The sequence below is a fragment of the Sorex araneus genome, chromosome 5, assembly GCF_027595985.1.
Source record: "Sorex araneus isolate mSorAra2 chromosome 5, mSorAra2.pri, whole genome shotgun sequence".
Taxonomy (NCBI): Eukaryota; Metazoa; Chordata; class Mammalia; order Eulipotyphla; family Soricidae; genus Sorex; species Sorex araneus.
In genome coordinates, this window is record NC_073306.1 from 2,819,468 (window position 1) to 3,396,183 (window position 576,716).

Genomic DNA, 576,716 nt, shown 5'->3' on the forward strand with positions numbered 1-576,716 from the left:
GCTGCTCTGGGGCTATCCTGGCTCTGCACTCAGGAATCACTCCTGGCCGTGCTCAGGGGACCCTCTCAAGAGCTGGGATCGAACCTGGGTGGGCCGTGCACAGGACAAGCACCCCCTCACTATACTATTGCCTCAGCCCCTGGGATGACATTTTTTATTAGGCGCATATATATTTAGAGTCTGGGGGCTGGCCCAGGGGCCTGTGCTCAGAGTCACACTTAGGGTCCTCAGGGACCACAAGCAGGGCCAGGATGGAGCCAGGCCAGCTTCGTACAAGGCCCTGCCCTGCGCTCCCTCCCTCCCTCTCCCCCCCCCTCTCTCTCCCTCCCTCTCCCCTTCCCTCTCTCTCTCCCCCTCTTTCCCTCCCTCCCTTTCCCCCTCCCTCTCTCTCTCCCCCTCTTTCCCTCCCTCCCTCTCCCCCTCCCTTTCTCTCTCTCCCTCTCCCTCCCTCCCTCTCTCTCTCCCCCTTTCCCTTCCGCCCTCTCCCCCTCCCTTTCTCTCTCTCCCTCTCCCTCCCTCCCTCTCTCTCTCCTCTCTCCCCTCCCTCCCCCTCTTTCCCTCCCTCCCTCTCCCCCTCCCTTTCTCTCTCTCCCTCTCCCTCCCTCCCTCTCTCTCTCCCCCTTTCCCTTCCGCCCTCTCCCCCTCCCTTTCTCTCTCTCCCTCTCCCTCCCTCCCTCTCTCTCTCCTTCTCTCTCCCCTCCCTCCCACTCTTTCCCCCTCTCTCCCTCCTCCCCCTCCCTCCCTCTCTTTCCCTCTCTCTTCCTCCTCTCTCCCCTCCTCTCCCTCCCTCCCTCTCTCTTTCTCCTCTCTCCCCCTCCCTCCCTCTCTTTTCTCCGCCCTCTCTCTCCCCTCCTCTCCCTCCCTCCATCCCTCACTCTCTCTCTCCCTTTCTCTCTCTCTCTCTCTCTCCCTTTCTCTCTCTCTCTCTCTCTCTCTCTCTCTCTCTCTCTCTCTCTCTCCAACATTTAGATCTCTGTCTTCCCTGGTGCACCAGAATGCTCCCCTACGATGTCTCGGGCCCCCTTCTCTTTCCGAAGTGTTCCCATGGCGACACGTGTTCTCCTAGTGTATCCTTGTCCCATCCTTTTGCTCCCGTGAATCTGGGTCCTGGGGTTTTAGGGGTCTCTCAGACAAGCTGCGCCAGTCCGACAGGGCCTACCATCGAGCTCACCCGCGCCCGGGAGGACGGGGTGGGCTGCACATTCAGGGCAGATGAGGGCCACACTGCCGGCTCCTCTCCTCCCATCCACACCGGCTGTCTGCGCTTCATTGATGCCGACTCTGGCACCAAGAGGCAGGGAGGGAAGCAAATCTGGAGGAGTTGCATGAACCAAACCTGGGGGAAATGAATGACTTGCTGTGATTTCTCAGGAAATCCTGGGGGACAGCCTGCAGGGGGAGGGCGTGCGTGAGCTCGAGTGCTGGGTGGAGGTTTGCTCAGCCCTTGGGAGCTGTGTGGCTGCGGCCTCCTTCCTTCATCGCCCCATTTTCCTGGTCGTGCCCCAGAACAGTTGCCCTGGGGACCATGCCGCGGGCCAGGTGCTGGCTTTGCGCGCAGCCCGCACCAGGTTCAATCCCTGGCAGCCCACACGGTCCCCAGCTCTGCCAGGAGGGATCCCTGAGTGCAGGGCCCGGGGTCAGCCCTGAGCCAGGTCAGTGTGGAGCCCAAACCAACCCACACGTGAAAGCCAGGCGTGTCGCGCAGGAGGCTCGGGCCAGCCGAGCCTCACCCGGGGCCGAGAGCGCACGGTGCCCGCTCCCCCTGCCTGGCCGGCGGCTGCCCAGCGCGTCCGCGAGTCTCAGGAACGCGTTTGTCATCTGGCGGGACGGGAAGGCAAGCGTCCGCGCTGACGGCTTCTCTCCGGGGGCCGCTCCGGGGGTCCTGACGTCACGGCCGGGCATGGATTCCAGGTTCTCCCGGAGCGTTCGGAAGCTCTTTATTGGCCTGTTTGTCTGGGGGCCATCGGGGCGTGACCTCACGGCAGGTAACACATTCCCGGGAATTCGGAGATGAAATAAGACCCGAGCTCGTGCCAGAAGGAATGAGAAGTTCCGGGAAGGTGAGAGGAGAGAAGCCGGGGCAGGGGAGGGGCGGGGGGGGGGGGAGCAGGACTCAGGGTCAGTGCTCGGCCGAGGGAGCAGCTGAGAGGGGTCCTGGAGGCATCCAACAGACGTCGTGAAACGGGGCGTTTCCTGCCACAGGGTCCAGCTACAGCCCCTCCCCGTCTCCAGGGTGTCCGTGGTGGGCTTCTGCAGGGGGGGGAGGGCTGGGGCTCAGTCTCGCCCCCACTGCCCTGTGGGGAAGCTGCAGGGTCGGGGGAGGCAGAGACGGCCACGCATGTGCCAGGAGTGAGGGGGGAGGGGCTAGCACCATAGCACAGCGGGGAGGGCACTTGCTTTGCACGCGGCCGACCTGGGTTCGACCCCTGGCACCCCATAGGGTGTCCCGAGCACTGCCGGGAGTATCCTGAGCACAGAACCAGGAGTAACCGCTGAGAATCGCCCGGTGTGACCCAAAAAGCCAGAGCTGAGACGCCCTCCCTCCCCGCCGGGAGGGTTGGGCTGAGCAAAGGCAGGTTCCTACAGAGCCCAGGGGTCCCACTGTGCAGCCAGCTACGGAAGCCCCCATGGCCGTGTGGTTCTGAGCACCTCCTTCCTCCCTGCCTCAGTTTCCCCGGACATGAAAGAGGAAGAGGGTTCTTCATGAACGGAGTCAGTCTTGGAAGAACCCGCCAGCATCTGCCAGCCAACATGCAGGACAGAGTTTGCACCCCGACCCCCGGTGGGATGCGGACTCCTCACCCCAAATCACCGTGCCGTCTACACTGGGGCCGGGTTCTTTGGGCCCGAGGAAGAGATCCTGGGAGGGTCCTGGGAGCACTCCCCTAAGAGCTGCTCGCTCCAGGGACACCCAAGAGGTCTGAGCTTGTGTTTGATCTGCCGGAGGCCAAAGTACTTGACCCAGCGAAGACGCGCGTGAGTGGGGTGACGCGCGCCTCCTCCCCCCAGAACTGAAGATCGAGTTGAACCAGAAATGTGAAAAAAGAAAAAAAGATGCTGCTTCTGCATAAACGTCTGTCCCAGGAGCTGCGCCCTTGTCCTTGTCCGGCTCGGTGGGTCACACCGCAGGGGGCAGCTCTGTGGGCAGCCCAGCTGCTGGGGCGACGGGAGAACCAGTGACCTCCGAGGGACGGAGGTGCGTGGGCAGGCAGGAAGGTGGGGAGGCGCACAGGGTCTCCCGTGACCCCGCAGCCTGTGGGGGTCAGTTTCCAGACGAACAGTTCTTCAACATCCGCTCGTGAAAATGTGTAATGCCACGGAAATGCCACGGAAAGACTGTCCGTGGCTGTGAAATGGCCCAGATCCACTTTGAATTGTTATGTACGTGCGCACAAATCCTCTGAGGCCGGGAGATCGGGTACCAAGCTCTGGCCTTGCACTCGGCGACCAAGTTCAATCCTGACACCACTTAGGGTTCCCTTAGCACGGCCAGGAGTGATCCCTGAGCACAGAGCCAGGAGAAAGCCCAAAGCACCACTGAGTGTGGCTCCAACACACACACACACACACACACACACACACACTCAGTCACACACTCTCACACACACTCATACATACAAACACACACACTCACACACACTCACACGCAAACATGCACACACTCTCACACACATATTCACATTCACACACACACACTCACATATTCACACACTCACACACTCACATATTCACACTCACACACTCACATTCATACACACTCGCACACATATTCACACTCTCACACACTCACACATACTCATACATATTCACATTCACACTTACACATACACTGACACACACTCACACTTACATACTCTCACAGTCTCTCTCTCACAGACATATAGACTTTCACATACACACACACACACACACACACCCCAAGCTCTCCGACTCTGCCCACAGGCTTCCTGTTGCCTCCTCCGCTTCTTTCTGCCTTTGTGAGAGTCAAGTTCATCCCGAGCGGGAAATCCTGGGCCGAGTCTCACTGGAACCCAATAAACGAGAACAGCGACGGCCCTGAGCATCGGGTACGCGGCCTCTCTAGAGGCCCTGAGCCGGTCCTCAGCCTCGCAGAGCTCTCTCACCGCCCGGGGAACGGGGGCTTCATCACCCCATTTTCCGGAGGGGGAGACTGAGGCCCAGAGAGGCCCATGTTAGGTCACTCAGTCAGTCAATGGCTGAACCGGGGCTCAAGCTCAGGCCACCTGCCGCACGGTTCACGCTGTTTGTTTGTTTGTTTGTTTTGGGTCACACCTGGCGATGCACAGGGGTCACTCCTGGCTCTGCACTCAGGAATCACCCCTGGCCGTGCTCGGGGGACCATATGGGATGCTGGGATTTGAACCCGGGTCGGCCGCGTGCAAGGCAAACGCCCTCCCCGCTGTGCTGTCGCTCCAGCCCCGGTTCACGCTGTTTGTCTCCATGGGGTTTACCACAGTGTGGTGCGGCCCGACTGCTTCTCCAAGGTGCTTCTTGGGGTCCGACGTCACCTCTTCTGACAGCTTCCGCCTCACACGTGTGGCTGCCAGTCGGCCACTGTTAGCCCACCCGCTCGCGTCAGAGAATCGGAGCGTGTCGAGACTGTCCCCGTGGCATCTCCCTCGAGGTAGGTGGGCGCCTGGACCTGTGGAGAAAGTCTCTCCCTGTGCTCGTCACCGTGGCGTTGGGTGAGTTGGAGACAGCCGTGTCGGCCGGCTCGGGGCCGCCGCCGTCCTCTGGGGCTGAGAGAAGTGATTTCGTGTGTGAAAGCCCGTTCTGAGGGGGCTGGGGAGAGAGTCCGGCAGGCCGGGCACTGGCCTTGCCCGTGGCCACCCGGGCCCCACCCTGCGCAGCGCCCAGTGGTGCCCGAGTGCAGAGACAGCCCTGAGCACGCGGTGTGACCCCCAAACAAGAAGAGCCATAATTTTTTTTTTTTTGCCTTTTTGGGTCACACCCAGCGATGCTCAGGGGTTACTCCTGGCTTTGCACTCAGGAATTACTCCTGGCAGTGCTTGGGGGACCATATGGGATGCCGGGGATCGAACCCGGGTCGGCCGCATGCAAGGCAAATGCCCTACCAGCTGTGCTATGGCTCCGGCCCAGAAGAGCCATAATTAACACTCAGGCCCTGGGCGTGCGGGCGGGTGGGAGCGGGTCTGCCTCGATGCTCTGCTCAAGGCTCAACCCCCGGGTCGGAGGTAGGTGGAGCGCGGGTTGGGGGCGGCCGGAGGGGGTGTCACTGTGATGTCCACCTCCACAGTGACCCGGTGTGTGAACCCAGGCTGTCGCGAGCTCAGCAACACCAGCCCGGGGGGTGGGAAGGGAAAACTATTTAAATTTGAAAAAGAACTTTCAGGAAGGTAAGTGAAAAGGAGCCTTCACGGGGCTGGAGCGATAGCACAGCGGGGAGGGCGTTTGCCTTGCACGCGGCCGACCCGGGTTCGAATCCCAGCATCCCATATGGTCCCCTGAGCACTGCCAGGGGTGATTCCTGAGTGCATGAGCCAGGAGTGATCCCTGTGCATCGCCGGGTGTGACCCAAAAAGCAAAAAAAAAAAGGAGCCTTCAGGAAGGGTTTATGAAAGTGCCAGGAACTGTAGGGAAGCGGAGAGACCAGATTAGCTCAGGTCCTGACCTTCAGGTGGCGGTAGGAACTGCACCTAGGATCGCCCATAAAACATAGGGAGACTGATCTTTCATTGATAATTCCTTTATTTTTGGTTTTGTGGGGGTCACGCCTGATCGTGCGTGGGGGTCACTCCTGGTGAGGTTCTGGAGACTGTATGGGACACCAGCGTTCCAACCCAGGTGGGCGCATGCAAGACCAACACCCTCCCTGCTGCGCTATCGCTCCAGCCCCTCGTGATTAGTTATTAATCCACCACGATTGGAGCCTGAGACAGAAACCCCCTCGGGAAGGTTTCACATCTCATCTGTTGACGTCGAAGCTGAGCATCAAAGCTTCCAAAAAGGAAAAAGCCTTGGAAGTTGTTGTAACACATTCGTGGTACTCTAAATGCTACCCAGACATCGTGGAGGTTATAAAAAGTGTGAATCAATGAATGTCACATTAGCAAAAGGTGAGAAACGCTCAGCAAGTTAGCTCTTCCTTCCTCCTGACTTGCCGACGATGTCCGTAGATGTGGGTGCTGAGAGTGTTCTCCACGCTATGCTTTTAAACCATTAAAACCAAACTTTCTGAATTCTGGTGCTTGCATTTTTTCAAACAAAATTTAAGGGTTTTTTTATACACTAAAGTTTATTTCATCATCATCATCATCATCATCATCATCATCATCATCCCGTTGATCGTCGATTTTCTTGAGCGGTCTCAGTACCGTCTCCATTCGTCCTAGCCCTGAGATTTTAGCAGCCTCTCTTTACTCGTCCTTCCCAACGGTGCCACATGGAGGCTCTTTCAGGGTCAGGGAATGAGACCCATCATTGTTACTGGTTTTGGCATATGAATACGCCACAGGGAGCTTGCCAGGCTCTCCTAAGAGGGCAGAAAACTCTCGGTAGCGTGCCAGGTTCTCCAAAGGGGAGAATTAGGCTATTAGATGTCTGGTAGCTTGGTCTTATAGTCTCTGGATATTGGCCGTTGGTGGGATTACACGGCGCTGGGGGCAGGCCCTGGGTGTGGCTGCCTAGATACTTGCAAATAGGGGATCTGGGTGGAAGAGGCCCAGTCCCAATCCAAGCAGGCTTGGAGATCTCGGCCCTGGGTCCCGCACACTTGGGCTCCTCTGCTGGTTCCTTTATGCGTGAGGCTCGCCCGAACGTGTGGAGAGGGGCCTTGAGCATGGCTGTGCCTGGATTCCGGAGTTCCTCGGCCGAGGGGGCTCTGCTCATGGTCAGGAGGGAAACTCAGCCCACCCCCTCCAAGGGGCCCCAGTGAAGACACCCAGGTGCGGGACAAGAGACTGAATCGCTCTCTTCCAGGAGCTTGGCCAAGTTTATTTAATGAGAAATACTTATCTCAGGTCAAATATTGCTCTAATTGTTGACATTCAAATTTGGAGGTAGTTGGTTTTTTTTTGGAGGGGGGTAGGGACGGAGTTCCGACCTCCGACGATGATCAAGAATCAGGGACGCTGTCTTATTTGCCAAGGCATCGAAAATTAGATGGGCCAGACACGTAAGGCGATTTAGAGACGACCGCTGGACTAGAGCTGTTACCAACTGGATTCCACGGGACGTCAAAAGACCGCGTGGCCGCCCACCTACAAGATGGTCAGACTTCTTCATCAAAACCCTGAATGAACGGTTTGAGGCTCTTCATGTTCCTGGAGCGAGCAAATACCACTGGGCTACACTAGCATGGGACAGGGACGGATGGAGACATTACTGGCGCCCATTTGAGCAAATCGAAGATCAACGGGATGACAAGTGACAAGTGACAAGCGGGGGGCACAGCTGGGCGGTGCTCTGGGCTTGCTTCTGGTTCTGTACTCGGAGATCACTCCTGGCAGTCTTGAAGGACCACACGGGGCGCTGGGGATGGAGCCCTGGTCTTCTGAGTGTGACACGAGTGCCCTCCCCGCTCCAGTCCAGTTTGTCGTGTTTGGCTGACGGTGCATTCACTCAACCTCCAGCTGCTTACACTTTGTAAAGCAGTAATGGAATTTCAGGGTACCTTAAAAACAATGGCAGAAGCTAGTAGAGAATTACGTGGCAGGCGTTACAGAGGGAAAAAGTCAGCATTCCAGTGCGAGGTGTACGTGAATGTGGGAAGGGAAGCGCTTACGCAGGTCCAAAGCCGAGAGATCAAGCCCATGAGATCAGAGATGAGCATGAGCTGGGGAGTCGGGGGCTTAAGAACAAACACACAAGCCGGGAAGCAGCAGCGGGCAGCGTCGGAATGCTGCTCGCCCTCCGTGTTTGAGTCAGCCGGGCACCTAGGAAATGTCTTACCCAGGCTTATGGAAATGATCAGAAAACAGAGCTTTTTTTTTTTTTTTTTTTTTTTGCTTTTTGGGTCAACCCATTGATGCTCAGGGGTTACTCCTGGCTCTACGATCAGGAATCACCCCTGGCGGTGCTGGCCCCGTGTTTGACTTTTGAAAGGTATTTTATCCCTGACTCTGGCTTCCAGTGGAGTTCCCGGGGACATGTGTGAGCCTGGGCTGCCGCCCCCGCGGCCCAGCCCGGGGTGGGGAGAGAGCCGGAGGGGCGCCCCCTCAGGGAGTCTGTGCCCACTGTCCACCTTGGGAAGGCCTGGGCTTTGCCCGAGTTGGAGATGAGGACTTGGGGGCCACTGTCCCTCATGGGCCTGCATTGTCCATCCACTTGGCCCCACGCCGAACGGACGCTGGGCGCCCAGCTCCCTGCCCTCGGGGCTGGACTGTCCTTGGCGCCCTGAGGCCACGGGCCCCTCCAGGCTCTCTCGACCCTGGTTGGCACAGCTCGGGTCACCCCAGCCGGCCGGCCCCTCAGTGGCCCTCACCAGCGGGTCCCCGGGTTCAGGCCGGGGCTCCTGGGCCCTGAGCTGGGTGGGAGTGATGACCATGGGCCGCTGTGGATAACAGAGGGAGGAGCCGTGTCCCGGCACACGGGGGTCCTAGGGTGGTCTCAGAGCCTGTTCCCGGGGTGGGCACGGGGCAGGGCCCCGGCGGGGCGGGGCAGCCGGGAGAGACAGTGGTCCTGGACGGAGCCCCGGCTTCAGGCTCCCCCAAGTCTCGTGGGGTCGGTGGGGTGCTGGGGCTGCCTCGGGGGGCTCAGGGGGTGCCCCACGCGCTGCCAGGCCGGGTCCCCAAAGATCAGCAGAGAAACGAAACTCACAGAAATGGTGAAAATGGCGCCATCGGGAAGGGGGGAAATACAACGCCCGGTGGGTGGGCCTCAGTGACCCAGTGGGTGGCCTCAGTGACCCAGAGGGTGGCCTCAGTGACCCAGTGGGTGGGCTTCAGTGACCCAGTGGATGGGCCTCAGTGACCCAGTGGGTGGGCCTCAGTGACCACGTGGGTGGCCTCAGTGACCCAGTGGGTGGCCTCAGTGACCCAGAGGGTGGCCTCAGTGACCCAGTGGGTGGGCCTCAGTGACCCAGTGGATGGGCCTCAGTGACCCAGTGGGTGGCCTCAGTGACCCAGTGGGTGGCCTCAGTGACCCAGTGGGTGGGGCCTCAGTGACCGCAGGACCCTAGGGTTTGAGCCCGGTGCCCGAGGGGCCTAGGAAGGGGCCGGAGGGCCCAGACAGGGGTGAGGCTCAGCTTGCAGCTCAGGGCAGACAGGCGTGGCCTGGTGTTGCAGACCCCAGCAAGGAGCCCTGCCACCCTCCCCTGGGCGAGGCTCCCCCTGGGCCCCCCTCCCCCTGCCCCCCTGCACCTCTCTAAGCGGCCGTGGGGGCAGACCCCGAGGCTCAGGTTCGAGACCAGCTTCTCCCCCACCCACCATGATGGCCCACCCGTCAGGGGCGCGTCTCCGTCTCCCCTGAGCGTCTCTCCCCTGGCCAGAGCCCCCCCTTTGCTGCCCCGCCCCCGCCAGGGCCCCCTGCTCTGAGCTCGGGGCTCTGCGCCAGGCCGGACGCCTCGGGGCCTGCTGGCCGCACTGGCAGGTCCTGCGGGGCTCGGGCCGTGCAGGGCAGCGCATTCTCCCGCCCCACCGGCCACCCTTCACTCAGCCACGTGCCGCAGGCAACGCTGTCCCGGGCACGGAACCACAGAGCTGCCCTGGGGGAAGAGGCCGCTTGGGATTTCAGACTCTCGGGCTCTGAGGAAGGGCCAGAGGCTTGGGCAGGGAAAGGAACAAAGGCTGTGACGGGACACACACACACACACACACACACACACACACACACACACGCACTCATACACACCACACACGCAAGCACGCACGCACATGCATACACACACGCGCACACACACGCACGCATGCACACACACCACACACAGCACACACATGCACACACAGTGTGCACACACATGCACACACGCACACACACGCGCACATGCACATGCCCACACACATACACACATGCTCACACACATATGCTCACAAATACACATACACATGCACATGTGCATACACATGTACATGCACACACGCATACACATGCATGCACATACATGTGTACACATGTGCATGCACATACACTCATACATGCATCCGCATTCACATTAACAAAACACACATACACATGCAAACACACACAGATGCGCACATACACACACACACACACACACACACACACACACACACACTCACACGGTCCTCACAGCTTTCTGCTCCCGCTCAGCTGCAGCTGTGTGGAGAGGAGGGCCGGGCGCCTCGGAGCCTCCTCAGCCCCGGCTCGCAGGCTCGGCCCTCGCGCCCGGCTGCGTCGGGCAGGAAAGGGGGTAAGAGCCCGCTCTCGCTTAGCTGCCCAGACGGAAGCGACGAAAACAGTCCCACATGGGGGCTGGAGCGATAGCACAGCGGGGAGGGCTTTGCCTTGCAGGCGGCCCACCCGGGTTCGATTCCCAGCATCCCATGGGGTCCCCTGAGCACCGCCAGGGGTGATTCCTGAGTGCAGAGCCAGGAGTGACCCCTGTGCATCGCCAGGTGTGACCCAAAAAGAGAAAAACAACAAAACAGTCCCACATGGCTACGCGGGGGTGCGCGGGGGTGCAGGGCTCCCGCCGGCCAGCCCAGCCCGTGCTCACACTGAGTCACTCAGGAGCACTGCGGCCACGTGAGCTCCTGGGACTCAGGCTGACGGGGATACCGGGGTGCCAGCAGGCGGGGCGAGGGCCGGGGGAGGGGTCGGGCCCCGCTGTCTCGGGCCGGGATCCGGGGGTGCCCCGGCTTGGCCGGTGAGTAACAGAGTTTTGTTTGAGCTGATTTACCCTGAATCTTGGGTTCCGTCCAGCCCCCTGCACCCAGCATCCGTCTGTCTGGGCTCCGAGGGGCCGGCGGGTGCCACCACGCAGCTGAGGGCTGCTGTGAGGTTCAATGCTCAGACAAAACTCCAGGCCAGAGGCCCAGAGCGCGGCGGCCCCTGAGGGGCTCAGGCTCTCCCGCACGTGGCTGACTTGGCGTCTCTGGTGACGCCGCCACCCCGTCACTCCAGGGGTTGGGGGGGACAAGCCCCACCTGCAGGGCACCCCTGGCGGCCGTGTTCCCAGAGGGGGGTCTGGGTCTGACTCACCTGCCAATCACGGAGCCACGCCAGGCCCCATCCTGGGCCCTCGGGTGGGGCGGGGCCGGCCACGCGTGACGGCCTGACGACTCTGCGGCTGAGACGCCCGCGGGCGAGCGTGTCCGGGCGGACGCCGGCTGACTGGGCTGAGGCTGCGATTACGCTCGCTGACGTGCGGGCGTGTGTCTCTCCAAGGCGGCGCCCCCCGCAGGCTGCACGTGGCCCTTCCCGCCCAGGCGGGGTGCGGGGTAGCCCCGTGCACTGAAACCCAACCCCAGGGACGGGGGACGCAGGGCAGAGCCGCCCCCCGTGGAGGGGGCCCCGGGAGAGGCGACAGCTGGTCAGCCAGCTGCCCCAGGGACAAAAGCCCTGAGTCAGGGGACAGAGATGGTCAGAGATAGCGGCTCCGGGCTGGACAGGGGCCGCGCCCGCCTCCCGGCGCCTCTCAGGACAGACACGTTTCTGTCGGGTGAGAATCACGGGGTTCTTACGCCTGCACCCCTGGCTTTGGGTGCTTGTGGGGTTCTCAGGGGCGACCTCGGGGACGCTGAGATTTCCCTCTTGAGTGAGCAGGTTGGAAATAGAGTCTGTGTGTGGGGGGGGGTCCACCCGCTGGGCGTGGGGCAGCCGTTGCTAACAGCGGGGCTGGGGGCTGGGGGAGGCTGGACAGTGAGGGCCTCTCCGGGGGCCCGGGGCTGTCCTGCCCACGGCTGCGCCCAGGGGCGGGGGCCATGGCCGGGGCAGGGGTTTGTCCTCTAGGGTGTCGCAGGAGCGGGCGCCTCATTGGCACCGGTGGCTGCCAAGTTCTTGCCCTTGAAGTAATTTTCCAGGTCTTGATGTGCAAAAAAGGTGTCACCTGACGAGTGCAGGCGGGAGGAGAGATGCAGGCCCAGGAGGCACCACTGGCCGAGTCGGAGGGACGGGGGGACAGGCCACGGCAGCCCCGGGAGGCCCAGCCTGGGCCCCCCCTCCAGAGGAGCATCGCCCAGTGTCCCTGAGTCCCCCGGGCTGGTGCGTCCCCCCAGCCCACCCAGGCTGTGGGGACCCCGTACGCGCAGCCACACCCCCCCCCATCGCCTTCCGGCCCAGCCGTCCTGCCCACCAAGGCTCGGGCCCGGCTCCCCCACGCCCCTGGGGCCGCCTCGGGGGTCTGGGAAGGTGCCGGAGTCCTTGGCTCCCTCCAACGTGACATTCCTGGGCCGAGCAGGAGGCCACGCCCCACTTCCTCTCCGCGGCGTTACATCACCCGACAGGACCAAACACATTCACTTGAAACTTACGAGCCTTCCGGAGAAAGGGCGCGGTTTGGGGGTGCCCCACCCTGCGGCAGGCGCCCGGGACCCTGCCCCCCGGGGAGCAGAGGGGGTGCCGGCGCCTCCACCTCCGCCGAGCGTCTGGATAGGTCGGAAACTGTGACACGCTCCGAGCTCCCCCCTGCAGACCCAGCAGCGGGGCGGGCTGCGTGGGGGGCCGCGTGGGGGGTCCCCTGCCCACCCCCCCCTCGGCATCCCGGGCCAAGCTGGGAAAGGTCAAGGTCGCTCTGTGAAACGCCTGCATACCCCACTCGCAGAAGAACGTCATTTATTAACGGCGCAGTTGACAAACAGACCCTGAGTTCACCCGCAGAGCTGGCGCGGGGGCCAGGGTCACGGGGAGGTGACACCCCCCCCCGCGCCCCGCCAGAAGAGGGTTACTGAGGAGGAGCAAGCCCGGGGGTGCCGAGGGGGTGGGAGACAGCAGGGGCGTCAGCCCTGCAGGGGGCAGAGAAGGGGGACGATAGATGGGGGACCCTGGGGCTGGGGGGAGCCTGTGGACCCCGGGAGGTCACCCGCAGGCGAAGGCGGAGCTGTGAGGTTGGCCGCCTGGGGTGGCTCTGGGACACGCAGGAGCCAAAGCGTGTGACAGGGAGGAGAGAGGGGGGTTAGGCCCCGGCCTCAGCCATGCGACCCGCAGTCAAACCCCAGCTCCTCGGAGCCCCGTCGGGGCTGGCCTGTCCCTCGCACCTCTGGGCCTGAGCAGCAACGATGGGGGGGCTGATGGAGGCCCCACTCTGCCCCGACGCAGGGTGCTGGGCACGACGGTTTCTCTCCAGGGGCAGCTGCGCTGTGAGACACCGCGTGCGCCTCGGCGAGCCCAGGAGCCTGTTTCCACCGGGGCCCTTGGGTGCTCTGCCGACGGGAGAGCACTGAGCAGTGGGGCCCGGGACACCGACCTGCCTGGTGACCCCAGAGCTCTTCTGTTTCGCCGGGGCCACACCTGGCGGTGCTCAGGGCTTCCTCCTGGCTCTGCACCCAGGAACACTTCGGGGGGCTGAACGGGAGGCCGGGGATCGAACCCGGGTCGGCCGCGTGCAAGGCAAACGCCCCACCCGCTGTGCTGTCGCTCGGCCCCCGGTAACTGCACTTTCTAGGCCTCTTCCACAGCAAACAGCCTGGCTGGGGAGACGCGCTCGCCTGCGAATCGTGTCCTAAGTGGAAAGAGGCCGCTGCGGGGCCAAGAGCCCGGCCAGGTGGGCGCTCGGGGTGGGGAGGGGCGGCCAGGCCGAGGGGGGGCCCTCAGGACACGACACACAACACCCACGCCCTCCCCAGAGGCCTTGGGCGAGCTCCCGGGCCCTCAAACCACCCCCCACCCTACCCCCCACACACACACACCCGCCACTCGGGCCAGACGGGGCAGGCTGGGGAAGGGCCCAGGGTCTCACCAGGACAAAGCCACCAGCCGCGAGCAACGCTTGTGGTTCTCCGCCCAGGACAGTCAGTGCCGGGAGGGCTGGGCATGATGGAGACGAGCCCGAGGGGTGTGTGTGGGGGGGGAGATCGGGAGGCACAACCACTTCCCCACGCTGTGTCCACACTGGGACACCTGCCTGCCCTGTGACCCGCTGTCCCATCAGCCCCGTCCCTCTCCTGCGCCCTGCAGCCTCCCCCCCACAAACACTCCTGGAAGGGGCCTCCCCGCCCCTGCCCCAGCCCTTCCCGGTGTGGGCTCTGCCCCCCCCACCCCGCTAAGCTGCCGGGGCCTGGGGCGGGCGGGCAGGGCTCAGCCCACAGGATGCAGCCGGCAGTGCGGGGGGACCCCCGGGCCAGGATGGCCAGCCCACCCCTCACCCGCCAAGGGGAGACCCCGCAACTCTGCCGGCCAGGGGGGTGGGGACCCTCCAGGGGAAGAGCTTCCGGTAGCCCCACGAGGCCGCGCGGAACAGTCTTTGGGTATTTTATTCCCCGATAAGCCCGTTTTGTGGCGAGCCCCCCCTTGGCTGCCCCTCCCGGCACCCCAGCTCTGCCCGCCCGACTCAGGCTGCCAGCGAGAGCGTCTTCGACCCCCCCGGGCCTGGTTCTCGCACAGCTGGGAGGGAGGAGGGTTCTGTCAGGGGGCGCCATGCTCACTTGCCGAGGGTCTGTGCCCCGTGGGGGTGCGGGGGTCCCGGCACTGGTAGCGGGAGGACACCGGGCCGGAGGGGATGACTCGCTCGCGCACACGGAGGGGCCGAGCCCGGGGTCACGCAGCAGGGGACTGCGTGGGACCCTGGGGACAAGCAGGAAGAGTCGTGAGTGACGCACCCCAGTGTCATGGCATCACTTTCCTGACTGAATAAGTGCCTGATTCATCGCGACCACGTGGACGGGGCACGGGCGGGGGGGCAGGAGGGACCTCAGAGGTTCCAGCCCCAGGAGCCCGTGGGGACAGTGACTCTGTGGCCTCTCAGGCTCACTGTCCCGTAGAGCTGCGAGGGGGACGCGGACCCCCGCGCGCCCCAAACACCCGCCCCTGCTCCTCGCACTCGCCCCCGCCCCACCAGACACCGTGTGCCCAGGTCACCCTCGGAGCAAACGGGGCTGTTGCACCGAGCTCTGGCCGTCCCCGCCCGGGTGGGCAGGGTCCCCGCTCGACCCCCAGGGCCCCCTCGTCCCCCGGTCCAAGCACACCCCTGGGGTCTTGACGGGCACGGCAGACGGGCTGAGGCACCCAAGGGCCAGGGAGCGTGTCCAGCACGGACTGGCCGACCCGGAGGGGACCCAGCCCAGGGGAGGGGCCTGCGGTGTGCCCGAGCCCCAGATGCCTTCCGAGGTGCCCCAGTCCTGCTCGCAGCCCCCCAGATTCCCGGACTCCCCTCCCCCTCCGCAAGGCCCCGTCAGCTCCCGGGGCCTAAGCCACAGCGCCCGCCCGGGCCCCCCTGGAGACCAGCAGGTCTGGGAGCTGGTCTGGTCACGCGGGCGGGGGGGCCCCCAGGTGCTGAGCTGGGGCCCCACGGGAATCTGAGGCTCAAAATCTGAGGCATCAGCCCCTCCTAATGTGGGGGGTCGGGGAGGGCCACAGTCATTTAAAGGGGAAGCAGGGGCCGAGTGATAGGACCGCGGGGAGGGCGCCAGCCTCGCACGTGGCCACCCAGGTTCATCCTGCAGCATCCCATCTGGTCCCCGAGCACAGAGCCAGGAGTCAGCCCTGAGCATTGCTGGGAGTGGCCCCCAAGCCCAAAAATAAACGAATAAATCGTGAGGCCCGTGAGAATGTCCCCCCCCCGCCCCACTTTGCGCATCTTCTCAGAGGTCACGGGATTCGGTCCTGAGAGCCTGGGGGAAGCTGCATTGTGGTTTCGGCAGGAGGGGGCTTCGCAAAGACAGACCCCAGGGCCAGGATGGCGGGGAGGGTCCTGGCAGGTGGGGCTGGCCAGAAGGAGGGGCCATGAGGGAGTCAGAGGGAGGCGGCGTTCCCGTGGTCACCCAGCATCCCGTATGGTCCCCCGAGCACCGCCAGGAGTGATTCCTGAGTGCAGAGCCAGGAGTAACCCCTGAGCATCGCCGGGTGTGACCCAAAAAGCAAAAAAAGAAAGAAAGAAAAGTACTTGGCGGGAAGAAAGGGTGAAATCTCGGGATCGGCCCCCTGGACGGAGCCGGAGCATCTCGGCTGAGTGGCGTGGGCAGAGGCCACGGGAGGCACAGGACAGCCTCTCATATGTGGGACTCGTTTCGGGGGCCTTGGGGGGTCAAACCCAGCAGTGCTCTGGGGACGCTTCCGGCTCTGCACTCAGGGATCACTCCCGGTGGTGCTTAGAGGAACACAGGGGATGCAGGGATGCGGGGAACGACCCGGGTGGCCATGCTCGAGGCCAGCGCCCTGCCCGCTGTTCTGTCTCCCCAGCGGGCTGTGTGTGGGTGTTCAAGCAGACCCCGGGACGACAAGCGCCCAGAGGTGTCTGGTGGTACCGGCACAGACCTCGGAGGAAACCCTAGTGGCACTTTGTGAACTGCGGTGCCCAAGTGTTTAAAACACGCAGCTTGTACAAGGTGGGCTCGGGGTGGGGGTGCGGGCGCGGGCGGGGGCTGCCACACCGCACAGGGTCCCGAGCCCCGCGGAGTGACCCGGGTGCAGCGCCCGGTGTGACCCGGCGTGGCCCGGTGTGAGCGCAGAGCAGAGCCCGCGGGGGAGGGGAGGGGAGGGGAGGGGAGGGAGGAGCCGCGGGACTGAGGCAGCGCGGGGTGGGCGAGGGGGAGCCCCTCCCACTCCGCAGCCCTCCGCGGGTCCGTGGGGGGCTCCGGCCCCGCCACCCCGGAAGCGGCGTGAGTCAGCCCGCGAGGCCCGCGCAGGAAGTGGCCCCGCGCCTGGCCCTGCCCTGGGCGTCCCCGCGGGCCCCTCCCGCCGCGTCCCTGCGGCGTCCCCGCCGTCCCGCGTCCGCCCCCACCCGCCGCCGCTCCGCAGTGCCCTTCCCGGGACCCCAAGCCCGGGTCAGCGCGGGGCACAGGGCGCGGGCAGCCCCGGGGAGGGGGGAGTGCGCCAGACCCAGAGCGAAGGGTCCCGGCTCCCCCTCGGGTCCCCCAGCCCCAACAGGAGTGAGCCCTGAGTGCAAAGCCCCCTAGAAAAGGGGGCGAGACAGCGCAGTCGGTAAGGTGCTGGCCTTGCATGCCGCCCGCACCCCAGGAGAGATCCCTGCGCAGACCCCTGAGCTGCGGGCCCCAAACCAAGGGAATTCGCAACAGTACAGGTGGGGGAGGGGGGGGGGTCTGGTCTGCAAGAGCAGCCGTCAGGGCTGGACACACACTGCCCCCCTACTGGGTCCCCTGACCCTGCCAGGGTCATCTCTGAGCACGGAGCCAGGAGTCAGCCCTGAGCACTGCCGGGTGTGGCCCCCCAAAAAAGAAGGAAGAACAGGCTTCTGCGCTGCCCCCCTGTTCGCCCGTCCCTGAAAAAGGAAACTTGGGGGTGTCCACACAGGGTTGGACTTGGGGGGGCAGACGACAAAGCTCTGGACGGGAACTTGAATCCGGGGTCTAAGATTTGGAGCCTTGGCGGAGTTGCTTGGGCGGGACTTGGCTCTGCCCCCCTGGCCGGGAGCTGCGGACCCTCACTTCAGCAGGGTGTGTGTGTGGGGGGGGTCCAGGGCACGCCCCGCCCCGCCTCCATCCCCCCTCCCCGCTAAAGAGAGGGGCAGGGTAGGGCGAGTCCTTCCGCTTTCAGCCTTTCCAGGAAGCGGGTCTGGGGGTGCAGGGAGATCTGGGGCGCCCGGGGTGTTTGCAGGGAGATGGGTGGGGGCTTGTGGAGGTGCGGGAGGTGGACGTCCCCGTCAGGGCTGGACGTCCCCCCACCGGCCAAGAGGGCTGACTGGGACGGTTCCTTTTCATAAACTCTGCTCTGGATTTCTACACGGTTTGGAGAATCAAGGAGCTAATTTCCTTTTGAATATCAAGGGGGCCGGGGCCCCAGGACGGCACATGGCTTGCACCCACCCAGCCCGGGATTGACCCCCGACACCAAAGGGTCCCCGGCTCCTCAGGTTGTGGACCTGGAGCGGGCCTTGGCCCCTTGCGCTGGACGAGCTGTCGGATTGGCTGAGAACGGCCAGGAGTGGCCCCTGGGCCCTGAACGCTGCTGGGAGACCCCCACTGGGAGACTGGAGGCACCAGACCCCGCGGGAGATTTACTGGGAGCTGAAGGCGAGTGGCCAAAGCAGGCAGAGAGGCCCGCCTGGACACGGTCTCAGTCCAGCCCGTGGCAGGGCCCCTGAGCTGCCCGAACAGCCTTGGGCCGAGACGGCTCCGCGCTCTAGGGTGCGTCTGGCCCCAGAGACCCCAGAGACCCCCGAGACCCCAGAGACGGGCTCCAGCAAGGCCTGAGAAACCAGCCGCGCCCTCAGCGTCCCGCCAACCTGCCTGACCAGCGCCCCGGCCTCAAACACCCCCTTTCCGTTCTTGCACGATAAAGGCCGAGGCCCGAGCGATGGGACAGCGGGGACGGCGTGTGCCTGGCATGCAGCTGACCCGGGTTCGATCCCTGGAACCCCATCTGGCCCCTGAGCACCGCCAGCAGGGACTCTCGAGCACAGAGCCAGGAGTCGCCCCTGAATGTGGCTGAGTGAGGCCCAGAAGCCAAAAAACGAAAAGCAAGTGGGCAGCCCTGCTTCAGGATGCAGGCCCGTCCCTCCTCCTCCTCCTCTTCCTCCCCCTCCTCCTCCCCCTCCTCCTCCTCCTCCTCCTCCTCCTCCTCCTCCTCCTCCTCCTCCTCCTCCGTTTCTCTCCCGGCGGCCTGGCGCGAGAGTCCTCATAGCAGCAGCTGGGGACACCCCTGCTCCTGCCGCGGCTTCCTCCGAGGGCCTGTGGGGGGGAGGGAGGAGCCCACCGCCCCCCAGCCCTGCCGCTAGTTAGAGCTCTTGCCCCGGGGGCTTCCGGCTGTCTCAGATCTCACTCGAGAGCATCTTCCTGGGAAAGAGGTGTCCGATCTGTCATGGGGCCTGGAACCGCTCGGCAAATCCCTTCCCGCTCTGTGTCCCCCCAGGAGCCTCATTTCCTGAGTCTGGACACCGTCAGATAAGACCCTGACTCAGGGATTCCAGGCGTCCAGCGGACAGACGTGGAGGCTGCTCTTCCTGGGAGGTTCTGTCCAGTCCCGGCCCAGTGGGTCGGCATCCGCCGTCCTCTGTGGGGGAGGAGGAGGCGCAGTGCTCCCGGGAGAGGGTGCAGTGCTCCCCGACTCCCCTCCCCTCCCCCACCCCCACGTGTGCCCCCTCCTGGCGCCTCTCCCAGGGACCGCAGGGAACAGACCCGGGGACGGGGATGGGCCCCTGGGAGGGCTGCGGCCCAGAGTCCGGGAGGACAAACCAGTTCAGAACCAGTTGTGGGGTGTCAGGGTGCAGGGAGGGACAGTTCCCCAGAACCCGGGCTCGCTCACCACAGCAAGACTCGGGGCGCCGGTTCCGGCCAGGCCGCGGGTCACGGGCTGCAGGAGGCGGGCGGGGGGGGGGCATGACCCACGTCTGCAGCTGTAAGAGCAGGTGGGGGGAGTCTGGAGGGAGCAGGGTGAGCGCGTGTCTGCTGGGAGTGGGCAGTGATGCCCAAGACACACACACACACACACACACACACACACACACACACACGCTCATACACACACCTGCACATACACACACGCACACGCACATATACATACACACGCAATACCCCCCACATACACACATACGCACATACATGCACACAAGCACATCCACACTTGCACACACATACGCACATACACACAAATGCACATACACAAGCACTTACACACATACACATGCTCATACACATATGGACATACACACATACAAACACACATGCACACACAAGCACATATGCACTTGCACACATATATACACACAAACACACATGCACACACATACACACGCTCATACACACATGGACATATACACATGCGCACATATAAACACATGCACATATACACATACACACACGCATGCACCCCCCCTCACATGCACACATGCTCGCACGCACACGCACAGAGCAAACCCGAGCAGGGCAGGGCTGAGCAGAGGCCGCCCCTGGCTGCAGGGCGGAGGAGCAGCGGGAGGGGATGAGTCACCGCGTGAGGCGCCCCCGGCCCGGGAGTGGCCTGGCCAGCTGGGCCGGACACAGCTGGGAGACGTGCTCCGGGGTGACCTGGACGCCCCCCAGGACAGAGGCGCCGTCGTGCCTCCTGCAGGCCGGGCTCCCCAGATGGACCCGTGGGCGGCACCGGGCTGTGAGCGCGGGGGCAGGCCAGGGCCCAGGACGCCACTGGGGTGCTCAGGAGGACGGGGGTGTCCGGATGGAGCGGGGCCCGGGGCCAGGCTCAGCCCCGCAGGACACTGGCCTGGCCAGGGCAGCGGGCGTCTCTGGGAAGGCGGGTGCCCGGGGCCCGGGGCCCCCAGGGAGACTGCGGGCAGAGGTGGTCCTGGCAGCTCCTGATGTGTGTGACCCGACCCCCTCCCTTGGCCACCCCCGCCCCCCAGCCCAGGTGGTACCTGGGAATGAAGGTGGGGAGTGGGATGTGCCCCCCATACCCGCCCCATGAACCGTCTCCCGGTGAATCTCCAGCGGGTTTGCCGCCAGTCACCAAGCTCTCCCACTGCCCCCTCCCACCCGTGGGCGGAAGTGGGCTTCATGTCAGCCCTGGGGGCGGGGGAGCTGGGGGGCACTGGCAGAGGAAGAGTCAGGTCTGGGACGCATCTGGGGGCAGGGGGCTGCGAGAGACCCCCAAAGAGGCGGGTCAGAGGGGCCCGGGGGCGGGGGTGGTCGCGGGGCTGAGAGCAGAGTGAGGGGTGACAGACAGATGTGTTCGTTGCTCTTCCCAGGACTTCTGGGGGGTGGCAAACAGGACAGGTGAGGGACCTTTCTAGGTACACCTGGGGGTGGTTGGGAAGGGGAGGGAGGGGCGGGGAGGAGGGAGGGATGGAGAGAGGTGGGGGAGGAGGGGGGGCAGGGAGGAGGGAGGGGGAGGGAGGAGGGAGGGATGGAGAGAGGTGGGGAGGAGGGGGGCAGGGAGGAGGGATGGAGAGAGGTGGGGGAGGAGGGGGGCAGGGAGGAGGGATGGAGAGAGGTGGGGGAGGAGGGGGGCAGGGAGGAGGGATGGAGAGAGGTGGGGGAGGAGGGGGCAGGGAGGAGGGGGAGCGGATGGTGCCGGGGCTGAGTCACGAGCCCACGCCCCTCTGTCACCGCCACCCCAGGTGAGGCGTATTGTGTATCTTCAAGGAAACGGAAGCGCCCGAGACTCCACACTTGGGGCCTCGGCCTGCGAGGCTGGGAGGGCCTGGCTTGTGGGGCAGGTGGAAGCGAGGCCGAGGGGCCCTGCAGAGACTCCCTGCGGGGTCCCCCGGCACCGCCCCTCCCGGTGGGCAGGCCAGGAGCCCCGTCTCTGGATGCGGGGCGGAGGCTGCAGGGCCGCCGGAGCAGGGGAGAGGCGGGAGGGACAGCTGGTCCCACCCGAAGGGCCAGAGCCACTTGTCCCCCACCCGTCGGGGTGGACCCCCTGCAGCCCGCCCTGTTCCTGGGGGATCACAGCCCCCAGGCGCCCCCTTCCCGCCCAGATTCAGGGCCTGGGGGACTCAGACTCGAGGGAACCCCGGGCCCCGCACGCCCCAAGAAATGTGTGAATAGCTGTGCCCGCGGCTGGGCAAGGCTCAGCAGAAATGATGCCGGGGTCCGAGCCCACTGCCCACTCAGCCTTCCTGGCAGTCCTGGGAGGGCTGAAAGGTCAGGGGCCGCCTGAGACGGGGCTCGGGCGCCCACGGAGAGCAGGGGGCAGCGGGCACCCGCGCGCTGGGGCGAGAGGCCGGGCGGGCTGGACCCGGGGCTCAGTCAGGGGGAGGCTCCCTCCAGGTCAGCGGGTGGGTGGGGGCCGTGGGGTCGCCAAAGGAGGCTCCGGGCCAGCCTCGTCCCTCGGGGAGGGTCTTTGGCGGGGAGCTAAGGGCGTGGGCGGGGCTGAGGGGGGAGCGTGGGGACCCTGGCTTGTCACCCGGAGGGCGCTGGCGTCAGGGGCGGGAAGGGACCCCCCCCTCTGCAGTACCGCCTGGACCACAATTGGCGTGGGGGCGGGGACGCTGGGTCCTGCCACAAACCTCTCCCCCGCCCCCCACAGCCCCCAGGTTCTCTTATTCTAGCTCAGTTCGTGGAGGGGACACGGGGCGGGGGAGCCAGATGGGCTTTTGTTTACAGTGTCTTCTCGGCAGCTGGGCTGGAGAGGGGCCCGCCGAGGCAAGGACGGCTGGAGGGGCGCCCGGGATGGGAGATGCTGACGCGGACAAGGACCAGTCCGGATGGCCCCCTGGCATCTGCACTGCAGACCACAGCGCCCCGACCTAGAGGGTGAGACGGAAGGTGCCGGCCGCAGAGGCGGGGGGGGGGGGGTGGGGGGTGGCGGGTGGGACCCTGGGAACAGTGGTGGTGGGAAACGTGCACTGGAGGAGGGGTGGGTGCTCGGGCACCGTGTGACTGAAACACGGTCATGCAAGCTGGGAACTGTATCTCACGGTGATCCAATCAAACTTCTCAAAAAATAATTTAAAGAAATAATAGCCCTGTAGCACTGTCGTCCCGTTGCTCACCGATTAGCTCGAGCGGGCACCAGGAACGTCTCCACTGTGAAACTTGTTGTTACTGTTCTTGGCATATCGAATACGCCACGGGGAGCTTGCCAGGCTCTGCCGTGCGGGCGGGATACTCTCGGTAGCTTGCCGGGTTCTCAGAGAGGGGCAGAGGAATCGAACCCGGGTCAGTCGCGTCAAAGGCAAACGCCCTACCCGCTGTGCTGCCGCTCCAGTCTTATAATAATAATATAAAAATAAATTTAAAAAAATAAAGTGAGGGGCTGGAGTGATAGCACAGCGGGTAGGGCATTTGCCTTGCACGCGCCGACCCGGGTTCTAATCCCAGCATCCCATATGGTCCCCTGAGCACCGCCAGGGGTAATTCCTGAGTGAAGAGCCAGGAATAACCCCTGTGCATTGTCGGGTGTGACCCAAAAACCAAAAAAAAAAATAAAAAAAAAAATAAAGTGAGTCTTTTCATTTAAACCAAGTCCCTGGACAGGGGTTTGAGCAGAGTCCGTGGGTAGGTGCTGGCCTAGCACACGGCTGGCGCGGGTTCGAGCCGAGCAGAGCCAGGAGCGAGCCTTGAGCACAGCCTGGTGTGGCCCCAAGACAAAAACAGAAGAAAGACAGTGAGACAGTGGGTGCCGCCAGCCTCTAGAAAGTTCTCAGGAAAGCGGTCACTGTGTCACGGTCCCCTCTTCCACCCTGGGACGTGCTGGGTCGGGACCGACCCGGTGCCCACGGCGGGGCCGGCTGGGGGAGAGTCCCAGGCTGGGTCCTGTGCCCGGGTGCCCAGATGCTCCCTGAAGCCGCTTGTCCTGCTGCCGGGGCCAGGCCGGGGCTCAGTGATGGAGCCTGGCGAGCCGGGTGGGGGCGGGCACCCCAGAACCAGGCTGTCCCGCCCTCCCGGCCCTTCCCATCACCTCCCCCTCGGGAGGGGCCCCACGTGCCTGTCACCTTTGATGGCCCCGAGGGGACAGGATGAGGGAGGGACGGGCGAGGGTCCTTAAGGGCAACGCGGAGAAATTCATTCCGTAGGTCTGACAGGGGAGGACTCGGAAAGAGGAACTGCAGGCGGGTGGGGAGGGAGGGGTGCCCGAGCGGGAGGGGCAGGGCGGGGAGGGTCAGGGGCCCAAAGGCCGTGGCTAAAGGTCATTCGAGCCAGGGCACCCACCTTTGACATCTGCCCAACCCGTGGCTGTTGTAAATTCTAATGGCAGAGGGTCAAGAGTCAAATTCCAGCGAACAGGCCACACCCTGGGCGGAGGAGGGGTGCGAGCTGCTCCGCAGGGGAAGGTGATAAGGAGAGGGATGCCCACATGCCCACGCAGGGCGGGGGAGGGGGCGTGCGGGGGCGCTGCGGCAGGGGCTTGTTCCCAGTCTAAGCGGCCTGGGAAGTCCTGGGCGGGTTTACAGAGCATCTTGCAGGGAGGTGGGCGGGCCGCGGAGGGGCGCAGACCACCCGCGCTGTCCCGGGCAAGCCCCCGGCCCCCTCTCCGCTGCCTGTGCACAGTGAAGGGAGCACACTCAGGCGAGCAGCAGGCAGCCACAGGTGCGGCTGTATTTTGCTTTTGTTCCTCTGGGGGTGGGGCTCGCACCTGGGCAGCCTCCAGGGCTGCTCCCAGCTGGGGGGGTCGCTCCCTGGGGGGTCCGGGCTTGGACCAGGCCTGCTCTAGACGCGGCCAGTGCCGGAGCCCCCAGCAGGTCGCACAGCCAGGTTTGATGCGTCCCAGGAAAGATGCGGAAACCCGGAGCCTGCGGCACCCTGGGCCCCCCGGGGTCCCTGGAGGAGAGAGAACCAGCCCCCCCTACCCCCCTGTCCCTGGAGAGAGGACCAGCCCCCCCCCACCTCCGGGGTCCCTGGAGGAGAGAGGACCAATCCCGCCCCCGGGGTCCCTGGAGAGCGGAGTAGCCCCGCCTGCCCGGGGTCCCTGGAGGAGAGAGAACCAGGCCCCCCCCCCCCCCCCGTCCCTGGAGAGAGGACCAGCCCCCCCCTCCGGGGTCCCTGGAGGAGAGAGGACCAATCCTTCCCCCCCCCCCCCAGGTCCCTGAAGAGAGGACCAGCCCCGCCTGCCCGGGCGCCCTGGAGAGCAGGAGGCCCCCGCGTGGGCAGGAACCGGAGCTGCCAGGGTCCGGATGGGGGCCCGAGGGGTCCTGGGAGCGCTGGGCGGACGGGGCTGGGGGACCCCCAGGCTCTGCGCTCAGTCAGGGAAAGCGGCTGGCCTCCTGCGGCCTTGCACAGCCAGGAACTTTCTTCCTTAACAAATGTGTCTGCACAAACGCACAGAAACCCGGGTTCGAGAATGCGCAGGTCACTCCACAGCCAACCATGTCAAGAGCAGCCAGAGCGCGTGTTGACTGGGGGGACTCAAAGCCCCCCTCCACCCCCAAGCCAGAGGTCCAGGCCAGGGGCTCTGCAGGAGGGACGGCACGTGCAAAGGCCCCCTGTATGGGAGGCGATGGCGAAGTAGTGACCGATGGCGAAGTAGTGACGGTGGTTGATTTTCTGTTTTTGTTTTGGGGTCACACCCGGAGCTTTGTGGGGGCTTCCTCCCGGCCCTGCGTGGGGACCACCCAGGACACCAGGGGCGGAAGCTGGGCCAGATGTGTGCAAGGCAAACTCTACCCGCTGTGCAGTCGCCCGGCCCCACAGTGGCTGCACTGAACGTAGAGGCTGAGCCTGCAGGTCATTCCTACTGATCTTCTCTTGTTTCTGTTTGGGGCCATATCCCGCCATGCTCAGGACTCACCCTGGCCTGTGCTCAGGGGTCACTGCTGGCTGGGCTCTGGGGACCAGAGGGGGTGCTGGGGATTGAACCTGGGCCAGCCACACACAGGCAAGTGTCCAACCTGCTGTACTGTCCCTCCAGTTCCATTTCTACTTCCTATGCTTCCATGAGCGCATCTTATGTATGTCAAAAAGTATTCACATGGGCTATTTTGAAAGCGTGGATACTCACATGGATACTCACGATTCACTAGAAATAGGTGGGAAACGTTTGCCAAAAATCTATAGCAAAAAAAAAAAAAAATCGGGGCTGGAGTGATAGCACAGCGGGTAGGGCGTTTGCCTTGCACGCGGCCGACCCGGGTTCGATTCCCAGCATCCCATATGGTCCCCTGAGCACAGCCAGGGGTAATTCCTGAGTTCAGAGCTAGGAATAACCCCTGTGCATCACCAGGTGTGACCCAAAAAGAAAAAAAAATCACACTTAAAAATTAAAAGAAAGGGCTGGAGAGACAGCAGGGTGGGGAGGACGTTTACCTTGACCCTCTCATCCCACAGTCCCCCAGCACCGCCAGGAGTGATTCCTGGGTGCAGAGCCAGGAGGAGCCCCTGAGCATTGCCGGGTGTGGCCCCCAAACAAAACAAAACAAACAGACAAGAATATTAAATGAAAAATGTGCCTTCAACATCAGGCCCCCAAACATCCCGCCTCTGCTCAACCCCGCGATGGATTCAGGCCGTGATGCAGTAAGGCCGGAGAGAAGGTCGCAGACAACCCACCAGGCTGCCCGCAGCGTGGGGGGCCTGGGCCGCCCCTGGTGTGAACACACAAGAGAGGAGGGGGCCAGCGGGGCTCTGTCTCTCCCGCCCCTCCCCCACCCCGGGGGGTTGATGGCGATGACGAGGCAGGCGAAGGAAGGAACAGGGCCAGGCTGGTGGGTCTCAGCTGCAGTTTATTCCCATCTCCGTTCCCGTTCTGCTTCTCTCTCTCTCGCTCACTCTCACTTCTTTCACCTTGTGCTCTGCTTCGGTGTCTCCCCTGCTTCTGTCTGTCTCTCTGTCTCTGTCTCTGTGGTCTCTCCTCTGGTCTCTTCCGGCCGCTCTGTCTCTGCTTCTGCGTGTCTTCCCGTGTGTCTTCTGTGTCTTCTCTTGTGTCATCTTCTTCTGACTCCCTCAGTGCCCCAGTCTTAGTTTATATAGCAAATTACATAGGGTGGTGACACAAAGGTGGGTTGAACATTAACAAATCAACAAAGAAGGGTAAGACCTTTTCTCGAGGAGATTAACAAAATCTCGTCTAAGGAAATCTCATCCAAGGAGATCCGCTCAAGGGTGGGGTCCAAACAAGGGTGTGAGCTAATAATCTGCTTAAATAGTTATAGCAAATCTACTTCTAATATTTTTAGCAATGTCATTCTGTATGAGCACAGTAAGAGATATAAAGTTTGGTTTTTCCTGAGGACATCTCACTACATATTCCAGACCACAGTCCTCAGGCCAGGTTAGTCTTCCTAACCCCAGCAGAATCCTAATCTCGTCCTTACCTTTGGATCATGACAGCATTGTCCATGATCATGCTCACAACTTATAGTTGAGTATTGTGGCGCTTTGGCCTGGCCCATTTTGATGCCAGGGTAGCTCACAGCTTGCCCTGGGTCCATTCCGTCCCTCGTCAGGACCCTGCTTTTGGGGTGCTAGGAACTAAGGGCAACTGAGTTGAGAAAGCAGATGCCCGGGAGTAAATATTATTGGAGTCTATCAGCTCCCAAGTTACAAAGCATAATATTAACTGTCTTCCTGTGTCCATACAGAAAGGCCATTGCTTTAAGGTAAACTATGCAAAAGACACTAACTTACAATGCAAATTCAGAGTCCTTAGAAGAATCTGATCTTACAAGATAATAGAATATGATCAGAGAAAAGGTGATTAACTGGTTGGGAAGGAGGGTGCAGAGAAGAGTTTACAGATAAACAAAGGAATGGGAGTGTCTCCAGAGCACTTAAATCTAAACTCCTTGTGGCAGGGGAGGAGGGACAAACCAATGTTACCCTACAGCCCCTGGCACCATTTGGGCACCTTGAGCACTGCCAAGAGTAACACTCTAGAGTAGTCCCTGCTCTAGAGTGTTGCAAGGGGTGGACAGAAAAAGAAAGAAAAGGTAAGAAGAGAAAGAGAAGTAAAGTTAAGAGGGCTGAGAAATAATATAGGGGTTAAGGCACTTGCCTTGTAGGTAGTTATTCGTGGTCCAATCCCTGTCACCTCATCTGGTCTCCCAAGTCCTGCCAGGAGTGATTCCTGAGCAAGGAGTCAGGAGTAAGCTCTGAGCACCGCCAGGTATAACCCCTGAACCAAAAAGAAGAAGAAGAAGGTGGAGGAGGAGGAGGAGGACAAAGAGGAGGAGGAGGAGGAGGAGGAGGAGGAGGAGGAGGAGGAGGAGGAGGAGGAGGAGAAGAAGAAGAAGAAGAAGAAGAAGAAGAAGAAGAAGAAGAAGAAGAAGAAGAAGAAGAAGAAGAAGAAGAAGAAGAAGAAGAAGAAGAAGGAAGAGGAAGAAGAAGAGGTAGAGGAGAGGAAGAGGAAGAGGAGGAAGAGGAAGAAGAAGAAGAAGAGGAAGAGGAAGAAGAAGAAGAGGAAGAGGAAGCAGAAGAAGAGAAAGAGGAGGAAGAAGAGGAGGAAGAGGAGGAAGAGGAAGAAGAAGAAGAAGAGGAAGAAGAAGAAGAAGAGGAAGAGGAGGAAGAAGAGGAGGAAGAGGAAGAAGAAGAAGAGGAAGAAGAAGAAGAGGAAGAAGAAGAAGAGGAAGAGGAGGAAGAGGAAGAAGAAGAAGAGCAAGAGGAAGAGGAGGAAGAAGAGGAAGAAGGGGAAGAAGAGGAAGAGGAGGAAGAAGAGGAAGAGGAAGAGGAAGAAGAAGTAGAAGAAGAAGAAGAAGGAAAGTAGAAAAAGAAAGGAAAAGAAAAAGAAGTAAGTTGTAGAAGATGGAGAGAAAAAAAGCCTAACTGTGACACTTTATAGATTATCTGATTACACAGAGATCCAAGGAATCTTTTGGAATTTAAAAAAATAAAAAAAGATAACCAGGGTGGCCCAAAAAGCAAAGACAAGAGAAAGGGTTTTGGAACTAAATGGGTTTATCACAGTGGCTGGATTTCAGGCTGGGTGAGAGCCAAGTGCGGTCCTGACATCAGCGACCAAGGACGGACTCGTGAAAGCTGGAAAACCGCATCCATGTACTGACTGCCCAACCCCAAAGTGCCTCCAGACTGATCAGGTGTTAAAAAAGAAAAAGGAAAAAAAAACTGAGCTCTCCCTCTCTCCCCCTCTCCCTCCCCCCTCTCCTCTCTCTCCCTCCCTCTCTCTCCCTCTCTCTCCCTCTCCTCCCCCTCTCCTCTCTCCTCCTCTCTCCCTCCCTCTCTCTCCCTCTCCCTCCCCCTCTCCTCTCTCTCCTCTCTCTCTCCTCTCTCCCCCTCTCCCCTCCCCCCTCTCCTCTCTCTCCCCTCCTCTCTCCCCTCCCTCTCTCTCTCTCCCTCCCCTCCCTCTCCCTCCCTCCTCTCTCCCTCCTCTCTCTCCCTCTCCCTCTCTCTCCCTCTCTTCCTTTCTCTCTCCCTCTCTCTCCTCTCTCTCTCCCCTCTCCCTCTCTCCCCTTTCCCTCTCCATCTCCCTCCCCCCTCTCCCTCTCTCTCCCTCTTTCTCCCTCTCCCTCCCCTCTATCCCTCTCTCCTCCCTCTCCCTCCCTCTCTCTCCCTCTCTCTCCCTCTCCCTCCCCCCTCTCCTCTCTCTCCCCTCCTCTCTCTCTCTCTCCCTCTCCCTCCCCCCTCTCCTCTCTCTCCCTCCTCTCTCCCTCCCTCTCTCTCCCTCTCCCTCCCCCCTCCCTCTCCCTCTCTCTCTCTCCCTCTCCCTCTCTCTCCCTCTCTTCCTTTCTCTCTCCCTCTCTCTTCCTCTCTCTCTCCCTCTCCCTCTCTCTCCCTCTTTCTCCCTCTCCCTCCCCCTCTATCCCTCTCTCCTCCCTCTCCCTCCCGCCTCTCTCCCTCTCCCTCTCTCTCTCCTTCTCTCCCTCTCTTCCTCTCCCTCTCCCTCTCTCTCTCCCTCTCCTTCTCCCTCTCCCTCTCCCTCTCTCTCCTCTCTCTCCCCTCTCCTTCTCTCTCTCCCTCTCTCTCCCTCTCTCTCCCTCTCCTTCTCTCTCTCCCTCTCCCTCTCCCTCTCTCTCCCTCTCCCTCTCCCTCTCCCTCTCCCTCTCTCTCTTCCCTCTCCCCTCTCCCTCTTTCTCTCTCCCTCCTTCTCTCTCCCTCTCTCTCCCTCTTTTTCCTTCTCTCTCTCCCCTGCCTCTTTCTCTCCCTCTCTCTCTTTTTGTGTGCAACTCAGAGAAAATGTGCTAATGAATCTCATTCTTCCCCAGACAATACAGACAAATGAAAACTGTGCTATTCTTTTATCAAATTTAATTTTATTTTTATAAAGTTGTTCACAATAATTCATTACATTGAATATCCGAACACCAATCCCACCAGCCTTGTACCTTCCCATATTTCGAATGTTTCCACCCCAAATCTCCCAAACCGTGCCCCCAAAGCAGAACCGAAACAATTACTTTTGTATTGTTATGAATAGTCTGCTAAAAATGGTCCAATCAAGTTTCCCCGGAGGAAAGTGTGTGAAGATGGTGGTATTCCACCGGGGGGCCATTGAGCCCTTGTACGAGAGATCACTGACATGTTAGCTAACCCCGTCAAACGTCATGGTGCTGCTCATGAGCCATCAGTGACGTGGAACATGTGCCAGGTCTCTATCCTTAAAGAGAGATGCAGTTCGTAGCACATCGGGGAGGGCATTTGCCTTGCATACAGCCAACCCGGGTTCGATTCCCAGCATCCCATAGGGTCCCCCGAGCACTGCCAGGAGTGATTCCTGAGTTCAGAGCCAGGAGGAACCCCTGTACATCGCCAGGTGTGACCAAAAAACAAAGAGCAAAAAAAAAAAAAAGGACAGATGCTCTCAGGCTCCGTGGCTAACAGTGCCGGCCCTGGGTTCGAGCACAGCTCTGCTGTCTGGGGGCCCCACTACTGCTCTAGAGTGTCCGAGCTCTCGGGCACCCTGGCCGTCCCCTCCACCGCAGAGGGCAGGAAAGGCGGGAAGGCACCGTCAGCCACGGCCCCACGTCACGACTGTCTCAGTCTCACCCGTCTGAGGCGAGGACAGACACAGAAGGCTGTGTACGTCGTTCCCACAAAGGCTGTGTGCGTCTTTCCCACAAAGGCTGTGTGCGTCTTTCCCACAAAGCCAGAGACCCCGGCGCGTGCGTGCTCGCTCGGGAGCCGTGTCTGTCTGCGGTGAGCGGATGAGAAGGTGCTGGAAAGACCCAAGTCAGTGTGCCATCCCCACTCCCGGGGGCTCGGGGACGGGGTCCAGACGGGCCCTTCATGGGACCTGAGATATTTGTTCTCGAGGAGGCTTCGTCGAGGCGGAGCGAGGAAAGACGCTGCCGGGTGGTCGAGAGCGCCTGCAGCCTGCTCTATCTTTTATTATTAAGTTTTGGTTTTGCTTTTTGGCTCTCACCCGGCGATGCTCAGGGGTGACTCCTGCTCTGTGCTCAGGAATCACTCCTGGCGGTGCTCGGGGGACCCTATGGGATGCCGGGGATTGAACTTAGGTCGGCTGCGTGCAAGGCAAACGCCCTCCCCCCCCACTGTCGTATCGCTCCAGCCCCTCTATTTTATTACTTTCAGAATGCTGGAAATTATTTGGGCCCCCCAACAGTGCTCCATGAGCCCGGAGCTATTCCTGGCAAGTGCTCCACCAACCGGGTGTTCACTTCAACACTCAGGCCGTGTGATTTGGTGCTGCCCGGCCCATGTCAGGCCCGACTGAACTCGGCCCTTGCACAAGCAAGGCCTGCGCCCCTGACCTCCGAACTCTCTCCTCAGCCTCTGCAGATTTTCTTCTTGGGTATTTTGTGTTGGGGGGGCCACACCCAACAATGCTCAGGGCTACTCCCAACTCAGTGCTCCAGTTTCTCCCTTGCCAGCGTCCCGGGGGCCCTGCAGGACCAGGGCTCACACCCTTGGACGGGCACATACCAGCCCTTTGAGCCTCTCCCTGGCCTGGGCTGCGCTTTATGGCTTGATAGCTCTCAGGTCGTAAATCACGGAGTGCTCACGGGTGTAACGTCAGGGCCCCACGGACGGGCGCCCGCTCCTCCCCGCGCCTCTCTCTGCACGGCTGCAGGTGACCCTTCCCGTTCTCGCCCTCGGTGACTCACCCGTCGATGGCCGGATAAGCACGAATGTGTGAGATCCACACCACGGCGTCCGGGGCGAGCTATGAGGAAGGAAGGCCCGACGCGCTGCCAGGTGAACTTGAAGCCTTCAGCTGGCTGAGCCCTGGAAACGATGCTGGGTCCCGCGTGACAGGCTCCGGGGCGGCTGAGGGCCGCCTGGGGCAGGGGGCCGGTGGGACGGAGGGAACCGTGGCCACAGGGACTGCACTCACGTGTGGAATGTAAAGCAACAAAGGGAAGCGAACACCCGAGGATAGTAGAGATAAGGGCCAGGAGGGTCGCCCCACGGCTTGGAAGCCGGCCTCACGCGCCGGGGGGAGGCAGCTGGGACGGAGAAGGGAGCACTCCGGGAAGGATGCTCGGAGGGCCCGCTCGGGATGGGAGATGCGCGCTGAGAGTGGACATGATGGCCACTTACCACCTGTATTGCAAACCACAACACCCGAAAGGAGAGAGAGAGAGTAAAAGGGAATGTGCCCGCCACAGAGGCGGGGGTGGGGGTGGGGGTGGGGTGGCGGGAGGGAACTGGTAGTGGAGAATGGGCACTGCTGGAGGGATGGGTGCTCGATCACTGTATGACTGAAACCTAATCATGAAAGTTTGGAAGTCTGTAACTGTATCTCACGGTGATTCATTTAAAAATTCACTGTAGGGGCTGGAGCGATAGCACAGCGGGTAGGGCGTTTGCCTTGCACGCGGCGACCCGGGTTCAAATCCCAGCATCCCATATGGTCCCCTGAGCACCGCCAGGAGTATTTCCTGAGTGTAGAACCAGGAGTAACCCCTGTGCATCGCCGGGTGTGACCCAAAAAGCAAAAAAAATAAATAAATAAAAAAAAATAAAAATAAAAATTCACTGTATCCCTGTATCACTGTCATCTGTTGTTCATCAATTTGCTCAAGCGGGCACCAGTAAAGTCTCCATTTGTCCCAGCCCTGAGATTTCAGCAGCCTCTCCTTACTCGTCCTTCCAAATGGTGCCGTATTGGAGGCTCTTTCAGGGTCAGGGAATGAGACCCGTTATTGTTACTGTATTTGGCATATTGAATACGCCACGGGGAGCTTGCCAGGCTCTCCCCATTAAAAATTTAAAAAAAAGAAAGAAAAGAAAAGAAAGAAAGAAAGAAAGAAAGAAAGAAAGAAAGAAAGAAAGAAAGAAAGAAAGAACTGTAGCCAAGAGGTTCCAGTCACTCTTCAGGGAGATAGAAATGTTCTGAGGATGGATCGCAGTGGGATCACACAATTCTGGGGCGCCCCCAAAGCCCAGAGGCCCGGGCACGGGAGGGGGGGCTCTAGAGCTATCACAGGGGGGAGCCGCCGTGTTCCAAAAAGGAAAAGCAAACGGAGCATCAGCTGAAAGGGCGAGGCCGGACCAGTAACAGGGTCCTGTAAGGCCAGACCCTCGGATGGGCCCTCCGCAGCCACCCATGCTCGTGTGGTCACCTTCCCGGTCGCGTGACCTCTCGCTGGCACCGGCCGCCCCATGGTGGCAGGAGACAGAAGGAGCTTTTCAGAGACACCCAAAGGCGCCTCTGCGGCGTGAGGCTCAGCCCCCAGCTTTGCTGTCCTGACTGCCTTCTGCCGCCCAGAACCTTCTAACGGCACCTGTTTGCATCTGGGGGGGGAAAGGAGGTTCCTGCGGGCGGGGGGGGCTCTGAGCAGGGGGGAGGAAGGTTTATTGCTAGCTCAAGCACACAGAGATAACCCTCTGCTGCTGAAGGGTGAGAAGAGCAATTCCCTTCCCTGTGGCTCTCCTGGGGACGGGAAGACAGATAGACAGAGCCGGGTGCCAGGAGTGAGCCCTGAGCACAGAGCCAGGAGTCAGCCCTGAGCACTGCCGAGTGAGGACCCACACCTCCCTGCACAGGGAAAGAAAGAGTGGCTTGAGGGGTAAGGGGGAGGGTCCCGTGCTCAGAAAGGGCAGTGAGGGTCTAACCCCACCACCTCCCCAAGACCCCGGGGGGCTGCTCCCCTAGGGCAGACACCCCCCGCCCGCCTCAGGCGTCCCCCTCTCAGCACAAGGTCAGACATGGCCCCGCCCCCGCCCGGCCAGCTGCTGTTCCCACAGGCCAGGCTGGGACGTAGGCGGGCTCGGGTGCGAGGCATCCTCGGCGCTGTGGCCTGTCCAGCGGGTGACCTCTCCGGCCAGCCCGCCCTCCAGCCCGGGAAACGGGAACGGAACGGGGGTCCCCGGTGGCCCCATTCCGGCAGCTGCAGCCCAGGACATTCACTTGGTGCCTGGGCCCCGCCCCGCAGTGCTCAGGGGCCGCTCCCAGGTCACTCCGGGCCTCCCCCAGGCCAGAGCTGCGGCTCGCCGACCCCCAGAGCTCATGTCTCTGCACACCCGGGGTGGGGGCCGGAAGTAGCACGTGTCCACGGCGGGCCCAGGGAGTGAGACGGGCGCAGACGCTTTCTCATTCCAGTGAGCAAGAGAGAGAGATTCTCACTCAGCGCCTCGGGCAGTGGCAATGCCCGGCACCAGCTCCGAGAGGCTGAGGGCCGCCGGGGGCCGAGCCTGTGGCCGCCGCGACACCCACCAAGGGCTCTCGAGCCACCCAGCCCACGTGGCTCTCCCTGTTCGCAGCCCGGGCTCCGCACCCCTGCACGGCGGGCTCAGAAACCGGCCAGTGGACCGGCCCTGCCCAGCTCCACCTCGGACAAGGCCAGCAAGTCGCTATTCACCCTTGGCCGCTGTGACCGGGTGGCGGGGGAGGTGAAAAGGGCTCACGCTGAGACTGGCAAAGCTTCTCTGTCTCAGCAGGACTCGGGGAGCCATGTGGGGTGCCGGGGACCGAGCCCAGGTGGGCCACATGCAAGGCCAGTGCCCTGCTTGCTGGACTCTCACTCCAGCCCTGAAAACCACTTTTTATTTTATCTTATTAATTTTATTATTATTGTTATTTTTTGTGAAGCAAAAAGTTGTTTGTTTTTTTCTTTCTTTTTGGGTCACACCTGGCGATGCACAGGGGTTACTCCTGGCTCTGCACTCAGGAATTACCCCTGGTGGTGCTCAGGGGACCATATGGGATGCTGGGATTTGAACCCGGATCGGCCGCGTGCAAGGCAAACGCCCTCCCCGCTGTGCCATCGCTCCAGCCCCAAGAAACAATTTTTTTTAAAGCCTAACTTGGCCCCTTCGTAGCTTAACTTGTAACACTGATGCCGGTGGGCCCCGAGGTGGCTCCTGTGAGGCGGGGAGAGAGAGACGGCCACTTCCTCCCAATCCGCCTCTGCCACCCTGAGACCCAGGGAAGCCCAGGACTGATGAGGGCTGCGGTGACCCCCGCACGGCACGGCCAGAGCCCCCGTCCCCCGCCAGCCCCACCGGGGGGCCGCCAAGTCACATCTGACACCGCTTGGTCTCCGCACGGGGGTTGATCCCCGCCACCGATTTCTCGGGGAGCCGTGGACGCAGGTCGGGCCGAGGGTTTGCTCTCTGCAGGGAAGAGAGTCAGTCCCAGGGTTTCCGGGTTCTTGTCTTGCCTCGAAGAAAAGATTTCAGGAGCAGACCAGCAGAGATGTAAAACAGGTTTTATTTGGCGGGGACGGAGGGAAGGAGAGAGAGTAACGCGCTCAAGAGAGAACCCGGCTTCTCCAAGGGCGGGGAGAGCCCCCCCACACCCCAGCGTCAGACAGGAGAGCATGAGAGTCCACATCTCAAGAGGGGACATGCGGGCGACACGCGTGCTCGGCCACACGGGCACAAGCAGCACAGGGCTGGGGCAGCACCGTGCACCCTTGCTTTGCTCCAGGGGCCTCAAGCCGCCCCACGCGGGGCTTTCTAGCTTCCAGAGTCCGTTGCTAGGGTTGTTGCTAAGAGGCTGTGTTGGGAGGGGTCTTCCTTGAACCTGCGACTCTGGTTCCTGGTGGACCCTCTGGGGGTGGGCCCAGCCTCGCCTGGTCTGGGCGGGCTGAGGCTACCCAGAGTAAAGGAAGGAACTGGGGGCTCTCGGTCATTCCCTTCAGGCCGCTCCTGGGTGGGCTGCCGAGGCCTCCCCAGGTCCTGCTCTCGGACCCGGCGGGTGGGTCGGGCTCAGGGCGGCTGATTCCTCCCCAGAACTTCCACTGCCGCGGCGGGGGTGGGGCTGGGCGCTCAGTGCCCGCACGGCGGTCCTCATCCCTCCAGGGCATCGCACCGCGCCGCACGCGCCCCCGCTCTGCCCTCCTTCCGCCCCGGGGGCTCCAGGGTCTCCATTCCTTTCTAGAACACCCAGAGGTGCTCAAAAGTGCAATTGCCTGGCGCCGCACGGGAGAAGCCGCAGAGAAGAACACCCCCAGCGCCCCCTTCTGGACAGAGCGAGCAGGACGCGCACGCGCCCCGCCCCCCAGGGTCTCCGGGCCTGATCCATGGGGGGGTTCGGGGGGCGGGGGGATCTACACTTCACTGTTCCAGGGATATTTGCACATATGAAACCTTCTGAGACTGGACTGGAGCCTTAGGACAGGGGTGAAGCGCGGGTGACCGCGAGCACAGAGCCAGGAGTGAGCCCTGAGCACCGCGGGTGTGGCCCCCCACACCAAAATAATAGTGATGATAATAGCTGCTAAATAGGTCTAAGACTGGGCTCTGCCTGTGTCTTAAGCCTGGGAGCATCAGCCCAAGGGCACACTGGAAAGGTGGGGGGGGGATAGGGAGGAAGAAGGGAGAAGAGGGAGGGAAGAGGGAGAAAGGAGGGAGGGAGGAGGGAGGAGGGAGGGAGGGAAGAAGGAGGGAAGAGGGAGGGGAAGATGGGGCTGGAGTGATAGCACAGCGGGGAGGGCGTTTGCCTTGCACGCGGCCGACCCGGGTTCGATTCCCAGCATCCCATAGGGTCCCTTGATCATCGCCAGGGGTGATTCCTGAGTGCAGAGCCAGGAGTGACCCAAAAAGAAAAAAAAAAAGAGGGAGGGGAAGAGAGGGAGGGGGAGGGGAGAGGGGCTAAGTCCTCGGTCCATCCCCTGCTCTCTGCTGCGGGGCATCAGGTGTCTGCACTGTTCTGCATGCTCACCCGTTACCAGCCGACTCCTCGATATTTTCTCCCTCTCTGTGGACGCCCTTGATTTGGAGACAGGAGCAGAGGGCGGGGGGGAGGGGTGGTTACTGTTGTTTTGGGGCCACGCTGGCTCAGGGATCACTCCTGGCGGTGCTGGGGGACCATTGGGGAGCCAGGGATCGAACCCCAGTTGGCCTCGTGCAAGGCCAGCCCCCCTCCCCCCAGCGCGTCCTCCAGCTCGGGCTGCCGTGCCCCTTCCCCCTGGGGATACGGCCGGTGCAAGGGGCAAGTGGCGCCCCCTGCAGGCGCCCGGTAAACCCCCTGGGCCGCGGCCGAGAAGCGCCCCAAGTGGCGGGCAGGGGCAGAACGAGGGGGTCCCGGGTCCCAGGAAACCGGCCCCCTTCCAAACCGGTATGAGAAACCCAAAGCCCCCGCGCCCTCGGGGGAAGAAGGAGCAACCCAGAGAGACCCTGGCGGCTGCTCCCGGGCACGCGGCTGGGGTGTGAACGGCCTCCCCTGGAACTGGGCACACCTGCTCATCACCCAGGCTGCCCTGCCCGGCCCGGAAGCCCATGACGTCACTGCGCCCGGCGCGGCGGGCCTGCATCCAAAGGTCGACGTTCAGGCCAGAGGAATGGTTTAGTGCTTTCCAGCCCGGCTTAGCACATAAATATTTATCACGGGAGGGCAGGAACTCACTGTTCAAGGCTTGTTTACCTTAGGGCGCTCACCTGGGGCTGAAGTCCACGCCGGCCTCTTCCACTTCCGGTCTTCTCTGCTCCCGGCTAATTTATGTGACAGAGTGTCCCAGCCTTTCCCTTTCTTCTGGGAATAGGGTGCACGCAGGATGCCAACCAAGCACCTCCCGCAGCCCGGCCCACAGACACCTGCTTTTCGGAGAAGGGCAGGTGCAAGATTTTTGTTTGGGGGCCACACCCGGCGATGCTCAGGGGTTGCTCTTGGCTCTGTGCTCAGGGGGACCCGATGGGATGCCGGGGAGCGAACCCAGATTGGCCGCGTGCAAGGCAAACGCCCTCCCCGCTGTCTTATCACTCTTACCGCAGGTGCTAGATTTTGCTAGAAAGACGCCACCTTCCTGCGGCCAGGGAACATCTTGTCTCCAAAGCTGACCTTGTTTTGTTTCAGATTCTGAAAGTTCTCTATGTACTTGATGGAATGTTCTAGCTCCTAATCATGACCGGTGATGTAAGAGAGATACGGTGGATTACAAGAATGATTTGTGGCAGGAAAAAAAAAACACACAACAACCTTGCCTTCTCTTTCACTACTGTTTTCTGTGTTTATGCAACAGCAGCGTTGGAGAGACGTTGGCCAAACTCGCTTTAATCTGGCCACATATTTGTTTTGGCCACTCGGAGCTTTGATTTCGCAAGTTCTGCTAACTAGCTAGCCCGCGATTGTTACATAAGCCGAGCCCAGCCGGGCTGTGTGCCCAAAACTCAACTCAGCACTTTCTGCCTTCCGCCCCTCCCCCCACAAACGGATCTGAGCAAAGTGGGGACAGAAGGTCCCGGGTCTCCGGGGACCCTCACCCGCCTTTCCCGCCGCCCGCCTCAGCGCCCTGTTCGCACCCAGCCCTCGTTGGCGCCCCATCTGCATTTATGAGTGTCTGTTTCCGATTTCTTAGCCTCGTCACCTGCGACGCCCGTAACTCCTAAACCCTAGGAACTGCATCCTGTGTTTTCACCTGCGTTTAATCGTGTCAAAGAGCAATAGAGTCATTAAATTAGTCGCTAAATTAGATGCAAATTAAAATTCCTGCAACTTTGTAGAAATTAAGCGCCAGGCACCCGGTGAGGCCTTGCCCCTTTCTCTGCCATCAGAGTTACTCGCCCCACAACCCCCTTTTATTGATTCACCGTGAGGTGCAGTAACAGCTTTCACGTTTGAGCTTCGATCATACAGTCATCAGACACCCACCCCTTCACCAGGGAACGTTTCCCACCACCCAAGTCCCCAGTATCCCCCCAACCCCACCTTCCACACCTCCCCCTGCCTGTGCGGCAGACAATTTGCACAGTACTCTCTTTCTCTACTTTGGCTGCCTTCAATATTTGAGCCCCGTCCCACCACCCCTCAGACCTGCCGAAAGTGCAATGCTAGGCAATGTGTTTTGCATTGCTTGTTAAGGATACACTATAATGTCGCGTGGCCGCAAGAGTGGCCACACGCTTGAGGAATTCTAAAATTTTAATAATTAGGGTCTGGAGAGATCGCTCCAGCAAGTTGCTCGGGTCCGAGAGTCGTGAGTGTGTCTCTGGGTCATGGCCGTGTGGGAGCTTCAGTAGACGGTGGCTGGGTGTGGCGTCACCTCAGGGTCCCAGCGGGTTTGGGGGGAAGGAGAAGGACGACTCTTCCCCTTCCCGTGATGGCCATCAGAGTTTTATATATTTATATATTTTTATTAGTGAATCACCGTGAGGTGCAGTTACAGACTCACAAAGTTTCGTGCTTGTGTTTCAGTCGCTCATGCTCCAGTGCCCGTCCCGCACCGGTGCCCGTTCTCCACCCCAATGACCCCAGCATCCCTCCCACCCCGCCATCAGAGTTTGAATGTCATTCGGACCTGCAGATTGTCAGGAACGCGACATTTCCATCACGGTATGTCACCAGCTCGAGGCCGAGCGGCTCCGAGACTGGCGCACCCCCGGGGCAAGCACGGGATGAGGGAGTCGGCCCTGGGGCCGCCCCGGCCCCCAGCTCTCCCGGTCCCCTGCACTCACAAGGTGCGACCCCCGGTGACTCCCACAACTAAGAGATGGGGAGCACCATCGCCAGGAGGTGTGGCCCCTGGCCAACAAGTGTGAGGCCAACAGTGTCCCCTGGGCGCCCCACAGCTGAGCTCAAAGCACAGACACCCCCAAACACACCTGCGGGCGCCACGGCAAAAGGACCCCTGGGAGGGCGCTGATGGGCAACTCGCGCTGCAGCTGAAATACTAAGCACTGAGTCGCACTTGTGCATGTTTGTGTACATATGGGTGTATGTACACATGTGTGCACATGTTTGTACATGTCTGCTTGCAGGCATGTGCATAGAAGTGCACATGTGCATGAACGTGTGTGTTTGTGCATCCATGTGTGGGGGTCTGCATGCATGCCTTTGCATATGCATGCATGTGCATATTGCACACATGTGTGCACGCGTGTGTGTTTGAGAGAGAGACCTCTGCTCACTGCCAACACTGACAAATCGGGAGAACTGAACAATAGAAAGTCAGAACTCCTGTCAGCAGCCTCCCAATGCCGAGGGCCGCTGCCCGCGCTGCCCACGAAGCCTCCAGCCCTCCCAGGGCCCAGCACCCACCCGCCCGGAGGCGCCACAGCCCTTGCCTTGAAGAACTGACACGGGTGGGGCCAGTCTTTCTCCTCAGAGCCAGTTTTTATCTTTCTAGGCTCAAAAGCTAAACCCGAACGTTTTTATCTGCCTTGACATCCATTTCTCATTCCTTGGTGCTGTTTGTTTGTTTGTTTTTTAAGATATTTCCTTGACATCACTGCATCACTGTATCACTGTAACCCTTTGTTCATCGATTTGCTCGAGCGGGCACCAGTAACGTCTCCATTCGTCCCAGCCCTGAGATTTTAGCAGCCTCTCCTTAACTCGTCTTTCCCAATACTTGGAGGCTCTTTCAGGGTCAGGGGAATGAGACTGTTATTGTTACTGTATTTGGCATATCGAATACGCCACGGGGAGCTTGCCAGGCTCTTCTGTGTGGGTGGGGTGGGATACTCTAGGTAGCTTGCCGGGCTCTCGACAGGGACGGAGAATGTATATCAGAGAATACAAGCAAGTATGTTAAAACCAAACACACGTGTGCTGCTGTAGGCACATCAGTGGGCCAGACTATCAGGGGTCGCACGGCCACAAAGTGGCCACGTGCTTCCGGAGCTTTGTTTTATAGTCTCTGGATCTTGGCCATTGACGGGATTACATGGCGCCGGGGGCAGTTTCTGGGTGTGACTGCCAAGCCACTGGAAAATGGGGGGGTCTATAATTATTTTATTTGGGTCCACACATGGTGGTGCTCAGGGCTTACTCCCGGCTCGGTGCTCAGGGATCACTCCTGGCAGGGCTTGGGGGATGCCGAGATCACCTCTGGGTCGGGCACATGCAGGGCCAAGCCCTGCCTGCTGTACTGTTGCTCCAACCTCATGCAGTCACTGCAGTCACATGTGCATGCATGTGTGTACATGTGCTCATGTGCATACATGTAAGTGTGTACATGTGAGTATAGCATGTATGTGCACATACACGCACATGTGTGTGCATGTACATATACATTTGCATGTACATGCATGCACATGTGTATATGTGCATGTGTGCGCATGTGGATGTATATGTACATGTGAATATACACATTGTGCGCTTGTGCGCATTATGTGTGTACGTGTGTGCACGAATACATGAGTATATGTGTGCATGTGTGTGTACGTGTGTGTGCCTGTGTGCATGTGTGTGAGCAGACATGCTCCAGCTTTGCCTCCAGCGCTGTTCTGGGTCTGAGCATGGCGGCTGCTTTCCCACGACCCTCTGGGCGCTGCCGAGTCACCCGCCCTGGGGCGCCTGTCCAGGGCTGTCGGGGGCGTTCGGGGCTCCGTCCCCCAGGAGGGCCCGGGGGGCCCCAACCCAGGGGCAGCCCCCACACTCCAGCCACGTGCACCCTTCGCCCCGTGTCTCCTGGGGCCGGGCCTTGTGGCAGGGCAGGGCGGGCCTGGGGGAGTGTCGCCCTTTCACACCCAGCATCTGGGAGCACTTTGCGAAGGTCCTGCAGAGCCAACGGTGTTTGGAGCGACCTGCTTGGAACTGGACGAGAAAGAGGACCTGGCGTCTGCCCAGCGCTGGGAGCCCCGAGCCGGGCCCCTGCCCCCCGCCCCCAGCTGCTTTCCACTAGTGAAGGGAGGGGCTGCCCGCCTGCCCGCAGGGACGCTTCTCTCTGGGCAAGGGCTCGGGGGCACCGATGCCGGCACTACAGCTGGGCCAGCTGTCCGCCCTGGAGGCCAGCCTCCGCCCACACTGCTTCCGGGTCACCGTGGAGGAGTCCAGGGCCTGCCCTGGCCTTTGGGGTGGCCAAGTTCCTGCTCCCCTGAGTTCCACCCAGACTGGCCGGGTCCCTGCAAGTGTGTGTGTGTGGGGGGGGTGGGTGTCCGGGTCCCTGCGAGTGTGTGTGTGTGTGTGGGGGGGGTGTCTGGGTCCCTGCGAATGTGTGTATGGGGGGTGGGGGGGTGGGTGTCCGGGTCCCTGCGAGTGTGTGTATGTGTGGGGGTTGTCTGGGACCCTGCGAGTGTGTGTATGTGTGTGTGTGTGGGGTGTCTGGATCCCTGCGAGTGTGTGTGGGGGGGTGGGGTGGGGGGGTGCCCTGCCCCTCCCGGCTGCCTTTCTTCCTGTCCAATCCGACTGCCAGCAAGCAGGAGAATTCACGGGGTTTGTCCTGGGGATCCCGAGGGTCTCCCCACCCCGCCTGGCCACCCCCCGCCAGAAGACCCCGCCCAGGGACACCCACAGCCCTGCCGCCTGCCCCATTTCGGAGGTCCCTTGAGAACTGACTGTCCCGTCCCCACCACTCGGCCCCAGCCTCCCTGGACCCTGACGTCGCGCCACAGATGGGGACCAGAGCCCTTGAGGCCCCCAAGCAGCCCCAGGCCCACCATCCCCCTGGAGCCCACAGAGTCCGGGACCCTCCGGCAAAGACGGCTGCTTCCGCCTGGGTCCCCGGGAGGGGGCGGGAGGTCCAAGGTCCCACACAGACAGGGCAGCGTGGCCCAGGGGGCAGGGGGCAGCGGCCATCAGGGCCCCATGGTGGTGCTTGGGGGTGGCCTGAGGGGTTCCGGGGAGGGAACGAGCACCCCGCAGCGTGCTAAGTCCCCCCAGCCGCTAGGCAGGGCTTCTGGGCTCTGTGTTTTGGGGCGAGGGGACCCCTGCGGGTCGTGCCCAGGGGTCACTCCTGACAGGGGGTCTGGGAGGTGCTGGGGGGGGCAAACGGGCCTCCTGGGGCGCAGCCGGGCGCTGTGGCGACTTCGTGTCCCGCTCCTTGCTGAGAAACGGCCGACGGGTGAGTCCTGGGGGTCCGCTCCACAGTGGGGGGCTGAAGCTGGCACCTCCACGGGGGTCTCGGCCACTCTGCCCCTCCCCCACACTGCCATTGCCCCCCAGTGTGACCCCAGCAGGTGGTTTTGGGGTGCACCTCTGAGGGGTCTCGAGGGAGCTTCTGGGTGGTCTGGGGGGCGTCGTGGCCCTGACGGTCCCTCTTGCTTCTCCGTGAGCGAGTTTGCCTTTGCTCCAGCTGTGAGGGCCACAGACGCCTCCTCTCTGGGGACAGAGCCAGGGGCAAGTCCCAGCGTGTCACCTCGAGTCCCTGGGTCTCCCGCAGCATCTGCCCCAGCCAGGCTCACGGTGGGTGCTGCCCCCCCCCCCCGCCCTCATTGGACCCTCAGACACCTCGGCACCTGGATCCTGCAGGGCAAACTTTTTTTTTTTCTTTTTGGGCCACACCCAATGATGTTCGGGGGTTCCTCCTGGCTCTGCACTCAGGAATTACCCCTGGCGGTGCTTGTGGGGCCCTGCCGGATGCCGGATGCCGGATGCCGGAATCTAACCGGGTCAGCTGTGCGCAAGGCGACGCCCTCCCCATGCCCTCCCTGCCGTACTACCACTCTGGCCCCTAGGACAAATTTTTGTTCAAGTCTTATCACTTGTATCACTTGTCACCCCGTTGCTCATCGGCTTGCCGGAGCGGGTGCCTTTAACGGCGCCGTTCGTGCCCGTCGAACTAAGCAGGGAACCGAACGTGTTTTGGTCGATCCCCCTAACAGAATAGTGGCCGTGGAAAAAAACTGACTTTTCTTCAGCTGAGCCCTTGAAAACTCCCCGGAGACGGCGTGCACAAAACCAGGAACCCAGACCCCGGGGTGGGGAGCAGGGCCAGACCCCACGGAGCGGGCGGAGGGGCTGGAGGCGGACGTGGGGTCTGTCCCGGACGCAGCTTCCCAGGCTGCCGGCAGGATGGATCGCCTGGCGGGGACGGAAGCGCGGGAGGAGTCAGTGTCCCCGACCCGGGCACGCCGTGCACTGCCCGGCAGCTCCGCGCTCAGCCCAGAACTGGGGCAGGAATAAATCTGCGCCTTGCCGTGTGCGCGCCCTCCCGCAGGCCCGGCGCGCCATGGAGACGGGGCCATAAAAGTGTCTGCTCCCATTTGCAGGGCAAATGAATTGAGCCTCCCCAGGAAGCAGCCCCCAAAAGGAAACGGGGCCGGGCCGGGCAGCAGCTGCCTCGCCCGTGACCCTCCGGCGCCGGCACAAGCTTGTCTGGGAGGCCGAGCGCGAGGCCTGGGGCAGGGTCGCTCCGCACCCGGCTCGGCACCACGGGCCGCGCCACCAGCCTGCGGGGTGCGCGCGTGCTGGGTGGGGGGCCACGAGCATCACAGGGCAGAGGGTCTGGGAGAGGGAGAGGGTCTGGCCTACTGCGCACCCAGGCGCTGCAGCCCCCGCAACACACACACACAGACACACAGACACACACACACACAGACACACACACACACACACACACACAGCGCACATACGCACACTCACTCTCACTCGTGACTCTGGTCTCCAGTCTTCAACCCTGTCATAAAGACTGTGGATCTGGTTTTTAATTAATTAATATTTTTTTTCTTTTTGGGTCACACCCGGCGATGCACAGGGGTCACTCCTGGCTCTGCACTCAGGAATTACCCCTGGCGGTGCTCAGGGGCCCATATGCGATGCTGGGAATTGAACCCGAGTCAGCCGCATGCAAGGCAAACGCCTTCCCCGCTGTGCTATCACTCCAGCCCCTGGTTTTTAATTTAATTTAATTTATTAATTTTGGTTTGGGGTCCACACCCAGCAGTGCTCAGGGCTGACTCCTGGCTCTGCACTCACGAATCACTCCTGGTGGTGCTCCAGGGACCTTATGGGATGACAGGGATCGAACCCGGGTTGGCCGTGTACAAGGCAAACGCTGTACCATTGCTCTAGTCCCTGGTTTTATTTATTTGTACATCTTTTGGCTTTTTGGGTCACACCCAGCGATGCTCTGGGTTACTCCTGGCTCTGCACTCAGGAGTCACTCCTGGCAATTCTCAGGGGACCATATGGGATGCCGGGACTCGAACCTGGGTCGACCATATGCAAGACAAAAACGCCCTCCCCACTGAACTATTGCTCCAGCCGTGCAAAATAAAGCAAAAGTTTTATTTTGTTTTTGTTTTAGGGCCACACCCGGTGGTGCTCAGGGCTTGTTCCTGCTCTGTGCTCGGGGATCACTCCTGCTGGGGTTGGGGGCCATGTGGGGTGCCGGGATCAAGGCCGTACCCCACCGGCTGTCTGGTCTCCCCAGCGCCAAGGCTGTGCACCAGGAACCCAGAGGTGGGTTGGGCAGGGGGTGGACAAGAGCAGAAACACCCTGGGCTAGACGCCAGCCAGCAGTCACCCGCGGCAGCACACACGTGGGGTCCCGCATGTGGGCCACTAGGGGGGGCGGGCTGGGACTTCCTGGCAAGACAAAGGGGCTCTGCTGAGGGGGGCTGGGGTCCATGGGGGCTGGGGTCATGGGGGCTGGGGTCCATGGGGGGGGGGTCCATGGGGGCTGGGGTCATGGGGGCTGGGGTCCATGGGAGCTGGGGTCCATGGGGGCTGGGGTCCATGGGGGTTGGGGTCCACGGGGGCTGGGGTCCACGGGGGCTGGGGTCATGGGGGCTGGGGTCTATGGGGGCTGGGGTCCATGGGGGCTGGGGTCTATGGGGGCTGGGGTCTATGGGGGCTGGGGCCCATGGGGGCTGGGGTCATGGGGGCTGGGGTCATGGGGGCTGGGGGTCCATGGGGGCTGGGGTCATGGGGGCTGGGGTCATGGGGGCTGGGGGTCCATGGGGGCTGGGGTCATGGGGGCTGGGGTCCATGGGGGCTGGGGGTCCATGGGGGCTGGGAGTCCATGGGGGCTGGGGGTCCATGGGGGCTGGGGGTCCACGGGGGCTGGGGGTCCATAGGGGCTGGGGTCCATGGGGGCTGGGGGTCCATAGGGGCTGGGGTCCATGGGGGCTGGGGGTCCATGGGGGCTGGGGGTCCATGGGGGCTGGGGTCCATGGGGGCTGGGGGTCCATGGGGGCTGGGGGTCCATAGGGGCTGGGGTCCATGGGGGCTGGGGGTCCATGGGGGCTGGGGGTCCATGGGGGCTGGGGGTCCATGGGGGCTGGGGTCCATGGGGGCTGGGGGTCCATGGGGGCTGGGGTCCATGGGGGCTGGGGGTCCATGGGGGCTGGGGGTCCATGGGGGCTGGGGTCCATGGGGGCTGGGGGTCCATGGGGGCTGGGGGTCCATAGGGGCTGGGGTCCATGGGGGCTGGGGGTCCATGGGGGCTGGGGGTCCATAGGGGCTGGGGTCCATGGGGGCTGGGGGTCCATAGGTGCTGGGGTCATGGGGGCTGGGGTCCTGGGGGCTCCTTGACGGTCTGTTTCCCTGATGTACTGGGTAACTGTACAACGGTGACAGGCACATTGGGGGACGCCCCGAGGAAGCTGAGCCCACACTCGGGTCCTGCCAGTCTCTGGCGCTTCGCCTGCCCTGTCTCGGGACCCTCGGGCCCCTCTGGCGTGTTTCTGGAGAGCAGGCCAGTCAGCCTCTTGGCCTCTTCCTGGGTGGGCCAGGGACAAGCAGCCAAAGGTCTGCCCCGCCCCCGCCCCCAAGAATGAGACACCCCCCTGAGAGCAGCCCCCGCCCGCGACATGGGTCTGCTCCTGCCTCAGTCTCCAAGCGCCCGCCTTTCCCGAGAACCCCCGCTCAGCCCGCACCTGCTCGGGTAGAATTCCACAGTCAGTGGGTCGTACTCACACAGACACCACCTCCAGGAAGGCTGCCAGCCGCCCCTTCTCTGCCGGGGGCTCTGCTAGCGCCGGTCTCGGTTCCAGAGGACTCACACTGGCTCTGCCCCAACATCTTAGGCCCTGGAGGCACCAGCCCCTCCGGGCGGGGACGGGGGGGGGGGGACGGGGGACAGGGACACTGGGGACAGGGACAAGCTGGCCTGAGGCCAAAGGAGCAGAGGCCCCGTGAAATCTCAGGAGAGGGCCTGGCCCCATGGACCCCCAGCTGGGCAGCCGACCTGGGAGCCCAGAGAGGCGAATGCAGCCCCCTGAGCAGGGCAGAATGGGGGGTGGGCGGGACGGGAGCTCTTGCTGTCCCCACGCTCCTGAGCTTGAAGCTGAAGGCTTGTGTCCAAGCTCCTGGCGGCCGGCAGAGGCCCCGGTGCGCACTTGCGGTGGGTGATATTATTGGGCCATTCTAGAACATTCTAGAAAGTCCCGCATAGACAGCAGAGGCACGGGCTGGAGCGCTGTTCAGCTTGCCTGGCGTTCCTTCTCCTGCACCCCGGGGTGCGACGGAGTCCTTGTCCTCTGGGGCCAACCATGTGTGGGCGAGGGCGGGAGTGGGGCTGGGGGGCCTCGGCAGCAGCATGCAGGGGTGCTCCCAGCTCCGTGCTCAGAGCACTGTGTGGTGCCGGGGACTGAGCTGAGAGTTTCCCCGGGGTCAGGGCCGGTGGGTCTGAGATACCAGCAGACCCTCGCAGGAGCTGGTCTCCCGGCCTGGGTCTCACACGCTGGGGTCCAAGGCCTGGGCAGACACGCTCAGGGGCTGCCAGAGCCCTAAAGGGAGAAGGAAAGGCGGGTCAGGCGACCCCCAGCCCCGCCTGGCACAGACCCCGCGGCGCGGCCTCTCGAGGCTGGGGCTGGTGCTGCCACCGCGTGGTGGAAGCGGGGAAGAGCAGGCAGAGACGCGCGGTGCGGGCCGAGGGGCGGGCGCGGCCAGGTGACCCCGCCGGCCCCCCGGGAAGCGCGGACGCCGCAGGACATGACGTCCAAGCTGCTTTCCGTGAAGGGACGCGCCTCTCCTCCCCAGGGTCGGTCATTCACAGCACACTGACCCCTGGACTGTCCGGCCGGGCCCCTGGAGCGCTGTCTGCTGTGTCCGGGGGGGGGGGTTTGTCTCTTGCAGGTGACCACCTCCGGGAGGGCCCCTCCGCAGGCGTGGTCACTCAGCCCTGCCGCTTGCTGTCGCCACCAGGAGGGCCAGATCCACCTTCTGTCTTTGCTGGAGGGCAGGAGGCGTGAGCAAGAGTTTTTCACCTTTTTCCGGCCCCCTCTTAGTTTTTGGGCCCATCCAGCAGTGCTCAGGGCTGACTCCTGGCTCTGTACTCAGGGATCGTTCCTGGAGGGCCTGGGGGACTGTATATAGCGCAGGGGCTCGAACCCAGGTCAGCTGCATGCACCAGCAGTGTTTCCACTGAGCCATCTCTTCTTCTGAGTGATCCCTGCGGCCACGGCCTCTCGAGTGGAGACTGGGGGACGGGGGTCCCCTCCCTTTTTTTAAAAAAATAATATTTTAATGAATCACCGGAAGATACAGTTACAGGGCAAACTCGCATGAGTACATTTTGGTCCTACAGCGTTCAAGCACCCATCCCTCCGACCGCGCCCATTCTCCACCACAAGGTTCCCAGTATCCCTCCGCCACTGCCCCCTCCCCCCCGCCCCCGCCTCTGTGGCAGGCACATTCCCGCTTTCTCTCTCCTTCTGGGTGCTGTGGTTGGCAGTGCAGGTACTAAGCGGCCATCACGATTGGTCCGTGTCTACTTTCAGCGCGTATCTTCCATCCCGAGCGAGCCCTCCAACCATCATGTATTTAGTGGCCCTTTCTCTATCCCAGCTGCCTTTTCCCCCAGCACATGAGATTGGCTTCCAGGCCGTGGAGCGAGCCCCCTGGCCCTTGTCGCTACTGTCCTTGGGAGTCAGTCTCCTATTATGTTCCCCTCCCTTCATAGCTTGTGAGTTTCTTTTTTCTTCTTCTTCTTCTTCTCTTTGGGTCACACCTGGCAATGCTCAGGGGTCACTCCTGGCTCTGCACTCAGGAATCACCCCTGGCGGTGCTCAGGGGACCCTATGGGATGCTGGGAATCGAACCCGGGTCGGCCGCGTGCAAGGCAAACGCCCTCCCCGCTGTGCTATCGCTCCGGCCCCACATAGCTTGTGAATTTCTGCCCACCCCCAAGGCTGGGAGGAGCAGAAGCGAAGGGTAGTTTTGAAACCATCCCAGCTGAAACTGAGTCAGAGGGGCTCGCCCCTGGGGGAGCCTCAGGGGGGGTCTGGTCTGCACCCAGCTCTGTGCTCCGAGGGCCGTGGTGGGGGGCCTGGACGCCCAGGCAAACACGACAAGGCTCCCCGCGCTGCCTGCTGGGGAAACCAGGCGCTGAGCGCGGGAACCGTGTCAGGGATGGCGGCTTCACGGACGTGACTTACTCCGGGCGGGTCAGAGCGAGCTGAGTCAGAAACGGTCACTTTCTAGCCTTAGCCGCGTCCACGGCGCCTCAGGTGAGCTGGCGGTGTCAGAGGCGCTTCTGTGCCCAGGCTGCGGCTCTCTCCACGCTGTCCCGCCGCTGGACACGTGTCCAGGAGCCTCCTGGACATGGGGCGAGGGAGGAGAGAAGGGGAGGCCCTCTCCCCGCCCCCCCGTCAGCATGGGCGAGGCCCGTGACGTGGGAATCGGGTCTTGGCCGTGTACCCCGGGATCCATCCCCAAGAAGATGGGCCGCCGAGACAGAAGTCCCCAAAGCCCCCCAAAGCCCTCCAAAGCCCGTCCACTGCTCAGGGCAGCACTGCCGTGAAGCGCCCCTCTCCACGCTGCCCTGGGCCGGCCCCTGCCAGCCCCAGGACCCAGAGCTCTCAGGAGCTCCAACACTCCGAAGTCTTCAGTTAAAACGTGTGATCAGGGGCTGGAGTGACAGCACAGCGGGGAGGGCGTTTGCCTGGCACACGGCTGACTCGGGTTTGATTCCCAGCATCCCATAGGGTCCCCTGAGCACCGCCAGGAGTAATTCCTGAGTGCAGAGCCAGGAGTGACCCATGTGCATCGCCGGGTGTGGCCCAAAGAGCAAAAAAAAACAAAAAACAAGAACAAAAACGTGTGATCACATTTTGTGCCGGAGAGACAGCACAGCGAGGAGGGCGCTTGCCTCGTACAAAGCCGACCTGGGTTCGATCCCCGACACCCCATAGGGTCCCGTGATCCCTGAGCATCAGCCCTGAGCAAAGCTGGATGTGCCCAAAAAATGAAAGCAAAGAACATTCACCTGGAAAAAAAATTAAAATTCTACTAGGTGAAGTTCAGGAAGAAACACAGGTGAGATTGCAGAACAGCTTGAAAAAGACGGTGATGAAAAATCATCAAAATGTGTGGAAGGAGCAGCAAGCACTGCAGAAAAGCACGTCCAGTGTCTGCAGTCGTGGAGAGGGAGAGATGTGAGAGTGAGGGCGGGAGAATCAGCACACGCGGGAGGCGTTTGCCTTGCATGCGGCCAACCTGGGTTTGACCTCCTGCACCCCAGAGGGTCCCCCGAACACCACCAGGAGTAATTCCTGAGCATCGCCAGGTGTGACCCAAAAAGCAAACCCCCCCAAAAAAGAACAAGTGATACAACACAGACTAGGGAAGAGAGAAGCCGGGGGCCAGGGTCGATCTAAAGATTCAAAGATTCTGGCTGAGCCCAGTGGGCCCGTGCTGGCCTTGCAAGAGGCTGACTAGGTTCGATCCCCGGCACCCACGAACCACGTCAGGAGTGAGCCCTGAGCACAGAGTCAGGAGTAAGCCCTGAGGACTCTCAGGAGTGGCCCTGCCAAAAAATTACTTGAAAATTACTTGAAAAATAAAAACTCATCACTGAACGGGCGAAGTCCTAGGAAAACTATAACTCGTCAAAACTGACCGGAGAAGAAATGGCAGCCCAGGGTCCCAGCAGTTCTAACACCGTCCCCAGAGTCCCCCCAAAAATGGACGCAGTGACACAAGGTCCCTGGGAGGATAAGCAAGCGGGCAGTGACCAAGAAACCCACCCGGAAAGAAGCGCGGTGACATGGTCCTTCCTACAGCCAGGCTCACTCGGGGTCTGCGTCTTTGGATTTTGTGGTTGTCTTGTCGTTGTGGGTTTGCTTGGTTTTTTGGTCGGTTCTGGGGACATACCTTACAGTGCTCAGGGCGCACTCCTGGCTCTGTGCTCAGACGTCACTCCTGGGGGTCTTGGGGGAGCCTATGTGGTGCCGGGAGTTGAACCCGAGTCGGCTTCATGTGAGGCCAGCGCCCTCCCGCTGTGCTCTGGCTTTTGTTTCAGGCTGAACACTGTCACCACTGCCCTTTCAGACCCCTTTGCTTCCCTGGATGCCCGCCCTGGGGACGCCTGCCCTGGGGACACCCTCTCTGGGGACACCCTCTCTGGGGACACCCTCTCTGGGGACGCCCTCCCTGGGGACGCCCGCTCTGGGGGTTGCGGTTTCGGGAAGGGCAGGCCCGTAAGGCCGACCAGAGGCGCCTCTGGGGTCTGGACTCTGGTGGCCCCGAGCTGCCGTGCTGGGCCTCACATCTCCCGGCACCCCAGCCTTGCTGTGGAGCTTGCGAGCCCCATTGGGCACCCCAGCTCCCGGGAGGCGGGGCCCCTCAGGGCGCCTGAGGCCCTCTGCGAGGTGCTGGGGGAGCTGAGGCAGTGTTTGCGGGTCGAGGCCGAACCTCCAGAGAGGCCCCTGGATTCTCGAAATCCTCAGGGACAGGGACCTGGGAAGCACAAGGGGAGTTCTGGGTGAGATTTTTTTTTTCTTTTTGGGTCACACCCGGGCTGGAGCTACAGCACAGCGGTTGGGCGTTCGCCTTTCACACGGCCGACCCGAGTTCGATTCCTCCGCCCCTCTCGGAGAGCCCGGCAAGCTACCGAGATTATTGAGCCCAAGTGGCAGAGCCTGGCAAGCTACCCGTGCATATTGGATATGCCAAAAACAGTAACAACAAGTCTCTCAATGAGAGACGTTACTGGTGCCCACTCGAACAAATCGATGAGCAACGGGATGACAGTGACAGTGACAGTGACGGTGGGTCACACCCGGCGATGCTCAGGGGTGACTCCTGGCTCTGTGCTCAGGAATCACTCCAGGCAGTGCTCAGGGGACCCTATGGGACGCCGGGGACTGAACCCAGGTCTGCCACGCGCAAGGCAAACGCCCTCCCCGCCGGACTATCACTCCGGCCCCTGGGATGTTTCTTCTCTGGGTCTGGCTGCTGGGCTCCCTCCGGGCCGGTGGGAAGAGGCTGTGCAGGACCAGCCTGCGCCAGCCCCTCCTCGCCAGGGCTGGGGCCTCACGCCTCACTCCTGGGGGGCCTGAGCTTCCACATTCTCTTCCCATGAGGTCACAGGGTCGGCTCCACCCTGAGGATCTTCTTTTTCCCCTTAGGCACCTTCGCAACCCCCCCTCCCCCCCACAAACGCCGGCGGGCCTGGGGCGTGAGATGCAGAGCCTCGGCGTGGGACACACAGAAGTGAATGTGGGCTCAGCACGGGCGGGCTTCACGCAGGAGGCGGGCCGAGCACTGAGCTGGGAGTAGCCAAAATCAAAAAGGAAAAGAAAAGAAAGAAAAGTTCTCTGAAGTCCATAAGAGTCTCAATAAATTGAAGAACTAAGTGAAGCCCCGAAGCCAGAGGGACTTGTGGGTGCTGGGGGGGGCTGGGCGCTCCCCTCGGGGCTTCTCTCTGAAAACGGGCTGCTCGCCGCACAGAGCACTGTCCTCCGGGAGCACCTGTGCAGACGCTGCCCGCAGGGGTGGCGGGAGCACCCCAGAACACGGCTGCCCTGCACCGCGTGCACGTCCCAGCATCACAGTGACCCGAGTTCCAGGGCACGGGGACGGGGCGGGCGCCGCTGACCAAGCCCCTAGCACAGCCCTCAGCTCCCGCGGCACAGACAGGAAGGCCCCGAGCCCCGCGTGGCTGCCCTGGCGTGGGGCCAGCGCCCAGGCGGGGCTGCACCGGAGGGCAGGTCTGCCCGCCAGGGCGAGAGGGAGGGTCGCCACCCGCCCGCACACTGGGCACACTCAGCGGGGCCACCAGGGCCACCGTCTGGCCCCTCCCTCCCTCCTCCCCTCCTTCTTTCCTCCCCTCCCTCCCTCCCTCCTTCTCTCCCTCCTTCCTTCCCTCCCTCCTTCCCTCCTACCCTCCCTCCCTCCCTCCTGCCCTCCCTCTCTCCTTCCTTCCTTCCTTCCTTCCTTCCTTCCTTCCTTCCTTCCTTCCTTCCTTCCTTCCTTCCTTCCTTCCTTCCTTCCTTCCTTCCTTCCTTCCCTCCCTCCTACCCTCCCTCCCTCTCTCCCTCCTTCCCTCCTCCCCTCCTCCCCTCCCTCCTTCCCTCCCTCCTCCTTCCTTCCTTCCTTCACTCCCTCCCTCCTTCCCTCCCTCTCTCCTTCCATCCCTCCTTCCCTCCCTCCCTCTTCCCTCACTCCCTCTCTCCTCTCTCTCCTTCCCTCCCTCTTTCCCTCACTCTTTCCCTCCCTCCCTTCTTCCCTCCCTCTCTCCTCCCCCCCTCCTCCCTTCAGAACCTGCCCTGGTGTCTGCAGGTGCTGGGCCGCCCAGGGCTGTGGAAGGACAGGGCCAGGAGGGGCTGCCCTGTGGGGACGGCACAGCCTCATTCGAGAACCGCAGCACTGTCCTATGTTCTTCCCGGAAACACAACTCCCCGTGGACATGTATGCCTCCTGTGTGCACGTGTACATGTGGTATGCATGTGCCCTCACACATACGTGTGCATCTATCTGCATGTGTATAATGTCCTTTACATAAGTATACCCGTGTCTATGTGCAAATGTGTGTATGTGAGTATGTACATGCCCTTATATGTGTTTACATGTGGACATGCATGTGCATATGTGTACATATGGGCACATATGTACCCTTGTACTTTTGTATTCTTATGTGTATATGTGTACATACATGTACATTTGCCATTGCATATGCATATGTGCATTTTACATATGCAAAACATATGCACATATGTAGGTATGCCTTCTGTGTATGTGTCCTTTTACATGTGTTTTATTCTGTGTGGGTTACCTTGTACATACATGTGCATACATACATGTGCATATGCCTTTGTACACATATGTGTGCATGTTCTTATACATGCATGTATGCATGTCCTTGTATGTATGTTCTTGTACATGCATACGTGCATATGTTCTTGTACATGTGTGTAGTCCTTGTACATGTGTGTGTTCTTGTACATGTGTGCATGTGTGCAGGTACGCATTGCCCTGTGACAGTGTATGTGCATGCAGGTGGTCCATGTGCATCCTCTGTGCACTCGTGGGTGCGCATGCACCTGTGGGAGTGCATGGGTTCAGTGTACCTGTGTGCATGCATGTATGGCCCTGTGCTCTGTGTGTGTGTGTGTGTATGTGTGTGTGAGTGTGTGTGGACACCTCAGAGGCGCGGGGGACAGTGAGAAGCACCTTCCCCTCAGCTGTGGCGGTGCAAGCAGTTCTGCTCCACTCACGGCTCTGTGACCCAACCCCGATGGAGGCCTGAGCGGAGGGGGCGGCAGCACCCCCTTTCGGGTCCCCCACACCAGCCCCTGGAAGCCAGGAAGGCTCCGCCCACATCTGCGCCCTGAGGTCACGGGCGGCGCCCCAGTCAGGGTTGGGTCTCCCTTGGGGCGAGTGCCGGTGGGTAAGGGGAGAGGGGGTGGTGGGGGAGCCCAGTGGGGGGGGCGGAGACAGTGGAGGAGCAGCGTGGAGATAGGAGAAGGGGTGAGACCCCCAGTAGGAGGCAGCGCAGGGGTGGGGCATACGGTGTAGGGGGCGATGGCTGAGTGCGGAGCCGCGAGCGCGGGGCGCCCGGGTGGGGGCGCGAGGCGTCGCGGCGGGGCCGCTTTAAGGATGCTCGCGGGGATGCAGGCGTGACGTCACGGCCCCGCCCCGCGGGGTGATGCTGCAGCCGCAGCGCAGGGCCGGGGGCGGCCAGGCCGGGAGGGAGGCTGAGGCCGCGCGGGGGGCAGGCGGGACCCCGGCCTCGGAGAGGGATGCCTCGGCCCCGCACCCACAGGTACGGCTTCCCGGGCGCCCGCGCCTGGGCCCCAGGGCGACCCGAGGGCAGGAGCGGGGCTGGCGCCTGGACCTTTGTTCCCTGCATGAACTGGCCCGTCCCGAGCGCCCGGGACACCCCCGCCCCCCACGCGCGGGGGCTGCGGGGGACGCCTGTGCCGGGGAGCGGACACGGGCCTGGCCCAGGCCTGACACCTGAGCAGGTGTCATCAGCTTCCGGTTCACCCAGGGGCGCGGGCGCTCCCCGCCCAGACCCCGCAGCCCCTCCTGTCCCGCGCGGAGGGCGTTCCCCAGCCACGGCTGAGTTTACCGCTCACGTGACTCATGCCCCCCAGCTTGGAGGGGGCAGAGCCGGCGCAGAGACCCCCCAAGTGCAAGGAAGGTCTGGGCGAGGCTCTGGGGAGCCCACGGGCCGGGCCGGCTGGCAGGTGCTGTGGACTGTGGGCCCTGGGGCCCGGCAGGAGTGGGGAGGGCGAGTGCCCCAGCCCGGGGAAGCAGGCGGGTCTCCTGGGGAACCGCAGCCCAGACGAGGGACCTTGCGTCCCTGGACCGATGACCCAGAACAAATGACGGCTCCGATCTGTTACCGGAAAGTCCCTCTGCAGGGCGGAATTCACACGGGGGCTCTGGCTGCAAACTCTGGGGTTGGTGCTCCCCCCTCGGAAGGGTCTCCGGGCACCGGGGTCCTCTCTCCACCCGCTCCTTGTCTTCAGTTCCCCTCTCACAACATTCAGAGCGCACCTGAGCGCTGGGGCACAGCACAGCAGCGAGGGCGCTTGCCGCGCTCACGGCCGACCCGGGTTCGATCCCCGGCACCCCATGCGGTCCCCCAAGCACCGCCAGGAGCCATTCCTGAGTGCAGAGCTGGGAGTAACCCCTGAGCACCACCAAGGGTGGCACAAGGAGAAAACCCACAATTGTGTTATTTAAAAAGTGCACTTGATGGGGCTGGAGCGAGAGCACAGAGGGGAGGGCGTTTGCCTTGCACGAGGCCGACCCGGGTTCGAATCCCAGCATCCCATGTGGTCCCCTGAGCACCGCCAGGAGTAACTCCTGAGTGCAGAGTCATGAGTAACCCCTGAGCATCGCTGGGTGTGACCCAAAGAGAAGAAAAAAAAAGTGCACTTGAGCTTGCCCTCCCGCCCTGGTGGTGCCCCTGTGCTGCTCGTGGCCCGGTGATCGGGGGTCTCTGCCAGAGGTGGAGCCCGGGGCTCCTGCACGTGCTGAACTGGCTCCCCACCCCCAAAGGTGAACTTTAAACTTCTTAAAGTTCTTCCATGGACAACCCTTAGAAGCAAACTGTCTGTCTTTGGGCCACACCCCGTGATGCCCAGGGCTTCCTCCTGGCTTGGCACTCAGGGTTCACTCCTCACAGGCCTTGGAAAACCACATGGGGTGCCGGGAATCGAACTCGGGTCAGGTCCGGGCGAGCACCCTGTCTCTGTACTACCTCTCCAGCCGCAGAAGGTACATTTCTTTTTTTTTCTTTTTTTTTTTCTTTTTGGGTCACACCTGGCAATGCACAGGGGTCACTCCTGGCTCTGCACTCAGGAATCACCCCTGGCAGCGCTCAGGGGATCATATGGGGTGCTGGGAATCGAACCCGGGTTGGCTGCATGTAAGGCAAACGCCCTCCCCGCTGTGCTATGGCTCCAGCCCCGCAGAAGGTACATTTCTAAATGAAGACAATACCACACATCCCCTCGTGCGGCCCACCTTCGAGCTCAGGCTTCATTCTGCTCAAAGAAGCGGCTGAGGGGTTCCGTGGAGGTGGGGGGCGGCCTTGCTGGGCCTGGCCACAGGCTGGCCTCTGAAGCTGGGGTGGGGGTGCGGGGGTGAGAGCTGCTGAGCAGAGGGGTGCTGGCTGCCCACCAGCCCCCTTTTCAGTGGGGCTCAAAAGGTGCCCTTTCCAGAACTATCTACGACCACATGTGGCTTCCATTTGTCCCAAGTGGACCCAGGGCTCACGAGGCTTCTGGGAGAAGGGGGCAGTGTCCAGTGCCCAGGACAGAACTTCCCTTCCGTCGGGCGAGACGCACGGAGGGAGGCGCTTGCCGGCTCGCAGCTGGGCCGGGCCCCCTGCCCTGAGCACCTCCAGGGGTGGCCCTGGGCCGAGTGAGCCCCGGACACAGTGGGGTGTGGTCCAGAACAAGCACCACCAAATGAAGCCCAGTGCCCGCTGGAGAGAGGCCGGCTCGGAGACGCAGGGCGCCGTGTGCAGTTCCCGGTCAGGGCGGGAGGGGGCGGAGCCACCGGCCAGCGCTGGGCTGGGCCGACAGTTTCCTTCTCTGCCTTGTCGTGGAGCTGGCTCGGGGTTCTGGTGAGTGGTGCCCGGGGCTGGGGTGGCGGCGAGCACTTTCCCCGCAGTCTTGACTGTCTCCAAGGGCCCCGGCAGGCCACGGGGACCAGAAGCCTGCAAGTTAGCGCTCAGAATTTGTTATCTTGGTTTAACCTTTACAATCGCTTCTGCTTCAAGACCCCGCCTGGCGTTAGAGGGGAGCAGCCCCTTTTCTAAGGTCGGGCAGCAAAGCACGAGAAAAGTGAGAGTTGACGAGTTTCCGGCTGTCAAGGTGCAGAATCTCTGACTCCGCCGGGCACTCCCGAGGGCTCCGCTCGCCTGCCCTTGGCCCTGCCCGCAGCACCCGCACTCGCACAGCTGCTCGCCCGGCCAGCGTGAGGGCCAGTCGTGGGGCCTGCGCTGTCCCTGTGATCTACGAGGTCACTGTCCTGTGAACAGTACTCAGGGCTCAGCAGTCAGTCGAGTGGAAGATGGATGGGTGGGAGGTGCACGGTTGGGCAGCTAGAGGAGAGAAGGGTGGGTGGGTGGGTAGATGGGGTAGATGGGGGATGGATGGATGGATGGATGGGTGGATGAGGGACGGATGGATGGATGGATGGGTAGATTGGGGGGTGGATGAAAGGGTGCATGATGGATGGGAGGATGGTTGAGTATGGGAGGATGGATGGGAGGATGGATGGGAGGATGGATGGGAGGATGGTGGTAGATGGTTGAGTAGATACAGTAGATGGGAGGGTAGATGAACGGATGGTGGGTGAATGGGTGATGACTGGTGAGTGAGTAGGTAGTGGGATAGGTCACTGCATGGATAAATACATGGATCAGTGATTAATGGATGAATGGGCTGATGGGAGAAAGGGAAAGATGAATGGATGGACAGATGGATGAATGGATGGAGGGATGCATGGGTGGACAGATGGGTGGAGGGAAGGGCAGATGGATGGATGGATGAAGAGAAGGAAGTATGGGTGGGTGGATGGACTGATGGATGGATGGATGGAGGGAAGGATGGATGAACAGATGGTTGCAGGGAACAAATGATGGATAGATAATGGATGAATGGAGGGATGGATGGATGGACAGAAGGATGGACAAAAGGATAGATGGATGGACTGGAGGATGGATGGACAGAAGGATGGATGGGTGCGAGCTGGGCGGTCTGTGAGTCAGCACAGTGCTCTGAGTCCTGCTGCAGCATCTCTTGATGGAGTCACTGCCCCGCGGCCATCTCTGGAGAGGAGATTCTCTGTGAGGGGATGTGGTGGGGGTTGGGGTGCCAGTGTGGGAGGGGGAGGAGTCTGAGGGCTTCCTCGAGAAGCAGCCCGTAGGGTGAGGGAGGGTGGTCTGAGTTTCCTCAGGGCCTCATTCCTAAAGTTCAGGAGTCTGTACAGCTCAGAGGCTGAGGAGTGGGAGCGATGGTACAGCAGGGAGGGCGTTTGCCTTGCACGCGGCCAACCCGGGTTCGATTCCCAGCATCCCATACGGTTCCCTGAGCACTGCCAGGAGTAATTCCTGAGTGCAGAGTCAGGAGTGACCCCTGTGCATCGCCGGGTGAGATTCCCTCCAAAACAAACAAACAAATAAACTCAGGGGCTGAGAAGGCCCCTGTCAGGAAAGGCCTTGCTGGGCAGCTGTCTGGCCGGGGCCTGAGGACTATCAGGAAGGACTTGAGGGCATCGAGGCAGCAGTGACCGTGGACAGGACCTGGCCTCGCAGGCATTGCCGGGCGTGGCCCCAAAACAGACAAAATAGGCAGCAGTGAGAGCTTGGGAGAAGTCTAGACCCACTGTCTGCCCCTCCCTCCCTCCCTCCCTCCCTCCCTCGCTCCCTCCCTCCCTTCCCCATCACTCCTTCCTTCCCTCCCTCCCTCTCCCCATCCCTCCCTTCCTCCCTTCCTTCTTTTCCTCCTTCTTTCCCGTCCTCTGTCCCTCCCTCCTTCGCTCTCGCGGGCAGACGGGCTGTTCAGGGAGGAGGCGGTCAGGGACCCTCTGGGGTGCAGGGCTGTGCCGCTGAGGGGTTGCCAGGAGGAGCTGCCTGTTCCCACGTGAAGGGGGTCCTGGGAAGGCCCCCGAGTCACTGTGCTCCCCATGCCTCTCCCCAGGAGCGCCCAGCAGCCGCCCCGACGATGATCCCCCCAGCGAGCAGCACCCCTCCCCCGGGAGAGGCCGTGCCCCCTGCCTGGGGCCCCCAGGACTTCTGGAGGTCCCACGTCTCGGGCTCCGTGAGCCAGCACATCAGCCACCGGGCCAACAACTTCAAGCGACACCCCAAGAGGAGGAAGTGCATTCGGCCCTCCCCGCCCCCGCCCCCCAACACCCCGTGCCCCATCGAGCTGGTGGACTTGGGCGACCTGCACCCCCAGCGCTCCTTGCGGGAGCTGTTGTCCAACGGCTGCATCCTGTTCGGCATCGAGTTCAGCTACGCCATGGAGACGGCCTACGTCACGCCCGTGCTGCTGCAGATGGGCCTGCCCGACCAGCTCTACAGCCTGGTCTGGTTCATCAGCCCCATCCTCGGTGAGCGCGGGACGCCGCGAGGCCTGCCCGGGCCGCGAGCAGCACCTGGGCGCCCTAAGCTCTTCCCGGGCGGTGCGGGGGGCACAGGAGCTGAGCGGGGAGAGCGGGGAGGCCAGGAGGCCCCTGCGCCCCGCTGAGGGGGTCCTGCTGGCCCTGCAGGCCCAGGACGTTGGCGTGCAGGAGTTTCGGGATGGGTGGGTCGCCCCGGCGTGACCCTGCCTGCTGTGCTGTGTTCCAGGCTTCCTGCTGCAGCCTCTGCTGGGTGCCTGGAGTGACCGATGTACCTCAAGGTTTGGAAGGAGACGCCCTTTCATTCTTGTCCTGGCGATAGGTCTGTTGTTTGGCACTGACATCGCGTGGGAAGGAGCCCGCTGCCCGCCGCTGCTCTTGGGAAGCCAGAGTATCGAGCAAAACAGCCATTTAGATGATCAGACCTACCCACAGACACACACACAGACACACAGAGACACACACAGACACACACAACAGACACGCACATACACACACAGACACACACAACAGACACGCACAGACACACGGGGATACACACAACAGACACGCACAGACACACGGGGATACACACAACAGACACGCACAGACACACACAACAGACACGCACAGACACACAGGGACACACACAACAGACACGCACAGACACACATACAGACACACAGAGACACACAGACACACACAACAGACATGCACAGACACATGGGGACACACACAACAGACACACAGACACACATACAGACACACAGAGACATACACAACAGACACACAGGGACACACACAACAGACACGCACAGACACACATACAGACACACACAGACACACACAGACACACACAACAGACATGCACAGACACACGGGGACACACACAACAGACACACACAGACACACATACAGACACACAGGGACACACACAACAGACACGCACAGACACACACAATAGACACACACAGACATACAGGGACACACACAAGACCCACAGACACACAGACACAGAGATGCACAGAGACACACACAGACACACATACAGAGATGCACACACAGACTCACAGACATATGCAGACACATATAGACACACAGAGATACACATACAACAGACACACAGACACACACAACAGACACACACAGACACACAGGGACACACACAAGACCCACAGACACACAGACACAGAGATGCACAGAGACACACACAGACACACATACAGAGATGCACACACAGACTCACAGACATATGCAGACACATATAGACACACAGAGATATGCACACACACAGAGACACACAGACACACAGAAAACACACAGAAAGACAGACACACAGACAGACACACACAACAGACACACACAGACACACATGTACACAGACACACAGATGCACACACGGACTCACAGACATACACAGACACACGCACACCCCCCCCCCAGGGAGGTGGCTCAAGCTACAGAGCAGACAGGAAGCATGTGTGAGGACCTAAGTTCAATCCCAGCACCCCGTAGCTCCCCCAAGTGCCCCAGGCTCATCCTGTTGGCTGAGAAGTGGCCACAGCCTCAGCACCACCGAGGTGGCGCCTAGAAAAGCCCAAACCTCCCGTGCAGTAGCTCACGCTCTCAGTCGGGGTGCGCTGCTATCCCGAGCTGTGGCAGGGCCGCCCTGCCCTGCCCTTCCCCCGAGAGGGGAAAGCCCCCACTTTGCTTCCCTGCACGGAGTGGGGTGTGGGCGGTGGCTTTTCCCACGGGCCCTGCTGGAAGTGGGAAGAAACGAAGACCTGCGGGAAGCTGGAGAGCCCAGACGGAGGGGCTGGGGTGGCAGGGCCGGGGCGTGTCCCCGCATGATGCTGTCTCTGTCCCAGGGGTGCTGCTGGGCCTCTCGCTCCTGCTCAACGGCAGGGACATGGGCGCGGCGTTGGCTGACACAGCCACCTCCCACAAGTGGGGGATCCTCTTCACCGTGTGCGGGGTGGTGCTGATGGACTTCAGCGCCGACTCGGCGGACAACCCCAGCCACGCCTACATGATGGACGTGTGCAGCCCTGCGGACCAGGACCGTGGCCTGAACATCCACGCGCTCCTGGCAGGTGAGGCCCCGCCCAGCGGCGGGTCTGGCTCCGCCCAGTGTCGGATTGGCCCCGCCCACTGGCAGGTTTGACTCCGCCCAGAAGTGGCCCTGCCCAGTAGAGTGCTTGGCCCCGCCCAGTGGTGGGTTGGCCCCACCTATTGGCAGGTTTGGCTCCGCCCAGAATGGGCCTGGCTTCGTGCAGCAGCATGGTTGGCCCCGCCCAGCGGCGGGTTTGGCCCCGCCCAGTGTCGGGTTGGCCCCGCCTGTTGGCAGGTTTGGCCCCGTCCAGCCGCGTGTTTAGCTCTGCCCAGCGGCGGGTCTGGCTCTGCCCAGGAGCGGTGCTCTGGGGAGGCCCCACCCCATTCTGATTTGGAGACATCATTAAGATTCCTAGGCAGCACAGTGGATAGGGCTCTGCCCTTGCGCCTGGCCGACCCAGGTTTGATCCCCAACACCCCAATATGGTTTCCCAATCCGTCCAGAAATGATCTCTGAGCACAGAATCAGGAGTAGCTAGGTAGGGCCCCCAATTTTCCCCAAAACAAAGGAAAACTGTTGCTGCTTTACTGTAGTGGGTAGCAGAGACTATGGAAATGTACGCGCGCGTGTGGCTAGCTGCTTGCACACGGATGGCATGGTCCGCCCACGTCTGTGGGTCTGTGGCCTTCCACACGGTGTGCACCGCCCCACCTCGCCACCAGCCCCTGGGAAACCAAGCTCCAGCTCTGGTCAGGCGCGGCTCCCGACCTCGTTTCTGCTGAGCGCCGGGTGTGACGTGAGGGCCCCGGTCCCTCTCCAAACCCAGCTCAGGGCACTAAAGCGAGGCGGTGATCACGCACCCAGTCAGCCTCACACAGGGCGGGGAGAAGGTGGGCGGAGCTCAGCAGGGACCCGCCCCCTCTGCTGAGGGCTGGGTGATCATGCACCCAGTCAGCCTCACGCAGGGCGGGGAGACGGTGGGCGGAGCTCAGCAGGGACCCGCCCCCTCTGCTGAGGGCTGGGTGATCATGCACCCAGTCAGCCTCATGCAGGGCGGGGAGATGGTGGGCGGAGCTCAGCAGGGACCCGCCCCCTCTGCTGAGGGCTGGGTTCATACTGATGGGGGGGTTACCAACCAGTCTGGGGGAAGCAGGTCAAGTTGCAAATGCAGAATCTGGGAATAATGCAGATGAGCTGTGTGCGTGCCTGGCATGCCACAAGAGCACGGGGACAGGGCTCAGAGGCAGTGCTGGCCTGCAGGTGTGTGCTCCTAGGTGGGTCCCCAGCACTGCACAGGTACATCAGGAGCCCAGAGGGGGACCCGGACTCACACAGCCTCCCCATCTGACCAGCAAAAGGGGGCAGGGGTAAAGTTCATCTGTCCAAGGGCCACAGAACAGCAGCTGTGTTCTACAGAGGGCTGGGGGTGGGGAGGGGTGCCTGGTGGGCCAGAGTCACCCAGGGAGGTGCACACAAGGACAGGATGGGGCGAACGAGGGGTGACACAGAGCTAGACTGGGAGACCCGGGCCTTCTGGGGAGCTGTGGGCACCTGTCACACAGCTCCATGGGACTGTGTGAACCAGTTTGACATCTGCCCCCTTCCTGAGGTCATGGAATGCAGGGAGCAGAGACAGGAGAAAAGGCTGGATCTCTGCAGCCCTGTTGTTACTCGAGGGCCTGCTGACCCACACAGCGGGCCACCAGAGTAGGTCCAGCCTCTGTCACTATTAGGAGGGACTCGTGGGATGGGGGGATGTGGGGGTGCATCTGAGTTCTTTGTGTCCTCTGAGTCTGGGGTGGGGGGAGGCTGCAGGAGAGGGTCTTGCATAAAGCAGAGAGGAACGGTCCCCGTGCTCCTCAAAGGCGCAGCTGGGGCGTAACCAGCTGTGGGCAGGTGGTCTTTGTGCCACTGGCCTTAGAGGGGGGCTCAGCGAGGTCAGAGCGGGTGGGGGTCCCCTGGGAGTCCCACTCTCCTTCGTGGGTGTTTCTATACACGGGGTCTGCCTGGGCAGGGCTTCAGCCCGCGCCGTTCCCGCCCAACCCCCCGGCTGCAGGTCTCGGTGGTGGCTTTGGCTACGTGGTCGGGGGCATCCACTGGGACAAGACGAGCTTCGGGAGAGCGCTGGGCGGACAGCTGCGCGTCATCTACATCTTCACGGCCATCACCCTGAGCATCACCACCGTGCTGACGCTCGTCAGCATCCCCGAGAGGCCCCTGCGGCCCCCCGGGGAGAAGCGGCCGGCCATGAAGAGCCCCAGCGTGCCGCTGCCGCCGTCGCCCCCCGTGACGGCCGAGGAGAGCGTGGGCGAGGCCGTCCCTTGCCCCGCGGGCCCCGGCCTCTACGCCGGCCTCTCGGGGCCCGTGTCGCCGCTCAGCCCGCTCACCCCCAAGTACGGCAGCTTCCTGAGCAGGGACAGCTCCCTGACGGGCCTCAGCGAGTTCGCCTCGTCCTTCGGCGCGGCCGACCTGGACGGCGTGCTCATCGACTGCTTCACGGGCGGCTCCGACTCGTACCTGGCCGTGGCCGGCAGCGTGCCCCGCCAGCCCCTCAGCGTCAGCTTCCCCCGCGCCCCTGACGGCTTCTACCGGACGGACTGTGGCGCGGGGGCCCAGCTGGGGGACGCCCTGACCTCCGGCCCTGAGGGGGATGTTTTAAGGGTGGGGTCGCTGGACACCTCCAAGCCGCGCTCGTCGGGGATTCTCAAGCGGCCGCAGACCCTGGCCATCCCCGATGCGGCGGGGGGCGGGGCCCCCCAGACCGGCAGGAGGAGGACCGTGACCTTCAGTCAGCAGGTAAAGAGTGAGGGGGCTGCAGGACCGGGGGACAGAGCCCGGCCCAGGTGGGGGCCCTCAGGGGAGCGGGGGTCCCGGGGGTCCCGGGGTCCCGGGGGTCCCGGGGTCCCGGGGTCAGTGCCTGAGCCCCTGAAATGGCTCATCTCGGGCCCTGCTCCAGGAGAGCCCACTGAGGGGGTGTCTCGGGGACCCCCGCTCCCCACGCCAGCCGTGGCACGGTGACCACAGACGGGGCACATGATTGTCGGTGACGCTTGCTGTGCGCATGTGCTCCCGGCAGCACCATGAGGGTCCTGGTGCCCCCCCCCACTCTAGGACAAAGCGTTGGTCCCACTGGCAGCTCTGTCCCCCCATCTGACCTGCTCCCAGAAGAAGCTTTTGCATCTCAGGGCTGCGAAGGCAGAGAACTTTCCGGAAAGCTGTTTAGGGTGTGTTGGGCCCAGTTGCTGGAGGCAGCAGCAGACCCACCCAAGGGTGGGGGGGGGCCTCTTCAGTCAGGCGATAGTGCCGGCCTGCGGTGGCAGTTCCGGGGCAGGAGCACCAGACGCAGAGCACCCTGCCTGCTGGGCAGCCCTCGGGGGGCCCTTTCCTCCTAGTCTTGGGGCAGCTTTGCTCAGCTCGGGGGTCATGAAGCCGCCGCTCGGGCCGTGAGCTCAGTCCAGCTCAGCCTGAGGGGCAGGTGGCCACGGAGGGGGACCCCCTCTGTCCTCTCCGGCCACCGGGTCCTTCTCACGACCCCTGGTTTCCGCCGGCTGGTTCGAGCCGGGTCACTCACGAGCTTCTTTCTGGCGGGGGCTGGTGGGGGGAGGTGGTGAGGGCGCCCCACCGATGGTGCTCAGGGCGAAATCCTGGCTCTGCCTTCAGAGATCGCACCTGGTGGGTGGGGCTCGGGGGGCCATGTGGGGTGCTGGGGATCGAACCGGAACCGCCGTGTGCAAGGCAGGTGTCCTACCCGCCGCGCTGTGGGAAGTGAAACGGGGCGTGACAGGGCCCCGCAGGGCCCCGCGGGCTGGGCAGCTGCTCCACCACGGGTGTCGGGGGTCCAGGTCACCAGCTCCCCGCACCGTGGGCCCCCAGGGGTCAGGGGTCAGGTCTCAAGGACCCCTCGGCTCCCCCAGCTTCGCAGGGCCACGGGAGTCAGCCCCGAGCACCAGGGAAATCAGCCCGAGAACCCGAGCACTTAAGACTCCGCTCTGCGTGGGGGCCTCGTGTAGCCCACAGCAGGGAGCCCCCTGCAGAGAGAGGGGGACGCGCAGAGCCCCCCCATGCCTGGAGAGATCCCCTCCGGCAAAGATGGGGCTCCGCAGAGCACGCCCCGGAACCACCCTCCTGCACCTACCGTGGGGTCCCCGTTCTCCTTTGGGGGTCCCGAGAGGAGGTGGGAGGCCGGCCTGCTCTCCCCGTGCTGGGCTGGCAGGGGTGGGGGCACTGACTCGGGCTTCGGGGGCCCTTGGCAGGTGGCCAACATCCTGCTGAACGGAGTGAAGTACGAGAGCGAGCTGACGGGCTCTGGGGGGCCGGCCGAGCAGCCGCTGTCCCTCCGCCACCTCTGCGCCACCATCTGCAACATGCCGGCCGCGCTGCGCAGCCTCTGTGTCAACCACTTCCTGGGTGAGCCGCCCCCACCCGCTCCCCGCTGCGCCGCTGGCGGGGCCCATTGACACCCCCCAGGAAGGGCGGACGCTCCGAGAAGCACCCCTCTTCCTGTCTCCATGGAGACACCTGCTACCTCCCTCTTTTTTTTCCTTTTTGGGTCACACCCAGCGATGCTTAGGGGCTTCTCCTGGCGGTGTTTGGGGACCCTCTGGGATGCCGGGGACTGAACCTAGGTCGGCAGCGTGCAAGGCTAACGCCTACCCGCCACCTCCCTCTTCACCCAAAGTTTTCCGGGTGTCTCACCACCCCTTCCTGTGGGGGTCGCCCCAGTCTGGCCTCCCTGCGATCTTCTCGTGCCCCCAACCAAACTCGGAGTCTGTCGCCCCCACCAGCCAGCAGGGAATGGCTGTGCTGGCGTCCCCCCGCCCTTTGCGCTGAGAAGCTGGGAGGGACTCTTGTCCCAGCCCCGGGACGTCAGCCAGAAGGACCCCTGGCGGCAGCCTGACACCCCATCCCTGGCAGAGGTTGTGAGACTCTGAGCGCTGGACCCCGCGGCCCCAGGAGGACGCAGCAGGCCGGACACAGAGCAGAGCAGGGCCCGGTGGCCGGCGCTCGGCAGCAGGGATCCGAATGCCCAGCTGCGGGCACGCTCTGGTCGGGGCCTCCGCTGGAGAAACTCTGTCCCCATCAGAGGGCCTGGGACAGCTGGGGCACGGCCTAGGGCTGTGCATTGTTGGGGTCTCAGTGCCAGTGAGTCCAGGCGCCTGCCGTCAGGGACAGGGGGCGCTGTCGCTTCCTCAAGCCCCTCCTCATCCGAGCAACCCCCACTCTGGCCGGGGCCCCGCATTCTTCTCTTCCCCAGGAGAGGGCGTGGGAGTGGGGAGGCGTCGAGGAAGTGGGTGCCCCCTCTCCTCCTGGCACAGGACTTCCCGGCAGGAAATGCTGGAGCCCCCCGTAGTGCCCGGGGGTCTGGGCGAGGGCGCGGCCCGCTGAGACGCGGCCCCCTTCCTGCAGGCTGGCTGTCCTTCGAGGGGATGCTGCTCTTCTACACGGACTTCATGGGGGAGGTGGTGTTCCAGGGGGACCCCAAGGCCCCGCACACGTCGGAGGCGTACCAGAAGTACAACAGCGGCGTCACCGCGGGGTGCTGGGGCATGTGCATCTACGCCTTCAGCGCCGCCCTCTACTCAGGTACGGCCGCCCGGGGGCAGGGGACCACCCACGGCACACTGTGTGCCCTGCGCCATGTACCACAGCCCGGGCATGTTACAGCCCACATGTGCTCTGTACCATATTACACACACACACACACTGCATATCACATGCTACGTGATGTAATGCATACTCTATACCGCATACCAGTTACATTAGACGCCACATAACAGTATACATTTTATATCACATAAGTGTACATCATATACCTTATACATGTTAATACATATTACATACCACGTCATATGGTGTGCACCACATGTCATACGTATTCACCATATGCGAGAGACCACGTACTGTATGTGCCGTATCACAGCTCACGTACCGCATGGCTGGTTCCATGCACTGCTGCAGACACCACATGCTGATGGTCTCCCTGGCGCTATTCTCGCATCTTCCATCACCTGCCGCCCTCCACACACCTGAGGGTACGTGGCCGGCCGTGTCCCTGTGCCCTGGCCCCCCAGGGTACGGAGTCTGCTGCACCCGGGTTTGGGGTGGCACTGTCTGGTCGCTCACCCCTGAGAAGGTCCTGGCTGGGCGGCGGGCAGGGTCAGGTGTGTCCGGATCTGTCCGCTGGCGGAGGGGCGCCCCTGCAGGCCCGCAGGCGGGGTACTGCCGCTCTGTGCTCAGACATCCGGGGCAGAGAGGGAGGCGCAGGGGGAGGGGCAGGGGGGCTGGTGACCCAGCAGAGTCCATGGAGCATGCTGGACTCAGGACAGAGACCCTCAGGGACCTGAAGGGGGCGTCCCGATGACTGGCCGCAGCCACCATTTGCTCTCAGGTCTGGCAGAGCTGGCACTGCCCGAGGGGCCTGGAAGCCAGAGACCTGCACTGGGCCATGCCCCTCGCCCGGGCACGGGGCCACCCCGTCCCTGGAGCTGCCAGACGCCACCGCCCCTTAGCTGCATTCGGGCAGGGTGGGATTGCGCCCGCGCTGCTCGCTCTCTGGGTCTGGCTGGGGCGTCTGTGTGGGCGCGGCTGCTGCCGAGCCCTTAGCCCGGCCCCCTGGTCTCCGCAGCCGTCCTGGAGAAGCTGGAGGAGCACCTGAGCGTGCGCACCCTGTACTTCATCGCCTACCTGGCCTTCGGCCTGGGCACCGGCCTGGCCACGCTGTCTCGGAACCTGTACGTGGTCCTGTCGCTGTGCAGCACCTACGGGGTGCTCTTCTCCACGCTCTGCACGCTGCCCTACTCGCTGCTGTGCGACTACTACCAGAGCCGGAAGGTACGTGCTGCCCGGCCCGGCCCGCCGCGCCCCTGCATCTCTGAGCCCAAGGAGGCCACTGCCCCCTCCACCTGGCCACCCGTGGGAAGGGCTGGGGAGGGCGGAAGGGGAGGCCCCGTCTTGACCCCCCACATCAGGCTCTGGGGTCCCCGAGGAAGGGGGTGGGCACAGGAAGTGATCAAGATGCCACAGCCGCGGGCCCCCAGGCGCCCAGCAGTGGTGGGGTGTGCTGTGGGGTCTCCCTCAGCAGGCCCCTCTCCAGGAGCCAGTGTCTCAGCGCGGGGTGATGCCAGCGCTGTCAGTTCCCACCGCTAAGAAACTCAGGCCCGCTCCCGCAGGCCCGCTCCCAGCACCCTGGAGCCATCCGCACCCATGGGGTTGAGACGGACCTCCCTGGGGTGTGTGTGGCTGCATCCCTGTATCTTGGGGCTCTGCTGTGCCCCCAGCCCCGATGGGGCGGTTGGGCTTGGTCTCGCTCGCTTCCCATCTCTCTCCTCTGTGGCTGTGGTGTCTGGGAATCACACCCCGCTTGGTGGGGGTGGGGAGCAGACGCAGGGTCCCTCACCAGCTCGCCAGGGCTCCTCCTTCACCTGTGGTTTCACAGACCTCAGGCCCCGAGTGGGTTCTGCGGGGCATCGAGTGGGTTCTGCAGGGTACTGGGCATCAAGGAGGTTCTGCAGGCACCGGACAGAGTGGGTTCTGCAGGGTACCAGGCAGAGGGGGTTCTGCGGGGCACCGGGCAGTGAGGGGGTTGTCCGGGCACCGGGCACTGAGCAGGAAGCCCTGGCTGGCTGGAGGAAGCTGTCTCAGCCTGGGCCAGCTCCCAGCTCCCCATCTGACTGGTTCCAGGTTCAGGTCTTTCGTCCAGCAGGGGCTTCCTGAGCCCAAGGGGCCCAGAGCAACGTTTCTCAGGGGGAACCCCTCCCCTCGGGGACCCCTTCTCTCTGCCCCAAGTCAGACAGGCCAGGCTCAGGGGTTCCACTTTCTCTGGTGGGAACCGAGGCAGAGCCACGAAGGTAGCCGAGGGCACCTGGGCTCCAGGTGGACACACCCACGGGCTCAGGGCGGGGACCAATCCTGTCACCAGACTTCCCGTGACTGTTCCATGCGGCTCCTGAGCCCTGGAACCGGGGTGAAGGGGCACCCCAGGTTCTGGGCCACTCACCAGATTCTACCGTTGCTCACAAACCTAGGCACTCAGCTGCCTATGATCTAGATGACTCAGCCCCCAGGATGCAGGCTGAGGGCCCCAGAGGTGCCCACCCTTGCTGGCTCGGGGTGACAGTTCACAGGCTGCCCATGCTCAGTGAGCACAGCTACCAGAAGGACAAACGGTCCTGGGGACGGGGCGGGGACCCGCGGCTCTCCCCCGGTGTGGGGGGGGCGGGGAGGGACAGAGGTGTGCCCCAGCTGGGGGCGATGGGGCCGAGCACTGAGGCGGGGGAGGCTGGGGCGCGGGGCAGGGGAGAGCAGGTCCCTTCTGAGGCATGTGCCCCGCGCGGCCTAGGCCCCCCGCCATGTCCCCCGGAGCACATACACGTGGGCCCTGGGGCCTGCTGACGTGTGGCTTCTCGTCAGTTTGCAGGGTCCAGTGCGGACGGCACCCGGCGGGGCATGGGTGTGGACATCTCCCTGCTCAGCTGCCAGTACTTCCTGGCCCAGATCCTTGTCTCCCTGGTGCTGGGGCCCCTGACGTCGGCCGTGGGCAGCGCCAACGGCGTGATGTACTTCTCCAGCCTTGTGTCCTTCCTGGGCTGTCTCTACTCCTCGCTGTTTGTCGTGTATGAAATCCCGCCCAGCGAGGCCGCCGACGAGGAGCACCAGCCCCTCCTGCTGAATGCGTGACCCGGGTTCCAGCTGGGATGTAAATATGTGATGACACAATAAACGGCAGCCACAAACCTGGCACTTCCTGTGGGGCTCTCCCAGGGGGATCCTGGGCCGCACCCTCCCACTGGGGAGCAATGGCTTCATGACCTGCAGCTTTCTTGGTTGGGGGGGGTGTCCTCATCTGCAACCTGAAGGCTGCTGCCACCCGGGGCGCAGGCCAGTCCCCAATACCAGGTCCCGAAGGCCAGTAGTGCTTGGTGGCAAGACCCGGACTAACAGACCACACGTGCCACACAATGCGCCCACCCACCGCCTGGCCATCTACCACTATTCACACCAGACACTGACCATGCGTCCACTCAGGAACCCCCCACTCAGCAAGTCAGTTCCCTGCCAGCACCCATACACCCGGACACTCAACTGTACACCCATCACCCACCCGCTCACCTCCTCCCTGTCCACCCATCCAATCTTCCTTCTTTCCATCCATCCATCCATCCCCCTTGCACCCACCCACTCATCCTTGCACCGCCCCCCATCCATCAGCCCCCCCCCCCCCCATGCCTCCATGCCTGCCTGCCTTCCTCATGCCACAGCCACACGGAGCACAGCCCCCCTTCCAGCACCCACGGACGGGTCTGGATGCAGCTCCAGCTTCTCCACGGGCCAAGGCCTTCCCCGAGACCTCGGTGCCTTCCTCCTCACTGGGCAGCCCCTCTCCCCAGTATGGTGCGTACTGGCTGAGCACTGTGGGGGGAGGCATGGCTGCTCACTCTTATACTCGCCATCTGAAACTGGGCCAGCCCCCAGTTTGGGGGACATACGGGACATGCTGGTCTCAAGTCCCAAAACAGCAATGGGGGATGTGGGCCCACTCACTGCTCACCTCCAGGAGAGTCGGGTTTTGAGCACCTGACAAGTCCCTTCCCCTGCTCTGGGCACAAAACCATCCCCCCATTCTGTGGACTGACACCTCCTCACCTGTCATGCGTCGTCCCTGCCCTGGGCCAGGATCTCCGCTCACCCCCTGCTCCTAACATCTGGGGCTCCCTAGGGAACCGGGTTGAAGCTCTTTGTGCCCAGCCTGGTCCCGTCTGTCCCCTCAGCTCTCCTTGGGCCACTCTCTCCAGGAACCTCTAAACGGTTTTGTTTCCACGGAGCTGAGTGACAGTACAGCGCGCAGGGCACTTGTCTTCCATGTGGCCGGGTTCCCTCCCCAGCACCAATCTCCCACCCATCCACCCATCCATCCACACACCCACCCATCTACCCACCCATCCATCCATCCACCCACCCACCCACCCATCCATCATCTACCCTTGCATCCATCCATCCACTTGTCTTCCATGTGGAGGTTCCAGCATGTGGACCACCAAGCCTGCCAGGAGTAATCCTGGAGTACTGAGCCAGGACTAAGCCCTGAGCACTGCCAGGTCTGGCCCAAACCACCCCCTTGTCCCCCCTCAAAAAGACAAAAACAGAAACAAGTTTTGATCCCAAGCAGGAAGGTGCTGCTATGTCCCGGCAGATGGTGTGAGCAAGTCAGAGTCCCTGAGACCCGGTTTCTGGAGGCCCGAGTGGGGTGAGCTAATGCCCGAGTTGGGGGCACGTGCAGGGCACACAGCAGTGCTGGAGGCGGCCCGGGGGGCACTTCTGCGGTCACAGTGCTCGAAATCACCTGTTGGACCTGCTACCCCGCTGGGTGCCGTGCCTACTGTGAGAGCCTGTCTTTCCCCCACCCGGGCCCGCCCCTGCTGTGCTCTCAGGGACGCCAGGTCCCCTCCCCACCTGCAGGAACTCGCTCCTCCCAGCTGCTCGCCTGCTGCCAGTGCCAGGCGACATCGGCCCCTGGTGGCCAGGTCTGGAGTGGCAGCAGGACTCAGAGAATCCGCTCTCCAGGGGCTTTGGGTTTTTGTTGGGGGGCCACCTCTGGAGGTGCTTGGGGAGGGGCATGTGGCGCTGGCTGGCATGACTCAGTCTCCCCCAGTCATGCCCCGAGTCCGTAGCGCTGCTGCGGGACGCGGGCATGGCTCAGGTGAGGAGGCGCCAGGCTGGCGCTACCAGGCAGCTCAGATCCCCTGCGCAGAGGCGCTACTGTCCACCCACCGTGGACGCTGCCTCACAGGCCGAGTGGGGTGACTGGCAGGGTGGCGAGGGCCCGGGGACGCCGCCCTTCCCCCAGGACACAGTCCACCGGACGACACCCTGCTGTTGTAGTGTAGCTTAGTTTTATTTATGTCCACAAATATTTCAAAAAAATTACAAAATACTCAAATGGAGAGAACACAGAAGTCACGATTTTGGGGTGTCTACTCTGTTCACACTGTGTTATCTCATGGCAAACTACTCATATATATACATTTAGCTTCCAGATATATAGAAACGTAGCAAACCGGCGTGTCCGCGCTGCTCTGCGGCAGGCAGGGGAAGCTCGACCCGACGACACTGAACAAGGTACAAAACACGGGAAAGCAAACCCAAACTCCAGACGGGAGGAAGCCAAAGGCCCCGCGGGCTGGTTGGCCAAGCGGCGGGTGAAACGTGGGAGAATCTCATTGTTTCACCTTGGGAAGGGGAGGAAACCCAACGGAACGAGATAACGCCTCCAGACAGCTTTCAAGCAGACGTCCAAGCACTTCACTCTCTCTTCTTTGGAGAAATGGATGACAGAGGAGAAAAAGGTTTAAATGAACACGGGTGTGGTGTTGCCCGAAAGTCAGAGCTGGGAGATGCGGGGGCGCCTGGGCCAGGGCCACAGTCTGGGGTGCAGAGCTCCCCCCGCCCCCAATCACCCCGCCGGAAACGGGCCTCCCAACAACAAAGGGCTCATCTGAGCCTTGCCTCCCCTTTAAGGAGCTAAAGTTAAGGCAGAAATGGAATGAGAAAACGCAAGGAAAAAAACATCAAACATCTTCAACAGACACAATAATCCTCTATCTGTCCCAACTGAAACCAACGGTTTGAACAGAACCGAAAACGCCCCTGATACGGGCCTGGAGTCGGGAGCCAGACACCAAGCCAAGCTGCTGCCTGTGGCTTCTGGGTCCGGGCGCGGCCTCCCCTCTGCCTAGGTGCCCCGCTCTCTGGCCGCCACCATGGTCTGTTCATGGACGTGCCCACATGCACACGGGCAGAACGGCCTGCCAGAGTGTGGGGGGGAGTGGGGGCGTCCTGGGAGAGGCGGGGTGGAGAGGGGCCGGTGTCCCCAGAATGTCCTCACCTCATGCCGAAGTGCATGACATCAGCCTCTCAGGCCGCGGGGCCCCGGCCTGAAGCCGGCTTCCCCCTGCTGTTGCCTCCTGTTCCTCCTCCATGGGCTCTCCTGTATGACGTGGGACCCCAGGCACAGCGCCTGGCCCTGCGCAGAACTCCGCAGCCCCGCAGGCTGGTCTAGGGGACCCCTCGCTCCAACCACCTCGGCCGCAAGATGTCAGTGACTCGCTCACAAGGGAGCCTGGCTGTGCCGGCGAGCAGACACGGGGCCAACTCAGCGCAGGGCGCGTCGGCTTTCCGGGGTGTTTACGGAACGGCCGGAGTACGACCAAGGCAGCTCGCCCAGAACCACCGTGTGTGCAGAGCGAGGGGAGGGACTCTGGCGGCGGACACGCTGACGGGGGACACGAGGCCGAGCGCGAGCTGGGACAGGCGGAAGGAAACCAAAGCAGCAAATCAAAGTCTATGACACTGTCCCCTGCAGACCCTGGGATGCGCCTGTGACCTGACCCCATCCCAAGCTCTCGCCTGTTTGTGATTAGCAACGCCCACCTGCGCCCTTTAATTAAAGGGATAATTATATATAACTTTTATAAAAAATCAACTCTGTATTCTGTCAATAGCTGGTAGGAATTCACACTTAGTGACATGGCTGGGAAAAATAGATCAGAATAGTAGTTTGTGGAAGGAAAAAAAGGCTGTTCTAAAATTATTTATTTACAGACGTAAAAAGCCATGCTGCAGAACTTTCTCAAATTATGAAGATTTCCTACAATGTATTAAAATAAAAGATCTTTTAAAAATTATAGCTCTTGGATTCCAAACTCATATGTCATCTAGCTGCAAACCCCGCGGGTCTGGGAACACAGGGAGCCGAGCTGCCTGCACGCACAGTGGGGAGTGTGGGCTGGAGCCTAGCACCTACAAAGAACTCAAGAAGGAAAAGAAAATGAAAGCCGAACCCCAAGACTGCAGGAAGGTTTCCGAGTGTTCAGCCCCGCCCGGGACAAGCTGCCGGGGGACCGTCATGCAGGGAGACCGCGCTGTCTCCGACTCCTCTCTACAACGACACTAGTATGCTGAGACATTTTTAGTTGTGGGCTTTTAAATAGGTCAAGACATCTTTAGAAGATACTCTTCGCTTTGCAGCTCCTCTTGTATGTCAAAAGTCCTGTTTCTCCCCCAGAACTGGGGCTTCCACAGCCGGCCTTAACAAATAAATAACTTATAACTGCTTGTCCCCTTCTTTCTTCAGTCGGCTGCAGAGAGCAAAGGAGAGAGCTCAGCCTCAGGCGTGGGCAGCCCCCCCCCCCCCCCGCCAGATGCCTCTGGGGGCTCCCGAGCCAGGGGCCCACAGCCTCACCTGTAATAATCCTCCTGGCTGGGGAGGTGGCCGCCGTGCATGTGGGGGTGTCCATGCAGCCACTGCTGCTCCATGGCCAGTCTCTGCAGCTCGGCCGACTGGGCGTGCATGGCCTGTAGCTGGTGGGCCGCCGACATGGGTGGTGGGATGGCCCCGGGCAGGTCTCGGGGGTAGGGGGTGCCTGGAACCCAAACAGCCTCTGCTGTGGAAAGGCCCGCAACAGCCTGCCGGGGCGATCCCGCGCTCCCACGGGAGGCTCAGTCCCCGGGAGGGGCTGCAAGCACCAAGAAATCGCCTGACACCCCCCGGCAGACTTACCGAAAACTGGGTGACGCAGCATCTCGTGCTCATGGGGGGGCTGTCCCAGCAGAGGGTTGGGGAGGGTGCCAGGCGGGTAGGGAAAGCGAGCCAGATGGGGGCCAGCAGTCAGGGGGTCGACCAGTGGGTGAACTGGGCCCGCAGAACCTGGAGAGAGAAGGGTCCAGATGCTGGTGGCGCTGGCCTCTGGCCCCGAAAGACCTGCTGCCCCACGGGACTCCAGAAGCAGCCACCCCCGGGCCCCAGCTGGGGCTGCACCAGCCAGTGCTTTTCTGAGGGGGCCACACCCAACTGTGCTCAGGGCTTGGGAGACCATCTGGGGTGCCGGGGGTCGGCTGCGTACGAGGCAAACACCCTCTCTGCGGCACTGTCACTCCATTCCACCAGTGCTACCTGCACAACAACTGACGGGCCCCATCAGCGCCTGGAGGCTGCTGCAGTGCCCCTGGGCCCCCAGGACCTGGCACTGCATAGGAGGTGGCGCAGGGCAGCTTCTGCCTCTCTGCTCAGCCCTCCACAGCCACCCTCAGGCAGGGCCCACTGCCGACCCCCTAGATGGGAAAGCTGTGGCACCGGAGGGCAGCAACAGCTAGCGGGTACTGGCGCGAGCCCTCGCTGGTACAGGACAAGCAGGTGGCGAGACCACCATGCACGTCACCCCAGCTCCACGGCTTCCGGACATGCGCCCAGAGAATGTCAGAGCCAGGCCGAGCCCACGGGTAGGGGGTATGGGCAGCCTCCCCCCAACTCCCTGCCAGGGGGCTCCGCACAGGACTGCTGTGGGGAAGGCACCCTGTCCACTCCCCTGCGGGCAGTCAGTCCTGGGCCTTCCCTGGCTGAGCGAGTCTTGAAGCCCCCAAGAAGTCAGCAGAGGCTGAACCCGGCCCTCTGGGGACCGCTCCAGTTCTCAGCGACAGCGGAGGACCCTGGCTGCCCCCACTGGACTCCCTTGAAGCTATTGTCGGAGGACCAGGCCGCTTGCCCACAGGGCGGCCAAAGCACCAACGTGTGAGCTGGGCATCACAGACCAGACCCCGGGCACCAAAGGCTCCCTGGGCCCAGCGTGCCCGCCCCCACACGCAGCTGGGCGCCCACCTTGATGGAGGGGGTCCTGCTGGTGCAGGTGGAGGTGGGAGTGGATGTGGGAGTGCTGGTGGTGGTGGGGCGTCACGTTGAACATCTGCAGGCGGGCCAGGGGGTCGCTGGTGAGCGAGGCCATGCGCTCGGCGTGGATGCGCTCGGCCGCCAGCCGCTCGGGGTAGCTCATCTCGGGCCGCAGCTGGGGGCCGGCCAGGGTCAGTCTCTCCCTCTCCAGGGGGTTCAGGCCCGGGTGGAAAGAGGCGAAGGGGTGGGGGCCCGCGGTGGGGGGGATGGTGAGGGCGCTGTGCCGGGCGAAGTGCTCCATGGGGTTGGTGGCGGGGTGCAGGGGGTCCAGCTCGGGCGGCTTCACCTCGAAGCCCGGCTTCATGCGCTCTCGGATCTCGCGCTCTCGGATCTCTCGCTCGCGGATCTCGCGCTCCCGGAGCTCGCGCTCGCGGATGGCGGGGTCCACGTTGTAGAGGCCCGGCATGTGGTAGGCCAGCAGGGGGTCGGTGGGGTTGAGCGGCATGTAGAAGGGGTGGTTGCGGTTGGTGGGCGACATGACGTGGGGCCGAGCGTACTCGCTCAGAGTCCGGAGGGCAGGCGTGTCGGGCCCGATGTAGGGCGGCACAGCAGCGATGGTGGTCGGGGGGGGCTCGAAGGACGGCCGCATGTGGCCCGGGCCACTGAGCTGGGGGTCGCTGAGGCGGCCTTCGTGTGCCGAGCTGGACGCCTTCTGCGGAGGAGAGGCCGCGTCAGGGCACGCGGCTGTCTGCCCGCAGAGGGCCCCTGCCCGGGACCTGCCCGTTTCCCGCAGCTCCCGAGTCCGTGGGAGACCCAGGCCGAGGCCCCCCCACCCCCGTGAGGGTCAGCTCGGGAGGCCCCCCGCACTCACAGCCGCTCGCTCGGCCTCGCGCTCCCGCTCCCGCTCGCGTTCGCGCTCCTTCTCCTTCTCCTTCTCGCGCTCTCGCTCCTCCCGCGCCTTCTGCTCGGCCTCGCGCTTGGCCTTCTCGATGGCTTCTTCCCGCTTCTTGGCCAGCTTGGAGCCCGCCAGCGGCATGAAGTACAGGTCCGTCCTCGCGCAGGAGTTATACCCGCGGTCCAGGTGCTTGGAGAACCTGAGAGGGGAGTGCCCATGAGGCCCCGGCCCGGGCCCCTGCCCGGCCCGCCCTCGCCCGAGTCTGGGACAGTACCTGGCCGACTGGCTGGCGTGGCTCGGGGTGTCCACCACGGTGGGCTCGGGGGACGGGCTCCTTGGCGGGGGCGGAGGGCTCTCGGGCTCCTCCGCGTCATCCAGGGCCTCTTCTTTGATCTGGACGGTGGGGAGTGGGCAGGCTGCCCCCCCAGATGCGCCGCCCCCAGCAGACACCACAGCGGAGCAGGGGGGCTGGGTGGAGGGGCCAGGGCCCGCAGGTGGGGTGGAGGTCGAGGGGCAAGTTGGAGGGGTGATGGGAGGAGGACCCCCCGGAACAAATGGGTGCTGAGTGAACGGCGGCTGCGGCGGCACCTGGTGCAGGCTGGCGGCGGGGGGCAGGCTCTGGCTCTGGGTGAGCACAGGGGGCTGTGCGGGCGAGGACGGCAGCGGCTGGCTCTGTGGCATGAGCTGCAGCGGAGGTGGGTGCGCCGAGGGCGGGTGGTGCGTGGACAGCGAGCTCAGGGGCTTGAGTGCGGGCGGTGGCGGGAGATTGGCGTTCATGGAGAAGGGAGATGGCCCCGCCAGGTGAGGGGGGTGCTTGTGGGCCTGCGGGGCGGGCAGCTGGGGGATGGGTGTGGTGGGGGGCGGCTTGATGTGCGGCATGGCCAAGGGGGCCGGGGGCAGGGGCTGCTCCCGGGGCGGCTGCTCCCGGGGCGGCTGTAGTGCGGCCTGGGAGGTGGGGGGCGGCAGGGAGGCGTGTGGGTGGGCGGCCGCCTGCGAGGCCTGGGGGGGGAGGCCGAAGGGCTGGGGGGGCCCGGGGTGCTGCAGCAGGGCCCCCGCCTGCAGGCTGTGAGGGCCGGCCGGGCCCTGGCCATGCAGGGGTGGCTGCACATGAGCCGGGCCGGAGCTCGGGCCGGCCGGGGTGCTCAGGGGCTGCAGGGGTGGGTGTGGGGAGGGCAGCCGCTGCGGGTGCAGGGCCGGTGCCTGCTGGAGGTGGGCATGGGAGGCAGAAGGTGTGGGGGCCTGCAGCTGGCTGGGGGGCTGGGAGGCCGAGGGTGAGCCCTGTGGGGGGACGGCAGAGGTGGACGGCGTGGGCCCTGGGGTGGGGAGCTGCGGGGCACCCAAGGGGGCGGTGGGGGGAGCCGGGCCGGCCCCACTGGGTGCCTGCAGGGCCGGGGGCTGGGCCTGGAGCATCTGCTGCTGTTGCGCTGAGGAGTCCGAGTCGCTCTCGTTGTCCTGGGGGCTGGGGATGCTGGGGGACGTGCTGCGATTGTCCTGGTCGATGTCTTTGGGGTCGCTGCTGCCCTCATCGTTGACGCTGCGGCTGTCCGAGCTCTCGCCCTCGCCCTCGGACGGTGAGTTGGGCCGGCTGATCTCCTAGGGTCCGACAGGAGAGCTGAGGGCCTGGGGTGCCCTGCGCTGCCCGCCCGAAGGCCAGTCCCCACTCGCACCCCCGTGCCCACCCCCTGCCCGGGCTGGGGCAGCTCAGAGGGCAGGAGCTGCCAGCCATAAGTGCCGGGGAACTCACCTGGGTCTTTGTCTTCTTGGAGCTGGCCCTCTCCGCCTCCTCCGTGTCCGAGGCCACCTTCTCCCGCTGCCGCTTGGTGCTTTTCAGAGGGGACGAAGCCTCCTCCTTCACCTTCTGCAAAGGGAGGGCCACGTCTAGTCGGGATGGGCCGAGTACATGGAGACGGACATCACTTGGCTTTGGGGTGAAGGAGACACCCCTGGGGCCTGGCACCTTAAAACGGAGGTGCCCCAAAGGCTGTGGTGGGAGCCTTGAGGAGTTCCCTTTTCTCTGGGCTCCAGACCAGACTCTGATCTAAAGCCGGAGGCCAGGGCAATGCCAGGACCGGGCGCCTCACCTTGGCCGACTTCTTCACGGTCTCGGCTTTACTGTCGTTGCTGGAGGTGCTGGCGGCGCTGGGCGAGTTCCGGCCGCTGGAGCGGATGTCCTCATTCACGGGCGAGGCCCGACCGTCAGGGCTGGCTGGCTGCTTCTTCCGACCACTGCGCAGTGTCGACATCTGCCCACCCAAGTCAGGACACGGTGAGATCGAGCCCCAAACCTCACAGGGGCACCTGGGCCAGGCCCAGGGAGCCTCCAACCCGTCTTACGGCACGTGCTCATCCCTGGCAAACAACAGGCCCCGGAAACAAGTGGGGTGGAGTGAGCAGGGAGCCAAGGGGGCAGGTCTGGGCCCTCGGGGGACAGAACATTCTTCCGCAGCGCCGTCTGACCGCCAGAGCACCCACGGCCAGCCCTGCTTACCCGGGCTCAGCCCACACTCCCCCACCCAGGCAACGCTCATCTGAGAGGGTGGACTGTGCCCAAAGAGGAGTCGACCACAGCCAGTCCTGTAGCTCAGCTCCTAACTTGAGCATGGAATGAAGCCAGGATGCTTGGCAGAGATAAGCACATCCGAGCACCAGAGCAAGAGCACCCAGGGCCTTGCTAGGAGACAGGTCAGAGGAAGGTGCCAACCCACCAGCCAGGCCAATACTAGTGTCCTTGGTCACTGGTTCCCCAAGACTCCGATGCAACCCTGACCCGGAGGCCAAATCTCCCCAGGAGAGCCAGCAGCGGAAAAGTAAACCTCGTTTCCCAAAGCGGGAGACGGAGAGATTAAAGCTTTGCACACAGGTGACCAGGTTCGACCCCTGGTACCACATATGATCCCCCGAGCCCTGCCAGGAGTGGTCCCTGAGCACAGGCAGGTATGACCTGGAAACGAACAGGCAATTTCCCAAATGGACCAAATGCTGAAAGAGTCAGCCACTGGGCCACAGCGAAAACAAGTCCTGATGCGGTGACTGGGTGACTCAGCACGGGTCAGGGGAGGCCCGGAGGCCGAGTGCCTGCACAGGAGTGACACCGTGTGGCTGGTGCTGCAGAGACAGCGCAAAGGATCAGGGTGCAGGCTCTGTGTGCAGGAGGCCCAGGGGAGCACCTGAGGTACCAGGGACTGGACAGGTCAGTTGTATACAAGGCCAAGATTGGTCCTGGCATGACAGGGCCTCCTGAGCACCAAGCCAGGAGCAGCACTGCTGGTCGTGGTCCACCCCCAAAGCCCGGAAGGTACCCCCACCAATGCCCGATGAAGAGACACGGTCAAGCCAGCACACAGGCCTGTTGCTCTCCCATGGGACTCACCGAGCCGCGACTCCGCCGCGTCCTCATGCTATGCTTCCCACTGAGCCCGTCATCTTCCTCTTTGACGGGTTTGAACATAAATGGTGGGGGGTCCACGGGCTTCTCGATGGGGGGGAGCTCGCCGTACTTCTTGAAGTGGATGCGGCAGTCCGTGCAGAGCAGGATGTTCTCCCGGCCGCCGTGGTGCCAGTCTTTGGAAGCTGTGCAAAATGAGGGCAGCAGGGGGGCATCAGCCCGGTGCCCAGGTCTCTCTGCCCGCCTCACGCAGGGCTCCAGGACACATGGTCCCTGGCCCCACTCCCCGTGCCACTTACTGGTCGTGAAGCAGTGGCGGCAGGCGTACCCCTTCAGCTCCTGCTCGCTGTCCTCACTGTCGAAGTCATCCTCGCTGGCAGAGCTCAGGTCCACTGGGCGGAGAAGACAGCATCATGCGGGGCCGAGACCAGGGTCTCCGTAACCTCTGGCCTGCCCGGGTGAGGGGGGACAGTGGCCATGACTGACAGGGTATATATGGTGGTGGTTGTGGGGCGGAGAGGCCAAGTGTGAGGGGCGGTTACTATGGAAACGCAAGTACGCTAAGCACTTCCAGCCACTAGGGGGCGAAGAGTCCCTATACCTCAAAGCAATCTTCGGGAATCTGGTAATTGCCACACCCCTGGCAGTGCTCCGGAGTAAGAGGGGTGGGCTGCACGCAAGGCAAGCGTCTCAACCCTGCACCATCTCTCTAGCTCAAGACTTTATAAAAAGTTAAAATCGGGCTTGGCCTATGGCTTGATGGGAGCACGACTGGCAGGCAGGCTTTGGTGCCCAGCACAGGGTCCTTGCCACCACCATGAAATCAATGAATGGCTTATCCGCACTGCTCTCCCAACGGATCCCAAGCCAGTGACCTCTGGGCAGTGCTGCCCACTGCAGAGGCACCCCTTGAGCCCTGGCCGGCACCCAGCCGAGGAGGATCCCCACTCACAGAATTCGCTGGAGGGAGGCCTGGAGGGCGTGTTGACTGGTGTGGACGCAGTTCGAGTTTTAATCCTCCTGAACACGGCCTGCCGGCGGTGCCTGCGGTGGGCCCGGGAGCTGGCGGCCTCGGGGGTTTTCTTCCAGTAGTAATAGAAAGTGATGAGCTCGCCCTGCAGGAGAGGGGGCACGTGAAGTAGCGCACCAGGGTCACCTCCGATGCAGAGACATCAGCCACTCCTAAGAGCCAGACTGCACTGTCTCAAACAATCAACAGGAAGGGAAAGCCCGCCCTCAGCAGGGCATACACACGTGTGTGCATGGGACGTTTCCCTCCCAACAGCCCAGAGAAACCCCACAGGCTGACCAGAAATGCCTGCCCAGTGTGACTTCTCCAGAAAGTGGCACCATGGAGCGGGTAGGGAGCTGGGGCTGGGCAGAAGGCGGGCAAGGCGGCGCTGGTCTAACAGCCTGACCAAACCACAGCAGCTCACCAGTGACAGACTCAGAAAATAACCACAGGCTTGGAGCTGAAACGACTCATGTCACAAAGCGGGTTGCTCATTTTTAGGCCCCAAGCACAGGGAGGCAAGGTACCCGCAGCTAAGAAGACCCAAATGAGACAGACAAGCAGGGTGCTCTGTACCTCCACCTACCCCAGGACCCTGGTCGATAAAAGACAGAATCCTTCAAACAAATATCCCAAGGTAGAGCCTCATGAAAATTTTAACCACCAACTGGGGCAGTTAAGTGCCTAACTCACCTGGTCTCTGATCAAATCAACACGTACGAGCCAAGTTCGCTAACATGCAAACTACCGTATTCTGAGGAAGCACCTTAAGGAATCCACACCCCAAGGTGGGAGCACTTGTCCAGAGCACCCAACTCAGCCTCCCAATGGTTCACTGTCATGTGACTGGGTGCCAAGAATGAGAGAAGCAAAGATTCTAATGGACCAGGCCAGACGAGAAGCCCAAGGGATAAGGTGCTCGCCTCGCACGCGGCTGCGCCATCTCAACCTTGGTTCCAACCTGGTACCTGCATCTGGTCTCCAGGAGAGATCCCGGAGCACAGGGCCAGGACTAGCCCGGTGTGCCCCGCAAACCAAAAATCCAGTGAAGAGGAGCTCAGATGCTACCCAACCGATGAAAGGGAAAATGGTTTCCCAGTTTCTAATCCGACTCACAGGAAGATTCTGGTGCAGAAAGCTGGTGTTCCCCGCTCCACACCGAGCTGCCCGGGACCCACAGCCACCGCCTATGCCACCAATCCTTGTGACCTAAAGGAGCACATGCCGCGGGCCCAGGCTCCATTAAGCACCCCCAGCAGCGGCAGCCTTTGGACATGTATCAATGTAAGTTGGCACTGAAATGGGCAGTTCAGGCAGTTCTTTTTTTTTCCTTTTTGGGTCACACCTGTCTCTGCACAATCCTGGCTCTGCACTCAGGAATCACTCTTGGCGATGCTCAAGGGACCATATGGGATGCTGGGAATCGAACCCGGGTCGGCCGCGTGCAAGGCAAACGCCCTACCTGCTGTGCTATGGCTCCAGTCCCTGAAGTGGGCAGTTCTTAGCAATGGTCTGCCAGGCAGATACTGCCTGTGCGGAGTCTGTGGCCCTCAGAGTGGAACCAATGTCCCAGCTCAGGATGGCACTGGAGGCTAGACCTTCCACGGGCGCAGCAAGGAAGAATGACTGCCTGGCCCCTCTGCCCTCTGCCCTGAGAATGGCGGAACTACCCAGTGGCATCTGACCGGTCTGCCTGCCCCATGACGGGCTAGGAATACGGGCTGCCACTGTCCCTTCTGGAGACTGGGGCACCCCAAGCCCCAAAGGTGTGCTCTGGGATGCCCCGACCTGGAAAGGTATGCCAGCCCACTTGTGCACCAGCCACCACGGCGCTAACAGGGACACACAGACAATGGCACACACGGATCTCAAACGTCTCTCTGCAATAAGAAAGCCAGGCACAAAGGGGACACACTGCTTGATTCCATTCAAGAAAAGGAGGCTCTGTAATCACAAAAAAGATAATCAATGGTTGCCTGGAGCCCGAGAGGGGGGAAGAAGGGGAGGGCAGTGTCTGTAAAGAAGACACCTCTTGGGGTGGAAGAACATTCTAAAAACGGATTTGTGCTGTCATTTATACAGATGTACAGAACTTCAAAAGATGCGTTTTGGTGATGTCTATGGTAGGCATGCCAATTAAACATCAATAAAGTAAATAGGGAAAACAACAACAAATCCAGGCCAGGTTTTGTGAGCTGCCTCTCAGCCCCTACAGGGGGAAGCACATCGAGGAGGATTAGAGCAGTGTGTTGGGGACTGCATGGGTGGCTAGGTCTGGAGCACAGACAAAAGAACATGGCAGGGAAAGCTCTGGGTCTATAAACAGGGCGGGAGGCTGCTTCAGGCCGCGCCAGGAACGAGTCAATGAATGGCACTGGAATCAAACATGCAGAGAGTGTGTGGCAGAGACCCGTTGCACATAAATTCAGGGAACAAAAGCGGTTGCAGAAATCAATAGCTTACTGAAACATTAACACAGGCAATCATTGATCAAAAGGCAGCTCCACAAAGGCAGCCTTGCAAATGAGCTAGAGCTTTTGCTTGCAAGCAAACACAGAGGTATAAATGTTGTCGACACGAAGGCCCATAATGATCATTTTGTTCCCAGGGCTCTCACCTCATCTCACAACAAGACCTCACAGTCAACACACCTCCCTTCACGGCGCTGTAACTGCACACAGCACGGCGGCGTGACACACCAGAATGGGTTTATGTCTGGGTGAGAAGCAGGGGCAACGTCCTTTCCCCTTGCCAGCACAAAGGGCAGCAGAAACTTTCTTTATGGTCTGGGGTGACACCCGGAGGTGCACAGGGGACCATCTGGGATGCTGAGGACTGAACTCAGGTCGGCCGCAGGCAAGGCAAGTGCCCTCCCCGCGGTCCTATGGCTCAGACCCCAGGGCCGCTGCTCTTGCCAAGACACGCGCTCAGGCTCACTGGGCCCGTCAGCAGACTTGCTCACCCCCAGCCCGTGGCCTTCCCCAGCAGCCACCCGCACAGCCACTGGTGAACACTGCTGCTCCCCCGCTCTGCTCCCTCTCCAAGGAAGCCGCCTGCCCGGGAACCCCTCCCAGCCAGGGTTCAAGGTCTCAGAACCACTGGGCCTGGGCCTCTTGGGTTTCCCCTCAGCAGAGAGGCACTGGGTGGCAGAGCTGTGCCAAACAAGAGCGAGATAGACCGATTCTTGGTTGCTGGGGCAAAGCTCTATCTGGACAATGTGGGGCTGGAGAGAGGACAATGGGCAGGAAAAAGGGTTAGGGTGACAAAGGCAACAAGGCACGACTGAACTGCAGGTCACTCGGTTTCATCAGGAGGAACGGCTCCGCTTCTCAGCTACTACAACAGCTCCTGCCGTTTCGTCTGGGCTAAAGCAAGACTAAATGGGGTCTCTGGTCACTTGGTCCCACCAACTCCCTCCTTCCAAGCTGCTCAGGGATGCCACGGAAAGCCCTGCTGGCACAGCCAGCTGACGGCTGGATGGGAGGAGAGACCTAAATCTTGGGGGAGACCTGGTTTGGTTTTTGGTTTATGGCCGTATCTGACCATTGTGGTATTGGGGTTGAACTGGGGTTGGCACCTTCACCCCTGCTGTCTCTCTCTAGCTCCCAAGCCTGGGTTTTCAGGGTGCCCGTCCCCAGGGGGCAGTTCCAAGGAGATGGCTCAGAAACAAGGCTTCCTTCGTGGGAGGAGCAGGAGGGAGACCAGGACATCTACCTCTCGGGCTCTGTTTCCTAACAGTGGTCAAGGTTGCCAGGAGATGTGATCGGGGTAAGGGGGCACCTGGGAAACTTGTGGGGGCCACTGTCCACTAACAGTCTAAGCTGTAGAACTTTGCTTCAGCCACTGAGCTGGGGCCAGAATTAGACCAAGTTTTGAAACAAAACTATCCACAAAAATCTTCCTAGTTCTTTCCTTCCTTTCATTCCCTGGGGGTTCCCAAGTGGAGAACATCCGTAGGGAGAAGCTGTGCTCAGGGGAGAGCCCCCCAGCTGACCAGGAGCAGACGTGCCGACAGAGCTTTGCCCAGCAGTGCCCTCTCGGGCCCCTTCCGCCAACCAACAGAAGCCCTTAATCCCTCAAGGCGCCCTGACACTCGGTAAGCTCTGCTGCTAATCGCTGAACACCCCTTCTGTGGCCTCAGCACATCTGGAGAAACGCACATCTGCTGGACAGCACGCAGCCGACCTGTCGGACTGAACTGGCCACCAAGACGCCCTCTGGCCATGCGGATTCCAGACCACAGGCAGCCTGTGCGAGCCAACCTCCGGGACGCCACACTGAAGAGGGCTCCTGTTTAGATGAGGCGGAAGCTCTTCCCAATGACCTCCAGCTAGAAACATCTCTTCCAAGAAATGCCATCACAGGTGCTCAAAATTGTGTGAGTGACAGGAGAGCCAATGGCACGGCGGTCCTGAGCCTCCCCGCGCGAAAGCCACCTTCCTCATCTCACTAAAAACCTGTCAGCGGGCTTTCCGCCCCCTCTAGGAAAGTCCACGCTCTCTCTCTTTCCCTGTTCAGATTTCTCTAAACTTCTCTTAATAAAAACTTATTTTTAAAAATAAGTCTTTAAAAATTTTTAATGACACATCAAACAGAGGACTCTTCAACTAGCCAAAAAAGGACACCAATTTTGTTTGGAAAGGCGATTTGGAAACTCCTGTGCAGACAGCGACTGTGTGGCCAGCACTGGGCGGGAAGCCCGGGGAAGTCCAGGGTTCCCGCCCCTCAAGGGGGCTGCAGTTGTGCTTCTGCCCCTGTTGGTTTCAAGAGAACGACTGAAGCTAGAGAGGAAGCACAGGGCGAAGACACCTGCCTTAGTGCCAACCCCAGTTGACTGCTGGTACCACATGTGGTCCCCAGACTGACACTAGGAGTCATCCCTGAGCACAGAACCAGAAGTGACTCCTTGGCACCCCAGGCAAGACCACCCCCCACCAAATGCCTCAACATTTTAAATATAATAATGCCTGCATTAGGAATCTCATTTTATTGACACAGATGCCAAAACCCTGAGATTTCAACGGCTCAAACCAGAGCTCTTTTCCACATTGAATATTCTCTTATTTCCTTTTCTGGGTTCAGCAACGGGGCAGGCGGGGCTGACCTGCCCCTGGTTCTATCACGGCATCACCTTTCCGAGTGCTTCCCAGTTCCTGGAACAAAACCACAATTCGACAGGAAAACAGAAAGCCATAAAACTGTTAAAGCCACCATTCTCCATCTCGTAAACATTTCTCTATTTATTGGCCTTTCATTACGGGCGCAATCTCATTATCCCCGCACAGTATCAAAGTGACATCCTTCAGGGTCACCCTATAAAATATACATTGGCAATGTAACATTTAATGACAGGAAGGGAACAAAAGATGAAGGATGAGAGAGGGTGGCAGGCAGCGGGATGCTTTAAAGGGATCATCAGTTATATCTGCGCATTTCCCCAGGTGATAATTGAATGACAGGGGCTGGAGGGAAATCCATTTTGAACTCAGAGAGGATAGTTAGGAGAAAAATGTTTTTGTATTGGAAGCATGTAATGACTGCCAGGAAATGAGAACCGCGACTCGAGCAACATCGCTTCTTGTAGTTTATGGCTTTTATGGACGCACAGCAAATTGTCAAGTACAATCCATTTCTGCCAGTTCAATTTTTAAAATAAAGACCTCCTCATTACCAAGAGGAGAAAGGAGTATTTAATTCTGTCATCATATCCCACTTGTTTAATACCAGGAGGGGATACACAGATTTCCTCTTCACAGCACTAGCAAGACAATACCTCTCCCTCCTTCGGTGTGGAACGTGCCATCTTAGCTCCAATTCAGGATTCACCCTACCACAAAATCTGAGGGAAAACCCAGATAGGCTTGGGAACCAAATTTACATTTGTCTGTGCTCTTGTCATGACCAAATGGCCAGAAATTATTTAAATAACTGTTTAAATAAATAAAATGCAATTTAGCACAAAAGAATTCCAAGAAGGGTGAGGGACCATAGCTATGTTTATACACAGCAGAACACCTCCCAGAAGGCCTGGGCACAAGGCAGTGGTGCACTCGGGGCTGGGGTGGAGCGGGCAGGAAGTAGAAAGGAAGGGACCCTTGGATGGACAGACAAGAGCCAGCAAATCAGGGAAGGCTGCTCCAGTTCCTCCCACCAGAGGCTGTGGCTCTGTGGCCCGGGTTTCAAGGAGACTGCTAGGCTGTTCACGGGCAGCCAGCATGGCTTTATGTTGCCAGGTTCGAAAACAGCCTGTGGATTCCCTAACTGCAGTTAGTGCCAAGGGTGCGCTGGGGGTTAGCGCCAGGCTTCCTCACCCCGGAGGGCCGGGCAACCAGGACAGGGTACCAGGCTGGTGCTAGGGTCCCTGGGGGACCAGGGTGGGTGGGGAGCCTGGGACAACTCAGCACTCACTTGACGACTGGGGAAGCAACGCCCCAGGCAGTCTCCACCTCCGTGGGCATTTAGGGAGCTCATGCTGCACCCGGGCAGAGACGGGCACTTCTTCGGCCACTAGACACCCATCTTGGCAAGGAAGCAGGACAGATGCAGATCTGTGAGGCAGGAAGACCTTCCAAGGGTGAAGCGCTCCCCTTCACCCTGCTCAGACACCACACAGCTCATGATTTGGTCAACATCCTGGAACCAACGTCCTGACACCGTGCCACCATCCTAGGTGACCCTGCCCCTATGGAGGTGTGGCAGCTCATCAAATTGCTTCCAGGGCATCCAATCCCCACCCCCAGTTCTGGCTGAGATTGATCTGAGACGGTAATATGTTCCGGGGTTGAGGGGGGGACACGAATGAGCGAGCTCTGCATTTGGGGGTGAAGGCTGAGACCTCTCCCAGCAATGTTTTGGGGGAATCATGTGGTGCCAGAGATCATATCTGGGCTTCTGGGCATTATCTCCCTAGCCCAAGAGTTCTGCATGCTTATTACTCAGACCGGAGAGTCCACAAACACTAAGAAATCAACGAACTTTGCTAATTCAAGCGTTTTAAAAGAGTAAGGGTTTCCAGTTGCAGAAGGCCTCAGGAACTGGCCTTTACCCAAGACCTCACTTCTCCAGCTAACGGGGAAGTTGCTCTGGGAGGTGGCTGTAGGCTTGAGTCTGAGGGGCCCCATTCCGCACCCGGAGCCGTGAGGGACAGCATGGCCCCGGGAGTGTCTACATACCTGCCAGACCTCCCACAGCCTCCCGTCCCACTGCGGGCAGGCAACGGGCAGCTCACCCAGGAGCCATCATTTGGTGCCTCTTCCTGGGAACACCGGCTGACAGGTGACCCTTTCGTAGCCTGGACTCTCCTCTCACAACTGCGCTGGAAATGACCCGGCCCACAGGGGAGTCTGTGCCAGATCAGAAGAATCACGCTCTGAGGAAGGGGCAGGCGAAAGAGCCATTTGTGTTCAGAAAGTTCTAGAGTTCCTTCCATCTCAGAAAGAAAGAATGTGGAGAGCCCGAGAGACGGTAGTGAGGCAGGGCACTTGCCTTGCATGCGGCTGACCCGGGTTCAATCCCCAGCACCGCATATGATACCCCGAGCCCCACCAGAAGTGAGCCCTGAGGTCAAAGCCAGGAATAAACCCTGAACACTTCAGGGTATGATTCAACACTTTCGTCCCTCAAATCTGGAAACTTCTCAGAAGCTTTTTTGAACAGAGGAAAATGAGAGGAAGGAAAATTAGCAACAATGATCAAAACTCTTTAAGATTAAAGAGTTCAATCTTTAATCTTTAATGTTTCCATAGGTGTGCAACAGTGAAAAATAAACCAAGAAACAAACAAATCCTCCAACTTAGAGGAATCTTGGAATCACGAATACTTTCCCTGTTACCAGGTGCGGGGGCTCTGAACAGCACCCGAAACCCATTGGCCCCGCGCTTCCCCGCCTGGGGATCTCGTCAGGAACCGCACTTGGAGGAGCGGGAGAATTCCAAGGGCTGTAGCACCTGGGTTCAACGCTCTTTCCCAATCTCCAACACAGCATGGTCCCCCACGCACTGCAGGGGGCAACCCCCAACCACGAGGCCGGAAGTGGCCCCTGGGCACCACCAGAGTGACCCAGGCCACCAAACACAAAGTACGCTGTGCAGAAAGCCACGCCGGCTCACCAGCACGCCAACTACCACTGCTTCCCCCTTCTGAGCTGGGTGCTGCTCATCTCTTGCAGTAAGAAAGCTCTGGTCCTGCCTTCAGTGCATCTAAGAAGGAGGCATCTCTAGTCAAACCTTGTCTAGGGGTCTGTGGAGATACAGGCTGAAAGAACAAAGGCAGGGAAAATGTGTTCTGTGTTCCTTGGGTGCTTGCTGGAGCTCACACAGGCCTTCCGGGGCAGTGCCCGGGGGCTCTGTTCTGGGCCCCACGTCCTGCTAGATTCCGAAGGAGACCAAACCCAACCCAAAGATGGCAGCTGACAGCAACAGGGTGATCATGGTGACAGCGACCTCTGTGCCCACCCAGGCACTGGAGCAACAGCACAGCGGGGAGGGTGCTTGCCTTGCACGCAGTGAACCCAGGTTCAATCCCCGGCATCCCATACGGTTCTCCAAGCTCCCCAGGAGTAATTCCTGAGTGCAGAGCCAGAGGAAGCCCTGAGAAATGCTGGGTGCAGCCCCAAACCAAACCAAACCAAACAAAAAAAAGAACATGGTGGCACCCAAAGGTCCTTCCATGTGGATGAGAAAATCCACTCTGGGTGTAGTCTCGGGCAGGGCCACATGTGCGTGTGGGGGACAATGAAGCATCAGTCACTGACCGCCCAGCCTTCTGCACTGGCTCCTCTGACCCTGAGATTTCTGAAGGCCAGGCGGCAATTCTCCGCTCTCGGCCACAGAATGTGCCTGTGGGCACACAGTAGGCGCCCAGCCACTGGCCGTACAATCTCACAAGTCACTCACCCCGCAGTCCATCACCACCCGACTCATTAGTTGTGAAATTAAGAGATGACACTTAGAAAGCTACACAGTCCTGAGATCGGGGTACTGTAGATACCAACGAAGGTTTCTTTTAGCACCCATAACACTAAAACACCAAAAAGATCGCAGTGGTGGAGGCTGAATGCAGTCGGGCTGCTTTTGTCTGACTAGAAAATAACTGCGTCACCATCACAATGACACACAAAGAGAATGCAAACGAACCCAGTATTTTTAGAAATAGCCAAACATTAAGTATTTTTAAAATTCTGACTCAAAACAGAAATGAGTGAGAAAATAGGGGGGAAGAGTACAATTATATTTAAGGAGAAACAAATCTCTCTGACAGGTCCATATGTTCAGGCTGGCCCTGAACTGTCTGCAGGCTGGCCCCTGGAAGTTACAGACACATCAAACTATGGTGATGCCAGGATGTCACCGGAGTACCTAAGATCAACGGCCATCAAGGAGTTGAGGAGGGGGCTGGAGCAACAGCACAGCGGGGAGGGTGTTTGTGCCTTGCACTCGGGGCCAACCCGGGTTGGATTCCCAGCATCCCATATGGTCCCCCGAGCACCACCAGAGGTAATTCCTGAGTGCAGAGCCAGGAGTAACCCCTGTGCATAGCTGGGTGTGACCCAAAAAGGGGAAAAAAAAAAGGAGTTGGAGAGAAAGTACATGGGTAAGGAGCTGCCTGCAGCCAATCCAGGTTTGATCCCCAGCACCACACATGGTCTCCTAGGCCCATCAAGAATGATTCCTGAAGTAGAGCCAGGAGTAAGTCCTGAGCTCTGTGTGGCCCTAAACAAACAAAAAACCTGACCTGCTGCTATAAATGACCTCTCATCTGCATGCACTAACTTTTGGGGGAACCACACCTCATGGTGCTCAGGGCTTCCTCCTGACTCCACTGAGGGACCAGCCCTGGCATGGCTCAGAGAACCATATGGAGTGCTGGGGATCGAACCCATACTGGCCATGTGCAAGGGAAGTGCTTTACTTGCTGGCCTATCTCTCTGGCCCTGCACAAACCAAAATGCAGCGAGATGGAACCTCCCTCTGAAATCCAAAAGCAACATTACAAAAGACTTGACTTCCCTAGAGGAACAGAGTGATAGCACAGCCGGCTGGGGTTTGATCCCTGGTATCCCATACGGTCCCCTGATCCCCGCCAGGAGTAATTTCTGAACACAGAGATAGGAGTAAATCTGGAGCACAGCTGGGTGAGGCTCCAAAATAAAAACAAAAACAGACCTGTCCTGCCCCGGGCCAGAGACATCATATAGGGGTGAAGAGCTTGCTCTGCGTGTGCCAACTGTGGGTCACTGAGCCCCAGGAGTACCACCAGCCAGGACCCCTACCCTGCACGAGCTTCTCCCAGTTCCCACCCGGCGTCTGTCTGTGTGTCCTCGGACTGTCAATTACCCTGAGACTCCACACCCTCATCTGTTAACCAGGGATTGTCCATTACAGGGCTGGGTCGGATGTTCAAATAAGCCAGTTCTTACTGCTTACTGCTTCCATTTGGAAAAACGACCAAAAGCTTCAATGTAAAGGGCTACTTATTTCATTTTAAAATTTCATATTTAAAGGGCTATTTAAAATTGACATAGTTAAAAAGAAAACCTTTCTCAGAATGATCTCTCACTGCCTGCCTCTCTGGTCTCCCCAGACCAGCAAGAATTTGACTGCTGAGATTCAAAGAACGACACAGTCAGGCACAGGGAATGGCCGTGGTGCCCGGGACCACCCCCTGCACCAGCCGTCTCCCAAATCCCAACCAGAAGCACCGGAATGACAGAGGTAGCAACAGCCTCATGGATGCAATTTAAATGGGCTTGTCTCTGCCCAGTTGTGGCATTCATTCTTAGATAATCAGCTAGAACAGCACAGAGTAATCACACAGTTCAGCAGCAGGAAGAACAGAGCCAAAGGACGCGCCTGCTAATCTGCAGCTGCTCCTCGGGGTTACCAGCAGACCTACACGTCACTGCAGAGCTGGCTTTGATGGGTAGACTGGAAAGGTGCAGTTTAGAGAACTTGCAACACCCCATTATTTAATTTCATGACAGCGTAACCACACAAGACAGTCCACGAACATATACTTAGACTATGTTTGAGCTCCACAATGCGCCCCATGTACTACTGTCCTGCGCGACATCATCAGGAACAGGTGAACTGGGACGTGTACTGGATGCAGCCTCCGAGCTAGTCATCTGCTCTCTCTGCTGACCTATGAGAATTCTGGAATGCTTCCCCATTACACGGACTGCCCTGGGACACATGCTAAGGCACCCACTACAAACACAGCATCAGAGAAAAGTACAGCTTCTCTGGAGAGGGCACAGCATGGTGAGGTGCTCGCCTGCAGCCAGCCCGGCACACAGATGGTCCCCTGAGCCCACCAAGAACGGTCCCTGAAAGCAGAGCCAGGAATAAGCCTGAGCTATGTGAGCTGCTGTGCCCCAAACAAGCAAAAAACCCAAGCCCCCCTGCCCCCCCAAAACCCCAAAGAGTCCCACAAACAAAAACAGCCATCACAGGTGGCAGTCAGCAGAGGGAAGAGAGAGCAGTTAAACACAAAGACTCAATCCATACTCAGACGCATGGTTCTCTTTTGTTCAAGTAAGAACTTAACTTTGCATTTCTTTTGATTTTTTTGCTGTTTGGTTTTGGGGTCACACCTGACTCCGTGCTCAGGGTTCATTCCTTGTCGGTTCAGGGGGCCATATGGGGTGCTGGAGATTGAACCTGGGTTGACCGTGTGCCAAGCAAATGCCCTACCCACTCCAGTAACTGCTACAAACCAAGAGACTTGACTTTGTAAGCAACAAGACAGGCCAATAAAGAGGACAGGTCACATGCTTTTCAGTTTCAATGAACTTTAGATCTTACCCCTATGGGTACAAATTAGTATGGCAGAGTGGGTTTGATCCCTGAGCATAGAGCCTGGAGTAAACCTTGCACAGTGCTGGATGTGGCCCAAACCCCCACCCCTACAAATGAATATGAAATGTGATTAATGCTCCGGCCCCCCTACCCCAACCTTGGGCATGCTTCTCCATCAACCTCTGAAGCTGAGCCTAAAGTTTGTTTCCTACAAGGGGTGGTGTGTGTGTGTGTGTGTGTGTGTGTGTGTGTGTCTCTCTCTCTCTCAGAGGTTAAGTCCTGGTTCTGTGCTTAGGAGTAACCCTGACTCGGTGCTTGGGAAAACATACATGGTCTAAACTCCAGGGATCAATCTGGGGCCCTACATACAGGTGTCTACCCCCTACACTCTCTGGCCCTACCAAGCCCTTCTTGCCCACATGCTCCTGAGGCCCGTCTGCCCCACAGCACCTGAGTCTTCTACCTCTGGTCCCCTCTGCAAGCAAAACCAGGCCAGGTGTGACCTTCAGCCTGGAGGCTGCTCTTTGGAGGAAGCAAAGGGAGAAATATAGTTCTTGAGATGCTAATTATGTTAAGCACGGTCATTGTCCAAATCAAAATGGATTATGCCACCACAAATGAGTAACTTGTGTGGACACTAGTACCTGCCAGAGTGTGGCAGGATCCCAATTAACATCTTTAACGACAATTCCTGGGTCTCAGGCAGCCTGCTCAACCTTTCTCAGCTTAAGGATTCAAGTTTAGTTTAGGAATCCATAGGTAACTCGGAGTCTGCTAAGTCACGGATGATCTAAGGAAAGCCAGGGCCACCTCCTAAGGACTGAGCAGGGGGACAAGCTACATGGAGTTTAAACCCTGTTATGTTAAATCACAAAGGAAATACAGAGTGCCCAAAGGGCTCTTAACGACATCAGATCATGGACTAAGCTCACAAGGCAGAACAAAACAGAAAACACTCCCAAGCACGCTGAGGGCCGGAGTGCTACTGTGCGTGCAAGCCAGTCCGAGGAGGGCGTCTCTACAGAAAGGAGACCTACGTGCCCACCCACATCCCTGAAAAAATCCTGGTTCAGATGAGTCAAAACAACAGTAGCCGTGCTAAGCTGTTAAGCAGGTAAGGAAATGAACTGACGTATTTTAGGGTATCTGTCCCAACCAACTGATTAAAATACCAGCACATGGAAGAAAACTCGTGATAATTTAACCTCTACTAAAAACTTATTCTTTAGAGTCAGAAAGGGAAAAATAGTGTTGCATCCTGTGAAACTCCACTGACAAATAGCAGAACTTCCCAGAAGGTCTCAGAATCCAAGCCAAGAGCTACCTGCCACCCCGTTCACATCACTAGTAAAGGACCCTTCTTGTGCCCCTCAATGAACACTCAACTGTGACAGACACACCAAAGGCAACACGGGCATGGCCTGGCCTCCCCTCGGCAGGCCGAGGCAGCCAGGCCCCTTGCTGGCCACGGGCAGCAGCCGCAGGGCAGTCCCCGTTCTTCTGGTTGGACTCCACGCTTTTACAGTGACAGGAGAGACAAAGGGCCTGAAATCTAGGCTACATTCTCCAGGGCAGCTGCGACATGGGGGTGAGGAATGGGTGTGGAGAGGGGAGAGCCAACAACTCCAGTGGAACCGGGGGTCGGGTCAATGGGAGCCAGTCCAACTGATGTGTCTGTAGAAGACCACCAAAACTTAAAGCTAAGCACAGACAAGGACGGGGGTGTGGTGGGGCAGGGCGAGGAGGTGGCAGTGGGAGGAGATTTGCCTTGACAGCAGGTTCAACCCCCAGGTGCCGCGACCAGGAGGGAGCCCTGAGTAGGTGTGACCCGAAAAACCCAAACCCAAAACACTGGGAAGCAGCTGGGGATCGGAACAGGCTGGCACACACCCCGCGTGTGCTGCACAGACCCTGGCACACTGGTGCCAACCCAAGATATTCCTAAGAACAACATGGGGGACTTGCCACGGCAAGTCTTAACCTCAACGACTGAGATAAAGATGAATGTGAGCGAGCAACAGTGGGGGAGACAAGCGGACCGAGGGATACGGCACAGGCCACGCAAAGACGCACACATTTCTGGAAAAGCCACCGACAAAGCTGGGAAGACAAGCCACCGGCAGAGAAAAGGCAGGACTCTCAAAGGACGCAATGGGAAAAGAGAGAAACACTTTAAAGTTACAGAGAACCTAGAAGAAAATTACCTCACGCTAGGTACAGTAATTCTGGAGGAGTCAAGACTTAAATAGGAACAAGAAAAACTGTACAACCCATAAGTGACAGTAAATATGAAACTGCCTGTTCATGAGGAAAGAAAGGAAGTAAAGGGATATACAGGATAACCTTTCAGTACCTGTACTGCAAATCATAGTGCCCGAAAGGAAAGAGAGGGAGAGAGGGAAGGAGAAAGAGGAAGAGAGGAAAGTATCCGCGGGGGGAAGGTGGCAGGAGGGGAAATGGGGACACTGGGGATGGTCACGGTGCACTGGTGGAGGGATGGCTGTTGGAACACTGTGACTGAAACCCAACCACTCACAACTTTTTAACTGTATCTCAGTGATTCAATTAAAAAAAAAAAGCATGAGGAAAAATTCCCCTTTGGGGTAGAGTGGGGGAGGCTTTGGGAGAATCACTCAGCTGTGCTTGGGGCTTATGGGGAGACCGTATGTGGTGCTAGGAACGGGACCTAGGTCAGCGGCGTGGAAAGTGAGCACTTTATCTGCTGTACTATCACTCCCGTCCGCGAGGAAAATCTCTTTATAAATATATATGTACTTGTTGACAGAGGCACACTAGTGTTACCGTACACAGGACAGGAGGAGGTAAGTGACAAGCTGAAGTACACAGCCAGTATCCGTTGAATACGGGAGTCCGATAGAGGAAGGTAAGGTACTTGCCTTGCACGCAGCCAACCTGGGCTCAATACCTGGCACCCCATAGGTGTGGGGTGATGCCTGGAGGTACTCAGGAGACCTCAATGAGCGTAGTGCCAGGAGTAAAAGCATGGCCCATCATCCCCCCCCATAAATAAAAGTATCCAAAATTATTTTATTTTGGGGGAATTAGGGCTTACTCCTGACTCTGTGCTCAGAATACCATATATAATACACTGGATCGAACCAGGGTCCACACATGCAAACCAAGTGCTTTAATCCTGTACTATCTCTGGCACTGTGGGCTCCCAAGAGCCCTACACATTAAAAAGACAATTTGGGGCTGGAGCAATGGCACAGCGGGTAGGGCGTTTGCTTTGCACGCAGCTGACCCAGGTTTGATTCCCAGCATCCCATATGGTCTCCCGAGCACTGCCAGGAGTAATTCCTGAGTGCATGAGCCAGGAGTAACCCCTGTGCATCACCGGGTGTGACTCCAAAAGAAAAAAAAAAAAGGCAATCCAATGAAGATAAGCAAGAGACTGATGGCACTTCCAGAAAGGAGCAATGGCCAATAGGCACATTAGAAGACATGTAGTAGGAAACACTGACAAATACCTTTATGCCTGACTCTATCAAATGTGAGCAAAAATATAAAATTCTGGAACTCACATAGCTGGTAAAAAAAAAAAAAAGGGGGTGTTATTGTATTCACAATGGAATGCTACACAGCTGTAAGCAATGATGAAGTCACGCAATATGCAGCAACAAGGATGGAGCCAGAAGACACAGTAAATGAAGTAAGCCAGAAGGACAAACACAGGATGATACCACTTATTTGTGGTACTGAGAGAAAGTGGATGAGGGAGAGCAATGTTTTCAAGGGAGGATGCCCTGATCAATCTTGGCCCCAGAGCTCAGGCAGAAGGGACAGACAGAGAAGCAATGTGGGTCCGGCCAAGGGGAGTCAGGGACAAAGTGATGGTAAGAATGACAGAGCCAGGGGCTGGGAGGATAGCACAATGGGTAGGGCGTTTGCCTTGCACGCAGCCGACCTGGGTTCGATTCCCAGCATCCCATATGGTCCCCTGAGCATCGCCAGGAGTAATTTCTGAGCTCAGAGCCAGGAGTAATCCCTGTGCTGTGCATCATCAGGTGTGACCAAAAAAAAAAAAAAAAAAAAAAAGAACGACAGAGCCAAATATCCAAATCAACGTCAACCACACTGAAATCAAGGGACCCAAACTGTAACAACTGAACTTCGAAAGGTCCCCGTCGAAAGGGCAGGCACGGGGGTGGGAAATGTGGGAGGGAAACCAGGAGCACTGGTGAAGCTGACACTAGTGGTGAGACTTCAGTACTGTATGTGCAACTCAATTCTGAATAACTTTGTAAACTAGTGTTTTAATGAAACTGAAAAATCCACCAAAAAAAGAGGGCACAGCTGAGTACGAGGAGACTGTATTCCGAGTACGCCTAAAGGGCCCCCTCGCACTCACGATGCCCCGTGGCCAGCTGCCTGCCCGGGAAAGGTGCCGTCCGAGGCCCAGCCTCAGGACGCCTCCCGCCCGTGCGGAGTCTTCACAGCCGCATGTGCACCCAGCAGACGGTCTCTCTTCACGTGCACCCGTGCTCCTGAATGGTGCACTCACTGCGCGCTGGGAAGGCGCACGTGACCTTTCCCCAGCCCAGTCTTCAGAAGGTGATGGAAAGTGACGGAAATCACCATCCAAGTAGTGAACCGGGACTCTTCATGAGGATACGAATTACTACTCTGAAGGACTGCCAACAGTTTCCAAGGCTCGGATGATACAAAGGTGTCCGCGGATGGGCAGAGACATGGTACAGCAGCAGGGCCTGTGCCTTGCGCGTAGCTGACCGTACACACACAGACACGCTCTAAACCCCCACTCTCGCCCTCCCCCTCACTCAGCTTCACGCCTGTCCTCACAAGCCTCCTGGTTTCCTGAAAGCTACGGCCCAGTGAATGAGCCTAGTGGGAAGGTTTCTTTTTTTCTGTTTCTCTCTGATTAGCCACACCCATAAAAGTCAGTCAGGGCCGACTCCTACCCCTGTGCTCAGGAATCTCTCCTGGTGGGTTTACAGGAACTATGGGGTACTGGGACCGAACCTGGGTCAGCTGCTACATTTCATTTTTTTAAAAATATTTTTATTTTATAAGTTAGTTCACAACATTTGATTACACTGAATATTCAAACACCACCAAATTTGGATGTTTCTATCCCAAGCCCCAATCCCTATCCCAAAACACAACCGAAAGAATGTATTTTGCTTTTTTTTTTTTTTGGGGGTCACACCTGGCTCTGCACAGGGGTTACTCCTGGCTCTGCACTCAGGAATTATCCCTGGCGGTGCTCAGGGGACCATATGGGATGCTGGGAATCGAACCCGGGTCGGCCGCGTGCAAGGCAAACGCCCTACCCGCTGTGCTATCGCTCCAGCCCCAAGAATGTATTTTGTACTGTTATAAAGAACTGCTGAACATGCTTACAAAAAAGTGTTCATATAGGAAACTGTGAAGATTGTTCTATTTTGGCAGGAGCCATGAAGACATTCTATAGGATATCACTAATATGTTAAAGTTTGGGTGATGTGAGCTTTGGTATATATATATATCTGAAAATATGTAAATATTTTTACATATATGTAATTTTTATGTATAAACGTAATATATTTGAAAACATATAAATGCATATGTATGTATTTCCCACTATCATTTGCTGCCTACTGTCTGCGCTCCATCAAGTATGGTAATTATGGAGAAAGGGTGTCTTATGACGTGCTGCACAGCCGTGAAAGCAGCCGCGCAGGACAGGGATATGTTCACTCACATGTGAGGCTCGGCCCGAGCTTGTGGAGGCTGGATTCCGGGTCTAGGTCTCTTGGGCGGGGAGGGCTCTCACCTGCCGCCCCCGCCCCCCTCCCCCGGGTGCCCCGAGTGAAAACAGCCTGGCACGGAGTCCGGTAGCACGGCTATAGGGGCGTCATTTTATGCTCCCTTCTGGGAGAAGCAGTCATGGGATCCGGAGGGTGGCCGATGAACGGCTGCTACATTTCTTTTTTCTTTTGCTTTTTAGGTCACACCTGGCGTTGCACAGGGGTTACTCCTGGTTCATGCACTCAGGGGACCATATGGGATGCTGGGAATCGAACCCGGGTCGGCTGCGTGCAAGGCAGACGCCCTTCCCGCTGTGCTATTGCTCCAGCCCCGGCTGCTACATTTCAAGGAGAAAATATTCAAGGTGAAATTTGTTAGTGCAATTTAACCTTCTGATAAGGTATCTCAGTATTTTCCTTAAATAAGATACGATTTACAACCTCCCAAGTAAGTCCAAAATAAGTCAACTGGAAACTAAAAATAAACTTACTAATGCGAAAGAATGAGCAGTTTTCTTTTTGGCCTTGTTTGCATTATTGGTTTAGGAAAGAAAGGACCCTAGTTCCTGTTCAGCTATGCAGGCATCTGAGGACAGCTGAAGGGAGTTGGAGAGGGGCCACTTGGTTTCCAAGAGTATCACGTTTGCCACAAACTCTGAGCAAGGTACTTTGAAAAGGCTTGTTCCATTTTTTTGGCAAACAGGTTAATTTCCAAAAATTTTCTGTGAGATGGAAGACATCTGTGTTTCTAAACAGAGAAAAATGCGCAATCTTCAAAGGAATGTCGGTCATAAAAGTGCAACAAACAGGAAGGATGGAGGCTCCAGTGGACGGGCTGGCGAGCTGCTGGACAGAATCAGTGTCACCCCAAAGAAACACAGGCGGGACTGCAGCCAGAGGACAGTGCGGAGGGCACTTGCTCTGCATGCAGCCGACCGGGGTTCAATCCCTGAGAGCCGCTGGATATGGCCCCAGAACAAAATGAAACACAGGCAGACAGAAGGAAGCACAAAGCATCATTTTAGCAAGAGTACTCTGTCCCAAAGGGCACGGGGCCAATTCTGCCCTCTCTGCTTCTGACGGCCACTACACCAACCACTCACCGGGCACGGACCCCAGAGAAAGAGTTCTGCCGTCCAGGAAGGCTGGTGACACTCACCAAGCCAGTGCTCTGAGACTTAGTGACTCACATGATGCGCAAAACAACGAACGAGGCCTAGAATCCTCACAGTGACACAGATGATGTCTTTATCCCTTTGTGTGCAGGGACCACTCCTGGCCTCAGGGGACCAGACAGGGTGTGGGGGTTGAGCCTGAGTCAGCCACGTCAAGACAAGCACCTAACCTGCTGTATTTGATGTCTGGCCTGACTAAGTCCTACATGGAAGGCTTTCTGATAACTGTGGGTTTCAATGTGGCAGTTTGTCATCTGGAACATTTTATGAAAGTTTATGACAAGAACATGGCCTCCACTTCCCCCACCTTGGATGGTCCTTTTACGGCTATGGTATCAAGGGGAAATGGACTCTGCTGGGGGCTGTGAGAGGCGGTGGGGGCAGTGTCTCTCCTAGTCCTATTCTGTGAGAAGGAATAGGCAGAACTCACGTGAAATATCTGGTACAATCCCCCTGCAAGAGCACTGGGGCTGGTGAAGAGAGAGCCTAGCCATCGAGTCTGTTCCTGTACTGATTGGGACGGGGCTCCTGTGACTCTGGTTTCTGCTCAGAGCTCCTGGCAGTGCTCAGGGGACCACATGGTGCCAGGGATTGAGCAAGGGTTGGCTGAATGCAAAGCAAGTGCCTCAATCCCTGAACTCTATTCCTCTGGCGCTCTCTACTGATTATTAATAAGGCTTCTTTTTTTTTTTTTTCTTTTTGGGTGACATCCAGCGATGCACAGGGGTTACTCCTGGCTCTTCACTCAGGAATTACTACTGGCAGTGCTCAGGGGACCATATGGGATGCTGGGATTCGAACCCGGGTCGGCCGCGTGCAAGGCAAACGCCCTACCCGCTGTGCTATCACTCCAGCCCCAATAAGGCTTCTTTTTTAAGTTCATCCCGAGTCACTCTTCCTCACAGTGGCTGCATTTTATTGATATTTTGGTTTTTGGTTCACATGTGGTGCTGCTCCAAGACTGTCTCTGCTGTGCTTCGGGCACTGGCAATGCCAGGTGAGAACACAGGACTTCTGCACGCAGAGCATGTGCCCCAGTCCTTGAGCCACCTTCTGGGCACAGCCGTGCTGTTCCTGACACGCCTTACAAATGGGCTACTACACTTCTAGCGTTACAGCCAATGCTGTCTACATGCACCTTTCTCCTGACCAGTTTCTGCTTCATTTTACTATTTTTACAGCTCTCATCTCATAGTGCAGGCTGTTCATTAATGCCTGCGTCACCTTTAGTAGTTCTTATTTGTACTGCTTTCTTCAGTCGTTGTTCTTTTTCTAATTTAATGCAATGCTTAGTTTTAAAATTTTTGATTTTCTTATTTGTCAGGGTTTCTAGGTTTAAAAATTTTAAATAGACCTTGTCCTCACCAGTCTCAATCCTTATATCATCATCTTCTCATGAATTACATTGGGCTTTTAATTCCGATTTGAGGAAATGAGGAAAATGAAAGCCTGACCCGTTAAGCAGAAAGTCCCAGAGATTCCAAACATGTGTATTTAGCTCTTTTCTCCATAGTAACCGTTAACTACCCTACTACTTCACTAATCATGAAAATAAACCCTTAATAAATGTGGGAGAGAGAATGAAGAAAAGACCACCAGTAATCCAAAATAAACTTGAAAACAAACCAAGGTCCTAATCCTTGGGCTGGAGAGACACTAGGGCAGGTGGGGTGCTGGTCATGCATGCAGCCTGACCAGGGTTTGATCTCCAGCACCTGCCAGGATGACCTCTGAATTCAGCTGGGAACCCCGGAGCACTACCAGGCGTGGTCCTCCCAACCCCCCAAAACAAGGTTACAATCCACTGGCTGGTTCCAAGGGTGATGGGAGGTGTATATGGCACCAATTTGATTCCTGGGACCACATATGGACCTCCTGACCAAGGCTGTCTGGAGTGATTCCTGAACATCACTGGGTGCGCCCCCAAAACAAACCAACATTGCAGAGCATGACAGCTGGTGGGTAGGAGCAAGCCGCCTGTCACCCGCGTTCTTTCCCGAGGACAACCTGGCACAGACTATGCATCAAGGGCCTGGAAAATGCACATGGGCTTCACAGTAACCAGCTTTTACATGTCTTAAGGAAATAAACTCAGAAAAATTAAAAAAAAAAAAAACACAGAAAAAAACAAAAAAAAAAACCCAAAACAACAACAATCAAATTAAAAATAAAAGCTAACAGCAATAATAAAAGCACAAACATGAAAAGCGGAAATAACAAAGTTCAAAATTATGGGGACCAGTGACAGAGGGTAGGGTGCTTGCCTTGCACAACACATATGTCCCCCAAGCCCTGCTAGGAGTGATCCCTGAGCACAGCGTCAGGAGTAACCGGTGGGTGTGGCCCAAAAACAAAGTTCAAAACTGTAGGGATAATGAAAATTATTTTACAATGTGACCATCGAAAAGGACACTGACACATGCTTGCAGTCAAAGATAAAAACTAAAATTTATGGTTCCCCAAGCATCACCAGGAATAATTTCTGAGCGCAGTGTTGGGAGCTGCCCTTGAGCACCGCTGGATGTGGCCCCCAAGCAACACCCTAAAGAAAGGTACAGAGTACAGTCAAGCCATGTCCGGGGCCAGAGTCCAGGGTCCAGATGCCTTGAGCGCTACTGTCCCCGCGTGATCCCCAGCACCACAGCACTTTCAGGTGTGGCTCCAACCAAAGCAACGCATGTTTTATGAACTTCAACCATATATGCAAAATATTTATCTAGCTGTAGAAGAAAGAAAAACGACTAAAAATAACCAGGACACTGTCGGTTCTATTCCATTTAGAATTCTAGTCTGGTATTCTTAAAACCTAGCATTGCTCATATATATAATTTTAGATCAAATTTTCAGCTCAGGCAAGAAGCACTGCATCTGTGGGAGAACTAAAAGTGCCCCTACCACAAATGCTGACAGAAAGCACCCCAAAAAGAACCTTAAATATCTAAGCTAAATATAGTATTTTGAGGACCAGGGATTACTCTGCTTGCCGTGCCACGAGGCAGACCCCCGTTCCATCCCTGGCACCCCATAACCCTGTCAAGCCCTGCCAGAAACCCCTGAACACTGCTGGGTGTGGCCCCCAAAGCTCCACCAGAGACAATAGCTTTCGTTCATGTTACTAAGTCACTGGATAGCTCAGGAATGCGGAAGGTCAACGTTCAGAGGAGCATGAGAAGCAGGATCAGTCTCTGCTGACTCACACACTTGAGCATGGCCGAAAACAGGCTTTCTGTTTTTGTCGCTGCTGTCACTGCACTGGGGGGAGGAGAATGTGGCTCTGGGGGTTGTAGTCAGGGTCTCACACATGCTGGACAGGCTCTACCACTTGAGCCACATCCTGGGCACTGAACCTGGGAAAGATGAAACCCTGTCAGCAGTTGCGGGAGTCTCTCATGCGACCAACCTGCACCTCGCATCCAGGGGGTACAGGTTAACCCAGGATGAAGGAGGGCCCCATGTTTCCCAGGGGAAAGGGATGGCAAATTCTGGGACAATGAGACACAATTTTCTACCACAATGCCCTCTGCTAACTAGTGTCCCAACAGCTGTAGGAATGACTCCTGAGCACAGAGCCTAGAGTTCCCTGAGCACTGCCAGGTGCAGCTGAAAACAAACAAATGGGGGTGAGACAGTACCAGGGGTAGAGCATGTGGCATGTGCAGGGTCCTGAGTGATTCCTGACACTGAGTGTGACCCAAGTACAGCTGGGTCTCCCCCTCCCCGCGCCAAAAAAGAACCCACCGGAGAATAAAGAATTTCCATGATACTGAAATCTCAATTTCCTCCTTATAAAAACAAAACGGCTCCCAAGTCAAAGCACTCACAGATACTCTGCTCTTGGCAGACGCCCTTCGGAAGCAGAGGATGCCTCCGAGGACCCACATAAGCCACTTTGCCTCAGTTTCCTCTGAGGGCTTGTGCAGTGACACCAGCACACTCAGTCTCAGTGAATTATGGGGGGGATTGAAGAAATCATGTCTGTAAAGTTTTCTCATCTGCAAGGATGAAAAGAGCTATAAATACAAAGTCAAAGAGGCAGCCACTTCAGAAGGCGGCAAGCCCGCGCCTCCTTTGAAATGGAGCTGGAGGATCAAAGGAGGGGCCATTTGTTGACAGTTCAGAGGCCTCCCTCCCACCTGCAGGCGCCCCAGGAAGGACTGTGGGATCTTTCCCTGAGGAAAACTGAGACAAGTTATGTGGAAACAACGGTTTCCGGGGACACCTGGAGTAGAAGGCACGAAGGAAGGAGACCACGTAGGGTAGAGGCTTCAGCCTCCAATGGAGCGCAGACCCCAGTGTGACCCCGGGCACTGCATACAGCCCCCGCGGCACTGCCAGGACTGGCCCCACCCCCAACCCAAAGCACAGACGCGGCCTTGGGTGAAGAAATGCCAACCACCGGCAGGCAGCACTGGCCTCCTGTGCCCGGCCATCGCGCGTGCAGGCCGCGGTGGTAGCGCAGTGAAACGCTGAACCTTGGCTGTTAACCTCCTTGGCCGTAAGAAAAACAAGGGGAGCGGAATTAAGCTTACGGGAAATAAACCTAATCAAAGCTGAACTGTATCAAAGGGCACCGACAACATTTCTACTGTGTCACATCCCACGGGCTGGCCAAGAGCCCGGAATTTTCATTACAACTTTTCAAAGACGGAGAGAAGGAGAAAAATATTTCACAAAACCATTATCAAGGCCCCAACCCAGGAGGCCCTGCTGTCCAACCCAAATTTGCGGGAGGTCGGCCTTTCAGGGCGTCAAAAACTCAGCGTGAGGAAGCGGCAGGCCTTGGTGCCGAAGGAGGGGCTTCAATCCTCGAGCTCTGCACTGAAGTCTCGGAGCTTCACAGATCATTAAAGGGTCTGAGCCGCGGAGAAAGGAGGGCAGAGTCAAGGAAATAAATCAAAAGTTCCTCTGGGATGCACAAATGCCTACTTGGAATGGGCTTTCAGCACAAATATCCTCCACATTAAACAACAGGGAGGATTTTTCAAAATGAAAGCGGAAAAGAAATTCATGTTGTTATAAGCAATACTCTTTCTTTTTTGGTCTTAAGGTTATATGGACTATAAAAAATGACTCCCGCTGTGAGTGCTGGGGCGGGGTGTGTGTAGGGGGGGGTGAGGCAACAGGCTGAGCAGGGACAGTGAAAGAAAACATATAAAAGTGAACAGAAAGTCATACAGAAAATGCTGGGGGCACCCACACGTAAACAAGTCAAAATGTCCTGTAAGATTTTAGCAGTAGGCTATGAGGTAGCAGAGTGGCATTAGAAAGTAATTTCTAGCCGAGTTGGCTAGAAACAAATAACGTCTCACAATGGAGATGTTACTGCTACCTGCTCGAGCAAATCGATGAACAACGGGACGGCAGTGCTACCAATATTCCTAATAGAAGGCCTGGAGGTGTAGCACGGTGGCCAAAGTGCCCACTTTGCATGTGACTAACCTCGGTTTGATCCCTGAGCACCAGAAGGTATGACTCAAAAACCAAACACTATTCTTTTATTTTTTGAAAAGAAAGATTGGGCTACATCTGTCGGTGCTCAAGGCTTACGACTGGCTTTGTGCTCAGGGATCGCTCCGGGTAGTGCTCCGGAGACCAGATGTAGTAAGGGGGATCAAACTGGGGTTGACCTCATAAAAGTCTGACAGCCTTATCTCCAGCCCCCAAGTCAACATTCCTGTTAAAAAATATTTCCTCTTAGAAGGGTCGGGCAATATTTTACCAGGGATTTTCAAACATCTAAGTCCTTTCGAACAATATCTTTTTTTTTTTTTATGATAAACCTAAGAGAAATGATCAGAATCTTAGTCGAAGAGTTTTACCCAAGGAAGTGCAATTCAGTATTATTTATTATAGAGAAAATGGGAAGGGTCATGTATGTCAAAGAGGAAAGACTAATTCACTCAGCTGGGACATATGCAAAGAAATGTGGGGGCCCCGTTCCAAAATCTACTTTCCAAGGATCACTTAATGACATTGGCAATTTTATTATTCTAACATTAATGACGGCTGGAGCGATAGCACAGCGGGTAGGGCGTTTGTCTTGCCAAACTGGGGTCGATTCCTCCATCCTCCTCGGAGAGCCTGGCAAGCTACCCGTGGCGTACTCGATATGCCAAAAAACAGTAACAAGTCTCACAATGGAGACGTTACTGGTGCCCACTCCAGCAATTGATGAACAATGAGACAACAGTGGTACAGTGCTAGTCGGAGAGAACTGTTTTGCCATCATCAGGGCAGAGGCATGTGAGGAGGAACCATCGGTCAGAACCAGCAGGGGGAGCACAGTCTGCATGGGCACGGGCCAGAAGCGTGGCCGGAAGCGAGACTTCCACATCCCTGACCTTGTGCCCGGGCAGCGCCTGCGGGTTCCAGCCAGAGGGCTGAGGGAGAAAGCTGACCTGCTCACACCTGGGGATGCACCGACTCTGATGGTGGGGGCTCGAGGGGGACAGGGACAGGGAGGAGACAGGACAGGAGGCATTTGGGGCGTAAAGACTCAGGAGGAAGAAAATCCAGTTTGGAAAACTGACAGCAAGAGCGATGCTTTTTATGTAAGAGACAGGCTCCCAGCTCGACTGAGGAGAGCCGCAGCAAGGCAGGAAGGCCGCATGGGCTCAGCAGGCGCCTGGGGATCAGGAAGGAATCCCTGGCTCTGCACTCAGGAATTACTCCTGGCGATGCTGGGGGGACCATATGGGATACCGGAGATTGAACCTGGGTTGGCTGCGTGCAAAGCAAACGTCCTACCCGCTGTACTATTGATCTGGCCCCATGGAAGGAGGTTCTTGAGGGGGGTTTGTGGACTGTGGTGAGGCCAGGCCTTGGCCGAATTCAGGTGCACAGACGCTGACAGGCAGGGAGTCCGCAGCCCTTTCCTCAAACCCTAACCCGAGCACCTGAGGACTCTGGGAACGAGAGCCAGGCTAAAATGGCCCACTCAGAGCAGGACTGTTCAGTGGAAACAGCATGTTCCACTAGCGCGAGGTGTGGGGTCCGAGGGCCTACTCTGGGCATAACATACAAACCAAGCTCAAGCAACCTCATTCAAACAGAAGGACAGCATGTGTCCATCCTGGGTTCGATCCCTGGCTCCCCATAGGGGCCCCTGAGCCCTATAGGAGCGCAGAGCCAGGAGTCAGCCCTGAGCACCAAAGGATGTGCTCATTTCAACACAAAGCTCGCAAAGTGCCCGATCTGCTCGGAATTGTGGGTTAATGCAGTGTGGCCGTGGGATGAGACACCCCCGACGGGGTGGTGCAGACGCCCAAGTCTGCAGACACCTGACCCCAGAAGCAGGGGGAGGCATGGCAACAATTCACGACAGGGAGGAGACACGGTACAGGGTAAGGGCATTGGCTTGCACGTCGCTAACTAACTCGGGCTCAATCGCTGGCAATCCCCGATCCCCAGGAGTGAGCCCCGCATACCACCTGGTGTGGCTGGAGCGGCTTAGCCCAAAGTCACCCCCCGCCCCCTCAGAAAAGGGATGCTTCAGGGCCCTTCTGCAGTGAGGGCATTTCAAACCCGGTTCACACTTGAGCGATGTGTCGTGTGTTTTGGAATGTTCCAGCCCTCGGTGCTCACCTTCCAGAGGCACCCAATCCCCTAAGCCCTTGTCTCTGGCCCTTGACTTCTGCTGCCATTTAATGTTTGTGCCACACAGTTTAGCATTTGGTGTCATGCCAACAGTGCTGGAGAGAACCCCAAAACAGGGCCCCAGATCCGCTCAGCTCCCCTCTCAGTACCGAGTGCCTAGGCTCACCGGGATCAGGAATGATGGGTAAACGTGTGTATGTCCCTCTGGTCGGCTGGATACTGACTGCCAGTCACAAGCATCTACTCACACGCCTAATCAGTACACAGCACCTGGGAAACCAGAAAATAACAGACCACACGGAAAGTGACACGCTTTGGTTGGAGACAAATACACTGGACAAACTGGTCCCCAGCCATGACTGGGAGCTCGTACTTACTGCCATCACAGAAGCACCCAGCCTGTGACTGGGTCATTCTGCCTCATCAACTGATGGACACAGTATGGGTCAGAGAAGCCGGAGACTCCACCTTAGTCATCCGAGGCCTATGTGCCAAACCACATCAGAACTCCCAGTTCTGATAAGATCGGCCCACAGGACAGAGGACACTGCAAATTTTAAGTTTTGCTTCCTCCCCCTACACCTCCCCTTTGTTCTGGATTATCAAGAATGTGTCACAGGGTTAGAGCTCAATGGTACAGCACTGAACTTCACATGTGTGAAGCCTGGGGTTCAATCTCAGCACTCCACCAACAATGTCCCTAGCGTCTGCTCAGGCCACTTGTGGCCTCCTCCGCTGATGCCTGTCATGTAGGCAGACGCACACTAGACCTATTTCCTTTAGAATTCTGCTATTCTTCTCGGGTCCCATATTTTCGCTCCAAAATTTAAATCCCTCCCTTGACAAGTTAGACCACAAACTTCTGATCTTATTCAATGTACCTTATTAGTACATTTCCAAAACAACATTTGTGGGAAGGAAAACCAAGTTCTAATTTTAGGAGGGGTGTGTACCAGTCAAAAACCCACCAAGTCCCAAAGGCACTGAGCCTCTGCAACAGTCCTCAATCCAACACACAGGAAGTCCCATTTCTTCTGCCTCTATGTCAAAAACAGTACAATAAGTCTCACAATGAGAGATGTTACTGGTGCCCGCTCGAACAAATCGATGAGCAATGGGATGACAGTGACAGTTACCAGGGAACAAGACATCATGACCGGCTGAACGCCCCGCCCCCCGCCCCCCCCCCAGCACTGGAAAACCTGGTATCGCTCAACTCCTCAGCAGCGCTTCCCTTGCACAGCAAAGACAGGATAAAGATTCCAGAGACTGTTTTCAAGATAATAAAATGGCATATGATGGTGACTCTTAACAGACTAAAAGGGAAAATAATCCATTAATGGTCACAGGAACCTCACAAAACTGCAGAGATCTGGCAACACGAATTGCTCCATCTAAATCTCACACTCACATGTGCACATACATGCATTCGCACTACAGTTGTCTAATGACTTCCTCTACTGCTTAGGCACAATTTAAAAAAGAATTTTTTTATTTTTTAAATTTTTGGGTCACACCCGGCAATGCACAGGGGTTACTCCTGGCTCTGCACTCAGGAATTACACCTGGCGGTGCTCAGGGGACCATATGGGATGCTGGGATTCGAACCCGGGTTGGCCACGTGCAAGGCAAACACCCAACCCGATGTGCTGTTGCTCCAGCCCCCTTTTTTAAAATTTTTGATTCAATAATGAACCTGTTGCGAAAAATGGGTTCCAGTAAATAATGTAGAAAACAGAATCACTGTGCAAACATTTCAGCTAATTTATTACAATCAGCAGAATGGCAAGAGCACCCCAAAAACAGGCAGAGTGAACCCTAAGTCTTAATCTATGATGTGACAAGGACTTTCTGTCCATTACAATCTAAGATCTGATACATCCATCAGGTTCTGACTGGTGTTAGACAGGGACACAGAGGCCCTGCACGGGTTCCAGTCCTGGTACTGCAGAAGACAAAACCCTCCTTCAAAGGGCTACTGCACATGCTCTGCTACAGGTCTGGGTTCCAGCCCTCTGTGGTCCCAGAAGCACCCCTCTCCAACACCCCCAAATTCATGAGAGTAGCTCCTGAGCACTGCCACGTATGGCCAGATACCAAAGTAAACAAGATGGAGATAAAGTACAGTGCGGAGGGCGCTTGCCTTTCACACGCCAACTTAGTTTTGATTGTGGCATCACATGGAGTCCGCTGAGCACAGCAGGAGTGATTCCTGAGCATCCCCCGCAAAAGCATCAAATTAGGTCCCCAAACAGCTGCATTTGAGGATGCTAAATCAAGAATAGATTTTACTTCTTTTCTTTGTTGCAGCTGGGGGGGGGGGGGGCCGCGGGCGCACACCTCTCTGCACTAAGGAATTATTCCCGTAGGCGGGGGGACCATATGTGGTACCAGGGATGAAATCTAGGCTGGCTACTGACAAGATGAGTGCTCCACTATGAGATGTTTCAGGCCCTACATTTTAAATTTTGATGAAAACAAATCATAAACCTCTAACTTTGAAAATAAAAGATTCCTCCAAATAATTTTATCTAAATGAAATCTGTGACCCATTTTCAACTCATCTGTTAATAATATGAGGAATCATGGGGCTAGAGTGACAGCATAGTGGACAGGGCGCTTGCCTGGCACATGGCTGACCCGGGTTCCATCCCCGGTACGTCATATGGTCCCCTGAGCCCACCAGGAGTGATCCCTGAGCGCATAGTCATGAATAAATCCTGAGCAGCTCAAGGTGTGGCCCCAAAACCAAAACCAAAACCAAAACCAAAACCAAAAATAAGAACCTTACACAGCGTTCAAATCAAACACAGGCCAAGGCTGGCGTGCGGAGATGGCAGAGGGACAGCAGCACCTGGCCAGGCCCGTCGGACACACGTGCAGCAGAGGTGGCCGAGGTCAAAGGTGTTGGGCCCAATCTACTACAGGCCTATCTGGTTCCTGACGTGAATGATGAAGCAGAACATGAGGAAGGTGTAGACGGAGATGCGGAGGAGGAGCTGGTGAACACTGCTGGATTCCCGCTTCCCCTTTTCAGTTTTCTCCGGTCCGTGGGAGCTTCTTGCTCTTTTCTACCCTGGCCCCCCAACTTCCTGTGCCCGGTGACCCTGTCACCCTGGTTCCTGAGATCTCTTTTCTCTACACCACAGCTCTCAACTCGGAGGAAAAGCTTTAGCAGAATATGGTGGGAAAGACTCTCTACCCCTTTCTATTGCAAATTATTTATTCCTGTCTTACAAAAACTTTTTGGAGGGGCCTGAGGGCGAGTACAGGGCTACGGGCATACTTTAAGGGGCGTGCACATTCGACAGGGGATGCTTTGCATGGAGCCCAGTACACAGGGACCCCTGAGCATCCACCAGGTATACATAGCTCTGCCCCCCTCTGCCGGTCCCCGAGCACCACATCCTTAAGCCCTTGCCCGACCAACCAGCTGGTGCCCCGAGCCTCCCAACATTCCTGAAACCCTGGGGCAACAAAAATTTTGGAATCCACACTGTATTCTGGGGCAACAAAGATCCTGCTGCTGTCTTCGCCCTGCTGAAAGCTGGAGGTCGAGGCCTCCCTGCAGGAGGGCTGGGATTCGAGCTTCTCTTCCCCTTACTCCGAGTCCACACGAATACTGTCAATCAGCAGGTCTGGAAACAGTCCAGCAGGCAAGGCACTTGCGCTGCATGCGGCAAACCAGGGGTCAATACCCGGCACCCCATATGGTCCCCTGAGCACTAAAAGGAGTGATCCAAGAGTGCACAGCCAGAAGTAAGCCCTAAGCATCACGTGTGTGTGTGTGTGTGTGTTGGCATTTACCAACATATTTCTACTTTTTCTTGTTTAACATGTTGACACCAGCAACTCACACTTGAAAGTTATTTAACACAAACTGCAGTGCCATCATCAATGTGTTAAAAATAAAAAGGGACACCCCCCCCACCAAGAAATAAAAACCAAAAACCTAGTAACAAACAGGGTTGGTTGGAGTACGTGCAGGAGTTAAGGAGCTTGCCCTGCACTCGGCCAAGCCCACTGTATAATCCCCAGGACTGCACATGGTTCTCTGAGCACAGCCAGGAGTAACCCCTGAGCACAGAACCAGGTGTGGCCCAAACACTAAAGAGCAAAAACAACAACAACAAAAATGTGTATAAGTTGCTTTGTTACAATAAAATATGTGCACACACAATAATAAATGATTTGAGATTATGATTTCAAATACATTTTAAAATTTAGCTAATTTTAACAGAATAGATGCATGTTTTAAAACAGTAGCAAATAAGATTTTTAAAGTTAATATTGGTTCACAGATTTCATATCTCTAAAAAATTGCTATTTGTGATCCAGACTCCAAGTAGGTAAACATATTTAATATAACCTCAGTAATCCAAACTTGCATATTTGCTTTGTTTTCTACTGGTTGGGGGCCACACCTGGCAGTGCTGGGGGATCACATGGGGGTGCCAGGGATCAAACTAGGTCAGCTGCATGCTACCAAATGCCTCACCAGCTGTACTCTCTGGCCCCCAAGTTTTTTCATAGGCCATTTTCAAAATGCCATTTTCTTTACTAATAATATGGGTAAATCTATTTAGATTTCAGTCATAAATGAGTCCATCCAAAGGTTACAAGATAAGCAAAATTTAAACGGTGCTGGGGCTCGAAACAAAATCCAGGTCTTGTGCGCGTAAGACTGGGCTGTGATCCCCAGAACTCAAAAAAGGGGAAAGTTAAAAGAAGAGACGGAAAATAATAACAAACAACTTTTACCGATAAATGGCAGTATGATGAATGACATTCCCACCAGTTCTGCATGTGGGCTAAGACCAAGGAAAGCAGCAAGTATCCAAAGGCATCGTTAAAAAGGCCCTAATTCTGAGTGTGGAGCATGGTGGTTGGTGTCATGGCCCGGACATGCATTTAGAAAATTTCTTCCACTCTGACCCATTATGAGTTGAAAGGAGTGCACTGAAACTGTAACCCATGGAGGCATTATGCTTCCTGAGAAACTGCAAGAAAAAAGTAATGCATAGTTGCATGGGGCTTTAACGGGAAGGGCAGAGAAATTCCACGAGGTGATGTCAAAGTTGGAGACAGACTCCTTATTCTACCAGAATAAGGAGGCACAGAAATGGCTCTAGCTGGCAAGCATTATTTCTTATTTAGATATTGACATTCTTGGAAAGTGATACAGATTGAAATAAGTGCCATCCCATGAAGCTGCACCTTCCGCTGAAGCTCTGAAATCGTCCATTATGTAATTTCCATGTCTTCTATAATCAACAAGTGACATATCCAAACTAATGACATCCAATGTCTCTTTTAATTTTACTGTGCTGATATAAACACTTAAATAAAAACACATATAAATGGGGGAAAAGGTCCCTAATTTTTCAAGATCCTTTCCCTCAACATCAGGATCAGAAGTTTCTTGCATAAAGATTTTGCAACTGCTTCAATGTCAATTTCATAAGGGGATGAATCAATCTGAGATTACCCTTGTCAAAATTATCCAGTTTAGATCCAAGCTATTGAATGGAACCACCCCTCCCATCCCCTCCCTCAGGAATCACTGCAGGGCCTTGGTAGCCTGTAGCACTGTCGTCATCGATTTGCTCGAGCGGGTGCCAGTAACATCTCCATTGTGAGACATATTACTGTTTTTGGCATATCAAATATGCCATGGGTAGCTTGCCGGGCTCTCGGAGAGGGACAGAGGAATCAAACCTGGGTTGGCTGCGTGCAAGGCAAATGCCCTACCCGCTGTGCTATCGCTCCAGTCCACAGGGCCTTGGTACTGCTACCAAAATGCAGCCTGTCTGGAGTGGCAGTCACTTTCATCTGTAGTGGAAAGTTTCAACTCTACCAGCAGCTACTAACATAGTCAAGGTCAAGAGACTAAAAGGGAAGGCACAGAAACGCCTCTTGTACTTGTGTTGCTGGCATCTTGAGGTCTATTTCTCCTTTCTGCCAGAGGCACAGTGGAAGAAAGCAACACCTGAGAACACTTGAGTATGTGCGCTTCCTGTGGGTAATGGGAGATCAGCCTTCCCAAAAAGGTTTTCAGCAGAAATTTAGACACACAGCTAGCCTAGCCCTGCACATCCTATGACTGGGAGACACAAAATAAAGAGGACAAGTTTGTTTGTTTTGGGTCTATAACCAAAGGCTTAGTCCTGGCTGTGCTCAAGAATCACTACTGGTGGTATCTGGGGGATCAAACTGGGGTTAGCTGCATGCAAGGCATGCACCTTAGCCCTCTAACCTCTTTGATACAGACAACAGTGTATTTTTGTTTTGTTTTTGGGTGCTCAGGTCTTACTCCTGATTCTGCGCTCCGGGGTCATGCCTGGCAGGACCCAGTATCATACGGGGTGCTGGGGACTGAACCCGGGTTAAATGTAAGCCAAGTACAGTTTGTATCTAAAATACAAGATGGGGCCGGAGCGATAGCACAGCAGGTAGGGTGTTTGCCTTGCAAGCGGCCGACCTGGGTTCGATCCCCGGCATCCCATATGGTCCCCCAAGCACTGCCAGGAGTAATTCCTGAGTGCAAAGTCAGGAGTAACCCCTGAGCATCGCTGGGTGTGACCCAAAAAGAAAAAAACAAAACAAAAAAACCCAAGAGCTATAGTTATGTCCCCAAGGAAAAGTTGGAGAGGGGTGGGAGGAGGTATTATTAAGAATTCTTGCTTTTGTTTTTGAGACACACCCGGTGATGCATGGTACTCCTAGCTCTGTGCTCAGAACTCACTCCTAGTTGAGGGACTAAATGGGATGCTGGATTTCAAACCCTGGGTCAGCCGTGTGCAAGGCAAATGCCCTACCTGTTGTACTGTTGCTTTGGCAATTTTTTAGTATATATGTGATATGTTGATCGTTGAATTTCTTGAGCGGTCTCAGTAATGTCTCCATTTGTCCAAGCCCTGAGATTTGAGAAGCCTCGTTCTACTCAATATAGTTAAAAAGAAAGAAAAAAAAGTTTTAAAAAGAAAGAAGAAATTCAATAATGGGGCCAGAGCAATTGTACAGTGGATAAAGTGGATAAAGCCTTGCACGCTGCCAACCCCGGTTCAATTCCTAGCCAGGAAGTCTGGAAAGAGCCCCTTGAAAAAAGAAATTAAATTGCAAAGAAGGTTAGATATATGTTTGCATACTTGTAATAAGAGGAAAAAGAAACCAAGTCTAATAGTGAAAAAATTCACAACCTGAACAGAAAACTGTCCTTTAGTGTTTGGGCCACACCCAGCTGTGCTCAGGGCTGCCACCTGGCTTGATGAGGGATCACTCAGCGCAGGGGGTCCTGATTAAACCCAGCCACTATGAGATCGGCAAGCGCCTTATGGCTGTGCATTGCTCTGGCTCCCTTAAAAGAATAAAAGAGAATGCGTTTGAGGTACAGACTCCGCCTCCCCCCAGCCTCTGTATGCAGCAGCAGGCCTCACTCCACGTTACTTAGCCTGCATTCCACTGACCCAGGGAGCTTATTAAAATGCAGATTCTGGTCCAATAGGCCTGGGCAGGAGCCTGAGAGTCTGCAATTTTAACAAGCTGCAGGTGATGGTGATAATGTTGCCCCGAGGACCACACAGAGAGCAGCGCACACACTTGTAGGTGTCCCTGGGTTAAAACCAGCGGCTCTGTCAAGTTTTTTGGTAGGAGGCCTCAGCAGTCTCAAAACTATTCAGGAAGTCCATACTCAGTTATGCAACACGAGATTAAGCATTAATGAGGCTAGAAAAACTTTATCAAAGGTTATAATCTGAAGTTAAATAAAACTTCACGCTGCAAGCTCATACTGAATGCTTATCATTTTTAGCCTCCTAATATTAACAGAATCTCGATTACTCTGTCTCCAAGCCTGAAAGAGAGCTATTCTTTTGGTTTGTTTGTTTTTTGGGCCACACCAAGCTGTGCTCAGAGCTTACTCAATTAATTTGGCTTGGTGGTCAGGGATCATTCCTGGCAGAACTTGGGGGATGATATGAGGTGCCAAGGATCGAACCCGAGTCGGCCCCATGAGAGGTGAGCACCCCGCCGCCAGAGAGACTATCCGCCCAACAGGTCTTCTTTGCTGGAAGATGCTCTATGCAAAAGATGTGTTACACAAAGAATGAACAGTGTTCGAGTAGTTATACACATACTTAAGTCTCAGAAATGCTGTGGATGGAAGAAAGGGGGCACGGGCAAAGGGATTACTGCCCACTTGTACACCTGAAACCCAATCATGAATAACTTTGTAATTTAGTGATTCATTTTTTAAAAAAGAAAAGAAATGTGATGAAAAGGCTGATTGCTTTCCTTTTTCTTTTTTTGGAGAGTGGTGGGTGGGAGGGATCACTCCTTGGTGATACTCAGAAGTTACTCCTGACTCTGTGCTCAGGAATCACTCCTGGGACCATATGGGATGTGGTGATAGAACCCGGCCGGCTGTAAGGCCAACGCTCTACCACTGTATTATGGTTCTGGCTGCAAAAGTTGGTTGTTCTTCTTTTTCTCTTTTTGTCTTTTTGGGTCACACATGGCGATGCTCAGAGAATACTCCTGGCTCTGTACTCAAGAATTATTCCTGCTGATGTCTAGGAGATCATATGGGATCTGCCAGGGATCAAACCTGGGTTGGCTACGTGCAAGGCAAATGCCCGCCCCCCCCCCCCCCCCCGCTATACTATATTGCTCTGGCCTCAAGTTGTTTGATTTTCTATTATTTTTCAAACTAAAATGCTAAATACCTAATAATGTTTAATCCGATCACCGAAAGTTAAAACAACAAAAGCCAATCTCCAACATAAAATCCCAACAACCCATCCCACCTCCCCTCCCCCTCCCACGGGAAAAAAAATGCATTTTTAACAGTCAGAAATCAACATAAAATGTATGCTTCCATCTCAGAAATCACACTGAAATCCAATTTTTGGTCTCACTGTAAGTGCGAGCTATCAAGAACCTTCTCTCTGGACTCTGTCTCCTACCAGAGGACACTCCTTAGCTTCTTGGAGGCCTAATTCTCTTCAGGGCAAGGCTTCAGTGATTCCACAGAAACACTGTGGACAGACTGCGAGCCCCTCCAAGTTGGCTACACACTGTAACTCTGGCCAAGTCCGACAGTTGCCCCCTGAAGCCTCCCCACTGCCGTGCTCGATAGCTGTGGGCAGTTTCTGATTTCCACTCCGTGCCTTTGCTTAGGAGTATTTCCTGCAGCAGCAAAGTCACTTTTCCTCCACTCTTCCAACCACGAAGAGTCAAAACCATTTCCTTCCTCTCTGCTCATTTCAGACCACACCCTCCACAGCGCCCAAGGCTCCAGCCTTTCCCGCTCCAGGGGTCTGAACCATGGCCTGCGAGGGCTCCTTTCCTCAGGGCACCGCTGCCCGCTACTGAAAGGGGGAGGGGATGGGACCCTGCATCTCTCTGTAGACACCTCACCCAGTACAAGGACTCAAGGCTTAAGATTCACAAAACTGAAATAAAAAAACTGAATGCTACAGAGAATGCTCCTCCCAGACGGGAGTATAAAATGAGGCCCCCAGAGCCATGCCACCGGACTCCGCGCCAGGCTGTTTTCACTTGGGGTGCCCCAGAGCGGGGCAGGTGAGAACCCTCCCCACCCCAAGGGACCCAGCCCCCACAGCCGACCTCCACTACCCAACCGCCACCACGCTCCAGGCCGCTTTCCAAACCGCATTATAAGACACTTTATAAGACACTTCCTACCCATTTTCCATAATTACCACACCATATTTGATGGAGTTCAGACAGTAGGCAACAAATCAGAGTAACAGACACACACACATATATTTTGGAGAGTTCAGCAAACTATTTGTGGCATATCTTATATGCCAAAATAAATAAATAAATATACACACCTCTTGGAGAGCCCGCAAGCTACCGAGGGTATCCCACCTGCATGGGCAGAGCCTGGCAAGCTACCTGGCAAGGGTGTATTCGGTATGCCCAAAACAGTAACAATAGGTCTCATCCCCCTGACCCTGAAAGAGCCTCCAATCGTTGGGAAAGACGAGTAAGGAGAGGCTGCTAAAATCTCAGGGCTGGGAAGAATAGACACGTTACTGGTGCCTGCTCAAGTACATCAATGAACAACGGGATGACAGTGATACAGAGGTTTAGCCTTGAAATGGGAAGTAGGTAGAAACGAGTTTCTAATTTAATAAATATTACAGTACCTGCAATTGTGTTCACGAATGTTAAAAGCTTACTCACTATTGGTTTAGGTGATCAAAAATAAAACTGAAGAGGGGATGGAAGATAATACAGGAGGGCGGGCACCTGCCTTGCACGTGGCTGAATTGTGTTCAAGTTGAAGCACCCTGTGAACAGCGCCAGGAGTAAGCCCCGAGCATGGCTGGGTGTGGTCCCAAACAAATACGAGAAGCCTGGCGCCATCATAAAGACAGTAAGTGTGTGCACCTTTCTGCCCCCCCTCCGGAGCTGACAGTTGTCTCTCTCCACCTAGGTGGGACAGATCCCTGGTCTCTGAAAGGGAGCAGCTGAGATAAGTGTTTCCTGACTACAATCCAATATCAGCCGAATCTGCCGGAGTTAACAGCAGACAGAAGCCAGCCAGGTTTGAAGGGGGGAAATCAGTGTCAGACACAGAAAACCTGGTTCAACAACACAGAGAAAATTGTCAGTGTGATACCTAAGTGATCACCTGAAAATTCTGTGGGTTTGTTTTGTATTTTGGGGTCACATCCTGCAGTGCTCAGGGACCATTTCTGGTGGTGTACCGGAGACCATACATGATGCTGGGCATCAAACCCGGTTCCATCACCTATAAAACAAATGCCATAACCTCTATGCCTCTCCAGCTCTCATTTTGTGATTTTGTGTTTTTGGGCTCTACCTTGTGTTCAGGGCTTAAACCCTTAACACCCCTGGTGAGGCTCAGGGGACCATGGGAATCACCCCTGGTGAGGCTCAGGGGACCATGGGAATCACCCCTGGTGAGGCTCAGGGGACCATGGGAATCACCCCTGGTGAGGCTCAGGGGACCATGGGAATCACCCCTGGTGAGGCTCAGGGGACCATGGGAATCACCCCTGGTAAGGCTCAGGGGACCATTAGGTGGTCCCAGGGGCTGAATCTGGACTGGCCATTTGCAAGGCAAGTTCCTTCCCTCTGTAATGTCTCTCTAACCCAATCATATGATTCTGAAGAAAAACAGTGATGTGTGCAAGAATCAAATGAAAAATTATTTTTGGGACACCCATAACTTTATATTATTTTTGGTATGGGTTTCTTCCTTGTAATTAAAATTTGACTCTTACAAGTTTTCTAGGTTTTCAGGCATTACTTTAACTTACAAGGTCAGTTCATTTTATCAACCCAACACACAAAGCAGAATCGGGAAACCCGCTTCCCCACTCTCTTCACAGAACCTCAGTTATGGGACACCCACTAACTAGGATTTCTCATTTTGTCTTTGGAGGGGGAGGGAGAACGGGGGCCACACCAAGGATGTTTAGGGGTTATTCCTGGCTTAGCAATCAGGCATAACCTCTGGCGATGCTCAGGGAACCACCCAGGGTCCAGGGAGCAAACCACACTGCAGGGCACATGCCAAACCCAGTACTGTCTTCTCTGTGGTTCGCGCCCTGTGACCTGTACAAATATACCAACACTTGAGACTTAGATGTGGGTTAGGCCAAAGTGTCATCAGAGAGAAGAGGAAGATAGCAAGAGACCCTGACATGAGGTACTCGGCAAAGATTTAAAATTCTAAAAAGCAAAGTGAAGTGGCCAGAGCCTTAATACAGCGGGAGGGCACTGGGCAGCATGAGGCTGACCTGGGCTCAATCCCAGCACCCTATATGGAGCCCCCTCAGGAGTGCTCCCTGATGCACAGCCAGGAGTCAGCCCCAGCCTTAGCCAGCTGTGGCCCTGAAGAAGTAAACAAGCAAACTGAGGGAAGCAGATGGTAAAGGAAAAACAGAACAACAGAATCATTGGACATTCACACTACTACTAAAATATTTGATTTGTAGTTACCCTCATGGCCAACAGTGCCACTCCAGCTCCATCGACATCGGTTTCCAGCACACGGCCCTTAACAGTTCAGTGGCCCCGCTGTAACCGCTACAGCAGCCAGAGCCAGGAGAGCCGAAATGAGGGAACCCGGAAACCTGCCTGTAGGACTGTGCTGGACTAGTAAACAATGGAGTCTTCTTGGGCCAGAGAGGCAGTACGGGGGAAAAGGCACTTGCCTTGCATGCAACCGAACTCAGGTTTAATTCCTGGCACCGCACATGGTCCCCCAGCCCTGCCAGGTGACCTGAGCGCAGAGCCAGGAGTGAGTCCTGAGCACTGCCAGGCACGGCCCCAAAGCAAACCAAATAACTCCCAAACAAAAAATATTAGCTTAATAGCAAACAGGTAACTTCGTTCATGCAGATGAATAAATTTTTATACAGAAGTTACTATTTTTTTTAATGCAAAGTATTTTTCACAGCACTTAATGAAGGACTAGAGACTGATTGGGAAGAACAAACACTTTCAAGAGGCTTTATACACTTATTATGAATATTTCATTTAAATTTTCAAAACAATTCTAAGGGGTAGGAAGGATAGCCTTATTTTAAAGGAGAAAGGATGATTTTCCCTAGGGTTAGGAAAGCGTCAGAGGAGGCGAGAGAATACGGCGGTAAGGTGCACATACCTTACAAGCAGCCATACTAGGTTTGATTCTTTGCGCCCCATATGGGGCCCCAAGCTGCCAAGTCAGGGCTGATCCCTGAATGCAGAACCAGGAGGAAGGCCCAGTACTGCAGAATGTGAGCCAAAAGCAAACAAACAAAAGCCTGCTCCCCCGCAGAGAAACTCAGCTCAAGAGAAAACGGTCTCCTACTTGTTATAAGAACCGGACCTGATTTCCAAACAATCAGCTCCAAGCAAACTGCAGTTAGCAAAGATCCGAGTTACTGGTGAGGCCAAGAATAGATCACAGGCTGGCTGACCCTGGTGCCCAAGCCCAAACTGGCATGTTCTTCTGGATGCAGACACCCTTCTGAAGTTTCAAGTCAGTAAGCCGAGACCAGTAAATAAATGAGTTAATAATTCTGATAAACAGAAGAGAACCTGGGAAGGATCCAGATTAGGGGAATTTTCTTTCTTTTCTTTTAAAATGGCATAACCATCTGAGAATTTCTACCAAGCAAGTTTTGAACAAGAACACTGTACTTGCAATTTCTCTCATCTTCTGCAGCAAATTTAAAAAGAACCTTTGCTCTGACTTCACTATGACTCGTGAATGATTACCTCTGCTGTGCTGATAAGGAAAACGAGTGCCTCGCCTAGCTGATTAGAATCCTTAGACTTCTCCTACCCAATCCTCCAATTCTCTGTCACAGACACCTGGACACCAGCAGGATTTCGGCCGAAACACATCCTCCATGCCAATGATCATAAGTAGCAGCTGAAAAGAGGAAGTCTGTTGGGTGCCAGAGCAGCACCGTGGCTGGGAAAAAGGGATAGAAGAGTTGTGATGGAGGAAGAATGTCAACAAAGAGATACATTCAAATACTTGAAGCACTAAGAACTTCCCTACAATACAGGGAGTGAGACTGTTAGTAAGAACAAGGAAAAGCCAGAAAAGAGGCTGGAGCAATAGAGGGGAAGGCGTTTGCCTTGCATGCAGCTAACCCGCATTCAGCCCTGACACCACATACAGTCCCTTGAGCCCTGTCAGGAGTGATCCCTAAGCACTGTCAAGTGTGACCCCAAACAAACAATAAGTCAGAAACAAGGTTCTTCCTCAGCGTAAAAGCTCTTCTGGGCTGGAGAGAAGGCGCAAAGGGCTGATGATGCAGACTCTGCGTGGGGCTCAGTCCCTAGCACTGAGTGTCACCCTGTCCCATCCCCACCTTGCTCCCACACCAAAAACCATACTACTTGAGAGATACCCCACCCTTTGGCCCTCCAGGTGTGGCCTGGTAACTGCCACCTGGTACCCCCCCCATATATATAAAAGTTGTTCAGGTATATTTCCAAGAGGGAAACATATTGCTAGATAAAAATGTCAGCATTTCCAAATGCTCAAAAAACTTCAAATGAAGTTCTAATCTTGCTACTTTAAAGAAAAATAAAACAAAAGTGTTTGAGTAACTTCTTGTATCAAACTCTTCACAGTTGGTAACTTAGCCGAGCACAGGGACAGATCAAATCTGAGGGGAAAGGTTAGACTCACCTAAGCCACCAGCCAAATCTACTCCCAAGTAAACTGCGTGGCATCCCTGACACTGGTGTCTACGCAAAATAAGGCCACAGCCAAACATCTACACTTGGTTTAGGGATTTCTGGGTAGGTGGTGGCTTGGGGGGACGGGAGGGGGGGCCTGCGGTGACCCTGGGGTTGCAGCTCTGTACGGCTCCTCAAACCACGGCATTTCCGTTTCTGAAAGCATCTATGAAACTTCAAATAACTGAAATCTTCAGAAAGCTTCAAGGCTGTTTGGGTGGAGGATGTGGCTTAGTAACAGCGAGCACAGGCCCTTGAGGCCCAGGGTTCGATTCCTGGCACCACAAAGAGTTCTTTTCACTGATCTACACTAAATACTTCTTTTCCAACATGTTCTGGAAAGAGCAAAATGGACTATTACATAATATATTTTACTTCCATGTCTGCAAAGTTCTTATTTACTGGTTATGGGGCCACACCTGGTAGTGCTCAGGGCTTACTCCTAGTTCTGCACTCAGGGATCACTCCTGGTGGTGTTCAGGGGAGCATACGGGGAGCTGGGATCAAACCTGGGTTGGCCCCAAATTCTTAAAAAACATCTCTGTATATCTAAATATTCAAGTTTTAATCTAATCATGACTGCAAAAGAAATCTCAGTAACTTCTTCCCCTTTAAGAAATTTTGTTGTTCTGAACGTACCTTACCAAAAACCAAAACAACCCCTCAGAAACTGAATTTTTATAAGATCAAGATAACCTTTTACCTATATTGTAAACCACGATGCAAAGTGGGGAGGAGAAGAGGTGGGGGAGGAGGAGAGAGAGAGACACACACACACAGAGAGAGAGAGAGACAGACAGACAGGCTGGGAAGGTGATTGGGGACATTGGCAATGGGAAATGTACACTGGGAAGAGTTGGGTATTAGAACATTGTATAACTGTGACCCAAACAAGAGCAACTTGTAACTGATTTGTAACTGTCTATCTCATGGTGATTTAATTAAAAAAAAAAAAAGTGGGGGGTAAATCAATGAAATAAAAAGAAATCAATAAACAATTATAAAACCAAAACCTAAATAAAAACAATGACCAGAAAGATATTAGGGGGAGGGGGGGCTTGGGGTGAGTAGGGTACTTTCCTTGCACAAGGCCAACCTAGGTTTAATCCCTGGCACCCCATATGGTCCCCCTGAACTTCACCAGGAGTGATCCCTGAGCACAGAGCCAGGAGTAAGCCCTGAGCATTCTCAGTGTGTGTGCCCCACCCCCTCAGAAAAGAAAATGAGAAATCAAAACAACTCACCCTCTTCTATAGTTTCTTTCTCAAAGCCTCCTTTCCTCCCTATGGGAAAGGTCCTAACACTGACTAGGGAGATGAAATCTTCACACCCCTCCCCCAGCCCACAGCACTTCCTGTGCTGGGGCTCTGCAGCAGTGCCCCCCTCCAGTTTCAGAGTGCCTGACAAGGCAGAGGTCAGTTTCCCTACTCGACTCCAGTACCACGTGTAGAAAATTACAGGTAAACAGGCAAAGCCCTTGCCAGCATCTCTTCCGTATACTAGTTACTTCTTCATATATTTCGGCAACCCACTTTTATCAACAATATTCATCAGATCAGATCCTCAGCTTTGTGAACTACCAGTGAATTTTTTTTCTTTTTTTAAAGGCACTTGCACCTGTTCTAAGTGCCATAAGGCAAGTTCTTATTTATTTTGGCTTTTGGGTCACACCTGGTGATACTCAGGTAACTCATGGTTCTGCACTCAGGAATTACTACTGGGGGACAGGGGGCCACATGGGAAGCTGGGGATAGAACCTGGGTTGGCTACATGCAAGGCAAATACCCTACCCGCTGTACTATGGCTTTGGCCCCACTGTCAGTCATTCTAAAGACTCCTTTAAAGCACTGTTTAAGACTCCTTGTTTGTTCAATGAAAACCGCTCCTTTCTTCCCCCACCCCACCAATACCAAACTGCAGAGAGATAGTACAGCAGGTAAGGCCCTGGCCTGCCTGCAGCTCACCAGGTTCCAGACCAAGTACCACATATGACACCAGGCACGGCAGCCAGTGATCCCTCAGTGCTGAGCCAGGAAGCCCTGGGCACCTCTGGGTGAACCCCCAAAACAAAAACAAAATCAATGAAAAGTGCCAACCATCACACGTAGGAGACAGAGCAGCATTACATAAAACCAACATCAGGGGGAAAATCCTGACGGTCCAAGACTTACACCATCTCTTAATTTTATTACTTAGTTCAATGTCAATAAGCACAAACTACTGATAAATGAAATTTTCTATTTCAGGAACTGTACTGAAAACCAGGTATCCCCCTACCCCCTTCCAACCGAACCACTTTGATACCAAAGACCACTCTGTTCTGACAAGGAAGTCCACTTTTAAATGTAATCTGTTACTTTACTAAAATCGTGAGCTAAAAACTAAAAGTGAAGGAAATAAAATGAATGGAATCCTCCAGGGCCCCCCTAAATCCGAGAACTGCACCGGCGAAAGGAAACCATTTCATAAGAGCAAGTGCAGAGAAGCAGCAGGAGCGAAGAGGAAAAAAGCGAGTTACATAAAGTGCAATTGTACTCACCGTTTCCTTATTGGGAAGCAGCTCCTTCCGAATTCTGAAGAAGTTCTTGCCGTACTGCCTAAGCCCCTTCACGAAACGTTTCTGTGATAAAAAGAAACAACAACGGGATGTTAAAACCCAAAACAAAACAGGATGTCAGCAAAGCCGAGAGCTCTGCAATCAGCAGAACAAGCGGCAGCCGCGTGTGCGGCGGGGAATCCGGCCGGGGCTGGGAAAGGCTTTGGCGGCACAGCTGGGACCCGCGGGCCCGCCCGGGCCCCCCGCCGCCGTCCTCGCCGCCCGGGCCCGCAGCCCGCACGCGCGGCGCCGAGAAGGACGGACGGGCCGCGTCGGGGGCCGAGCCGCAGCTCTGCGCCCTCCGCGCCGCCGCTCGGACCGTCCCCGCCTGGGCCCACCGAGGCATAAACAACAGCCCGGCCCGGGTGTCAGCCACGCCGCGCGGCTGCGTTCCACCTGGGGAGGGCGGGAGGCGGCTTCCCCGAAGGTCAAGCGGGAGCGGGAGGACGGAGCCGGCCCCGGACACTTCCCTCCGGGACGGCGCCCGACAGGGTTAGGAGGCCCGTGTCGCCGATCGCAGGAATTCACCCGGAAGGCACCGAGCTCGCGCGGGCCTCGGGGGAGCCGACCCCCGGCGCTCGGGCCGCCGCGCCCCCAGGAAAAGCCCCTCCGCGGTCCCCGACCAGCGGCACCCCTTCCTTCCGTCCGAGGAGACCCCCCGCCCGCCGCCCGCCCCCGGCGAGGCTCGCCCCCGGCCCGGGCAGACTTTCACTTTGTTCCCTTCCTCCCGGGCAGCCCCGCCCCGACCCCCACCTCGGGGCTCCGAGCCCGGGCCGCGCGGCCGCCCCCCGCGGTACTTCCCGACCCGGCGCGGGCGGCGCCGCAGCCACAGGTACGCCGGGCCGGCGGCCGCCGCGCTCGGGGTCCCGGACGGCTCGGGGCCGGGCCTGTCACTCGGCTCCGGCTCCACAAAGCGCAGGGCGGAGGCGATCGGGGGCGGCTCGGCGTGTGACCGCGGCGGGGCCGCACGGCGCGGGGCGCGGGGGGCGCGGGGCTGGGGCCGCCGCCGCTGGGGGAGGAGGCTGGAGCGCGGCGCGCCGAGCCCGGCGCGGCCCGGGCGGCTGCAAAAGGCGGCCTGGATCGCCGCGCCGCCCGCCGGCCCCCACCCCGGGGCTCTGCGGAGAGGCCGCGGCCGCCTCCCGGGCCGCAGTTCCCTCCTTCCGAGCGGCGGGAGCGAATCCGGCCGGGCAAGCGCAGAAACTTCCTCCGTACCCGGGCGAGCGCGGGGCCGGGCCCTTCCCTGGCCGCCGCGCCGTCTGCAGTCCAGCCGGGGCCGGGCAGAGTCAGCTGAGCTCCGGCCGCACGCCCAGCGCCCCCGAGCCCCGGCGACGAAACGCGGGCTGGCCCCCGCACCCCCCGCGGTCCCTTCCGGCCTGGGATTGTGGGCGGCCGCTCCCGGCCCAGGCATTTGCAGGCACCTCACAGGGCGCCGTTTCACAACTAAATCACCGCGGAAGCTTCCCAGCCAATAAATCACCTGCCCACCGGGCAGCGAGGCCCTCCCACTCCCCGGGCGAGGGCCCAGCCGGGCAGCGCAGCCCCGAGCCGCCCACACTCCGCTCCTGGAGGCTCTGCATTTTCCGATTTCACCCCTCTCTGAGATGTGACTCATCACTGTCAGCTTTCTGGATAACTCGTCTAGTTCAAAGGAAAAAAATCTGTCCAGGCACCAGAAGGAGGCACGTCCTCCTGGGCTGCGGGAGAGCCATTCGGACTCCAGCGAAGTGCCCTTCCGGAGCCTGCTCCGGCGGGGCAGAGCCCGTCCGCGGCGCCCGCCTGCCCTCAAGGAGCGGGGGGCTACGGGTGGCGGGCGGGGAGCGGAGCGAGCTCGGGGCCCCAAAGAAGCTGCCGAGGAACAAAGGGCACTGGGTGGGGCGGGAGGAGGAAGCGACTTGCACGGCGGAGCGGAGGGCTCAGGAAGCAGCCCTGGAGGAGCACCGCCTGCCCGGGGGCTCGGCAGGCCTGCGAGGCCACCAGGACAAATTCTGGGAACTGCCGGGACAGGCTGTGCAGGAGCGCGCGCCAGCAGATAAGAGTGTAGGGGCAGAGGGATCGGGTTGCAGAGCCTCCGGGCCGGGGCAGAAGCATCACAGTGCTAAGCACAGGCCAGAGAAGGTTCAGGATGCTCCCGCGTGACCCGCAACCGCCCGGGTGCGAGCGGAGCATGCAGGCTGATGGGGCTGCCGAGATAGCACCATCCTGCTTATCAAAACACTCCAAGTGCCTGAGAGTTTACTGACACTCAACAACCAGGGATTTTCAAAACAAGAAGCAAGATCTTTCTAATGTATGCAGTCATTACATAACAGTGAGGCTGAATTCTGCCAAGCAGGAGGCGGCCAGGCGTGCTCCTCAGTGCAGCAAAGTAGCCGAGGGTTCAAGGGAATCAGGGCTCCCTCACTCGGCCACGGCAGCGGGAACATCGCAGGGCACATGGGGAAGGATGGACAGCACTTGCCGATGGGGCGGGTAGGAATTCTGTCCGGGTGGAGAGAGTAGCAGAGTAGCTCTGTGTTGTGTAGGGAGCCCACACACACTCCAAGTGTGCCATCTGGGGTGAGCCAATGGTCTCTACCAGCACCAGGCAAGCTGACGGGTTCGATGCCAAAAGATACAGAACAGTGAAGGCAGTGCTTGGCAAGGGCTGGACCGAGGGCATCAAAGGAATGTGGCGGAGGTGTGGAACAAGAGTTCAGATCCTGGTTCACCAACTTGTTTGGATGAAATCCTCTGAACACTAGCCACTCCACTTCAAGTTATTACCTACCAATGCAGGGAGCCTTTCGTGTATGAACTATAAGAACTATAACCCTTCACAACCTCAAATACAGTACCTTGTTGTCTCCATTTTACAGATAAGGAAACTGAGGCACAGATGGTAAAGGGACCAGACCAAGGTCATAAATTCCTCAGGCAAAGGCAGACGCTCAGCTGGGAGCCTGGGCCCAGCACTGGCGCCGAGTCCAGGAACAGGCCATCCGTGTGTGAAGGCCTGGGGTTTGATCGCCAGCTCTCCTCCCCAAAAGAGAGACCACTCTCGGTCACAGTACTTCAGCAGGATACCAGTAGTCCTTTTTCTGGAGCAAGGGAGGATATCAGGGGCCATACCTGGAGGTGCTTGTTGCGTGAGGTTGCTGCCCAGTGGCGCGCAGCAACGGTGTGGCCAGGGGTTGAAGTGGGACCCCCTGCACGTCAAACACGCATTCCAGCTCTCGGGGCCATCGCCCCGCACTCTGCTGGCGCTGGCATCACGCCCCCAAGTCCTCAACATTCTCCTGAAGAAGATTTTGCAATCTCCTCCGCGACCATCCCTGTTCCAGGCCCCGTCAAGTCCCCAAGTGAGCCTATCTCCCCCGCCACAGCCAGGGAACTTTTCAAAGCCACATTTCATCTGGTTCTGCAGGGCGCCACACTGTACTGCCCCAGAGAAAGGGGCATGCTTCAGCCTCTTCAGCGTGGTGTTTATACCTCGTCGGCCTGAATTCAAGGCCCTTCAGGACACTGTTCTGCCTACAGTGATGCCAGCTGCCCAGGCCGTGGCATCGGTTTGAACCAGACTCTGGGATGGCTTTCTTGCTCCTCAGCCTACCCCCAGGACACCTCTAGCTGACCCCACGCCCCTCTACTCTGAGATGAGAGCACCCCTCTTGGCTGCCTGGCTCTGGCGGAACCCAGCTCCTGTCAACTCTTAACAGGCAGGCATTGTAAGGGGTGTCCCTCAGAAACCATAACGGCCTGGGCTTGGGCTAGGGTGGGCCGTGGAAACAGACTGAGACCTGACAACAGAAGGGCCCCCACACTCTCCTGCCGGCTCTCCACAGGCTTTGCAGACTCCAGTCGACTCTCCACTGCTCCCCCGGCTCTAATGTACACAATTCTCTCCACTTCTTTTCAGGCCAACTCTAGGGTCCAAGCCCACTGGGAACATTTTCTTGGATGTCTCAAACTAACTTCTTTCAGAAACCTAAATCTGACATCTGGTGATGAACACAGCCCACTGCGGTCAGTGTTCATCAATGACAATACGATCAATTGTAAAGCGCCACTGATCTCAAAAAAATAGGAAGCAAAAGCTCCATGTGGCCTATACTGTTACTTCTCCATGGAAAGCCACAAGGCCTCAAAACTGGCAAGACATCTGCTCCTCAGAGATGAGCTTTTACCTTGTGGTTGACCAGAAATGTAGAGTAGCCTCTAAAACCCAAACACTCGGGGCAGTCCATGAGTAGAACAAGTCATTGTGTTCAAAGTTTTTAGCTTAGAATAGTCGAAGTTCCCTCCCCTAATTCATTTCTCTTCAAAGGAAGACCATGAAACTCTAAGACTTTAATTTAAGAATTAAAAACTATCAACTTATAAATAGATACTGTGAAATTTCAAGAGCATTTAATAAATTGAGTAATTGAACTGTAATACAGCATTTCCAGTGCTGAAATTCAAGGCCTCATGAATTATTTCTCTGTCCATTAGTGTTTCTCTGACACTGCAGAGGTACTGGGGTGCTAGGATGACAAAGGTGAAGGAGGGTTGTGGTTCCTTTATTTTGGTTTTGGGGCCAAACCCAGAGATACCCAAGGATTAATCTTTGCAGTACTAGGGGGATGGGACTGAACCAGGGTCAGCCACATGCAAGACAAACGTCCTGTACTATAGTTCTGGCCCTGGAAGGTGGTTCCATTAAAAGACAGTCACTCTTGCGGCTGGAGAGACAGTACAGCAGGCAGGCAGGCGCCGCTGACGTGGGTTGGATCCTTGGTATCCTATATATCCCCCGAGCCCTCCAGGAGTGATTCCTGAGTGCAGAACCAGGAGGAACCTCTGAGCACCACTAGGTTTGCCCCTGAAAACCAAACCAAATTGCAAAAGGCAGTCACTACGCTCTACAGTCTGGTTTGTTTATTCGCTTTGGTTTCTGGGCCACCCAACTGTGCTCAGGACTTAATCCTGGTGGGGCCTGGGGACCACATGGGGTGCCAGAGCTCAAAGCAGGGTCAGCCATGTGCAAGGCAAGCACCCTACCTCTCCAGTTCCCTATGTATATTTAAAAGTTTTGCTTTGCAGTGCAGGGGATGGAACCCAGGGTCCTCAGAAATGAGGGCAGGCACTCAACCACTGAGCCACACAGCCCACCTTGCCCCACAGGCTTACAGCAGAAATAAAGCCACTGGGATACAAGAGATGAGGGCCATGAGGAGCACAAAACAAGTTTCTATTTCTGAATCCCAAACAAGATGACATCAACTATAAGCAAAAATGTATTTGTGTCAAGATTTTTCTTTTGCAACTTACTTTGTGACTGTGGTCCAGCTTTTACGTATTGATATATATATATTTCAATATATATACATATTTATTTGGCTTTTTGGATCACACCTGGTGATGCACAGGGGCTACTCCTGGCTCATGCACTTAGGCATTAACTTAACTCCTGGCGGTGCTCAGGGGATCATGTGGGATGCTGGGAATCGAACCCGGGTCAGCCATGTGCAAGGCAAATGCCCTACTTAGCGCTGTGCTATCCCTCCAGCCCCTGAAATATATTTTGACATAAAAAATTATGTGTATGGGGGATGAGGGCTGGAGAGATAGTACAGTGGGTAGCCTGGAACAGAGCTGACCTGGGTTCAATTCCCCACACTACGTATAGTGCTCCAAGCAGCACCAGGAGTGATACCTGAGCACAAACCCTGACAATAGCTGGCTGTGGCCCCAAATAATAACAACAACAATAAAAAAAAGGGGTAGAAGAATGAGGAGATACAGATTGATTCTTGGCACCATCTATAGTCAGTCCCCAGCACTGCCAGGAGTGATCCCTTGAGCACAGAGCCAAGAGTAAGCCCTGGGAACTGGCAAGTGTGCCCCCCACCCTGCTGCAATTATGGCCGGGGCAGTCGGGAAGAGATGGGTAAAGAGAGTAAAATGTTGAACATTTCCTTGCATATAGTTCATTCCAGTTCAATCCCTGGCACCACATAAGGTTCCCTGAACACTTTCAGGGGTGACTCCTGAGCACTGAGCCAGGAATAGCTCCGGAGGACGACTGGGATATGACCCATAAAACAAGGGATAAGAGGAAAAAAAGACTAAAAAATATGTACAGCTGGAGAGAGAGTACAGCAGGAAGGGCATTTGTCTTGTACATAGCTGACCAGGGCTTGATGCCTGGCACCCCCCAGGGCCCCCCCATAAGTTATCCCTGAGCACAGAGCCAGGAGTATGCCCCGAGCACTGCAGGGTAGCCAACAGCAAGCCCTCTCCTCCTAAGAAAGAAGTGTAAGAAAAAAAAATATGTGTAGGGAGAAATAGTACAGGGATTAAGGCGCTAGCCGTGCACGTGGCCGACTGCAGCTCAGTACTCCAGAATGTCTCCTGAGCACCGCCAGGAGTAAGCCCTGAACACCACCATGTATGTTCCCAAGACCCCCAAACAAATCAATTAAAATTTATGTACATTTTTGGCAGAGAAGATGGATTAAAGCATTGGCTGGAGCACGTGCTTTGCCTGTGGGAATCACAGGTTCACTCCCCAGGCAGTGCCAGCAGTAAACCCTGAGCACACTGGGAATGGTCCAAAAGCCCCCTCACACAAAAAAGTTCTGATTTGACAGATGTATGTATTACATGATATTGTAGTGATAAGTGGCACCTCAATCACATTACATAATTACACCCCAGCTTTCAGAAAAATTGCTAGTTTTCCATGACTGAGCTGACATTTACATCACCATCAAGAGTTACCTACCAATATGTTGCCAACAGAAAAAAATCCCCAGCTTTAACCAAGTGAGCTACTCAACAACAGCACTTACTGTTATACGTGGGTTTTATTAGAATTTGGAATGTTTTATTTAAAATAATACTCAAGCTCTAAATTAATCAACTAATTAATTTAGCCTGCTCCTCTGATCCATGAAAACAAATTTTGACAAGGCTAGAAATAGAGTCACTTTCGAGATGGAAGAAACAAGAGTGGGTTCAAACACACTGACAGTCTCTCTTCTGACAAAGCAATGTGTCAGGGCGCTTGTCTGGCATGTTCGGTCCCTGGTATACCCTGTATGGGGCTGCACTCACGGAGGGCTGCTGAGTTACCATGTGACACTGGGGACTGAACCTCACCGGCCCACACGCAAGGCAAGCATCTACCTGCTGTACTCTCTCTAGCCTAATTTTTAAATTTTACTCTAAGTTTAGATTTGGTTTTAGATCATACCCTGAGCGCCACGCTCAGGAGGCCGTAAGTAGTGCCAACAAGCAAAATCATACACTGAAGTGGCCGCACACAAAGGAAGTGCCTTGCTTCCTATCTCACTGACCCTGGATCTTTCTTTTTTTAAGATAGCCAAAATAGTTGGTTTTTAGTTGCCAAAAACAAACAAACAAACAAACAAACAAAACAAAGAGCGAGGGGCTGGATCGATAGCACAGCGAGTAGGGCGTTTGTCTTGCACGCGGCCAACCCGGGTTTGATTCCCAGCATCCCATAGGGTCCCCTGAGCACCGCCAGGAGTGACTCAAAAAGAAAAAAAAAGAAAAAACAAAACAAAACAAAACAAAGAGTGAGGGGCTGGAGCAATAGCACAGCGGGTAGGGCGTTTGCCTTGCAAACGTTTGCCTTGGCTGACTCGGGTTCGATTCCCAGCATCCCATATGGTCCCCCGAGCACCGCCAGGGGTGATTCCTGACTGCAGAGCCAGGAGTAACCCCTGTGCATCGCCCGGTGTGACCCAAAAAAGCAAAAAACAAAAACAAACAAACAAAAAAAACCAACCAAAACAAAAACAAAGAGTGAGAAAGAAAGGAAGAAGGAAAAAGAAAGAAAGGAAAGGGAAATGGAGAGAAAGATGCTGCGGCTGGGACGGCAGCGACAGGCAGCGTACCGGGCTGGCCGTGCCTCCCTCAGAGACGCCTCGTCCCCTCTCCATTGCACGCGCCCTTCCCAGCACAGCCCGTCTCTCGGGCAGCAGAGCAGAGGCGCAGTGAGAGAGGCACTCTGCTGCAGAAAAACTGGCTGAAAGATAACTCGGCATTAACCCCTGACCGAGAGCTTCCAAAATTAACTCCCTCTGGTGAATTTTAACTAGTGTATCGCAGTCAGAAACTCACTAGGACTTCGAGAAAGTGACTTCTCTTCAGTCCTCTTCTGCAACTGTTTGGAAAACACTGTAGGTATTAAAATGATTCCCACTGTGAAAATGGCTCCTTCTATTCTACCCTGTTTTCTGCGCAAAATTTTATGTTAATAACTTGCTCGTCCTCCAGGGAATGAACAGCTGGCAGATTTGCAAGTAAGTAAACCACAGCTCCCCCCAGCAGTGATAACAAAGCGCGAGCCCAGAGCCAGGTATTGGAGATAGGTCTTAAATGTGGGCCCTAGGCTAGCGTGTGGCTGCGCGGAACGGGGTGGGAGGGGGTGAGGCGCAGAGAATGGATGCCAAGCCTAAGCAATAAAAGCTTTTTGGAACAGCTGTGGGACACGGTGTCGAACTGCTCCTCAGTGGCTCCTACTGATCAACTACAGATGAGTGTGTTTGAGATTCATTTCATCCCACATCAAAAGCATCTTTCTTTGGGGGCCAGAGAGAGAATACAGTGGGTAGGGCATTTGCTCTGCATGCTGCCAATCCCCAGATTCAATCCCCAGAACCGCATAAGGTATGGCCACCCCCTGTTCGCCCCAGGAACTGCACAGTTCCCAAGCACCACAGAGAGGGTCCCAAGCAAACAAAAGGTAGGAACCACTCCAGTCAGTGTTCAAGGAACTCCTGTCAGGTACTAAGGCAAACATTCAGAGTGAAAGGTTGCAGGAAAGCACTGGCAGCCTGGAACACAGAGAACAGACAGGAACCGTGAGACTTGACAAGGAATGTCTGGTGTGCAGGCTCAGTGGAATACGATGCAGCTGGTAAAGAGGGGGAAGCGGGGACTTCTGAGACAACCTCGGCCAAACTTACTCAGGAAATGAAAGACAACTATGTGGTGGCTTCTAGAAGAGAAAAGGGAAGAGGGGCAAGAATGGGCAGAGGGGCCACTCAGATACAGGAGGGCGCTGAACTTTGGGCGGGTGGGTTGAGACTTAGACACACAGAAAGGTGTGAAGCCCAGCCCTGAGCCTTTCCCAGTTCAGAGCGCTGAGGGAAGGCAGTTTTGGGCGGACACCACCTTCCACTGGATTATGCCTCAGGAAAGGCCTCAGACTTGCACTACTATCGTGAAATCTAACCTCACGGCAGCTGAGAAATTAAAAAAAAAATTGTTTTAAAGTTGGTGCTACTTTCATATGAGATGATTTATTTCATTTTTTAAATTTTTGACATGCAAGATGATAACTCAATGAATTAAACTACCATATAAATGAAGGATCAGAATCAGAAATAGTAGGCAGAAACAAACAAACAAACAAACAAACAAGAAAAAGAACTTACTATGCACCAGGATCTGAAAGGAGTCCTAGTTTGGAAGTTTCTGGAAGGCAGGGAGATGGCATCAGGAGGGAGCAAAGACGATCCTCACACACTCTAACTGTGTCACTCCTCACTGAGGCGTCCAGGGGCAGGCGTATTTGGGGAGGGTGTTAAGACTCAGAAGAGATGGGGAGACAGGGACTTTCTACTTCACAATTCCTGGCGTGAGGGAGACAGTCCGCTTAAATGACTAAGACTTGGGGACATACTTCGTTAGGTAGTAACAAAAAAGGACAAGCTTTATTATAAACACCTCTAATACTCTAACCTCGTGCTAGTACTCCTATGAAGTGATTTATAATCTCCCGAGTGAGACCTCCTCAATCTGCACGCCCTGTCGTTCCCTATAACCTTACTCGGCTTTGTTTTGGCCGACTCATTACTGGGTAGGATGCGACGTCGAACACACAGCAGGCCTCTCTCCCCAGCACCGGCAACAGACAATCTCCAGGCAAGAGGCTGAATGAATAAATGAAGTGAGCTGGAGGCCAGCTGACTGGGTCTTCCCTAATACTATTATCTTCTCATTCATCTCCCATCCTCCTTAATTCAATGACTCTTGAGACCTGATCACTGTTAAGTTTCTTTCTTTAATTACTGCCGACAAAATGAACTGATTCTACCGTTCCTGTGTGTTCACACATACACGTCCTCTGAGAAAACAAACCACCCCACTCGAGACGGGCCTCAGCACCTCACTGCAGCTGATGGTTTCTTTCCCCACACATGCACACACCCCTCCCAGGTGGTCAAACAGGACTTACTCCACTTCTGGGCTGGAGTGAAAGAACAGGCGGGGAAGATGCTTCCTTGCATGTGGCAGACCCGGGTTCGATCCCTGGCACCCCTTGAGCTCCAAGCCAGGAGTAATTCCTGAGCACCACTGGGTATAGGACCCTCATCCGCCAAAAAGAGTGACTCCATTTCACCCCCACCCCCCAAAAAAAGTGACTCTATTTTTAATTCAAAGACCACAAGTCCAACAGGAAAATGACTTTATGTTGCCTGGTTTACACAGCAACTGGTCCCACTAGTAAAGCCACCAAACCGTCTACATCTCTGTCAAAGCCCTTGAGTCTAAGTGAATACGCTGAATACACGGAAGTCTGTCATTACTGCAGGCCTAACTAAGCATTGCCACTAGGTGAATATCAGAGCACGCTTCGACGCATTTTTAAGTCAAATGAGAACTGGCTAGTTAAGCAGCAGCATTAACACGGAGAAATACTGCCAGCTAAAAACCTCCTGCCAATTGTGGCTGCCCAGCTACACCCAAAATAAAAATAGTCCTAGACTAATAACAGAACCCTAATGGGCATAATATATCCCATACGTATCAAGGATGAGGAGGTATCTCAAGACAAGAGCAAACAGAAATAAACTAAAGTTACAAGAAATAACGGAAGATAACAGGAGATAAAGCAGAAGAAGCTTTAGAGAGGAAAAGTGTCGCCGAGAAGATTCTGGAACTGAGGAGCCGGGCGAGCTCAAAGATGGAGCATCTCGGGTCCATCCCAGGCCATGTGCCCCCTGAGCACCTCTACTACTTGGTGTGTTTTGCTCCCCACAATCCATGCACTGCACCTGGTCTAGTCCCAAGACAAAGAAACTAAGCAAACAAAGCCAAGAAGTCTGACCCCCAAAACACAGAATGGCATCATCAGATGGGAGCCCACTGGTCTACTTGAACTTTCTAGTAACTATTTTGGAAAAAAATGGCGGGGTGGGGGGTGTGGTTGGAGAAATATCACTGAGGTAAGGAACCTTCGTACAGGAGGCCGACCTGGTTTGATCTCTGAGCACAGAGCCAGGAATAAGCACTCAGTACAGCAGGGGGCGGTCCCCAAACAAAATAAAACAAAATAGGTATCTTTTATTTATTCTTTTTTTTTTTTTTTGCTTTTTGGGTCACACCCAGCGATGCTCAGGGGTTACTCCTGGCTCATCATTCAGGAATTACTCCTGGAGGTGCTCGGGGGACCATATGGGATGCTGGGAATCGAACCCGGGTCAGCCGCGTGCAAGGCAAACATCCTACCCGTTGTACTGTCACTCCAGCCCCTCATTTTTGGTTTTTTTTTTTTTTGCACGGGTTGATCTTGTATAAAGTAAGCACTGTACTTGCTGTACTAATGCTCTGGACTTTTAAAATGGGCACCTTTTAATCATACATTCTAAAACAAACATTTTAAAAATTACTAAATTTGGAGGCTTGAGAGATACTACAGTGGGGCAAGGCATTTGCCTTGCACACTGTCAACCTGGGTTTAATCCCTGGCATCCCTCATGGTCCCTTGAGCACCATCAGGAATAACTCCTGAGTGCAGAGCTAGGAGTAACCCCTGAGTATTGTTAGGTATGACTCAAAACAAAACAAACAACCCCCTAATTCTATAAAAATACTGTAATTTCAACATGTTATTACCATAGCACTGTAGCACTGTCGCCCCATTGTTCATTGCTCAAGTGGACACCAGTAACGTCTCCATTGTGAGACTTGTTACTGTTTTTGGCATATTGAATATGCCATGGGCAGCTTGCCAGGCTCTACCGTGCGGGCAGAATACTCTTGGCAGCTTGCCGGGCTCTCCAAGAGGGACGGAGGAATTGAACCCAGGTCAGCCGTGTGCAAGGCAAATGCCCTATCTGCTGTGCTATCACTCTAGTCGATTACCATAAGACTAATGAAATAGTTTACATTTTTTCTTCCTAGCCAGTCTGGAAAATTTAATATATTTTTTACAAGCACATAAAACTGAACTTAGTCCACATTTCAAATGTAGTTACCACACTGGGCAGGTCTAGAATAATCTCATCTGTATGTATGTAGAGTCACACGCAGTGCTCAGTAGCTACTTCTATGCTCAGAGGTGACCCCCTGGGGACGGCCAGCTACATGGAAGGCAAGTGCCTTGCCCCTTAGTATTATTCTTTTGCTAGAACTTTTTTTGTCAAATATTGAAACAGGGGCTAGCGTGATAGCACGGGGGTTGGGTGCTTGCCTTACACGCATCGATCCCCAGCATCCCATATGGTCCCCCAAGCACTACCAGGAGTGATCCCTGAGCACAGAGCCAGGAGTAAGCCCTGAGCACCACAGGTGTGGCCCAAAAAACTAATCAAAGCAACATTAAGACAGCAAAGCACCCAGATCTTTCTATTAGGAAGGAAAACTACAGAAACCCCATAGTCATAAACAAAATTAAATCACAGAGGTTTGTTATTTCAAATTAAGCGAAGCCTGTCCTCCAAGGGAGCACCCCTCCAGCCAGCTGTCACTCAGGTAAAGCTCATGCCTTGCCTGTGAAAAGCCTGGGTTTGATTCCAGAAACGATCATGACCCACCACTTCCCAAAGAGGAGGACACTGAGGCCTGCCCGAACCAGCCCCTGTTAGAAGGCGCTCCTGGACTGCTTCCCAGTCACACGACATGGGCCAGGGCGCCTTATTTAACTTGATCCACTTCAAACGACCTCCAAACAGGGAAAAATCCTTTTGAGAATTTGGGGGCGTGGGGGTGGCTGAGGTGTGCATTTCAATCCCGAAAGGCAAAGCCCCAGTCTGTCCATCAGCAGCCACTATTTCTCAGGGAGCCCGGCAGGTTCCATGCTGCTCTCATGCCTGAGGGCATCACACAGCCCCTCCAGGCAGTAGCCCCCCCCCAAAGCTAGTCAACTCTGCTAGCTTCTGTTTGGAACAACTGCATCCCCGTGATACCTCCGCTCATACTGAAGGCTCTGATGTTAAGGGGACATGAGCACAGCTGTGTATAAATTACACACACAAACAGACTAGATCTGTATATTTATAAAGAATACAAACATATTAATAGCACATTTACATACACAGCTGGATACATCAGGCTGCACACAGAGTAGACTTGGAGTGCCACAGAATTTCCTTAATCTTAAAAAAGCTTAGATCCCTGGAAGTGCATGGTGTCCCAGGTACTTCTGGGGGCAGCCCCTGAGCGCTGCCAGGTGTGACAAACAAATGAGAAAAATGCTAAGTCCCGCCCCCCCCACAGGCTGTCCCAGAAATGGAGTCTCTTCATTCTCCTTTCTAGCACGGAGACACCATCTGCCGCTCCCTAACCAAGAGACCGCCGAGAGAGCTTTCAAAACCTACTTTACAGACCAAGTACATCAATGTGGGGTAGTTTTCATGACTATGAGACTGCAATACTAAACTGGATGGCGAAGCAGAAGTGCAGGATGAGCGTGTAAACTGAGAGCCCTCATTCACCGGAGCGCACCTCTGTCTCCCACACGCGCCACTGGTGTCGCCCTCTCCAGGAAGGCCCCAGGTGCTTCCACATCCCGGATCCTTCCCACCCAAGCTCAGTTTTGGAGGCAAACTTTCAGGTTCAGTTGTGCACGTGCGAGTTTGTGTGTTGCAAACTTTCAGGTTCTGTTGCCTGTGTGTGTGTGGGGGGGGGGGGGCGGGGCGGGGTCGTCTCTCTTTTCTCCTTCTGAACGACTCCACCAGCTGCACAAGACCCTCCAATCCCCCAGCAAACAAAGGCACCTAGAAGGGGGCAGGGGCATACCTGGTGTCCTCAGGGCCTACTCCTAGCTCTGTGGTCAGGGGTCATTCCTGGTAGTGCTGGGATGTACGCGATGCCAGGGATTAAACAAAGGTGAGTCACACACGAGGCAAGTGTCATAGCCCCCAACTAAAAATATTCACCTAGGGAACAGGAAGGCAGCTGGAAGGCAGGAACACAGGACCAGCCTACACTGGAGCCTGGGTTAGTCTCTGCTGCCACCTGCCCCCCGGGCAATGCTGGGGGCAGCCCTGCTGGCTCTGAGCTGTCCTGGGGAGGAAGCCCTTACAGGCCTGTAATAACCTATACCCATACGGACACAAATCCAATTCAATGTTTGTGTGTTTTGTTTCTGGGCCACACCCAGTGGATGACTCCTGGCAAGGCTCAGGGAACCATACTCAGTCGGGCACGTGCAAGGCTATTGTACCAGCACTCTGGGGTAATTTTGCTCTTGGAAAACGATAAAAATTTGGAGCAACCCCCGTAGCTGATATACCTTTTCTTATTATTTTTTTTTCCTGATGCGGTTTACATAAACCCTGGTTTATAAAAAGAAAAAGAAAGGATCCATTTCTCGGGTTTGGGCTTACCACGCCGACAGTTCCACCAATAAATCATCTCCCAATCTGGGCTTGGAAAAGAACTGGCCACGGTTTGATTGCTCCAGCCCCAGGTTGCCAGGCAACCAACACCAGAGGGAAGTCTTAGAATGGCTGACAGATAGCCAAGTGGCTGAAACAACAGACTTCTCTCTGTCAAAAATGTGTTTCAGAGAGCCACTTCCTCACCTCTGCTCTCTGCTAACACTACAGGATTGTAAAATCAAAATCAAAAGGCCACTGTAATAAAAACACACTTCCTGCTCAATTACTAATTGTTAAAAAGCTGTGGGGAGGCCCAGATCACACAGTGTATGGCAACAGAAATGTGAGCCTGTAAATGAGATCAAATCAGCAGCATGTGAGAAACCTGAGCTAAATGCGGGCCTGTAGCTTCAAATCAAAGGGCCTGGTGTGTGGGCACATCGGGGGCCGAAGCGAACAGGAAGACCGTCATGAACTTTGACATGTGAAAGAAATAAACCAAACAATAACTAAGAAGCCACAGGTCCAGATTACTTAGTAATAAAACCAAGAACATTCTCATTGTTGTAAAACACAATCCGGAGACAATGAAAGCTTCCTCTCTCACTGATGAGCTTCCTGTGTCCAAACGGGAGCAAAGACTGTCCCCGGTGGGTGGTTTCTGATGCCCCACGATTGCACCTGCGATGCCCGTCCCCGCTCTGCCAGAGCAGCACCTCTCTTCCCGGAGGTTCCCCCCGCCCCCCTGCCCCGGGTGAAACCGTTTAGTGGAGCGGTCAGCAGGCCGCCTCTGCAGACTCTCTGCGGGGTGCTCCGGGAGGCCATGCGGTGGCAGGCGCTGACCCTGGGCCTCCGGCTTACGCAGCACGCACTCCGGTGCACTGCACCAACTCTCTGGCCCCAGGGCAGTGCTTACTCCTGGCTCTGTGCTCAGGGGGTCCTCACGGCAGGGCTCAGGGGAACATCTATGGTGCCAGAGGGCGAACCTGGTCAGGAGGAAGTAAATCAAGAGCCTTCTGCATTGTACTGTCTCTCTAGCCCCAGTGCTCAGTTCATTTTTCTTTTGTCAGAACCTTTGGCGTCTTTTAAAGTCTAATCTCCTGCTCCTCGTTTGTTCTGTTTTGCTTTTGCAGTGCAGGGATCTAACCTAAGGCCTCACACATGGGACGTGTGTACCTTAAGGCTGAGCATTACCCTCAGGGTAACCAACCTCCTCAAAAACCAGGTTTTATTGAATGTCTAAAATAAAAATACAGGAAATTACAAAAAGATATAAATTATATAGAATTCCGGTCATCAAAATGTCAACATTGTAAACATATGTCTTATTATGCTATATATAATATTAATATATAATGTAATACATTACTTTATAGGTAAAGTAACAAGATCTAGCCCAGTTTCTTTTCCGGAGGAGGGTGTGTTGTTTTGTTTTATAACACGCGCTCATATTACAAACTCCTGCAGGGCAAGGACTGTCATTTTTTCATCACTTAGTCACCAAAGCAATGTGCATGAAGCCTGGCCCAGGCCCAGGGCGAACCCACTGAATCCCAGAAGGAGCTGAGGGCTCTAGGCTAGACCGGCCAAACCACCAGGCCTGACCCTGGGGAAGGGCTGAGGGAATGGGGTAGAGAGGAGGTAACTTTCCCGAGTTTTTTCCAGTGCCCAGAAATTGGTCTGGCAAGCAAGAGTCAGCGTAGGTTTATCACAATCTGCAGGCTGGGCAGTGCGACACGGAAGACGGTCTCCTGAAGGGATATGGGCTTGACTGGTTTTAAGGAAATTTGTTTCCAAGCCCTCTGTTTCTTTTTTTTTTTTCTAATTAATTTTTTTTTATTAGTGAATCACTGTGAGGTACAGTTACAGACTTACAACTTTTTGTGCTTGTGTTTCAGTCATACAATGCTCGAGTACCCATCCCTCCACCAGTGCCCATTCTCCACCACTGATGATCCCAGTATCCCTCCCACCCCCCACCTCCCACCTCGTTTCTTGTAGCTTTTCTGAAGCTCCCTGAAGCTCCCGTCCTTCCTGCAAGTAGAGGGCCACTCTCTTCCACATTCCCTCTCTCAAGCCCCCCTTCAGGCCCCAGCCTCCAAAGAGCCCTGCTCATCTGGAATGCTTGCAGCTACTCCAGGCCGGGAACAAAGGGGCAATTCAAATACTGATGCTGGTATTGACACAGTGACTAACTCTAAGGTCACGCTAAGCAAAATTTATGAATGTCAGGTACTTTCCAATTCTTTGCTTTCAACAAAAAGGAAGACGCATCTATTGGCTGGAGGTTTCCTATGGCAGACTGTTTGATAACCATGTCCTGTGATAAATTTTACCTTGGCACTATTACAAAAGGAATTAAAATCGTTGAGTGACATTGTAACAAAACTGTAATTCCCATGCACTTATTAATGTAAACAAGGTTCCTGAACATTTATTTACATCTACAAATAGAGAAAAAACGCAAATATGGCCTCATTCTAGAAAGAAGTAATAATCCCAGAATGAATTGTTTTTCTTTAAGAAAACAAATTCAGGGCTGGAGAGATGTAATAGGAAGTAAGACACTTGTCTTGCATGTGGTGTCAACGGCCTCAGCCCCCAGTTCAAATCGATAGCACCAAGTATGTCCCCTTAGCACTGCTAGGGTCACTTCTGAGCACAGTGCCAGGAATAGGGCACAGTAGCACTGAAGTGTGCTCCCCAAACCTAACCATGGTCCAAAATATAAACAATAAACTAGTAATATAATGATTGATAAATTATTTAAAAAAACAAAACAAATCCAGGAGCTGAAGAGAAAGAACAGGGTAAGTTGCTTTGCCTTGCATGTAGCTGCCCAGATTCGATTCCTGTGCCATATATGGTCCCCCCAAAACTACTAGAAGCGACCCCTGAGCAAGATTGTGCCACTGTTACTTAAAAAATATACGTGCTCTGCCCGTTCAGCGAGCCCTGGCTCAAATGCATAGTTTTCATCTGAAGACAGCTAGAGGCTTTTACTGCCAAAGTCAGGACATCAGTGTCATCCCGCTCATCGATTTGTTTGAGCGGGCATCAGTAACGTCTCTCATTGAGAGACTTATTGTTACTGTTTTTGGCATATCCAATATGCACGGGTAGCTTGCCAGGCTCTGCCGCGTGGGCTCAATACTCTCGGTAGCTTGCCGGGCTCTCCGAGAGGGGCGGAGGAATCGAACCCGGGTCGGCCGCGTGAAAGGCGAACGCCCAACCGATGTGCTATCGCTCCAGCCCCTACTGCCAAAGTAAACATCCCATCCCCTCTTACGTAGACAACGTCAGTCTGTTCTAAACTCTACAAAACTCCAAGCCCTAAAAATTTTAATTTAGTTTTTGGGCCACACCCAGAGATGCTCAGGGGTTATTCCTGGATCTGTGCTTACGAATGGTACTCCTGGCAGTGCTTAAGGGACCATATAGAATACTGAGGATGGAACCTTGGTTGGCCACATCTTGCAAGGCGAGCGTCCTACCTGCTGTACCATCTGACTCCAGTGTTTAAAGGCTTTATGTAGTCCTGACAAGGAACATTTTAAGTTGATTGAAACATGATATGTAGAGGTTAAGTGATTTACTTTTGTGTGTGTGTGTGCTACACTTGAAGGTACTCAGGGATCACTCCTGGTGGTGCTTGGAGGACCACAAGGGTCGCTAGGGACCAAACCTGAGTTGGCCTAAAGTAAGGCAAGTGCCCTACCTGCCGTACTACCCTTCAACTTTGCGGTTAAATAATTAGAATTACTAGAAACTTCATTAGTCTGGAATAACTGACTTAATGATTAGAGAGAGGACATACCAGATTTACTCCCCATTACTCTTCTTTTAGCTAAGAAGGAAGCCGCTGGGCCACAGAACTATCACAGGGGCTACAGCACTTGCCTTGTGTGCGACTGACCTGGGTCAATTTCCAGCACCACGTATAAGTTTTTTATAGCATTTTGGAGGGCCACACCTGGAAGTGCTTGGGTTAACATCTGGCTCTGCGCTCGGGATCACTCCTGGCAGGGCTCAGACCATATGGGGTGCCGGTGATAGAACCCTGGTTGCCTGCATGCAAGAAAAGCATCCTGATTGCTGTACTATCTCCCTGGCCCCTATATTTAGATTTTAGGTTTAGTTTTGAGCCCATACTCGGCATGATCAGGGCTTAATCCTGGTTCCACTTAATCCAGGGACCACTCCTGGTGGGATTGGGGGGACCATATGGAGTGCAGGAATAGAATCTGCATCTATTATGTGCAAGGGTGAGAGCCCTTATCCACTGTACTATGTCTTGTCTGGCATTCCTGAGCACCTCAAATGGGCCCCTGAGCACTGTCAGGAGTAACCCCTCAGCACAGAGTCAGAACTCTCGAGCACTGCTAGGTGAGGTCCTCCACTCTCCCCACTGCTACACTGAAAAAGGGTGTCCACAACTGCGCGAACCTTACTCTTGGCTCTTCTTAAAGAGGAACCAATTCTGCTTCCCAGCATCTTCGGGATATAGTGACATCCCTGCCTATCTGTCTCCTGTAGCCCAGGAGAACAAACCCCCTACAGCAATCGAACCGGCTGGAAGGACCAAGCAGCCGCTGTGTGACTGAGGCAGCATATGTGACATATACCCTGAACCCCGACTCCAATCTGCCACCTTAAATTCGAGGTATTCCTCTAGTCACAAAGTCCTTCTAAGACACAGTAGAGCACATGTTTCACAGGGCAAGATTTAATGAGCCCCTGGGGACGGCGCTGAAAGGAAACATGTCACCTGGCTGGACAGGGGCCCCATCCACAGCATAAATCGTTCTCCTGCCTGCCTTCCTCATACCCACACCTGCCACCCCTCTTCTTGCTAGGAACCCTGATCCCTGACGTCTCCACCCTGTTCCTCATCCCATATAATCGACAGACCTGTTGTACCCTTTCTCTGCTCTCCAAATGCCTCAGAATCTTCATGCCAAGATCCATGTGACTTCCGCTGAACCCCTTTCTTGTTCTGGGCCAGCAGCACTCAGGGTTTACTCCCCGCTCTGTGCCAATGGTCACTCCTGGTGGGATCGAACCTAAGTCCGCTGTGTGCAAGGCAAGCACCTGCCCTGCTGTAGGATCACTAGGGCCCCACCAGTAGTAGCAATTTTGTCTCATCAGCTCACCCACCATTCCACTTGCTTTCCTTGTTCCCAAAAACCCAACCAGCTTTCCCAGGATTTCACTGATCCTGAACCTAGCTGAAAGTACCTTTATTTTTTTGGTGGCAGTGGCGGTAGTGGTGGTCACCCTAGGTGGTATTCAAGGGACTCTATGCTCTTGGGGGATTTGAACCAGGCTTGCAGCCACAGCCACATGCACGCCTTTACTTTCTGTACAATCTCACCAGTCTCAAACTTGTTTTTTTTTTCTTGGGGGTTGTGGGGTGTTGAACCACACTCAGTGGCGCTCACTTCCAGTGGGGCTTGGAGGACCCTGTGGTACTTGGGGACAGAACATGGGGCTCCCCACAAGCAAAGCACAAATGTCACCCTTTTAATCCATCTATCGGGCCCCTCCATCTTGTCTCTCTCTTGGCAATATTCCCAGGATCAAGAAAAACCTTGCCCACAGCCCTCCTGATACGCTGTCTGCGTCTTCTGCTCTCAGCGCCCCTCCTTCCAAACAGCCGGCTACGGAAGCTATCGCCGACGGTCAGCAGCTGCGCTAGGAGACTACGAAGTCTCCTGCTTACTACTCCCACTGCCATGAATCTCACTGTCTCCTCTTCTTAATTGTGTCCCGATCCAAGCTCTACACCATCCCCCAGTCCTGGTTTCCCAACTCTGCAGTTATTTCTCTGACACTCCCGGACAGGCCTGGGCATCTTGACTCTGGGCCAAGCCGCCTCGAGTTCTGCTGAGGACAGCCCCAGTCCCTTCTGCCCACATTTTAAAATGTGCAATTGTTCTGCATGTCCTACTGAATATGAAGGTGAAGAAATTAAGCAGCACAGTATAAATGTCTCTCCTGACTCACAGGCTTCCTCTTCTCTGACGAACACTTGGTCCATATTTCTGCCCCTCAATTTAAGAATTCCCTCAGCCTCTGCTCCTCCCTGCACCATGATCCCTGCAACTTAGGGGCTCTGCGCCTCTGAGCCAGCAATAGAGCTCTTCCAGCCTAGGGTCCTCAGTGGTGAACTTCATCAGCCAGAGACCTGCACCTCCATCTTCAGACCTTTACTTCTAACGGCGTCAACTACCTGTGTCTCATACAATCACTCTGAATTCAACCTAAAGTCTCGCACTGCCTATTACAGCAAGCCATTCTTTGGGGGTCAGGTTTTTATTTTCTGGTCTGTTGTGCAGTGTGGGCACTAGGGCCATTTAAAGGTCTAGGGAGGGCTGGAGAGATAGTTTCAGGGTTACTGCACTTCCTCTGTATAGTCAATCCCAGATCACTGCCCTGTATCACACGGGCCCCAAGCAGGGCTGGAAGCAAGTCCCAAGAACAGAGCTAGGGAAAGTCTCTAAGCACCGTAAGGTGTGGCCCCCAAACGTAGAGGAAAACCTGACTTTTTGGAGATGTGAATGCGTAACCAGGTTACAGAACTAGCAGCTCCCCTCTCTATTCATTTCAGCTTTTTAGAAAATTTGTGGGCCACCCAGTGGTGATAGGGGCTATTCCTGGCACTGTGCTTAGGAGTGACCTTGGAAGTACGTAGGGGACCACACGTGGTACAGGGATTGGAACCAGGATCACGCCAGCCATTGTGGCCAAAGGCAGGGCAAGCACTTTAACTCCTGGAAGATGTCTCAGGCCCCCCTACTGCAGGTTTTGCCTGAGTCCTGTGTTCTCCCCCTTCAAAAAGATGTGGCTGTCTCTTATCTCCTATTAAATGAAAGTTCTTAGCTCACAGTGGGAGGGTCTGGTGGCCAGAGAGAGATAAGGTCCAGCAGATCAGGTATTTGTCTTGCACATGGCTGACCCGGGTTCAATCCCTGACACCGAATATGGTCTTCAGAGCCCCATCAGGAGTGATCCCTGAATGCTGAAAGAGGAAAGCCCTGAGCATCGCTGGGTAGCCCCCAAACCAGACAGACAGAAACACACACACACTGAGGGAGGCGCTAAGTAATTGGTCATCCCCCCCCCCCAGTTTCATTCAGATTGAACCATGAGCTAGTATGAGCCATGGCTATCCACATTCTTCTGTTACCCTCTCTCAGTTGGGCTGGGTGACATCTGCGCCACCCTCCACGGTGCCTCACAGGGACCAGCTCACGTCAGAAGCCACCATGGTGAGTCCTGCCCAGCAGAGCACACCGCTGGGCGCACAGGCACTGCAGAGGCATCAGCTGGGCAGCGGCCAGCCCTCCTAGCTGCTGTGGAGATGATGTCCGACTCAAGTGCTCATTTACACCCTCTGCCCAGATCAGTCAAGGGTGCCACACTGTCAGGCAATTATCAAGGTTAGTGGGGACGCCTGCAGAGATCTTAGCCATTAAAGAACAAATGGAGTTTATTAGTCTAAAGTCAGCAATAAATTCCCTTTCTCAAAAGGATAAGGGAATTAATGTTACTTTATAATCTTGTTTCTAAGAAACTAAGTGTCACACACACACACACACACACACACACACCACACACACTGAATAGAAGAATACACTAGCAACAGTGGGAACAAAAGATTTATCTAGAGGAGACTTCCGTCAATAACCAGGTTAGAATCCAGAGGCTGGCTGGCACAGAGTAGGAAGAGACATACAAGGAGACATACAAGGAGATTAGAGGCCTGAGCAATACTGTGGAGGGAAGGGTGCTTGCCCTGGCAATGCTCAGGGGTTCCTCCTGGCTCTGTACTCAGGAATCACTCCTGGTGGTGCACAGAGGACCATATGGGGTGCTGGGGAATCAAACCTGGGTGGGCAGCATGCAAGGCAAGTGCCCTGCCCACTGTACCATCTTTCCAGCTCTTATTAATTTTTTGATAGCTCCCGATTTGGACTGGAGAGACAGCACAGTGAGTAGAACACTTGCTTTGCAAGCTTCTGATCTGGATTAAGTCCCCCCTAAGTACCAACCACCGAGGGTGATTCCTGAGCACAGAGCCAGAAGTAAGCCCTGAGCACAGTTGGGAATAGTCCCCAAGCAAAACAAAACTGAAAGCTCCCACTTTCAAAACAAATAAGCAGAGCTGGAGGGACAGCCCAGCAGGCAGGGAGCCTGTCTTGCACAATACCGACACAGGACTGACCCCTGGCACCCAAGCCCTGCCCGGAGGGATTCCTGAGCAGAGCCAGGAGGAAGTGCTGAGCACTGCCAGGGGTGGCCCACAAACAAACAAAAAAATAATTAAAAACGAACAGTCAATTGTGCTAAGTCCTGTTCTCCTAATTCATTAAGTGAGCTGGGACAAGAAAATGACTAAGATTCAGCCTCCAGGTCCCTGTTTGGGAAGAGTTATTTAGCAACTTTGTGACACCTCACAGACTTTCCCAGCTGCTCAGAGAAGACTCAGAGCTAAAATGAGGAGGACACAGGGTTGAGGTAAGACATAGTGGACACAGCGGCGCCTGGCGCTAGATCATCCTTCTTCCCATGAAACATCCAGTGTCTGTTGTCTAGAAGGCTGACAACAAAGATGAGGCAGGAGAGTGGCAGGAACCAAGACTGACAAAAGCTGACTACAACAGGAAGAAAAGGGCCAGTGCCCTGAAGCAGGCAGAGCAGCCAGGAAAGCCGCGACACGAATCCAGGCTTCCTCACTGCGAACACCAACACTGCCACTGGACATGGGCGCAGCAAGAGATAAGAACCAGCGCGCCTTTCTGCAGAAGAAACTCCTGTGCCCGGCAGTGCCAGGCACAGGAGTCAGCCACATGCAGGGCCAGCACCTAAAGCCCCGTTTAAGGGAGGACGTTCCCTTCTCCGCAGAGGCAGCTGCCAGCCCTCTCCACATTCGCCACCTCTCCGAACAAGCACTCTTGGCCATCTCCTCTCATTTCTGTTGTTTCCCGGTGCCTGGGTGACGTGGGGTTGGGGACTACACCAGGGTCGGTCACGTGCAAGGCCAGCACTGAGCCACAGGACTAGCCCTCTGTCCTGTAATCTATTTTCTTCCTCGCCACAATGTCAGATCCATCGACTTATTTTTTTACCTCTTGCATGAAGGGTGTTCCCAGGCAGTGCTCAGGAAACCCAGGCATCATTCCTGGCCATTCCAGCTGCGCAGCCCGACTGTTCAATGCTCTGTTCTGGTGTTGTCGGGGGCTGCTAGGGCCACACCTGCTAGTACATGGAGAACCGCGCAGTGGCCAGGACTGAACTCTGGATGTCCACCTGCCAAGCACGTGCTCCAACCCTTTGAGCCATTTCCCAGGCCCCTCAGCACCATTCCCATTTTCTTCACTGCTAAATCACCAGGACAGAAAACGATGCCCACCAGACTGTGGGTGCTTTACTGGGAGAATGAATAACTGCATTTCCACCCGGTGCGAACCTGGCTCACTCAAACGGCAGCCCACAAAGCCTTGCGTATGTTGGGACCCTGGGTTTGACCTATGAACGGGCATACCCTCATCCCCAAGAGTGCTGCATATTCTTTTTTTTTTTTTTTGCTTTTTGGGTCACACCCAGCGATGCTCAGGGATTACTCCTGGCTTTGCACTCAGGAATTACTCCTGGCAATGCTTGGGGGACCATATGGGATGCCGGGGATTGAACCCGGGTCGGCCGCATGCAAGGCAAACGCCCTACCCGCTGTGCTATCGCTCCGGCCCGAGTGCTGCATATTCTTATATATGCACGTATAATACACTATATATTACATATGCAATAATAATATATTAACATATGGTTAACATAAACTTAGACAACAAAAATAGGCCTTGCTCTTCACGTCCATGCTCACACTTGAACACACACCTCACACGCTTGTTTCTATGTGTCTTTGCTTATTCCCAGTCTGGAGACACCTGTGTTCTCCCTGAACACATCTTCTCTCTTTCCCCACACCTTTCAAAGCAAGTTTTCACTGAATACAAACTACCCTGAAAATAAATAAAAATAAAATGCAAGTGCCAGATAGTACAGTAGGCAGGGCACCTGTCTAGTTAAGTGGCTGAACACGTTTTATCAACAACACCACGGAAGGTTCCCTGAGCCCTGCCAGAAGTGAGCCTTGAGCACAGAGCCAGGAGTTGATTCTGAGCACTGCTGGGTCTGGCCTCAAAATACAAAACCAAAAGTTAAAAAAATGAAAACAGGGATGGGGAGTTCGTCAGAACTCCCAGAACCACTTATGGTCCCCCGAGCACCGCCAAAAGTGACCCCACAGCACAGAGGCATGCTCAGAAGCAAGCCTGGGCACGGGAGTGTGCCTCATGCCTGAAAATGAATACATAAAATCAAATCACAACAACTGAGTAAGTAAACCCAGTAAACAATAACAAAGGGCCATCCTACACGAAACTGTGCCCAGCTGTCTCAGCTCGACAGGACAGTCTGCTTCTTAATACCTTGCTGCCCATACAAGGAAATGCGCTGGGATCAACCCACAGGAAGGTACTGGAGAAAAACGTCTTAAAGCAAGCGCTGAAGCATCGGTGTGGCACAGCATACATATGCACGGTGTTGAGAAAAGGGAAGTTCTGAAGAATATTTAAATAACAGGCTGGATTCGAAGAGGGCAGCAAGGAGCCCTTTGTCACTTCACTAGAGAGACGCTCAGATTTAGGACACAAGAGTACCCAAAAAGCTCAGTGCTTCCGTAAGTCACCTCCTCTCCTGCAGGGCACCCCTTCTCACCCTGTGAACCCTACAATCCAATGTTACTGTACAAAAATACACGGTATCTTTACAGCACACACAGCATAACTGACTCCCTGCAGAAGGAAGGGGTATTCCATCCTCTGCGTTTATAAAATAAAGAACAAATGCAATCTCTGAAGTCCCTTTGTGTCTTAATCTCATTTTTTAAATGAAGTGCAGCTTAAAGTGTATGCTATCTCTATTTTTTCACACGCCCTTGAAAATGAGATGGAAAACATGGTTCCAATAACCTGCCACACCAGGGTTTATTAATCTTCCAAGCTGAAGATTCTTTCTATGCTCCCCCCAGCCCCACTTCAAGAAAAAAATGAAAAAATGGCCAATAGAAATTACTAACTTCAAAAGATTCTCCTGAGCAGCGAGAAGTATGTTAGGAAGTGCCTGTTTTCACTGTGGGGCTCTGCGCTACGGGCCAGCGGTGCCCAGGTTCCGACACTGCACAGACAGGGCTCCCATGGACAGACAATTTATCAATGACTTTATATCAGGCTAAGAGGAAATACATCTTAAATGAGTATTTTTAAAGAAGCACTTGAAAAGAGGAAGAAGGCCCACCACCTTCTCTGACCACCGGTCTAGGGCGCGTGAGACAACGCATCGGATGGATCTGCTCAGCAAGGTCATGGCTGGACTGCAGAGCCGATCCTGAGGCAAAATCTACTGAGAGCGAATAATGAAACTTTACTTTTTGGTTCTGGTCCACAGACACTTCAGTGCTCAGGACGACTCCATGTTTTAGAGATCAAACCCGGGCTCCCCTTGCACGGCACACAGCCAGTCCTAGGGACACGGCTCCCTCGGGCCAAGGGGAAAGCAGGCAGGATGGGAACAGCAAGGATGACCAGAGAAGAACCCCTGAGAATGGGCCCAGGATGCGCAGCCGGGGACAGAGAAGAGACCCTTTCAGACAGCCTGCTCTTCCTCTGCCCTTCTGTCTTCCCAGCTTGCATGTCTGAGATCAGACTGCTCACCCACCCCCCCCAGTAAAAAGAATATAAAAAGAGAAGGACTGGGACAGAGGGTGGGCAGAAATCTTCCCCTTTCTCATAAAGCTTAATTCCACCAGAGATTCAAGCCATGGACACCACCTGTGGGGGCAGCAGGATAAAACAGGGGAAAGGCATTTGCCTTGCAGAAAGCCAGGTTCAATTCCCAGCACCACGTATGGGGGAGAGGAGGAGAGGTGGGGAGGGAGAGAAAGGGAGAGAAAGGGAGAGAAAGAGATGGCCACACACACTTCCAAGACACTTTGAGCCCCACCCTCCCCCCCAACACACACACAGTTCCAAGACACTCAGAGCCAACTCCCAAGCCTTGAAATACAATTCTGAAATCTCTCTCCCCTTGTAACGTTTGGCCATTTACTCAAGAGTTTTAGGACCAGAGAGACCGTATAGAAGGTAAGGCTTGCCTTCCATGCAGATGACCCCAGTTCAGATCTCTGCACCATACAGTCCCCTGATCACTGTCAGTAGTCACTTCTGAGCACAGAACCAAAAACTGCTCTGGAGTAAGTCCAAAAATAGACAAAAGGAATTAAAAATACATTTCTCTGTTGAAATCCGAGTGATCCTGCCCAGGGCTTAGGCTGCTTGCCGAGATGCGATGGAGTCCTGTTCGATCCTGGGCACTCCATATGGTCCCAGAGCAGTGCCAGAAGTGATCCCAGAGGCACAGAGGCAGGAGTAAGCCCTGAGCACTGCCAGGTGTACCTACCTCCGCCCCCTCCCCCCTGCCCAAATACAGAAATATCTTTTGACAGCTTGATGTACAGGAGACTCTGCAAGCTGACAAAATTGCCATACATTAACTTTTGCACAAAAAATTGATTTTTCTTTTACTTCTATTTATTTTTGGTTTGGGGCTGAATGGAGACAGCCTGCAAGACGTGCTTTAACCTATACTCTGAAGCCCCATAGCTGATTTTTAATCCACCATCTCATTGCTTTTACTTCTCTTTGGGGTGGGGGGAAGAGGGGCTGGGATCACATCCAGCAGGGGTTACTCCTGGCTCTGTGCTCAGGGATCACTCCTGGTGGGTTCTGGGGATCGAACTTACCGCCCCACATCACTATCTCATTTCTGAAAATCTCATTTCTTGAAAATCACAAAAGTAGAAGAGACTGGAAAAGCTTTAACATTTTTTTAGTGTCTCCATGATTCTACAAAGGGGGAAATGAACATAAAATTTACAAATAGAAAGGGATGGATGACAGGCTCTGCGGGATACAGAAGGGCTAGCAACTCTGAAAAGTCTCTATTCCTAAAATGAGTACACAGATAAACATTCCCCTTTCTCATAAAGCTTAACTCCACCAGAGACTCAAGCCATGGACACCACCTGTGGGGACAGCAGGCCTCCCGCTTGCGTCCCCTAGAGCTTCAGGGCCACCTCCCGGCGCAGGTGAGCCTGCCTGTGGCTGGCGCGATTCCACCGCTGCAGCTGCAGCACAGTCAATACAATTCACTGGTTTTGCCCCAGGACACAGCTCTGTCTTCTGGCACATCCAGAGGCCTGGATGGAAAAAAATGTTCTCTCTCTCAGGAGTATAGTACAGCAGGTAGCACTTTGCCTTTCCTGCGGCCGACCCAGGTTCGATCCCCGGTATCCCATAAGGTCCCCCCAGCACCGCCAGAAGTAATTCCTGAGTGCAGAGCCAGGAGTAAGCCCTGAGCATCTCTGGGTATGACCTCAAAAGCAAACAAAACAAAACAAAAACAAAAAGAATGTTCTTTGGAGCAAGTACTTCAGCCAGGGCAGGACAAAGGTGCCTGAAGTGTCGCTAGTGAAAGCCCCCAGGTGAAGGGCTACGTGTAGGATTCCTTGACCAGCCAAGCTGGGTCATCGGATTACCAACACTCAGAAAATGACTTCATCACACTATATCTATTTTAAAAGGATTTCACTTATGTGTATGCTAAATGGAGTTGTAAATTCATGTTTATTGCCATTTAAGGTTCATTGCCACCATGTATTAACTACTAGTTTCAGATAAAAATTGGGGTGGGTGGCACATGCACTGGGATTGGAAGACATGCTTTACATGCAGGAAACCTGGGTTCAGTCCCTTGGCACACAGGGTCCCCCTGAGAAGTGCCAAGTGTAGGCTGGGAACACCAAATTTCAGAGTTATTTATTCATCTCTTTATTTGCTTAGAGAATGCTTACCTCTAAACATTACATCGAAACTGGCATAAACTATTTAGACAGAAGCATATTGCAAGAAAAAATTTAGTGACCCAAGATGAAATGGAAACATGTGGGAGGCACAAATCTTCACCTTGCTGGAGCAATACAGACAGGAGCGCAGCAGGGTGCGCTTAGCGAGAGAGGGGAATGCCAGAGAGGGGCTGGGTGTGGAAGGGGAAGCCTCTTTCCCTCTCGCAGGTCTTACACCCAGTGCAGTGTGCCCACCCATCCCCCTACTTAAGAAAATGTGAAAGGTTTTTCACCCTCCTGGGCCATCCCACTTTAGGAAATCCCATGGCCCAGCATTGCTCTCCTTCCCTCCCTTCCTCAAATAACATTTCCACTGTGCTCGGCCCTCTAGCCTCTGGTCCTTTGCTTGCAATCCTGACAGGAACCTCAGCATGCTACAACAACCTTATGAAACACCTGCCTTTTTGCTGAAAGTTAATCCCACATGAAAACTAGTTTCAGGGATAGAGGAAAAATTATTTCCGGAATTAGAGGAAAATTATTTCCGGAGCTAGAAAAGGTAAAATGCTTGCCTTGCAGGAGGCCAATACCCTTCCGAATCCTTGGCACTGCATATGGTCACCAAAGCACAGCCAGGGGTCAATCCTGAGCAAAGCACCAGGAATAACCCCTAAGCACTACAGGGTGTGGACCCAACCTTCACCCTCCTCACCCCAAATTCAAGAATTTCCAAAAATCCCTAAACATGGCCAAGTGGAAGGGAAGGGAGTGAAATGGGTTTCAGTGGAGTTACTCAATCTTTGAACCCTGCAAGTCAAGCCAAACTCTACAAGGAACATACAGGCCCTGAATATTTTTTTATTTTTATTTTTTTTTGCTTTTTGGGTCACACCCAGCGATGCTCAGGGGTTACTCCTGGCTCTGCACTCAGGAATTACTCCTGGTGGTGCTTGGGGGACCATATGGGATGCTGGGAATCAAACCTGGATCGGCCACATGCAAGGCAAACGCCCTCCCTGCTTTGCTGTCGCTCCAGCCCCCTGCAGGCCCTGAATTTTAAGAATTCAATTAGCACCCTCAGAGCTGCATAATCAACAGCTGAATGCTTATAAGGAGCACAGCCTCTAGCAGCAATGGAATCCCAGATCAGTAAGTAACAACACAACAAATGCTAACTTTGGTCTGCATGAATAAACAAACAGAATTAATTACTATTAGAGCATGGAAGAGTGACTTAATCCTTTCTATCAGGTCCAGTCCAGTCCAGGGCTTTTGTGTTGGATAAGTGCGTTCATCATGTTTAATTAAAAAACTAGTAATGTAGCATCTGCTCCAGCCCTGAGTCATCTCTGCAGTCCATCAATGCAACTTGAAAATGCAACTGGCAGGGCCAAAGAGATAGTACAGTGGGCAGGGTGCTTGTCTGCACATGGCCAACCCGATCTCCGGCACCCCATATGGTGCTGGAACCTGCCAGGAGTGATCCCTAAGCACAAAGCCAGGAGTAAGTGAGCACCACTGGGTATGGCCCAATAACAAAACCACAGGAAGAAAGCAACTGGCAGCTGTGGTTCCATTCTGGCTCATATCCTTGGTATTAAATAAGACTCAGTATTTTTTTTTCTTTCAGTGCCAGGTTCTTACACATGCAAAACATTTGCTCTATCAGTATTACATTATTGCTCCATAAATATTTTTTAAATACACTCTGACCAAGTTTAGCTGGTGGTAAAGACTCTGCCACGGAACCAGCTCTGCTGTGTTTCTTACCACTAGCGCACCATGTCACTGAACTGAAACGGACACAGATCAGGCTTCAGTTCAGCAAGATTCCAAGTATCTTTGTTCCACAGCAAATGAAATAAAAAAGACACTACCGATACTCAAATTGTCAGGAATTACTAAGAAGTGTCAGATGAAAGTCCTCCACCATGTTGGGGCCAGGGTGATAGATAGTAAGCGGATAGGGCTCTTGCCTTGCATACGGCCAATCCTGGTTCGATCCTATGCACCCCCACCCCCCGCCCCAGCCTCACCTGGAGTAATCCCTGATCACAGAGCCAGGAAAAAGCCCTGAGCACTTCCATTTTGTGCTCCCAAAACAACACCAAAAAAAAAAAAAAAAAAAAAAGAACGAAAGACAAGATAGGCAGGCCTCCTAGTGTACAGCTTTGAGCCTAAGAACCAGTGACTCAGGCTAGTGAACATGCTTCGCAAGTCGGAGGCCCAGGCTGGAGCCCCAGCACGGCACGCTTCCCAGAGCAGCAGGGAGGATGAGCAGCACAACTGAGTTTAGCACTCAGCATCCCCTATGGTCTCCTGAGCACAGTTACAAAAGGTATGGCCCAAAAACCAAATAAAAAAAAGTTTAACAAATTATGAGGGCAATCAATCCAGCTGGTGATGGCCACACTGAGGTCTGAGCAAGGGGCAGAGGGTTTGGTTCTGCCAGTCGAGAACACAAACACAGCTGTGGGCAGGCAGAAGCCTGAGCAACAGCAGGGTTTGGATTGCCAAGAGCCCGGGGCCTGCCAGAGCAAAAGGTTCCGAGGGATCCACCCCAGGCACTTTCAGTCAACCCTCTCACTTGTTTTTTGATTCACCTCAGTGCAAAGTAAAACAACAATGTAGTCAAATCAGCTGATCTTAGGTCAGATGGACATCCTGGAGATAAGGGAGTTTAGAAAGAACTAATTGTCCAAGTACATAGAAAGCTGAGCCGAATAAATAGGGAACGCAGGCCCATATTCTCATCTATTCTTATATTTTGGACACATTTGTTATTTCTGTGATTCTTAGGTGAGAAAATAATGTGGAATTCAGCAGCAGGGGTTTGCATATGCTGAACCAACTTTTTTGTTCGTTTTTAGGCAACACTTAGCAACAATGAACGTTGCTCAGGGCTTACTCCAGGGTCTGTGTTCAGGGATCACACCTGGCAGGCCTTGGGGAAACATTTGGTGCGAGCTAGGGATGGAACTGGGCCGGCCAAGCGCAAAGCAAGTGCCTTAACCACATCTCTATCTCTCAGAGAGCATTTCTTATGGAGCTCAGGGGATTGATCATATGCAGTGCCAGGGATCAAACATTGGTTTGGCTACATGCAAGGCAAGCAAGCTACCCACTATACTATCTCTCAGACTCACGAAACTGGCATTTTTTCACAGTCAAGGCCAGCCTCCAAACAGGCACAGTCTTACGGGGTTAGGCATCTTGTCACATAAACTATATAAAGATCTGATGTGGATACATTTATCAGAATCTTCCTTTGGCCAATCAATTATTGTCTCTCCTTCACTCGAGGTTTGAGAAAGTGAAGTTTAACTTCCTATAAGGGGACCATTTGACCCTATGCTCCCCAGGGTTGGACGGCTGCCAAACACTTCTCAAACTGCAGACTGACACAAGAAGAAAAAAATAATAATCAAAAAATCAGCCCAGGAGCTGGAGTGATAGCACAGTGGATAGGGCATTTGCTTTGCACGCGGGTTCGATTGCCAGCATCCCATATGGTACCCCGAGCACTACCAGGAGTAATTCCTGAGTGCAGAGCCAGGAGTAACCCCTGAGCATCGCTGGGTGTGACCTAAAAAGCAAAAACACACACACACACACACACACACAAAAAAAAAAAAAACCAAAAAAAGCAAAACAACAACAAAAACAAATAAAAAAATCAGCCCAACACACAAGGCTTAAGGATCATCATTCTTCACCCAGAATATTCAGTACTTTATTAATTTATTTTGGATTTGGGGCAAGACGTTGCAGTGCTCAGGGCTTACTCCCAGCAGGGCTCAGGAGACCAAGTGGGATGCTGGGGATTGAACCCAGGTCAGCAGTGTACAAGCCAAGGGCCCTTCCTGCTGCACTATGGCTCCAGTCCTCATTCAGCACTCTAATCAGTCAAGTTTCATTTCTCAATATAAAACCAGCTTTTTTCTTAGGTGTCAGAATCCCCATTCCACCCCACCATCTCTTTAAGTCCCCACAAAAGCAGCATGGGAAGGGAAGCCAACATTTGTTAGGGGGTGGGGAGGAGGGATAGAGGGGGATGGGGTGAAGCACATTCCAGGCCCGCTGCTCAGGGCATGGACCGCCAGGGGCAAAGTTGTGTGCCTGCCCGAGACAGCTTCTTTTCTTTTTTTGGTTTTGGCCCACACCTGGTAATTCTCAGGGGTTACTCCTGGCTCTGTATTCAGGAATCTCAAGGCAGTGCTCAGGGGACCCTATGGGGTGCCAAGGATCCAACTGGGGCTGACTGTGAGTTTTCGCTAGAAAAAGGCACGGGCGCATGGCACACAAGCGGTCGGTGACAGAGCCGTTCCCACGGCCGGCTCACAGTGACGACAGATGAAGGACCAGGGGAGTGAGAGAAACAAGACCCGCGCTCCAGGCTGGTCGTAGTCCAATTCTCTCTCCTCCCCAGCGTAGTCCAATTCTCCCTTACAGTACAACTGCACTCGTAGCTTTGGTCCTAGGCCAGTCATCAAAGTTCCATCATCCTACTCTTGTAGACTCAAAGTCCTCTACACAGTGCTCCTAGTCCCCCTAGTTCCCACCTCTCCAGTCCCCTTTCCCCTTCCTGCACAGTTATGAAGCAATCCTGAAGGGTGGGATACACACAGATGGGGTTGAACATTGTCCTGACAATAAACAGAGGGAAAGCCCCTCCTTCAGGGGGAGTTCCAGGGAATTAACTCAAGGACAAAATCTCATCTGAGGGGTCAGCACTCCAGATTACTAGGAGACCCACTCAAGGGCGGGATTCGGTCCAGGGAGTATTGCTTCCTCCTTTCCGCAGCTAGAAATCCATTTAAACAATCACAGTAAATTTACCTCATATAATATTTCTAGTCATTTTGTATGAACACAGTAAGAGATGTATTAAGCTTAGAGGCTGGTTCTTCCTGAGGACATCTCGCTGTATATTCTAGACCACAGTCTTCAGGCCAGGTGAAGGTTAGTCTTTCCCAACCTCAGCAGGTCATGACAGAATGTGTCCCATGACCATACTCTTAATGTATTTTACTTATGGTGCTTAGCTTGTCCCTTTTTGATGCCAGGGTAGCTTACTGCTTGCCCTGGGCCCATCCAGTCCCTTTGTTGGGACCCTCCTTTTGGGGGCATTAGGAAGTAAGGGCAACTGAATCAAGTAAATATGATGGAAGTCCAGAAATAAATATTATTTGGAGTCAATTAACTCCCATGTTATAAAAGCATAGTACCAATCGTCTTCCTGTGTCTATACAAAATGGACATTGCTAAATGAACCATGCAAGTGACATAAAGGAAACAAAAAAGCAATATAGAATTATCAGTACTTGATGGAATTGGGTGTGCCTTAGGAGCATTGTTGTGGGAGTAACTCAATAAACCTAAGCTCCTTGGTGCCCAACCCACTGCACTGTACCATCTCTACAGCCTCAAAATGGGGAAAAAAAAACCCCAAAATTTCCTGTACCCAAGGAATAGAGCCAAGCTTAGAGTACCTGCCTTGTAACCAAATGGTCACAAGTTCAAATCTCTGTACCTTCTGAAGTGACTTCTGAACACTACTGGGTGTGAAGTATGTGCATGTGCGTGCACATACTGACACAGACACATACACGTGTGCACACATGCACACACATATACATACTCCAACACATAGGCAAGCTTGTTAAAAATAGCAAGAGCAGACTGGAGAGATAGTACAGGAGGGAGGGCGCTTACCCTGCACATGGTCGAATAAAATGAGATCCTAGGCATCACCAGAAGTGACTCCTGAGTGCAGAGCAAGGAGTAACCCCTGAGCACTGCTGGGTGTGACCCTCAAACAAATAAAAATAAAAACAGTAACAGCAACTTCATCCTAAGTATGAAAAATTTAGTCTTAAGGGACTAGGAAAGCTTTTGAGCCATTTCAGTGCAGGCCGACTGCCTGCTGTCCCCATGCCCCCCTCTCCTCTCAGTGCCCACCCGTGCCCACTGATAGTAGCTCCTGAAAACAGCCTCCACTTCATTTTTTTTTCTTTTTGGGTCACAGCTGGCGATGCACAGGGGTTACTCCTGGCTCTGCACTCAGGAATTACTCCTGGCGGTGCTCAGGGGACCATATGAGATGCTGGAAATCGAACCCGGGTTGGCTGTGTGCAAGGCAAACGCCCTACCCGCTGTGCTATCGCTCCAGCCCCATCCACTTCTATAATGCCGCAGGGCCCTGTAACCAATACCAACCAGCTAAACAACCAAAATTCTTTCCAACCCCCTTTTTGGAAGGGTGTGCTCAGAGCTGATGCCTGGCTCTGTAAGACATCACTTCTGGCAGTGCTTGGGAGACCACAGGGGGTGCCAGGAATAACTTCAGGTTAGTTACCTGCAAGGCAAAGTGCCTTATCAGCCGTACAATCTTTCTGGCACAAAATTTACTTTAAAAAACTTACAAAATTGGGGCTGGAGCGATAGCACAGCGGGTAGGGCATTTGCCTTGCACGCGGCCGACCCGGGTTCGATCCCCGGCATCCCATATGGTCCTCTAAGCACTAGAAAACCAGAGCCGGGGAGGCCAGAAGGACCCTCCCAGCCCTGAGATCTTTGCGTTTAGGCTCTGGCCTTCAGAGATGCACATTAATAAATTTGTGACTTTGAGCCACCGTTTTTAAGTATGAAAAATAAACTTACAAAATTTACTTAAAAAAAGAAAATAATATTTTTTCTCTTTCTTTGATATCTGCGGAAATTCTTCCAAACATCAGGCCACAGATGCAGTTTAAGAGTTGGGATATTACAGTGGGTAAGGTGCTAGCCTTGCATGCTCCATACCCGGGTTCAATCTCTGACATCCTATATGGTCCCCTGAGCAGCCAGGAGTAGTTCCTGAGTGCAGAGCTAGGAGTAAACTTGAGCATCACCACATATGGACTACCTCCCCACACCAAATGTAAAATCTAAAAAACAAACCCTAAAAAAAGGAAACAAAAACAAAACAGTCCTGGAGCTAAGGCACATGCCCTGCACGGAGCCAGTCTAGTCTGACTCCTGGCAGTGCAATCCCAAGCACCGCTGGGAACAATTCCCAAGCACAAAGCCAGAGAAGGAACCATGCAACACCGAACCGCAAAGTTCAAAGGGAAAAAGTCTATTTCCCGTTATCTGTGGAACCCAAGTGGATGACGCTCAAGCCTTTCTGTATGGTGACGAGATTGAAGGGTTCTTTCCTCGCCTGCTGTCGTCATGCACTGTCCACACAGGAGACAGTCTTTGGGGGGGCCCATCCCTCCCGTCCCCGAGTGGCAGAGAGACACCCCGATGAACGCCCGGCTGTGCTCACCACTTCGTCCTCCGTCCAGCACTTCTCAATCAGCTTGGGCACGGGCTTCTTGACCAGGCGCTGCAGGGCTTTGCCAGCATCGTAGCCGCTCTCATGGAGCTAGAACGACAGCAACAAGTGCAGTGAGCAAAGCGAACGGGACACAGAGCCAAATCCAAAGAGGGGAACCTCCACGGGCTCCAAGGCAAGCAGCAGGGGACCAAGCGTCATTTCAGTCTGCGGGATAATTGGTTCTCACCGTACGCCCACCATGCACCCACGCCATTCCCCCACTGCAGCTGTCCTGGGTGACAGGTAAGGGGGAGAATGTCCTGACCGTAGCGAGAACAGAAGTACGAATAACAATAACAAACATACTGAACATCTGGCCTGGCACCAAGTGAGGCCCTCTGCATGCACTCCCAGCTGTCCAGAACCCTAGGGCGGGATTTGCTCACTTCATCTTTTGGGTTGGGACCTCAGCGCCTCCAGGAATGAGGGCAGTCAAGGGCAGAAGGCGCTGCGTAAGTGCTCAGACACTAAGGCCAGGCTCCAGCCACGGCCGGGCAACCCCCGACATTGTCCCATTCTCCAAGGCGGCCTACAGACATGCAGCTCACATTCTTTCTCTTTTGTGTTCGTGACTTTCAACTATAGTAATTTTGCTATTTAAAATTTCATTAAAATTTATTCTTTGCTTTTTAAAAAAGAATATCTAAAATATAAGAACTTTAAGGGGGAAATAATTTAGTAATACTAATGTTCTTAGTATGAAAACATTTAAGACCGTAGCTGTTAGCTTAGTGGACATTCCTTTCAGGACTAGCTTCCTCTCTGACCCAAGCTAATGTACTTTCCCACTCCACATCCTTCCAACCTTGGCCGCGTCTTAGCTGTAGCCCCGACTTGTCCTGCAGACATATTCCTCTATTAGCTTCTGGAACTCCACCTCCCCCGAGATCCTGAGTCTCAACTTGGTGACAATGGAGAGGAGCAAATACAAAAATCTTCTGGCTCAATCTCCCTCCTACAGCAGTTGCCCCTCCAAAACTCTCGACCCCCTTCTCTGACTCAAGCCTCTCAATGGCTGAGGTGAGCACGGCCTGCATTGCCAATGTCTACTGCAGCAATGGAGTATACTCCAAAACCTCTTGGGAAATTGGTCAATGTCTTCACCTAGACTGAAACACGAAGGGTCACTCTTACAGCCTAGTTAAATCTCTCGCATGAGGGGGTTGGGGTCTACACCTAGGTGTGGTCACCATCAATAGGGTAAGGTTCCTTTCCCTCAGGGGATGCTTCTCCTAGGACTTAATTCTCTTTCAGCAGGAGGATCCACCCAAGGGCGGAGTCCCATGAATGTGTTTCTCTTCTCCTCAGCCAGCAAACATATAAGAAATCATAATATTAATTATTTTGTATGGACACAATAAGAGATACATTAAAGCTTATAGAATTGCTCTCCTGGGGCCATCTCAATCTCAGACTACAGTGCTCAGGCCAGATCAGTCTTTCCTATCCCTGGCAGGGTCCTAGTCTCATCATTACTTTTGGATCATGACAGCATTTGTCTATGATCAAGCTCTTAATTTATAGTTAAGAATTAGGCACTTTGGCCAGGCCCATCTCGATGCCAGGGTAGCACATAACTCACCGCTTGCCCTGGATCCTTCCCGTCCCTCGTTGGGACCCTGCTTTTGGGGTGCTAGGAACTGAGGGCAACTGAGGCTTAAGTGGAGAAAGCAGATGCCCGGGAGGGAATAATATTCGAGGCCAATTAATTCCCAAGTTATAAAAACATAATATTGTCTTCTTGTATCTATACAAAACAGACATAGCTTTAAAGTAAATTATTCAAAAGGCAAAAGAAGAGGAGAAAGGCAATATTAACTTATGTAATATAAATTCAGTATCCTAGGAAGTTCTGACCTTACAAATTAGCAGAGTCAGATTAAGGGAAAGCCTCAGATTAACTCTTTTGGGGAAGAGAGCATGGAGAAGTGATTATAGCTAAACAAAGGGATGGGAGAGATTCGGGAACACCTCGATGGGTGTGACTGGGGTAAGCCTAAACTCCGGGGAAAACTGGAACAAGCTACTTGTGGCAAGGAGGGAAAGGACAAAGTAATGTCATTCTACACTCAGGGCTTACTCTTGGCTCAGTGCTCAGGGATCACTCCTAGCAGGGCTCAAGGAACCATACAGGGTGCCTGGGATTGAGCCTAGGCTGGCCATGTGCAAGGCAAATGTCCTCCTCACCGTACTATCACTCCAGCCCAAGAACTTCAATGTCGTATTTGAAAAACTCATCAGCAACTGCACAACACTCAGTAAAATTAAGGAACAGATCCTAGCTTTTTCTGCAGGAAACTCACTAAGAAGTAGGGATCTGACACATACAAGATGAGAATCAAGGAACGTAGAAAAATCATGGTCGCTGAGACACTATGAGACAAGAGAGCGCCACATTGTCACTCTCCTGGAGAAGACTCAGAAGGAACTGTTCCCGTGCAGTGCTGGAGAGCAAACCCCACTCTCATGTGGGAAGGCGAGTGCCTCACCCATTGTGCCTCACCCATTGTGCTCTCTTTCCCACTCAATGGTGCTAAATCTGAACTATCCGAGTTACTTTAGGCTACACATTAACTATAGCAATAAGCCAATTACCTTAAAACAGAACAAAGCTTCGTTTGTTTGGATTTTGGCCATACCCGGTGGTGCTCAGGGTTTACTACCTGGCTCTAGGCTCAGAGATCACTTCTGGCAGGACTTGGGGGACCATATGTGTTGCCAGGGATTGAACCTGGTTTGGCAGTGTGTAAGGCAAACGCCCCTACCAGCTGTACTATTGTTCTGGCCCCAACAAAACATTTTAGTAATGATCTAAATGCTAGAGTCCACTTTGGTGGTAAAACTGTATTGTGAGGGTACGGAGGAAGGGTACATGATGAATATAAATGTTAAATATTAACTAATTTATGGTATTCATCAATAACTACTTATAAAAATATTATAGTTTGTGAAAGTTTGAAAATTAGATAATCCAACCTGCTTATAGAGGTGTAAGATTACAATCAAGTGATTTTTATACTTTGCCTAATATCTAGAACAAGCTGATATTTGCCAAATTCTATTGTATATGAACATTTGTGGGTTTTTTTTTCATTTTTAAAATTTTATTGAATCACCGTGAGATAGTTAAAAGCTTTCATGTTTGGATTACAATCTCACAATTGTACCCCAAATTCTCTCCACCTGTGCACACTCCCCCACCACCAATATCCCGGGTATACCCCCCCTTTCCTACCCTCCCCCTGCCTCTATGGCAGACAATATTCCCCATACTCTCTCTCTACTTTTGGGCATTACAGCTTGCAACACAGACACTGAGAGGTCATCATGTATATGAACATTTCTAATAAGATCTTAAACACATAAACTAAAACTGAAAAAAAGGAAATACTGCTTGTTTAATTCTTAAACATCTAAGCGATAATCTGAGATCAGTTCAACCTGACAAATGATACATTTCAAATTAAAAACTCAATAACATTTTGTTTAGTTATAAAGAGAAACAAAGAAAAACTATTGGTTCTGGAGTCCAATGATCCGGGTTTGGACTCTAGCTCTACTTACTATTCATGTGACATTGGGTAAAGAACTTACTCTCTTTGGGCCTCAATTTCATCATCCTGAAGGGTGGGTTAAAGCAGGAGCAGGAGAGAGAGTACAGCGAGTGGGGAGCTGGCCGTGGAGAGGGTAAAACTGGGTTTGACCCAGGTAACCCCTATGGCCCTCTAAGCCTGCCAGGAGTAAAGGCTAAATGCAGAGCTGAGTACTGCCAGGTGTAGCCCCAAACAGAAACAAACAGCAAATGGGGTAGGCGAGAGCGCTGAGGGGCGGAGGACAACTTGTGCATGCAGAAGGCCGCGCTGGTACCCGGAAGGGCACTGGCTCCCTGCACAATGCTGGCACAGGATCAGAGAGACACCAGGTACGGCCCCCCAAACAACAAGTAAAAATAAAATAAAACACACAGATTATATATCAAAATGATGCAGCTAATGTCCTACTCAGGAAGTGAAAACCTGAAATCCTTCCCTCTAAGGTCAAAACTGTCCATTCACAGTAGAGTTAGAAATCCTGGAGGCAAAACAAGCAAACAAAATAGTGCTATGAGGGTTTCAAATTGGGAAAAAAAAAAAAAAACCCACTAAATTATTATTATTCCAGGTAATTTTTTGTTTTTACACCTTTGAACCATGATTGGCTGTGCTCAGAGGTTATTCCTAGATTTGTGCTCAGGGGTCAATCCTGGTGGGGCTTGGGGACTAAAACCCGGTCAGACACATATAAGGCAAGTGTCCTCTATCGGCCACTGATAATGTAGTAAAAACAGAAAAAACTCAAGGATTTCATTAAATAACTCTTAGACACAACAGTATGATAAAGTGGAGGCTACAAATCAATATACAGAAATCATATTGATTTCCATATACAAACAATGAGGTAGAATAGAAAGATATGAAAGACATAATTGTATTCACAAGTGAGTTGCCGCAAAATTCAAGTACCTGTGAATCAATTTAACAAAGGAGGCAAATGACTTACCCAAGGCAAACTATTAATTACTGTTAAAAGAAATAGAAAACAGAAAGAAATGGAACATATTACTTGTTTATGGTGGAAAAATTAACATCATTAAAATAATTATCCTTGGGGCCAGAGTGATAGTACAGCTGGTAGGGCATTTACCTACCCAGGTTCGATTCCCAGCACACTGAGTCATCCTCTAAGCACCCCCGGAATGATTCCTGAGCTCAGAACCAGGAGTAAGCCCTGAGCACTGCTGGGCATGGTTCCCAAACCAAACAGGAATTATTATCCTAGGGGCTGAAGAGATAAGACAGGGCAGTTGCTTTGAATGTTACTATAGCAGGTTTTGAATGTTATTATAGCAGACCCCAGTATGATCCTAGTTACTGCCTATGGTCCCCCAAGACTTCCGGAAGCGACCCCTGAGCAGTCAGGTTTGGCAGCAAACCCACCTACCCTCACCAAATCATCATCTAACCCAAAGCACACAACTTTAGTTTGTTTTGTTTTTTTCTTTTTGAGTCACACCCGGAGATGCACAGGGGTTACTCCTGGCTCTGCGCTCAGCAATTACTCCTGGCGGTGCTCAGGGGACCATATGGGATGCTGGGACTCAAACCTGGGTTGGCCTCGTGCAAAGCAAACGCCCTCCCCACTGTGCTATTGCTCCAACCCCAAATGTACACAACTTTAAACACAAAGTCCTTATCAAAATTTTCATAGCATTATAAAACTTAAGAACAAGGAACAAAACCTGCTATAACAACTCCCCCAAATAGCCAAAGCAATATTGAGAAAAAGAATTTGGGAGATTTTTCTCTGTGGTTTTAAATTATATTACAAAGCTCTCATAATCAAAACTGTGTGGTAAGGCCTAAAGGCAGACTCTTGGGGGCTGGAGCGATAGCACAGCAGGTAGGGCGTTTGCCTTACATGCAGCCGACCCGGGTTTGATTCCCAGCATCCCATATGGTTCCCTGAGCACCGCCAGGGGTGATTCCTGAGTGCAGAGCCAGGAGTAACCCCTTGCATCGCTGTGTGACCCAAAAAGCAAAATAAAATAAAATAAAATAAAATAAAATAAAATAAAATAAAATAAAATAAAATAAAGGCAGACTCTTAGACCAATGGATTAGAGAGCCAGAGGTAAACCTCCAGATACATGGATGATTAATATATGACAAAGGATGTATGTGCATTAAGTGGAACAAGGAAAGCCTCTTCAACAAAGGTGCTGATATAACCGGTTAACCAGCTACTTGCAAAAAAAATAAATCTGATCTCTATCTCATACCATACACAAAAGTTAATTCAAAATGGACCTCAGACTGAGGGGCCTGAAAGAATGTACAGCGGGAAGGGCATTTGCCTTGCATGCTGCCAACCCAGGTTTAATTCCCAGATCCTACATGGTTCCCTGAGCATCATCAGAAGTAATCCCTGAGTATCATCACTACGGCCCCCAAATTAATCCCCCCTCAATTAAAAAAGCATTTTAGATTTAGACCCAAATCTACACAATTTGTCAAGGAAAGGAAGCAGACGCTCCACCATTTTCATCAATGTTCTAGGTTAGAGAATTTTTTTCAGAGACAGGGGGAAAATGGTATAATAAAAAACCACTTATGTTTTACTTAACTATTCATGCTAATAATTTATGAAGTTTGATTAAAACTCGAGTAAAGTATACAGGAAAAAAGGTTTTGAATCGTCTACAACTGATAATAGGCAATTAAATTTAAAAACATAAAGCCCATTTCTAAAGCAAAGAGCTGAGTAAATGGAGTTAAATCAAATATCATTAATCCTGAAGCCATTCCTGGCTTTTAGTGACCCCAGGAGGGCTGTAAATGATGGTGGGAAGGAAGAAGTGCTCGAAAGTCGTTGCTGTGGTTGGCCTTGCACTCTGGAGAGACCATGTGGGTGTTTATCACACACCCACTGAACACAGGATCCCAGGAGCACAGGACGCTGCAAGTCTCTACTTCAGATCTTGTGTTTCCCTGGAAAAACTGCTTCGATTTCAGTGGGAGCCCGTTGCTTGCTGCACTCTATTTTTGATTGAGAGGTGACCCCTCCTTCTTTTGACCCACTATTTGTCCTTTCTTGCTATAAACCCAGTAAATATTAAGTGCCTAACCTCGTCCACCCAGCTACAAGACACACTTGAAAAGTAAGAGGCGTGAGGTTACTTACAACAGTGATGAAATATTTATCGAACAAATTAAGTCAGAGCATCATGGTGCTGTTATCAATAATTCATAAAGACCACTGCAAACACAAAAAGAGCTGGAGCAGAGATCTTCTGACATGCCTCTTCTTCTTCTTCTTCTTTTTTTTTTTTTGGTTTTTGGGTCACACCTGGTGATGCACAGGGTTTATTCCTGGCTCTGCACTCAGGAATTACTCCTGGCGGTGCTTGGGGAACCATATGGTATGCTGGGAATCGAACCCTGGTCAGCTTCATGCAAGGCAAACATTCTACCCACTGTGCTACTGCTCCAGCTCCAGACATGCCCTTTTCTTTGGGACCAAGAGGAACCTTTCTAAAAAGTTACCTCCTCTATTTCTTTAAAAGCAAAAGCCATGCAATTTTATTATAAAAGGGGAAAGAGAGAGAGAACAGACAGGAAATCTGAGTGGGAGGGGTCCAAGCGTGGGTTGCTGAGGGGCCCAGCGACAGTACAGTGAGCAAGGGTGCTTGCCTTGCAGATGGCTGACCTGGGTTCAATCCCCAGGATCCCTTAGGTTCCCCCAAGTCACCAAGAGTGATCCCTGAGTGCAGAGCTGAGAGCAAGTTCTGAGAATGCTGGTGTGGCCAAAGAAAAGACTGGGTTGCCCAAGTCACTGTTCATGTTAAATTTTTTTGGCCACATCACGCTCTGTGCTCAGTTATACTGAGCCTGGCTGGGAGACCAAATACAGTGTCTGGATTTGAACAATCATGGTGGCAACTGTCACACGCTGGTATGTGCACTAGCCTCTGGACTGTTTTCCTTGCCCCCTTTTTATGTATTTATTTTATTTTACTTTTTTGGGAGAGAGGGCTTGGGCCACATCTGGCAGTTCCTCGGGCTTATTTCTGGCCAAGCTCGGGGCAATCAAAGTAGGGCCGCCGTGTGCATGTCAGGGCCCTTACCCGCTAGGCTATTTCTGCGGTGCCTCTGGCTCTTCTTGCAAAGTTCTATTTCCTTCACTTGTTATCCCTACTCCCCGCTCACAGACACTTTCCCGAAACGATTTGGGGGTCACACGCTGCAGTGGCTGGAGCTACTCCTCTATCTGGCTCTGCGCTCAGGAGTGACCCCTGGTAGTGTGCAGGAACCAATGTGGCACAAGGGATCTGAAAAAGGGTCGTCCTCATGCAAGTCAAGGGCCTTCCCTCCTGTATTATTATCTCTTTGGCCACCTAGGACTCTTGCTAGAGAAAATTCTGAGAGTTCAAATTGTTATTTACCTGTTGGAATTTAAAATTTTTTGGTTTGGGGCCATACATGGTGGTACTCAGGGCTTACTCCGCTGGGGATCGAGGGAGCAGACGGGGCACCCAGAGATCACATCTGGGTTGGTCATGTGCAAGGCAAGCACCATGCCTGCTGTACTATCACGTTCTCTCTGCCTCTGATAGACCCCGTGACGTTACTGAGCAACTCTCCAAGCCAGAAACTGTGCTACCCGTGGGAGGAAGCATGGCGTGAAAAAACCGGCTTAGATAAACTACCAGAGTATACTCGGGAGGGGTGCTGGCATTGAAAACAACAGTACTTTCTGAGGAACAACATCCTGGTTTCATTTGCCTGCAACAGAGCCCAGGACGCTGGGCCCCCGATAGCTGGGCCTGTTTAGCCAGCTACATAGACCGTTCCGGTCTGTCACTGCTGCAGTCCAGTTGAACAAGGTGCAAAATTTAAGGTAGGAGCTATTCCTGTTACCAGCTTTGCCCCAAAATGGATGGGCTGAGGTTTTCATTAGTTAAGTGGGCCTACCAACTGCTTAGCTGTGTCCGAGGACAATGGAAAGCTTTCTACATGACATGATGTGGGCCAGAGAGAGTGTGCAGTGGGTAAGGTGCCTGCCTCACACAGGACGGACTCGGGTTTGATCCCTGGTACCACATGGTCCTCTCAGTCCGCCAGGAGTGATCTCTGAATGCAGAGTAAGCCCTGAGCACTGGGTGTGGTTCCAAAACGGAACTAATGAGTGAGGTGAAGTGACATCATGAGACAAGATACTATGCAATGTCGAAGAGCTAACAAGGCAGTGGCATCACCACGGGAAGCACTGTTTTAAGAGCTTGACTCTTAGGCTGCCGGAGGTTCAGCGCACCCACAGTGCTGGGATTACCATCCTCCGGTGGCTTCCTATTGCCCTCTTAGGATTCGCAGGAAGCAAGGCTCAGGCCACAGAAGAAAAACACATTTCTGCATAATTGCCCAAGTTAAATCTGCTTCTCTCACTCTGCCTGACAAATCATTCCCTGCTTATTACTTTCTATAATTTAATATATATAAGTGCTTTACTGGCAAGCTTCTCAAAAGAATAAATAATACTTAATGACTGCCTACAGTTTAATTAACTCATGATTGAATTTCTCATGGATTGCTATAAACATTAAATTATATCCTTCCTCAAAGCTACCAGAGATAGAAATCTTGTTTTAAGTTTTAACTCCCTGTCTAAACAATTCGGAAATTTCAGCAAGTCCATATATAGGACAAAGAGGTGTGAGAATCAACTGTAATACATGATCGTAAAGTGTATTATTTTATGGAGCAAGGATGAAGTCTTAATTTAAATAAGACTGAAAATGTGCACAGATCCCAACAGCTCATTTATACTGCAGCAATCATTAACCATCTCTCGATCTCAGGCAATCTGATTAGCATAAGCTCTGCGTCTTACCACAAGGTTTCAAGTTTCCACCCTGGCTTCTCATCTGAGCTGCCATTTTCTGTCTGCGTGATATTGCAAATAAATTTTCCTTTTGGCATGGCTCAGCTGTCAGGGCCCTCTGTTCTATAATGAACCCATGAATTACATCTCCCTACTCTGACATCTCTGGTCTCACACATCAAAATATTGTTCTTCAATTGTAATTTATAACTTAATTTAAATGTCCCTCTGACTGTGACCTTTGTGGATCAAATGGCAATGCATCTGGCAGTTTCTATGACACCAAAATATCCTTTGACAATTATAACCATTTATAACTGCAGAAAAAGCGTATCTAAACCAGATTGTTATTTGTGCTAAATATTAAATATTTGTAGTCCGCTGAGAACAATATCAAAACTCTAAGTCTTTTGCTACATAAAATATGCTGTTTCTTGGCAAGAAATTGCCAAAATGAGAGGGAAAAAAATATGGGATGTGGAATAGGTCTTAAAATTCTTCATGTAGTATTTAAAATTTTAATTTCTCTCTCTCTTTTTTTTTTTGGTGGGGGGACAGACCCGTGGTACTCAGGGCTTACTCCTATTTCTGCACTTAAGGATCACCACTGGCAGGCTTGGGGAGCCATCTGGGGTGCCAGGGATTGAAATCGGGTCAGCCACATACACAGGCAAATGCCCTATATGCTCTATTATTGCTCCAGACCTGATTTCTTTTTTTAATTGTAGCAGCCACCAAATCTGGTAGTGGCTGGTGGGGCAACCCAGGCAGCGCGGGGGTGGGGTGGCAACAGGGAGCCCATACTCGGGGCATGGACTCGGGCACGGACTTGGGCACTGTTCTACCATCCCCCAGGTGGTTCTCTTGCTCCCTCCCCTTTCTGAACCACACCCAGCAGTGCTCACTGAATAAGCTTATTCCTGGCAGAGCTCAAGAGACCACATGGGGTGCTGGGGCCCGAAACCCAGGTTGAACCTGCGCATTATACTATTGCTCCAGCTCAGTTCTAATTATTCCAACCAGTAACAGAAATGAGAAAGAACTTACTGAAATATATGACAAGTTTAACCTGTAACTTGCAGATGTCAGTACATTTTCATTCACACCTTCTTCACAAACAACCTGGTATCACACTCAAAATACACAGCATGTAGACCTTACTAAGCTAGAATGGGAACTAAAGACTAAAAAAGCAAAATCACTGTTATTCCAAACATTGCTATTCAAGCACCTGACGTACTAAATTTGTCTACATTTTCTTATGGAACCTAGTTTAGAAATAACCACATAGACCCGGATTTAATTGCTGAGTAAGGCTTGAGGAAATGAGTCAGTTAATTTTCGTAAGGAAAGAGAGTTGCACGCCAACCCTCCCCATCCCACGAGGAACCCCCATGTCACTGGATGAGGATCCAGTGTTTGGGAAACATCTCTTGTGGCAGGAATGAGTTAGGTTTTTAGGTTTTCATGACTTCATCCCTCACACAATTCTGCGGGCAAGAATACTACAATGAGAGGTGCAGGATCTCGTTTAGGGCCTATTCTCTAGGGCTAATTCCAATCGAAACCCGGGTGCAAGGAAGTGGGCTGAAACAGTGCCCGCCTCCAATGTCCTTATTACAGCAACAGGGTCAGACGATAAGCTGGGGCCGGTGGGCTCAGGGCCCTGCAGCCCCCCTGACACTGCAAGCACGCTGTCCTTGCCTAACAAGCAGGAGGAGGGAGGGAGGGTGATGAAACTCTGAGTATCACCGCCTCTGGGCTGTCGTGGAAAGCCAGTGCGAGCGCGCCCAAAGCCTAGCGAGTGCTCTCCATGTCGAGGGCATGGGTGCAGCAGGTAAGGCGCTGACCCGGGCTCCGTCCCTGCATCCATATGGTCCCCTGACACCGCCAGGAGTGATCCTTGAGCCAGAATTAGAAGAAAGTTCTGAGCACTGCTGGATGTGGTCCCCAACAAAATCCAAAAAAGCCAAAACCAAAAAATAGAGCAAGGAAAAGACAACCTAGCCATGTAAGACATGAGAATCTGGCAAACTATGACTTGAAACCAGGAGCTGGATCGACAGCACAGCAGGGAGGGCGTTTGCCTTGCACGCGGCCCTCCTGGGTTCGATTCCCAGCATTCCATATGGTCCCCCGAGCACCACCAGGAGTAACCTGAGTGCAGAGCCAGGAGTAACCCCTGAGTATCACTGGGCGTGACCCAAAAAGCAAAAAGCAAAAAAATTAAAACAAACAAACAGGGGGCTGGAGTGATAGCACAGCGGGTAGGGCATTTGCCTTGCATTCGGCCGACCCGGGTTCAAATCCCAGCATCCCATATGGTCCCCTGAGCACCGCCAGGAGTAATTCCTGAGTGCAGAGCCAGGAGTAACCCCTGTGCATTGCTGGGTGTGACCCAAAAAGAAAAAAAAATAAAATAAAATAAACAAAAAAAACCCTATTACTCGAAACCAAAGGTATCAAAACTCTTAAGTCAGATGTGATCTTTGCTAACAGTTCCCAGTAATGACAACACAATATCCTAAGGCACAGCTGATCCTGGGGCCCGAGACAGTCCAACAGGGCAGGCGTCCCTTTTACATGGTTGATCTGGTTCATCTCTGGCGCCCCATACAGTGCCCTGAGCCCCACCAGTAATGATTCCTAAACGCAGGGCCAGGAGTAAGCCCTGGGCACTGCCTGGTGTAGCCTAAAAACGAACAAAAATCAAACCCACAAAAACCAAAACAACCGAAAGTGAAAACAAAACCAGGTTCCCCAAATGTTTGGCTAGGGCTGGAGAGCCAACCCAGTGGATGGGGACAGGGTCAGCCCCGGCACAGTAGCCCTGGCAACCACTCAGCGCACCAAGACAACAGGAGGAAACAAAGTGAAAGGACACTCGCTCCTCAGCTGTGCTGTCCCCGCTTCTCTGTTTCTTTCCTTGCTGATGTCCTTTCTGGAGACGCTGCTGTTCTCACATTTCCCCATACTTCCCCTCTTTCCAAGCAAATTTCGTTCAATAAAAACTACTTTATTTCACCAAAAAAAAAAAAAAAAAAAAAAAAAAGAAGAAGTTAATGGGGCTGGAGCCATAGCCCAGTGCCTAGCAGGTAGGGTGGTTGCCTAGCACGAGACTGACCCAGATTCATTCTCGGGCACCCCCATGTAGTCCTTCCAGGCCCACCAGAATGATCCCTGAGTGCAGGTCCAGTACTCCCTGAGTACTGCTGATGTGGACCAAACCCAAGACACACTATTTTATTAAAAATTAAAAAAAAAAATTTTTTTTACATAAATCACTGTGAGATAGTTACAGATTTAAAAACTTTTTTTTTTTGTTTTTGTTTTTTGGTTTTGGTTTTTGGGTCACACCCGGCGATGCACAGGGGTTACTCCTGGCTCTTCACTCAGGAATTACCCCTGGCGATGCTCAGGGGATCATATGGGATGCTGGGATTAGAACCCGGGTCGGCCGCATGCAAGGCAAACGCCCTACCCGCTGTGCTATCGCTCCAGCCCCACAGACTTAAAAACTTTTGTGCTTACGTTTCAGTCATATACTGACCGAGTACCCATCCCTCCACCAGTGCCCATTCTCCACCACCAATGATTCCAGCATCCCTCCCACCACTCCCACCCCTCCTCCCACCCATCCCACTTCTGTGGCAGGGCATTCCCTTTTGCTCTCTCTCTCTCCTCTTGGGTATTGTGATCTGCAATAGAGGTACTGAGTGGCCATCATGTTTGGCCTATAGTCTACTTTCAGTCGCATCTCCCATCCCGAGCGGGCCCTCCAAGCACCCTTTACTTGGTGGTCCCTTCTCTATCTGAGGTGCCTTTTCCCCAGCATATGAGGCTGGCTTCCAAGCCGTGGAGCAACCCTCCTGGTACACATCTCTGCTATTCTTTGGTGTAAGTCTCGCATTCTGTTACTTTATATTCCACAAATGAGTATAATCCTTTTGTGTCTGTCCTTCTTTCTCTTTCTCTCTCTCTCTTTTTTTTTGAAGTAAAACATTTTATTTGGAGGATCTCTGAAGGGAAGGAGGAAGAGAAAATGGGAGAGAGTGGCAAGGGAGAGACAGAGTAATGCGCTCAAGGTAGAATGCGGGCTTCTCCAAGGGCTCTTGGGCTGGCTTTTTTTTGTTTGTTTTATTAGAGGATCACTGTGATGTACAGTTACAAACTTATGAACTTTTGTGTTTGCATTTCACTCATACAGTGATCGTTTACCCATCCCTCCACCAGTGCCCATTCACGTCCACCAATGATCCCAGTATCCCTCTCACCACCCCACCCTGCATTTCCTTTTGTTTGTCCCTCTCTTTCTGACTCATTTCATGTTGTCATTTCATTTTCATTCTGACTCATTTCATGTTGTCATTTCATTTCGTGTTGGTCCACTTATATGCAAATTTTGTAACATCATCCTTTCTAACAGCTGCATAGCATTCTATTGTATAGATGTACCAAAGTTCCCAAGACACACTTTTAAAGATGGGACGGAGAGAAGGGGAAAGATGATTGATTTTGGTTTAGGATTGAACTATAGTCCCAGAGAGGGGTAGGGCGGAAAACAGAAATTAAAATAAAGCTAAACAGAATACAAATGTTTGAGGGCTGGAGTAATAGCACAGAGGGCATTAAAGAGAATACAAATGTTTGAGGGCTGGAGTAATAGCACAGAGGGCAGGGCGTTTGGCCTGCATGCAGCTGACCAGGATTCAATCCCCGGCACCCCATATGGTGCCCTGAGCCCACCGGGAGTGATCCCTGAGTACAGAGCCAGGAGTAACAATTGAGCACTGCCAGGTGTGGCCCCCAAATCAAAACAGGCAATAATTCACTTTTATAGCCCTTACAGAATATAGCTGCTGGCCAGACAGTGTCAAAGAGTATTAACTGGTCTCTGCAATCACTCTGTAGCAGAGCGAGTTCTGTCTTAGTGGTGTTAAGGTAGCCAAGCAGTCGTGGTGGAATGTCAGACAGCCAACCCATCGATACAGGCCTGCTAGGGTCACTTTCTTTTCTAACTGAAACATCTATATGGTTTTAAAGTCAAATTAATAAAATATCATTTCTTTGGGTAAAGTCTAGCTTCTTCCCTATTCCCTCCATGTACTTTTAAACCCAAAGTCAGACAAAGAGACAATGAAAATCATGAGGCTCTGGGGCCAGAGGGCGAGTGCAACAGGCAGGCATTCACCCTACACACGGCCACACTGATTCCATCTCCCCATATGGTCCCCTGAGCGCTGCCAGGAGGGAGCCCTGAGTACCACTGGTATGGCCCAAAAGCAAAGGAAGAAAGAAAGTCACAGGCCCTGGATCCCCAGCTCAGTCTGCGTCCTTAGGGGACTTAGATTCATTTCCTTATACCGACCCCTCCTCCGAGGATTAAACTCCATCATCCTCACATGCTGTGAGGACTAAACAAGATCACCGTGCACAGCCTTCAGCTACAGAGTCAGACTCGGGGAACCCCCCGCCCCGGAGTAGACGGTAGACCCTATGGGCCAGGCCCAAGTGGACTCGTCTCTTGAAAGTCACAGGGTGTGCGCCAGCTGCTGCAGGCTCCTTCTCCTCCCGTGACCATCAACTCAAGACAGAAACACAGGACAAGGGCTCTCCCCCCGCAGATTGACTCTGAGAGACTCACAGTGTTCAAAGCATTGAGTGTGGTGTCATCCCGTGACGCTGCGACACAGCCATCCTCCGTGGAGCCGCCGTCACACATTCCCGCAAATGCCGCCATACTCCTGGCGAGAAAGGAAGGGAAACCATCAGCACAGGGGACTGAACCCTAAGGATGCAGAGAACATTTCCAGCCCGGGCCATATTCTATTACACGCATTAAAAAGCCAGAGTTTTCCGTCATGTTTCAGCTTATTAAGATAATTTTTAGGGGCCAGAGCAATAGAATAACTTTCGTCTTGCATGCAGCTGAGCCTGGTTTGATCCCTGGCACTTGATATGGTCTCCCAAACCCCACCAGAAGTGACCCCTGAGCATGCAGCCAGGAGTAAGGCCTGAGCACCACCCAGTGTGGCTTCCAAATGGAAAAAAACTTAAAAAACAAAACCAAACAAACAAAAAATTTTATTAAGTTCCTCTATGGCTATTTACTCAGAAAAAAAAAATGTTTCTTTCATTTAGATCCGTCTTGCTTCTCTTCTCTTGTTCATCTTTTTCTTTCTTTTTTTTTTGTTTGTTTTTGGACAGCACCTGGTAGTACTCAGCAATTATTCCTGGCTGTGCACTCAGAAATTACTCCTGGCAGGCTTGGGGTACCACACGGAGAGCGGGGATAGAATCCGGGGTCAGCCATGTGCGAGGCAAATGCCCTCCCCGGCCCGCTGTGCCACTGCTCCAGCCAACTCTCTCACTTCTTCCCAAGCTTTATCAGCTTAGTATGAGGGCTGGACAATCTAAACATGTAGCAGCAGTCAACTGGGTTACAATATTTTGAAAGAAATCTCCAAAAACAAGTGAAATGAAGTCCTCTGAAAGCTTTTGTGCTCTCCACACTAACTGCCATTAAGCAGGCTGCAGAGAGCACCCAGGAGATGCTCGCCTCTCTGAAGCCCCCTCTGACCACACATGACCACACAACACTGTGCCCACGAAACTCAACTCTTTGTTTGGAAGCTGAACCTGGTGGTCTCAGGGCTTACTTCCGGGCCTGTGGTCACTTCAGGCAGAGCAAGGGATCGAAGCCAGGCTGGCTGCTTGCAAGGGAAACTCCTTCCTGCCCGACTCTCCCGGGCCCCTTGGACTGATGACGATGCAGTGAGTTTCCAGAATCAGTGCAGACAAAGCAAGTCTCTCTGCATACGGTGTCAGGAACAGATATGAAATTCTCTTTTTTATTTGTTTATTTTTGGGCCACGCCCAGCAGTGCTGAGGACTGAAGCCAAGCTTGATGCTCCAGGAGGGGATGGAGGCGCATGTAGCGGTCAGGCACAGGCCAGATGCACGCAAGGCCCTAGCTATTGTACCATCTCTCAGCCCACCACTGAGGCTTCTTGTAGCTTAGCAAACTCAATGAGCATGGGCCAGAGAGAGAGTTTCGTGGTACAGCTTGCCCCCTGTATACGCCAGAGCTGGTTTTAAAGCTCAGTACCCCCCTAGGGGCCCCTAAGCCCTAGCAAAAGTGATTCCTAAGCAGAGAGCCAGGAGTAAGCGCTGAGTACCACTGGGGGTGGCCACACATCAACCAAACAAGCAAAAACAGTGACCAGCTATCAAGTAACGACACTTTTAATGACATCCTAAATGATCCACTTACTTGTCTGGATTGATACATGTTGTAACTGCACACATGGCTTTAGAAGCTGTCTTTCCCAAGCTCTAAACTTTGATCTAGGGCAACTGTCAAGAAGGGAAACTTGACTTTACCCTGGTAAACTTTTCTCTGTATGAAGGATCAGGACTGTAATTACTTGGAGAGAAAGTACTCGTAAGAGTATATATAACAAAAAAAAAGTCCCAGAATGCTCAATATATAAGCAAAGCTCAGGAAAACAGGTCAGAAGCCTAGTACCTTGCTGCCCTCAAGTACATAAGCAGGTCACAGTCATTGACTCCAGGCATCCAAACCAGTTCCTCATGCTGGGTCACAGTATCACCATCTGGAGAAGGAAATGGCTGCAAGTCCGGAAGTTTGGCCTGTAAAACAGAGAAGAAACCAAAATCAAGGCACATTCAACAAGGAATGCTGGCAGGCAGACCTAGGCACAGTGGCTTACTGGGCTTCCCTTAGGCAGTACCAAACTAACTGAGTCACTGAAACGGGTCTGGAGCACAGGATCGATCAGTTCAGCGTACAAGATATGGCAAGGGACTGCTTAATCTCTGTCTGAGGACCAGCATGACCCAAAGATGGAATTGGAAATGGGGATGCAGGTATACGGGGAAAAAGTCTCAGAAATAAAAGGTCTCTGTTAAAGAAAAAAAAAAACCCACAAAATTTTTTTTCAAAACAAGAAGTTAACGAAAACAAAACAAACTTGCCATCACTATCACCACCAGCCATAAGAAATATAAATCAGAAAAACCACCAGAGATATTTGCTTAAAATGTAAATAGATTTATGATTTGGACCTGGGAGACAACTCGAAAGGTGGGAGCGCGTGATCTGCATGTGGAAGCTGAGGAGTCAGTCACCAGCACCTTGTGGTCCTCTGAGCACCACTGGATGTGGCCAAAATAAGATTCTATTTAGAAGCTGGGGAAATGTTTCAAAGAGCTGGAGCACGTGCCTAACATATGGGAACCCCAGATTCTATCTACGGCACTACATGGCCTTCCCAACAAGCACTGTGGCAGGAGTAGCTCCCAAGCACTGCTGGGTATGGCAAAATAGGGGGAAAATTAAACTATCATACTAAGTTAAGATACGTCATAGCAATAAAAGTCATGGCCAACACGGGGTGGAGGGGAGGTGGAGGGGGTAAGAGTGAGGGCGTGTTTGAATTAACACTGAAAAGCAGGTTGGCCATGAGGATGGAGGCAGAATTAGTCGAGCAGTTTCTGGGACAGGGGCTGCTTGTGAAGGTGACTTTCTGAGATGGCAGAAATGTCACCCTCCTAAGAACTGGTGCAGCTATCCAATGGCTGTTTGTTCTTCTTCTTCTTCTTTTTTTTTTTTTTTTTTGCTTTTGGGGGCTACAGGGCTTCTCTGTGCTCAAGGGTCACTCCTGGCTGGGCTGAGAGGATCCTATGGGATGCCAGGAACTGAACCCAGACTGGCCACGTTTAAGACAAGTGCCCTCCCCACTGTACTCTCTCTCCAGTGCCCCCAATGCCTACAAATGTTAATGACTTTAAAACAAAGTATCTTTGTGAGGGAAAACCAGCTCAAACCCCTAGGGAAAAATGGACTAGGAACATAATTACAGTTTATGGAGAAAAGGAAATGAAAAAAGTTCTTAATCATAAGATTATCAATTCTGCTGACAAGAGAAACACGGATTAATGCTATGAGACTGAAACGCATTACTCCAAATTATGACAATATCCAAGGCTGTGGAAACTAGGGAAAAAAACAAAACAAAACAAGACAACACGAAGATATTCCTAAGTGGACCCTGAATTTATAGCTAATCACCAGTGGACTTTCAATTAACAACTCTTTATTTTTTGGTTTCTTGGTCACCCTGGGTGGTTCTTAGAACTTACTCCTGACTCTGCATTCAGGGGTCCCCCCCTAGTGGGCTCAGGGGACCATATGGGGTCCCAGAGATAGAACCTAGGTCAGCTGTATACACGGCACCCTACCCACTGTACTCTTCCTGCCTGTAATTAACTTTATACCCACTGGTATCCACTAGAAGCTACTAGGAAGCAATTCAATATTTTGAAAACTAGGTAACAGAGCAGAAGCAGGATTTATTTTGTTTTCTTAAGTTAAGAAACCAAGTAAGAGGGAAGTTTCATATATCCTGCTAATGAAAAAGAAAATGACAGGAATAGAATACCACCATTTGGAACTCCCTAAAAACTCTAAGTAACAACCAACGGCTGTCTCTCCTCTTAAAAGAGCCACATGCCTGACTCCTGGCAGAAGTACACACACACACACACACACACACACACACACACACACACGGGAAGAATGAAGCCAGCAAAGAGGGTCAAATTGGAACATATTAAAACCTCTAGATTAAACCTCAAATTTTCAAGATATGCCAAGGACAAGAGAATAAACTCAAAGATTCAAAGATACAATCATCAATATCCAGACTGTGGGAGACTGTTGACTATATGGATGCATGCTTCGGGGCCAAACCTGGTGGTGCTCTGGGATCACTCCTGGCTCTGTGCTCAGGGATTACTCCTGGTGGTGACTCAGGGAATCACACGTGGTGCCAACGATAGAACTGGGGTCGGTGGCATACACGGCAAGTGCCTTACCCACTACACTATCTCTCCAGCTCCCAAATTATTTACTTTTTTTTGCTTTTTGGGTCACACGGGGCGATGCTCAGGGGCTACTCCTGGCTTTGCACTCAGGAATCACTCCTGGCGGTGCTCAGAGGACCATATGGGATGCTGGGAATCGAACCCGGGTCGGCCGCGTCAAGGCAAACGCCCTACCCGCTGTGCTATCTCTCCAGCCCCCCAAATTATTTTTAAATCCAAACTGTCCAAGTTAGTTCAGGCTATGTATTAACTCTAACAAAAAGTCAACTACCTTAAACTGAAGAAAACATTTTAATAATAATGCAAATGCGGGGCTCGAGCAATAGCACAGCGGGTAGGGCGTTTGCCTTGCACATGGCCGACCCAGGTTCAATTCCCAGCATCTCATATGGTACCCTGAGCACCGAGAGGGTTGATTCCTGAGTGCAGAGCCAGGAGTAACCCCTGTGCATCACCGGGTGTGACCCAAAAAGAAAAAAAATAAAATAAATGCTAGATTCCACTTTGGCCGTAAAACAGTATTGTAAGGGTGTGGGGGAAAGGGTGTGCAACGAATGTGAATGCTAAATATTAACTAATTTAGTCTATGCTTTTCATCATTCAACTAATAATCATTTGGGAAGGTTCAAAACTATTCAATCCAGCCTGCTTTCAGAAGCATAAGACTATAGGGGGCTAGACAGACAGTACAGTGGGTAGGGTTTGACCCCCAGCACCCCAGATGGTCTCTGAAGCACAAAGCCAGGAGTAAGCCCGGAGCACAGCCGGGTGCTCCCAAAACAACCCCGCCCCCAAAAATATAAGATTACAATAAAGTGAGATTTTTATGTTACCTAATACCTAGAACAAGTAGTTATTTCCAAAATTCTATTGTACATAAAGATATCTAGTAAGATGTTAAAACACATAAACTGAATAAGGGAAAAACTGCTTGACTATTTAAAAACTTTATAAACAATTTTTTTTTTTTTTGCTTTTGGGTTCACATCCGGTGATGCACGGATTACTCTTGGAGGTCTTTGGGGGACCACATGGGATTTTGGGAATTGAACCCGGGTCAGCCGTGTCCAAGGCAAAGTTAGATTATAACTCTAACTCTATTTGTTAGAGTTAATACATAGCCAAAACTTAATAAACACTTTCTTTCCTTTTTGGGTCACACCCAGCAATGCACAGGGGTTACTCCTGAATCTGCACTCAGGAATTGCTCCTAGTGGTGCTGGGGCGGCCATATGGGATGCCGGGGATTGAACCCTGGTCGAGTGCAAGGCAAACACCCTACCTGCTGTACTATCACTCTGGCCTCTTAATAAACAATTTTAAAGGAATAATCTGAAATCTGAGCGGGATGGAGGAATCGAACCTGGGTCAGCTGCATGCAAGGCAAATGCCCTACCTGCTGTTCCAACCCAACCCCCAATACATTTTAACGTACTATCTCTGGCCCTAATGGGATACCCGTTAGAACACAGCAGTCAATTTCTTCAACACAAACACTGAAAGAGCGAAGGAAAAAGATAAGTAAGTATGCAAATTAAAAGACTTGAGACATCATCATTACAATGAATGGCTAGTATTCAGATTGCAACGTGGACTGTAAAAAATTTAGAAACAAGGCAACAAAAATGTAGGGAGATCTGCATTGAGTGGACACTTGAATGTTAAGAAATGATTTTTTTTATGGGATATGCTGTGATTGTGTTCTTCTGAAAACGTTCTTTGAAATACCTAAAAAAATGTATTTATGATTAAAAAAAATGGCAAGACTGTTATGAGGGAGAACAAATAAGACAAGAGGGTTAGATTCTGTTCTTCTCCTACTTTTCATGTGATGATATACACGGGGTAAGTGTTCAGGGGGCCTGGAGCGACAGCACAGCGGGGAGGGCATTTGCCTTGTACGCGGCTGACCCGGGTTCGATTCCCAGCATCCCATATGGTCCCCTGAGCACTGCCAGGAGTAATTCCTGAGTGCATGAACCAGGAGTAACCCCTGATCATCACCTGGGTGACACAAAACAAAGCAAAAAAACCCTCGAAAAACTGTTCAGAAGGCTAAGAAGCTGTTGTTCTGCAAGCAGGAGCTCAGGGTTTGGTCAGCAGCATGGCACAGCCCTGAGAACCGCCAGGCCTCAAGCAGACAGGGGAGCAGTCCTGAGCACCGCCATATGCATCTGCCTCCGCCCCTCAAATAAAATTAAATATTAAGAAGGTAAAAATGTGGCAAATTCTTTTTGAAGAGTCCTGTTAAATTTGGTGCTACACAAAATTGGTGGGGGGGAGGAAATAAAATATATAGAATGCATTTTAAATTTGATATAATAAATTTGAAATAAAAGCATACAAAATCCAAGTAAATTTGCACCTAAGAATTATTATTTCTACTTAAGAACCTTTTCTGTTACAGAAAAATATTTTGTGTGAGAGAAAAAGAATCCTCTAGTGGTTAAGCTGTCAAGATAAAAGAAAACAGAAAGGGAAAAACCTGATTAAGAAACTTTAGTGTCGGGGCTGGAGCGATAGCACAGCGGGTAGGGCGTTTGCCTTGCACACGGCCGACCCGGGTTCAATTCCCAGCATCCCATATGGTCCTCTGAGCACTGCCAGGGGTAATTCCTGAGTGCAGAGCCAGGAGTAACCCCTGTGCATTGCCGGGTGTGACCCAAAAAGCAAAAAGAAAAAAAAAAAGAAACTTTAGTGTCAAGAGACAGTTGAGAGAAGAATATGTAATCAAGAGGTACTAAACGGGCTGGAGAGACAGTACCGTGAGCAGTCCGAGTCCAGGCTTAGTGCCTGGCCCCCAGATGGCCTCCCTACTGCCTCCAGAAGTGATCCCTGAGTGTGCAACGGCCTGAGAACTACTGGATGTGGCCCTAAACCAAGGAAGACAGATTTTTAAAATGATGAATGCCTTCACTGAAATTTACTGGATGGGGTTAGAGACGCAGTATAGCAGGTAGGGCACTGACTTTGCACACAGGAATCTCCATCTGATCCCCAGATTCTCATATGGTCTCCTGAGCACTGCCAGGAGTAATTCCTGAGTGGAGAGCCAAGAGTAACCCCTGAGCATCACTGGGTATACAAAAAAGCCAAAAAAAAAGAGAGAGAGAGAGAGAGTGATTTAAGAAAAAAAAAAGTGAGAGAGAGAGAGAGAGAGAGAGAGAGAGAGAGAGAGAGAGAGAGAGAGAGAGAGAGTGTGGTGTGTGTGTGTGTGTGTGTGTGTGTCTCATAGAGCAAAGCTTAGGGCTTACAAGTGTTTTAATCATCCTGCCTCCTTTATAGGGAAAGTGCTTATTTTATTATTTCTGGCTTGGGGCCACACCTGACAGTGCTCAGGGCTTACTCCTGGCTCTGTGCTCAGGGATCACTCCTAGTGGGCTTGGGGGACCAAATTGGGTGCTGGAGATCAAACTTGGGTTGGCCACATGCACGGCAAATGCTCTGCCTACTGTGCTCTCTCTCAGGCCCCGTAAGAGACAGGGTTTTATTTTTAACAGGGCCCTGGGGAAGGCCAGAGGGACCGGTAGGCAGGCTCGGCATGCAGGAGGCCTAATTCCCATCCCTGGCACCACATGGTTCTGTGAGTGCCAAGTCAGGACGAGCACCACCACCAAAATGACGAAACAGAAAAACCACTGTATCACTGTCATCCCATTGTTCGTGTATTTACTCGAGCGGGCACCAGTAACATCTCTATTCCTCCCAGCCCTGAGATTTTTAGCAGCCTCTCCTTACTTGTCATTCCCAACGATTGGAGGCTCTTTCAGGGGCAGGAGAATGAGACCTATTGTTACTATTTTTGGCATATCGAATATACCATGGGTAGCTTGCCAGGCTCTGCCTGGGCGGGTAGAGGGGGTGGTGGTGGTATGTGTATGTATCACTGTAATCCCATTGCTCATCGATTTGCTCGAGTGGGCACCAGTAATGTCTCTATGGTGAAACTTACTGTTTTGGCATATTGAATACGCCACAGGTAGTTTGCCAGGCTCTGCCCGGGCAGGCCGGGGGGTGGGGTGGGGTGGGGTGGGGTGGTGTGTGTGTGTGTGTGTAGAAAAAACAACAGAAAAATAGGAAACAGAAAAATAGGAAAACAAAGTAAGTTAAAAACAAAGTATGTAGGGCCCAGAAGCACTCTCAGATAGGCTCTAAGCACAAACCAAAACCAATGAGAGTGAGAATGATAAATATTAATAAGTGATAAAGATTACATTCTATTTTACTACCACCACAACAAAACTGAGGCAAAACTGCATTTATAGAATTCTTGTGATTATTAATTATCGCAGGGAAAAAATTCCCTCTAGTGGTAGCAACAATTCTAAATTGCTAAGGGGATCACAGAAAAATAAGAAATGAAAATATCTAAGATGTGACTGAAAATGACTTTACCTGATGGCTAGGACCGACGCGAATCTCCCCCTGTGTACTGTTCAGCCTCCTGTGGTAAGAGAACAGACAAAGTTAGATGCTGCAGTATGTGCATCAACATTCACATTCCCAAAGCCGTGACTCGCCTCAAACAAAGAAGGCACAACTCTGAAGGACAGGATTATCTCCATCTATCCAGAGAGGCGTCGACACCCTCCCACCTGCACAGCTGCCCCCCTCAGTATTTCCATGCGAACCCCCGCTCCCGTGAGAAGCACATGCTCAGCACCTACCCAGTGGTCCCGAGTTTGTCCCTTGTACTGACTGGCCCAGAGAAACCACACAGCTATGGCGCATGCGGCCCGGCAATCCACGGCACCACCTGCTCTCCTGAGCACCACTGGGCGCAGCCAAAATGACCGAAGTCATAATCAAATAAAAATGAAATGCCCACTACTGCCACCTGAGCATTTAGCCATCATCCTGACATGTCTCACTACATACATTCTTTGTTTCCTCCTTCCCCCTTCTGTTACTGCTGTATGGATATACATACATTGCATGTATGCCTCCTCTTGTTCCATTACTTTTGTATGTACATATGTTGCATGCATGTGTCCTCCTGTCCCCTTCCGTTATTGCCGTGTGTACGTACATATGCTGTATGTGTGTGTTTCCTCATGACCCGTATTGCTGTATGTATGGATGTCTCCTGTTACTGCTGTGAAGACCAGGGCTGCCACATACTTGACCGTGGTCCTCCCACACTCTTTAGTAGTGCTCACCGAGAATCTCAGACTTAGCTGTGTCACTAGGATCAAAGCTGACAGGGGAAGCAGATATTGGGGTGATCACACACAAGGCCCCGGGCCTGCAAGGCAAGAGCTCTTGGACTGAGCCTCGAAGACATATATTCTCAGAGTTCAGTATCCCTCTTTTCAAAACATTTTTAGTGAGATGCCCGATCACGATCTCTATTCAAATACAGAGATAATTTATATATTCATTGAGATAACTTATGGTACCTAGCATAAACATGGGGACTTTCATTCACTCAACAGTTAAGTCAGTAATTATCTGAGCATTACGTTCGGCCTTCTGTTTTGGTTTGGTGCTCATGACTTACTCCTGGCCCTGTGTGCAGGGAATCACTCCTGGCAGTATTTAGGGCACTGTTTGTGGTTCCAGGAACTGAATCTGGGTTAGCCACATGCAAGGAAAGCACCTTACCCCTGTCACCTATTTGACTCAGAATGTATACTCTTAATTCAGAAACAATAATAATACCATCATTATCAACAATACATCAGATGATAAGATGAAATATTTTGCATCTAAACAGGACAGTCAGAAAAGACCTTATTGATTAGGTAGAATTTGGCAGAGGTAAGTAAGGGAGAGATGGGCTGGAGAGATAACAGAGGGGTTAAGGTGCTTGCCTTGCAAGCAGGTGACCGCAGACGGATCCCTGAGCTCAGAGGCAGGATAAGCCCAGAGCACTGCTGGGTGTGGCCCATCCTGTGCCCCCAAATAAATAAGATGTAAGGAATGAGTCAGCCGCACTAGGAGGGAGGAGGCGCTTGTCCTTTAGTCTATCCTCTTGCTTCTTTTTCGTTTGTTTATAGATCACACCCCGTGGCTGCAAGCAGTAAGGTGCTGGCGGTGCACACCCCGTTTCTATCCCTGCACCTGGACATGAGTACAACAATTCTAAGGGGAATGACCAAAGCGAGGCAGACCCAAGAGCAGACAGTCCCTGAAGAAGAGACCTAGGACAACAATACAAAACACTGGGGAAACAGAGAACTTCCTAAATGGGAATAAAGCTGTGAGGATAGACTGAACGGAGAGGGAGTGAGATGAGGCAGCGCTATGTTGTTGGGGAAGCACAAGTCATACTCCTTTCTTTGGCAGGGGCTGAGCATATCGAAATAAGGAAGACGGAAGGTGTAGTATTCTATAGAATCGCAATGAGGAGGGATGAAGAGAAAACCAGTAAGCCAGAAGGCGGCTATACATTTTTAATTTTAGCTTTTGCTGTTTGGGCCACACTCAGCTGTGCTCAGGAATTGCCCCTGGTGGGGCTGGGGAACCACATGTGGCATGGGGGGGACAGACCCAGGTTCAGCTGTGCGAAAGGCAAGCACCTTCCTCAGTGAGTTCTCTCTCTGGCCGGAGGAAGCTATTTCAATCAGGAGAGAAGCAAACTGTCATTGTTACCATTTCCCTTCCAAACTGTCCCTTAGCTCTGAGCAAGACCACTTGTCAAACTGGGGACTGTGGTGGTGGAAAATGTGGACTGGTGGAAGGATGGGTGTTTGAGCACTGTATGACTGAAACGTAATCATGCAAGTTTGTAACTGTATCTCATGGTGATCCAATAAAACATATTTTTTTCTTTTAGAAAAAGACTATTTGTCAGAAGCGCTCTCTCTCTCTCTCTCTCTCTCTCTCTCTCTCTCTCTCTCTGAATTTTTTGAATATTTTCTCCAAGTGCGAGTCTAACTACAAGTAGGTCTAGCCAAAGTAGGTCACCTCAAACACAGTAACCTGTGCCCACAATTCAGCCTTCAGGTTTTTCCAGGAAAGCGGTTCGCCTGCATGCCATGTAAAGCTGCAAAACCCCATGGTCTCACCTGGCATAGGACAGCTAGGGAGGCATCTCATCAACTACCCTAGTATTTTAAGGCCCACAAGTGATGTTATAAATATTTTGGCCACTGGCAGAAAAGGGTTCCCAACCTGTTAAGAAGGTTTATATGAACTAAAGAGGACAAGCGGTTGGCTGTGAAAATATTTCTTCTTCACTGCTAAGTTTTTGACAATTCCAAGATATACATTTTGTGCTATTTTTCTTTTATTTTCCATTTTAAGGTATATTTGGGTTTTCTTTTAATATTTTTATTTATTTTTCACACCCAGTTGCCTCTTTTGATGCTGGTGCACTGACCAGCGGTCAAATACACACGTGCCTGTGGTACGTGTCTCTGAGCCCGCTGGGGTCTGGCACCTGTCAGAGATGATACACACACACCTAGCCACGTGCCCTGGGAAATCACTTGTGGTACTGGGGATTGAATTTGTGGCACACTGGCCATGATGCTATCCTCTGGTCTTTTATAATGTTTTAACAAGTCTAATAGTTGGCTAAAATATTGCTTCTTGGCCATTTGGCAAAGATCAACTAAAAAGGTGCGATAATAATAAAACAAAAACCTAAATACCATAATGAATAAGACTGTTTAAATTCCATCTACTTCTAAAAAATTTAGAGGTTAAACATTATTAGTATTAGTGTTAGAGTATCATAAGAGCCAAAACTGGAAATTGCTTCTCTCACGTCTATATTAATGAAGAAACTGGTAAGGTTATTAGGTTAAAAGGCACAAAATAAAGCAAAGATTCTTGTACAAAGTTGATTTAAGAGACAGAAAGATATTTAAAAGGGCTGGAGTTCAGTTTAATATGGAATTCTGGGTTCAATCCATATTTTGGAGTACTGTGCTGTTAATACTTTCTAAGCATTACTAGGTATGATCCCAAACAGAAAAATTTATTTAAAAGTCAGTGTTTATGGGGCATGAAAAAATAGTACAGTGGGTAGGATAGTTGCCTTGCATTATACACTGATGGGGGTTTAATCCTCAGTATCCCGTAGGGTCCCAGAGCACTGTCAGGATTGATCCCTGAGCGCAGTGCCAGGAGTTAGCCCTGTTTCCAAAAACAGAAACAAATAAGAATGATAAAAAAGTAGGCACTGTTGAAAACTAGCAGTTCCACTATCTGGAATCCACAGCACACACTCTCTTCTCTTCGGACAACACCAGGTTCAACCTTAGGTGCTATATACCCTGCTGCCTTCCCAGGCCCGTACCCCCAGCTGCTCCTTTTGTGGTCAAATAGCACAATATTGGGTGACTTGTTAGGACCTATTTGAGCTAGGGATGGAGAAAGCACAGGGGGCAGGGCAAACACCTTGCGCACAACCTCCCCAGGTTGGATTCTCATAATGTTGGCCCCCCGGAGGACCACCAGAATAATCTCTGGGAGCAGAGCCTTGAGTAAGCTCTGAGCATCCCCAGTTACTGGTCCCCCCAAAAGACAAAAATTCATGGTAGCATGAATATTTCCATATTACTAAAATGTAAAACTTGACAAAAAGTAATTGATGATAAATAAATTTGAAAAATACTCCTAAAAACCACATATTACCTACTACACATTTCCTTTTACTCAACGTAGCAATTGTCAAGCTCTTGAAATGAGAATCTCTTTACACTCTAAGTTACTGAGCACTGGGCGGCGGGAGGGAGAGGGAGGGGGAGGGGAGGGGGAGGGAGGGAGAGGGAGAGGGAGGGAGAGGGAGAGGGGGAGGGAGAGGGGGAGGGGGAGGGAGAGGGGGAGGGAGAGGGGGAGAGGAGAGAGAGACAGAGAGAGAGAAAGAGAGAGAACAGCGGGTGCGGAGCTTTGCCTTGCATGAAACCAACCCTGATTCTCCGTGGGGCATTGAACAAGGTCCCCCCAGAATCACCAGGAGTGATCCCTGAGCATGAGCTAGGATAAACCCTAAGAACAGTATATTTCGCCTCTCTCCCTCCCCCAGCAGTAAAATAAATTACTACCCCAAGAAAGTGGTGTCTACATAACAGTTCATAGGTTGTCAGTGTGTGCCATATGTGTGTATGTGTGCATCAAGGATCAAACCCAGAGTATCACACTTATAAAGACCTAGCTGAATTTTGAGGCTAAAGGGGCAGGCCGTCCTTCCTGTTGGTAATCCATTCTGGGAAGCCATGTGGTACCAGGGTGAAAGCTGGACCTCTACATGCACATCGTAGGCCCCTGCCCTTTTAACCTTCTCTACAGACCAAAGAAAAAAAAGTCAGTGAATTAAGGAAAAATTAACAGTGCAGTTGATAAACCATACTTTGAGAAGCACTGATTAGGACATATTCTGAACTTCAGAAAATACTAGAGGATAAAGTGCAAAAAGCTCCTAAACTTTTAAAGTTTTATCATTGAGTAACAAAAGCTACATATTACTATCTCACTTCTACATATTAATTCACTTAATGCTTTGCTATTAATGAAAGCACTATTCGTGATACCCATGGAAACTCAAACCTCACTCTGTCTATTGTTTTTTTTTGTTTGGGGCCACACCCAGCAATGTTCAGGGCTTATTCCTGAATCTGCACTCAGGAATTATTCCTGATGATCCTCAAGAAACCATATGGGATGCCGGGGATCGAACTTGGGTTTGCAGCTTGCAAGACAAACACCCTCCCCGCTGTGCTATGGCTCTGGCCCACCTCTCCTGTGTCTAAAAGAAGAGAACTATACGAGAGATTTCTGTATGACGTACAGTGATGCTTGTTTCATCACACAATAGGTCCAAGCAAAGCCTGGGAGGGCATCATTTGAGAAAGGAAAATTCAGAACAAACTGCTTAAGTCCCAGCACAGTGAGGCCAATGATACTATTTGTGAAGTAAAAAACCACATAAGGAAATCCAGCATAATGCACCCCTCAGTCCCTGCCTAAGGCTTGGAGCTACACTATTTTATTTTAGATTCTTCTTGTATGACAGGCATATGACAAGTACAAGCAAATTAAATATTACTTATTGCTTAATGAGTGCCTTCTATGGAGATATATATTATTTCACTATTCCCGTGAAATCCTGAATAGGCAGAATTTCCACTTTATAGATAGTAACAACTCCCACTTGTAATAACAATAAAGCAACTAGAATATACACTTATCATTTTTGATGTATTAAGATATTCCAAGTTAAGCAAATTCCACATATTTTGGGGGTGGGGGCTGTACCCAGCAACGCTTGTTACTCCTGGTTCTGCGCTCAGGAATAACTCCTGGTGGTGCTTGGAGGACCATATGGGATGGTGGGGATCAAACCGGGGTGAGCCACATGCAAGGCAAGCACCCTATCTGCTGTGCTATCATTCTGGATAATTATTTTCTATTCTTCTAGATAATTCTTTTCTTTTCTTCTTTTTTTTTGTGGGAAGGGGGCAGGGGTTTGTGCATACTGGGGGCTCAGGGATCACTCCTCTGGGCTCAGGGGACCATACAGGATACGGGCAATTGAACCAGTGTCAGCCGTGTCCAAGGCAAGCACCCTCTCCTTGGTACTATTTCTCTGCGCCTCCACATACTTTCTTTTTCGTTTTCGCTTTTTGGGTCACACCCAGTGATGCACAGGGCTTACTCCTGGCTCATGAACTCAGGAATTACTCCTGGCGGTGCTCAGGGGACTATATGGGATGCTGGGAATCAAACCTGGGTGGGCCGTGTGCAAGGCAAACGTCCTACCCCCTGTGCTACTGCTCCAGCCCCTCCACATATTTTCGTATCTAATATTAAAGACAACCAGGTGAATGAAGTAGGAGTCATCAATACTGTCCAAACAAGGAAACTGAAACCGACACATGGCTAACAAGTAGGAAAAACCAGAATTCAATGCCAAGTGTAGTTCACCCCAAAATGAGAGCTTCCAACCAACTTTCATATTGGAGAGTAATTAAAGAACCAAAATTATACAATTAATTACAAACAGAAATGTATCAGAAAAATCTGTTTCAGTCCTATGTTCATTTTAGGTACCAAAGCAAGACAAAATAATGCCGTGGAAGATCAAGGGGACTGAGAGAGCTAGTGGGAGAGCACTGGACCTGGAGGCACAAGGCTGGAAGTGCAACCCCCAGTGCTGTCTGTGTACCTGGTCCCTGGCGCTGCGACTGTGAGTGTGTGCTCACCAGTGAGTAACAAACCAGAGCGCAACACCATGGTGATGACGACGACTCAGGGAAGGGAAGAAGAGCAGAATATCCAAATAAAAAGAAGGGTCAAAAATCACTGTCACTGTCATCCCATTGCTCATAGATTTGTTCGAGCGGGCACCAGTAACATCTCTCATTGTGAGACTTACTGTTACTGTTTTTGGCATATCCAATACGCCACGGGTACCTTGCCAGGCTCTGCCGTGCGGGCGTGATACTCTTATTAGCTTGCCGGGTTCTCCAACAGGAGCGGAGGAATTGAACACAGGTCGGTCGCATGAAAGGCGAATGCCCTATCGCTGTGCTATCGCTCCAGCCCGGGTCAAAAATAAAATCTGAAAATCACATTACTTGTGGGGAGGAGGTGGCATGTTAAGACTGAAGTAAAATCTAAGTAATAGATCAGGACAGTGACGAGGTGTCGTGGCAGTGCTGAAGGTACAGGAACTTTGTACATCAATACAGTAAGAGTTAACACTACGGGGGCCAGATCGATAGGATGGCAGGTAAGGAACTTGCCTTGAACATGCCAACACAGGTTTGATCCCCAAGCACAGAGCCAGGAGTCAGCCCTGACCAGTGTGGCCCAATTAAAAAAAAAAAAAAAAAAAAAAAAAGAACGTGGCAGGTCAGAGCCATAGTACAGCAAGTAGGGCACTTGCCTTGCACACAGTCAACCCAGGTTCAATACCTGGCACCACATATGGACCCTGGGAGTGATCCCTGAGCACAGAACCCTGAGGACGACCAGGTGTGGGGCCCCCAAACCCAAAATAAAATAAGAAAGCAAATTATGTTAGAAGAAAAAAAAATCAGAGGCCTAACATTATCAAAATGACAAAATGACATAAATGAAGAACAGATTGGCATTATCAGAAGGAAGGAATGGCTGGGGAAAACGGGAACGGTGCGGGGAGGGAATTTTGTGATAATGGCATAGATCTTGATTATGTTGGAAATTACACAAAGATGCCTTTGTGATAAAATGGCACACACAATGTACTAATGCTGATGATCAGATTTTGTTATGTTGTACTAGAAATAAATACAACATACTTGATAGATAAAACAGGAAAAGTAAAGGGGGTATTTTAGAGTATTGTGCAATTTCCTGCAAAAGCAAAAATAAAAGTTTTCAGAAAGTCAAAAGGTTAGCTGAGTCCTTTATTAAAAACAATAGGTTTAAGGGGCTGGAGCAATAGCACAGCGGGTAGGGCGTTTGCCTTGCACACGGCCGACCCGGGTTCTAATCCCAGCATCCCATATGATCCCCTGAGCATCGCCAGGGGTAATTCCTGAGTGCAGAGCCAGGAGTAACCCCTGTGCATTGCCAGGTGTAACCCAAAAAGCCAAAAAAAAAAAAAAAACACCCCAAAAAACCAAACCAAAACAAAACAAAACAAAAAAAAACAAACAAAAACCCAGTAGGTTTAAGAAAGCCAGGGATGAGAGAGGCTGCGCAAACATACCACTTCTAGCATAAACTGGAGTCAGCTTTAACAAATGACAGAATACCACAGTTAGTAAGTCTGAAGATTCTAGGAATTACTTCAACTAACTGATTTCTTCCCTCCAACCCCCACTGTGATTACTAAGTAACTACTGTGGGGTCATCACCTTAGAGACATACCTAACAGAAGTGAATCATTCTATACTAAACAAAACAAAAAAAACACCTTTCTTGTCATGATTCTAAGGAAGACTTTCTTTGTGCTGCTAACATAAATAATGTTTTCCAAAACAGCTGAGGCTCAATCCTCATTATTCTACCAATCTTTCCTTTGGAATATGAAATAATAGTCCTTCAAACCAAATTAAAATAATAATGGTGCCATTGTGTTTATTCATTGAATATTAAAAAAACAGAAGAAAATTCATTGTACATTAAATCTGATACAAAAGAAACTGATGTAACAAAGCAGTATCCATGGAAACTACAACTTAATATTTCAGTCCTCTACAGCTCCAGTGGATTAAATAAAATGACAAGATGTTCCCTTTGAAAAGTAACCTGTTACCATGGAAACGTTTTTAGTCTAAGAAGTAAACAGGGAATGGACAGAAAGGAGCAGGAAGTCTGCAACTGAATATCAAAAAGGGAGAAGCTTCTGCAGAGGACGGAGAGACCAGACAGGGGGGCTCTGTGAGAAGAGGGCCAGCTGGGAACAGGAGTGGGCCCGGATTAAAACCAAGTTCAAGTTGTCCCGGTAGGTCTCTTATAATCCTGGGGAGCGCTAAGTCAGGGATCTGAGTCTACAGAGGAGAGGGAGAAGGACAGCAGGTTCAAGGCATGGGCTAGAAGCACAGAGGCCGTTCCTGGAGAGTTAGCCCGAACCGGCTGGCCCCCAACCTTCAGAGTCCTGCCACCTGGGGCCCATTCCAAGAAGGCTGGGACAATGGCTCCGGAGTCAGTGCCATACAAACACCGCAACCTTCCTTTTTCTGCCCTCCAGATCACAATGCTCAAAGGAGTTCATTCTTCCTTTGGGGTGGTGAGTTGGAAGACTTTCCATTAAAAGTGAGTCTAAAAAATAAAAAACTTTTTACAGTTTGGGCTATACCTGGTGGTGCTAAGAGTTTTACTCCTTGGTTCTGTGCTCAGGGATCACTCCTGATGCTGCTCAGAGGACCATATGGGATGCCAGGGATTGAATCTGGGGTGACAAGATCCAAAGCAAGCACCCTACCCACTGTACTATCTCTCTGGCCCCTAAAAATGACTACTTATTAGCTTGCTCCAAAAGAACCCAGAGAAAACAAAAAAAATCTGAGGAAAATAAAGAGTAATTTATGAGGGCTGGGATTAAGAGTAGAGGGGTTTAAGGTGCTGCCTTGTAGGGAATGGACCCTACCTGGTTTATTCCCTGCAGCAACTATATACCATTCCCTGTACATCGATGTGTATAGCCCCAAATTCATCCTGAGACCCACCTCAAAGCAATGGATCAGAACCAACTGATTCTAGAAGGGTAATGGGTAAGAGTAACGATGAAACTGACAGGATGGAAAAGTAGAACACCTACAGTTTCTCTGACTTCTCCTCCAAGAACATGTTTTTGGAGAGCCACAACTGGCAGATCAAACTTGGGCTGGCTGCACGCAAAGCAAGTTGCCCCACCCAGTGTACTCTCTCTCTCTCTAGCCCCAAGAACAAATTCTCTTTGCTTTTTATTTGGGGTCATAGACAGCTTTACTCAGGGCTTATTCCTGTTCTATGCTCAGGGATCATGCCTGGCAGGCTCAGGGGACCATGTGGGGTGCTGGGGATGGAACCTGGGTTGGCAACGTGCAAGGCAAGTACGCTACATGCTGTGCCATCACTCCGTCCCAACAGGTCTGTAAAGTCACCACTATGTCCCACAGGCTACTGGCACTCACTAAATATATTCTAAATAAATAAAGATCAATTATTTGAGCCATATATAGCAACTGAGAAGTTTACTTCAAAACTAAGGCCAATTACTGCTCATAGGCTCGTCCTCCAAGTGGAATTCACTCTGAAACAGGTCAGTATTAAGTGCCCCAAAGTTCTGCATTCACTCACAACAGAACATCAATCGACACTGAAAGAGTTAATGTTCTAAATTCATATGAATGCAAAGGTTACTCATCTCAAACGTACAATTAGATTATTCCTAAATGTCCCCTAATGGAAGGCTCCTTATGAACAATCTTCTAGCTTGAAAGAAGAAACCCAGGCCCAAGGAGATAAAGCCGCTCTTTCAAGGGATCACAGTGAGTTAATTACAGAGGGTTTCACACCACATATCTCCCTAAATATAATTAGGAATCCAAACCCAAAATTTAGGTTTTTGGCTAAGGAACAAGAAGCATTTCTGACTGACAATGAGATGCAGCAAACAAGGCCCTGATACAATAATATGGAACATAAGCAGTTTTAAATGGTACTAAATATTAGTAATAAAAAATGGTACCAAAATTAAACATCGATTCATATGGATGCTGCTTGAAAGCATGACAGTGCCTTCTCCACTGCTTAAATCTTATCTGGCCTCTCCCCGCAACTTCACTTATTCTGTGTGCACGATCTGCCCAGAGCAGATGTTGGCAAAGGAGGAAAGAGAACTGCACACACACAAAAACGACCCCAAAGTGGGCAATACCGCCATCTGATGGGGGGGTGTAGGGGGGGCGGGGCGGGGCGGGACAGTAGCTGCCTCAGATGCAACTGATGGTGCTTTTTGTTTGTTCCCTTAAAGAAGATAAATTTCTAGCAGGGTGCCAAGTGGTACCTTTTTACTGAAAGGGGGTATTAGGTGTTTAAGTTTGGGAACCTCCCCCGTTTTACCAACACCAGTCCACAGTGCTAACAGTCAAAAAGCACTAAAAAAGGATGCTCTTTCACTGCTGGTGGGAAAGAGGACTGGTCCAGCCTTTCTGGAAAACAATATGGACAGTCCTTCAAAAACTAGAAATTGAGTTTCCATATGACCCTGCAATACCACTTCTGAGAATATATCCCGAGGATGCAAAAAAGCACAGTAGAAAAGACATCTGTACCTATATGTTCATTGCAGCACTGTTCACAATAGCCAAAATCTGGAAGCAACCCATGTGCTCTAGCACAGATGACTGGTTGAAGAAACTTTGGTACATCTACACAATGGAATACTATGCAGCTGTTAGGAGAGATGAAGTCATGAAATTTGCTTATAAATGGATAGACATGGAGAGTATCATGCTAAGTGAAATTAGTCAGAAAGAGAGGGACATACATAGAAGGACTGCACTCATTTGTGGAGTATAGAATAACATAACATGAGACTGACACCCAAGGACGGTAGATACAAGGGCCAGGAGGACTGCCCCATAGCTGGAAGCCTGCTTCATAAGTGGAGGGGAGAAGGCAGATGAAATAGAGAAGGGATGACTAAGAAAATGATGGCTGGAGGAATCAGTCGGGATGGGAGATGTGTGCCGAAAGTAGATAACGGACCAAACATGATGACCTCTCAGTGTCTGTGTTGCAAGCCATAATGCCCAAAAGTAGAGAGAGAATGGGGAATATTGTCTGCCATGGAGGCAGGGGGAGGGTGGGAAAGGGGGGTATACCCGGGATATTGGTCGTGGGGAATGTGCACTGGTAGAGGAATGGGTGTTTGTTCATTGTGTGATTGTAACCCAAACATGAAAGCCTGTAACTATCTCATGGTGATTCAATAAAATTAAAAAAAAAAAAAAACCAACAAAAAACCAGCACCACTTTAAAAAACAAACTTGGGCTGGAGTGGGGAGGGTGTTTGCCTTGCATGAGACTGACCCAGGTTCTATCCCCAGCATCCCCATATGGTCCCTGAGCAACTCAGGAATCAGGGATAAGCCCTTGAGCATTGTCGGATGCAACCCAAAAAGCAAAAACAAAAACAAAACAAAAACCAGAAAGCAAAACCCAAAAAACAAAAGCAAAAACCAAAAAACAAAACCACACAAATTTAGAGGGCTGGAGCCATAGTACAGTGAGAAGGGTGCTCGCCTTGCACATGACCAACATCGGTTTGATTTCCGGCACCCTGTATTGCCCCCACCCCCAGCACCAATAGGAGATTCCTGAGCACTGAACCAGGAGTCACCTCAGCATTGCTGGGTGTGGTCCCCAAATTAAACTAAACTAACAAACCTTAATTTCAGAATCCCTCCATGTTGAAATAAATTACAAAGTCACAGTTTTTGAACACTAAGTCAATATCCGGACCAAAATGTTGCTAGCTTTCTGCACACTGAGACAAGACTACAGGGCAGTAGAGAAGGAGCAGGCCCTGGAAACGGGGGGTTCTGGACCATGTATGCATGTTCATGAGGTACATCTAACTCAAGGATCTCTGTTCCCTTGAGGCTGGGAAATGCTATAAAAATAGCATCACTGGCCAGGATGTGACACCTCCTCCCCTCTATGGTATAGATATGGGGAGGGGAGAAGTGGTGGCAAAGAGAAGACTAACCCCCGCACACATTATATTAGAAGTGTCCAAGGCTGGGGGGAAATGAGGGCTGGAATGATGGTATAGTGGGAACGGAGCTTATTTTGCACATAACCTGGGTTCAATCCCAGCATCTCGGATGGTTCCCCAAGCTCTGCCAGGAATGATCCATGAGCACAAAACCAGGAGTCAGCCCTAAGCACAAGCCAAGTGTGGGCCCCCCCACCCCCAAAAGGGGGAAAAATGAATGCTGAATATACTAATATTTTGTAATATGAAAATAAATCTTTAAAAAATTAATTCAGAGGTCAGGAATATTGCTCAAAGGTAACTTTGCATGTGGGAGACCAAGTTCAATTCCTGGCACTGAATGGTCCACTGAGCATGAGTGACCCTTAGCACTGAGCCAGAAGTAGCTGCTAGGTACAACTGAATGTGGCTCAGTGATAAAAAAATGCCTTGCATATATAAGGCCCTGGGTTTAATACCTGGCCCCACCATCACTCTCCAACAAAAAAAATTCAAGGAGTATGGAAAAGAAAACACCAAAAGAACAGAAAAAAAAAATTTAGCAAATGGCAGTAAAGTGATAGGCAATTAATTTAATTACCATAATTCCTCATAATGAAGAGCTTACTGGTGCCCGCTAGAGCAAACTGATGAGCAACGGGATGACAGTGATACAGTGATACCATAATTTCTAACATTGTCTTAGTTGCATAGCATGTCCAGATGCTGAAACAACCACAGCTGGAGGAGACTGGGGACTGGAGACTTGGCCTTTGAATTCATGGCAATAACACTGAGCAACTCTGTTTGGCAAGAACTTTCATATTATTTTCATTCAATATGTATAACAAGTGTGAGAAACACTGTTTCAGCTCCCTGTGACCTACAAGAAAAGTGAGGTTCAGAGGAGGAGGAACTTCTACAGTGCCATAAGTTTGTGCCATGTCACCTACAGAATTTGAATCATACCATCTGGGCTAGAGTGATAGCACAGAGGGTAGGGCATTTGCCTTGCATGTGGCCAACCCGGGTTCGATTCCCAGCATCCCATATGGTCCCTTGAGCATTGCCAGGAGAAATTCCTGAGTGCAAAGCCAGTTGTAAACCCTGTGCATCACTGGGTGTGACCCAGGAAAAAAAAAAAGAACACACATGAGGGCCAGAGAGAGAGTTAGTTCAACAGGCTGGAGCTCATGCTTTGCATGTAGGTGGCCCAGGTTCAATCCTTGGCATCATCAAAAATGATTCCCCCACCCCAGCACTGAGTTAGGAACAGTTTCTGAGTCACCCCCCCCCAAATAAAACCAAACACAATTCCTGTCCCAAAGCTTTTTCCCCTGCTTTTGGAATACACCCAGCAGTGGTCAGGGCTTACTCCTAGCAGTGTCCATTTGAAGTGCTATGCGGACAGAATCCATTTGGGGTGCTGGGGTTGGCCACATACAGAAAAACAACCTACCCACTGTAGTAGCTCTCCAGTCCCGTCTCAAAAGCTTAGAACCCAATAAAGAGGACAATAAACCAAACAATCACAAGTTAATGTTTAGTTCAGAGACACTTGATAAGACAGTGTCTGATGGGGCTGGAGAGACAATATAGTAGTAGGCACCTGCTTTGCATGCAACTGACCCAGGTTACATCCCTGGCACTCCATGAACTTCCAGGAATGATCTCTGACATCACTGATGTAGCCCAAACCTCCACTCCCCCAAAAACGTGTCTGATGATTCCACGTGAATTCATTTGGTTTCATTTACTTTGTGTTTGTTTTTGGGCCACATTTCACTGTGTAGATAACGTCTTGGGAAGCTTTGCTTTCTGTTTCTGGGCCACAATCGCTGGTGCTGAGGGGACCATATGGGATGCCAAGGACCAAACCTCTGCTGGCTGTGGGCAAGGCAAATAAGCTGCCTGCTGTACTGTGGTTCCGCCCCCAGCTCTTCTTTGTAAAGAAATGTTACACTAGGCCCAGGGAGCTGGCTCAAAGGGTTGGAGCACACGCTTGTATATGCGAGAGCTCCAGGCTCAATCCCAACACTTGATGATCCCTTGAGCACTGAGCTAGAGTAGCCCTTCCTCCTGGCCCCATGCACCACTGAGTCTGGCCCCAAAACTAAACCAAGAGAAACCCAGCTGTCTATACGCGTCAACATCTGCCGACTCCATGAACATAACAGAGGGGAACAGTGAGTCAAATGTAGGTCACACTCACAGATGGCACCAATGACTTTACAATGTCTGAAACAGATTTGTATTCTTTATCAAAGACTCCCAAAGATCATAACACCAACCTTGAGTCATCACCATCTAAATAGGTAGATGCACAAAACTCTACAAAAACATTTTAAAACATATTTTAAAGGTCTGTTTGTAGCCAGACATGCAGGGGGAGCCTTATTAGAGAGTTGACCCTGATATGTGGTATAGCTTCCTGTTCATACTTAATTTGCTAAGTGTAAAAATGTGAAGAATTAAAGCTCTTAGACAGAATAACAGTTCTACAACTGCTTATCTGTCCAGAATTCTCCAATGATGGGTTTTCTGTTTTGTTCTGGGCCACACCTGATGGTGCTCAGGGCTAACTCTTGGCATGCCGGGAATCAAAGCCAGGTGCTGCATACAAGGCCAGGCAACCTGTACTCTCCCTATGGCTCCAGTGTTGGGTTTCTGAAACAAGTCTTGCAAGGATCCCTCTAATGAAAACCAGGAAGTACTACCTTGTCTGACTGTTCTAAAAGATAAAGACTTACAAGAGAAAGCACCCACAAAAAAGACATATGAAAGAAAAATAAGAAAAATTCCAGAGATAGAATTACATGGTACAGATGGAAAATTACTATCTGCCCCAAACTCCCACATGCGATGTTCAACGAGGGTGTCTTCTGAGAGTAGGCCCCCACAGCTCACATTCAGGCTGCACAACAAAGAATTTACCCGAAGAGCTGCTGTCTGCATGTGAAGCTCCAGAGAACTTCCCTATCCCAGGAGCCCCTCAGCTGGACTTCTATAGCTTCCCTTCGTCCTCACAAAAGCAAAACTTAAGTGTTATTTCCAAAATAATTTTTCCAGGCCTTATCAGGAAGAAAGCAAACAAACCACAATTCATATAAATGAAAACCGTCACTTAATATCAACTTGGGTAAGAATTCGCTTGCCCCAAGTGTTTATTACAACTGGCTTCCTAATCACCTACGGGGAGGGTCGTGTGCCTGAGCCCCCAACTGCCAACAGGACAAGCTCAGCAGAGCTTCACCTCAGCAGAAAAGACCCCCCAGAAGCAGTGGGCGCAAAATCCGATCCAGTCCTGACTTCATTCTTCAGTTCCAATCAGCACCTTCCTTTCCTACAGAACTCATGGCACACAATACACGCTATCTTCTGATAAAAACGTGTTAACTAACAAAAGGCCCAAAACCTGACTTTCTAATAATACAAAATGTAATGTCACTGCAAGCATTTTTAATTAGCAAGAAATTTTATGTAATCTTCAAAAGAAAGGACTAAAGTGAAAGATACTACAAACAATGTGACATAACCTTTCATTTTCTTTTTTTTTCTAAAAACGGCATTTTAAGGTGCTATTGTTGCAACCATAATCTGCAAGTGCTTCTCTGCTATGTCAAAACATATGCACTACTTCATTCCCAGACTAGAGGAAAAGATCACAAGAATTATAATTTGCACTGGCAAACAGGCTCTCAATCAAAACAAGTTCCACCCACCTTCAGAGCAACCAATAGCTGCCCACCTACCACCCTTCTAACACACCCAAACAGAGCTGTTCCGGGCCCAGGCGTTCCCTCCGACCACAAGGCAGCTGAGCAGCTGCACATTCGCACCGCAGCTCTTGAAGATGAGTGAGTTCGGCATCTGGCACCGGCGAGACTCAGGTTAAAATTATACCCAGACGAGGAAGAGGTGAGGGAAAGGGGGAGAGGTCAGGGACAGAGGGACCCACCACGTCCTCCACCTGCTGAAGGCATCTCAGGGCCAATCCCATTCGTAGCTCTGGCTGCACACTTTTCAATCCCACCTACGTGGCTGAATTCAAGGCTCTCGGGAACATGCACTATGAATGATGAAATGATTCATAAACATGTTCAGAAGTGAGAAAGAGCAGCAGAAATGATCACTGATCTGGTGCCAGAGGCAGATAGCCTACCTGCAGGGGCTGAATGGATCATCCATGACTAAGAGGCTCTGCTGAGGGTAGCTGCAGCCCTGCACCTCTACTTACTGCTCAAACTCTGCCCTTTTCCACTCTCACAACTCAAAATGGAGGCACATGCAGGCTGAGAGACCTCATAGAGCTTTCACTGAGCTTGTGCTATGACCTCAGCCTTCACGCAGAACGCAGAAACTTCCCCTCACACTGGCGGGACTGAGCATGTGCTGTGACCCTCCCTCATCCATACACTGTCTCTCAACGCAATCAATCTCAACCCTGCTGTTTCCGTAAATAAAGCCCAGCCAACAGACTCCGCAGCTTCTCCCTGCATACCAAGCTAGTGTGCAGGGAAGTGGGGCCTTCAAAAGGGGATCCCAGACAGCCAACACCAGGGAACGCCAGCGCCAAGCCACCAAGAGGCTTCCGAGAAATGCCCTGCGCTACCGAGGCAACAGCAAGTTTTGTCTTTTTTTTTAAGCGGTTTTAAAATAGCAGGATCTTCAAGAAGGAGCAGACTCAAAAGATACAGATGTAAATGCCTGCACATTAAGATTAATGCTTACTACGAGAAATACCGCGACACATTTAAACATATAGTAGAAGCTCTAAAGGGAAATAACCTCTCCTATTTCATTTTTGAAAATTTTATCTGAAAAAGGCCACAGGACCAATCTTAAAAACTATGGGAAGCTGGTGCTGCCACTGCCACCAAGGCACTGGGAATGCAGAGTACCAAAGCAGGTCCAGAACACTAAATTACACTGATTTTCATGCAAAAACCTTAGTCTCCATCAGATATAAAATTCTCAAATATAAAAACAAACCAGCATTATCTCCTTATGCAGAAACCCAAGTGATTGGGCCATCTGGAAGGCTGTACTTCTAACGTGCAAACAGGAGCAACAAGTCCAAAATAGTGGCAAAGAACTGTTTAGACAAATCAAGGCTGCAAATGGCATAACCAATGCTAGCAAATACCAAAGAATCTAAAAATGGCATTTGAGGTCCTCGATTCAAAAGTTGGCAGTTCTGGGGCTGGAGCAATAGCACAGCAGGTAGGGCGTTTGCCTTGCACGCGGCCGACCCGGGTTCGATTCCCAGCATCCCATATGGTCCCCTGAGCACCACCAGGGGTAATTCCTGAGTGCAGAGCCAGGAGCAACCCCTGTGCATCGCCGGGTGTGACCCAAAAAAAAAGAAAAAAAAAAGTTGGCAGTTCTCTTAACACTGCTCAGGAATCAAATTAATTCAACATTTCATCAGAGATTTGTAAGGCCACACAAGCAAGGCCCAGTAGTCCAGTCCCACTGGGCATGGGGAAACAGTACCAGTGCCCACAGAGCCGGTCATAACAGTCTCTGTTAAAATCCTCAGAAACACATGTCCTGTCCTCTCTCAGACTGGCCTCCAAGAAAAGTCAAACAGGTTTTCTGCCTTTCCTACTCCTGTGGGAAAACAGCTTGAACCGGGAATTACAGTCCTTGCCAGATTCCATTTTCTAGAATTTTATTTTCGTGCAAGGCAAGAGCTGAACACAGCAAAGCATGAGATTGTGGTGTCAGGGACTGAACCTGGATTGGCCGCATGTGAGGCAGGCACGCTACCCACTGTACCATCTCTCTAGCCCCTCAATCCAGCTTCCCATTTCCTAATATTTAAAACATTTTTCTTCCATGTTCCTAAGACCGACCTATAAATACTATTTTCTAAATCTAAGCTTCATACTAAAGGTTTTACTAGGTCGGAGACAGCTTGAATGACTGAGCGCAAGCTTTGCTCGAGGGAGGTCCAGACCTGACCTCTGGCACCACGTGATCTGCAGTATTTTAGAAGGCAGAGGGTATGGTGTGCCCTCCCAAATTAAACCAAATTAACTGGAGAATCGGGGGGCTCACGCTTAGTGGTGCTTGGGGGCTAGTCCCAGCTCTCTTTGAGAAGGTGATCTCAGCAGAGTTCAAGAGACTATGCAGTGCCAGGGATGAAACTGGGTCTGGCCACCAGCAGAAGTGTCTACCCCCTACTATCTCTTCTGTTCCTAATGACATTAAAATGAGATCACTCATTTTTAATATAGTTTATTAGCCTCAAACAGTGCTCAGAAAGACATATTTCTCTGGGACACTGGGAAAATTAAACTAATACAGCATGGCATGAGTCTATTCCCCCAACCCCCCACATTTCCATTTTATTTTCCTGCTCACCAGGAATCTGGGTGTCAAAGGCTGTGGAGTCCCACACCAGCCCAGGGCTGCTTCCTTCCAAACTCTCCCATGGAAGAGAGAAGTGAACACTCTATTCTGCTTAAGCCTACAGTCTCTTCCTGAGAAACTCCTGTGGGACGCTTAGCTGTGTATCTGCTTGTTTTCTCTCACACTGGTGGATGTGGACAGTTTCTTCCAACAGGTGGTGGTTTTGGACAGTGAGCTCAGTGGTTAGGATCACTCATAGGACGAACAAGGAAGGGACTGAGGGCGTGTCCCACACCAACACATTCAATATGCTCCTAGCAGGTGTCCTGAGTGGTTCACTGGCAGATGATTCAAATGAATATGATCACATTTTCCAAAAGCTTATGTGAAGACCCCAATAATTATGGGGGCAAGGGCCAAAGAAATAAATTATAAGAGGAAACTTCTGTCTCTATTCTTCCTCTTTTTGGGGGGGGCGGCAAATAAGAGGGTTCCAGTACCAAACACAAGTTTCTTAGTCACCTTCCCAGCTCTTTCTCAGGAGAACTCTGCGTGAGCTGGCCGATCCTTTTGCCAAGACGATAGATTCCGGGATTCCAGATGGCCCAGACTTAAGATGGGCTCTCAGTCCCAGCGAATCCCAAGCCATACGGTCAAAACCATAACTGATGGTGGTAAAACAAAGGCCCACACTCTTTCTCATCTCTGGCCTCAGAGGAACCAGCCAACTGCTGTATGCTTAGTCTCCCAATTCCTGTGCACTCAGCTTTGTATTTAAGTTTCATCACATCTTACTCACTACTCACATACTGGCAAAGGGGTGTTTTTTTAAAGACCAAATCTGATTTTTTTATCCTATTTTATTCTCTGTGGGCTGTGTTTCCAAATATACATGTACTCTCAACAGTCTCCAAAAACTGCCAACTCAGGTAAATTTAATTCTAAGAGTTCAAAATGATAACACAGGAAAAAATGAACAAGAAAACACATCCAGCTGGAACTTCTCATCCTCGAAAAGTAACCCAAACCCAGGAGAGGTGGCAGGTAAAAAGATGAGTTTGCATGCAGGAGGCCAGGGGTTTCCATCTGGAGTTACCCCTAAGCAACAAGCAAGAAGCAATGAGCCTTGCATGCAGCGACTCGGGTTCAACCCCCCACACCACATATGCCCTCCCTAACACCATAGGCACGAGTCCTGAGCGAGACAGTAACGTTTTCCTGTTTACTTTTCCCCTAAGCATTGCCAGGTTCTAGCCTAGAGGAAGGGTGGGAGGGAGGGCAAGACCCCCGGCCCCTTTCCCAGCAGTACCTATGACAGTGATGCCATTGAAACTGAACACTTCTGAACAACCAGATTCTTGACAAGACCTAACACTTTTAAAAAGACTGAAAATGGCAGGCTAGGAAGTAAAAAGATAGCTAGCAGTGGGGTTTTAAAAGGAGCATTACAATAAGGACTGGAAAGAAAATGTTTTAGTGCTAGCTAATAGAAAAAACAGATTATAGTTAATTATATAAGGAAACTTTTCACTTTTGTGATTAGTGTCTGAGCTCCCATTTTACCCGTTCAGAGTAACAGTCCTGCATCATTTAGGGGGAGTTAGTCATCACGAGCCACACCCTACCTCCACGTTCTTACACATGCTGCCTCACTGCACTCCTGAAGAGGCCTGTTCCCTCTCCGAGAGGCTCAGGGCAGGGGCTGGAGTGGTAGCACAGTGGGTAGGGCATTTGCCTTGAACGTGGCCTGATCCAGGTTCGATTCCCAGCATCCCTTAGGGTCCCCCGAACATCGCCAGGAATAATTCCTGAGTGAAAAACCAGGAATAACCCCTGTGCATTGCCGGGTGTGATTCAAAAAGAAATAAAGAAAACAAAGAGGCTCAGGGCACTGATACCGGCGCACGGCACTATTCCAACCTGTTCCTGCTCATTCAGAGGGGAGGCCTGGGGCCAGGGCATGACTAGTGGTAGGGCACTTGCCTTGCATGGGTGAAGTACAGGGTTTGTCAGCACCACAAAAAAAAAAAAAATGCACAGGGGTCACTCCTGGCTCATGCACTCAGGAATCACCCTTGGCGGTGCTCAGGGGACCATATGGGATGCTGGGATTTGAACCCAGGTCGGCCGCGTGCAAGGCAAATGCCCTACCCGCTGTGCTATCACTCCAGCCCCCACAAACAAAAAATATATTTGAAGGAAGAGGTAGAACCACAGCAAATAACACATCACACGTGCTATCCCTTATGAATCTGAAGTAGTGGCAGTCAGAGGTGGGCTACAGGCTTGCTTTTTCAAGTCCATGTCCTTCTTTAAAGATGTCTTTCTCGGGGATGGAGTGATAGCACAGCGGGCAGGGCATTTGCCTTGCACGCGGCCGACCCGGGTTCGATTCCCAGCATCCCCATATGGTCCCCTGAGCACTGCCAGGGGTAATTCCTGAGTGCAGAGCCAGGAGTGACCCCTGTGCATCGCCGGATGTGACCCAAAAAGAAAAAAAGAAAAAAGAAGATGTCTTTCTCTTTCCACATCTATATTTCTTTCATTAAAAACTATTTTACATCACAGGGGCTGGAGTGATAGCACAGCGGGTAGGGCGTTTGCCTTGCACGTGGCCGACCCGGGTTCGAATCCCAGCATCCCATATGGTCCCCTGAGCACCGCCAGGGGTGATTCCTGAGTGCATGAGCCAGGAGTGACCCCTGTGCATCGCCGGGTGTGACCCAAAAAGCAAAAAAAAAAAACAAAAACAAAAACAAAAAAAAACTATTTTACATCACAAAACAGAGAAAACATCAAAAACAAGGGGTAGAAGGACCTGCACCCTGATCCAAGCATTACTCACGTGGAAGAAACACAAACAGCTTTCTAATAGCTCGTTAAGTCACACACTCCCTCTTTTCCACCATTGGAGCAGCTCTGGAAACTACACTTTGGATATATACAGAGATGCTGAGAGTAAAACCAGTGTATGAGGTCAGAGGTCAGCGGTCAGGAGGCCACACAGACTCCACTACTGCAATTTTTTGCTTTTTGGGTCACGCCCAGCAGTGCTCAAGCTTCCTCCTGGCTCTATGCTCAGGGCTCACTCCTGGAGGGCCTCCCAGGACCCAACTGACCTTGGGCTGGCCACCTGCAAGGCAAGCACCCTGCATGCTGTTCTCTCTCCAGTCCCTATTGCAATTTTTTTAAAAATAAAGGTAATTACAAAGTTACAAGCTTTGACATTGTTACTATGTCAAAAATGAGATCTGCCTAAACTTGGTAATAGACATTCAAAGACTTGTTCTATTCAACCATCACTCCTCAAACACTATAGCTACAAGTCAGCCACCTAGAATACCAGCACAGAAGAAAGAAATAGTAAAGAAAAGTGAGTTCAGGAAAAGGAATGATTCAGGATGCAGAGCCTATAACTAAACTCTCTCTGTGTCTCTCCTCCAGATCCAAAACAACATCCTCCCACTGCATTAGCCAAACCGTTTTATTGTTACTGACTTTGTTAGCTGCAGAGCCATACCCAAGGTGTTCAGGGGCTACTCCCAGTTTGGTGCTTGGAGGGGTCACTTCTACAGTGCTCCAGGGACTATGAGTAGGCTTCTCCTTATGAAGAACATGGGGCTCCTACATGCTAAGTCTGGGCTCTTGCCCTCTGAGCTAGTTCTCTGGCCTTAAGCCACATTTTAAAACCAAACTGATATTAAGTTATCACTCTGGATTATTGCCAGAAACACACAATGAAGAATGAGGTAAAAACCTGTGTGTGTATATATCACTTTTAATAAGTATTAAATAGAAACAGATGTAAAACCAAAACTATTAAAAATAAATTTGGATGATTGTTATGAATCTAAAAGAAGAACATTTAAAACAAAATTATTTGCTCAATTCAGAAACACCTAATTTTTGCAGTATAACTATGCATTAAATAAACATGGCATCACTGGGAAAAAAAAAAAAAAAGACTCCCAAATTTTGTATCTAGTGAAAAATCCAAGGTCAGGTGTTCCACTTTTCACCTGGGCAAAAGGATGATAGCAAAAGGAAGTCAATAAATTCACATGTAGGGCCTGGAGTGATAGCATAGTGGGTAGGGCGTTTGCCTTGCATGCAGCCAACCCGGGTTCGATTCTCAGCATCCCATATGGTTCCCTGAGCACCACTAGGTGTAATTCCTGAGTGCATGAGCCAGGAGTAACCCCTGTGCATCACTGGGTGTGATCCAAAAAGCAAAATAAATAAATAAATTTAAAAAATCCATATATGAAAGAAATAGTTCGGGGGTTAGAGTGATAGCACAGCGGGTAGGGCATTTGCCTTGCACTCGGCCAACCAGGTTCGATTCCCAGCATCCCATATGGTCCCCTGAGAACTGTCAGGATGAGCAAGAGTAACCCCTGTGCATCGCTGGGTGTGCCCTCCCCCCCCCCAGAAATATTTCAAATACAAGATTCTTGGGCTATAGTGATACAGCTAAGCAGGGTTTGATTCCTGGCATCACAAATGGTTCCTGGGGCCCACTAGGAGTAATTCCTGAGTGCAGAGCCAAGAGTATGCTCTGAGCATCACTGGGTGTACCCCCTATCCTTCCAAACAAAAACCATTCAAAATGTAAGATTCTTTTGAAATGACCAGCTTATGACTGAACCATGGCATATTTTTTAAAAAAGAACAAAACTCACATCACTGTTTCTCTAAATACAGTTTGACCAGAGAGACAGCTCAAAGGGACTGGGTTCAATCCCTAGCATAGTATGGACCCCTAGCTAAGAACAACTCCCAAACAACTCCTGAACACTTCAAACACCTCATTAAGTTTAATCACTACACCTCAATAACACCCTCTGGGGGGGAAAAAATATTTTGAGTTAAACAAAAAAGGAACCATTACACCATTCCCAAGAATGCAGACACATAGATATGTATGCCTTGATAAGGGAGTATGTGACACATTACAAACAGAGTAAGTAAGCTACATTTTATTACCTATAAATTGACAAAACATTATTCTAAGGGCCACAAAAATAAAACAAAGCTTGAAGTGTGTGCCTTGCACACTCTGACTCCAGTTTGATCACTGGTGCCACATATGGTTCCCCAAGCACCACCAGGAGTGACTCTGGAACACAGAGCTGGGACCATTGCCAAATGTGGCCCCAAATCATGCCTCTCTCAGAGGGGACACAAGAAAAACATTCTAGGAGGCCAGAGTGATAGTACAGAGGTTAAGACATTTGCCTTGCACACAGCTGATATGGTTCCATACCCAGTATCCCATATGGTCCCTGTGCATCACCAGGAGTAATCCCTGAGCACTGCTGAGTGTGGCCCCAAAGAAAAAGAAATTCTGAATCATACATACAATTTCTCAGTATCTTTTAGGAAAAACGTTTTCATTAAAATAATATTTATTTGCACTTATACTTGATGTAGTTCCTTCACAAACTGCTACGAACCAAGCATCTTTTGTTTCTAAATTATTTTACCTGCAGATAATTTTTCAGTGTCCAGAGAAGACTACTGCTAACATGTATTATTATTATTATTAGTGTTATTGCTATTATTATTACTATTATTATTATTATTTCTTTTTGGGTCACACCCAGCATTGCACAGGGGTTACTTCTGGTTCATGCACTCAGGAATTACTCCTAGTGGTGCTGGGGCGATGCGCAGAGGGCCATATGGGATGCTGGGAATCGAACTCAGGTCGGCCGCATGCAAGGCAAATGCCCTACCCACTGTGCTATTGCTCTAGCCCCTACTGCTAACATTTAAATCACTAATAAAGGATGTGCAGAATAACCAACACAGAGAACGAGATGGCTAAGAACTAGATAAACCCATCTCATCCCAGCAGTCTTCACAGAGATATTCCAGTGAATGCTCCTGGAGTTAATACATGAAAAAATGACTAAACAACAAACTTCCCATACTGTCCTGTATCACTGTCCTCCTGTTGTCCCAGAAGCTGCAGTGTGTAGTTTCTTTACATGGAGAAGGTCTGGGTTCAATCCCCAACCCAATCGATCCCCCTAGTATCACCAGGAATGACCTTTGAGCACAGAGCAAGAAGTAGCACCTGAACATTGCCAATTGTGACCCCAGAATAAAACAAACAACAACAACAAGGCAACTACAAGTATGCTTTCATTTTGCCCTCTCTAAACCAATTTTTTTTCACTTTTTCTTACTTTCATAAAGTGCAAACAATAAACTGCAATATATACCAAAGAGAACCTTCATTACAATTTCATTGAAAGAGGTTCACTATTATACTTAGCTGTGCGAGTGCACGCGCGCGCACACACAGACACACACAGGAAAAGTAAAAGTTCTTGCTGAGCGGGCCAAGGGACTCACCTGGTCTCAGGGTTGTAGCCTAATATGTAGAAAAAGGAATCCACTCGAGCTTTAAATTCTCTAGCAGCAAAAATGTCAGAAAAATGGGAGATGTTACACTTCCCTCTGAAAACAAACAAATAAAAAAACATTAGCAAGACCTTCAAATTAGTTTGCATTCAAAATACTATTGAAGGGTTTATAATTAAACCCATGTTAATATAAAAACATGAAGAAAGCATATGGTTTTAATCCCAAAATCATCTCTTACGTCTCTCAAAAGAAAATGTGTAACATTCTTTTTATTGTTTCATAATCACGTCACCCTGTAACTCCTGCAACTGCTTTTACCTTAGTATTTTAGTAGTAGTATTAGTATTCATTTCACAAAATAAAACTAATTAAACCAGAATACAAGCAGAGAATAGAACTTGATGAAAGGTCATGAAACAAACTAGAAATTATGGTGGAGAGCCAGCAGGGACCTACAACTTGGGACAGCAAAATGGGTCTTTCATCCACAGCATCAGCAAAGCTTTTTCCCGATACATCATGATAGAAAAAATATTTAACTTAAGTACTTACCATCTCTTCTTCTTCTTCTTTTTTTCTTTTTGGGTCACACCCAGCGATGCTCAGGGGTCACTCCTGGCTCTGCACTCAGGAAGTACTCCTGGCGGTGCTTGGGGGACCATATGGGATGCCGGGGATCGAACCCAGGTCAGTCACGTGCAAGGCATATGCCCTCCCCGCTGTACTATTGCTCCGGCCCCTATCATCTCTTCTTATGAGAAACAAACTGACTCAAAAACTAAAGAACTCTGGGGCTGGAAGACAGTAAAGCAGGTTCAGTGGTTGCTTTGCACATGCTTGGCCTGGGCTTGTGCCCAGTACCACATATTGTTCCCCGAATCCGCCAGGCGTGATCCCTGAGTACAGAACCAGGAGCAACCCTGAGCACCAATGGAGGTCCCCCAAAAACAAAACAAAAGCAACAACAAAAAGGAATTTTGGCATTTTTACTATAGAACGAGCTCTAATATATAAACACGCATTTCCCAAAGCTTTAGGCAAGATTACTGAACTGTAAGTTAAAAAACACTCTCCTGTGGGAAGATTCATTTTGCTAAGAGAGATAAGCCAGAAAGTAATCAATTAGATTTCTTTCATAAGTGGAATATAAACAGCCAAAGCAAATGAACAGAACAAAATAAATACTAATTCTTAGACTGAAAAAGCAATTACTGGCAAAAGGGAAAGAGGTGGTAGGCACAAATGGGGGGGGGGAAACTATGGAAATTCTTAGACTATATATATTTCCATGCACCAAATGCAATGGCAGAAATGTCCAATCAGGTGAGTTCCTACCTATGGATCCCAAACACGTACCTACTGAGAGAATGGATCTTTCGTTTGTTCATCCTCTCCCCTTTCCTCCCCCTCTGACAGTCCTGAGATTCCAAAGATCATTACAGGAATCAACTCAAAGGTGACCATGGAGGGAATTTTAACACACACGGACAGCACCCCCAACACGCCTTCCGAGATGAGGCCCTGTGTGTTAGTAGCATTCCAGCTGCATAATCACTCCAGGACTTTGCGTGACAACCTACACAGCTCATGGCCAAGGCGTTAGAGAAACGAGATGACAGCAACCTGAGAATGGAAACCATTCACTTATTCCCAAGAAATGTAAAAGTAATGTCCACTTTTCTGTTTTCTTTTTATCTAAAGTGGGGAAGAGCACGTCAGGCAGTGCTCAGCTCTGTGATGAGGTGTGGGCCTAGGCCTCCTCCTTGCAAATCACTGGCTCGAACCCACTGACCTACCTCTCTGCGCCTAATGCCCTCTTTCCTATAAATTTACTCAAGAAACTGTGACCACAGGTTAAGATGTGCTTAAAGTGAGATAGGACAGTGGGTAGGGCATTGGCCTTATATACAGCACTGCCAGGAGAGATCTCTGAGCACAGAGCTAAGAGTAATCCTGAATATTCCTGGGCGTGACCCAAGAAACAAAAACAAAGAGAAACAATTCACTATGTTCTCAAGACTTGTCCAGCACATGGACATTGAAGTGCTTCTGAGTCTGACTTAATGAATCGAGGATGGGGCTAGAGAGAGTACTGAGGGTAGGGCATGACCCAGTTTCAATCCCTGGCACTCCTATGGTCCCCAGAATGCAGAGCCAGGAGTAAACTGAACACCACCAAGTGTGACCCCCCCAAGGAGAAAAACAGAATGACCCTAAAGGCACCGAGTACTGTCCTGGTGCCACCACCACTGACACGAACGCCTCTCTCGTCCTCCTGCCAAACAAAAGAGAAGACAACACCTCTGAGGGAATGGGCAGGCCCGTACACTGTAAGAAGGAACACAGATCAGCGCGCACTTTCTGGACAGGAAAGTGGATGACAGAACATCTCATCAACATTCTCTCTTCCTGGGACTCCAGTCTGTACAAGCTGACGAAACTATGGCACATCCACATGCTGGATGTACCACACAGTTAAAAGAGAACAAGGAAGCTCTTTAAGAACATTTTTTTTTCTTTTTGGGTCACACCCAGTGATGCACAGGGGTTAGTCCTGGCTTTACGCTCAGGAATCACCCTTGGCGATGCTCAGGAGACCATATGGGATGCTGGGAATCGAACCCGGGTCGGCCGCATGCAAGGCAAACACCCTACCCGCTGTGCTATAGCTCGAGCCCCTCTTTAAGAACATATTGAAGAAAGAGAAAGAGAGAGAAGAAAAGCGCGAGCTATAAAGACAGGCTGGGATGGAGTGTGATGGGAGGGAACCTGGGGACACTGGTCCTGGAAAATGTACACTGGTAGAGGGATGGGTGTTGGAACACTCTATGAAACTTAATCATGAACAGCTTAGAAAGGGTCTATCTCACAGTGATTCAATAACAGAATCTTAAAAAAAATGTAAGTTATCTTAAAAAGTATTCAAAGAACAATTTCTAGGATATACCGTTAAAGAGAAATGACATCCAAAATATGATATCCTTCATATAAGAAAAAGGTTGGGGCCAAAGAACTCAAAGGGCTAGAGTACGTGTCTTGCATGTGGGGGTCCCAAATTTAGTTCCTGGTACCACATAATCTCTTCCAAGAACTGCAAGGTGGGGCTGGTGTGACAGTACAGCAGATAGGATACTTGCCTTACTGGTGGCTGAACTGGGTTCAAGCCCCTGGCACCCCACATGGTTGCCTGAGTACCACCAGGAATAATCCTGGAGCACACAGCCAGTAATGATTCCTCAGCACTGATGGGTGTGACCCCCCAAAAAACAAACAAGCAAAAAACAAAAAGAAAAGAAAGAAGCGAAAGCAAAAAAAAAAAAAAAAAAAACAATTGCAGTACATCTGTGTTTTAAAGGCCTTGGGTTACAAATTCTAAAACTCAGTTGGGTATAATATAGAACTGAATAAAAACCATAACTTGTATAGAATTATGTTGGATTTCACATTTTCCTTTCTTTGACACTGTTAAGAGTTCAATTCACATCCAGGGAGCTACGCATGCAATGAGTATGATATAGTATAAAGACTTTCACACAACTTTTCTTACTGGATATAGAACCAGATGATGTGTGTCCAAATTTTTTGGAACAAGTTTCCAAAAGATGGTTCAAAGATTAACAACTTGACTTTGGTCGGAAAATTTTGTCAAGGAAGACTGAAGCCTCCTAAATTTGCTCTTTTTATTTTAATTTTTTTTGTGTGTGTGAGCCAAGTTTTTTTTTTTTTAATTTAATTTTATTACATTGAATCACCGTGAAAAAGAATACAAAGCTTTCAGGCTTAAGTCTCAGTCATATAATGATCAAACCCCCATCCCTTCACCAGTGCACATGTTCCACCACCAAGAATCCCAAGATACCCCCTCCCACCCAGCCCCCCCCAAGTAGTTAATGATCTCCATTTTATTCTCTCTATACTTTGAATACATTCAATATTTCAATAGAGAACTCACTATTATTGCTTGGAATTTCCCCCCAACAATCAGGCCTGCTGAAAAGGCATCATTTAATAATTTCTTTTCATTGCTGAGAATGAAGATTCTATGAGCTCGTGCGGCCTTGGATTTCTGATAATTTAGTTCAGTTCACAGTCTAGATGCATTTCTGTAAGAAGCCGCTCTGGGTGCCAAAATGGGTTAGAAGACCTCTTGGATCATATAGTCTTTAGGAGCAGAAGGTCTGTTTCGAGAGCAGCAGCTCCAGATCTTATCTGGGCCAGGGCATGCCGGTAATGCCCCCTTCCCATGATCCCCTATGAGCCACAGTATTGCAAAGTTCCTACCTCTGGGTGGAAGTCTTAGGGTGTGGCTCTTGCCACGTGGATGATGCCGCCGCCGCCATTTTCCAAGCAGAAAAACAGGGTGGAGAGGGAAAATCCCTCCCCGGGCGGCACATAGCCATAGTACAGCTCACAGTCTAGATGCATTTCTGTAAGAAGCCACTCTGGGTGCTAAAATGGGTTAGAAGACCTCTTGGATCATAGTCTTTAGGAGCAGAGGGTCTCTTTTTATTTTAATTTCTGTTACTCTAGTATTAGCCAAGAATACTTGGGTATAAGGAGAACTAAAAACAGTCTACTCAAGATACTAACTTTTCTACACAGTTAGTGAAATCGTAATGAAGAAAGGAAAATGTTCTAGAAACTTAGTATGAAAGGTGGGGATGAGAAAAGGCCTATGGAAGATTTTTAAAAAGGCAGCAAAACGTTAATGTTTAAACTCATATTAGAGTCCTACAGCTGAGAGTAGCTAATCTCTGCTGGGAATCCACTTATTTTGGCTAGAAAAAGGCAGGAGTCCCTTGCATGGAAGACTGCAAAAGAAGACCGCTTTCCTCTTGATCCACAATGGCTAAAAGACAAGGCTCTCTTTTCTCCTCTAGAATCCTCTAACACCAACTTAAAAAAGAAAGCTCTATACCAGTTTCCTCCTGAGTGAATGGAATGACAAGGGCCCCCTCAGAATCGATGGGTCCGATGAATTCCATACACCTGAGCACCACACTCCGATCTGAAAAGAATGGTCCTAAGCACTATCTAATTCCCTCCCCACCCCCCCACTGTCCTCTGTGGTATTTGTTTTCCCATTATATTCATTTGCTCTTCTCTCATGTACCTATGGACTATTTGTCTCTTTCAAATTTGAATTTATTTTTGGCAGTACTGCTTTAGATCTACAGAGAAAGAAAAATTCTAAAGATAGGTGGTGAAAGGCAAAAAATTGAAAATAAAAGTAAAAGCTTCATCAGGCCTGCATGGAGGCAGGTTGGGAAAATTGGAGACAATGGTGGCGTGAAGGTGCAATGGTGGTGGGATTGGTGTTGGAATACTGAATGTCTGTAACAAATCATCATGAAAACTTTGTAAACAGTGTTTATACAAAGTATAAGGGGAAATAAAAAATTTTTTAAAAAACATTTCATCCCCCCCCCACCCGAGCGGCCGGAGCGATAGCACATCGGGGAGGGCGTTTGCCTTTCACGCGGCCGACCCGGGTTCGATCCCTGGCATCCCATAGGGTCCCCCAAGCACCGCCAGGAGTAATTCCTGAGTGTAAAACCAGGAGTAACCCCTGAGCATCGCTGGGTTGTGACCCAAAAAGCAAAAAAAAAAAGTTTCATCCCCTATCCCTCTGGATATTTTAGAATTATAGTAAATTTGGTGAGAAGAAACAGAATTCCCTAGGGCACTGCTAATCAATTCTGGCTTTATCTGAGATGATCTTACAGGGAGCGCACTGCTAAGGGATCTAGGTAAGATGGCGAAGTCGCAGGGGCAAGCGAGCGGCAGGCAGGGCATTTGGATTTAATCCCCAGTACTCCTATGATACCCAAGCCCACTAGGAGTGATCTCTGAGCAGAGCCAGGAATAAGCCGTGAGCACTGCTAGGAGTAGGAAAAAAAGAAAAAGAAGTCTATCCAGTGAGCATGTACTAGGCCTGATGGCTGAGTAGCCACTATCACCCGCTCGATTTGGGAAAAGCACTTTGCCAAGCCACGCAAGAAAACTTCTTTCTGAGACTAACAAAAATTAAATTTAAGATGACTCTTTAAAAAATCATTTTATGACTTCTTTAAAGACAATACTACAGAAGGAAAAAAATTAAGAATTCTAGTTACACACAGTGGAAAGAACACAAAGAATTACTATATTAGTGCTCAGCCTTTGGTAGACAAGTGAAAGGACAGTGCAACATCAACAATTATACAGCTCAGAAAGACCCAGTTGTAAACCTCTTTAAAGTAAATTCATCAGTGTTCTGCTAAAATGATCTGAGACAACCAGTTCTTTAAATGCTCAACAAGTATAAAATAACCCTGCAAACCTCAAAAGCCTCTAATAAATATTGAACATTCATTTTAAGCAACCATATCAAAACAAGCTGAATAACCAGAATTACAAAGCTCACATATTGTTTATCATTAACTCTATATTGCTTAAACTAATTTACCTCAACCTATGAAAAAAGACCAAAAAAACAAGGAGAAAACATGCAGAAGAGGTTAGGAAATAATCCCTGGATGCAGCCATCTGTTTCAGTGAACAAATTTAGTCCCTCCGCCAAGTGTCCATTAACTTGCTCCTGTCAGCGTAGACTCTGAATTCAGCGAGCCACCACCACAGAGACGGGAAAGCTTGTGGAGGACTGGAGAACAAGTACCGAGGGGCTGGGCACCTGCCATGTAAACAGCTGACGTAGATTCTGTTGTTTGGGTTTGGTTTGGTTTTTTGCTTTTTGGGTCACAGCGATGCTCAGGGCTTACTCCTGGCTCTGCACTCAGGAATTACTCCTGGCGGTGCTCAGGGGACCCTATGGGATGCTGGGAATCAAACCCGGGTCGGCCGTGTGCAAGGCAAACGTCCTATACACTGTGCTATCGCTCCAGCCCCTGACACAGATTCTTTTCTGAGCACCCCAATTAGCTCCCCCAACCACTACTGGGTGTGACCCCAAAACAAAGAAGTGGAGATCTGGAAGAAGTTTGTAAATCACCACAGGGTTCTCTAAATTTATCTCAAGCTCTTTAAGAAGCCAAATGGAATTTCGGAATGGGCCACCATCCACATTGCACGGCTTTCTCTCCCGGAAGAGAGCAACACGCCTGCCATAGCTATGCCATGGGACCCCTCACCAGGCTGTTTCACTCAGGGCGCTCCCGAGGCGGGGTGGGTGAGAGCTCTCCCTACCCCTAGGGACCCAGCCCTGGCAGCCGAAAACCTCCACAACCCAACCACCATCCTGCTCAAGGCTGCTCCCCACATGCTCGGGCCAAGCCTCACGCACAAGTGAACCTATTCCTGGACCTCGCAGTCAACACATCATAAGACACTCCATACCCATTCTCCAAGAATACCACACCAGGGGCTGGAGCGATAGCACAGCGGGTAGGGCATTTGCCTTGCACTCGGCCGACCCAGGTTCAATTCCCAGCATCCCATATGGTCCCCTGAGCACTGCCAGGGGTAATTCCTGAGTGCAGAACCAGGAGTGACCCCTGTGCATCGCCAGGTGTGACCCAAAAAAAAGCAAAAAAAAGCAAAAAAAAAAAAAAAAAGAATACCACACCACATTTGATGGGATTCAAATAGTAGGCAACCAATCATAGAGGGAAATATATATATATAATATATGCATATATATTTTTCCAGCTATATATATATATATATATATATATATATACATACATGAAAGTTCCTATCACTCAACCTTTAACAACATGTTTGTGATATCCTAAAGAAGGTCTTAATTGCCCTGCCAAAATAGAACAATCTTTGCTTGATTTTCTCTATGGATACTTTTTGGTAGCATTTTCAGCAGTTTTTCATAACAAACAATACAAAATATATTATTTCGGTTGTGTTTTGGGACAGGGACTGGGGCTTGGGATGGAAACATGCCAAATATGGTGGTGGGAAGGTATAATGGTGGTGGGATTGGTGTTTAAATATTAAATGTAATCAAATACTGGGAACTACCTTATAAAAATTTTTTTTTTAAAAAAAGAAGCCAAATGGAACCACACACACTCCTTTGTGTGTGCATGGGGGGTGGTGGGGATGTATAAAGGAGGGAGGGTGTTGACAGGCTGAGAGATGCTTTTGTTTCAGGGCTACATCTGTGCCCATGGTTTACTCCTGGTGATACTTTTATATTTGGGGGGGAGGGCGGGTGATAGGAGGGGATTTATATTCAATTTATTCAATTTATGTTTCACCCCTGGTGATACTTTTTTATTTGGGAGAGGTGAAGGGAAAGGGTTTATATTCAATGACAGAGATTTAACAGGAGTTGGCCCCATGCAAGGTGAGTGCCTATATCCTGGTACTATCTCTCTATCCTTGGCATGGTTTTGGGTTTATTTTGGTTTTTTTTTTTTTTGTTTGCTTGTTTGCTTTTAACTTTTTGGACACTGGCTTACTCAGGGGTTACTTCTGGCTCCATCCTCAGATATTACTCCAGGTGGGCTTGGTGGACCACACGGGGTGCCGGGGATCGAACCCAGGTCAGTTGCATCAAGGCCAATCCCCTATCTGCTTTACTATCGCTCTGGCCCCCAGTCTGTACATATTTAAGTGACTAAAACAGATATCGAAGGAGTATCTCCTGACCGACAGAAATGAAGTGAATTCCCATTTTAGTGCTCATTAAGAAAGTTTCACTGGTGTGTGCTTATCTCAATTATTTACACATTACCATAAGACTTTTGCACCACAGTAGCTACACTGATAGTGTACAACAGAGACCATGAAAGATTTCTTTGGTCCAAAGTCTTCCCAAACCTGCTTTATATTGAAAGACACAACACATTTCTGTTGAAATAATTGGCTTTAGCTAAGTAGCACTGTAGCACTGTCCTCCCCGTTGTTCATCGATTTGCTCGAGTGGGCACCAGTAATGTCTCCATTGTGAGACTTCTTGTTACTGTTTTTGGCATATCAAATATGCCATGGGTAGCTTGCCAGGCTCTGCTGTGTGGGCAGGATACTCTCGGTAGCTTGCCAGGCTCTCCGAGAAGGACGGAGGAATTAAACCTAGGTCACTGTGTGCAAGGCAAACGCTTTACCCGCTATGCTATTGCTCTAGTCCACTATTCAATCAAACAAATAAAATTTTTTTTTTAATTTTTTAGCTATGTAGCATGTATAAGACACTCCAGATCATATGTTTTACTGACTACTACCTGAGCAATATGATGAAGTGATTGTCTTTCATTGCAATTAACCTACAACCTGGCATATCTTTATGACCTTAAAAACTAGTGTGGGGATGGGGGCAGAGAAATGTATCGCAAGTAAGGTGCTTGGCTTGCACACAGCTGACCTGGGCTCTACCCCCAGCATCCCATGTGGCCCCCGCCCCCCTGCCCACCAGGAGGATTCCTGAGTGCAGAGCCTGCAGAAGAGTAAACCCCTGAGCACTACTGGGTGTGGTCCAAAAGCCAAAATAAAAAATAGAATTAAAAACAAAAAACACGAATTTTGGGGGCCCACATCTTGCAATGCTCAGGACTTACTCCTGGCTCTGTGCTCAGGATCACCTCTGGCAGTGATCAGGGGAATCACATGTGTTTTAGGGGCTGAATTAGGGATGGTCACATGAAATTCTTACTCCCTGCACTATCTCTCTGCTTGCCCCAAAACACACTGTTGAACACAGTTCTCTGACCACTTTATTATTTCCAGCAGGGGGCTGTAAGAATTTCAATTGTCTTGATTTCTCTACCACACTTACTCCAACTTACTTAGGGCCCTAAGTCTTCTCTTTATATACAAAATCAAGCAGAATTCACGGGTATCCATTTCCTGAGAGAGATGGAAAATCCCAAAGGCGCAAAGTACAGTCATGGTCACCCGTGGCATTCTTACCTGCACATTAAGACTAACTGCAATGTTAGTCTTCCATCAGAATAAAATCATCAATATATTTCCTCTCTCCTCAAAAACCTTTTTTACCAGAAAACTGCTAATACAGAACACTAAGAATATTAATAAAATTCATATAGACAAAATATACTCAATAGTTGTTTAGTCATATTTCTTTTCTAGTGGCAGTTGGCCAAATCTTTAGACAGGGCATTCTAATGCTTACCTATCAACAACAGGACAGTAGTGTGTATATAAAACTAGGGAGGGAGGGAGGGAGGGAGGGAGGGAGAGAGGAAGGAAGGAAGGGAGGGAGGGAGGGAGGGAGTTTTTAAGAGTCCCTTTCACTCCCCCACCCCCGCCCAGAATTGTGAAGATCCAGACTATCAGACTATCTCTGGAACCCCCAAATTCCAATAATCTGAAAACTTAGTGTCACAGAGTTAACTTCCTGACTGGACAATCATCATCTGACTAATATAATGATTCTCAAAGGTAACAAGAATAAAGCAGCCTCCAGCCCTGCTGGCTGTTTCTGGAACTTACCTGAGTGCGGCAGCATGGTAAGTGTCCACATAATCTGAAATGAAGAGCTCTCGGTTCTTGATAACTGGGTCTGTTATGACAAGTTCTCTTCCAGAGTCTGTTCCAAAAAATTAATAAAAGAATATTAAATTTGCACTTACAAGAACAATTAAGAAAATCTTACACCATTTTTCTCTCATGTTCACCACCCATAAAGAAGCATAATAAAACCAGGAGAGTTAAAGAGGAAAAACCTGATGAGTTAAAGAAAAAAGTGAGTCAAAAAAATAACAGGCACAAATTATCCAGTTGTGTGTGTTCTCTTTTGATTTTGCTGTTTGTGCCCTCTTGTTGATGGTGGTGGTGGTGGTGGGGGGCAGGGTGTGTGTGCGTAGTTAGGTTTTAGGGCCATGCCCAAGGGACCATAAGCAGTGGCGGGCACTGACCCAGAGCTGGCTGCCTGCAAGACAAACAACTTACCTGCTGAACTATCTCTCTGGCCCTGCCTGTCTTCAATAACCTTTTTAAAGTCCCCAGTTTTCTGAAATGCTTTAAGCACAAAATGAAAATAGAAGAGAAAAGAAAAGAAACTATGATCCCATTTTTGCATACTACTATATTCAGTGGTTCTGTTCTACTTTTTTGTCTGTTTGTTTTGGGGCCACTCTCAATGATGCACAGAGGTTTTTCCTGGCTCTGCACTCAGTCATCACTCCTGGCAGTGCTTAGGGAATCATACGGGATGCCAGAGATCAAATCTAGCTTGGCCACATTCAAGCTAAATGCCCTACACATTGTATTATTGCTCTGCCCCTGCCTGTATTTCTTTTTAAGGTAAAAACAAATGAAAAAAACAGGCTCTTTCTAACCCCCCAACAAAAAATTTTTTTAAATCTCTTTCCAGTGATGTCCCTGTTTAAAGAATTTTCTTAAGAGAAAAATTTTCATTTTGGCAATCTTCAGCAAATGAATGTTTTTAAAAGAATTTTTCCAAAGTTAAGAAAGTGCAGAAATCAAACCAAAAGGACGTAATTACCATTTTCATTATGTCGATCCTGAACCAAGTGCTGATACACTGAATCTGGGACTTCAGATTGGCGGTAGTACCATTTGACGTTCATGAGTAGATGGTCCCTCTTACTCTGAAAAGGAAAATCTAAAAGCATTAGGGCCAGAACCCTGGGTGTGCTCAGGTACATACCATACCCATGTTCAAAAGTCCCTGGAAACAAGAGGACAGGTAGAGAGGAAGACATACAATGTCCATGAGGTCTACACAGTACACCCCTGCCCTATGTCCAGTCATCACACCCCTCTTTATTCTACCCTTTCATGTTTTTTTAAATTTGGGTGGGGGGGAGAGGAACCGGACCTGTGAATCTATAAATCATCTCAGTTTGATTAATTTAATGTGTTTAATTCAGCATTAACTACACAGTACTACATGAATATATCCTTCTCTCTTAATCCTTAATCATTTTGCTAAATATTCATTAACTGTACCAACACACTGTCAAGGTCACTGGAAGCAGGAAGTTGGGAAGAACTGGCACACAGTCACCTCTTAGTTATAGTTTGCCATCACCCACATCACATTACAACCTCACTCGACTGTCAACTTCATTTGTAGCTATTGCTATCTGACAAATTTAAGGGTGATGATGGAGGTATCAATGACCCTGATGTATTTACTTGGTAATTTCCAGAAAAGAGTATCTTATACATAAATACTCCCGAACAATAAAAGTTCAATGATGATAATGGTCCCATAAATGTTTGCAGGATACTTCACCATGTTAATCCTAAAAATTAAGTCCTTCCTGGGTCATTTGGAGAAGGGGAGCTCAAATACTACCCTTCTGTTTGAAAGTTAGGGGCCCAGATAAGGCAGACGATTTCCACATGCTTGGATGTGGATCAAAACATGCAGTGCACCGAGCCTTTCCCCTCAAACATCCCATCATGTTTCCTTCCTTGCCCAATAAGGACCAAAAGATGCTGCTCCTACAGTGGATGCGCTATCAATCTTCCCAGCATCTTCCTCCAGTTAGAGGTCAAAGGGCCAGAAATAAATGAGAATTACAATTACAGCTCTGTGCTTGGAGAACTAAGGGGGCCAGGGTAGAACCTGAGGCTCTTCCATGCCAAGCATGTGTTTTATCCACTTAATATCTGTTAATCAAGAAAGTTTCTGTGTAAACGCAGAGCATGCATATATTCTTCACAAAAAGGTCAAGAAGACACGTAACACTCTTAATTAAAATATTTAAACAATTTAAAGAGCTAGCAAAGAAACCTTAACACTCCAAAAGTCTTAACTGAACTCAAAAGTAGAGAAGTGCTATTCCAGAGCAAATGCCATAACACACCAATCCTCTTCGTTGGCAATTCGCAGTGTCAAACAGGCCTGTATCAGTAAGTACTAAATAAAGGGTCATACACCAAGGCTGCGGCTGCATCTACACAATAGGTATGTCCTCGCTTTCACACATTTTGCAGTTTTATTTTCAATAGCAGTGATTCTCAACACTTTTGTAAATTACAGCAGTCACATCTGGCAATGCTTTCGGGCCATCAGCACCAGGGTGACTCCCAGTGGTGCTTTGGGGAAAGCCCATGACATGTGGGTTCAAACTCAGGGGGCTTTTGCACATGCGAAGCATTTGCTCTACTATTTGAACCTTTGATCTATCCTCTTGGCTCCTTTCAACTTTGGGTGTGTGGGGGGGTGAGTAATGGAAGGGTTGCAGCCATACCTGGTTTTGTTCAGAGCTTACTCCTTGCTCTCAACTTAGGGATCAGTCCTGACGGGACTTGGGGACCATATGTGGTCCCTGGGAATCAAACTTGGGTCAGTTTTGCAGATAGGCGCAATTACTTCCTGTAGGTGTAATAGGTGCAAAAACAAAGGATTCCAGGAAAAATAACATGATGCAGTAAAATGTGGGAAAGATTCCCATGGATTCTTTTTGTTTTGTTGTTTTTTTTTTTTTTTTTGCTTTTTGGGTCACACCCGGCTATGCACAGGGGTTACTCCTGGCTCTGCACTCAGGAATTACCCCTGGCCGTGCTCAGGGGACCATATGGGATGCTGGGATTTGAACCCGGGTCGGCCGCGTGCAAGGCAAACGCTCTACCCGCTGTGCTATCTCTCCAGCCCCCCCATGGATTCTTTTTAAGCAAAGATAGAGAAAGGAAAAATAAATGACAAGATATAACCAGACGCCCATGATCTATCCACAAGAACATGGGAAGATGCTCTGGTGGTACTAAAAGGAACTGAAAAATGGGTTGGAGTTTGAGCTTCATCAGGCCATTGACTCTCTTTGAGACCAACAGGACTTTCTCTTTCCACTGCTGACCAAATACACTGGCAGGGAGAGAGGCCAGAAGATTCCATTCCCCTTCCTATGCTGGGTTGTGCATAGCAGGACTAGGAGGAGACACTCTGAGAACAAAGAGAAGAGACTGAGACAGGGGACCCTTAAGAACTATACTCTAAAATCAACAGTCCTTGATGCCAGGACCATAGACAAATGACAGGTAAGGTTTTGGCCCGTCTGTCCTGTGCACTGCTGGCAAGTCAGCATTTCCTGGTTTCTAAACCACTGACAGTGGCACTCCTCAATTATAACAAATCAAAATATCTCCAAACATTGTCAAATGTTCCTTTGGTTACAAAATCAACCCCAGCTGAAATTAAATTGTCTGCCAGTTTCCTTTTAAAGAAAAAATAAAACCAAAAGGGCCTGGAGAGATACAGCTGGCAGGGTTCTGGTCTTGCATGTGGCTGACCCAGGTTCTAACCTGGCAGCCCATATGATCCCCAAGTGTTGCCAGAAGTGACCCCTGATCATAGCCAGAAGTAAGCCCTGAGCACTACCAGGTGTGCCCCCACCCCCACCCTCGGTGTGTGTGTGTGTGTGTGTTGGGGCGGGGGGGGGGGGGTGTGGGGGAGGACCCAAACCAAATAACAACAACAACAACAATAATAAAAGCAAAATGTTGGAGGCTGGAGTGATAGCACAATGGGTACGGTGTTTGCCTTGCACACTGGCCGACCCAGGTTCGATTCCCAGCATCCCATATGGTTTCCCAAAACACCACCAGAAGTAATTCCTGAGTGCAAAACCAGGAGTAACCCCTGTGTACCGCTGGGTGTGACCCAAAAAAGAAAAAAGAAAGCAAAAAGTTTAAGCATTGCTGAGTGAACTACTGGAACGTGAGTATGAGCTACTCAGAAACAAGAGAAGCCGCTTTTGGTTCAAATTCCAATTCCACTTACATAGCTCTAAGCACACTAGCAAGATCACTGTTTCTATAAAGTGGGAATATGAAACCTATCTCCAAAGGCACTACCAAAAATATTAATAAGACAAGAAAGCATTTGAAGTTTAGTAGGTGCTCAAAAATAAATAAATTTATAAATAAAAGCTAGTAACCAGTGGTTCCAATGGAGTCATTTGTCACCAGGACATGTTCTTTTGACAGATGACAGTAGTCACGGAGTCGTCAAAGCTCACAGGAATAGCTGCTGTTGTTGCCACCGTAAAGGCTGTACTCAGCCGACTCCTGCTCTGTGCTCAGAATCACTGCCGCTGGGGCTTACGGCACCACAGGCAATGCTGGGGACTGAATCTGAGCGGACTGCCTGCAAGGCAAGAGTCTTAACCCTATCATGTCTCTCAGACACTGTAACAGTTTCTTAATAGAACACAGGGGTTCAGGTATGCTAGCTGTTCTAGCAACAACAGTTCAGATCTGATTTCTCAATATTTCTGCAACACATCTAAGCTGTATTAAATTTAAATGTTAGTTGGATTATCTTTTAAGTACAATAACTGACAATGTCTTCATATTTATTTATTTAGTTAGTTATTTAGTTTTTGGGTCACACCTGGCAATGCACAGGGGTTACTCCTGGCTCTCCACTCAGAAATTACCCCTGGTGGTGCTCAGGGGATCATATGGGATGCTGGGATTAGAACTCGGGTCGGCCGCGTGCAAGGAAAACGCCCTACCAGCTCACTGTGCTATTGCTCCAGCCCCTGTCTTCATTTTTAGAATCAAGACAATTCTTGTGACATTTGGGGAATGATGTTTGAGTTATCGTCTATCCATGGCACACTGAATGATTACACACAAACACTCGCTGGCTTATATGACCTTAAATGAGTGACTTTTGTTATTAGAACTCACCAGGCAGGTGAAACTCCGCTGAATTTCCTAATGCAGTACTACCAATTACCAGGGAGTGGTGCCATTGCGTTAAAAGAAAGGGGGAAGAAGGAAAGGGGAAAAAAAAATACCCAACCCAAAACAAAAAACCCACAACCCCAGAATCTCAATTCCACAGACACAACTGGAAGTGAACAAAAGTTTGACCAAATTTTTGTTTCAAAAGCCACAATACTTCACTGAGGACTGCATGTCTATTGCAGGGAGCAGAGCGCTGTTTCAGAAGGGCTAGCATGAAATAAGTCATCAGTGATTCTAATCCTAGTGCCAATGCCCGCTAGGAGGTGGTGGTGATCCGGGTGGGGTCACTCGGGCATCTGACAAGAGAAGGGGTAGAATGACTTGATTTCAATGGACTTTTCTCACTGACAGATGTGAAATGGTGCCAGCGAAGACCTTTCATGTGTATTTGTTGTTTTTAGGTCCACCTGCGGTGCTCAGGGCTTACTCCTGGTTCTGTGCTCAGGGATCACTCCTGGTGGGGTCAACCGAACCCAGGTTGGCTGTGCGTAAAGCAAGTGCCCCGCCCACGGCACTCTGTGCTGCTCCTCTTAGCTAAAGGTCTATACACACCCTCTGTGGAAGGGGATGCCCCCCACACCCACAATGCTTGAGCATTTCTCACAGGGAAGTTGAAATCTTTTCTTACTATTCCCTCATCAAAGACTCGTCCAAAATCACAAAAAAATTAAAGCCTTAAGTGAACTGAAGGATCATGTGACTCAACCCAAAACCTCTTGGGTGTGAATCCAGGCTTTGAGCTGTGTGATTCTGGATAAATGACCCTTTTAAGTCTCAATCCTTTTATATGTGAAATGAGGGGAAAAAATAATCATCTCTTTTGACTGTGTGGGTTTTTGGTTTGTTTGTTGATTTTTGGGCCACACCTAGTGATGAGCAGGGGACCATACGGGATTCCTGGGATTGAACCTTAGTCAGCTGCATGCAACGCAGGCATCCTACCTGCCGTACTATCTCTCCAGCTCCCTCTACCTCATTCGACTGTGATGATTAAATATAAATATAAGCAGAGTATTTTAGCTCTGAATAAATGTTGAATATTATTTTTTATAGACTAAAGAAGTTGAAAATAAGGTTGCTTGCTAAAGACTCTGCTTTTCTCAGATTAAGAATTATGCTAACAACATGTAAAAATAATTTAAGTAATACGACCCAGTAATTTTCCTTGGGATCTAATCCAGGAGCCCAAAGATTCTACTCGGAAAAGACATTTGCACCTTTGTGTTCGCTGCAGCACCATTCACAACAGTCAAATCTGGAAACTGCTCAAGTACCCAAGAATAGGAAACTAAATAAAGAAACTGTGTACATATACACAATAAGGTACTACTAAGTGATAAGAAAAGACAAAATCACGCATATTGCTATTATGTGGATGGATCTGGAGAGTATCATGCTGGGTGAAGCAGAACAAGGAGACACAGAACGATCTCTCTCATATGTGGGATAAGAAGAAACGTGGTAAGGGAATAACAGACGCACAAAAGAAATAAAAACTGCTCCCAATAGGAAGCTTACCACAGGAAAGAATGGGGAAGGCGGGGCACTGGGGCAATAGTGGAGGAAAGTGGACATTCTGGTGGAGTGTGGTGCTGAAATTTTTATGTATAAAGTCATACCAATAAAAGTTTTGTAAACCATGGTGCTTAAAATAAAACGGAGAGAAAAAAAATTTAAACTGTACTAAAATAATGGGACTGGAGCAACAGCACAGCGGGTAGGGCCTTTACTTTGCACATGGCAAACCAGGTGTTAGAGGGCATCATTCCTCTGTCCCTCTCAGAGAGCCCAGCAAGCTATTGAGAGTACCCCGCCAGCACGGCAGAGCCTGGCAGGCTACCTGTGGCATATTCGATATGCCAAAAACAGTAACAACAAGTCTCACAATGGATTACTGGTGCCCGCTCGAGCAAATCAATGAACAACAGGACGACAGTGACAGTGCACTGCTAGTAAAATAATAAATTATGTAGCATATTGACAGGAAATATTTTCACTTTTGCAACAATCTGTTAAGTGTAAAGGATCTCTAACAAATACATCTCACAGGCAGGGAAGCCTTCACTAAGTCCCCGCCTAAGGTTGGGGCGAGGTTCCTGGAAACAGCAGGAGAAAGCAGAATGATGCCCTCTAACACCAATTTTACCACAACAAGCAGAAGCAAGGATGACCCTGCCCGGCTCCCGGGAGTCTTGTATGTACCCAGCTTCCCACTAAGACACACCAGTGAGCAGAACAGATGCACCCTGAGCAGGAGGGAGGAAAGCAGAGCAGAGAGAGGCTGGACAGCAGCTCCCAGGGAAAGTTCCTCTCAGAAACATCACAAGGACATGGCAAGACAGTCAGAGGACCTGAGGCATTTATAGAGCCAGAAAAGAACCCACTGGGGCTGGAGAGATAGCACAGCGGGTAGGGCATTTGCCTTGCACGCGGCCGACCCGGGTTCAAATCCCAGCATCCCATAAGGTCCCCTGAGCACAGCCAGGGGTAATTCCTGAGTGCAGAGCCAGGAGTAACCCCTGTGCATCGCCAGGTGTGACCCAAAAAGCCAATAAATAAATAAATAAATAGATAGATAAATAAAAAGAAAAGAATCCACTGAGAAGTAATCTCCTGTTGGTTTATCATCATAGAAAAAGGGGCAGAAAGGTGTGTGGCCCCCAAACAAAAATTAACATAAAATAGAAAAAAAAGGTATTTGGAATAAAACATATAGATAGCATTTCATTCATTAACCCCACATCCTCCAAACACACAAGGATATCTGGATCTGTGTTTCTATGTTCGTGGCAGCCTTCTTCACACTGGCCATAACGTGAAACCGAACTAAATACCCAGTGCAAAAACAGAAGGGGCTGTGGTGGAGACATTCAGTGGTACACCATTCTTCCATTGGAGAGGAAATAGGATGGATTTTGAGATTATTAAGTGAAATACGAAGTGCCAACTATAGTACTGTTTTACTCATATGTGGAACAGAAGTAACAAAATCAACTGGCAAAAAGCAATCAAATCACCCTCAAGGTTCTATGCAACCTATGGTATTACCAGAAGGAAGGAGGAGAAATGCGTAGAGGTTTTTTTTGGGGGGGTGGCCTTAGAGGGTGCTAGGGTCACATCTTGTGGTACTCAGGGCTTACTCATGGCTCTATGCTCAGGGATAGCTCCTGGCAATCAGGGACCACATGAGACCATTTGGGATGCCAGGGATGGAACCCAGAGAGGTTCCATGCAGGTAAGGGCCCTCCCCACTGAACTCTCTCTCCTGAATGGGTAGAGGGTTTTCATGATGGTGGGATGGGCACCAGAACTTATGGTGCGACATTATACACAGACACAGACATGAAGCTAAATGTCACACACTCCATAATATTGTAAATCAATGGCAAATCAATAACTTAAAAGAATGAAACGATGAAAAAGTGGTAAGAGAACAGAAAAAATTCTGGAACTTTGAGATTAGACAATATGCTGAGAATTAATAAGCTGAGGGTGGGGTGGGCAGGGAAGCTCCAATATCACCCATCAATTCCATTTCTTGGCATCTACTCTTGTTGGTTTTTTTTTTTTTTTGGTTTTTGGGTCACACTCGGCAATGCACAGGGGTTACTCCTGGCTCTTCACTCAGGAATTACCCCTGGCGGTGCTCAGGGGACCATATGGGATGCTGGGATTAGAACCCGGGTCGGCCGCATGCAAGACAAACGCCCTACTGGCTCACTGTGCTATCGCTCCAGCCCCTGGCATCTACTCTTTAAAACCCAAATTCAATAATTTGCAAAAGCATATGTGAACATCTGTGTTCACTATATTTAGTACAATAGCCAGGGTATGGAAATGTCCAAAAGATGAACGAATGAAGAAGTTGTGGTATACGTACATCAGGGAGTACTAGTCAGTCATAAGAAAAGAAGAACTATTGCAGTACACTATAACGTGGATGGAACCGAAAGGCTTCTTCAGAAACCTTAAGTAAAATAAATCAAGAGGGAGGAGAAACACCAAAAGACCTCACTGACCTGTGCTATACAGAGAAGCAAAAAGAGGGGCGAGACATTATCAAACAACAACAAACCCTTGGTCTTGAAACACGAAACTCAGAGTGCCTAGCAGTGGTGGGAGGGTTGGGGGAACAAAGAGGTGAGCTGGAAGTAACACAGGACAGTGGGGGTGACCTTGGCAGTGGCAGGGTACAGCAATTCCATGAACATTAACACTGTGACTACATTACTCTGCTGTAATAAAAATGTTCAAATTTAAAAAGCTGATGATCTCCGACCATGTGAAAGAACCACGGGTCAGAGATGCTGCTTGGCGGCAGAGAGCACGAGCAGGAGCAGTGACCAGCCCCGCGGATCGGCCAGGAGCGGCCTGGAAACGCTCAGTGTAAGAACAACTTAGAAAGTCTGAGGTGAAAGCTTTGTAACTTCTCAGAGTGATTCAATTAAAAAAAAAAAAAGGAAGGAAGGAAGGAAGGAAGGAAGGGAGAGAGAGAAAGAAAGAAAGAAAGAAGAGAGAGAGAGAGAGAAAGAAAGAAAGAAAGAAAGAAAGAAAGAAAGAAAGAAAGAAAGAAAGAAAGAAAGAAAGAAAGAAAGAAAGAAAGAAAGAAAGCTTTAACACAACATGAGAAAAGTAAAATAATGAATAAAATGCACTGAAACAGAAGTGGAGTGGAAATTTATAAATGACCAAAGGGTGAGTACAGAGACTCTTTACAGTATGAACGCAGCCGCAGCCGCAGAGCAGAAAGGGAACAACTTGAAATCACCTGCATCATAGAGGAAAAGACCTTTGTCCTACGGATCATTTCACAGCTCTTGGCATATACCATCAGGCCTCCCAGTGGCCTCAAATTAACCACTCTAGTCCCTCCACTGTTATCAAATGGTCAAAGGTCAAAGCAAGAAAAAAAAAAAAAAAACCAGAAACTCCCAAGCTGGATGTAATGATGGACATCAACAAATTCAAAATGCTACGAGATCAAAATATAATCTGCAGGGATAACGGGGCATTTCCTTCAAATAACTGCTCAGCTCTTGGGGAGCGGGGGGAGGGCTACACACCAAGACGTGCTCAGGAGCTATTCTTGGATCTGTGCTCAGGAGTGACCCCGGTGGGGCTTGGGGGACCATGCATAGCGAGAGAGCCAAATCTGGGTCAGTGGGCTCAAGGCAAGCACCTTAAGCCTTGTACTACCACCTCCCTGGCGCCAACTGCTTAGTGTTTACATAATGGAACATCTAGATTTAGAGTCTAGAGAAATCAGATCAAAATCCTATTTCAAAGCAGCAGCAAAGGACATGAGGGTGCTATCGGGAAGGTGGGCGGCACCGACCCTGCTCACTGCTGAGATGTGATCCTGGGGGTCGCACGTGTGCGGCTTCACCGAAGCTGCACGAGCATGATTCCAGAGGCCAGCTAAACTACTTTTGATACGGGCAGCTCCTTGCAGAATGTCTCCAGACTGAGCACTAAGCTGAGGCCCCATGGCTGCCCAGGAGGGGAAAGGTTTTTCTCTCTCTTGCCTTTTCCTGGGGGGGTGGGGGGTTGAAGGTTTGAAGGTGGGAGGGATGGGAGGTATAATGTTGTTTGTTTGTTTATTTTGATTTTTGGGTCACACCCCGCAATGCACAAGGGTTACCTCCTGGCTTTGCACTCAGGAGTTACTCCTGGCGGTGCTCAGGGGACCATATGGGATGCTGGGAATCAAACCCAGGTCGGCCACAAGCAAGGCAAACACCCTACCTATTGTGCTATTGCTCCAGTCCCTATAATGGGTTTTTTGTTTTGTTTTTTTTTTGGTGGTAGAATATGGGCACTGGTGAAGGGATGGTTATTTCAGCATTGTATAACTGGGACTTAAGCCTGAAAGCATTGTAATTTTCCACATGGTGGTTCAATAAAAAAAAAAATCCTTTTTCATAAAACACAAACAACCAACTAGGTTTTCCCAGAAATTTAGGAAGTAGACATGTCTAGCGTTTGTATGCCATATCGCTTTAAAAGGAAACCTTCTGAAGAAAATCTTCAGGCATTTCTACAATAGTGATAACAAAATGTTAGGAGGTGTTGTAAAGGTAGAACTCAATATAATGGGGCCCGATGGGATCCAAAGAACCGGGTGTCTGCTCCTGGGCAGGGATGTCCATCTCCCTGCACTCAGAGAACAGAGTTCCTGGGTTCTAGACCTACTAAACTTCTATCAGTCAGTCACATCGTGCTCAGGCCTTGAACTCCAAGCTATTGTATCAACTTCTATGTGGAATGTTTCGCCTTCTATAGCTTTATAAGAAAATTCTTCTGGTAAATCCATCAACTGTGCCTGTGTATGTAGACACACACAGAAAAGCCTGGATAAGCACAAACACATTCTACTGACTCTGCTTCTCTGGAAGAGGCCTACGACCATCAGCTATTTATCATTTACTTGCATTTCCAAATGGACATAACCAAGAATGATAAAGGGATCCACAGAGATCAAAAACATAATTTATCATTTTTCCTCTTAAAGAAAAGAGATAGATAAAATAAATACAGGTACAAACCATATCAATCTGACTACTCTGCCTTTAGGCACTAGAATCAACCAAGGTTACAAGCAAACTTTCAAAATTAGGCTTTTCCAGAAATTTAGGAAGTATATATCTAACACTTGTATATTATATCATTTAAAAAGACACCTTCTGAAGAAGGACTTTTTCAAGGGAGTGTATCAGAATCGAGGTCTCTCTGAGAGAACTAATTAATCATCTAGTATCAGATGATGAAGCAACAAAGCAAAATTCTGAAAGGGCAAATGGTATTTTAGTGTTTGTAACCAAGATTTATTTATTTTTATTTTTTTGCTTTTTTGGGTCACACCTGGCGATGCACAAGGGTTACTTCTGGCTCTGCACTCAGGAACCACCCCTGGTGGTGCTCAGGGGACCATATGGGATGCTGGGATTAGAACCCGGGTCAGCCGAGTACAAGGCAAATGCTCTACCCGCTGTGCTATTGCTCCAGCCCCTGTAACCAAGATTTAGAAATAAGTGATTGCAAACTAATTCCCAAAAAGATGTAAGGAAAAGAATATCCTGAAATACAGGCTCCAATAATTAAAAAACTTTCCAAACTGGCTTGGGGGAGAGGGGAGAAGGCACGGCACAGCGGCACTGGGCCATACTCAGCAGAGCTAGGGGACAATGTGAGCTGGGACTGCAAACCTGCACACAGCCTGTTACTCTGTCACTCCGGCCCGTTATCCACCGTAATGGTCTCCTCTGGACAAAAATTAATCATCGTATTGATAGGGGCAGAAAGGTGCTCCTTATCAAACAAATGAAACAAAGTCTGTAATGAATCAAAATAGGAAAGCATTTTGTGTTTGTATTCTGGTTGGTCCACAGCTGGCGGTGGCATATGGAGGGAGGGAGGCACTGTGCTCAGGGGTCATTCCTGGCAGTGCTCAGGGGAGCATGCAGTGTTGGGCTTTCTGCGTGCAAAGCTCTTGCTCAGCCGGTTAAGCTGTCAGGCCCAGACAGGCATTTTCTATCAACAATTAAATTGTATATGAATACTGTAACATCAAACTATCAAAATCAGCACCAAGTATAGCCTTGAAAACCCTTTACTTCACAGTTGGTAGGAAGCTTGCCTTGCAAGAGGCCCACCTAGGTTTGACCCCTGGCACCCCGTATGGTCCCCAAGCCCTGAAAGGAAAGATCTCCAAGCTCAAAGCCAGGAATAAACCCTGAGAGGAAGAAACTTCTGTCATCCTTCTTAAACTGAAAAAACAAGCTTATGCCACACCCACTGTTATGTATAAAAGGGGACTTAGCAAATGGATCCTGTCTTCCCACATGGATTCCATGACGACAACAACACCCTGACAAAAACATTGAATGTTTCGAAATGTAAACGGTCACAAAGTTCAAGCTGAGGGGAAAAGTTAGAGGAAATGTCACAGATATATTATTAAGACCATATGGTTGGATTCCCAAATCCGCCGTTCTATCCAAAATAAACCTCTTCCTAAAAAGCTAGTTAGTATTCTTTCTAGCAGTCATGTGTTACTTCGTAATAAACATAACCAAAAAAAGTTTATCTGATCCAGAAGACTTTCTTCATCAAAGCAATGAAATTAGGATTTCACAGAGAGCTTCTAAGAAACTATGAATATGCACTAACCCCAACTAAGTGGAACTATCACAATTTAAAAGAAAAAACCTATAAATACTATGAGATGTAACATCTCTGCAATGTTGGGGTTATTCTTTGGAGATGGTGAGTTTAATTATCCTGAGAGATCCGTGTTTGATTCCTCCACCCCTCTCGGAGAGCCCGGCAAGCTACCGAGAGTATTGCGCCCGCACGGCAGAGCCTGGCAAGCTGCCCATGGCGTATTCGATATGGCAAAAACAGTAAAAATAAGTCTCACAATGAGAGACATTACTGGTGCCTGCTATAACAAATCGATGAGCAATAGGATGACAGTGACAGTGTCATCTGAGAGAATTAAAGACTCCTATACATACTTGTACATACATATTTGTTCAGCCATTGAATAAGCTGATTGAATTGGGCATGAATTCCACATTACGTTTTTTTAAAATTGTATCACTGTGAGATAGTCATAGAACTTTCATGTTTGAGATTCATGGAATCTCATACAATGAGGAACACTCATCCCTCCACGAGTGCACATTTTCCGCCACCCACATCCCAGTCCTTACCCTGCCTCTATGCCAGACAATTTCCCCAGTACTCTCCTCCGGAACCCAGCCACAGCCATGCTCAAGGCCACTCTCCACACGCTTGAACGAGCTTGAACCGGCAGAGGAATCCAGGTGTACGGGACCCGGGGCTGAGATCTCTAAGCCTGCCCAGATCAAGACTGAGCTTCTTCCACCCAGATCCCCCATTTTCCAGTAGCTAGGCAGTCACACCCAGAAACTGCTCCCATCAACGGCCAACATTCAAAGACTATAAAACCAAGCTCCCAGAAGTGCGGCCGTGAAGCACACATCTTATAGTCTAGTTCTCTTTCTTGGAGAATCTGACAAGCTACCGAGAGTTTACTGCCCACATGGGAGAGCCTGGAAAGCTCCCTGTGGCGTATTCATATGTCAAACACAGTAACAATGATGGGTCTCATTCTCCTGACCCTGAAAGAGCCTCTAATGTGGCACCATTGGGAAAGACAAGTAAAGAGAGGCTGCTAAAATCTCAGGCTAGGACGAATGGAGATGTCACTGGGCCTGCTCGTGCAAATTGATGATCAACGGGATGACAGTGATACAGTGATACAGAGTACGTACTGAGACAGAAGAATCATAGATATGGTCAAATATTATAGCAGAAAGCATGAAATTGAAAAGAAAGGGAAAAAGTCCAGACTGTAGCCTACCAAAATTCTCTAGAAATTCCCCACTAAGGGCTGGAGAGAGACAGCATGGAGCGAACCTGCTTTACCCTCCAGCTCCACGTGCTCTCCAAGCATTGCCTCAGAGCCCCCTAAGCACTGCTGGGTGAGTTTCAGGTAGTCCTTTGGCTGGTGTGGCCCGAGCAGCATTGCGTACTCCCCACCCCAATACTGAACCTCAATCCAACTGGATGAAAATATATGATGATCCCAGCCCTCCGAGCACCATTTGAAGGGGAAGAAAACAAAGCTAAAAATAAAATAAATCTTTGAACCTAGGTCAACCTAGAATATCTATATCTCTGGCCATCTACCATAAATATTATCCATTTAGGACTAAAAATAGATCACTCAGCTTTTTTAATCACTCAGCTTTTTTAAGAAAGAGATGATGGTTTTTTTGTTTGTTTTTGGACCATACCTGGAAGGGTTTGGGGGACCATATGGAGTGCCAGAGATGGAACCCAGGTCAGCTGCATGCAAGGCAAGAGCCCTATGCCCTACACTATTACTCAGGCCCCATGATGAAATATCTTGCTTTTTTGGTGATGCAAGAAAATTTTACTGAAATTTAGAAAGATGTGGAGGTGGGGAGAAGTACATACTCGAGAGAGAACACAGGCTTCTCTAGAGTGGAACAGGCAAAGAAGCATCAAGGGGAGCACACAAGATATGTGTGCAAGGCAGAGCACAGGCTTAAAGAACAAGCCCCAGATGAAATATCTTGACAAGGTTTGGTTTTATTCAGAATTTCTTACTATAAGTTCAATGCATCTCTTACTGTGTCCATACAAAGCGACTAATATTAAGAAGCAGAATTAAGATTTGCACAGCAGAGCCTGGCAAGCTACCCGTGGCATATTTGATATGCCAAACACAGTAACGATAACCGGTCTCATTCCCTGACCCTCAAGGAGCCTCCAACATGGCAGCATTGGGAAAGACGAGTAAGGAGAGGCTGCTAAAAATCTCAGGGCTGGGAGGAATGGAGATGTTACTGGTGCCCGCTCGAGTAAACTGATGAACAACGGGATGACAGTGACAGTGATTCCAAATTAGTCTTACTATCTCCCAAATTACTGAGAAATTCAAAGAACTTCTGTGTATGTGAGCTCTTTTTTTTTTTATCAATATTGGTCATGCTGGAATATAAAAACAAAAACCTGAAATGATTTTTATTAATCGATTTGGGGTCCAGAGTGATAGTACAGAGGTTAAGGTACTGCCTTGTCTGTGACCAATCCCCGCTGCTACCCACTGGAAAAGCCTGCAACGTTGACCAAAACAGACTTATAAGGGGAATGGTGCTGTGCCAAAGGGGCTCGGGTGCTCGCCGTCACAAGGCTGACCCTGCTTCTCTCCTCAACATCACGATGGTCCCCAAACCACTTCCAGGAGACGCCTGAGCACAGGGGCAGGAATAAGGCCTGAGCAAGGTCGAATGTGGCCCCCAGAATTTAAAAATGAAAGTAGAGAGAAAAAAGGACATTTCATTTAAACACATAAAGTAATGTTTTATAAAAACATGTTTTATGTAAATTTAACAATGTTCTTTCTGTGGATTTTTTCATCATTTGTTTCTGAATTATACAGAATTATATGCTGGCAGCACAGTAAAATAAAATTTCTTTTAGTATTTGTATTTTTAAGGATCACAAAAATATTTAGATATTATTATTGATTTAAATCAAATGAGCCTGTATTGTAATAAAAATCCCACACAGCTACCATACGTTTTCCATTTGCCAATAAACAATTTCAAATAGTTGGGCTAAAAAGGGAAAAACCAGTGGGAACCATAAATAATTACATTTTCCTATTTCATTCTATGTAAACTTGTCTCAAATATCTTCTTCTTTTTACTCTCATTCTGACTTAAACCAAAACAAAGACCTCAAATCCCCTCTAGTCTACTTCTAACAGTCCCATCTACAGGCGTTTCTCTAATACAAACAAGCCCTGAAAGCTTATCTCAGCCCACATGCCAGACAACAAAGGCACACAGGCAGGCTGGAGGAGAGAAAGAGAAGCAGGAAATGAGAAGGCTTACTTAATCCCCAGATCATCGATCAGCAGATTCAATCAAGTGTGATCTGGGCGACTTAAAAAGGAAAGGAAATCAGAGTTACAATTCATTTTAAAACAGAACGATTTTTGTCAAAAAGATTGTCAAACCATTCAAGCACCTATACAGCATATATAAATGTTAATGTATTTTGAAGACAGACCTTCTTTTTCCTTTCAAATCCTTTATCCTCTGTCCTTTAATAAAAATGAGTTTCAACTTCAGGTCTTGCTTTGTTGAGGCTCACCTCCTGCCTTATCAGCTTTACCAAGATACAATTTATACACTAAAGTGAACCAAATCCACAAGTTTCAACTCAGTTTAATAAACGCACCACCACAATTAAGATGGAGGGCATTTTCCTTACTAAAATTTTTTTAATTATAAAAGTATTTTTGGAATTGATAAATCTACTGTGCTGAAAAAGCCTATATGCCAGTGAATACTAGGGGGTGGACAAATAACATTTAATCTAAACTCGTCCTTTAAGGATACAGAGAAGTGAATACAGGGAGAAATAACTTCATGTTAACTAGGGGTCTTGCCACTATCACACTCTGGACAAATTCAACCTCTTTATAAAAAATATTATTTGCCAGATAAGACTTGCTTCTTGGTTGAAACTTAAAAATACTTGGGACTTCTAAAATCTCAAGCAAGCAGGAGATACCTCAATGGGCTGAACCCCCGTTACACACAGGCCCTTCGGCACTGCCAGGAGTATACCTTGAATGGAGCCAGAAGCAGCCTCCAAGACTGCCACATGTGGCTACACAGAAATAAAACCCCCAAAATACAGACAGGAGCTCTTAAATGGACAAAATGGTCTAGAATTCACTACATAATATATTTTAACCTCAAATCATTTAAAAATGTTTAATGAGTACTGATTACGGGATATTATTCAGGAGAGAGACTAAGGATTCAGGAAGGGTTAAAAAAAAGAAAAAAGAAAAAAGAAAAAAGAACCATCTAGATAAAGTTGGGAGAGTTTGGAAGAGACAGCGCACTGGTTAACTACACTCTTCAGGAAAAAAAATTTACTTAGAGTCCCCTGAAAATCTACCTTTAGTGAATAAACAAAGAGCCCCAAGGCAGAGCCCCCCCGTCTCCCTCCGAGCAGAGCAGTGTATCCAGTGCAGAAACCACTGAACCAGACGGAGCAAGGCTGAAAGCAACGGTAGCAATGGTGCTCAACGGCCTCCCCACAAACCCGCGCAAGTCCCCAGGTGTAAAGAAAGTTCCTGTCACCACAGGAAGGCCATGTGTCTCCTTTAAGAGGAGGAGCAGAAAGGCATAACAACTAGCTACCAAAAACACTTCCAGAGCTGGAGATGGGGCCTAGTCCTCTCTGGAACCTTCTCTACTGAAGTCCAGTCCCCCGAGACTCAGCATGGAAGGTGTTGCTTTGGGGCCTTCCCATGAACAAAATCACAGTCTGCAGCCATCTGGGTGCTTATCAGCTTGGAGCTGCAAGGACTCACTTGTGCCCTACGTCCATTCATTTGTGTGACACCTAGTAGCGTTAGGGACAGCGGACCAGCACCATGGGGCTGGGAGCACAGCAGTCTTGCCTTGCCAGCGGCCAACCCAAGTTTGATTCCCAGCCCCATATGGACGGCTGAGCCCTGCCTGGGGTGGCCCAGAAATGGAATATTTCTCCCCTGATAGGTATATGGGCCATTCCTGGTTTCCACTTTGACTCATAAGACTGCTATCGCAGTCCTATTTGTACTTGTAGAAATCTAAGGCACATAAAATTTTACTTTCAAACCTATATAAAAGACTCTGAAAGTTTGGTGCCACACAGCTCTTCAGAAGCACTGCTATAATAACCCTGCCCATGATGCTCTCCTAATACTCCGTTCGTGCCTATAGAAAGGTAGTGCTGTGCTGAGTTAACGCTTCGTGTGGCTAACTTTGCTGCCTTTCCGCTTTCTTTTCTCGTCTTTGTAGGGAGATTAAAGTTTTCTTAGTCATCTGACAGAAGGAAGTCATAATACTGTTTACTCTTCTCTTTAATGTACCAATTAATTAATTCCTTATTAATTCATCATTTTCATCCCTTAACTTCACTAGGCTCCTTCCTTTTCTCAAGTTTTGTTTATTTATTGCCCCACTTTTTGGTCACTAGAAATCTGAAACAATTTATCAAAAGGAAAATGCTCACAAAAGGAGAGTCAGAGGAAAGAAGTCAGACTCTCAGAGGGGTCCAGGCGACTAAATCTGAAACAAATCAAAACTCAAAATATATCATGACAATAATGGGTTAAAATCCACAGGTCAAAAGAGGGTACTATACACCCATGCTGACATACATAAATGAATACATTGAGGGGCTGGTGCGATAGCACAGCGGGTAGGGCGTTTGCCTTGCACGTGGCCAACCCAGGTTCAATTGCCAGCACCCCATATGGTCCCCCACGCACTGCCTGGAATAATTTCTGAGTGCATGAGCCAGGATTAAGCCCTGTGCATTGTCGGGTGTGACCTCCTGCCAAAAAAAAAAAGAAAAGCAAAATAATAATAAAGAATACATTGAACAGTTACTGAAGAACAAGGTTTTTTCAGTCACAAGGCACTCTCACAAAATACTCATCAATTAAAATGTTAAAAAATAACTAGGGGAGGGCATGAGAGATAGTACAATGGGTAAGGCACTTGACCTGTACATGGCTGAACCAGGTTTAATCCCTGGCTTGTCCCCAAAGGCCCGCCAGGAGTGATCTCTGAGCCCACAGCCAGGATTAAGCCAGGAGAACAGCCGGGTATGGCTGCAAACCAAAAACAAAGTAACTTCAGAGTGTCAGGAAAATAATTCATACTTCAAAGCCATGGAAGGCACACTCAAGACCTAGGCTGGGTCCCGCCCATAACCTAACTGGGGCCTCAGCAGGCCAAGCCCTCGGGAGTGGCCCCAAGAGTCCCTAGCACTGCTGGGGCCCGGCCCCCAAATGACTTTAGTAAATTTATAAGCTGGGCATGATAAAGAAGAACAAAGTGTAAGAATAAACAACTATAAGAATAAACACAGGAAGTGTCAGCTAAAAATGACTCAGGAATTCAGATATGATAAAGATGGTATTTCAAAACATTTAAGAATCTTGATGAGATTCCTGAGAAGTCATCTTGAAAAAGTGTTAATCTGTATCCATGCTATACTTTATAAAAATTTTAAAAATAAAAAATTTAAAGCTTGGATAAAAGACTGAAACGTAAAAAAAAAAATGCAAGTTAAAGCTCCACGAAGATTTTATTATTTAGATTGGCAAATAGACAAGTTTTGATAACACTATTGGCTAGGTTCTAGAGGAGTCTATTTACAGAAGAATTAACCACTACAATTCTTTAGAGGGTAATTAAATACCATATCAAAATGATAAATACATTTACCTATTTTTCTAGCTTATTACATTTCTAAACAGTCAAATACATACTAAATAAAATCAACAAGATTTTCACTATAGTTTTCCAGTGCCCACTCATATGAAACATTTGACACACACACACACACACACACACACATACACGAAACATTCTCATAAAGGAAAACCATTCTGATATTTTTAGGCATAAGAGAAAGGAAATCCTTTATGTACTCAACTGGAAATCTCTCCAATACATATTCTTGGAGCAAGCTACAGAGAACTATGCATAATTTGACAGCTGTTATATTTGCTGATACATGCATAAAAAAAAACCTTAGAAGATTTTAACACTGTTGTCCCATTGTTCATTGATTTGCTCGAGCGGGCACCAGTAACATCTCCATTGTGAGACTTGTTATTACTGTTTTTGGCATATCGGATACGCCACGGGTAGCTTGCCAGGCTCTGCTGGCAAGATTGTAGAAGAATGTAGTAACCAACAATCATTATTATCTGTATGGGTTAAGGTGTGAAGGAAAGACACCTAAGCAAATATAAGCTCGAGGATGGGAAACAGATTACTTCAGCGTACCTTCTCAAGTACTGATTTATGGATTATGTAAGTGGACCACCTAATTCACAACAATGATTCTATCTGGGACTGGGTCACCTGGCTCTGAGCTCAGGAGTATCAGACCGGCTTGGAGGGCTATATGATACAGAGTGCGGGGGATGGAGCCTAGATCAGTGGCCTGGATGGCAAGCACAATTTACCTGCAATACTATCTCTCTGGTCCCTCGTGCCAATGTTTTTAAGCCATAGCCTGTATTTTGTTTATATCACAGGCTTTTATTTGTTTTTTGTTTTTTTTTTTTTTTTTGCTTTTTGGGTCACACCCGGCGATGCACAGGGGTTACTCCTGGCTTTACACTCAGGAATCACCCTTGGCGGTGCTCAGGAGACCATATGGGATGCTGGGAATCGAACCCGGGTCGGCCGCGTGCAAGGCAAACGCCCTACCCGCTGTGCTATCACTCCAGCCCCCTATATCACAGGCTTTTAATACTCCTCTATTTCCACCCTGGTATGCTTCTGCAAGTTTTATTTCTTATATTGCTAACTTTCCCTGGAGGGTACATGGTATCTAAGCTAGAACCTGCACCAACCAGACTTCAAAAATAAAATGAACAGAAACAAGTTGGTTTCATTATGGCAGTCTATGTCAAACGTTAGGTGCCCAATCTTTTATATTTAAAACTTCTGAGGCTCTTAAGGCAAACAAATAAAGGGCAGACACACATACAGTACGCTGCTTGTAAAGAAAGTCACATACTTGTTTGCCCTCTGGGTCACCTCATTTCACAGATGCAATTTTTGCAGATTTTAAAGAGGCAGAGAGTCTTTAAACATGAATCCTAGAGTATCTTACTGACTAGACGATGCATCACTCAGTACAACCTTAGAAAAGCAGCCCTGAAACAAGCTAGAATAGTACAAACTCTGACTCATCCTGTGTCTCACCAGAAAGGCTACACACACAATCACGAAAGGAAAAGGATGCCATTAATAAGACGTCGTTGAAACCTGGTCTGAAAGAAAGCAGTCAGAAGTCTTTGAATCTTGCTATTTTGTCTTTGTTTGTGCTTTCCACCAATTCCTCTCTGATTACAGTGTACACTGGGCAGCAGGCTGCCACACTATTGATGGCAGCCCTCCCAACCGAGCCTCATTAGCATTTCGACTGCTGCCCTGCACACACTGGCACATAAATCACACACACTCAGTGTCACGCACAATAACCAGGCAGTTAGGTAACAACTCCGGGTATTACAAATGCATCAAACTAATCTTTGAATATATGCTCTGATAATTAAATTCCATTATGGCTTCTACCTTTAAACCTAAAGGCAGCAACACTGTAATCGAGTGCCATCTACAGGGCGTCACATCTGCCATGAAATGTCACTTACATTACATAGTTCACGTCCAATTACTGAACACAACCAGCCAGAAATCTATCACTTACATTAAAACAAGCAGAATACAGCAGCGGGGCTGTCGGAAGCCATCACACAGCTTAAATGAATTTCTCACCTTTCAAATACCAAGGGGTCCTCTTTCCCAGAGCATCTCACTGAGGGGCTTGGCCTTTTAACAAAGAGAGCTACCCAAGTTGAAAGAAACACTCAAAAGGCTGGGCACGTTGCAAAACACAGCTTAGAGCTGGAGACATCTGTCCCTGGTGTTGAAATACACAAATCCAGTAAAAGAGCCTTTATATGAAAAAATAAATATACATATAAAAAGCTTTCCTCGAGGTTGCTAACAAAGAAACAAAGTGATAGCAATACCTTAGAAGACCTTGTTTTTGGCCAAATGTGCCAGAGAAACTAGGGAAGCCTCTGGCCAGTCCATGTATTAATCTCCTAGTATTTAAGAACAAAGGAACCTGAAGCCCTTGCTCAGAGCCCTGGAGCATGTTAAAGCTCCTCACTGCTTCTCGGTGCATCTTCTGCTATTCACGCAGAATAATCACCAGCACTAGTGCCAGCTAAATCCCACAGACCTACAAAAATTTACATTCTCTATGGCCAATAATGATCTTCAAAATAAAAACTAATATAACTTCTCTATTCCTCTATATTCAGAAGTTTTGCTGTCAAAAGAAAACAGTAAAAGCACACGTTTAGCAACCAACACATAATCTGGCCACCTCTGACCTCTGAACAATATTGCCATGTTCTGTAACTGGGGAGGAAATCACTATAGGGGGAACTGCAGGAAACCACTTTCGAGCTCTACCAATGTAATGTCAGATGCGCCAACAAAAGAAAACATCAGAGTTCTAATTAGCAGCCAGTGATTATTGGCAAATAAAATGAAAAAGCCCAAAGAAGTCTAATTTGATGACACTAGTCCAATCAACAGCCCGGGGGACACAAAGTGGCCACAGACTCTGCATTTAGAGAGAAATCAAATCTGGCTCTATCCCTCAAATTTAGAACAATGGTTCTGGGCTCTGCTTGTCCAGACCCCTCTCTAGAAAGCGTGCTTACTGTGCAAACTAGGGAATAAAATGCCAGAACATCTAGTTTCTGGGAGCTGTTAGTGCCTCACCGGGACAATAGTTTCAGAATTTTCTATGTCTGCACCCAGTACCAAAGACAACACAGGATCCAAAGATTGTAGTAACCTAAGGACTCAAAATTCCAGGAGCTAAAAACAGCTCAACAGCAATAGGAAGTGAAGAAGTGAATGCAATGAAAAAACAAACTATGATGTGAAAGCTCCCAAGCAACACAGTATCAAATCATCTGAAAAAGACAATAAAACAAATAAAACCTTTGAAAGTCTTTCCCAGCCCTAAGTCACTGAGGAACAGGAAGCTCCTACTTTAAACTAAAGCCAGCTCCTTTCTCATCCCTTTGTTTTGTGATCCCAACGCCATGCCCAGAAAGTTCATGAAACAGCTGGAAACAACAAAGCAAGTATTTTAAATTCTGGCAGGGAGGACTGTTCCAGGCATAGTGCTTGGGGATAACTGAGCCGATGTCAGAAACTGAACCAGGGCTCTTACTGCAAAGAGCTCCAGCTCTCTAAAATGTGAAGTTTGGGCCCAATCACCAAAGCTAGTTTTAAGTAAGCCTGCAACAAAATAAATCATCCTTTATAAATAAAAGTACCAATATTAGCTACATATCTGTATAAATTATGTGCAAATCCAGATTTTTACAAAACTTCATTATTGCACTCGTATTATATTACAGTACATAATAGAGGCAAAGAAATAAGCTATTATACAGAGAAATGATCATGACTATCCTCTTGGTTCCCTTGCACAAAAGTGATATAAATGAAGTTAGTCCCCTATAAATTAATGTTCCTCTAACATGTGTTTCTCTGAGGGGCCGTGCTTTTTGGCTCACACCTGGCAATGCTCAGGGGTTACTCCCAGTTCTGCACTCAGGAATCACTCCTGGCAGTGCTCGGGATCATACTGGATTCTGGAGATTGGACCTGGCTCAGCCACGTGCAATGCAAACACGTATCATTATACCAGTCTAATCTGACATGTATTATTCTAAGATATGGTGATCTTTGTATGTGGTACATGTTTATATGCCTTTAAATCAAACAGAAAAGAATTACTTCCAAAATTAGGTGATAAAGTTGAAACATTTAAAGACAAAGAATGTATAAAAGCACTGCATAGAGGGTTCAGAATGGGCCGGACAGACAGTATGGAGAGTAGGGGCACTTGCCTTGCACACAGCCAACTAGGGTTCAATCCCCAAATGGTCCCTCCCCACTAGAAGTGATTCCTGAGAAAAGAGCCAAGATTAAATCCTGAGCATCACTGGGCTTGTCTCAAAAATCAGCCAGGGGAAGGGAGCAATGGGAGGGACAGGTTCATAAAAATTGAAATCTCTTGGGGCCGGAGCGATAGCACAGCGGGTAGGGCGTTTGCCTTGCACGCGGCCAACCCGGGTTCGATCCCCGGCATCCCATATGGTCCCCCAAGCACCGCCAGGAGTAATTCCTGAGTGCAAAGCCAGGAGTAACCCCTGAGCATCGCTGGGTGTGACCCAAAAAGCAAAAAAAAAAACAAAACATAAAAATTGAAATCTCAAAAACGCAACCTTCTTTTTATGGGGGTTGGGGGGTGGAGGGTCTACACTCCAGCAATAAGCAAGGGTGACTCCTGGTGGAGCCTGGGGGACCATATGGGATGTTGGAGATCAAACCCAGGTCTGTTTCAGCCCCCAAATGTACCCTTCTTTCATAGCAAAAATTCGTTGTCGGGACCGGAGCGATAGCACAGCGGGTAGGGCATTTGCCTTGCATGCGGCCGACCCGGTTTCGATCCCCGGCATCCCATATGGTCCCCCAAGCACTGCCAGGAGTAATTCCTGAGTGCAAAGCCAGGAGTAACCCCTGAGCATTGCTGGGTGTGACCCAAAAAAAAAAAAAAATTCGTTGTCTTCCAAAACACAATCAAGCCCACTTAACCTGCACTTTTTCTGAAGGAAGCGAAAAACATTAAAGAGTTCCTAATTCAGCACTTGGCAAAATTAAAAATTGCCAGGCCCCATTCTTAAAAGTCCATTTGAGGGACTGGAGTGATAGCACAGAGGGGAGGGCGTTTGCCTTGCACGCAGCCAACCCGGGTTCGATCCCCAGCATCCCATATGGTCCCCTGAGCACCACCAGGAGTAATTTCTGAGTGCAGAGCCAGGAGTAACCCCTGTGCATCGCCAGGTGTGACCCAAAAAGAAAAAAAAAAGTCTTATTTTCCTGGGGTTTTCCTCAAAGTAGCACTGTAGCACTGTCATCCCGTTGTTCATCGATTTGCTCGAGTGGGCACCAGTAACATCTCCATTGTGAGACTTGTTGTTACTGTTTTTGGCATATCGAATACGCCACGGGTAGCTTGCCAGGCTCTGCCGTTCGGGCAGGATACTCTCGGTAGTTTGCCGGGCTCTCCGAGAGGGACAGAGGAATCAAACCCGGGTCGGCTGCGTGCAAGGCAACGCCCTTCCCGCTGTGCTATTGCACCAGCACTTACAAGACACTTCCCTCAAAGTACAGTACAAAAATGTATGCTACATAATGCAAGGACTCAGGGCTTGCCATCAAAATTAATTTCTCAGAATTAACACTGAGAGAAACATAACTATCACCTAGACATCATATTCAGCGAATGAGCTCATGAATATATAAAAATTATCAAAAGGCTTCTCTGCGTGAACAATTAACAGCAACAAATCAGCTAGAATAGATAAAACAGATAAAGAATTAAAAAAAAAAAAAAAGGCTCAGGGCCTGAGCGATAGCACAGCGGGTGGGCGTTTGCCTTGCACGCGGCCGACCCGGGTTCGATCCCCGGCATCCCATATGGTCCCCCAAGCACCGCCAGGAGTAATTCCTGAGTGAAAAGCCAGGAGTAACCCCTGTGCATCGCTGGGTGTGACCCAAAAAGCAAAAAAAAAAAAAAAAAAAGGCTCTATCTGTAAGTTCTGGGTTAGAGCAAGAGTACAGGAAGTAAAGCAACCGTCTTTCTCTTGACTGTGGCAACTGTAACCCTAGTTCGAGGATGTGGCACTGCACACAGTACCCCATGTACTGCTCGGGATCACTCCTGAGCACAGAGACAGAACAGCTCCTGAGCACCAACACAGAGGCTGACTCTATTTACACAGAGAAGTATGAAGCAAAACCCCTGTAAACCCACAACTCTGTAAACTAGTGATAAATAATCACTGTCACTGTCACCCCGTTGTTCATGCTCGTGCGGGCACCAGTAACGTCTCCATCGTGGGACATGTTACTGTTTTTGGCATATCAAATATGCCACAGGTAGCTTGCCAGGCTCTGCATGTAGACGAGATACTCTTGGTAGCTTGCAGAGCTCTCCGAGAGGGGTGGAGGAATCGAACCCGGGTTGGCTGCGTACAAGCAAATGTCCTACCCACTGTGCTATGGCTCCAGCCCGTGATAAATGATAAAAAATTAAATTTACAGTGATACGGGCCAAAAGATGACCCACCAGGACCAGATTCGATCCCCAGCACCCCCCAAACAAAAAGCCAGGAGTAGCCAATGCCTGAGCATCACTAAGGGACCAATAATTTTTTTAAAAAGTTTCAACACTACCAAATATAATATGCAAGTGACATTTGCAAAATTAACATTATAGAAGGCATCAAGTAAATTGGCAAGGTCTTATGTGGAAGACAAGGGCAGGCCAGTGTTAGACATTAAAACATCCAGGGAAAATTTACAAAGAATTAGGGTGAGAAGAACAGGTCTGCAGTCTGAGCAATCTTTAATTATAGTTACTACAGAACTGGTCCCGCACCCTTGGAAACTCGTCCACACACTACGTGGAAACCTGAAGATGCTGAGTCTATTTGTCATTTAACACAAAACCTAAATTCCAGTATATTGCATAATAAAATTAAACAACTTAGGTTTGGATCAAAGCCCAAAATGGAAACTTTATGGAATTCTGCTAATATTCATGCTTACTAAATTATATGGGCTGGAGCGATAGCACAGCAGTAGGGCATTTGCCTTGCACGTGGCCGACCAAGGTTCGATTCCTCCATCCCTCTTGGAGAGCCTGGCAAGCTACTAAGTACCTCACCCACATGGCAGAGCCTGGCAAGCTCCCTGTAGCATATTCGATATGCCAAAAACAGTAACAAGTCTCAAAAAAAAAAATTGGACACTACTGGTGCCCGCTCGAGCAAATTGATGAGCAATGGGATGACAGTGACAGTGACAGTGACAGTGACAAAATTATATGGGCTGGAGCGATAGCACAGCAGGTAGGGTAGGGAGTTTGCCTTGAACGCAGCCAACCCGGGTTCGATTCCTTCGCCCCTCTCGGAGAGCCTGGCAAGCTACCAAGAGTATCTCACCTGCATGGAAGAGCCTGGGAAGCTACCCATGGCGTATTCGATATGCCAAAAACAGTAACAACAAGTCTCACAATGGAGATGTTACTGGTGCCCACTCGAGCAAATCGATGAGCAATGGGATGACAGTGACAGTGACTAATTATATAAAGTGGGTTTTTATTTTCACAGTAGACAAAGTTATTCAAGGTGAACAGTGATTATATAGGGGCAAACAATGAAATATATATAAGGGACCAGGAAAGGTTGTAAGTGAGTGGAAAAAGGTTAAATTAATGGTTACATGGAAAAGATTGGCATAAGCAGAAACAAAGTTATTTGTCTAGATTTCATAGGTGTCAACATGACGCATTCCAAACCTAGCCATCAGTAATTGCCAATTTCTAATCTAAATTAATCTCCAGGAAATGTCACTCCCCCCCCAGCCACTCCATCACCCCCTGCCCGGGTCCTGGGAGTGTTCTTTTTTTTAAATTTTTTTTTTTTATTTTATTGAATCTAAAGTGGGTTCTTAAAATTGAAGCCTTGCATGCAGCCAACCTGGGTTCGATTCCTCTGTCCCTCTCGGAGAGCCCAGCAAGCTACCGAGAGTATCCCGCCCACACGGCAGACCTGGCAAGCTACCGTGGCGTATTCGATATGCCAAAAACAATAACAACAAGTCTCATAATGGAGACATTACTGGTGCCCGCTCGAGTAAATCGATGAACAACAGGATGACAGCGCAACAGTGCAAACATAGTAGATTCAAGATATTAAGTATACTGTTCAATTATATAAAGACAGGCCTTTCTGTAACTTAAATCCAAAATATTTCTACCATTCTTTCAAATACCTCCCCATTATATATCTTTAAGTTTTTAAGGAACTGGGGCGAGAGAGGAAGCTCGCCAGACTGAGGACATGCTCTGCACACGAAATTCAATCTTTACCACCTGCATGGTCCCCAGAGCAAACTATTCAAAGGACCAAATATTTTCTCATTCCCACTAAGAAAGCACACAAGTTCCTTCTCAACAAGCAGGGTTTCCACCTGTTCCGTTTAGACATCTTAGGGGCTGGACCAATAGTACAACAGATAGGGCACCTTGCCCGCAGCTGACCAGAGTTAGGTCCCCAGTATCCCATATGTATGGTTCTCTGAGTCCCACCAGGAGTGATTCCTGAGCACAGAGCCAGGAATAACCCCTAAGTAAAAGCAAATCATAAAGTCATTCCAGTAACTACATAGTATGTATTGTAGCTTTAACTGGCATTTCCTGATGACACTTCATCAGGAATTTATCAGTATTCTATACTCTTTGTTCAATTCTTTATATTTCTCCTCTACTCACCCCCCACCCCGCTGCCATCATCGCCGCAGTGATGATCAGGGTTCACACACAATATGTGACACGGTGCTCACACCAGTGGATGAGCTTACTTGATTGCACCCCCTGGATTCAATGATTGCATATGTGCTCACTCTTCAGTCGTGGCTCATATCTCCTCAAAGTAGTGCTCACCAGGGGGCCCTGCAGTACTCACACAAATGCAGTGCCAGGGGCTGCACTTCCTGGCCATGTGCTGAGCCATCTTTTTAATTGCAGTGCTCAGTGGGAACTTCACGTTGAGTTGTGGTGCACAGGCAGAAATCTCGTCCTGCAGTAGGCCGCACAATCAGAGCAGCCAGGACTGCAGGAAGAATATGCAGCAGCACCAGGGACTGGATTTGTTTGTGACCTACTGCGAGGACCGCATGCAAAGCCACTCAGCTACTCTGCCGAGACCTCTGCTCAAGCCTCAGCATTTCTTAAAATTGAGTCTTAGAGTGGTAGCAGTTTTGTTTGCATAATTTTTATGCACTCTGCATTACATTTCTTTGTCCTTTTTTATTTAAAAGGGGGTGTGGTTTGGGAGAGGGGTGGGCTCCACCTGACTGTGCTAAAGGCTTTCTTCTGGCTCCGTCTCAGAAACCACTCCTGGTGGTGTTCAGGAAAACATATGTCATGTCAGGGACTGAACCCAGGTTTGCAATGAGCAAAGCCAGTGTCTTGCCTGTTTTACTATCTCTCTGGCACATCTGCATTTTCTTTTTCAGCTATGTGTGAAACATTTTCTCACAATTTGAAGCTTCCCTGTGAATATTCTTATAATCTTTTGATCAGTTCCTACTTCTTCAATGGTTAGTACAACCGCTCTTTAAGAAGTCTGTGGAGGAGGAGTGTGTATGTGTGTGGTGGGGGGTGGGGGCGACTGGGGCCACCCAGCAATGCTCAGCAGGTACTCCTGGCTCTGTATTCCTGGTAGTGTTCAGGGGACTATACTGGATACTGGGGAACCCAGGTCAGCTGTGTGCAAGGCAAGTGCATTACAGTTGCTGTACTATCTCTTTGACCACTGTTTTAAGAAATCTTTGTCTGCATTAAGGTTAAGAAAGATAATCTTCATTTTGCTACAAACTTGTAATTTTTAGTTTATATTTAGGCCAATGAACCATCTCATTGTAACTAGGGGGTTAAGGAGGTGGGAAGGAGAGCTTTCCATCACTGTTCACGAGTCCTGGGGACACTTCCAGGGAGACCTGATCTAGATGCTGAGTGCTGGACCAACCAGAGCCACACCCAGTGATGCTCAGCAGTCACCTGGACTAGACCCAGAAGAGGTCTCAAGCAACTATGCAGTGTCAGAAATCAGACCCACTGTCTCATGCACAGCAGGTGAGTACAACAGCACTTTGAGCTCTCCCTCTGGCCCTAAAGTTAATTCTTATGCAAGGTATTAGGTAATTTTGCTTTTTCCATTTTGGGTCTGCCATATATAACCAGTTGTTTCAGTCCACTCGATGAAGATTCCCCATTTCCCCCAGAAAGCCTTCTGATAGCGTATGTGTATCTGAATCAGCATTCGAGAAATAAAAGATACCTTTTTTTGGCTTTGGTTTTTGGGTCAGACCCAGAGGTGCTCAGGAGACGACTAGGGATGACAGGGATAGAACCCATGTCAGGGGCTGGAGCGATAGCACAGAGGGTAGGGCATTTGCCTTGCACGCGGCCGACCCGGATTCAAATCCCAGCATCCCATATGGTCCCCTGAGCACTGCCAGGGGTGATTCCTGAGTGCACGAGCCAGGAGTGACCCCTGTGAATCGCCGGGTGTGACCCAAAAAGCAAAAAAAAAAAAAAAAGAACCCATGTCAGCTGTGTAAAAGGCAAGTCAAGTGCCTGCTGCTGTACTATCTCTCCAGTCCCCCAAAATAAATTTTATAATCATGAGATCATTGGCTTTTTTTGTGGGGGAGGGGGTCCACACCCAGGGTTACTCCTGGCTCTGTATTCAGAAATCACTCCTGGCAGTGCTTGGGGGACTATATTGGATGTACAGGATTGAATCTGGGTTGACCATGTACAAGGCCAGCACTTTCCCCAATGTACTATCACCCCGGCCCTCACTGGCATTATAATGTCCTCTTGAACAGCATCAACACTGGACAACACCCTTTACCCTTAATAACATATATTTACATAATATTAAATTTTAACTTTAATACTGAACAAATATGTGAATAATTAAAACCAAATGTAAATATTTGTATTAAATTTAAATAAGTAGCAATAATAATCCAATGTTTGTATATTTTGTAAATTTCCCATTTGAATTATGCAGCTGTATTCTATAAACATATACTTAATGTGTATGCAAATACACTGAAATGTGGTTCCATTGATGACAGCTAATGCTGTGTTTTTAAAATGGGTACAAAACAGATAAATATATCAGAAATAATCATATAAAAAATCTTCAATACCACTCACCAACCTGGTCACTTTTTTAATCAAAATAAACATTTCTTAAAACTCAGCAAATTGAGGGGCTGGAGAAATAGGACTGTGGGTAGGGCACTGACCGTACATGTGGCCAACCCAGGATTGACCCTTGACATCCCACATGGTTCCCAGAGCACTACCAGGAGTAATTCCTGAGCAGAGAGCCAGGAATAACCCCCAAACACCACTGGGTGTGGCCCAAAACCAAAAGAAAAAAAAAGTTTGAATATTGAGGCCAGAGATACAGTACAGGAAGTAAGACATTTTGGCCTTGCATGCGACTACAGTGGTCAAATCCTGGTTTAAATCCCTGACACCACACACAACTCTCTGAGCACAGAGCCAGGAGTAGCCCCTGAGCATGGTCAGGTATGCCCCCAAACCCCACCCCAACCCCTTCCCCCAAAAATTAGCACATTGAAGTGGAGGAATAGGATGGGGAAATGTACTTGCAGAAGCTGATGTCCATCCCATCCCCAGGACCCCATACAGTCCCTCGGGGTCACACCTGAGCACAGAGTCATGAATAACCCTGAACACCACTCGATATAGCCCCCAAATCCAAAATTCCCCACTCTCAAAAACAAACAAACAAACAAAAAACATGGTTTATTTTGAGGGGAGGGTTTATTTCATGGAGCAAAACCCAGCAGCAATCAGGGGACCATATGCAGTGCCAGGGATAGAAGCCAGGTTGGGACAAGCGCAAAGGCACGTGCTCTACTCACTATACATCTGTGTCTACACCCCAAACCAGTATTTTGCAGAACGAGGGGCTAGATGACAGACAATGAGCCATTCAGATTCTGAATATGAGGTTCTAGTATCTATGGTGGAAGGATACCGGCTCTTCATGGTGACTGTGGGGTAGTAACATTGTATACCAAAAAACCATATAAACAGTTACACTCTTGCAAACCAATGTTACCTCAACAAAACTTAATTAAAATTGCAATTTGCTCATTATAGTGAGAAAATCAGAAATATGTAGACTCTCAGGGCTGGAGGGATAGTACAGCAGGTAGGGCATCTGCCTTGTAACTGCCAAGCCAGGTTCAATTCCTGGTATCCCATATTTGGTCTCCTGAGCACACCGCCAGGAGTGATAATGAGCAAAAAGCCATAACTAGCAACAAAACCACCAGGCTAAATGATCCAGTTCAGACAGAGGGACCCACTTTATACAAATCGGATTTCCTCTCTTCGCATATACCTTTGATCATATTTACATTTTCTTTCTGAACCATTTTTTTTGTAAGAAATAAGATTAATAGATGTTTTTCTCATTATCAAAATCAGCAGCATGCCCGCCTGCCTCATGGGGGCGTTGGGGCGGGGCGGGGGGGGGAAGCGCACAGCTGGAATAGAGAAGGGATCACTAAGAAAATGATGATTGGAGAAATCGGCTGGGATGGGAGATGTGTGCTGAAAGTAGATAAAGGAGCAAGTGTGATAACCTCTCAGTATCTGCATTGCAAACCATAAAGCCCAAAAGTAGAGGGTATGGGAAATATTGTCTGCCATACAGGCAGGCAGAGGAGGAGAGTGGGAAAGTGGGGGTATACTGGGGATACTGGTGGTGGGGAATGTGCACCCGTGGAGGGATGGATGTTTGATCACTGTGTGATTGTAACTCAAACATGAAAGCTTGTAACTATGCCTTACGGTGATTCAGTAAGGCAAAAAGCCTTACTACCTCTCCAGCCCCTACCTTAGCATTTTGTTTGTCTAGTTTTTGAGTCACAACCAGTGGTGCTTAGGACTTACTCTTAGCTCTGTACCCAGGGGTCACCTGGCGGGGCTCAGGGGAACCATAGAGAATGCCGGGATCAAACCCAGATTGGCTGTAAGGCAAGTGCCCCACCTGCCACACTATTATTCTGGCCCCAATGCCTTACTCAGCATTCGTAATCTTCTACTTCAAACATAATTTACAGTTCTTTTTTCCCTGTAGATGTAAAATTTACATACAGTGAAATAAACACATTCTCACTGTACAAATCTAGATTATCTTTAGGAAAAGATGCACATTTGCTTTCTTGGGATGGGGATGAAAGGAAGGAGCACACCTGGCAATGCTCAAGGGTTGCTCCTGGCTCTGCATTAAGAATCAATCCTCTCAGTGCTGGGGGATCATATTGAATGCCAGGGATCAAACCCACGCTGGCTGCATGCAAGGTAAGTGCCCTCCCTGCTGTCCTACTACTCCAGCCTCTCCGCTTCCATCTCTAGCATGGCGTACAATCCTGGTGATCAGAGCAGGAAACTTAGAAGGGGCGCGCACACACACACACACCTCGGGCAGTGTGGCCACACAAAGGTGGGCTTCATGACTCAGACAGATGTCAGCTGGAAACCAGATGGCACAGATGCACTCACTACTAGCAACAAATAAAGATGGTTTAGTAATGTTGCCAAATTTATATACTTCATAATTATGTGGTTTCTAGTTGGAAGACAAAATAACACCCAAACCAAAAGAACTAAATTAGAAAATGCATGTAGAAAATAGAGACAAGATCAAAGAAAGCAGCTGGAATTATCACTGGATTCTACAAAAGGAACGAATAGTTGCTTAGCACATCACAGAGCATGTTCCTCATTCTGAATTGATCAATATGACATCACGGGAATAATACCGGCCAGAAGACTAAAGTTTAAGAGCTGTTTTAATATAATCAAGAAAATTATATTATCTAATATAATCAAGAAAAACAACACTCCTGAGGAAACTATCATTAGGTTATTCTTTCATAAAACTCAGTGCAAATACCACATCTAATGGCAAGTCCCCTTTTGAGGTCTGACTGAGTCTGGACACCCTTAAAAGATTTCTCTTCTTTTCTTACGTGCTCATAGCTAGGCATGATCAGAAAGTCCTGCACATCCTATATCCGGTGTCCTCATCTCTCAGGTACAGGCTTTATAACTACAAAGACCTAAGTTCAAAATCTGACTGTGATACACACGGTAACACTAGAAAACAACCGAACCTTTCAGTTGCCCTTCGAAACACCGAGTAATTCCTACCTACTCTACAATATCCAAGAAATACCCCCAAGGGTTCCTCCATGCTGTAATACACACCTTAATTTATTCCACTGAATTCTAACTCTTCCAGACCTACAGTATAAATTACTGACAACAAGGACACATGTTTTGCAGGGCTGGTATATGCTGCATGTTAATAACTTCAAGTCCCTTATTAATAGTATCCCTGGATAGAACTTCATTCGATTTATCTAAATAGCTGCTTTGGGATAAGGATTTCCAAAATTATTTGGCCCATTGTTCCCATTTTACTTAAAAAATTTTTTTCTAAAAACCCACTCAGTGCCCCCTGGATATTTACCCTTTTGAAAGGAGCAGAGCAAGTGCCTCCTACCAATAGCAGCAGAGGCTACTACTACACTGGCCCCAGGGCCACCTGCTCCCCAAATTGGTCCAGTGCCTCCCAGAGTATAATATCACCCACTGTGGAAAAAACAGGTTTAGAAGCTTCCCAATTACTTCTTTCTAAATCTAACCGTCTTAAAGCATACTTCAAAACACACAGTCTAAGACAACAACAAAAATCACAGATCTCCAATGATTAAAAAATAAAAACAGCAATCTCTTGCCTTTCAGCCAGGCAAGTCTTTCCATCTGTCTCTGCCTGTGCTTTTCAAGCCAAGTTAAGACTTCAACAGGAATACTGTCTGTATCTTTTGTCCCAAAGCTGCTCTGCTCCCCAGTAAAAAGTCCACCTTGTGGGTCCTAGCTTACTTTGCGCCCCAGGTACAGTGGAAGGGAGTCCTGGCTTGACTGCTCACCTCTGCTGCCCCCCTGGATATTTTCAAGTGCAGCAGCCATGGCTTATTCATACTTTTTAAGTTAATAAATATTTGTTTTAAGAGGGCCACCCCCAGCAGTGGTCAGGGACCACTTGACTCCAGTGTCTAAACCCTGGGCCTCACACATGTTAACATGTGCTCAGACAGTGGACCCACATGCCTGACACTCAACAAATATGTATTAAGTGCCTACTGTGTGTCAGACAGGGTGAAAGTCCTGGGACTATAGCAGTAAGCAAAATCTGCAGATCCCATCTCACGAACGGGCTATTCCCGAAGGAAGACTTAACTCATTCAATCTCTCCTTTTACCCACATGACAATTACTCAGAGCTATGCACACAATATTCATTTAATGCATGTTAGATGAGCTGTACCAAAAACTTTAAAAGCTCAAACAACACAGTGGAATGGCATATTCTATAGCTTCTTCTCAGAAACACACCTCCATCTTTAAAAGGAAGTCCTAGAACCGGGGAAACTGCCCAAAGGATTAGTGAATAAGCTTTGCATTCGGGAAGCCCACTAGAAAATGACAACAAAGGAAAGGGTGAGCCCATGAGCAAGGAAAAGTCACCTTCCCGACTAGGTCACTTCGGAGTCCGGACCAGTTGTCTCCATCAGAATGAATGAATCCATCGAGCCAAGAAACAGCATAGCACAATTCAAATCAAACACTTCTAGGGTCCAGAGAGCATCAAAAATGTTAAAACAAGCCCATTTCCTCCAGAAAAAACCTTGGGGCAACTCCTTCAGGGGAAAGAGCCTTGACAGTTTACAGCTGAGCTCTGGAGGCCACCAACAAAGGCCCTTTGGCTCCCCGTTTAGGAGGTCAGAGAAACAGTACAGTAAGGTGCCTGCTCTGCAAGCGGCTGGCCAGGTTCAATCCCCAACACCCCATATGATCCCCCAAGTCCTCAAGGAGTGATTCCTAAGCACCACTGGGTATGGCCCAAAAGCAGAACAAAAACCAAATCCATTTGGGGAGGTAGGTGAACTCATGAAACACGTTTAAACAGAGAAGGCAGCAGTGAGGCTAGGAGGGTAATATGAGCCACATTGTAGCCTACATGTCACATGGACTCCAAAGACAAGCTAATCTACTTGGTATTCGACTCTGATACTGCCGGGGAAAGTTCATAAATCATACTTGTAAGTTTTCCAAATGAAGCCTGAAATTATTCTAATCTCTAGTTAACCCTGGGAATAGAAATGTAAAGGAAATATGGCAATAGGGCCAAACAGCAAGCAAAATAATTTGCTACCTTCAAAAATCTAGTACTCAAATTGCACTTCCTTTGCTAAACTCCCGGTTCCTCACCTTTCCAGCTCGCAGTCTCTTCCCAACCACACTGGTGTACAGCTGCTGATTACTTCCCCCTGACCACATACTCGGTCTCACCCAGAATCCGCTGGCAGTTCATTTTTCTGGAAAAAGTTGAAAAACTGCTGAGTAGAAGCAGTTGCCAACCAATTAGTCTCCCAACGATCAGAACTCGACTGTATCATTATGTCTGTGTCTGGAGCAACTGAAAGTCATCCAACTATTTCAGATGTTAAGAAGCGTAAGAAAGCAAGCCAGCCGAGACACTGAAGGGAGGGCTGGTCCCACGGCCACAGGGCAGGAAGCAAGGCAAGATCAAGCCACTTGTGCTGGCAGAATGGCCTGCTCTTCTCTCTGAGCGACTTGGGGTGTGGAGAGTCATTTCTGGGATGAAACGAAGGGAAAGGGTACCTTCTCTTCAAAAGGAGCAGGCAAGAGAAAGACAGTCAGAAAGCAAAGGCCCAACCCTCCCAGCAGTCACTGGCCATTTGTGATCAAAGTATCTTTACTTAAGGGTGGTTAATGGAATGGTCATCAACACCATCTTTGCTGACTGAAAAGAAAAATAAAATGCTCTTAAACAGAAAGCCAAGCACAGCCATCTGTTTTCGATGAAAACCTGCCTCTAAAGCCAACTAAAGGACCATGAAGTCGCGGCACCTTCCTACACTGCCAATCCTGTCACTGTGACAGAATTACATATACGGTGTGAATTACAGTGGACAGACACCTCTCACCAGCACTGAGATGTTGAACACTTCCTTTTCCTTTCCAGTGTAACTGTAACAGTCAACTCTCCAAATCAGAGATGCATCAGGATGCCAGCTCCTTCACCAGCGTTACTCTACGGTGCCAAGCAGACTTCCTTCTAGCTCTCCCTTAAAGACCCTGATTTGTCCCGTAAAGTTAGGACAGAGGGCAAGGCAGGCACCTGGTCCTTCATGCAGTGACTTGGGCTCAGTCCCCAGCTCTACATGTGCTCCCCTGAGCCCCATACAAAGAGATCAACTGGGGCAGTTCTTCAACTTCCAACTCTCCTTTTCCCTCAATACCCAAGTTCACACGTTATGGGACACAGCCAAAATAAAGTCCAGCCTGCTGCGAAGAAAGATGGAAAGTGAAACTGCTGGGGAGGCTGGAAAGGCTGTGTGAAGAGGCCTACCTACCTCACCCTAGGGCCTCAGGGCCCGCCTCATTCAGTAGGAGAGACTCAGTTTCCCCCAGTTCATTCTATAAAATTTACATAAAATGTTGTGACAGTGTCGAAGAGCTATATAAAGTTTTCAACTCTTACTCTCATTTTCTATTCTTATTTCATTTAGGATAGGTAACTGGATTCATCCAATGGCCATGATTTGAGTAACACAGATCCACAGTGAGCTACAATGGTATCCGTGACCTTGAAAATGGAAGGCATGCATTTAGGACAATAATGGAACTGACATCAAGAACTACGTACCTGACAATCACTCTGCCAATCCTTAATGACACCCCTTGGAAAACACCCTGATATGAGGAAGCACTTTTCAGCCACTGGGAGTCCTGTTTTTAATTGTATACAGCTGGTGCTAATAACTGCTGATTTGACAACAATTCTACACTACTGTAAACTTTCTATAGTTGTGCTTACACAGAGAGAGAGAGAGGGGGGGGGAAGCACCTGCCATGGAGGCAGGCAGAGGGTGGGGATAGGGGGGTCATGAGAAGGAACCTGGGGACACTTGGTGCTGGGAAATATACACTGGTGGAGGGATGGGTGTTGGAACACTGTATGACTGAAATCCAATCATGAACAGCTTTGTGAGGGTGTAGCTCACAGTGATTCAGTTAAAAAGTTTTTTAAAAAATGTAAGGTATAAGCAGTTAAAGTATTCAGTTGATAGACAATGGAATTTACCGGCCTCCAAGATTAGGGCTGCAGAAATGGCTCAATGGACTGAGCACATGCTTTGCATGCAGGAGGCTGAGGTTAATACCTGGCACACGTAATCCCTCAAGCACCAAGGGGAGTGATCTCTGAGTCGGGAGTAACCTCCAAACCCCCACCCGGTGTGTGCCGACCATCTATTCCCATGTGCCCCCCCTCAAAAAAATGTACTGCATTTTATAGGAGTAATAATACATTTTCAAGGATAAAGGGACAGAAATCACTACTTTATAATATAAACAAAAGATAAATGAAACTAAGAATTAGTAATATATAACACTTTAGTATTAAGTCATGACATAAGCCCTCACCTCAAATAAAATTAGGAAGGGCAGGAGTGACAATCAGCAGGCAGGGCACCTGCTTGGCACACAGCCAGCCCGGTTCTACTCCAGCACAACATCTGGTTCCCTGAGTCCTGCCAGGAGTGGCCCTGAGAGTAGGATCAGGAGTAAGCCCGAGCACTGCCGGGTGGGCCCCAAAACAAAAACAAATTTAAGAAACTGAGACTAATATTTTATCTTGATATAAACTAAATCTGTCAATAAATAATAAAGTTTTTTAAAAAGTGTAAATGAAGGGTCAGAGTGATAGTACAGCAGGGAGGGCTGTACTCTCACTTGATTTGCCTTGCACATGGCCGACCGGGTTCGATCACTGGCATCCCATATGGTCCTCCCAGCACCGCCAGGAGTAATTCCTAAGTGCAGAGGCAGGAGTAACACCCGAGCATCGCTGGGTGTGACCCAAAAAATGTAAATGATAATTTCATGTTAATAATATGCTAGCTTTTAATGTAAGACTTCTGAGAACCTTAGTCAAGTACATGGGTTCTGTGCTGTTCTTTCAACAGTGGAGAAAGATTGGCCGAGGTCTCTCTCTCTCTCACTTCCCAGAATGCCCTTGAGAAAAAACGAACTATTAAAGAGCTGGCAATTAGGATCCAACAAATCTTCTGTATCTATGGAGCAATTTTTATTTGTATAAATTTTCTCTTCCAATGTGTACAACAAATACTTTATTTTTATTACATCAACAAGGTATACTTAAATATTTGCCCATATCAATGCTTACCTACTTGCTACTAAACAAAATAGAAAAATAATACTTTCCATTAAAAGCAGATAATGTCTCTTGTGCTGTAATTTGTTGAAGAAAGTCTCTATTTTGCTGAATAATACATTTTGTTGTATGAAGTCTCATTTGCTGCATTGAGTATTTTGTTGTAACTTTAAAAGTAAAATGCAAAATTTCCACAAGAAAAAGATAGGATAAGACTTTATTGTACTGTACTTTATCAAATCTACTAACTCTGCAAACCAAGAAACTCTGGCAGGGGCAAGAGGCTGTGTAAACAGGAAAAGAACCTTGGAGACAACTCCTTTAGGGAAATCAGCCCCAACAGTTTACACCTGAGCTCCAGAGTCCACCGACAGAAGATCCCTGGAACTCTCCGGGGCCCAATCCCTATTTACATCTGTCAATAAAGATGTCACAGCCCAGCCAGTAGCACCAAGTCTATAGACAGGAGGACTAGCTGCCCCAGCTGAAGAAACAAAACAGGAGAACATTTAGCATCTGGCCCTTGATAGAAAAGACTTGCCACAGTTTCTTTCTTTTCTTTTCTTTTCTTTTCTTTTCTTTTCTTTTCTTTTCTTTTCTTTTCTTTTCTTTTCTTTTCTTTTCTTTTCTTTTCTTTTCTTTTCTTTTCTTTTCTTTTCTTTTCTTTTCTTTTCTTTTCTTTTCTTTTCTTTTCTTTTCCCTCCCTCCCTCCCTCCCTCCCTCCCTTCCTTCCTTTTTAAATTGAATCACCATGAGAACAGTTACAAAGCTTTCAGGTTTAAGTCTCAGTCATACAATGGTCAAACACCCACCCCTTCACCAGTGCATATGTTCCACCAACCAAGAACCCCAGTATACCTCCCATCCCACCCCACCCCCACCCCCGCCTGTGTGGCTGATGATTTTCACTTTACTCTCTCTTTACTTTGATTACATTCAATATTTCAACAGAAAACTCACTATTCTTATTTGGAATTTCCCCCCAACAATCAGACCTGCCGAAAAGGCATCATTTGATAATTTGTTTTCCATAGCTGAGAATGAAGAGCATATGAGGTTCTGGATTTCTGGTATTTTAGTAATTAAGTCCAGAGAAATATCTGCCAGAAGCCGCGTAACTGTAAGCTCGTACCTTTATCTAGTGATTGCCATAGTTTCTTTATTAAGTCATTTGTTCAAAGCACTTGAAAGGAAGAAAAAGTAAAAAGAGGGGGTAAAGGGAGGAAAGAAAAGGTGCCTCAGGCAGTGGGGAGGGGGAGGGGTGGGAGATTAGGGACACTGGTGGAGGGAAGTGGACACTGTGAAGGAACTAGTGTTGGAACATTGTACACTTGGGAGTTCAGTCTTTAAAAAAACCCTGTTACCTTCATGATACATGGTGATTCTTTTTCTTTTTTAATTCTTAAAAAAGGGAAAGGCCCGCCATCCTATCTATTTAGAAAAAGAAAAATCGATTACTTATCATTTACCCAAGCAAGTAACAAATTGAGATGGCAAATCTCTGGGAGGTGGAAGAGGAACACTCTCTTTTATAAATACTTAATGAGTACATACATGCAGAAGTTTGTAAAATATATAGACACAGATATAGAAAAGATTTTTCAAGAAAAAGCTAGCCCAAAGTTGGCCAAAGCACAAAACCAACATCTGCAACTAGTATGTCAGACCCAAATAGGCCTTACAAATCTAATGAATGCCAGTGACAGAAAAACACAGTGTGAATAAGGAAACAATTCTTCTCCATGAGTTAATTTCCAAGATTTATGACTTGTGGGGCATCTTCAAAAACAATGCAGACACCATGTAATACTTTAGCCCACCTTTTCCTCAAAACAACATAAGCGAATTGTCAGGTATACATACTTGCTATTCCTAAAGCCAAAACATTAAACATGACAGATGCCCAAGGGATGTGAAAGGTAAATGAGAAAGTAAACTGGAATTCACCTCTCATCACTTACACTGGTAATTAAAATTGCAAGAGCTTACTAAAGCCACTGGCTACACTTTTTATTTGCACTGATGCAGCTACCAGGAGGGCAGGCGCCAACCACAGGGCACACATGTAAGGTGGTGCTCAGGGGCTACTTCAGCTCAGTGCTAGAAAATCAGTCCTGCTTGGGAGACCCTGGCGTGCAGCCCAGAGACCCCACAAGGAATGCCTGTGCTCCAGCCCCACACCAGTCTGGTCAGACATTTCTACATTTAACTTCCTGTGAAGTCAGATGTCTAAGATGATAACCAAACCCCACATCATTAAGAAGGAAAGTACACAGGACTGGAAAATGGGGTAAGAATAAACATAGGGAGCTGGAGACAGCAGAGAGTAAAACAGGTGCGCTTGCTCTGCACGTGGCCAATCCGGGTTCCATTCCCAGCATCCCACAGGGTTCCCCAAGAACCACCAGGAGTAATTCCAGAGTGCAGAGCCAGGAGTATTGTCGGCTATGGCTTTAATCAACAACAACAACAACAACAACAACAACAAAAGAATAAAGACCAGTGTGTGAAATCAAGTCCCCAAAGTGGAAAATATAAGATTACAGGAAATAAGGACAATCTGCAAATAAGACCAATCTCCCTTTAGGAAATAAGCAGCAAACAAGACCAAAGGTTATCTAAGTCCCCGTCCTCTGCCTTTCTGGCCCAATTACAAAAGGACAAAATGTTTCTTTCAAATAAAGCAATATGCTCAAATTCCAGTGTACTCAAAACAGCTTACAAGAAGACAGAAAAACTTAAGACAAATTCAGATTCTCTCTCTCTCTCTCTCTCTCTCTCTCTCTCTCTCTCTCTCTCTCTCTCACACACACACACACACACACACACACACACGCAAGCACACTCTGGAGGGGGGAGGGAGGGAGAAAGAAGAAGAGAAGCTCATCATATATACATTCAATAAGTCAGGATGCAGCAATAAGTCTAAGCCATTTGTTATTTGCTAAAGCTATCAGTGAAATAATCTGATAACCACCACCCCACCTCTACCCATGCAGAAACAAAAGAGAAGAAAACTAAACAAATGAATCTAGGGCTAAAATGATAGGACAGTGGATAGGGCATTTGAATGCGACAACTGATCCACAGGGTTCCATATGGTGCCCAAGCACTGCCTGGAGTGATTCCTGAGTGCAGGGCCAGGAGGAGCCCAGCATGGCCCCAAAACAAAAATAAATAAAGAAAAGAAAGAAAAATATGTGTTTGTATTGAACACTGTTTAATAAATCCGAATATATAAGGTCACCTAGGCAAAACTAAATCACAAATCTGCTCCGAGGAGTACTGTGAAAAGAAAATAAACCAACTGAATATATTTAATACAATTTCCTAGCAAATCTTTCTAGGACTGTGCCGTGGACAAATCACCAGAGAAAGCAAGTCCCAGATAAACAGTGTAAGAAGCGCTCTTTTTAATAATTTAGCCTATCATGAAGGGAGTAGTGATTCTTATTTCCAGCGAAAAGTGAGAGCATTACCCTCCCGCTTACAGCTCAAGGAAGCAACAGGGAATGTAATCTGTCTTTCTGCAATGCACCCCTTCACCTGTCACCTTGAATTCTCTGTCATTCGCATCCATTTCTAAAGAATCTATGAGCTCATGGATGCGTCTTTCTTACTCAACCCACAGTGACTATAGTGGCATTTTAAATTCTACAGATTAAATGTGTCTATCATAATTTGCCAGCTATTTTTCTTCTAAACAATTTTAACCGTGCACAAATATCTTTGTGCATTCCCATCTCAAGTGTGGAATGATACTCAATTATAATGCTAAGTATGCCAATCTCCGCCCAACTGTGGACGTTTTGTTGTTGTTTTTGAACTGAATTCAGAAAAGAGTTTATTTCAGAGAAGGCAACGAAAAGGGACATGAAGGCAGTGAAGCTCCTGGACTATGGAAGGAAGCAGGATTCCCTGTCGCCATTTTTAATAAAAACCAAACCAAAGGAAACAGGGGAAGCTGTACAGCAACAGCAACAAGAAAAAGGCAACAGAAGAATTCAGTCTGTACCCAAAAGCCCCAGCAGTCTACATATGCCATACACCACCCACTGCCCCATCAGTAACAAATTTAAATCACAAGAGGCAGGCTGTTTAACTTCAGCAAAACATCATCACCCACTGCATTAACCCAACATTGGTAAGCAAAGTTTTGCTGAAATTAACTTACAGACCATCTCTTAAAGCTGTATGAATAACGGGCATACAACTCATACCTAATTTGTATACTCAGGAAGGTAGTAAAATTAAATAATATGTGTGAACCACAAAAACAACTTAAATATTTGAGGAACGGCAGAAGCCCTAGACTGCACACATGGTTCTCTACACTACAGATCACCATTGGCAGCCATCAGGAGGGAGAAGGCGAGTTCATTGCTAGGGCAGGCTGTCCATCAAAATTTTATAGCAGTGTTGGTAAAATTCATGGTTTCCTAGGTTGCATTCGAGAACTATTGAAATAGTATCTGATTTACCAGTGATGAAATGGAAGAATTGAGAGATCAATACAACACCAAAATTTCTTTATTTTAAAACCTACTAGTTGAAACACCCTAAGTTATAGGGTTACGAAGTTATTCATGATTGAGTTTCAGGCATACAATATTCCTTCATCGGTGTCTTCTTATGTCCACCAAGACCCTAGCTTCCCTCCCGTCCCCCTCTCAGCAGGGCCATCTTATCACCTTCTGGTACCCCATCTTCCTCCAGAGTGACTATTTCCCTCTTCCATTGCCACAGCCAACACCAAAACTTCAACAGTGTACTGAAAAACAGTTTTTAAAAAACTACAACTGCATGTCATCTAAAGGTCTCACAAGCCCAAGCAATAACTGCTATGTTCACAAAAAAAGCATCACCAGGAGTGTCCCCAATCTCTGACACTACTCAAGGAGGCCAAGTAAGAAAAGTTCTTTGAATTCATAACCGAAACAGAATAAAATAGCACAAACCTGTACTTAAATCACTCCAAGCCCCACCAGGAGTCATTCCTGAGCACAAAGCCAGAGAAAGGCCAGAGCACAGTGAGTGTAGCCCAAAAGCTGAAAGCCCAAAAACGGGATAGATAAGCTGGATTCACTGCAGTGAAAAACTTCTGCTCTGTAAGACAGGCCACCGGCCAGAAGAAAATATCTGCAAAGGGAAAACTGATAACATCTACTACTCAAAACATACAATGGACAGTTTAGGACTCAATAGGAAAACTAAGAAAGTGGAAAAAAAAATTAAAATGAACTATAGACTTTAACAGGCACCTCACCAAAGACAATGAATCGATAGCATAACAGCAAACTGTTAGCTATATCAATAGGAAAATGCAAATTAAAACAACGAGTTACTACCAACACCTGTCAAAACATCCAACATCCAGAACAGTGACAACAGCAGATGCTGACAGAAGGGCAGCAAAAGAATTCATCCATTACTGGGGGGAATGCAAACATAAGACTCTGGAAAAAGTTTAATGGTTTCCTAGAAAATTAAATATACTCTTACCATATAAATCCATCAATCAAGTTTCCTGGCACGTACCTGAAGGAGCTGAAAACTTAAATTTACTCAAATATTTGTAATACAGAGCCCAGAGAGAGAGTACAAGGGGTAAAGCACCGCCCTGCCAACTGGGCTCATTCCCTGGCACTGCATATGGTTCGCCAACCCCTGCCAAAAGTAGTCCCTGAGTACAGGCAGGTGTGGCACAACACCAAACATGATTGTGTATACAGTTGTTACAGCAGCTTCATTCATACCTGCCAAACTTAGAAGAATAAAATAAACCTCTGAAGGTAAATAAACTGTGACTTATCAAAACTATAAAATATCATTCAGCATGTATTAGAAAAAGAATGCTAGAAAGCCACTAAGAAACAGGAATCAAGTGTCTGTTTAGTGATAAGTGAAAGCTACCACTGTGGAAAGACTGCATACCATAGGATTCTAACATGTGACATGTGAGAAGACATAAAACTACACCAAGAGCTAAAAATCATAAGCTGGCAGGAGTGGGGTGAGAAAGATGAGGAAGGACATTCTAGAAAAAGTAAAATTACAAACAGCCAAAGATCAGCAGCTGCATGGGATGGACAGTGGAGCACAAAGGACTTTTAAGGGCAGTAAAACCTCAGTTTTGGGGTAGGACAGGGTGGGGCCACAACTCTGCTGGAAGAAGGTGTTCAACTGGGAGCAGGTGGTGCTGAGAGGTGGGAAGTGTCATGCATGAAATGCCATCAGCAGCAGTACTGTGAACCACAGTGAAAAGCATATATTTTTTAAAAAGCCTCTTAAAGAAGCAGACTGGTGGATAGGAGGCCCATGGGGGCCGGCAGGCAGCAGGGCAGCACTGATGGAGAAGCAGAGCTGGTGAAGGGATCAGTGCATACAATACATACACATTGTATGCCTAAAACTCAATCATGAATAACTTTGTCATTTCACAGTGACTAAATAATAATAAATACTCTGATGATACATGCCCCCCCCCCAAATTTGCTGTTTTTTAAACAGTAATACATGGTGTAGGAAAACATTGGGTTTGTCCTGTCAGTCTTGCTGCAGGGAACTCAGTTTACCTTAAAGTACTGTCCTTACTGTATGGACACAGGAAGACTGTTAATATTATGCTTTGTAACTTGGGAGCTGATTGATTCCAATAATATTTACTCCTGGGCATCGCTTTCTCAACTCAGCTGCCCTTAGTTCCTAGCACCCCAAAAGCAGAATGGACCCAGGGCAAGTTGTGAGCTACCCTGGCATCAAAATGGGCCAGGCCAAAGTGCCACAATACTCAACTATATGTTGAAAGCATGGTCATAGACAAATGCTGTCATGATCCAAAAGTAACGAGGAGACTAGGACCCTGCTGCGGTTAGGAAGACTGACCTGATCTGAGGACTGTGGTCTAGAATATATAGTGAATGTCCTCAGGAAGAACCAAACTTTAAGTTTGATATATCTCTTTAAAAATAAAAGTGTGTTTTTATTATACAAAAATATACTACATCACAAATAAGTCTAACAAATCCGAATGAGGAAAACATATTTTGAGTATTAAATAAATTTTGCACTGTAGGGAAGCTTCAGACAGTTCCTTCATCAACAAGAAAACCCAAGTTCCTTTCGCATTAACTCAGCCCTGGTTTTCTTAGTTCTCCATGCTTCATTAATAGTTTACAAGCTTAAAAATTAAAATAAGAACACACTAAAACACACACACAGTAAAAAGATTATTTTCCAACACATGCTTTTTAAGTCATTTAAACTGCAAAATGTCAAATAGTTTATTTTATTTCACTTTCTAGGAGGAAAACAACATAGCTTTATAAACTTGTGCAAATCCATGGAAGTTTCTAAAGAGTAAACCATGTGCTCAGGATGATGACATGCCAATGTAGGTCCAGCAGTTCTACAGAGGGACGGGGAGAGCGGGGTGCAGCTATTCAGAAGCACAGGAAGGGGGTACCGGCTATGACCCTAAAACAGAGCTAAGACTGAAAGTTGACACTTAGAAAGGGGGTACAGGAGCTGGAGAAATAGTATTAGGGTTGAGGAGCAAATCCTAGTACCAGCCAGAAGGGCCCAGAAAGAAAGAAAACAGACACTACTAAGATGAATGAAAGGGACCTCACAGTGCTGGTCATGCTATTCTGCTTTATTTGGAGGCTACACCCATGGTGCTCAGGGGCTGCTCCTGGCTTGGTGCTCAGGGGTTCTTTCTAACAATGCTTAGAGAACCATGTAGATAGTACAGGGGAGAACGCAGGCCCCCACAAACAAAACAAATGCTCCCATCTTTTAAGCTGTCTCTCCTACCCTAACCTTTTTTGGGGGGTAGAGAGTGGAGGGAGGGCACAGCCCGGAGGTCCTCAGGGCTTACTCCTTACTCTGTGCTCAGATCACTCCTGGTTAGCTTGGGGGATCATACAGATTGCCGGGGATTAAACCCTCAGTTGTATGCAAGGCAAGCACCTTACCAGCTGTCCTATCTCTTCAATGAAGCCCCTTCCCCCAACTCTTTTATTTTCCTTTTTAATTTTTAGGCCACACCTGGCTGTGCTCAGGGATGACTTCTGGAGGTGCCTTGGGGGCCACATATGGTGTGGGGATCATACCCAGGTCTACTGCATGCAAGGCAGGAGCCCTACCTGCTGTACTATTGCTTTGGCCCCACCCAGTTCCACTTTTCCCCCCATCTTTAAAAATGTTTTTCTGACTCACTGTAAATTTCCAAATTACAAGGTTATTTGCAATTAAGTTTCAAATAGTGTTCTAATAGCAATCTCCTCACAGTGACCCCTTCCTCCTCCAGTGTCCCCAGTTTCCCTCCCTCCCCAAGCCTGTCTCAATGGCAGGCTCTTCCTGCCTACTTGCGGCTTTCCAATCCTTCAGGGGGACCGCGTCCCTCCACCAATGCCGCACTGTACCTTCCCTGACCTAGCCCACGCCTTGCCCGGTGGCAAGCTGCCTATCCAATCTGCTCCTATTTCTGTCGCCATTGGGCATTTATTCCCCCACTGTTTCCTTGCATCCTGAATATGAATTGACAAACTTCACTCGGCATGATACTCTCCAGATCCATCCATAGAGCAGCGAACTGTTTGACTTTTCTTAGCGCTGAGTAGTATTCCATTGTATTTATTACCTGTGGTTTCTTTATTCGGTTATCTGTTCTTTTTTTTTTTTTTTTTTATTTAAAGAAATATTTTATTGAACCACCGTGAAAACAAAAAAAATACAAGGCTTTCAGGTTTAAGTCACAGTCAAATACTGATTAAACCACCATCCCTTCACCAGTGCACCCGTTCCACCACCAAGAACCCCAATACACCCCCCTCCCACCCCTCCCCCCATCTAAGTAGCTGATGATATTCCCATTATTCTCTCTATATATTGAGTACATTTCATATTTCCATACAGAACTCACTATTGTTGATTGGAAATTTTCCCCAACAATCAGGCCTGCTGAATAAGCATCATCTAATAATTTCTCTTCCTTGGCAAAGGTGAAGACTTTGGGTTTTGGGTTTCTAATATTTTAGCTCAGTTCGCAGTCAAAATGGATGGCTGCAAGAGTCTGCTCTGGTGCCAAAATGGGTTAGGAGACCTCAGGATCACAGTCAGTAGGCGGGAGGCTCTGCTTCTCGTGCCGCGGCTCTTGGTTCATCTCTGGGCGGAAGGCGCGCCGGGAACACCTCCCCTCCCAGGATCACCTACAGGCTACGTCACTAAAGAAAGTCCTACCTCCTGGTGTAGGGGTCTTAGAGGGTGGCTCTCACCGCGTGGCTGCTGCCGCTGCCGCCATTTTCGCTCAGAAAAATGGGGTGGAGAGGGAAAAAAATCCCTTCCCGGGCTGCACGAGGTTGTAGTTCAGTTCGCAGTCAAAATGCATGGCTGCAAGAGTCTGCTCTGGTGCCAAAATGGGTTAGGAGACCTCAGGATCACAGTCAGTAGGCGGGAGGCTCTGCTTCTCGTGCCGCGGCTCTTGGTTCATCTCTGGGCCCGGTTATCTGTTCTTGAGAGCTTGGTTCCTTCCACATTTTAGGCCCCATTTTGAAGATAAGCATTTTTTTTAAAATAAATTTGTTTATTTTTAATTACTGAATCACCATGAGGGTACAGTTACGGATTTATACACATCTGTGTTTATGCTTCCCCTATACAAAGTTCGGGAACCCATCCCTTCACCAGTGCCCATACTCCACCACCAGTAAACCCAGCATCCCTCCCATACTCCCCAATCCCATCTCCCCCCACCCCACCCTGTCACTGTGGCAGGGCATTCCCTTCTGTTCTCTCCCTCTAATTAGCTATTGTGGTTTGCAATAAAGGTGTTGAGTGGCCACTGTGCTCAGTCTCTAGCTCTCATTCAGCCCGCAACTCCCTTCTCCCACATGGCCTTCGACTACATTATAGTTGGTGATCCCTTCTCTGAGATGCCCTTTCCCCAGAATGTGAGGCCAGCCTCCTAGCCATGGAGTCAACCTCCTGGTAGTTGTTTCTACAATTCTTGGGTGTTAGTCTCCCACTCTGTTATTCTATATGTCATAGATGAGTGCAATCTTTCTATGTCTGTCTCTCTCTTTCTGACTCATTTCACTTAGCATGAAACTTTTCATGCCGATCCACTTAAATAAAAAATTTGTGACCTCCTTTTTTCTAACAGCTGCATAGTATTCCATTGTATAGATGTACCAAAGTTTCCTCAACCAGTCATCCGTTCTAGGGCATTCGGGTTTTTTCCAGATTCTGGCTATTGTAAACAGTGCTGCGATGAACATACATGTGCAGATGCCATTTCGATTATACTTTTTTGCCTCTCTGGGATATATTCCCAGCAGTGGTATTGCTGGGTCAAATGGGAGCTCAATTTCTAATTTTTTGAGAATCGTCCATATTGTTTTCCAGAAGGGCTGAACCAGTCGGCATTCCCACCAGCAGTGAAGAAGGGTCCCTTTCTCCCCACATCCTCTCCAACAGCGGTTGCTTTTGTTCTTTTGGATGTGTGCTAGTCTCTGTGGTGTGAGGTGGTATCTTGTGGTTGTTTTGATCTGCATCTCTCTGGTAATTAGTGATGTAGAGCACTTTTTCATGTGCCTTTTGGCCATTCGTATTTCTTCTTTGGTAAAGTTTCTGTTCATTTCTTCGCCCCATTTTTTGATGGGGTTGGATATTTTCTTCTTGTAGAGTTCAACCAGTGCTTTATATACCATTGATATCAACCCCTTAGAAGATAAGCATTTTTTAAAACAAAAGAATCCTAAGTACCTGACTTGCAGATGCTCAAATATTTAAAGATACTTAAAGAGTGCTCTCCCACCACACTAGAAACACAATTTTTATTTGCACTAAGGGCAGCATGCAGAACCCTCAGTGGCAGAAACTACTCGACCAGTAAGTGAGCACCTTGCGAGGTCAGAACTCTCAGCCCAGGGACAGCAGGGACGGACGGGGAAGCACAGGGATCGGTCGTGAGAGCAATGACGAGAAGGTAAGGCCAATTCCCACACTAGCCTCTGTCATGCCATGCACTAAAGACAAGATTTTTCTATCATTAAATATTTATTCCTTGCACTCGCTCTCTGGCTGTGCGAGACTCTGCCCATGTGCTCTCTCCTGCCACCTCACTTTCCTTTAGAGATGTAATTTACAATACGGTTAATAACAGAATTTCAGCCACAAGATGTTCCAACGCCGCACCCATCACCAGAGTGTCAGAGTTCCTCTGCCACCATTCCAAGGTCCCTTCTTGATCCCCCTGGGCACCCTTTTGGCAAAGTGAATTTAAAGACAAGATTTCACACAAATGTAAATCTCAAATTTTCTCACTTACAAAATGAAAAAATAACACAGATTGTTGTGGAGACTAAGTAAAACTACATTTAAAAATCAAAGCAGTGTGGGGCTGGAGCAATAGCACAGCGGGTAGGGCGTTTGCCTTGCACGCGGCCGACCCGGGTTCAATTCCCAGCATCCCATATGGTCCCCTGAGCACCGCCAGGAGTAATTCCTGAGTGCAGAGCCAGGAGTAACCCCTGTGCATCGCCAGGTGTGACCCAAAAAGCAAAAAAAAAAAAATCAAAGCAGTGAAGCCCTGGGCACAAAATAATTGTTCAATGTGAACTTCTTTAACAAGCAACTAACCATGGGGGCTGGCAGGAAGACTGCTCAAGGGGCTGACGCTGGCAAAAGATGCCTGAGACCCAGGTACAATGCCCAGCACTGTCTCCGAGCACCACCCGGAGCACTCCCTGAGCAAAGAGCCAGGATAGCTCCAGCAAAGAAAGAGCCAAGCAGCAATAAACCTGCAGTTCTTAATCCTGTTTGTTTTGAGTGCTAAGAGGCTTCTCCAGTACAGTGCTCACCCTGCCTCCTGCATGCAAAGCATGCGTTCCAGCCCTCTGAGCCATTTTTCCTGGCTCCCTGAAATTGTTTAAAGTGTCCCCACCATTTTAGAAATCTAGTGATTAGTATCTATGGTACTGCACAAACATTAAAGATTTTCAAGAAAAACTTACCCAAAAGAATATAAAACAAGCTTAATGTATCTCAAGACTAGAAAACTAATAAATCTTAAACAAGAATAACAAGTCTATGTACTTAAGGAGGCTGAAGTGATAGCACAGCGGGTAGGGCGTTTGCCTTGCACACTGGCCGACCCAGGTTCCCTTCCTCCACCCCTCTTGGAGAGCCTTGCTAGCTACCAAGAGTATCCCGCCTGCATGGCAGAGCCTGACAAGCTCCCCATGACGTATTTGATATGCAAAAAACAGTAACAAGTCTCACAATGGAGACCTTACTGGTTACTGGTGCCTGCTCAAGCAAGTTGATGAACAATGGGATGACAGTGACAGTGACAGTGATGTACTTAAGGAATGCTTACTATATGTAAGGCAATTTCCTTATTTGTTTCATTTTTGTGACAAACCTTTGAGCCAGCAGCCATTTTATAAGAGAAAAAGGGTTCGAAAAGGTTAATTAATATTACCTGTGTTACACAGAAACCTGTCAAGAAGAAAAATAATCTCTAAAAGAATACACCAGAAAACAAAAACAAATTAAATAGCTCAACTCACTATTGATTACAAAATTGTCTTAAGTATGCTAACCACTCAACGGAGTTCTTCAATTCACAGAAAAGATATGGCTAAAAAATTACCTGGTGAACAATTCAATGCTCACCCTAACTAACCCCTGACCTCCTCCAGGAAGAAGAGGACAGACTCAGTCAGAAGAGCTGCATCCATGACCATGTAAATAAGATGTTGAAATTTAGAGGAGGGGGACAAGGAAGTGGACACCCATGGTTATCAATCAAGTGTCACTTCCCGGTGATGCTCTGGAGGCTCAAACCCAGACCTCCTGCATGCAAAGCGTGTGCTCGAACTTCAGAGCTCTCTGCACAGCTCTAGAGACTTGTCTCAAATCCCTTTCAAATAGTTTACCTTCGCTCTTTGTTTTGACTTTGGGGCCCCATAAGATGCTGAAGATGAAACCCTGGGCGGCTACAAGGCAAGTGTCCTACCCACAGTACTCTCTCTGTTGCCTAGAATTATTTGAACACCTTGTAACCCAGGATGGAGCAGCTGGGTTTGAGGGCTGCAGCCAGAGATGGGCACTATCAACCCTGCCCAATCTCGAGAGGATCTGGACAATGTTTCCTCTGCTTTCTTAACCACATCAAGACCAGCGAGAGAACTACCAGTAAACACAACCCCTCTGTTAGACAACATTTAAGCAAACAGATTCTAAATAACATGGGAAAATGCTGTTCTTCCAATAGATTAGTTTTAAAACTAAGTTAAAATTTTATAAAATTAAATCTTGTAACTGGATGCCATTATTAGTGCAGAAAAACAGATCACAATACACCTGAATATGCAAACATAGTTAAATTATGATGCAATCAGTGCTATTCTATAAAAATTATCAAAAATAATTTATTAAAGAAGACATCTGGAGTACTATAGCAAGAAACACTAATGACACTGTCTGCAACCCAGTAATCAGGTTTTCCTCCCGCAGCTCTCATCACACTGCATTAGCGCGGGGTGCCTGGAGAACTGATGAGGGCTCCACTCGTCAGGGAACTGAAGAAGAAGCTTTGCCAACTGGATCCAGTTCAGAACCAATTCAAATGAGTTTGGCAGCACTGAGCATCGTTAAGGAACAATCAATGCAGTCAGCTTCATGTAGTATGTCTTGACTAAAAGCAGATTGATCATCTTATCACAGAATCTTCTTGAACCCACATACCGTGGGGTCTGAATGCACCACCAATCATACACAGAAAAATTACCAGGGAACACAATACTCTTATTACAAAGAAATTATGTATTGGTCATCCCTAATGCTAGCTTTAAAAAGTGTTATCAGGCTCCACCTGGAGCTTTCTCACTGGCATCCTTTCTCCTGCGCTTAACCAAAACCTCCTGGAAAGGGGCCTCACAACTCAGTAGTCTCCAGAAACCTTGCATTTGTCTCGGACCTCAGTGCTTCCAAGTCTCTTGGGCCCCCGAAGACTGGCCAATAGCAGGGCTTTCAATGTCACCTGCAGTGGTGTGCCCCTATCTGTGCCAAGAACCCGCTGGCTGCATCCCTTCGCTGGCACTCCTGGGCCTCCCCCAGCCTTGCCCCATACTGATGGCTCCTCTGTCTGGAGAATCCCAAGGGCCCTCTGTCTTGTCCCATGGCAACCCTTTCTCTGCTGCAGTCACCAGCCTCCGACCCTCTTACCTGACCTGGCGGCTCAAAGCTGCAGGAGTGGGGCTGAAAGACTCTTCCGGGCTCTCCCTGAATCCCTTGGCCTCCTAGAGCCCCGTTCAGACTGTCCTGCTTCCTCCTCCGCCCACCCAGCTCTTCTGGTTCTCTCTTCTGTCCAGACCACCCCGCTGTTCACCTCGAAACCCTGAGGCGGTGGCCTAGCTGAACCCACAGGGGTCACAAGTATTCCTGGCCAGTATTTTCTGACAGATTTATACATGGAATTAAATAGTACAAGCTTCAGATTTTTTTTTTTAATTTTTATTAAATCACCATGTGGAAAGTTACAAAGTTCTCAGGTTTATATGTCAGTTATACAATATTCAAACACCCATCCCTTCACCAGTGCCCATATTCCACCACCAGAAACCCCAGTATACCCCCCGCCCCCACCCCCTACCCCCTACTGTATAACTAATGAATTTCACTTCATTTTTTCTTTACCTTGATTACATTCCATAATTCAACACAAAACTCACTATAGTTGACATAACTCTCTCTATCTCTTTTTTTTTTCTTTTTCCTTTTCCCTTTTTTTTTTTTTTTCCCTTTTTCCCCCTCATCCCCCTTCCTGCGCCTCATAGTAAGCTTCAGATTTTTAAGCTTTCAGGTACTGGGTTAGCTTTAGGTTCCTTTTGTAACACTGCATTTCCTAGTCCTAAAGTAAATATTGTCTTCCCCTCCTTGAGTCCTGGGACCTTTAAACACCCCAAAGACCTGCTCTTCAAGCTGCTGTTCCATGTTCTCCACGGAACACAGATCTCATGGCGTGTTTCAATGTTGCTATGCTTGCCCATTTCCACTCTAGAGAAGCTAGCGTTCTCTTGAACACTTCCTTCTTTCTCTCCCTTTACATTTTTCTACATAATCTTCAATAAAAACTATTGTGCTTCACCAAAAAATAAAAATAACCTATCCCCTGTCTCCACAAAGACACAGCTATGTATTTAAGCTAATTAGTACCCAAACTGGTTTTTACAAGACTTTTGCCTGCATACTGACAGATATTCTTTCTATATGTATGTCTGTCTTTGGGCAATATAAAACAGGAGGTTTTATATTGGGAATGGGCTATACACTGGGTATGGGCTTTGTTAAGTCAGCAATAAACAAACCCTTAAGTCACTAAACAAACAACAAAAAACTCACCAGAAAGTTATTATCATTATGGACAAAATTTTAAACCTATACAACAACCTGTGAGTGATGTGGTAATTAAACAGCCTAACAGCAGCATGCACAAAACTGGAGAATAAAGAAAGAATCTGCCTGAAAAACAAAATAACATCTAAGATATATATATATATATATAGGAGATGGCAACTGGATAAAGCATTTTTAAGTTGGTAGTCAATCAGAAATCTGGTTATTTGCCCTTAAGACACTGGCGTATTTTTCCAGGGGTTAAAATCAGACTTTTGTCTATTATACTGGGTTCTCTTCCACTGTGAATGGCTAGTAGAGCAGAAGCCCAAGGCTGAGTTCGGAGAGTACAACGGGTAAGGCACTTGGCTTCCACACAGCTGAATCAATCCCAAACACCATAAATGGTCCCCCAAGTAGAACCAGGAATGATTCCTGAAGACCAAAGCCAGTACGAAAACAGACATGGTCCATTAAAAGAAAATAATGAAAAAAAAAAAAATCACAAGACTTTCATAAAGTTAAAGTGAGCCTTTTTGGGGTGTTAATTCTGAATAAATCACAGACGCAATTATCTATAAACTTGGAATTGCTGCTATAATAATTATTCCTGATTTTGTCGCATTATGAATACCTCATTCCCACTGCCATTAGTATTCGGCATTAGATGCACAAAGAGGGTGAGGCCAGAGCCTCCTTGGAGCCATCCCCCTCTGCCACCCTATAAATCTTCAACAGATTTGCAAATTAGTTTTCCTGAAATGAGAGAACCAGCAAAAGCTCCCAAGCCTAATCTGAAGATCTTCCGTAAGGTCACTTGGTCCAGGCTTCCTGCTGACCTGAGACACCCGCCCCCAACACACACACACACACACACACACACACACACACACACACCGGGCTCACTACATGTCAGGACCAGGCTCACATGGATGCCAGGAAGGTGCCGCCACTCTGCCCGCATATGTCACCATTAGCAACAAAAACACACACCTGCCCCTCCTCAAAATCTCCACAACTGCACCCCATGTGCTGTAAAGCCCAATTAAGACACTGTTTAGTGTCAAGATATCAATACTCTACAACAGGGGTTTTCAACCACCGGTGTGTAGATGGTAAAGAGGCTGCGAATGAATGACTCCACTACGGCTGAACAATTCATCACACAACGCCAGGACCTTGTACTATGCATGTACGAGCTGATGGCCTTTTCCTGTGCTGCTTTCTAATTAATTAGGAGTTGGAGTTCACAGATCATAAATACAAATATTAAAATTCTTTAGTGATTCACAACAGTTTGAGATACCCAGCAGGCTGTCGAACAACAAAGTACTTGTCCTTCAGAAAACCTGACCATCAAATCTTCAGAAAGGAAGAAAAAGATAGGTGTATACATAGCTTTCAAAAAAGGTGAGATACTTGACACAAAAATAGCCCTCACGGATAACATGCCAGGCCCTGAGTTCTAAGAGCTAAATCACTGGAGAGATTTATTTCATCCTGCTGCATCTCACATCCATTCTGTACCACTGCCATGGAGAGAGGAGACAGCAGAGTGCATCCAAAAGCACTAACTCTATGCCCGAACCAAGCCTTCAAAGTGTTTCTTCTACATCCAAAAACAAAAGCAAAACAAGCTGGCTATTTCTGAGCAAAACGCTACAAAACATCACCTAATGGCACTGCCAATAGTTTAGATTGATGGGCCCTGAGTCCCAGTGCTCCTGGGGAAATGCATATTCCACACCTGGACTCAAACTTACCCCTTGACTCCCCAGTTCAGTTGTCAACATCCATACTCGCTGCTGATTGCCAGCTCCTGCTCCTGCAGCAGCCCAGCATGCTCTCTGCTGGTGCCCAAGTACCCTACACCACCGAACCCCACCAACTTCTAGAACCGTCCTAGAGGGGTAAGGTAAGTCCCGTATTTCGCTTCCTCTGTGCATGTACTTGTTAGTCCTTTAAAAACACATACAATACAGCACATTTTTCAAGGGGCTCTGGGGAGGGAGGTTATAATATTCCTATTTTATACCCTATGGGATATAAAATATTGATAGCTTTTAAAAACGGGATTCTCCTTACCCCTACAGGCCCTCTCCCGGCTTCAGAAAGATGTTGTGGTGGCTGAGATGCCACCGGCAGAGAGCATGCTGGGGGCTCACACAAAGCAGGAGTTGGAGATCTGCAACAGGCCTGGGAGTTGTGGACCTAAAAAAGAAAAAAGTTTTAAGTTAACATGCCCAATGTCCCCCCATGCCCTGGTTACTAGGGGCACTCAGCACACAGCAGTAACTGCACACACCCTTTGGCTGTGGGTCTCTGAAATCAGAGACTGTTCCATTGCTAGTTCACCTGGCAGTCTTAGTCAAAGTGGTCTCTTCATTTCAGCAGGAACAAACAAATGACCCGTCTGGCTTCACACTTTTATGGGTCCTGTCATAAAGCAGCATGGTGTGTGCCCCTCAAAATAACCAGGTGAAGATGTGACAGAGTGCCAAAGCACAGTGACAGTGGCATGCTTTTGTAATAAAAACAAAAATTAAATGGTCTCAGATAAACAACTGCAAAATCAACCACAAGTGGACAGACTTAGCTTTCAGAAGAGTTTCTAATGAGCGATGCTAGAGGCACGAGACAGATGCTCAATGAGGAAACAGTCAAGATTTGGGGAAGGGTTGGGAGCGCCGGAAGAAAGAGTCTACCAGTTTCCCTAACAAGTCCTGGAAAGCTAAAGGCAAGGTAACAAAGACTTTACACATTTTTTTAGAAAAAGGAAAAGAACACTATTCAATGAATTTTAATTTTCTCAAAGGCCCACAGGTAGGTCAAAAGGAAAGGTAAAGAGCATAAAGTTCAAGACAGACATGATGTCTTTAAGGGGCAAAATCGGTTTGATATGCATTACACATCGCTTTTTTCCCCTCAAGAAACTTTGAAAACATTTTGCAGCAAAGGATTAGAGAGCAACTTCTGAAAGCCAGCATAGTCCTCATAAGTATTGAATGATATCTCAGATAGCTTATACATACTGAACCAATCAGTCCAATTTCATATGGTTTTAAATAAACTAATCATTGAGTCAAATACTTATACAATAATCTGTTCTTAAAGTTATTTTAAAATTACAGGTAAACTTTTTTCAGATTAAACCACTTTTAAGGAGTTCTGTGACCTACAATTCCTTTTTGAGAAGCAAAGAAAATCACTTCTTATCAACTTCTTGTATTCCAAAGTTATAACAGGTTCTACTTTCTCTACCGCTATATAATTCTTTAAAAAAAAAAACACACTACTTCCAAGAATCTGTCATTTATTATGGTTATTTTCCTTTCCTTTCATTTTCTACAGATCATTCTTGAGAGTCTATCCTGGGCTTCACAGAACTCTGTGTAGCGAGTCTGACTCGGCTGCTCAGTGACAGAAGGTGACATCAATGTCAGCAGCAACCATACACCTTTACCATTCACCACCCTCCCCACAGCACCATCACAAATTCCAAATCAAAGACTCAAATGTACAGCTTACTCAACATTTTTTTTTACTATAAGCATCACATAAAAATTAAGTTCTGATTAATCTCTTACACTAGGAATTCAATTAATTCGGCCAGTCAAATCCTTATTCATTCAAATCACAGATTTTAAAGAAAATGTCATAGGGTAAAGCACTTTTTAGAACCTTGGCACTCTTTAAAATATGTAAAAGTTCGAGTAATTATCAAAACAGCTTAAGCATTTTTAAAAGGCATCAGTCTAAAGTATATCATCTCTATTTATAAATCAGAAAATATTGACAATCATGTTTTCCTCATTTCCTTTCAGTCCTTCTAGAGAGTTTTTCTTGATTTGGTTCTTAATACAAACCAACATAGACATACAAATTCCAGTTCTTAGGAAGCAAGCCCAAATAATAAAGACTTTATTAATACTCTGGTACAGTAACAATTTGTAAATATCAGGCAGTCTCAAACTTTAAGAAAACTAAAAAAATGCAAACACCTAGTTTTCTGTACTGAAAAATTTCATACAAAGATAAACTGTTTATTAGTAAACAACATTTTAGATATTTTCTTAAAGTACAGTTAACCAGAAATTTTTTCAGTGAGTGTTATAATTCTAAAATCCAAATAAACAATGAAAAAAAAAATCTAACTTCACAGTGGTAACTGTGAACCACTAAAACGTGTAATCCCACCTGGACTACAGTGGCTATCCATCATGAATGAAGAGTAAATGGGGCTACGAGGGGCTGGAGCAATAGCACAGCGGGTAGGGCGTTTGCCTTGCACGCGGCCGACCCGGGTTCTAATCCCAGCATCCCATATGGTCCCCTGAGCACCGCCAGGGGTAATTCCTGAGTGAAGAGCCAGGAGTAACCCCTGTGCATCGCCGGGTGTGACCCAAAAACCAAAAAAAAAAAAAAAAAAAAAAAATGGGGCTACGAAGATATTCGGAGACTCTTTATTCCTATCGCCTTATTCTGATTTTTACTTAATGTGACTATTACCTCCACCATTTATATTAGCATTCACATTAAGCAAAAAGGTTGTGGTGATTCAAAATATTTTTCAATATGATTATTCTGTAAGAGAAGAGGACGCAGGTGTGTAGGGTGTGTGTGTGCAGGGGGGGCTGATATTCAAAATTTCGTCAAACAAAGGTATACACTTTAATTTTACACTTCAGTACAAGAAAGAAATCTAGCCTTTGCACATACATTGTTGATAGTTTACTAAAAAAAGATTAGCAAACAATAGTAAGTTCAGTAACTTCATTGTAGCTTACCAAAATGCTTAACGATAGCACAAAGTAACCTGGTCTTGATTTTTAAAAAATGAAAGGGGGAAATAATTGCCATCCCATGGGCCAGACACAGCACTAACCACAGTTAAACTTTGTAGCCTCCAACCATATATTTGTTTCTTGGGGCCACATGTGTGCTTGAAGACTGCTCCATGGTGTTTGGGACCAGGTGGTACCTGGAATGGAACCCAGGTCTCTTGCAGAGAAAGCATACACTCAGCTCTTTGAGCTAACACCCCAGCCCCTGTTGCATCAAGCTTTTCATCTAAACACAAACAACCATCTAAAAGTAGATATTTTTTTATCTCAACTTTCTTGGTAAATGAAGCAAGGTTAGGAGAGTTAAGTGTCTTGTCCAATGTCCTAAAAAATAAAAGCAACTGACCAAAACAAAACTAATGTGAAAACCAAATTCAAGTGCTCAACACATGCATTCCATCATCCCTCATCTTCATCCCATAATAAACCAAATTCTAAACTAGTCATGTTCAAATTGACGTACATTTCCTGTCTTCTCCCCCAAGTTTTTAATGTAATAGTTACCTAATATTAAAAACGCCCATACACCATACATCCTGTGTGCCAGGTGGCCACAAAAGTCAAACTGGTATCAACTAACTGTGGCATGCAATGCTTGGGCAAGTATGTTATTGTGTACTCTTGTGTGTGTGCACAAAGGATAACGTCAATGACGTCTCCCATCACCATCATTATGAGTACAGACATGCGTGCATATGAACATTCTTATTCTCAGTAACTTTTCACTGGGAGGTGGGGGGGGGGGGGGCGCAGACAGACCCAGTAAACATTGTCGACTTTGGCTCTGTGCTCAGAAGTGACCACTGGTGGTGCTCATCAAACTGGTGTTAGCCACGTACAAGGCATGTGTCTTAACTCCTGTACTATCTCTCTGGCCTGAAGTTTTTTTGGGTCAGATACAGTGATGCTCAGAGTTACTCTAGGCTCTGCACTCAGGAGTTACTTCTGGCAGTGCTCGGAGGATAAGATAGGGCGCCGGGGACTGAACTCAAGTCAGCCACATGCAAGGCAAGCACCGTCCTGCTGTACCATCTCTCCACTACCCTCAAGTTTTCATTTTTAAAGTGGGGGTGGGGGGGTGGGGAGAGAAGGAGTAGCTGCTTTTTATCTACTTCTGAAAAACTAAGTTTGGAAAGAGGAAATTTTTACTGGTAAGTAGACTTTAAGCTTAATTTTTCTGTAGCCACCCTTGTCACCAAAACTGTGACTATTTGCTTTTGGAGTTAGTTATACAGACCAGGAATCAAACATACATTCCAAATGCTCTACCCCCAATGCCACTCGAGGCAATGGAAAAAAGGATTATAGTGCTAACACTTGAAGAAGTGGTCCTCACGTTCAGTTACGGAGATGTTCCTTCTCCAAAGTGGCTGATGAGCCATGTTTGGTTATTTATTCCCATTCACCACCGGCACTCTGTGTATGGTAAGGAGGGCAAACTCATCCCTAAAGAACCATCCAAATTCATCAAGATGAATTCAACAGTCAAGCTGTAAACACTATCATATTCCAAATGACAGGGTCCCAACTTTAAGGAATCTCTAGAACAGGTTTAATTTTTAAGAACAATTTCCCAGTTTAAAAAATAAATATGGATCTGGTCTTATAAATAAGTCCATGATATTTGCTCAAGTAACAGTGATAATAGACACATATTCTCCCTAGAAATTAATATGGTAAAACTAATGGTGAAGAGTTTAGTTTAACATAATAATTTAACTCTAGAAAATCAAAATCATATTTCCCTATTATATAAATAATGAATCACTTAGAATCTGCATAGAATCCCATGTAAAATATTAAAGAAATGATTATGATAACTTATCTGTGCCTGAAGAATTAGGTGTGCACTACTATTTAGAGCCAGATTAGGAATTTCTTGATATTATGCTGAATGAAAATATTAATGACCCTAAACTAGCTGCCTCAAAATCCCTATTTCTGGATTAGAAAACTTTCTTTTTTATGCTTAATGCCTGTATTTCTATTAAAACAGAATTTTATTATTTTTAGTAAAAGCAAGAAAGAAATCCTTCCTTTGGGACAAAAAGTGAATGGTTACCTCTACACTTCAATCTTATTCACAATATTCTCTAAAGATAACTGGTAACTCAACTCTACAGGTGTCTGTCCAGTTAAAGTGCAATGCCCCTGAGTAAAAACAGCTTCAGTCCTCCATACAGTGCTGCATTCAACAAGGAACACAAATCAAGCTTTCAATAAATGCCTATCAGACACTAATTATAACCCAGAACATTTCTACTTGCATTCTGGGGCACAATACTTGAGGATACTGGTCCAAACTCTCCAAGCAGACTACGTCACGAAGAGACTGGGAAAAACACTAAGTCGAAGCAAACGTGAGGGAAGTTGCGCATGTTCTTTCCCTTCAGTTAACGAGGCTGGGAAGGCAGTCAAAGAAAAGAGGCCTTTACTGGGAAGAAATGGCCAAGAGGACACAGAAGAGCGAGGAGGGTCTTGCTCTCTTCCTAACGGCTCCAGCCACTGCTCTTCCAGCTCCCTGACTGACCATCATGCGGACTCAGCCCTACTGCTCTGGGGCAACTCCCGCTACTAGACAACACAATTCCTAATTCCATCTAACCTGATTATTTGAGCCCTGTCCCTCCTTTTCGCTACGTAGTCCATAGAAACTTTTGTCTTTTTAGTCAAATAAATGCAGGCTCCCCCCTTCCTTGCCTGTTGGATAAGCAAAATCGAATGAACACTTCCTGAGAAAATAAAAGCTTCCTAGTGGAAGACATAATTCCATTTCTTCAAGTCCCCAAATCAGCTAGAAACTCAATACTTTTGTTGCACTATAATCCCATCTACTGTATTAATGTGTGGGCTCTAGATGGTCGGATAGTAGTTGTATAGTCGATAAAACTATGAAATCAATAATCTAAACTAAGACTGATGAGAGTAAATATGGAGAGCATCAGAACAACAAATGCAAACGTGGCTGTGGAAGCAGCTATGTTCCATACTACTGGCTCAGATTTGGGGAGATACAGCAGAGCCTAAATGACAATCCAGGCCCCCAGGTGACAGAACTAGTTCATGAAATGTTACCCAGCACCCTCAGTTCTGTAGATGAGGTAATGGTCATCAATAACTTCTCACACTCACTCCCCGATTTCTTAGACTCCACTTTGTTTAACACTGTATAATCCAACTTAAACATAATACAAAAGGCATTCATTTGGCTCATTTTACATTTCTAAAATAAACCGTACACTCAAAAACCCACTGTGACAAAAGAATTAATTTTTATAATAAAAGGTAAAAATAATATATTACTATATTAATGTTAAATAACATTAAAATTTTAAGGATTCATCTATATATAATACATCTCTGTGTATGTATATATATATATATATATATATATATATATATATGTTACCACCCAAAATCCAAAATGCTCCCAAAAGGCAAAAGTGAAAAAAAGAAAATTACATGATTAATCAACAGCGCTTTAAAGTTTTTGGGTTTCTTTTTTTTCCCACTGTTCCACTTTCAGTGAATAGTATTTGCTATGGGCAAAGCCAATCCCAAACTTCTGCTTAATCTGCTGCAAAGATTTTTGACTTTTTCTCATTTTCCCCCTTAAGTTCCAGTAAGCTGAAGAATAAAAACTGGTAACCTATATCTCGATGGTTATCTTTTCATAAATAGTACTGAGAATCAAGGAAATAAAGTGGGTATTCAGACAATAACCATATCCCTCCTAGCAACAAACACTTCATCATATGTCATTCTTTTACAACCACAAATATGCTCTGAGTACAGAAGGCAAACAATAACATAACCCATAGTACATAATTTACAAAAAGGTAGTTAGATGTAGTAAATCCTATTCTCCATGCAGATTTGGTAGGCAGATTTAATGCATTATACTAGACAATACTGACCAGAGAAATTTCAGCTTTAACTGCTAATAACCTGAGCAATTACTATAACTCAGCAGGAACTTCTGTCCCGAAAAGCAACCATCACAGTACACTCAGCACTTCAGAAGAGATGCTGCTCACGCATGAAGGAGTCTACTAAAGTGCAAAAATTGGGCACAAGGACTCCAAGTCTAATGGATAAAAGAAAAAAGCTTTGCCATATTATTTCCCAGGTAGCTTTACGTGATGCTTGGAAAATGCCACCCAAAGATAAGGTGCATGCAAAGAACATGGCAGCAGCTTCTAGCAAGAGAAAACCAGGAAACAAGGCCTCCCAGGTGGCACTGCAGCATCTATAAAACACGGCCAGGAGGAAATATAATCAACAGCAACAACCAGGATAGGAGAGAAAGGACGGTGGGTAGGGAGCTTGCCTTGCATGCGGCCTACCTGGTTTAATCCCCAGCACACCACATGCACTGTCAGGAGTGATTCCAGAGTACAGTCAGGAGTAAGCCCTGAGCCACCAGGTATGTTCCCCAACATCCCCCACCCCCATAAAAAATAGACCACCACTGTCATCCCGCTGCTCATTGATTTGCTCCAGCGGGCACCAGTAATGTCTCCATTTTTAAGTAATGTCTCCAAAATAAACAAAAGCAAACATCTCTTTTAAAGTGTAAATATCATATTGACAGAAAATCTGAATAAAAAGAATCTGAGTGTCAAGATCAAACAGGAAGCTGTTTGCAAAACAACCAGGAGAGCTAAAAATAGAAACTGGGCCAGGAGCAATAGTACAGTGGGTAGGGCCTTTGCCTTGCACAGGCCAGCTGACCCAGGTTCCATCCCTGATTCCCTGACATCTCACATGGTCCCCCAAGCACCACCAGACGTAATTCCTGAGTGCAGAGCCAGGAGTAATCCCTGAGCATTGCTGGTGTGACCCAAAAAGAAAAATAAATAATTTTTTTTTTTAAAAAAAAGGACACTTTGTTTAAAAAAAAAAACAAAAAAACTTTACAAGTCAACCAAGAAAATCCCGTCATCTCTCAGGTACAGAAGAATTCTTTTATTCCCAAGTTCAATCCTGGCATCCATATGTTCCCCAAGTCAGGAGTAACTCCTGAGTGAAGAGCCAGGAGTAAGCCCTGAGCATTGCTGGTGTGACCCAAAAAGAAAAATAAATAAAGCTAGAAACTATAAATCATAAGTAGATCATAAATAAAATTGTAGATCAGAAGTAAATGGCAGTTTGAACCTTCCTTTAAAAAGGAAAGGGATGCATTACTTAGTTTGTTTTAATAAAGAACGTATAGGGTTTATTGATTTACTGACTTATGGTTTGGGACCACATCCAGCTGTGCTCAGTGATCACTCCTGGTAGGCTCAAAGGACATATGTGGTGCCGAGGATCAAACACGGGCCAAACACTCACAAGGCAAGCACCCTACTCATTGTACTATTTAAAAATCACATGCTTAGAAATGAAGCATGTGATTTTTTAAGTAGGCAAATTAGAATACACTGAATAGATATTTGAGGCCATTCAAATTTTAATAAGGTAAAGGAAAGGGAAGATGCCTATTTTCTTTTTCTTTTTTTTTTTTTTGCTCAAACAGTACATAAAATGTGTATCAGAACACAAATAGAGTCAAAAATTACAAAGAGGTTGTAGATGCACTGTCTCTCAGACCATAGACACTGAGAACTTACTTCAACAAAGCTAAACAATCAGGGTTTGACTACACCTAAGAATGTAAGACAGTGATTCACAGCCTTCAAGGACAAAACTTCCATTATATCACCTACATGCTTCAAATAATCCTCCCCAAGGAACAGTATCCTGATAGTATCTCACATATCAGTTTTTAAAGAAAAGCATGAGAGTGGTGAGTTTGGCTTAGTTTGTTTATGGGTCATACCCGGCAGTGCTCAGAGATTACCCCTGGTTCTGCACTCAGGAATTACTCCTGGCAGGCCTGGGTGACCATATGGAATGCCGGGGATCAAACTGAGGTTTGCCCTTCCCGCTGTACTATTTTTCTGGCTCCAACAGTGATTTTTAAACTATGTAAGCGAATTTTCAGTGATAGCAAACATGTAGCGGTATATTTATTCAATGCTAAGAGTTTTTATTTTTAGACCTTTGTGAAAAATTTTATAGATAAATCTGAAATAAATGTAGGAATCATTTATACAAGACTTCAAACTGTAATGTACAATTATGTACATATGTATACTTGGAAGAAATTATTAATGAGAAAATATTGTACATAATCCACCTCAGAGTAGACTTCCTTTCCCCAACTTTCAACACTAGCAGTAGTACTCTATGCAAAATATATAAATTTCATTTGTCCCTGCAAACTAGTTTCTGAACCATTTGTATGTCTTTTCTTTCCCATTTAGAATCAATTTCCCATTCTACTTTGCTTATCTGAGTATTTCAAATATACAAAAGAATCTCATAAACTGTGTCAAAACATTTGACAAAAGGAATGAAAACATAGAAAACATTTTCATGAGCTTTATATAGTATGCATTACAAAAATTAAAATACAAAAATGTAACTAATGTGTGCTCCACACACCAGGCAGTTAGCACTCACAAGATGTTGAGCCGGTTATCGAAAGAGATCAAAAGGTTAGCAAAAGAGAGGCACTCAAAACAGAAGGTCACAGCATACGGAATCGACAACATAAAAAAAACTGCTTACCAGTTTGAAGTCTTGAATGCTACAGATGAAATACGGTGTATTTGGCCTCCGACTCTCGATATACACACAGTCTTTAAAAGAAAAAAATATTTTAAAATAATGGCATTTACCATTAAGGGAACAAAGACAGGCCATAGAGCCACTGAATAAATAGGTAAGTGACAAAACACATACCTTCACAGTAAGCATTTTTTTCGAAAATGATTCAGATTACAAGTAACTTTAAACTAAAGAAAAACATTCTTTGAGTTCTACTTGAACACCTTCCTGTTAATTTAAAGATATGATAAAGTCTCCGTTATGGCATTAAGGGTCCATGAAGAAGGACAAGAGAAATCCCTTGGGATTATCCATAATCAGATGAAGAAATTTCAATAAAGAAAATTACTTGCTCAAGGTTACACACCAACACAAAATCTTGAAAGTCTTATTCAGTGAGTTGGTCCATATCTTCACATAAGGAAATCTAATGGGAGTTTATCTTCTGTAAATATTTTGTGAGTACTTAAATGGAATATGCAAAGATTAGGTTGAACACTGAACATTCTATTACCATGACCTTTTCACATAAACCAAGAAAATTAATCTGAACTCCTATCTACTATTGTTGGCACGAGAAGAGGGGTGTGAGGGGGGTCCCCATGGTCTACTACTACTCTTGTTTTATGTAATTTTTCTGGTTTGGGGTCACTCCTGAGCACTGGCCTATACCCTTGCTCAGGTCCCTTCATTTTTGTTTTTGTTTTTAATTGAATCATAGTGAACTACAGTTACAAAACTTTCATAATTGAGTTTCAGTCACACAGTGATCAAACACCCATCCCTCTACCAGTGCACATTTTCCACCACCAATGTCCTCAGTATTCCGACGCCCCCCCCCCCCCCCGCCCCCGCCACTTCTATGGCAATTTCCCTTTCTCTCTACTTTTGGACATTATGGTTTACAATACAGATACTGAGAGGTCACCATGATGTTTGGTCCTTCATCTACTTTCAGCACACATCTCCCATTCCGAACAATCCCTCAACCAACACTGACTTAGTGATCTCTTCCCTATCCCAGCTGCCTTCTCCCCAGCTCATAAGGCAGGCTTCCAGCCGTGAAGCAATCTTCCTGGCCCTTGTGTCTACTGTCCTTGGGTAGTACAATGGGCAGTGCACTTGCCTTGTTTTTATTTTTAGGGTCTACCTGGCAATGCTCAAGGCTTACTCCTGGCTCTGTACTCAGGGATCACTCCTGGCAATGCTAAGGGGGCCTTTTGGGATGCCAGGAATTGAACCCGGGACCGTCTCTTGTAAGGCAAGTGCGCTATTCGCTGTACTAGCTCTGTGGCTAATTTTTTTTTTTAATGGAGGAAAAAATTATACCAGCTAATCTAAAACAGGAAGGAATTAACCAAACTGCATTTTCTGCAGGTAAAACAGGGCTTCCTTAAATTACATTTAACATGGCAGTGGCCGTGTACTTACTTTTGAAGATTATATTCTAAAACAGTGGTTTTTGACACGTTTACACCTGCAGAAAGTATTGGTGTTTATCTATAGGCAGGAGAGATTTAACTGTCTAAAGGGGCACTTTTTAAATTTTCATTTTATTACTTACTTTTGTGTGGTGTCACACCTGGTTTAGAAATCTACACCTGGTGTTGCTCAGGGCTTACTCCTCCTGGGGGTTGCCAGGGATGAAACCCAGATCGACTGTGTACAAGACAACACCCTCCCTAGTGGACTCTCATTTTGGCACAGGGGTTGCTGTTTCCAGTGGCAAGTTAGGGCCAGAGGATAACTCAAAGGGCCAATGTACATACTGCGCATGTAGATGCCCCGAGTGCAAACCCTGACTCTGCAAGGGCACAGCACCATCAAGGGTGATCCTAAACAGTGAGAAGCCTAAACAGTGCAAGTGTGTCCCTGAGCATATCCAAATATGATCCCCATCCCCCTAGATCCAAATAAGACAGCAGGTATGATACATTGTTTTAGTAACAGTACGGTAAGCAGTGGCTACAAAGGGAGATAAGGTCCCCACACTGCAGGAGAGCACTCAACAGGCTGAGCAGGTGACTGCAGGCAGGGGGCCCAGCCACAAGCCCTGGTGCGGCATGGTCCCTTGGCAAGGCCAGAGACAATCCTCACCTACAGAGCCAGGAGAGGCCCAGAGCCCCACCAGGTATGATACCCATTCTACCCCAGCCCTCAAAAACACATCCTCTTTCACGTTACAACCAAGATGATCCTAACACTTCAGGACAGGAAAGTCTAAGCATTGTTTACCGAGAAGTAAAGGAAATCTGTGTTCAATTTTTCTATAGTAATTATAGCAAGTAATTATGCCGAAGCTCAAAATGCCATTTATTTACATGCTTACTCCCTCATGATACACTTTATAATGAGTGTCTTAGAAAACCTGGGGGGAGGTGAGGAGGAGGGGAGAGAGAGAGGGAGGGAGAGAGGGGGGGGGAGAGAGAGAGAGAGAGAGAGAGAGAGAGAGAGAGAAGGAAGGAGGGAGGGAGGGAGGGAGGGAGGGAGGGAGGGAGGGAGGGAGGGAGGGAGGGAAGAAGCACCTGCCAGAAGCAGACAGGGGGTGAGGGTGATGGGAGGGAAGGGGGGGGGACGACACTGGTACTGGTGCTGGGAAATGTACACTGGCAGAGGGATGGGTGTTGGAATACTGCATGACTGAAATTCAATCATAAACAGCTTTGTAAGGGCTGATCTCACAGTGATTCAATAAAAAGTTTATCACTGTTTAAAGTGATCTTGATCAGTATGGGGGAGGGGGCAACATCAGGTAGGGCTCAACTGAGCTGGGGTTGGCTGCAGGCAAGGCCAAATACTCTGCCTCCAGCCCCTCACTCAGTATTTTATAGGTTATAAATGAAACAAAAATCATTTAATTAAAAAATTATATACCTTTTAATATAAACATCACTATATATAAATATATTATTAAATTGTTAAGCTTAATGTATTACCATAAACATTCATAAAACAGAATGGCAAAGATCTCAAGTAATATAATTTAAAATTCTCACACAGTGATAAGTTTATCATGAAGAAAATATTATTTTGATTTGCTTTTAATTTAATAAAACAAAAATTTATCTGTCTTTTTGTTTGGGGGCCATGGCTGGTGACACATAGGGGTTACTCCTGGTTCTGCACTAGGGAATCACCTCTGGCGGTGCTCCAGGGACCATAGGAGCTGCCCGGGATCAAATCTGGGCCGGGCACATGCAGGACAAGCCCTTACCCACTGTACTATTGCTCCAGCCTCCCCCACCAAAAAAAAAAATTATTTTAAAAAACAAAAGCAGAATCAAACTGTTCTTGGGTTCAGAGTGGTAGGACATCTGGTAAGGTGCCTGCCGTGCACACAGCCAACAGGGCTCAATCCCCAGCATCCTATATGGTCCCCCAAGTCTACCAGGAGTGGTCCCTGAGTTCACAGCCAAGAGTAAGGCCTTGGGCACCACTGGGTGTGACCTCAGAGAAGAAGCAAAAGAAGGGTTTTTTTTTTTAAATTTTATAACCCTGGCATAAATATAAGTGACCCAACAAAAAGAGAATTCATTTTGTTGTGTTTTTAGGGCAATACCAAGAGGTGCTAGAACTTATTTCTGGCTCTATGCTCAGAGATCACTCCTGGTGAGGGCTTGGGGAATGTACCAGGTGTCCAGGATTGAACTCAAGTTGTCTGAGTACAAGGCAAGTGCCCTACCCGCTGTACTATCTCTCCAGCCCACAGGAGAAAAATATTCCAAGAACCCATCTAGAACTCAAGTCTCACCAAAAAAAAAAAAAAAAAAAAAAAAAAGCCTTATTCCTCTTAATGATTCTTAAACAAGGTTAAAATAAGACCAAAAACTCATATGGAGTATTTTTCCTTTGTTTAATTAAGCAACGCTTTAAGATAGTAACTTTATATAAATGTTGATACATAACACCAAAAAAGGGATTTGTAAAGTAAAATGAGACTTTAAGTTAGAACAATTTTGAAATCTCAGTTGGAATATATCCCTGGTAATCTTTTAAAGCCAAAATGGTACGCCAAGATTTTTCATGCAATTTATGAGTTCATGGATTACTGAAAGCGTGATTTCAGTCCGTCAAACTAATTGATCCTCACACCTGAAAATCCTTTAAGACCAATAAACACTATGAAGATCTTTTGTTTTTAAAGAAAAACATCTTTTAAATTAAATATTTTTCCTTTTAATTAGAAGATTAATGGTGAACTAATCTAGTGCTATTAAGTACATGGTGTATATTTAAAATTATTCATAAAAAATACACATCCCATTTTAATATCCCATTTTAAAATTACCAAATAAGTCCTGAAATGATAAAAAAGAGCACAGTTACAGTCCTCAGTATCACTGATCCCATGCAATATTTGCTAACTGATTTGTTTCCTTTAACAGCATTTCCTGGAAATGAAACCTGGGTTCACGTCTGCCTGAGAATGGATCATGCAAGCAAGGGGCTAAAATCCTGTCCCCATGAAGTAGGTAATGATATTGAAGGGCATTTCAGTCTTTTTCTCAATACAGCTGTATGTCCAAGAAAGCTACCATGCCATTTGCAAACAACAGAGTCATGTGCTTGGTTGAGAAAGGAAGTGAGTCAAAACATGAAAGAAAATTTTTGAGGCAAAGAAAGCCCACTTATTGTTTTTTTTTTAACCCCCAGCAAATCAAAAGGTTTATGGACACAGAGCAAAGCGGGTTCTCTCACGTGTACAAACCACAGGCTTCAGCAGACAATAGCATCAGCTGTCAGCATCTTTCCTGCAAGTCAGACTGCACAGAGCACAGCAGACAATCACTCTTTCACCCACTAAATTAGCCAACTGCACGAAAGCTGTGGTCACAACATGCAGCATGCAGGCAACACTCAGCCACAGTGCTATGTCCTTTAGCAAATTTTCTTCCTTGTATTATGCTCAGGGGAAAAGTCAGACCAGAGAGAGCATATGATTACACTTGGATGTGGAATCTTTAAAAAACTAACTAAACTCAAAGCATCATGACTGGGAAGAGATTGGTGGTTACTGGAGAGGGGGAAGGTGAAATAAGGGGATCAAGAGGTACAAACATCTTTGGGGCCAGAGAGATAGCACAGTGTGCGTAGAGCACTTGTCTTACACATGGAAAACCCGGGTCCGATCTCTGGCACCCCATAATGGTCCCGAGACACCAAAACAATCCCTCAGTTCAGAACCAGAAGTAAGTCCTAAGCACTAATGGGTGTACCGAAAAGCACAGAAAGAGAGAGAGAGAGAGAGAGAGAGAGAGAGAGAGAGATTTTAAAGATGCAAACATCGAGTTACAAAATTAATAAGTCAAGAAGACAGAAGTACAGCATGACAGAAGTACTGCAGTAAGTATATGGTGTTACGAATTTGAACACTGTTAAGAAAAAAATGGTAAAGACACTTACTGTGATGATCATTTCACAGTGTATACATTATCAAATCATTATATTGAACATCTGAAAGACAGAAGGAGATGGGAAGGGGAGGGGAGGCGAAGGAAGGAAGGAAGGAAGGAAGGAAGGAAGGAAGGAAGGAAGGAAGGAAGGAAGGAAGGAAGGAAGGAAGGAAGGAAGGAAGGAAGGAAGGAAGGGAAGGATTAATATCTCTTTTATTGCTGTTTGTCGACTAATCTTTGAAATGCCTTCTTCTCCCATTGCCACCTTCAAGTTGTACAAAGCACACAGACTTTCTTATTAAAAAATGTTCCAGAGAGACCAGAGCGACAGTACAGCAGGGAGAGGTTGCTTGCATGCAGCTGACTTGGGTTTGATCCCTGGCTCCCCAGATGGTCCAATGGGCCTACTGGAACTGATCCCTGAGCATTGCAGGGTGTGGCCCAGGAAGAAGGAGGGAAGATGGATGGAAGGAAGGGAAGGAGGGAGGGAGGGAGGAAGAAAGGGAAGGAAGGGAAGAAAAGGAGGGAGGAAGGAAGTGGGAGGAGAGAAAAGGGGAGGGGAGGGGAGAGGAGGGAGGGGATGGAAGGGAAAGATGGGATATTGCCCAGAATTCTTCCACCCTCAACGCTGAACCTTAATGAAGTAACAGTATTGTATTACAGAACTGAAAGTCTCCAAGTATTGTCATTAATGAATATGGACGTTACCAAGTTTCTAGTATAAAGAAAGGCATGCATTCATGTATGCACACATGCTCATGTGAGAAACACCAGTAAAGCCCTGATGCCCGCATTCCAAACCACAAATACTTAAAGGGCTTTATCTTGTTTCCCCATCTGCACAGCACCCAAGTCCAACACCATTTTCATCTTCATAAACAAAATACCATACTGTCTGCATTATAAACGCTCATTTTAGCGCAGGGATAAGAGACAGTACAGCAGGTAGGGAGTTTGCCTTGCATGCAGCTGACCTGGATTTGATCCCCTATACCTATACAGTACTCCTAACACCACCAGGAGTGATACCTGAGCACAGATCCAGAAATAAGCCCTGAGCACAATTATGACCCAAAAGAAAAAAAAACAAAAATTATATGAGTAACTGAAAAAAATGTAAAAATAGAAAACTTACCAAAAATAATTGATAATATTACAAAGATCTAAATTCCACGTGAAGAAGAGAGGAAGGAGTCTCATAATACATAGCTCTTTGTAGACTTTGTAGACTTCATTAAAGTTCAATAACAAGCACTGATGTATTTACAGGTTCCAAATTTTATCATTTCCAACTATAAAGTGTACACAGACAATCCTCTAAAAACAGAAAACTACATGCTTCCAACACTACTGCTGGTAGGGAAAAGTAACAGTAACAAGAGATTAATAAGAAAAACTAATATGAGGAGGAACTGTAGCACTGTTAACCCATTGTTCATTGATTTGCTCAGGCGGGCACCAGTAATGTCTCTATTATGAGACTTGTTACTGTTTTTGGCATATCAAATATGCCATGGGTAGCTTGCCAGGAACAGATGATAACAAACTCCATTTAAACTGCCCACATTTCTCCTTTCTTCTCTAGAAGCTAGAATATCTTTCAATGCATTGGAAGCTTAAAGGCTGACAAAGATAATTATATTTTAAGATAGAATTCTGATATTTTGGAATAAATACTAAAGCAATAGTTTCCTTGACCTAAATCAAAAGTGTTATGTACACTTGAAATCTCTATAAAACAAATATTTTAAAATCTGGGGCTGGAGAGAAAGCACAGCTGGTAGGACATTTGCCTTGCATGCAGCCCGACCCGGATTCAATTCCCAGCATCCCATATGGTCCCCTGAGCACTGCCAGGAGTAATTCCTGAGTGCATGAGCCAGGAGTAACTCCTGAGCATCTCCAGGTGTGACCCAAAAAGCAAAAAAAATTAAAAAATTAAAAATCAAGAATATCTTGCCAGCAATAAAAAATTTTACACTATGCTTACCTAATGTATAAATAATTAATGCTCAATTAATATATATTCATGAATATGCTAAATATTAACCAGAGACTGACATTTGCATTACTCACAGAAAGAAAATTTGAAGCAGTATTACATTTTATTCTGAATATTTCCCTTAAAAAAAAAAAACCTTACTTGTAAACCATATTGAATCACTACTTCAAAAATTATTCTAGCCAGCTTAACATCCAAACTCCAGTTAACCGATACATGCCTAGTACAATTTCTAACTGCTGTATTCATGTACAGCTTGTCAGAGCACAAGGGCTTAAATTTTTCCACTCATGGGGCTGGAGAAATAGCACAGAGGGTAAGGTGTTTGCCTTGCATGCAGCAGACCCGGGTTCAATTCCCAGCATCCCATATGGTTCCCTGAGCACCACCAGGGGGTAATTCCTGAGTGCAGAGCCAGGTATGACCCCCCAAAAAAAATTTCCACTCATGCTACGTGCAAGGCACTATTGCTCAGGCCCCCATAAAGCCCCTTTCAAGGAGGGGATAACTGCTAATGAAAATGCTGAAAAGCCTTTAATTCAAAGACCACAAGTTACAGGACTATGTTTGTTTAGAAAACCAATGCAAAGACAGTTGACGCATATGTAAGAATACCAACTGTCCAAGTGGTCACAGAGAAAAATTAACCACTGGAGGGGCGGGAAGTATCTTAGAGGCAGAGCAATGCCTTGTTGCATGTAACCCTAAATCCCCTCACTGTAAAAATACAAGCCGGAGAGGAAGCTGGACGGGACGATCACTTGTGTGATATGAGGGAGGCTCAGGCTGGATCCCTGGCACTGTACGATCCTACACCCCGCCTCCAGTGACCTCAAAGAAGACTGATGGTATCTGTCCCAAAACATAACAAAACCAAACACCAGGGGTGACGAGCTGGAGAAGATTCTGCTCTCCACTTGCGTGACAAGCAACTGCCGGGCTGAGTGTGCTGTCACATCCTGCAGGGCAGATTTCAAGCAACACTGCTTGCTCTGCTTCACAAAGCAATGCTCTGGGAGGCTTGTGCTCGCCAATAAATGGTTCAAGCAATTTGCAGCACTCACTGAAAATACACAGGAGAATTCACAATGCCTGCGCTATAATTCTTATGTGGCAAATGATTTTATTATAAACTGGTATCATAGTGAATCCATTTTCTTTACGGGTTTTCTGCTACTGTTTAATGGACTGTCAGTATAATTTAGATTTCATCTATTTAAGCTCATTCAAGCCTAGCTCCTGATTGTACAGTAAATGGAACATATTTCTATTCAACGAAATTAATGACAGTTAATTGTAGTCTGCAGTTCTCAATTTTGCAGAAGCAACTGCTTCACAATTCAAGCATCAAGCTACAAAATTTTCCACACCAATTATTTTTTTGTAGTTTATAGGATCCACATCTTGTATGCCTTTCCTTTTAAGACTAATGTATATATTCATTTACTATTTCTTCTCATTCAAATATTTACCAATTTTTCAGAAAGAGATAGATGTTAAAAGTAAGGAAAAATCAAAGTTTAATTACCTAAATGAACAGAGAGAAGTTCAATTATCATGGATTTTTTCATTTTAATTTTCAGGCCCCAACAGTGGTCTCAGGGTTCAGGTGACCATATGTGGTATCAGGGATGGATACTGAGTCGAGTGCATGCAGGGCAAGCACCTTGGCACATCTGCAATTTCTCCAACCCTTATTATGGAATTTTAAGTAGCAAAATTAAAAATTAAAATTTTACATTGGGGCCTGTGATAGCACAGTGAGTAGGGCCTGCATGTAGCAGTTAGTCTGAGTTTGACGCCCCCACTTCATATGGTCCCCTGAGCTCTGCGAGAATTGATTCCTGAGCACAGAACTAGGAGGAAACCATAAGCACTGGAAGGCTTGTAGCCCTCAAACCAAGAACATTTATGTTTTTTTGTTATGGACAATTCACTTGTATCACTTGTCTTCCCGTTGATCTTCGATTTGCTCGAACGGGCACCGGTAACGTCTCCATTCGTCTCCATTATGGACAATTACCCAATATATTTAAAATAAATGTCAATATTAATTGTCATGTTCCCCCAAGCCTTCCAGGAGTGATCTCTGAGCCCTGCTGAGTGCGGCCTCAAACCCAAATAAAAATTTAAAAAAAATTCTTTTTAATTTAAAGCATAATTTCAATGGGCTCCAAATTTAATCATCAGCTTTGATTTATATAAACTTCTAGCAGAAAATGAAAGCGCTCTTAACTCATTCTAGCATTCCTTCTTCCGTCTCTCCCTTAAATCATTTCTTTTCACTGGGTTTTTGCTGTAGTTCTTGTGTTTTTAAAACAGGTGTTTTTTATTTTATTCAAGTAGGAGACGAGGGCCAGCAGAACAGCTCACAGGACTGGAGCCCAATGCCCGGCACAAGCGAGGCACTGCCAGGCCTGAGCAGCGCCCAGTCCAAGGCCTGGGCACTAAACCCTCAGCCCAGGCAGTTGGAACAAGTATTCCCAGGAGCATGGCTTCCCAAAGTAATGCTGGGGGAGCCTCCTCCTCCCCTCCAAAAATAAAAAATAGATTGAATAATTTTTTAAAATGCTTAAGTAGGCTGGATAGCGAAGGCCTTTGCTTTGCACACAGCCAAGCACCACATATGATCCCAAGCACTGCTAGGAGTGATCCCTGAACATCTTGGCTGTAACCCAAAATGCAGAAACAAACCCCAAAATATAAAGATATTTTACTAATAATTCAAAATATCTAGTCACACATGACTGAATAAATACTGAGAACTTAGATTTACATAAAAGACCTTTAGCGTATCATCATGCAACATGTAAGAAAAAGCACCCCACAAGTCTGGGGGCAAGAAGGGGCTGCCTCTGGCTACACGATGATTTCCACTGACCTACCTCCTTAGTGTATCACTGTATCACTATCATCCCGTTGTTCACTGATTTACTTGAGGAGGCGCCAGTAACATCTCCGTCTGTCCCAGTTTTAGGAGCCTCTCCTTACTTGCCTTTCCCAATGATTGGAGGCTTTTTCAGGGTGAGGGGAATGAGACCTGTTATTGTTACTGTTTTTTGCATTATCAAATACGCCACGAGGAGCTTGCCAGGCTCTCCCGTGCAGGCAGGATACTCTCAGTAGTTTACCAGGCTCTCTGAGAGGCATATATATACACATACATACATACACACACACACACACACACACACACACACACATCTCCGATTTTATGGAAAAATGGGTAGGGAGTGTCTTATGATGTGTCGCGTGGTCGCAAAGCATCTCCTTAATGTAGGAACTCAAAATGTGGCTCAGTGCTAGAGCCCCTGCCTTGCATGTGTGAGGACCTCAGTTCAATTCTGGGCACTGGCTGGTGCCCCATGTCAGGAATAAGCCCTGAACGCTGCTAACTGTGACTCATAACAAGATTCTACATGTAGAAATTTTACTTTGAAGCACACAGTCACGTTAGCCTCAGGCTAGTAACTAGTCCATGGAGTGGGAGATGGGAAGAGTAGGTGGAATATTGTCTGGCAGTCTGCATTCCACCTGTCACTTTAATGATTAAAATACACGACGATCTGAGCACAGCAACAATACTTATTCTTATCTCCTAAAATGAAATAGATTTTGTTTACTGTTTGTATCACAAGAAGCTCAGGATGGCTTCTATATAAAACTAACTCTACAGTACTTCAAAAAACGAGTGCAGGTGCTCTGGACCAATATAACACTTAATGAGAGTTTTGCTTTCCTTTCTGAAATTTTTACCTACGGAAAAAATATGTTTCAAACATATGAAACAAAATGAATCAGAATGTTAAAGGTGAAAAATTAAAATCTCCATTTTAACAGAAATAGTAACAGGCAAATCTTGTTCAGATTATATTAAAGAGGAATCTGTTTCGATTTGGTTTATTTGTTGTTTTGTTTGTTTGCTGCCACATGTGGTGGTACGCATGGATCAATCCTGGCAGGGCTCAGGGAACCATAGGTGGTGCCAGGAACTGAACCTGGGTCAGCTGTGTACAAGGCAAGCATACTGCCCGCTATGCTCTCTCTCCAACCCCCTACAGAATTTACAAATGAAATAAATATACTCTACACTGAACATAATCGAATTCATAAAACAGTCACACAGAAACTGAGCACCAGCTAAATGCTGGGGTTACTGAGGCGAATAAAAATACAGTCGATTTCAGGGCCAGCGACACAGCTGACACTCATTTGTTTTTGGTTTGTTTTGGGGTCATACCTAGGGATGCTCATGAGTGACTCCTGCCTGGCTCTGTGCTCAGGAATTACTCCTGGCATTACTCCTGGGACCACATGGGATGGGGATTGAACCCACACTGGCTATATGCAAGGCTAGTGCCCTACCCGCTGTACTATCTCTCCAGCTGGCCAGGATTGATTCTTGAGCACAGAGTCGGGAGTAACCCCTGAGCACCACTGCGTGTGGCCCCAAAATAAAATGAAACAAAAATACATTCCTTTGAAAAGCTCATACTCTAACACAGAACTGGAGATGGAAGCAAAATAATTACCTATGTAATAATTTTAATGGCATTTCATCAGCCTCTAACATATAGTGAGCTGAGCATAACATTCTCCCATTCCACAACAACAGAATATTTTATGTTAACATAATATTTAAGTCCCACAGAATAAAGAATGAATTGCTCTGTCTGCGTAGGGCTCTTTGGGAGAGGTGACTGGCTGTCAGACTTAAAGGCAATAAGCCTACAGCATTTCATCTTCTGGACCTAAATTTTTACAGAGGCCAGGCCCTGCCTACTCTTCCTATCTTTCATGCCTCTTGAAGATGTATTAGCTGCAGGTGAAACACAAAACAGATCACAAAAAGACAGTAAGAGTGGAAGGCACACAAAGAATTATAAAACCTTTGGCTGTAGCTAAACAGCCAGACCAAGACATTACTGAAGCTCTCTTTAGCATTTCTGGTCATTATACTTACATCTACAGATTGTTTTTAAATGAGACAAAAACATTTAAATTAATTCATGAACAGTGACATCAAGAACAGCAGTTTTGGGGAAACATTCTAGTTTTTGTAAGGAGAGATACCAGAAAGGAGCAGATCACCCTAACATGTCTATGAAGGAAAAGAGAACACAGCGCCCTTGATCTAGTGACTAACATGGGAAGACTAGAGGGAATAAACTCTTACCTTTCTGTGGTTAGAAGAATTCGACCCCAAAGGCAAAATTAAAAAAAAACAAAGAAAAGAAAAGAAAAAGGTCATGTGGCCAAACAGATACCAAGGCGCATGCCGTGTACAGAAGCAACTCCAGTGTTACTCCCCAGAATCATACACAGTTCTCGGAATAATGCCTGAGTGATCCCACATCCTTCAGTGTGGACGCCCAAAAACAAAGCACTCAGCAGCATCCCCAAAGAGGCTTCACCATTAGATGAAATCGAAGCCTGAGTCAGCCCCAAGGTTTGACAAGCAGATGTGCCAGATGGCGGGGTCTTTCTGTAACACTCAGGCACCCCTTTCCTTCCCACTCCTGTATGGATTTCATTTCAGGAATATCCAATTACTCTTCCAACAAAAGCACAAAATACAAATTTTCCTTCATATTAGACATTCCCTTAATGTCATAGCTTGTCTCTAACTTTCTACACCATTAACAACAGATGAAAATCAGGGGCTGGAGAGATAGTACTGCAAGTAAGGTGCTTGCCTTGTATGTGGTACAGCACTCCACCCAGGAGCACTTGAAAGGGCCCTTATTTAGAGCACTAATCTCCTCTTTCAAAATGTGTTTCTTTTTTCTTGGGGCCACACTTGAAGGTGCTCAGGGGACCTTCTGGGATGCCAGGGATCAAACCTGGGTTGGCTACGTGCAAAGGTAGCACTCTGCCCACTATACTATCTCTCCAGTCTCTCATTTCTTTATCATTCAGCCTTCTCCTGTGCTCTCTTGCTCTCTTCGGAGAACCCCATGCCCTTCTTAGAATTAATATACTCTTCTCTGAATAAAACACAACCTCTGAAGTGAAAATTTCTAAAGAGGATGTCAAGTCTCCAGCTCCAACCACAAATCCAGTCACTTGCAGAAGTCAAAGTTCTCATTATACCAGGCTAAGTCAGGGGAGGGAAAAAAAAAAGACTCATTGATGACAGTACGTACATTTAAGAAGCTCAGGAACTGGGGCAATAGTAGAAGGGCATTTGCCATAAACACTGCTGATCTGGGGTCAATCCCCAGCACCCCAGATTGTTCCCAAGCACCGTCAGGAGTAATTCCTGAGAGCAGGGCCAAGAGTAACCCCTGAGCATCGCCAGGTGTGACCCAAAAAGCAAAAAAAAAAAAAAAAAAAAAAAAGAAGAAGAAAAAAAAGGAAAAAGATGGAAGTCCAGGAATAACCTTTAACTCAGCAATTATGAGGAAGGTAAATAGAAATGATCAGGTGAATCTTCACTTCTGTTTACAATTGAGAATATCTGGAAAGAATCAAACATCCAGCAATATAAACTTCTTACATTGAGGTGTCTATCCATTAACTTGGATTTGCCTTCTATTTTTTTGTGTGCCTTTAGCAAACTATACAACCACTCCCAAAAACATTAAGTCCACAAAGCAATGTGAAACACTTATCATGATGGGAAAATGATAAGCAATAGTTATTCATAAAATATTTTACCAGCATTATATCCTAAAATCTTCAAAATTTCAAAGAGTAATAAACATAAAATGTTTCTCATTGTAACAGGCAAATCTGGGTGACTCTTTCGAAGTAATACTGAGGGCAAAAGTCCTGCCTCGTTTTCCACGGTTTATTGTCTTCCTTCATAACTGAAGCAAACACCAAGGTTCTACCACCCAGAGGCCCAGTCCTGTAAATTCTATTCAGTCTCTGCAATGATCATAGATTCCAGATTAAGAGCTCCAGCATTAGTAAATAATGAACAGCAAAAATATTTCGGATTGATATGAACTGGATGGCAATGCATCAGGACAGTACGAAAAGGGATTGTTAGGTGCCACCGAGACAGGACAGCCGGTAAGGCACGTGCCTTGCATGCAGCCCGACCTCAGTTTAATAACTGGCACTGCAAATGGTCCTCCGAACACAACCAGGAGTGTTCCCTGAGCAGAGAGCCAGGAGTAAGCCCTGAGCACCACTGGATGTGGCCAAAACTCTCCCCACATCCCCCAAAAAGGGTTGTTAAAAACAGCAAATAACCCAAATCATAGAAGTTGACTTGTATGGATTCTGATGATACAATAACAAAATATCAACCGTAGTTTGGTAGTTTTATTTTTTGATCTTCGCTAATCTGAGTATTTCTAGTTTTACTTGAAAATTATTTGTTGATCAAGAAGAAAAATAGAAAAAACATTCTGTGGGAGAAAGAGTTGGAAAGCAATGAGTCTGTGTATCAGGTGCCAGAGCCACGCAATTCTAATGGTGGGGAGGCACTGAGAGCAAAACGACAAAATTGATGTTCTCTGCAAATAACTAGCCTTCACCAACCCATGACCTGAATGTCTAATGCAATTTTTAAAAAGACAGCTATCCATGACGCCAATATGCTTTTTTTATGTTGCTATAAACTTCAAAAGCATTCTAGTTTATGAGCCTACAAGAAGACCAGGATTTATCCACCTCAAAATGTCTTCCAGCAAAGATGAAGAGCAAACTGGAAGGCAGAGTTCCATTGTGTAGCACAAAAGGAGATACACAGATGCCTTGTAAGAAAGAAATAATCTTCCCAAATCTGTGCACGGGCAAAATTCATTCTCGTATTCAAACTTCAGAACTAAGTGTATTTTTGCACTATGAAATGGCTGTAATAAACCACTCCTTTTCCTAACCACCCCCCCAAAAAAAGAGCGCATTAGTCTAAGATCTTTTTTGTGATACTTCCCTCTCCTCTTCTTAAAGGAAATGATTACACAAAGAACCATTACCATTCACTCAACCCACTTGCAAACTGAACCAGATTTAGGTTTTACTTGTGTTCAGGACAAGTAAAATCTGAAATGAAATATCCCCTACTAATAGTGATACCCTACTCAGAGCCAACAGTTTGGCACAGCTTTCTAATGGAAGGAAAAACAAAATGTTATAATAAAAGCAGAAAATAATGAGAAACTCTACGTTGACATATTAAAAACCTTATTATAAACTCACTCCATTTCCCTTAAAAGGGAAGTGACTTGTAGTTATAAAGAACATCATCCCTCGATTTGTTTTTCACTCAATCAATCTCTATCCATCAGACTGGTGAGACACTAACACAGCATCTGTCAAACATTAGCATCTGCCCAGAAACAAAGAAAGCCAGAACAATGCCTCCACCGAGAGGAAATCTAAACAACTCTATCTTTGCTTCTGATACATCCATTTACATATTTCACTCATTACTCTATCACACTGGACACCATTAAAATAACATCTGCTACAAAGAAGTTGGATAAGAAAAATTAAAAATGTAAGAAAATTAATGTTGGGGTTAAATGAGAAAAAAATTGTAAAGTATATCTTACATAGATAGGATATAACATACCACCTAATTAGTCTGAGTGCATATTTAATGGTGCAAGATGAAAAATACTGGATATTTAAGGCATCATAATGATAAAATTATAGCATATAAACATAACAGACTTAATAAAGTGACTTTGTAAGTTTAGCCATTTCTAGGCATTTTGCACACTAAAAGGAATGGTGGTGGGGGAGTGGGGTGGTGCAGAGAGATAGTATGATGAGCAGGCACTTACCCTGCAGGCAGCCTATACAGGTTCAAACCCTGGCACCCCATGTGGATCCCCCAAGCACCTCCAGAAGTAATTCCTCAGCCTTGAATGCAGAGCCAGGAATAACCCAGGTGAGAATTCCCAGGTGTGACCCCAAAATCACACACACACACACACACACACACACACACACACACACACACACACACACACACACACGAGATAACTAAGCTTCCCTCACTAAAAGTTAGGGTTAGGATTAGGGTTATAGCACTAAAAGTCCATCAAAAACTTAGATTAATATAAACATTCAAAGACGAGGGAGGAAGTATATATTTTTACATTTTCTAATATTTAGGATACTCAGATATTTCCAAAGAAAAATGAATGTATATTTATCTATCTACATGTGTTACAAGGGGAAAAGAAATCACAATTTCACACAGGTATTTAAAAGTAATTCAAAAAACTGTAATACACAATTCCATCTTTAAGTTCATGGGCAGTATTCTTAATTTTGGAAGGTCGGGTTTTCTCAGCTGGAGAAGCAGTCAGAATAAAATGGGAAGCAATATCTAGAAAGATGACAAACACATGGGTCAATGTCAAATGTAAGCAATCTCTTGCTAGAAAAGAACCAGATTCCTGCATTTCAATTTAAATGATGTTATCCAACTCAAATATCACCATGCCACTTCAAATCAAAATTGTTTTCTTTTAAAAAGCGCTTTTTACAAAACTGATGGAGTACAACAGATTAAACAACTCCTTTAGAATTTCCTCAGCTACTACAAAACAGGGCATCAATGTGTAATAATAAAGGCAACATTTAACAATTAATTGAGCCAGCAAAATGTAAACCTCAAGAGCTTAGAAGTCAAACACTTGCTCACTAAGCAAAAGGGCAGAGGATTTTAAATTAACATCAGAAAATCTCTGTCCAACTTGAGTCGAAGTAAATAAATATCTTGTTCCAGTAGGACTGGAATCTAGTGGCCACAGTCACTAGGCTGAGTTTAGAATCCAGCTTTGAGATTTAAACAAAAGAGCCTCACCTGCTTGGTGGTCCCTCACCATGTCACTTACTCTGTGTTAATCCATTCTCTCAGGTTCCATTCTGGACAGAGGAGGGCACATGAAACCTGAGGTAGCATATTCATGACACTTGGGGCCTGGAGATCCACGTAGGGTGCCTGCCTTGCACGCAGTGCACTTAGGTTCATCCCAGCATTCCAAATGATTCCCCAAGCCCTGCCAGGAGTTGACTTCTGAATGTAAAGCCAGCTTGCCAACTTAAAATGGCAACAGTGCAACATTCACTTTCTTTCTTCAGTTTAGAGCAAACATGCACACTCTTCTGGGGTGGGGAAGCTGGGACAGCAGTGCTGGGGGATGATATGGGGTGCCAAGGATCAACTGGGACGTATAGCACACAATACAAGTGCCTTATCTCCTGCACTCTCTCTCTCTGGCCCCTGCTTATATGTGTACACTCTTTTTGTTTCTGGGCCACACCCAGTGATGTTCAGGGGTTACAATCCTGGCTGTGCACTCAGGGGTCACTCCTGGAGGTGCTCAGGGGACCAGGTGAGATGTCAGAGATTGAACTGGGTCGGCCACATGCAAGCAAGCTCTTTACTTGCTGCTCTATATCATCTAATTTTTCCAAAAGAATATACAGTAACAAACACAGGGTTTCAGAATAACATGATCTGGAAAGGCTTCACAAGAAAATCTCTCCTTAGAAGCTCCGCAAATTCCCGACAAGAATCTATATCAAACTTATGGAAAGGATAAATTCCAACAACTACTCTGTTAATAAGGCATCATTCTATGTCTCCTAGAGTCTAATAGGAAACAGAAAAACATGAACTTAATGTCCAAAGAGTTCCCACAACACAAAAATTATTTTTTAATTTAACTGGATAAATCAAAGCAGATTGCATTTTTCTTTTAATATGGCATTTTAAAATGCAGTGGTGTAATAATTTAAGAACAAGAACTAGAGGTTGAAGTAAAACAACCCTAGAGTAGAGACTGGCACTAGAGCCTACAGGTCCAATCTTCGTCTTAGCTGCTGTACTGGTAAGGCAACATGAAAAGGCGATCCTTCACATTCTGTCAATCTGGTGGGCAGGTGGGGGGGGGGGGGTGTTGGTCTAATACACCTAAATTGGGTCAATCTCAGTGCATGTAAGGTTCACTGCAACACTGCCATGTTACTTTCATGGGCTAAGCACAGAGTGGACAAGATGCAACAAGGACTGTCCGGTCTACACCAGCGTTTCTCAACCAGGAGCGTGGCACAGGTGGAAAATTAATGTAAATGGGAGGCCAACAGCACAAGGTTAGAGAGTCAATAAAATAGGGTGAGGCACAGGAAGGAATTAGGGACAAAAGGGCATATTTGGAAAACAGCTACAAAACACTAACTGTTTTATATTTGAATGCTGAAAATACTTGGGGCTAGATGTGGCTGACCCAGGTTCAATCCCTAGCACCCCATATGGTCGGTCTCCTGAGGCATGCCAGGAGCGATCCCTGAGTGCAGTGAGTGCTGCCAGGAGTAACTCCTGACATCACCAGGAGTGGCACCCTCACCCTGCCAAAAAATAAATAAAAGGGTGAAAATGTTTCCTATCTGGCCCTTTAAGGAAAAGGTCAGCTACTGGCTGCTCTAGAAATACTAAGAAAATAGTTCAAATGATAATGCAAACTTTATACCTAAAGAAGACTAACCTATAAACATTTTAAAAAGATAATTGCACATTTGCTGAAAAATATTTTGATTATAAAATGCCGAAAGTTTTTTCTAGGTTACGGTTCCTAAGCTAGATGGAATGAAGCGTGTGAAACAGCCCTCTAAAGAACACCTTCACACAGAGAACTCCATTTCCTCACTAGCACATTCTCTGACTTCTGTGCCATAAGCGTCGTTTAGGCTGTAAACTCAGTCCAATTATGAATCCAGACCAGCAAGGCAAATACTTCCATACCCGTGCCCAAGAAAAACATTCAGCTGACTAGAGCACTTCTTCTGAAAGGGTCACATCCAGCTTCAGTCACCTGGAACAGGCGAAAATGAAGTCCATCTGGGGCTGGAGCAATAGCACAGCAGGTATGGAGTTTGCCTTGCACGCGGCTGACCCAGGTTCGATTCCCAGCATCCCAGATGGCCCCGTGAGCACTGCCAGGAGTAATTCCTGAGTGCATGAGCCAGGAGTAACCCCTGTGCATCGCCATGTGTGGCCCAAAATGATGGAAGAAAAAATAATAAAGCCCATCTGCCTAATTTGCATCAGGGTCCCCCAAAGTGGGGGATACCTGCCCTTCTCCCAGCTGGATTAGAAACTATCCACGGGAAGCACTGTAGCCTTGGGTGAAATCGAAACACACTGCTTAAAGAAGGTATGCTTCTGAGGGATACGCTAAGTTTTTTTTCTCCTGAAAAAGAGTTGTAGCCAAACAAGTTTAGGACACACTGAAGAAATTCAGTCTTGCTTGCACTGCTCTGTATGTGCTGTAGATTTTGACAGAAAAGACAAAAGGAAATAAAAGCAAAACAAGTGTAGCTGCTTCCTGTGGTCCATGACCAGAGCCCTAGCAGGCAGAATACACACGGCCAGCTGCTTTCACCAAGGCACTGGGAGCTACTAAGGGAACACCGAGTATACGGAGGCTTCTCTCTGACTCTGTGCCTATCTATTCATTTTGTTTATTTGTTTAACTTCATATAAAGCTTTAAACAAACCGCATGTATAGACACTGGCTCTACTGCAAAGAAAAAAAGACTTTCTATGTTTACCATAATATACTCCAAAGATGTCTCAGGAAACACAATTGAATTGAACAACAGATATCACTCCCAGAAGAATATGTGTCACCTACAGAAACCTCAAACCATAATCAAAGACAAGTCTAAATCAGATCCAAACACAAGAACCTGTGTAACTTGGAATGCACTGAGATGGTGCCCCCCAAAGCAGGGCCTTACTCAACAAGAGCTTCTGTAATGGCAAGACAAACATTTTTGAGAATAATATAAGCCTTAATCCAGGGATACTTTTATCCAGGAATCTGTCCCTCCATACTTAGATACTTTTGAGCTCTGCAAAGACAAAGCATCTCCCAAATTTTATCTGGGTTTAATCCACTATGTCACAAAGATCACAGGGTCCCAATCATGTTCAACAGTCTTTAGTGTGAAATGTGAAATAAATAATCTTTAAAACTTGCAAGGTAAAGTGATCTTTGATGTGTAACATTAATAAACTGAATGTCAGTTTTTTTTTAAATCAAATGTTCTATATGGTCCTTTCTAAATTTATCATCAGTCTGAGAGTCTTTCCCAAGCAAGTGCTTCCACCAACCTCTCTGTGCATGTGTTTACTACCCAAATCTGAGAGAGCAGAGCTGAGAGGATGCCATTCAAGAGAAGCCACCAGGAGACAGGGTAACACATGAGCCTATAATCTCTACTTGGTCCATGTTAGAAAATGTTTGCGGGGGGCTGGAGTGATAGCACAGCGAATAAGACATTTGCCTTGCACAGGGCCAACCTGGGTTCAGATTTCCAGCATTCCATGGTTCCCTGAGCACCGCCAGGAGTAACCCCTGAGCATTGCCGAGTGTGACCCAACCCCCCCCCCAAAAAAAAAAGAAAAAGAAAATGTTTGGGAATGAATGCATGACTAAAGGCCTAGGATATGCTCTGAGGTGTGCTATCGAAGCACCTGGGTTACTTCAATGACTTAAGATAAAAAGACACCCAAGAAATGGGAATGGAGATATTGCAAACAAGTGTGAAAAGCGAAGAGCTAGGGATTAAAAAATGGTGGGAATCCCAAGGACCAGACAACCTAGTGAGGTGAGGCCAAATTATTTCTGAAGCAATGAACATAATGAGCAGAATTCAGGAAGGAATGAGCAGAATCCAGGAAACAGAGCAGAGTTGATTCTAAGAAAACTACAACCTGAATTTGATGGTTACTCATACAAAAACCTTCAAAGAAATACCATTTAACATGCTACTGCCATTGGTAAAGGTGGTTTTTCAGTGTTCTGGGCTGTTAGACTTCTGTTTCCAACTGGCAGCTTGGGGTTATAATGGAGAATCTCTCTTTTCCCCCTTCCCTTCCTGCTGTCATCTCCGCAGCGCACAGGGTTGCCACTCTGATGTGGGCTGGCACAGAAACATTAATTCGAGTCTCAAGCACGCACAAGTGCCCTACCACTGAGTCACATCTACAGATCTCCTCAATATATTTTTTATTGAGGTAGTATTGTTTACAAAAGTGCAATCATTTACAATGTTTAGGGGTACAATGTTACCACACTGGGGACCCAGGAAAAAAGTTCAATGAGCTGAATAGTGTATACTTTGCATGCAGGAGTCCCAGAGAGAGCAGAGCTGAGAGGATGCCATTCAAGAGAAGCACTGGGAGACGGTAACACATGAGCCTATAATCTCTACTTGGTCCATGCTAGAAAATGCTGGGGGGTAGGGCTGGAGTGACCTGGCATCACACAGTACCCAGAACGACACGAGGAGTAAGCCCTGAGCACAGAGGTGGGAGTAGCTCCACGAGCATCACTTGGCCTACACTCCCCCCTTGCAAAAAAATGCAACAACATTACCACAGTCTGCCCATCAGAAACAGCAACAGCAACCCTCCCCTGTGCACAGAAACCTAGCCCGCTCTGTCAGCCCTGGTGGAGTGACCGAAGTTAAGGAGTTTGCTTCCTTGGGACGCTCCCTTGCCTGGTGAATGAGATCTGCTGTTTGTCTCTCCTTTCTGACTTGAATCTCTCAGCATAACTCCCTCCAGTTCTATTCGTGTTGGAGCCAAAGAAACGATTTCATCAAGAGATGATGCACCCACCCCTCGCCCAACCCCATCCAACATGTTCCCAGTAGTACTCAGGAGCCTGGGGGTCGGTCAGTCCCCAGGTGCAAGGGGCTACCAAGGCCCACAATGGCAATGCTGAGGACAAAGGGAAGCATAGCACATATGACGGCAGAGACTGAAATTGGGGCCTCATGCATGCATGCAAAGGTTTGAGCTATCTCCCTGTGATAGTTGGTGAAAAATCACCAACCAAAGCAATTTTTAAATAGCGACATATGGAGCCTTCCTGTACCTTCTGGAATATACACTTTTTAGTATCCACAGTGGCTTAGTGTTCTTCATGTAGACATTTTGACTGCAACACCGCATTGCTGAGAAAAACTCCTGTCCTACAAAGAATGTTGGTCCTTGTTTGGGGAGGTTGGGGGCCACCCTTTATAAAATGTAAGATAGGAGATTAATGGCTCTGAAATCTGATTACTATCTTTTGTATGTTTTTGTTTGCGGACCACACTGAGTGGTCCTGAGGGTTTAATTCTGATTCTGTGCTCAGAGATCATTCCTGGAGGGCTCAGAGATCATGCCAGGTATACAACCCAGGCCGACCAAGTGCAAGACAAGTGCTCTACCCACCATATTATCTCTCCAGCCCTGATTACTCTCCTTCTAGGTCAGTGGCCTAGAACACATGGATTAAAAGCATACAGTATTTCTTTTAATGTAAGAGTACTGCTATTTATTCAGCCATCGCTCTAAGCTGACTGAATTAGGCATGAACTCCACATTACTGTTTTATTATTTTTTTAATTGGATATCCGTGAGATATACCATTACACAGCTGTTCATAAATGGGTTTCAGTCATACAATGGTCCAGCACCCATCCCTCCACCAGTGTACATTTCCCACCACCAATACCCCCCCCCCATTTCCCTGCCACCATCCTCCACCCCCTACCCCTAAGTCAAGCATATGGTCTTGACTTCAATTTCTAATGTAGCAATTTCTAGTCACACCAGAGCCAGGTATGTGTGAGGAGGGCTACAGTGATGAGCTCCCCCAGGGAGTGACTCAACTAAGAAGATGGACAAGTGTCACTGCATGAACAGTGACCCCTGGCAAGCATGCTCAAGAGCACTGCAACTGGTGGAGTGCAAACTCCAGGAGGCAGCCCCCCTCAGCCTAAAGTGCAACCTTCCCCAGCCCCAGCAACAGTGTCAACAGCAAGGAAGAGAAGGGTAAAACCAGTCCTTACAGCACAAGAAAAAAGACAGCTGGGGCCCCAAGCACGGGCAGGAGTAATTCCTGAGTGCAGAGTCTACAGAGTAAGGCCTTGGCACCATTGGGCATGCCTCCCTGATCTCCCCCCCACCCCCAAAATAAAAAAGAAGAGAGCTTAGGCAGTCTACTTAGAAAGCCTTAGTAAATATGTAAAATAAACAAAAGAACAGAGGCTAGCTTGCAGGCACCAAGACTAACACATGGCTTTAGCAAAGGCAAATACAGCAGCTAAGGTGCCCTGCTGGAATCAGAACGCTATCGGGGTGGACCTCTTTGGGAAGGAACCCCAGAGCGCAGGTGCTGGTTGTTTGTTTTTTTTTTTAAGTTGAAAGAACTCTTGCCTGTGCAATAGCTTAATTAAAGGTTTTAATTTTCACCTACTTTTTCCTTTTCTGCTAAAATATACTCCTCCATCATACCTTGTAATTATGCATTAGGATTCTACTCCCTCTATTTATACTTCTCTTGCCTAGGAAAAGGTACATCCAGCTAAACCTGCACAAATTGTACATCCCATTGACATCACCCTCTGCTTACCTTCAGATGTATGGCAAACAAGCCATTTTGGAACCCTCAGAGTCTGTTACGACTTTTCCCTGAATCAGAGCTGCAAGTGGGGAGACTCCTGACCCAAGGACAAAGAATATCCATAGCTCTGTGGCTACCCTCGTCTATTTCCCTACCTAAGAATTTCTGATAATTCCCATTTAAAGTCACCCTAAGTCAGCAGTGTGCAATTTTAGGGGGAGCAATAGATCTAAGTTCCTGTCTTCCCCCCTCTTTTTGGGTCACCCCGGCCTTGCACAGGGGTTACTCCTGGCTCATGCACTCAGCAATTACTCCTGGCGGTGAACAGGGGACCATATGAGATGCTGGGAATCAAACCTGGGTCGACCGGGTGCAAGGCAAACACCCTAGCCACTGTGCTATTGCTCCAGCCCCTTCTTTTTTTTTTTTTTTTTTTTTTTTGCTTTTGGGGTCACACCCGGCGATGCACGGGGGTTACTCCTGGTTCTGCACTCAGGAATTACTCCTGGCGGTGTTCAGGGGACCATATGGGATGCTGGGATTCGAACCCGGGTCGGCCGCGTGCAAGGCAAACGCCCTACCCGCTGTGCTATCGCTCCAGTCCCTTCTGTCTTTTTTTAATCCAAGAAATAGTCATGTCTTTCCAGTCTGACCAAGTGAATTTTCTGGGGCAGACTCAAGCTGACTGACAGCAAGGAGGAAAGTTTGAAAGATGTTTATTCAGTAGTCATCCCAGAAAAGAATGATCAATGGTCCCATTGACCAAACAGGAGAGCTCCCTGCATTCCAGACAAGTTTCTGCTCTGTGAGTTATGTCAGCATTATAGTATTCATGTATAATGTGGTTAATATCCACCAACTTGCATTTTAAAAGTTTTAATGAAAGGAAATACATTCATTTCTACCAAATGACAAAAATTATGTATGTCACCTTTTAGTCACTAAATTCATTAATCAGCATTAGTTTCAATATCCTGGGACAATTTTTCTCTCTCCCCTCAGCTTGCTTCTTGTAATTCTTATGCAAATACCCTTCAAAGAATCAATCTGTTAAATATAAATATATACATACATGTATAAGTACAATAAGAGAAAGATATTATTGGAAGTACAAGAGGAAAAATGTAATTTCAGAACAGCAAAACAGAGTAAAAGAGAAAAGCAATTACTATAAGTTTTATTTTCCAAAATTCAGTTCTACCCCTTCTTTCCATGAATCGGTTTTCTTTTTTTTTTTTTAGTTATCTTCAGTTTTTTGCAAATATCTGTCCGTTTGGGGGGGGGGGGGGCTGTGGGAAGCATATCTGGCAATGGTCAATAATTACTCCTGACAGAGCTCTGGGAACCACAGGGGATGCTGGGGATCGAACCCAGGTATGCTGCAGGCCTAACCCACTGTACTATCACTCTGGCCACTCCATTTTTTTTTTTTTGCTTTTTTTTTTGGGGGGGGGTGTCACACCCAGTGTTGCTCAGGGGTTAATCCTGGCTCTGAACTCAGGAATTACTCCTGGAGGTGCTTGGGGGACCATATGGGATGCCTGAGATTGAACCCAGATTGGCTGCGTGCAAGGCAAATAAATGCCCTACCCGCTGTGCTATCGCTCTGGCCCCAGGACCCTCCAATTTTTAACTTTAAAAAACAATTCTTGGGGCCGGAGCGATAGCACAGCAGGTAGGGCATTTGCCTTGCACGCGGCCGACCCGAGTTCGATCCCCGGTACCCCATATGGTCCCCCAAGCACTGCCAGGAGCAATTCCTGAGTGCAAAGCCAGGAGTAATCCCTGAGCATCGCTGGGTGTGACCCAAAAAGCAAAAAAAAGAAAAAAAAGCAATTCTTACAGTTTCACGTCATCTCACTGACTAGAAGACTACCCTGAGCTTCTTGAATCTTCTTTTCATCATCTAGGTAACCAGGAGACTATAACTGTGCATGTGCAGAAACTTCTTTAAGGACTAAAAACAACAGATGTAAATCAAGTCTAGCATTGAAAAATAAGTGTTCTGAGGGCTAAAAAGCTAGTAAGGCAAGAACAAGCTTTTCCTGCACACTGCCCACCTGAATTCAACCCCTAGCCCCCCCCATGGCCCTCTCCAAGCCCCACCAGGAGTGATCCAAAAACACAGCACAACAAAAGCTACAAATGGTGGTAACAAATATTTACTTAGGGGTTGGAGAGATAGCACAGCAGGTAGGGCACTTGCCTTGCATGCAGACAACCTGGGTTCAATCCCCAGCATCCCATATGGTCTCCGAACCCAACAGGAATGATTCTTGAGTGCAGAACCTGGAGCACCACTAGGTGTGGCCCAAAAGGAAACAAACAAAAGGAATGCCCACTTACCCCTACAATTCCATGTAGTTTTGGAGATCCTTACAACAGCAATTAGATGAGATAAAATCAAAGAAATCCAAATTGGTAAAGAAAAACCTCAAATAAGCACTATTTCCAAATGATCTGCTATTGTATATAGAAAACCCTGGACTCCACCTAAAACAAAGCATGGTACTGGAATAAAAACAGACTCTCAGAGCTATTCCTCGAAGTGAGAGCTACACCACAACTAGAACTGCCAGAAGCCAAGTGCTGAAAGGGAAGCCTTTCAATACATGCCACTGGGAAAACTGGTCAACCACAAGCAAAAGAAATAAATTAAAATCCTATCTCAATCATATACAAAAATTTATTCAAAATGAATAGGAGATCTACATTAACAAATCTGTATTTACACAAGATACAGTGAGAACACAAAGGAATTTCTACTACTGACCCAAGGTCTTTTCAACAACATGATCTACTGGCAAAAAAAACAGAAATAAACAAATGGAACAACATCAAACTAAAAACTTCTGCACTGTGGAATAAATGAGACCTAAAAAATATTCTACTGGCTGGGAGAAAATATTCACATGAAATACACCAAACGGCTAATATCCAAGATGCACAGAATACTCAACAACTGAGAAACCAATAATGCCATCCTGAAAGCAGGGGAGGAGAAATTTCCTCAGAGAAAACATAAAGATGGCCAACTGGCACATGAAAAAGCATTATTCATCATGGACATCAGGGAAATGCAACTCAAAATGACAATTAGCTATAAGCTCACACTAACAAGAAACAGCAATGAGTCCTGGAAGTCAGTGTTAAACAGTAAGTGCTGGAGGAGTGTGGTGAAAAAAAGAACTCATGTTCACAACTGGTGGAATTGCTGTGTGATCCAGTCGCTTTGGAAAATGGTTGCTTTTTTCCCCAAAAACAAGATTAGAGATTTCCTATGGTCCCGTGATGCCACTGCAAGTATCTACCGCAAGAACACCAGAACAGGGGCTGGAGCGATAGCACAGCAGGTAGGGCGTTTGCCTTGCACACGGTCAACATGGGTTCGATTCCCAGCATCCCATATGGTCCCCTGAGCACCGCCAGGGGTAATTCCTGAGTGCAGAGCCAGGAGTAACCCCTGAGCATCGCCGGGTGTGACCCAAAAAGCTAAATAAATAAATAAATAAATAAAGTGATGCCAGTACTACTATAAACTATGATGCCTTAAATAAAAATCCATTTTTTTAAAAGTTGCTGTCATGGTTAAGCTCCCTCACTTTCTCATGTCTATTTACATTATGTTCTCAGTTCCCTTTACATTTATTCACGTCAGAAAATACAAATCATTCCTAATTGACCAGAGTTTAATTCTATATGGCGAAGAGGGAGAATGCCCTGACTGTGCTCAGTGACCTGCGGAGCATTACTGATAATACTCACCAAGTGGTGCGGGCCTGACAGTCTGGGGGCTAATGATGGATGTGGACCACCAAGGACTACACCTAGCCTATGTATGACTAGGATCAAATTTGGGTTCTGCCTTGTGTCTGTAATGCATCTGTTCCACCTCTTTGGGCAGATTCCTTGATCCCCAGAATTTAATTCTGTAGCTGCTTCTTCTACTCCTCTATGTCTGTTAAACATATGGGATGTTTTACATCAAATCCTCCACCCACAGAAGCCTATCTTCCCTCTTCTGGATTTGCCCACATTCTTAGAGCAATGCATTCATTTTTCTAGTGGTGCATAAACTTGAAAAGATGGGGAGGTACTAACTTAACGATTCTCAAACTTCAATGTGCATTTAAATAACCAAAAAATCTTACTAAAACAAAAATTCTGACCAATGGTCTTGGGGGGAATCTGCAATTCTGCATATCTAGTCAAATGCTGTGGGACGCTGACTGTGCTAATACACAGAAAAAGCGAGTATATATTTTACCACACTTAAGGACTCTCCCACGGCACTCTGTCTGAAGCAAGCAAGTGGTTCAAATAGTGCCATCGAGCATATAGCTTTTTGGAGAAGGGGGAGAAAAGACTGGATTTAAAAGACTAGTAAGTCTAGGGGGAGAGTGATTAGGCATTTGCTGCGTAGGGTCTAATTTTGGACGGGTTGACTGCATCACCTTGGACAGTCTTGAGGAAACAGCCAGCAGAGTCAGAGATCATGAATCAGGAAGAGCCTGTGTCTGAGATCCAACCTGATCTGACCTCCAGATCACAGGCTTGCCCTGGCAGAGGTCCCAGCAAGGTCCACCTGGGACACCCCTTCCACCATCCCCTGCTTCTGAGCCCCTGTACCCATTCTCCTCTACCTACTGTTGATTCCACCCGGCCGACTTGGTGCCTTATGGAGGCTGTTTTTGTCATGTCATGCCTTTGACAAACAAACTCAAGTTAGATTGTTTCCCTTCGAGATCCTGTGAAAGGACACAATCCACACATTCACTCTGAGGTATTAATGGTCTATAGAAAGGTGCTTTTTTCCTCCGGTACTTGTCTTCAGCAGAGCCTGGCAGCTCTCCGTGGCATATCCGATATGCCAAATACAGCAACAATGATGGGTCTCATTGCCCTGACCCTGAAAGAGCCTCTAATGCGGCACCACTGGGAAGAACAAATAAAGAGAGACTGCTAAAATCTCAGGGCTAGGACTAAAATCTCAGGGATAGCGGACTGGTGCCCGCTCAAGAAAATCGATGATCATCGAGCTGATAGTGATACAGTGAATGACCTTTTAGTTAGCAAAGTGAACAAGATATGGTAACAGGTCTCAAAATTTGTATTCCTTCCTCTCTGGCTAGAAGAACATTAGAAAAGTAGGTTTTCTTTGTCATTCTACCCACAAAAAGTAATAATTCATGCATGTCACTCTACCTTAAGTTTTTCTGAATGATATAAAGTTTAGTTCAAATTAGCTTTTACTAAAAAGAAAAAAGACAAAAATCAAAACTGGATAGAAAACCAAGTACCTTCTGTACTGTTATATTTAAGAGAGAAAATGTTTGCCTAAGTGACTGCTATAAACTTTCAACTAAATCAAGTAAATGAAGGGTTTGAAAAACCATCAGTCTCTATGTCAGGCCCAACCCTGAAATCCATGGCCGAATGACCGGATATAGCTGGGGTCTCCTCTCAGCCTTCCTTAAACAGGAGACAGTAAGACAACAGTGTCTGCCTGAGAGACTACAGCAGGCAGGGCACATTTGGTACTCAGCATCCCATATGGTCCCTAGAACACCACCAGGAGTAATCCCTGAGTGCAGAGTCAGGAGTTACCCTGAACACTGCCAGGTCGGCCCCTGCCAAAAAAAGAAAGCAAAAAAAGGTTCTTTTTCCTGGATCAAGCCACCAATCATCGCAGGTAAGATGGATCTCCAGGCTGAAAACTCTGTGGCATTCTGGGAGTGGGTACAGGCCATTTCCCCTCCCTGCAAAATAGGCCCAACAGCCCCCTCCCAAAGAAAAAGTAACACCTGTTATGGAGCATTAGATCATTATGATACTCAGCTAGAGAAAGGAAATCCTACCACTAATGACAACTAGACAAACCTTGGGGACATTATGCCAAATGAAAGAGAGCAGGACAAATTCTACATGGTCTTACTTAAACGTGGAATGTAAAAACACCAAATGCAAAGAAACAAAACAGATCAGTGGGTAGCAAAACATGTGTGTAGAATTGGATGAAGGTGGTTAAAGGGTACAAAATGTAGTTAGGAAATGGGAAGTTCTGGGAAAGGTGATGGAGTACCACGATGAAGTACTGCAATGGTATTTAACAATAACTGCATTTCATTTCAGATTACTAATGAGTACATAGTCTCTAAATTCTTACTCACCACCTGAAAAACATTGGGGTGGGGAGTCCACAGCGATGAGAACATCCTAAATTTTAAAAAATAAATAAAAATCCATCCAAGAAAAGAAAGGAACCAACCAATGCTGGCAGAGATGCAGACACACAGGTACCCTTTCCTCCCTCTTGGTGGGAATACCAACTGGAACAGCATCTATAGGAAACTTAACAAAATTACCAAATAATCTGGTGGTTCCAATCTGTCTATCACAAGATCACAAGACCACAATATTAATTCAGAAAGACATACACATACCACAACAGCCAAGATCTGTAAACAACCCAGTGTCCAACAACAGAGCAATGGGAAAAGAAATTGTGGTACATAAATATGCAATGAGGTATTACTCGGCCATTAGAAAAAAAGAAATTTTACCTTTACCTACTTCTTGGAGAGAACTAGAGGGTGTCAGGGAGAGAAGGAGGAATACAGGTTGCTCTCCCTCAGATGCGGTATACAAGAGAAGTGAATGGACAATCTCCAACGAAAACATACCCCTGAACTCTACCCCAAACTGATACTATCAAGAGGGGTGAGGAAGTGCTAGTGTCCCCTAGCAACAGTGCTTAAGAGGTTTGGGTACTGGGGCTGGAACAATAGCACAGCGGGTAGGGTGTTTGCCTCGCACGCGGCCGACCCAGGTTCAATTCCCAGCATCCTATATGGTCCCCCAAGCACCGCTAGGAGTAATTCTTGAGTGCATGAGCCAGGAGTAACCCTTGTGCATCGCTGGGTGTGACCCAAAAAGAAAAAAAAAAAGAGGTTTGGGTACTTTGGTGATGGCTGTGATGTAGTAACTGTACACCAAAAGCAAAAGCATTAATACTACTATAAAGCATGTTACCTTAAAAATAATAAAAATGTCGTTTTAAGTAACAAATGTCATTTTAAAAAAGAAACAAGAAAAATGTGGTGACCAAGGTAATAACCATGCTGTGTAGAGAATCATCACACGATACACTCTGTCACAGGGAGGGATGGGCTCAAGGGGACTCAGAGACCACTCCCAGATATTTCTGCTCCAGACATGTGAAGGCTTGAAGAATCAATGATCAGATCTGGAAGTTCTGGGGACCACAAGGAAAACACCAAACAGTATTGAGAGAACCGTTTGGCAGCAGGCAGGGATCGGGACTCACAGCCTTCTGAAAAGCATGCGCTCCACGCCTTCCAACTATTTCCCCACAATGCTACACACATCAGTGATCTCAATAAGGCTAGGGAAATAAACAGGGAGAAAGTATTACTATATCTCTCAACAGTAACCTTAAAAACTGCCCAAGAGATATCACTACAGGAAGAAATATGCTTGCCTTGCACGAGACCCTCGGGCATTTGGTCCCCACCACTGCACATAACCTCCATGAATACCCCTGAGCAGAGTAGGAGTAAGCCCTGAGTGCTGCTGGGTGTGGTCCCAAAACTAAAATAATAAAAAGAACTTTTGACACTGACAGCGTATGCAAAAGAAGAGCCTACGGGAAATCTAGCTGTACACAGCTGTGTAAAAAGTCAATTTGTTAACTCAGAAATAGAGTAACAACTGACAGACAACAAAGAAGTTAGACTAGACATAGGGGAAATATATGAAACCACAAGGGTTTGGGGTTGTTTTATTTTATGACAAGTTTGTTAAATCATACTTTGAGAAATAATTTATTCAAGGTAGAATTACAGAAGATTTCACAACATTAGTCACTCAAATTCTTGAAAGTGCTTCACAAATTTACTTACTAAAAAAATATTATGGAACACTGTATATGCCATTACCAGTAATGCCAGGAGTTAAATAATAAGCAAAAACAGAGCTGCTTCCTTTAAAGAGTTAGATAGTTCTTACCCTGAAACAATAGAAACAAATACAAAGCATTCCCGTTACAACTCATTCTTAAAACTTATTCTAAGGACAATGACATGGCAGGATCTGTTGATGAAACCCAGAGAAGGCAATGGCACTGGAACACCAGAGCTAGAAATGGAAGGAGAATCAGGTCAGTATGTCCGTGTGCATCTGAGGAAGGAGCCGACCTGGGTTCGATTCCCAGCATCCCATATGGTCCCCTGAGCACCGTCAGAGGTAATTCCTGAGTGCAGAGCCAGGAGTAACCCCTGAGCATAGCTGGGTGTGACCCAAAAAGGAAAAAAAAAAAAGAGGTGCAAGGCAGTCTCCTTAACAGAGACAAGCTTCCACTAACATGGTAAGGCACAAACATACCTATTTCATTTTTTTCCTAGATTCACTGAAACAATGCCCCCTGTTATAGTTCTTCCTGAAACACTAAAGAACTTGCTGTCTTGTACATAAGCTCTTACCAACCTATCTTCACTTTTCCTAAATGCCAAACGAGAAGGATTTCATGATATCCTATAGTAAGTGCAAGATGAAAATGCCAAGAGTCGGCTGAAACCTGGTATTTTTTAAGGAAATAGGCTCCTTTTTCTCATTTACTCTTGGAGGGCTACAGCCGGTGATACTCAGGGGTCCCTCCTGGTGAGCTTGGTGGAAAATTAGGGGTGCCTGAATGAAACCCAGGTCAGCTGCTTGTACTGCAACGCCTTACCTGCAGCACAATCTCTCCAGCGCCCAGCAAGCTACTTTTAATATTGAAGAAACTCCCTTAACAAAAGGACTTTTTTTGGTTTTATATGTTTGGGGGCCACATCCAGTACTGCTCAGGACTTACTCTTGGCTCTGTTCAGCAATCACTCCTGGCTGTGCTCAGAGGATCTCATGGGGTGTCAGGAAATCAAACCTGGGGTCAGCTGTGTGCAAGGCAATGGCCATACCCAATGAACTATCACTTCAGCCCCAACAGGAGGGCTTCTTCAGTCATTATGAGGGAAAGATTGGGTAGTATTTAGTCCGGAGCAGACTGGACTAGAAGGCTACAAAGGTCATGGGGCACCAACCCCACTCAGTAACACACATTCAGTGTCATCAACCCTGAGGAAGGCTGGAACTCCCTCTCACATGTGACTGCATGGTGACCCAGCCACATTAGCATGCTGAATTGTAACAGGCCAAGAGAAAAGAACACCAAAGTAAACTGTACCTTATTCTAGTATATCTTATTCTAGTACCCGGATCTAATCTGCATCTAAAGGACTTCAGACATCCCAGTGCCATTTTTTATTGTCCAAAAGAAAAGTGATTTATGTAAAGGAATCTGTGATAATTCTCTAACAAGACAGTCTACAGTGTCTAGGAAATTCTTCTGTAAATATTTAAGTCTTAATCAAAAATATTAACAGCACTGTTATCTGTCATCATTAAATCTCTTCAGCAGACTCAAGCTCTCAAAAACCTCAACTTTGATAAATTTGTATCACATAAGTGTCTTGTCAAGTAATAAACTAAAGTTGGAAAAACAAGTTTATAGGTATAAATTTCAATACTGATTTTCTTCTGAAATCCTAAATTAATTCGTGGGAGGGGGTCAGGGGATAGTTTCTGTCTGGTACTTCTTGTAAAATTTAGGAGAGTTGCAGTTTCTTATCGGGGGAGTGGGGTGCAGATTCTGATACTGTGAAGTTCAGGAAGCTACAATACTCCTCAAACCACAGCGAGGCTAAAGACATGAGAGTCTGATCTGATCAGCCTCCCTTTCCCAGAAAAGAATCAAACTAAGAGACTCTGTTGTTCTGTTTTTTTTAAATCAAAGCCAATCAAACAGTGTCCAGAATCTGGCCACACGATGCACTGCTGAGTCTAGTGGCATCAGTCCGATGGCGTGGTGCTTGGGAGCCACCAGAGTCCATCGGTAGTGCTAGGGACTGAACCAAGGGCCTCAGACATGCTAAGCCCAGACTCGACTACAAGGACTAACTCTCCAGCCCTAGAAGACTTTCAATCTGTTGTTTTACATCCCATGGATTTCATACCACACACCAGCAATGTTAGTATTCAAATAAAATATCCTTATTGGAAAATCTGATTTCTGTAGAAAAAGCATCCTAATACACACAAGATAGCAAACCAACAGGAAAGGTTTTGCGGGGTCAACAGTTCTGAATTACTCACTTCCCAGCATTCTCATCTGAAAGCAGCATCTGTCTCTCTCTGAGCAATACTGTAAGTCTCCATACCTCAATACACTGAATAAACAGTATATTTTCTGGACAACAAAGCGGGTTAGTGGCTTCATCTATTATTATTGATTAGAGAGCTTAAAGCTCAATACTCTAGAAAAGGTTATTAGAGGAATAAACCTTGGCAAAAAGGCCATTATAAAGCCTTCTCTAGCCTCTAGCTTTTTAAAACCTGAAGGTTAATCTGTTCTACCAGGCATTCTATTCTGCAAGCTCATGAACGTAATTTGTGCAGCAGGTAAACAAACAGCACAGAAGTAAAGCTAGAGACAGAGTCAAAGAGCTAACGAGAGGACATCCATTACAGAAGGGAGGTAAGATGGGAAATAGCAGCCCCCACCCCAGTTATACACACAAACCACATAGTGTGACCCCAAAACAAAGTCAACAGGGCCAGGAGAAGGGAAAGAGTAAGGTGAAGTAAGACAACAAGCGGAGTAAGACAAGGAAGACACTGACAAATGCACCACCAGGATAGATAACCAAATGGAGGCAGATGCAGCAAGAAATCGGTCAAGTCAACTGACCCACAAATATTCAACGTGGTCAATGTGTTTCTATCTTGAGATTTCCTATCCGAACTATATTCTTCTGGGTTCCAAGCCTCTCTTAACATAAAGTTCCCTTTCCCCATCCACCCCACCCCCTACTCCAGGTATCAGTTTACCAACAAACACCGGAGGATCCAACTATATCGTTCCTTACCTCCTGGTCTGTAGACAACATCATCCTCAGTGATGTATGATGTTATTTCACCAGTATCTGTCCTTTCATAACGAGATTTTTTTTTGGGTGGTTTCTTTTTGTTCTTCTTTGTGGACTCCTCTGTTGTGGCACTGTTGTCATTGTCCTCATCTTCACTGTGGTCACTCTCAGCATAATTTTTGGCTCCTCCTTCTAAGGTACAACTCCTGCGAGGCCTTGAATTCTCACTCTCTCTTGCTTTGTCTCTTTTATCTCTCTCTCGGTCCCGATCTCGGTCCCGGTCCTTCTCTTTGTCTTTGTCTTTGTCTTTGTCTTTGTCAGCTGTCATGATTCGCCACGTGCCTTCTTCTGTCCTCTCACGGCTAGGCCTCCGTGAAAGGTAGACAGTAAGCCTGGGCTTCAGTCTTCTGAATTTGTCACTCAATTCCAGGGAAAATCCAACCACTCCAATTACCCCAACGTTTCAGAAATGCTAGTAGAGAAAAAGAAAAACTCATTTTACTTTAACATTTTCTCATCCTTTATTCCTAAAGTAAATGTCATGGGGCCGGAGCGATAGCACAGCGGGTAGGGTGTTTGCCTTGCATGCAGCCAACCTGGGTTCAATCCCCGGCATCCCATATGGTCCCCCAAGCACTGCCAGGAGTAATTCCTGAGTGCAAAGCCAGGAGTAACCCCTGAGCATCGATGGGTGTGATCCAAAAATGAAAAATAAATAAATAAATTTCTTACTAATGCTTTTAGCCTAAAAGATTAAGAGGCCACAGTTAAGAAAAATAAGAAATTTAACTACATCTTGGATTTTCCCTTAGCTGACACATGATTTGGGTTTTTCTTGTTTTGTTTAGGTTTGGGGTCAGATCATTTACCACACCAGCAATTAAAAATCGTATAAAAGTAAACTACACTGTCTGTATACCGGCTGTATATTCCTTTCTATGTAACAATGACAACATGATGGATATTATTATAGAAAAAAAAACTCACAGCCCCAACATTACTTTAAAAAGGAAAGAATGCATAAGGAAAATTCTTTCTAGGGCGGGAGAGAGTTGAGCTGGAGAGTGCCTGCCGAGCATGCACCCAACCCAGGCTGGATTCCCAGCACCACCTGGTTCCCAAGCAGTGCCCCGTACTGCCCTGGAGGCACCCTACACTGTGGTGTGGCCCTCAGGGCCCCACAGCGTCACTGTCCTTGAGCCCTTGCACTGAACTGAATCCCAGAAGAATCCTGAGTTTCCTGTGTGCTCAGGAGCAGGGCTCAGAGGTCAGCCCCCCAAATTATTTCTACCTTAAAAAAAAAAAAAGAAAGAACTAGTCTTAGAAAATGTCTTAGTATGCCTCATATTATACCATATTCTGAAGACTCAAACCACTTCTCCAATTTTCAGAGTACATCAACAAGAATAGATGTCAGGCTGACTTAAAAATGACAAACTCCAGGTAAGATTTCCTTAATTACATTTTTCACATCTAAGTTTATTACTGTTCAAGTTAATTTTTAAGAAAAATGGTTTCTCTACAGATAGGTTATCTCTGCCTTAAGAAGGCACAACAGCCTCCAAAAATCTCCCACGTTTAAGGAAAACTAGGTGGTTTTTACATTTTTCAAAATTTCTACTATAAGAGCTTTCTGAATAAATTCCTTCCTAAGGCCAGAAATAGAGCTCAACAGGCTAAACATATGCTTTGCATGCAAAAGATCATAGCTTGATACCCAGTACCACAAGCTCCCACAATCAATGCAGGAAACAATCCTAGCATTGGGTATGGTCCAAAACCTAAAATAAATGAAACTCTTGCCTAGAAATAAAGCAAAGACAAAATATGAATTTCTGAAGCACTGACAATATGATGAATCTATAACTCAAACCAAACATAATTCTTAGAAAAATTTTATAGTCGTGGTAAAACCATTTGGTTTACACACCAGTTCTATAAGTCAGAATAACCAGTAGTTTAGCTTTCACAATCTTTTATCATCTTCCCTTATATGTCATTTGTTCAACAATCTGTACCAAACTCTTTGTGCCAGGTGTCTTGAGTTAAAGAAACGCGAAGGATCCCATGGCTTGCCCTAATGCTCTAGTGCAAAAGTAGGAGGCAATGATCCATGAGAACCGGTGTTCTCGTGCTGCTGGGGTCAGAGAGAAAACAATCCACATAAAAGATTAGTCCTCTTAGACAACTGTAATGATCACTGTGCACATTTATACACACAATGAGAGATATGTAAATACTATCTCTCAAGTTTTCAACTTAAACCTAATACCAAAAACTATCTCCCCCATAAATTACACTCCAAATATCTTTAGGAAAATTAAAATCTTTGAGATATAGACTGAACAAGAACAATAATGCTGACAATCTAAACCAAAGTTAGAAAGGCAAAAGCAAGTAGCACCACACCTAAATTACTTCCTCCTACACTAAAACTGAGTTCTAAGATAGAATTTATTTTCTAAACATATTTCAAGAAAATGAAAAATTATTCGAGTGCCTGCAAAAGTTCTGCCTAGAGGAGTCATCTGCAAAATAGACATTAATAAATTCTTTCAAGTCTCTGTAGGCCTCTAGTGTTTGAAACTGAAAATACACAAAGAGACCCACAAATTTTCCAACAGGCTGAGTTTAGAACATAAACAACGCCAATCACGCAGGAAAGAAAAGTATCAACTAACATGGTGGTTAAGATATTCCTCCTCTTTGACACTGAAAACATATCAAGTTGTCCGGAGAGAAAAAAAAAACTTAGAAAACCTCTCAGATGCAGTTCAGGTATCAGAGATATTTCTGATAAATTTAAGAAAAAGATTATCTACGATTAAGATAAATGCTTCCGAAAATTGTATAAAAAGTCTTTTAGTGATTTTAAAAGGAATATTGTCCAAATTATATATTCAACACTGCTCCTTGAAATTTTCTTTTCAGAAATACTTTCTACTTAAAAGACATTTATGGGGCCAGAGCAACAGTACAGAGGGTATGGTGTCTACCTTGCATGTGGCAGACTCAGATTCAATCCCCAGAAATGCAGAGGGTCCCCAGAGTTTGCCAGGAGTAATTCCTGAGTACACAGCCAGGAATAACCCCTGAGCATAGCCAGGTGTAGCCCAACACCACTTCCACCCCACCCCACCGAACCCCATCCCCAAAAAATTCTACCTTCTATTTTAAGAAATTTGAGTTGTTTTACTGAGGAAAGAAAAACTTGAGTCAGAGGGTTCAACATATGAAGTTTATGCTTTGCATAGGGGAGACATGGTTCGAGCCCATCATGGTAGAGTGTGTCCCCTTCCCAGCACTATTGGCAGCACCCCCCCCAAACATCCACGGGCATGCCCAACCAAAAACAAATAATACTTCAACAACAACAAAAAAAAAAAATGAAAAAAGGGGCTGGAGTGATAGCACAGCGGGTAGGGCATTTGCCTTGCACTCAGCCGACCCAGGTTCGATTCCCAGCATCCCATATGGTCCCCTGAGCACAGCCAGGGGTAATTCCTGAGTGCAGAGCCAGGAGTGACCCCTGTGCATTGCCGGATGTGACCCAAAAAGAAAAAATAAAAGAGAAATAATACTTCAAGAAATAGAAGCCATTCACAAAAAGAAATCCTGTCTACGTATATGTGAGTAACCAACTTTCACACTGAGTATCCCAAAAGTTTCTAATCAGAAAAGACATTTGCACTCCTATGTTCATTGAAGCACTATTCACAACAGCCAAAACATGAAAATAATCCAAGCGACCAAGAACAGATGACTCGACAAAACAAGCTGTGGTATAAATACAGACTGGGCTATTAGCTGTAAGAAAAGAGAAACTCACTCAGCTCAGCACTACATGTATGGAACTGGAGGCTATCATGCAGAGTGAAGCTGCTAAAAGAGACAGAGAACAATCTCTCTCGTAAGTGGAGTATAAAAAAGCACAGTAGGGCTATAACAAAAGGCCAAGTACTGGTCTACAGAACTTAGATTACACGGAGGTGCTGGGGCTGGAAAAGAACACTCTGAGGGGTATGCTGGGGGCCTGGGAAACACTGACAATCAAGCACGGAAGTCAATCCATTTACCATTTACCTTTGGCTCTTTTTCAAAGAAAAACAGAGCTCTGGTTTGAATATTCCTACGCTGACCATTTTAACCATAATTTTTTCTGAGTAGTCTTATAATAAAATGACCAATAGACAAAAATAATGTGAAAACTGAGCAATGGTGCCCAAAGAAGAACCAGAGAGCACTGATATGGGGGCTCCAGGGAAACATAACCTCAAATTACGAGCACGTCCTTCTTTCCAGAGCTCAGTGTGGTGGCACCCAGGGAAATGCAGAAGAGGCCACCCACACCCAGCCGGCAGTCGAAGCAGTGACCCATCTGTGCATCTGAACACATCTGTGCTGCTCGGGTCACCATCTCTTCATAGGTGCCAGCTTGTCCTACATCATAATTTGCAAGACAAATTTAGGAAGCATCTGTTTGCTTTCTAATTTACGAAACAAACTCACTGTGCCATCTCTTCCCCCAAAACTGCCTCTTCTTTATGGGGATGAAACACTTGTATAGCAGGTAGGGCACTGCCTTGCAAGCTGCCAACGCAGGTTCAATACCCGATAATGCATATGGTGCCTCAATCCTACAAGGAGTTATCCCTGAGCACAGAGTCAGGAGCAAGCCCTGAGCGCAGCAGCTCAAAACAAACAACAAGATCAGTAATGAAGGTAAAAATATTGGAAAAAAAAAAAAAAGGTCAATCACAGCACAACCCTGTTAAGAAACACAGCATTAAACAACAAAAGAGAGAACATCTAATCAAAAACATATTTCAGATTCACAACAACCTTCATCTATTCATTTAAAAAAAAAGTCTCCTGAAAGTCTATAGTATGGTACTTACTGGTCTCAGTGTGAAGAATACAGCAAGAACCACACAAAATTCCTATGCTCTCATAAAAAAAAATATGGGTAGGATAACAAATAAACATATATGTATCAGAATAAAAATAAAACAAAAGCAAAAACAAAAGGTGTGTTAAAAAATCTTAAACGGGGAGTCTAGTGGATAGAGAGTGTGGGAGAATGCATTTTTGCTTTGTTTTGAGGCTTCCCAAGTGATGCTTAGGGGACCTGGAGTGGTGACTAGTTCAATGTGAAGACACTCCAATGCTGCCACAGTGCTGGGAAGCAGCAGGGCCACACTCAGAGTTGGGGTGGGGGGGTGGGAACAGGGGCATGGCCCCTCCAGGGATACGAGGCAATGCTCAGAGGGTCACAGATTAGAACAGAGTCCTATATGCCAGGCACACAGTCACCACCTGTAGTCTCTCCCCAGCCCCATCTCAGGACTCCACATTTTAAAACACTGGTCTAGAAAGGCCGCACTGTGATGAAGAGCGGAAGCCCTGCGGGCACGGGAAGGGAACATGCTCCAACAGCAGAGGAAGCAGCTGCAAGTGAAGCAAATGTAGAGAATTTATGGAGGCCCATGTGTTAAGTCTGAGGTTCAATTTGGTGAGGTGAACAAGCCCTTACGTATCTCTAACTAATGAATTGCCTATTTCAAGGCAGCAGCAGCAGCTTACACACAGGTCAGCCGAAAAACTGGCTTCTAATTAACATGTTAGCATAAAATGCTGGTTTCGCCTTCCAATTTGTTTCCCCATGGGCTCAGTCAGCAATCTGACCCTGCAGATTTTCAGAACAGTATTGAGGAATAATCCATATTTAAAGCACAATTCAAGGATGGGGAAATAACACATAAGTTCAAGTGCTTGCCTTGCACACTATCAACCCCATTTTTATTTCTGACACTGCTCGTGCTCCCCCAGCAACACCAGGAGTGATCCCTGATCACAGGGCCGCATGTAAGCCCCAACAGCGCTGGGCTAGAACAAATAACAAAAATAAACCAAAAAGAAGAATTCATTGCCTATCATTCCTTTTCCAAAGAATATGGAAACCTTTGGGTCTTGATTTATCCCTTCACCTCTACAACCTCACTATCCCGCCCGATTGGCAGAGCCTGGCAAGCTACCCGTGGCATATTCGATATGCCAAAAACAGTAACAACAAGTCTCACAATGGAGACGTTACTGGTGCCTGCTCGAGCAAGTCAATGAACAACCGGACCACAGTGCTACAGTGCAGTGCTAATCTTCCACTCTGTCTCTCCCTCCTTTTTTCAAAGAAAACAGTGAATTACAGAGTGTATAAATTTTATGGCATGGGGCCAGAGTGACAGTACAGTGGGGAGGGTGTTCATCTTGCGTGCAGCTGACCCAGGCTTGATTTCTGGCATCCCATATGGTCCCCCAAGCACCACAGGTAACTCCTAAGTGCAGAGCCAAAAACTCACCCTGAGTTTTTGGGTGTGACCCAAAAAACAAAATTAATTATTCATTAATTTTACGGGCAGTGTTACCATGCCAGACCCATTACTAAAAAGTACCCCTAGCCCTAGCTCTCCACCACTATCTCACGCCCAAGGCTTCAGGAATTTCTGACCTCCAACTAATGGAAACCCAAAGTCCAAGCCTTCATTGTCCCCAATCCAGACACTAAAATAACCTTGCAGGCCCTGTGGGTCTATTTCGGTTTTGCTAGTTTTCCACCAACTGGTAGGCTCCAAGGTCATCAGAGAACTTTCAATGAAAAGGTTTCCAAGAATGCAATTTTCTCTAGCACAGAGACTATAGTCTGCATTGTCCTTCAGCATGAACCGATAAAAATGTCCACACAGTCCTTCTGGAAAGGCGTTCCTGACAAGGTCCTCTCCCAAGTCCAGCTAACTAATTGGTCCTCTTAAGCCTCCAAAGTCCTGGCCAGCCAAGGTAGTTGAGAATGGCTGCTCAGAGCTCTCCACCATAGTTCTGGACTTCCATAATCATCAGTATCATACCAACCTCTAAGTATCATGTCTAACGCAACTGAAAAGTTGCCAGATGGGCCTATAAATAAGTGTCTCCTCTTGGCTATCTCAAAAGCACCTCACCACATCCAAGTGACAGATCCTAAAAATGCCCCTCTTCTAAGTGACCTCTCTAGGTGACTGGCACCTTTTCCAATTTCCAATATGCAAACTGCAAAGACACCTGTGCCACATCTGGAACACCCACTGCCCTTCTCTCTCCTATCCCATCATCAATAATCCATCACTGTGTGTTACCATGCAAACTTCTTTCAAACTCATTTGCTACAGACCAGCTCCAACACCACAACCAAGTTTGGCTACTCGATGGCTTCCAGGACCACTGTGACTGCCTTCTCTTCAAAGCCACTCCTTTAAACCCCTACAACTCTGGATGCTCCTTTCAAAAGGCTAGTGTAATCCAGTCCATCCTCAAAATACTCAGTAACTTCCCACTTTTTCTTGTTGGCTTTGCTTTTTTTTTAATTAAAGCAAGCTTTAGCCATGCTCCCCAAGGCCCTTTCTTTTTACCTGGCCTCATCTCAGACTACTAAAGCAACCGCATTACCTTGTACCATACAAACTTACTTCAAGTCCACTAATCTTAGGAAGCCTAAATTAAGAAGCAAAGCTCCCCAAGAAATTCTGTTCTACCATTATGCATTTATTTGTGTCTCAATAAACACTTTATCATATTCTATTAGGAACAGCAGCCCTAAGAGAGAAACTAAGAAGCAGCGCCCAGTGCTCTGGAAAAGACAGAGACAGGCCACACCTGGGCAACCTGCTTTCAAAAGAAATCAATTTTTTTTTCCTGTCCACTTTCATGCCAACACCCTGGAAAAGAAAAGAAAATGAGTTTTGCTCTGGAAAGGGAAATGTCACTCTAACATCTGTAAACACTGGGAAAAAAGACATTCTCAAACAGAGTCACACTGAGAAGAAAACCTCAAAATATGCCAAAGGATCACTGAAGAAGCTACAAGTTAAGCCTGAAAGATGGGGTCAAGAAATTGGTGAACTTCACAGAGACGACAATGTTTTATCTGAAACTGACGTGGTATCAAGGGTTCAATGGCAGGTTTTCCTTTCAAGTCACTGTTCTTCGACCCACCCTCCTTTTAATAAAACTATTTTCTCTACATATATCCAAAGGAACGAATAAAAGAATAGATTAACATAAAAATCAAGGAGTTGGGCTGATGGCTCAACAGGCTGGAGAACGTATGTGCATGTGGGAGACTCGGATGCGATCCCCAGGACTGTGTGGTCCCCAAGCTGGGAACACTCCGAGCACTGCCAGGTCTGACCCAAAAATTCATGAATCAGAAAAATGTAAGGGGTTGTAAGGTTTATCCACCTAACCAAATCAAACCACAGAATTAACAGATGGTCCTCCAAAGAGTCTCTACATTGAGGACTAACCAATATTAAAAGTCAATCCATCCTGTTGTAAGAAGCCATTCTTCATCCTTTTCCTTTGGGAGCCAGGGTCTGGGGTAGCAGCTAGCAGTGCGCAGGGGCTATGCTGACAATATGCTCAGTGCTCACATACGCAGTATAAGGGATCTAAGTGGAGCTGGCCCAGCACCTTACCCCTGCACTACCTTCTCCAGTCCCCCGGAACTCATTCTGAGTTAAGGAAGCTAAATAAGCAAGAAGTGATGTACTGGCCGAATACCCAAGCAGGAGGGCAGACAGAGTACGGGGCTCACAGTGCACGCCTATACTATCCACCCTGGGTAATTCCTGGCACCTCAGGGCCTAAGCAGCACCCTATCACCAGCTGCTCTCACTGAGTTGCCTATCCAATTGGACAATCACTGGGATGGGTCTTCCTGCTGCCTGGAGGCCCCGAATATTTTTTAAGAGAAGGGAGAAGAAAAAATAAATATTTTTTAAGAGAAAATGAAGGAAATTTTTCATATCAAAAAAGGGGGTGAAGAATGCATGTGCCCCCTTAATACTCATATGGTGGCTTTAATGCTCTTAACTTCCTTAACTTGCTAAAATTATACTGAAAGAACAAGAATTCACACATATCTTAATGTCTTCCAAGATATATATACTAACAAAATGGGACACCCATAAAAGGGGAGGAGGGAAAGTACCCAGGACAACAAATTTCTAGTTCAAAACTAACGTCTCAAAAAATTAACTACTAAGCAACCTCAGTTCTTTGGGGTTCTTTTTGGTTTGGTGCTTGGGAGCGCCACATGGCTCTGTGCTCAAGGGTGAGTCCTGGCGATCCTCAGGGACTGTATGCAGTGCTAGCAACTGAACCAGGGCTGGGGCATGCAGCAAGCACCGCCAGCCTCACTATGGCACTCTAACCCATAATCTTTAAACAGCGCAAATCTATTCACACACAAACAATATACAACTAAATGTCTAGTTTTTATAACATACAAAATTTAACTTGGACATTGTTCTTACTCTTTGGAGAAGGGAGATGGGGAAGAGGGCCAAGGATCAAATGCAGCATGTTAAATAAGCAAGGTAAGTGTATGCAAGGTGAGTGTGCTACGGCAGAGACACTGCGCCGTAGACACACTGTGCTACAGCTGCTCACTCAAAACCAGGGCTCTTTATTGCCATGCGGAACATCTGGAAGCCAAATAGCTAGAGTATATTATTGGGCACGTCATCACTGGTCTTCATCCACATTTATAGTACACCCCTTGCTACTGTCAGACAACAGAAGACCTCTCCAGTATTGTTACATATCGTTTCTGGAAAGCAAAGCAAGCCATTCAAAGATGAGGACCACAGCTATAACCAACAAAGCTGTCTACTGTAGAGATTAAGGGTTAAGCATTTGTGTTGCTTTATGCAAAATTACACTAGACTAATATGGAATCTATAAACAACATTGCAAAAACCTGTAATGTTCCACATTCTTTGTCCTCTGAAATAAAGTGGACTAACTCAAAGCACTGCCTGAAATAGTAATTACACAGATGTTTGAAGATAAATTTAGGAAAAGAAAATCAGATAAGAAAGATATCCTGAAAATCTTGATGTTTCTCAGGTTATGAGGAATGTGACTCACTGGTGACACACTCACTAGCGAAAACCTGCTGTCCACAATGCCAAGCATATGGGAACCATTCGGTTCCATATTTGTCTATGAAATTAAGTCACTAACTTTGAGGGGGATGGCAGTGGGATGCCCTTACTTCCCCCAAAAATGGTCACAACTAAAAAGTAGAAATGATAAATATAAAACCAAACAGATGGATAAACAAAATACAATACATATCCATGCAACAGAGTATTAATCAGCAATTTAAAATGAAATCCTGGGGCTGGAAAGAGAGTACTGAGGTAGGGCACTTGCCTTGCATGTGGCAGACCAAGGTTTAATCCCCAGAACCCCATATGGTTCCCCAGCCCTACCAGAAGTGATTCCTGAACACATAGCCTGGAGTAACCCCCAAGCACTGCTGAGTGGGAAGAAAGGGAGGGAGGGAAGGGGAAAGGGGATGAAGAAGGTTATTGGAGGGGGGCAGAGGGAGGGGAAGGAACAAAGAAAGAAGCCTACTATATAGATAAACCTGGGAAACAGGCTACCTGGGCAATGAGGTGGGGTAAAAAGTAGAAAAAAGACCATTTATTGTGACTCCAATTACACTGAATGTCCAGAAAAATAAAACCCAGTGCCAGAAAGAAGATTAGTGGTTGCATAGGGCTCAGGTAGAGGATAAAAGTGGATAGTGGCTGCTCTGGTTATAAGGTTTATTCTGGGGTAAAAAAAGAGTGTTTTAAAATTAATTTGATGGGGGCTGGAGAGATAGCACAGCGGGAGGGGCATTTGCCTTGCATGCGGCCGACCCGGGTTCGAATCCCAGCATCCCATATGGTCCGCTGAGCACCACCAGGAGTAATTCCTGAGTGTAGAACCAGGAGTAACCCCTGTGCATCGCCGGGTGTGACCCAAAAAGCAAGAAAATAAATAAATAAAATAAAATAAAATAAAATTAATTTGATCATGGCTGTAACTTTAATGATTTGTATACTCTAAATGGGTAAATTATTGAACTATATTTTAATAAAACAATTAAACACAAATAACATTATAAACTAATCTGAAAAAACGTCAAACTTTGCTACAACTAACTAAAAACAAAAGGCTACAAAGTCTTTGCAATTGAGAAAAATCACCTTGCCAATGCAAGAGTTAAACACCGAGTTTTGTTTTTGCATTATGCTGAGAATGAAAGTCACTTCTTCAAACTATATTAATCTTTAATATTTGAAAGTGGATAAGTTGGACAGCTTCTTTCAGTTTGCATTGCTCCAAGATTCAAAGTAATTTGCAACCATGGCACATAAGCATTCAACATTTGACGAAAGGAAGTAACTGTGAATTTTATATTTTAAACAATGAAATGAAAACTACATAAAAAGCCAAAAACATTCATAATGTCCATGAGTTCAAATTATTTCAAAGGAGAAGCAGATCCCTAAAACTCAAAAAAGCAGTCCTAAAGAAACTTAGAATCTGAGTCTTAGATGAAAAGGCAGAATAGTTCTGCCAGAAAGCTGAAGGCTAAGCCAAAACTCAATTTTCAATTTCCTATGTCTGAGCTACTCCAACTGGCTGTGCGCCTGTCTATATAACAAAACTGACCACCTTATCATCTTCATTAACCCGATATTACAAGTAGTCAAATAGTGGGTAAGATCCACAAGCAGAGGCATTAGAATCTGACTGTTGTAAAACTAATGTTGTGTAGGGTATCATTGGTTTGTCCTTTCTCCCTTGCCACAAAGAGTTCAGGTTTATCTGGTAATAATCTCTAAACATTTTAAGACAACATTGGTATGTCCTGTTCCCCTTGCCACAGGAAGCTTAGTGCTCCTGAGGTACTTCCATTCCATTGCGTTTATCTGTAAACTCCTCTCTATGCTTTCTTCCCCAACCGGTCTATCACCTTTCCCCCCTAATGACACTCTGTTAACTTGTTAGGTCAGGTTTCTCAGAAATCTATGATTTTATATGTATGAGTTAAATATTGTCTTTCTCCTCTCTTTATGTCTTTTAAATAGTTTAGTTTAAAGCAATGTCCTTTTTTGTATGGACAAAGGAAGACAGTCAATATTATGCTTTATAACTTGGGATTTAATTGGCTTTGAATATTATTCACTCCCGGGCATCTGCTTTCTCAACTTAAGCCTCAGATGCCCTTAGTTCCTAGCACCCCAAAAGCAGGATCCCAATGAGGGACTGAAAGAACCCAGGGCAAGCTGTGAGCTACCCTGGCATCGATATGGGCCAGGCCAAAGTGCCATGATTCTTACTACAAATGCTGTCATGATCCAAAAGCAATGATGAGACTGGGACCCTGCTAGGGATAGGAAAGACTAATCTGGCCTGAGCACTGTAGTCTGAGATCGAGATGGCCCCAGAAGAGCAATTCTATAAGCTTAATGTATCTCTTGTGGCTAGGAGATCTTCGGCCATGGGAGCTCTGCTCGAGGCGGGGAGGGAAGCTGGAGCCCACCCCCTCCAAGGGGCCCCAGGGAAGACAGCCAGGTGCTCGAGCAAGAGACTCTCTGCCATGCTCAAGGCCCCTCTCCACACATTCAGACGAGCCTCACACATGAAGGTACCGGGAGAGGAACTCAGGTGTTGGTACCCGGGGCTGAGACCTCCAAGCCTGCTCGGATTGGGACTGGGCCTCTTCCGCCCAGATTTCCCATCTTCCAGTAGCTACGCGGTCACACCCAGGGACTATAGCCAACATCCAGAGACTATAAAACCAAGCTCCCGAAAGCGACATCTTATTGCCTAGTTCTCCCTCTGGGAGAACCTGGCAAGCTACCAAGAGTTTCCTGCCCACATGGGAGAGCCTCACAGACTCCACATGGTGTATTCATATGCCAAAACCAGTAACAATGCTGGGTCTGATTCCCCTGACCCTGAAAGAGCCTCCAATGCAGCATCATTGGGAAGGACGAGCAGAGAGAGGCTTCTAAAATCTCAGGGCTAGGACAAATGGAGACGTTATTAAGACCACTCGAGAAATTCGATGACCAACGGGATGATGATGAATGTATCTCTTAATGTGTCCATAAAAAATTATTAATATTACGAATGCTTATATGTTAGTTGGACAGGGAAAGAAGAAACACCCATGGGATTCTGCTCTTGGGTGGGTCGTCATGCTGAAAGAGAATCTGTCTTAGAAGCAGCATCCCCTGAAGGAAAAAACTTTATCCCTATTGATTGTGACCACACCTATGTGTAAGCCCCAACCTCTCTTGTTGGGGGATTTAACTAGGCTGTTAAGAGTGGGCTGGAGGTGCAAGATCCGGAGAAGCCAGACCCAGGAGATCCAGATCCAAAGCGAGAAGGAGAATGAAGTTGCATGGGGGAGGAAGAAGTAGGAGAATCAGAGGCGAAGGGAGATGGGAATGGAATAAACTACAAGAGAAACCAACCAGCCAGGCCCTCATTCCTTCCTTCGCCTGCCCTTCATCGTCAACCTCCCCGGGGTGGGGGAAGCGGCGAGACTACCAAACTCGGGCAATGGGAGAGATAGAGCCCCGCTGCCCTCGCCCCCTTTCTTGTGTTTACACATCTGGCATCCCTGGATGGGCACGAACCACCAACCTTTCGATTAACAGCCGACCAGAAGAGCAGCTGGGACTAGTTACTTCCTGATACAAGGAAGAGAAGGAAAAGAGGGAATTACATTTAGAACACACTATGTTTGAAAACCCTGGCGATTATCTAAACAAAACCATGCATGAGTTGAGAAATCCAAAAGTTCCGGAATACACACGCAAATCGGAGTCCTCAGCACACAAACAGAATCTATAACCAAGAAAGAAACCATAAGGGGGTGAGGTATTTTAAGAAGAGAAAAAAGATAATATATTCAAGGGGAGATGAGAATATTTTGAAGAAAGACATTATGGACAAGCATGCCTGAGTTGTTTCCTAATCCCAGAGCAGCCAGGAGTCTGATAGATAAGTGAAATTGTGTCCTGCCAGCCAAGTTACAGTGGCGAGAATATAGTGGTGAAACTGTACTGAGATCATGTTCTAAAATCCTGAGATGAAAAGTATTGTTTTATTAACACATAAGTCCTCTACATGTGTAACACTTGCCTAAATGCAAATTCCTAACTAGTGATGTTACCAAATATCTAGGCTGCCACAGCACAGACTTATTTACTCCCTTATTTTTACAGACTGGCTTTAACTAGATTCAAATTTTATGTGCACTGGGCCAGAGAGATAAAACAGTGGGTAAGGCACTTCGCCTTGCACAGCGCTGGCCCAGGTTCAATCCCCAGCACCCCATAAAGTCTCCAGAGTGCCACAAGGAGTGCAGGATTGATCCCTGAATGTTGAGTCAGGAGTAACCCCTCAAGGTTGCTGGGTAAGGCCCCAAAACAAAATTTAGGAGCATTATCAAGAAAATTTCTAATAAAGTTTGTAAATGGAAAAGATGCTAGATTTAAAGGATAATAATACTCTGACAATATAATTTTAAAATTTACCAAGTTTTACCCAAATCAGGCAAATGATATGGAAGATGATCCAACAATTAGGACAGTGCCATGCTGACCTGTCTTTGGTATCTTCCCCTAAATAAAAAAATTTTTCAATATCAGTGATCTTTTAACAACTAAAAATAGGGACTAAAGAGTTAGTCCAGAGGTTAATACACTTGCCTTGCATGCTGTTGACCCTGGTTCAATCCCTAGCATCGCATATCATTCCCTGAGCACTGCCAGAAATGATCTCTGAACAGAGTCTGTAGTAAGCCCTGAGAACCCACCACCAAGAACAAAATAAAAATAAACAACAGGATATGGCTTGATGGTAGACTACATGCCTCACTTATATGAGCTCCTGAGTTTCATTCCCAGCAACCACCAAATTAAAAAGTTGAAAATAACTTTGTTAAATTTTGTCTTGATTAAAAATTGCATGTAGGACTGAAGATACAGCCCAACAGGCTGAGTGAGCCCAGTGTTGAATGAAGGAAACTCGGGTTCAATCAATCGAGGTATATGGTTCCCAAGGACAAGCTGGAATAGGCCTAGCACTTGAGGGCGTGACCTCACCCCGACACCATCTCATGGCCCCCCACACCCAAGGGATTTTACACCAGAGACTAATTAGAAAATGTTTGGTCACATAATAAAACATTTTCCAGTATTAAATTCTAAACATCCATTTTAAGGAATATTTCAGTCAAATTCAAGTTATTAGCTTTCTAACTGTATTTTATAGCTTAGTATTAGGGCACGTGTAATGAATTTTTCATGAAGACTCACATAAACATGGCCCAAAATGTGTCCAGTTTACCAAAATGCCTTACAAATTCATGATTACTGAAGTGTCCCATAGTTTACTATTTTAGATTCCCGGTTTGGGTCAAATGAGTGGTTATCTTAACATCCTGAGCATGAGGAGCCATAAAAGGAGGCATGAGCTGAAACTGCCAATTGTTTGGGGGAAGTGTAGATGTACGGGTTTGTGAAAATTTTCAATGAGAGAAGTATTAAGAAAAGTTTATTCAGGAAATAAGATGCATTCATGGAAGAGGCAAGTGGACTTTTACTTTTGGGCAGAAATCCAGAATAAAGGACCAAGTCCTGCATTTTATTTGGTGTATATACTGAATATTGATGTGACTTCTACCAGGAGTCAGACCCGATGCCAAGCATGACAGGCCGGCATTGTTGGCAATACTGTTGACAGGTGTTTCTCTTTTTGCCCCGTCTGTATCCTATCGATGAGAATTCTGCTCAACATCTGGGCTTTGTCTCGGAAACTGAAATCTGCCGCATGATCCTGAAGGGGCAAGCAGAGGCGTTCAGATCCCCTAAATTCCTATATTCTGACTAGTGCCTGGGACAAGGAGTTTGTTCAAGAGTGGCATTTTATAACTGTTGCTCCTTAGCCTCAAAATGGAAGTCTCCTAGTAGCCAATATTCATTAGTGTCCCTACCTACTGAGAGAATCTGTACTTCAGAGAAGGTAACACAGAGCTATCTAGCCGCTATCATCCACCAACAATGGAAGCAGTTCACGAACTTTGTCTTAGCAGTAAAACCCTCCCTGTGACTTGGAGCTGCTGAGAAAGAACATCAAATGATATAACACAGAGAAGGATCAAGTGAAAAGTACAACGTAGGCACTACTATTATGCTCGAACTAGAAAATGAGAAAACTCCATGTGGAAAGAATGGAAACAGGAAAGGAAGCAAAGGACCACAAAGACCCATGATGTCACGTAAAATTCCCACTGCACATCTCAGCAGCATCCTCTCTGACTACTTAGCTTCAGATAAACCAGGTTTCTAACCCCAATATGTTAATTCTAATGAACCTTCAGTTTTCAGAGCCATGCCTCCACATATCTGGAGATCAGAGTATTTTTTCCATTTTTACACTCTTTAGAAGAGAAACAATCATATACATTCAAGAATGAAATGGTCTGTACCATTGTATGGGAGCTTAACTTACTGATTACAACAAGCTTTAAAAGATATTCTGATGGTCCTATCATACCATATAGAATATACCCAGAGGCATATAACATTCACTAATGAAAACTTCTTTGCATCTTTGACCAGTTCCACCTGGGAATAAGAAAAGAACATCACTAAACCTACAATAGGATTATCTACCTATATATCTCTGTCAAGATCTTAAAAAAGAAAGCCATTCTTAGATCTCTACTTAACGCCATGTACAAAGGTCAGGTCAAAGTGGATTAAAGATCTCAACATCAGACCAGAATCCATAAGGTACATGGAAAACAAGGTTGGCAAAACTCACCAGGACATTGAAGCTAAAGGTATTTTCAAAGATAACACACCACTGGCCAAGCAACTGAAAACAGAGATAAACAAATGGGACTACTTTAAACTAAGAAGCTTCTGGACCTCAAAAGAAACAGTGACCAAAATACAAAGAAAGGGGGCCGGAGCGATAGCACAGCGGGTAGGGCGTTTGCCTTGCACGCGGCCGACCCGGGTTCGATCCCCGGCATCCCATATGGTCCCCCAAGCACCGCCAGGAGTAGTTCCTGAGTGCAAAGCCAGGAGTAACCCCTGAGCATCGCTGGGTGTGACCCAAAAAGCTTAAAAAAAAAAAAAAAAAAAAAAAAAGAAAGTCTACAGAACGGGAAAGGATATTCACCCAATACACATCTGATAAGGGGTTGATATCAAGGATATACAAGGCACTGGTTGAACTCTACAAGAAGAAAACTCCCAACCCCATCAAAAAATGGGGGATGGAAATGAACAGAAATTTTCTCAAAGAAGAAATTTGAATAGCTAAAAGACTCATGAGAAAATACTCTACATCACTAATCATCAGAGAGATGCAGATTAAAACAACAATGAGGGGATGGAGCAATAGCACAGCAGGTAAGACGTTTGCTATGCACACAGCCGACCCGGGTTCGATTCCCAGCATCCCATATGGTCCCCTGAGCACCGCCAGGGGTGATTCCTGAGTGCAGAGCCAGGAGTAAGCCCTGTGCATCGTCGGGTGTGACCCAAAAAGCAAAAAAATAAAAAACAATGAGATATCATTTCATACCACAGAGACAGGCCCACATCCAAAAGAACAAAAGCAACCGCTGTTGGAGTGGATGTGGGGAGAAAGGGACTCTCCTTCACTGCTGGTGGGAATGCCGACTGGTTCAGCCCTTTAGGAAAACAATATGGACGATCCACAAAAAATTAGAAATTGAGCTCCCATTTGACCCAGCAATACCACTCCTGGGAATATATCCTGGAGAGGCAAAAAGGTATAGCAGAAATGACATCTGCATTTCTATGTTCATTGCAGCACTGTTTACAATAGCCAAAATCTGGAAAAAACCAAAGTGCCCAAAAACAGATGACTGGTTAAAGAAACTTTGGTACATCTACACAATGGAATACTATGCAGCTGTTAGAAAAGATTAAGTCATGAAATTTGTATATAAGTGGATCTACATGGAAAGTACCATGTTAAGTGAAATGAGTCAGAAAGAGAGGGACAGACATAGATTGCGCTCATCTGTGGAATATAAAATAACATAGTGGGAGATTAACACCCAAGAGTTGTAGAGATAAGAATTAGGAGATCTGCCCCACAGCTTGGAAACTGGCCTCACATGCTAAGGGAAAAGGCAGTTCAGATAGAGAAGGGAACACCAAGTAGCGGATGTCGAGAGGACCCATTTGGGTTGGAAGATGCGAGCTGAAAGTAGACTATAGACCGAACATGATGGCCACTCAATACCTTTATTGCAAACTACAATTCCCCAAAGGAGAGAACAAAAGGGAATGCCCTGCCACAGAGACAGGGTGGGGTGGTGGGGGATGGGGTGGGGGTGGTGAGAGGGATACTGGGATCATTGGTGGAGGTGAATGGGCACTGGTGGAGGGATGGGTAAATGATCGCTGTATGAGTAAAATGCAAACACAAAAGTTCATAAGTTCGTAACTGTACATCACAGTGATTCTCTAATAAAAAATTTTTTTTAAAAGCCGTTACTGAATAAAATTACTTTGTGGAAAAGGATCCAAAACTTAACATGCCAAGTTAAGAAAAACTAAGTATGGGGCCGGGATGATAGTACAGAGGATAGGGTGTTTGCCTTGCATGTGGCCAACCCAGGTTCGATCTCCAGCATCCCATTCGGTCCCCCAAGCACCGAGAGGAAGGGTTCCTGAATGCAGAGCCAGGAATAACCTCTGAGTATTGCCGGGTGTGATTAAAAAAAAAAAAAAAAAAGAAAAGGAAAAAGGAAAAGTACTCATTTCCTTAAAGAAAAAAGTAATAAACAGTACATATTAAATCATACCAAATCAAACTGGTAACAATTGCAAACTAATATATACAAAGATGCAACATTCCCTTAATGCCAGGAGAGGCTTCATTCGATTTTTTTTATAAATTAACACAAGCCTGTGTCAAAACACATTCTGATTTATAGACCCAAGCATTTTTGTTAGACGACAAATGATTACAGAAAGGAAGCTAAGTCTTAAGAGCTTCACAAATTAAAAAGTTTGCCCCTGAAGAGAATCATACCTTACAAATAATAACTGTGATTACACTCAAGACGGAAAGAGGCTGAGTCTTCTATTCTTTCACAAGCAAGTCAATCTTCTAACAAGACATTCATTGGCCATTTATTAGCAGATTTAATGTCACACCAGTATTATCTTCCTACCTTTCATCTCAATCGGTGTAAGCTCAAACATAGCAGAGGCCAGAGACATAGTACAGGCACTAATGTACTTGCCTTACACGTGGCTAAGCCAGTTTGATCTCCAGCATCACACATGGTCCCCTAAACATAGTCAGGGGTGTCACTCCTGAGCACCACACCAGGAACGGTCCCTGAGTATTATCAGTATTATCAGGCATGGCCCCCAAACAACAAATAATAGGCAATTGTTAGACTAAATTAGGGCTATTCCACAACTGCTGAAAGTCATTAACAAATTCTTAATTTTGTTGTCAAAAAAATTAAGGCAGGACTGGAGCAATAGTACAGCGGTTAGGGTGTTTGCCTTGCATGCAGCCAACCAGGATTGATCCCCTGCATTCCATATGGTCCCCTGAGCAGTGCCAGGAATAATTCCTGAGTGCAGAGCCAGGAGTAACCCCAAAAAGCAACACACACACACACACACACATACACACACACACACACACACACACGCACGCACGCGCGAACTAGAAAAAGGGAAAAGGGGAAAAGGGAAAGGGAAGAAAAACATTATTCAACGCTACAGAACAGAAATTTCAGGCCAGCTAACAAATGCAGCCTGGAAAGCTGAAGTGAAGCACATAGCAATCTCAAAAGGAAGTCTCTTTCTTGCTTTAGAAAATAGGAATTTTTTCTCAAAAGCTTTCAAAACCACTTCTGATTCCAGTTGCTTTGATCTAATCCACAGGACTTTGGGGAAATGCACAGATCTTTCTTTACTCTCCTCCCTGCTTTACCTTGCAACTTACAAACTGACTACAATATGACTACCTACCCAGAGACATGGGTGCCATTTTCAACAACTGGCAATTTACAGATCTGGATTTTTTGTAAAGCTCAGTGAGATAATGCATGCCATTACCTCCCTAAAGGTCTGTCATTTCCCGTTTTTAAAAAAGATGACATGACACAACTTAGCACCTTTTAAAATATTATAGAATTTTAGATGTGCCTACAAGGCAGTAATAGTAAATGTTAGCTCTTCCTCACCAATGAAAAGCCACAAGAGTCCCAGATAATGAGAAAAAAATTTTCAGCATCTTGAGAGTAATGCTTTATAATGCTCATTTTACCCCATCTACAAACTAAACCAACCCTATCCTTCCCCGGTATCGAAAAACAATTGGATATGTGTTTCTTGGTGCAATTAACCTTTCTGATAAATCTTAGAGCTTAGTAATCAGATGAGAGACAGAGAAGAACTGGAGAAGATAATGATAGCACGTCTTCTGTACTGGGGGAGGAAGGACAGGGGACAGTGCACAGGCAAGGCTAATGACGTCCATAATGAACTGAGAAGAGATCTGTACTTTGAAGTTTTTGTTTTGAGCTGCCTATTACAAGGCAGCTACAGAATACAATCTGGTACTCACAGAAAAACCAAAGCAAGAACTGGGAGTCAGTAGCATAGAGAAGATAATTTACTGAATGAGATAGTCCAGAATCGCTGCTGAATTGTCCCAGGTAAGCGCAGTCTCAGAGCTGATCCTGAGATGGAGGCCGGGCTGAGACCCAGAGTCGAAATCCTCCTGCGTGTAAATGGCCCAGCCTCACAGCTTCTGAAGACCTTCAAATTTCTCAGTACTTACAGCCTACTAATGATGACGACGACACAGCAAATTAGACGAGCAAGTTGTACAGAAGCCCACTAAGCTTCATGAGCAAACACAGTAACACAGAAAGTTAACTAGCACCAAACAGCTTGGTAAATCCTCAGGCAACTTTAATAACACCATTGTGAGATAAAACAATTTTCACAAATTTTTTTTAACTGAACTACTTTTTGATAAGTCCATTTGCCATTTTGTTGTAAGGAGCATTATAAAGTAAGTTATTTTGGGCCTGCTAAGGGGGCACGCTGGGGGCCAGAGGTGGAATGGGGGCACTAGGGACATTGGAGGGAAGGTCACACTGGTTGGGGAACTGGCACTAGAACACTGAATACCTGAAGACAACTGTATTATGAGTAACTTCATAAATCACCATGTTTAAATAAAATTTCAAACATTAAAAAAAGAATCAAGTGGGGCTGGAGCAATAGCACAACGGGTAGGGCTTACATGCCTTGCATGTGGCCGATCCGGGTTCGATTCCCAGCATCCCATATGGTCCCCCAGGCATGGCCAGGGGTAATTCCTGAGTGCATGAGCCAGGAATAACCCCTGTGCATCACCGGGTGTGACCCAAAGAGAAAAAAAAATTAAGAATATAAAAGCTAAATATACTTTTTGTATTGAAACATCCAGAAGAATTTGTCAGTAAGCAACAAGGGAAAGAAATAACTCATGTGGGTTGCCCAGGCAGAGATAATAATACCAGGTTCATGTAGCAGCATGTGGCTCAGGCTGGTTCAATCCTCAGCACATGGTCTCTGGGTGGCCTGAGTAACTCAGCACAGCCTCTCATCCTTGACCCAGCTCAGTGGGCTGTAAAAAGCCAGAGGAAGGCTGGGGATGCACTTCCACAGTACAGAAGCTAATCTAGTTTGTGTGAGGCCCGCCCCCCTCCCCCACACACAACTAAAACAAAATGCTATCAAACAGGAGGTACTTGATATCTGCCATTAGGGTACCCCAGCAGGAAAACCATCTCTCAGGGTCCTAGCGGCAAATGCAAGATAAGTCAGGATAAAAGGAGCAGAACCTCCCTCCCTGAGTTTACAATGTGGGTGAGGGGGGTAGACAATTAAATTGATGAGCATCATAAGAGACTGGATAATACTGGAATGGTGATTATCCTGAGTTTGTATGAAAGTATTTCACAAACACTGTCAATATTTTTCCATCCTGTCTTCCTTCTTTTTATACCTTAACTTCATAAAGACAAATGACACCTTCTCTCTCTTCCTCCTCTGTTCTCTCTGCTTTCCATCTTTTCTTCCTACCTCCATCTTTTTTTTTGCTTTTTGCTTTTTTTATATTTTCAGGGCATAACTTGCAGTTCTCAGGGATTAGTCTAAGTTCGATGTTCAGGGGTCACTGTCATCTGTACTCAAGGCTCAGATCCAGGCCTCCTGCAAAGCATGTCCTCAGCCCTCTGATCTCCAGTCCTATATCTCAACGGGTTTTTTTTTTTTTTTGGTCTTTTTGGTCTTTTTTAGGTCATACCTGTGGTGCTCAGGGGTTACTCCTGGCTCTGCACTCAGGAATTACTCCTGGTGGTGCTCAGGGGACCTATATGGGATGCCAGCGATTGAACTTGGGTGAGCAGCATGCAAGGCAAACACCCTCCCCATTGTAATATCACTCCAGCCCCTATCACAACTTTTAATGTCCTCATTAAAGAACTTTAAAGGGAAAACCAGGAGTAAGGCTAAATTGCTCCTTTCAAAAGCCATCGCCCAAATCTCATTATGCAATCCAAGTCACTACCTCTGCACAGCCCACCCTCAAATCTCCAAGGAAAGCCCCCTATTTGTGCCCCCTATACATGCACTTACTCACCTTTGCCCACATTTAGGTCCATAAGCATTTGTTGAAAAGTGCATTATCATTCAAGCCCAGCCCAAACTCTGTAGTGTTTTAGTGCTGTAACACATCTTACTGACCATAGGAATGTTCCTCGTGCTAAATTAGAAGTGTTTCATGACCAGAGAAGCTAATTTGACTCTTCAGATCTTCTGAATGACTCTCAGGGCCCTGTGGGGGCCAAGTTTCCCCAAGTCAACCTGACAGCTATGTAAACATGCTCTCCTGGTTTCCAAGATTCCTGAGCACAGGAACTGCACTCTGTTTAACTCTAAAAGCAAACAAATATTTGATGAGTGAACAAAATTAATTTACTTGAGATCATTTTTCATTATCCAATGACATTATAATCAAAGACTAAAGATTCTTAAGACAAAAGGATTCTCACTAGGATTTTTCTTAAATGCCATTTCAGTTTAAACACATTTTAGAAGACTACCTTTGTTTTAAAATTAAATTGTAGTGTTTCATGTAGGACTGGAGCGATAGCACAGCGATATGGCATTTGCCTTGCACACGGCCAACCCGGGTTCGATTCCTCCGTCCTTCTCAGAGAGCCTGGCAAGCTAACGAGAGTATCTCGCCCACATGGCAGAGCCTGGCAAGCTACCTGTGGCGTATTCTGATATGCCAAAAACAGTAACAAGTCTCACAATGGAGGCGTTACTGGTGCCCGGCAAGCTACTGAGAGTATCCTGCTTGCACGGCAGAACCTGGCAAGCTACCTGTGGTGTATCCAATATGCCAAAAACAGTAACAAGTCTCACAACGGAGACATTACTGGTGCCTGCTTGAGCAAATCGATGAACAATGGGAGGACAGTGCTACAGTGAAGTTTCATGTAACTCACTGGTAGTACCTTCATATACTTCTTACCATTTCCAAAATTCTCTATAAAAATAAAAGCAGACTTGACTGATATAGCACAGCAGGTACAGCGCTTGCCTTGCTTGCCGCCCAACTCGGTTCAATCCCAGGCACCCTCTGTGGTTCCCCAATCACCAGCAGGAGTAAGCCTTAAGCACTGCTAAGTATAAAGGAGGAAGAGGAGGAGAAGGAAAAGGAGGCAAAATAATAGCATGTGTTCACAAAATTATAACATATTTGTACAAGAGGGAATGCCCTCAAACGTTACTCATTTTAATGATGTGAATCACTGATGAGCTTAATTCAGAGCTATGTTATCCAATATGGGTAGCTGTGTAAACACACAAAAATGAGGGAGCACCACACCGGGCACAGGGCAGCAGCAATCTATCTCTACCGCCGCCAGCGTTCGGTAGTCTCCAGCCGCTTCCCCCACCACGGGGAGGTTGATGGCCATCACGAGGCAGGCGAAGGAAGGAACAAGGGCCAGGCTGGTTGGTCTCAGTTGCAGTTTATTCCGTTCCCATCTCCATTCTCCTCTGATTCTCCTCCTGCTTCTTCCTCCCCCATGCTACTTCATTCTCCTTCTCCTCTGGATCTGAATCTGGATCTAACTTCTCCAGATCTCGCACTGGGACTGCCCCCCAGCCCATTCTTACAGCCTAGTTAAATCCCACAGAATGAGGGGTTGGGGTTTACACATAGGTGTGGTCACAATCAACAGGGGTAAAGTTATTTCCCTCAGGGGATGCTTCTTCTAGAACAGATTCTCTTTCAGCAGGACACCCACCCAAGAGCAGAATCCCATGGGTATGTTTCTCCTCTCCTTGTCCAACTAACATATAAGCATTCATAATATTAATCATTTTATATGGACACAGCAAGAGATGCATTAAGGAATTGCTTATGGAATTGCTCTCCTGGGGTCATCTCAATCTGGACTACAGTGCTCAGGCCAGATTCTTTCCTATCCCTAGCAGGGTCCTAGTCTCATCGTTGATTTTGGATCATAACAGCATTTGTCCATGACCAAGCTCTTAACTTATGGTTCAGCATTAGGCACTTTGGCCATGCCCATCTCGATGCCAGGGTAGCACATAACTCACCACTTGCCCTGGGTCCGTCCCATCCCTCGTCGGGACCCTGCTTTTGGGGGATGCTAGGAAGTAAGGGCAGCTGAGGCTTAAGTGGAGAAAGCAGATGCCCGGGAATGAATAATATTCGAAGCCAATTAAATCCCATGTTACAAAAGCATATTAACAACTGTCTGTCTTTGTCCATACAAAAAGGACATTGCTTTAAAGTAAACCATTCAAAAGACATAAGGAGAGAAGAAAGGCAGTATTAACTTACAATACAAGTTCAGTGTCCTAGAAAGGTCTGACCTTACAAATTAACAGAGTCTGATTAGGGGGGAAAGCTGATTAACTGGTTGCGGAAGAGAGCATAGAGAAGTGGTTACAGATAGACAAAGACAAAGGAATGGGAGTGACTCTGGAGCACTTTGATGGATGTGACCCGATATACCTAAGCTCCTTGTGGCAAGGGAACAGGACATACCAATGTTGTCTAAAACTGTTTAGAGATTATTACCAGATAAACCTAAACTCTGTGGCAAGGGAGAAAGGACAAACCAATAATATCCTACAGGTAGCCACTGTGGCTATTTAAATTTAATTTAAAAATCTGTTTCTCGAGTGGGAGACTAACACCCAAGAACTGTAGAAATAAGTACCAGGAGGTTGACTCCATGGCTTCGAGGCTGGCCTCACGTTCCGGGGAAAGGCAACTCAGAGAAGCGATCACCAACTACATTGTAGTCGAAGGCCATGTGGGGGAAGGGAGTTGCGGGCTGAATGAGGGCTAGAGACTGAGCACAGCGGCCACTCAACACCTTTATTGCAAACCACAACAGCTAATTAGAGAGAGAAAACAGAAGGGAATGCCTTGCCACAGTGGCAGGGTGGGGTGGGGGGGAGATGGGATTGGGGAGGGTGGGAGGGACACTGGGTTTACGGGTGGTGGAGAATGGGCACTGGTGAAGGGATGGGTTCCCAAACTTTGTATGAGGGAAGTATAAGCACAAAAGTGTATAAATCTGTAACTGTACCCTCACGGTGATTCTCTAATTAAAAATAAATAAATTTTTAAAAAAAATTAAAAAAATAAAAAATAAAAATCTGTTTCTCAGGAAAGAGCCACATTTCAAGTGCTCACCAGTTATACAGGGCTAGTAGCTACCATACTGGACAGAACAAATTTCCAATAACACAGAAGAGTTCCTTTAAAAATTAAGCACTGGTAGCCAGAGCAGTAGTACAAGGGGTAAGACGCTTGCCTTGCACACAGCCAGCCCACGATGAATCTCCAGCATCCTATTCGGTTCCTGGAGCACAGAGCCAGGAGAAAGCCCTGAACACCACCAAGTATGGAAACAAACTAAAAAGCACTGATCTACATTCACATGTACATAAACTGAAATACTAAGAATCTTTTTGTATCATGCATCACTTCCTCTGGAGAGGGCAAAGGTGGAGCTCTGAGCTGTGCTCAAACTACTCCTGACTCATCCACGGGGAGGGAAGCAAGGGAGAAAGGATCTATCGTGAGTACCACAGATTTAACCTCCAGTCCATTACTGACTCCCTGACTCCGACCTTAAAAATCTCAAGTACGGAAAGCACATAGAGGCCAGAGAGAGTACAGAGCACAGGCACTTACCTTGCTCATAGCCAACTTGGGTTCAATCCCTGGCACCCCATATGGTCCCCCAAGCCTGGCCAGGGGTAATCCTTGAGCATGAACACAAGAGCAAACCCTGAGCACCTCCAGGTATTCCCCCTTCCCCAAAAAAGAATGCACATAAATAGGAAACAAAAGGCTTTATCCTTCACCCTTCAAGGACAATAAAATATCTTTCCAAGAGAAATATGTGAGCAAACCCCATAACAGTAAGTCACCTCTGCCAAGGCTCCATTATCTTATATCATCTACACTCCTCCTTCATAAATTCCCCTTTCCACACTGACCTCCTCCAACTTAGTCAACATAATATGCCAACACTATAAAATCTGTACCTCACATCTCTAGCAGATAGGCTACATGCAATGACAGCTTGAATAAAATCCTAAATCTATCCATTCTCAGAAAATTTTTCTAAACCTATCTGACTGCCCTGAGGGTGTAAAAGAAGCAGTACACTTTCCTCCATAATACAAAAACCCCAGGTTCTGTTACTTCCTTATTTCTAATATCAGGTGACAAGCAGGGTTGTTGTTCTACAAACAGAACTTTTAAGAACTTTTAAGAACATGTTTTCAATCTCTTAATTTCTCAATGACGACTGTACTATCACAACACATTCCTTGAACACTTAACTAGTCTTAACTGCCATTTGGGTTGATTATCACAGGTTGCTTATACACATTTAAAAAAAAAAAAGGATAAGGACTCATGACTTTAGGCATGAGTCTTATAAAATAGCTGTCTAAAACTTGACAACTAAACATCTCTCCATAAAGCAATACTATAGTTTAAAATAATAATCAGGGAAAACCTGTTTCCTGAATGATGGATAAGCAAGAGTATGTGGTAAGGTAAGTAACAGTTGGAACAATGAAGTCACATGGCACCAGCACCCTTCTAACACACACAGGAGAAAGGAGAAGAGGCAAGACCAACTGCTTAGCGATAATCATTCAAACTTGGTGATTATTACTTTCTTACAATTGCAATGAAAATTCCCATTCATCGATTTGCTTGAGTGGGAACCAGTAACATCACCATTTTTTGACTTGTTACTGTTTTTGGCATATCGAATACGCCATGGGTAGTTTGCCAGGCTCTGCCATGCGGGAGAGATACTCTTGGTAGCTTGCTGGGCTCTCCGAGAGGGACAGAAGAATCGAACCCGGGTCAGCCACATGCAAGGCAAACACCCTACCCGCCGTGCTATCACTCCAGTCCACCAAAGTAATAATAATATAATAAAAATGAAAGTAGTCTACAGCTACCTCAAATTAATACTCTCAAACACACTGCAAATACTATAGACCATGGAAAGGACATACGTGAATTTTAAAAAATAGAAAAAAAGAAAGCATGGGAAACAAAAAATTAAAATTCAAAAATTCTTCTTAAAATAGTTAAAAGTGCCAATAAACAGAAATGCTAGGAAGAGGAGGGGAGATCCTTAGAAACAAATTTCCTGGGGTTTTAAAAACATTTCTCTTTCCTAGCTTACAAAAATAAATAGACAAATAAAAGCTAACAGAAACCATCCACAAAGAAAAACAATCAGAGGAAGGCAAAGATGTAGCAGTGAGACCAATACCATAGCACACTACAACTCTATGTTGCAAATACTTTCAAATCAAACCAACAAAGAATTTTATATAAAAAGAATATAAGGCAAATATCTCTTACACTAAATTAATTTATTACTCATTACAATGTTTAACATATAAATAGGTTTAGCACTGTAGTCCTGTTCATTAAAATTCAAAAATTTGAGCGGGCACCAGTAATGTCTCTATTGTGAGACTTGTGACTGTTTTTGGCATATCGAATACACCACAGGTAGCTTGCAAGGCTCTGCTGTGCGGGCGGAATACTCTGGGTAGCTTGCTGGGCTCTCCGAGAGGGACGGAGGAATTGAACCCGGGTTGGCCACGTGCAAGGCAAACACCCTACCCACTGTGCTATCAGTCCAGTCCATGAATAGGTGTACCCCTTTTAAAAGGAAACTTTACTTTTTATTGTTTACTTATATTTTATTCTGGTCCGGGGCCACACCCAGCAGAACTCACTAAGGGCTCACTCTCAGGGGCACTCACATATGTGGTGCTGGGGAAAAAAGCAGGGTTGGCCCCATACTCATCAGATGAGAAATCTTTTAACATTTGCATCAGATGCTCTGAAAATCAAAGTACATAAAACCAGTACTACAAGGTAAGATAGGCTTTTTTTTTTTAGTTTAGCTAAGCTTTGGCTAATCTTTAATTACTACAGTAAATATATGACTAACACTGTGGCAAAGTAAATATTTGCTTTGCTTGACCATTATATTATTTAATCCCATGCAAATATGAAATGTGAAGTGAATCCTTAATGCCTAAATAATGCCCTGGACTAAAGTGTGCTATTAAATAAAATCTGTGATTAAGACACACATGAGCTTTGGCATCACCCAACTGCGATTAAATTATGAAGAGAAAAATAACATTTATAATAATATACAATAGAGACCAGAGTGATAGTACAGCGGCTAGGGCGTTTGCCTTGCACGCAGCTGACCCAGGTTCAATCCCCAGCATCACAAATGGTCCCCCAAGCACCACCAGAAGTAATTCCTGAGCGCAGAGACAGGAGTATCCCCTGAGCATCGCTGGGTGTGACCCAAAAAACAATAATAATAATAATAATAATAATGATGATGATGAATTTTCATATACTATTCACAAATAATAAACGTTAACAAAAATGACCTGAAATATAGTCATATAAATACCACATATTTTTCACAAAGATCAGTAAAAACAAAGAACTATATTGTGTGTAGTTGGAATTTAAGGGTGATCATTAATTTCAAGAGATGAAAAGAATGACAGAGAAACTGAAACTTAATCTTTTACATCCTAATGTTTATTGTAAGAGGAAATGCAGTAATTCAGTTTGGTTCAAGATTTGAAATTAGACATGTACAATAAAATATACACCAAAACTGTGTGCTATCCTCATTTCAGATACAAATCCCTAATGGGCTAGAGGAATAGCACAGCGGGTAGGGAATTTGCCTTGCACTCGGCTGACCCGGGTTTGATTCCTCTGTCCCTCTCAGAGAGCCTGGCAAGCTACCCATGGCATATTTGATATGCCAAAAACAGTAGCAAGTCTCACAATGGAGGCGTTACTGGTGCCCGCTTGAGCAAATCGATGAGTAAAGGGATGACAGTAATACAGTGAGTGAGACTCAGGGCCTTGATTGTCTTTATTTAAATCACAAGTCTTTACTCTCAATCTTAGCCAACTCTAGCTAAAGAAACACCCTCAAAGTGTTCCCTATACAGGTATTCAGTCATACAATGAGATTAAATTGCTTAGTCCTGTGTGAAATGAGGATCTGTTCTTTCCTTAAAAGACTGCCTAGAATGAAGTTTCAGGCCCTACATCTCTATATTCCAGCTATAAATAAATTTACCTCTCACATCCTTTATTACCTATATAGAATTTGACAGAATAAACTCACATTTCAACACGATTTTTTTTTCTTTTTGGGTCACAACCAGCGATGCACATGCTTATGCATTCAGGAATTACTGCTGGCAGTGCTCAGGGGACCACATGGGATGCTGGGAAGCGAACCCAGGTTGGCCACTGTGCAACGTAAGAGCCCTACCCACTGTGCTATCGCTCCAGCCCCTCAACACAACTCTTGCTATCAAAAGCAACCTACACAACCAGTTTCTGTCCTGGGGCAGTATTAAAAGGTTCTGTATGCAGGAGTGGGGATGAATAATTAAGTGAAAGTTTCCTGTGTGCATTTTTGGTGTTTGCTGACTTTAATGATCTGTTCAAGTGTATAGTAGCCCCCATAAACTCTGAAAAGTATTCTGACCATATAATTTATCAGCATATTTCCTGGCCAAAGGTCAAAATGCTCACTCTGCATTAATAGTAAGCCTTCTAACAAAAGATGATTAAACATAATGTTATTTATAAATCTGTTTCTTGGCCAAGCTTCTCTGTACAGCCAATAAACTATACACTGGACAATTCCACAACTCCTATCACACAATCAAATGATCCTGGGTTTTATCTTTCTCAGAACCCTCCTAGACAGGTATCTCCTCCTCTAAATTTTAGATCTTGCTCTACACAAATTTCTAAGTAATTTTAAGCTACTCTTGTGTGTATGTAAGTGTGCGTGCTTGTGTGTGTGTGTGTGTGTGTGTGTGTGTGTGTGTGAGTGATATGTGTGCCTTTTGAGTACTAGATTCATTTATCTGCCTAATGGATATTTCTGCTTACATCATTCTTCTTCTCTCTCCTCTCTGTTCCCCTCTCACCCTAGATTCAAGCATCTGCTTAATGGATACTTGAAGTGTTTAACAGGCACCTAGAATCTAACATATTAAAATTCTAGTCATCATCTTCTCCCTCAAATCAGAGCCTATTTCCATTTTTGGCTACCTACATAAATGGCAATACCCAAGTGCTCAAGCCAGTTATCCTGGGCACTATCCTTCCTTTTTCTCACTTCTTTCTCACACCAATAACCAAGAAATTCTGTAGATTTTTCCTCATGATCTCCTCTTATTACTTCCTTAATTAAAGCCAGCAGTGTCTCTCACCTGGGTTATTAATACATTCGCTAAACTTGGCTCCTCCTGTGGTCATTCTGACTGTATTGTGGACAAAGCTTCTTAGATAATAAACCTGAACTAGTGACCACCACTTTAAAACCCCCTGTCTAGATGTGGTAAGTCACAAGACAAAATGAGAAAAATACTGAATTTCCAAACGACAATTATTCACAGGTGTGGCTTTTCAGTGTCTTTTTCTCTTTAGATCATCAGCTTTGACCTCCTGCTTTTTAACAGCAGTCTAATAAACATTTGGTGAAATAAATCCTAAGTATGCATACACAAATATCAATGCTTTATGGATACAGCAAGCTTTAATTTGTAGGTAAAGAAATATTTATTATTTTCTGTTCAAGTGCCGTTTCAAAAAATTAAGATAGAGGCTGGAGCAATAGCACAGCAGGTTGAGTGTTTGCCTTGCACGCGGTTCGATTCCCAGCATCCCATATGGTCCCCTGAGCACCGCCAGGAGTAATTCCTGAGCATCGCCAGTGGACCCAAAAAAGCTAAATAAATAAATAAATAAATAAATAAATAAATAAATAAATAAAATAAAATCCCCACTATCTTCCAAAGTACTAACTCCCTAATTATACTTGTCCAACTTTACTTATGTACCTCTCACCACCTGTTACTCCTAAGATCTAGCCCTCATATACTTTCAATTCCCTCACCATATTATCTTTTCTTTCTAACTTCGTAAATGTTGCTCAATAATGGTTCCAAAGAGTACTGTGCAAAGCTTTAGTCTCCCCCGCACTATAACACAAAAGTTCCCCAAAATCACCTAAAAAAAAATGAAGTTAAAATTTGCATACTACAGAACTTCTACTACTCTCATTTCAACCAGACTGCACCCCTTTTGAAATTAAAAAAAAAAAAATTCTGGAACTAGATACTTCCCATCCAACCTGCATTAACCCCAACCACTGTTCAGTCTTATTTACTGACTGTTAACACGTATAACTTCTAATTATCTTTAAAAATGAAACTAAAACATCATCTTTGACTCCCCTAAGAGCAGATTAGGTGCCCCCAAGACAACCTATAATTTTCCCTATCATGGGCCTACCCCACTATATTATAATGACTTGTTTACTTGGCTGTGCCCCTCAAAAGTCTGTAGGTTCCCTAAGGATTTGGACCATGAACTAGCTGTTCACTGCTAAATCAGCTGTCTGGCACAGGACCTGGCAGGGAATAAACAGCTACAAAATAAATTTCAAATACACACATTTACTCCCCCAAAGAAAGGACAGTTAAAAGAAAGGTAATGAAATATTAAATATTTAAACAATCTAGTTCTACCATTAAAAGAAACATCAATATTAACTCTCATAAGAAACAAATTATAGAATTAGGGATATAGCTTTGCTGTAGAGCACTTGCCTTACACATGTGAGGAAAGAAAAATAAGAGGAAAAGAGGGGATGAAGGGGCCTTGTAGATAGAATGGTGACTAGGAAGAGTTTAGTGGAATCCACAGGGTACAGAATGCAAGGCTGACAATTAAATGTTTGGGTTAAGTAAAGGCATTTTATGGAAAAATGAGTTGAAGATTTTTGGACACCAAAACTTAAATCATGACACATTTTGTAGGTTTTATCCATGGTGCTTGATGCTTGTATGTTAGCCTTATCACTCAGGGGCAAGCAGTGAAAAACTCCTTCCATCTTTGGTTATACATTTGCTGTAGATACCATTTATTTTTTAAAATTTTATTTTAATTACATGGGATTACATGATAGTCAAAATCGTTAGAAGTTTTAAATATGTTAGATTCTAGGTACCTGTTAAACATCTCAAAATTATCAAAAATTTTAAAAGAAATATTCTCTTTCTCATTATAAAAATGATAGATGCTTATTATAAAAATTTCATAGTCCAGAAATATATGCAAGAAACTAAAATCCTGACTGTGCTAAGACAATTACTTTCCCTTATTATCTCGCCAGTAACTTGAAATATAGACTAAAATTGATGAGCTTATATTTTTTATTTGAGAATATTGTTTCTATGCCAGTTTTGAATAATCAATTTTAATTATTGCAGTCATCATTTTTTGTGTTGCTATGAATTTGTAACTAGTTAACTAGTTCTCTCTGTATACCAATTTTTAGTAGCCTTCAAAATTCAGCTATTTATATTAGCAAGGTCTTTGCAGAAAAAATTTAAAAATTTTTTCAGTGTAGTGTCCTGTCCTTAGAGTGGTATTTCAAAATTATACACATCCAACAACTATTTTCTCACAAGATTGGATTGTACAATTAATAGTCTAATAAATTCAAATATTACAAAAGGAAATAGATGTGATTTTCAAGGGATAAGCATTATCAGTAGCTCTTTATATATGCATATATAGGATCATATACGTATGTGTTATTAAATACACTTATATATCTAAAGGGGCTGGAGCACTAGCACAGCGGGTAGGGTGTTTGCCTTGCATGCGGCCGACCCAGGTTCAATTCCCAGCATCCCATATGGTCCCCTGAGCATCCCTGGGTGTAACCCAAAAAGCAAAAAAAATAAAAGCAGGTTCTAGTAATATGCTTAGAATGAAACCGCACAGACAAGTGATGACACAGCTATCCAGGCACACCAGTCTCAATCAAATATCTTGTTGTTGTTTTTGTCTGGGGGCCTCACCTGATGGTGCTCAGAGATTACTCAGGAACCTGTGCTTTTGGAGGTGCTCATCTAGAGTGCCAGCATCAAATCCAAGTCAGCCACGTGCAAAGCAAGCACCCCACCCCTGTACTACTGCTCCGGCCTCCTCAATCACATTATTTCAACAAAGCTTTTATGGGAAATAATAAATGGTTCTTTTGCCAGCCTTTATTCAGTACAAAATGTAATACAAAGACATAAAACACACATAAAAATATTTTGTGACACAAAAATTTGGTATCACAAAGATACAAAATTCAAAAGTGGGAATAAAGCTACTCAATCCTATGTTTGAATACTGGTAAAACGTAGTGCACACCTGAATTGTGAGGCCCAGAGGAAAATCCCAGCCATAGAGTAGCTCCCCAAGCATCACCAGCTATTGTCTGGTGGCTCTGATGCCCCCAGAACCACTTGGCATGTGCAACACTGCATCCCAGGCCCTGGTACAGATCCAAGCTAACAGACCCAGGACTGATAAGGCCCCACATCCCATCAACAAATTAATAGGACTCTGTAACTTATCAACTATGTGCCTCATTTTTCCTCCACTTTAACAAAAAGCACAAGAAAATGTTATTATATAGTAATTCAACAAACCTACCTGAATAACAAATTAAACCAAATGTTACAAATTATCGATATTTTAGGTGCCAAACACCTGTGGAATTAAGAAGACTGAGGTGTTAGGAGAAGAGGAGGATAGGGGCCTTCTGAAGCCAAATGACACTATTCCTCACCTGTTTTCCAGGCTGTCTGCACGCACTAGAACACTTAAGGGCCTCTCTGGCCCCATGTTAACCTTTTTTATCCCATGTCTCCTTCGATCTTGTCCTTCACTTTTCCTGCAATTCTCTGCTTGAGGGTGGCACCAAAGGCTACCATTTCAGCCTAATAATTACAATTAAGAACTACAGAGACTGCTGTACAGTGGGGCAAGGGGAAGGAGAGAAGTAAGGGGCCTTCTACTTTAAATTTCTTCAATGACAGAGAAAAACTCTACAAAGGGTAGTACATAGATTGTCCCTGGGAAAACCAGCCCGGAGTAACTGCTGTTGCCTTTGATACAATACCAATAGAGGCTAAAACAAAATATTATCAGCAGAAGCCAAAAACAAACTCATTACCTCCTGACATCAAGAAACATAATAAACTCACAACTGCAACTCTGCAGGATGGTCAGAATGCTAGTTACCTCTAGCCTGCCACATGGCACTATCTGTCTATCTTATCTATAATAAAAGACAAGTAAATCCAAAAAGATTAAGGAAAAGAAAATTTATAAAAATGTAGTTGGTAAATGAAAAATCATTTGGACATACTAAGCTTTACATCCTTATGATAATCCGAGGTCCAGATAGATGTGAAGAAGGAGGCTGAGTCATTGTCTGTTCCAGAGATAAAATGTTTAGCTACAGGGGTCGGGGCATTAGTACAGAAGGTACAGTGCATGTCTTGCACATGGCTAACCTGAGTTTAATCGCAGCATCCCATATGGTCTCCTGAGCAGGAGCAATTCCTGAGTGGAGAGCCGGAAGTCATCCCTGAACATCTCCGAGTGCGCCCCCCCCCAAAAAAAAAATGCATTTTAGCTACAGATGTCAGAGAAATAACCAGGGCTTCAGGCACTTGCCTTATACATAGTCAATCCTGTCCAATCCCTGGCACTGGGGGATTTAGTCCTCCCAAGCATTGCCCTGAGTAAAGAGCCAGGAATAAGCCTTGAATATCACGGGCTGTGACTCAAAATCCAAAAAAGGGCAAAAAACAAAAATTAGTTATAGTCATTCATTAAAGTTTAATGTCATTGAGGCTGGAGCAATAGTACAGCGGGTAGGGTGTTTGCCTTGCACTCGGCTGACCCGGGTTCAAGTCCCATCATCCCATATGGTCCCCTGAGCACCACCAGGAGTAATTCCTGTGCATCACCTGGTGTGACCAAAAAAGCCAAAAAGAAAAAAAAAAAAGTTTAATGTCATGATTTCTAGGAGGAAATCAGCAGCAAATATTGACCAAACATCATTTTATTGACCAGTTACCATCTTATATGATGGGAAAACATGGCTAAGTTTATCAGTGAAAAATCTGCTAAAACATTACATTCTAATGAAAGAGACAATAACTGATTTAAATAAAAAGTGTTATATAGAGTATGTAAGGAGATACTGTGGGGAGCAGAACAGTGTAGGAGGAACAAAGAGCAGAGTCCAAGAGTCCTGGTAGAGGGGCTGGAGTGAAGCACAGAGGGGAGGGTGTGTGTCTTGCATGCGGCTGACCTGGGTTTGATCCCCAGCATCCCAGATGGTCCCCCAGCACTGCCAGGAGTAAATCCTGAGTGTAGAGCCAGGAGAAATCCCTGGGCATTGTCGGGTGTGACCCAAAAAGCCAAAAATAAATAAATAAAAGGGGGAAAAAAAGTCCTGGAAGTGAGGCCACACCTTTTTTAATCTGGGTTAACAAAATAGGCAGAGCAGAGTTTAGTGATCTTCACAAAAGCAGGTGTCCTGAGATGGTGGGTGATGGATCTAAAAAGGTGAGGGGTCCGAGAGCCAGGAGCTGTGGCTGGATAACCCCCAGCACTACAGGGAGTGAGTTGCACTGCAGGTCCTCACAGTGAGCTGCCAGCTTGGTTGGCTGAGAAGCTCCACGACGGGTCCCTCAGATCCCTTGAGTACAAATTAGGAGGCCCCCAAAATATAAAAGAGGAGAGGAGACCTGGGCCTTAAGTACAAAGCCTCTTGAAATGTTTTTGCTACAAAGAGGACAGAGAAATAGGCAGAAGCTGAAAGAGGAAGCAGAATCAAAAAAAGAGAGATTGATATTTTATGTTTTAAGATAGAAGAAAAGCACACATCTGTATGGCACACATGTCCAAATGCAAGGCAGGGTGCAAGAGTGGAAATCTTCAGAAATTATCTTCTGACGTCTTTGAATTTTTGACAGAAGCAGGAAGCTCTGAATAAAGAATCAGAGTAAGTATAAAAGAGAAAATAAGAATAGATATCCAGGAAACTGAATTTAGAAGGAAAAGAGAATGAATTGGAAAAAATATATATAAATGCCCAGGAGCCTTCAGAGTCCACTCAAATTTTATGAAACAATTGGAAATCAACATTAAGAAATTCCTCTAATATGAGATACAACAGTGGGCTACCTTCTATTAACAAATGGAAAAAATCCTCTCAGTAGGCCAGAGCACAGCAGGGAGGTCGCTTGCCTTGCTCACAGCTAGCCCGGGTTCTATCCCCAGCACTCCATCTGGTTCCCAGCCCAATAGAAGTGATCCTATCCCTGACTGCAGAGGCAGTAATAAACTCAGAGCACTGCCAGGTGTATCCCTGCCCCACCCCCCAAAAAAAATCTTCCACAAAAACTGCTGAAAATGGCAAATACCTAACCTACTTTGATGTACAAAGTTCTGAGAAGATCGCAATTTCCCAAGTAATATGCTGAGACATACCTTATTTTCTTTTTTGAGGGGGTGGGGGGAGGGGGTGGGGAGAGGGGGGATATGCATTCCACACCAAACTGCGCTCAGGGCTTACTTTACCCCTGGATCTGTGCTTAGGAATCACTCCAGGCTATGCGGTCAGGGGACCATATGTAGTGCCTGGGACTAAACCCATGTCAGTTGCATGGAAGGCAAGAGTTCTACCCACTATACTATCTCTCCAACTTTGCCATACACTATTTTCATACATTTTAATAGTTGCTCTCAGTCATCAAAAGATGGAGAACCTTCATGTGCCAGCTATGAACAAAAACTGAATTTGAAAACCTTAAGTCAGGGGCTGGAGCGATAGCACAGCGGGTAGGGCGTTTGCCTTGCACGCGGCCGACCTGGGTTCTAATCCCAGCATCCCATATGGTCCCCTGAGCACCGCCAGGGGTGATTCCTGAGTGCATGAGCCAGGAGTGACCCCTGTGCATCGCCGGGTGTGACCCAAAAAGAAAAAAAAAAAAAAAAAGAAAACCTTAAGTCATTATATATTACAGTAGTAAGGCACATCATGAGGGCTTATTCCTACTCACAGAAGTACAAATTTGTGACATATAACATTATCAAGGACCTAAAGAGGTAACACAGTGCTTCTGACACCTGTTTTGCCAGTAAATGGTCATGGATTGAAATCTCCAGTGTCACAAAATGTGCCAAGTAGAATCATGGCAGTGTTGCTGTTGTGATCCTTAGCACCACAAGCAATGTCTGGCCACACTGAAGCCAGGTGTCTAAGTTTCACAAAGAGTATAACTCCCAATGAGCATTGCAAATAAAAAGATGTGTGTGTGCCATGGTCAAGAAAAACAGCCCCTGGCAAGCACACAAGTGTCCAGGGAGCACCACAACCCAGACGTGTGAGCCACAAATAAAGAGCACAGCTCCTGGCAGGCCCATGGACAAGGACCACAAATGAAGGAGTTCAGTCTCTGGTGAGCACCATGGCCAAGCGGGTGAGCACTGCAACCTGATTTGCAACCCGCAACAAGCACCAGAGCTCAATGTGTGAGAACCAGCCAGGAGCGGGCCTCACCCCTGTTTGGGTCATGGCAAGTCAAAGGGCCAGCAGGGAGCAAATTCTGAGGATGGAAAAAAATTAGATGACCAAAAGCATTCAAGTAATCACATAAACCATATAAAAACTTATTCCTTAATTATCATTCTGGTGAGTAATACAACAGTGAATACACTGAAAACTGCTGATTTTACATTATTTTAATGGGTGAATATCTTTTATGGGAATAAAACCTCAAAGTTTTAAAAAATCTGACACTTCAAGATTTTAATTGTCATGGGAAACAAAAAAAGGTAAAAATTTAATTTTTTTAGATTTCAGTGTTAAGATTTAATGGGAAATGGAACAAATACAGCATGCTGTGTACCAGCTATTGGTAATAAGCAAATTATTTTTCTCAAAATGACAAGCAGAACTTGGATGGACTTCTGGGACTAAATGTTTTCCCTTTTTAACTACTTAAGGTTTGTAGCTTCTAACATTCATGTTTCATCCCTCTGACAGAGTGAAAATTGGGCCAGAGAGATGGTACAGTATAGCAGCTAAAGTACTTTTCTTGCACATGGTAAATCTTGGTTTGATTCCCAGTACCACATATGGTCCCCTGAGCACCACCAGGAAAAATCATGAAGCACAGAGTCAGAAATAAGCTGGAGACCACCAGGTGTGTAGCCCTAAACAAAAATCAAGATTCAAACTGTTTTCCTGAAAATGAATCTCAGTCTCTATAGGATAACATAGCCTCAGGTAGTTTAGGTTTATTGGGTTACTCCCGTCACAGTGCTCCCATTCCTCTGTGTTTATTTGTAGCTTCTTTCTTAGTGTTCTGTTGACTTGTAAATATTGTTTTTCTCTTCTCCTTGAGTCCTTTGCATAGTTTACTCAGAGCCATGTCCTTTTGTATGGGCACAGGAAGACTGTAGCAAATGCTATGCTTTTGTAACCTGGGAGTCATTTGACTCTACATGATATTTTCCTCCTGGGCATCTGTTCTCTCGACCTAAGCCTCAGCTGCCCTTACTTCCTAGCACCCCCAAAAGCAGGGTCCCGACGAGGGACGAGACGGACTCAGGGCAAGCGGTGAGTTGTGTGCTACCCTGGCATCGAGATGGGCCTGGCCAAAGTGCCTAATGCTTAACTATAAGTTAAGAGCTTGGTCATGGACAAATGCTGTCATGATTCAAACAGTGATAACTAGACCCTGCTAGGGTTAGAAATGATTAATCTGGCCTGAGTGCTGTAGTCTGAGTCTGTGGCAAGATGTTGCCAGGAGAGCTGCCTTGCAAGCCTCAGTGTATCTCTTGCTATGTCCATACAAAAGTTAACTAGTATTAAGATGTTTATGAGTGTTTGGACTGAGGAAAGGAGAAAAATACCTTAAGAGTCAGGAAGGGCTTTGGAATGCTGGGGCCTCAGGAAGGGCTTTCTTATGATGATTTTGCTACCTGGCTGTGTGAAGCCTAGGGGCAAGGGGGGAGAGAGAAAGAGGGAGGAGAGAGACAAGAGTATCCAGAGACACTGAGGCAGATCCACAGATCCAGAGAGAGATCCAGAGCCGGGAGAGAAGCGGAGAGAGAATGAAATAAACTGATCGAGCAACCAATTTGGCCTTCTTCCTTCCGTCGTCTGCCCTTGACCAACAGCCACACACAGCGGTTCCAGAGCACCAAACACGGGTGGTGAGACAGAGCCGCCCGGAGAGCCCGCGAATGCACACGCCCTTCGGCATGCTTTAGTTTTTTACAAATCTCTGACAAAATAAATAGCTACAATAACTTGTATGCTTTAAATACTCCACACGAAGAATAAGTGGCAAACCAATACCTGGGTAATTTCCAACAACCAAAATAAAACATAAAATGTCATCAGTTAATTCAGAAAAAGATACACTTCTTAGTTATGATGCCTCAAAGAAATATTATAATTCAAATATAAGCAATAGGCCAAATAATTCAGAAATTATATTTTCTCTCTACGACAGAAAAAATAAATTTTAACAATTTTACTGCTGTTGTTTCAGTTCCCATGCTGAAATATGAAAACTGAGATTTCTCCTCTTTGTAAAAACAGCCATATAAAATAAAAGCTATCTTCTTCTAAACAAAAGAGGAAGACAACTGAACTGACCATTTTACTCACTTTGCCCTGCCCTGTCCTTTGCTGTGATAACCAGGAGTCACACACCAGAAATTTCAGTGCACCAGAAATCAACACGCATGTGGCACAGGGATCCCAACGACAGTGCCACCAGGAGGACACTGGATAATACTTGAAGAAGGGACAGCATAGAACTTAAGGCCTCAAGCCTGTAAGGCAGGTGCTCTACAGCCAACTATTCCTGGGCCCCAGAAGTTGTTCATGGGAGTAACAGTGGTTACAGAAGTCAGGAGACAGAGAACACGGGAGTTTAGTCACTTCCGAAATGGAATCTGTGAATAGAGAGGACGCCTTGGTACTCTTCTTTTGTAACCTGGTGGCTGTCAACACTAAACCGAAGGTCAGGGAAGGCTGTGCAAAGCCTCTGTCTAGAAAAGCAGGCCCCCATGTCACTCTCAGCAGTTCAGTCTCAGGGCCTGAGACACAGTGAAGCAGGTAAGCCAGTGGCTCTGTACCTGATGATCCAGGCTCAACCCCCAGCACCCGATATGGACCTCCACACACCACCAGGAATGGTCACTGAGCAGAGCCAGGAGTACACCGAGCACCGCCGGGTTAGGGTCAGGGAAATGGATGAGGAAGAACACTATGGGTCTGCTCTGGTCAAACGAGCTGTGACCAAAAGGAAAAAAAGACGGACCAGAGAGAGCTAGCTCAATAAACTGAGCAAAGGCTGAGCATGAAGCAGGCTCGGTGACAGAAATCACTGAAGTCCAAGATAAAGGTGCAGCCAATCAGGTTTCGTGGGGCAGAGCAGAGTGTAAATGCATCTGGTCCCTTTCTCCTAAGAACACTTCTCACCAAGACATGTTACTCTCAGGACCTCCTCTGAAAGGAACATCAAGGCAGGGGTGGGGAGTGGCAGAGGGTCAGGGAAGGGGTGAGGAGAAAAAGAGAGACCTCCTAAAAGTTTCCCCTGCATAAACCAACACTGGTAGTTAGGGAGGACTTCAACACATGAATCATTTAATCGACAGATTTATAGGATGGCTTATTTATTTTTGGTTTAGGGCCATGTTTGAGGACTACCCAGGATCCTACTGGGGATCAAATCTGGGGCTACGGAATGCAAAGCTTATAGTCCAGCCCTTTGAGAGCTATCAACCCAGCCCACAATGACTTTAAAAGGCAGCTTAATGAGATTCATATAATCTAAAATATAATTTAAAATAGATTGGGGGGCACACATGCAGAGCAATACTACACGGGTAAAGTGCTTGCCTTGCACACAGACAACCCAGGTTCAACCTCTGGCACCACCATGGTCCCCTGATCCCACCATGAGTAATCGCTGAGGCAGAGCCAAGAGTAAGCCCTGAGCACTGCCAGATGTGCCCCAAAACTAATAAAAAACACACAAGTTATTACATAAAATAGATGGGAGGAACGTGGGGGTGGGGGGCACATGCACATTTTAATTTCATGGATAAATTCAACAACACACCAACCAATCTTGCAGCAAACAGGAGAGAGAACTCTGGACCTTGAGTTGAGAGTCAGTGACTCACTGGAACATATATGAGTCCCAGAGGAAAGGAGCACCAGCAGCACTGGCCCTGCTTCTCTGCTCCCGGCCAGGCTGTCCTGGTCCTCCCTATGGCGGGGAGGGTGCTGGCAGCTTGTCCCTGCAGGGCATCACCAGGACGAGATCAGAAGTGCTTGCCGAAGTACTCTGCATTTCACCCACATAGTAGCAATACAAAAAAAGAATTAATTTATGGAACACACGGGGGGGAGGGGGGGAGAGAAATACCCAGATCACACAATGAGTCTTACATGTAACACTGACTACAGTCCTGAGTTCTTTTTTTGCTTTTTGGGTCACACCCAGCGATGCTCAGGGGTTACTCCTGGCTTTGCACTCAGGAATTACTCCTGGCAGTGCTTGGGGGACCATATGGGATGCTGGGGATCGAACCGGGTCCTCCGTGTGCAAGGCAAACGCCCTACCTGTTGTGCCATCGCTCCGGCCCCAGTCCTGAGTTCTTAACTATGTCCTACTGCTTTTATTTTCCTTGAAACAAGAATTGCAAAGATGAAAAGGGGCTAAAAGATGGCAGCATGGGTAAGATGTTCTTCTGGTTGACTTTATACCTTTTTCAGATGTGGCCAAAGCTTTATAAACAAATAGCTCATATAAAAGAAACCTGATCAGTTACGGATTTCTAAATGTGTAACTTAAAAAACAAGCCACAAGCTTAGGATATCAGTTCTTTCTGGTACAAATAGCCAAGAAGTCACTTCTCTGGGTCTTCATAAAGACATCAATCAGCCACGGCAAACAGCAGCTTTGGGAACACCTGAATTAATAATTCAAGGACATGCAAACACAGCAAGCTCTACGAGACTCAACACAAGTCCACACAAGCCACACTATTCAAGAAAAGCTAATTCACCAAATCCAAGAAATGCAAAGTCTTCCTAATAGTTGAAAAAGACTCAGAAGCTTGACAGGAGAGTTATCCACATCATCCACAGAAACAAGATCTTGTAAAAACAAGATCTTCTCTGGATAGAAATAGCAGTATTAAATTCTGTTAAGTAACTAGTACTGGACAACAGTAAAAGTAAATAAGCATAGTTGGGAAGTAATTCTAATTTAAGTATCTGTCATTTAGTAAGCCTCTGAGTAGCCATGGTAACAATTCTTGTAAGTTAGCACTGTAATCTCCAGGGTGACACAGTCTTCCTCGTTTGAGTGTCTAAATCATTTAACAGTCTCACAATAACAAATTAATGCAAAGGAGAGCCTATGATGGCATCAGGAGTTTATCTCAAAAACGCAAAGCATCCCTTTCCTTTATTAATGACATGGGGCAGGAAAGTGGCTCAGCAGCAGAGCACATGTTCACATTTAGGGCAGGCCTGAGTTCAACTCCTGGTACCACAGAAACAGACACACAAAACTCTTCTGCGAAATAAGCAGCATGGAGTAACTGAGGAAAATAACACAATGATCTACTGAAAAGTAACGCTGTTATACTGGAGGAGGGAGTTGTTAAGGGGCCACACCTGTAGGTGCTCAGGCAGAGGCAGGAATTGAATCCACCCCTCCCACATGCAAAGTGTGTACGGATGCTCTTCAAGAAATCTCTCCGACCCCAACTAACACATTTTAAATAACTAAATACCGAATGTTTCCTATATCAAAATTATGTTGGGGGGTAAAGGGGGATGCAGTCGACCAGATCAAACGCAGGATTTTTATACATGCAAAATACATACTCTCCCAACTTTACCACTGACTATATCCCCAGCCCTCTGTCCACTTTTTAAATAGGGATCTCGCCCAAAAGTGTTCAGAGCCACCCTGTACCAGGAATCAAACCCAGCATCTCACACACAAGCTATCTCACCAGCCCACATGTCCACTTTGTTAAGAGATCATACAGCAGGCAGGGCATTTGCCTTGCATGCAGCCAACCTGGGTTCAATTCCTGCCATCCTATATGATATCCTGAGTACAGCCAGGACTTGTCCCTGAGTGCAGAGCCAGGAGTAACCCCTGAGCACCACCACGTGTGGCCTTAAAGGAGGGAAGAAAAAAATCAATTGAAGGGTCAGAGAGAAAGTACAGGGGTTAAAGTACTTACCTTGCATGCAGTCAACCCCATTTGATCCCCAGTACTAAATGATTCCCCACCATCAACACCATTCCCAGGAGCAACACCCCCAGGACAGAGCTAGAGTAGCCAGAGCCCAATCAGGTTAGACCCAACACCAAAACCAACACCAAAAAAAAAAAAAAAAAAAAAACCAAAGTCAATCACACTGAGTCAGATAAGTAGTTCAAAGGATGAGCCGAGGTTGTGACCTCAATTCCAGGGACCTACACATCCCTAGGGTTATCTGCCAGAACTGACCACTTTCCAGTCCTTACTAACAACCCCTAGCACCACCAAGCATGGATCAAAAACATAAGTCTATTGCATTTTAAAAGATTTTTTAAATGAAAAAGTAATTAAAAGATTTTTTTAATAAAAAGTTAACCCCCCCAAAAAAAAAACCCACATTTTTTCTAACAATAACCAAGATTAAATTATTCTTCGATCTCACTCCTAAGACCACATAAAAAGAACATGGCTGTCTGGCGTGTCCATCAGTGCTCTAGTTGTTAGTATAAAGCAGTATTTGTCAACCTTCATCTGACCAGGGCCGACTTCTGACCTTGCTTCCTACTTGTGGGCACTCTAATCTCAAGTCATGGTGTCCCATTTATACAATTTTCACCTGTGTTGACCTCGATTATCCGTTTGGTCCCTGAGTGAGAAATATTTGTATAAAAGAATAAAGAAACCCAACTAAGACATACTGAAAGCATGGCAAAAGGAAGTAGCAAGTTATTTTACCTGACATTTTACCTGACATATTATTACTAAAGGCATGCCAATCACTACTGCTATAGAGGTTCAAAATCAGCAGACTTGAATACACTTTCTCACCAGCTATTTTTAAATTATTAGTAGATAATCTGGTGTGTCTGTGGTAAATACAGCTGTGAACACAGCAGCACACCATCTGGAGGCTTTTAACTTCAATAGTCTTTCAAATGCACAGCATAGTCACTTTATTCTGATCCTTTGAAGCTCAACAGTCACATACAAACTGACCTTTTGAAAACCACAACCACCAAAAAATCATTTATTTTGTGGAAGATATGAGAAACAGATCTACTTGCTTATCTTTTTTTTTTTTTCTTTTTGGGTCACACCCAGCGATGTTCAGGGATTACTCCTGGCTCTGCACTCAGGAATTACTACTGGGGTTACTCAGTAGGCCATATGGGATGCCAGGGCTCGAACCCAGATCGGCTGCATGCAAGGCAAACACCCTCCCCACTGTACTATCACTCCGGCCCCTAGTTGCTCATCTTTAAAACTAAATGATTGGGGGCTGGAGTGATAGCACAGCGGGTAGGGCGTTTGCCTTGCACGCGGCCGACCCGGGTTCGAATCCCAGCATCCCATATGGTCCCCCGAGCACCGCCAGGAGTAATTCCTGAGTGCATGAGCCAGGAGTGACCCCTGTGCATCGCTGGGTGTGACCCAAAAAAGCAAAAAATAAAAAAAATAAAAAAAAAAATAAAACTAAATGATTATTTCAAATCTTTGCTAACAGAAGAATTTATGTCATAAAGGACTGTCCAAATTTACCTGCTGTATGTATTCTTTCTTTTATAATGCCAAGGCTTCACACATGCTCTGATGAGCTAATGACTTTTACTTCATTCTCTCAACCAAACCTGAACACAGATGTCATACTAATCATCGCAAGATCCCACCTACAGGGACGGGGCCAGGGTGGGGGATAAGATGACTCAGAGAGCAGGCATGGTTGCTTTGCATGTGGGAATCCCAGATGTGATCCCTGGCGCCATACAGCTCCAATCATCATGGGGTGTCCAAAAAACACCGCCTGCAGAATGCTACTGACATTAACTTTCTGTTTTGTTTTTGGCCATACTTAACAGTGCTCAGGACTCACTCCTGGCTCTGTACTCAGACATCACTCCTGGAGAGCTCAGGAGACCAGATGCAGTGCCAGGGATCAAACCCGGGTCAGATACATACAAGTACCTTACCTGCTGTACTCTCCCTCTGGCCTGTGCCATTAACTTCCTAACCCATCATCCCATTACCCAGCAGCCTCCAGTCGTGTTCTATCATGCCTGCTCTTACTCTTACCAACTACAAACGAGCCGCTACTGCCCATGCTCTAACTCCTGAGGTGCTCTCATTCACAAGAATTGCAACTGTTCCATTGAGAGCAACTAAATAAAGAGCATTTTTAATGGCATTCTTCAATAGTCTTTTCAGTTCTCATTTTCTATCCAAATTCTAGAAAATGGGATTCAAGTCACTTCCCTGATCCCCGCACTCTGTCTTTTACAACCCTTTCTGCATTTCTTTGCCCCCTTCTTCTAAACTCCCTTTTCTCCCCCTTCACCCCTTCTGTCTTTAGTTTTATATGTTCCTACTTCTAAATCCAGAATACAGACTTCTATTTTCCAACAACCACATGTACAAAGCATTACCTCAGCCCTGGCTCTTATGTGAAAGTCAGTGAATGTCCTCTGATTAGCATAAACAAATCTCAGTATCCTGTGACAGCAAGAAGCCAGTGGAGGTCCCTTTATAAAGGTCCCCTCTTTGATAGTATCATGGGGTCAGAGAGGTGGGTGAGGTCCTTGTCCTGCATGTGGCTGACCCATATCTGATCCATAGCACCACACACGGCCCCCTGAGCACAACCAAAGTAAGCCTTGAGCTTGGCAGGTTATTAAGCTTTCACATTTCCCCACCTCTGATGCCTTTTGTAATTTTCCCCACCATCCCATAGATGCTAAATAACTTATATTGGGTCTCAGAGTGAACAAGTAGTAGAACTAGGAGTAGAACTCCAACAGTCTTATTTACTATCAAGCTAAACTGAATCAAATGACTGATCACACCAGCAAAGTTCTGTGTGACAGCATTAAAAAGTGGGTGTACTACACTGATTTTTCCTACTAATGAAATGTCAGCATATTGCTTTACTGATATTTATTATAAACATATAAATATGTCAATTATATCAAGGATTAAATTATTTGGGACAACAAATCTACAACACGAATAATGATTAATATTTGGAATAAAAGTCCTAGAAAATATACTTTGAAGGAAATAAACTAGGCGTAGGATGCTTCCTTCCTTCCCTGAGTTCCTTGGGTTCAGCAGTGTATCTGCCCATCTGAAGCCTTAGGAGAGAGGGAGGTCCCCAACAGTGAGGGTCCAGGGCACACCTGATACTCAGGCTCAGTGGGGCACCCCACAAGCCCACCAAGATCACATCCTGTGGTGCTACTAGATGGTCTCCAGAGTTACAACTGGCAGCATGGGGAAGTCCAGATCCTTTGGCACTAAAAACAGAAACTGGGGTCGCAAGCACACAAGCAAGGCATGCACTCTAGCACCCATGTTTTAGAAAGTGCTGCCATCTTGAAACTGGGACACTGGTAGTGGGAACTGTACATTGGTGAAGGGATGAGTGTTAGAACATTGTATGACCAAAATCCAACCACAACTTTGTAACTGTGTATCTCACAGTGGTTCAATATATAAATTTATAAAAAAGCAAAAAAGTGCTGCCCTCTCTCTCATCCCAAATTGTTTTAACAATATCTTCTCAATAAGTTCTATCTCAGCTTGAGCCCATCTCCCTCCCATACCCCTACCAGTACTCACAATACATCATATCCATCAGTAACAAAAACCTAGCAATAAACTGTGCCTCAGGAGAAAAGAATTACATTAGCTTTGTGTATAAAAAGATTTTGGTCCACTTCAGTGACTGTCACAACTTTTCTTTTTCTAATGTCTGCAGGGATTGAGCAATAGTACAGCAGGTAAGGTGTTTGCCTTGCACATGGCTAACCTGGCTTTGAACCCCAACATCGCATATGGTCATCCCTTGAGTACCACCTGAGAGCAGAGCTGGGAGTAAACCCTGAGTACAGCCAGGTGTTGTTCAAAACACACAAAAAAATGTCTTGTACAGTCAAAGATGGTAGTGGTAGTACTACCTCAAGATCAAAACCAAGACAGGATGGAAACCAGACCACTGAAAATACATTATTTATGATGTGATTTACTTGCTAAAAAGCTTGGCTATGTTCAATCTTAAAAACTCCAATGTACTCAATTTTAAAGTAAATAAATATTTTTAGACTAACCTGAGTCAAAACACAATATGAGGGGATAGAGCAATAGCACAGTGGGTAAGGCATTTTGCCTTGCATATGGCAGACCCGGGTTCGATTCCCAGCATCCCATATGGTCCCCCGAGCACCGCCAGGAGTAATTCCTGACTGCATGAGCCAGAAGTTAACTCCTGTGCATCACCGGGTGTGACCCAAAAAGGAAAAAAAAAAAAAAACCACAATATGAAATTTAAGGCAGAACACACACACCCTGAGACATCTCTAAACCTGTCTATCAGTCATCTGCCTAGAGCCAAAGTGCTGTGAGGGAAAGGTACTCTAGGGCCCTTTGGCACTGAATAACAAGAGGTACAAGAGGAAGAAAACATTCTTGCTACATTAGCTGCACTGATACTACTGGGAGTCTGCAACAGCAAAGGAACCAGCTGTGAAAAAACAATGCTGCTTCCGATGTCATTATAAAATGGATGGTATTGGCTACTGAGACTCAACAATAGCAAGGAAACCCTGTGACCTTGAAAAAGCAGAGTAAACGTAATACCTACTAATAAATTACAAGGCTTAACAATTTCCTCAAAAATAAAAATAAATCTCTCCAAGTAAACTATTACAGAGTAAACAAAAGCTTCTCTTGCTATATGATTTGCTTAAAAGCAAGCCCAGTGGCAATGGGAAAAGGATTAAGAAACACAGTCAGGCAAGTCCCTGAAACCTCCAGTGTAAGATAAAAACTATCCCTCCAGAAGCCACCAATGATGTCTGACCTCACAGCTGTACACAGTTGCACTAATTAAAATGAAAAGCTATTCTGGATAACACACAGGCGATTCACTGAACCTTACTGACAAGCTGACAGGGTCAGGTCTCACCCCTGCCCTACTCCCACCCACCCCCACTAATCCACAATGCAAAGTGGAACATGGCTCAACTTAACCCACATTTTAAAATATACTCAATCCATGCATTTGAAAAACGAATCCCAACCATGTAGACTGGAGCAATCTTCTACAGGCTATAATGAAGCCCAGACTCACACAAAGGAAGTGGTACAGTTACATTACGTCAGCTCTCGCCTCAATTCATAAATGCAAAGCCACAAAACAAGACAAAAATCTAAACAGCTTTTTTATGGGAATCTTGGAGTGCTTGAATGTAGGTTAAGTCTTTAAATATGTTACTGAACTGTTCTCCTTGATGCATCACTTTCAACAGCCACCAGGAGGGAATAAGTGTAATCTTACTCAATTCTATCATGCAAGCAGATCAAATAACATTTCAAGCACCGCCTGCCAAGCACCAGGGCCTGCCAGCCTACAATGAGCAGTCAAGTGCTCTGGACTGAAAAACCACCTTTCACTGGTTCCAGCAATCTTTGTAAAATAGTATAAATACTACTAAATTACAGGGTTGAAAAAAACAAACAAGCATCTAACTGCTGGCCCGCGCTATTGTGAAGTTGCTGTGAAGCTTCAAAAACGCCTGCTTTCGGGTATTTTACTAGCAATGTAAATATTCAGAAAGGCAAATGCCTCTCAGCCCAATGTAACACATGCATAAAAGCACAGAGCTGACTGTGCATCTGGAAATAATTGTCTACAGATCAATGGGTTTACATGGGATATTGTTCCCATCTGTATGGTTTCAAATCGTGTCTACTTTAAATCTGGAGCTCCTAACAAAAAAGAAAACCGAACTCAGAGTAATTTGGCCACAGAATTTTAAGAATTTCGCTACTATATTCTCAACTTTTAGTCTTGTATCTCAATCTTAAAAACATACTGACACACAATTTCCAAGGCAACATTAATCTTTCTGGGAACCCTTGTGTTCCTTCACAGAGCTGGAGTGGGTGTTTTTTTTTTTTTGGTTTTTGTTTTTGTTTTTATTTTTTTTAATTTCCCTAAGGTTGGGAGGCCTCAGGCCTGGCTCTAAAGCCAAAGAGCTGAACAAAGTAACCTATTACATTACTTTCTCTTTCAGCAAACAAAAAGTGGTCAAGCAGGTCCTCCACAGAACTTCAGAGGAAAGATCTGAGTAAACAAGGGAAAGGGAGTGGTGGTGGAAGACAAGCTGCCACCTCAAGCCCCTAAAATGTAGCAATAGAAACTTACCACAATCTTCCTCAAAATGAACTCTGTATTTTGGTTACCCAAGCAAAAACAACAGTATTGTGATCCAAAAAATAAATTCTATTATCCACATACATAGTCCAAAATTACTTTATAATCACGTTCATCAAACCTATTTTATTTTTTATTTAAACTTACAGTAAGCAATGAAGTTTTAGGATCTTCATCTTCAGTACCACTTACCTTTCAGAGAATGTGTGTATGTATATACATGTACATATATGTATATATTTACATATACACATCTTTAGTGTTTTCTGTCTAAAATGTTTCTTAATTGGTTTACTTGACAATAATTTTAGAGTTTTGGCGATTAACTACTAAGCTCAACAGACACAACAGGACACAGAAATACCAATTCCTGGAAAGCCATCTTCATTCTTGAAAATAACTGTTCACTTTCTCGGGTCAGCTACAACACGACTGTACACCCACCTCCAAGAGACCCCTGCGCCCACACTTGTCCAACTTCCTGGCCTGCGACCCACGTTCTCCTCCTGGAAGCACGAGGCGCCGGCCGCCACTTGCCTGTGGCCAGAGCAGGAGGAGCCGAGCCGCGGGCCGCCGCCGTTGCTCCTGCTGCCGCCGCTGCTCCAGCGCAGAGCCCCCAGCACTCGGGCTCCTGCGGACGGGACTGGAATAACCGGCCGGGACCGAGGGGCGGGGGTGTTTGAAATGCACTTGTTAGACAAAAGAAGGCCGGGGCAATCACGGGACGACACGGCGCCGGCGCTGGTCCTCCCAGCTCAGAGGCTCGGGAGTCGGTGGCCCGTGGCAGCGCGGGACCCCGCCCGTGCCTGAGGATGTGGCCGCCGCTCAGGCTGGCAGTGGCGCTCCTTTAGCCCGGGCGGATGGGCCAACACTGCCACATGCCTGTGACCCAAACGCTGGGAGAAAGAGCAGCCTACCCGCGGCGACGGCTGCCAACAAAACCCGGACCGGAGCCAGTCCCCTCCAAGCTGCTCGGCCCCACCGCCCACAATCGCACACAAAGCCCAGGCATTTGATCTCCTTCCCAGCTGGGTCGGCTCCTGACCAGCCCGCCCTCCCCTTCCCACAGCCGGAACTGGAGGCTGCGTGATTGATGGCAGCTCTTAATAGCGTGGTCAGCTAGAAAATGCATCTGCAAGTAAGATATTAAAGAGGCAGCACATCCCATGAATGATCAGCAGTTCACACATCCTCGAGCTCCCTCTGCTTCTGCCAAAAATATTAATGCCAGCCACCTCTGACGTCTAACAAATGCAGATGAAATAACCAATAATCATAGGCACAGCAACGTTTGTTTCAAAGACACAGAGGAGAAAGTAGCGCTTGACGCCACATATTTCTGACTCCAATCTTCCTTACAGTTTAAAATTTCTCTTTAAGTCATTTTGCTTAAAATCTTCTCTTAGAGGCTGGAGAGGGAGTACAGCTGGTAGGGCGCTTACCCAGCACACCGCACACCCAGGTTCTATACATAGCAATACAGGTGGTCCCCTGAGCCCCTCCAGGAATTATCCTTGTGCCAGGAGTAACCCCTAAGCATCTCTAGCTAGAACCCAACTTCCCCCACCCCCGCCAAAAGTCTTCAATTTCCTACCACAAGAAAATAAAGATCCATCTGCTACACAAGGAATTGCTTAAACTACGCTTAACTGATACCCATCAATAAGTAATATAAATGCATATTCCTTACTAATTCAGCTTAAATGAAAAATAAACCCACCAGCTACTGGATTATCAAATCCTCATTTTCATGAGCATCTAAACAGAATTACCATTAGTTCTTTTCCTATATCTAATCCCAGAAATACATAAATAAACCTGTTACATTTTACTAATATTAAAAAAAAAAACATGTATAAGGGCTGGAGTGATAGTACAGTGGGTAGGGCATTTGCCTTCCACGGAGCCAACTTGGGTTCAATTCCCAACATCCCATATGGTCCCCTGAGCACCGCCAGGAGTAATTCCTGAGTGCAAAGCCAGGAGTAACCCGTGTGCACTGCCAGATGTGACCCAAAAAGAAAAAAAAAATGTATACACCTATTAAATAAAATATCCCATACGCAAACATTTTTAATAAATTTCTACTGACTTTTGACTGGAGCGATAGCACAGCGGGTAGGACGTTTGTCTTGCACATGGTTGACCTGGGTTTGATTTCTCAGTCCCTCTTGGAGAGCCCGGCAAGCTACCAAGAGTATCCTGCCCGCACGGCAGAGCCTAGCAAGCTATCCATGGCATATTTGATATGCCAAAAACAGTAACAAGTCTCACAATGGAGACGTTACTGGTGTCCACTCGAGCAAATTGATGAACAACGGGACGACAGTGAGACAGTGTTCTATTGACTTTACATTCAAAATTCTATTGGCTTTACATTCAAAGTATTATGATCACTCTAAGTCAACCCAAAATTGAAATTTACAGGCTCAAAATTAAATGATCATTTTTGGAATCTTAATTATGCCCCTCACCAGCAGATAAACATTATGGTTCTCTCAAACAGCTTTACAGATGTTACTTAAAAATCTATTCAACCTTCCAAGATCCAGTAAAGGTGGATTATTATGTACCCTATTACTAATAATCAGACATTTAGAATAAATGCTCTGCCCAAAAATTCACACACAGCAGAACCCAAGGATGCTGCCGGGAAACGGGAAGCACAGGATGCTCTCTGATGTTCTAGCCTGGCTGTTCAGTGCTCGCTTCAGCAGCACATACACTAGTTTGACTGTTTAAACATCATTCCAATCAAGTTATTTCATAAGAGCTAGGAACACTTTTCTAAAACTACTAACCACCCATGTACTGAGAGCAAGAGCTGAAGAAATAGAATCCCTCTGCCACCCTGAAAGGCGGCTATGACTGAAACAAATCAGAGGTGGTATACAGCACACGGCAGCACTGCTATAAGCTCCACTAAACATCATCCCTCCCTCAAGAGTGTCCAGAGGGGAAATGCAGCTTCAAACTCTGCTACTTACCAAGTGGTTCTGAGATCACTCAATTCGTGACAGAGATGAATTCAACCTTAATCTTAGCTCCAAGGCAACCTTCAGATTTTCTAACCAACTATATACCCAGACACTTGATGAAGACTGAAGAGGTTTATTTATTTATTTATTTCCATGCTGCTTATAAGGTGCTAGTTTATGCTAAGGAGGAAAGGGCTGTTGAGAACCACGCTGCTCTATTCATACTATACCTTGTATCTCAGGGAGATTCTAAATGTGTTAAAGCCACTTTACAACACTTACATTGTTGTGTTCTTATTTTTCACCCTCTGGTAACCCACCCACACCCTGTCACCCAAACGCCCAGATACACAGTGTTTTAATTTCTCCAATGTATTATATTTCTACCACTAGCCATCATTACTTTTTTTCCAAAAAAGTAGAACTCTCTCTGGAGCACCACTAAACTCCCCACACAAACAGAATTTAAAGAGTTAGCCTCAGTTCTGAGGTCAAACAACACTTTTTCAGAAAAGCTTCTTCTGGGGTCCCATTCTAGGTCAAGTTCCTTTGTAGTGAGTTCCCAGGGAACAGTGTTCCTTTCTCTGAGAGCATTTATCTCCGTTTGTGACTCAATAGTCTGATTTTCTGATTAATGTCATGCCTCCTCAATAGGTCCCACTGGACAAAGTTCTGTATGTTTGCTCATACATATTCAAATACTGGTGCCAACCAGATCTGTGGAATAAGTGCGATAACGGGAGGATCACAGTCTTGCTTCACTCACTTTCTATATTCTCTGTAACGTAGTGGCACAAAGAAACCTCTTTCAATTTAGTATCTATGCAAATAAATAGTATTTCTTGGGATCAAAGAGTACAGTACATAAAGTGCTAGTCTTGCAAGGGGCTAACCAACATTCAATCCCCACAACATCCAGTTCCCTGTGAGCCCTGAGGGAAGATACAGGAGCAAGCCCTGAGCAGAGCTGGAAAGAGCCAAAATGCAAAAAACAAAACAGCATTTCTTTTATTGGCTTTTTAAAAGTCGGGTAAGTGGAAGATTTTTCTCCTTGCTTTACAGATATATAAATTAAAAAATATATATTGGGGGCTGGGGGGGAGACGGATGACGGGGTCACCACACCACTGAGACCCTAACGAGGATTTCCTTTAATTTATTCAAGCCAAATAGTTGCTACATACTTGGCATTTAGGCAAGAAGCAAACAGTAGGAGATAAAGTGGACGATTATTATATCTTAAAAAAAAAAAAATTACCCCACACTCCAAATTTCAAGCACAATGTACATTGGTTTGTCTTCAACACTTCTTTGAAAGCAAACGTATCACCAAATTTTGCTCTAAAATGGGACAAGGGAGACGTCCTCACCTCTCTTGTACACTGAATTTTCACCTTATGTTCAGTCTTTTCTTCTCTGAAAGACCTCTCTCTTTCTACGACACCAAGTCTTCCTAAGATTGTGTGATCTGGCCGCCCTCCCCTGACATGGAACCCTGGCGGCCGCACGTATGCGGCCTCTCCGCTGCTGCACGACCATAGCCCCAGAGGCCAGTTAAACTACTGTGGGCACCAGCAGCTTCTTGCAGAAATGTCTCTAGACAGTGAACTGAGCCACGGCCGCCATCTTATGATGACCACAAAAGGGAGATACGAGCTTGCAGTGATGCAATTTCTGGCAGAAATTTCCCTGGACTTAGTTACTAAAATACAGAAATCCAAAACCACGCAGCCACGACCTCATATCTCTTGTCAGCAATGGAAAACAAATTATCAAATGCTTCCGTTTCAAGAGGTCTGACTTCGGGCGGGGAAACTCCAAACAATAATAGTGAGTTTTTTGTTGAAATATGGAATGTAATCAAAGTAAAGAGAAAAATAAAGTGAAATTTATCAGCTACACAGGTGGGGGGTGGGGAGCGGGGTGAGGGGAGGTATACTGGGGTTCCTGGTGGTGGAATATGTGCACTGGTGAAGGGATGGGTGTTTGAGCATTGTATAACTGAGACTTAAGCCTGAAAGCTTTGTAACTTTCCACATGGTGATTCAATAACAGAATTAAAAAAAAAAAAAAAAAAAGATTGTGTCATCTGAGAGGACCTGCAGCCAGGGATGACAGACCATTCAGAAACTGACCTCCTGACACCTCAAAGTGAAAAACTCAATTTATAATCCTATTAGTGTGAGTTTGTAAATAAAAAACCAGAACACAAGAAAAAGTGAAAAGTGTGAGATAAATTTAAAATATTAGATACCCCATCCTCACCTTTACACTAATCTCATTCTTATTTTTATTATTCCACAAGGTACTGCTTAGTTCTCACCACCCAGGTCTATGTCATTGCTTCCTTTTGTTCTAAGTTCTGTTCCGTGTAAAGTCCACCTCCAGGTTTTATAACAGCCTTCATTTATCAAAACAACCCTGTCAAGTGGAGGACCATTAACAGATAATGAGAGGAGACCACGGGTTCAGTTTAGAAGCAAATTCTACAGGCCTGGGCTTGCAACCAAGGAACTGACTTTATGCTAACAATTACAATAAAACACAAAGTCTAGTTAAACCATATTAAAGCATCAAAAGTACACAAAGGAAATGAAAAGTGTAGCCTTAACACCATTTAAACAACAATGTTATTCTAGACCCCAGACCCAGAACTATTTTCTCTTTATTCTCTCTGCCATTCTTCTTGTCATAGCCCAGAAGACCAGCAGCCATGTCTAAAGATGACACAATCTGAAGACTAGGAAGGGAAGAGATTGCTATTTTGACATGGGAGTTTAAAGGCAACATTCATCTAACACTAATGATAATCCATACAAATTTGGGATCTTCCAAATTTATAACTATCAAGTTGAAACAGTCAGCATTCTTTTCCAAAGTGTTACTTAATAAAATCTTAACAGGTCAAGTAAATTAGCATATAACACAATAAAAATGAATCGGAGGCTGGAGTGATAGTCATGCCTCCCCCATCCCAGCTTGGATCCCTGGCACCCTTAGCCTGCTAGGAGTGATCCCTGAATGCAGAGACAGGAGTAGGCCCAGCACTGCCAGATGTGGCCCCAAAAATCAAACAAAATAAAGGTATCTGAATGCCAACATATAACAAGATAATAGTGTCTGAAACAGGAGTTGGGGCTGTATTAGCTGTAGTCTGCATAATGTTTGCATAATGTTAGGATAAGTAAGATTATGTTTTGCGTAACTATGCAAAATATGGTTATGGCTTTAAACAAAACATCCATTTTCTTACTCACAAAATGACACCACACACCAAAGCCTCTGAGTTTATATGTGCATGTATATAATTTTATTATAAGTAATATGTATTTATATAAGTCTATATATAATTTACATTATATATAGATTCCTTTTGTACGTTTTTGGATAATGGTGGTTTCTACAGAAAATGTGAACAATTTCATTTAGTAAGTTGAAATATATCTATGTGCTCTTCTAGAATGTATTATAGAAATATATAAAATACTTAATATTTTCCTTTGCCCACTGATTCATTCTGGTGGTTTTTACTTCATGAAAATAAAATCCTACTCTTTATGCTGCTCTATGACAACTTCCTTTTCTCAGCTTACAGCAGACTATTAATATTCCTTTTAACCACAGCACAGAATTCTGTAGTGTCATCATTAAGTAACCTACAGTTACAACAAACTTCCGTGCTTTTGGTGCATTATGTGTGACTGTAGGACTCTCAGCTCAACAGATAATGCTCTTAGAGACGGAGTCAAACTACCTTCCAAAAAGCTGGGTCAACTTATACTCTTCACACTGTGCTCTCTGGTTGTTTTGAGTTTGCCATTCTACAGTCTCCTGGCTCTCCTACCAAACAAGTTTTTGACCAAACAAGTTCTGTTTGCCTCCATGACTCCTCCAAAGTGTAAACTGCCAGAGCCCAGTCTCATCTCACATTCTGGTCTCTCGTATTGAAAAGATTCACTCTCAAGCTACTTCTTTATAAATTGCAAACTTGTTTTTAAAGCTCTGGAATTGTTTAACAAAAGAGCGAGCACCAGTAACGTCTCCATTGTGAGATTTCTGTGTTTGGCATAGTGGATACGCCACGGGTAGCTTGCCAGGCTCTCAGAGAGGGGCGGAAGAATCGAACCCAGGTCAGCTGCGTGCAAGGCAAACACCCAACTGCTGTGCTATCACTCCAGCCCACCTTCCCAAATGTTGTCTGCATTCCATCCACCACCACTGTACTCCACACATTCTCAAATCATTCTAAACCAAATAAAATGTTATTTTCCTCATATCCTATTTTCTCCAGTATAATCTTGCTATCCTAAGTATTAATAGCATGCCCTTTCTTTAAAATAACAAACTATGACTTATGTGCTAAGATATATTTAAAATCAGAACGAGGGCCAGAGCAATAGTACAGCAGGCAGGGCATTTTGCCTTGCATGAGGCTGACACAGGTTCAATCCCCAGCATCCCATATGGTCCCCTGAACACCACCAGGTGTAATTCCTGAGTGCAGAGCAAGGAATTACCCCTGGGCATTGTTGGGTGTGTCCCCCCCAAAAAAAAAAAAAATCAGAGCGGACATATTAAGCATAAAATACTAAGATTTACAACTACTAGATAACTTTCATTATTTCACTAATAGGTATTCATCATCTAATCCAGAAGTCTTCAACTACCAATGGAACAACTAGTGAGGTCGAGAGTTTTTTTTTTTTTTTTTGGTCGAGAGGTTTTTTAAGAGTTGAAAATAGAATCAGAGGGGCTGGAACGATAGCACAGCAGGTAGGGCGTTTGCTTGTCGGGTTCGAATCCCAGCATCCCATATGGTCCCTCAAGCACCGCCAGGAGTAATTCCTGAGTGCATGAGCCAGGAGTAACCACTGTGCTTCGCCGGGGTGACCCAAAAAGAAAAAAAAAAAAAAAAAAAAAAAAGAATCAGAGATAAATGTTACAAGCATTAAGGAGCATGTCTTGAATTCTCAGCGTCACACTCCCCATCAAACCCCCAGCCAAGCAGCCCTGGAAGCCGAACACTACTGGGTATGGCCATGAAGGGCCCTCAGCACCTTCCAGGTAACCCCTGGTACCACAGGGCCTAAAGAGCTCTGCATCCTGGGCACGAGCACTGAACCACCCATCTAGATGGCAGAGAAACACATGGGGGGCCCTCAGGCTTGAGGACAACTTGGGAAGCCACGAAGAGACTAAAAATTGAAATTAAACATTGAAAATCACTGAGTTAATCCATAGTTTGCAAATCTTAAGTATAAAGTCAGTTGTTTTACTGAAAAGATTTTTTTTTAAGCTTCCTTGGCTAGGAATGACTCAAGATAGCACAGGTGTCTCATATGTGGCTGAGTAACTGAGCTCAATCCCCAAAAAACCAAAACTTAACAATGATAATATTTGGAGCTGGAGTGATAGCACAGCGGGTAGGGCATTTGCCATGCACATGGCCAACCCGGGTTCGATTCCCAGCATCCCATATAGTCCCCTGAGCACCGCCAGGAGTGATTCCTGAGTGCAGAGCCAGGAGTAACCCCTGTGCATTGCCGGGTGTGACCCAAAAAGAAAAAAAAAAAAGATAATATTTGCCTAAGTACCTATCCCCCATTTACCACACATAGTCCTTCAACAAACTCACAGTTTCTTTTAAAACAGTTAAATCAATTAAAGTTGTTAACAATCAAATCCACAAGACCAATGTCATGAATACCAACAAGCCACAATAATAAAGGAAATATCCCCATGTATTTGGGAAACTTAAGAGTTGTTTTGGGGTTTCTATTTTGGGGGGCGTGGGGGGTTGGGTTTTGGTTGATATGAATTTGGGTTTTGGGCCAAACCCAGTGAGATGCTCAGTGAAGTTTTCCTGGCATGCACTCAGGAATTACTCCTGGCAGTGCTCAGAGAGCCATATGGGATGCTGAGGATTGAAGTAAGGTTGGTCATGCGTGGGGCTGGAACCATAGCACAGCAGGTAGGGCATTTGCCTTGCACATGGCCAACCCAGGTTCAATTCCATAGGGTCCCCTGAGTACCGCCAGGAGTAATTCATGAGTGCAAAGCCAGGAGTAACCTCTATGCATCACCGGGTGTGACCCAAAAAGAAAAAGAAAAAGAAAGAGAAAAAAGATTGGTCATGTGCAAAGCAAACACCCTACCTGCTACTCTGGACCCAAAACATGAGTGTATTATATCCTTTAATGACAACTTAATATAACTTTAATAGCACTGTCCTCCCATTGTTCATCTATTTGCTCAAGCGCACACCAGTAACGTCTCAATTGTGAGACTTGTTGTTACTGTTTTTGTCATATCGAATATGCCACGGGTAGCTTGCCAGGCTCTGCCGTGCCGGTGGGATAGTCTCGGTAGTTTGCCGGGCTGTCCAAGAGGAACGAAGGAATCGAACCCAGGTCGGCCACGTGCAAGGCAAATGCCCTATCCGCTGTGCTATTGCTCCAGTCCATTAACTTTAATAATTAAGACTAAAACTACAGGGGACCGGAGCAATAGTACAGTGGATAGGGCATTTGGCTTGTACACAGACTCGGGTTCAATCCCCACCATCCTATATGGTCCCCCAAGCACTGTCAGGAGTGCTTCCTGAGTGCAGTCAGGAATAACCCCTGAGCAATGCCAAAAAAGCCAAACAACAACAACAAAATACACACACACACACACGTATCTTGGGGCTATAGAGATAGCTCACTCCCCAGAACCCCATATGGTCCCCCAAGCCCACCAGGACTGATCCCTGAACCAAGCTGTATGACCCAAAAATAAAACACACTAGAAAAAGAATTAAATTGCATACCTAAGAATCTTTCATCATCTAACTTTGTCTTTCCCTAAGTACTACAGTCCAATAATCTACTTGTTTGCTAGGAGGTTCACCACCTTGTCCAGAGGGCAAGAATGACTTAAGGGGAAACTACAGCCATATTCTCACCCAAATCCAGTCAAAATTTAAGAAACTGAAAGAAGAGCAAGAAACATAAAGATAGAATTCAACTCTCGAAGAATCTCAAATATAATTTTGAAGTCACAATCTAAGCTGTTCAAATTGGCCTGTAATAATTCACCCTTTCTAAAGTTTCTATAACCTCAAGGAAAAAGGTTTTTTCAATCTAGATGCTGTTGAAATCTAAAAAATATACTTGGAAAAATATCTAGAAATAATATTAGTCTAAAAATCAAGTAACCTTTACTCAAATTTATAAATATCACATACTCTGAAACATTAAAACTGAAAACTAAAACTTCACTTTTTGTTTTTATTCTTCCCAACATAGTCCTAAACATATATTTGAGTAATAAAACATATATTTGAGCTATTAAGTATCTAAGTGTCATTTCAGGACATATAAATCTATTAACATAAAAATACATACTTTAAAAACGCATTTACAGGAACCAGAGCAATATTACAGCAGGTAGGGCCCTTGCCTTGCACACAGTCAACCAGGGTTCTATCCCCAGCATCCCACTTGGTCTCCGAGCACCACCAAGATCGCTGGGTATGGTCCCAAAACAAAACAAAATAAAAACAAAAACAGTGTGATCCCATCTGTCCAACATGAGGAATAAAACATCACCCCATATATTTTTTTTAAATAGCATTTACAGCAACAATCTTATTTTTGGAATAACAGAGAGCAGAACCATTAGCTCCAATGAACACCTCCAGCAAAGTCAGTCAATGGAAGGAGAAAACTAGAGGTTTTAGTTTGAGGAGTGTAACCTTCTCACAGATGGAGGCTATGAAATAAACTTTAACAATATGAGAGAAAGACAGACGGCTAACAGCATATGTTTTAACATTTTTAAGGACATTCTGTCTCTATTTTAAAACTCACTAGAGAGCTGAGATTTGTACATATAAAATTATAATTTCCCAATAAAGTGGGAGTTTGAAAGGGCAAAAAGTTTGAAATTTCTCATCTGAAAACTGTTAGAGACAGAAAGAGCAAGAGGGGAGACACTGAGTGAGGACTTTGTGAAACAGATCACTGACACAAGACTATTAGGATGTTTCAGGACACGGTCCTTAACACTCTGGAGCTGACAAAATGTGTTAAAAGTCAGAGGAGAGATCCATCCAAGTTTATTGGAAATAATCTTAAGATAATTCAAAACTCCAACTGAAATTCAAAATACTAACCAGATGGATAGATACTTGTGTCAACTAAATCAACACTACAGATACAAAACATTATTTTGACCTTTTTTTTCCTTTCGGGGATCAAACTCAGAGACCCTAACAGGCTAAATCTTTGCTGAGCTACATCCCCAGCCTTGCTTTATCCATTAAAAATAATAAAATTACAAAAAAAAAAAAAGAAAAAACAAAAAAGAAAAAGAAAAAAATAATAAAATTAAAATAAATCCTAATATAAGTCTTCTTCAGCAATATGCCTTCAACAAATTAAAATACTTAAATCACAAACATCTTTACTTTCTGAAAAATATTTATACAAAAATTTCAAGACATTTTTATGACAATGGACTGGGAGCGATAGCAGAGCAGGTAGGGCATTTGCCTTGCATGCGGCCGACCCAGGTTCGATTCCTCCGTCCCTCTCACAGAGCATGGCAAGCTACCCAGAGTATCCCACCCGCACGGCAGAGCCTGGTGAGCTACCCGTGGCATGTTCGATATGCCAAAAACAGTAACAACAAGTCTCTCAATCGAGACATTACTGGTGCCCGCTCGAACAAACCGATGAACAACGAGATGACAGTGCTACAGTTTTATGACAACCATTTACCGAGTTCACCTCACAGATAGTGTTAGCAATTAGGTACTTTTCTGCTTAAAAGCCAATCACTACTCCCAAGAAAATGTCACAGGCGGGCTGGAGAGATAGCACAGCAGGTAGGGTGTTTGCCTTGCACGCGGCCAACCCAGGTTCAAATCCCAGCATCCAATATGGTCCCCTGAGCATCGCCAGGGGTAATTCCTGAGTGCAGAGCCAGGAGTAACCCCTGTGCATCGCCAGGTGTGACCCAAAAAGAAAAAAAAAAGAAAGAAAGAAAGAAAATGTCACAGGCTTCTACAGTTCAAAATATTCACATATGGCTGGAGTTTATAGATAAAGACCGTCAAACTGAGCACATGCCTTTCACCCAGAAGGCCTGTGTTGGAATCCCTGCACACACCTCATGCCCCCCTCCCCAGTACAGTAGGACAGTCTGGTGCCGCCCCCAGAGATATGAGCAGTCCCTGAGCACCACCAGCTGTGGCCATCAAAGAACACCACACCCTCCCATAAAGCAACATATGCACACACAAAATCTACAATACATATAGACAAAGCAAAAATCAATGCCACAGTTCCAAGAATTCTTGGGTAAAGGATAATCTTTTTCCTTTTAATTTTGGAGGAGGAAGACTTAGTTAAGGATGAAAGAGATTGCCATGAAAAAACAATTTTGAATATCTGAATATTTTTTAACTGTCTAGGGGGGGAAAATGGATACCTGAATTGCTGCAACATAACTGAGCAAAAGACTGATGCTAAACTTCTAACATTTGCATCATTTCATTAATTATAATAAAACAAAATTACTGATCATCTCCCCCAATCTCCAAAGTAAATTCTATAATGAAAAATAGGAGCGCCCCATCAGCAACTGTGTTCTGTTGAAATGATTATAATGTAAAGCATGTTCATTCTCACAAGTGGAAGGAAATGACTGCCAAATGCTTCCTTTACAATCTCTCTAGAATAGGTCTAATCCCTTTAATGTGAGATTTTCCTGACATTCCCATTGCAGCAGGCATTAAACAAACAGACACATTAAAAGCTAACCTGGTCATATTACTTTTATTAAGACCTATCAAGGATCAGTAACAAGTCTGGTACTATTTTGCTTCTGATGCATTAATAATCACTTCTATACTCAAGGGCTCTGGGGGGAAAAAATCCAAAAGATCTTTTTTAATGACAATAACCACAGGATGTAACCATAGCTCTATCCAATTTTTTCTCAGGAAGGTCAGAAAGGTTTTAAAAACAGGAAGTCTGTGCTATAAGATTGAGGAATGTTTGTTTTAGCAGTCTAAAACTTTATGGCTACAGTTTGCAATCAGGTGTTATGGAGAACTAAAGTTTATTCTTTCCAGCCAAGGATAAATTTCCCTGAGGAACTGGCCAGAAAAATTGCCCAGCTAAAGTAGTACATTATCCTAAAGAGTAAGGCTTGTTATAAAATCTGAACTAAATCTTCCTAGATATCCCTACGCATTAAATAGAAGAAAATTTAATAAGAATAGGAGGATAAATGGTTTCTCTACTCCAATAATTTATTCAAGCTTAAGAAAAAAAAAAAACCCATGGTAAGGGCCGGAGCAATAGTACAGAGGATAGGGCATTTGCCCTGCACATGGCTGACCGGGGTTCAATCCCTGGCATCCCACATGGTTCCCTGAGCACCTCCAAGAGTGGCTCCTGAGTGCAGAGCCAGGAGAAACCCCTGAGCATCACTGAGTATGACCCAAAAGGGGAGGAGAAGAAAATGAAAAAGGCCCATGGTAAGCTAAAGCCATGTATTAACAATAATTACTTAAGAACTGAGGAGCTGGGGCTGGAGTGATAACACAGCGGGTAGGGTGTTTGCCTTGCATGCGGCCGACCCAGGTTCGATTCCCAGCATCCCATATGGTCCCCTGAGCACCGCCAGGAGTAATTCCTGAGTGCATGAGCCAGGAGGAACCCCTGTGCATCGACGGGTGTGACCAAAAAAAAAACAAAACAAACAAAAAAAAATTTGCCTATTATTTTATGGTGTGGTTTGGTCACCTAGTGAAAGGAATCGCAATTTCCTCCCACCCTCCCTCACTCCTTTCCCTCTCTTCTTCCCTCCCACCTCCTTCTCTCATCCTTGCTGTGTTCAGAGTACCATATATGGTGCCAATGATGTTACCCACATCAGCCATGAGTGAGGTAAACATTCACCCATTGTACTCTCTAGTCTACCAGCCCCTCAGTACTTCAAGTTTAAAAAGAAAATCAAGTCAAATCATTTTGGGATGATTGCGCTACAACTGAAAATTTTTCTTCATGTAGCAAGCTGTATTACATTTGCCACCTGTGGCAAGACTCTTGATGTTTAGTCACGCCATAATAATAATAATCTCTTTTTTTTTTAGCTTTTTGTTTGGGAGCTGCCACACCCAGCACTGGTCCAGCTTACTGCTAGCTCTATTCACTCCCAGCAGGTCCAGGAACCACCTGGAGCGCTAGGGGGCAGAAGTCAGGTCTATAATGTGCAAGGCAAGTACCTTACCTGCTGTGCTATCTCCTGGGCCCCAGATCTCAAATTCTAATATATAAAATCACATCATAAAAAAATTTAATTATAATTTTAATATACTTATGAAAGCCCTAGCTAAAGTAACATCATTTGACATCATTTGAAAACACTAATGCTTGGGGTGCAAAGGTGGTGAGGAGTAGTAGATGTCTGGTGTATGTCGGACCCAGGTTTAATACTGAGCAGCACATGGCTTCCAAGCATTGACCATAAACCAGATGGAGCCCTGGAGACCTCCTAGCACCAGTGAGTATGGTTCTTCAGGAACCCCAAAATTAGGTATAGTGCTAGGGATCCCAGTAGAGCTGAGATAACACGAGTAACAGGGCCAAGCAACATCACAAAGTGTAGCCCCGGAGGCACCCCTATCCATAGTCAGATATGGGGTCCCAGCTCCTTCTTTCAAAAAAAAAAGTTTGGGGACACAATGTATCCCATGAAAAATATTTTTAATGAAGTCTATAAAACCAAAAGTACAAATGTTATCTAGCTTCAAAGAACTCAAAATTTTTAACAATCTTTGTTTACCCAGTATGTTCCATAATCAGCTCTAAGTTTTTTTGAAAGGTGATTAAGGTGGATAAAATAAAGGAAAATCAAAATGTTTCTTCAAATACTAGTAGGATAGAGAGAAAAACTGTTTTCTATCAGTTTAACTGGTAATTTTTTCAGTATCTCCCAAAGCCTTGTTATTGACCTAAAAACACTGCTGACTTACAGGATCACTGCTTGATCATTAAAGAATGTTCATAAGTTCATTAAGAATCCTCTAAGAAGACCAAAACTAAAGCTTGGAAGAGCAGTTTCTCATAAAACAAAATTGGCTTCTGGTCTGTTACGATTAAATGTGCTAGGTGACATTTTCAAGGTGTTCTGAGTTCTTCAATGACTCAGATAGAGAGGTATCATTAGGCAGCAGCAAAACAAATACTAAAGTACCTGCTTCATTTGCGATCTTGTTTATGTTTCAGGTGAATAATTTTATGGTGACCACCATGAGGAAAAACTCTGAAGAGACAAATGTATTCCCTAGATGTCCATTAAAGGACTGGAAGAAAACCATAATGAATCCTACATCCAGCATGAAAAGCGATACAAAGAGTTCAGTAATTCAGCAAGAAGGTGCCATTGTGTCGAATACACTGTGTGTGCTTAGTGTCCGCAGGAATGCTGACGTGTGCACTGCAAGTGGTGATTGAAGAGTCAATTAAGTAGTGAGAAAGGGCTTGCAGCAAAACTTTAAAAATAATCCATTTGCAGGAGAGCAGTACAAGAAAAGCTGGCTAAACTATAATCAAAGTCTGCATTTCCAGTTTCAATAGTAAACACAGTTGTTAAGAGTGGTTAACACACAAGACCATAAGTGCATGCAATTTCAAGAAACATCTGTTTTACCAATAGTATCCTTGCTATAGTCACTATTTCTTGCTCAGAGGAAGAATATCATAGCAAGAGCAGGTTTAACATATGAAAGAAAATCAATTTGCCTTAGGAAATATTGGGCTTTACACATAAATTCCAAAAATTATCAATTCTAAAAAATTTTAATTTCTACAACCATATGGGATTTCTTAATAAGGGCTCTTGCCTTGCACATTGCTGACCCTGGTTCCATCAAAACCAGAGCTTTGCCCATGCGAGGCTTGTACTACATCACTAAGATACATCCTCAGCTTCAAGTAAGGCATATTCTAGTTTAAAATATTAAACTAGGCCAGAGTGATAGTACAGCAGGTAGTACACAGATGACCCAGATTTGATCCCTGGCATCTCATACGGTCCCCAAGCATGCCAAGAGGAATTCCTGAGTGCAGAGCCAAGAGTAAACCCCAAGCATTGCCAGGTGTGACCCAAAAAGCCAAAAAGTAAAATTTAAATTTAAAAAAATATATATTAAACTAGAACACAGCTAGTCTGTAAAGAACTAGGAGTGTACAGAGTAGAAAAACTAATACTGAAAGAAGAACAAAGTTCCAAGTACCAAGTCCATATCCCCAGCACACTTCCTAGCACACAATACTAAAAATAAGTGCTAGAAAATGAAAAGGAACAGGCGAGTATGTATCCAAATCTCTCAAGTTCAACTTTTATTCTTTCCAACTACAATCAGACTCAAGCTTGGCTAGAAGAGCTATGGAGTGTTTTTAAAATTTAAAAATAAACTCAGGAAATTCTAATGCACAACCACAAGGGCACACCATTGCCCCCAGAACACTGCCTTCCTAATTAAACCAACAATCGTGTCCAGAGTAAGACTGGGTCAGGCAATGTCTACAGGCAAGCAGCTTACCCTAGTCTAGAAGCACCTGGATTGGTTAACAGAGTAACTGAATCGGTTCAATCACATACTCCAAATAGAGAGAGTAACAGTTGAAAATACACAGATTAAGACACTGAATGGTAAATTTTAAAACTCCCATTTTTTCCACACCCTCCCAGATAACCCAACCAACTGTCCAGCTTCTCAGAAGTGAAGAACAGGACACAGGACTTTAAAACTATAAGTACCGAGGACAAACTGGCCAGTCTACTCTGACCAGTGAAAAAAGAAGGACCAGTCTGAACAACCATATACCAGGAGCCTAACTGCAGCACATTTACAGGGGAACGATCCGATGAGAGTTCCAAGTGCTCTCTCTTTCAGGCACATATTCTCTTACAAAGACTACTCCTAAAGGGTCTTTCTTTTCTAGCGTCCCTGCAGCCATGATTTCCCCCCTCTTCCCATAGCAGTGTTTTGGAAGTCATCAAGTCTTAAAGATGAGTGAGACTAGTTGGTGTAATCTGATGGGCTGAAAACACTGGTTTTTGGTGTAATCTGATGGGCCATAGCAGTGTCAAACCCTTCGATCTCACAACAGCCCGGCTTTCCCCTGCCACTGCTATGGGAGTGCTCCTCAGAGGACTACTCACGCTTCTTCACATGCATAAACTCACATCCAAACTCACTCTAAGCAGTTTCCCCTCCAAAGTTCTCAACTCCTACTTATCTAAACAATAATTACCACAGGGGCCGGAGCGATAGCATAGCACAGCGGGTAGGGCGTTTGCCTTGCACGAGGCCGATCCGGGTTCTATCCCCGGCATCCTATATGGTCCCCCAGGCACCGCCAGGAGTAATTCCTGAGTGCAAAGCCAGGAGTAACCCCTGAGCATCGCTGGGTGTGACCCAAAAAGCAAAATAATAATAATAATAATAATAATAATAATAATAATAATAATAATAATAATAATTACCACACTTCTAAATCCAATCTCCATCCTTAACTTCAAAAGACAATTACCCAAATGCCTATATTTGACAGGTTTTGCTAGGGGGTATGGGGTGCTGGACCCCACCCAGCGATGCACAAGAGCTATCCTCCTTGCTCTGTGCTCAGCGCTGAGGGCATCATAGCAAACCTGGGGAAGATGCAAGCACAGCAAGAGTTTTATCTCCTACCCAAATCCCAAGAGTTTATATTTGGTTCCTCCTGGATGTCCCACATGCAACTCAAACTCAACACTTCCAAACACCTTTTCTTCCTTCTGTGTGTCAGTATCAATAATGGCACCACCATCAGTGTAAGCAAAATGCTGACTTATTCCTCTCACTTCCTAACAGTCAGTGACTACAAATTACTGACTCGAGGGACTGGTCAGAGTACAGAGGATAAGGCCTGTCCTTGTATGCAGCTGACCCAGCTCTGATCACCACTATCCCTATAGTGCCCAGACTGCCAGCACACAGCACTTAGTACCACCAAGTGTGGCCAAAACTACAAAAAAAAAAAAAATTATTACACTGTACTCAGAGGGCACCCTTGGCAGGGCTCAAGAGACCATACAGTGCCAGAGCTTGAATCCAGTTGGTCGTGGGCAAGTAAAGCACCTTACCTGCTGTATTATCTCTCCAGCCCTTGATTCGACATTTTAAACTTCTCATTTCTACTCTTCAGGAATACCACAGCTATCTCAGACAGGAATCTCACAATTTCCATCACTGGTGACGTTAGTTTCCAAAGACAATAAATATCAGAAACAGTCTTTTGAAGAACAGAAATGTACTGCCTCAGGTAGGGAGGCTAGGAGTTTAAGGTTGAGGTATCTAAGAGTTGGACTCCCCTAAAAGCTATGAAGGAAGATCTGTTCCAGGCTCATCCCTTGGCGTAGAAATGGCCATCTTCTCCCTGTGTCTCACAGCATCATTTTCCCTGTGTGGGTCTATCTCACACATCCTTTTTTTACATCCTTATTGTGATTTTTCTCACAGTAAGGACCATCAGAACTAAGAGTTCTTCAAGTCAACTAGTCACTATTTAGAACGGAATAACAGGAATGGGAAAAGTGCCTATTGTAAAAATATTCAAGTTCTATTTAATGTTAACAAAATATAACAAAAAAGCTGCAAATTTTAGTGTAAGTAGGAAAAGTAAGTAATCCTACCTGTACAGAAGATGTTTTGCATGTTCAGTATTTCATATAAAGAATCATAATGCTAGGAAAGAAAAAAATTAGAGACAACCTACTTTTCAATTCTAAATTAACATTAGACTGTATGAGAATCAGTTAGGAAAAGATTATATAAATCAAAATCACAAGCTGAACCAGCCTTTGAATTCAGTCCTTCCCTCAAATGAAACCTTCTTATCTAAAAAATCTGTCGTGTCTCTATATGTTCTAGCCTGGTGACAATTTGTAAATCAAAAGATTTTCTTCCACAGCCCTAGGCAATCTTCCACATTTAATATGAGATGCAGCAAACCAACTTTAATCTTCTATGTGACCAGACCCGACTTTAAAGTCACTATTTAAAATGTCAGCTTATACCTTCTTGCATATTAAAAAGTACATTTTTTTATACTAACAAAAGCAATCCTGACTACCCCCTTCATAGTTACACAAAATCTTTGACAGCTTTTGTACTTCAAAGACAGGGGGAACAGTGACAACAGTATCCATTAAACCCAAATCCTGGACTCCTTACAGAAAGTTTGCTCACTTTTTCAAGTTATTATTAGAGACTTAGAGAAAGTAGTGGACAACAACATGACCAAAGAATGTATTACTGAAAGGACTATGTTCTGAAAGCAGCAAGTTTATAAGTGAAAGGGAAATTCCTGATGGCACAAATCAATTAACACCTACATTTTATTAAATAGAAAAAATAAGCCCTGAGCACTGCAAGATATTGACCCAAAAACCAAAAATGAAAGTGTTTAAGAAATCTCTAATCCAAAAATTGAGAATTTAAATCCTTTGTAAAACCAGATCTGTACTCTTTCTCTTTAGATTTAGTTACCCTGTGATTGGATGCAAACATGATACGCTGACAGGCAGCGCTGAAGACAATGTTGACGCCAGCAGCAGAACCATTACAGGACGCTCCCACTCACCAAACGGTTGTGCTTCAGTTTTTACATTACTAGTAAATACAAGGAAACTTAGTATCACATAAAGTAATTCCTAATCTCTTTTATCATCAAAGAAACATGTCAAAGTACTATTTTATTCAACCTGAGGTGAAAAACAACAGAAAGAGAGTAATTCTCTTAACTATATAAAACAAAAAGACATTTTGCTTGATAGATATAAACCAGTAAAAACACAAAGCGGAAACAGAATTCCCATAATGGTATGTTTCTAAAACCTGCACTTCATACATGACCTTTTCTGTCAAGAATTTCAATGTGCTGTAACAAAAATTTGTTTCAACAATTAATGGAAAACTTGAATTATTATAGGTTAGATAAAGACACTGGACAACCTTTAAAATGACAGTTTAAAGTCCAAGTTAAAAAGTTCAAAGTTAGAAGGGCAGGCCAGAGGGGAGCAACCTAAAGGGCTAAAGAGCATGCATCACCTGCAGAAACCTTGGGTTTGATACCCAAGCAACCAGCAGGGGGAGGGAGAAGTGGGTGGGCAGGAGGAAGGAGGGAAGGGGAGAGGAAGGGGAGGGAAGAGGAGAGAAAAGGAGGGGAGGGGAAGGAGAAGCAAGAAATCCAAACTGTGCTAAATAAAGGAAATGTAATCACAAAAATTATTCCTTGAGTCCAGAAAGATAGTAAAACAGTTGTAAAGTGGATTTAATCCCTGGCACTCTATATGGTCCTCAAGCTCTGAGCATCATCAGGTAAGGAGAGAGGGAGGGAGGGAGGGAGGGAGGGAGGGAGGAAGGAAGGAAGGAAGGAAGGAAGGAAGGAAGGAAGGAAGGAAGGAAGGAAGGAAGGAAGGAAGGAAGGAAGGAAGGAAGGAAGGGATTTTATCCTAAATGTACAGAAATATCACAAACCTAAAATAAAAGGAAATTAAATAATTTTTTTTTCTCTAGTAATAATCTCCACTTTTGTTTGCTTGTTTTGTTTTTTGGCCACAGCCAACAATGCTCAGGGGTTCCTGGTTCTGCGCTCATGCTCATGATAACTCCTGGTGTGGGGGTGGGGAGAAGACAAATATAGAGCGTCAGGAAATCAATCCAGGTAAACCGCATGCAAGGCAAGTGTCTTACTGCTTACTTTTTCTCTGGCCCCTCCAATTTTGTTTTTACAGGATAAAAAAATTAAAGAATTCAAAGAACTAAACCACAGTTGGTGACTTATATAATTAGTCTAAACATATTACACAGTTTAAAAATTAGAGGAAAAGGGGAACCGGAGAGACAATTTAAGGCTCAAAGTCCCTGCCAAGCCAGTTTGATCTCCACCACTGGTCCCCAAAGCAATGCCAGAAGCAAACTCCCCAATTAAGCAACACCAGGGGTGGCCCAAAGCATCTCCCCAGTCAAAAAAAAAGAGGGAAAAAAAGATTGTCATAATGTGCTTTGTATTTTACTGAATGTACACAGTACAACTGTTTTGAAAAGCTCGGCACTACACATGATTAATTTTCATGTGAAAAGATGTTTTAAAATGGTTCAGCAGGACCAGGATGACAATACAGCAAGAAAAGGGCTTTTGCCTTGCACACGGCTGGTCCAGATTTGGTTCCTGAGATCGAATATGGTTCCCTGATCCCAGCTGAGGTGATCCCTGAGTGCAGAGCCAGGAATTCACCACTCGGTATGTCCCAAAATAAAAAAAAAAATTTAAAGAATAAAAAAAATAAAAGTGCCAATAAGTCAAATTTTCCTTATTTTTTGAATTACCTATTCAAGGGAATACTTCCTACACAAAAAGATCTGAAAACACCAGATACATCATTCCTTTTGCTTAATGCTACATCAATACCAGAAACGCAAATGTGATTCAGTTTAATCAATGAGTATTCTAAGTTTCTAAGCAATTATGCTTTAAACCAAGTATGTATAGTCTCTAAACCAATAATCAAGTAACCCTCCTAATCCAACCCAGATGATTCCCTTCCAAAACTAACATTCTACCACACTGGTACATGGTTTAAGAGGAGGAAAGCTCACAGACAGATTACTTTTCTAAAACAAAGCTACCCAGACACACTGAGTTGTACTGCCCTCTAGAGTCTCCTCGTGTATCTTCTAACTGAAGGAATTCAATTCTGATCAGACCCTTTTATAACTAAAACTTTTAGTTTCTAATATTAAGACTGACCTTTTTTAATCGATTAATAGTAGTCATTACTAAAACCTATAATGTCTCAATTACCCACCATTTATGAAAGGTCAGAAATACTTCCCAAAGTATACGGAGAGCACCCAAAAATTTATGGTTTTTATAAAATTTCAAATCACAAGGGTTGGAGTGATAGCACAGCAGGTAGGGCGTTTGCCTTGCACACGACCGACCCAGGTTTGATCCCCAGCATCCCATATAGTCCCCTGGGCACTGCCAGTAGTAATTCCTGAGTGCAGAGCCAGTAGTAAGCCCTTAGCATTGCCAGGTGTGACCCAAAAAGAAAAAGAAAAAATTTCAAATCACTCAAATTGCAGAAATCCAAAACATGAATGACATTTACTGTATATTAATTAACCCGTGTGGCCAGGATTCTATCTGGAAAACCCCAATCATACACTAAGTGAACGTGAAAACCAGTGCTCCTTAGGACTAACGCATGTCCTCTCACCTAGCAATTCCTGCCTTTTCTCTAGTCAGGTAACCAGAGCCCCCACAGAATCAAGTGCCATGGAGATTTTTATGTGACAAAGGGAAAAAAAAACTCAGACTAAACTTAAAAGACACCCTACTGAGAAGGAGAAAATATTCACATGCCAGGCACATCAGACAAAGGGCAAATATCCAAGATACATAAAGTGCTTACAAAACTCAAAGATGGGCAAGGGTGGGGAATAATCCCATCCAAAATAATGGATTAGATTAAGGAGCTGGAGATCAATAGTCTGATCCCAGCGCTGGCTCTCCCAAGCAACACCTAGAGTTTGAAGTGAGTTGATCCCTGAGTAGAAAGCAAGAAGCAGCTCCTAGTACCACTTGGGTGTAGCCCTCCCTAGAACAAAAAAAAAAAAAAAAAAAGAAGAAGAAAGGGAGGAGGTCGGGGGTGAGACTGTCGCTTCCCTAAAGAGGAAAAAACAAATGTACATCATTAATAAAGGAAAGATATCACTGGCTAAGCTTACAAAAAGACAAAAGATTTTCTCTTGGATCCTTACAAATATTCCTATAAACAGGACCAGAAACAGTACAGAAGTTACAGTGTTCATCTTGCTTCCCACAGACCCCAGTTCAAACCCCCAGCTCCACAAATGGTCCCCTAAGCACCAAACAAACCATTTTTAAGAACAGAACACAGCTCCTCAGCATTTCGGGGTCTGCCCCAAAATTCCATCTAAAAAATATGTCCAGGGCTAGAGTGCAGAGAGATCTCCACAGAGGTTAAGGCACTATCCAAACACACAGTCAATACTGGTTCAACTCCTGGCACCATATATGATTTCCCAAGCACCGCCTGGAGGAACTCCTGAGCACAGAAACGGAAATAAGCCCACCAGATGTGGCCCAAAAGTAAATGTGTGTATTCTTATAAAGAATAAACGGGAACAATAAAACTACATACTATTTTACCCACAGCCAATGCTATATGAACACCCAGCTGTGCTCAGGGCTTACTAATGGCTGTGAATTTAGGATAGCTCCTGACAGGCTCAGGGGTCCGCATGAAGGTCCAAGGACTGAACCTAAGTGAGCCATGAGAAAGAATAAGCACTTTACCACCCCTACTGTCTCTCCGTCCCCTGGAAACATTTAAGGAGGATTAGTTCAAATTTCAAGTAGGCTGAGATATTAATGGTAATAAATATGGTTATAATCAAACCCTAAATGAATGTACTCTAAGTAACAAGAATTTAAATCAGTGAGCCATTAAAATAAAGATTTTTCCATTAACCTACAGTATAAAATATGATTAATCCTTTTGAATGTAACTATAAATACAAAAAAATTTTAATATGATCTGGTCAAGATCATATTAAAAAGGTTCCAGTCTAGTTTGCACTTTTACTGTTTTACTATCTTAAAAAAGTCATTCTTCCTCCTTGGACTTCAGAGTTCTCACCTTTAAAACAAGTATTGGGGAGCTGGAGCAATAGTCCAGCTGTTAAGGCACTTGCCTTCACAGGGTCAACCTGGGTTCAATCCCAGGCACCCCATATACTCTCCCTTGTGATCCCTGAATTCAGAGTCAAGAGAAAGCCTCACACACAGTTGGGTGTGATCCATAGCCAAAATAAATAAAATGAGAGTGTTGGGCTAAAGCAGTGATTTAACCATCATCATTCAACAGAATCGCTTAGACCTTTTTAGCAGAGATTTTTGGACTTCCAGTATCAGATCTGATTCAAAAGGTGCTCACCAGAAACAGAGCTAAACAGTGGAAAGAATGACTTTTCTTAGATCAAAAAAAACTGAGATCGCAAGTCACACCACCAAGCCAAAACTGAAAGAGAGTTTTCAAGAAGCGGGGTCCTGGAAGATGACTCAGTCGCTTGAAGTGCCAGCCTGGCAAACAGTACAAGGTCACAAGTTCGAAACTCCATACATAAGTAGAGATCCTAACAGAAAGGCCCGAAACAAGCTCAGCTGCCTACAGCAATGTTCCTCAACCTTGTCGATAATGGTATTGGTTGTAATGGCACAGTAGGAGAGGGACCTCTGAGTCTTGTGACAATATCACCACCAACCTAGCACCCCACTGACACAATTTTACCTATGACAATATCCTGTGACCCCACAGGAATGGGCAATGTCCCTGGTTGGAAACACTGGCTTAAAGCACTCTGGGCAGCTGTGAGTCAAGTGCAAAGCAATCCTAACAACCATATGGCCTGGGACTGCATGACAAAGCAGAAAAATAAAATATACTAAGAATCATAGTTAAGATCTTCTTTCCTGAAAGCAGACACTTCAAGAAGAAATAACTGGTACAAACACTGAAATAGGAATCTTGTCCCATTTCTGAAGACTTTAAGCAGGAGTCCTTGGGATTGTTGGTATAAAACCCAAACCATCATAAAAGATAATTATTATTAGATGAATTATCCTCCAACTTCTGTCATTTTTGTGGGTTTTTTTTGGAGCCACACCCAGCAATATTCAGGGTTTACTCCTGGCAGGACTCAGGGAACTACATGTGCTGCTGGGGATCAAACTCAGTCAGACACATGCAAGGCAAAGCCCTTTCACACTATCTCTCCAGCCCAATTTCCTTCTTAGCTTCCTTCCTATATTCACCAATTTAAAACAAAAAACAAAATAAAACCAACAGTTATATTCGCTCAATCTTTCTCCCAAAAACATATTCATCCATCCTCTGAAAATTCATACACAGAACTTTCAAGAGAATTTCCAAATCACAGAACAGCCGTAACAGTGAGGGACATCCTCAATCAGAACCTTAAGTACAAAATCAAATTAAAGGTTGTTGAATTGCTTTTCTTTTTTGACTTTAGGGTCCTCAGTGAAAGTATATCGATAATACATAAGACTTTAGGAGGCTTGGTTGAACCCAAAACTCAGAAACATCAGGGAAGGGCTTCACAGAATGACAAGTGTGCTGTATATTCAAGGAGGTAGGACTGTGCCATAGGGAAAGATAAAGAACAATCAAGGTGGGGGGGGGGGATCACTTTTATCCTCAAAGGAATCAATTTAGTTTTATTTCCTAAATAATAACATCATAAGTTTTTGAGAGAACAGTTACATCAACTAAAGAAAAGAACTGGTGCCTCCATTTTTCAGCTGTTGATTGACTAAAAAAAAAAAAAATTAAACCACAAACCACAATCCCACAGCCTCTGCCATGTAAGCAACAGGCCAGCTCCAGCTTCCGCAAAAAGCTCAGAAGAGATGCAGGCCTATGCTTCCAACTCAAACCTCTGGGGCGCCCTGAGTTCCCACCCTGCTGAAGCCCCAGCAGCCGCACCGACCACCCCTCAGTCACCGCCATGCAAACCATGCAAAGGGTCCGACTTCACTGCTTCATGACTAACCTCTGCAGAGGTGCCAAACCAAAGAAAAATTCCAAGTACACCGCATTTGGGGCTGAGAACTCTGGGTCTTCTTGGAGTGGGGACGGGAGCCTCCACCCAGCCAGACACTGGAAGCCCTAACAGCCACAGCCACATCCCACAGCCCACCACCATGTAAGCAAAGGCCTAGCGCCACAGCTTCCCCACTAATCTCATTAGAGACGCAAGCCACACCAAGCTGCTCAAACTCATTGGCCCAGTTCTACAGATTCTGGAATTCTTAGAGCACACAGCCGCATACGCAGCCGTGTAACACCTCCAAACACCACAGTACTGACAACCCAGCAGGAACACACCAAATTAAATGAGAAAACAGCATAGATGCCATCAAGGACAATAGACAAAAAGGCTCAACTAGCAACAATCTGCTTGGTAAACCTTAAACAATGACTTAATGAACCCCATGGTGGGATAACAATTCACACAGATTTCCTTTTACTGAAGCATTTTTCAGTAATTCCATAAGCCATTTCATTGTAAGAAGCAATTTAAAATACATTATTTTGTGCCTAAGAGGAGCAGGCTTGGGGGTGGGAGGTAGAAAGACTGAGGAAAATGGTGGAATGAAGATCACACTAGTGGTGGGATTGGTGTTGGAACGCTAAATGGCCAAAACAACTATCATGAAAAGAGACAGAGAGAAAGAGAGAGAGAACTCATGTGAATTGTAAACAATTCTCAGCTTTATCATGTCCAGAAATAAGACAAAATTATCCACCTGAGAGTAAAATTCAAAGAAATGGCACTTAGTTGCAAGTACTTTAACTTCCCTTTAAACTAGTTTAACTTGCAACACTTAAAACTCATACTCAGCTTAAGAGAAATTCTGATGCCAAATATAAATTTTCAATAGTTTTAGACTTTTCTTAAGCCGAACAGTTCAGCAAAGAACGCTGTAGCACTGTCGCCCCGTTGTTCATCAATTTGCTCAAGTGGGCTCCAGTAACGTCTCCATTGTGAAACTGGAGCGATAGTACAGTGGGAAGGGCATTTGCCTTGCATGAGGCCAACCCAGATTCGATTCCTCCACCCAACTTGGAGAGCCCAGCAAGCTACCGAGAGAATCCCGCACACATGGCAGAGCCTGGCAAGCTCCCCATGGCGTATTCAATATGCCAAAAACAGTAACAACACGTCTCACAAAGAACACAAAAAAAGCAATAAATGGGCAATATATCTACAAATGAGTACATTTTGGAGAGGTCGAGATGGATTAAGGCTCCATTTTAAGGATGTGTCCTGTTTCTGAGCACTTGTGTAATGACCCCACCCCTTCCCCAAGGGCAGTCATGACTCCACTGTACAACTGGAAGGTCAAATGCTCCCTTTCTTCCCTTTTCAGAAGGCTGCCCTCCCTCTGGTGCAGCACAAAGTTTTCCCAACTCTTCATCCCAATCCCAAGAGCACTCCATCAAATCTTAACTGACATTAAGGGGCTCACAATTACTAAGCCTACACAGCAGAGCCTGCAGTCCCAGCCAACCTGTCCCCTTTTTTGCCAGTAATCACAATGCCAAAAACTCCAACACCACAGTTCGATTTACCAACACTACATGCTTGGTACTTTGTATATATTAAATCATGGAACTCCAAAAAGAATACACTGCAAACAATTCACCTCTCCAAGCCTGTGATGAGTCTCTTCCCATTATGCAGATGAGGGACAAGTGCACAAGGGACTAAACTAGCTACTACTACACTAGGAATTGGTAGAACTAGCATTCTTACCCAAGAGAGCTCCAGAACCCATGCCGATCTTTCTCCCACTTCACCCTCTTTTTCTCCACCCTATTGTTGGTGATGTTGCAATGACAGGGAGGTGCACAAAGACTTGACTGTGATGCTCCCTGGGGTCACCAATCAGACAGAAATGCTCGCCAGGGGTCAGTCTTTTCATTTCAGTGCTTGCATACATTCAGGCTACGGTACTCCCCAGGGTTACTGGTGCTGACAAGCATGCTCTCCCCAGTTCACACTCCTGTCCCTAGTGCTCACAAAGCTTTTTAATGTGGGGCAGCTCCCGCAGGGTGACATCCTTTAGTTGTGATGCTCACATACATCTGATTATGGTGAGTTAGAAAACAATCGCTTGTGGGGTCAGGGATCACAAACAGCGGAAACACCAAGATGGAGACCTGCGCATGTAGTGGCACCAGGGAAGGAAATCACTGTGTCACTGTTTGCAAGGAGGGCACTGCCACTGAGCCAACCTCCTCAAGATTGCTCCTCACTGCTAGGGTAGTATGAACCTAGACATCTGTTCAAACCTGAAAGAACTTCTAGTGGTGCTTTCCAAATAAACAAGAACATGAGGGCCAGGGATGTGAATCCATTGTAGAGCACTTGCTTTGTACATGTGAGACCCTGGGTTCAATTCCCAGCACCATCAAAAATAAAACTGGCATATAAACAGGGCTTCTATTTGCTTTTTGTATTTTGGGCCATACCTAGCAGTGCTGGAGAGGATTCCCAGCAATGCTCGGGATCTAGCAGTGCCAGGGATTAATCTTGACAAAATACACACTCCAGCCCTAATAGATAGAGTTTTTTTACCTCATGTTCTTCCCCTTCCCTACCCTTTATTATTGTTGGAAGAAGCACACATATGCTTCAGTTATGGAACTTACATAACTTTCTGCTAACAATATTCAAACAACTTGATTGGTTGGTTAATTAATTAGTTCATTAGAAAGTGCCAGAGAGGGGCTGGAGCTATAGCACAGCGGGTAGGGTGTATGCCTTGCATGCGGCCGACCCGGGTTCGATTCCCAGCATCCCATATGGTCCTCTGAGCACCGCCAGGAGTAATTCCTGAGTGCAGAGCCAGGAGTAACTCCTGTGCATCGCCAGGTGTGACCCAAAAAGCCAAAAAAAAAAAAAAAAGTGCCAGAGAGGGGCTGGAGCGATAGCACAACAGCGGGTAGGGTGTTTGCCTTGCACGCGGATGACCCGGGTTCTATTCCCAGCATCCCATATGGTCCCCCGAGCACCGCCAGGAGTAATTCCTGAGTGCAGAGCCAGGAGTAACCCCTGTGCATCGCTGGGTGTGACCCAAAAAGGAAAGAAAAAGTAAGAAAGAAAGAAAGAAAGAAAGAAAGAAAGAAAGAAAGAAAGAAAGAAAGAAAGAAAGAAAGAAAGAAAGAAAGAAAGAAAGAAAGAAAGAAAAGAAAGAGAGAGAGAGATCTTTCCTGTGCCAACAGAATGGCACCCTCTAAGTACAGTGGCAACAGGGATCAAATATAAAACCTCAGACCTGCAAGGCAGATATCACTTAGCCACACACTCAGTCAATAGTTTTATAACTACAGGTATTTTTGCTAGTGTTTTGTTTTGTTTTGTTTTTTTGTTTGTTTTGGGGTCACAGCCAACAGTGCTTAGGAATCACACCTGGTATTGCTCTGGGAACCATATGAGATTGGCGGGATCAAACCAGGGTCAGCCATGTGAAGGTAAGCACCAACCTGGTATATGTACTATCTCTCTTGCCCAAGTTTTGCTAATTATAAACAATTTTCAATCATATTACTGGATGATATTTAGCAGCACTTAAACCAACCGCTCCTCTTCAATGATGTTCTAGTACTCTGCTTTGAGGTCTAATCTCCCTCCTTCACTTCTACAAAGAAGCTTCCTTCATAGGCTCCTCTTCATCTTGCAGTCATAATGAAAGGAACCTAAAGACCACTTTGGGCTGCACAGTTATTTACACACACACACAGACACAGACACACACACACACACACACACACACACACACACACACACACACACACACGGCCAATCTCAATCAGGGTCTTCTTTTTTAGGTAGAGATAGTGAATCTGGTTTGAGAAAATGCTTTTCTTTCACGCAAAACAGCTAAGTATAGTGTAAAATATATTCAGCCAGATGGTAATATAAATTTGTATGATTATATTGTATAAGAAAAAAAAGGTTTAGTTCTCAAGTGAACAGTACCTTTCAGTATAGTATATATAAACAGGCTTGTTTGTACTACTAAAAATCAAGTATTGCATGACATTCCATAACACAATATGCTTCCACAACAGAAAATCAATCACTCCATTTGTCTTTTATCAACGAGGCCATTTAAATTAGGCCTTTCAAAAATTAGAGATGTTGAAAAATAGAATAGTATCCATGAACATTTTATGCGTACACCAAGATACGGAGGAGTGCGTACACCAAGATATGGAGGTTGAGGCACGAAGAAGGACTGAGGCTAGAAGTTTAATCCATGCAATCTGAATGCTGGGGTCTGAAGATAATCAGTGAATAGTAGAATCCAATGGAAATTTTTGACAAGTAGTTAATCTAATTTTGGGTGATTTATCATGATTTATCATGAGATAAAGAGATCTGAGGGGCTGGAGTGATGATAGGTAGGGCATTGCCTTGAACACAGACCCTCAGGTTCAATTCCCAGCATCCAATATGGTCCCCTGAGCACCGATAAGAGTAATTCCTGAGTGCAGAGGCAGGAGTTAGAAACCCCTGTCCATCACCCCGATGTGACCCAAAAAGCAAAACAAAAAACAAAAAAAAAGAGAGAGATCTGAGCTTAGCCAAGAGTAGTAACTGTATCACTGTATCACTGTCATCCCGTTGCTCATCGATTTGCTAGAGTGGGCACCAGTAACGTCTCCATTGTGAGGTTTGTTGTCACTGTATTCAACCTATCAAATATGCCACAGGTAGCTTGCCAGGCTCTGCCGTGTGGGCGAGGTACTCTTGGTAGTTCACCTGGCTCTCCGAGAGGGGCAGAGGAATCGAATCCGGGTCGGCCTCGTGCAAGTGAACACCCTACCCGCTCCAGCCCAAGAACAGTAACAGTAAAAATGCCCAATGAAATATCTGGGTATGTCTCATATTATTAAATAAGGGAATGTGGCTGTGGCGCAATTAAAATGGTCGGGGTGGGGGGGCCTGGAGCGATAGAACAGTGGATAGGGAGTTTGCCTTGCATACAGCCAACCCGGGTTCGAATCCCAGCATCCCATATGGTCCCTCGAGCACCGCCAGGAGTAATTCCTGAGTGCAGAGCCAGGAGTAACCCCTGTGCATCACCGGGTGTGACCCAAAAAGAAAAAAAAAAAAAAAAGGTCTGGGAAGAAGGAAGAGGTGCATGGTCTGCCTTCCTATGCCTCAGAGTCTCCTTTCACTGACCAACAAGACTAGAGTAGGATAAACTATCAACAGTATCAGAACATCATATTCTTCTCCAAGACGCTACAATTTCTAGGTTATCTGTGTCCACAGCACCATTTTTTTTTTTTGGAGGAGTTTGTTTGGGGCCACATCCCTGGGACTCAGGACTCACTCCTTTCTCTGAACTCTAGCTGGTGTTCAACCATGTGGTGCCAGGGACAGAACTGAGGTTGACTATGGTCAGGGCAAGAACCTTTACCCCTGTCATCTTTCCCCTTAACTAGCTCTTCCTCATTCCCCACCCCCAAGTGTTTGGGCTATCACCGGATCCCATGCCATGATGCCCGCCATAGCCATGTCACCAGACCCCACGCCAGGCTGTTTCACTCGGGGCGCCCCAGAGGGGGATGGGTAAGAGCCCTCCCCGCCCAAGGGACCCAGCCCTGGCAGTTGAAAACCTCCACAACCCAACCCCCGCCATGCTCAAGGCCTCTGCCCACACGCTCTGGCTGAGCCTCACAGATGGGTCAATGTAGTCCCAAACGGCACGGCCGCAAATGGCTACACGACACATCATAAGACACTCCTGATCCATTCTCCAAGAGCACCACACCACATTTGATGGGGTTCAAATAGCAGACAACCAATCACAAACAATATATGCATATAAACATGTTTTCACATATATATATACATCATGTATACATACACATACAGACATATATACATATATATACACCTTTAACAACATGTTAGTGATATCCTAAAGAATGTCTTAATTCCCCTACCAAAATAGAGCAATCTTCACAGTTTCCTCTATGGATACTTTTTTGTAGTATTTTCAGCAGTTTTTCATAACACACAATACAAAATAAATTATTATTTCGGTTGTGCTTTGGGACAGGAATTAGGGCTTTGAATGGACATCCCAAATATGGTGGTGGGAAGGTATAATGGTGGTGGGATTGGTGTTTGAATATTAAATGTAATCAAATATTGTGAACTACCTTATAAAATATCACTATCACTGTCATCCCGTTGCTCATCGATTTGTTCGAGCGGGCACCAGTAACGTCTCCATTTTGAGATTTGTTGTTACTGTTTTTTATTTATTTATTTATTTATTTATTTGCTTTTGGGGTCACACCTGGCGATGCACAGGGGTTACTCCTGGCTCTGCACTCAGGAATTACTCCTGGCGGTGCTCAGGGAACCATATGGGATGCTGGGATTTGAACCCGGGTCAGCTGCATGCAAGGCAAACGCCCTACCTATTGTGCTATCATTGTGCTATCTCTCCAGCCCTGTTGTTACTGTTTTTAGCATATCAAATACACCACAGGTAGCTTGCCAGGCTCTGCCATGAGAGCAAGATACTCTCCACAAACTGGGCTCTCCAAGAGGGGCAGAAATAAAACAAAAGAAATTTTTTTTAAATTGTTTGGGCCATACTTGGTGGTCCTCAGATAGGCTCCTCCTGGCATAGTGCCAGGAACTGAACATGCGCTCACAGGAAAAGCATGCATGCCAGCCTTCTGAGTCATCCCCTGGGACCTATGTCAACTAGATTTTAAAACTCTTTTAATATGGGGACCATATGCTTATTTCTTTTGTGTTACCACAAAAGAACATTACAAAAATATGCATCCTGTTCCAGTGAATAATTGGTAATCCTCTACTTGTGTTTATTCTTATTTTATTGCATTAAAATACAAAGGCGACGAACCTGGAGAGATAGCTTGCCTTGCAAGCAGCTGACCCTAGTTTGATCCTGGCACCACATATGGTTCCTGGAGTTCACTGGCAATGATCCCTGAGGACAGAGCCAGGAGCAAAACCTGAGCACAGTAGGTGTGGCCAGAAAGCAAACAAACAAACAAACAACAACAAAACAAAAACAATCAAACTCCTCACCCCTACCCCAAATCTGAAGATGATCTCTCTTTTACTTTCTGGGCCACACCCAGCAGTGCTCAGGGCTTACTCCTAGCTCTGTGCTCAAGGATCACTCCTGGCAGTGGTCAAGTCAGGCAGTATCACTGTATCACTGTCATCCCGTTGATCCATTGATTTGCTCAAGCGGCCCAGTAACGTCTCCATTCGTCCTAGCCCTGAGATTTTAGCAGCCTCTCTTTACTCGTCCTTCCCAATGGTGCCGCATTAGAGACTCTTCAGGATCAGGGGAATGAGACCCATCATTGTTACTGTATTTGGCACATGAATATGCCTGGGGAGCCTGCCAGGCTCTTCCCCACACGGGCAGTAAACTCTCTTGGTAGCTTGCCAGGTTCAGATGTCAGGTGGCCGCATCAAAGGTCAGGCAGTGCTGTAATTAAACCCTGGTCAGCTGAATGCAAGGCAAGTGCCCTACTGGCTGTACTGAATCTCTCCTGCCCCTGAAGGTGATCTTTTACCAACCAAATTTTGTGAGCATGCATATTCCTGGCTGTGTGTTCTTTTGCAGAAATGTTCCTGCTATTGGTTGTTGGAATATTTCCCCTTTTCCAGCTGCCTTCTGGAGTTTTGTCAGAAACCTTTTGTCACAGAAACCTAGCTGATCTTTGACCTGCAGATCTTAGGTGCTAGCCAGGTTTGACTTGACTTTGTAGATTCCAGGCTCTGGCCCAGCCTAGTCTTTGGGATGTAAATTTCAGGTGCTAACTAGTTTGTAATTGACATGTAGATTTCTTGCTGCAGCCCAGCGTGGTCTTTGGGATGTAAATCCTAGTGCTTTCAGCCCAATGGAGGCTTCGGTTTTGGTTTTGTATCTTCTTTCCTGGAGCGTAGATTAAGGGCCTGCAGATACAAGAGAATTATGTTGCCTCAACGTTATTCCTGTAAGATCTTTTGGTGCCTTTGGTGACCTCAATGTATTGCGCCCTTTGGAAGGGCCATGATCAATAAAAGGGGTTTGGAGAGAAGGTGAGGGGGCGGAAAGTGTATAGAGGGCGGAAAGTGTATAGAGGACTGAGAGTGTATAGAGGGAAGATTGGAATAAACTGCAAGTGAGATCAACCATCATGGCTCCTTCCTTCCTTCGCCTGCCACATCTTCGCCATCAACCTCCCCGGGGTGGGGGAGACGGCCGGAGGCTACCGAACTCGGGTGGCGGGAGAGACAGCTGCTGCCCTAGGCCCTGTGCCTGGCTGGGTGCGGTGAGGTGTCCCTTCCCTTGCCCACGCCTTTTCTTTTTATTTTTATACAACTGGTCACTGAATTCAGCAGTCATCCTAAGTTTATTATGCTTATGCTGTTAAAATTAGTACTCATGTTTAGTACTAAGGAGGAGAGAAAATTGTAAGGCATTAGATTTTGGTCGGATTGGCCAGTCTGATTTGAGTATAGTTACAGTGATAAGTCAATATGGTTAACTGGGAGCAGTACTGAACCAGTAATCCCAAATCCCCATTAGTGGCAGAATAATTTCACAGTTCAGCCCCACACCTTCTGCTCTTAAAAGTTCTCATCAGGTTTCTACAGAAAAAGCAAGAGTCTTCTTTTGGGAACTGGTATCAAAGAAGGGGTAGTACTGATTACAGATTGCTTCAAAGTGCTTGAAAAGACTACCCTGGCATGATTCTAGCACAGTGGCTGGGAAAACAAGATGTCCTCTCTATGAAGATTCCTTCAGTACTCACAAGATTATCTGGTGCTTCTGGTAATTATCAAAGTGCTTCATAACATTATTAAAACGGAGGGGCCAAAGCAAAGCAGGTAGGGTGCTTGCTTTACACATGGCCAACCGGATTTGATCCCCATCATCCCATGTGATCCCCAAGCCTACCAGGAGTGATCCTAAACCCTGAGATTGTGACCCAAAAACAAAAATAATTTTTTTTTAAAATGGATCTCCCATAGTGGAGGGGAAAGGGATAGTGCTCAAACCCAGACCTCAAGTAGCAAAACATGTACTAAATCTATGGTAACCATGGCTGGTTCAAAAATGGGACCTTAACCCATACAGAGCCAGCTGGAATCACAAAGTTTTCTAGAATAAAAGATTCCCCTCTACAGAAATGAGACTGAGAGCTATAATCATCTGTGCTGCCACATGAGGAACTGATAAAAGAATGATGTTAACACAAATTTAAAGAGGAAAATGGGGGGATGGAGGGAAATAAAAGAGCCATCTGCTTCTCTGACTTTCTGAATCTACCCTGGTTAAGTTAGTCACAAAGTGTCCAGTTCATACAAACAAATTCTGCTTCCTGTTTAAGTTGAACTACTGCCAGTTGTCAACTAACAGTACTTACTGATACAAGTTATGATCATGCTCTACTTTACATTATAATAGTGTTTGAGCAAAACGAAAAGGAGCATATCAATATGCTGGAGAGTAAGCAAGCTGGGAGAGGTGGGGATGGGGTGAAAGGGCTAAATGGCACTGTAAGGCTTTCACAAAATGTCAAAGCCCTTAAAGTCTTACACAGTATCTGACTTGGCTTTAAAAGGATCACTGCCTAACAAACAGCATAGTTACACCCTCAGACAAGGACTTAATGACCCATGGTCAGATATAATAATTTTCACAAATTTTCTTTTACTTAACTATTTTTTAATAATTCCATTAGCCAGTTAATTGTAACAAGCAATAAAAAATTATTCTGTGCCTGTAAGGGAGCAGGCTTGGTAGAAAATGGGGACAATGGTGGAGGGAAGATCACACTGGTGTGACTGCTGCTGGAACACTGAGTGCCTGTAACAACTCTATTATGAACAACAATTTTGAAAATAAGGTGTTTAAGGAGGGAAAAAAAAAAATCCTTCCTGTGATGTTAGGAAAACTGTGTATGTGCGGGAATGGAGCTATCATAGAAGCACAAAATCTATGAAGAAACTGTTGTGACAACCTGACCTAAGATGATGGTGGTTCAGACCAGAACATGCTCATTTTTTAAATATTATGTTTTTTAAACTACCAACAACTTTGAAAAGATACTTAGGGGCCAAATACATGCATTTGCCTTACACAAGGCTGCCCTGGGTTCAAAAGCCAGCACCCCTTAGGATCGTCAGAGCCCCACTAGGAGTGTTATCCAGAACAGAGCCAGGAGGAAGTCCTGAACACTGCCAAGTATTGCCCAATGCCCCTCCCCCAAAAAAGACAGATAAATCAACACAGTTATTAGTATTGTTTGTAAGAAGGATCTTTAATTTTCATCTCCTTGCCAGATATATCCAGCCCCAAAATTATTTCCTAAATGCAGTGTCCATAGACACTAAATCTTAAAAATGCAGAAGGCAATGAGAAAGCAAAGCACATCTGGGATCAAAACTAAAATTTGGTAACCAGAGAGCTATACAGCTGGTAGGGCGCTTGTCTTCATGTGGCTGATCTGGGTTTAATCCCCAGTCGCCCATGTCATCCCCAGCCCCACTAGGAGTGATCCCTGAATACAGAGTCATGAGTAAGCCTAAATACTGCCATGTGTGCCGCCATCCCCCCACCACACACACACCTAAAAAAAGCAAGAAAATTGGGCACAAAGATTCAGAGAGTAACCTAAAACAGACCCCAGGAAGGAACTAAGTTGGGAAGAAGGATAGGGGAAGAAAAGAAAGAGAAGAAGTAAGCTGTTAAGAGAAGAAAGTTCATTAGTATTAATAAGCTTAAACTATTGTTTCCTACATAAATTAGTTACTGATTTTTTGGAAGTGACTTAAAAAGAAGCCATAGTATTTAATCATTAGTTCTCATGATCCAAATCATGTGTTTCTTAATGGCCTCTGATCCAGTTCAAAAGGCCTTTAACCTATTTCAAATGATTCAGGTACTGCAATTTCACTGTAACGGCTCACCAGGCTCCATTTTTTTTAAAACAGTTTCACAAATGTTAACTTTCCATGATATTCTACTCAACCAAAATCTCTATCCCATATTAATTTGAACCCAAATAATTACTCCTTTATTATCAAAAGTGATCGTCTTATTAATTATCATTCTCTATGCTATTTGTTGGGCTGGAGTGATAGCACAGCAGGTAGGGCGTTTGCCTTGCAGGCTGCCGACTCAGGTTCGATTCCTCCGCCCCTCTGGGAGAGCCCAGCAAGCTACCGAGAGTATCTCACCCACTGGCAAGAGACTGGCAAGCTACCCATGGCATATTCGATATGCCAAAAACAGCAACAAGTCTCATAATGGAAATATTACTGGTGCCCGCTTGAGCAAATTGATGAGCAATGGGATAACAGTGATAGTGATAGTGATGCTATTTGTTACTAAAAATAGTCAGCTTTGGCATTCCTGTATAATTTACTCCAAATAGTATGATCTTATTTAAACCTCAAGAAAATGAGGGGAAGTAAAGTAGGATCAAGGAAGGGGGGAAGAAGGAAAAAGGGACTAGACTTACTCTGCTGGGAAGTGGTGGGACCAAGATTCATACCTGCGATACTCATGCATCAGAACCCTGGGAAATATCAGACACTTCCCAGGACCATTCTTCACAGCCCTGAGGTCCCTGGTCTTTCTCATCCCCAGTACTACGTTACTTCCAGGGCTTTCTATATGAAACCTCGGTTATCACTATACAATCTCACAGATCATGTTGCTATTTCTTCTGTCCTTCTATCTTTCCTCCATACTCTCTCTTCATTACCAAGCAGAAACTTTTGTGCTTCAATCAAAGCATAATTTACAGATTAGGAGAACAGAACTAAAAATTAAAAAGTCAAGGACTACAGCTCTCTAAAGTACTTGATCGCAATATACTATCATTCCTTGGCACTGAGATTTACCAAGCAATTTTCAGTAGTGTCCCAATGTCACAATCTTATTAATACTATCAAGTATGAAAGACCTGGTGCTAAGGGAGAGAGCCTGATGAAAGACCAATTCCATCCCCTCCCCGCCCCCCACCCTTTGATTTTAATGTTGGGGCTACACCCAGCTGTGTTGAGCTTATTCCTGACTATGTGCTTACGGATCACTGCTGATATAAAGCGCAGAGAACTAAACTAAACCTGCATTGGCAAGTACTTTATCCTTTGTACCAGTTTCCCCACCCACACAATCATTTCTTTCAAAGGAAAAGATACTAAGCATATCAAGGATTTCATCCCACTTAGTCCCATAGCACTCATTTCCCTTCTTATGCAATCAAAACTGACATAACCAGAAGGTACAAAGAGATAGTGATTTATTATAATGAAGCATTAGGACACTAATTAAACAAATGGGTCTCTACTAGGGTACCTAATATACTCAAAAGATAGTGATGATAACAAAAATGGCTAACATCAAGACACGGAAGGGCTAGGGAAACAGTACAGTGGAGAAGGCACTTGCCTTGCTTACACCCAATCCAGGTTCAATTCCCAGCATTCCCTATCGTCCTCCAACCACTGCCAGGAGTAACCCTGAGCATAACCGGGTAAGACACAAAAACTTTAAGAAAAAAAAAATTAAGAAAAAAAAAAAAGATCTAGAGTAAGCTGTGTGCTGGGTACTGTTCTACTTGATTTAGAAGTAAAGTTGAGGCTGGAGTGATAGCATAGCGGGTAGGGCATTTGCCTTGCATGAGGCCGATCCGGGTTTAATTCCCAGCATCCCATATGGTTCCCTGAGCACGGCCAGGAATAATTCCTGAGTGCAGAGCCAGGAGTGACCCCTGAACATCGCTTGGTGTGACCCAAAAAAAAAAAAAAGTATCTGTTCCCCAGAGGTACTCAGGACTTAGTCCTGGCTCAGCACTCAGAGATGACTCCTGGAGGAGCTCAGGGGACCATATGGGATGCCAGAGATTGAATCCATTTTTTGTTTGTTTTTTCTTTTGCCATGTGCAAGGCAAACTGCCCTACCCACTGTACTATCGCTCCAGCCTTATTTGTAGGCTACTCTGGGGGGGGTTGTGTGTGTTGGCTGTTATTTGTTGGGGGCGGGGGGGGCACTGAATCCAGGCTGACTCACAATACCTCCAAAAAGAAATGATAATTGCACACATTCCATCTGCTTAGTTTGCAACACTCTTTTACACAACTATTAATTTCTGCTAAGAGCTTAAACAAGGCAATCATGCTTTTACATACTATCAGATTTTTTTAAATCTCAAGTTAATATTTGATCATGATGTCTATGTCTGGACAAGCCTCACTCATGAAGGGACCAGCAGAGGAACCCAGGTGTGCAGGACCTGGGGCTGAGATCTCCAAGCCTGCTCGGCTCAGGACTGAGCTTTCTCCATCCAGACCCCCCATTTTCCAGTAGCTTGGCAGCCACACTCACAAACTGCTCCCGGCACTGTGTAATCCCACCAATGGCCAACATCCAGAGACTATAAGACCAAGCTCCCAGAAGAGAGTGACGCAGAGTCTCTTGCCCCCCATGCCTGGCTGTCTTCACCAGGGCCCCTAGGAGGGGACGGGTTGCCTTTCCCTCCCTGCCCCAAGCAGAACCTTGACAGCTGAAGGCCTCTGGAACCCAGCCATAGCCATGCTCAAGGCCACTTTCCACACATCCAGACAAGCCTCACACATGAAGGGACCAGCAGAGGAACCCAGGTGTGCAGGACCCGGGGCTGAGATCTTCAAGCCTGCTCGGATTGGGACTGGGTCTTCTCCATCCAGATCCCCCATTTTCCAGTAGCTTGGCAGCCACACTCGCAAACTGCCCCCGGCGCCGTGTAATCCCACCAATGGCCAACATCCAGAGACTATAAAACCAAGCTCCCAGAAGACATCATATAGCCTTGTTCTTCTTGGAGAACATGACAATCTACCAAGAGTCTATTGCCCACACGGGAGAGCCTTGCAAGCTCCCCATGGTGTATTCATATCCCAAATACAGTAAAAGATATACACATACCTCTCGGAGAGCCCAGCAAGCTACCAAAAGTATCCCCCCCCACATGGCAGAGTCTGGCAAGCTACCCGTGGGATATTCAATATGCCAAAAACAGTAACAATGGGTCTCATTCCCTTGACCCTGAAAGAGCCTCCAATCCTTGGGAAAGACAAGTAAGGAGAGGCTGCTAAAATCTTGGGGCTGAGTGTAATAGAGATGTTACTGGTGCCCACTCGAGTAAATCGACGAACAACAGGATGACAGTGATACAGTGATGTGTATAGGTTCTTCCTCTGATCTTTGTAATTCTAGTTCTTATTTTGTCATAAAATGTAAATTTTAGGGTGGGGATGGTGGGAGGGATACTTAACCCTTGGTTAAGCTCTTAGGAGTAATTCCTGAATGCATAATCACGAGTTACCCCTGAGCATTGGGGGGTGTGGCCAAAAGAGGAGGGGGAAAGGGAGGGTAAAGCCGTTTGCCTTGCACATGGCCAAGCCAGGTTGGATTCCCGGCACCATATATAGTCTCCCAAGTACCACCAGGAGTGATCCCTGAGCACCACCAGGTGTGGAACAAAAACATAAAACAAACCAAGAAAAAAAAAGTTTTGGCAAGTTCCAAGAAGGATCTCTCACTGTGGGAATACTTTTTCTGAAAAGGGGAATTTTTTTTTTTTTTTTTGGTTTTTGGGTCACACCCAGTGATGCTCAGGGGTTACTCCTGGCTTTGCACTCAGGAATTACTCCTGGCGGTGCTTGGGGGACCCTATGGGATGCCAGGGATTAAACCCGGGTCGGCCACGTGCAAGGCAAATGCCCTATCCGCTGTGCTACACTCTGGCCCAAGGGGAATAATATTTTAATCAATATTCTTCATAATGCAATCTGATTAAAATATTCAGGTATATATTTCCACAGTCGATCGTGCTGAATCCTTTTCAGAAACCGGCTTGCTCACATGGTTACTGACCATATCCACACAGTGACCAAACTCACTGAAGTTTCTCGAGAGTTCAGATGCCGCTCTGTCTAATGTTCATCGATTTAAAGAAGGCCTTCAATTCTGTTGAGACTGAAGCAGTCATCGAAGCCCTAGCCAAACAGGGCATTCAAACTCAGTACATCAAGATCCTCGGCGCTCTGTATTACGGATTCACCACCCAAATCTCACCATTCTACAAGGAAGTGATCATTAACGTAAAGAGAGGGGTTCAGCAGAGTGATACCATTTCACTGAAACTCTTCAGTGCCACCCTCGAGAACATCATGCAACTACCGGCATAGGAAGGAATGGGAGTGAAAATAGACAGTCGGCAACTACACCACCTCCGCTTTGCTGATGACATCATTCTCATTAACGCCAAACATCAGCCAAGCGACACAAATGCTGGCTGACTTCAATCTCAAGTGTGGAAAGGTCAGACTGCAGCTGACGTTCCATTTGCTCTCAATGGAACGAACAACTCTGAATGCAGCAGCTATGTGTACCTGGGTTTAGAATTCAACATGAGGAACGACTTGGCGCCAGAATTCCATGGGAGAAAGAGAGCACAGAAGTGGTTAAGAGGACAAAGACCCTCCGGCTCCGGGCACATCTTTTCGACTCCACCCTTCTTTCTCCATCAGAGACCTGGACCCTATGAAAACAGGATGAGAATGCTATTCAGGTATCACAAGGAGGAATCGAAAGAGCCATGCTGGGAGTATCACATTTCACTCAAGTGAGAGAAGAAATCCAGAGCTCCAGTCGAGAATAAGGTAGCTGTTTCGTCTGCCAAGACGTCAAAAATCAGATGGACCAGACACGTAATGCAATTCAGAGACAACTGCTGGACTAGAGCTATTACCGACTGAATTCCATGGGACATTAAAAGACCACGTGGCCGCCCACCAACGAGATGGTCAGACTTCTTCATCAAAACCCTAAATGAACGATTTGAGGCTTTTCCTGTTCCTGGAGCAAGCAGATATCATTGGGCTACACTAGCACGTGACAGGAACAAATGGAGACATTACTGGCACCCACTCGAGCAAATAGAAGACCAACGGGATGACAAGTGATACATATTTCCATTCCCGACTGCATACACAATTGGTCTTTTTTGTTTTATCCTGCTTTTGTTTTTGAACCACACCCGGAGGTGGCTAAGGGTTTACTCCTGGCTCTGTGGTCAGGGGACCATTATAGAGAGCCAGGGATCAAACCCAGGACAGCTGCATGCAAAGCAAGTGCCCTACCCACTGTAGTACTATCACTCCAGCCCATTTTTAAAGTTAATTGCTTCTGTATACCTTTTCATACTGCTAAGGGCAACTGCTTTTCACCTATGTTATGGTGACTGTTAAAGTTTATTATGCATAGGCTGGAGCAATAGCACAGCGGATAGGGCGTTTGCCTTGCATGCAGCCGACTCCCCAGGTTCGATTCCCAGCATCCCATATGGTCCCCTGAGCACCGCCAGGGGTGATTCCTGAGTGCAGAGCCAGGAGCGACCCCTGTGCATCGCCGGGTGTGACCCAAAAAGCAAAAAAAAAAAAAAAAAGTTTATTATGCGGATGAACCGGAGCCGCGGCACGAGCAGCAGACCCTCCGCGCCTACTGACTGTGATCCTGAGGTCTCCTAACCCATTTTGGCACCAGAGCGGATTCTTGCAGCCATCCATTTTGACTGTGAACTGAGCTAAAATATTAGAAACCCGAAACCGCGCGGCCGCAATAGCGGCCGCGTGGACTCACAGTCTTCACTCTTAGCAATGAAGAGAAATTATTAGATGATGCCTATTCAGCAGGCCTGATTGTTGGGGAAAATTTCCAATCAATAATAGTGAGTTCTGTATAGAAATATGGAATGTACTCAATATATAGACAGAATAATGGGAATATCATTAGCTACTTAGATGGGGGGTGGGGTGGGAGGGGGGTGTATTGGGGTTCTTGGTGGTGGAACGGGTGCACTGGTGAAGGGATGGTGGTTTAATCAGTATTTGACTGACTTAAACCTGAAAGCTTTGTATTTTTTTTCTTTTTTTCATGGTGGTTCAATAAAATATTTCTTTTAAAAAAATAAATAAATAAAGTTTATTATGCTATCAGAATAGTTACATTTAACAGGAGAACATAAGATATTTCATTATCAAAGAATTTTGTCCTGGTATTAAAATAAATAGGAGAGGATTTTTAATTTCCCATTTAATTTGGGGTTTGTTTTTAAAATACTACTGCTTTTTCAGGGAAGAAACCACACCCACTGGTGTTTAGTCTTCTTCAGGCTCTGCACTCAGGGATGGCTCTGACTGGTACTCACATATGCAGTGCTAGGAGCTCTCCAGTCCACCACATCTGTTTTTAACCAAAAAGTCACAATGTTTAGCTCTGATAATAACACAGCCTGTATCACCAGACTAAAGCCTCCTTAAGAGCTGTTTATGGGGACTGGAGCAATAGCACAGCGGGTAAGGCATTTGCCTTGCACGCGGCTGACCCGGGTTCGATTCCCAGCATCCCATATGGTCCCCTGAGCACTGCCAGGAGTAATTCCTGAGTGCAGAGCCAGGAGTAACCCTTGGCCCCTGTGCATCGCCGGGTGTGACCAAAAAGCAAAAAAAAAAAAAAAGTTTATGTGTCAAAATGACTATACAGCGGGTAGACTATTTGCCTTGCACTTGGCCGACCCAGGCTCAATCCCTGGCATCCCATATGGTCCCCCTAACACCAGAGTGACCCCTGAACATTTCTGGATGTGGCCCAAAAAGCCAAACCAAAACAAAAAAAATGTTTATAAAGCCAATTAGAAAAAAAAATTAAGGGGAGCTGGAGCAATAGCACAGTGGGTAAGGCGTTTGCCTTGCACGTGGCCGACCCGAGTTCGATTCCCAGCATCCCATATGGTCCCCTGAGCACCGCCAGGAGTAATTCCTGAGTGTACAGCCAGGAGTAACCCCTGTGCATAGCCAGGTGTGACCCAAAAAGCAAAAAAAAAAAAAAAACATTAAGTACCTATGGCTAGAGAGGGGTCAAGGGGCTATGTCATGCTTTGCACACAGAAGGCCCGGGTTCAATCTCCAGCACCCCTGAGGACCACACGAAACAACCCCAAACAGAGCCATGAATAGTACCCCCAATGCATGAACCAAAACCCTTTAAAAAAATAATTTAAGTATCTAGTAGTTAAGAACCATGACATATTTTACAAAATTGCTTTGGCTAAATAGTTTTTCTCATTTATCTGTAATGGTAGGGGAAGTGTTTACTATTTTAAGGTTTCTGACTGAGGAAAACTTTATTTCTTAACTGGAGAGTGGAAACACTTGTGCTATCACCACATAAAAATCATATTTTTCTCATACCTGAATCCTTTTCTCTTGAAGGGATCTGATTTTTCATTATGCATGTACATTTATGTACATATTTCTACATGAAAATTCTATTTTCCCCATCTCTTTAAAATGAATCTCTACCAGTAGATCAAAAAAAAACCCAATTAATAAGATTTTCAGTTAATTTGTCTGGAATAGTTTTAAACTACTATGAGCTGCTCTAACGGGCTTGAACTCCTGAATAAAACACATGTCCTCATGTTGCCCAACATAACAATATCATAAAGTCTGGAAGATGTTCACACAAGCAATTCCACCAACCTCACCACTGTCAATCCTAAAGATGCAAAAACACTTTGAGAAGGAATCACACCAACTTTCCACAACATTCTTAAAATAAGATGTGTTATGCCCACTTCAGAGATGAACAGATGTGGTTAAAGAGATCTTTCTTTTTTTTTGTTTTGTTTTGTTTTTGTTTTTGGGTCACACCCGGTGATGCACAGGGGTTACTCCTGGTTCTTCACTCAGGAATTACTCCTGGCGGTGCTCGGGGGACCATATGGGATGCTGGGATTCGAACCCGGGTTGGACGCGTGCAAGGCAAACGCCCTACCCACTGTGCTATTGCTCCAGGCCCTAAAGAGATCTTTCTTAAAATTAGGATTTCGGGGCTGGAGAGAGTAGGCAGGATGGATGCTTGCAGGCAGCGAACCCAATCAATATGTTCAATCCCTGGCATCTCCTATTCCCCCTCCCCCACTCCACCCCAGCACCACCAGGAGTAGATCCTGAGTGCAGAGCCACAGGTAACCCCTGAGCATCATCCAGTTTGGCACCCAAAAAAAAAATTTTTTTTTTAATCAGTATTTAAGTTTAGTTCTGTCTCAAGAACCAATACTCTTCTTTGTTTGCTATCTGGTTGTTGGGTTATACCCAGTAGCATGAGGGGCTGCTCCTGACCATACTCACAGTAGGAACTGGACCAAGGGCTCCCACATGCAAAGCATGCACTCCAGCCCTCTGAGCTCTCTCCCCACAGCCGCGAGAACCAATATTCTTAGAAACCAGATATTTAGAATAGGAAGGAAAGGAACTGGGGCAAGCAAGTTAACTGTTTAAAAAAAATAAAATCATTTTCAGTTAGCACTAGAAAGTCTGGAGATGAGGAAGGGGCAGGAAGAGGGCAAAAATATCTATAGCTCCCACCTCTCACCAACATTCTCTCTCCAAACACAGATGTTCCTGTACCTGTGGGCTAGTGTTCTTCAACCACAGGTGTGGAAAGGTTGGGCATTAAGCTATACAGGTGATTACTAACTGGAAATCCAATCCTGACTGCCAGACTCAGAAACCCTGCTCTTCCACTAACTGTGAAATCTTGCTTCTATTACACTCTCTTCCTCATCCATAAAATAAAGAAATGGAATACTCTTGATAGAGTTATTACAGTGATAAACTTCCTTAACACAGTCAAGCTTGAGGACCGGTGGCTGGCACATAATAAGTATGCAATAAAGCCTATCTAAACAAGCTGGAGAGGTAGTACAGTGGTAGTCTAAAAACCAAAAAAAAGGTGCTCTCTGTAGTACAGAGTGTCTTGCACACAGCTAACTGAATTTAGACACAAACACACACATACATTTATTATAAAACAATATCCCCCCATCAGGGCTGGAGCAACATTACAGTGGGCAAGGTGCTTGACTTGCATGTAGCCAACCTAAGTTCAATTTCCTGCATCCTATATGGTCCAGAACATTACCAGGAGTAATTCCTGAGTATAGAACCAGGAGTAACCCCTGAACATTTCCAGGTGTGACCCAAATACGAAAAAGAAAAAAAAAAATCCCCCAAATAATTGTTTCCTTACCTTTGGCAGGAATGGAGGTGACAGACTAAATGAATACAGTAATAGCTAAAACCTGCACAGCTCTTTCAAGTAACCCATTTATTTCTTACAACAGACAGCCCTTGAAAGGCATCTCTATTATTCCCATTGTGCAAAAAAGTAAAAATTAAACAAATGTCAAAGAATCTGTCTGTGCTAAAAAGCTACTAAGTGGTAAAGACAAGAGCTAAACCCAGACAGACTGCCTCTGATGCCTATACTCTCATTCACTACATTGCAACATATTTTCAAATGAAAAAAATAATAATAATTGGTTGCCGCTCAAAAGATTTTCATATGATGGTAAATTTTTACTTTTCTTTGTGCTTCTAATACTTGTACCTTAGAAAAAGCAATTCTTTGGCAGTGTTATGCTACTGTTACTCTTTAGCATAAGAACAATATCATTTTAAAAAGAAAAAGGAATTGGGACCAGAAAAATAGTACAAAGGGCAAGGCGCTTGCATTGTGCATGGCTGACCCAGGTTCTATTTCAGCTCCCCCCAAACCTGCCAGGAGTAATTCCTCAGTGCAAAGCGAGTAGAAACACCCAAGCACTACCAGGTGTGGCCCAAAATATTAAAAATAAAATAAAAATTTTTAACTGGGCTAGAGCAATAGCACAGCAGGTAGGGCATCTACCCTGCATGCAGCTGACTTAAGTTTGATACCCGGCATCTCATATGGTCCACCCAGCACCAACAGGAGTAATTCCTGCGTGCAGAGTCAGGAATAATCCCTGAGAGCATTGCCAGGTGTGCCCCAAATGGAAAAAAGAAAAATAGATTTAATTTAAAAATAAAAAAGGAAAAGGAAGAGAGAAGAGAAAACAAAAGAAAAAAGGAACAGTGTAAGTAACACCATCCAGTTCTGTTAAGACACAGAAGTCACTAAACTACAGATTTCCATAACCCATATTTCCAGAAGTCTTCAGAACTGGAAAACAATAAATCAGGGGCCAGAGCAATAATACTGAATGTAGATCACTTGTTTTGTATGTGTCCAACCCGGGTTCAATCCCTGACACCACATAGAGTCCATAGGAGAGATCCCTCAGCACACAGCAAATAGTAAGCAAGCCCTGAGCAAAGGCATATGTGACCCAAAATATAAAAAATGACAATTTTTTTAATTTAAGGTACATTACCATTTTTATCACTGAGCAATAAACTTAAAAAGCCAACAGAGGCCAGAGAGATAGATAGTTCAGCAGGTGAGGCTCTTGTCTGCATTCAGCAGACCTGTGTTCAATCCGTGCATCCCACATGTCCCCCAAGCCTGCCAGGAGTGATCCCCGAGTAGTGCCAGGAGGAAGCCCAGAGCATCGCCAGGAGGGACTCCAAAACAAAACAAAACGAACATGTGCATGTCTTGAATGTGCTCAATCCCCCTGGGAATAGTCAAAAAGATAAATACCCCCCAAGTAAATAGTCCAGGACTAGAGAGACAGTACAAAGGGCAGGGCACCTGCACTGCATACGGCCAAACTGGGTTCAATCCCTGGAACCCCAAATGCTCTCCAAACCCCACTAGGAGTGATCCCTGAGCACAGCCAGGAGTAAATTCTGAGCTGGGTGTAGCCCACAAACAAAAATAAAAAATAAATTGGGTATATATTGTTAAAACTAATACTGATTTGTCCTAAGCTATTGAAAAGAGATATACAGCAAGCTATTTTAATAGGTCTAAATGAGGAAGGATCAATATTATTTTAATTTTTAAAGGTCTGTTTATGAAATGCAATCATCCTTCATTAAAAATGCAGGCTCTGCTGCAGCAAGAAGATAGCGTAAATGATTCACAGAAAGATTACTCTCTCTAGTATCATCTTCCTCTCCAGGGAGTTTCCTTTGGATGCTTTATCAAACCACTCAGGCTATTATTAAAATTGCTTCCCTGTGATAAGAATAAAATACACCTCCCCATTCCCATTCACCACTGCTTCTTCCATTTGAATGATTTATATCTTTTTTAGTCAAAGGTAAAATTAATATTTCACATTCCACACACTTCTGTCATTTTAAGATGATTTTATAATACTCAAAACAAGGAATTTCCCTTTTTGCTGAGAGCCACTCCCAGTGATATCGGGCAGAGACTCCCAGGAACTGACTGTTCAGTGCTTGGGTAAGGCAAGAAGGTGCTTTTTAGAGTTGGTGGTGCTGGAGACCACTGGGGCGGCACCTAGCAGTGGTCAGGGGATCAAGGACACTGGAAATAGAAGTGAGGGTCACCACATGAAAGGTATATGATCCAGACCTCTGGGCTAACTCCCTGGCCCCAGAAGTTCTTATTTTCAAAAGTTAGAAGCTTTAACTCACTTATTATTCTAATATTTCAGTATAAGTGTTATCTTTCATTTAAAGAAAATTTATCTTGTATTTGATAGATTTTAAAAGATTTTAAAATGTCAACTCATCAATGTCAAGGCACTCCAAATTTAAATTAAGTTCTCTTTGATTTAAAAATGCTAATGAAAATGGGTGTTTCGATGCAGCAGCATCTGGTTCATTATAACATTTAGTTTTAACTAATAAATCCTTAATTATTAAACTCTGGTGTTCAATTTCTTTTGCATGGATAGGTGAAATACTTACTGTATTAATACCTGGGCTAAATTAGTTTTAACAACATATTCTTCTCTAGCTGTTAAATAGGACCCCCATATATATCATAAAACAAACACAAATACATAAAAGATCCCTGTCACATGTTTGGGTTCTGGCAAAGGTACGTGCTACACTTACTGGCTAGCAAATATTTAACTCTGCTGGGCACTCATCATAATGCACAGAGCAATTAGCTTGTGAAAATGGGTGTATTTTTCCAAGTGCTTTTTCAGAATGTGTCAAAATTGAACATAATGATATGCCCTAATTCCAGCTTCATAAAGCCAACTCTTGTCTCCACCCAAGCTGATGTTTTTATTAACATGTTTCTGAATGTACTTAGACAAGGCATGTCTAGTAAGGGCTGAAATCCCTGAGAGAATATGTTTGGTTTTAAGCCTTAATTTGCTAAGGGATTTTTCATTTTTCTCTCCCACCCCAAATTCTTTTTTATTCCCCCCTTTTTAATCAGCACCATCGACAGAGCTGACTTAATATTTTACAATGGAGTTGCAAAGTATGTGTGTTCAATCGTTCAGCTTCCCAGAAGATTCATTACAGTTACATTAGAAAGTCAAATCAGGCAATTTTGCAGTCTGGTGAAAACTAGCATATGAAAGAAGGTTAATACAAAAGAATTTCATTTTAAATAGAGGACTGTTCAAACTTTAAAAAGGGACATTATGATAAAATTTTCCAAGATACTTGCTTGAGCATTAATACATGCTTTACAGGTCTAATTTCAGAGATGTCTGAACGCTTTTCTAGGAAAGAACGAGCATGTGTGAGAGGAAATTGTTTGATCGCAAGGTCTGCCATCTTAATGATCCTCATGCTCAGCTCACTGCAGATGGATGTTTTACCCTGACACATGGGACAGAACCCACGCACTCTCTGATTATACTGATGAAACAGAATCAGGGAAGACGAAACGTATGTCCATATAAATATTCAGAAAGGTTTTTACTGCTTTTAATACTTATTTCTCCAGGGTGTAAATGAAACTAAGAATTTTAAGAATTTAATATGTATTTATATGACAAAATTCAATGATAATTGGGTTTTTATTTCATGATTAGTAGTATAGAAAAAAAAACTTCAAGCCTATGTACATATGTTTAAATGCCACTTGTGTAATGTTTCCTTCCCTCGCAGGAAACTTAAGACCTCAATAAACTACTAATCTTATTTATTACATTTGTTTTCGCTGCCTTTTACATTAGCAAAAACGAAAGAGAATACTGAAATAAAAATGCTTCTTATCCCTCTTCACTTAGTATAACAGATTTGCAGAAAACAAATTTCAATTCAACACAAAGGCTCACCTTTTGCAAGGACTACTCAAAAGCCAAATACCACAAGAGGAAACAAGCAGCTAGCAGTGGTAACAGGAAAGACAGCTGTCTTCAGGGCTACTTCTGGCAGCAGTACAAATGGACTTTGGAGGCCACTGGCTATGCTTAATTTAATATGAATCTAAATGCAGTCAAAACATCTGGCACACCACTGATGGCTATCACGATAAATTAAATCTGACATCACACACAAACCCATTCAAACATTCTATTTATATCTTTTTTACTAAAAGCATAACAAAGCTAACACTATATGCTTTTTTCATCTCAAATTATCTTCTATTTAAGAAAAAAATAAGTGTGTGAGGCACAATATTTACAAAATTTGGGGGGGAATTCTTTAATAGAAAGACTATACAATTATGTCTATAAAATGCTGCAAGGCCCATTCAAGAGAAGATCCCTTGGCTCAGCCTATTGGGAGGGCTGAAAAGCAGTATGGAGGTAAACGCTGAATACACCAAGTACAATACAGCACTGGTACAAAGAATTAAGGTGAAAAGCAGAGATTTCTTTTATGAGGAGGGGCGACCCAAACAGTGCTCGAACAGGAACCACTCCCAACTAGAGTCTGTATGACAGCTGATACTCATAAAAGGGATCGAATTCGGGGCCTAAAGTATTCAAAAAATGTCCTCCCAAGCCCTTTCAGTCATCTCCCCAGCCATAAAAAGCAGATGATAGAAGGGGCTGGAGATGTAGTTCAGCAGCAGGACACTTGTGCAGAGCCAGGCATAACCTTGAGCATTGCTGAACATGATCCCAAAAACCAATAAATAAAAATTTTTTAATTAAAAAAAAGAGGGGCTGGAGTGATAGCACAGCAGGTAGGGCATTTGCCTTGCATGCAGTCAACCCGGGTTCGATTCCCAGCATCCCATATGGTCCCCCTAGCACAATAGGAGTAACTCCTGAGTGCAAAAGCCAGGAGTTATCCCTGTGCATCGCCAGGTGTGACCCAAAAAGAAAAAAAAAAAAAAAAAGACTCCACACATAGTTTGGCCACAGAAACACAAAAGGGTCAGGTCACCTCTCTTACACCAGCCCAACCTGGTTGAATCCCAGACCTGCATACGGTCCCCTGAACATAGAGCCAGGATAACCCTGAGCACTGCCAAGTGCGGTGACCCCCTACACCCCAGGCAGGCATGGCTGCAAAAATAAGTATTTAGGATGGATTTGTAACATATGTTCAACAACTACAACTCCAAATTTGTAGCACAACTCTGGAAGAAAATTACTAAAGGAAAACAAGTACTTTTAGTAAAAAGAATTACATAACCTCTAACAATGTGCAACATTTTTAAAAGGCAGAAAACTACTTATAACTGAAATAATTATTGCCTCAACTGTTCTATTCAAATCATTCCTTTTATTGGTTTAGTTTTGAGTTTTGGGTCACACCTAGCAACATGCAGGAAGCTCTGCCAGCTCAATGCTCATGAGTCTATGCAGTGCCAAGGATCAAACCCAGAGTTCCCGCATGTAAAGCATGTGCTCCAGCCCTTTGACAAACACCTGGCCCAAACCTGTTAGTTCTTACTGCATTACTCTGAATGACACTTAGGAGAAAATAAAAAAAAATATATATATATATGTATATATATATATACACACACACAGGTAAAGAAAATTAGCCTTATATACACAAAAAAACCTAAATTCTAATTCTTACTTAAATTAACATCTCATATAATAAATTCAGCACATCAAAATGAAAACCGTGTTTCTGTTTAACTTTTCTCATCATTTTAAGAATTATGAAAAAACAAGTTTTGGTTTTGTTTTTTTTTTTTTTTTTTGCTTGTTTTTTGCCATACCCAGTGATGCTTATGGATTACTTACTCCTTGCTCTGCACTCAAGAACTATTCCTGGCTGTGGTCAGGGAACCACATAGAAGGCTGAGGATCAAACCCAAATCGGCTGCATGAAAGGCAAATGCCGCACCCAAAGTACTATTATTCTGGGTCACTAAAAACCAGTTATTGACTAATATAATTCTGTCCATTTTATAATTGATAATACTCTTTCTAAAGGTTTAGTCTGCTTTGGTATACTACTAAATTCCTTCTAGGGTTTTCTCTGATTATCAGAATCATTATAACATCAGGAGAAAAATATACTATAATCATATTTGGACTTAAAAATAATCTCATTTTAGAGGGTTTGTAAATTTGGAAATAAATCTCTTGATACATCATTTATTTTTCTTCACTGATTCCAATGATGAAAAGTAATGAAGTTACCTTACCATTCAATAAAAACATACATAGTGTCATCAACTGGTAAATTTTCCAACTCCTATTAAATAAAATTTAATTCTAATAACTATTGTCCTACAGTATTTTTCCCTATATAACTCACCTCTTCCTAATTTTTCTAAAATAAACACCAGCAAGGGCCCACAAAATTGGAAAGCATTTGGGGTGCTAGTCTTGCATGCACAGACCTGAAGTACCCAGCATCACAGATCCCCCCAAGCCCCAAGAGGAGTAACCCCTGATTACAGAGCCAGGAGTAAACCCTGAGCATCACCAGGTATGGCTCAAAATTCAAAAATAAATAAACACTAGCAAAATGCCACTAAAAGGGGTTGGAGCGATACAACAGCGGCTAGGGCATTTGCCGTGCACGCAGCCGACTCAGGTTCGATTCCCAGCATCCCATATGGTCCTCCAAGCACTGCCCAGGAGTAATTCCTGAGTGCATGAGCCAGGAGTAACCCCTGAGCATCGCTGGGTCTTACCCAAAAAGAAAAAAAAAGAAAAAAAGGGACCCACACCACAGCACCTATAGCGTACAGCCACAAAACAGCAGAGGGACAACTCTACACAACAAATTACATGACACAGTGTTCATCCTGTCATACTGTGCGGATGGGCAGAGCTTAATCCCTCAATATCTTCCTGGAGCAGGAGGAAAGACTAACCCCTCCCCCAGCACAATAAGAACACTAGAAAACCAATGGGGAGACCATAAAGCTCAATGAGTGAAAAACAATACCACTGAAGACATATAAACAGCACTAGCAAATCTTCAGATAGTCTTTAGTGATGCTATGAGGAGTATGTCCAATGAGTTCAAAGAAACTATAGAACAGGTAGTCAGCAAAGTGCAAGAAAGTCGAAATGAGAGGAATCCAGAAGCTTTTGGCAGAAATCCCTTCAGATTTATTACTAAAGTATCAGAAATCCAAAATCATCATATGCTCTTCAGAACAGCAATAGAAAACAACACTCGGCTGACCCGGGTTCGATTCCCAGCATCCCACATGGTCCCCCGAGCACCGCCAGGAGTAATTCCTGAGTGCATGAGCCAGGAGTAACCCCTGTGCATCGCTGGGTGTGACCCAAACCCCCCCCCAAAAAAAGAAAACAAATTATCTAATGATGCCTTTTCGGTAGGTCTAATTGTCGAGGAAAATACCAAATAATAATGGTGGGTCTTTTGTGGAAATATTGAATGTGATCAAAGTGGAGAGAGAGTAAAGTGGAAGTCATCTGCCACATAGGCAGGGGGAGGGGTGGGTTGGGGGTATACTGGGGTTCTTGGTGGTGGAAAATGTGCACTGGTGAAGGGATGGGTGTTTGATCATTGTATGACCGAGACTTAGACTGAAAAGCTTTGTAATGGTTCTGATGGTGATTCAATGAAAGAAAAGAAAAGAAAGAAAGAAAGAAAGAAAGAAAGAAAGAAAGAAAGAAAGAAAGAAAGAAAGAAAGAAAGAAAGAAAGAAAGAAAGAAAGAAAGAAAGAAAGAACAACTACAGTCAGAAGTGAAGAATATGGTAGGTGATATTTAAAAAAAAAATCAGTAGAAGCTCTGAACAGCAGAATAGAAGCTGAGCAAAAAGATCACGAAGCTCCAACATGAGGAGGAAATCACTAGCAAACAGCAGGAGTTGGAAAATAGTCTGGAGAGAAATGAACTATGGGATGAGTTCAAGAGGAACAATATAAGAATCATCAGAGTCCATGAAGAACAGAAAGACAAATGTGATAAAGAAACATAGTTAAAGAAATCATTGAGGGTGGGGCTGGAGTGATAGCATAGCGAGTAGGGCATTTGCCTTGCACGCGGCCAACCCAGGTTCGAATCCCAGCATCCCATATGGTCCCCTGAGGACTGCCAGGAGTAATTCCTGAGTGCAAAGCCAGGAGTAACCCCTGTGCATCGCCGGGTGTGACCCAAAAAGCAAATAAAAAAAAAAAGAAATCATTGAGGGGCTGGAGAGATAGCACAGCGGGTAGGGTGTTTGCCTTGCACATGGCTGACCCGGTTTGATCCCCGGCATCCCACATGGTCTCCCCCAAGCACTGCCAGGAGTAATTCCTGAGTGCAAAGCCAGGAGTAACCCCTGAGCATCACTGGGTATGACCCAAAAAGCAAAAAAAAAAAAAAAAAAAAAGCAATCATTGAGAAGAACTTCCCAGAGTTGAGGAATACAGGCACCAAGATCTAAGAGGCCTGAAGGACCCCAGTGAAAATAGATCCAATTAGGAAAGACTCCAAGACACATACTCAAAATAACAAGACCCAACGGGAGAGAAAGAATACTGAATTCAGCAAGAGCAAAAAAGGAACTTAGATACAAAGGAAAATCTGTAAGATGTACAGCAGATCTATCAAATGAGACCATACAAACAAGAGAGGATAGTACAGAAACTCAATGAAATGAACACTTCACCAAGAATACTCTATCCAGTTGGATTATCATTCATATCTGAAGGAACTATGAAGAGCTTTATAAACAGGCAACAACTTAGGGAATTCATAGCCTTGAAACCAACTCTGCAAGAAGCATTTTTAAAAGTTCCTTTAAAGGACAGGAGAAACTTACCATCGTTGTGGCACTGAGTATGACACTCCCTAATGGTGCATATGGTTAACCTCTATTAGATTAAGAAAGGTTAAAAGTCTAGCAACTATCCAAACATGCTTGTAACTATCTCATGGTGATTCAATAAAATTTTTTTTAAAAATCTAGCAACTAATAATCACTAATTGCCTTTTATGATTTATTTTCTGATAATTCTATTTGCCATTCCTTCAAGTTTTACTGGACCAAGTAATATGAAATAAATTTGTTATATGTCTGACAAGGGAGCAGGATACGGTGGGAGGAAACCTGGGGATACTGGTGGAGGGAAGGGGACAATTTGGTAGAGAGACTGGTGATGGAATGTTATATGCCTAAAACAATTTTATTGTGAACAACTCTGTAAATAACAGTGTCTCTATAAACATTCCTTAAAAAAGAAAAATTAAAAGATTACTTAGTAGTATCTCAGTATCATCACTTTCTTCCAAATGTTACATGTAAAATTATTTCTTAATTTCTCAGAGTAATCAAATACTCTGAAATGAAAACAGAACATGTCTAGAATTTGGATTTTTAGTCATAATTCGAATATATGAAATAACCAAAAGAAAAGTTGGTTTATATAATGTACTTTAATGAAAATTTCTATATTCTACTCCTGGTCTTGGTTAAAAAATTATATTTCCTGTAATGAAGTAAAATTACAAATGCATCTTCTGCATGATTTTATAAAGATAAATGCTGATTGACTTTATTATCATTTCCATGTCTTTTTTTCCTCTAATCCCCAAGTCAAAATGGTTTACCAAATCTGGACAGCAACCTATTTTGGTAACTACAGTTTGATTAGAATACAGTCACATCTACTTGGTTACACAGTAACTCAGGGCTGCTTAGGTGCTAGTGAAGGCTAAAAGACCATGAACCGCATCAAAGAATAAAAATATTTACTGTTTGGCCCTCTACAAAAAAAAAAATATTGCCAATACCTGTCCTAGGTTAATGATTTCAAAAACTAAAACAGGTTAAGAGTGAAGGACACTCCATAAGACACAACTAAAGGATTCCTGATAGGTGAGCCATTAAAGGTAGAGATAAGCCAAAAAAAAAAAAAAATCTCTTTTTTGGAGGAGAGGTCATACGTGGCAATGCACAGAAGCCACTCCCAGCAGTGTTTGGGGGGGTCCATGCCATGCCAGGGATAGAACATATAAAGCACAAGTGTCTAACCCTTTGAGTGATATCCCAAACCTAAAAGCTATTTTTAAAGTTCTTACGAATCACAGATTTATCTTTAATCTGTGGCCTTAGCAGGAAGGCCACAGAGGTAGTACAGCACGTAAAGTGCTTGTCTTGGCACAGTCGGCTCAAGTTCAATACCCAGCACCACATGATTCACAAACACTGCCAGGAGTGATCCCTGAATGAGAGCCAGAAGTAACCCCTGAACACCACAAAAAAACATAAATAAAAAAACTCAGGGGGCTGGAGCGATAGCACAGCGGGTAGGGCATTTGCCTTGCACGCAGCCGACCAGGGTTCTAATCCCAGCATCCCATATGGTCCCCTGAGCACCGCCAGGGGTAATTCCTGAGTGAAGAGCCAGGAGTTTCCCCTGTGCATCGCCGGGTGTGACCCAAAAACCAAAAAAAAAAAAAATAAAAAAAATAAAAAAACTCAGCCTGAGGGTCTTTTTTTTTTTTTCTTTTTGGGTCACACCCGGTGATGCACAGGGGTTACTCCTGGCTCTGCACTCAGACATTATACCTGGCGGTGCTCAGGGGATCATATGGGATGCTGGGAATCAAACCCGGGTTGCCCACGTGCAAGGCAAATGCCCTACCCGCTGTGCTATCACTCCAGCCCCAGGGAGAATCTTTTTTTTTTTTTTGCTTTTTGGGTCACACCCAGCGATGCTCAGGGGTTACTCCTGGCTTTGCACTCAAGAATTACTCCTGGCAGTGCTTGGGGGGCCATATGGGATGCCGGGGATCGAACGCGGGTCAGCCGCGTGCAAGGCAAACGCCCTACCCGCTGTGCTATGGCTCCAGCCCCGGGAGAATCATTTTAAAGACAAAAAAAAAACATATCTCTAAAATGTGTTTAGAGTGTGACCCAAAAACAAAAAATAAATTTTAAAAATTAAAGTGTGAGGGGCTGGAGCAATAGCACAGCGGGTAGGTCATTTGCCTTGCACGCGGCCGACCCGGGTTTGATTCCCAGCGTCCCATATGGTCCCCTGAGCACCGCAAGGGGTAATTCCTGAATGCAGAGCCAGGAGTGACCCCTGTGCATCGCCAGGTGTGACCCAAAAAGCTAAAAAAAAAAAAAAAAATTAAAGTGTGAGTTATAGGAATTGAAGAGAGAGTACAGCAGGTAAAATACATGCCTTGCACACAGCCAACACAGATTTGATCCCCAGCATCTTATATATCCCCTGAGCACTAAAGGAGTGATTTCTGAGTACAGAGCCAGGAGCATAACTAGGTATGGACCAAAACCTACCCGCCCCCCCCCAAAAAAAAGGGTGATTTTTAAAACTTTCTAAAATGTTTGAAATATCCACCAGAAGTTTTTATTATCTCCAAAAACAAAGAGTTGGTAACACTGAGCACAGTATCTTCAATCTGTGATGAAGAAAACACCTCAGTAGCTAACTGAAATATTAAGGATGGTTTTACTGCAAGAGACAGTGTCTGATAGACCATTTAAAATACACTTTTTAAAAAAAAATTTTTTGGCTTTTTGGGTCACACCCGGCGATGCACAGGGATTACTCCTGGCTCTGCACTCAGGAATTACTCCTGGTGGTGCTCAGCGGATCATATGGGATGCTGGGATTCGAACCCGGGTTGGCCTCGTGCAAGGCAAACGCCCTACCTGCTGTGCTATTGCCCTAGCCCCTTAAAATATCAGTTTTAAGAATACACTTTCTAGAAGTCATTTCCTGTGGACTATGGCTATTTAGGGTTCTCAGTGTCTCAATAAAGCAAAGCTGCATTTTCAACATTATAGCACCACTGGATGTTTTGGTCAAACCTAGAGCTAAGAGCAAGTGTCATGTACTCATGATCACAAGGACACAAGATGAAAGCCAGGGAGAAAGCTCAAAGGGCCAGCATGGAGTACACAGAAGGTCCCGAGTGGTTCAATCCCTGGCACTTCACAATCCCATGAACACCACTGGGTATAGCCCTAGTGACTCACTAACAAATACTATTGGACAAAAAATATTTATAGAAATATGCTCTATATAGGGGCCGAAAAAATACAGCAGATAGGATGTTTGTATTGCACACAGCAACCCTGGGTTCCACACCTGACACACCATATGTTCCTCCAAGTCCTGCCAGAAGAGGTCCTGAGTGCAGAGTCAGGAGAAAATCCTGAGCACCAGTGGGTGTGTGGTCCAAAAAAATAATATATATTTAAATATACATATTTTCTCTATATCTATTCAATACGTACATTCAAACATTTTATACATGTGTAGAGACACACACAACTATGTCATTATATAGTTTATTTTGTGAGGTTGGGGAACAAATCCTAGGCCTCACATATTCGAGTTCTAACACCAAGACACAACCTTATCCTAAGAATAAATTATTGTGGATATATAAATTTGCTAAGATTAGAGCTCATTTTCTCACAACAAATAACAAAACAACAAAAAAGTAACTATTTGAAGTAATGTTACTTTGCTTCAAAGTGGTGATTATTTTACAATGCATAACTTTATCAATCATCAAACTACATACATTAAATATATCACTGTCACTGTCATCCCGTTGCTCATCAATTTGCTCAAGTGGGCACCAGTAAGTCTCCATTTTGAGACTTGCTGTTACTGTTTTTGGCATATCGAATACTCCACAGGTAGCTTGCCAGGCTCTGCCATGCGGGCAAGATACTCTCAGTAGCTTGCCAGGCTCTCCGAGAGGGGCAGAGGAATCAAACCCGGGTCGGCCACGTGTAAGGCGAACGCCCTACCGCTGTGCTATCGCTATCTCGGGGTACTATGTCCTTATTACATCCAATGGTTGATTAACAAAATATTGGCACATTGTCGGTCTGTTCATCACCCCTTGTAGCAAAACAGTTCTCTGACATCTTTTAGTAGGATACTCATTATTTAAAGAAGGGACGGTAAAAGCAAATTTCTCTCTATCCTCTTCCCTTAAAGAGGTGTTATAGAAACAATCTATTAAATCAAATATAATAATATTCCACTTCTGGGGCTGGAGCAATAGCACAGCGGGTAGGGCGTTTGCCTTGCAAGCGGCCGACCTGGGTTCGATTCCCAGCATCCCATATGGTCCCCTGAGCACCTCGAGGAGTGATTCCTGAGTGCAGAGCCAGGAGTAACCCCTGTGCATCGCCAGGTGTGACCCAAAAATTAAAAAAAAAAAATTCCACTTCTTTGGAATTATAGCTAAATTAGGCAGGCCCGGCTGTAAAGGGTCCATTGATTTCATATACACATCGGCTTTTCTTAAATCAGTTAACATTCTCCATTTACAAGTCTTTTTCTTAATATCAAATACAGGTGAATTCCAAGGACTAGAGCTAATAATGATATGTCCCAGATCAAGCTGCTCTGTAACCAATTCATGCAATGTTTTTCTTTTGTCAAGGGCCACTGCTTGACCTAACGGGCTAAAGCTGTTTCTAGACTACTGGGAGGGCTATTTTTCCAGCAGCAAATTTTTCGGAAAATGCAACCAATACCCGTTTGCTATGTGTCCTAGTCAAATCAACAGAAGCATTAAGTTCTATAGAGATAGAATACACAGTTTAACAACATTATGTCTAATTAAACCTTGATTTTCAATTATCTAGGAGCACTATAATAGGAATCCAGATACTAAAACAATTCTGCAGATATAATTTAGAGATAGTACAGCAGTAAGGTGCTTTGCCATACACACAACCAACCTGGGTTTGATGCCCAGGTACCACATATGATTCCCTACACTCCCTGCCAGGAGTGACCTCTGAGCACAGCCAAGAGTAAGCCCTGAGCACAGTTGGGTATGGCTAAAAAAAAGAAAATTATTCTCCTAAAAGTATCAATTCTTAGTAACCTAAATGAATTAAAAATGGATGCAATAAATTCATATTTAATGTATATAACTCGGGATATAATGGTTAATGTGACAATGGTTTGCTTGCTGGTCTGTGGGGGGAAACGAACCTGATAAAAAAATAAATAAAAGTAAAATTAACATCTCAGAAAAAGACTTTGAATAAGTCAAGTGAAAAATCAGTAGTCAAGTCTTTCAGTCCAGTCCTATCTTTAGAATCAGTCTTTAGGAGTCCTTCAATGAAGCAGACACTGAGATTTATTTTAGGGGTGATAAATTAGTTATTTCAATGTGTTCATACTGCAAGCTCATTTTCTGTGTAAATATTTTCAATCAAAGCATTCTGGAAACCACATGCACTGTTCCCAAGGACACCGTGCAACAAAATACAAGGCAATTTATATTGTTGTCATGATTCTCATAACACTTATATGCCCAATTTGACTTTTAATGCTTAATTAAGAGGGGAAAGTCAGTGAATATTTACCCTTTCTCATTGAAGAAAAGCAAATGAGGATAGCTTGCTATAAACAGGAAAAAATGAATTTCAAGTTCCTGTGTATAAGCATCTTCAATATAAGTCTTCTGGTCCAAAAAATAGCGCAAAGGTCCATGCTGACAAGTTCGACTTCCTCTTCCAGAAAAAAAAAAAAATCAACTCTAAAAACTTTTTTATGTTATAGAAAAATATATAAACTCTTAAAAAGTATCAAGTCTAGTGGCTGGAGAGATTAGAGCGCTTGCCTTGCACGCAGCAGACCTGTACCTGTTGGTACTTGGGGCTATTGCCAGCTCTGTGCTTGGCGGTCACTCCTGCTGTGTTTGTGATGCTTGGGGACTCTGTGGTGCCTGGGAGCCTGGGATCCAACCAGGGGTGGTGGGGAGAGGAGAAGAGGAAAAGGAGGAGGGGATGTAATTTCAATACATGATATAAGTAAACATCAAGTTCTAATACCAAATAAACATAGTTTTAATACCAACATCAAGAGTCCTAAAGGTCTTTGAATCAAATTGTCACTCATAATACAATAATACATTCGATTTTATAACTGACCAGATTTCACCATTTTCACCAATATTCACCATTTTCCCCTCCCTCTCCCCCAATTTCACTGTAGTTGATATTCTCTTGTGTTGACCAGGGGTTACACACACAACAATCTACCCAAGTCATCCAGATGTTACCTTGTTTTATTAAAGATGCTGGAAATTTCTAGAAATGAGAGCAGGATAAAGCAAAGTATATGTGGCCAGAGCAATAGTACAGCAGGTAGAGTGTTTGCCTTGTATGCAGCCAACCTGGGTTTGATCCTCGGCATCCCATACGGTCCCCCAAGCACTGCGAGGAGTAATTCCTGAGTGCAGAGCCAGGAGTAACCCTTGAGCATCGCCGGGTGTGACCCAAAAAGAAAAAAAAAGTGAAGTGATGAGAGAAGCAAACAAAGCAAAAGGTAAGAGTAGTCAACTTTACAATATGAAATGTGACTTTGAGATCAGAACAATAGTACAGCAGATAGGGTTTTGCCTTGCACATAGACAATTCAGGCTTAATCACTAGCACCCCAATGGTCCCCAGAGCTCTACACCAGGAGTGATCCCTGAGTACAGAGCCAGGAGTAAGTGCTGCACACCCACAACAAGAAAAAAAAAAAAGTGAAGTTTGATATATTTAATATAGAACTATTTGGTAAATGTATTGAAAAGGCATAAAAGGGTAAGACTAGTCACCTTTACATGGTGAAATATGACTTTAATATAATCCTATCAGTTAAACTGATAACAAATTGTTGACTGAAAATTTTCTCAGCCACACCAAAAATATTTCATACAATCTATCTAATGTATCTAATGTATGTTTTTGTTTTTGTTTTTAGGGTGGTTTAGAGGGTACACCCGGTGGTTCTAGAAGCACAGAGCAATAGTACAGCAGAAAGGGAGCTTGCCTTACATGCAGTCAATCCAGGTTCAATACCCAGCACCCCATATGGTTTCTCATATGGGGTGCTGGGTAGCACCCCATATGGTTTCTCATATGGGGTGCTGGGTATTGATTCCTGAGTGCAGAGCCAGGAGTAACCGAGCACCACCAGTGTGGCCCAAAATCAAAAACAAGGAATGAACCATATTCCTCAATTATCAAGAATTGACGACTCTTAGAACATTTTAAGGAAAAAAAAAAGAAAAAAATTTTAAAAAGTAAAGTTCCTGAAGAATTTCCTGTGTAATACTAAAACTAACTTATAATCATCTTAAGGAACCTGTAAACATAAGAAAACACTTAGCCATTACAAGCTCCATGAGAGCATTTGTTTGTTTCAGGGCCACACTTGGATCAAAACATTTATACAGTTCCTCTCTCCCTAGCTTGGTATATTTTTCTCACTTGACTTCCAGGATGCTGTCTGCTCTCTCCTACAGACTCTAGGTTTTCCTTTTTGCACCATTCTCTTTTCGAGGGTTATCAGTGAGTTTCACTGCTGACTGTTTCCTCAGACTGTTTTAATGTCTGTCCCAAGGCTCAATCTTTGGGCCATTACTCGTCTCTATACTCCTGTGAGCTCTTCTAATTTTCTAGCTTTAATTACCACACATTTGCCAAGAGCTAAAATTATGTCTCTCAACCCAAATTTCTCTCACCTGAATTCCCCTCCTCTATTCACAAAACTGTCTCTTCAGCATCTTCACTTGCAACCTGCTACCAACCTTAAATTAAATATGTCCAAAACTAAGCCCTGATCTTCCCTGCAAAAACTCTTTTTTTTTCTTTTTTCTTTTTTTTTTTTTTTTGCTTTTTGGGTCACACCTGGCGATGCACAGGGGTTACTCCTGGCTCTGCACTCAGAAATTACTCCTGGTGGAGCTCAGGGGACCATATGGGATGCTGGGATTTGAACCCCGGTTGGCCGCGTGCAAGGCAAACGCCCTACCCGCTGTGCTATCTTAACCCACAGCCTTCACCAACTAGATCCTGACAACATTACCCTTCAGCTCATTAGTCCCAAACCCTTGGAATCATTCACAACCCCTCTCTTTCACATCAAAATGCAGCACAGGAGCTGGAGTGACAGCACAGTGGGTAGGGTGTTTGCTTTGCACGTGGCCGACCCGGGTTCAATTCCCAGCATCCCCTTGAGCAATGCCAGGAGTAATTCCTGAGTGCAGAGTCAGGAATAACACCTGTGCATCGCTGGATGTGACCCAAAAAGAAAAAAAAAACCAAAAAATTAAAATTAAAATAAATGCAGCACAAAATATTGTTGGAATTATATTCAAAATACAGTAAAGAACATTTCACTGCCCTGAATTACTATATTACTATTATCCTGATATGAACTGAATATTTCTCACAAGGTTTACTGCAGCAATAAGTCCTGCCTCCTTATGGGGGGGAGGGGGGGAAGCAGCACACCCTGCAGTACTCAGAGCTTACTCCAAGTACTATGCTCAGGGCCAGTCACTCCACGGTGCTTGGAGATCTATATGCAAAAAAAAAAAAAAAAAAAAAGAGAGAGATCTATATGGAATACCTGGGAACAAACCATAGTCGCACCTGCCACAACTACACAAAAGGCAGCAATGTGCCTCCTACACAATCTTAGGATTCCCTAAGATTCTCTCATTCTTTCTACCCAGTCTATACAAGCAGTTCAAAGTGACCCTTTTAAACTGAAAATCAAACATGACTTCTTTGTTCAAAACCTACCAAGGCCTTCCCATTTCATTTTAAGCCAAAATTGTTAATAAGATCGCAGGGTCATCAGAGATGACGTGCCCTTGTAACCATTACTACAGACTACATTCTGCATCGCTCTTAGGAGGCAAATGAACAGCAGTGTGATGCCCCCCATTGCCATTCCCCCCAAAAGTCCAACTCCTAGTGCAATCTTACTTCTTTGGATAAACAGCCTTTGCAATGAAATTAAGTTAGGTATCTCAATATTAGAATCTCTTGGAATTAGGGTAGGCCTACCTGAAATAATACTACTACTAATATAATAATAATATACTGAGGGCCAGTGTGACAGTATAGCAGACAGAACGTTTGTCTTGCAAGCAGCCGTCTGGGTTGGACCCCTGACACCCCATGTGGTCCCCCAAGCTCCATCAGGAGTGATCCTGAGCACAGAGCCAGGATTAAGCCCTGAGTACTGACTGCCAGGTGTGGCCCAAAAAACTAAAACAAACCAAAAAAAAAAAGTGGCCCTAAAAAAAAGCATGCATGTGTGTATATTACATATATATACATACATACATACACATATATATACACACACATATAACACCAACTCAAATGGAGCAGAGATGTGGCTCCGTGGCAAAGTGCATGCCTTGCATACATGAGACCTGAGTTCAATCCCCAGCAATCCACTCCACATATAAAATCTGCCAACTCTAAAATCTACCAACCGGGGCTGGAGCGATAGCACAGCGGGTAGGGCATTTGCCTTGCACGCGGCCGACCCGGGTTCGAATCCCAGCATCCCATATGGTCCCCTGAGCACCGCCAGGGGTGATTCCTGAGTGCATGAGCCAGGAGTGACCCCTGTGCATCGCCGGGTGTGACCCAAAAAAAGCAAAAAAAAAAAAAAATCTACCAACAAAAATACAAACTCTGGGGGCTGGAGCAATAGCACAGCGGGTAGGGCGTTTGCCTTGCACGCGGCCAACCCGGGTTCGATTCCCAGCATCCCATATGGTCTCCTGAGCACTGCCAGGAGTAATTCTTGAGTGCAGAGCCAGAAGTAACCCCTGTACATCGCTGGGTGTGACCCAAAAAGAAAAAAAAAACTCTACATCACGACTTAATATTTTACATCTTTCACCAGAAAAAAAAAAGCAGAAATCACAAATTTAAATTTCATATTCCCCAGAGGTAAGGGTGCTAATTCAAAACGCTGGAGCTCATGCTTTGCATGATGAGCCCTACTTCGAGTCCAGAACCAACAGGACCAACATAGTACACAGGACATCCAAATACTATGTCAGGAGTAATCCCCAAGCACTACTGGGTGTGGCCGAAAAGACAGGGAAAGAACTAAGGACATTCAAAGTGCTCAAGTACAAACTGGCATGTGGGAGCCACCGGCTCAATCCGCAGCACCAAGAACCTTTAGACCTCAGGGAGAGGGTCCTGACACTATGCCACAAGTAACTCTCAAACACTGCAGGCATGAACCAAATAATATATAATAACCCAAATAAGTAAAAAGACATTTCATAATCCCCTAAACAAAAACATGGGTGGTGACACTTGGCTCTGCTCAGAGGATCCTAGATGGAGCCCAGGTTCAAATCTAGGTAGGCCAGATGAAAGCAAACATCTTAACCCCTGTACTGTCTCTCTAGCCCCATCCCCAAACCAAATTTTAAAGACATTTCACTTCATTACATGGAAGAGGCTTGAGAAGAACTTTCAACAGATTATCATAGGACCATGTACAGTATAAGGGTAAGCTAATGTCTTCCTGTTCAGGGATGGAGCAACTGGACAATTGACCACAAGGCCAAAGAAATCATGCTCTGGCCCTGGTATCTGACAGGACAGTATGCTTCACATACTGCCTGTATTACATGGTCCATGAATATTACAAATAGCCAAATGGCCATCAGCAGTAAAATGGTGCCCCACGCCTGTCAATGTAGCAAAAGTGAAGAGAGTAAAGCATAGAAATTAAAGTCATTAAATTTATCTAGATAAAATTTAAAAAAAAATTAAAGTCAGGGGCCTGAGAATATCTCACAGAGGTAGAGAACGTGCCTTGCATGAAAAGGCCACAAGTATGATCCTCAGCACCACTCCAAATTTCCCACTGTGATCGCCAACTGCCACTGGAATCCCAGAACACTGCAACCAAGTGTGCACAAGCACAGTAACCAACTGTATGTGAGCACCAAACCAAGTGAGCCCCAGCACCACAATAAACATGCACCCCTTGTGTAAAACACTCACACAAGCCAATGGACTTTCACAATGTTCAAGAACAATGTCAAAGCCTGGGAGAAAGCTCAAAGGGCTGGAGCACATGTTTGCATGTGCAAAACCCAGGTGCAACCTCAGAAGTGCCTGGTCCCCTAATCCACTGGTCTTCAAGCTTTTTATACCTAGGGCTAACACCATATCTACACACCAGTCCACTGACCAGCAGTTACAACCACTGCAGCAGACTTGCCCCAGTCTATGGATTAGTAGCTAAAAACCACTGCACTAAACACAGCCAGATGTGGACCAAAGAAGGAAAAACAAACAAACTGAAAAAACCCACAGAACAATATTGAATATTTTTCTCTAGCTAAAATCCTATCCAAAGTATTGGAGTAAAGCAATATAAACTAAAACCTATCTGGCACCTAACAATATATGGAGTAAACAAATGTTTACTCAGAATACATTGTAAGGCCTTGAGAAATCTTGCAGAATCGCTGTCATTTGCATCTACAGCTTTAGTATAAGCCATAAAGCATAACAATGAAAAGCAGTCAAGCACAGCAAAACTTGTTAATGGATTTTGATAACGGCAGAATGGCATCCACTGCATTCCTTATTACTGCTGCAATGTTTTCCAGTTAAGACTAAACAGGCCTAGATGAACAGCAACCAAACTAAACACCAAAATTCACTATAAAAATTGTCTGGACATACATTCTTCAGACAGCCCTTTTAAATTATATTACAGCTGAAAATCTGAGTATCAACTGCTATGGAATCTTGTTTCATCAGTAAAATGGATTAATAATATAATCAATGCCTACTCTTACCTTTCTGAGTTCCTTTCCCCACTTTACCAATTTAACAATTTCAGAGCCAGAGAGAGAGTACAGGGGTTAAGGCACGTAACTGGCATGATTCCAGCACCAGTTCAATCCCCAGCATATATTCTTCATGGTGGTACTCAGGGAACTAATCACTAAGCATAGATCCAGTTCTAAACCTAGAGCACCACAAGGTATGGCTCCCCCCACAAAAAAATAAAAAATAAAACAATTTCAATTGAAAACAAAAATCAACAAAGTACTCTGAAGATTAAGTCATTTTAAAAATTATAAACTCAAACTCAGTAAGGCTTGTATGAAGTTTTTTTAAATTAGTGGCAACTTTCTGACCTTTCAGGTTAAGAAATTTCACCAAATTTAGGGACCAGAGAGAAAGTATAGAGAGAGGGTAGGGTGTTTGCCTTGCATCCAGCTGACCCGGCTTCAATCCCTGGCATCCTATATGGCCCCTGAGACAGACTGAGTGATTTCTGAGTTTAAGCCAGAAGTAACCCCTGAGCATTGCCAGGTGTGACCCAAAAATAAACAAATGAGAGAGAGAGAGAGAGAGAGAGAGAGAGAGAGAGAGATCCTGATTTATGACTTTAAGAGAGAGAGAGAGAGAGAGAGAGAAATGAAGAAGTAAGAAAGGGAGGAGAAATTTCACCAAAATCCAAACAAAACCCCACCCACTCAAGCCACCACCATGACTTCCTGGGTTCCTGCAGGAGCCCCTGAACAGCAGTCTTTCTGCTTCCAGGTGGATGGCAGATGTCTTGTTTGGTTTTTGTTTTGAGCCATTCCCAGAGGGGGTGCTCAAGGGACTACTCTCAGCACTGTGTCTGGGGACCATACAGCGAACCTAGGGATCAAAGCCATAGCTCCCACACACAAGTATGTACTCCACTCCTTTGAGCTATTTCCCCTGCTCTGGCAGCTAATTTTGTTTGTTTGTTTATTTTTGTGGAGGGAGAAGAGTCTGGCCACACCTGGCAATGCTCAAGGCTTATTTCTGGCTATGTGCTCAGTGGACCATCTGTGGTGCTGGGAATCGAGCCCAAGTTAACCATGTGCAAGGCAAGTATCTTACCTACTGTATACTGTATCTCTGGCCCTGCAGCTGTATGATTTTTACAGAGCAGAGTATCTTCTTAATACAAAAAAATCAGATCCTGTATTTCTAATCAAAACCTTCCAGTGGTATCCTACAACATTAAGAATAAAAAAAAAAAGAGGCTGGGGCCAGAGAGAGAGTACAGCAGGTAGGCTGCTTGCCTTCCATACAGTCAAATCAAGTTCCAGTCTGGCATCCCATTCGATCCCCTGAGCTCCACCAGGAGTAACTCTGAGTGCAGAGCCAGAAGTAAGCCCTGTGCATCAGGGGGTGTGGCACAAAACACCAAACCCACAAAGAACTTGTAGGAGACTCCTGCTTCTCCCTATGACCTGGCCTCCCACAGCTCTCAAGAGGTGTTCTACAATTTCTTAATCAACCAAAAATTTTCATGCCCAGATTTTTGTATTTGGAGTCCCGTCTGACTGGAATAAGTTCATAGGTCTCTGACCCATTCTATACACTGCTCAAGTCTTTGCTCAAATGTTACCTGTTCAGAAAAGCTACTTGAGGGGCTGGAGTGATAGCACAGCGGGTAGGGCGTTTGCCTTGCACGCGGCCGACCCGGGTTCAAATCCCAGCATCCCATATGGTCCCCTGAGCACCGCCAGGGGTGATTCCTGAGTGCATGAGCCAGGAGTGACCCCTGAGCATCGCCGGGTGTGACCCAAAAAAAGCAAAAAAAAAAAAAAAAAAAAAAAAAAAAAAAAAAAAAAAAGCTACTTGAAACATGGCCCTAAATACTCTACCTAAAACATTACTCCCATAAAACCCACCTATGTAAACATCACAACTGACATGTCCTAGAGTAAAAGGCATATTTCCCTTTCGCAATGGGGGAGAAATACTTCGCAATTTGCTCACCATGGCATTAAATAATATATAAATACACATCTGTTTTCAAATCATGTTATGGATTTGTTTCCTTTGGAGCTACACAAAAAACATCTCCAAGTTGTTCCTGATACTACTGGGGAGCCATGAGATACCAGGGATGTATGCTAGGGTTCCTGTATGCAAAGCATGTGCTCCAGCCTCTGAGCCACTTGCTAGTAAGCCTGGGGCTCTGCTCAGGGCTTGACACTACTATGCTCTGAGGACCACACGCTGACAGAGATCATGCGGGGTCAGCAGCATCAAAGAAACCCCCTATTGTCTCTTGATCCTGATTTATGACTTTAAGAATATTTAAGGAAATGGAGTAACAGTACAGTGGGTAGGGCATTTGCCTTGTACCTGGCCAACCCGGGTTCAATCCCTGGCACCCCATATGGTCCGCTGAGCCAGCTAGGAGTGATCCCTGAGCACAGAGCCAGAAGTGAATCCTAAGCACTACTAGGAAGGGCCATCTCCTACCCAAAGGAGGGAGAAGCAGTCTGAGGGCCAGTGAAAGCAAAGTGGGTAGAAATGGGTAGGGCATTTTGCCTTGCACATGGCCTATCCAGGTTCAATCCCTGGCAATGGGTATGGTCCCCCCAAGCATGCCAGGAGTGATTCCTGAGCACAGAGCCAGGAAAAAGCCCTAAGTGCCATCAGATGTGTGTGTGGAGGAGAGGGGGGAAGTGGGGAGAATAAAAACATTAAAAAGAATATTTGAAGACAGACTTTTTGTTGAAATTTTATTTTTCATGAAACAATGCTAAATAAGTCAACAGTGAGGGGGCAAGCACAGCTGGGTGGTGTAGCCCTAAAAATTAAAAAAAAAAAAAAGTGAGAAGCTGGAGAGATAGTATAGCAAATAGTGTGCTTGCCTTGCACACAGCCAATCTACACCGGATTCGACCCCACAAGCCTCAGCAGGAGTTACCTCTGCATGCAGAGCTGGGAGTAAGCTCTGAGCAGTGCCAGATATGAGGGGGGAGAATAAAAAGTGATATTCTTAAACCATTTAAACATCTGAAAATCTATTTTGTCCTATGGCTACTTCTCTTTCCTTTAGTCTATTCTTAAGTAAAATACAAGTAGGGACAAAAAACAATTTTAATAAAGCACACAACAGCAGCCACCTCTTTCCTAGGAGTATGAAGATCACCTCACGTTCCCACACTACAATGGAGAGTCAAGGGACTCAGTCCAGAGAGCCTATCTACGGCTGCCTTGCTGTTTTATTTCTTCGTCCCCCCACCCCCAATCTTTTGAGCTAGCAGGAATCCTGGTTCAGTATTGTAAACCTCTCTCATGTGACCTACCTACTCCTCACCCATAGATTTTTTGCCCCAACTATGCTTCTGTACTTGACCCAGTACATACCACACTAAATCTTGCCTCAGGCTGACCCCTGCTAGGACTGTACCAACCTGCTCTCCCGCTTTCTTAGTCAAAGTTTCTAATTCACAATAGCCTCTAGTAGTTAACCTGAATTTGAACTATATTTATTTGTTATACTAAACAATAAACAGCCAGTTAGTTCAGGTCCACTTTCATTCTAGAAAGTCATTAAATGTCCATGGCTTGCCATCTAAGTTATGAGGTCAAAGATAATAACTTATCTCATTTATATCCCACATACATTACTATTACATTTGGAAAAAATCCATAGAATACCTTAGACTGGCAGATAAATCCTAAGAGAAAGACTAAACAAGGCAGAATTCAGTAACAACAGGTTTTCTTGGGAACTACAGATATAAACATCATCCCCAAGGACCACCAGAAGCAATCCCCGAGCACAGATGCAGGGTAGCCCCCAGCACCAAAATCCCCACCAAAAAATGAAGACTTTAGGGCTAGGAGCTAGCTCAGGCTCAAGCATACATTCAATTTCCAGCATCAGGCACTTCCAGATGGGACCTCCCTCAGGAGAGAAATAAAAGCATTGGTTTCTATTTGAATTGCTTGATATTGGTAAATATTAAGCAAAACAGAAAATGTAAAGGGAAAAATACTTCATCCAAAAAAAACTTTATGGTCAAAGTAAACCAACACTTAGAACAATTCTCTCCCAGAATTTACTAAACTCCACAGAGAAAAAGGTATATTAGAAGGGTGTCTTCTTCATTTAATGAAGACTAGAGCCTATCACTTCATAAACAAACCCAGTATACATGCATCTAGAAACAAACATCAGTTCAAGAAGCACAGCAGAAACCAGGGAATCACAGCACAAGTTTATTTCAACTCTTAAATATACCTTTATCATTAGGTAACTTTAGAGTCATCCATGACTATTACTGATCTTCATTATCTGACACCGAAAACTTCAAAATCTGAACCTCAATTTAATTCACAACAGTTCTTTTGTCCAGAATTTTATCACATGGCCCCAGTTCTTTTTCTCTCTCTTTTTTTTTTTTTTTTGGCTTTTGGACGATGCCTAACGGTGCTCAGGGATCACTCCTGGTGGGGCTCAGGGGACAATATGGGGGGCTGGGAATCGAACTTGGGTCGGCCACGTGCAAAAATGCCCTACCCACTGTAATATCGCTTGGCCCTTCCCTACCCACACCAACGTCCGCCCCAGTTCTTTTTTTTTCCCTCATTTTTTATTTTATTGAATTACCATGGGATAGAGTCCCAGTTGTTTTTTAAGTAACACCCTGAGCTAGAGATTAAAGCTTTCCACAAATCATGTGAGCACATCCTGAGATGATTGTGACACAGTGTCATGAGTACACACACAGACAATCACCTCCTAAAAGAAAGACTTCTAAAGTGAAACTGAGGCTCAAAAACTCAAGTGGTGCCAACTTGGTGTCACTGGTGTTTACTAAGTATGTGTCAGATGTGAAATTAAACCCGGGACAGGAGTGATAATACAGCTACGCGGGTTCGATCTCTGGCATCTCATATGGTCCCCCGGGCACTGCCAAAAACAATTTCTGAGTACAGAGCCAGGAGTAACCCTGAGCATCGCTGGGTGTGACCAAAAAAGACAATATATATATATATATATACATATATATATACATATATATGTATATATATATATATATACACACATATATAAGTCAAATGCTTCCTTCCTACGCACATTAGCAACTTAGTTCTCTAACACTTCCCCCAGACGTTATAGCCTTTTTTGTGCTGTCTCATACCTAACACTTTTATTTTTTTTTTTCAAAGGCTTAAAGATGCAGTGATGAGTGAAAGGGGAAATCTTAAGAGACACAGGGAGCTATTTTTAGATTAAGAACCTACAGTGAATCATTTGAAGCAATGCTAAGATAGGGCTTAGACCCACTATGATGACACATGTATCACAGGCCTAAAAATCACTATACTTGGTAAACATATCAATAGTATGTAGTTCTCTTCAGGCATTATGAAAACTTAACAATTCCATCATCTACAGTCCTTTGATAGCCTCAAAAACACTTGGAGGGGGCTGGAACAATAGCACAGCAGGTAGGGCATTTGCCTCTAAAAAAAAACCGGCCAAACCGGGTTCAATTCCCAGCATACCATATGGTCCCCTGAGCACTGCCAGGAGTAATTTCTGAATGCATGAGCCAGGAATAATCGTTGTGCATCGCTGGGTGTGACCCAAAAAGCACTGTAGCACTGCACTGTCATCCCATTGTTCACCGGTTTGCTCGAACGGGCACAGTAACGTCTCCATTGTGAGACTTGTTACTGCTTTTGGCATATTGAATATGCCACAAGACAAATAAATAAATAAATAAAAAGCACCTGGAATCTTAGAGACAAAGTCACATGAGGTGAAAATGACAACTGTCATCCTAGAAAACTATACCAAGGCAAGCCTCAAGCAAAATGAACTTTGCAAGTGCAATTTGTCAGTTAGACAGAAATAAAATATACAGCCTAGGGTCAGAGAGACTGTACAAGGTTAAGGCCCTTGCTTTGCATGCCGCTGACTGGGGTTCAATCCCAAGCACCATATATGGTCCCCCAAGTTCCTCCAAGAGTAGAGTAAGTCCTTAGCACAACTGGGTGTGGCCGAAAACCAAAAAACTCAAAACAAAACTGGAGACGTTCAGTAAGGATGTTTTCTTATTTTCAGTAACCATACAGAACCCAGAGAGGGCCTTACACATAGGAATTATGTGTTCTAGTACTGAACAACATCACTAGATTTGGGGGGGTTGTTTGCTTTTGGGAGGGCGGCACGTAGGCCACACCCAGCACTGCTCAAGATTTACTCCTGTACATTGGTACATCTTAGAGGGTAATTTATTTGTCACTGTCATCCCGTTGCTCATCGATTTGCTCGAGCGGGCACCAGTAACGTCTCCATTGTGAGACTTACTGTTACTGATTTTGGCATATCAAATACGCCACGGGGAGCTTGCCAGGCTCCGCTGTGCGAGCGAGATACTCTCGGTAGCTTGCTGGGCTCTCCAAGAGGGGGGAAGGAATCGAACCCAGGTAAAAATTAAAAAGAATTTAAGAACTTGTTCTAGAGATGTATCTGTACATTATATGGGTACAAGGATTAAAAAAAGGATCAGGAGGCTGGAGAAATAATATACCAGGTAAGTCACTTGCCTTGTAAGCAGCAGATGCAGTTTCAATCCCCAGCACCCTACATGGTACGTTGAGCACCACCAGGAGTAAGTAATCCCTGAGTGCAGAGCCAGGAGTAAGCCCTGAGCATTGCGCGGTGTGGCTCAAAAGATTTTTATAAAGCCAAGGATAAGGCTCAGTGGTAAGCCTTGCACATGTGAGGCCCTGAATTTAATTCCCAGTATCATATTCCCCCCAAGCACTGCCAGGAGTGATCTCTGAGCACCCAAGCTGGCAAAAGCCCCTAGCACAATCAAGTATAGGCCCCCAACAAAAAATATTAATCAAGTGATAATAAAATAATTTTTAATTTAAAACTATTATCTACACAGTTTAAAAATACACAGAAGGGCCTAGGGAGATAGTATAGGGCTAGGGCACTTGCCTTGTACACTGTTAACTTGGGTTTGATCCCCAGCACCACATATGATCTCCTGAGCACCACCAGGAAAAATCCCTGAGCACAGAACCACAAGTAAGCCCTGGGCACTGACAGGTGTGGCCCAAAAGTAAACAAACAAACAACAAAAAATTATAGGAATGAATTGAAAAAAATACATGCTTGAAATGTTTAAGAAACCAAGGCTAGAGAGGGTGGCTCAGTGGCAGAGCACTTGCTTTAGAGGAGTGAAGTCCTGAATTCAATCTCCAACTAGGACCACACAAGGAGTGACCCCAATCACTGCCAGGTATGCCCCCCCAAAAGAAGGTAAACTTCAGCGTGGGGGAAAAAAACGCTCAAGTGATACAGCACATGTCCAGTATGTGAAAGGAACTAAGATCAACCCCCAGCAATGCCAGGTGCAGCCCCAGTGGTCCCTGAACATTAATGGGTCCAAGAAGCACTTAACCACACTGACCACCAGATAGGCTACAAAACCAGAATAAACATCACTGGGAGTGGTCCAGGGACAATCAATTCCACTGGATGTGGCCCTATATGTTTCACAGTATGTATAGAAATGCAAAGAGAAGATATCTGGAAGGGGCTCAATAGGTCAAAGTGCATGCTTTGCATGCAGAAGCCCTGGGTTTAATCCCCAATACCTCAGCATTGCTATGTGTGTTCACTGGCATTGAGCAAGGAGTATGCCCTAACCACAAGGTGTAGTCCAAAAAATATATAAGAATATTTAGGAAATGGACAATACTCTTTATAAAGTATGAATGAAATTACAATAGGTATATATTTTTATTACTATTTGTACATAACAATATGTATATCTTATAGCCTAATTCTCCCTCTCAGAGAACCTGGCAAGCTACCAAAAGCTTTCTGCCCGCACGGGAAAGCCTGGAAAGCTCCCCGTGGCATATTCATATGCCAAATACAGTAACAATGATGGGTCTCATTCTCCTGACCCTGAAAGAGCCTCTAATGCGGCACCACTGGGAAGGACGAGTAAAGAGAGGCTGCTAAAATCTCAGGGCTGGGATGAATGGAGATGTTACTGGGCCTGCTCGAGCAAATTGACGATCAATGGGATGATAGTGATAGTGATAGTGATTTGTATCTAAATAAATCAGGCTCTCAAATAGTCTTTATTTTATTATTTTATTCTTTTCTGCAGTGTTAAGGATTAAACCCATACATGCAATGACTCATACATGCAAGGCAAGCCCTCTGCCACTGAGTCAATCTGTCTTTCTGGTGTTCAATGGTTCCAATCTAAGTCAGTCTTTCTTTGGGAAGTAGGTCCAAAGAACTCCTACTCTTGGAGGATTGGAGTCCTTTGGAGTTGGAAAGCTAGGACAGAGATTGAGGTTCTTGCCTTACAAGGGTTGGAGAGCTAGAACAGAGATTAAGTTTTTTGCCTTACATAAAGCTGACCCTGGTTCCATACCTGGCACCACAATGTTCCAAACAAGTGCACCACTGGGAGCAGTTCCCACACACATGGTTGGGAGCAGCCCCAAGTACAGCCAGGCACCTGGGCATGACCCAAATACAAAACCAAAAAAATGCTCTTAAAATTTGTTTCAAGGGATCAGAGCAATAGTACAGCAGGTAGAGCATTTGCTTTGCACGTTGCCAACCCAGATTCAATCCCGGCATCCCATATGGTCCCCCAAGCACCACCAGGAGTAATTCCTGAGTGCAAAGCCAGGAGTAACCCCTGAGCATCGCTGGGTAGGGTGTAACTCAAAAAGAAAAAAAAAATTTGTTTTAAACAGTTACAACAACAGCTTCAAATATGACTTACCTGAATTGAAAAACATCTGCCTCCATCTGCTACAGAACACTCAAAGAGAATTGTTTTAAATATCAAGGAAATGGAAACAATTCAATAGTCATCATCGAAGTAGCAAAAGTGCTCACCATTTTCCATGCTTTCCAGTTTCTGAACCTTTGCTTCATGCAATTTCCTGCCTGAAATCCGCTTAGCTACTTATCACATGTCCAAATCCTGCCAATCCTTCAAAACACAGGTTAAACACCTACTCTACACCAAATCTTCTCTAATGCCCTCAGTCAGGCTAATGCTCTTTCTTGAACCACAGCACCATCCTCTCAGGCACTTTCCTCTTTCTAGTACTCAATAGTATACTGTCTTATTCCCATTAGTGAGAAAGTTCTTTATAGTCATTTGATAAAGAAATTAAACTGGTATTTCAATAAAGTATATAATAAACATAAAATAGTAAAAAAATTAAAAGTGTAGGTTTTTCTTATATTTTCATTTTAAGGGAGTGGCAACCAAAGTCGGTGTCACACATATGCAAAGTAGGTGTTCTACCATGTACATTCCTGACCCTGAATTTATTTTAATTAAGCAAAGTTTACAGATGAGAGTTTGAAAAGGAAGATTTCTTTCCACCCATTTTCCCCAGTGCCCTAGGAAATGCCGCCTTAAAAAGCAATCAATTGGGCTGGAGAGATAGCTGGTTGGGTATTTGCCTTGGTTCAACCTCCAGCATCCCAAATGGTCCCCCAAGCGAGTCACAAATAACCCCTGAACACCGCTGGTATGCTACCCCCCCAAAAAAATTGGGACTGAGAGACAGTAGAGAGTAAGGTGCTTGCTTCGCATGCTGCCAACCAGGTTCAATCCCTAGCACCACATATGGTGGTCCAAGCCAGTCAGGAAGGATCCCTGAATAGAGAGACAAGAGTATACTCTGAGCACAGCTGACAGTGGCTCAAATACTGAAATACAAAACAAACAAAAAAAAAACCTATAAGTAATCATTAAAACCAATTTCCCATCACAGGATTTTAAGAAACACCTGACTTGATAGAATTCATAACTTCGGGTGTAAATTGACAGAGTAGCTTGTAAATAACATAAAAATTAATTTATAATTATTTATAAATTAAAATTACAATTATATGAAGCCCACATTGTACTTGTGTGCTAAGGCAGATAAAATATGACAACCAACAGAAGGAAAAGTAAACTGTGTCTGTAACTTGCAAAACTAAAACCATCTTGGGTTCCAGCAGCTAAGGTGCGTGCTCTGCATGAGGCCAACTCAGAATGTATCCCAGACATTCTATAAGGTCTCCCTAACCCTGCCAGGAGTAACCCCTAAGACAGAACTAGGAGTAATTCCTGAGCACTGCCAGATGTGGGTCCCTCTCTGGGGGGAAAAAAAAAAAAAACTAAAGTTATCCTGCACTGTGAGAAAAGTCAGCGTTCAGGACAATTACAAAATTATTTTAAGCATACAAACAATGCAAATAATTAAAACTTTTTCATGAAGAAAGAATTATTGAAGAGGATTGGAGAAATAGCACAGCAGGCTGTAGGCCGGAGTGGTTGCTGTCGAAATGGGCAAGTTCATGAAACCCGGGAAGGTGGTGTTGGTCCTGGCCAGATGCTACTAGGGACGCAAATCGGTCATCGTGAAGAACATTGATGACAGCACCTCAGACCGCCCCTACAGCCATGCCCTGGTGGCTGGGATTGACTGCTATCCCCGAAAAGTGACAGCTGCCATGGGCAAGAAGAAAATCACCAAAAGGTCCAAGATCAAGTCTTTCGTGAAAGTTTATAACTATAATCACCTTATGCCCAAAAGGTACTCCGTGGACATCCCCTTGGACAAAACCATCCTCAACAAGGATGTCTTCAGAGACCCAGCTCTTAAATGCAAAGCTCGGAGGAGGCCAAGGTCAAGTTCGAGGAGAGATACAAGACGGGCAAGAACAAATGGTTCTTCCAGAAGCTCCGGTTTTAAATGTTGTTTCAATCATTAAAAAGTCAAATCAAAATTCATTAGTTATTCAGTAGGGGTAGGGGGTGGGGGCGGGGGGTAAACTGGGGTTTCTGGTGGTGGAATTTGGGCACTGGTGAAGGGAAGGGTGTTTGAATATTGTATAACTGACATATAAACCTGAGAACTTTGTAACTTTCAAAAAAAAAAATATTAGGTGGAAAGCCATGAACCTTCATTTATACTTCAACATCCTTATGTTTCTCAATAAATACTATTTGGTCCATGGCAAAAAAAAAAAAAAAGTCAAATCAAAAAAAAAAAGAAAAGAAATAGCACAGCAGGTAAGGCACCTCTTGCATGTGGCTCACCTGCCATCACATATGGTCCCTTGATCCCTACCAGGACTGATCCCTGAGCATAGAACCAGCAGTAAGGCCTGAGCACAGTGTGGCCCCAAAACAAAACAAAAAATTACTGAAGGGTTCCATAGAGACTCTAAGCTTCTCAGTGAGCCTGAAAAAAAGTGCTAAGCCTGTACAAGTAAAACTTTAAAGAATGTAGATGCTTGTAAAGCTAGGATTTCATTTTAGGAGAGAGGAGGCAAGCCAGCAGTGCTCATAGCTACCCCTAGCACGGTGCTTGGAGCAAAAGCTTCCTTATACACAGCTGACCCAGGCACAATTCCTGGCACAATTGGTACCCTGAGCCTCATCAGGAGTGAACCCTAGCTCAGAGCTGGGAGTAAGGCCTGAGCACTATGGGGTGTGGTGCCCCCCACCTCCAAAAAGGTTGAGGGGAACTCAAACCAAAAGACACTCCATCAATCTTGTTAGGAAAAATTTACCTAGCAATAGGGCTTGCCTTGCACATGGCCAACCCAGGTTCAATCCCCAGCATATCTATGGTCCCCTAGGCACCACCAAAAGTAATTCCTTAGTGGACAGCCAAGAGTAACCGCTGAGCGTTGCCAAGTGTGGTCCCTCAGAAATAATTTTTTACCTAGCAATAAAAATTTAAAGCCATCACTAACAAGTTTCAGGAGGAGCAGAGCAGAGCAGTAGTACAGAAGGTAGGGTTCTTACCTTGCACACAGCCAACCAGGTTCGATCCCCAGCACCCCATACAGTTCCCTGAGCACTGCCAGAAGCAATCCCTGAGTGCAGAGCCAGGAATAAGCCCTGAGTACTGCCTGGTGAGGTCAAAAATCAAAATCAAAAAAAAATTTAGTAAAAATTCTTTAGTGAATACTGAACCGATTATAGTATTCATAAAGTAATGAAGGGCATATTAATTAACAAATCTGTTAAAACTATATTATCCACTGGGATTTAGAGTGCAGACTGCAATATTGATTCATTGCTTCTCTCAAAGTAACGGAATTTCTGATTTTTGACTTCGCATATAACTATCTCCACAAAAGACTAATATATTCCAGCTTCCCTTGCAGCTATTTGGGTCCCTGTGACTTGATACTAATTAAATAAGAACAGAAACGTGTGTGCACAACTTCTGAAAGCATCTTCACAGAACAGGGATGTGGCCAGCTTTCATCCTTTCCTCCTTACAAATGAGAATGCGAACTGGAAAATGTAGCTTTGACTAAAAGGGGGTCTCTAATAAGCTCATACTAGGGATATGGACTCCCATGATTCACATGAAATAACGGATAGTTCTCTCCGGTTCAAGCTATAGTTATTTTGGGTTTCTGCCACTCACTACTACCTAAATCCTACTTAAATTTAAGCAAAGCTATAAAGAATACCACACATCTGAGTGGTACTACATCAAATTTTGTGGTTTTGCTTTTGTTTCTTGGGCCACACCCAAGAATACTGAAGGGTTACTCCTGGCTCTGCACTCTCGAATCACTCACTCCCTGGCAGGTCTGAGGGACCACATGAAATGTGAGACAGCCATGTGCAAGGCAAACACCCTACCCACTGTACTATCTCTCCAGGCCCTATCATCAAACAATTTCTAACATATATTCTAACAGTAAAAATAAAAACTGATTTTCCTTATTTAATCAAATAACTAAGTAGCTCTAATATGCTTCTCTATACTGATATTATCAAAAACTGATTAAGAAATCAGTTTCCAAGACCAGAGAGAGTACTGCCTGGGGCTAGAGCCATAGCACAGCGGGTAGGGTGTTTGCCTTGCACACGGCCGACCTGGGTTCAATTCCCAGCATCCCATATGGTCCCCTGAGCACCGCCAGGAGTAATTCCTGAGTGTACAGCCAGGAGTAACCCCTGTGCATCGCCAGGTGTGACCCAAAAAGCAAAAAAAAAGAAGGATGCCTGCCTTGCACAAGGCAGACTGGGGTTCCATCTCTAGCACCACACACAGTCCCACAAGCACTGCCAGGGGTGATCTCTAAGCACAGAACCAGAAGTAAGCCCTAATTACTGCTAGATCTGGCCCATAAAACAAAAACAAAAGCTGGGACCAGAGCAATAATACAGTGAGTTGGGCACTTGCCTTGCTTGCAGCAGAGCTGAGTTTAATGCCCAGCACCACATAGGGTCCCTGACCCTCTTCAGGTCTGACACCTGTACAGACAGGTGCAACCCATGAGCACCACTGGGTATTTGACCCCCTCCCCCGCCCTGCCCAAGGGTAGGGGGGGGGGAACTTCAGCTTCCTGAATGTCTTGGGTTCAACACACTAAGACAAATCACCACAGGCCTCAATAATACAAATCAATATAATTCATTCAATGAACAAATAAATACCTACTGAATTCTTCACATGCTATGCAAGGAATACCAAAGTAACCAAAATAGGCAAAGTCTGTGCCATCCAATAGTTTACAGGATAGCAATGTTACTAAAGTTGCAGAATATGAGCATAATACTCTGAAAGACTTGCTGTTTCTAAAACCTCTAAGTTTATTATTCCCACTTCTGTTGTCATATAGTCTTATTTCTGGCACAGCATGCTGTGAACAGGCCTCAGCTAAACTATTCCTCAAAAACTACACTCCTATAAGCAAAATTAGCATCAGCATATTACCAAACTGCCACAGCAGATATCACAATGCTGAGATACTTTTCCAAATGGCAACTTTGCTGTATCATCTGGCATGTTATCATTAATTTCATCTTCAAGAGTAAGCCAAGCTATACAATTGAAAACTACCCCAAGGTCCCAGGGACTGTCCTAAAAAGAGGTCAGAGCGACAGTACAGTGGATAGGGCATTATGCCTTGCATGCATACAATCCAGGTCTGAACCCCAGCATCCCATATGTTCCCTGATCAGGGACATTTTGCTATAGATCTCAGACTGCAGTAATTCCTGAGTGCAGAGCCAAGAGTAACCACTAAGCATCGCCTGGTATGACCCAAAATGACCAAAAAAAATTTTTTAAAAGAGGGCCAGAGAGATAGTAGAGCATGTAAGGCACTTGCCTAATGAGAGGTCTACCTGGGTTCAATCCCCACGACCACAAATGGTCGCACCAAACCCCACCAAGAGTGTTCCCTGAGTTCAGAGCTAGGAGTAAGCTCTGTGCACCATCAGGCGTGATCCCACTCCCAGGAAGAGCCAAGGATGTGGTTCAAGAAGTAGAATGTGGGGGCTGGAGCGATAGCACAGCGGGTAGGGCGTTTGCCTTGCATGCGGCCGACCTGGGTTCAAATCCCAGCATCCCATATGGTCCCCTGAGCACAGCCAGGGGTGATTCCTGAGTGCAGAGCCAGGAGTGACCCCTGTGCATTGCTGGGTGTGACCAAAAAAAAAAAAAAAAACTCTTTGAGGGGCCAGGAAATAACAGAGCAGTTGGGACATATGCCTAGCATGTGTCAAACACAATTTCGAGTCCTGGCACCACATGGTCCCGAGTATCACCAGGTGCCTCCCTGGAGGTCCCAGCACCACAAGGGTATGCCCCGGCATGTCCGTCACCATAGAGTCCAAGCAGTAGTGCATGTTCAAAAACAATGGCCCAGGGGGCTGGAGTGATAGCACAGTGGGTACGGCGTTTGCCTTAAACGCGGCGGACCCGGGTTCTATTCCCAGCATCCCATATGGTCCCCTGAGCACCGCCAGGGGTGATTCCTGAGTGCAGAGCCAGGAGTGACCCCTATGCATCGCAGGGGGTAACCCAAAAAGAAAAAAAAAACAGTAACTTAATTGCTTTAAGTTAATAACTTTTTTTTAAGGCAGAAAGTAAGGTAGTTACACAAAGAGTCAAGTCCATGTTTGAGTTGCTCCTCAAAGGTCATAGACTGACCTTACTGGAGAGTTGAAGCTAGACCAAAATAATTCAAGTTCTCTCTCCCCCTACACCTTCTTGAACCTAAAAGAGCAAACAGGGGCTGGAGCAATAGCACAGCGGGTAGGGCGTTTGCCTTGCATGCAGCTGACCCGGGTTCGATTTCGGGTTCGAACCCCTGTGCATCGCCAGGTGTGACCCAAAAAGCGCAAAAACAAAAAAAGGAGGAAACAATAATTTATTGGGTCAGAGTCCAAAATATAGACCGATCCTTGTTTATAAACATGAAGACTTGGTGCCAGAGAAACAGCACAAGGATGAGCAGGTGTGACCCCTAGCACCTGATGCTCCCCTAGTCTGGTGTTGGTTGCCCCGAGGCCAAATATACAGATACAGATATACAGAGAGAGAGGAGAGATTAAAAGTTCCACATATGTGAGGGTTTCCCTCCTTATACTGTTCATTTCCTTCACACATACTCTCCAAGACTGTCTGGATCTCCTGTAAAGTGGTCAGCCAATGGGATTAAGGAGAAAGGAAGATTTCTTATTTAGATTTTAAGCTTAAGCAATACACTCCAAACCCTATCTACTAGAAAACTTTGCATTGTCTTTCTAGCCAAATGTCCAATTAAGAACCCTTTGAGGGGCTGGAGAGATAGCACAGCGGGTAGGGCGTTTGCCTTGCACGCGGCCGACCCGGGTTCGAATCCCAGCATCCCATATGGTTCCCTGAGCACGGCCAGGGGTAATTCCTGAGTGCAGAGCCAGGAGTAACCCCTGTGCATCGCCAGGTGTGACCCCCCCCCAAAAAAAAGCAAAAAAAAGAATAAAAAAAAATAAATAAATTTATTAAGAACCCTTTGAGGGGAGGGCTGGAGCGATAGCACAGCGGGTAGGGCGTTTGCCTTGCATGCGGCCGACCTGGGTTCAAATCCCAGCATCCCATATGGTCCCCTGAGCACAGCCAGGGGTGATTCCTGAGTGCAGAGCCAGGAGTGACCCCTGTGCATTGCTGGGTGTGACCCCCCCAAAAAAAAAAAAACTCTTTGAGGGGCCAGGAAATAACAGAGCAGTTGGGACATATGCCTAGCATGTGTCAAACACAATTTCAAGTCCTGGCACCACATGGTCCCGAGTATCACCAGGTACCTCCCTGGAGGTCCCAGCACCACAAGGGTATGCCCGGGTATGTCCGTCACCATAGACTCCAAGCAGTAGTGCATGTTCAAAAACAATGGCCCAGGGGGCTGGAGTGATAGCACAGTGGGTACGGCGTTTGCCTTGCACGCAGCGGACCCGGGTTCAAATCCCAGCATCCCATATGGTCCCTGAGCACCACCAGGGGTGATTCCTGAGTGCATGAGCCAGGAGTGACCCCTGTGCCGCCCCCCGCCCCCATCCTACAGGTGAGGATCAAGCCATAGTACAGCAGAAAGGGCACCTGCCTTGCACACAGCTGACACACGACTAACACCTGCATCCTATTATGGTTCCCTGAGCCCATGATGATGATCCCTGAGTACAGAGACAGGAGTTAGCCCTGAGCACCAGAGGTTGGGAGAACATGGGTTAAAAATCTGCTGTAGGGGCTGGAGCGATAACATAGCCGTTAGGGCGTTTGCCTTGCATGCGGCTGACCCGGGTTTGAATCCCAGCATCCCTATGGTCCCCTGAACACCGCCAAAAGTAATTCCTGCATGCAGAGCCAGGAGTAAAGTAACCCCTGTGCATCACCGGGTGTGACCCAAAAAGCCAAAAAAAAAAAAAAAATCTGCTTTAAGTGCTGTCCCCAAACAAGCTTTCCAAGGAAAACAGAGTTGTGAAAAGATGGCCTATATAAAAATATTTCAGTGATGCTTAATGTATATTTTACATTTGTACAGCATTGGAACTGGGACAGGTCTTTCAGTTTAATTGGCAGCATTTTTTTTTCATTATGGGAAGTATATCTTACAATGGTAACGACGTGCCTCTTCTGATAAATTCGATGAAATACATATTCAAAATACATTTACTGGAGCCAAGGAGATCATTCAAAGGTTTACAGGGCATGCACTGCATTGCTGGAGTCCTAGGTTGAAGCCTTTGGTAAAGTATCAAATGGTTCCCTCAAGAACCGCCATAAGTATCCCTCAAGTACCACACTCGAAGTAGCCCCAGGACCCCAGAGTATGGCCCAAAAATAACAGAAAAACAGAATTCATGGAGCCAGAGCCAGAGTACAGCAGGCAGAGCATTGGCCTTGTACATCCAGAGCTCAATCCCCAGAACCCCTTAAGGTCCCCAGAGCCTGTCAAGAGTAAGCCCTTAGCACCGTAGGTGTGGCCCAAAAACAAAACAACAGGGACACACACACACAAAAAAAAAAAAATATTTACTTCTATGTGTAGGCATACTTACCTGGTAAAATTAAAGAAAAACTCCCTGGGGGCTTGAGAGATGATAGTACAGCAAGTAGGGCACTTGCCTTGCATACAGCAGACCTGGATTCAATCCCCAGCATCTCATATGGTCCTCTGAGTCCCGCCAGGAGTAATTCCTGAGTGCAGAGTCAGGAATAAGCCCACAGCACCACCAGGTGTGTCACAAAAAAAAAAAAAAGAAAAGAAAAGGAAAAGGAAAAGGAAAAGGAGAAGGGGAAGGGGAAGGGGAAAGGAAGGGAAGGGAAGGGAAGGAAAAGAGGAAGGAAGGAAGGAAGGAAGGAAGGAAGGAAGGAAGGAAGGAAGGAAGGAAGGAAGGAAGGAAGGAAAAAAGCAAGGAAGGAAGGGAGGAAGGAAGGAAGCAAGGAAAGATGGACTGACTCTCTTCCTTCAAGGGATTTAAAGTCAAATTCTTTCTAATTTGCATTAATGCTAAGATGCAAAAGAAACTAATAAACATTAACCCAAGAAATGAAAAGGAAGGTTAAAGAAAGGGAGAAATGTAATTAGATGGTAACAAATGAGTTGACAAGGGGCTGGAGTGATAGCACAGCAGGTAGGGCGTTTGCTTGCCAGGTTCGAATCCCAGCATCCCATATGGTCCCCCAAGCACCGCCAGGAGTAATTCCTGAGTGCAGAGCCAAGAGTGACTGACCCCTGTGCATCGCCAAGTGTGACCCAAAAAGAAAAAAAAAAAGTTGACAAAAAAACACAAGGCAATGTGGCAATGTACCCTAAACACTAAACAGTTTTAATTTAAATTAACAGAAATAGATTGGATCTGATTGTCAGAACAACTTGAAGGGAAAAAAACCTCTCTCTCTCTCTCTCTCTCTCTCTCTCTCTCTCTCTCTATATATATATATATATATATATATATATATATAATACACAAATCAATAATCATAGAGGAAGTCCATGAATTATGTGACGACACTCTCCTCTAAGAACCAAAACTACCCTCCAGTTAAAGAAAAGCACTGCTTTTAATACTGAGTACAGAAGGACTTTTTTAAGTTTTGGGGTCACACCCAGCAGTACTCAGGGGTCACTTCTGGCTCTACACCCAGTAATTATTCCTGTCAGTGCTCAGGGGACCATATGATATGCCAGGAATTGAACCCTGGTTAGCCACGTGCAAGTTAAGCACCTTATCTACCATGCTATCTCTCTGGCCCCTAGAAGGACATTTTAATCTTCTGGATGCTCTCTTTTGAACCTGAGTGTTAGCTTAAAATACACAGCAGGAGCAACAGTACAGCTGGCAGGGTGCTTGCCTCACACAGAACAGACCCAGGATCAATCCCCAGCACCCTCTACAGTACCCTGAGCCCCGGCAGGAGTAAGCCCTGAGGAGCAGGTGGAGCCAAAAAATAATAATAATTTTACAAATTCTGACATTCCTCATGTTATGAGGTACAGCTTGGCAACAGAATACAATAGATAAGGCACTTGTCCTATTTGTGGCCAACCTAGGGTTCAATCCTGACACCACATATGGTCCCCTGTGATCTGCAAGGATCAAGCCCTAAACAGAGTTGCTAGGTGTGACCCAAAAAAATGGGAGAAGAAAAATAAAAGAGGTAAAGCTTACCACCCTTTCCTTTGTAAGGAGGCTGAACTGTTTGACTTGATTCTAACAATATGGTAAAAGTGATGAGCGGAGTTTGAGTCTAGATCTTAAAAAACATGGATTACGGCTTTGTCTTGTTAGGTTCCTCTCTCTAATGTCTCATTTTGCAGGAAGTCAAATCCCAAACCATGAGATCATTCTAATAACCAAATAGAGAGGCCTAAGTGATAAACAATGGGCTCCCTGCAGCGGTTTTCCTGCCCAGAGAGAAGAGCATGATAAATCTAGTAATCCCCAGTCCCAGTCAAGGCTTCAGGTGATACAACCCTGACATCTTGACTGAAGACCTCTGAGCCACGGGGCTAGACAGAGACTACAATGAGGTGGGCACCTGCCTTGCACACAACACATTTGGTTGCTGGAGCACTGCCTGGAATAATTCTTGAGTGCAGAGCCAGGAGTAACCCCTGAGCATTGCCAGGTGTGACCCAAAAATAAAAGAAGAACCTTTCTCTAAGCCAGAAAAATGCAGTTATATCATTTCCAAACTACCAACTATACAAAACAATGAAATAAATCTACTACACTACTAAGTTTGAGGGTAATTTATTATGTAGCAACAAGTACCAAATACAACCCCATGATATCTTGTGTCTCAAAAATACAATTTCCTGGGGCTGGAGTGATAGCACAGTGGGTAGGGCATTTGCCTTGCATGCGGCCGACCCGTGTTTGATTCCCAGCATTCCATATGGTTCCCCAAGCACCGCAGGAGTAATTCCTGAACGCAAAGCCAGGAGTAACCCCTGAGCAAAGCCGGGTGTGACCCAAAAAGCCAAAAAAAAAAAAAAATACAATTTCCTGGGGACCAGGAATACAGGCTAGAATATGAATTTCTCATGCAGGAGGCTCCGGTTCTAGTCTTGAACCTTCATGGTGCCCCAGGAGGGAAAAAAAAAACCCTTAGTACTCAGCCAGTAATAGTCCACAACTGCTGGTGTGGCTCAAAAACAAAAATAAATGAAATATAAGTTTATCTATTAATGTATATACTAATAGCCAGTACACAGGGCAACTTACAGAAAACTATTCTCTTCATCTCTGCATGCCTATAAGGCTAAATTCAATGAATTGCCATGTTGTCTTTGTTGTTGTCTATCACATTACTGGTTGAAAGATTCTTACCAGTGCTTACAAAATACTGACAGCAGTTTCCAAAAATGAAATAACTAAATGCTGAATAAAAGCTTAGCTACTGAAATAAAAATGGCATAACTACTGGATTCAGGTAAAAATACATGCATACACAAATATAGAGAGATGTGACTGATATAATCAAGAGAGAAATATGAGGGTGGAGGTGAGAAAAACAAGTGAAATAAGAGATAACATTTGCAATCATCAAAAATATCCAGGGAGAATCAGAAAGATAGCACAGCAGGTAGGGCGCTTGCCTTGCACAAAGCTGAGCTTGATCCCAGGACCCTGTATAGCCCCCAGGTCTCTCCAGGAGTGATCCCTGAACAGAGCTAGGAGTAAGTCCTGAGTACTGCCATGTGCGATTTTTTTTTTTAGGTACAGCAGGCAGAGTGCTTACCTTGCATACAGTCAACGTGAGTTCAATCCCCTCACCCCCGCAACCCCCGCACCTAATACGACCACCCAAACCCAAGACTGGAGTGATTCCTAAGGGCAGAATCAGGAATAAGCCCTGATCACCACCAAGTGTGGCCCAAAAACAAACCAAAAGAGTGCATATATATTATTATTATGAGACTTCACTATTGAAGATTAAAAAAAAAAAAAAGACAAACCACTTGTTTAAGAATTTAACAAACTACTAGTTCCATGAACTGAAGGACAGCACAGCAGGTAGGGCGTTTGCCTTGCACACGGCTGACCCGGATTCGATTCCTATGCCCCTCTCGGAGAGCCCAGCAAGCTACTCAGAATATCTCGCCCTATGGCAGAGCCTGGCAAGCTGCCCATGGGTATTTGATATGCCAAAAACAGTAACAACAAGTCTCACAATGGAGACTTTACTGGTGTCTGCCCAAGCAAATCCATGAACAAAGGGACACAGTGCTACAATGTTACTAGTTCCATACAGTCATGAAATATTCTGTGAGACAAAAATTAAATCAGGGCCAGAGTGATAGTACAGAGATAGGGTGCCTGCCCTGCACGCAACAGACAAGGTTCAATATCTGGCACCATAGGAATTACCAGGAGTGATCCCTAAACACAGAACCACCAATAAGCCCTTCCCACCACAAAGTGTGGCCCCCCAAAAAAACTAATAATAAAAAAGAATGTCTCTCAGGGGCAACAGACATAGTAGAGCAGGTCAGGTGCTTGCTTTGAACAGTCAACCTGGGTTCAATCCCCTGCATCCTATATGGTCCCCCAAGCACCGCCAGGAATAATTCCTGACTGTAGAGCGAGGAGTAAGCCCTGAACACCTCTAGGTGTGCCCATCCCACCCCAAATAAAAAGGTTTTTATCCTGTAAGACATTTATTTTGTATTTTGTTTTGTTTGGATCACTCCTAGCAGGTTCAGGATTGAATCTGGGATGGCAGCGTTCAAAACGAACACCCCACCCACAATATTTCTGAAGCACTAATATACATTACAAATTCATTTGACCTCAGGACCCTGAAAATGTTTGCAACATTAGCAGAGACTGGATGCAGAAATACTGACTGGAATAAGCTGGCATTATTCAAAACAAGTGGGTAGATTAACAGGAAACAAAAGGAAAACAAAACAAAGGTGGTATGAAGTGATCTCCAAAAAAGATATCATACCTGAGTAGCAGTTATGACTATACTGAGTTTCTTGAAAGAATATCTATTTTTTGTTTGTTTTGTTTGTTTTCTGATTTGGGGCAGTACTCAGAAATGCTCAGAGATAACTCCTGGCTGTGCACTCAGGAATCAACCCTGGTAGTGCTTTGGGGACCATATGGGATGCTGGGAATCAAATCCAGTTGGATGTTCCAGTCCCTTAAAGGAATATTTTCTGCTAGATAAGCTATCAAAAGCAACAACAGCTGCATCAGATGTCAGTAAAAATAAAGATGGAGAAAATATGATAGGATATAACCGAAGAAAAGAAACTCCCTCTTCTCAGGCCTTGGTTCAGAATGCCTCCAATAACCAGTTTCTCTTTGTGCCTCCAAGAGAACTGGCTTGACTAGATAAGGTCAAATCCAGAAGGCTGGTAGGACGCTTAAGAGGTGTTAAGTCCTAAACCTTTAACCAAACCAACAGTGATGAGGAATAGTAACAGATATTCTCTTGGAAAATATTAAGATAGAAAGTTCCAGGCTGGAGAGAGTATAGCAAAAGGGCACTTGCCTTGCACACAGTCAACAGAGCTCAATTCCTAGCACCCCATCCATAATGCTTCCAGAGCCCTGCTGGAAGTGATTCCTAAGTGCAGAGCCAGGAGTACGGGCTGAGCAGGCCTGGTATGGCCCAAAAACAAACAAATAAAAAGAGATAAAGTCTTTATCTCGGGCCCACAGAGAACAAAGGATTCAAGACACTTGCTGTGCTGGGCCAAAAGATAACACAAAGGGGTCATCATCATCATCATCATCATTATCCCGTTGATCGTTCTCAAGTGGTCTCAGTGACATCTCCATTCGTCCTGGCCCTGAGATTTTAGAAGCCTCTCTTTACTCATCCTTCCCAATGATGCCTCATTGGAGACTCTTTCAGGGTCAGGAGAATGAGATCCAGCATTGTTATTGGTTTTGGCATATGAATACACCATGGGGAGTTTGTGAGGCACTCCCATGTGGGCAGGAAAGTCTCGGTAACTTGCCAGGTTCTCCCAGAGGGAGAACTAGGCTGTAAGATGTCGCTTCCGGGAGCTTGGTTTTAAGTCTATGGATGTTGGCTGTTGGTGGGATTACACAGCACTGGGGGCCTTTAAATTGCTTGTGGCCAAAACAGGTTTGATGCCCAGCACCACATATGGTCAAGGGTCCTACCAGGAGAGATCCCTGAGCACCTCAGAGTGTGGCCCAAAATTAAAACAAAATAAATACTTGCCTTGCATGTGGCTGATGTGGTTGACCCCAATTAGATCCTGACTCCACCATGGTCACTTGAGCATGTATGAGTGACCTCTAAGCACAGAGCTAGACCCGTGAGGAGCTGAGTGGGGTGTTTCCTCCTAAAAATAAAGAGCTCTTATCCTAGAAGTGGAACCAGAGGTATAAAGAAACCGAAACCAGAGATAAAAATTAAGAATTAGGGGGCTGGAACAAAAGCACAGCGGGTAGGGCGTTTGCCTTACTTGCGGCCGACCCAGGTTCGATTCCCAGCATCCCATATGGTCCCCCGAGCACTGCCAGGAGTAATTCCTGAGTGCATGAGCCAAGAGTAACCCCTGTGCATCACCAAATGTGACCCAAAAAGAAAAAAAAAAATTAAGAATTAGGTGGTCCAGGGGCTGGAGAGATAGCACAGAGGGTAGGGCGTTTGCCTTGCACGCAGCCGACCCGGGTTCAAATCCCAGCATCCCATATGGTCCCCTGAGCACGGCCAGGGGTAATTCCTGAGTGCAGAGCCAGGAGTAACCCCTGTGCATTGCCAGGTGTGACCCAAAAAGAAAAAAAAAAAAAAAAGAATTAGGTGGTCCAGTCTTGCTTTTTAATGCCTTGCTTAAGTAATAAAAGCATTCTTTAATAAAAATTTTAAGGTATAGTATTACTGTCCAACTTGAAAAAGCTTAAGTGGTGGCCCTGGATCCACAAAGCAGGACTGCAGGCAGAATTCACATACAGTGATCTACCCTTTTAAGTTATTTTGGAGGGACCTACTTGGCAGTGGTTAGAGCTACTCCTAAATCAGTGCTCAGTCATTCCAGGAACCATGTGGTACTGAGGATGGAACAGGGTTTGGTCACATGCAAGCAAGCTCCTTAGCACCTATTTCTTGAGCCTTGACTCTCAAATAAGGGAAAGAAAAGAAAGAAAAGTGAGAAGACAGAACACTAACTTCAAATTCAATTAGGTACATCCAATTAAATTCACCAGAATGAGGACTGGAGCAATAGCACAGCGGGTAAGGCGTTTGCCTTGCACACAGCTGACCCAGGTTCGATTCCCAGCATCCCATATGGACCCCAAGCACTGCCAGGAGTGATTCCTGAGTACAGAGCCAGAAGTAACCCCTGAGCATCGCCAGGTGTGACCCAAAAAGAAAAATAAATAGATAGATAGATAGATAGACAGACAGACAGACAGATAGATAGATAGATAGATAAAATTCAACAGAATGGTGTTTTCACTCTTAAGCATCTCTTAAGCATCAATAGCCAAACGGACATACCCTTCACTAGTGTAGCCAGGTCCTGTTCAAGAAAGGAATGGTTTCCAGATTCCCCTCACGCAGCTTCTCAGAATTTACCCAAGTCCACACATGTCCACATTCTCACCTGTTAACCCTGTCTGTATTCACCCCACATGCACTGTTTTTTGTTTGATTTGGTTTCATATTGTTGCTTTTTGGGTCACACCCTGCGACACTCAGGGGTTACTTACACTCAGGAATCACTCCTGGCGATGCTGGGGATCAAACCCAGTATGTCACATGCAAGGCAGACACCCTACTCACTGTATTCTCTCTCCGGCCCCCCCCCATGTGCACCGTTAAGTGCCACAACTACTTCGCCCATCCTGCACCCTAATAGCAGAAATAGTAAAAGGGGTCAGGACTGAGATCTCTGGGAACCTGGTGGGCATACTCAGTGTCAATGAATGTGCACAGAAATGGGATGGAGGAGGGAGGGGGGACTAAGTGCAGAAATGGGGCTCTGTAGGAGGGTTCCAGTACTGTCTAGATATGCTAAAGCAGTCACTGCTTACTCAGCTCTCAGGTCTATCCGTGACCATACCGTAAACACTGTGCCCTCTAGACAGCATCTTTTAGCTTCACAAACCTTACTGAATCATGGTACAAGAGTATGATCCAGCAAACTCTGCTGAGGTAAGACAATTTGGTCACTAAAGCTAGGTGGAAACCATGTTAAGAGCATTCCTGTATCTGTGACCCTCAAGGTTTACATATTTTCCCCAAGACATGAGATGACTAGAAGACTATTTCTTCTAACCAAAAACCTTGGAATTCACGGGCATAATTAGTTTAAAATTAAGGTATGAGGGGGGTCAAAGCAATAGCACAGCAAATAGGGTGCTTGCCTTGCACACGCCGGACCCAGGTTCTATCCCCTGTAGGATAACATTGGTTTGTCCTGCTCCCCTTGCCACTAGGAGCTTAGGTATATCAGTCACACCCATCACAGTGCTCCCGAGTCACTCCCATTCCTTTTGTTTATCTGTAACCACTTCTACCAGTTTATCAGCTCTTCCCCTAATCAAACTCTGTTAATTCGTAAGGTCAGACCTTGCTAGGACAGTGAACTTGTATTGTAAGTTAATATTGCCTTTTCTCCTCTCCTTGTGTCTTTTGAATAGTTTACTTTAAAGCAATATCCTTTTTGTATGGACAAAGAAAGACAGTTGTTAATATGCTTGGGTAACATGGGATTTAATTATTCACTCCCGGGTATCTGCTTTCTCGATTTAAGCCTCAGCTGCCCTTACTTCCTAGCACCCCCCAAAAGCAGGGTCCCGACAAGGGACAGGACGGACCCAGGGCAAGCTGTGAGTTATGTGCTACCCTGGCATCGAGATGGGCCTGGCCAAAGTGCCTAATGCTTAACTATATGTTAAGAGCTTGGTCATGGACATGTCATGTCATGATCCAAAAGCAACGACGAGACTAGGACCTTGCTAGGGATAGGAAAGACTAATCTGGCCTGAGCACAGTAGTCTGAGATTGAGATGACCCCAGGAGAGCAATTCCATAAGCTTAATGCATCTCTTGCTATGTCCATACAAAATGATTAATATTATGAATGCTTCTATGTTAGTTGGACAAGGAGAGGAGAAACACACCCATGGGATTCCGCTCTTGGGTTGGTGTCCTACTGAAAGAGAATCTGTCCTAGAAGAAGCATCCCCTGAGGGAAAGAACTTTACCCCTATTGCTTGTGACCACACCTATGTGTAAGCCCCAACCCCCTCATGCTGGGGGATTTAACCAGGCTGTGAGAGTGGGCTGGGGGGGAGTGCCGGCGAGTCCCAGTGCCAGATCTAGGGAAGCTAGATCGAGATCCAGATCCAGAGGAGGAGGAGTATGAAGTAGCATGGGGGAGGAAGAAGCAGGAGGAGAATCAGAGGAGAATGGAGATGGGAATGGAATAAACTGCAATTGAGACGAACCAGCTTGGATCCGTTCCTTCCTTCGCCTGCCTCATCATCGCCATCAACCTCCCTGGGGTGAGGAAGCAGCTGGAGACTACTGAACGCAGGAGGTGGAAGAGACAGCGACATGGCCCCCTCGCCCATCTCTTTCCTTTTCTTTTTTTGTGTTTTTACACAATCCCCAGCACCCCATATGGTCCCCCGAAGGTCTCCCACCAGCACTGATCCCTGAGCAAAGGAGTAAGCACAGGAGTAAGTCCTGAGTACTGACAGGTGTGGTCCAAAAACTAAATACTATTAAAAATAAAATTAGGCCATGATCATTATCTTCAACTTCTGGTGCAAAAGCCCAAGATAAATAGGCTCTGAAGATAACTCAGATAACATTTATCTACAAATTAGAGGTCATCTTTTGTAACAGCATCTAAAGAAAAATCGAACAGTGATAACTTATGGTTGAGGGGGAGGGGTGGGATGAGGGGATACTGGGGACATTGGTGGTGGAAAATGTGCACTAGTGGAGGGATGAATGTTCAATCACTATATGACTGAAACTCAAACATGAAAGCTTTGTAACTATATCTCACGGTGATTCAATAAAATAAATAACTTACAGTTGCAGGTATATAACAATTTTTATCAAACAAAAATTAGGGCTGGAGATAAAGTTTAGCAAAGCCTTGGAAACTGCTGACCTAGGTTAGTTCCTCTGTGCCACATATCCAGAACACCACCAAGGGTCACTTTGAAGAATGATCCAGGAACAGCCCCTGAGCACTGTCAGGTGGGTCCCTCCCAAAACGTTGTGGGGCTTGAGAGACAGTATAAAAGCCAGTGCACATGTTGGAGAGGGATGGGCTTGAGTTCAGCACACATATCCTCTGACTACCTCCAATAGCAAATCCCAAGCACTGTGTGAGAAGCAGGCCCCAGGTGTGGCACAAAAGGGGCTGAGGCAATACAGGAGGTAGGGCCTTTGCCTTGCATGCCATTAATGAGGGTTCAATCCTCAGCACCCCAGAGGGGCCCTCAAGCCCACCTAGAGTGATCCCTGAGCACAGAGCCAGGAGTAAGCCCTAAGCACCACCAGGTGTGTCTCCCACCTCCCAAAAAAAGTGTGGCCCATTAAACAAAATTAAACTATGGCCAGGGAAATAGTTCTAAGGAGTAGAGTATATATAACGCATGAAAGAGCCTCAGGAATCCCTGCCAATGCATGGTCCTCAAGCACCAACAGGAGCCATCCTTGAGCAGAGAGCCAGGATAGCCTCCCGAGCCCAAGCACTACTAGTTCTTGGGCAGGAGGAAAATGTCCACAATTTTATACCGGCACAAACCTGCCAATTTACCCAAACAACTTACCATGTATCACAGAGTACACTTCTGGCACTACAAAAAGTTAAGTTTACAAATCACAATTCCATGCAAAAGTCCGAGCTGATAAACATTTAATATCTGAATATGTTTTGTTTTGTTTTCCATTTTTGGGTCACACCCGGCAATGCACAGGGGTTACTCCTGGCTCTGCACTCAGGAATTACTCCTGGCGGTGCTCGGGGGACCCTATGGGATGCTGGGATTCGAACCTGGGTTGGCCGCGTGCAAGGCAAATGCCCTACTCGCTGTGCTATTGCTCCAGCCCCTAATATCTAAATATGTTTGAGTTATCTGAGATCAAGTGGTCACTAAAATGACTTGAGCAGGGGGCTAGAGAAATAGTACAATGGGCAGGTCATTGCCTTGCATGTGGCCAACCCAGGTTCGATCCATGGCAACCCATATGACCCCCTGAGCACTGCCAGGAGTAATTCCTGAGTGCAGAGCCGGAGTAATCCCTGAACATCACCAGATGTAGCACTGTAGCACTGTCATCCAGTTGCTCATCAATTTGCTCGAGCGGGCACCAGTAACATCTCCATTGTGAGACTTGTTGTTACAGGTTTTTGGCATATCGAATACGCCACGGGGAGCTTGCCAGGCTCTGCCGTGCGGGTGGGATACTCTCAGTAGCTTGCCGGGCTCTCCGAGAGGGACGGAGGAATCGAACCCTGGTCGGCAGCGTGCAAGGCAAACGCCCTCCCGCTGTGCTATCACTCCAGTCCATCACCGGATGTGGCACCAAAAAAAAAGGTAAAATGGCTTGAACGAGCAACAGTTTTCTGACACAAACACACTCATTTCTTCTCATTTAAAGAACACTAGAGGGGCTGGAGCGATAGCACAGCGGGTAGGGCGTTTGCCTTGCACACGGCCGACCCGGGTTCGAATCCCAGCATCCCATATGGTCCCCTGAGCACCGCCAGGAGTAATTCCTGAGTGAAGAGCCAGGAGTAACCCCTATACATCGCCAGGTGTGACCCAAAAAGCAAAAAAATAAAAAATAATAATAATAAAACAAAACACTAAATATGCCAGTCAAAAGGAAAACTTGTAATATTTACCAGGATACTAGTAATTAACAATCACTTAAATAGGACTCCAGAGGAATTCCTAGTTAGGTAACAATTAGTTAACAAAAAAAAAAAAAAAAAAAAGTCCTATGATGAGGTCAGAGAGACAGTATATCTGATAAGGTGCTTGCCTTGCCTTGTAAGTGGCTGACTCAAGTACAAACCCAGGCACCTCATAAGTCCCTGAGTCTGCCAGGAATGATCCCTGACCACAGAAGCTCAGAACCACTGAGCACTACCTTGTCTGACTCCTTAAAAAAAAAAAAAAATTAACTAGAACACAGCATTATCAGAAACTGACTGTGGGAGCCAACATTATATTGTTTCAGTGTTTGTGTGTGAGTATAATGAAGTTCACAGCTATAATGCACTTATGACTCACTTAAACTTCTGAATTTTATGCTATCTTAACCTTTAAATAAATCAACTGCAAAAGCTGCCAAAAGCCATGATTACAAAGTACACAATTTCAAAATCACTTAGTGTATACAACTTTTACTTTAATTTTGCTTTTTTTAATTATTGACAATTAAACAAGATGTTAAAATTTTAAATATTTTTTGCTTTGTTTTCTTTTTGGGCCACACCCAGCAATGTTCGGGATTTATTCCTGGCTTTTCACTCAGGGATCACTCCTGATGGGACTCCAGGGGCCATACGGGATGCTGGCAATCAAACCCGGGTCAGCCTCATCCAAGAAAATGCCAACTGTGGCCCAAACTTCACCCTGCAGCCCAGAGTGGGGGAAATAGCAAAGCTGAAAAACTGGAATAGGGGCGATGTCCAAAAGGTACAGCACATATTTTGCAAGCAGAAGCCATGGGCTGTGTCCCAGGCACTATATCCCTAAGCACCAGCAGGTATGCCCCCACACACACCCAAAAAAGAAATCAAGGAGTTATTCCTTGATTTATTACCCTTTTTTGTGAACTGGTTCTCAGTTACTCTAGTTACCTTGTAACAAAACGCTGGCATAGAATATGAAATTATCTGATTCTATCCCTACTAAATAAATAATACTTTTGAACTGTTGACATTTCACTGTAAAAGATACACAACTTCAGAGATTATACTCTACATTCTGAAAGCAAAGTGAATCAGAAATCACATTCCAAGGAGCAGCCAGTGGGGAACAGAAGATGTTGACTCTATACCGAGTCACCCTTGCTATTGCAAACCTCTCTAACAGTTCATTATGTTAAAACAATTGAGATGGGGTAGGATGTGTGATAATAAAAATCCTTGGAGACACTTATCAAACAATTTATCTCTGAAATCCAGAGAAAGAATTTGGCCTTCCATGTTAATCTGTGTACACCGGCTTAGTGTTCAAGGGACCATAATGTGCCACAGGCCTCCAGCATGCAAAGCAGGTACTCCCTCTCAGTCCACTGACTCAACGTTTTACATTTCCTTTCTGTCCTAATTTGTTTAACCTAATCCATAGAATAATTCTGCCTGACTTATTTTTACTTATGTTTATGTGGCCACTACTAGAACATAATACTACTGTGTATGTAAAGCTCATTTTATTAAGTCCCCCTACCTCCTCACTGCATTCAGGTATATACCATTACCCTACCATCCTAGCCCCATTAACTCTGTTTTGTGTTTTTTTTTTGGCGGGGGGGGGGGGGGGGGAGGCTTAGGGGAGGTAATGGGTCACACCAATGATGCTTAGGACTTACTCCTGGCTCTGCACTCAGGGACCACAAAACTCCTGGGAGGCTCTGGGGGACCATATGGGGTGCCAAGAATTGAATCAGGGTCAGCCATGTGCAAGGCAAGCATCCTATCTGCTGTACTATTTCCCCAGCCCCAGGTCTCTTAGAGGAAAACCCCTGAGTTCAGAATTTTTGTGTTCCATAAGGTAGGTCTATTTGAGTTTGGGGAAGGGGGAGCACTTATTTTTTCACTAATACTAAAATGTTCTACAGTTTGTTTGGGCTTTTTTTTTAATTGAATCACAGTGAGATACACAGTTATAAGGTTGTTCATGATTGGGTTTCAGTTATATAATGTTCCAACACCCAAAAAGTTATTCAAGTTTATGTAGTGTCGAACACCAAGCACACAAACTTTACCCCTTTTTTTTTTTCAACTTTTGGGGGTCATACCTAGAGGTGCACAGGGCTTATTCCTGGGTCTGTGCTCAGGGATAACTTCCGACAGAGCTCAGGGGGATCACATAAAGTACCAGGGATAGAACCCAGGTCAGTGGCATGTAATCTATGTGCTATTTCACCAGTCCCTTTTAATATTTCAAAATAAACTACATTTTTCATCAGAGATGAGAGTGTCAATTCAAGAGAGTCCTTGGAAGTTACAATGTGTATATGCTTTTTATAACAGAACAAATTAATGTCTCTTTACATTATAACACTCAGTCAGCTTTGATGTAATGTGCCTGTCAAAGGGTATCTATGTTAGCAGTTTAGCAAAGTGACATTTGCTGAAAAGCAAGACAATTGTGTTCAAAAGAAAATCATTAGGCCTCAGCCACTAATCACCTCCCCTCATCCACTATTCCAGCTCTTTCAAAGAAATTAGCCAGTAGAAGGTGCTACTCTGTAACCCCACATATTCATACCAACCTCCACCTGTGATCCAGAACTGGACTTACCCAAGGTGTTAGATCAGCCTATTCCCTGTCCAGATTTCCAAGAAACCTCTATAATATGTACATTCAAAGCCAGAAAACCAGATCTCTTCTTCTCTTCTTTTAAACCCTATTTACAAAACAAAACACATCAGAGCTCAATAACGAGCACACCTATGAAACCGCAGGGCACACCTATGAAACCGCTGTATCACTAACATGAAACACATACTTTACTCAACATTAAACTTAATTATGATCTTTACAACCTAAGACAATCTCCTCCTACTTAGAAAATACAACCTGATACATTCACTACAGTTAAGAGTCAACAGAATAATCACTGTCCCTAACAAAGTGAAAAACAAATATTGGGGCTGGAGAGATACTAGAGCGGGGAGGGCGCTTGCACTGGGCATAGCCAACCTGGGTTTGATCCCTGGCACCCCATGTAGTACCCTGAACCTACAAGAGTGATCCCTAGGCACAGAACCTGGAATAAACCCTGAGAACTGCCAGGTGTGGCAAGAAGGACATAAACAAAAAAGAAAAGAAAAACATATTAAGGCCCCAACAAAAAAATTATTGTAATATATATACACACATATACCAAAGAGAGAAAGAGAGAGAAGTAGAAATCAAGGCTGCATTGCTCTTCAAGTCCATGTTCTCCCTTGAACACCTATCTCGCGGGTTTGTCTGTTTCTTTGCTTATTTCCACTCTGGGGAAGCCTGTGTTCTCTCTTGAACACATTTTCCTTCTTTCTGTCCTCTCCTCTTTTTAGGCAAGTTTCGTTTAATAAAAACTACCTTGCTTTACGAAAGAAAGGAAGAAAAAAGAAAGAAAGAAAGAAAGAAAGAAAGAAAGAAAGAAAGAAAGAAAGAAAGAAAGAAAGAAAGAAAGAAAGAAAGAAAGAAGAGAAAGAAAAGAAGCAAGAGAGAAAAGAAGACAGCCGGCAAAGAGAGGTGAAGTCTCTGAGCAGGTTTCTGAGTGTCCTTTAGCTCCGATGCACTCTTCTGCCTCAGAAGGTTGTGAAAAGGGCCAGATATGAGATGGGTGAAAAGGGGTTGAGGAGAAGCATTCACCATCCACTCTTCCCTCTTGTTCTCTCCTAAATTAGTGCTGTGTTTGTCTGTGTAAACCTAGACCTAAATATGGGTGAAAGAGAATGAATGTGTGTATGAAGAACAATGAGCCCTCAGCCTGGTATTGTGTGTGTGTGAGAGAGAGAGTGTGTGTGTATATGTGTCTGTGTCTCTGCCTCTTTTTCCTCAACCTCAACAACAGGGAGAGCAGGAAGCCAGTTTTCCATCCAGCCCAGGCCATCAAAATCGGAACTGGTCTATAATTTACAGTGGAATTAACTCAGCAAGCAAATCCATGGAAGGAAATTGCTACCCAAAGATGATTTTATTATTGTATAGATCCATCCTCTCTCCCCTCCCCCAACAGACTGAGCCGAAAGGAGCCAGTGTAACACCAGACAAAAAGGTCTCTCTGTAAATGGAAAGCAATTATCAAAGCAGCTTCGAATCTAAACATAGGAAGCATTAATTTGTGTTCCATTACAATCTTTGTTCTGTAATTCGCCAAGTTTGCCTTTTAACTAGGTATCTTTTTTGCGTTTTAAAAAAAAAATTGCCCTGGAGAAAGCTCTTTCAGGATTTATACGAAACTACTTTCTAAATGTACCTTAAAATAGCAACACATACTGAAACATTTAAAACACCCAGTTTCTCAAGGACACGTTTTACTTAAATCAGTGTTTGAAGTCTGTAATCCAGAAAGAAAGAAAAAAAAAACACACACAACTGTAGCAACCCTCGGAAAATGACAATTCAACAATGAATCATTTTGTTTTCCTTTCAACAACTTCTCAAGCAACCAGTTTCAAAGGCAACCTACCATACTTTCCCCTCTCCCCGCGCACACACACACACACACACACACACACACACACACACACACGCACACGCACACGCACGCCGAGGCTCCATCCCTGCAAAAACTACTTCTCTTCTTCCCAGGTCCCCAACCGAAAAATGCAAAGCCGAAGCGACCCCCTCCCCCGAGCCTGCTGGAAGGAGCCTTGCGGCGGCCCGAGAGCCGGGGCTTCCGAATTGGGGGGTCACACACAGCCGAGAAAGAGGCTCGGCACACAAAGAGGGGCTCGTCCCCGGGGCGTGAACATGCCCCCTCGGGTCGCCCCCGCCCCAAGCCACAAACATCCCAGAAATTCCCCGTGGCCGTCGCCGACCGATCCCTCGCCCCCGCCCCCCGGCTCGGCGGTCGCCGCGTCACATGAAAGAGTTTCACCTCAGACAAGTCCAACAGGAGCGGCGCCCGCGGCCGCGCGAGCGCGGGGCGGGGGGGACAGTTACCTGGCCCGGCCGGGGGGGCTGCGCGGCGGCCCCCGCGCCCCCACCCCCGCCGGGCAGGGAGCGGCGGCGAGACTTACCTTCCCCGGCGGCGCTACACCATCAATGGAGGGTGTGTGCGGCGGCTCCCGGGAAAGTGAGGGACGCGCGGGAGGCCCGCGGGGCTGGGGCCGCCGGGCGGGCGCCGGGGAGCGGCCGGCCCGCGGGGGCGGCGCAGGGGGACCTCGGCGGCGGTGACCACTGGGCAGCCTGCCCCGCGCTCGGCCGGTCCTTCAGGAGCGGGAGCCCAGGACCATGGCTGGTTTTGTTTTTCTGCGGGCGAGGGGCTCCCTGAGGAGGAGGAGGGGGATTTTTTTTTTCTTTTCCTCCCCTCAGAGAGAGAGAGAGAGCGAGCGAGGCACAGACAATGTGGGACGCGAGCGAGGGGCGAGGAGCGGGGGAGCCGGAGGCGAGCCCCGAGGCGGGCGAGCGTCTCGGGCGTGCGGGAGGAAGAGGAGGCTGGGAGCGCGGGGGCCGGCTCGCGAGCGTCTGTGGGAGCAGCGGCGCCTCGGCGATGGTGGCCGAGCCGCGGCAGGGCTGCTGCGCCGACCCGCCGCCCACTCCGCGCTCGGGGCCGGCCCACCTCGCAGTAACGCGCCGCGCCATTGGCGCCCCGCGGCGTGACGTCGGCGGAGGCCGGGCCAATAGGAGGCAGGAGGCGGGCTAGGGGGCGGGTCTTATTGTGGCTGACTTTTTTTTTTTTTTCCCTCCCCCCCCACCCCCCTTCCCCTTTCTAATAAAACGAGCCGGGAGAAGGCGGCGAGCGGCCGGGCTCTGGCGACGCCGCGGCCCGCGGCTCCCGGACTCCCCGCCGGGGCCGGGTCTTTGTGCCGGGGGGGCCTGGAGCGCAGCGCCGACCGGCTGCCCGCGGGCTGCTGTTAGGACCCGGGTCGCGCGATTCGCCTGCTGAGCCACTTAAGGCGCCGAGTCCCGTCCCTGGGGGGCGGGGCGCGCCGCCGAACGGGTTCGAACCGTTCGCTCAAGGACGCTTTCGAAATTCGGAGGGGCCGGAACATTTCCACCACAAGTCGGTGGTCAAGAGGGCAAGGCAATCCGGCCCATCGCGGGGCTCCTTCAGGACAGACCGGTAGAGAAGGAAAGGGCCGCAGCGCAGGCTTCACACGCGGGAGGCCCGGGGGCCACCCCTGGCACCGCATGGTCGGGCAACTCCCGTGCACCCAACACAAACAAACAAACAAAAGAAAGAAAGAAAGAAATGCCTGCCAGGGACGTTAGAACCTGAGCCACAGACGCAGATTTTCGAAGCAGGGAGCCCCGTTCACGACTCTACATTTCGTTGAGGTTGAAGAAATGTGTTTTAAAAATCCAAGATTCGCCTTTTTTTTATTGGGGAAATCTAGCAATGAGTCCCACTTCCGGTACAGTAGACCCCGATAATCACAGGGTGTGCTGTGCCCGCCAAACGGGAGGGGCAGACCGCGGGTTCATTAGGTTTCGTATAATTTATAGGATTGAGAGGTTCAGAAATGTTCGCCATGATTAGCAGTTTCTAAAATGCATATCAAGTTTAATGAGTTCTTTCACCCAGGCTGGGCACGAATCCAGGATGAATCATCAACCTATTCTATTGTTATTCTGTTAATTAACCGACTGCTTGTTGGTGTCCTCACTTACTCTATGACTGAAGGAGTTAAAATCTGTGTACAGAGGTCAGGGAAATAGATGAGAGCCCCAGTTCAGACCCCTACGTGGTCCCCTGCCTTTCTGGGCCCTGCTGCTCCTGGTGGCCCCCAGCCCCAGTGAGCCTGGGCAGGAGCAGCATGGCTTGGTCATGCAGAGCTTTGAACTGTGAGTACTAGTTGGCACCTAGTGCTGGGAATGCCTCCCCGGCATTGTTTGGGAGGCTCCAAGGAAAGACACACAACCTGGCAGGAGTGAACTGGAACCTGTAGCACTGTCATCCAGTGGTTCATCGATTTGCTCGAGGGGGGCGCCAGTAACGTCTCCATTGTGAGACTTGTTACTGTTTTTGGCATATCGAATACACCATGGGGAGCTTGCCAGGCTCTGCTGTGCAGGTGAGATACTCTCGGTAGCTTGCCGGGCTCTCCAAGAGGGACAAAGGAATCAAACCCAGATCGGCCATGTGCAAGGTAAACGCCCTACCCGCTGTGCTATCGCTCCAGTCCTAAGATATCCAAAACAAATGGGGCTTTGCTGAGTGACTTTTGGCAAGAAAATTCCTCTTTGCTGGACTGCCTTCAGCTATGAAATAGGAAAACAGCACATCTTTGTTTATATATTTAATAATGTAAGAACTTTCCATGAAAGAAGTCTGTGATACGAGGCCAGAGAGATAGTATAGGAGTAAGGAGCTTGTCTTGGCACACAGCTGATGTACCTTCGATCCCTGACACCACATATGATCCCCAAATCATTGGGGAATCCAGGCAAGGAGTGATCCCTGAGCACAGAACCAGAAGTGAGCCTTGAGAACAGTCAGGCGTGGACAGAAAAGCAGACAAACTCTGTGGCAACAAATTCAGTACAAAGGTTCCATAAAACAGTTCTTGACATCCTTGATATGGGGCAGTTCTTAGACTAATCTGTTTGAAAAGAAAGCGGAGTAGGGCCGGGGAGATGTCAAAGGGCAGGACGCAGGCTCTGTCAGCTCTGTATGTGGAGCCCGGTTCCATCTCTGGCACCACATGGTCTCCTGAGTACCACCAGAAGTGGGGCTTGAACACCAAGTCAAAATAGCCCAGGTGGGAGGCCAAAGCAAAGGTACAGTGCAGGACGGCTTTTGCCTTGCATGCGGCTGACCTGAGTTCGGTCCCCAGCATCCCTTATGGTTCCCTGAGAATCATCACAAGTAATCCCTGAACAAAGAGCCAGAAGTAACCCCTGAGAATCACCAGGTATGACCGCCCCCCACAAAAAAAGCCAAAGAAAAAAGAACAGTCAGATGGAGGGAGGGTGGAATGGTGCTGGGATTGGTGTTGGAATATTAAGTGCCCATAACAAATCATCATGAACAACTTTGTAAGCCACAGTGTTTATAGAAAGGGGAAAATTTACGTATGTAGGCCTTACCTATTCCATGTAAACTCCAAAAATATAAAAATATGTTAACACAGAATCTCTTAAAAGTGTTATTAATGGCAGGTGAGACTTGATTATGACTATAACAAGATCCAAGTATAAAATAAAATTTAATATAGTATACTTTAGATTCCAGAGTTGAATACTTATGTAAATGAGAATAGGCATTTTTATTTTGTATTAAATGGCTTTAATTTTCTTATTTACATAGGTCAAAATCATATGGTTATAATTAATTGGCCTTAATTATTTTCTGATCATTCTATTTTCCAGTTCTGAAAGTTTCATTGGAATAAGCAATATAAGGCAAATTTGTTATGTGCCAAATAGGGCAAGTTGAAATTGGGAGGGAAACTGAGGATGCTGGTGGACAGAAGGTCACATTGGTGCTGTTGGCACTAAATACTTGACACAACTATATAGTGAACAGCTTTATCAATCATGATATTTTTAATCACTGTGTCACTGTCACTGTCATCCCGCTGATCAATGATTTGCTCGTGTGGGCTCAGTAATGTCTCCATTCATCCTAGCCCTGAGATTTTAACAACCTGTTTTTACTCATCCTTCCCAATGGTGCCGCATTAGAGGCTCTTCAGGGTTAAGGGAATGAGACCCATCATTGTTACTGTATTTGGCATATGAATACGCCAACCAGAGCTTGCCAGGCTCTCCCATGCGGGCAGTAAACTCTCGGTAGCTTGTCAGGTTCTCCAAGAGGGAGAACTAGGCTATCAGAGCTTTGTTTTATAGTCTCTGGATGCTGACCATTGATACCATTACACGTCGCCGAGGGCAGTTACAGGTGTGACTGCCTAGCTACTGGAAAATGGGGAATCTGGGTGGAAGAGGCCCAGTCCCAATTCAAGCAGTCTTGGAGATCTCGGCCCCGGGTCCCGCACACTTGGGTTCCTCTGTCAGTTCCTTCATGCATGAGGCTCATCTGAACGTGTGGAGAGTGGCCTTGAGCATGGCTGTGGCCGGGATCCGGAGGTCTTCAAGCGGCCGTGCGGTTCGGAGAAAAAGTCCCGGTCCCCATATACCGGAGCCTTTCTTTTTTTTTTTTTTTTTGCTTTTTGGGTCACACCCGGCAATGCACAGGGGTCATTCCTGGCTCATGCACTCAGGAATTACCCCTGGCGGTGCTCAGAGGACCATATGGGATGCTGGGATTCGAACCCGGGTCGGCCGCGTGCAAGGCAAACGCCCTACCCGCTGTGCTATCACTCCAGCCCCCTTTCTTGTAGAAGCTCATGGTTGCTGGGATTCCATCTGGAGAAGGCGGGGAGACTGCGCCTGCACCTTCTGGGACACCCCGGTGATATCGGCTCGGTTTGGGGCCCAGAACATTCTCCAGTATTGCAGTGCCTGCCGGCCAGGATTCTTCCTGGTATTTTTAATTAAAAATTAATATCTAAAAAAAACAGCATCACCCAGTGTGCCCTTCCCCATCAAAAAAGGAAAAGATTGAGGGGTGAAGATATGATTTACTTTACCTTCATTTCCATGAAAACCTACGTTTAGAGGTTGAAGAGGCCGCACAAGGGCCGGAGCTATAGCACAGCGGGTAGGGCGTTTGCCTTGCATGCGGCCGACCCGGGTTCGATCCCCGGCATCCCATATGGTCCCCCAAGCACCGCCAGGAGTAATTCCTGAGTGCAGAGCCAGGAGTAACCCCTGAGCATCGCTGGGTGTGACCCAAAAAGCAAAATAAATAAATAAATAAATAAATGAAGAGCCCGCACAAGGTTAAGATGTTTATAGAGACCCCAGACATACCCTGGGTACTACATATGGTCCCCAGAGCACTGTTTGAAGTGACCTGTGAACACAGAGTCAGGGATACCCCCTAACACCACTGGATATGATCCCAAAACAAAGAAAATAAAAGCCTCCATTTACCTGAGCAGCTGCCAATGCCTCAGTTCCGCAGCAGGGAGGGAGGGAGAGAGATTCAGCATAGTTTAGGGATTGACATCACTTCATTATTTCTGCACCCTCCAGGTTTCAGGACTCCGAGGATGCTCAGTGGTAAGCACCTGCGTGACCTGGATTCAGTCCCAGCCCATCCTATGTCCTGAGCTCAGTCCCTGCAGCTATTGTCATTTGGATCCCAAACACCACAGATGTGCAGGCTGTGGACAGAACAATGACAGACAAAGAGGAAAGGGGAAATCAATCTGTTTTAAAAAAAAAAATGTGGGGCCAGAGCAATAGTACAGCAGGTAGGGCGTTTGCCTTGCATGCGGCCGACCCAGGTTCAATCCCCAGCATCCCACCTGGTCCCCTGAGCACCACCAGGAGTAATTCCTGAGTGCATGAGCCAGGAGTGACCCCTGAGCATCGCCGGGTGTAACCCAAAAAGCAAAGTTAGAAAAAAGCATGGTTAGAAAGCAATTTTTATTAGTTAAAAGAATTTTTTTCTTTCTTTCGGTGGTGGGAAGTACATCACACTGCACGGTGCTCAGGGTGGCTCTTCACAGGACTCAGGGAACATATGTGTGATGGAAATTAAACCCCGGTCAGCCATGTGCAAGGCAAGCACCCAGCCTGCTGTACTATCTCTCCAGCTTCCCCCAAGTATTTTTGGTTTACCTAGCATTGCTTGAGGTACTCAAATATTTTAAATAAAGATTTAGGGACGGCAGAGGTGTACCTTAGTGGCAATCACATGTTTTGCATCTACGAAACCCTGGATTTCATCCCTCATATCCAAACACAAAATACATAGATTTAGAGATATCAAGATTCCACAGAGGTATGAAGCAGAGTATTATAATATCACACCATGGAATTCCCACAACATATGGGTAAATATACAATAATCCCCATCAACAACTGTTGTCCAGCCAAATCACGGCATGCCTTTCAAGCATCTGAGAGGCAGATAACAATTCAAGATATGGGGCCAAAGCGATAGTGCAGTGGGTTGGGCGTTTGCCTGTCATGAGGCCAACCTGGGTTCAATCCTCAGCATCCCATGTGGTCCCCTAACCACTGCCAGGAGTAATTTCTGAGTGCAAAACTATGAATAACCCATAAGCATTGCTGGATGTGACCCAAAAAGCCAAAAAAAAAAAATTCAAGGTAATGAGAACAACAATAACTATTAAGCACATTGCTTGAAAGCATATTACATTCCAAACACATGCCAAGCTTCCTGCATTTCTTAGCCCACCTCATCATAACAACAGTCAGTGAAGTGTGTTATTACTGCCATTTTATCTCATTGTGGTTGGGGAGATTGCACCCAGGGCCTTATAAATACAAAGTACATGCTCTACCTCTGAGCTACACCCTGGCTCCTTATCTCCGTCATTATTTTAGGAGTAGAGAGTCATACCCAGCGATGTTCAGAGGTTACTCCCAGCCCAGTGCTTAGCAGTCACTTTCAGCAGTGCCGAGAGATTATGTGACAGCAGGGATTAAACTGGGCCTACTACATGCAAAGCACATGCTCACATCCATTGAGTCATAGCTCCAATTCCTCCTCTCCATTTCAAAGGTGAAGAAACTGGGACTGGTCGCTGGAGAGATGGCAGAGAATAATGCACTTGCCTTCGACACAGCTCACCCAAATTTGATCCCAACACCCCATTTGATTCCTGGTAACCCAAGTCTCCAGGCGTGATTCCTGAGCAGTCAGTAGTGAGCCCTTAGCACTGCGACCAAATGTGCTTCCACCCCCAATAAAGAGTGGTACAACCTCTGGCAAGGCCATGGACAAGCCCCACAACTAAAGGAGTACAAAGTTGAGTGCGCACCATGGCCAAGTATGCTGGGACCCAAACCTGATGTACAAACCCCAGTGAGCAGCTAAATTGTGCCGGCACCACCTCCAGATATGTGTGCAACCCTAGCTTCTTGCAGCAACAATATTAATAGCAACAGTGAAGGGAACGTGGTGGGGGAGGGAACTAGAGATAAATAAGAGCAGGTTAGATAGATCGTAAGGGGTTAAGGCTCTTGCCTGGCCTGCGGCTGACCCAAATCAGTCCTCAACACCACTTTTGGTCCCCCGAGTACTGCCAGGAGTCATTCCTGAGCACAGAGCCAGGAATATTACCTGAGTATTATGGGGTAGAGTTCAAACCCAACCCCCAGTAAAATAAATGCTTTCGGCACATCCCTGCATGTGGAGGCCCCTAAATTCATTTTTCGTTTGTTTCTTTTTGGGCCACACCCAGCAATGCTCAGGGATTACTCCTGGCTCTGCATTCAGGAATTATTCTGACAGTGAAGATGCATGGGGGGGGGGGCGGCGAGGGGGATCCTATTGGGCGCCAGGGATCAAACCGGGGTCAGCCGCATGCAAGGCAAGCACCTTACCTGCTGTACTGCATCTCTAGCCCAGCCCCAAGTTCAATGCCCTCACTACACATTTTCCAAAACATAGTTAGGGAACGACCCCTGATTATCCAGATGGGAGCAATCTCAGAGCACACACACAAAAGTAACAGCAGCAGCAGCAGCAGCAGCAGCAGCAGCAGCCTGCTTTCACGCCTGCTAACAGACGGAAACTTGTTTCCAGGCATTTTCTTTGAAATTGCTTCCCAGTTTGTGTTGCAAATACAAGCCAATAAGAGCTTCAATGATCTCCCAGGGCGTTTCCTCAGGATGTTCCAGAACTCTGCAGTTACCCCCGCTGCACCCCCTGGCCCCCAGCGGCAGCTCACAGCTCACCTAGCCTGTGCCCACAGGAGGTCTGTGCCTGATCATTTGTGGTAAATCACACATGCATGCGGTCTCTTCCCTCAGGCCAGGAAAGGAAGCCTCCCTGTGCTGTGCTCTCTCTCTCTCTCTCTCTCTCTCTCTCTCTCTCTCTCTCTCTCTCTCTCTCTCTCACACACACACACACACACACACACACACACACGCACGCACGCGCGCACACACACACACACACTCTCACCCACCCACCCATCCGCAGCCTGTGAAAGTCCAGGCCTGGAGCTGGAATGAAGGAAGGGTGGTTATCAGGCTCCCCCCAGACATCTATCACGCCTGCAAACACCGAGGTGAGACAGCTTTTCTTTTAAAAACGGATCAAAACCCAGAACCCCCACCCCCTCTCTCTCTCTCTCACACACACACACACACACACACACACACACACACACACACGTGTTTGGACAGGGCTGCATTGAGGATAGCAATTAAGAGTCTTAATTCAATGCCAGGCTCAGCAGTGAAAAGCCTTTCAGACAAAGTAGAGACACAGGTCTCAAGGCAACCGGGCTGCACGGAGCCCCCTCGGACCCCCACCAAGCAAAGGCAGCCACTACACTGCACTCGGTGCCTTGGGGAGGAGATCCGAACCCGCATCTGACTCCTGCCCGCGTGCGGTTAGGGTCTCCCCGGCTTTGCGGAAGAATGCAGGGAAGGGCTGCTGCGTCTCCTGGCCCTGGCCCAGCTCCAAGTACCGTCATTAGCAGTGCTCCTTTGTCTCTGCCTCGCCGAGACTGCTCTCTGCCGCTCCGGTGCAAGCAGCTGTCCACTGTGAGCGGAGCCAGCGAGATGGGAGCGCTGGGGCAGGCCACCTTGCAAGGAAAACACTTTCTCTGGATCCACTGCTAATGACTTAGTTTACCTCGAGGAAAGGTGCTTCCTAGGCAGAGTCAGGGCACATAAAGGGGAATTGCAGATTATCCACAAACCCTGTTCTGTCTATGTGGTTAACAAAGAAAATGGATCACAAAGAAGCTCTTGAAAGGCACCCACGGAGCGACAGCACAGCGATAGTACAGCAGGGAGGCCGTTTGCCTTGTATGCAGCCAGCCCAGGGCTCAATCCCCAGCATCCCCTCTGGTCCCCTGAGCACCACAGGACTAACTCCCGAGTGCTGAGTCAGGAGTAACCCCTGAGTATTGCTGGGTGTGACCCCTAAAGCCTAAAAAGCAAACAAAAATAAAGGCATCTAAACAAAACGGTATTTTAGTCTAACTTTATTTGGAGGAGCCAGACTTCGTGTTATAACTTGATGTGGTAGGTGTGATTTGTTCAAATGAGTTTCTTGGGCTGAGAGAGGGATTAAGGCCTTTCTGTGACTGACCAGGTTTGATTCCTGACCCCACTTGTGGGCGCCTCCTTCCCCAGCACCGCCAGGAGTGATCCCCGAGCACTAGAGTCAGGAGTAACTTCTGAGCATTGCCAAGTGTGACCCCCAGAGAAAAAAGAAGCTGCATTTCTTCCATCCAAGGCCTGTTTGCAAGCTGACAACTAGCTCTGTAAGCTGAATGGTGATTCCTCTGTCACTCATGATGAGTGTCGGGGGGCCTGCCTGGGCTCTCCATTTACGCCGCCCCTCTTTGGGGCTTGGTCTTTGACCTACACCCAGCAGTGGTCTGGGGTCGTTCCTGGGCGTGCTGGTGTCTAACCAGGCAGCTTTGGTGTTTGCCATCCTGGCACCGCAAGACATTTCCTGCCACACCACAGTCAACTGGCGGTGAGCACTGCAAAAAAGGGGGCCTACTAGGGCTAGATAGTACAGTGGGTAGGGCCACTGGGGTTCCATCCCTGGCACCCCATATGGTCCCCTCCAGGAGTGATCCCTGAGCACAGAGCCAGGAGTAAGCTCGGAGCACTAAGCACTACCGGCTGTGACCCCAAAACTAAACAAAAGGGGGGGGGTGCAACACACTAAAAGCCATCCCAGGCTAACTGACCCTGAGAGCTGGCCCAGAGCTGAGCGCTGGTGGGAGGGTTGGCACGGGGCAGGGACGCCCCTCTCTGCCAGTGGGGGTGGTGTCGAAATTTATATTCATTTATTTATTTATTTATTTTGCTTTTTTGGGTCACACCTGGCGATGCACAGGGGTTACTCCTGGCTCTGCACTCAGGAATCACCCCTGGCGGTGCTCAGGGGACCATATGGAATGCTGGGATTCGAACCCGGGCCAGCCACGTGCAAGGCAAACGCCCTACCCGCTGTGCTATTGCTCCAGCCCCTATTATTATTTTTTTAAATTTATTTTTCTTTTTGGGTCACACTCCTGCTATCACTCCAGCCCCTTTACGTTTGTTTTGAGGCCACCTGGCTATGATTCGAGCTTCCTCCTGGCTCTGCACTCAGGAATCACCCCTGGCAGTGCTTGGGGACCATATGGGCGCCGGGGATTAAATCCAGGTCAGCTGCGTGCAGGCAAGTGCTACCCATTGTATCATCTCTCCAACTGCCCCTCCCCCAACACGCACACAAACAAATGTTCTTAAGAGGGTGTGCAAGCCCTAGCAAGAATGGCAACTAATGTGATATGCAAGTCCCACAATTAGGAACTGTGACCTCTGGTGGGCGTGTGTGTGAGCCTGGCAACACCACAACCACAGCTCGTGTGTCTCAGCTAAGAGTGTGAGCCACGTAGCTAAAGGAGTGGCAACCTCTGCAGGCATGCAGCCGGTGTGAGAGCACCACAGGGCCACTGTCATCCCATCACCAGCAGCACCAACACCACCACCAGCACCAGCAGCACCAACAAGGAAGGAAAGGGGGAGGGGAATTTAAAAAACAAAATCACTGAATTTCAAGAGCTCCACATTCCCAGTTCTTTCCATCCCAGATATCCCCTTCAAATACTCCAACCTCCCAAATAAATTCTGCTAACCAATTTCTTATTTCCCATGAAAATTAAGTGCTTTGCCCTATGAGTTTATACCAGTGTTAACACAGATTTAAGTACGCATAGTATCAAGTATGCAGAATATTTTACAGACATGGGAGGGCTTTGATACTTTTTAAAACTTTATTTAGGGGCTGGAGTGATAGCACAGCGGGTAGGGTGTTTGCCTTGCACGCAGCCAACCCGGGTTCGAATCCCAGCATCCCATATGGTCCCCTGAGCACCGCCAGGGGTAATTCCTGAGTGCATGAGCCAGGAATGACCCCTGTGCATTGCCGGGTGTGACCCAAAAAGCAAAAAAAATAAAAAAATAAAAAATAAAACTTTATTTAAACACTGTGGTTTACAATTACGCAGAATACAGTTGTTTGGGGCATTCAGTGTTCCCAAACCAGTTCCACCACCAGAGCGACCATTCCTCCACCATTGTCCCCTCTTCCCATCCACCTCCAAGCCCCTTAGCAGACACAAAATAATGTGTTGTATTGCTTATTTTTTTTCTTTTTTCTTGGGGGGGGTCACACCTGGTGATGCACAGGGGTCACTCCTGGCTCTGCACTCAGGAATTACCCCTGGTGGTGCTCAGGGGACCATATGGGATGCTGGAAATCGAACCCGGGTCGGCCGCGTGCAAGGCAAATGCCCTACCCGCTGCGCTATCACTCCAGACCCTGTTGTATTGCTTATTACAACAAAAAATGCAAATGGAATTATTGAGAAATACTCTAGTAAAAGAAAATTTGTGAAAATTGTGATATCACACATGGGGTCATTAAAGTTGTTGTCTGAGGGGCTGGAGCGATAGCACAGCGGGTAGGGCGTTTGCCTTGCATGCAGCCAACCCGGGTCCGATTTCCAGCATCCCATATGGTCCCCTGAGCACCGCCAGGGGTAATTCCTGAGTGCAGAGCCAGGAGTGACCCCTGTGCATCGCCGGGTGTGACCCAAAAAGCAAATAAATAAATAAGTAAATAAAGTTGTTGTCTGAGGGATTCCCGAGCTGTTCGCTGCTAGGTGAGCTTCCGGTGTTATGTTCTGCTTGGTGAACTCCATTGGCTTCTCTGCTATTTTCCCACTTGATTTGCTGCGCTCCCACTAAGTTCTCAGTATGGTGGGGTTTGTTTTGCTTTGTTTTGTTTTGTTGCTTTTTGGGTCACACCTGGCGATGCACAGGGGTTATTCCTGGCTCTGCACTTAGGAGTTACTCCTGGCAGTGCTCAGGGGACCCTATGGGATGCTGGGAATCGAACCTGCGTCATCCACATGCAAGGCAAACAACCTCCCCGCTGTGTTATCGCTCCAGCCCCAGTATGGTGGGATTTGAGGTGTTGTGCGGCCACTTATGCGGCTGCATGCCCCCAGGAACCCCAGGATCTGCAGAACTGGGACAGCTTGCAGCCCACCCCACCCCCTCCAGAGGAAGCCCCAGAGTTTCTGCTCAAAAACTGGTGTACCCAAGAGTTTCATCAGCTTGGCATCTCTTCTGAGACTAGTCGTGAAGCTGCAAACCTGGGCTGTTGGTTATACGGCAGCATCTGTGGGGTGTGGCTGGGGCTGCTGGGGCTTCTGGCAGTGTGGGCAGGGGCGGCTGCCTGCCCCCTCTCTGAGAAGACCCTACAGTTTTCAGACTGAAACCAGTGTACTTGTACTTAGGCGTTTCGTCAGCTGGTGCCTCTGCAGGAGTTAGTCGTGAAGCAGTGGAGGCGGGCCATCTGCCTGGCGGTGTCTGCGGGGCAGAGGTGCAGTTGCTGGGGCTTTGGCAGGGCGGAGACGCAGCCCGCCCCCACCCCCGAGGGAGTCCCAGAGTTTTCAGCCAAAACCCCTGTGTACCCATCAATTTTAGTGACTTGGCTCACATCTCGTCCGATTTGTGAAGCTGTGCCCTTGTTTACAAGGCGGCGGCTGTAGGATGTCACAATTTTATCTGACTTCCTTTACTGCATTTACCACGTACCGGGTATCAAACCCAGGACCTCTGACAAGAAAACAAGCGCTCCACCACTGAGCTCATTTCCAACTGCAGACATTATTTCATTTTAAATATGTCCCAGGAACATGTGGTCAAACGATACATACATCATGGTGAGTGTCTGTGGTTTGAGAAGAATTCAGCTTCTTGTGTTCTGAAAGCGAACCCGAACACTCCCTGTTTCCGAATCCTCACGGCACCTCCCCACACCCGCCCCGGCCGGCCTCCACTCCGCCTCCTCTTCCCCTTTCTAACATCCCCGAGCAAAACCGTGACCCTGGTGATAATCCCAACTTGCTGCTCACTAGGCACCTAACCCTTCCCAGCCAATGGAGGCCAGTATCACCGGCCTGATTTCATTTTAAATTCATGACCACAAGCCTCAAGCGGACTCTCAGTGCCCTCGGCAGTGATCAGACACTTATCCAGGTTAATTTCTCTCCCAATTTTCCAGCCAGTTATTTCCCTTCCTCTCCTTTCCCCTCCAGTCTCCAACACCTCCTTCCTTCCCATAAAGGTTTTGTTCCCAGGGTCACTATGGATATCGACAGGATCAGCACACTGTCCCCTCCCCAGGGCTGTCCCTTCCCTGCCTCTAATCCCTCCTCCTGGCTTCCTGTCCCCTATTAACCATGAATCTTCTATGGCCTCAGAGCCCAGCCCTCTGCTGGTGCACTTAATCCCATCCCTTCTCATTACTCAAGACATCACTCACCAATTCTCCCCTCTCTGCTACATCAATTTTTAACTCCCTGCTAGATCATTCCCATTAGAATACAAATACAATTTTTCTTCCACCTGCAGTCTTCTGCTGACTATACGTCACATGCCACATGTTATCCACAAGCCCATTTCTCTGCTCCCCTTGCAACAACACATCTTCAGAAGACTGACCTGTAATTGCTATCTTCAAGTCCTTTGTCCCACTCTCCTTTAAATCTACTCCAATCTCACTTTTTGTTTGTTTTGGGGCCACACCCAGAGAGGCTCGGGGCTTACTCCTGGCTCTGTGCTCAGGTATCACTCCTGGTGGGACTCAGGGAATCCGGTGCAGTGACAGGGATCAAACCAATTTTGGTGGGGTGCAAGGCAAGTGCCTTTGCTCTGTACTATCTCTCCAGCCCCTCCAATCTTACTCTAACTCCGTTTCTCACCAAAGCTTTCCTTTGGAGGCCACCTGTGGGCTCCCTGGTGCTAAAAAGAAAAGCAAATGGGTCATGGGCCAGAGAGATGGTTTGAGAAGATGTGGTCGTGCAAGGCTCTGCATGCAGGAAGCTCAGGTTTGATCTCACTCCACCTACTCCCCAGAGTAGCGCCAAGAGTGCACCCAAGGGGCTGGAGCGATAGCACAGCAGGGAGGGCGTTGGCCTTGCACGCGGCCGACCTGGGTCGATTCCCAGCATCCCATATGGTCCCCTGAGCATTGCCAGGAGTAGTTCCTGAGTGCAGAGCCAGGAGGAACCCCTGAGCATCGCCGAGTGTGACCCAAAAAGCAAAAAAAAAAAAAAAAAAAAAAAAAAGTGCGCCCAAGCACCAAACTGGGAGTAGCCCCTGACCACCAGCAAGCGTGGCTCAAAAAACAAAGCCAGGGGCTGGAGTGATAGCACAGCGGGTAGGGCGTTTGCCTTGCACGTGGCCGACCCAGGTTCGATTCCCAGCATCCCATATGGTCCCCTGAGCACCGCCAGGGGAGATTCCTGAGTGCATGAGCCAGGAGTGACCCCTGTGCATTGCTAGGTGTGACCCAAAAAGCAAAAAAAAAAAAGCCAACCTCAGCGCTGATTCTCAGGGCCAGAGAGATAGTATAGGGGTCAAGGCACCTGCCTTGCACGCGACCAACTCCCTGGCACCACATGTGCCCCTGAGCACTGTCCGGAGGTCAGGAGTGAGCGAGCACAGAGCAGGAAGTAGTCCCTGAGCATCAGTGGGTGTGGCTCCCAAACACAAAACAAACAAAAAAGGGCTGGGAAGATAGTACAGAGCACAGGGCATTGGTTCTGCACAAGGCAGAACCTGGTTCTATCTCCAGCATCCCATAGGGTCCCCCCAGCACCACCAGGAGCAATTTCTGAGTACAGAGCCAGGAGTAACCCCTGTGCAGGTGTGACCCCCCAAAAAAAATAATAAATAACTCTTTTTTTTTTGCTTTTTGCTTTTTGGGTCACACCCACAGGAATTGCTTCTGGTGGTGCTCCGGGGAGCCTATGGGATGCTGGGAATCAAACCCAGGTTGGTCATGCATAAGGCAAACGCCCTCCCTGCCATCCTATGGCTCCAGCCCCAAAAGATAACTCTCCTTCAGAGCCCTCCTCTCCGGCTCCCAGCAGCACCTAGCACAGCGCGGGGCTTTGTCCTGCCCCTCTCCTCCCCGTTACTGACAGGATCACACATTTGGTCGTGGCGCTCCCGCTGGGGCCTCTCCCGCAGCTGCACATTAGCTGTGATGCTCATACAGCCCAGCCGTGCCGCTGGGAGCTGGAGATGGCACGTGATGAGGAGGTCCCAGGGGCCCCCGATGGCACCGTCAGCAGGTCTAGCTCAGCACGTGAGGGCAGCCCCAGGGCCTTAACACAGCCACTGCTGTTTTTCCTTTGGCAGTGCTGGGGATCAAAGCCAGGCTCTCATGTGTGTGTTCAGCCACGGAACCCACAAGTCGGCTCTTCTGGCCCCTGCGTCCCCCAGGCCTTCTCTGGTCCCCCAGGCCTTCTCTGGCCCCTCCCCCCTCGATGACCAGGGTGCTGCCTCCTGGCCTCCCCTCGGCTCTCCAGGGCCCCGCCAGCCCTGCCCTCGGCTTCTCAGTCAGGTTACAATCCTGACTCTAAGACCACAGTTTCGGATTTTCTCTTTGTTTTTATTTTCATACTTGGTCACCTCTAGAGATGCTCGGGAGTGACCTGGTGGTGGTCTGGGGGGTCACCTGGGGATTCAGACAGGGTCGGTCACATGCAAGGCCTGCCCTGTCCTCAGAGCTGAGTTTAATAGGATTTACCCTCTATGTTGAGTGTGGAGAGTCCCTCTGCCCTGTGACAAGGCTTACCGGAATCACCCAGCGGGTGACCAGTAATAGGCTCACTTCTTATCACATGGGGGTTTTGGGTTTGGTTTTAGAGCCACATCCACTGGCTCAGCACTTAGAGATCACTCCTGGGGGGGCTTGCGGAACCATGCGGCAGGCCAGATTGGAACAGGTCGGCTACGTGAAGTGCCCTATCCACTGTCCCAATATATCACTTGCTTTTTTTTTTTTTTTTTTTTTTTTTTTTTTGCTTTTTGGGTCACACCCGGCGAAACTCAGGGGTTACTCCTGGCTTTGTACTCAGGAATTACTCCTGGCAGTGCTTGGGGGACCATATGGGATGCCGGGGATCGAACCCGGGTCGGCCGCATGCAAGGCAAACGCCCTACCCACTGTGCTATCGCTCCGGCCCCTATATCACTTGCTTTTATCCACATTTCCTGCCTGTTAGTTTTCGTTTGGGGGCCACACTCAGCAGTGTGCAGGGCTTACTCCTTGCTCTGAGCTCAAGGGTCACTCCTGGCCATGCTCAAGGCCCCCTGTGCCGTGCTGGGGTGGAGCGGGGGGTGGGGGGGTAGACGGGAGCAAGGCACATCCCTCCTGTATTATGTCTCCTGCCCCATCAACCCAAGATTTTGATCCTTTGCAGACAGATGTAAGCATCTGCTAATCAATACAATGGTATTTATTGGGGCTGGGGAGATGGTTCAAAGGGTGGGAGCACATGCTTTGCATGTGGGGGTCCCAAATTCCATCCACGGACCCACATGGTCCCCAAGTACTACTGGGTATGGCCCCCCAAGGGGGTGAGCTGCAGTGTTCACCCAAGTAAACACGAAGACTGAGCAATCGTCCCATGTAGTCAGGGTCTTGGCGCATCCAGACGACTGTGAAAAGTGTAAACACCAAGAAAGACAAGCTCGAAAAAAAACACCAAGCCAGCAGATTCCAAGAATTTTGAATCCACTGCACTTTGTGTTCCTGGCCGAGAACATGTATGTGCCTGGCATGCGGGAGGCCTGGAGCCCTGGGGCCACGTAGCCCTGAGCACCCGTAGGTGTGACCCTGGGGGGCCCCAGCCCTGCACAAGCTGTCCAGACTGAATGTCCATGGGAGTGGCCGTAGGCCCTGTGAGCACTGCTTGGGAGTCCCCCCACTCCTGCTGCTGAAAAAATTCCCTTAGAATCTTAGATATTTCGCTGGAGCAGAACACTCAAACTCATCTTGTCCGATTCTGGTCCCAGGTCCTTTGATGTTATTAGGGACACTTTTTTGGGGGGTTGTTTGGGGACCATACCTGGTGATACTCAGGGGTTACTTGCAAGGCAGGTGCCCTATGTGCTGTTGTCTTGTCTCTCTGGTCCGGGAGACAATTTTTTTTTTGTTTTGTTTTTTGGGTCACACCTGGCGATGCACAGGGGTTACTCCTGGCTCTGCACTCAGGAATTACTCCTTGCGGTGCTCAGGGGACCATATGGGATGCTGGGAATCGAACCTGGGTTGGCCGCGTGCAAGGCAAACGCCCTCCCCGCTGTGCTATTGCTCCAGCCCCATCGAGAGACAATTTTGAGCATAGTGGGTGCCCCTCACAGAGAGGTGCTGAAATCAAACCCAGGCCCTTTGATGCGGCCTGCTCAGAGGCCCAGCGCTGCAGCGGTTACCCCAGTGGCACCAGGGAGTGGGGCCCCCCAAGACGTACATCTGTGAAGGATAAGCCTGTGGGGGCACTGAGGCGGGGAATTCCACCCAGGAGGAGGTGGAGACAGGTGAGTGCAGGTCTGGAATGTGGGTGACATCTGTCCCCAAGGCCACCTTGAGTAGAGTTCTCAAAAGGAATAGCCCTGGGGCTGGAACCAGAGGACTTGAGGATTCAATCCCCAGCACCCCATCTGGTCCCCCGAGCCCTGCCAGGAGTGATTTCTGAGCACAGAACCAGAAGTAAGCCCTGAGTACTGCCAGGTACGGCCCAAAACAAACCAAAAGAAAAAACAATTATTTTTTTCAAAAATGAAGGTCTGGAGAGAGTACAGTGGGTAGGATACTTGCATTTTATGTGGCTGACCTGGGTTCAATCCTCAGCATCCCGTATGGACCCCCAAGCACGAGGAATAACTCCTGAGCACAGAGCCAGGAGTAACCCCAGAGCATTGCAGGGTGCCCCCCCAAAAAAAAACCCAAACAGGAAAACTTTTCAAAAACAAAACAATGCCCCCCAACACACACCCTGACTCAGACCCCAGGACTGGGCCAGGGCAGTTCTGTGGCTTTGAGTCCCTCACATACCCAAACTGTGGGATCCAGCAGTCCTGGGAAGCTGAAATCCAAGAGCAGTCACGGGCACCTTCCGGGATCCCAGCAAGGACGACCCAGGCCAGGCCCACGGGGCAGTGCCACCCTCTGAGGCGGGGTGAGCGGGCACAGACAAACAGCAGCGTAATTTGTTGTGAAAATATTTTCAGCCTTGAAGACCCCTCCACGCCCACCCACAAGGAGTCCAGACAGGCAGAGAGACAGGCAGAGGGTTAAGCTCCTATTTTCCATGTGGCCAACCCAGGTTTGATCCCCAGAACCCTTATGTCCCCCCAAGTTTTGCCAGGAGTGATCCTGAGCACGAGAACCTGGCAAGCTACCGAGAGTTTACTGCCTGCACGGGGGAGAGCCTGGCAAGCTCCAGTTGGTGTATTCATATGCCAAATACAGTAACAATGATGGGTCTCATTCCCCTAACCCTGAAGAACCTCTAATGCGGCACCATTGGGAAGGACGAGTAAAGAGAGGCTGATAAAATCTCAGGGCTAGGAAGAACGGTGACATTACTGGGCCCGCACGAGCAAATCGATGATCAACGGGATGACAGTGACAGTGACAGTGATTCTGAGCACAAAGGCAGGTATAAGCTCTGAGCACAAAACAAACAAGCTCTGGTCTGTTCTCTCTCTCTCAAGTTTAATTGCAGGGCCGTAGTACAGAAGGTAGGGCATTAGCCTTGCACGTGGTCAACCCAGGTTCGATTCCTGGCATCCCATATGGTCCCCCGAGCACTGCCAGGAGTGATTCCTGAGTGCAGAGCCAGGAGTAACTCTTTTTTTTTTTTTTTGCCTTTTGGGTCACACCCGGCAATGCACAGGGGTTACTCCTGGCTCTGCACTCAGGAATCACCTCCGGTGATGCTCAGGGGACCATATGGGATGCTGGGATTCGAACCTGGGTCGGCTGCGTGCAAGGCAAACGCCCTACCCGCTGTGCTATTCCTCCAGCCCCCAGGAGTAACTCTTGAGCTTCCTTGGGTGTGACCCCAAAGAGCAAATATATATAAATAAATAAACAAATAAAGCTTAATTGCATGATTACAAATATTTCCTTTTTTTTTTTTTTTTGCGTTTTTGGGTTACACCCGGCAATGCACAGGGGTTATTCCTGGCTCTGCACTCAGGAATCACTCCTGGCAGTTCTCAGGGGACCATATGGGATGCTGAGAATCAACCCAGGTCAGCCCCGTGCAAGGCAAATGCCCTACCTGCTGTGCTATCACTCCAGCCCCATATTTCCATTTTTGGAGTGGGGGGGCATGCCATACCTGGCAGTGCTCAAGGATTACTCCTGGCAGGACCTAAGGGACCTAATGGGGTTCTGGGAATCGAACCCGGGTCAACTGCATGCAAAGCAAACACCCTACCTGCAGTATTTCTATTAATTTTTTTATTGGGGATACTGTGATTTCCAAAGTTATTCATAATAGATTCAGGTAACAATTTTCCATACCAATCCCATCACCAGTATTATTATTATTTTTTGCTTTTTGAGTCACACCCAGTGATGTAATCCAGGAGTTACTCCTGGCTCATGCACTCAGGAATTACTCTGGTGGTGCTTGGGGACCATATGGGATGCTGGGACTCGAACCCGGGTCGGCTACGTGCAAGTCGCCCTACCAGCTGTATACTATTGCTCCAGCCCCTCCCATCACCAGTATTAGGAATCACTCCTGGTTGGGCTCAGGGACCATATAAGGTGCTGGGAATTGAACCCAGGTTGGCTGCATGCAAGGCAAACGCGCCCCCCCCCACCCCAACTACTGCTCCAATTTCGTATTTCCTTTTTTTTTTTTTTTTTACTTTTGGCCCACATCTGGCAATGCCCAGAGGTTACTCCGGACGGTGCTCAGGGGACGATAAGGAGTACCAGGGATCGAACCTGGGTTGGCAACATGCAAAGCAAACGTCCTCCTCGAGGGACTGCCGCTGTCACTCCAGCGCCATATTCCTATTTCTTGTCTTTACACGTTCATGCCCACGAATCAGTTGCACTCCCCTCAAATCACATTATTTTTGGAGGACTCTGAACAGAAAAAAAGGAGCAGATTGATTTCTCATCTAAACATCAAAAATAAGCCACACCAAAACAATTAAAATAACTTAAACTGAACAAACATTTGAAAAATAGCTCTTCTCTTGTTTTTGTGTATTTTGTGACAGAAACAAAAAGATCCTCAATTCTGAGGAGGAAATTTTTCTTCCCAGAAGCACACTGGGCTCCGTCAGCCCCTGAGAGCGGACCAAAGTGCATGCCAGGCGTTGCCTGTGGTCTATCTAGGTTTGAACCCTGGGCACTACATATGTGTGGCCTTCTGAGCACCACCAGGAGTGATCCCTGAGCACAGAGCCAGGAGCAAGCTCTGAGGACAGCTAGGTGTGGACCCCAAGCAACCCCCCAAATTATCAATGTTGAATGCTCATGGTAAAACAAGGTCTCTCGAGTAGGATTTTTTTTTTCTTTTTGGGTCACACCTGGCGATGCACAGGGGTTACTCCTGGCTCTGCACTCAGCAATTACTCCTGGCGGTGCTGGGGGACCCTATGGGATGCCGGGAATCGAACCCGGGTCGACCGCGTGCAAGGCAAATGCCCTACCCACTGTGCTATTGCTCCAGTCCCTCGAGTAGGCTTTAATTCCCCCATCCAGAGTCCAACAGGTACTCTGTTTATGCTTCATAGCAATAAAAAATAGTTCATTCTTGATTTTTATCTGGTAAAATATCAGCGTATAATTAACAATTCTGGTCTGAGTCCAAAAGAGTGTCTTTAGACAATGTCACAGAAATTATAGACTTCCTGATGGACGCCAAACCTATTAAGGATGTACATTACGGTCGCTTTGCATCTCTGTGTTATGGCCATCTTTCTCATGCAGTTCATTATTCCATCGTGCTGTCTAAAAGGTTAAAGTCTTTATAGGATCATTTGGCTCCTTCTTAACTTGGCTAATTTACAAATAGTTTTACTTCTCTCTCACTGTTGTTTGTCTACAAAGCCCTGATTCAGAATAAGGATCTTTGGATTATAAATGCCCCATAGTTTCCACCAGACACCCTTCAGCCTTTCCTTATTCCAAATAATTACTTCTCTGCCAGAGCAAGAGGACAGCAGGTAGGGAGGCTGCCCGACATGTGGCTGACCTGGGTGTCACTGGTCCCCAAGGCCTGCCAGGAGTGATTCCTGAGTGCTGAGCCGGGAATAAGCCCTCAGCATAGCTGGGTCTGGCCCCCAACCCAAAATTAAACAAAAACCAAAAAATTCCCTCTCTGTCCAAGAAATGCAATATCCCTTCTAAGGTGGCAAACTGATTTTTGAAAATAATTTTCCCTTCATTATAAACCTCAGAAGTTAGTCATCTAAATTGCAGCTCCTCGTCATTGATGCACATTAGTGAAACATCTTCATAGAAGAAAAAGGCTTGCTCTTTATTTTTTCTTGTTTTTTTTGAGTCACACCCCATGATGCTCAGGGGTTACTCCTGGCTCTGAACTCAGGAATTACTCCTGGCGGTGCTCGGGGAACCATATGGAATTCTGGGTATCGAACCCAGGTCAGCCGCAAGGAAGGCACTCACCCTCCCCACTGCACTATCACTCCGGCTCAAGGTTGCTCTTTCAAGCCCATATTCTTTCTTGAACATGTATTTCTGTCTTTCTGAGTAAATTTGTTCAATAAAAACTATCTAGCGTCACTAAAATAAACAAAAGCTGAAGAAATGGGAAAACAGAATGAAAGATATTTTTCATAAGTATCTTTATTACTGGGGCTGGTAGAGCACCTGCCTTGCACACTGCCGACCCGGGTTCAATCACTGGTACCCCATTTAGTTCCTTGGGCAGTGCCAGGAGTGATCCCTGAGCATAGAACCAGGAGAATCAGCCCTGAGTACCGCCAGGGGTGAGCCCCAAACCAAACCAAACCAATTTTGTATGTCTAGTTAAATCAAATTGAAAGCACACCCTCAATCTAAAGAAACGCCATGAATACTTTCAAAGAATACAACGTACTTTGGCTCTGTTGGGCTGTTCCCCGTGTGAAGGCAATGCGTGACGGCTACATTAGCCAGACTGTTGGGATTCTGATCGAAAGCCCTTTGTCAACCTGGACCTTGTCAAGGCACGCAATCCTGTTTTCGATGGTCATCACAAGGAACAAAGTGACTTCTTCATTTACACTGAGATCCAAGTGAAACATTTTCATTTCGCCACGAAGGCTGAGATAGTCAGAGGTCCCTGCATTACCGGCCCATCGCACAAACGTTTATTTCCTCCCGAGGCAAGACTCTCCTGGTGCCCAGCATCGTGGGGTCTAGCCAGCATCTCAGAGCCTGGATGCTCTGCATTTCATGAGCCTCCTGGCATAGCTCTGACATGAGTAAGTCGGCGGTGCTCTGGTTTCAAGAACAGAGTTGGAGGCGCCGTCCGAGATGACAACAGGCAAAGCTTCCACTTTGCCAGTGAAGAAAGACATGGGGACATGGTGGAAAAGCTGATCAAGAATTCTCCAGGGGGCTGGAGGGATAGCACAGTGGGTAGGGCGTTTGCTTTGCATGTGGCCAACCCGGGTTCGAATCCCAGCATCCCATAAGCACCGCCAGGAGTAATTCCTGAGTACAGAGCCAGGAGTAACCCCTGTGCATCGCTGGGTGTGACCCAAAAAGAAAAAAAAAAAGAATTCTCCAGTGGGGGTGGGGGTTGGAGTGATAGCACAGTGGGTAGGGCGTTTGCCTTGCACGCATCTGACCCAGGTTCGATCCCCAGCATCCCATATGGTCCCCCAAACACTGCCAGGAGTGATTTCCTGAGTGCAGAGCCCTGAGCATTGACAGGTAGGACCAACAAAGAAAAAAATAATAATAATTCTCCAGCTGGGGTTTAGATGAGGAAGGACCCAGAGTGGTTATCTACTGGGGTCATCTCAAGGCAATGAGAGGGTATGGGGTGGGGGAACCAACAGAAAAATCTTACTTCTCAACAGCCACAATTCAGAACCCCAGTTACTGGGCCAGAAAGGTGCATACAGCTTGCATGTGGCCAAGTCTGGTTCCATTCCTGGCGCTGCTTATGTTCCTCCAGGAAGTCAAGAGTGATCCCTGAGCACACTGGGTGTGGTTCAAAAACCAAGGGGAAAGTAAACAAAACAAAGAAAACTTTTATTTTGAGGGGGAGTTGGGCCAAAGCAGAGGAGTGTAGGGGCTACTTCTAGTTCTGTGTTTGGGGGTCTCTCCTGATGGTATTCAGGGTGCTGTGCAGTGCCAGGGATCAGTGGAGTTCGCTGTAAGACAAGCGACAGCCCTGAACTTCTCTCCAGCCCTAGATCTCAGCGATTTATTCAAACAGAAAGAATGATGACATTTAGGGGACAGAAAGATACTACCACAGTCAGGGTATTTGCCTTGCATGTGGCCAACCTAGGTTCAATCCCCGGCACCCCATATGGTCCCCCGAGCCCAGCCAGAAGTGAATCCTCAGAGCAGAGCCAGGAGTCAGCCCTGAGCATTGCTGGAAGTGGCCCCAAAACCAAGCAAAAGAATGAAGATATTTAAATATTTAAATCTGGGACTGGGAAGACTCAAGGGCTGGAGCACATGCTTGGTACAGGGTTTGCTTTTTTCTTTTTAAAAATTATTTTAAAAAAATTATTTTTGGGGGGCGGGGTCTGCACCCAGCTATGCTCAGGGCGTCCTTCTGACTCTGTGCTCAGAGATCAGTCCTGGCAGAGTTCAGGTGACCACATGTAGATCAAACCAGGGTGGGCCACATGCAAGGCCAGCGCCTTCCCTCCTATACAGTCTCTCCAGCCCCACCTGATCCCCCAGGCAGCACCGGAAGCAACTGCTAAATATGGAGCTGGACGGTCTAAACCCAAAGAGAAAAAAAAAAGAAAGAATATTCAAGGGCTTGAGGCTGGAGAGTAGAGCAGGGAGGGCACTCGCCAGCATGAGGCTGACCTACAATCCCACCGAGCACTGGCAGAAGTGATCCCTGAGCATTGCTGGGTGTGGCCCCCCCTCCAAAAATCAATCAATCAATCCTGGAGGGGCCAGGAAGATAGCACAGCAGGTAAGGTCCTTGCTTTGCATGCAGCCCACCTGGGTTTTATCCCAACATTCAAAATGGTTTCCTGAGCAGAGCTAGGTGGAAGCCCTGAGCACCAGAGGGTGTGGCCCAGATAAACAAACAAAAACCCTGAAGTGAGGAACCAAAGGTACTTGCCTTTTTTTTTTTTTTTTTTTTTTTGCTTTTTGGGTCACACCCAGCAATGCACAGGGGTCACTCCTGGCTTATGCACTCAGGAATCACCCCTGGCGGTGCTCAGGGGACCATATGGGATGCTGGGATTTGAACCTGGGTCGGCCCTACCCGCTGTGCTATTGCTCCAGCCCCCGGTACTTGCCTTTTATCCTGCCAATCCCAGTCCAAATCCTCAGCACCACACAAGGTCCCCAAGCACGGCCAAGGGTCACTCCTGAGCACAGAGCCAGGAAAGACCCTTTAGCACTGCTGATGTGGTCCTAAAAATTAAACAGTATAAAACTGATGTCAGGGAGACAAAAGGATAGTACAGAGAGGTCTGGTATGTGCTGATCCTGGTTTAATCCCCAGAGCTAAACACGGGCCTCAGAGCCTGGCCAAGAGTGACCCCCAAGGGACAGTACTGCAGGGAGGGCGTTTGCCTTGCACGGGCCTACCGGAGTTGATCCCCAGCATCCCATATGGTCCCCCGGGGACCCCAGGAGTAATTCCTGAGTGCAGAGCCAGGAGTAAACCCTGAGCATCGCTGGGGGTGACCCAAAAAAATAAATAAAAGAGTGACCCCTGAGCACAGCCAGATGTGGTTCCTAAGCCCCCCAAATCAAAGTAGTAAATAAATAAAACTCACTCTCTCTCTCTGGGCAAATACTCTTAATTTTCATTGTCCCCAGGTTTTGCTCAGGGTTTGAGGGCACAGGGAAAGAGGGTCAAAGCTGTGAACGGGAGAGTGGCAGAGTTAGGCGGCTGCTGGGCGCGAACCTAGAACCCACCCAACTGCTGTTCAATCCCCAGCACCACAGATGGTCACCTGAGCACTGCCAGGAGTGATCCCTGAGCACCCCTAGGTTTGGGTGGCCCCAAACCAAAAACCAAACAAAAAGGAGATGGAAGAGGATAAAGAGAAAAAGGAGGGGCAGGACTTTTCTCGAGAGAAGCTCAAGCAGCACCAGGGCAGTCCCTGGCCCCTGGCCCCTGCACTGTGCTGCAGTGGGTGGGCCCCTCTGGGCTCCAAGCCTCAGTGCTCCCCCCTCCAGACAGGCTCTGGCTGCTGCTGTTGCGGGGCAGGGCAGGCCTCTGGGGGACTCAGACCCTCTTCAGCGGCATTACATTTCCATTTTAAGTCTCTGTGCCCCGGGGCCCCCAGGAGAGCTGGGTTTGGGGCCGGTTCCAGTAATGCGGGGAGGCCAAGCGCCCCTGCTTTCAGACCCCGCTCCGCTTTCTGGGGGTCTGCAGGCTTACTGTAGGTGGAGATGACACCCACCCAGTATCCCATGAAAGCAGGGGATGGCCCGGCAGCATGACCAAGAGGAGACACCAGCCTGGGGTCCCTCCCCCTCAGCAGACTGTCCCCCAAGATCACAACCAAGGGCCCTGCAGCTGGGCGACCCCAGGGTCAACGGCCAGGCCAGTAGGTGTCCGCACAGGGTGGTCTCGTCCCCGGAGTGCCGGGATCCTAGGGGTTCTCCAGGCAATGCCCCACGCACGGGGCAGCCCAGAGAGCCTCCGGGGAGCAGTCTGACCCAGAACCCGCTGGAGGCCGGGAAGGCAGGATGCCAGCTGTGCCCAGACTCAGCACCTGAGTCCACTGACAGGCCGGGCGCCCCCGAGACTGGCTGCAGACGGGCCCGCGGCAGCCCCCTCACCTCGCTCTGTCCGTGAGGGGCAGAAATGTAAAGGGGCACGAGGGTGCCTCCAAAGAGGGTCAGCACAGGCAGTGGCCGGCTCCTGCGGTGACAGGGAGAAAGGTGTTGATAGGGACAGGGACCAGCCGCAGGCTGGCTTGGCTCCAGCCCAGAGGCTCAGGGCAGCTCCCACAGCGCCACCTGGTGGCCGAGAGGAGCCCGGGAGCCGGGCTGACCCCATCACCAGGCAGGTCACTGACAGTGGTGGGCAGCGGTGGGGAGGCCTGACCGGGCTGTAGGGACGCCTGCCCCCAATGGGTGGGGTGGTGAAGCTACACCTGACGCTGGGAGCCGGGGGGGGGGGGGCGGGGCTTTCTTGTCCCCCTTCCCCAGGTGTGAGGGGTCTGACCCAGAGTCCTGGACGCTCAAGTGTAGCCACAGACTGACGGTTTCACGCTGACCTTTCTGGCAGTCAGTGGCGAGCGCAGAGGCCGCCGTCCTTTATTCTTCTTCCTCCATCCTTTATTCTTCTTCCTCCTTCTCTTCATCTCTTTCTGCTTTGTCCCTCACCCTCTCCTTCCTTCTCCCTCCTTCCCGTTCCTCCTTTCATTTTAATTTTGTTTGGGGGCCATACCCAGCTGTGCCCAGGGATCACTCCTAGCTGGGCCCGGTGGTGCTGGGGAGAGAACCAGGTCCCCCTGAGTGCAAAGCATGTGCTCAGCCCTCTGAACTATGTCTTCAGCCAACTGCTGCCTTTTCAAATATTTAAAAGTTTTGGGGGCCAGGGCCAGAGCAATTGGACAGCAGGTAGGGCATGTGCCTTGTACATGGTCTACCTGGGTTTCATCCCCGGCATCCTCTATGGTCCTTCGAGCACTGCCAGCAGCCAGGAGTAACCTCTGAGCACCACTGGGTGTGGTTCCCCCAATAAAAAAAAAGATTTAGGGCCACACTTGACAGTGCTCAGAGTTACTCCTGGTGGTGCTCTGGGAACCACATGTAGTGCTGGGGGTTGAACCAGGGTCAGCTGTGTGCAAGGCTCAGTGCCCTCCCCCTTGCCAGCCCTCTGCCTCTTCTCCATCCACTCCTGTGATGGGCACTTGGGCTGTTTGCGAGAGGCTTTTTCGCTTTTCCTTTTGGGGCCTCTCCAGGGGTACTTGGGTCCACCAGGGCCACGCCTAATGGTGCTGGTGACCCATGCAGTGTCAGGAATTAAACTCAGGCCTCTGATGCCAGGCATGGACTCTAGACACCTTCCATGGTTTTCAGTGGCTCTGTTGAAGATTAGGGCTTAGACACAAATGATGTCTTTTTGAGGTTGGGGTTTGGACCACATCCAACACTTCCGGAGGTGCTCAGTGGACCACACATCCTGCTGGGAACTGAACCCAGGTCGGCGGCATGCAAAGCAAGGGCCCCACCTGCAGTACCACCTCCCCAGTCCCTAAGTAATGTCTTAAATTTATCTATTTATTTTGTTTTTTTGCTACATCCAGCAGTGCCCAGGGCTTATCCCAGCTCTGCACTCAGATCACTGCTGGCAGGTTCAGGGGAACATATGGGTTGCTGGGGAATAAAGCAGAAATATTGCCAATAAAGGTTGGCCACATGCAAGGCAAGCGCCCTATCAGCTATACTTCATTCTGGCCCCAATATAATGCACCCCTTTTCTTTTTTGGCTCTTTTGGGTCACACCTGGTGATGCTCAGAGGTTACTCCTGGCTCTGCATTCAGGAATTACTCCTCATGATGCTCGGGGACCATATGGGATGTTGGAGATTGAGCCAGGTCAGCCGTGTGCAAGGCAAACACCCTCCCCACTGTCCTATAGCTGCGGTCCCAACAATGTTTTTTTTGTTTGTTTGTTTTTGGATCACACCCGGCGATGCACAGGGGTTACTCCTGGCTCATGCACTCAGGATTCACCCCTGGCAGTGTTCAGGGGACCATATGGGATGCTGGGAATGAACCCGGGTTGGCTGCGTACAAGGCAAACGACCTCCCCACTGTGCCATCACCCCAGCCCCCAATAATGCCTTTTTTAAGGAACAAAGAAACCTCACTCATCATCACAGAGAAAATGAACTCAACTGAAGAGGCCAGATAGTTTGGGGGCTAACACCTAGAGCCTCTGTGTACAAAGTACATGTTCTACTGCTGAGCTACATCCTCCGCCAAACCCCCTAAACTCTTGAGGAAACAGGTGTGCCTCCTCCATAGTGTCGCAAGTACAGCAGCAGAAGCAAAAGCAGTAGAAGTGCGAATGACCCCAGCAAAGGTCGGCGGTGGAGCCAGGCAGGAGTGAGGGCGTGAGTCTGACCCTGCGCCACCCCTGTGCGGAGTGTGATCTTGGCAAGGCTTATTTGGGATCCCTGACATTGCAACAGTGTGTGACCCCTGGAAAGGGAGAAAAATAAACAAAACACCCAGATAAGCTGGACTTCATAACACGGGAACTTTGTCCTTCAAAGTTTAGTGCCTTTACTAAGGCATTATAGAAGGGAAAGAAGGGCCAGAGCCATCCAGAGGGGAGGGCGCTTGGCTTACACGCGGCCCACCTGGGTTCGATCCCTGGCATGCCATATGGTCCCCGAGTGCCGCCAGGAGTAATTCCTGAGTGCAGAGCCAGGAGTAAACCAATAAGCATGTCAGGTGTGACCCAGAACTGAAAAAAAGAAATAAGAAAGACAAACCACGATAGGGAACTGGAAAGAGTACAGCAGGCAGGGCACTTGTCTTGCACACGGACAACCCGGGTTCCATCCCCAGAACCCCATAGGGCCCCCCAAGCCCTGAAAGGAGTGATTCCTGTGTGCAGAGCCAGGAGTAAGCCCTGCGCACTGCCAGGTGTGGCCCCAAAGCAAAACAAATTAAAAAGCACAGTAGGTTGCCTGGAAGAAGTGAGGGTTGGCAGAAGGGGCAACTCTCAGGCGCTGGAAAAATTCAGCAATGTAAGGCTAATTATCAGGTTTGTGGGGAAAACACCAAAAAAAAGCATATTTTAGGGGCCGGAGCCATAGTATAGCAGGGAGGGCGTTTGCCTTGCAAATGGCTGACCTGGGTTCCATCTCCGGTATCCCACATGCTCCCCCAAGCACTGCCAGTAATGATCCCTGCAAGCGGAGCAAGGAGTAACCCCTGGGCACCACTAGGCGTGACCCCACAAAAACAGAACCAAAAGCAAAGCACACTTCAAGGAACGCTTGTTATTGTGGGTGACTGGCGCCCTGATAAAGCTGGTGAGCAGCAGAGGGATTCGGTGGCCCCAACTCTCCCCCCTGGGTGGCTATGCATGTCCCCCCACCTCTCGTGTGGTCACGAACTGGGGTCTACACATGCGCCACAGCTCTGTCCCCCTTTCCTTGCGGTGGAGTGGTCAGTACTGCAGAAGCAGCAGCCCCAAGGGGTGGGTGGAAGACTGAGGCGCAAATGAAAGACTGGGCAGTCCGGGTGCTCTGGGCTCTGGCCACTGCTTCCCCGTGACTGCCCCTTGCGGCAGGTGCTGGGTGCCCAGTGCAGGGGGGAGGGAGGGGAAGTGGCCATGTCTACAGCCCCAAGGGCACCTCAGCAGCAGGCCCAGGCCCTGGCCCGGCCCACGCCCTGTGCCGAGGCAACTCAGGACAAGGCTGCAGGCCTGTGATTTGCAGGTGGACACCTGGCACCGCAGCCCAGCGGGGTTCGCTCGACCCCACAAATCCTCCATTCAACCTGGAGGGTCGGGCTCCACCATGCACCCACTCCGGAGTTTTCGGGAATGAAGGCCTGGTCCACTCCCTGGAACCCTCAAAGAAAAGCCTCAAAAAACAGCTCCTGTGCCAGAGGAAGGGGTAGAGCGCCTGTCTCCTGGGTAAGGCCGAGCATACACACACACACACACACACACACACACACACACACACACACACACACACACAAACACTCTCTCTCTCTCTCACTGAGCACTCTCACACAGCCTCTCACCTGTCTCATGAGTTAAGCTGAGCTCACACACTTTCTCCCTCACCTGTCATGAGTTAGGCTGAGCTCACAGGCACACACAGACACACACACTCACGCACAAACACACACCACACCACACTCACCCGTGTCACTGAGCCCTCTCTCTCTCACAGCTGCTCACCTGCCCCCCGAGTTAGGCTGAGCTCAGTGTCCTGAGCAGGTTCTGTAGCCTACTGGTGGCTCGGGCATTTGGGACTCCAAGTGCGTGACCGTCACAATCTGTGTAGCCCTAGCCACAAAGGGACAAGAAGCGAAGACCACACCAAGAGACTGGAGGGCTACTGTGGGGCTAAGGAACTGCTTGCCTGGTGCCAATCCTGGGGTCTGGGTGGGAGCGTGGGGCGTCTGCGCAGCTGAGTGTAACGAGGTTCACGTGAGTCCAAAGCCGCCCGTTTCTGCCTGATTCTGCTACTTCAATGTTGTTTAGGGCCATGTGCTCAGGGATCATTCCTGCTGCGCCCGGGAACCCTGATCAGCTCTGTGCTACCGCCAGCTGTGGCCTGCTGCGCTGCCCCCGCTCCTGACCTGCTCTAAAGTCAGAGATTTGGGAAGCTGGACGTTGGAACTCACAGTAAGAAATCGAAAGTCTGTAAAAAGGATTTTTTTTTTCTTTTTTGGGTCACACCTAGTAATGCACAGGGGTCACTCCTGGCTCTGCACTCAGGACTCACCCCTGGCGGTGCTCAGGGGACCATATGGGATGTTGGGATTTGAACCCGGGTTGGCCGCGTGCAAGGAAAACGCCCTGCCCGCTGTGCTATCGCTCCAGCCCCTGTAAGGATTTGTAATACCAAGTTAAATTTTAATTATTTTTGTTTTGTTTTGGGGCCCCATGTAGCAGTGCTCAGGGATCACTCCTGGCAGTCTTGGGGGATCATATGGAGTGCCGAGGAATGAACCAGATCAATTGTATGCCAGGCAAATGCCTTACCCACTTCACTCCTGCTCTGGCCCCATGAAGCTAAATTTTTAAAAAAGCAAGACACCACGCAGCAAACCCAGAGACCAGGAAGCTGTGCTGTCAAGGGCCACTTTCCAGGTCTTGTGGAATCTGGTGCGGTGCCAGTGGGCAGGGCTGGTCTCCGACCAGGGTCTGGGTCTGACTCTGCCCTGACGCCTGGGCTCTGGCTCGTAGCACCACCACCTACATTGGCCCTTTGACCCTGGGGTGACAAATGTCTTTTTCTGCCAGTTTTAAAGTCCAAGCACTGGGAAATGCTGACATTGAACTCATGTAAGGGTGCTCATGCTCACTTGACAGAAGCTGGGTGGGAGCTGTTGTGCCAGCTGTGCAGAGGGGGCTTCCGAAGGGGAAGGGCAAACACCTTCACCTCTGCACTCTACACCAGCCCTGCCCCCACGAGTGACCTCTGAGCCAGCCACACCTGGCAGTGCCAAGGACCACGTATTACTGGCTCAGTGCTCACTTCTGGATGTGCTCGGGGGATCATAAATGAGGCTCCTGCACAGAGTCTGGCTTTTAGCTGTTATGTTTGGGGGTTACATCAGATGATGCTCAGGGTTGCTCCTGGCTCTGCACTCAGGAATTACTCCTGCCAGTACTTGGGGGGACCATAAAGCTTATGGGGACCGAACCCGGGTGGCCATGTGCAAGGCAAACACCCTCCCTGCTGTATTGCTGATCCAGCCCCACAGCCTCAGGCTGTCCTGGAGACAGGTGGCATCGAGTGACCCGGAGTCCTCTCCTTGTACTTTGTCCAGGGGCGTCTGAGGCAGAGTGCCCTCACGTCAGACCTATACACACACACATACACGCAGTTTTCCTACGGGTCACTGGGCTCGTTTTATTATTTATTCTGCACACAAAACCACGGGGAGCTTGCCTGGGCCCTTCCGAGATGACACTATGGACACACACAGCTCCAGACGCGTGGCAGCAGCAACGACACGACGACAATGACGGTGCAGCACATGATCACAGCTGGGCCGGCCGTGGTTCTACGGAAGCGGCGAGCATATGGCGGGTGGGAGATGCCAGAGACCTGCGAGCAGGGCTGGGCCCGGGCTGCCCCCGATGGGGCAGGAGCAGGGGCTCAGCGGCTGGCTGCTGCCTGAGGGGCCTATTTCAGGGGGTTTCTGAAATTCCGGCCAGCATACTTGGCCTTGCTGCCAAGTTCCTCTTCAATCCTGGAGGGGGAGAGGAGGGGTCAGGTCTTGAGGTGGGCGCTGGAGTCTGCGCTGGGAGGAAGGAGTGAGGCCTGTCCCCCCACCCACGCCTGAGGCTCAATGAGCTCAAAGCAGAACAAGGGCCCAGAACTGCTATTTCTTTTTGCTTTTTGGGTCACACCTAGCAATGCACAGGGGTTACTCCTGGCTCATGTACTCAGGAATTACTCCTGGAAGTGCTTTGGGGACCATATGGGATGCTGGGAATCGAACCCGGATTGGCTGCATACAAGGCAAACACCCTACCGGCTGTGCTATTGCTCCAGTCCCAGGATTGCTATTTCTTGAAACATCAGAATTATGGTTTTTATCTTTTTTAATTTTGGGGCCACATACAATGGTGCTGGGGTGGTTTACCAGTGCCCAGTGCACTACATGGGGGGAGGGGGCTTGAACCTGGCCCTCTCCACGCAAAGCCTGTGCTCCAGCTCTTGGAACTATCTTCTCCCCAAATGGCTTCATTTTGTTTGGGGGTCATGCCCAACAGTGTTCACCAATGTTCCGAGGGGGTGCCAGGCAGCGCAGGGACGGAACCCACACCACTGCATGCAACAAACGCATACCAGGTCTTTGAATTGTCTCCCCGCCACACCAGCTTTGGTGCTCAGGGGCCGTGCCCAGCAGTGCTTGGGGAGCCACGCACACAGTATCTCTCCAGCCCACTCCCCAATTTTTCTTGTTCTTCTTTGGGGGCCACTTGGCTGTGTTCAGGGCTTACTCCTGGCTCTCACTCAGGAATTACTCCTTGGGGGACCATCCATACGGGGTGTCGGGGACTGAACCCAGGTTGGCTGTGTGCAAGGCAAGTGCCCTCCCCACTGTGCTATCGCTCCAGCTCCTAATGCTTCCTAAAGGAAAACCCACGGCAGGGGCGATGGCTCCAAGAGTAGGAACATGCCCTACAGGGCACCAGGACACGGCACTACAGTGTAAACACTAAAAGCGGGGAGCCTCTGGAGCCTGGGGGAGAGTACTGAAGCCTTGGAGGCCGGGGGCCTCTGGAACCCACGGGCAGGAGGCGGAGTAGTGCCCACCTCTCCTCCCACAGGGAAGGGTGCCCCGACCCTGCCTCACCTGAGGAGCTGGTTGTACTTGGCCAAACGCTCGGAGCGGCAGGGAGCGCCGGTCTTGATCTGGAAGAGAGAAAGGTCACAGTCACTGCAAGCAAGGGACACCAAGTCTTCCTGGCCTTTGGGGGGACAAGAGGGACCACAGCAGAGCGGCCAGTTCTGAAGGGGTCTCGGGTGCTAGCGAGGAGTGGGGTGAGAGAGGGACTCCAGCAGCGGTGGCCTAAGGGCAGCCTGGCCTCGGCTCGGGCGCCGTACCTGCCCAGTGCAGAGCCCCACCACCAGGTCAGCGATGAAGGTGTCTTCCGTCTCCCCCGAGCGATGGGACACCATGACACCCCAGCCGTTGGACTGGGCGAGCTTGCACCTGGAAGCAGACGGGAGCAGAGCCTGAGTCCCCTTCCAGCGCCGCAGGCCAGCTTTCGGGGCCGGGGTGGGCGGTGCTGCACTCACGCCTGCAGGGACTCGGTGACTGAGCCGATCTGGTTGACCTTCAGCAGCAGGCAGTTGCAGGACTTCTGCTGCACAGCCTTGGCGATGCGCTTGGGGTTGGTCACTGTGAGGTCATCCCCGACCACCTGGATGCCCGCGGTAGCGGTGAAGTTGCTCCAAGCGTCCCAGTCATCCTGGTCGAAGGGGTCTTCAATAGACACCACTGCAGAGCGAGGAGCGTGTCAGGAACCCGAGGGCGGCCCAGGACTGTGGGTCAAGGCAGCACTTGCAGCCCCGCCTCGGGCCCAGCAAGGGGCGAACCCTGTCTGCCCCCGTTCCCTCTGCCGTGTGAGAGGACCTCACTCCCAGGTGTGACTCGAAGCTGAGGCACCAGAAACCAGCCCAGTTCCCAGGGGGCCCTTCCCTGCAGGGGCTGGGACTCACACGGCCCCTCCCAACTCCCGCTCCTTGTGCGGCCGCAGCCACGCACTCACCCGGGTACTGCTGGATGAAGGACTTGTACAGGTTGCCCAGCTCGCTGGGGCTGATGTAGCGGCTGGGGTCATCGGGGGACTTGAAGTCCAGGTCATACTTTCCACTACGGAAGAACTCAGAAGCAGCGACGTCCATGCCGATGACCACCTGGTCGGTGTAGCCGGCTTTCCCGATGGCTTCCTTCAGCAGCTCCAGGGCTGGGCCAAGGCAGGAGGGTGGCGTCAGAGTCCGAGCCCCACACGGGGAGTGCAGACCAGGGGGCTTCTTACTGCCCCGCTCCCACCCACCCAGCATTCAGAACAGTGGTGCGGGCCAGGTGAGCCCCTGTGCCCCCCCCGGACTCACTGGGGAGCCATGGGAGCGGGGGGCAGGCCTGACCAGAGGGCGCCCAGATTGGGGTCTGTGTGCGGCAGACGCCCCGCTCCCGCCTAGCCCAGGGCAGCAGAAGCCATCTCTCTCCACCACTGGGCAAGGCCCGGATCCCCGCCCCCCAGCCTCACGGGCGCTGTGCCTGAGGGCTCAGGGCATAGCCCGGTAGCAGCCGCTCTCCCTGGCTGCATCACCCGCTCACCCCAAAGAGTTCAGTGGATACGGGGGAGAAGAGCCCAGTGCCCCCAAGCCTTTACCTTCCTTGTTCTCCAGGATGTTGGGTGCGAACCCGCCTTCATCGCCCACATTGGTGGCGTCCTTGCCATACTTGGTCTTGATAACGTTTTTCAGGTTGTGGTACACCTCAGCGCCGATGCGCATGGCCTCCCTGAAGCTGGCGGCCCCCACAGGAAGGATCATGAACTCCTGCATGGCCAGCTTGTTGCCAGCGTGGGATCCGCCGTTGATGACATTGAAAGCCTGGCACGGAGAGAGAGCAGTGGGGCATCGGGCTCAGAGGAGCCCCAAGAGGCAGGTCCCTCCATCCGGGGATTATGGGGGTGCGCCGAGTCCTCCAGGGCCCCTCCTAACTGGGCTCGCCGTTATTGCCAGTGCAGGCAGCCCTCAGTTCTGGCCATAACCCAACAGTGTCTCTTGGGTGTACACCCTCCCACGGTCCCCCACAGGACACGAGGTGCAGGGAGCTCTGGCCACTCGGCAAGTGGCAGTTGGGGGCAGCAGAAACACCCAAGCTGACTCGTACTTTCAGGTCCGGATGAGTCAGACCGGGGTGGTCTCATTGCAGTAAGTGTAACCCAGAATTGCGTGGGGAGCTTCAGAGCAGCCACTTACCGGCACAGGCAGGATGACCTCAGGATTGCCAGCCAGGTCGGCAATGTGGCGGTAGAGGGGCACCCCCTTCTCAACAGCTCCAGCCTTGCAGACGGCCAGGGACACTCCCAGAATGGCATTCGCCCCGAACTTAGCTGGAACAGAAGAGACGCAGTCAAAGGAGGCACATCCCCTCGCTGGCCTGTTCGAGCCACCATCTGCCCGGAAGGACCCAACTCCTGGGAGTGTGTGCGGAGTGGCCTCCTCTTACCCCTGGACTCTTCCCCAGCAAGAGAAACGCAAACATTAGCAAACGTCCCCTCTGGTCTCTGCACCTCAGAGGAAGTGTTGTCATTTGTCTGTGCAACTCTGAAACACTTCATCAAACAGCAGCTATCTAATGACCCTATGGAATGCTATAGCCTGGCTGCTGTTCACACGCTGGACGGTGAGCAAGGGGCTCAACTTTGTCTTTTACCTATTTTTGGTTTTGGGGTCACAGCTGGCAGTGCACAGGGGTTGAGCCCTGCATGCAGGTATATAGTTGCTATGGCCCCAGGTGGAGGTAATCCTTACAGCTCAGTGTCAAGGGTCAGAGGCCTCCCCAAATGACCAAAGACCTCCCAGTGCCCTTTCCAGGTCACTCACATTTGTTTTCTGTCCCATCCATCTCGATCATCAGCTTGTCAATCTTCTCCTGCTCCACGACATTCAACTTCTACAAGGAGGAGGACATGCTACGTGAGGGAGCAGGACCACTCTGTGACCTCTGGCCCCACCAAAGAACCCAGACAGCACTGCAGTGTCCAGTCCCCTGTGTTTAGACACATTCTGCAAACCAAAGAAATGGGAAGGCCCGAACCACCTCCCTTTCTGGGGGGAAGTCTTCCTCTGAGACCGAGGAAAGTGGAGAGGCCCAGGGTTAAGCATCGGAGTTCAGTGCTCACCCCCTCGAAGTTCTCAAGGGAAGGAAGTTTGCTCAAAACCGCTCTTGGCAAGCCAACAGCAAGCAGTGACTCTGAGCAGAATCACAAATGAAATGGGTGTCTGGAAAACTGGCTCCAAGAAAATTTTATTTTATTCCTGCTTGGGGGGGGGGCACATCTGGCAGTGCTTGGGGGACCATGCAGCACTGTGGATCAAACCCAACCAAGGCTCCAGCATGCAAAGCCTGTACCCCAGCTGCAGAACTAGCTCAGCCCTCATCGGAATTTTCGTAACTGAATTACACCAGAAACTTCTGTACCCAAGGTTCTTGCCACAGAAATGGGAAGACGGGAGGCAACCGTGTCTAGAACTCCATGGCCCCATGTTAACAAATCGATCTGTGGTCTGAGTGAGTGTCAGGTGGAGGGGCACTCTCCGGGGGAACACACACACACACACACACACACACACACACACACACACACACACACACACACACACACACACACACACACACACACACACACACACGAAGTGCCACTCACCACTAGGATGAGGGCTCAGCCCCATGTTAACAAATCGATCTGTGGTCTGAGTGTGTGTCAGGTGGAGGGGCACTCTCCGGGGGAACACACACACACACACACACACACACACACACACACACACACACACACACACACACACACACACACACACACACACACACACACACACACACACACACACGAAGTGCCACTCACCACTAGGATGAGGGCTCAGCAGGACCAATCAGGTCCTGGCCCAAAGAGGCACGTGATAAGGATACGGGTGGCAGCAAGGATGGAGTGAGTGCTAAGGTGGACAGGAGGCAGCTGAGTAAAGGTGGACCTTAAGCTTTCCAGAGATTCCAGATTCTGCGAGTTTCCCCAACTCTTATCTATATGACAAACTGTGGCTCTGAGATTTCCCCCTCCCCCGCTTTGGGTCACACTCAGTGATGCTCAGGGGTTACTCCTGGCTCTGCACTCAGGAATTACTCCTGGCAATGCTCAGGGGATCATATGGGATGTTGAGAATCAAACCTGGGTCGACTGCGTGCAAGGCAAATGCCCTACCCGTTGTACTATTGCTCCAGCCCCAGCTCTGATATTTTATATGAGATGTTTGTGGCTTGAGCAGAGACAGCACAGGGCCAGGGCATCCACTGTCCTATCCACCAGTGCCATCCACGGCAGCACTACTAGGGGACTCTTGTGTGCACAGAGCTAGAAACAGGGCCAGAGCAATAACACAGTGCGGAGGGCTTTTCCCCTGCACGCAGCCAACACGAATTCAATCCCTGGCATCCCACATGGTCCTCCGAGCAGCACCAGGAGTAACTTGAACATGCACTGCCAAGCATGGCCCAAAAATTTATGGGGGAAAAAAAACAAAGAGCTAGGAAGAGCCCCAAGAACCACTGGCTATGACTGGGTCCCCTCACTGCCCCCTTCCTCCAACACCCAAAGAGAAATCCTCAAAGGGCTTAGTAGTGTGCTAGAGAGACAGGACAGCTGGCAGGGAGCTTGCCTTGCAGGCAGCTTACAAGGGTTCAACTCCATCATCCCATATGGTCCCCTGAGCACTGCCAGGAGTGATCCTTGAGTACAGAGCCAGGGGTAATCCCCTGAGCTGACAGGTGTAGCCCCCAAATAAACAAAACCCCCAAATTTCAATAGACAATTTGATGACGAATGAGCCAGTCACTGCGGAGACCGCATCAGACACCTGAGCACCTCTGCAGTGGGGACCCTGATGCCCAGGGAGATGAGGGCTGAGCCTGGCCCCCTCCCACCCCTCCCGAGACTACGCCCAGTCCACATGCAGTTAGATGTGGGCACAGGGTTAGGCGCCCCGGCTCTCAGACCCAGACAGACCCAGGCTCTGGAGGTCCTACCTTGCTAATCAGGGCAGGCGCAATAGTTTTATTGATGTGCTCAACCGCCAGTGAGACACCTAGAAGGAACAATGGGGCACATTACTGACTCGGACGAGCGCTGGTTGCAGCAGCCTGGCTGGGGCCCCCCACTCAATGGTGGGCTCAGGGCCCCGTTTTCCCACACCCCACTTCCCCCACCGCAGCCCACTGGCCAACTTTCTGGCCCAGTCTGAGTGTTCGGAGCCCGGAGCCTCAGATTAGAGCCACACAGAGCAAACGGCCTTAGCTGTGAGGGAGGTTAGTCAAGCCCATGCACCGGCAGGCCCAGCTGCAGGCAGTCCAGGCGTGTGTTACCTGCGTGCACAGGGCTGGAGCCAGGAACTCATTAATATACTTAACAGGTCTGGAGACGCCTGACCACAGAGATTGACAGAGAAGGAGAAAGACAGACTCAGAGGAGGACAGGTCGGAGGGAGGGGACAGAGTGAGGAAACAGGCAGAAACACTGCTACAGACCTGCACTGCCCCCCTAGCACAGCTGCTGTGACTGGCCCAGTGCCCCACGAGTCCCCTTACTGCTGCCCTGAGACCTCAGAGTGGCCTCCCTCCCCCCACCATGCAAAGCCTGTACCCACAGAAGAGGGACAAGCAGGGGCCTTCTGGAGGCCATTGACCACAGAAGTGGGGGGCTGCCACGGGGGCAAGTGAGTGAGCTCCCTGCTCCCGTTAGCCTGCAGAGAGGCTCTTCCCTGAAAGATGGGCACCGAGTCCACCACAGATCACTGAAGCTTAGGACTGGCCCCGACCCCCCATGGCTCCCCCTCGGCTGGGGGAGGACACGGCAGATTAGCCTTTGGCGCTGGTTAACCTTAGGCCCAGCCTCGCCAACTCTGCCCAGGGGAACAAACTAGCCGTGAACCCTGGAGCCAATAGCCGGTTCTCCCAAGCATGACAGCGCGCTCTCCAGCAGCACCCTGGCCCAAATCAGGGCGCCCCACTCAGTACCGGCGGGGTGAGGCCAGGCAGATGAGGTTCAGCAGAAAGAGACGTCAGCCCGCCTCTTACCTTTTCCCAAATAGCGTGTCTTGTCATTGTCCCGCAGCTCCAGGGCCTCATAGATGCCAGTTGAGGCCCCACTGGGCACAGCAGCTCTGAAAAGACCTGCACGAGGGGGGCACGAGGGGAAGAAAAGGTATTAACACGGGCCTTCAGGGGAGTTTCTTCCTCCCAACTGGGGTCCCACAGTCTCTGTCCTGCCACTCATCTTCCTGGGACTCTGAGTGGCAAGTGATGAAATTCTCTGAGACACAAGCTCTCGAGTGAGCCAGAAGCAGCAGATCACCAGCAGCTGAGGCACAGCCCCCTGCCCCCAGCCAGGTCTAGAGTGGTGGCCTTCAACCAATGGCCTTCACTATGGCGAGAATCACTGTGGGGTGGACAGCTGAAGCATCAGCTTCACAGCGGAGCCTTTTACAGTGTCACGTGCATGGGCGGTGCCTGGGGGCCTCATTAAAGCAGTATCCAACAAGCTCCCTGCTGGGCCCTGCAGTGCGTCTATGGGGCACCCCCCCGCCCCCGGCAGCGCTGCCCCACAGGGATACTAGGACTCTCTCTGGCACCTCGACTGGTAAAAAGACCCAAATGTGATCCCTAGCGCATTCCCTAAGCACCGCAGCATATGGTCCTAGTGACCAGAGTCCCACCAGCTCCAAACACAAAACCTCAAGGCCTGCACAGCTGAGCTCAACAGACTAGGAGAGGCCTGCAAAGCACCTCACCCAAGAAAGGGGGGATGAACTGTTGTTCTAGGGACCACACTGAATGGTGCTAGGGGCCAGGTGGTGCCTGAGACCGGTCTCAGTTTCCACGGTCCAGGGAAGAAGTTCAGCATCTTACGGAACATAACATAGGCCAAGCTCTATCATTTCAACAGGAAGTCAGTAAAGATGAGTTCCAGCAAGGGCTGTCATGATGCTCAGACGGCAGCTTCTGAGGATAAGAAACAGGACTCGGGAGGAGCCCGATGGGACATGGACCCAGTGGTGGCAAGTATCTGAACAGTGCAGACACTTGCCACTGGCTGCAGCCTGGGGTGCCAAGGAAATGAAGCAAGGACAGACAAGGTCAGTGAGGTGGGGGAGCACAGGAAGTGAGGCCTCTCCTGAGATGGAGCCTGTCAGTCGGCCTGTGATATGGAGGTGACCAGAGCAGTAGCCTATTTGTGGGCCACATCCAGGGACCCCAGGAGTGAGCCCTCGGCGCCAGCAGCATTAGAAGCGGGAGCCTTCCGCGCTGCACTATCTCTCGGGGCCCACACCTCTTCCTTTATGAAACAATGACTTTTTATTGCGGTTACCAGTGGGTGAGACACAGGTGCTGAGGACATAGGTCCTCCTGACGCAGACCTGGCCCAGGTGATGCTGACGCTAATGCAGACCCTGGACTTTGGGCACCAAGTGTAACAAGGGAGGGAGGCGCTGGGTGACAGCAGGGCAGGTCGTGGCACCTGGAACTGCAATTCCAGAGAAGAATGCAGACGTCATCAGCTCTTCAGCCTGTATTCTTTATTCGGTTTTGGGGCCACACCAGCTCATGATTTACTCTTGGCTCTGTGCTCAGCATGTCCTGGTGGGCTCAGGGGGCTATATGGGGTGCTAGGGGTTGAATCTGGGTGGGCTGTGTGCCAGGAAAGGCACCGTACCTGCTGTACTATCACACTAGCCCTCCCTTTTCATTTCTTTTTTTTTTTGCTTTTTGGGTCACACCTGGCGATGCACAAGGGTCACTCCTGGCTCTGCACTCAGGAATTACCCCTGGTGGTGCTCAGGGGACCATATGGGATGCTGGGACTCGAACCCGGGTCGGCCGCGTGCAAGGCAAACGCCCTACCCGCTGTGCTATCACTCCAGCCCCACCCTTTTCATTTCTTTAGGGGGGTGTTTGGGCCAAACCTTGTGGCACTCAAGGGACCAGACGTGCTGCTGGGTATGTAAAGCAAGCGCCTTACACACTACAGTGCCTCTCCAGAACCCAACCGGGCATGCTGCATGCCAGGCAAGCGCACTACCCACTGTACTAATGCTCTGGGCCCCCTTCATGTTTTTTTATTTTAAACAAGAACTGAGCCCTGGGGGAGAAAGCTAAACTTTGTAAAACATTTTTAATCATTTTATTTTTTATTTTTGGAGTTTGGGGCCACACCTGATGCTAGACTATGGCTCCAGCCCCTACTTTTAATCATTTTGAAGTCTCAAAAAAAATGTCCTCTCCCCTACAACGAACAGTGTCTCAAGACTGGTCTTTTGGGAATCCACTAATTCCCGGTGGCAAGTGCCACAACAGAGACAGCAGCGCATGATAGGGGCAGCCTGCAGTGAGGTCACAGCACTTCCCCAGCCACCAGGACTACTCTGTCCCAATTTTAATCTGGTGAATGACACTCAGGAGCCTCCTTTCTCTGGGGAGGGGTAAAGAAGGGCAGGGCTGGGGGCGCACTGCCAGGCCAGTGATTCAGCCTGACTCAGCTCCCCTGAAGGCTCAGGGAACCTTGCCCACCTGGCCAGGCCACCAGGAAGGGGGGAGGGAGCAGAGACACTGGGAAACTGGAAGCTATTCAGACCCAGCAGGCACTGGATTTCCTTCTTCCAGTTTGTGCTGGGAACAGAACAGGCACTCACGCCCCCCACACCCACTTCAGTCTGACACTGAACTTTTTTTTTGGGGGGTAGGCAGGTAGGGGGATGGGCGTGGGGGTTTCTGGCCACACCTGCCTGTGCTCATGACTTACTGCTGGCTCTGCTCTCAGGGATCACTCCTGTGGGTGTGGACTTGGGGACGCTATGAAGTATTGGGGATCAAACTAGGTTGGCTACATGCAAGGCAAGTGCCCGAACCACTGTACTACACCGTACTATAGCTCCAGCCCTCTGGCACCAGACTTCCTTAAAACAGGGGGTCTTCTGTGAGTGTCTATTCTTCTTCCACCTGGGTTAACTCCTACTAGGAAGTTAGTAAGAAAATAACCCGAGTCTCCCGATTACCCCAGGAGGCAGTGAAGACCGTCTCTGAGCCCAGGCTGAGGGCTCTCCCCTGCTCTCCTTGCTCCCGGGGGAGGCGGTGCCATCTTATCACACCCACTCTTGCTCAAGTGTCAGGGCAGCGGCCGAGGCCACATGGCATCACCACACTGACCTGCTGACCCAGAGCCCTCCCTGTGCTCTTTCAAACACCCAGAGCAGCCAGCCAAGGCTTCGGGCTGTCCCGCCCCAACACCCACAGTGCCCAGCAGGGGCAGGGGCAACGGAGGGCCCCATGACCAGGCTGATCCTTATGTGAGACACAGGAGGACACCCACCTTTTGCAGTGCAGAGATCAACCTCCACCGTGGGGTTCCCACGAGAATCGAAGATCTCCCTGGCGTGGATCTTGAGAATAGACATGGTGCTGGTCTGTGGGAAAAGCAGTTTTCGTGAAACGATGCCCTCCTGTTTCTGCCACTCAAAGCCGCAATCTGAGTAACCTGCGGCTGGGACAAAACAGGGGGTGCCAGAAGCTGGCTGAAGGGCAACACCCTGGGAACTGCTCCTAAAAACTGGGCTGAGTCCTGCCTGCAAGGCCTCAAGCCCCAGCAGTGAGGAAAACCTGAACATGGGGGCAGCAAGAAGAACTGAGACTGAACAGGAAGAAGGCTATAAAGGGACGGCGCAGAGGGCGGCAGTCTCCAAGCATTCACCGCAACGACTGAACCTTAACGACTGGCACTAAATGGAGATGGTGCAAGGGGACACGAAGGTCACAAGGAAAACCACCTCAAAATGGGCAGCATAGGGGTTCCAGAAAGAAAACCTTATTTGCAGCGGGCCAGGGACTGGGCAGGCTGGGAGTTAGTCATCAAGTTAATGAGGATGCAGATGTTCAAGTGGTGGATGGAGGAGAATCAGAACGTTGCCCTTGGAGGACAAGAGCCGGCTCAGACACCTTCACCACTGTCAGCTCGGGGCCTTCCAACCCCACAGCACTCAGGGTGGTGGCAAGATCGGAAGACACACCATGACATCTAACAAGTATTTATAAATTTAGACCTTGTTAAACAGCACAACACTTGCCTTACACGTGTCAGGCCCTGAGTTTGATCCCCAACATCCTACAAACCCTACAAGAATACTACTTCTACAATAATAAAAAACGTTCAAGAGTTTTTTTTGGGGGGGCCACACCCAGTAGGGTTCAGGGCTTACTCCTAGCTCTGCATTTAGGGATCACTCCTGGTAGGGCTTCAGGGGACCCTATGTGGTGCAATGAATCTAATTTAGAGCAGCCATATGCCTTGCCTGTTGCACTATCTCTCTGGCCCATAATTAAAAAAAAATTATAAACTATAATTTGTAACTACAGAAAAGATTCCACATTCCAAGGAGAGAGGCTTCCAGAGAAAACACTTAAAATTAAAAGATTTGCAGGATGAGCGAGTAAGGGGGAAAGTAAAAAAAATTTTAAAGAGGAGGGGCTGGAGCGATAGCACAGCAGGTAGGGCGTTTGCCTTGCACGCGGCCGACCTGGGTTTGATTCCCAGCATCCCATAGGGTTCCCTGAGCACCGCCAGGGGTGATTTCTGAGTGCACGAGCCAGGAGTGACCCCTGTGCATCGCCGGGTGTGACCCAAAAAGCCAAAAAAAAAAATTTTTTTTTTTAAAAAAGGAAAAGATCGGCAAAGAGCAAGTAGCAAGCCCTCAAAGCCCCCCCTCCCCACACCCCTCCCCACCCCTTCAGTAAAACAACTGGTAGGCCTGGAGTGGAGAACAGGGGCAGAATTAGTGTTCAGAAGCCCTGGGCTGGCTGGGCTCCTCTCCAACATCTCCTCTGGAATGTTCTGAAGCAGCAAGTGGCACCATTTCTTTTTTTTCCAAGCTTCAGAATTAGATACTGAAATCATTTCTGTAGCTCGGACGTCCTTGCAATAATGGAGTTTCATTCATTACTAACCAACAGGTCTTTAGCTGCTCTCTGCTAGCTTGGCAAAAGATAAAATGCATTTAAATATTTTTCATTTCATTCTTTTTTTTTTTTTTTGGTTAGGGGGCCAGGGCTCAATGGTGAAGCAAAGGCGCGTGTGCACACGCATGCACACGCATGCACACACATGCGCACACACACACACACACACACACACTCACACACTCACTCCTCAACTGAGTTTTCGCAAACGGTGGAAACCGCGGTAGCCCCCGCCACCCCCAATTCTCCGCAGCCTACGTCCAGTCTCCTCGCCCTGTCCCAGCCACCGCTGATGTCCAGATCGCAGATGAGGTCAAACGCCTCGATTCCTCTTGCTCCGTTTGTGTCATCACAGGTAAGTGACTTATTTCATTAAAAAATCTAACCCAGCCCGCCCAGGGCAGCCGAGGGTCTGGAACCTTCGCTCGCGGCCGCCGAGGGGACGGGCGGGGCCGGAGGGAGCGAGCCGGGCCGGGCGGGCCCCGCCGGGGCGAGGTCCCCGCAGGGCGGCCCTGCGGGAACTGCTCATTAGTCACCGCCCGGCCGGACCGCGCGGGGCCCGCTACGGGGGAGGGGGCGGCGGCTCCCGGCATCGCCCCTTCCACCGTCCCCGACTCCATTTTGGAACGGGTCTGGCCACCCTGGGCACGGGGTGGGGCCGTTCCCCCGTCAGCGCCCCCCCGCCCCGCGGACCCCCAACGTCCCCCGACCCCCCTCAGGAATGCGGCTCAGACACCGCGAAGCACCCGGCGACCCGCACCCGCACCCGCAGCCCGGGCCCGCCCCCGCCTCCTCGGCGGCCGCGGACAGGGCAGAAGCCCCCGCGGGCTCCTGCGGGGCGCCGGCCCGCCAGCCCTCCCTGCGTCCTGACCTGGCCGTCGGCACGGGTCGCCCGGGAGAGAAGCCGAGGATGCTGCCGCCTTCACGAGCGTCTAGCGGGGCGGTCTGAGGGCTCGGCGTCGCCGGGGCTCGCCTCCGCGTCGCCTCACCCCACTTCCTGCCCAGCCCGGGAAAGGCCCGCCCATTTCCCGCCCCCGCGCCCCGCCCCGCCCCGCCATTGGCTCGGCGCGCCGTCACTCGGGGCGGCTCCTCGGAGAAGGGGCGGGGCTGCGGCCGGCTGGGCGGCGGCGAGGGGGGGTGTCGACGGCCCGAGGAGGCGAGTTGGCGCGGGGCTGGGGGTCGGGTCGCCCCCGCCGTCGAGGCCTCGGGCTGCGGAGAGCGCCCCCCCGCGCCGGGACCCCGGGTCGAGCCCAATGCGCGGCTCTGGCGCCCGGGGGAGGGCGCGGTGGCGCGGCCGACATGAGCGCTCGGGGCTCCGTCACGTCCTCCGAGTCCTGCACGCACTCGGCGTCGCTCTCGTGCCGCACGTCCGGCCCCGCGACCTTCCGGCAACCTTCGCGCCCGGCCCGCGGCGCGCCCCCCGCCCCGCGCGCCGAGGTGCCCGCGGCCTTCTCGGCCCGACCGCGTTGGGGGTCGCGCACCCGGAGCCTCCCGGGCGGGGCCGCGTGGTGGGGGCCGCGAGCGCCCACCGCGCCTGCGCACTGCGCCCCGCGGCCGCCAAGGTGACCCCGGCCGCTCGTCCTTGTCTGACCGGCAGGCCCAGGGGACCGAAATTTCCTGATGAGATTGCGAACGGGGCTTGCGGGGCGGCCCGGCCCGGGCGCTCTCCACGTGCACGTGCGTTTCAGCACCTGGGCGTCTGGCCCGAAAGGGGACCAGGTCCTCGCCCGGGTTCCACTGGAAGGCTCTTGCAGTGCTCTGAAAGCTGGGATTTCTGCAGACCCCGGGGGTAGGGGCTACCAAAGCTCAAAACTGTTCCGTGGTAGTCTCCCGGAAGGAAAGAAGATAAAATAAACATAGGCCCAAACCAGAGGGGGGGGTGATTTGTTAAGAAAAGGCTCGATTTCAAGCGGCACGTCCCAACTCCAAGTGCCCGTCAGGAGGACTGAGGCCATTACTTCTCTTCCTAGTGCGGTTAATGCAAAGTGTTTTCTCCGCATTCCTGCTCTCTGTAAGTCTGGGGGCTAAAACAATGCCATTACATTTTTCAAGCTGCCTTGCATAGAGTCATATGTGTAACCGGCTCTATTATTTTTTTTTAGTCAACCTCAACTACTGCGTTTCTTCCACAGGTTGAATATTTTGTTTGTTTGGAAGGCAGCCCTCGGTGATTCTTAGGGGTTCCTCCTGGCTCTGCACTCAGGAATTAATCCTGATAGTGCTCAGGGGACCGTGTGGGGAGCCGGGGAACGACCTAGGTCTATTGCACGCGAGGCCAGCGGCCTCCTCACTGTACCATCTCTCCCGCCCAGCTCAAAGCATTTAAAAAAATGTTTTTCTTTTGCTCAGAGCATTTTTATTTCCCAGATTACTGTTTTGTTTTCCAAGGCATTGGGTACAGGTGCATGGTTTTTGTTTTCCCCTGAAAAGCAGAATCCATACTTGTTTGAGATTACTTTTCTGGCAAAAAGGGGTCGGGGGAGGCTACCAGGACACTGTATGTAAAGTGCTTCAGTGAAGCACCATGTTAGTTTTGCCTGCAGGTGCTGCAATTTCTGGCGGCTTAGGACCCAGAGCAGGCACTGGTGACTCAGCAACTGAATCAATGGGCCCGGCTCCTCAATCTACACCACGCTATAGAAATCTGACACTTCCAGCTCTAATTCCCCCAGCAATTCAAAGGCGTGGCCCTTGAAAGGGCTCCAAGTCAATCTCTTTCAATTTACATTTTAAAATGGTTGGTTACAGAGATAATGATAGAGACCGGATTCTTGTAACTCCCCCTCCCCTCCCGCCTGAACCCAGCGACGGGGCAGTGAGTGAGGAAAGGAAGATCTCAGCAGGGCCCTTCCTGGAGGCACAGCACCTCCTCCTCGGGGTGTAGCTCAGAGGTTAATGATTAGCAGAGACACCCGCAAAGCTTTACCAAATGGGCAAGCCACCAAATGCCCTCCTCTGTCTTCCTCAGCTCCGGGGAGGGGGGGCGTGGCTGTTAACAGGTTGGGGCTCGTTTTCCTGCCTTGGGTCTTGGCAAGAACTTTTACTGTGAGCTGGAGAAGAATGCAGAACCCTGAATATGCTACTGTGATTTGGGGGCCACACCTGGAGATGCTCGGAGCTAACTTCTGGCTCTGTGCTTAGGGGGTCACTCCTGGTGGTGCCTGGGATCCCTGTGCAGTACAGGGGTTCAAACCAGGTCGGGTTGGTTGGGCAAGGCAAGTGCTTCAACCCCTGTACTATCTCTCTGGACCCTACAATAGGCCGTTTTGGTGTGTTTTAATTTTGACTAATTAAATCCTTAAGGATTCAGGGTATTGGTTTCCCCACCTCACCCCCAACTCTCCCTTCAGCGTCTGAGGTTTCAGGAGGGTGCCTCTGCTTGGTATAACAAATGCTTCCCTCCTTCCTGTAAATGAGTTTCCTCGTCTTTGAAGTTCCATCCAGAAACACCCCTTCCCCCATCCTGTCTCCTTAGCCTAGGATGGTCTATAGCCCTCAATTGATGGGGAGGTGGCCCCTGACTTGTGCAATGACCCTAAAGCACCAATCCAAACCTTAGGTGGCCTCTGAGCACAGCCAGATGTGGGAAAGGAAGAAAGAAAGAAAGAAAGAAAGAAAGAAAGAAAGAAAGAAAGAAAGAAAGAAAGAAAGAAAGAAAGAAAGAAAGAAAGAAAGAGAAAAAAGAAAGTAAAATATCTGACTATGTTTGGGTCTCATTATCTTTGCTCCTTCCTGCAACTCCCATGGGGAAAAGTTCAATTGGGGGAGGGGAGTCAGAGGCATACAGTGGCTAGGGTGCTCGCCTTACTCAGGGCTGGCCTGGGTTAGAGCCCCAGCACCCTATGTGGTCCCCCTACTCCACTACCCCCACCCCATAGGGCCCCACCAGAAGTGTAGAGACAGGTGTGGCCCCTATCCCTCACCCCAAATTAAATTTTTGACTTGTTAATCTGTTTTATGTCTTAGAGCAGTAGAAGAATGGAGAAGGGAAGAAGGGGAAAGCTCTGGCCAGCACTTGTCACAGGCATTTGTTACTATGTGTCACTGACCGCAGGTTGTTAAGCAATTATGAAGCTTTGCCCAGGGCTCTGCTGTGCTAGGGTGCTCAGCCAGCAGCTTGCCTGCAGGAGGCCCTTTGCATGCAGGGTTCAATTCACTTGAGGTGGCATATGGCACTATCTCCCCCCTCCTTAGGAAGCACATTTAACTTGCTTTCTGCTGTGTCTGTACCTCCAAGCACTTCCACTAGCATCACAGTTGAGTTCTGGCCAGCTGGAAAAAAAATAAGGTTCTTTTCAGTTTTTTCTAGAAAGTTGATTGCTTTTCAGTTTGCTGCCTGCTCCCAGTCAGCTGAAGAATGCCCTCCATGAACTGCAGTCAGCGCTCTACCCTTATGCTGACGTGGGCTGCCCACATCCCCTTCCGGTCTTCAGGGCCCATTTCCCAAGGTCAGTGGCAGGAGGCAGGGGTCAGGCTGAGCATAGTTTTAGGGAGATAGAGTGCTATCACTGTCACCATATCACCACCACCCCTTTGCTCATCAGTTTGCTCGAGTGGGCACCAAAAATGTCTTCATTGTGAGACATTTTTGGCATATCAAATACGCCGCGGGTAGCTTGCCAGGCTTTGCCGCGTGGGCAGGATACTCTCGGTAGCTTGCCGGGCTCTCTGAGAGGGACAGAGAAATCGAACCCAGGTCGGCCGTGTGCAAGGCAAAAGCCCTACTCGCTGTGCTCCTGCAAGGCTTTGGGGAACTGGGAACCAGGAACTGGGGATAAAGGCCCAGCATGCAGGAGGAACATCCTTTTTTTTTAAAAAAAAATTATTTTTTGAATCACTGTGTGAATAATTACAAAGATTTCAGGTTTAAGTCTCAGTCATACAATGATCAAACACCCATCCCTTCACCAGTGCACATGTTCCACCACCAAGAACCCCAGTATTCCCCAATCCCACCCCCCACCCGGCCTGTGTGGCGATGATTTTCACTTTACTCTCTCTTTATTTTAATTACATTTAATGTTTCAACCGAAAACCCACTATTATTATTTGGAATTTTCCCCCAACAATCAGACCTGCCCAAAAGGCATCATTTGTTAATTTGTTTTCTATTGCCGATAATGAAGAGCATATGATTTTGGATTTCTGGTATTTTAGTAATTAAATCCAGAGTAATTTCTGCCAGAAGCTGCTGGGTTCTGAAATTGGTTTGTGTGCCTCTGGAATCATGGCCGTTCAGGAGCGGAGGAGCCGTTTGTGGGCAACCACTCGGGGTCTCGTCTGGGCAGGGAGCAGGGCCAGTATCACTCCCCCATTCTGAGATTTCCTATGTGCCCCGACACTGCAAACTCGTACCTCCATCCAGTGGGCTCTGAAAGATGGCAGTCAAGATGCCGCCGCTGCCGAAAGGAAAGGCCAACGGACAAGAACCTTTCTCCTCCCCGGGTGGCATCGGGCCATAGCTTAGTTCACAGTCTAGAGGCATTTCTGCAAGAAGCCATTGGTTTCCGAAATTGGTTTGTGTGCCTCTGGGGCTCTCTCTATAGTTTTGGGGCATTATATTTTGCTTGGATATTCAACACCACCGTTCAAGCCTGTCTCCTAGGGGCAGATGCTAGATCATCTATTTTCCATTGCTCGCTTTGGATATCAAGAAAGGTCGCATGGCCACTTATGCAGCTGTGTGGTTCAAAGAAATAATCCTGGTCCCCACATACTGGAGCCATGCTTGTAGAAACTCATGGTCGCCAGGATTCCATCTGGAGAAGGCGAGAAGACTGCACCTCTTCCGTCTGGGCACCCTGGTGATAGCAGCTCAGTTTGGGGCCCGGAGCATTCTCCAGTGTTGCGTTGCCTGTCAGCCAGGATTCTTCATTGCTGAGTGCAGCAAGATGGCCAGAACATCTTTTTTTGTTTGTTTATTCATTTGTTTTGTTTTTTGAGCCACACCTGGTGATGCTCAGGGATTCCTCGTGGCTCTGCATTCAGGAATTACTCCTGGAAGTACTAGGGTACCATATGGCATGCCAGGGATCAAACCTAGTAAGCCACGTGCAAGGCAAATGCTCTCCCCACTGTCTTATCACTTTGGCCCCCGGAAGATCCTTTTGACCATCTGAAAGACCCTAATATATATTTCTCATAACCACTGTCCGGCCAGGAGGAAGGCAGGTGGTATTCAAGCACATGTGAACACACTGTGGCCAGATCCCCAAGAAAGGGGTCACCGGGCAGAGATCTCCACCAGGGAACCAGGGGGGCTGAGCAAGTCAGAGATGGGGGGCAGCGAGCAGGGGGTACCATCGGTAGGACTAGAGCCCATGAAAGGTGGACTGGCATCCTGGGGTCAAGGCACGGGACTGGGGGTCACCCAGACCAAGAAGATACTGTGGTAGGTTTTAAGCAGAGAACGACCTGGTCTGACCTAGGTGGGTGTGGATGCAAAGCGTCGGGGGCAGGGAAGATGGGGTGATGGCTGGGGCATATACTTTGTACACGGGGTGCCCTTTGCACACAGCACCGCTGGAAGTGGCCCCTGAGCACTGCTGGATGTGACCCTAAAACAAAAACCAACAATAAACCACTCAAGGGGCAGGAAGCTGGCACAGTGGCTAGTCCATGCTGAGTAGATGCCGGGCCGCGCTCAGGCCCTGGAAACTCGTGGTCTCTGGGACACTGCACAGTGCAGCCCTGAGACTTGAGAGCACAGGGCCAGGGGACCATGACACCCTCAGGCCAGGCTGGCTGAGAATTGCTGGTGGGGCTTGGGGTCTCCTGAGCATCTCTTGGGGAGCCGCCCAGCCCCTGTCCCCACCTCAATTAAAAAAAAAAAAGACTCTTAAAGCACTAACCATGGGGCTGGAGATCACGGGGAAGGCACCTGCCTTGCACACAGTAAACCGGGGTTTGATCCAGCCCCACACAGGGTCCCTTGAGCACCATCGGGAGTCAGCCCTGAGCATTGCAGATGTGACCCCAAAACCAAAGGAGCAAAGAGCAGGAGAACCGGTCTTCACTGTGGAGCTTGGCACTGGGGCAGGGGTAGGAGGTAAGTTAGGGAACACAAGGCCCATGGGGGAGGGGAAAGCGCCAGCGACAGATGTAGGCTGGGGGTGGGGGAGATACTGGGCACGTCGGTGGAGGGTTGTGGGCACTGGTGAAGGAATTGGTGTTGGAACAATACACGCCTGAAATTGTCATAAAGATCTTTGTAACTTTGTAATTCGTGGTGATTAATTTTTATTAAAAAAATATTTAAAAAGCATTGGCCAGGCTGGTTCCTTCTGGAAGCTGAGGGCGATTGGCTCCTTATCTGTCCCTCAGCCCCTGGTGGCTGCCTCCTGCCTGCTCGCAGCCACCTCCCACCCATCTGACCTCATTTCTCTCTCTCTTTCTGTGTCTCTCTCTTGTTTTTTCAGCAACACCCAGGAGGTGCTCAGGGATCACTCCTGGATGGACTCAGGTCCCTGTGTGATGTTGAGAATCAAACCTGGGTCGGGGGCGAGAGCACAGCGGGTAGGGTGTTTGCCTTGCACACACCAATCCGGTTCAATTCCCAGCATCCCATATGGTCCCCCGAGCATTGCCAGGAGTAATTCCTGAGTGCAAAGCCAGGAGTAACCCCTGTGCATCGCTGTGTGTGATCCAAAAAGAAAAAAAAAAAAACAACCCTGGGTCGGGTGTGAACCCTACTCATTGTCCTATCTGTCTGGCCCTGCCGGTGTCTCTTTGCACAAGGATCCAGAGGGACCTCATCTGTGTTCATTATGTGTGCAAAGACCCTATTTCCCAATAAGTTCGCATCCACAGGTGATACGGTTCTGAGGACGCTTCATCCCAGTTCAGCCCTGCATTCCTCAGTGTCCCCTCTGGCCTCTCACGCACTTCTTTCTTTCTTTTTTTTTGTTTTTTGGGTCACACCCAGCGATGCTCAGGGGTTACTCCTGGCTTTACACTCAGGAATTACTCCTGGTGGTGCTTGGGGGACCATATGGGATGCCAGGGATCGAACCCGGGTCGGCCGCGTGCAAGGCAAATGCCCTACCCGCTGTGCTATCGCTCCGGCCCCCTCTCACGCACTTAAACAGCCCAGGACTTGATGATCCGTGCACCAAATCTGCTTTTGCAAATAAAGTTTTATTGCCACGCAGCCTGGCTTTATTTTGTCATTAAAAACAAACAAACAGGGGCTGGAGTGATAGCACAGCGGGTAGGGCGTTTGCCTTGCACTCGGCCGACCGGGGTTCAAATCCCAGCATCCCATATGGTCCCCTGAGCACCGCCAGGAGTAATTCCTGAGTGCAGAGCCAGGAGTAACCCCTGTGCATCGCTGGGTGTGACCCCCCAAAAAAAAACCAAACAAACAACTGGGGGCCACAATCAGCAGTTCTCAGGGATTATTCCTGTGTCTGCGCTCAGAGATCATTCCCACTAGGGCTCAGGGGCCCCGTATGGGGTGCTGGGGATTGAACCCGGGTCGACCACGTACAAGGCAAGTGCCCACTCTGCTGTCCACCACTCAGGCCCCTTGTGCCATGTTTAGCTGCTCTCAGGCTGCAGCAGAGAGGTGAGGGATCAGCTCCCAGAGCCAGAAGCCCCCGCAGAGGCATTTGCTCGCCCTGGTCTGTCCCAGCTCCAGTGGCAGCTGTTGCCCGGAGGCAGCTGTGCTTACGGTGTGCCGTGGGCCAAAACAGGGTCGCGGGGCCCCAAGAAGCTGCCTGGCATGGGGGCAGGGCTGAAAACAGGGAGGCCCAGTGAGGAGTCTCTTGTGGGGGCTCCAGGGCTGTGGGGGTAGCACTGGGAGCCCCCAGCCCCATAGTAAGGGGTAAAGTGCTCACCTGGCATGTGCTGACCTTGGTCTTATCCTGATACTGTGCACGGTCCCCTGAAATCTGGGGGTGTGTGAGAGCCAACCCTGTCCCCTACACACACACACACACACACACACACACACACACACACACACACGCACGCACGCATGCACGCATACACGCACACAGGAAAAGAATTGGTTGGATTCCAGATAGATTTGCAAACAGAGCTGCTGGGTTTGTGCAGATGGACTAGATCTGTGTGGGCAAGGCCCTGCGTTCCAGAATCTTTGCAGATTCCTCAGAGAGAGTCACGCGCGGGAGAAAGTCAAGACTAAATCAAGGCTGCAAAGTGCTCAGGGAGCAGCAGCCAACTGGCTGGCATTTTAGGAACCTGAAGTCATCCTACACATCCAGACATGCAGGCGCTCAGTGAGGTCCTGGGCTTGGCTCCCGTCGCCGTATGCGGACACACGTGGACACACACAAGGCCAGAGAGGCTGGAGCTGGAAAGGGCGTCGTACCAGGAATTGCTGATTCACTTATTACTGTTGATTTAAGGTCTGGGGGGGCCACACCTCCTGGCACTCGGGGACTAGCGGCTGCTTGGGGGGTGCTGCTGAGGCTCACTGGGGAGCACGCCATGTCCGGGACGCACCCAAAGCAGGAGCTCAGCCTCACACCAGTGCCACACCCCTGGCCCTGAAAGGAATGAGTTTGCTCTTTGTCTTTTGTTGCTTGGGCCACCCACTGCTGTGCCCAGGGCTTCCTCCTGGGTCTGTGCTCAGGACTCACTCCTGGGTCTGTGCTCAGGGATGACTCCTGGGTCTGTGCTCAGGGATGACTACTGGGTCTGTGCTCAGGGCTGACTCCTGGGTCTGTGCTCAGGACTCACTCCTGGGTCTGTGCTCAGGGCTGACCCCTGGGTCTGTGCTCAGGACTCACTCCTGGAGCTGTGCTCAGGGATGACTCCTCTCTTGGGTCTGTGCTCAGGCCTGACTCCTGGGTCTGTGCTCAGGACTCACTCCTGGATCTGTGCTCAGGGCTGACTCCTGGGTCTGTGCTCAGGGCTGACTCCTCTCTTGGGTCTGTGCTCAGGGCTGACTCCTGGCAGTGTTTGGGGGGCTTGAACCTGGGTCAGCTGTGTGAAAGACTGTTTCGTGGTGTTCTTTTTCTCCAGCCCCTAAAATCCTTTTAATCCTTTTAGTATGATTAGAATATGAATATTTGTGGAAGCTCAGAATTTTTTTAGAGAGAACCTGGCCCCCCACCCCCAGCCCCCCATGATCTAAAAACAACACACACCACATTATAACTATCAATTAAAGCAAATTAACAAATAAGACCAAGGCTCCCGCCCCAATTCCGCTCATCACAAGTGGAAGCTTGCAGCCAGGAAGGACAAAGCGGTGTCTGTTTCTTTCCTACCGACGGGGCCCCGTTTGGCTGGAGTCCCGGGCTCCAATAATGCGGCGCTTATGCCCAGACTCCTGGCGAGAGAGGAACATCCTGGGGCAGTGCCAAGGTCCCTCTCTTGGTCCAGCCTGATGCTGTCCTGGGCTCGTTCTAGACAGAAGCTTCCAGTCCTGCTGCCAGCGCCCCACAGAGGCGTTCCCATCTTGGCCCGGCCGGCTACTGAGTTAACGGACGCTCATGCATGCTCATGCATCGCCGCTGGCCCGGGGGCTGCTGCTGGAGGTGCGGGAGTGCTGGGCTGGGTTCTCTCAGCTTCCGGCCTGCGCTCTGGCTTCAGAGGCTCCCAGGAGAAGCGGCTCCTCTCGGTGGCTGTGCACCTATGGGCCTGCTGTCTTGTGCCACGTGTGGTTGCAGCGGGGGCCTCAGCGTCACTGGCGTCCCTGGGGCTCAGGAACTAGGACCTCCAGCTCTCAATCTGGGCCTAGGACCCCCTGCCCCTTGGCTCCCAGCACCCCTGGCTCCCAGCCCGCTCCTTTAAGGGTCCCCCCAGGTAGTACCGCGCAGCTCACATGGGGTGAGGACAGGGCAGTTTTGGGGTTCTAGGGTACACAGTCCTCATCTGAGTCACAAGTACCTTTGAGACTGCCATTTTAGGCCCAGAAAAACAAAGTGGGGAGCCGAGCTCAGCCCCCGTAGGGGAGGGAGGGAGGGAGACACATTTTGGGGGGGTTGTCCTCCCCAACTACATAGGGAAGGTGCCCCCAGCTAGAATCTGCTCTAACTTCATCAAAAAGGGATGGGGTCCTTGGAGGGACCATGAGGTCATCCAAAAGGAGCTGGGATGGAGCCAGGAGATGGTTCATGTGCATTCCTGGGACCTGGGTTCAACATCCAGAGGCCTTTAAGCACCCATGGGAGCAATCCCTGCTCTGAGGTAGGTGTGGCCAAAACGAACAAACAAATGCATGCATGTGTGAGTGTGTGCGTGTGTGTGTGTGTGTGTGTGAGTGTGTGTGAGAGAGACACACACATTTATTTTTATTAGCCATATGTGATTTTTTTTTTCTTTTTGGGTCACACCTGGTGATGCACAGGTGTCACTCCTGGCTCTGCACTCAGAGTTCTTTTACCCCTGGTGGTGCTCTGGGGACCATATGGGATGCTGGGAATCAAACCCAGACCAGCCGCGTGCAAGGCAAATGCTGCCCTACCTGCTGTACTATCACTCCAGCCCCTGTGTGGTGTTTTTTTTGTTTTTGTTTTTGTTTTTTGTTTTTGGGTCACACCTGGCGATGCACAGGGGTTACTCCTGGCTCTTCACTCAGGAATTACCCCTGGCGGTGCTCAGGGGACCATATGGGATGCTGGGATTCGAACCCGGGTCGGCCGCGTGCAAGGCAAACACCCTACCTGCTGTGCTATCGCTCCAGCCCCTGTTTGTTTGTTTTTTAACCAGGGTACAGACCCTTTCTGGGCGTAGGGTTCTGGCTCAATCCCAAAGGCTGCATTTGGTGGGGAAAGAGTCAAGTCAGCCTTACACTCCTTATGTTCCCCCAAGCACCCAAGCTCAGAGCGAGGATTAAACCCTGAACACTGCCTCCTGTGGCCCCCAGTCAAAGCAAAACAAAAATCAAATAAATCGACTGGAGCAACAGTACAGCAGGGAGGGCATTCGCCTTGCTCAAAGCCGACCTGGGTCAAATTTTCAGAATCCCAAATAGTTCCCTGAGCCTGACAGGAGTGATTCCTGAGCACTGCCAGATGTGTCCCCAAAACAAAAACAAACAAACAAAAACAACCCAACTTGAAAAGCATCCTCATGCAGATGTGCACAGTGTGCTCTTTTGGGTCACACGCAGTGATGGTCAGGGGTGACTCCTGGCTCTGCACTCCTGGCAGTGCTCATATGGGATGCTGGGGATCAAATCTGGGTCGGCCGCTTACAAGGCAAATGCCCTCTCCGCTGTACTGTCGCTCAGGCCCCCATCATTTATTTTCTGTCTTTTCTCTATTTCAAAAGAAAATCTGCTCAGGTGCAATGTAATTGAAGTGTCCCCCCCCTTCACCCCGCTGGCTGTCTTCCTGCCCTATTATATCTGGGGCATCTTTCTCAGAACGCCTCCTGAGTGGTTCCTCGTCTGTGCTGATCCTGCGGTCAAAATGATCACATTTACACATGGGACAGTGCACACAGCCCGCGTGAGTTGGCATTTCTGTGGGCTACATTTCGAGACTCGGAACTGCTGGATCAAGTGGTACCCAAAATAGCATCTTTTCCTAGACCTTGCTCCAGTGACCTCAGGATGGACGCGGCCTCGTGCTGCGGGGCTTGTGCCTACGTTTCCCAGCATTTGGAAATACTGTGAGGTTTGCACCAGGACCAAATGGTGAGTGGCTGATGAGACAGCAACGTTCCCGGAATCAGGGATTGCCCTGTCCCCAGCGTGTCAGACATGGCCCACCGGTGACAGGAAGCACCCAGGCTGCATTCCACGAGTCTTCACCATCGCCCCCTACAGATAACAGGCGAGACCAAGCCCACGGGCTCCACTAGTCTGGGTTCCCTTTTCCCACCCACGGCAACTTCAAAGCCCCCTTATTCTCTCCCAGGGCGCGGCTGTACCCCAGCTTCAGTAAGGTTCATAGAGCCGGCCCGGGAGAGCACCCCAATAAACTTCGCCTATTTCCTTCAGTTTTTCTGGCCCTCTGTCTGCACCCACAGGGTTCCCCAGTCTATCAGATACCAACGGCGGAATGTTCGCTAGCTGGTGAGGTGGAAAGAGGGATCTTGCTTTGGTGCCCACCTCACGGGGTGCCAGCTAACCCAGCCGCAGCCCCCCCATCCACAAGGGGCAGTGCGGGGCGGGGAAAGGTCTGAGATGTGCTTTTCTTTGTCATTTCCAGGCCAGCACAGCTGGTAGGGTGTTTGCCTTGCACGAGGCCGACCTGGGTTCGATTCCTCCATCCCGCTCAGAGAGCCCAGCAAGGTACCGAGAGTATCTCATCCACACGGTGGAGCCTGGCAAGCTACCCGTGGCATACTTGATATGACAAAAACAGAAACAACAAGTCTCACAATGGAGACATTACTGGTGCCCGCGTGAGCAAATCGATGAACAACGGGATGACAGTGATCACAGTGATATAGTGATTCCGGGCCAGCAGGGCACCTGTAGCTGGTCCAGCCTTTGTGTGAGGGAATCTTTGCTCATTAATTGAGATGAGTTTGAAAATGCTGCAAGTTAGGGCAGAGTTCAGCTATGCTTAAGAGTGAAAGTCCTCTCACCTTCCCAAATAAAACAGAAAAAAAACTCACAAAGTCATTAGACGACTTTCAGGATTATCAGCTGAGACTATAAAGCCCAGGTGCCTCTTTGCCTAAGGATTCACCGTGCAAATCTCTAAATCTCTCTCTCTCTCTCTCTCTCTCTCTCTCTCTCTCTCTCTCTCTCTCTCTCACACACACACACACACACACACACACACACACCACCCAACCATCTCTTTAAGCCTTTTGTTTCCATTTATTTGTGTGTGTGTGTGTGTGTGTGTGTGTGTGTGTGTGTTTGGCTACATCCAGCTGTACATGGGGGTTACTCCTGGTTCTGTGCTCAGGGGTCACTCACTCCTGGTGGGTTTCAGGAGACCCTATGGGGTGACCGGGATTGAACCCTTTGGTCACATCAAGGTAAACTTCCTGCCCACTGTCCTCATGCTCCAGCCCCTGGTTTTAGCTTGTATCTCCAGGATTAGAAACGTGACCACAGCAAGGGGGATGAATGGGATCGGCGGGAGACTACGGAAGCCCAGCAGGACCTGAAATGCTTATTGGCTGACATGAAGTGAAAATGAATCACAGAGCTAGATACTCGTGTAGTGTAGAGAAAGTTTTCCCTTCAGAGGAATGGGGTTCCCTGGTTCACCCCTTTACCACAATCTAATTTTAAATTATTTTGTTCCCCCTGCCCATGAGCAGAGCCGAACCACCTCAGATTGATTTTCTGCCTCCGTGGAGACAAAACTGCTGGCTCTGGCTCTTTCATGCTAGTGGTCTTATGCAGTGTGTGCGGCTCATGGCTTCTGTCTCGGCTTATGGCTTACGTTTCTTCCCCTTACCGGTTTTTCAGAGCTCACTCATGCTGAAATAGAACATCAGCACTGCTCAGGAGCCAGGAAACACACTTCCTTTGTTCAGTTTAAAGTTTAGGGCGCCGGGGAAGAAAGCAGCAGTTCTGCCTGGAGCCTCCCTTCCCCTAGCGTAAACCCAGGGCCCAGGGGGGCCGTGTGAGCCGCTGTGACAGGCCCTTCCCAGGGAAGGCTGACATCACGTTAGCATTTCAAAGCAAGGTCCCTTTATCTCAAGGCATCCGTGGCAATTTCTAACATCCTAGTTACATTGAAGGAAGGTGCAGAGACCATTATCTGAGGCAGGAACCATCCCGGGTGTGAGAGAATCAGAGTCAGATAAAAATTTACAAGGAAGGAGCAGGAGAGATACCACAGTGGGTAAAGCACTTGCCTTGCTGAAGCCGGCCAGGACCTCGGTTAGATTTCCAGAACGCTGAGTGTAAAGATAAGGAAGAAACTGAATGTAGTGAGAATCATGAAATTGTGGTGTGAACTAAGAAAATATAATGGGGACTGGGAAACAGAAAGAAACGGGACCTTGGGGCTGGAGCGATAGCATAGCTGGTAGGGCGTTTGCCTACCCGGGTTTGATTCCCAGCATCCCATATGGTCCCCTGAGCACTGCCAGGGGTAATTCCTGAGTGCAGAGCCAGGAGTGACCCCTGAGCATTGCTGGGTGTGACCCAAAAAGCAAAAAAAAAAAAAAAAGAAAGAAACAGGACCTTGTGTTAAACAAGAGACTGGAGGAAGAAGCTTTCCTTTTATGACCCCTCCAGGCCACCAGATTTCCGGGAGTGTACTGGGCCTGACGAATTTACAGGAGTGACTGGAGACAGCCCCTGAGGGTGACGGGGACAGCAGGATGCACTGTCACTGTTTTCCTTGTGGGGCCTGTGAGCCATACCAAAGGGAAAAGATGCTTTGATTGTTTGAACTTTTACCAATTTTCTCTGTATTTCCTGTCCCACTGATAAGAACTATGTAGGCTGCAGCTCACCCTTGGAGGATGAAAGAGAGGCCCTCTCAGCAAACAGGGCTCTGCGTTTCTTTCTCTTCTGACTTGGGGTCCTTGGTCTGAGCTTGTAACAAACTCACTCTCCTACCCTGCGCTGTCTCACTGTCTCTCTGCTCACTGCAGCTCGCGCCAGCACGCCCGAGTTTGTCCGGGTATAACCCCCAGATGAGACCAGTAACAGATTTACGAGGCAGAGGGCTGATGGGCTGGGCACGTGCTTTGCGTGGTGTCTGACCCCAGAGCCCCTCAGTCCCCACAGGCACCACACCAGGAGCAACCCACAGGGATCACCGGTGTGGCCCCGCACCAGCAAGCAGAAAGCCATCATCTGTGGGGCCTGAGCCGTCAGGGCGTTTGCCCTGCACCCTGCTGGCCAGGGCTCGATCCCTGCAGCCCATCTGGCCCCTCTCCAGCCCTGCCAAGAGTGGTCCCTGAGCACAGAGCCGGGAGTATGCCCTGTGCACGGCCAAGTGTGGCTCTAAAAGAACAACAAAACCCAACCATCGGGGGCTGGAGCAATAGCACAGCAGGTAGGGCATTTGCCTTGCACGCGGTCGACCCGGGTTCGATTCCCAGCATCCCATATGGTCCCCTGAGCACTGCCAGGGGGTAATTCCTGAGTGCAGAGCCAGGAGTAACCCCTGTGCATCACTGGGTGTGACCCAAAAAGGAAAAAAAAACCCAACCATCTGGGGTGGGTTCAGAGCACGCAGAGTGTTGTAGTGGAGTTGGGGGGGCGGCTCCCAGAGCCCGCAAGAGGAAGGACAGCCACTGCAGACTCAGGGAGCCCCCCGATTCCCTCCTTCTGCACCTGTATCAATGGTCCATTTATTCTTGGGGCCAGACAGGTAGTACAGTAGGAAGGCACACAGCAGACCCAGGTTCAATCCCCGGCACCCCAGGGGTCCCCCAAGACTGCCGGGAATGCTCCCTGAGCACAGAGCCAGGAGTCAGCCCTGAGCACCTCCAGGTGTGGCCTACGCCCTCCTCCCACTGATTACAGTGTTATTGTTCTGGGGGGCCATTCCTGGCCTGTGCTTTGGTGCTCAGGGGAATGCACAGAGCTGGGACTCAGACCCAGGCCCCTTGGAGCTGTCACCCAGTCCCAATATTAAATCTTTGTTTGGGGGCCGTATGCAGCAGTGCTCAGGGCTTGCTCCAGGGGTGACTCCTAGTGGGCTCGGGGGACACATAGGGTGCTGGGATCAAACCCTGCGTGGTCTTGTGCTAGGCAAGCACCCGACCACTGTCCTGTGGGGCCTTGGATTTCTCCATCTGGGTGATGACTCAGTTTTTCCTCTGGGGATGTGGTCTTCAGGCCTTTGAGCTGACTCAGGCTGGGCAGTCTCCTGAGTTTTATAATTTCCTGAAAGTACATGACCAGGCTGCAATACAATTTTTATTTTTTATTTTTCAGAATGCAATTGCTTAAACATGGCTAGTTTGGGCGTCAAAAGGATTAACCCCAATGGCCTAAGATGTCCCTAAAATGAAGTTCTGTGACTAAAATGATGAAAATAAAAATGGTTTTATTGGAGTGCCACTTAAATACAAGGGCACATTCTTTAACACCAGCTTTACCGAGAGTCTCAAGAGCGTGACACAGGAGCTGGGCTGAGGGGGGCGGGAAGGTCGGATTAGAAGCAAAGGGGAGGGCTGTCCTATCCCTCATGGTGTTATGCTCTTTTTTTTTCTTTTTGGGTCACACCTGGCAATGCACAGGGGTTACTCCTGGCTCTGCACTGAGGAATTACTCCTGGCAGTGCTCAGGGGACCATATGGGATGCTGGGATTCAAACCTGGGTCGGCCATGTATGAGGCAAATGCCCTCCCGGCTGTGCTATCGCTCCAGCCCCGTGCTATGTTCTTCTGCTGAACAATTTTTGGATAATTCCACTTGTCATTTTGTTGTAACAAACAATATCAAATATTTTGTGCCTGCTAAGGGGGCTTGGGGGCGGGAGGGAAACTTAGGACCATGTGGAGAGAGGCTTGGAGCTTGAGCAATTGCTTTATGAACAACTTTGCAAACCATGGTGTTCAAGTGAAAACAAGAAATAGACGAGTAAAAGAAACCAAGTAATGGGGCTGGAGCGATAGTACAGCGGGCAGGGCGTTTGCCTTGAATGCAGCCGACCCAGGTTCAATCCCCGGCATCCCATATGGTCTCCTGAGCACCACCAGGTGTAATTCCTGAGTGCAGAGCCGGGAGTGACGCCTTAGCTGGGTGTGACCCAAAAAGCAAAAGAAAGAAAGAAAAAAGAAACAAAGTAAGAGTGTAGACCGCACAGAGTCAGTGGCCAAGGACAGCTGGAGAGAAGGGACAACAGGCGGTTCTCTGAGGGTCCCTCCCCTGAGCCCACTGCCCCACAATAACGTTCTCTGTCTTCCCGGGGCCTTTCTGAACGCCCCCTGCCCCCAGCACGTGCTTGTGCGCCCAGTTAATTGTTGGCAGAGTTTGCATGTCCTTGAACTTTGCCAACGTTCACCTCTCGCTCTACCATCTGATTCCGGCCTCCTGCCGCCTCCCGGTCTGCCTCAGACTTGCAGCTCTGCTTTGTGGGTGTGGTTCTGACCCGCTCTTGCACAACCCGTGGGGTCGCCCAACTTCCTTGTCTCCTGAGGCTGGAAGGTTCGGGTTTGCCTTTTGGAATTGTCATCAGAGCTGCAGAACATTCTCGTAGGAGTGTCAGGCCACACGCAAGCTACTGATTCTTGGGGTGGGGGGGGCAGTACCCCCACCCCAACTCTTGCCCTCTGCACTCGTCTGGCAGGGCCATGTGCGGGACAACTCCAGCTGTGAGTTTCCCACATGTCCTCCCTGGCCACTGAGATCATTGCTAGCCTGGGATTTGGTGGTGGCCTTGTGACTTGATTTTCCTTTTGGGCTGGTGCTTGGTGGAGCGCTGGTCTTGCCCTGGGCACACCTAATGGTTTCCTACTTGAGCTTCCTTTCCCGCCCGTTGGAGGGGAGACACTTGCTGTGCGCCCGAGAGCCGTGATGCAAAGGTTGAGACTTGCCTTGCATGCAGGTTACCTGGGTTGGTGCCTGGCACCACATATGGATGGTTCCTTGGGCACTGCTAGGATTGATCCCTGAGCCTAGAGCCAGGGGTAGGCCCTGAGCACCACCAGGTGTGCCCCAAAACCAAAAAGGAAAAGAAAAGAAACACCCAGGTCAAGTAAGAGGTTATGGCCAAAAGGAATAGTGGAGTGAGGGAAGGGAAGCCCAATGGGTTGGGCTCAGGCTCTGCGTGCAGGAGGTTGGGGTTCACTCCCTGCCTGCTGTCCGATCTCTCCAGCACCTGGGACCCCCTCCCGGCACTGTCTGCGTGCCCAGTCTCGCAGGGGTCCAAGTCGCTTCTCAGGGGGCTTCCTCACAGGGCCCCCCACCCAGCCCCCTTTCTGTTTGTCAGTGCTGATGGGGCAGTGGCCTCCCCATAGCAGCAGCTTCTGAGTGCCACCTTCTCGGGTGCCCGGTCCCCTCCTCCTGGCACCAGCTGTCGGGATCACGAGGACCCTGCGTCCCTTCCACAATACAGAAGCACCACGTCCTCCAAGCAGCCCAGTACTGTGCTTCTCCGGAGTTGGGGGCTGGGTCTATACCAACCTGTGCCAGCCTGTGCCAGCCTGTGCCAGCCTGTGCCAGCCCACTGCCTGCCGTTCAGAGCAGGTTTCCCTCTGCCTCAGCACTTTCCCTCACTCACCCTCCCCACTGCAAGCCAGAGGACTCAGGCAGAGCAGCTGGAAAAAGTTTCCTTTTTTGGGGGGCGGGGTCGCACCCGGTGATGCTCAGAAGTTACTCCTGGCTCTGCACTCAGGAATTACTCCTGGCGGTGCTCAGGGGACCATACGGGATGCTGGGAATCAAACCCCCGGTCAGTCGGCTGCGTGCAAGGCCAACGCCCTCCCCGCTGTGCTATCGCTCTAGCTCTGCATCTGGAAAAATTGCCAGCTTGCTGGCGTGACTGCGGGGTGGGGGCGGGGGCTGGAGGGGGCGGGCGGGGCCAAGGAGGTCTCCCGCTTCCCTGTGGGCCCCTCCAAGGCTGCAAACCCATGGAGGTGAGTTGAAGGCGAGGCCAGCCTTGCTTGTGTTCCCTGCCCGCTGTGTCCTCCATCCTCTGTTACGAAGTTTCTTTTCTGGCCAGATTTGGTCCAAGGTAGTGGGGATCACAGGGAAGTTCTTGGTCCCTAAATGTGATATCTTGGTGGCATCCCGGTGACCACGGGTCGCTCAGAGGACAGTCTCCCCCTGACTTCTGCCAGTACCAGCCCATTCCCCTCCGCCGACCCCCAGACACCCCTCTCTGCCCATCACCCCCTGCCTCCCCAGATCAGGAAGCTCTTCCTTTCACTCCACATCCCTCGGCGTTGGGGGAAGCACCCCCAGCTCAGGCCTCTGGGTCACGCGTATCAAGTTCAACTCAGACGAGCTGGTGAGGAGCTGGAGTGATAGTCACATACTTTTTGTTTGTTTTTGGGGCCACACCCAGTGGTACTCAGGGATGACCTCTGGCCCTACACTCAGGGATCGCTCTGGGCGGGGCTCTGGGCACCGTATGGGATGCCAGGAATGGAACCCAGGTTGGCCGCGTGCCAGGCAAACGCCCTCCCCGCTGTTCCATCACTTCAGGGCCCTGATCACGCACGGTTAGTGGTGGCGCTTGCTCAGGCGCACATGGGGTGCTGTGAGGGAGTTGGGGTATCACACTGCCTTAACACGTTGACACTGGCAAGTACCTCCGGTGGCTTGAGCTTAAATGTAGTTCAATGAGCACAAATTGCCCCGCAGGTATCAGTGTGTTAATGAAGACACAAGTGCACCTTGGGCTGTAGCCCTCCCCAGGGCGCAGTGCCTGCGCCTGAACGCCAGGGGGCGCGCTCCCACCGGAGTTGCCCGCACATCTCTGGGGTGACAGGTTGGACACCAGTGCGTAGGAGGCCTGCGAGGGACGCCGTGGGTGCCACGCAGGTGCTTTCTGCCACTGACACATTTCCCGGGCCCAAAAGGTGTGTGTGTGTATATATATACATATATATGTATATATATATGCAAGTACGGCTTTCAGAAATGAATGGATTAAAAAGCAGATTATTAGATACAATCGAATGCAAACTGGTCATCAGGATTGAGAAGAAGGGACTGGAGCAATAGCACAGAGGGGAGGGCATTGGCCTTGCACCTGGCCACCGGGCTTGAACCCCAGCATCCCATACGGTCCCCTGAGCCCCGCCAGAAGTAATTCCTGAGCACAGAGCCAGGAGTAAGCCCTGAACATCGCCGGGTGTGACCCCAAACCAAAAAAAGAACTGAGAAGAAAAAGTGAGCCAGGACACAGAGAGGCCAAAAGCTACAGCAGAGTGACACGCTCGCAGGTGTGACCGGCTCCCCACAGCAAGCTTCGGAGATGGGGTGAGGTGGCCTCTGAAATAAAGGCTGAGAGGAATCCAGAATAAACACAAGCTGGAGGGAGAACCCACACGATGCCCTGACAGGCGTGGAGGAGCTGTTGTTTAGGGGAAGAAGGCTTAGGAGGGAGGAGCGGGGGGACCCCTGAATCGGAGTGTGTCCACCTGCTGGGGTTTCCCTCCAGGAACTGGTCTGGGGTCTGCACAAGAGAACCGCGTCTCCCCACAGCTCAGGGCCTGCAAATGTGAGGGGGGCCTGGGGTGGGAGGGGGACCTGTCCCAGCCCACTCGGGGCTCCGCATCCCGCCTGCCCAAACGCGCTCACGTCCCCGTTTTCCTGAGGAAGGCAGTTCAGGGGAGGGGTAGGGTGGGGTGAAAGTTTGTCTTTACACCTCATTTTATTTTACTTTTTGACCAGAAACTTATTCAGAGTGGACAAAACTCATACAATTCTGCCCTGCCTAGAACATACAAACTGGTGAGAGAGAGAAGCCACTTGCAAATCACCATGGACAAAAAAATAAAAATTGCAAATAACTAATTGACAGTTAAGTTTGTTGGGAAAATGTAAAGTATGACTCATTTAAATATCGATCAGGGAAGGATTCATGAAAGAACTGACCTGTAAATAGAGACCTGATGGATACATTGGATTTTCCCAAGTTCTGTCGAGGGGGAAAAGAATCGAGGTAGTGAAGAGCGGGCGGGCGGTGGAGAGCTCTCCACATGTCTGAATTATTTTCTGTTGTGCTTTAGGAAATGTGGACCATGGTTTAAACTTATGATGCAGTTGTAGAAAAACATTTTGGGTAAAAGGAGCAGAAGTAGTAATACCAAGGACGTGTGTAGCGCGATTTTAGGAAGTTGGTCTGGGTGATTGGGAGGGAAATGCTGAGGGTAGTAAAACCGAGTATCAGCAGGACGTCAGTTTATTTTATTATTTATTTATTTATTTTGCTTTTTGGGTCACACCTGGTGATGCACAGGGGTTACTCCTGGCTCTGCACTCAGGAATTACTCCTGGCGGTGTTCAGGGGACCATATGGGATGCTGGGAATCGAACCTGGGTCGGCCGCAAGTAAGGCAAACGCCCTACCCGCTGTGCTATCGCTCCAGCCCCAAGGACGTCAGTTTAAAACCACACTGCGGGAGCTTAACGCTCTTCCTCTTTTTCTTTTTTTTGCTTTTTGGGTCACACTGGGCTATGTTCAGGGGTTACTCCTGGCTCTGCACTCAGAAATTACTTCTGGCAGTGCTCGGGGGACCTTGTGGAACGCCAGGGATCAAACCTGGGTTGGCTGTGTGCAAGGCAAATGCCCTCCCCGCTGTATTATCACTTCAGCCCTGAAGTTGTTCCATGCACAACGGGGAACAATTGCATTGGTTCCAGCCATGAAATGCCAAAATTAGATTCTGCTTTCTGAAAGTCCTTAACATCAGAATTTCCGGGAAGAGGATTCAGAGTTCTGCAATTTTACAAAGCACGGCAAGTGAATCTTGTAAGTTACTAAATTTTAGGAGATGTTGCTGTTCAAAGCAGCAAGAATTTTGATCATTAAAAACCGGAAAAAAAAAAAAAAGGAGCGGAGAGACTCCAATCCAGTTTGAGGCCCAGCACTGAGTCTTGTTCCCTTTGCCCCGCCAGGAACATTCCCGGGTGCAGCGCTGCAGAGCCAATAGCAAAACTGGAGTAAACCTGGGTGAGGTGTAAAAAATAAAAAATTTAATTTAATTTAAATAAAAAAAAACTAGTTATGCAGAGGAATACTAAAGGAAGTTCGAGGGTATTGATTGGCATGAGTGGTTGGAATTACACACCTCTTAAGATGCATCAAGAGGCTCATACCTATATGTATTGTAGAATTTTATTGCTTATAAATTATGTTGTTTTTTTTTTGTTTTAGGGCCATGCCCAGTGGTGCTCAGGGCTTTGTGCTCAGCGATCACTCCTGTTTATGCCTCATTTTATTTTATTTTTTTTTTTTCTTTTTAAAAAATTTTTATTTTTTTAAAAAAATTTTATCACCATGTGGAAAGTTACAGAGTTCTCAGGTTTTTTTTTTTTTTCTTTTTGGGTCACACCTGGCGATGCACAGAGGTTACTCCTGGCTCTGCACTCAGGAATTACCCCTGGCTGTGCTCAGGGGACCATATGGGATGCTGGGATTTGAACCCGGGTCGGCCGCGTGCAAGACAAACGCCCTACCCGCTGTGCTATCACTCCAGCCCCAGAGTTCTCAGGTTTATGTCTCAGTTATACCGTATTCAAACACCATCCCTTCACCAGTGCCCATATTCCACCACCAAAATCCCCGGTATGCCCCCCGCCCCCCACCCCAACTGTATAACTGATGAATTTCACTTTATTTTCTCTTCACCTTTATTACGTTCCATATTTCAACACAAAACTCACTATTGTTGTGGGAGTTATATCCCCAAACAAGATAACCCTAATAAGGAGGCATTTGATAATTAGTTTTCCATTCAAAGATTGTATGTTTTCAGGTTTTAGAAAAGGTCGCGCAGCCGCGCGTTAGCGGCCGTGCGTATGCCTCATTTTAGATGGGCCATTTCTGCAAAGATCCTGTCTCTGTGGGCTGAGAGACAGGACAGGTATGAGGCTTACTTGCCTTGCACACGGCAGGTCAGGGCTTGACCCCTGGCACCGTAGACGGTCCACAGAGCACTGTCAGGAGTGAGCCCTGGTTTATTCCTCCCTGTCGCCAATGTTATGAGATTTTGGGTGTTTCAACACGAGAATTTTGTATTTTGGTGGGACACAATCCAACCCATAGCACAGGCTGAAATGTGCCTTAATTGAGCCAGGGCTGGAGAGAGCAGAGAAGCCACAGATTGGGGCCCACAGTTTGCGCCGTGAGGCCCAGCTCAAGCCCTGACACCGAGAGGCCTCCTGAGCACCACCAGGAATGAGTTCCTAGCACAGAGCCAGCAATAACCCCTGCACAAACACCAGAGCGAGCTACAAACACGGAGAGAAACCCGCCTTCGACAGTGCGACCGTATGGGCACCTGCACCACTCCTGACACTATGAAATAAACTGCAGAGGAATGAAAAAGAACCCAAGACCCTCTGTACAGGCGGGAGCCCCTCTAGCGCCACCCCCCGGGAGAAATAGACATGGAGTGGCTCAGCAGTAAAGTACATGGCTGCATGCATCAAGCCCTGGGCTCCATGCTCAGCACCACACACACACACACACACACACACACACACACACAAACACACCCCCCTCAACTGAGTTTTCTGAAGAATCTGCCGCCAGTACTCATCAATACACTGGCTCAGCTCTTCACATGCTACCTGTCTGAATACAAGGTTCTGTCCCAATGGAAAACCAGCAGGACTGTTCTGTTGTATAAAGGAGGCATCCTCGACATCGGCAACTATCACCTAATCTGCCTGTTGTCCATCGTCTACAAGTTGTTCACTCGAGTCATCCTGAATAGAATAGGCAGAACACTAGACGAAGGACAACCATGCGAGCAAGCTGGGTTCCAAAAAGGATTCAGCACCATCGACCATATCCACACAATGACCAAACTCATTGAAGTTTCGAGAGAGTTCAAGATGCCGCTCTGTCTAACGTTCATTGATTTAAAAAAGGCTTTCGATTCTGTTGAGACTAAAGTGGTCATTGAAGCCCTGGCTAACCAGGGCATTAAAACTCAGTACATCAAGATCCTCTGCGAGTTGTGTTACAGATTCACCACCAGGATCTCACCATTCTACAATGAAGTGATCATTGACATAAAGAGAGGGGTGCAGCAGGGCGACACCATTTCACCAAAACTCTTCAGTGCCACCCTAGAGAACATCGTTCGACGACTGGAATGGGAAGGAACGGGAGTGAAGATAGACGGTCAGCAACTACACCGCCTCCGTCTCACTGATGACATCGTTCTCATAACACCAAACATCAGCCAAGCAGCACAAATGCTGGCCGACTTCAACCGTGAGTGTGGAAAGGTTGGACTGCAGCTGAATCACAGCAAAACGGTGTTTATGAAAAGCAAACTTGTCCCTGATGTTCCATTTGCTCTCAGTGGAACAAACATCTCCGAATGCAGCAGCTATGTGTACCTGGGTCGAGAACTCAATATGAGGAATGACTTGGCGCCAGAACTGCACAGGAGGAAGAGAGCAGCGTGGAATGCCTTCAAGAGCATCGAAGAAGTGGTTAAGAGGACGAAGAACCTCCGGCTCCAGGCACATCTTTTCAACTCCACTGTTCTTCCTGCACTAACATATGCCTCATTGGGCCCTATGCAAATAAGATAACACTATTCGGGTATCCCAAAGAGGAATGGAAAGAGCTATGCTGGGAGTATCACGTTTCACTCAAGTGAGAGAAGGAATCCGGAGTTCCGACCCTCCGTTAATGGTCAAGAATCAGGGATGCTGTCTCTTTTGTCAACGCATCAAAAATCAGATGGACCAGACACGTAATAATGCGATTCAGAGACGACTGCTGGACTAGAGCTACTACTGACTGGATTCCACGGGATGTCAAAAGACTGTGTGGCTGCCCACCAACAAGATGGTCAGATTTCTTCATCAAAACCCTGAATGAGGGGCTGGAGAGATAACACAGAGGGTAGGGCGTTTGCCTTGCACGTGGCCGACACGGGTTCGATTCCCAGCATCCCATATGGTCCCCCGAGCACACTGCCGGGAGTAATTCCTGAGTGCAGAGCCAGGAGTAACCCCTGAGCATTGCTGGGTGTGACCAAAAAAAGCAATAAAATAAAATAAAATAAACAAAAACCAAAAAACAAAAAACCCTGAATGAACGATATGAAGCTCTTCCTGTTCCTGGAGCAAGCAGATATCATTGGGCTACACTAGCATGTGACAGGGACAAATGGAGATGCTACTGGCGCCCGCTCGAGCAAATCGAAAATCAACAGGATGACAAGTGATACAAGTACTACACACACACACACACACACACACACACACACACACATACACCAAAAGCTCTGTCATGTAGACAAATCATATATAACATGAAATTTTTAGAACCATATAAGGTAAAGTACAAAGAAGCAGGTAAAACAAAAGTTTGTTATTTAATCCAGTATGTACTACACACACACACACACACACACACACACCACTGTATCACTGTCATCCCATTGTACAATTTGCTTGAGCAGGCACCAGTAATGTCTTCATTCGTCCCTATCGCATGCTAGTGTAGCCTGATGGCATATTGGGGGCTCTTTCAGGGTCAGGGGAATGAGGATCATTGCTGTTACTGTTTTTGGCATATCAAGTATGCCACGGGTAGCTTGCCAGGCTCTGCCGTGCAGTGGGGATACTCTAGGTAGCTTGCCGGGCTCTCCGAGAGGGACAGAGGCTTTAGGGGCGGCCTCTAGTCACCTTTACAGGTGTTCCCAGTCTCCCAAATATAAGCTTTTGGTCGACTGGCATGTTGTAACGATCTGCACACTGACAAACATGTACCTGCCTGCGTCTCTGGGCAGAACCTGGGACATCTGCGGCCTCAGATTGATCTCGTTGAGGTTGATGGAGTGCGCCCATCAGCTGACAGAGCAGGACCCTATCGTGGAGGACCTGTGCCAGGTTGAACACCTGTGCTGAGTCCCAGGTCACCCGGTGGTTGGCTGACAGCACCCCAGTGGATGAGCCCCTGTGCGCCCTGCAGCCAAGGCTCTGTGTCTGACGGTGCTGTGACTCGGTGCTGTGACTCAGCCCGGCTGGGGCGGGCAGTGATGCCGCAGCCGGCCACTGCTGCGGTTTCTCCATGCCCCACCGACACCACTCTGTCCGAATCTTGCAGAACAGCCGGCGATGTCCATCAGGAATCACGCGTAGAGTTCCAGCAGGGATCGCGTGTAGAGTTGCATGCCTGGCGTGCTGAGCAGCCCATTGTCTAAGGCAAGATGGTGAGCCGGGCTCGGGAGCACGCGAGGGGCTCGGGTGGTGCCGGCACCATCTTGCCTCCAATCAAATATGGTAATTATGGAAAATGAGCAGGGAGTGTCTCATGATGTGTCATGTGGCTTAGGAATATGCTCATATTCCTAAGTAGCCTCATGCTGATTCCAGGTTCCTGAATAGCCTCATTCGTGAGGCTCGGCCCGAGCATGTGGAAAGCGGCTTGGAGTGTGGTAGCAGTTGGGTGGTAGAGGTCGGCTGCCGGGGCTGGGTCCCTGGGGGTGGGGAGGGCTCTCACCCACCCCCCTCTGGGGCGCCCCGAGTGAAAACAGCCTGGCGCGGAGCCCGGTGGCATGGCTCTGGGGGCCTCATTTTATACTCCCTTCTGGGAGAAGCATCCGTGAGTTCTGGACGGTGCTCGAGAGATTATCTGGCGCCTGCAGGAGGTGGCTTGTCTACGGCCATACCTCCCTGTTGGGGGAGCTTCGCCAGTTGGTGCTCAGGGGACCATATGGGGTGCTGAGGATCACACTTGGCTAGGCCAGATGTAAGGCAAGCGCCCTACCCACTGTAGGCCAGCCCCCAGCACCCCATGTCAATGTATAATTCATACAACAGCTTGTTAATGAGCTGTTTCCACGTGCATGAGTCCTCTTTGAGACTTCTCTTCTCTGTTCCCCCCCTCGCACCTCTGTGGCACAGCTCTTTCTGGTTTTTGTTTGTTTATGGGCCACGCCAGCAGTGCTCAGGGCTTACTCCTGGCTCTGTGCTCAGGGAACCATAGAGGATATGCCAGGAATGGAGCCAGGGCTGGCCGCGTGCAAACGCCCTCCCGCTTGTGCCACGCCCCAACCCAGCCACACCCGAACCTTGTGGTGCTCCAGGGCGGCCCGAGGCTGCTCCTTCTGCTGATTGGATCCTGGTAGTTCTGATCGAAGAGAATCAGATCGGGCCCTGCCACGGGGCTCGTCTTCCTAACCAGGAGGGCGTGACTGTTGCTGGTTCCTTCTAACCTCCAAGTGGAGTCGGAATCTGGAGGCAGAGATGCCCACGAAGAAAACTCCCCGGAAGTCCAGTTCCTTCGTTACCGTTAGGAACGACTGTGACGCCGAGTTTAGAATATTTGCCTGCGTCATACATCACGGTATTCCAGCGGTCTCCGCTGAGAAGGGGAAGATTTGTGTGTGTGTGTGTGTCTGTGTTTCTCCGCCATCCCCAGTGGTGCTCCGGGGACTCTCCTGGTGGTGCTCCAGAGACCTGAGGTGCCGTGGACCGAGCCGGACCGCTGCATGCAGAGCACTCACTCCCGCCCTTGCAGCCGTCTCCCTGTTCTGTCCACTCACTTTAAGAAAACAGGACAAATTAGTGACTTGGAAGTTTGGAATCCAAACCGCCTCCGAGGCCCCCCCGCGGGAAAGCCCTTCCGCCGGATGAACGCGCCGTGGCTCCGAGAAGCAGGTCTGTAGGCAATTTCCCAGCTAAATGTTACCACAGAGCGTCCCAGGGGTCCGGGGCGAGCCTTGTTTGCTGAGCTGTCACCTCGAGCTGAACAAATGTCAGCAGAGGCTCCGTGGGCAAATTATCTGTCCTGGAACGAGGCCTTCTCTCTCATCAGGGTGTGTTCCTTCTCGGAGGGTCACAGAGATGGACACATGAAAGGAATTGTCAACAATTTCACAGGTCACAGGCCTGGGACCAGCTCAAAGGGCGCTTCAGTTTTTTGAGAAAGGGTATGGGCCGCACCCGGCAATACTCTAAGGCTATTCCTGGCTCTGTGCTCAGGAGTCATTCTTTTTTTTTTTTTTGCTTTTTGGGTCACACCCGGCGATGCACAGGGGTTACTCCTGGCTCTGTACTCAGGAATTACTCCTGGCAGTGCTCAGGGGACCATATGGGATGCTGGGAATCAAACCCGGGTCGGCCACGTGCAAGGCAAACACCCTACCCGCTGTGCTATCACCCAAGGCTCTCATTTGAACATTGAGAATGATCCTGTGAGCAGAGTCAGGAGCAAACCCCAAGCGCAGCTGGGTGTGGCCCCAAATGCCCGCCCACCCCCTCCAATCCCCCATTGGAAAAATAAAAAAATTCACTGCATTGTTCACAAGGTTAGAATGGAAGGAGCAGCACCTGGTCATCAACAGAGGAACGGAGGAACACAAGGTGGTGCTCAGACACACAGACTCAGGCATGCACACACACACACACACACACACACACACACACATAGATGAAAACACAAGAACTTTACTCCGCCAGAAGAAGGAACAAAGGGCAGTGTCACAGCAAGGATGGCCCTTTAAAATGATGCTCAAAGAGACCAGGGGAGAGGCAGTTAACCCGCAGGGACGCAGGGGCATCCCCGGGGATCCTGCCCAGGAGACAGAAAGGCAGCCCTGGGCAGGATGTTCGCCAAGAGCTTTTAGTGTATGGAAACAGATGAGGGTGGGCACTCGCTCAAGTGTGCCAAACACCACTGAACCACACTCTTGCAGAGCTCTTTCCACGCTGCATGAATTTCTCCTCAACTATAAAAACCCAGAGGCTGGGCTGGAGCGATAGCACAGCGGGGAGGGTGTTTGCCTTGCACACGGCCGACCCAGGTTCAATTCCCAGCATCCCATATGGTCTCCTGAGCACTGCCAGGAGTAATTCCTGAGTGCAGAGCCAGGAGTAACCCCTGAGCATCGCCAGTTGTGACCCAAAAAGCCAAAAAACAAAAAACCCCAGAGACCCAGAGACAATTCCGTGGTCCAGCGGCTGTTTTCCTGGGCTGCGGCCTCCCGTTCCATCCCCAGCACCCCATGCCGACCATGCTGAGGCCCAGCCGTGCAGACCACGACCAGCTGCACGTGGACACGGCCAGGCAGCGTCTGTGCATGGCCTCTGCGGTTTAGTCTTCATCACAGCAGCATCGCGGACCCCTGGGCTCGGGGCTTCTGGGAGATCCTGCATCTCCTCCCGGGCATCTTCCCATCTGTGAGGCATGTTCCCTGGGCCTGGGTCTCTGACCCGCCGGGGCGGACACCACGCGCCATCCTTCTCCCTGGTGGTCCCCCATCCCTCTGAGGGGCAGCGCTTGTCAGTTAGACCAGATGAGGCGGCCATGTCTCTCTGCCGCCACTAGAGGGCACCAGAGCCCGGCGCGCGCTCCAGCTGGGCCTGCTCGGGCTGGGCGGGAAGCAAACTCCCGGCTCACTCCTCGCTGTGCAGGGGCTGGCGCGTCCATGGCCCATTTTCTGCGATGCTGTTCTATTTCTGCAACTCTGATACACGTGGGGGCATCTCCTCGGGGGGCAGAAATTCCCCCTCACCTCTTCGGATTCGGCTTGGTTGGCAATCAGGTGAACGGGAGACAGTAGCAGCGGAGAAGGAATGGAACTCCTTGCCTCAGGAGAAGCTTCTTGGGTCACATTCTAAATAAGAGGGGCAAAGCGAGGGGCCAGGTCAGTGAGCGGAGGAACGGGCCGGGGCCTGGGGCTGCAGGAAGATGGGGGCGCTCACGTGATCGGGGTCCTGCCCGACCAGTAGCTGGGCGCCTCGGGGAAGTTTGTGTCTGGGGTCAGAGCGGTAGAACAGCGGGGAGGATGTTTGCCTTGCACACGAATTGGAACATGGTCCCCCAAGGTCTGCCAGGAATGACCTCCGAGCACAGAACCAGGAGCAGGGGCTGGGCACGCCCAGGTGTGGCCCCAAAACAACAACCAGGAGAAAGGTGTTGTGGAGAAAAGCTCCTTGAATGTCCAGGCTGTTAAGGGCTGCGATTGACCTCAGCTGGGAACGAAGCCCCCAGGAGGCCTGTCCTAGCCTGGGGCACTTCCTCCGGGCGGGCGCCTGAGGCTAGAGACACCCAGCTTGCATCTCTCTGGCAAACACGTAGGTCCCAGTGACCCGAGAGGAGGCAAAATCCTCTAGGATTTCTCTTGAGAAGGTGGGTGAACGGAGTGCCCGGTGCTGAGCATGAGGAGGAGGCTGCTGACCCTCCTGGAATTGTCTTCTGGAAAGTTCTCCTGCTGAACACCCAGATCAGTTGAGTCGGCGGCGGGAGGACGGGGCTGTGCCCGGTTCCCAGCACCCTGACCCCTCTCCAGGCTGGGGGTTCGGACATGCCCCGTCACCGTCAGGCTCCCGATGGTGCTGACCTTCCTGTCCGATCACGAAGGAAGGGGAAGAGGCCAAGTGGCATGAAGATGTGGCCACACCCCGCAGTGCTGGTGGGCTACGCCTGGCCCAGTGCTCGGGTCCCTCCCAGCGGTGTTCAGGGGCACGGGCAAGGGATGGCGCCCAGGGCTCCGTGTGCAAAGCTTGTACTGGAGCTTAAACGCTCTCCTTCCCGAATCGGGGGTCATGACGGGTCAGAGCCACCCCCTCGAGGACACCTGTGTCCGCCCCCCAGGCTGAGCCTGTCTGCGCCTTACGAGGCTTCTAGGCAGAGCCGAGCAACAGTCCAGAGGGAGGGCGCTAGTCTGCACAGGGCTGACCCGAGTTCAATTCCTGGCACCTCATAGGGTGCCCCGAGCCCGCCAGGAGTGTCCCCCCAAAACAAAATAAATAAGCCTATTCATGGTCACAAAGGTGAAACTGTTTCTAGAGGAAAGTTGAGTGTGGGGGCTAGGAAAAGGGGAAACCCACCACCCGACGAGCCCTGGACACGGTTCTGTCTTGTGAGGCACTCGGCAGCCGCGGGCCGGGTCTCTCCCTCTCTGTGTTCCGGCTCCGCGGTGTTCTTGGCGTGGAAGGTCTCACCGCACCAGCGCCTTCACTCGCTCTCGAACCCCTGAGCCACATTCCTGGCTCCAGCCTTTTCCCTTTGTAAAATTCCAGGTTTCCAGGGCCCTAAGATTTCAGAGGCATACGTTTGATTTTTGGTTTTTCTTTTAAGGCTCTGCCCTGAGCTGGGCTTCATCTCTTGCTCTCTCTCTCTCTTTCTCTCTCTCTCTCTCTCTCTCTCTTCCCCCCCTCTCTCCCTCTCTCTCTCTCTCTCTCTCTCTCTCTCTCTGCTTTCTCTCTCTGCCATTTTCTCTCTCTCTTTCTTTGCTTTCTCTGTATTCTCTCATTGCTCTCTGCTCTCTCTCTCTTTCTCCCCTCCTCTCTCTCTTTCTTGCTCTCTGCTTTCTCTCTTTCTCTCTGCTGTTTTTTCTCTCTCTCTCTCTCTGCTCTCTCTGCTTTCTCTGTATTCTCTCATTGCTCTCTGTTCTCTCTCTTTCCTCTCTTTCCTCTCTCTCTCTCTCTCTCTCTCTCTCTCTCTCTCTCTCTCATGCTTTGTTTTTGGGCCACACCCAGCTGTGCTCAGTGATCACAGCTGGTGGGCTTGTGGGCTGGAACCCGGCTCAGCTGCGTGCCAGGCTAGCGCCTCGGCACTGCCCTCTCATTCCGGCCCCGGGGGTGCAGTCTCCATAGAGTCTGTGATGGTCTCACTGCACCCACCACCGATGCTCCCGTTCCATCCCTGCTTTCTTCCTAGGCCCCCCCTTTTCCGCTGAGGTCCTAATGCTTTTCAGAACCCACAACTTAGAGCAGAGACTCAGGACTAAGAACAGGACAGACGCTTAGACCTGGGACTCAGGCGGGGACCTGGGACCCTAGCTGGCCATGCTCCAGCCTCCTGTGCAGGAAGGACCCGGAGGGGTGGGGGCTGACCCAGGGGTGCTCTGAGGGGTCCTCTTTGAGACAGAGGGGAGCCGTGTGGCCTCTGGGGGAGGAACAGTCAGGTGGAGGGGCAGGTGCCAAGGCCCTAGGGCAGGAGAAGTGCTGAGCTGTCCAGGCAGTGCTGCAGGGTTGGGGGGACATGGGGGGCTGGACCCCCAATTAGATAGTGAACCCCAGTGAGCCTCCAGGTTACCCCGAGACGGTGAACCCCAGCAGGGGATGGGCCCAGGGGATGCTGACTGACACTGGGCTCAGGAGAACAGACCCGAGACGGACGAGATAGTGACCTGACCAGCACCAAGCAGGCTGTGAGCAGAAGCCTCTGAGGGGTTGCGCGCAGGTCTGGGTGCGGGGACCCCCACGTTGTGCTTCCTCACACCGCAGGGTTTGCTGATGGCCCTGTCAGTGGCAGCCCTGAGCACCCACGTCCCCCAGAGGGCCTCCCCAGCTCCTGAGGCCCCCCCGCCCCCCTCCTCGCCCCTCCCCCCTCTCGCTTCCTCCCCAGCGTGCAGGCTCTGTCTGAAACGATCTTACTTAATTCTGACAACATTTCCTCCAACCAGAACATAAGCCCCGCGAGAACGGGACTTAGAAAAGTGACAGCAGTCACGCTTTGGGAGGCATCACTCAGGAATGACATTAGACGCACGTGGGAGAATGACCGGAGACTCTAGACGGTTATTTTCCTTAGACAACAGCAAGTCTCGGGATAGCCGTGGGCGCTGCTGCCGCTGCCTCGGACGCCGCTGAGGACTCGCCTTCCTGTTCTCTGCTGAATCGGCATGGCCAGGGCCACAAGGTAGCCCCACAGCCCCAGACGTCACTTCCGGCTCCAGAAAAGAGAGAAGAAACTGCACCGGCAAGTTCTCTTCCTCCCTCATCGTCTTTTTTTTTTTTCCCGGTGGGAGCAGGTAGGGGACTCTCAAGCAGTGCTCCGAAACCCGGGACCCACCGCCGGGGTGCTTGACCAGACTGTTCAGTTCTAGGCCCTGGTGGTGCCGGGGCCGTCAGCGTGACTCTGGGGACCAGGTGGTGCTGGGGGGTACCCTTGGGGCCTCCGCCCCGGGGCACCTGTCCCACCAGACCCTGGAGCTCCCGGCTCCCGGCTGGCCCTCACCGAGAGCGACGCTTCAGTCCCCCGTGGATCCCCCTCGGGTCTCGTGGACTAGTCTCGGGAGAGGGGGCTGCTGCGGGCAGGGGCCGGGTCAGCCAGCAGAGCTACCCCCGGGCCGAGCACAGGTCAGGAAGAGCAGCAGCAGAAAGGTGGCCCGCGATGACAGGGCCCTGGGGCTGGCCCGGCACACGGCTGACCTGGGTCCTCAGCACCGCAGGAGGGAGCCCTGAGCACAGCTGGGCACAGCTGCCGCTCCAGAGATGGCGCTCAGGCAAGGTGCCCCAGACTCCTAGAGAACATGGGGTAAGAGAGAAGTCTTAGAAAGGGCACTCCTTCACTCAGTTATCACTACCTACCTGTCTGTCTGTCTGTCTGTCTGTCTATCCATCTATCTATCTATCTATCTATCTATCTATCTATCTGTTTGTCTGTCTGTCTGTCTGTCTATCTATCTATCTGTTTGTCTGTCTGTCCGTCCGTCCATCCGTCTGTCTGTCTGTCTATCTATCTACCTATCTATCTGTCTGTCTATCTCTCTCTCTCTCTCTCTATCTATCTATCTATCTATCTATCTATCTACCTACCTGTCTGTCTATCTGTCTATCTGCCTATCTATCTATCTGTCTGTCTGTCTGTCTATCTATCTATCTATCTATCTATCTATCTACCTACCTACCTACCTACCTACCGATCTATCTATCTATCTATCTATCTATCTATCTATCTATCTATCTATCTATCTATCTATCTATCTATCTATTTTTTTATTACACCCAGTGTTGCTCAGGGGTTACTCCTGGCTCTGCACCCAGGAACAGTCCTGGCAATGCTCAGGGGACCAGACAGGATGCGGGGAATAGAACCCAGGTCAGCCGCCTGCCAGGCAAACGCCCTACCCCTGAACTATTGCCCCAGCCCACTCATTACTATTTTGTGCCCCATTTGACTCCTTGTCCTTGACATTGTTTTAAACTAAACTATTCAAAAGACATAAGGAGGGAGAAAGACAATATTTCACTCATACATATAAAATCATAGATCTCTGAGGAATCTGACTTTACAAGTTAACAGAGTCTGATTAGGGGGGAAAGGCGAGAGACCGGTTGGGGAAGAAAGCACAGAGAGGAGTTTACAGATAAACACAGTGGAATGAAGTGCCTCGGGAGCACTGTGATAAACCTGAGCTTCCTGCGGCAAGGGGAACAGGACATACCAATGTTGTCTTAAAATGTTTAGAGCTACATTCCAATAAACACAGAGGGATGGAGTTGCTTCAGGAGCACTGTGATGGGTATCACCCAATAAACCTAAACTCTTTCTGGCAAGGGAGAAAGGACAAACCAACGATATCCTACAATTTTGTTCAGGACTTTTATATCTATGCCCATGATGTAAGCATGTTCTATCTATGTTCACTCATATCTTGAGTGACAATAGTTGACAGTGTTTCCTTTTCCTGCCGTTCTTGTTTTTATTTATTTATTTTTGCTTTTTGGGTCACACCCAGTGATGCGCAACGGTTACTCCTGGCTTTGCACTCAGGAATTACCCCTGGCGGTGCCTGGAGGACCATATGGGATGCCGGGGATTGAACCCGGGTCGGCCGTGTGCAAGGCAAACGCCCTCCCCGCTGTGCTATCGCTCCAGCCCCACCTGCCGTTCTTTATATTGGGGGGGAGGGGGCCCCACCCTGCAGTGCTCAGGGATTGTTTCTGACATATTACCCAGGGTCACTGCCAGTGGGCGTCCGGGGACCATGTGATACCAGGGATGGAACCCCGGCCCCACATAGGCACGCCCATCCCTTGAGTTCTTTGCCTGGCTATTGTCAAATTTTGGTGCCCACTATTTTTTTTAATTTGTTATTTTTTTTTTATTAGTGAATCACCGTGAGGTACAGTTACAGACTTACAACTTTTTGAGCTTGTGTTTCAGTCAAACAATGCTCCAGTACCCATCCCTCCACCAGTGCCCATTCTCCACCACCGATTGATCCCAGTATCCCTCCCGCCCCCACCCCTTCCCCCCCACCCCACCCTGCCTCTGTGGCAGGGCATTCCCTTTTGCTCTCGCTCTTCTTTCGTTGGTGCCCACTATTGCCAAGTTTTGGTGACAAACATTTCCTGGCCACACGCAATGAGTTGGAGACAGTTGTCTCTTTCCAGCAATATGTTTTTGGTCACACCCAGTGCTCGGGGCTTGTTCCTGCCTCTGCATTCAGGGGTCACGGCTGGCGGGGCTCAGGGGATTCTATGGGGTGCTGGGGATTGAGCCCGGGTCAGTCACCTGCAAGGCAAATGCCCGACCTGCTGTACTATCTGCTCTGGCCTCAGCCTTTTATTTTTATTTTTTTTGAAAGGGTCAGCTAATAAACATTCGGGAGTAAATACTAGGTTCCGCGCTCTCCAGGGCAGCCGCTGGCACGGTCCCTTGGCCGTGGACACGGCACAGACGGTGCGTAAAGAGTAATCATACACGAGCCCGCCCACAGCCTGTGGTTTCCCCGGGCCTGTTGGAGGCTGTTTTAGGGAAGTTTGGAGTTATTAGTTTCTTAAATGTTTGGGGAACCTCCTCTGTCATACCTCATAGGCCTGTTTTTGAGTCGTGAAAATATTTTTAAACTGATGATTCAATTTCTTTATAATTTAGGACTATTCTTGCTGTCTCTTCCTAAGAGACATTATGTTACCTTATTTTTTTTTTGAGGGGGTGGGGGTTCGTCCTCTCCTGGCAGTGCTCGGGGACCATATGTGGTGCTGGCTGGGGGTCAGGCTGGGGTCTGTCTGGTGTGTTCAGGGCAAGCGCCCTGCCCCCGTACTATCTCTCTGGCCCTACCATATATTTAGTTATTTTCCCCTCCCCATCTACCATCTATTCTTGTAGGAATTGGTCTTTTGGGGTTTCATTTCCAAGGTAGCAACTAAAGAATCGTGTCAGGGGACCCAGGGCCAAAGTGACATGTGTGACGGGCCCTGAGGGCTGAGAGCACGGGGCCACAGCCGGCGGTGCCTAGGGACCCTGGAGTTCTGCGGTTCCAACTCCGGACCTGGCACATGCCAGGCGTACACCCTGAGCCCCTGAACTCACTTTGGTGGATCCCAACCCATCCCCACGGTTACGAGGCTGCGCTCCCAAACTCTCGCCCTCTCTCAAGACTCAACTCTAAGCGGCTCCGAGTATGTGATTTCTTGGCATCGAGCACATTCGCGGCCATGTGCAACCATCAGCGCCGCCCAGCTCCGGGACGTTCTCATCAGCCCAAGCGGAAGCTGTGCTCAGAGGCCCGTCGCACCCCGGGGCCCAGGCCCACGGGTCCCTTTTTTCTCCTGGTCAGGTTCCTTGTGCATGTGGCATCCTACACGCTGTGTCCTTTTGCAATTGGCTGATTTCACCATGTTTTCAGGGTGCCTTTGGGTGATAACCGCTGTCTGTTGAAATTTCATTCCTAGCTAATGGCTCTCATTTTGTAATAGATACGTGAAGAAACCACTCCCGGGCTGGGGGGAGGGCTCAGAGGACGGGAACGCATCTGGGGGGCCTGGGTTTGCTCCCTGGCACAAGAGGTCCCCCCCAAGCACTGCCGGGAGTGAGCCCTGAGCTCTGGGCCACGAGTGGACCCTGAGCACTGCTGAGTGTGTCCCTAAGCTGCCCCCAGCCCCAAAGTAAAATCAGCCCCTTAATGCTGTCACTTACAGCACACTCAGAAAAGTTAAACCAAAGAATCTTATTCCTAGGCTTGGGAGCACGAGCCTGGGGTTTGAGTCCCAGCACCCCATGCTCTGCACATACCTTGCCCCCCAGTTCAGTTGTGGATAGATAGGTGGGCGCGTTCCAATTTGGGACTATAGGGGCCTTCATTTATCTATTTACACAGGGGCATTCCTGGACGCCTGCAGCCGGGCCCAGGTGGGTGGAGAGCAGCAAAGGGGTATAAGCAAGACGCTCTGCCCCGAGCCTGTCCCCGGCCCAGAGGTTCCAACCAACACGCCGTGGTGAGCATTGGCATGAAGGTCGTTGGGACAATGTTGACTTCCTGCTGGGCACACGCCCATGCCAGGGGGGTCTGGAGGGGCTGTGCACGCTCCTCCCGCCTCCCTGATCCCAAAGCACCTCCCAGAGCCACTGGCTGTGGTGGTGCTGGAATGACAGGACTGCTCTACGGGGCCAGTTTTGAGGTCTTTTGTCATTAAAGAGGTCATATCTATCTATCTATCTATCTATCTATCGATACTTCGAGTGGGACGTGCACTGGGCGTGCTCAGGGCTTCCTCCTGACTCTGCACTCAGAGATCGTTCCTGGCAGGGCTCTGGGGACCATATGTGGTGCTGGGGATTGAACCCAGGTCAGCCACGTGCAAGGCGGGCCACTCTACTATCTCTCTGGCCCGAGACCTAGAGATGTTTTTTGGGTCACACTGAGCAGTGCTCAGGGTTTATTCCTGGCTCTGTGCTCGGAGATGCCCTGGGTGAGGCTCAGGGGACGGTATGTGGTGCCAGGTCCCCCCAGGTGGCTGTGTGTCAGGTTAGCGTGGAACATGTGGGACACCGGGGGGTTGAACTTGTGGCCACGCGCTCACAAGGCAGTTGCTCTTCCTCCGGGCCCTTCTCCCGCTGGTTTGATATATTCCAGCCATGGGGCCTTGTGGATTTGCTGTCCTGCGCTGAACCAAGACTTCTCAGCCTAAGGCATTTACTATTTCTGGAGCCTGGGGAGGGATGTGGTCCCTCGGGTGTGTGACTCCGGGGAAAGGGGTGTTGCCGTGTCTGGCTCCAGAGTTTGACTGAGAGACGCCTGACCCAGTCGCAGCTCCTGAGAGTCCCAGATGGCCCTTTGCGGTGCGGGACGCTGGTGTGATGGGCACAAGAGCAGCAGCCACCTATGGTGCGTGGTCCTGTGGCAGGGAGGGGACCAGAGCCCAGCGGAAACCCCTCCTGGTGCCCACCTCGGGCTCGGAGGGGACAAGCAAGTGTGAAGAGCCCCGGTCACAGCCTCACCCCAGTGCCAACCCCGCCCCCGTCGCCCACCCTTCCTCCTGTAGTCAGAGAAGCAAGAAGCAGCCGACGGCCTAGAAGTGGCTGTGCAGAGGGTCTGGCCGCGGGCCTCCTTGCAGTGTGGCCTTCCGCCCGCTGAGGACCACAGCTGCGTCTGCGCTGACCGCGCCAGCTGGGCCAGGGCAGCCTCTGTTATTTTGCAAGGTAGTAGGGGGACATCAAGGGACAGATACTGACAGGGGCTGGAGCAATAGCACAGCGGGGAGGGCACTTGATCTGGGTTCAATCCCCGGCATCCCTTGCAGTCCCTCTGAGCCCCAGCAGGAGAGATTCCTGAGTGCAGGGCCAGGAGGAACCCTTGAGCACTGCTGGGTGTGGCCCCCAAACCCAAACCCAAAACCCAGAAACCAAAAACCAAAAATCACCCCAGCAGATACAGACAGACAGGACCGCCTATTATCAAGTGATTCTAGACACAAAGAGATGAATTCAAGGCAGGAGGGAAAGTGCAGGCGGCCTGTCTGGGGAGCCTCCCCACTCCCCCTTCCCGTGGGGTCCTGTCCACGCCCAGCAGGGAGCCCCCGCCCCAGCACCCGAGCTCCGGACCCTTGAAGGACACTCTCTGGTATAACCCACTGGCACCAGCCTCGTGGCCAGTAAAAGTTCCCAGAAGTGCCCGGCCAATGTGTCTCTCCGGAGCCATCACCGTGGCCCCGCCTGTCCACCCACAGCCGTGACCCAGCCTGTCCATCACAGCCCAGGCCCACCCTGTCCTTCCATCCTGGTGTCTCATCACCTGGTGATACAATTCCTGTGAGTGAAAAAGAAAATTCAAAGTTTTTGGTTTTGGGTCACATGTGACAGTGCTCAGGGTTCAGTTCTGATGGGGTGCGGGGGACCATGTGGGGTGCCGGGGAACGAATCCAAGCTGACCGTGTGCAAGGCAAGTGTCCTCCCCACTGTCCTGTGGCACGGGACCCCTCAATCCAACGTTTCGTTACGCAAGATTTCACGCAGCCGCTCTCCGCCCGCCCCTGGGGTGGGCTGTGTTCTGTTCACCTCCCAAGTACCCACATCCCACTCCTGGGAGTCTGGGGGTGTCCCTGCCTGCAGGTGTGGCCTGACCCCAGTCTCCTGCGTGAGATGGGTGGGGCCTCTGCACCACCTCAAGGATCCTCGGCAGAGGTGAAACGTGGGAGGAGGAGTGGGCCGATGGCCAAGGTCACGGCCAAGGAAAGCAGGTGACCTCAGCCTTGACCCAACAGAGGCTAGTTCCTGCGCCCCCCCTGCCAGCCCTCGTGGGGCCGGGGGCACCCCCGGCCTGGAGACCCGGAGCCTGGGCTGCAGACCTCAGCTCTCTCGGCCCCGTCCGTGTGTGTGTGTGTGTCGTTCGAAGCTCCGAGGTTTGTGGCGATTGGTTCCAGTGGAGACAGGAAGCCATCCAGTGCTCTCCTTACGCAACCCTCCCCGTGGGCACTGGAGAGCCGAGATTCAAAATAGATTTGGGATGGCTAATTGGCCACCGAGGGTGGAGCTGAAGACACAAACCTGTCCCACAGATCGCAGGGGTGGAGTGCAGCAAAGGGATATAAGCAAGACGCCCGGTGCCGGGCCCGCCAACACGCGAGGCCAGGCGCCGCCGCGGGGCCCCGGGTGAGTCTGCGCAGGGATGGGCGAGGCGCTGTCCTGCTGGGCTCTGGCCTGGCCGACCGACCAGCCAGAGAGCGCCACCTGGCCTGGCTGTCGTGGGTCCTGCTCTGGGGGGGCTGTCGCGAGGGCTGGTCTGACAGTGCTCCAGGGGCTGCAGGGATGGAGCCGGGCCCCAAGCTGTGGCCTGGCACCCCTCGGATCACACCTGTTTCTGTTTTATTTGGGGGGTGCGAGTAGGGGGCTGGGAGGGGTGCCAGGGCCAGACAGGTTCCCATTCAGATGTCACATGTCCCTCGCCTGTGACACACGCCACACCCTGGCCTGGGTGCTTTTTTTTTTTTTTGGCGGTGGGGGGGGGACACACCTGGCAGTGCTCAGGGCTTACTCCTGGCTCTGCATTCAGCGATCACTCCTGAGTGCTCAGAGAACTCTGTGAGGTGCCCAGAGGCCATATGAGGTGGTGGGGATGGAACCCAAGGTGGCCTTGTGCAAGGTAAGCGCCTTACCCCACCTCTGAGGTGGGTCACTGGTGAGGAGTAAAGGTGCAGGGGCCAGCAGCGTATCACAGAGGGGAGGGAGCTGGCCTTGCATGCGGCTGACCCGGGTTCGATCCCTGGCATCCCATGTGGTCTCTGAGCACTGCCAGGAGTGATCCCTGCTGGGAGTGACCCCTGACCACAGAGCCGGGAGTCAGTCCTGAGCTGAATTCCCAGGGAACTGGTGAGACTGGGGACACCCCTGAAGACGAGGGTCTCCTGGCAGTGTAGAGGAGCCCGAGTGTCCCCCCGACTCAGGCTCGCGTGGCCGAGTCCACACCTAGCCGGTCCTCTCACAGGGCTATGTTGATGCTTAGTTATGTTGGTGCTTAGCTGATCTCTGCAGGTAACTGCAGCGCAGGGAGGGAATAAGATCTAGATCTCTTCACAGGTGTGTTTCTGTTCCAGGAAGGCCTCTGAACGTTAGCTCTGCTCTTCCCCCTTTCTCCTGTGTTCCCGGGGCAATGCCATCCTAAGCGTGGTCGCTGGTTTCCAGCAACGCAGAGAAAGCCCCAGCCCTGCCCGGCAGGAGGCCGGCAGCTCCGCTCGCAGCCTTTGCGAGCACCGGAAAGAGAGAAGCAGACGTGCTTCCTTCCTGGGCCTCCCGGCCGTGGAGTCCTCGTATCCACGGAGGGGTTCACACCTGGCAATTGGGGGGGGGGGTAAGGGGGCTTAGGATGCGCCTCAGTGCCCTGTTGAGGGGTGGGTCTTACTTTGGCTTCCGGATATACATTCCAGGATGGCTGGCTTGTTGGCTTTGTAACCTGGCACTTGACTGTATGAGCCTATTGTTTCTAGGAAGTCTGCTGGGGACTCGAGGCTTTCTAAGTCTCGGACTTTGTTCTCGGTGAACAGTGATGGTTTGACTTATCTTTTCTAATCTGGATGCCCTTGACGTCTCTTCCTTGCCTTATTCCCACGGCCAGGGCATCCACTACTATCCTAACACACTGAACAGCAGTGCTAAGAGGGGGCAGCCTATTTCATGCCTGATCTTAGAGGGAAGGCTTGAAACTCTGCCATGGGCAGTATTCAAAATCACGGGGACTAAATGAAAAACATTTATACTATCAAGGCTCACACTGCTTTCAGAATATAGGATCATTCCTGTTGTGTACGTCATTTTCATAATTGACTAAGATGCTTAGTCTTCTAATAACTCTCCCATGTAGCCACCAACTGCTGGTGTAAAAATCATAGAAGAAGGGCTGGAGTGATAGCACAGCGGGGAGGGTGTTTGCCTTGCACACGGCCAACCCGGGTTCGATTCCCAGCATCCCATATAGTCCCCCGAGCACTGCCAGGAGTAATTCCTGAGTGCATGAGCCAGGAGTAACTCCTGTGCATCGCTGAGTGTGACCCAAAAAGCAAAAAAAAAAAAAAAAAGATCAGAGAAGACCTCATTTAGGGGTGCTCGCTTTGTAGGGAGCAGTCATATTTATTTATTTGGTTTTGGGCCGCGCGCAGTGGTGCTCAGGGCTGACTCCCAGTTCTGCTCTCAGGGATCACTCCTGTCAGGGCGTGGGGGATCAGAAGTGATGCTGGGATCGAACCCACGTCAGCTGCACGCAAGGTAAGAGCCCTCCCCGAGATACTAAGCCTTCAGCCCGGCAGTTACCTTCACAGGTGGGCGCCACAGACGTTCACAGCATTGCAACCCCGGGTAATAATTGATCTTGATATTGGGCTGGAGCCGTAGCACAGCGGGTAGGGTGTTTGCCTTGCATACAGCTGACCAGAGTTCGATTTCTCCGTCCCTCTCGGAGAGCCCGGCAAGCTACTGAGAGTATCCCGCCTGCACAGCAGAGCCTGGCAAGCTCCCCGTGGTGTCTGCGATATGCCAAACACAGTAACAAGCCTCACAACTGAGACATTACTGGCGCCCACTCGAGCAAATTGATGAACAACCGGACGACAGTGCGACAGTGCTACAGACGTTTGTCGACCTCAGTCATTAAGAAAAGTTGAATCAGGGGCCGGAGAGATAGCACAGCGGATAGGACGTTTGCCTCGCACACAGTCAACCCGGGTTCGATCCCTGGCATCCCATCTGGCCCCCCAAGCACTGCCAGGAGTAATTCCTGAGTGTAGAACCCCTGAGCATCGCTGGGTATGGCCCAAAAAAGCGAAAAGAAAAGAAAAGTTGAATCAGACTCCTCTCCCCGTCAGGAGCCCGGCAAGGGCGTGGAGCACTGGCGAGGCGGGAGTGGGCAACGGCTGCGTGTCTGGCGCCGACCCGGATGGTCTCCGGCTGCGCGCTCAGCCTCCGAGGCTGGGGTCCCGGGAGAGGCCAGCAACGCCTCTTTTTTCCAAAGCACACTTCCTGGCAACGAGTGTGATTCTTTTTTTGGTTTTGTTTTGTTTTGGGGTCACTCCGCGTGGTCTCAGGACTCAGTCCTTGCTCTGTGCTCAGGGATGGTGGGACCTGGGCTGGCCTTGTGCCCTCCCAGCTGCACTCACGCTGCAGCCCCAGGCCGCGGGGTGGTTCCCCCTGGGCCTCGCTGTGTCGCCCTGAGCAGGACTGACGGCTGACGCGACCTTGGCTTCGCTGCCCAGCTGGCCGCCCCCACGGCTGGCATTTCCCCCTACTCTTCCCTATTGTCTTAGGCTGCGGGTTCTTCCCCGTAGTCAGGAGCTGCGGGTTCCTTCCTGTTTTCCTGGGCTCATCCCTCCTCCGGCCTCTTTTCTTTGCCTTCCGCAGACCTTCCTTCTGGAGCCAGGGTGGCACCCGGGAGAACAAAAGCTCCTTTCTCCCCTCCTTGACGCGACACTGTGGCGCAAATGGCATCGCTGTCAGCTTGTCTCGCAATCGCTCACGCCAAAGGCCCTAGAAAAACAGGCATTTAGAACAAAATCTCTTGCTCGGATGCGCTGGGGAAGGAGTCTGTGAAGGGTGAAGGGCAGAGGCCCCCGGCTGGGTCATCCGGGACCGATGATCAGCGCCAAGCCGGATCACAAACACCAGCCGGAACTTGGGTTCAAAGTAAATGGAAAATTTGGGGGTCAGAAGACAATGCAGCCGGGTGCGCGGCCTGGGGTTACGGGCCCCCCAGCTGGTCTCAGCGCCATTAGCCCCATCCTCCCAGACCTCCTGCTGCAGTGCAGGCTGTCACCAGGCGACAGACAGAGACCCCAGGGACAGCCCGGGCCAGCAGGAGCACTTGGCCCCTGGGGGCCCCAGGCACCCGAAGGACTGGCCCGGGCCGGACAGGGTTCTCTGGGCATGCCTGTTCCTGTCTCCTCTCTCTCCCTCGACCCCACCCCTACTCCTGCCTCTCCTGGTACCCCTGGGGTAACCCCCCGGGTGCTGGCCGTGACCTTGAGGCTCCTCCTGCAGCTCCCCAGTGCGACCCCTGACCCCGAGCCCAGCGTGGGCGGCTCACTCAGCGCTTGTGCCCGTGGTGTTGGCGCCCCTGACCCAGCTAACGGCCCGGCCGCGCTCTTGGGGTCTCACATGGAGTTGGCAATCAGCCCTCTCAGCGGGCAGGCGGACCCTCAGCCAAGGTGAGGGTGGGCTTCTGAAAATGTCCAAGAGTCCCATGAGTTGGACAAAGTTCTTTTCTTTTACTCTCTCTTATTTTATTTTTTGCCTCGGTCAACAGTGCTCAGGGGCTACTCCTGGCTCTGTGCTCGGGTCACTCCCGGCAGTGCTGGGAGCTGTCCAGTGCAGGCCGTTAAACCCAGGCCTCTCGCGTGCAAACCCCTGGCCTGAGCTGACCTTTTCTTCTTCCCAGCAGTGCTTGGGGGCCCGAATCCTTCATTTTTGCCTCTGGTTCCCTCACCAACTAGCTGGGTGGCCCGTCACTGCCCGCCCTCAGGGAGGCCATCTATGCACCGGACACAGTAATGTCCCCTGCTGCCCACAGGGACAGCTCTGAGAGCCACGCGCAGATTTGGGGTTGAATCCGCAGGAACAAGAACTGTCATTCGGTTCCATTAAAATGGCCGGGCTGGGGCTGGGGCCATAACCCAGCGGGAGGGCGCGGGCCTGGCACGTGGCTGACCTGAGTCTGACCCCCGGCACCCCGCAGGGTCCCCCCAGCCCTGCTGGGAGGGATCTCTGAGCTCAGAGCCAAGAGCGTGCCCCGAGCACCCCGGTGAGGGCCCACACCAGGTCAATCAATCGCCGAGCGCCGGGGTAGCTCGGCCCAGGCCCTGCAGGGCGGGTGGCAGGGCAGGGTCTGGTCATGCTGTCCCCTGGCCCTCCCACGCCTCATGGGTGAGAGGGAGCAGCGGGGGGCAGGCAGGTGGCTGGGAGGGCTGTGCCCAGCCCTGCTCTCCGGGCAGAGCGGCCTCGGCAGGACCCGGCCCGCTGTGGCCTCATCCCCGAGCGACAAGGGCTGTGCTGGCCCGTCAGCGGGATCAGCCCAAAAGCATCCACCTTCGGTTTCCAGCACTGCCTGCTGGGGTGTGACGGGCCTGGGGGGGACCCGGCCCTGTGGGGACAAATCCCCTGTGGAGGTGTGTCCCCGAGACTGGGGGGCCAGGGCTCGGGGGTCAGCGGGTGGCTTAGGGGAGAGAAAGAACATGGACTCCCAGGCTGGAGAGAGAGTACAGTGGGAAGGGTACCGGCCTTGCACACAGCTGACCCGGGGTTCGATCCCCGGCATCCCATATGGTCCCCTAAGTACCGCCAGGGGTAATTCCAGAGCGCAGGGCCAGGAGTGAGCCCTGAGCACCACCAGGAGTGAGCCCTGAGCCCCACTCAGTGTGGCCCCGTGCCAGAGCAGGTGGCGTGGACTCCCAGGACTTCTCCCTCGGGCGGGGGACTCGCGCCGCGTGCCCGGCATGGGAGGTGGTGGGGGGCTGGGGACGGGCAGGAGTGGCGGCGCTCAGGCCGAGGAAGCACCTTTGCTTGCAGGTGGCTCTGTCCTGCCTCCCCCCCTTGGCTTCCCGCCGCTGTGGTCACCTCTGGCACAGGCCAGGGCACCCACCTCCCCCAGCCACGGCCCGCGGGACGCGGTGATGACGCGGGAGGGGGCGCATCAGCAGTCAAGTGGAGCGGGAGTGGGCATTTGTGGGGACGTGTCATCGTGTCAATGGGCGGATCAGCCGCCAGCCCCGCTAAATTGTTATTTACAGCTCCGGAGCCTTTTAAAGAAGCGCTTCCCGCTTCGGCTAAGTCCAGTCCTGCGGCGCCATGAACACACTGGTGGCCTTGTTGTCGCTGTTCCTCCTGGAGGTGCGTGCCCAGCACGGGCCCGAATGGACCTACTCAGGTGAGCCCCGCGGGCAGGGGCGCCCTTCCTGCCGTCGCTGGGCGCCGCTGGTGCTCAGGGTCCCGGAGCTCCATCACCGTGTGTTCAAGTGTTCTTTCTTTCTTTCTTTCATGCTTTTGGATTTGGGGGTCACACCTGGCGATGCTCAGGGGTCCCTCCTGGCTCTGCGCTCAGGAATCACTCCTGGTGGTGCTCAGGGACCATATGGCATGTAGGGATGGAAGCCGGGTTGCAAGGCAGACGCCCTCCCCGCTGGACGCTCGCTCCGGCCCCGTGCTCTGGTTTTCTGAGTGCATGGAGAGCACCCGGATGCGCCCCTTAAAGGAGGGGAGACTGTAGCCCCCCCCCCCCCAGGGACGCTGCTTCATGGTACGCTTTGGCTTTAAACCTCCTGCCCTTGGGTTGCTGCCGGGAGTACTGTATCCCGGATTTGCGCAGGTGGAAGGTAAAATGGTGGGGATGATCTTTTGGGGTCTTCCTGGGACATGGGGGCCCCTGCCAGAGTTTGCTGCTGCAAAGTACTGAAACTCTGTCCCTGTGAGCCGCTGTTCTGGCCCAGTCCCCAGTGCACCGGCCTCCAGGAGACCCAAACGGGCACTGCTCCCGGCCCACTTGGCCCACCGGAGCCGATTAGTGCAGGCTCTGACCCTGTCGTGATGGAAGACAGGATGGCCGAGTCCGTGCGATTGGGCTCGGACCCCAGCCCCGGGCAGGGCGGGAAGGCCTGCTGCCCCCCGCTTGTCTCAGGCCCCGGGCCGGGCTGCAGGGGCCCTGGTGCCAGAGTCGCGGTGGCCGTGGTGCGAGCCTGCCCTGTCCAGCATGTCCACCTCAGCCACGGGAGCCCCGTTCAGGAGAAGGCCGTGTTGAGGAAGCCAGGGGACGCGGGACCGGCCGTGCAGAGAGAATGTTCCAGCCGTGCGGGTGTCCGCCCCGTCCAGTTCGGCAGCTGCTGAGTCTGGAGACTTTCTGGAAAGCCAGCACAGCTCTGTGTCTTTGGGGGACACTTAATTCCTTTCCCTTTTTTTTTCCTTTGGTCACACACAGGGATGCTCAGGGCTTTCTCCTGGCTCTGCACTCAGGAAATACTCCTGGGGTGCTCAGGGCACCATATGGGTTGCCGGGGATCGAACCCGGGTCGGCCGCATGACAGGAAAGCACCCTCCCCTCTGGACTCTCTCTGACCCCTCTTCTGGGGACGCTTGAGTCCCCCCCCTACTGGGAGGGGCTCGAGTCTCCGAGTCCCCAGAGGGACCGAGCGGGCGGCATCTAGTCTGGGGTCCCGACAGGTGGGGGTGGCTCAGAGTCACAGCATGTTGGGGCACCCGGGGGGGTCTCGGCGCCAACCAGGACTCTCTCCTGTCCCAGAGGGGGCCCTGGATAAGGCGCACTGGGCCACGGAGTACCCCGACTGCGGGGGCAGGAGGCAGTCGCCCATCAACCTGCAGAGGAAGAAAGTGAGGTACAACCCCGACCTGCTGCCCCTGACGCTGACGGGCTACGGGGCCCAGGAGGGGTCGTTCACCATGACCAACAACGGCCATACAGGTAAGGCGCTGGCGGGCCCACTCATCTCGGGCTCCCCCAAGCCCGAGGGAGCCCGGCACGGGGGAGGCACTCACTGGGGCCGCCGTGACCATGGGTCCTCACATGGCGGGTCTGAGCTGGGCACCGTGTCCACGCAGCCGCCCCCCCAGGTCTGCAGTAGGCGGAGACGGTCGGGTTTGAGTCTTTGTCGGCTTTCAGGCCCCGTGGCCTCCCGCCGGCCACTGGGAGCCGTGCGGGGCAGCAGGGGCGGAGGGCGGGTCTTGGCGAAGGAGACTGTTGAGCAGGAATGAGAGCCGTGACCACCAGGAGACCCGGCTGGTGCCTCTGCCCACGGCTTGTCCACCCTGGCGGCAGCTGCAGGCTCACAGGGCGGCCTGGGTCCTGGGGGCCTCCACCAAGAGGGGAAGGAGGGACGGCCCCAAACCTGGACACTCTGGCTTTGAACTCAGGGCCTGGCTCCTTGGGCCCAGCTGAGTCTCTCCCGAGCGCGCGCTGACCTGAGTGGCCGGCAGGGGGCGCCCATGGCCCTGTGCGTTGGCCAGCGCCTCTGCCGCCTTGAGTCTGATGCGCTCAGAAAACCTGGCAGGGAGGCCCGGGGCCCCGCCAAGCCCCCAGGGCCAGCAAAAGAAGCTGATGGGATTTGTCCCCTCCTGTAAGAGGGACACGGAGCAGGCGTCTTGGAGACCCCCCAGCCTCCTCCTGACTCCCCAGGTGGGTCACCTCCTCAGGCGTCAGGAGAAAAAAGGCTTTATAATTTCTTTTTTGTTTTTTTTTTTTTTGCTTTTTGGGTCACACCTGGCGATGCACAGGGGTTACTCCTGGCTCTGAACTCAGGAATCACCCCTGGCGGTGCTCAGGGGACCATATGGGATGTTGGGAATCGAACCCGGACTGCCCACGTGCAAGGCAAACGCCCTCCCCGCTGTGCTATTGTTCCAGCCCCAATTTTATTTATTTTTTATCTTTCTTTTTTTCTGTTGGCCCCTACACCCAGCGGTGCCCTGGGGTTACTCCTGGCTCTGCACTCGGGAATTACTCCTGGCGGTGCTCAGGGACCACACGGCATGCCAGGGATTGAACCCGGGTCAGCTGTGTGCAAGGCAAACGCTCTACCCCTTGTACTACCTACCCAGCCCAAAGGCTTTATACTTTTAATTCTAAAAGTATAATTCTTTAAAAATTAGAGGCTGGAGTGATGGTACAGCAGGTAGGGCACTTGCCTTGCCCATGGCCAGCTGGGTTCAATCCGTGGCATCCCACATGGTCCCCGGAGCACCGCCAGGAGTCACCCCTGAGCATGGCCAAGTGTGGCCCCCAAACAAAACAAAACAAAAAGAAGAAAAGAAAATGCACTTTCCAAGAGCTGTCTGTGATGGCCGGATCAGAAATTCTTTGTGACTGGAACAGGAGCCGCCTGTCCCTTGCGAGGTCCCAAGCAATGCTCTCAGAGGTGTATTTTTTGCTTTTTGCTTTTGGGGCCACACCCAGTGATGCTCAGGGTCACTCCTGGCTCTGCACTCAGGAATCACTCCTGGCGGTGCTCAGGGGACCATCTGGGATGCCGGGATTGAACCCAGCAAGCGCCCTCCCCGCTGTGCTGTCGCTCCGCCCTCTAGGGGTGTTTTCCTGTCCCTCTCCCTGTCCCTCTCCCTGTCCCTCTCCATTCTCAGGCTGAGCTGGGGAAGGGCCGGCCCTGTTTCCCCCAGCTCGGCTCTCTCTGCACCGCTCAGTTAGCCCTGCAGGCCCCACGGCCCAGAGCCCAGCCGTGCAGACCCCCCCCTCCCCGCCACGTCTGCTCCTGGCCGCCCGCCTCAGCCCCAAGCCTGGGCGCACATCTCCCACCGCTCAGGGCCAGACAGGAAGGCGTGGAAACCCCTCAGAGATGCTTCCTGGGACAGCAGGCACGGCTGTGGGCTGGGCTGCGGGAGGATAGTGTTTGCCGAAGGCCTAGAGGTCCTTCTCGAACCCCCGGAGAGCGGCCTTACTCTCCCCTCTGGGCGCTCAGAACGCCCCCGGGTGCCCCTTTCCGGGCGAGGCTCCTGAGCAAAGCCCCAATGAGTCTCTGGTTTCCACACCTGCTGGCCTGCTCGGGCCCTGCCCTGGGTCACAGCCGGACCTGTGCGGGGCCTGCCCGACTCTGTGGGTGGGAGGGGGCGGGTGTTGGCACAGACGCCGCCTTTCCCCGCACCCCTGCACTGCCCGAGACCGTCACCCCTCCCGGCTGGTGACCCTCCTGGCTGTGTTGGGAGCCAGGCTCCCCCCGGAGGGGCAGACAGGGGCCCGTCCCCACGTCGCCCACCCGTGCCCGGCCCGTTTCCCCCCAGTGCAGATCTCGCTCCCCGACACCATGCGGCTCGTGACCTCCGACGGCTCCGAGTACATCGCCCAGCAGATGCACTTCCACTGGGGCGGCGCGTCCTCCGAGATCAGCGGCTCCGAGCACACCGTGGACGGCAAGAGACACGTGGCAGAGGTACACGGGCGGGGCCCCGGGGTGCGCGGCCCCTCGGCCCCCGGGTCACTTTTCTGAGTGAAATGACAGAAGGGGCACGGTCAGAGCCCCTGGGGCTGATTAGGTTTCTTTTTTTTCTTTTCTTTTTGGGTCACACCCAGCGATGCTCAGGGGTCACTCCTGGCTTTGCACTCAGGAATTACTCCTGGCGGTGCTCAGGGGACCATATGGGAAGCCGGGGATCGAACCCGGGTCGGCCACGTGCAAGGCAAACGCCCTACCCGCTGTGCTATCGCTCCGGCCCCTGATTAGGTTTCTTCTCCCTGTCTTGATCCCCAGTCGCTGCGTATGGGGGGTGGGGGTATGGGGGAGATCGGGGCCCCTGGGGCTCAGCGAGGCTGCCGGGCGCACGTGTGTCTTTGGGTGTAGCTGGATTTCTATGTCAGGTTTTCTGGGGTCTTTTTCTTTCTTTTTTTTTTTTTTTTTTTTTTGCTTTTTGGGTCACACCCAGCAATGCACAGGGGTTAGTCCTGGCTCATGCACTCAGGAATTACCCCTGGCGGTGCTCGGGGGACCATATGGGATGCTGGGAATCGAACCCAGGTTGGCCACGTGCAAAGCAAATGCCCTCCCCGCTGTGCTATTGCTCCAGCCCCTGGGGTCTTTTTCTTGCTTAACTCTCTCCCAAGGTTGGCTCAGGCTGCGGGACGGGGGACCTGCCCACTCTCTGGGGACCCCGAATAGCCCCCTGGCCTCCTTTCATCCAGCTGGGCCCTGGCCGTTTACCTGTAGGAGGAAGGTGGGGACTCTGTCAGCGTCCCCCAAGCCCACACACGCCCTTTCCACTCCAAGAAGTTTCTGGTCTTGGCAGCTGGCCTAGTGCCGACAGGGAGAAGGAGACAGAACCCCAGGTCTCCCAGGAAGCTGCCGCGGGTCCTGCACGAGCCCGCCCCCCGACCCGCTCACCTTCCCCGCAGGTGCACGTGGTTCACTACAACTCGAAGTACCCGAGCTTCAACGTGGCCCAGAGCTCCCCCGACGGCTTGGCGGTGCTGGCTGCGGTCTTCAAGGTAGGCCGCGCCTGGTGCTGGGCGCGAGGGGACCTGCCTGCGCGAGGGGGGCTCTTGCTCCCGTGCTCGCCTGCGTCTGAGCGTGCCACTCACCGGAAGTGGCCACGTGGTGCTCTGGGGGTGGCCCAGTGGCAGCTCAGCGGCTGGGGGGTCTCAGGAGGTGGCTGGGACTTGGGGTGAAGACAGTGCGAGCCTGCACGCTCCCCATGCCCACCCTCGCGCCCTCCTAACTCCGTCAGAAAGCATTTGGCCAGGCGGCCTGGAGCACTAGCAGCCCTGCAGCCTGGAAGGAGGGAGACTCGCCTTGGGCGTGCAGTGAAGACCCCGAGCTTAGGGAGAAGGCGTCCAGCTTCTCCCCCGAGAGTGACCCTTGCCGTGGGCTTGTGGTAGATGGCTTTGACTCTGTTGAGGAGAGTTCCTTCAATGGGCAGTGGACACAGGGGCCAGGAAGATCGCTCCCTGGCTGGAAGGCTGCCTTGTGAGCTGGGGAGGAGCCAGCTGGGGGAGAGAAGGGATCCCTAAGTCAGTGATGGTTGGAGGATTGCTTGGGATGGTGGATGTGTGCTGAAAGTAGGTCACTGTATCACTGTATCACTGTCGTCCTGTTGCTCATTGATTTGCTTGAGCGGGCGCCTCGAGTAATGTCTCCGTTTGTGCCTATTGCGTCCAGGGCCAGGGGAATGAGGCCCATTGTCGTTACTGTTTTGGGCATATAGAATATGCCTCGGGTAGCTTGCAAGGCTCTGCCCCGTGAGATTCTGCATCACTCTCTTCCGGGAGTTGAAAGTAGATAAAGGACCAAATATAATAGCCTCTTTGTATTGCAAACCATGAGGTCCATAAGGAGAGAGGATGGGGGAAATTATCTGCCATGGAGGCAGGGGGAGGGGTGGAATGGGGGGACACTGGGGACACTGGTGGTGGAGAATGTGCACTGGTGCAGGGATGGGTGTTTGATCATTGTATGACTGAAACTCAAACATGAAAGTTTTGTAACTGTAGTTCACGGTGATTCATAGAAAGAAAAGAAAGGAAAGGAAAGGAAAGAAAAGAAAAGTAAAGAAAAGGAAAGGAAAGGAAAAAAATAAAAGAAGAGAAAAGAAAAGAAAAGGAAAGAAAAGGGAAAAAAGGAAAGAAAAGAAAAGAAAAGAAAAGAAAAGAAAAGAAAAGAAAAGAAAAGAAAAGAAAAGAAAAGAAAAGAAGGAAAAGGAAAGGAAAGGAGAGAAAAGAAAAACCCCCGAGCTGAGGCGCCCACGAATGCCCAGACGCGACAGGAAGGGCGGACGCAGAGGGAGAGCTTGCACCTCAGGGGCACGAGGCCGCTGTCCGGCTGAGTGAGGGGGAGGGACCGGAGGGACGAACCAGGAACAAGCCTGTCCAGGTGCTCCAGCTCTGCCCGGGACAGACGCTGAGGCCAGAGGGGCCGCGCATGCGCCGTGTTCCTCCTGGAGCATCCGGAGGGTCCAAGCTCATGGCTCAGCCCTGCCCTTGATTCACCCGGAGCCGCGGTGGCCTCAGGGAGCCCCCACCAGGCCAGCGTGGGAAAGGAGTGAAGGACAGCGTGTGCGGACAGGCCCGCCACGAGACACTCGGGACACAGCCCCGCAGGAGGCCCAGAGAGGCGGCACAGATAGCCGGTCGCATGAGACAGACCCGGGTTTGATCCCTGGCACGCCATACAGTCCCCCGAGCACTGTCAGGAGTAACCCCTGAGCATTTAAAGAAAGAGCAGAGAGGGGGGCTGGAGCGATAGCACAGCGGGTAGGGCGTTTGCCTTGCACACGGCCGACCCGGGTTCAAATCCCAGCATCCCATATGGTCCCCTGAGCACCGCCAGGAGTAATTCCTGAGTGCATGAGCCAGGAGTGACCCCTGTGCATCGCTGGGTGTGACCCAAAAAGCAAAAAACAAAAAAAAAAAAAAAGAAAGAGCAGAGAAAAAAGTCTGCAGAAAGAGGGGAAAAGACTGAGGAAAAACAAGCAGGGCCTCAGGGACACATGACGACAAATCACCCCATCACAGTAGGCGGGCCAACATACACAGCTCGGGTTCCTGGACGGAGGAGGAGGAGGAGGAGGAGGAGGAGGAGGAGGGAGAACAGGGGGAGGAGGAGGAGGAGGAGGAGGAGGAGGAGGGAGAGCAGGAGGAGGAGGAGGAGGAGGAGGAGGAGGGAGAGCAGGAGGAGGAGGAGGAAGAAGAAGAGGAGGAGGAGGAGGAGGAGGAGAAAACAAAGGACACTTTGAAGCAAATTTGGTTCCAAAACTCTCAAATATTTTTGTTTGTTTGGGGCCACACCCCGCAGTGCTCAGGGCTCTTGACTCAGTGCTCAGGGACTGCTCCCGGCAGATCTCAGGAGACCATATGGAGTGACAGGATGGAACCCAGGTCAGCTGTGTGCCGAGCACGTGCCTTACCTGCCGTAGCACGGCTCTCGGCCCAGACTCCCAGCTTTGACGAAAAACAAGGACCCAATCCGAGCTCAGCAGATCCCAGGTGTGACCACCACAGGCCCTCACAGGGAGGGGGCAGAGGGCCAGCAGCTGCCACCCTGGGTCCAGTGGGGCCGCCCTTCATCCGAGAGGGGAGGGAGAGGCAGACCCAGAGTCTCGGGACGCTACGCTATGAGCGTCGGGAGGGGAAATCCTTCCTGCGGACGGGACGCCTCGGGGACAGGGGGCGAGAGCAGGAAAAGCAACACCTGAAGGTGGCTCGGAGAGTCCACAGCTCTGCCCGCCCCCCCCGAGGGTTCCGGCCGACACTGGACCCCGTACTGTTGGGTCACAGGCCGTGTAGACGGAGGCCGAGTGGGGAGATGGGAGGAAGGGCGTGAGAGGGCGCGTCCCTGCTCTGCTGTGGCATTGCCCAGGGCGCGCTGTGCCCAGCGTGAGTCGCATCCACGGCTCCCAGCTGCAAGCGGCCCCGTCACGGGCCGTCACGGGCTGAGGACGCGACAGGCATGGTCCGAGTGGACACGCAGACCGTCCTGGTCCTGCAGCCAGGAATGTCTACAGCCGGAAGAACCGGCTCCCACCCCGCTGGCTGAGAAGAGCCACTGGACAGAGACTCGACAGCAGGGCGGCTTTTCCGCTTTGAAATGACGACGGCAACGCTCACGGGAGCAGCCGCGAGACGTGGCCGTGGGCAGGGGGAGCGGCCTCGCTCGGACCCGCGTCCTGCCCGCGCAGAGCAGAGACCTGAGAACCGGGGAAGGGCACCAGGAGGCCAGTCGCCCTCATGCCAGGGCCTCTGGCTGGCACACGGGGCCCTCAGCAGCCCGCGGGGAATCTTTCTGGTTCGTGAGGGCGCGTGGGCTACCCACGGGCTCCTTTCCCGGGAGCGGCGGGGACTTCCGGTCTTGCTGTCCTGCACGAGGCCAGTAGGCTGGGCAGCTGGTGCCAAAGCACAGCCAGATGGGGGCTGGAGCGATAGCACAGCGGGTAGGGCGTTTGCCTTGCACATGGCCGTCCCGGGTTCGATTCCCAGCATCCCTTATAGTCCCCTGAGCACTGCCAGGAGTAATTCCTGAGTGCAGAGCCAGGAGTAACCCCTGAGCATCACCAAGTGTGACCCAAAAAGAAAAAAAAAAAAAGCACAGCCGGGTGGTCCCCGCCTCCTGCGGCCCTTGTAGCGGTTCTGCCCAGTGCCACAGCACCATGGCACAGCTTAGCAGCGGTTTTCTGGAAGGTTTTTCCTCACGGGCTTGACTGCTCTGTGCTTCCCCTCCAGGTCCAGGAATACAGCGAAAACACTTACTACAGCAACTTCATCTCCCACCTGCAGGAAATCAGGTACCCAGGTAAGGCCGCGGCAGGCCGAGGACGGAGGAATGAGTGTGAGTGTGAGGCAGCCAGGGGGAGGCGGGCGAGCTTCCGGGACACGTGTCCTACAGTCTGTCCTGTCGCTGGACGGGCCAGTGCCCGCAGCCACAGGAAATCTCCCAATGAGTGACTGCTCCTGGCACAAAGGACAGCTGAGTCCCCCCGGGAGTGAGGACAGCTGAGTCCCCGAGGGTGTGAGGACAGCTGAGTCCCCCAGGAGTGAGGACAGCTGAGTCCCCCAGGGAGTGAGGACAGCTGAGTCCCCCCGGGCGGGAGGACAGCTGTGTCCCTGCTCGCACTCTCCAGGGAAGTGTCTCGTCTCTGCGCCCTGACACAGGAGGGGACGCTGGCCCTGACACAGGAGGGGACGCTGGCCCTGACTGGCATTCTCAGTGTCCCAGACGCCCTAGGGTCCCCCCCTTGACTCGAGAACTGTGCCAGCCTTGGGCACCCCACTTTGGCCTCTCCAGTTTACAGTGTCCCCCATTCATCTCAAGTTCATTGGACCAGCTCCCTCTTCAGTGCTCCCCTCTCCCCACCCCGCTCAGAACCCCCCACCATCCTCCTACCGGCCCGCAGAGCCCCACCCCTGCTCCCTGCCACCCTCCACTCTCCCGGAGTAAAGCCCGGCCCAGAAGCCCAGCTCGGAGCCTGGCAACACAGTCCCTGCACAGAACCCGGGGAAGGTTACAGCTGGAGTCAGTCCCAGTGGCAACCACACTTGGAAACCGCCGGCCGGCCCGATGCCCGCACCAAGGCCTCGCTCAAGGCCTTTATCCGGCCCTAGTCTCACCCCTCAGAGCACAGAGTGTTCCGAGGAAGCAAAGCAAAACTCAGCAGAGCGCCACCTGTTGGGCTCGTCAGCCTCTGCTCCATCAGGGACTCTAGACCCCTCTAGAATCTTCTGGCCGGGCTCTGGCATGGTGGAGGCTTCTGAACCCGTGTGGAAGCCCCTTCGCCGGCACCCACCTCTGGCTGGGCCTGGGTCCGGCCCCTGCCGAGTGCTGATTCTGTCTTTCACACAAGCCCAAACCACAGCATTTTATTCTTACTTTTTTTTTTTCCTCTTGGCTACATCTGGCAGTGTTCAGGGCTTACTCCTGGCTCTGTGCTCAGGGGTCACTTCTGGTAGGCTCGGGGTGCCGGGGATGGCACCCAGGTCAGCTGCACGCAAGTGCCCTACCCACTGTGCTGCCTCTCCAGTCCCCCTTTTGTTCTTTTCTGAGGGTGCTTACCCAGAGCTTCTTGGGGTGCTGATGAATTCTTTCATGCGTCACCCACATATCTGCTCTGTGATGGTGACGATGGCCCCAATGCCACAAGCCCAGCACGCGTGTTCTCCAGCTGGGTGATGCCTCACCTGCTCCTCAGTGCCCCTTGGCCCTCCCAGCTCGTCTCTGCTCTTCACCCACAAGGAAGCAGCCTTGCACGGGAGACAGCCGCCCCCGAGGCCCTGAGCCTTTCTCAGGAAGCAGAAAACTGGGGGTGTTTTTTTGTTGTTGTTTTTGTTTTTTGCTTTTTGGGTCACACCTGCCATGCACAGGGGTTCCTCCTGGCTCTGCACTCAGGAATTACTCCTGGTGGTGCTCAGGGGACCCTATGGGATGCTGGGAATCGAACCTGGGTTGGCTGCGTGCAAGACAAACGCCCTCCCCGCTGTGCTATAGCTCCAGCCCCTGGGGGTGTTTTCCAGTGGGCCACGTTTTGGTTATTCTGCTTAGACCAGGAGGTTTGGTCACAGAGGTTCTGAGCTTGTTCCACCCCACGTTCTTCACCTCTGTCCCTCCGTCAGGACAAAGCACAGTGCTGAAGAGCCTGGACATCATGGACATGCTGCCCGAGAACCTTGAGAACTACTACACCTACCAGGGCTCCCTCACCACCCCGCCCTGCACCGAGAACGTCCTCTGGTTCTTGCTGAAGGACACAGTCCAGGTCTCCAAAGCGCAGGTAACACGAGCACCGCCTCCCGGCTCCCCCTGTGGCGACCCGGTAAGCAGGAGAGCCCCCCTCAACGCACCGGCCCTGGCTCCTGCGTTAGCCCGGGACAGACGGCAGCATCTGCCACCCACAGCAGGTGCCACCGCCCACAGGAGCTGTGGCAGACGGGGCAAACCGAGCCACCCCGAATCCACTCCCATCCCATCCGTGGCGTCACACAAGGACAACGTCCTAGCTGCCTCTCTCCTGTCTGAAACTTTAAATTTTTTTTTTTTTTTTTTTTGCTTTTTGGGTCACACCCGGTGATGCTCAGGGGTTACTCCTGGCTCTGAACTCAGGAATTACCCCTGGCGGTGCTCGGGGGACCATATGGGATGCTGGGATTAGAACCCGGGTCGGCCGCGTGCAAGGCAAATGCCCTCCCCAACTTTAAACACTGTGATTCGCAAAGTTGTTCATAATACAGTTGTTTTGGGTATTCAATGCTCCAACACCAAGCCCACCCCCAGTGTGACCTTCCCTTCACCAATGTCCCCAAATTTTCACCTGCCCTTCCAAGCCTACCCCCTTAGCAGACACAAAATAATTTACTTTGGGGCCGGAGCGATATCACAGCGGGGATGGGCACTTGCTTTGCATGTGGCCGACCCGGGTTCGAATCCCAGCATCCCATGTGGTCCCCTGAGCACCACCAGGAGTAATTCCTGAGTGCAGAGCCAGGAGTAACCCCTGAGCATTGCCGAGTGTGACCCAAGAAGCAAAAAAAAATAATAATAAAAAATTACTTTGTATTATTTCTTACAACAAAATGGCAATTGGAATTTCTTTTTTCTTTTTGGGTTATACCCAGCGATGCTTAGGGGTTGCTCCTGGCTCATGTACTCAAGAATTACTCCTGGTGGTGCTCGGGGGACCATATGGGATGCTGGGAATCAAGGCAAATTCCCTACCCACAGTGCTATTGCTCCAGCCCCACAATTGGAAATTTTTTTTTCTTTTTGGGTCACACCTGGTGATGCACAGGGATTATTCCTGCCTCTGCACTCAGGAATTACTCCTGGCAGTGCTCAAGGGACCATATGGGAGACTGGGACTTGAACCTGTGTTGGCTGCATGCAAGGCAGACGCCCTACCCGCTGTGCTATCGCTCCAGCCCCACAATTGGAAAATTTTAAAACATAGTTCAATTAAAGAAAATGTACGGAAATTGGCCTATCTCACAAAGTCGCTGGCTGAGGACCCGCTGGGCCGCCCGGGGCTGGCTGAGCCTCTGTGTGGTTTTCAGTGAGCTGTGTTCAGGGCTTCTTACAACTTTCCCATCAAATCTGCTGCTCTCCTTCTGGGTGCCGACTCTGTGGGATGTGGAGGTGTTCCGTGGCTGCGTGTGTGCTGCGTGCTCCAGGAGCCGTGGACCTCGGTCGTTTCAGCACCAGCTGCTGTGTTTTATGCTGAAGCTCCGGAGCCCTTGAAGGTGGCCCGCTGGTCCCCGCTGTCCCCGAGGACAGCGCAGCACCAAGCACATGTGCACTGAGTCCATCAGGCAGCTGCTGACTCTACACTTGGAGCTGTATTTCTTTCTGAGTGATGCTCAGTGATGTTCTTCCCCAGAAATCAATTTTGGGGGGTTGGAGCGATAGTACAGCAAGTAAAGTATACTTTTGTAAAACCCAAGACCCCAAAATAGATTAAAATAGATTCTTTTTATTTTTGTTTTGGGGCCACACCCGATGGTGCTTAGGGGTTGCTCTTGACTCTGTATTCGGGAATAATTCCTGGGTGTCCAGGGGCTACGGGTAGCTTGCCAGGCTCTGCCATGTGGGCGGGATACTCTTGGTAGCTTGCCGTGCTCTCGTATTCGATATGCCAAAAACAGTAATGGTAGGTCTCATTCCCCTGACCCTGTGAGAGCCTCCAATCCTTAGGAAAGACGAGTAAGGAGAGGCTGCTAATATCTCAGGGCTGAGTGTAATAGAGACGTTACTGGTGCCCGCTCGAGTAAATCGACGCACAATGGGATGACAGTGATACTGATACAGTGATACAGTCCAGGGGCTATTTGGCGTGCTCGAATTGAACCTTGATTAACTGTGTGCAAGGCAAGTGCCCTCCCCGTATACTCCAACCCCAAATATATATATATATTTTTTTCAAATATTTATATTTTTTAACTTTTTTACTGAATCACTGGGGGACAGAGCATTTACAAAACTGTTCGTGATTGGGTTTCAGTCACACAGTGCTCCAACACCCGTCCCTCCACCAGTGCACATTTCCCAGCACCAGTGTCCCCAGGTTCCCTCCCATCACCCCACCCCCACCCCCTGCCTGCTTCTATGGCAGGTGTTTCTCTCTCTGTCTCTGTCTCTATCTCTGTCTCTGTCTCTCTCTCTCTTTCTCCCACCCCACCCTTTCGGGCATTGTGGTTAGCAATATTGATACTGAAATGTTCAAATATTTTTTGTTTTTGGTCCATACCTGGTGATGCTCAGGAGTTACTTCTGGCTCTGCACTCAGAAATTACTCCTGGTGGTGCTCGGGGGATGCTGGGGAACAAACTCAGGTCGCTGCATACAAGGCAAATGCCTTCCCTGCTGCACTATTGCTCTGGTTCCCAATTGCTTTTTTTTTTTTCTTTTTGGGTCACACCCAGAGATGCTCAGGGGTTACTCCTGGCTTTGCACTCAGGAATTACTCCTGGCAGTGCTTGGGGGACCATATGGGATGCCGGGGATCGAACCCGGGTCGGCCGCGTGCAAGGCAAAAGCCCTACCCGCTGTGCTATCGCTCTGGCCTCCTAATTGCTTTTTTCTTAAACTTCTCATTTCCCGGGGCCGCAGAGCTGGCACAGCAGGCAGGGGCTCTGCCTTGCCCGTGGCCGACCCAGACCTGATTTCTGGCACCGTCTTTGCAACAGCTGACCTGGAGACACCCCTATTTCCTTCATCATTCGCTCATGGTATCTGCAGATTTTCTTTTTTTTTTTTTCCTGTCCTTTGAATTTTATTTGTCTTCGCTTGCAGATTTTCAAGTTAGAGAATACGTTGCTGGATCACAACAACAAGACCCTCCACAATGACTACCGCATGACACAGCCCCTGTACGAGAGGGTGGTGGAGGCCAACTTCGAGTACTTCCCTTCCGACCCAGGTGGGTCCACTCTCCTTTACTTACTGGGTTTCTTGTGTGTGTGTGTGTGTGTGTGTGTGTGTGTGTGTGTGTGTGTGTGTTTTGGTTTTTGGTTCGGGGCTACAGCCGGTGGTTCTCGGGGCTTCCTCCAGGGTCTGCACTCAGGGACCACTCCTCATGGGGCTCCGGGGAGCATCTGGGGCTCCGGGGGTCCATCCCCCTGTGTGCAAGCCAGGTGTCCCACCGGCCCTGCCCTGGCTCCCGCCCCCTTGCGCAGTTGGGGTTTTGCAAGTGTCTGATTCCTGTTCTCCTTCTCTGAGCGGATTCCTGGCCCTGGAAGGGAAGGAGACTCATGGGAACAGCGGGGGGTGCAGAGCTGCAGCGGAGGGGGCTGGCGGGAGTGTGTGGAAGGAGGGGCAGAGGCTGGCCCTGGAGGAATTCGCGACCTACCCGGCCACGGCTAGGCCCCCAGGAGACAAGTTGTAACTTCCAGATGCTCTTGGAAGACTCAAAGCTCCAGGTCCACCTTAGCCAACTCAACTCAGATTATTTCCTACCCACAAACTGCCCCCGGCCCCCCCAAACCCCCCGACACCACATCTGAAGGGGCATTGACTGGAGACTCTCTTCTCCGGTTCCAGAACTACATTTCCAGGCATTCGTGAATAAGATGGCGGCTTTAATCCAAGAATCAGTTGGAGATGGAAAGACAGAGAAGCCGAAAGAGAAGAAGGCAAAAAAGCACAAGAAACATCACTGAGCCAACCGCGGGACCCGAGCCCCCAGCCCCGCCACGCCCGTCAGGCTGGTTGATCTGTCTGACTGTCCTTCCGAATGAGGCGATAATAAAATCACTTTGGGAATTTGTCATTTAAAACCATGGTTCTGTTCTGTCCCTCAGTTTCCCTTCCAATCTTTACCCCAAGGAACGCAGGTGGACGGACGGGGCTGGAAGACAGGTCAAGACAGAGGGGAGGGACTGGAGAGATAGCACAGCGGGTAGGGCGTTTGCCTTGCACACGGCCGACCCAGGTTCAAATCCCAGCATCCCATATGGTCCCCTGAGCACCGCCAGGGGTAATTCCTGAGTGCAGAGCCAGGAGTAACCCCTGTGCATCACCAGGTGTGACCCAAAAAGGAAAAAAAAGAGAGAGAGGGGAGTGCGACCCCCCCAGGAATGGGAGGGACGGGAGGAGCAGGAGATTCCTAGAGTGTGGAGGGGCCCCCCAGGGGTCTGTGGGTGCAGACCCTCAAACCAGCTCCTGCAGGGTCCTGCTGGCATCTGCAGGATGACACGATGGAGGCCTTAGTTCCAGTGGAACCGCCTCTCTGAGACGTCTAGGAGCTTGGCGAGGGGGGGCAGGGTGCCCCACCCGGAAGTGACAGGACCCCACACATGCTTGTCTCCCAGGGCGCCCCTCCCACCCTGATGCACCACCACCTGCAGACAGACCAGCAGAACAAGCCCCCCCAGTGAGCCCTGTCAACAGTAAAGACCCTGGGCGCGACACCAGCCCTCTGTGGGTGGGTCGGGGGAGCCCCGGGTTCCCAGGGAACACGCGGCAGGGAACTGTCTCCAGGATGCTTTTTAAATTAAATTCAATTTTTTTTTTTTTGCTTTTTGGGTCACACCTGGTGATGCACAGGGGTTCCTC

The 576,716-nt window shown here is 48.8% G+C and overlaps 4 protein-coding genes and 1 pseudogene across 11 annotated transcripts; 3 read left to right on the forward strand and 2 right to left on the reverse strand.

The window, feature by feature from the left end:
• Window positions 1-54,235: 54,235 nt before the first annotated feature.
• On the forward strand, window positions 54,236-69,965 carry SLC45A1 (solute carrier family 45 member 1). 3 transcript variants are annotated; one of them, XM_004607230.2, is made up of 9 exons: window positions 54,236-54,373; window positions 58,773-59,187; window positions 59,426-59,518; window positions 61,044-61,268; window positions 63,285-64,024; window positions 65,482-65,635; window positions 66,635-66,811; window positions 67,854-68,059; window positions 69,638-69,965. In XM_004607230.2, exons 1-9 carry the CDS (start codon window positions 54,257-54,259, stop codon window positions 69,902-69,904), a joined length of 2,394 nt encoding a protein of 797 aa, XP_004607287.2. In that variant the 5' UTR covers window positions 54,236-54,256; the 3' UTR covers window positions 69,905-69,965. The 3 variants fall into 3 exon arrangements, with proteins under 3 accessions (XP_004607287.2, XP_054993543.1, XP_054993544.1); XM_055137568.1 differs by having other exon boundaries at window positions 69,645-69,965; XM_055137569.1 differs by lacking the exon at window positions 54,236-54,373 and having other exon boundaries at window positions 59,128-59,187; window positions 59,426-59,477.
• A 2,133-nt stretch (window positions 69,966-72,098) lies between these two features.
• RERE (arginine-glutamic acid dipeptide repeats) lies at window positions 72,099-471,703 on the reverse strand. 5 transcript variants are annotated; one of them, XM_055137557.1, is made up of 23 exons: window positions 471,234-471,703; window positions 320,979-321,450; window positions 286,187-286,257; window positions 276,813-276,938; window positions 220,891-220,996; window positions 219,876-219,972; window positions 209,457-209,561; window positions 184,007-184,055; window positions 177,231-177,355; window positions 175,347-175,446; window positions 160,235-160,333; window positions 124,303-124,383; window positions 81,120-81,282; window positions 80,467-80,559; window positions 80,153-80,352; window positions 78,864-79,025; window positions 78,527-78,640; window positions 77,057-78,375; window positions 76,759-76,981; window positions 75,879-76,599; window positions 74,784-74,930; window positions 74,466-74,646; window positions 72,099-74,361 (listed from the first exon to the last, which is right to left on the reverse strand). In XM_055137557.1, exons 2-23 carry the CDS (start codon window positions 321,304-321,306, stop codon window positions 74,328-74,330), a joined length of 4,644 nt encoding a protein of 1,547 aa, XP_054993532.1. In that variant the 5' UTR covers window positions 321,307-321,450; window positions 471,234-471,703; the 3' UTR covers window positions 72,099-74,327. The 5 variants fall into 5 exon arrangements, with proteins under 5 accessions (XP_054993532.1, XP_054993533.1, XP_054993534.1 ...); XM_055137558.1 differs by lacking the exon at window positions 276,813-276,938 and having other exon boundaries at window positions 471,234-471,702; XM_055137559.1 differs by lacking the exons at window positions 160,235-160,333; window positions 175,347-175,446; window positions 177,231-177,355; ... (6 more) ...; window positions 320,979-321,450; window positions 471,234-471,703 and adding an exon at window positions 125,837-125,883.
• On the forward strand, window positions 447,837-448,280 carry LOC101546968 (60S ribosomal protein L27-like; annotated as a pseudogene).
• Window positions 471,704-502,825: 31,122 nt separating the features above from the next.
• ENO1 (enolase 1) lies at window positions 502,826-516,276 on the reverse strand. The gene is made up of 12 exons (XM_004607057.2): window positions 516,120-516,276; window positions 513,609-513,702; window positions 510,320-510,415; window positions 509,273-509,331; window positions 507,076-507,145; window positions 506,449-506,582; window positions 505,854-506,076; window positions 505,227-505,424; window positions 504,754-504,955; window positions 504,559-504,667; window positions 504,308-504,366; window positions 502,826-503,194 (listed from the first exon to the last, which is right to left on the reverse strand). Exons 2-12 carry the CDS (start codon window positions 513,691-513,693, stop codon window positions 503,128-503,130), a joined length of 1,302 nt encoding a protein of 433 aa, XP_004607114.1. The 5' UTR covers window positions 513,694-513,702; window positions 516,120-516,276; the 3' UTR covers window positions 502,826-503,127.
• CA6 (carbonic anhydrase 6) lies at window positions 515,047-575,932 on the forward strand. 2 transcript variants are annotated; one of them, XM_055137588.1, is made up of 9 exons: window positions 515,047-515,603; window positions 560,973-561,109; window positions 562,475-562,654; window positions 564,979-565,127; window positions 566,084-566,176; window positions 569,903-569,972; window positions 571,787-571,944; window positions 574,956-575,082; window positions 575,703-575,932. In XM_055137588.1, exons 2-9 carry the CDS (start codon window positions 561,031-561,033, stop codon window positions 575,819-575,821), a joined length of 975 nt encoding a protein of 324 aa, XP_054993563.1. In that variant the 5' UTR covers window positions 515,047-515,603; window positions 560,973-561,030; the 3' UTR covers window positions 575,822-575,932. The 2 variants fall into 2 exon arrangements, with proteins under 2 accessions (XP_054993563.1, XP_054993565.1); XM_055137590.1 differs by lacking the exon at window positions 515,047-515,603 and adding an exon at window positions 557,422-557,463.
• The last annotated feature ends 784 nt before the right edge of the window (window positions 575,933-576,716 follow it).

Coding starts and splice junctions, on each gene's coding strand:
- SLC45A1 (XM_004607230.2), top strand. CDS start 54,257: ATGCTGCAGCCGCAGCGCAGGGCCGGGGGCGGCCAGGCCGGGAGGGAG. Junction 66,812..67,853: donor CAGCGCCGCCCTCTACTCAG/GTACGGCCGCCC, acceptor TGGTCTCCGCAG/CCGTCCTGGAGAAGCTGGAG. Junction 68,060..69,637: donor ACTACTACCAGAGCCGGAAG/GTACGTGCTGCC, acceptor GCTTCTCGTCAG/TTTGCAGGGTCCAGTGCGGA.
- ENO1 (XM_004607057.2), bottom strand. CDS start 513,693: ATGTCTATTCTCAAGATCCACGCCAGGGAGATCTTCGATTCTCGTGGG. Junction 504,668..504,753: donor GTCACCGAGTCCCTGCAGGC/GTGAGTGCAGCA, acceptor GTCTGCTTCCAG/GTGCAAGCTCGCCCAGTCCA. Junction 503,195..504,307: donor AAGTACAACCAGCTCCTCAG/GTGAGGCAGGGT, acceptor CTCCCCCTCCAG/GATTGAAGAGGAACTTGGCA.
- RERE (XM_055137557.1), bottom strand. CDS start 321,306: ATGACAGCTGACAAAGACAAAGACAAAGACAAAGACAAAGAGAAGGAC. Junction 81,283..124,302: donor TGCTTCCCAATAAGGAAACG/GTGAGTACAATT, acceptor CCTCTCCTGCAG/GGCGAGCTCATCACTTTCTA. Junction 78,641..78,863: donor CCGTGAAGAAGTCGGCCAAG/GTGAGGCGCCCG, acceptor CTCCCTTTGCAG/AAGGTGAAGGAGGAGGCTTC.
- CA6 (XM_055137588.1), top strand. CDS start 561,031: ATGAACACACTGGTGGCCTTGTTGTCGCTGTTCCTCCTGGAGGTGCGT. Junction 566,177..569,902: donor TGCTGGCTGCGGTCTTCAAG/GTAGGCCGCGCC, acceptor CTTCCCCTCCAG/GTCCAGGAATACAGCGAAAA. Junction 569,973..571,786: donor GCAGGAAATCAGGTACCCAG/GTAAGGCCGCGG, acceptor TCCCTCCGTCAG/GACAAAGCACAGTGCTGAAG.